Source organism: Rhinolophus sinicus, chromosome 10 (assembly GCF_057876585.1).
Source record: "Rhinolophus sinicus isolate RSI-liver-muscle chromosome 10, RSI-T2T, whole genome shotgun sequence".
Taxonomy (NCBI): Eukaryota; Metazoa; Chordata; class Mammalia; order Chiroptera; family Rhinolophidae; genus Rhinolophus; species Rhinolophus sinicus.
In genome coordinates, this window is record NC_142510.1 from 204,937 (window position 1) to 711,053 (window position 506,117).

The 506,117-nt window shown below is 51.1% G+C and overlaps 1 protein-coding gene, 1 long non-coding RNA gene and 1 other non-coding gene across 3 annotated transcripts; all 3 read right to left on the reverse strand.

Moving 5' to 3' along the window:
- Nucleotides 1-7,675: 7,675 nt before the first annotated feature.
- LOC148756822 (uncharacterized) lies at nucleotides 7,676-178,427 on the reverse strand. Its single transcript, XR_016022482.1, has 4 exons — nucleotides 177,374-178,427; nucleotides 176,292-176,450; nucleotides 36,699-36,786; nucleotides 7,676-7,689 (listed from the first exon to the last, which is right to left on the reverse strand). It is a non-coding gene; the product is annotated as an uncharacterized LOC148756822 (long non-coding RNA).
- Nucleotides 126,497-126,622, reverse strand: LOC148756823 (U6atac minor spliceosomal RNA). Its single transcript, XR_016022674.1, has one exon. It is a non-coding gene; the product is annotated as a U6atac minor spliceosomal RNA (small nuclear RNA).
- Nucleotides 178,428-182,276: 3,849 nt separating the features above from the next.
- Nucleotides 182,277-343,691, reverse strand: HS3ST4 (heparan sulfate-glucosamine 3-sulfotransferase 4). The gene is made up of 2 exons (XM_074322849.2): nucleotides 342,553-343,691; nucleotides 182,277-184,253 (listed from the first exon to the last, which is right to left on the reverse strand). Exons 1-2 carry the CDS (start codon nucleotides 343,095-343,097, stop codon nucleotides 183,617-183,619), a joined length of 1,182 nt encoding a protein of 393 aa, XP_074178950.2. The 5' UTR covers nucleotides 343,098-343,691; the 3' UTR covers nucleotides 182,277-183,616.
- Nucleotides 343,692-506,117: the final 162,426 nt, after the last annotated feature.

Here is a 506,117-nt window from a genome sequence, read left to right on the forward strand (position 1 = left end):
TCACGGCATCTATGGCGACTGGCCTCTCCCCCAGGGCCCATTTCTTTTCTCTCCTTCAGGACCCGGTGAGGGCCGTCTGCAGTTTCTCTCTTCCCACCAGGTGCCCACACACCACAAAACAGTCCCCCGACTCACTGGGAACCGCCATGCAAATGCCAAGGACCGAGTCCCCGTGTCCCGCTGTCTCAGCAGCGTCTCGCGGTTGTCCACACTGTTGTCTCCCGTCTTTCGGACAACACGCTGGCCTGGTTTTCTTCCTGCAATGGCAGACACTCCCTCCCACTCTAACTGCTCCCATTTCATCAGCCTGATTTAAATGTTGGGACTCTTTTTCTATCGTCACTCACTCCCCATGATAATTGCATCCAATCTCGGTGGCGTTCAATTATGTTAATGACTCAACTAAACCTCCAGCCCGGATGCTCCCCTAATCTCCAAACATAGGTATCCAACTGCCTGACTTGAAATCTACAGTGCAGACCCAAGAGGCATCTCAAAATAAACGTCCAGACCCGAGCTGGTGATACTCTGCCGAAACCTGCTCCCTGACAACTGGTTCCGAGCTCAAGAACTGGCACCTCCTTAGATCAGGCCAGAAATTTGGTGTCTTTCTTGCTTCCTCTAGTTGAAATCCTATGAGCTTTACCTCCAAAGGGTAACCAGGACGTAAGCGGCCCCCCGGCTGCCTCCCACGCCACACCACTGTCGCGTTCGCTATACAGTAGGACTGTCCCCTCACTGGCCTCGGCTTCTGCTCGTCTCGCTTCTGTTTCTTCTCAATGCAGCAGCTACAGTGCTCTTGTTAAGACAGAAGTCAGAGCCATCACTTCGCTGCACAAAACCCTCCAATAGTTTTCCTTCTCAGAGTGGAAACAGAGTCCTTTGACCGACCTCCGAGCCCAACCTGAGGCGGCTCCTGTGGTCTCTCTCTGCCTGGGCATCAGGATATGCCCACCTCAGGGCCTTTACACTTGCTACTGACCGTTGCAGGGGAGAAAGTTTTCCTCTACCTTCTAGGTTCTTCTGGCTAGCCTAAGAATTAAATGGACACGAAACAAAAATGACTGAAGCAAGCAGCTTTTATACATTAAGACGCAGAAATAGTAAATGCGTGAGGATTCGACAGGATAAAGAAACTCAGGTCCGGGTGCTTCAATAGTAAGGACTTAAGTAGAGTTTGGGCTTGAGTAGTAAATTGGTAACAGGTAACCAGGTTGTTAATCTGGCGTCTCGTCCTGAGTCCCCTCTGCCTGGCGATAATCCTCTCCTTCCTCCTGGTGTGGGAAGGGGCCCGTTCCTGCCTTCAGAGGCACGGGAGGGTCAGAGGGCCTTTTTGGCACTGGCTGCTTTTAAAGTAAATTATTAAAAGTAAGCAATGTGCCACGTGGGTTGGCCTGCCTGAAATGTCCTTCCTCGGAAACCTAAGTGGTTGTCTCCTTCGCTTTCTTCTTTCTTCACAAAATCGAGTCTCCGATTCAGTGAAGCCCTCACTGACCATCTCATCCAAGACGTCAAACGTAACGTACTTTCTCCGCATCACACTGTCTTCCTTGCTTTATTTCTCGTGAGGACAGGGGATTTTGTCTCTTTGTCTCCTAGAACAGTGTCTGGGACACAGTGGAAGCGCAACAGCTCCTTGTATTTGAATGAACAAATTAACGCATTTCTCTCTTCTCTTGCACTTAAAAAAGCTGGGGCTTCCAGCCCACATAGGAGCTGCCTGGGAGTATTTCCAGGGTTGTAAACTGCTCACGTCGTAATTACTTAAAAAAAAAAAAAAAAAAAGAAACTCTACTGTAGCTAAAGGACAAGCTTTCAGCATCAGTGCAAAAAATTGGAACTTCTTTAGGTTTAAAGGAGCAGAAAACTGAATTTCCGATCAGAAGTCATAAGGAACACACAGGCCTCCCCGCATGACAAATGGCGCAGCGAGCAGGGTCTCCCTCACGACACATGGCATAGTCGGCAGGGTATGGTGCCGGCCAAAGCTCTCCAAAGGACGGTGGAGCAGTTTGTGCGTGTGAACACTCAGTCTCTGGAAGACCAGGAGGAGCAGCTGCCGGAGAGCTGGACCCCCGTGGAGGGGTGGGAGGACGTGGACGGTTCTCCCACCAGCACAGGAAAAGCCATGCAGCTGCTGGAGAGATGGAGCCCCGTGGAGAGGTGGAAAGATGTGGACGGTTCCCCAACCAGCACAGGCCGGAGAAAGCAAAGGTCGTTGCGGCCCTGTGGGCTAGGAGGTGCTTGCTGAGGCTGCCCGGATGCAGGACTTGTCCCAGGAGGAAAGGCTTGCTGAGTCCTCCATGGGAGATGCGGGTGAGGTCAAGGTCGTCCCTCACCCCCAGGACAGCCCTGGTGAATGACCGTGGACTATGGGGAATTGCCTTCCATCCCTAATTTGATGGATCACTTGACTCTTTGCTTGGGAACGTACCAAGTGATCATTTCTCAGTGATCTTATTTTATCATTAGATTCATAACAGTAAAGGATATAAAGACAATAGAGGTCGCACATTTAACTATGCGCCCCATGTACTCATTTTCTACTTGTTCTTTCATGATAAAAGTTAAAAAAAAAAAGGGCCCAAGTATCCAGGCGGGCCTGTGGCTCAGTGGTTGGAGCTCTGGCTCCTAATGCCCAGGCCACCGGTTCGACTCCCGCACTGTTTGCACTAGCTTATTGTTGCTCTCAGTAAACATATTTCCACAATAATTTCCGTTTACAGAATGCTTTCACAATCACATCTCAGTGATCCTATTTTATCATTAGATTCATAACAGTAAAGGATATAAAGACAACAGAGGTCGCACATTTAAATATGAGCCCTATGTACTCATTTTCTGCTTGTTCTTTCATGATAAAAGTTAAAAAAAAAGGGCCCAAGTATCCGGGCGGGCCTGTGGCTCAGTGGTTGGAGCTCTGCCTCCTAATACTGAGGTTGCAGGTTCGATTCCAGCACCATTTGCAGTAGCTTATTGTTGCTCTCAGTAAACATATTTCCACAATAATTTCTGTTTACAGAATGCTTTCACAATCAGTTCTCAGTGACCCTATTTTATCATTAGAGTCATAACAGTAAAGGATATAAAGACAACAGAGGTCGCACACTTAAATAGGCACCCTCTGTACTCATTAGCTACTTGTTCTTTCATGATAAAAGTTAAAAAAAAAAGGGCCCAAGTATCCGGGCGGGCCTGTGGCTCAGTGGTCGGAGCTCCGGCTCCTGATGCCGAGGCTGCCGGTTCGATTCCCACAGAGCCAGTGAGCTGCGCGAGCTGCCGGGGAGCTGTGAGCTACCGTGTGCTGCCACGAGTGGCCCAGCAGCCAGTGTGTGTCGCTGCGTATGCAGCTGAGCGGCTGCTGAGTGCTACCGTGCGCCAGCCATGAGTGGCCGGCAACCCGTGCGGCCGCAGCCTTCATTGTGCTACTGTGTGTTTCCGGGGCTGCCGTGAGCTGCCCTGAGTGGCCGGCGGCCGGCCCGGCAGCCGTCTTGTGCGGTGCCGGCCACTGGGCGGCGGCAGCGTGGGCAGCTCTGTGAGAGCAAATGGCCGGCTGGGCCCATAATGGGTCAGGGAGCTTGTCTTACAACACAACTAGCCGAGGGATTTTGGGAGCAAGTTAGAAGTGGCGGAGGAAGAGGAACTTTTGGAATTACTTTCTCATTTTGGGAGCAAGTTCAAAATTGAGACTACCTTAGAAATTTTTCTGTTTTTGAGAACAATTACAAAAGTGGGTCAGCAGACCTGGATCTGCTAGACCGCATACATATAGTGGTTTAAATTTATAAAGAATGGTTCCTTTAAAAATGAAACAATACAAAGTATCTTGAGAGGGAATTTTAATACTTTTAAGTACATTTATTTATTTTTCAGAGGCTTTTTGCATAATGATGTATTTGATCATGTAGTCTTTTACATAAAGCCAACTGTTCTGGTCAAATGTTATGACGAAGCATTTGAAGTCAGTAAGAATTGTCATAAATGATTGAATTCAATCCCTTTCATACAAACAGATTGGTTTATAAGAGGATTTTTATTCAGATTGTTTAAAAACTATGTAAACAATGCATACAATACAAAAATTAGAAAATATAACCTGTTTAGATAATTAAAAAAATGATAAAAAAAAAAGTCAGGTCCACATTACAGCTACATCAGAAAACATTGATTAGGATGAAAAACCATTAACTTTTACTTTTATTTAAAACAAGAACATATGTGCCAGACATTCATCTTCCGAAACAAATGTTACTAAATGCAAAACTCCTTGCTCTTCCAGTTTTTAATGTATTGGGGAAAAAGTACTCGCTATAAAGAAATATAACATTGAATATAACATTGAAATGCTTAGAACTCAAACAAAAGTGAAAATAAGGAAAAAACATAGTAGGAGAAAATTTTAGACTTCTAAAAACACTTTGAAGTCAAGTTCAATTTATATTAAGAAAACTCAACATTTATTGAATGTTTCCTAAGGGCCAGAAAATGTGTACAGGACAAGAGAAAGGATGCATTTCTCATCATCAATATAATTCTGTCTTTCCAGGGAAAGAGGTTCAGTGAGAGTATACTAACAACAACAAAAATAGATTAGCGAATGAAGAGAGAAAATCCCAGAGGGTTTAAAGATCACACCTGGAAGGATCTGGAAACCATCCTGAAGGTAGGTATTAAGTAAAAAACTAAAGGGTCTGAGATTTTGGCTTACTTGCAAGTTAACATGTGAGCCTGTCTGAATGATATATATGTATACAATTGACTCTCGACCAATGTGGGGAGTGGGGGTGCCGATCCCCTGTGCAGCCAAAAATCCATGTATAACTGTTGACTCCCCTAGAAGTTTACCACTTATAGCCTCCTGTTAACTAGTAGCTTTACTGATAGCATAAACAGTCAATTAACACATATTTTATTTGTTACATGTATTATACACTGTATTACAATATAAAGTAAGCTGGAGAAAATAAAATGCTGGACGGCTGGTTTGCTCAGTGGTTAGAGTGCGGTGCTCCTAACACCAAGTTCTCCAGTTTGATTCCCACGTGGGCCAGTGAGCTGTGCCCTCCACAACTAGATTGAAAAAAAACCAAAAACACGAAACAATGATTTGACATCCTGGAAAAACACTCTGTTCCCCAATATGCCCCCTCCAAAAAAGAAAATGTTAAGAAAATCATAAGGAAGAGAAAATTCATTTATGTACAGTATATATTTATTGATACTACAGGTCTACATCACCTGTTTAGAGGAGGTGTTATAACTATTACAAACACTAGACATGAAAAATAAAAATAATTGTGAAAAACAAATTCATATTTATTTACAAGTATAGCAATTCATGAACCGATAACGAAAAAGCAGCAATATGATTGCTTAATGATTGCCTAGTGTAATTGATGCGATTGCTTCATGGTAGTAAGGAAATCTCTAAAAAAGTTTCCAACATATTTACTGAAAAATAAATCTGCATATAGGTGGACATCCACAGTTCAAACCTGTGTTGTTTAAGGGTCAATTGTACTGAAAAAATATGGGAACCCTGTGTCAGAGACAAAGACCAGTTATAACTCTGATAAAAGCAGTAGCCAGAGCAATATCTGACATTGTTTTTTAAAGCCTGGATCTCCACACAGAGACACGGTGAGAGACTGATGGTACCTGCACACGAAGTGGGGTGCATCACAGAAGAACTCAGGAATTAGGCAATGCTGGTCTTACCTAGACCTGCTGGTGACTTATCCGTTCTCCACGCAAATGAGAAAAGAGGCCTTATATTTATGCTGGAAGGAAAACAAATCTTCCTTAGGGAGGAGAAGGGGACATTACTTTCCTGGAATGGTTCCTGGAAAAAAATACATAAATAAAATAAACAAAGCTCTCTACTATTTAATATAGTGGTCAGTAAAAGAAATTTCCCCCCACTTTTCATAAAGGTTTGCCATGATGGGTGAGAACAGTATTTAAGAGGAAGTTAGAGAAGACAATCACACTCTCTGTGACAAATTTAGTCCATTGGGTGACGTTTATGGGTATGATGCTCAAAATGTGCCCGGTAAAATTTTATGATTTTTCCCGAGAGCCTCTGCCTCCACGTTACTACTATATTCTAAAGAGTTAGTTTGTTAGAGATATGGAGTCATAAAGCAGCACGAAATTGTCAGAAAACTGCATGGTGACCTCGAACAATTACGTTTAGTGGAAAAAATATTCAAGGTGAGAAGAGTAAGAACACAAAATCACGGTCTGGAGCCGGGTTCTGGGGTGTCCGTTATGGTGGGCAGCGGGGAGCCCTCCGGCAATCGGGACTGTGTTTCTGCTGCGCCCTACTGCTTTAGGTAACGCGAGTCCCAGCTCGGTGAACACAGCACCTCCTTGTTTGATGAGTCTGTTTCCCTGTATTTGGTTAAGCAGCCTCCCCATTCCTCAAAGATAAGTTTCCCAAGTTACTGTTGGGAATTCAAACACTTATTCTCTCTTTAGCTGGGAAGGATCCACAGAGAGACAGTTTTACATAACGTTGTCACTAAACCACTCAGTTACCTTAATTTTCTCACTTCCTCAACTGAATTTCAAAAGTGATGCGCTCCGAGGAGCTGAGCAGTGACAGGGAGGTGTATTCACCACGACGTCCAAACATGACATCCGTGTTCCGAGCGCTGTCCGTGTGTCGGCCGGGGCTCTGCCGGCTGCGTCCCCTTCGGTCTGCACAGTGACCCTGAGTGGGGGTGGTTTCCATTTCACACGGGAGGGAACCAGGCCCCCGCGCTGGGGCTCCTCAGCGAAGGTGACGGGTCGTAAGCGGTGAAGACGGGGGCTGGACGCCGCGCCGCCTGACTCCTGCTCTCGGGTGCGGGGAGGACGCGCGCCCCGCGGGCATTCGGGACACCTCAGTTCAGACTCCGCCTCTTGGCTTTGGACACACTGCTTCCTTTTTTTCACGTCTCCGTTTGAGTGCTCATCAGCCCCCCCCCCCCCCATCTTCCCTTCATCTGCCTCCTGGCTGAAACAGACGAGAGGAAAAAGTTCGACACCCTGCCCCCAATCCAGGGGTGGCAAATAGTTGTCACTCGACGGCCGGGTGGTGCCACCCCGGACCAGTAGACAAGCAGGCTGGGCGCTGGCAATGAGGGTGTCGCCTGCCGTGAGCACAGGAAGGGCTGTGATGACGAGGCCACTGCACATGTGACACCCCTGCTCCAGTCTGTTCACACAAACCCACATTTTCTTGAGAAGCACAAACAAACGACGTAAACGCATATGTGTGTGTACTGCGGACATATGGTACTTTTGCCTGCCTAGAACTTCTCCTCCTTCTCTGGCAAAACAACGCAACTGTAACCCCCACAACAAAACATGAGGTAGGACCATAAAAATGTAAAGCACACACATGTGAGTGCACACACACCCCCCTCTGGCTCTCCTTGGGGAACTGTCCCTTTCCCGCCATCAGGCCATAACCTCCCCCACTCCCCCGCCCCACGAACAGACCCAAGACCAGGTCTGACCAATCAGAGATCAAAGCATCCCGCCCTCGCCACCGTGATTGGTTCAGGGATGTGCACTTCACTCAAAGCAGGCCAATGAGACTCAAGCCTGACGGCTCCTGCCCCCTGGCAGGGCTCACCTGATAGGCTGCAAGACCGGAGGTGTTGGTGGCCCTCTTTGTCCTGGGTTGGGGAGCTCTTGGTGCTGAATAGAGCCAACAGGAGAAAAGCAGAGTTAGGATGGAGGGAACCGTGTCCCAAGGAGGTCGTTTCAGCCCCTGATCCTGGCTCAGCTCGTCCAGAGCGGATCTAGTCTGATCTAGTCCAGAGGTAGCTCTACCACGGGAAGTCCCGACCCACGAGCCCGTCTGTTTTGCTTAAGCCAGTTGGAGTCGTGTTTCTCACACAACAGTGCTGTGTTGGAACAGAAGCATAACGCATGAATGACTCTGCGATTTTCCTTGGAACGGGCCTAACGCCTGTGTCCCCTCAAAATGGGTGCGTTGAAACCTGTCCCCCAATGAGATGCATTAGGAGTTGGGGCCTTTGGGAGCTGAGGAGCACCCCTGTGATACAGGGGACCCTACGGAGGCCCCCTGTTCTCCTTCCTACATGTGCGCGCCCAGAGAGAAGCTGCAGCCTCCAACCAGAAGCTGGCCGTGCTGACACCTGATCTCGGACGCTCAGAAACACACAGGTCCCCGGGTCTGTGGCGCTTGTCACAGCAGCCTGCACGGGCTGAGACGTTCCGTCACGCACGTCCACATTCACCTGCCATCCTTCCCCACATTCCAGGCTCTTTGTAGCAAAGGACCCTCCATCCTCAGCCCACCGTGGCCTGCAGCAAGGCCCAGTGTACCTGTTGAGACCTTTCGCGTGTCCATCAGTCAGTGGACAATCCCACAGTTTTTAGCGTGGCGTACACAATGCGGCATTCTCTGGCCTCTGCGTGATGACAGCAGCTAGCACGCTCAGCCAGCCACCATCCTACGCAAGTCACCTGCATTAACTCATCTAACGGCGCGACCAGCCTCGGAGTGCTGGGCTCACCACTGTTTTACTGGTGGGGCCACAGAGGCACCGAATGGGTGAGCAGCTTCCTGGGTCAGATACTCCTGACCCAGCGCCAAGCTCTCAGCCTCAGGCCGCACCAGCCTCCTCACCTGCCACCAACACCAGGACGCGCTCCCGCACCTTTCTGCTTTTCACTCCTCCCCTCCGTGCTATAAAGGGTTAAGAGAATTTGTGGAGCAAATTCTAACTCTTTTGTGGAGCAGAAAAGGCCAAAGCGCAGACCATGATAATTGGGCTTGTTTTGTGGGGAGGAAATGCCTGTCTTGGTGTCAGGACACCATGTAGAAACGTGTTTTATGCCACATAAATTAGTCTGTGTGCTCACCCCATGCTGACGGCGGCCTGGGCACCAGCTTAGCCTGGGGGTGGTTCGTTTGCAGCCACCGGCTGCATCCGCCTTTGTGTCTCCCCAGAGCAGAGTGCACAGCAGTGGGTGAGCCTCGTCTACACTTGCAGAGGGGTGAGCCAGGGTGGGCCAGGCTACAGTGAAATTAGGAGGCAGAGGCTCAGACACGTGTGTTTCTGGGACCCTGTGAAACTCGATTCTGAGAATCTCAGTAACAGAGCTGAGTCATGGACGCTTAGAATCCCGGGGTCTCAGAATCGCCCTTCTTAGAATCCTGGAAATACAGATGCAGCCCACACAGTGCCGTGTCTCAGCGAGGTGGCAGCCCCCATGTCCACGGCTGGGCCTGTGCCCCTCCTTCCGCCAGCCCCCACCCCCTGTGTGTGTCTGGTTCATCCTTTGTGTCTCAGCTGTGTCACTGTCTCCATCTTTGCTGATGTGGGCCCCTTGGAGGTGAGAGCCGAGCCCCCAGCTTCTCTCATCGTCGTCCTCTCACTGACCCGCCTCCGTGCTCCCAACACCCCCCCCCTCAAGGTTTGCAAGGTGCATCCGTGCCCCAGTGGGGGCATCCATGCTATGGCGTGTGTCAATGCTGCATTTCCTTTTATTGCCAAATAACATTCCGTTGTATGACTGTACCTAATTTTATTTATCCTTCAGTTGGTTGATGGACGTTTTGGCTGTTTCTGTCTTTCGGCTGCTGCTGTGACCGTTCGTGCACAAGTGTCCGTGTGGACTCGTGTTTCCAGGTCTTTTGGGGCCTGTGCCGAGGAGTGGGGTTGCTGGGCGAATGGTAATTCTGTGTTTAACGTTTGGAGGGCCCTGCAGACTGTTTCCACAGCAGTTGCACCACTTTACAGCCCCACCAGCGACGTGTGTGGGTTCCACGCTCTCTGCATCCTTGCTAACGCTAGTTCTTGTCCATCTTTTCTGTTAGAGGCCCCTTCGTGTCTGAAGTGTCGTTTTTGAATAGCATTCCTGCAGTGACTAGTGACTTTCTGCATCTTTTCATCAGTTTGTTGGACATCTGTGTGTCTTCTTTGGGGAAGGAAAGAGTTATTCAACACTTTAGCCCATTTTTAATTGAATCACAGGTCTTTTTAGTGAGTTGTAAGAATACTTTACATTCTCTGGATGTAAGTTCCTTATCAGATTTATTATCTTCAACTACTTTCTCCCATTCTGTGATCTATCTTTTTACCTTTTTATTTTTCATTTAAGTTGACATACTATATCCTGTAAGTTTCAGGTGTGATTGGACACTTACGTACCTTACAGTGTGACACCCCCCCCCCCCACGTAACCACCTGTCACCACGCAGGTATCACAGTATTGACTGTAACCCCCCCTCACTTTCTTGATAGCACCCTTTGCAGCACAAAGCTTTTAAATGTAATGTCGGCCGATTTATCTTTTTTTTTTTTTTATCACTGATTATTGTCATAGCTAAGAAAACATTGTCTAAAAGGTCATAAAGCATGAAGATTTACTTCTGTGTTTTTTTTGAAGAGTTTTATAATTTTAGGTCTTTTTTATGTCATGTTACTTTTTTTTTGTCATGTTACTTCTTAAAGAATTAAAAAAATTTTCCCCAGCTTTATTAAGGAATAATAAACAAATAAAATTATATATATTTAAGTTGTATTATGTGCTGTTTTGATACATGTATATACTGTGGAATGATTACCACAATTAAGCTAATTAACGTCTGTCACCTCACAGAATTGTTTTGTGGTGAAAACACTTAAGATTTAACTCTCAGCAAATTTCAAATATACGATCCGCCTTATTAACTGTAGTCACCACGCCATACATTAGTTCTCTAGAACTGAATCATTTTGCGTAATTGAACCTTTGTAAACTCTGACCAACATCCCTGCCTTGTCCACCACCTCCCGGACCTGGCCACCACCAGGAGGCAGGTTGGGCAGATGCAATGCTTGGGACCAAGGCAGCACCGCAGGCTCTGCGGAAAGCCCTGCTTGGGAGGTCAGGCTGCGAAGTGGGTTTCGTGGCCTCTGGTGTGGCCCTCTGGCCAGGCTTCCCTTTACGTGAGATGAATGATGCGCCTTGATTGGATTTTGGGGTTCTCTGCAGCTGAAGTCATTCCCATAGATCCATCCACCTGTCAGCGTGGTTCCCAAGCAGACCAAAATCCACATTTTGTTTTGTTTCTGGAAATTGAGGTTTGGTTAGTGCCAGGGCTCTTTGTAGGTTTGAGTTCGTGAAGCCAGCTCTCCAGCTCCCAGTTGGTCACAGGTGTATGGCCTTGGTCACTTGCCCCAGGTGAGCAGAGTTTTCCAGACTCTGGGCATCTCCTGCAAATGGTGAGTCTTCCCCATGGAAGCCGAAAAAGCAGGGGTTAATTTTCTTTTCCAATTAGCTCTGCATTTTCTATAAAGATATAATCCTTTATTAAGTTAATGAGGCATAATCATTATTAATTGCTAATTATTCATAGTTGCTTGCTCTATTTAAAAGAAATGATGCCATTTAGAGCAAGATTTAAAGATATGCAAATATCAAACGCTTCCTTCAAATATTCAGCTATTTCAAACATTCCTTGAATATTCAGCTGGGGTACCAAGCAAGCACAGTGACTTTTTTGTCAGGAACATACTAATTTTGCTCCAAATTCCATGACATGGGAGGTCAAGGTGTCCTCCCCCCCATCCTTGGCCACCTTCCTTACCTTCTGAGTGGCGGTTCCCCCGTCTGTGCAATGGGGGCTGTTCGCACTGAGCGTGTTGAAAAAGCCAAGAAAAGTGCATCAGGAAAAGTTACCCTTGTTTCTCAGGCTCTGTGGGGGCACCGAACGCCGTAACAGAAACATCAGACACACGGCAGGGGCTCCCGCACTCCTGATCTCTGTGGGTCGTGACACTCGATACCAGTAACCCGTTCTGTTTTGGAGACCATCTTACATTTAACAATGCATTGTTTTCTGATTATGGAGCCATGTTTACTCGTAGAAAACCTAAGGGATTTTAGCAGCATATGAAAAAAAAAATCTTCCATAAAACTACCCACTAAAGATTTCAGCTGTACGTGTTGTGCTTCTCTCTTCCACTCTCTCTCTGTGTAAAAATAGTGGAGTCATCTTATATACATATTTTTCTACCTAACTTTTCCAATATGTTATAAAAATTCTTCTCCCTGCGGGTGTTTTACCTTCCATGTTTAACAACAGAAACATATCAGACTTTGGAGTAGGGTCACTTGGGGCCGAGAATTCACAGCTTTGTCGTGTCTTAGGTATTTGTCCCTGGGAAAGTCTCCGTCTTCTCTCATAGGGTGAGTGTGGGGTATAAATGAAATAAGGCCGTGGGCCGCTTGGCACAGTGCCTGAAATGTCGTGGTCGGTGCCTGTGAGTGGTGGTGGCTCTTAGGGACACGGATGGTCGACTCGGTGGTACTGCCGTGAGCGGCAGCCCTGGATGCACAGTGACGTGAGCGATGGGAGATGGACGCCCCTCTCCTGGGTAGTGGTCTTCACCTGCTGCTCCTCTCTGCTGCACACACCTTTCCCCGACTGCTAAGCCAGGGAAGCGAACTGGAAGATCTCACCCTTGCAGGTAAACGCTTTCATCCATCTGCTCACAGCCAATTGGCCAGAACTCACTGTGTGACCCCCAACTTCAGGCTCTGTCAGGTACCCGGAGAAGGATACCCCAGTGCAGCTCCACGGACTCGCCGTTACAGGCCTGTCTGCTGTCCTGAAGTCAGTGCACGTGTGTGATGCGTCCTCAGCCCTGACCTGATGTCCCATCAGCCTGAAGCCGGGCTCCCAGTGTCTCCACGCCAGCGCTCTATGCGTCTGAGTCACTGAACTGCAGCTGTGAGCAAATGGCCGGGCTGACCCCAATGCAGTATTCCATCAGTGCCCTGTCACCACCCTGATCTACAGCTCGTCCGAGGGCCATCGGTCCTGGAAGGGACAGTGTCAGGCCCCGCTGCGGCTTCTGGGGGGTCACTCAGTGGGCCAGCTGAGCTGAGGGGTCCCTGCAGAAAGGGGTGCTTTTTTGTTTCTGTTCCCTCTTCCTTCTTCCCAGTTAATCTCACCCTCTCCTCTTCCCAGACCCTGGCAGTGGGGTACGAGGGGAAAAGGTTTTAAGGGCCAGAAAAACATGGGCGTGCGTTGTGGCTTTGCTCTCTACTGGCTCTATGTCCTGGGGCAAGTTGCGTCCCACCTCTGGGCCCTCATCTTCTCCTCCATGGAATGGGAACAGGATGGGCTCTCTGACTGCTGTCATTCTGTGGTTCTGTGCCTCCATGTCCCAGCCGGGCCCAGAGCTGCACCCCAGCTGGACTCGGACGCTGGTGTCGGCGTGGGTGGCCAGGGGAGCAGGAGAGCCTCACAGAGCCAGGCAGAGGCTTTTTCATGGTGCATCACGTTTTCTGCTTTGAAACGGGAGCTGAGAAATAGTGGGGGGACAACGCGGGGTGAGCAGAGGCTGCGTTACAGGCTCCCAAGTCACTCAGTGAAACCCCATGACCCCTCGGGGGGGCATGACACCACACCACCCGCTCTCGGGCGCTGGCTGTTTCCACATCTCTAAGATCTGTCTGTGTTTGTAAAAGCACCTCCTCCTTGGATGTAAGAGGAAGCCGAGGCTCGTGGGAAGGGAGGCGACGCCCACGGTCCCCTCTCCGGGCAGGCAGTGGGCGAGCAGAGGCAGCTCAGGGTCTGAGATGAGCGGTGGCCACTGGTCCCTGTGCCGCCCTCTGTGGAGCAGAGCAAGTTTTGTTCACTGCCTCTGGGCCGCGCTGTGTCACTGGCCTCTGGGGGCTGACCCCTCCGTGTGACGGACTGCTCGTCATACCCACAGCCACACTCTGTAGAGTTTCATCTCATTAGTCAAATTAAATCTCACTTCTGAACCTGGACTATCTGTCTGATAGACTTCAAGTAAATTATCATTTTATTTATAGCTCCCCGTCTTCCAGAAACTTAAGTGGCAATATGTTATCTGGCTCATAAAAAAATAAAAATAAAATAAAATAAAATGACACCTCGAGCAGGGCTGTGACTAATTAGGGAGACTTCCACACGGCTGCTAATTTGAGACGCTGAAATAAAATGTGTGCCAGCCGCAGCCCGCAGCAGCCGCCCGAACTCCAGGGGACCAGGCTCGCGCAGCTGCAGGCTCAGGTGTCACATTAAGTCAGACAATTATCTGACGGGCTGAGCTCACTTGCAAAGTGCCATTATAATAAAATCCTTCAACTGCTTCGCGGGGGCCGAGACACCCACGGGGGAAGGTTGGGCGATGTCAGGGGTTCTGCCCGGGCACTAGGTATTATCTGCACGCAGCTGTGGCAGGTGTGTATTGCAGAGGCTGCAACGGAGGCCCCGAGTTTGGGGGCCGGGCTTAGCAGGAACACGCAGAACAGGTCTGCGTTTGTGGGAACCCACGCTGTTTACTTTTTGCCTGCCAGCATTAATTTTTATTTGAAATAATTTTAGATTTACAGGATACAACAGAGCGTTACAGTCCCCAGGTACCCGTCACCCAGCTGCCCGGAATGTGAGCCTCCCACGTAGCCGCGGTTTATTTTTGTGCCAGGCACTATTCAGGTGCCAAGGACATGGAGGCCGTCTGTGTCCTCAGGGAGCACAGCCTTGCGGTCGGTCGCACGAGTGGCCGTGATGCCCAGACGCTCTCAGACGCCGTGGAAGTCGGCATCCACGGCTGCTGCCCAGTGGCCACTGCAGCACACGCTTGCCATCGGCAGCATGCGTGGCCCTGCGTGAGACGCACCCCAACTCAGGGCCAGGAGAGAAAGGAAGGCGCTGCGGGCGAATGGGGTGTGTGTGTGTGAGGACACGGCACCTGGAATCCTCCCGTGTGTCACCTGGGACAAGCCACCCTACGTGACACTGCAGAATGGGGTGACACCATGCGGACAGTGGGTGGCGCAGGGAGTGAACGAACGATGGAGTGTGCATTTGTTCATCTGGACGCCGGCAGGCGGGTCCTGACAACTCTGTGCCCCCCCGCCCCCTCTCCCTGCAACCCGACCTGTCCCCCCGGGTGTCTTCTCCATCTGGCAGCCAGACGGGCCTGTTGACAGCGTCATTTGGGTCATGTCCCCTGTCTGTTCAGGACCCTCCACGGCCTCCGAAAAGAAATCAGAATTCTCAGCAAGGAACATAAGATCAAGAGGAGCCGCAGGGACGTGTCAGCAGTGAACACAATGCACAGGGTGGAATGAAGACCCAGTAGGTGTGGGGGGACCTTCAAGCAGGGCGCACGCAATCGGAGCCTCAGGGAGCGAGCGATAGGAGCGGGTGGGCAGACCCTCAGGAACGTGCCGACTAACAGAGGCTCTGACTGCCGGGTCACGGTCCTCTCAGAGGACAGCGAAAAGGGCGGGGGTGAAAAATACTTCACAAATGGCTGAAAATTCCGCAAATGGACAGAATCCATAAATCTAAAGGTTCATGAAGCTGAGTGAACAAGACACCACCACGTTGAAAGTGGCCAGAGTGAAATTCCACATTACCTGTCGGGAAAACGAGAACAGCAGCAGATTTAAAAAACTAGAACCCATGAGGGACAGAAGGAAGAGGTACAGTACTGTTGAAACATTGAAAGGTAAGAATTGGGAACCCATACGTTTGGTTACAATTGACATTCAATATTATTCTTGTCACGCAGTGCGGCCTGCGGGGAGTCATGCAGGGTCTCTGCTCCCGCTCCCCACATAAGAACGCAGGACACGGTGAGGCCAAAAAGGAACACCCACGGAGCCACTAGGTCGGGGAGTCGTACCACTATATTCTCGCTGGCGGCTGGGTTGGAGACACAGGAAGCAGGAGCCACACTGTTCGCAACCCTCACTGTGCCGCCACTTGCCAGCTCAGCCACCATCTCCTTGCTAGCCCCCATTTTCTACTAGCGTAGCCACGGCAGTTATATTAGTGGCCAATGGCTCACTGGTTACAGCTGACGGCCATCCAATGACAGTTGATGGCCGTTTACTACCTGAGCCAGCACCTTTCTACTTCAGCTTCAGGCGGACAGTGCAGTGGACACAGTCTGTGAGGTGATCTCCCTGATGTGTAAGAAAATTAAAAAAAAATACAAATTAGGAAACCAGAATTTTGCATCCCGAGAAAATCTCCATCAGGAATAAAGGACAATCAAGACACATTCAGATGAAGGGAAACTTAGGAGAATGAGGGATGGACTCACACTGAATGGCTGAGGGGAGTTCTCTGTGCAGAAAGGAAACGAGTCGCAAAGGAAACGGAGCCTGAGGAGGCTGAACCACGCAGGCTGTTCTGGGAACTCTGCTGCTCCCAGGCCTTCGCGTGCACTCGCTGGCTTCTCCTGGACCCTCAGACGTGACTCACATGGCCCTTCTCTGACCCCCCTCACCCCCCCACCAGCTGTTACAGCACCTGGTGTCCCCCCGCCTGCCTGGCCGCCCGCCTGCAGCACCTCTTCCCTGGAGGCAGAGTGTGAACCCATAGGAAGTGAGAGCTGGGGTGGACGAGACGTGTGGACGGAGGCAGGCAGGGCTCCACGCAATTGGCACAAAGGAGAACGCTGGCTTGTGTGTGCATCTCACACGGCCATCTGCTTTAAATGCATAAAATGTCTCTGGAAGACTTCCCAAGACTCTGATAACACTTGTTTAATTCCGGGAATGAGTTTAACTCTGAGAAAGGAGCCTGGGCTCTAAGCAAATAGTGAGGGAGGAAGCTGGCGTGGTGGCGGTTTGGTTTCTGTTCCTCCAACACGACTGAGACCAGGACGCAGACACAGGTGGTTTATTTGGAAGCACAGTGAGGGCGAGGAGGTGAGACCAGAGGGAGGAGGGCCGTCCGGGTGCGCTCCTGGGCAGGTCGCTGCGCGGGCACCTGGGCTGCGCCTGTGGGATCCCTCTGAGGAAGCAACGTAGGGTCATCCGTCGGGGCTTGAGGAGGTAGGGCCGCTGGTCACTGACCTCCAACCCCTCTTGCTGTTGACACCCCATGTTCGCACACGAGCGTGCATCCAGGTGGGCTGAAGGGACCAGGAAACACGCTGGTCACGATTTGGACTTGGTTAGTGTTCATTGGAAATACGTGACCATATTTCTCTTACGTGACCTCAGCCTTGCAGCTAGAGCCGCTCACAGCAGGTGGGCCAGGGGACCCAGTACAATGAATGTCCCTTTCTCCAGCGGGCGGATTTGTCTCTCGCCGCCAAGCTCAGAAATGCTGGGTCCCTGCCACCTCGGCGAGGGCCACCTCGTGCTCCCAGGGTCTCAGCATTAGTTCGTGAACCGCAGCGTCTCCCTGCTCACCAAGCACTGTTAGTCTTAATTAACCAGTTTGCAGGCAGCTTTTCAGCCTGTCAGGTAGTGAAATGAAATAATGAGCAGGGCCAGAAGGGCAGGGAGGCCACGGTCAGCGCTCTGCAGCACCGCGCCTCGCTGCCGCTTGCTCTCAGAGGGTTTTCAGTTTGTTTTTGGCCACTTTCCTTCCTCCTAATCGTACCTGCAAGCCAGGGGAGCCATGTCAGGGTGGGGCGCTGGCATCAGGTGGGGGTTCCGCCCCCCTGGTATGGCTCGGTTTTCCCAGGCGAAGTATCTTTATGTGACACTGCAGGGATGGGCTCTTAGCTTTTAAAATAATGACTCCATTTTTAAAACTATCCCTGTTCATTATAAGAAGTTCACACAGTGCCAAAGTAGGAAGGAGGAAGTGAAATAAATCACCGAATCCTTATACCTAAAAATAACCGTTGTCAACATGAACTGCGTGTCAGTCCCGACAGACAGACAGACAGAGATGCTGTACTAAGTAGAGGTACAATAGGTGCTATTTAATCAGAATATAATGTGCTATTTAAATAAGTTATTAAATTTTCTTGAGTTTAACAGAAGAAACAATTTAAATAAAACTGAAGGATTTGCTAAACTATAATCCTTCACCATAACTACTGTTCCTCGTAAGAACCCTCTAACGTCAAGGAAAAAAAAAATTGACAGAAGTAGGAACCAGTATTTTTTTTAACTTCATGTTTTAATTTTGGGCAGAATTGTGACTCCTGATGTGAAAGATGAAAACCGTTAGCACATGTACGTCCTACGCGATGTCCCAGCCCTGCTGGTCTGTGACTGCCTTTACTTTCACTTGGTCACCGTGGGTTAGTTCACGCCTTGCTCTGGACACCTCGAACCCAGACTACTGAGTCTGGAGACTGTAATTAAACGGACTCCGTGCTCACGCGGTCACTTATCGACGTCCCATATTCTTTGTTTTATTATTTTATATCATTCTTTCATTTCTGATTTGTTTCAGACCTAAAGCAGGTTTGCCTGTTGCCTACATATACATACTGAGTGGCATGAAGGCACGTTCTAGAATTATAGCTCCTCCTCCTCGGACCTCTGTGGACGTGGCTCCCCTTTCCTCCCGATGTTTACAGCTGTGGGGGGGACGTCTGAGCCCCCCTGACATTCCCTCTCGTGTGTGACCTGTGGGCTTCCGGCCGCCCCAGGCGCTTCAGCAAGGTGTGCGCTCCGTACCTCTTCCTGGAGGAGCACAGGCACCTTCATTCAGAAGGTTCGGTTTTGCCTTCTGATCTCAGGAGGTCTGTCCACTAATTCATTTGCATTTGTTCCTTTTGTATTTTGTGCGTTCTCTGCTGCAGGGTCATCAGTGATCTTAACGTGGGAGTCCTCTGCCCTCCCCAGCTGCCCACCACCTGTCCAAACACTTTTATCTCATGGCCTTGTTTCTGTGTTCCAGTAAGAATAGTGTCAAGCCTCCTTCTGTGTTAGGAAACTCTTTTCAGCTCCGTCTGCTTTATCCTCTGATGCTTGTACGTCACTCATTGCGCAGGATTATCACTGGGTCGGTTTCTCGCCCTCGCTCTGTAACCTCCCCCGATATCTTGTTTTTTGAGAAAACCCTTTTGTCTTTGAATATTCAAAGACAATTCTGTTCTCATGAGGTGCTTCCCCAGGAAGCGCTTGTGCAGTGTTTCTTCCTGCTCCTGGGGGCGTTTTCCTCCAGAAAGGGGTCCTCATCTTCAGCTGCTGCTTCCTGTGTCGTCCTTTCTCCCCATCCCCATAGTAGGTTTGCATTACGGCTGTTTTCTTTCTGTCTTGTTCTCGTTCCCAGACGACAGATGAATTTCCCCTCTTCTCTTCCCAGCCCCGTCTGGTTGCTTCGCAAGCCACAGCTGGAAAGCTGGAATCTGTGTCCTGGATACTTTTGTGTGGCATGGGCTAGGTGGGCGGAGCTCCGAGCCAGAACTGCAGACTGTTCCTGGGGACACCTTCTGCCTTCCAGTTGTTCCCCAGCTCCAGGTGGCCACAGGAGCCTCCGTCTTCACTGACGGTGTCAGCACCTACTGCTTGCTCTCCCTTCCCACCCGCTCCTCCCCCGCGAGGCTCACAAGCCCATAACCAGAGGAGGCAAGGAGCTGCCACCTCTGTCCACCCACCCGGCTGACCTGGGGATGTTTCGGGAACTGGGCCCGTCTGTCACTGCGCCAGGACCACCAGTGTGACATCATGGGCACCCTCGTGATCCTGGGCGCTCTCTCCAGGCCCCCGTCCCCTTGGGCTCCTGGCTCGGCCCCTCGGTCACAGAGCACCGTCTGTCCCTCCTCAGGTGGCCCTGCTGCTGGCTGCAGGGCTGAGATCTGTGATGCAGGCGGTCCCATCACTGCGGGGACACACCCTGTCCCACACAGTTGTCGGGAGGGTTTACGGGGCTGGAAGTGTCCTCGGAGACGCTGGCGTCTTCCCTTGGCACAGGCCCCGCCCCTGCCCGGCCCCACGCGTCACGAAGCGGCCCTGCGTGTGCGCCTATAACCTGCTGCTCGCAGGAGTGGGGGGCGGAGAAGCCGCACGGCCTGGTTTGCTTGGGTGGCGGAAATGTCCGAGCTGCCTTGGGAACGAGCCTTCTTCCCATTCACGGTTCTTCGCAGCTGACATATGGTGGCGGGAGCCGAGGAAATAGGCCCATCCTGTGTCCCCAAAGAATTGAGCCATCTTTTTGCTGGTTGCCGCCTGCCACCCCTGCTGAAAGGTTAATCTGGCTCCTCTCAACGAGCACATTTATCACCAGGAAGAGGCCAGTTGTGGGAAATATCGATCAGCGGCCGCCCGGCCTCTGCTCGGCGGGAACCAAGCGACGGTCAGTCCACGGCTTGGTGCTGGGTGGTGGGAGGAAGCCGTGGCCTCCGCAGCTGGAGGATGGGGGATGGACGCAGGACGTCTTCCTTCCAAGGGCCTGTCCTGCTGGCTCAAAGGGCAGGTGGGGTCAGTGTGGCTGGGCCAGGATTGGGACTCTCGGGGGTGTGACCCACAGGTGGGGGCTGGCTCATGAGAGAAAACGGTGTCCACAGCGCAGCTGGCCCGTCTGTTGGAGTAACTCCTTGATGTAGAACCGGCACTCAGAAGACGAAATTCAGCGGAGGCCCTGACGTGGGCTGGCCTCCCCTCCCCACAAGTCAGTTGCTTCCAGACCCTGCCAACCCCTTGCACACACTGTGCCGTAATTTAGCATTAAGTCTGGGTTCCGTCGCCTCCTTGAACCCTTCCCTCCCTCCCTCCCAACTGCCCGCCCGCCTGCCAGGCCCTGGGCTGAGCGTCAGGAAGGAGAGAGGGCCCAGTGCACCCCCGACTGGCCCCCAGTCTCTCGTAAGGAGAAAGACTCTTCAGCAGGAAACTGCTTCACGGTTCAGTAAACTCTCTGTCTGGAGGGCCAAGGTGACTCACTGTGAGCATAAGATGTGCTCTGATTAGGGGAAGAGCCAGAAGGGCTTCAAGGAGGAGGTGGCTGTGGAGCAGTGCCTTAGGAAGGGCTGGGATGTGTCGTGGAAGGTGCTGGCGTGGAGACAGGCGTGTGCGTATCGAAGGTCACCTGTGCACAGAGGACAAAGGTAACGAGTGTTGGCAGGTTTAAAAACCATTGGGCAGGAGACAGCTGCTTACGAGCATTTCCGGCCGGCACGGGAGGGACGATGAGCAGAGCACCCACTGCCCAGCGGGTGACGAGGAGAGAAGTCCTGGAGGAGGCCAACCCTCAGCGGAGCATTCAGAGCTTCCAGAAAGGAACGAGGCTGAGAGACGAGATGGGACTGCTCAAGGCAGTGCACGAGGGGGAGCGGTCCCAGGACCCACTCGGTAGCTCGTGCTTCATCCCCGTGTAGGGGGAGGAGGAGATGTTCTTGGGAAAAGGGGCGAGAGCAGATCCCGGGCAGGCCCGACGCTGAAGGAATCTGACAGTCAGAGGCGGGGGTAAGAAGGGGAAGGACGAGCCCTCGCCGCACCTGCAAAGTGCACCTGGTGTGACTGATGGATGCGGAGGGGACCTGAAGGTGGGGACACTGTCAGGGCCCCCCCGCAGACCTGCAGGGAGGGGGGATGAGGGCATGCGAGAGATGGGACGACAGGGTGAGACACTGAAGAGACGGTGCCCAGGACACACAGGGCGGAGGGGAAGGGACCGACAGGACTTTGAGGCGTGTACAGCTATTACAGCTACTCTAATAAATGTCACTGTACTACTTGTCTCACGAGGACCTTGTGAGATGCCAGCAAACTGAAGACGGACAAAAAAAGGAACAAAGCACATTTTTTTACAAACGATAGTCTGGGAAATTGATTTTGTTCAAAGGAAGTGAACGCTAGAAAGGAAAGCAGTGATCACCACGAGACATCATAGAAGACGCACCCTCCTCCTTTTAGGAGCGAGTGGGGAGGGACTGCGGTTTTGGAGGCAGACACTCAGGTCCGGAATCCCCACTCCCACACCTCCTGCTCTGTGACTCTAAACAAAGTCGCTCCCACTACCAAGCAGCCCAGAACCTCACCCCTGGGCCTCAGCGTCCCCCTCTATACAATGGGACAAGTCCACTTACTGTTTTTATCATGAAATTAAACAGGACAGGGGACGCAGAGCCCCAGCTCGCGCACTGACCGAGTTAGCTCCCAGCTGACGGGTGTAGTAACTCATTTATTTTCTCCCCAAAACAACGCTTTGCGATAGGAACTGTTGTGATCAGCACCCTGGTTTTACAGGGTAAGAAACGAAGCCCAGGGAAGTGACAACACTTGCCCGAGACCAGAGAGCCTGACCCGGCGAGGGTGCATTTAGCCACCTGCCCCACGGCCATCCTGGGGTTCCCGCCGCTCTGGTCACACGTGAGGGAGAGAAGCCAACGAAGGCCGCAGCAGGCCAGCGTCTGCGTCAGAATCAGCGCGGTAGGCATGCTCAACACCCCCCTCCTCCCCACGCCCCACTCACACCCCACACACAGCCTGGAGCCTTCGGCCTTTAACCAGTCAGCAGAGTGGGCTGGCATCACTCAGGGTTTAATGAACGATTGCGGGAGATGACACAGGAAGGGCCTGAAAGTTCCAGAAACTCGCCCTGGGTCAGAGGGGCTGGACCTGGGCTTTGACCCCAGGTCTGTGTGGTCAGCACCTCGACAGCTCACAACGTGGGAGTTTCTGGTGTTGCCGTGGTTTCGACACAATCTCCATGAGGATTTTACTGTGAATCACAGGGTATTACACCCTCGAGGAGAAAGAGCTTTGCAAATATGGGGCCTTGACAGAGTTTCCAGAACCTTTCAGACTTCTCTGCTCGTGTGTGTGGCAGAGACAGGCAGACAATTCCTTTGGATTCATACCTCTGACGGGACTTTCCCCTGGAATGTGAGGCTTTACGGCCTCCTTTTCTCTGAGGACACAGACCAATAGCCCGAGGACGAAAATCCCCTGGACTCGCTGGGGCAGTTCTATTTCCTGTGACAAAATGACACACTCGCTGTGGCATCATCTGGGTGATGATCTGCCCACCTCCTGGGAGGCCAGCGAACGTGTCCCGTGTGCTGCACAGGGCGGGGGTCGGCAGGGGCTGCTGCGCCCCATTTCCCTACCTCCCCTCAGGGAGCATGACCACAGCGCAGGCCACCAGCCAGAAATACCTGCGAGTGGTCTCGGTTCCTGGGCCCGGAGCCTGGAGGCCAGGCTGCAGCTGCTCGCGCACGTTTACCTATGACCCCGCCTGACGCGCCCCGGCTCACACTGCACGTGGCCTCGTCTGGTGAGGCCGTGACCTGCACCACGTCCAGCATTTCCCTGATTCTTGTTCGTTGACTTGGCAGTCCACTGTCCACTAGAATGTGAGGTCCGTGGTGCCTGAGGGCACGAGCCAGGCCGTTTCATCCTTGCTGCGTCCCCAGCATTAACACACAGGAGGTATGTGATCAATGCTTGTTGGATTAATACATTCTTATCGGGGTGAGGATGGGGGAACCATGGACATTCACGGTTCTATTCAGCTGTGGCTTTTCCAGAATCTTCTGCCCACTGAACTGAGTCCTACGCATGGATGGCTGCCTTGGTTTCTCTACTTAGACCCCGAGTCTGTGGCCAGGCCAGAACCTGCAGCTGGCTTGGCTGGGGCTCTGACACTCTGCCCAGGTCGCGCCACATTCTGTCCTCAGGGAGCTGCTTCCTAGCCCTGACCCCTGACCCCGCTGTCTGGGATCCTACAACAGGCGGGGTGACTGACTGGAACAGCCTGATGCCCTCGAGTGTTTACAGCCATGACTTGTCTGCATCTGTTCCCTGACAGACAGCAACTGTGGCCAGAAATCAAACTCAAGTTTGGACGCTGTGCATCACGTTTCCCAAGCACTTTGATAGGACCAGCATTAGGGGCGGGTTCGTGCCTGCTCTTTCCTCTTTTGTCTACACCATCATGGTCACCACCACCATCAGCAGCATCAAAACCACCATCTCCGTCACCACCACCACCACCACCATCTCCGTCACCACCACCACCACGTTTGTCACCAGCAGCAGCAGCAGCATGTGTACAGCACACAGGTGCAGAACCCAGGCTCTTCACATGGATGCGGATCTCGCGGCCCCACCAGCACTGAGCCCTCAGAGCCTCACGTTCTGATCTACAAAGGATGATGGTAACGACCGCAAGAGTCATGATGAAGACCCAGTAGAAAATGCAGGCCAGGCCACGAGCTGAGTGGGGACAGTGAACACCTACCAGTGTTGTCATTAATATTAGTATTGATGCTCCCTCCCTCCATTTATTACGTGGGAGCTTTTACTAGAAATCAGCTACTGAGCTCTGCTGAGCCGTTTGTTCGCTCATTCCCCTGCTCACACACAATGGCTGCTCCGTGTAGCTGTTGTTCTGGACCCCAGCAGGTTGGGGGTGAATGTGACAGACAAGGCCTCGGCTCTCATGCGTCTTACGCCGAGCGAGGAGGACAGACAAGGAACGACCCCACCACGGCACCTTTATCTAGAAAGATCATTCCCATGTCACAGACTAACAAGTAGCAGGAGCGGTGGGGGGTGTGGCCTCCAGGCCCCTCCCAGCCACTGCTGCATCTGCCCTCATCCTGCCAAGCCACGAGGCCACCGCCCAGCGTCCCCCCCTCCACTTTTTGAATGTGCCTAGAGACCCCTCCGCTCGGCCGCTTGGTCTCTCATGCACCCTCCTGGCCCCGAAGTCACTCCAGCTGTGTCTCGATGGCATCTTGCTTTCCTGGGAAACACACCAGGCTGGATTCCCTCACTCAGCGGGAACAGCGTGTCTCCTCGGTGAATTTCAGCTGAGTGCGTTTTATTTCCAAGGACGGCCGTTAAGTAACAGCAGGGGAGAAACGTCTGTGGAAACCGCCCATCGAAAGCCAGTGGCTCGACACACCGTGCTGGCGGTGCCGTCACCGCTGTGCCGTCACAGTGGCAGCCAGGCCGGGGCCAGAGGCTTCGGGGCTTCATTTGCTCCCATCGATTTCCTTCATAGATCAGGTTGATACTAGACGTTATAAGGTTAATTTTGGATGATTAACTTCTCCGTATCGGGATATCTGATTTACTTTTCCTCTCAGACACTTTCTCTCCATTGATTTTCAATATTGCACTTTCCAAGAGGGAGGTAAAAGGCTTCCAAAGGGTCTGTCAAGCACAGGCTCCCCACGGCGCCTCAGTCTCCCACACAAATACCTGCCCAGGGCGGGAGGAATCAGGTGCAGGCAGCTGGGGCCTTCCCTAGCCTATGCCCGTTGGGGAGGCTGGCAGGGCTCCTGACCCTGGGGACACCAGAGCAGGTCCAGGGGGCGGTGAACAAGAGTGTTACCTCTGGGTCTGATGTCCAGCCTGCCGTTTACTTGGGACCTGGCCCTGACAGCCGTGTAGCCTCTGCGCCTCAGTTTCCTCTCTGAGTACAGTGGGTGCTTGCTCTTGTGGAGCCAGCATCCAGCTCCTCCTGTTCTGGTCCCAGGAGCCTCACCTCCTCAGCTTGCTGCGCTTCCGCTCACCCCCGGCCCTTTGCACGTGCTGTTTCCCTTGTTCGTTTCATACTCTCCTCTGCAGGCCCCTCCCGCCTCCCACCCAGGCCTCCTCTCGCTGGCTTCTCCGCCGACTGCTCCTCCCGGTGCCAGCATCTGCGCCCTCTCACGCTGGACCACGAGTGCCATCAAGCAGGGACGGCCTGTCTTGGGCAACAGTATGGAGCAGGGGGCCTGACACGTTGAGACCACACTGGATGTTTCGGAAAGAATGACTCAGATCAGCAGACGGTTCTGGAACGTGATGGGGAGACATGTGGACTCTGCATGCCCTTCCCTGCGACTCGGGCACCATGGGGACTCCCTCCTGGCGGCATCCCCTCCCAATGCCTGCCATGCCTAACAGTGCATTCCAGGTACCCCCCACCTCCAGCCTGTTCCTGGCTCCCAGCTGTAGGGCCAGGGTGAGCACATGGAAACTTCTGGCATTCCCTTCAATCCTAAAAAGGCTGGAGCCGGAATCAATCTGGTGCCCACACTACTGACCCGGCTACGTGCCAGACACGTTTAAATACTTGTTCACTCCTTGAAACTTCACCCAACCCTGAGTGTCAGGCAGTGTCGCTCCATTCGTGCCCACAGGGGGTGATACCAACGCCCACGGAGGGTAAGTGTCTCGCCGAAGCTCACACAGTGCAGCTGGGACCCCGCCCCCAGGGGTCCTACTCAAAGAATCCACGTTCCTACACGACAGATGTGAATGAGAACGCCGACTCTCCCTCTGAACCTGTTTCCTCCTGTAAACGCCCGCGCACTGTCTCTGCCTCAGTGTGCCCCTGTGACGTTTCAAGGGTACGAATGCCACGCCCTTAGCCCACTGCCTCACGGCACAGGTCCAATTCGTGCCTCTCCCCGGCCTGTACCTGTAGTGGGATCCACTGGCAGAGATTTCCACAACTATTGTTCGGCGAAGCTTTAGCATGTTGGGGATAAGGTGAGAAATGGGAAGAACAATCTGTCTTTCAGTGAGGGATGGCTCTGCGATGGAAATCCTCGTCCTGCGGCTGCGATTTAATTAAACCTGTCAAGATGTCCCCAGCAAGGCCAGGTGGCGGGAGGAGGCAGCGGCGCTCTCGAGAGGAAACGGCCGCAAAGATAAAAACTGCAGAACCGTGGACCAGTCCAAGGGCCGTGGTGGGGGTCCTGGGTCCCCAAGGTGCCCGTCCCAGAAGTGTGTCTCAGCCTCGCCTCTAGTGCCGAATCGATGTCTGGGACGTGTCTTCAGGGCAGTTGAGCCGTGGAGCCGCTTAGCTGAGATTGGCACTAAGAGAGGGTTGTCCTGCTCGAAGCCTGAACCAGCGGGCCTGGGGCATCCACTCCGGACTCACGAGTGGCTGGAGTCTGGAGACGAGCCGCAGTTCTGTCTGCTGGGCGGCAGGGACGTCAGTCTGTGGTGATTCTAGGTCTCTGATTTTGTCGTCCGCAGTGGTGCGATGGCCGGTTCAGGCAGAACCGGGCTTTGAGAGTTGTCACGAAGACGTTCAGACTGGTCTGAAGGCACGTAAGTGTCACCTCCGGCCGCGAGACACCTAGCTGCAGTGAAGGTGGACGGCGTTTCAGGTTGGGTTGCCAGGTAAAGTACAGAATGCCCAGCAAAATTCCAAGTTCCGGGAAACAGCCATCTTTTTAGTAATTAGCCATTTTGTACTAAAAATATGTGTCGCTTATGTGAACTGCAAAGTGCACCGGGGGCTCTGAGTGTTTATTTGGTAAATCCAGCAATCCTTCTAGGGGGAGGCGGCTCCTAGGGGGAGGGAGGACTGGGCAGCTGGTCAGACACGGGGCTGGCGGGTGGGGCTTGAGGGGCATGGCAGGGCCACCCGGGTGGCCGAGGACAGTCAGGGAAGACTCTGGAGGGACGCCAGTTTTGGAGGGGCCCAAACGAGGCAGAAGTGCTCCAGGGAAAGGAGGGTGTGTGGGTCCCGTGCACGAGTGGCACACACAGTCAAGGAAATAAGAGCCAGCCTGACTTCTTCAAGACCTGGGGATCATTGTGATGTGGACGGATTGTGGGGTGCAGGAGGGGAGTGCTGGGAGGCAGAGGGTGGGCAGGGCCAGACCCAAGGGCATTCTTTGCCAAATTATGGCTTTTATGAGCACAGTCCAGTCTGCCCACAGGGGCTTGGTCCTCAGCACTACCTTGGAAATACGGTGTCCCGGCCAATGTCAGCCACTCATGGCCGAGTCCAGCGGCCTCTGAGGTGCCAATGTAGACTCAGCCCAGTGGTGACACTCCACAGCGAGGGCACCACTAATGCAATCACTTTCTCCCTCGTGAGGCGTGAGTGCAGGGAACGAGCAGGCTGTGCAAACTCCCTGGTTCACCATCCCCGGCAGCCACCCCACCCCGTGGGCTTCCTAGGGAGAAGCAGGGAGGCTGGGAACCGTGTGACTTCGGGGTTCCTCTTGCACGTTATGACCCCATAAGTCCTTCAAACCCACTGGCAACAAGCTGTGTGATCTCTGAGTGTCTCCTCTTTAAATCCTAGAAGACACACCTGCTGGATCGCTACGCCCCTGGGGTTTCCTGGCAGCTCAGCTCTCTGAAATACGGACGACCTTCTTACAGAACAACGTGGCCAACCAGTGCGCCCTTTACCTCGATGCAGCCGACGAATTACGCCCCACCTGAGGTGCTCATCAGCGTGTTTGCTTTTATCATCCTGCCCCCGAGTCCTCACAACAGTGTGAAGACCGGGTCTCCTGCCGTCCAGTGGTGGGAGCAGATTCTCTGGAATGAGGGTGCGTAAGCCAAACTCAGTTTCATTTCCCGACAGCTCGGAGGACGGGGGTAGTGGGTGGGGAGTGGGGGTGACAGGAACTCAAACACAGTGCCCCTACTTCCTAAGACAAGTAAATCTTTTGTCTGTGTTGGCCACCTGTAGACTGGCCATCCCGTATCTTCCCCAGTCAGGAGGTCTGCTGTGACTGATACATTCACGCAGGAGGGTTACCTGGCCAGGTGCTCTAAAGTACTTTGAACAAATACACAATCATGAATGACATGGGGACGTGGTCTGGGAGGGAACGAGAAAACGGGGAGGTAAATTTGGTCTGAGGTAGCTGACCTCTAATAAACTACTGTCCAATAGCTTTTGCTGAACTTGACCTTGATGCGAGGTAGGGTCAGATCAGTATGGGGGGGTGGGGTGTTTGACAGCACTGTGGTTGGGGCTCCAAAAGGAACAGATTTCTCATTTCTTAACCTGGGCCCCTGTAACCTTGAGAAAAGTAAGTCATTACATACACTGCCTGGCCTTCAGTTTCCATAAATAAAATGGGGATGATAATTCCACAAGCAGGTTCTCGGACTGACTTTGTTCAAAGTGCTCTGGGCAGTGAAGATGCAGCAAAGGGCAGACGGGGATGCCCTGCTTCCCCCCAGCTGCGGACTCCTCCTGTGGGAGACGGCGTGAGGCACTAAACATGGTCAGCTGGGCAGCGAGGTTGACGGCTGCACCACGGGAGGGGACAGGGCTGTGCCCACGAGGGCCGGCGCCACCAGGGAAGTCTTCTCTGAAGAGACGGGATTTAGCGAGAGGCTTGGACGGAGATATGAGGCTGCCGTTGCAAGAGCTGGGCACAGCACATTCCAGGGGGCTGGTGCCCACACCCTGACGATGGCAGAATTCGCGTGCTTCAGGGATAAATGAAAATACGCATGTGCAGAATTCAACACAGTGCTCAGGACGCGATAAATGTCGGAGGACTAGGTGTAACGACGGGGGGGGGGGGGGGGGGGGAGTCAGGAGGATGGGGGAGGGTTCACCAGGCATCACTGGGGTCACCGTGGTGACAGGCAGTCGCTCGCCCTGGAAAGAGACCAGAAGAACCAGGCTGGTGTGTGTTGTTTGGAGCAGACGCAAGTGCAGTTTGGCTGAGGTGGATGGGAGGCTTCCCTGGGCTCATTAGACTCTCAGCTCTGCACCACCAGGCACCCTTCCCATGATGCTCCGTGCTGCCTCTGGAGCCGGTGGGGCTGAAGCTGCAGATTGGAAGTGACGCTTCCTTCAGCCGAGCAGCGCTGGGACGGCAGGAGGGACCTGCCCTGCACTCGGCTGCCCAGGGCACCTTCATCCCATACCCATCAGGCTCCGGCGGCCCGGTGCCAGGCCACCAGCTCAGAGGGGTCGCCCCTGCACCCACAGAGAGGTTGGTGGGGACGCCCTCATCCTGGGTACCTGTGGGGAGCACCGCGGTGCCAGGCTCGCAAACAGTCTTTGCAAGGAAGGCTGCTCTACCAGCATCGCCCTGTCTGGGCCCCGCTCCACTTCCCCGACTCTGGGGCATTCATATTTGATGCTGTTGGGATGAATTATGTGCACACCCCACTGAACACAGATTTAATGAGGGGATTTCTTTTTCTGCTTCTTGCTTTGGCTTTTAATGGATTCTAGCCTTTGAATTAAGCATGGGCTCCACAGCCTGAAGTGCAGGGGTGCAGCCAGAGAAGCTGTCCTCCAACCAGGACTCGGGCAATCAGCTCCATCTGTAGGTTTCTGCCGTCCAGGTCCTGTGCCTGGGGCTCGGGGAGTCCAGTGACGAGGTCCCCCGCTAGGGTTAGAGGGCAAAGGCCACGCTGGGCCAGGGGAGAGGAAGCTGGAGCTCCAGGAAGATGGCCACCCAGAGGCCACAGGTGAGCCAGAGCTGAAGACATAACATGGGGCTGCAAACAGAAAAGGTGTCACGGGCTCAGGAACCACGGTGGTCACTCCAGCGCTGGTTCCCTTTTATTCCACTATTACTAGCTTGACTTTCTTATCGGGAAATAACTTCTCAGTTTTAAATTGATACAAGGAGGGGTGGACTAGCCAATCAGAGCCTCCCCTCCCTTTGGCTAAATAATTGGTTCAAGGGTGAGCATCTGACCCAAACTAGAATCAGTGCGGGATGTTTGCCAGGAAGGACGGAAATAGGACGGGTTTTCTGCTCTCTGCAGCTGCAAGATGGCAGGACAGATGGCGCCGGGGCTGCTGTGGGCCACCCCACTCAGGCCATGGAGTGACTGGTCAAGATGACGATCAACAGAGCCTGTCGCAGAGAAACAGGGCGATACTGACGGTGCAGAACACTGTGTCAGCGCCTGGATCCAGCCGCACCTGAAGCCATTTATAAACTAATGCACTGCAACTTTCAGGAAGCTATTTCGAGTTGGCTTTATTTCCTTTAAAACACAAAGACTCTTGACTTACGTGAAACCCAAGAAGAAACCAAACAGATCAGGAAAACAGCATAAAGAATTTCAAGGAGAAATGGGTCAGGGCATAGCAGGGAATGAAGAACGCTTTCTGTGGGTGCTGGGTTCTGCATGAAGATAAGTCCCCTGCTTGTGGATAAAGGACTGGCCTGGCCATGACTAAGTTCCTGTGTCATTCTTGTCCCCGAGTTTGGAACTATAATAAGAGCTAAATCTTTGCTGTGAAATTGATTCATACAAAAATAATTTCAGTAAAATAAAAATAGAAAAATACTGGAAGCAGTTTAACTATACTGTACAGAAAATTGATCCAAGAGTTAAACAGGTTTGAAAACACAGTTCCAGAAATAATTTCACCATGAAAACATAGCAGGTTTATTAGAATTTTGATTAAAATAGTTGTCACCCCCTTGTTGTAATAGTTATGATGGCTTCAGTCACGTTTAGAGAGTCCTGAGCTCTGTGCTAAATACTACACAATCTGACTATTTGGTTTACGTCTCCTTTCTGCCTGAAAACCTCCAGTCACGATGGCTTCTCTCTGTTCCTATCCTCTGCACATGCTGTTCCCTCTGGCGGGAATGCGGTTCCTCATCCCTTATTCTGCTCTCAGTGCAAACACCACCTCCTCAGGGAAGCCCTCCCTGCACACCCCAGCTGACATCACTCCCAGTCACTCCCTGTTCCACTGGGATAGCTGCGTAGTGATTTCCATTCCTGAAATCTCCTTTTTTATTTCTATACTTGCTTATTTCTTTCTCAAAAATTGGTGAGGCACCTTGTATCCTTCACGGCCGAGCCCAGCAGGTGTTCAGCAAATGAATTCCTGTCCCACACTGCACTCATTCACTAGTGTCCATTCTCGAGTTTGTTCCCAGGCAGTGGCCACGTGGGTGGACACTGAGATGGCTGCACGGACGCGTTCCAAGCAGGAGCTTGGTGCCCAGCTGCGGGAAGGGCGGTCGGCAGGCAGGTTTCATCTACCAGCTCTTTCCACATCTTGCTGACCTCACCTCAGGTGGTGCCCTTCCAGGGCAGGCAGGGACAGCTAGCGACTGAGGGAGGCGGGCAACAGGAGGTGTAGCCCTCTCAGCCCGGCGTGGGGCGACTCTGAGGGGCGCGTCCCAGGCCGAGTCCCAGGGCGGGTTCTACACGCAGCCATTCAGGAGGCAGCTCGGCCCCCGCACATGCTGTGTTCCCCCCCCCCCAGGCCAGTCCTGCTCCATCCCCACGGCCCAGGCGACCAGGAAGCACAGAGGGTGTGGAGGGAGGCCCTGTGTCGCCAACCTGACCAGTGGGGACATCACTGCCTCTCAGGCCACTGGTGTGGCCCCATCTGGATCCAGGGTGGGTGAGCAGTGCAGTCCCTGTGTCGGTGACACACCAGTCCCGTGGTCACCTCCGCTCACCACACCGCCCCACGCTCACACTGCCCTTTCACCTGGGTGTTCTTCAAATCCCGTCTGCCTGTAGCCTCCCCTGCACTGCCTTGCTGCCCAACCCCTGCCTGGACCCCCTCCGGGGAGGACATGTCATGGGACAGCGCCGGGCCAGCCACCACGGCCCACCAGAGTGCTTTCTCCCGCAGGGACCCCAAAACCAGAATAATTAGATCAGTGTTTCTGCGGAGACGGCGACTCGGTGATACTGGTCGGCTGAATGTGAAATGTTTCCTCTGAAACCGCCCCCTTCCAAGCTCTTTGATCATCACATTTGCTCTTCACCTCACACACACACACATTCCGATTTTTTTCCTTCTTGGCAGGTTAATTAAACCTGTCTTTAATTTTTTTCTTTTTCCAATTCTGTCTGAGTGCTGGGGGAAAGATCTGAGTCTCTAATCTCTAGTGGCATTTGTCATGGAATATTCCAGACATTCAGAGCCATAAAACATTCCCCGCATTGAACCTGAGCCCCCGGTGGCCAGAACCCACACCTCAGTGCTTCAGCAGCTCAGCCTGGGGGAACGAAGGACCACGCTGCAAGAAAATTGAACAATACAAATCTCAGGAAATTGGATATTTAAGCATTCCAAGTAATTGCTATTGAAGAAAAAGCACGAAAGACTGGAATCACAGCCACGCAAGCTGCTGCCCATTCGTCGGCGCCCACATGCCCTCGTCTAAAATCAGGGGGCTCCGCGGACGCAGCGGCCTTCTCTCCATACTGCAAGTCCATGTGCTCAGCCCCCCCTAGTCCTCGTGCCCCTATATTCCTGAAGCAGAAGGTTAAGATCTGATTTTTTTTCCATACTACACAATTTCTAGGGTATTGTGCCCTAGAAAGTCCACATGAAATACACAACTTAGAAAAATATAAAAAAGGTTGAAATACCATCTAGACAGCTGGAAGTAAAAATACGAACAGCGATGCCCCTAAAGGACGAAAAAGGAAAAAGAGGTTTCAGCAAAAAAGAAAGCCGCCTCCATACTTATGGCTGGTGGGAGCTGCTAGAAACTTCCCCCAGCTCAGACACACACCGTCACCGCTCACGACAGCCCTGGGAGGCGGTGGTTGCCTCTTCACAACAGGAACCTCAGGTAACACAGAGGAAACAAACCAAAACAACGGCAACACAGCCTCCGGGCCAGAGAAGCCTGGATTCATGCGCCGTCCAGCCCCAGGGGGCCCTCGTCACCCTGGACTCATCCTGCCTCTCCCACCCCTGCCTGCTCTCATCTGGTGGTCCCCGAGCCCCACGCAGGGGACCAGCCCTCTTTGAACTTTACACCCTTTTCTGGTGCCTCCTCAGCATGCTTTTCACAGGAGGACCTGTGGCTTTAATCTGCGCGCCCGTGGCTCCTGGCTGTTAGGGTCCCCACACCTCCCCCCACGCCCCCCGTGAGAGGTGGGCCTGGCACACATAATTACATGTAATCGCAGAGCACACGACATGACTGGACTGAATGAAAGCCACGCATTCACCGTGCGTTACTGAACAGAAACTTGTAAAGCGCTGCGTGTGGGCCCCTCTCCTCCACATCCAGTCCCTGATTTTCAACCTGTGCGTTGCAACCCAGTAGCAGGTGACGAAATCATTTCAGTAGGCTGCAAGTTGCAATAAGAAGAATAAAATGAGACAGGATAGGACGGGACAGACCAGGCTAGACTGGGCTAGGACACAACATGTCACAGAGCCATTCACAGCGTTAAACATTATGCCTGAGCAATACAGACGGTGTCTATCTGTGTGTATGTAACTGTAACCACGGACGCACACGCACACGGACCTCTGGGGTGGCATGGGGGCTGTTCCGGGTCACGGCTTGAGCATGTGAGCTCCCTGACTTAGGTGCTGGTCTGTGCTAAGGCCGGCCGGGTAGCAGACGTGGGACAATGACAGTCGGTTTTGTCACACTTCCAGGACCACCAGGAAGTTCAAACTTTCAGCAACAACAGGGCAAGTGAATTAGCCTCTTGGGCGGCTTACCTGTGCTCTTTTTAGCCGTGGATTTGACTTTTTATCTCAACTTGTATTTCCCATGGTTTAGACACACACTTCGGTGCGGAGCTGTTAAAACCCACTCTAACACAATCAGCTGTTTTCAACTGCGCAGCAGCCCATCTTCTAGGGTCAGCATGTTAATTCACGCAGGGGAACCGCTGGTCCCCCTTCTCAGCCCACACCTGCCCCCCAGGACCCAGGCGCCCCAGGTGCTGAGCACTACGAGTAGATGGGCCGAGGTGGCCACCGCCTGCTGCAGACAGGGGCGCCAAGGAGGTGTGTGAGGGGGCAGCTGACGGCCAGGGGCCGAGCGGCCGGCAGAGCAGAGTCAGTGCAGGAAGTGCTCGTGCTGACCAAGGCCGAGGCCCCTCTTCTCTGCGCACGCATGTGGCTGGACAGTGCCCGGTGGCTACGTCCCGGGCCAGTCGCACGGCTGGAAACGATGTCCACTCTCCCCGGGTCTGGCCCCTCCCTGAGTCACTTACCAGCGCAGCCCCTTGGAACCATGTGGTGACGATGCCTGAGCCTGGCAGCACCCAAAGCCCCGAAGGAGCCCCACCTCTACTGACCTGCACTGGACTGAGACGTGCGCGAGCTGGAAATGAACTCATGGGTCAGGCCATGGAGCTGTCGGGGGGTCTGTTACAGCAGCTGGGGGTCATTATCCTCTCCCACCAACCCTGGGGCAGGACAGAGCTTCCCGCGGCCTCTGAATAGAGAGAAAGCCCCTAGAAAGTCTGCCCTCCCCTCATGCTCGAGCAAGGACACGTCCTCGGTGCCTGCTTCCTCTACCTTCTCAGCCCCTTCACTGTGCAAACCGGCCACAGACGTCACTTGAGGCTGTGACACAAGTCAACAAACCCATGTGGGGTGAACAAATTGAGTACCAGAAACAAAATCTGGGTTTCCAGCTTCTCAAACTTGGAGACACTTGGCCACACACTCACACACACTGACACCCACACAGCTATTTCACAGGTGGTTAGAACAGGTGTCAGAAGTAAACTTTCCCAGGTCGGAAAGTGCGGGGCCAGCATTCCGACCCAGACAGCAGCTCTGGCACGCGGCCGGCCCTTCGTGAAAACAGAACCTGTGTCCACAGGAACCCTCCCCATCTCACCTCAATCCAGGCAACACCCAGCGGGGAGGGGATTGGCGCCCCTTGGTCTTCTCCTCAGCCCGCTGGCCGATCCACACTGAAAACCCCTCCGAGTGAGTTCTCAGCCTGCGCCCCACCTCAAAGGAGCGGCACTGGGCACCCAGTAAAGGTCTGGACGCCCTGCCAATGCCGCTCCATCCCCACAGCATGCCCTGGGATTGCGGGACAGAGCAGGCATTTTCTCCAAACCTCACTGGTTAGTCCCCTGGGGACGAGGACGGGAGCCAGAGGAAACCCTGCTTCCCAGCCTGACTGCGCCCTCTTGGGCACAAGCACCGACCCAGGCCCAGAGCCCCGACGCTGCCCCTTCACAAGTGCCCTAAGTGGTGGTGGGGGGTGGGGGGACTCGGGTCAACAGCCCCCCCCCCCGGATGTCTCACTCATTGTGCACTGCTGATGTGTGTTGCCATGGTGACCTGTGATTGTTTGGAACTAGGAGAATTAGTCCTATTGAAGTTGCTATTCCAGTAACTTAAGAAATAATTTTCCATATTATAAAATTTGAATGCACAGCCTCATGAACCAGCGTTTAGCAAGTTAAACTAACCCATCCACTTGCGTTCTGGGCTCTGAAGCACTGTTTTCCAGCTGGGAAAGGGCAGGACCTGGCAGCCAACTGATCGCTGACTCTTTACTCATGAAACGCTGAGGCTCTTGGACAATTGCTAGAATCTTCCAGAAAGCGGGAGGCGTGCTGTCCCGCCCGCACACACACCACACACGGACACCCTCTCGGCTGCAAAGGCCCCTTGCAGCAGGTTCGGGTACAAAAATCCAGGCTTCTCTTCCATAAACACAGTGCTTTGCAGCCCTCCGGGCGGCATTTGGAAATGGGGCCTGGGGCTGTTCTGAGTATCAAGTGAGCTGTGTGAGCTGCAACATTCAGTGTCTGTGCTCAAAGGACGTGACTGCTCACCGAGTACTTACAGCCTCAGCCCGAACGAGCCCGCCATCACCTACTGCAGTCCCATCCACAGAGACTGAAGAAAAGCACCGACCAGGCAGGCGCACTGCTAGAATCCCGTAACCACAGGACGGCTGTCCTCACGCCGTCACCTAAACGTACTGGACAGCCAGGACGCAATCACCACCACACAGGCACAGCCAGCTGAGAAAACTACAGGACAGACACGCAAACAATGAAGCCACACACGCGTGTGGTGACAAGTGCAAACTAAAGGGAATGTAACATATTGTTACAGACTAGACTAGAATCATATTTAAAAACAAACTACACGGCATGAAACGAAACCCTGCCCACACAGTCCCCACGGGCGGTCAAGTGGACAGTGGTGGGCTCACAGTGACGTGCCCGACACCGCTCGCGGCCTCTGTGCCGGCTGCTGCGGCCCAGCCCAGCCTCCTCAGCAGGCAGCTCTCCGGGCACTTCATGTGTGCCACGCGGTCCCACCCCCAGGGGTTTTGCACCGTGCTCTGGCCTCTGAACTGCCTGTCACCGTCCCTGCATGTGGGAAATCCCGCTCTCCAGTGTCACCTGCCCTGCCTCCATGACAGGTTTAACTGTGACTCCCTGGGAGCTGCCTCTGGTCCTTTGGCGAATCTGGTACAACCCACTGTCACCATGTCACATGTGCAGGGGCTCCCGTGCAGTCTGGAGCGCCCTGAGGGTGGAGACGACGCGTTACTCACAGGCTGCAGGGTGGCCTCAGGGACAGTCTGACGGGAGCAGGCTCCGATGTCGCCTCTGCTTCTGTGTGGCTTGGTTTCCTCCGTGACTCTGTGAAGGAGAACAGAGGCTAGTGAGGCCAGCGTGAAGCCCGCATGGGAACTGCTGTGGGTGCGTATCTGACAGAGTGGGCGGGCTGTCAGCACGTCACCTCTGCACCGTTAGACCTCAGCCTTGATGCTAGCCCCGACTCAAGGCCATTTCACGTGCCCGGCCTGGAGAATCAAAACTGGGAGGCACCGCATATTGGGGACTGCAGCAGCCACTGGGAAATGAAGGGAAAACTGTGACTAGTAACGGAAAGGTGTGGGCACCTGCAACCCAGCGACCTCACGTCCGGGAAGGTGGGCCGAGGAACGGCACCAGCGTCCAAGGCGGCGTGCGCAGACGCCCATGGCCAAGCCCCTTGTGTTAGCAAAAGGACACCCGGTAAGGCTTCCCGCTGGCCGAGCCCTGGGCCGGTCAAGTGCATGACGGACGGCACACCCCCAAGCCACAGTGGCCGGCTCCATACAGACGCAGCACACAAGATCTATAGACATGGAGGGAAAGGCTATGTCCCACCATTAAACTTAAAAGGACAAACACAAAATGATCCAGTGGGATGACCACTGATCTGAATCTCATCGGCAGGTGGAAAATACTTAAAGGGAGTGTGTGGAGAGGAAGTAAGTTGTGCTTATGTTTCATGGTTATGTATTTCTTGTTTTCGGCTCCGTGCTCTAAAAAGAACTTATTTTGAAGTCTTTTTTTGTAAAGCCGTGCTTCCCCTCCCTGGGCACACACGGTGCACTCTGGCCGTCTGTGCCAAGCGCTGACACGGGTAAGAACTGGGCGTATACTCAGGAGACCAGCCTCCATGAGCGGCTGTCTCATCTCGGGGGACACACACAGACACTTCCACTGACATGTGAGGAGGGAGAGGGAGGGAGCAGGACTGAACAAGGGAAAACGCAGAGGCTTCAGTGTGCACAGGCGCAAGTGCCGGGTACAAGGTAGGGGTCAGGTCACCCCGCTGCTCTGCCAAACCCAAGGCCTCCCTCTCGCTCCATAAAAGCCCAAACCTCACCATAGTCCCCAGAGCCCATGTGACTGGGCCATTGGTTCCCAACATCGTCACACAGAAGGCCTTGCTCACGCTCCAGCTGCTCTGGTCTCTGCTGTTCTTCCAGTTGCTCAGCATGCCGCTGGCCCCAGGGCCTTTGCAGATACGGTTTCCTCTGTCTAACAAGACCCCTTCCCCTCCCCAGATGTCAGCAGCTCTCCCTTCCCTCAAGTCTACACTCGAATGCTGTCACTTCCTTGACCATTCTCCATGAAACTACAGCCCAAGTCTCCCGATGTACTTTTCTGCTTTATTTTTTCCCCACAGCACTCAGAACTGTCAGATGTAACGTGTGGTTACCGTTTGAATTCTGCCTCACTCCACAAAAACGTATGCTCCTTCTGGGTCGGGGCTGCGTCTGTTTTGTTCATTGCTGCACTGCCAGAGCCCAGCATAATGGCCGGCGCATAGTAGGTCCTCCACAAATGCTCGCTGAGTCCAGGATGACAGAAGGAGCGAGCCTCGGTATCCTCAGCTACCACAGTGGGCACGGTGACATTTCTCCCTTCACTAGTCACTGTGTCCGAGCAGCGAGCCCCTGGCAGGCACTCAGACCTGAGCAGAGCGCGGCTGTGCAGTGGGCTCGGCCTTGGCGGGACCAGCAGAGCCCACCCACCGGACTCCCCCCCACTTGCCTCAGAGGCTCAGTGCTTTAAATAAGGAAACAGCCTTCATTTCTGTACTCAGCAGTACAGGCTGTCAACAGCTGTGGGAGAAAGGAAAACAAACAAACAAACAAAACACAAAAGAAAATGAAATGCGCCTCAGCTCTTTTTGCATCCAAGAAAAGTATACAGATTATTTTAAATAATAAAACCGGAAAAACAAAAGCAACCAGTTTAACAAATGAGATTTTGCTCTTGTCAAAGAAAGTGTTTTTTAAGCCAATTCTAAACAACCCTCCCAACCTGTAAAAGCCTCCCAACGTGAAACTCTTGGAGCTTGAAAAGGTCTCTCGCCGGCAAGAGTGCTTCCAACAGTACCTGGGAACGAGGTTCATTAAAAGCTATCTTTAGCATTATCAGCGGTTTTGTTATTATCCCAGTCCTTCAAGAAGTGTGTAGCACGTCTGCAAGCGGAATTACAAAAGGAAGAGCAGGGAGGGACGGAAGGAAAGCTGCCCTGGCCCTGGGGATCCCTCACTGTGCCCACAGCCTGAAAGAAAACAGGAGAAAAAGATCCAGGACTTGAAAAGATAAATCAAACTAGGACCCGCAGGGCCTTTAGAAAATACTAGTGACATGCCGCTGGGATACATTTCATGAGTGAAAGAGCTTCGTGTGTCTTCCAGATGTCGAGAAGTGACACTTAAAAAGTTTCAACACTATTTGAGAGGAGAGCTAAAAACAGAGGTCAAGGGGACCGCCGGGGATTGTGGGAAGGGTGGGGCGTCCCTCACACGGAGGCAGCACCCATTAGTATTTGCTGAACAAGTGGACGGAAAGTATAAAGATGAAGCAATGAGCTGCCAACACTCTCGCTGATACACAACGTCACTCTGCTATCTGCAATGACACGGGCTCCCCAAAAGTCCCCAAAGTCCCCTCCTCATATGGGGAAGAGAGTCCAGGCAGCTGAATCCATAGGGTGCAGTTAATGACCCAAAAGAAAGAGGGCTCAGCATCCTACCAGAGGGCAGAGCAGGTGCAGGGGGTCAAATCTCAGAGTGGGCGGCTCCATCAGCTGGACTCCCAACGAATAAAATCAGCAGGTAAAGCTGCTGAAAATCTCGCCTTGATGGCGGGGACTGCCCACCCCCCTTTCCGGGGTGTCAGCTAACTGTCAGCATCTACCGCGGGCAGGGCCAGCTCTGTACTGGGCCTTCCCCGGTGCGACCTGCAATTGTCCTCTCAGCCCAGGAGGGGAGTCGTGCCACGTGGTCAGGAGCCAGGGCTGTGCCCGGAGGTGGGGGAGGGGCGCCGGCCCCAACACCCTGAGGCTTCAATTCTCTCTGCAACCCGACTCCCTTACAGAATGACCACCAACACCCCAGAGCAGGCTGACCCAGTGGAATCGGAACCGCAGACCCAGCTCAACGCAGTCCTGTCCCGTGTGATGAGAGGCTGAGATGCTTTTCAGAGACAACTGCCCCAAACTGCAGGTCACCCAGCGGAAGCATGCACGCAGGAGAGACCTGTGACCTCCAGCTGCACCTGGAACCAAAGTGCCCCACTACACACACACACACACACACACACACACACACAAGGAACCAAAGGACCGGGTCACGACTGGAACTTACACGGCGGAACCTTTCAGGCCTGAGGCTCCACTGTCCTGAAAGTCCAGTGCTGAGCGCCTGCCTGCGCGGTCCAGACACTAGGGTGGGTCCTGCAGGTTCCCCTGCCAGCAAAACGACGACGGTGCAGAATGTTTCTGTCACCTCAGGTCGTTTGCTACAAGCCTTTGAGGTCTCCCGACCTCACATCCTGGGCCATCACTGGCCTGATTCCTGTCCGAAATCTTATTTCTGTGTGTCTGACATCTTTTTGGAGTTTCGTCTGTGTCATCGTGCAAATCCGTCCTTCACTCCTTTAGAAGCTGAAAAGCACCGTGTGCAACGCGTCCCATGTCTAATGCGTTCCCGCGACGGGCACTTGGTTGTTTCCAGGTTTTGGTTATTATGAGAAACACTGACGTACAAGGACTTTTGTGAACATATTTGTCTTGGGAATTGCTAGTTCACATAGAAGTGCGTATTTAACACGATAAAAAAAACCTCCAAACCTTTCTCCAAAGTGGCTGCAAAGTGTGACGGTTGTAACTGCACCATTGGGGAAATTCCAATTAAAACTCTTTTGTCTGGATTTTTCACTCACCATAATATTTTGAGAACCACCTATGTTTCCACACGCACTGATATTTTGTCATTTGTTTTTGCAGAATAGTACGCCATTGTGTGGATGAACCCCAATTTGTTTATGAATTGACTTGCACATTTATTTCCAGTCTTTGGCTATCGTAAACACACTGCTATAAACTTTCTTTTACAAGTACTTGTGTGGACATATGCTCCCATTTTTCTTGAGTAAACACCTAGGAGAGGAAGAGCTGGAACATATGGTAGGTGTGCGGTTAACTATTTAAGATTGTTTTCACATCTTAAATAGGTTTACGCAATTTTGCATTCCCACATACACCATATGAGACGTTTACATGTTTCCTAGCTTTCCTACTACTCGGCATGATTAGTCTTTTTAATTTTAGACATTCTAGTAGGCACACAATATTATCTTATTATGGTTTTAATTTGATTTTTCCCAATGGCTAATGATGTATATCTTTGTGTGTGTGAAATGTCTGCTTAAACCTGTTGCCCGCCCCCTGCTTAAACCTGCTTAAACTTTTTTTTAAAATGGGGTTTCTGTCTTCTTATTACTGAGTTTTCAGAATTCTTCATATTTTTCAGCTATGAGCCCTTTGATAGCTATATGGTTTATAAGTATTTTCTACCAGTCTGTGTATTGCCTTTTTACATTTGTGGTATGCAGAGGGACAAAAATTAAATTATGATTGAAGTCAAATTTATCATTTTTCTCTTATGAATTGAATTTTGGGTGTCATTTATAAGCAATATTTCAATAATACAAGAATGCAAAAATTTTCACCTGTGTCACCGTCTAAAAGTATTATAGTTTTAAAATTTATATTTAGGCGTATAGTCCATTGTGAGCTCGTTCTGATGTGGTGGGGACGGTTCAGCTTTTGGCATAAGGACATCCAATTGTTCCAGGACCATTTCTTGAAAAAACTATCATGTTTCCCTGCATTTCTTTTGAACCATTTCTGAAAATCGACTGAGCACACAGGCGTAGACCCACTGTGTCCCATCCCACTGAGGTTTTCGGGGCCAGTGGTTTCATGACTCCCACGTTGCCTGTATCACTGGGACATTATTTTTATTTATTTTTAAACTCAGGAAGTATAAGTTCTTCAACTTGCTCAATGTTCTTGAAAATACTTGGATTGTCTTTGCTTTTCCTCCCTCTACTGACATAAATTTTAGAATCAACTTGCTGATTTTCACGAAAAATACTGCTGGGGATTAGATGTGAATTGCATTGAATCTTCAGTTCGGGAAGACGTCATGTCTTCCAATCTATGAACAGAGAATTTCTCTCCATTTACTTAAGTCTCCTTGGATTCTTTCATTAATGTTTTGTACTTTTCAGGATACCGACATTGCACATACTTTGTTTAGGTTTCTACTTAGTTCATGTTTTTTCTTACTACTGTAAAGTGAACAATCTGTTAAATTTCACTTTCCAATTGTTCATTTCTAGTACAAATACAGTAGGTTTTTCTGTTGACCTGTTGTCCTGTAATCTTGCTATCTCACTTATGAGTTCTAGTAACTTTTATGTAGCTTCCTTAAGATTTTCTAAGTAGACAATCATGAAATTTTGGATAGAGAAAATTTTATCTTTTCATTTCCAATGTGTATGATTTTATTTATTTATTTGCCTTATTACACTGGCTAGGACTTCACTGTAATTGTGGATACGAAGGTGAGAGTAAAAATAATCTTGCTTTGCTCCTGATATTAAAAGAGAAAGCACCTGTTTATTCACCATTAACTACGATGCTATTTGTGGGGTTTTTTGGTTGTGTTGTGTCGTGTTCTGTTTTGTACATGCCCTTTGGAAGGCTGAGGAAGTTCCCTTCTATTTCTAATTTGCTGAGGGTTTTTATCATGTATGGTTGTCATATTTTGTCAAATACTTTCTGTTTTGCATCTATTGTGATAATCATAGGATTTTTTGTTCTTTGTTTTTTTAACCTGTTAATACACTGATTGGCTTCTGAATGTTGAACCAGCATTGCATTCTTTGGATAAACTGTACTTGGTACCCACTTGGCTGGGCTGAGGGACGCCCAGGTAGCTGGTAAGACACTGTGTCTGGGTGTGTCTGTGAAGGTATTTCTAGAAGAGATGAGCTTTGATCAGTAGACAGAGACCTGCCCCCACCCATGTGGGTGGGCATCCCCACTCCACGGAGGGTCCTGGCAGAATCGGGGGGAAGGGCAAGTTCTCTCACCTGAGCTGGTATCCTCTCCTGCCTACAGACATCAGTGCTCTGCTTGTCCAGCCTTTGGGCTTGAATTAGGACTTGATGCCTTTGACGCCCGCGGGCTCAGCCCTTCAATTTTGCTCTGGAATTAAAGTACCAGTTTCCTGGGGCCTCCAGCTGCCAACACCAGGTCCTGGGACCTCTCAGCCCACCCCTCATAATAAACTCCTTTCTACTGTATATATCTTATTGTTCTGTTTCTCTGGAGAACCCTGACCAATATGATCATTCTATATTTTTCTTATATTTTTTATATTTTCATGTATTTCTGATTCATCTTGCGAACCTTTAGTTAAAATTTTCATGGCTATGTTCACGAGGGATAATGAGGTGTGGTTTCCTTTGGAAGCCTGTTGAGGTCAATGCCTTTTTCTCCATAGACACGGGATTTCTGCTGTTTCTAAGAATCTCTGCCTCGTGCGAGGACTAGAAGATTTCCCCCCACTCTGTCTTCTGAAATGCTGTTTTAACTCTTACATCTGTGTGTGTGTGTGTGTGTGTGTGTGTGTGTGTATACACTTTTTTCTGGCTGCTTTCAAGATTGTTTTGTTATTTCTGGACTTCAGCAATTTGATATGATGTGCTTAGGTGTGCTTTTCTTTGCATTCATTCTGCTTAGTTTTGCTGGAATTCGTGGGTCTATTAGTCAATGTTTTTCTTAATAAGTTTCAGGAAATTTCTAACATTATTTCTTCATCTGTTTTTTGTATTGTTCTCACTCTCTTCCACTTCGGGGACTCCAATTATTCGTATGTTAAATATGTTGTTTCACAGCCCTTAGGGCTTTATCTTCTTCAATATTTTGTTCTCTTTTTCATTCTTTGTCTAGCAATTTTTGACTGAAAATTGTAAAGAACTTGCAGATTCTTGGGGTTCTATTTGCTTCCTCTAAAGACTGTTGCTTTGTTCTTGCTGGATAATTCAATCACGGCCCTACCGCCCTGACCCGTGAGGCTGCTTTCTTTTGTTCGAGCAGGTGGTGGGATGTTCAGGGGTCTCCAGGCCCCTCACTCGTAAGAGCAAAACCGCCCGCAACAGTCCTGTCAGTGCATCATTACAGGGCTTGTTAGGGCAGGTCCAGAGAAGAGCTCACTCTAGGTGGTGTCATTACCCTGAAACTGCGTCCTTCTGATGCCTCTTACTAAAAGGCGGGTGCAGGGGCGAGTAACCAGTTCTTAATGAACGGAGTCTTTCTCCTGACCAGGCTGGCATTCGAACCTCCCTCCACATCGTGACCTCTTCTTTCTGTTTCCCTGCATCCCTGCAGTAGCCACTTCCGTGTAAGGCTCGTGTTGTCTCACCCTTTGAATGTGCAGCCCAGCATTAGGCGAAGCATCCCTGGGGCCCCTTGCACAGACTTCTGGGCACTGCCCTGTTATTTACTTATGTTGTCACAGCTTCCAGCTCCCTGAGCTACCCCCAGAGGCCACTGTCTGCTTCTTGGTGCAGGTCACCATACGTGCTCTGCCTGGACCACGGCTTCTCCATTTAGTTGGGAAATTACCCCTGACAGAGAGCGAGGGCAAGTGTGGGGCTCACCCTGTGGATTTTCCTTTTTCAGGGATTGTAGCTGAAAACGGTGCCTCATTTATGTTGCTTAGTTTCACAGCTGGTTATATTGGTAGGTCTGCTACCACTCTGTCATAGCTGGAAGCAGAAATTTTCTCTCCCTCTTTTTTTTTTTTTTTTTTTATAAACAAGAACAGAGGGCAGATCAGTTGATCTGAGCTGACAACCCTAATTGGCTGGTCATGCTGGTGGCACTGAGAAGGATCTGGGGTCTGGGTCCTATGTTTTGGGAATGATTAGTAAGTTCTTCCGTAGGTGACATGGTTAAAGTGGAGAGTCGTGTCACTGACCTGCTAACAGCCCTTTGCTTGAATCTTAGCCTCAAAAGAAGCAAGGTCCTCAACGATCATCTTGTTTAAATTCCCTACAGGACACTTAGGACTTCCGGATAAGGGATGGTGCACTTTATTTTGGCCCGAACATTCCCGTGGTCTGAAAGTCACACTGAGACTTCAGTCCTTGGCTTTCTCTGCCCCAGGCTTTGTGCAGGTATAATGACTGCGCATGGTCTTGGAAACACTGAAAGACTGATTTCCAGCACACGGCCGGCCATCAGGCAGGACCACAGGACTAGAGCTGGGCAGGGACACCAGGCAGAAGAGGTAGGTGTCATTTACGAGCTGAAGCAATGAAGGGCCAACGTGCCACCCTGTGCTCCTTCTTTTCAGCCACGGCGATCTTGGAAGTCACTTGTCAAAGTGGTGGCAAGACACAGGGAAGAGGGCTGCGTCCCTGCACCACTGGATGAGGCAGGGCTCCACCAATCCAAACTGGCCCTTTGGAAAGTAAGACATAAACTTGCATTATGCTGAGCTACTGAGATTTGAGGGTTTGTCTGTCACAGGAGCTACTTAGTAGTTATTTAGCTTAAAGAGATATTCTCGTTCCTTCACAGATTCTGTCTTTGGTTTTGTTAAAGCATCAGCATTCATCCGTTCTTTCTCATCGTCCTTCAGTTAAAATTCTAAACCCTTAAGGTCACATTTGAAAAGGGCTCCACTTCTCTCACGATGAATGAACGTGTCTCGCTCTAACCTGCGAGACGTTAGGCTGTGCGGTCCTGTACAGGCACGATCCGCCCTGGGGCACAGGCAGCCCGTCCCTGTGCTTCCAGGGCCTTGTTTCTAAGCTGAGCTATTACTCAGGCCGGATGTCCAAAGAGAGAGACAGGGGCATTCTGAAGAAGGGAACGAATGCTTTGAACGCCAGAGGCAAATCCCGAGTGTTTTGGCCTGGCTTTCTTAAATTTGGAGCTTCTGTAGCTCATCAGATACATGTGAGTCAAATGCAGGCGAGGACAGGGTCCTAGCCCCAAGGCCAAGGGCTGACATGTTTGCCAGTAATCTTCACTAGGCCAAACCATCCCTGCCCGGTTTAGCTTTTCCCAAGAAAATGCATCTAAAAGTTTTGGCAAATGCATTCACCAGCAACACCTCTGCCACTCTCCTCAGCTGCACTGCTGTCACCACCAGCAACACGAACATGCCAACCACTGCAATTAACACCAGGGCCCCATCTTCGTAACTGCTGTAAATGCCTTCACGCATGTGACAGTCACTTCTGTAGCTGTACCCACCGCCACCACCGTTGCAATGATCACCTTTAAAATCAATCATCATGACATCCTTTGTACAAGGAATTACCACTGTTGCCTTTATCGGCTCATCCTTCGTTAAACAAGCAGTTACTGCCCATCTAACATGGCACCATACTAGATATTTAAGGGACAGAGGTGAACACGTCAGAAATTACCATTGTCGACGCATGAAGACAGATACTTTATACACATATTTACAGAAAGTACGGTTAATGTTGTTATATAGCAGGTTAGGTGCTATGACAGGCATAGGGACAATTTTTCCCAGTTGAGTCAGGGACGATCCCTGGGAAGAAATTACTCTAAATTGAGTTTTAAAGAGTATGTGAGACTTAGCCAGACAGAGATGGTATAGAGACAGGAAATTTCAGGCCTTCACAGGGGAAACCAAAGGCAAATGGCCAATAAATGAGGCTTTGGCCTCATTACTAATAAACATTTAATTAAAAGGAAGTATCATAGTCATCTATCAGGTGGGCAAAGATGATTTAAATACCAATGCCTATTTTTGTCAGAAATGCCACAGCCGTAGACTACAGGACATGCAGAACTGGCAGAACTTTCTGGAAGGCACTGTAGAAACATATCGAACAACTTCTTTTAAATGTTACAATTTTAAAAATTATCTTCTAAGAATTTATCCTAATGAAAAGATAAAAACCCACAGACAGGGAAACAGTAAAAAAAATCTGGGGCAGCCACACAATGAGTGAATAAATGAATAGTGTACAACCATTAAAATCAGTTTGACGGAGCATGTGTTGACAGGACATTGCATGTGACACAATGTGCCACATGTGGAAACAGACCATGACTCGGTGCACACAGCGCGTCTGTCAGGACCGGCTGAGGCTGGTGACCTTCCGTCTTCAGATCTCCGCTGCCCGCGGCAGCAGATTCGTCTCTTACTCTTGGCCCAGGCGGGCAGGCCACACCCCTCACCTGTAGGTCTCTTCTCTGAGTCCCAGGGACTCAAGGATGGTTCCTCCAGCACAAGGCAAAGGAGGCTGAGAGCGGGTGCTGACTGGCACAGGACTCCTGATGCCGGGAATGGAGATGGGCGTCAGCACCCACCCCATCCTTCTGACCAGACCCAGTTTCGTGGCCCAAATAACGGAAATGCAGGTGAGGAAATGTAGACGAATGTATGGAGATTTGTGAGAAGTAGGAAGCGCTGACAATGTTTGGAAAACCAATCTGCGTATCTATTCATGTATGTCTTTACCCCCCGTCCAGCCTTCCACCTGCTCACCAGCCACGCACGTCTCCACCCGCCCGTCTAGTTCTAGGCTGTACGTAGGAGGCGGTGGGAGGACACGCCGGGACGTGCTTACAGCGACTATACACAGATGGAATGGACGATTTTTTCCCCTTATCTTGTTCTGAAGCTTTAAAATTTATTGCATTGTAGGTGTGCTTGTATAATCAGAAAAAGAGACGTTCTATTTAATTTTAAAAAGAGCCAGCCAATACACTTAAGGAAGCTGCTTGACTGAGGGGGAGCACATTTGAATCAGTGGCACCCTGAGCTAGACTGTTTGCAAAGACAAGCAGCTTTACCGTGTTTCCCCAAAAATAAGACCTAGCTGGACCATCAGCTCTAATGTGTCCTTTGGAGCAAAAATTAATGTTAAGACCTGGTCTTTTTTTACTATAAGACCCGGTCGTACATAATATAAGACTGGGTCTTATATTAATTTTTGTTCCAAAAGGTGCATGAGAGCTGATTGTCCAGCTAGGTCTTCTTTTTGAGGAAATACGGTATTATTCTCAGTACCATCGTGGACCTGCTTTAATGAATAGGAGGGATGAGTTACAGTTGGCCTCATAATTGTGTGTATTGGGGAACCCTGTGGGACACATGACATTTGATTCGGTCCATCTGTGAACATGTGGAGATGAGCAGTGGCAGGCAGGCAAACACAGGGCACAGTACCGGCAAAAGCCTGGCAGCAGTCACGTGCAGGGCACCGGGAGCACGGTCAGGGGCACATAGTGAACCCAGAATGCAGAGAGCATCTCTTGATGGGTCATCCATGGAGCCAAAGAAAGAGAAGCACGTGATGGGACTTGGGCAGAGGGCAGGCAGGCCGGAGAAATGGGTGGAAGAGGTACATCTCCAAAGCTTACTCAGTGCCAGGGATGGAGACCAGGGACACTCAGGACGTGGGGACAGAGGATGAGCAGGGGGCAGGCAGGCAGATGGAAGTTATTTTTACAGGAGGCAGCGACACAGGCGTGGGAGGAGAATGCTATCAGCCTGGAGCTCTGGAGCTACAGGTGGGACAGTGCTGGCCGTGCTGTGGAGCAAAGCGCCAGTCTGCACTGCTGACCTGGACCCTGCCCTGGGAAGAAAGAGCTCCTCTGAGACCACAGGAACACTGATCCCAGGAGCCCCTCCCATTTCCTAGGCCCCAGGCCCAGGGATACAGCAGCATCACCACGTCAGGAAACAGTTTTCCAGGGACAGAAAACTACCCTTGAACTGGTTTAAACAGAGGGGAAGCTCAAGTGGTTCACAAAAGTGCGGAGTCCTAGACAGGGCGCAGCTTCACACAGCCTGCTTCTGAGCGCTGCGACAGTCTCACCGGCATTCCTGATTTCCCTACGTTTTGTTTCCTCACTGTTAGTTTCATTGTGAAGCAAGTCCCTCCTGGTGCCAGGTGGCAGCTACCACCTCTGGCTTGCATCCTATATTCCCATTGTTCTTACTGAAAGGTGGCACCTTTCTCCCGGTCACTCCAGCAAGAGTTCTGGGATTTTCTTGGCCTGGTATGCAAACACATTCCAGAATTGATCACTGTGGCAAGGCTCGCCAACAATTTTCTGATTGGCCAGGTTTGGGTCACGTGACTAACCCCAGCCCACAGATGGAATCATTTCCACTTGAACTACAAGAACTGAAGGGAAAAAAAAAAAGTAATTTTATGAGTAAAAATGATGGTGCTTAAGATGGAGGAAAACAGGGGCAGGCAAACAAGAAATGTCCACAATTTTCCGACACACTAGTGACACCGCCGTGTCCGCCAGCACCGCCTGCACCACCAGCTTGGTGCTGCCCCGCTGTCAGCAGGCTCATCTTCAGGCTGGGGGAGCTCCAAGACCCGTGCGGTCCGGAAGCCACGCCTCTCGGTCCTACCTACGAGCACTGGCTTCCCAGAGGAGCCCAAATCCTTCTTTGAATCCCAGGACAATGGCTAAGAGCTTGAAAGCACATTTATTTGTTCCTTGCTCCATAACCCCAAGATCCACACACCTTTTCCTAAGACACTGGCCTGAGTGTTGTTCTATGTTAGACAGACAACCCAGAATCAAGACACCAAACCAAAATGATGGAGTGGAACTTAAGAGGCAAAATGCAGTCTTATTTGGACACGAGACTTAGAAATGTCCCTCAGAGAATGGGGACTTTCCTCTCCTTGTTGAACCCAGTATGACACAAACGAAGTCGTGCAGAACCTGGCGTGAAATAGGCATCTCAGTTGGGGCCATCCCTGCTCTCCTGGCACACCTACACTAGTTTCAAACATGACGTGTTCTGAGCCCTCGCCAGCTCCCTTAGAAGCATTTCACCGGTTCCCTTCACCTCGCCCCCACAAAGCATGGATCACATCCGTGACAGCACTGGAGCTGAGGTCAATCTTTCTTATTCATTCTGGTATCATCAGTTCCCCGCTGGTAGGTAGGTACTTAATAAAAATATGATGGATGAATGAATGGATTATGCAGATTGAGTTGGAAGAAACATTAAGAATTTATAAAGTCCAAACCATTGATTAGATAGATGAAGAAACTGTCAGCAAGTGAGGGCAAACAGCTCACACAAAACACACGGAGAATTCAGAGCTACGTGAGAACTGAGATGCCCACTAATGCTCAACCCAGAGTGTCCTGCAGGGGGCACTCAATCAGCACTTTGCAGACATTATTTCATTCATGCTCACTCCCTAAGCCTTATTAGCCTTATTTTAACGATAAGGAAACTGAGGATCAGGACAAATGATGGCTAAAGTGTTCTCCCAACTCTGCGAATGCTTCTGGAGTTGACTGTCCAAACCTGTCCTGACCCTCCTGGCTGGGAGACCACCTGACGAGCACCGGGAACCCTACCCGCCTAGTAGCAAGCGCGTCCTTTTCTGTCTCACTCCTTCCCGTGGTGGCCGCCTCATCATCTGAAACAGAAACGCTTCAGTACGGACAATGCCCACAGCCCGCAAGCCTACTTCTGGACTGAGAGAGAGTGGGACGGCTTTGGAGGTGGACACAACTGCATCTGTCGTGCTGGCAGAACCAGACCCTGAATACACTTTCCTGTAGCTCCCCATCTAGGCCTATTAGAGAAGGGGAAGAAACAGAGGCTTAACTCTAAATAGATAGATAGGTTTATGCTGAAATTTTCCATGAAGTTCCTTTATTTTCTTCCCTGGAAACCCAGTAACTAAGACAGAATGTATCCATTCTCGATCACAAGAAGAACATCTTACGTGTTACCTGCCATATGTGCACCATACATAATCTCCCTTGATCCTCACAACAACCTTACAAGGAAAGCGCTATAATTATCCCCACTTTAGTGATGAGCAAGAAATAAGTCACACTATGTTAAGCAACTTGGCTAAAGTCACCCACGTAGGAACTGGCAGGGGACAGAGTGAGGCCCAGGCAGTGCCTCCAGAGCTCACAGACTCAGACACTGAACAAAAGTGTCTCGTGATAAAATTAGAATATTAGAATTCATACCCCGTTTTGAGATCTCTCTACCTGTACGACTCTGTGCAAGCCTTGGTTTTCTCACCTATGAAATGGAACTAAAAAATGCCTCTTTGATAAAGTATATGATTATCCAATAAAGTTATGTACCTGGGTATGTATTATGAAATACAATTTGTACAGAGATAACACAGAAAGCTTTGGAATGAGGACCGGGTTTCATATCAAATCACCCCAATGTACTAATTTTCTGCCCATAGACAAATTATTTAAGCTCTGTGAAGCTCGGCCTTGACACTGGATATGAAACACTTTTGTCTGTTAAACAGGGACAATAACTGTCACTTGTTAAGGATGGTGGTGAGCAATGAATGGGGAAACATCCAGCACAGTGACTTGTGTGCAGTCAGCTCTCAGGAAAGCTGGTTTTTGTTCTCATTTGCCAGCTGATGGCCTGTCACTTCTTTATTATTCAGTTGGCACCTCACTATGCGAAGGTCTTAATCCAAGCTCCAAGCTGTCAGATGCAGACTGGAAGCTTGAAACCCAAATGTGGATTTCAGATTTGGAAGGGCACAAATATGAACGGAATCCACCACATATTTCGTAAGTCAGAAGCTCCTAAGGCATGCAGAAGTTAAGTCAATGAGAGCTGGAGACAATTTATCTAACCTTTGCTGCTCTCAGCAGCTCAGGGACTGTCTGGAGGGCAGAAGTGGAGAATTCTGGCTGCAGTCATCACTTGCAATGGCTAACAGAGCTGAGCTGCAACTCCACTGCTGAACAGCAGGTGTCAGTGTTGGCTACAATGCACAACACCATGAAAATGCACTACGTGCCAACTTGTTGGTTCTGGACAATAAATTAACTGTAAGTTCACAGAAGTCAAAATAGCGGTTATTTGATCACGGACTTCCCCATGCTCTTTACCATGAGTGTCAGATGTGCTCATGGAGAAAGAGAGTCCCACTCTTCTCACAACTCCTCAAAAATGTCTATTCTGGTTGTGGACTGAAAAACCTAAATTCTTATACAGTCCACGGAAAGTAAGCCCACAAAAGCTGCACCAGAGACTGGGTGGAAAGGGACAGAAAAGGAAGTTGGGGGAAGGAGAGCACTAAAGAACTTCCAAGTGGGGGGGCAGCCAGATGGCGCAGTTGGTTAGAGCGCAAGCTTTGAACAACAGGGTTGCCTGTTTGATTCCCACGTGGGCCAGTGAGCTGCACCCTCCACAATTAGAGTGAAGACAATGAGCTGCCACTGAGCTACCAGAGAGGCGGCCGGATGGCTCAACTGATTAGAGCGCCAGCTCTCAACAACAAGGTTGCAGGTTCAATTCCCACATGGGATGGAGGGCTGTGCCCCCTGCAACTAAAGATTGAAAATGGCAACTGGACTCGGAACTGAGCTGCACCCTCCACAACTACATTGAAGGACAACGATTTGAAGCTGATGGGCCCTGGAGAAACACACTGTTCCCCAATATTCCCTAATAAAATTAAAAAAAAAAAAAGAACTTCCAAGTGGACAATTTTACTACTTATTAGAATCTTAAGCCTAGATTCATGGGGATAAAAGCGTGACTATCACCTGGGAAAACTACAGACGCACGTATGAAATATGGAAAGAATTATTTCATTTCTATAAAAATACGGGCAGGTGACAGGACATTCAGTGTGGTGGTTAAGAGTGACAGCTCTGGCTGAAATGTCTGGTATTGAATGTCAAGGCCATTGTGTGCCAGAGGAGAGAACGCACATATTTGTTAATCTCTGCACATCAGTTACCTCATCTGTAAAATGTGGTTCTAAAGCACCGGCAACACAAGCGTGGGAAGGTGAAATCGTCCGTATAAGTGCTAAACAAGCGGCCTGACATGTAGTGAGTGTGCAGGACGTCAGCTACTGTGTTTGCATGTAAACACGCATCTAGTTCTGCAGGGAGAGCCAGAACGCAACACACAAATGTGTCTACAACAGCCACCAGAATTTTCTATTTTGTTTCCCATTAGCTTGCGTGTTACCAAACAACCTCCAGCAAATACTTACTATTTTATCATATAATTATTTAAGGGGGAATAAATAACTGGTCAGAAGTTATTTTGTTGAAAAATGGTACCAACAATTTAAAGAGCTGACCTTCAAAATGTGTCCCTTATTTCCCTCTAGACCACGGTGATTTCTCCGAACCTGAGGCTTCTGATGCCAGACCCACCTCTGCAGCTTCCAGAACTGGTGAACAGGTTTACCAAGGTCACGGATGCAAGACCTATATACAAAAACCTACTGTAATTTCTCTATGTCTGCAAGAACAACCCTCCAAAAATGAAGAAAATAATTCCATTCACAACAGCATAAAAAAGAATAAAGTACTTATGAGTGAATTTAACAAAATAAATTGAAGTCTTATCCACTGAAAACTATAAAACATCGCTGAGAGACATTAAAATGACTTAAGTAAGTAGTAAGATATGCCATGTTTACGGATCAGAAGATTCAATATTGTTAAGATCTCAATTCTTCCCATATTGACCTATAGACTTTGGTCCAAATATCTAACTTCCCTGTGACTGTTTCCTACTTGGAAACATATGGATGATAGGACTTTATATGATGAGACCTGCAGAGTTAACTTAGTCCCAGAAGGTAACCGGCAGGAACACAGCCCAGAGCCCGACATACAACAGGCATTTCCATAAATAACCGTTAGAGGAAAGTGCAGGAGTTGTCAAAGGCATGATTTTCTCAATTTTACTCTAGAAGCGACAAGTCCCAGAGTTTCTAGCTCAGCAAGGAGGGCCCACGTGAGACGTGCAAGGCCTGGTGAAGGGGATGAGTGCGATGCAAGACTGAGCGAGTCACACACGCGTGTGTGTGCGCGCGCGTATTAGAGGTCTAGGTACACACAGTATGCGCTTACGTCTTCACAATACATATATTCTGATTGGCTGGGGAAGTCATAGTGAGACATGTTAGGGATTATTCTAGTGTCCTGCTGTGAATCCCGGTCAGTGGTAGAACCTTTACTGGGAAGACGGAGCCCAGGAGAACTAGCTTTGGATCCCTGTCAGCACATTTAACTGTGAAGAGCCGGGGACGAAGAAACGTGTGGAGGCTCAAGGAGGGCGAGCTGACACCATCTAATCTCAGTCTCCCCGTTTCCTGATGCCTCATCTGGCACGGGGCCACTTCAGTTGCCATTCCCTGCCCGCCAGTCCCCTGGCTGCTGAGCTTTCTCGGGTGGTCACCTGCCCAGGAGGACCATCTGTGCCTTCGCAGCCCCCGTCATCCGCTTGCTAAGCCCACCCCCACTGTCTTGGGGAATTCGACTGGGAAGAAAACACCAAATTAGGCAACTGATAGAAAAATGAACAACAGCTGCAGCTTCCCGATACTTAAAAAATCATCTTCCACTTTGAGTCTGGGTCCCTGGCGTGAAGCTGGGTGTCCTTGGTCCCACGTGTGTTCTTGTCCAATGCTACGATCTGTTAGGGAGCTTCTGTTTACCAAGAGGCCATGATGGCAGGTGGGGTCTACAGAAAATAGGGGCCAATTCTCAAACACAAAGGTGCTAAACGAACAGATTTTCCCTCAGATGCTGAGCAAACATCAGCCCAGCAAACCAATGTAAAGATATAATCGTGATTAATCTCTTGATTAAAATAATTAATCTCGGTTAATTCTGCATTTAATCATTTCTTTTTATCAATGTCTAGCACGCAGCTTTGTAGAAATATTCATTTAGACTAATGGATGTTTCATTCCTCCAATTAGCCTGTTTACTCGGAGCTTCCAAATGCCTCCGGTTCCAGCCGCAGCACTCACGTCAGCATGTTCTCGGAGCCCCGGGCAGAGAAGCCTTCTCACGCCCGCCAGGTCCCTGCCACGCTTGGTGGAGCCCAGAAAGGGGTACCTGGGAAGGTAGGAAAGAGGCCCGCGGGCTTTGGGGCCTGGAGAGGGTGTGGATGACCCCAGCAACACTTGCTCAGGGACCCAGAGTTGTACTTTATGGCCACGATTTGCCTGTGCCAGTAGTAAGATCCTGCCACGTGTGTCACAGGAATTTACGATTCATTCTTTCACGCCTGACGCCTGAGTTCACACCTGCCAAGCGAGGTTCGGCTCTCCCACTTTACTGACGAGAACACACAAGTCTAGAGTGCTGTGTGGCTCCCTCAGACTCTCACAGCTTACGACAAAGGTCCCAGTGGGTCCCGGCCTCTCCCCCAGTGTTAGTATGTCATGCAAACAACCAAACCAAGGGCTGTGCTGCTCACGCAGCCGCCCAGCAGATGCCATGGGAGCTGGACGAGCACTTTCCCATTGTGTGGAAGCGTGAGTCAGTCAGTATGAGGACGTGGGAAGCTATGAAGGAAAATGGCAAAATTCCTTGGATAGTCAACTTTACTGGAAATATGTGAAAAAAACTTTCTTTCCAAATTCATATCCACATTCTGAAATTTTTGCATCAGCCACACAGCAAACAGGCTCTGCCTGCACACCAGATCCAGGATGCGGAGTCACGGCTCTTCAGTGCAGTGGCATTTTAAAGAAAATGCGATAAAAATAAACAGGGAATTTCTCCCTGTGGTGGACAATTCAGGTCATGCTCTCTTACCGCTGGGAGACGGGCTCGGTCTCTAAGCGTTTACGAGAATCTTCATTGCGTGACACTCCAAGCAAGAAGGAAGTAATGCTGGCACTGCCACACTTTCTCTCCGTGTGAGTGTGTGTACGTGTGTGCACGCACGTGTGTGTTTGTGTTGAGGTCATGTTTTTATACAACAGTACATGTCACATAGCAAACATTAAAAAACAGCATCTCACTGGTCTACAGCACCCTGTACTATTACCACATCGTGCTTTCCTCCTATTTTAATGCGGCTGATGTTTTATTAACAATCAGGCTGTGGAAACTCCCTTACGCTGTGCTCATCTCTGCAGACAAAACTAGCCAATCGTCATTTATTGCCCCAACCTCCAAATACAGGACAAATGCACCAACCCGAGGTCCACGTGGGCCCACGGAGGCCAGTGGCTTTGCTCCGTACACTCTGAGATAAACCAACTGACGAATACCTCCGGCGGACACTCGGGCTTCCAGAAAGATAAACTAGAGGGAAAACAGAGTAACACCACCAACTATCACTTGTACAGCACAAAGCACATTCCAGGCTTTACCCTGAACACTCTGAACTGAGCGGTTCAGTCCCCACACACACTGACATCCGTCTTTGTCACCACACAACAGGCGACTTGCCCACAGCGGCACAGAAGTAACCGGGCAGCACTGGGGCTAGAACCCCGTGGTCTGGCCTCAGAGTCTGGACCTTGCAGCAGCATCAACCTCTGATGAGCTCGTGAGACGGAGGCAAATGGCTCAGGAGACAGACCAGGGGTGAGTCGAGGGGGGGGGGGGCTACAAAGACGCACGGCCACGTGTCTTATTTAAGCCTCTGAATGAAAGTGGCTGGTGGAGAAATGGAGCTGCTGGTTTCCTGCCTGGAGACACCGGGCTGGGCTCACCAGGGCCGCGCCTGCTTGCCGGAGCCAGTGCCCCAGCGGAGGCACAAAGGGAGCCTCTGGGGTTCAGGCGTGGCTGTTGCTTGGGTGCATCTCCAGGTCCCCGACAGAGCACCTCCCAGGCTTACACGGCAACGACACGTTTGTCATCAGAAATGGCTCTCCAGCCACCCAGCCTTTCTGCGGAGACCAAACGTGCTGAAGAATAGCTTACCACCTGGTTTTATTGACTGTAACCCCAAATCATCTCTCTTGAAACGGGTGTTTTCCAAGGCTGAGTGCGGAGAGAAATGACATTCCACTGCACAGCAGCCAAGACAAATCGTCAAAGGGGCTGGCAGCCGGGAAGAAAACCCTTCCCGCAGTTACAGATGCGGAATTAACCTTTCCATCTGCCCCACACAGTGGAAAGACACAGGCAAGCGAGCTGTGACTGCAGGAATGAGGAGAAGCTTCTTCCCTAGGCTCGGGCATAGCGCAGACCGTGCAGAGGAGTCCCCAGCGGTGCTGGGCGGGCGTGTCAGGACATCAGACTGGCCACAGGCCTGGCTTCCGCACACCTTCCATCTCCAAGCCCTTTACAAGCTCCCGTCACTTAGTGCTGCGGAGTTGCCACCAGCCGGAGACGACGTCAGGGCCACCAGTGCCACCCTCCAGCATCTAAAATCCCACGCCCTCTCAAAGCACGGTCCTTTCTACCGCGTCACTTGCTTGGTGTCCTCGCAGAACTTGCTGGCATGTACACCCCCTCCTGCTGTGTCTTCTTGTTGCCGCCTGAGACCCCATCAGACAGCAGCCCCGCAGAAGCCCTGACCCTCTTGTTCCCCCAACTCCTAACACCCAGCAGAGTAACACATGCATGTGGATGAATAACTCTGTGAACTCCTTAAAAATACTAAGTAGCTCTCCTTCCGCTGCTGCGGCCAAGGCCATATCTCTGGGTTAGTTCCCAGGAGAAGTGGGAACCATTTACGGAAAGAGCGTAGGGACGGAGAGCAATCACAAGAACTAGAATTAAAAGAACAGATTCCGAGTCGTATCTTTGCTCCCAAGTACTGAGTATTTTAGAGAAATGCCATCTCTCAGAACATGAGTTTCACGTTTTAAATAAGGAAATTAAAGGAGCTTCTGAGCAAAGTAGCTTGCTCAAGTAGGGGCACACATGTCCCTGCCCCCCCCATGAAATTAATAAAAGTAGCAAAAGCCACAAAGAATTGCTAGCCTACAATGAAAAGAGTGCAAGTTAGTGTTAAAACCTTAAAACAGGATGATGAAAAGAAACAGAGTATCTGTCAGAGGGCCAAGGAGCTTCTAAGGCAGCACAGCGGCCTCCCCAGGAGAGCTGGGCACCGGGCAGGGGCGTGAGGGAACCGCGCTCGTCAATACGCCTCGTTTAGGGGACGTGCCTGAGGAGCTGCCCATTAGGTAGAGAACAGCTTTCAATCTTGGCTACTCACCAGGAAACTCTTTTGCTGAGACAGGTGGAACCATTAAGCTCTGCCCTTTTTTTCAGCCCTCTAGACCTAATTAAGCATAATATCCAAAGTGTGAATTAATTTTCTCAAGTCATTGAAATACAGCTGCAACTAAGGGGAAAAGAACCTAGATCTCGGGCATTTAACAAGAAAGAGACCGGGAGGGGCTGGGGAGAGATAGAGATAGAGAGACAGAGAGAGAGAGAGAGAGAGAGAGAACGCCAGTCTTGGTGATCTAACAATGTCTACAGCTAAGCTTTCTCCCTGCCCCACCTCACACCCATATTCTTCATGTGTGTGAGTGTGACTGTGTGTGTGTGTGACTGTGCGTGTGTGACTGTGTGAGTGTGAGTGCGTGTGTGTGTGTGAGTGTGTGTGTGAGTGCGTGTGTGTGTGTGTGAGTGTGAGTGCGTACCCGTGCATGCAAGCAAGGTCCTGACTCCAGCTCTTGCTCCTCAGAAAGATAAGCCGTTTTCAGATAAGGATCAAAACAGGCAAAGCAAATTCACCCATGTTTTATATACTTCAAATAAAAGGTGTGGAAAGAGCAGCCATGGTTAGTATGAACAAGAGGTGTACAAAAGCACTGCAACACGGAAAACCTACTAATGCAATTAAAAGGCAAGAAATAGAGAAACATGCACTATAGCTCACAGAAGACAGGTGAAGAACCCTGTGGGAGAGAAAACAGCTCCCAGAATTGCATGAGAGGTACTTTAAGCAATAGAATAAACACTAATTAGAACAAGATTTCAATAATATGAAAGGTCAAAGTTGAGGTACTAAAACTACAAAATGGGACAAAGGAGGGCATTGCAGAGTTCAAGAAACAAACTGAGAACCCAAACATCATTATAAAATTAAAGAATTAAATAGAAACCACAAGAATAAAATACTCCGCTACAGGGAAAATAACTGTACAGAAAAACAGTTTTGGGCAACCTCATGAATGAAGAGGTAAATAGACCAGAGATTCACAACTTAAGAAGAAGGTCTCAGTATATTCCTATTTCTCCACCACGTGGAAAGAGCCTATTTCCGTGTAAGGCCCCCCGAGAACGCACGGGGCCAAGAGGACGAAGTCAGGGTCCAGGCAGCACCTCCTCATCAGCTGGTCCCACTGAGCCTGAAGCTAGAAATGCCCCCTTTGGAGTTTCTAGTTGCCTGAGGAATAAACCCTCCAGTTCTCTGCAACAAGCAGTTTTCCTTTTATTTTTCACTTGCACCTAAAGCCAGCGTTCTTAATAAAATGCGTCAAGCTGAATGATCTGAGGTATGCGGTGACTTTCCGGGTCCTGTTTCCTCACTTGCAAATGAAGACGAGCCCGTAGGGTTCCGTGGGGTTGCCGGTCCCGGGGGGGGGGGGGGGGGGGGGGCGCTGGTACGCGGGGCGCAGGGGTGACGCCCTCAGAAGCCACGGTGAACGAGCGCCGCGGGACTTCCTCCTCGCCACCCTCCCTACACTGGAGAATAGCCTGCTGAGTCGCACTGTTTATCGACTCTCTTACATGGCACTTGCTTGTGACGGGTTTTGCTAGGCATTTTTAATACATTAGTTCACCTCACCTTTACAACACCTACGCAGTACCTATGTTGTTACTCCCACGCATTCTCATTTTATAGGGGCACGAGGAGCTTAAGTCACCTGCCCAAAGTCACACAGCCAGTCAGTGACGGAGGGGGGATGGCTGCAGAAGCCACACTCTTTGACACATGCTGTCACAAAGACAGCTGGAAGAGCCTGTTGCAGTAGGAAAGATTTCTGAGCCAAGAAATAGGAATGAAGCACGGATTCCACGTAACATAATTCAGAAACTTCCAAGGGAGGTGCTACTGTCTGCAAAGCAGGTCTGTGACTGGGCATCTCCTCCACGCTCTCAGAGGGGATCGCGCGAAGACACCCTGTGGGGCCTGGTGTCAGCACCACGGACAGGGCTGCAGGTGCCACGGGGCTCGCCCCCATGGCTCCACGCCCCCCACACCTCCAGCATCAGAAGTGTCCTTTGACAAAGATCATTAAAACGCACATCGAACAAATATGCGTATTAAGAAAAATGTCTGAAGTTCAGGAAATGTGAGTCTTTTCTTTTGTGACATATAGTCAATCATCTGAACAATATAACAAGGTCCCATTGTGCATCTCAAATGAAGAAGGAACAGTGAAAAGCCAAGGAAGGGCTGTTAGTGGTTTGAATAAAGGCAGCTGTCGTACCGAGCTGCGGGGGTGTTGAAGGTGCTGATACAAACCTGACAGCAAAAAGAGGGGGGTGGATGGCAGAGGGCGGGCACCACCGAGCTACCTGAGCAGGGAAACAAGAGCGAGGGGGGGACGGGCTCCAAGGAACACGCAGAGGAAGAGGAACATCTGTTATTCATTAGCGCTGACTCTACCCGGGCAACGTCAGGGGTCTTAAACATGTTTTCCCAAACCTTAAAACAGTCATGATGACACATAATTTACCCTGACGTTACAGATGTGGGACTAGGAAGAAAGAAAGGGCCTCATGTGGACAGAAGGGATGTGGAAAGCAAGATGGCGGGAGAGAGAAGTGGGAGAGAAAAGAGAAGCACAGGAGCGACGTACATACCAGCCAGGAGGCTGAACACAGAGGAGGGAGCATTCTTACACAGGCACGAGCAAAACAGAGAAACAGAGACAAACGAACACAAATCTAAACCTCAGTGACCTGATGATAGGACAAGTTGAGCTTTTTCCAGAAAAGTTTCCATGGGAAGAGACTGTCCCAATTCTTGTTTGCAGAGAGGACACAGAAGGAAGAAGAGACGGCGTGCTAGTTAAGAAGGGGACAGAGGTTTGCAATGTTCCCAGGAAAAAGGTACCAGTGGATCTGCAGCTGGCTGCTGGGGGCCTGGGGGCCTGTCTTCTGCCCGCAGTGACCTGCTCACCTCCTGTCTCGACAGAGAAGACCAGGCAGTGCCGAGGACCAGCTCCCCCACCCACGCCTCACCACAAACAACCTCAGGAGGCAGACATTGCATCAACAGCAGCACGAAGCCAGTAAGCCGCTGAGAGGGATTCAGCTCTGTGTGCCTCACTAGAAACCGGAAGCTGTAAACTGCCTTATTTAGTGTTGGCAGAGCGGAAAGAAAAGTACCCTTGTTTACTCACCCTATGAGAACACTGGGGTAAAAGCGCTCAGCGGTCCTCTGCTTTGGTTCTGCTCGGCCAGTCTGGATGCCAGTTCACGGGCTGGTCAGAAGGCAGGCCTTGCTGAAACGTTTATGCCAGAGTTTACAAAGCTACCGCTCGCTGCTTACAACCACCCGGCAGATATGTTTTGTTTAGACCATAGAGTATTTACTTTAAAACTGAACTGTTTATAAACGTTAAAGTATTGGGAGGTTTCACATAAAAACCCAGAGAAGCCCCCCTTTATATGGTGGACCCTGGGGGCTACAGGAGACCGTGGTGGGCAGGACGTGTCTCGTTTATAATCGGACCAGCAAACATCCAGAGGCTGGTGTCTGCTGGCTCTCAGCCAAGCAGTGCTTTCTTGTGGATCAAATGCCCCCATTCACCTGTCATCCGTCCACCATCCCTGTCACTGGGGTTGTGGCCATTCCCATGAAAACCACAGGAGGTGAGTGCGGTAGAAGCGGATTCTCAAAATAAAATAGGACATTGTCACAAGAAGAGGAGGAAATGGATGTTGTAAAAACCACAGTTCTCCTACAATTCTTACTAAGCAAGCTCTGTGACTAAATTTTTTAAATCAATCAATAAAAAGAGAACACCAAGCAGGCCCATCACAGGTCCACTCGTGGAGATCTTGACAGGTGTCTGTTAACCTCTCACAGCAGACACGATGCAGGCAGCTCAGGCCCACCCGGCATCTTCAAGGGCCCAGCAAAAGGCGTCCGTGTGGCTGAGGGCGTGCGGCGCCCGTCAGGAGGCGTCTCTCGGTGAGGCCTGTTCGACAACAGAGGCTGCTCACTCTGAGGGTGAAGCCGCCCAAGGTCAGGTGGGAGCAGGTCTGCAAAATGCTCCCCCCACCCAGCCTGCCCAGCATAGAAGAAGCGGCTCAGGAAGAGAACGTCAAAGGTACCTGATTCTGGCAGGATCTTACTACGTATTTTCCAGGCACTGCGATACACCATTTATATTTACTATCTCATCCAACCCTTACAACCCTGTAAGCTAGACATGTTTACCACTGATCAAAGATGTGGAAACTGAGTCTAGAAGTTTCTATGTACTCTGGCCAAGGTCATATATCTGGGTAATTATTGGGTCTAAATATGAACACAGATACTGATCTCCCACTTCCAACACGGCGAACTTAACTCCCCCTCTTCTGAAACGTTCCCATTACGGCATTTATCACACGGCTGTGTTTGCTCATTTACGCACACCCAACAAACAACACGTCGGACTGCAAGCTGCCTGTGAAGTGCAAATCGTTTCCATCTAGATCACCACTTTATCACCTAGCAAGGTGTTTGGCTCAAAGATAACTTGAATGAATATATGGATGAATGATTTAACTCATGCTTATAAAATCCATGACATTTATTTTATTCTACAATCATTTTGTGCATTTGCTTAAAATGCCTCTTGGCTCCCTCAACCACTGGAACACACTGTTCATACCCCTTCCTCACATAATCATATGTGAACCTATACACAAAAGAATGCTTTATGGAAATTATTTTACAAAATTAGGCAATACTCCAATCCGTTATTACACCTTGTTTTCCCCACTTCACAATACATGGTAAAATACTTCTAGAATAACACGTATAAATCGAATTCAGTCTTTTTTTTTTTTCAACTGCATATTTCATGGAACAAATATCCTGAGATTTGTTCCACGCCTCCTTTATTGGTCAACACTCAGGATTTTTCCTGGCTTTTACTTCTTGTCATTTTAAACATACTTCAATAACATCTCCGTACACATTTTTATTTACTCATACATTTGTATTTATGGGATAGAATTCCTGAAGTGGGATTTCTGCACTGGAGACTACAGGGGATGCGCTTTTTCAGTGGTGATGTTGCCAGACAGCTCCCCAAAGAGGCTGCAGCATTTCTTATTTGTACTGGAAACAAATGAGGGCCTCCCGCCCCGTCCCATCTTTGCCACACTTGTGTGTTAATGCTTTCATTCCTTCTTCATCCACTGAAGGAAAGGTGATGTTTTAATTTGCTTTTCTCTAACAAGTCAAGGAGCTTGTCCAGTGTTTAATGGCCACTGATTTCTGCTCCTGTGAATTGCCAACTGGGGCAGAGTCTCCCACTGATCATCAAACCCCCTTTCCTCTTCTTGAGCATGTGACTAGACTACATTTCCCAGCCTCCTTTGCAGTTCGGCATGATCATGTGACTAAGTTCTGGCCAGCAGAATGTGAGCAGGAGTGATGTCTTTCTTCGCTCCCAGGTCTATCCCTCCAAATCCTCCCACGCGTGACCCTTCCTTTCTTCCCCCAGTATCACCCTAAGACAGAGGAGCTGAGGCCCTAGCAGAGGGCAGAGCTGCAAGATGGAAGGAGCCTGGGCCTGTAAACAACCACATGAGTGACCCCCACTGCACAGAAAGACCCTGCTGGCCTTCAGGCACTGCTGCAGACACCCCTGTCACGTTACACTATGGAGCTGGGGGGGTCACAGAGCTCCAGCCCTGTCTTGACTGTAGAGACGCTCCACTGGTGTCATTTGTCCACAGTGGTTGTTTTTGTTTTTATTTCTGAGATGCTTGATTCTCTTAACTTTTTTTTCCTGAATAACCAACATATAGGTGTTAACCTTTCATTTGCAATGTCCCAAATTTATATCCTCCCCCATCTATTCTTTGTCCTTTGATTTTATAATATCTTTTTCCTCTGCTTATTTTTTTCAGTAGTGGTTTCTGAATGTTCTGAAAATTTGAAGTTTTCCTTTAACCTGAGGTCTTGCAAATATTTTCCTTAAGTGTGTATTCATATTTTACTATGAATTGTTTTTATTTTACATTTGTTTGTCCAGCTGGAGATTATTTCTATATATTCTGTACAGTAGGGATTCAGCACTGAATCTTCCCAGACAGATAACGTGTTATACCAGAACCTCTTCTCAAATAAACCTGTTTCTTGTCACAATTAAAATACCATCTATACCAGATATTAAATTTATGTCTATACCAGGATCTATTCTGTATTTTCTATTGCATGCTACATAATACCTATTACTATGGCAATACTGTTTTGATTACAGCATCTTTAGTGTCTTACACAGGTGGTAGGAAATTCCTTCTTTTTCAATAAAATCCAAATTTGTTATTTAATGAACTTATTTTGTCCCATTCCTATTTAAAAAAGGCAAAAGAGAAAATAATTAAATAAAACATGGGAATTATGATGATAGAAATTTTGGTAAATAGTTTTATTAATTTGGAAAGGGTGGATATTTTGATACAATGTCTTCCATTCAGGAGCATGCTATGTCTCTCCATTAATTCAGATCATGTTTTATGCTCGTCAGTAAAATTTTATAGTTTGATTCCGAGAAGTACCATGCTTGCTAAATTTATTCATAGATATTTTATAGTTTTTATGACTATTGTGAATGGGCCGCCGCTCCTCCCACTTTCGTTTCTACCTGGATGCTTCTGTATCGAGTGGTCTTTGATCTGCTCTGGTTCCCCGCCCACTAGGGAGCCTGCCTCGCAATCACTGGCCCAGAGAATGTGAAGAACACACGCTTCCAATGGTTTTGGTTCTTTTCCTGACAAAGCGCAGAGCTTCACAATCTCTGCATTCTCACTGGGATGCTCTGGAAAGCAGATTTAAAAACTGCTGTCCTACAAATGCCCAGGGAATGGATGAATGACGAGGGTGTGGGCAGAGGCTGAGCTAAACCACGTTATGGGTGGCGGCTGAGCTGTGCCCCCAGAAAGGGCACGGTAGTTGTGTGGGGCAGGTTGCCCTGTGGGTAGGAGTCAACATCTCCACGTACGGAATCCTACACGACGAGCTCAGCGGGAGCTGAGCCTTCATGATGAAGACACGAAAACGGGGCCAAGAACGTCATGCGCGGGCCCGGAAGGGGCTGAGTCTACGCCAAGTAATAAGAACAACTCAAATGCTCGAAGGGTAATTAAGTGAGCAGAACAGGAACTGGAGACCGACAGGAGCGCAAAGAGGGTCAGAGCGCGGCTGCGAAGGGGCAGGTTCAACTGTACTTCTTTTATACTCATCATTAGCATTTGGAAAGTTCTTACAAAATGAAACACATAGGGAAAATTTTGCTAAAAGATACACAATATGTGAACAGTGAAAAAGATTTTTTAAATTGCCAAGATGAATTAAAGACCTAAAAAATGTAGATATATTGTGTTTGTGGATTAAGAAAACTCAGTATTTTTAAGATGTCTATGGTCCTCAAACTCCACTGAAAATCCCAGGAAGCTCTTCTTGTTGTAATTGATAAGCTGGATCTCAAATTTATTTGGAAATGCAAAGGATCTCGAATACTCAAAGCAACTTTGACGAACAGAGTAGAAGAGCTTTTACTCTCTGAAATCCAGGCTTAGTACGAAGCTGGAGGAGTGAAGACAGTAAAAATAGCATCACAGAATAACAAGTCCAGAAATAAGTCGACCCACACAGACATGGCCAACTGAGTTTCCACAAACGTGCTGCGCCAATTCACCTGGGGAAGGATTAATCCTTCCAAAAGTAATTGATTAGCCATATGCCAATACCAAAACAGAACCTCAACACTTACATACAAAATGTAACTCAAATGGATTAATGGAGCTAAACGTAAGAGCTAAAATATAAAACTTATAAGAGAGAATCTCAGAGACCGTAAGATTATCCAATATTTCTTAAAGCACACAAAAAAGGGGAGATTATGTGACAAAAAAACTTACATCTAGAATATACAAAGAACTCATAACTTGAAATTAAGAACACGGTCTGATTTGCAAGGGACATAAGGGAACTTTCCAGGTTGTGGGAATGTCTGTGTGTTCGAGTGGTGGTTACAGGAGTGACGTCATGCTGCACACGTGAGATCTGTGCACGGTACTGCATGTAAATCATATCAGATATCAATCAAAAAACAAGCAACAAGTGAATAGCAGTGAAGCGATTATTATCAGTAGAGAAGCTAACAGGTATGTAGTTCTCACCCGATTATCTCAATGAATCCTTAGCTGCAAAGTACGTATGCACCCCCTTTCCTAGTTGGGGAAACTGAGACTCCGAGGACATGGGACACGGCTAAGGTCACACACTAGTAAGTGGCAGAGCTGGAATCCAAAGCGTGAGCTTCATCACCCCGTGCCCCTGCCCACATCTGCCTTGGCGGACCTCTGCCTCAGGTTAGGCCGGGCACAGACCATCGCTCTCAGCACGGCAAGCCTCGCCGAAGGCATCTCTGAGACCCCCGCTGTCGCGCGGACTGGCAGCCTTTCTCCTGGAGGCGGAGGCAGTGGACCACGGCCCTTCCATCACGGGCCGGCTGGGACCGGACCCCAAGCTCTCGCCGTTTGGCCCTGCGCCTGCTCCTGGAGGCTCAGAGAGCCAGCATTTGACGGGATTAACGTCTGACTCGACACCCTCTTGGGGCACCGCTCAGAAACTCGACTGCGCCGAGCAGCAGAGGAGCTCATACGGGTTTGAGGGGATGGAAGCAACACAAGCAACCTCTGTTCTCTGCAGCCCAGACACACGGCAGCGCTCTGCGGCCTCTCACAGCTGCTGACCCCGGGCGGCGAGGCGGCGCTCCCTGGAACAACCCCACCCGTGTCCGTGTCCAGCACATCGAGGAGAAAGTGCGTGCACAGACCAGTCAAAACCCGTTCTGTGGACCATCCTTCTAACTCCTGTCTTTTCTCAGGGAAGGCCGGGGGAAGCTGGGAGACAGCAGTTGTCCAGCCTGGGGGCATAAAAGGCAGGGAGGACGGGGTGACTTTCTTCTCTGAGGACACAGCGCAAGCTGCAGGGCAAGTGAAAAGCCCTGGAGACCCAAAGGGAGCGAGAGGTAACTCAGAAATTTCAATTGAGACCAAGTGGGGGGTGGCCTTCTCTAGGCCGGAAGAGGCGCCTGTACAAATTTACTTTCCAGAGTCCGAGGGCATATGACAACAGAAAACACCACCGCCACCAACACACACAGTTCAGCGCAGGCAGAACGATACCCAGGCTGTGACAGCTCCTGCTACGAGGACCGCCCCAAACTCCCTGGTCTCCGCCCTTCTCAAACTTCTCCTCCTGTCTTCCCGTCGACTAAGTGCTCTCGAGAAATCTGGGGTGCGGGGGGGGGGGGGGGGGGGAGGGTAACAGGGTACCGGGGACAGGTGCTAGTTTACAGTGGTGACTAGGGCGCCCTCCAGAGCCCTGATGATGGATGCCTCGTGCAGCAGCAGCAGAGAAGGCCCAGGGTTGGAAGGAGTGCAGCAGGTGTGAGAGCAGCAGGAAGGTTAGTGAGGCTGGGACGAGAGGGGACGCCCGTGTCAGGGGACCTCGAATGGCGCTGGGGCAGCCGTGGGCGCGACCGTGGGCTCTGGAGTCAGCCTGCGCCTTTCACAGTCACTGCCTCCAGCTGTGTGCCGTGGGTCAAGCTACTTGATTTTTCTCTTCATCAGTGTCCCCATCTGTTAAATGGGGCTAATACCAGAACCTAGCCTGCAAGGTTGCTGTGACGTGTTAACACATGCCAAGCACTCAGAAAAGTGCCTGGTACTTAAGTGCTTGAAAAATGTGAGTTATTGTTGAAAATCATGATGATTTTTATTCTCCAGGAAATGGAAAGTCCTCGGAGGATGTTAAGCAAAGGTGGGACATGGGCTGATTCAAATGATTGCCCCGGGTACTGTATTGAGAAGAGACAGACGAGAATAAATTGGGCAAGTGGAGAAGCAGAGGTCCAGGCAAGTGACCGAGCTGGTCACTTGTCTGGTGACAGGGGTGGGTTGTTCCCACCCTGCTTCCGTTAGTCAGAGCCACTTCCTGCTGCTTCCAAACAGACCCTCACGGTGAGAGAACGAAGGGAAGCAGCGGTGTGGTCAGATCGCACAGGCCTCCACGTGGTGCCAAGAAGGCCGACCTCTGGGGGAAGGCAGTGCAGAGTCTTTGGAGGGAAGAAGGATAAAATCAGATTAGCTTTTTCCAAAGACCCCCTGGTGCAATGCAGGCGATCCACAGGAGGGGAGAGACACGGAGCTGGGCCCGGGGGCAGGAGGCTGAGGGAGGAGGTCCCGGTGCAGACACGGACGCCCTGGGAGTCACGACCGAGCCTATTCTTGCGCCTCTCAGGGCTGCACTGGGACCTCTAACAGGGGCTGCAGTCCCAGGGTTAGGTGGGCTGAGTCTGCTAGCACGTGGAGAAATACCATCACAGATTGATTGGCTTGAAGCCGCGCTGGGAGAAATCGATAAAGCAAAACCGGCAGGATTTAATCAAAGCTACTGGAAATAATCTCAGATTCCAGCCTCCAGGCCAGAGGTTATAACAAGGCAACACGAGAGCCAAAAACGACACAGACCTGCTCTGCTGACCCTGTCACTATTTAAAGATGTGAATTCGTTGCTATGGAGATTTCGTATTAAAATTTGAATTTTCTATACAAACAATCTGGCTGCCCAGGCAGGCCCGTCCATCCCCAGTGGCAGGAGGTGGGGAAGGTGGTGCCTGGTGCCCAGTGTGCCACAGCCCCCACCTGGCCCATCTACGAATTGACCCAACTGCCCACCCTGGGGAGGGTGTTGGGATTGGGACTGGGTTCTGTGCTCAGAGAACGACGGAACCTGCCGGCGCTCAGTGCCCCGTGAATAGAAGGGCCCAGGCTGAGTTACCTGTTCACCCATCAGACATGCTCAGCCCCTATCGACACCCAGCGGCGTCCTGGCAATTGTCCCCACACCTGCTTCGCTGGCAGCCCCGCCTTCTCCCTTACTCCACGCTCCGCTGTGCACGGCTCCAGGCTCTTGGAATAATTGGGTCTGAGCAAGCATTCCCTCCATAAATATTAATTCAGAGATGCCTGGAATACTCTGCTTCCTTCAGATGAATTGTTAAGTAGCTTTCTAATCTGGGTTTCTTGACGAGCAAAGCAACATCTCTCAGCGGGCTTCTTCCTCTGCTGGGGGTGGGGAAGGTGGCATCGTGGGAGCTGCAGAGGTTCACCTGGGAGAGGTGAGCTGTGTACGCTCAGCCTCATCCGAGCGACCTCGAGCGCACCAGCACGCCAGGAAAAGTGCTGGCATGGGCTTTAGAGTCCCCGCTCGGCCACCAAGCAAGTCGGCATTTGGGCCTCGATTTTCTCATCTGTCAAATGGGGTGATGGTGTGTGCCCACTATGACAGCGACGGAGACTCAGGTAGGTAGTGTGTCAGGTAGAGCACAGCTGGTTCTCAGAGAAAAAGGAGACGCTATTAATGAAGGGACGGCAGTTCCAGAGCTACCTCAGAAGTTCGTGCATTGAGACGCTTCCGGCCACCTGCACAGACGTCAGGGCCACACTTGAAGGGTTTTCCTGGACCCCAGAGTGCAGAAGTGGTCCCGCCACCCCACTGTCACATCTAAGTACGGTTGTGTTCGAGGTAGCAAAGCCACCCACCCACCTGCCCACTCATTCAGTGAACACTTGCTAAGCGCCCACTGTGTGCCTGGTAGGGTGAGAACCCTGAAGACGCAGCGGGAAATGGTGCAGAGAGCGGGCATCGGGAGGGTGCTCGCCGCTGGGAGCCGGGGGGGTGACGGCTGACGGCGCACTAGACACTGCTGGGGCCTCCCCTATGTCGCCGTGTGAGCTGGAGCTCACACGTACCCAGCGACCAAAGTGCACTTTCCTCACCTAGAGCATGGGGACGTTTCCACCAGGGCGGGGACAGTAGTGTCTGCATTTTCTGCCTGCCAGGACTTAATTACTTAGGGTCCAAATTAAATCAGCCAATGGCAGTGAACTTGCTTTGCAAAGTTAATGCTGCAAAACACCAACAAATGAGTGTTCCTTTTGTGAAAGGAAACTGGTCAGAGCCGGCTTTCTCGGGTTTACACCAGGTTCCCATGATGGTCATGGGCAGCCCTCTTGCACTGACCAGCTGGCCCAGCTGGCCTCCAGCTCCACTTCCGGGGGGCCCCAGCTCATGCTCCCCAGCAGCCCCGCCCTGCGGTCTGCGCAGCCAGAGGTCAGAGTGACTCACTCCGTTACTACAACCCCCTCCACCTCCCAGGTTTAGCACGACGGCGATTTCCCACTCATGTCAGTCCACCTAGTTCCCGAGCTAGGGGTCTCACGAGGCTCTGCCCTCCACAGATCTCTGCGGCCCTCAGTGGGATCCTTATGGGAATAAAGAGACTGACACACGATCTCCTGAGAGAGCCCGGGCCAGGCCTGGAAACACGGGCCATGTCACGCCCCCACGCTCTCTGGCCAGAAGCAGCACACGCCCCCAGCCAGCAGATGGGACCTGGGGAGTGTGGGCTCCTTCTGGTCTAGCACATGTGTATCTTCAGCCTCAGAAGATTCTGTCAGGCCATTTTAGAGCTGCTCGTGCCAGGTCTCCTCCCAGCAGCCGTGCGGAGTCCCAGCTGCTGCACGTGTGTGCCATCACTGGTCTTCATGCTAGCCATTCTGGTGGTGCAGTGGCCCCCCATCTCTCCATCTGCACTGCTAGCACCCTGCTCCAAGGAACCGCTGCCTTTTGCTGGGACAGCTGCTTTGGACTCCTGGCCATCCCCTTGCATTCTGCTCTTGCCAAATCCCTTCAATCCATTTCCACGCAGCATCCAGACACGTTCCCTTCCCTAAAACCCTTCACTGGCTCCTGGCTGCACTTAGAAAGAAATCTGTGCTCTTCCACTCAGTGACCTTCAAGCTTCCACATCTCCCTTCTCATCATGCAAACAATGCCCATCAAGGGGACCTTTCCTGATAAAGCAACGTGAATAATGGTCAGCTAAGCACCGTTCACCTCTGAACTCTTTCCCCACTCACGTGTGAAACCTTCCAGGAGTCTGTCAAGAGCACGTGGCTCCGTCTGGGGATGGGGTCATGTGAGGGCCTCTGCATGCTGCTGCTTTTCTCTGTTGTCCCAAAGCACTGTACTTCTCAGTGTGGTACGTGACACCGAGAAGCATAAGGGCTGGACACAATTTTCCAGCCAGGCTGCAAGAAGTGAGGCTGCAAGAAGATTCTGCCCAAGAACAGAGCCACCCCCCAGCTGGGCTGCCCAGCGGCCTCCCTCCTCACTCCAGGCTTCTCACCTGCACCTCCTTGAAGCACCACCACCTTCTCTGTCGAAATCTCCCCCTTCTAGAACATGCCCCTCCCCTGCTTCTATAAAATCTGCCTTCAGGGAACTGCTGGAGCGTAGAGATTTACTCTCCCTTCCAGAGTCACCCTTAAGGGCAAGGAAGCTCTTGTTGTTATTTCCTCCATTTTTCTCCTGGACAACCTGGGGCACGATCTAATGGGATCTCGTCGTCCTCCCAGGATAACCTGGGCCCTGCCACCTCCCCACAGAACAGAGACGGGCTGCAGGGCTCCATCTACCTCCTCCAGGTGCACCTGAGCGAAGGCAGAAACACCGGCGAGCTGCTTTTAGCGGTTTGTGAAATAATGAGGTCTTTTTGTGAGCAATTTCTAGTCGTGTGTTGGACTGACACACCATGAAGCAGGCAGGCTAATTGCAGCCTGTGGGATTAACTCACTGCGGGCAGCAGAGACCCTGGGGGCGGGCAGGGGAGCCTCTGGCAGCCTCTGTGCTGGGCGACGGCCAGTCTTTCCACCTCTCTGTCCTCTCTCTCTCTGATTCAGTTTCTCTTTCTCTGTCTCTCTCCCTTCTCCTGCTTCCCCCCAACCACAAACACACGTGGAACTAAACTCCAAAATGGCAGAAATGATGTCTCCTCCCTCCCGCCCTTAAGTGCAGCACAGGCAGCCCTGAAATGTGAGTCCTCAGAGATAGCTCTCAAAATGTTTCCCTCACAAACACAAACACACATACCCACTGGTGCATGCTCACACACGTGCACACGCACTCATACGCCCCCATGTCCACACGGGGCAGCTCGCGCTGTCACGCATTCAGTTCCCTTCTGTCCCTCTGCTTCTCTTCACTACTCGTGCACACTCAGGGCTGACACGGCCCCACTCCAAACCCTCCTTCTCAGGGCCTCACTTGGGGGGCCTCGCTTAGGGGGATCTCGTTTGGGGGGGGTCGTCGCTTGGGGTTAGTGTATTCACGTGTGCCCACCGGTCTTCTCCCACTCACAGACCCTTCTTTATGAACCTGCCACACGCAGCCCTGGCCTGATACTGCTGCCCACTTGGCTCCAGCAGGGCTGCCCCCTTGGGGGGCAAAGCACAGTGGTCTCCTAGCAGCCTCTGCACAGGGTCACCATGGCTGATGGCAGCAGCAAGTGGCCCTGGCTTCTCCTCTTAGTGGGGAAGGATGCACAAAGGCCACACGCAATGGGCAAGGACCCTACAACTGAGGTCGCCAAAGTCGCATTCTAGTTCCACTGCCAGCCTCGCCGGCGGGATAGCCACAGCCCTGCTGCTTCCTCAAGGACCTCAGGCTCTTCACCTGAAACAGGAGGGTGGCACAGGGTCTGTTCCTCAGGCAGACCCAGGGCACACTGCTGATCATTTCACTCACTCGACAGAGAAAACCTTCCACAGTCAATGAGCTTCTTACAGAAAGTCAATTTCTGTGTCTCTAGGTTCAAGCAGCAAGAAATCAAAGGCAAAGTTCATAAACTTGGTATGTTCTGCCATTGAGTCATCCATCCATCCACCTACCCGTCCATCCGTCCGTCCACCCAGCCATCCAACCGTGCATCCATCCACCCCTTTCTCCTCCATTCTCATCACCCGAGTCAGAAGCAACGTCAGCTCCACCCTGAAGTCCTGCAATGTCGTCCCAGCTGGTCCCCTGCTTTCATTCTTGCCTACCCTTCCTGCAAGCTAGTCTCCATCTCACATCCAACTGACCTTGTAAGAAATAAATGAATCCATGCGACTTCCTGTCTAATACCGTCTGCTGAGTTCCCCGTCCTTATCATCCAAACCCCTATTTAACTTGAGGTTCTGGGGAATTTGTCCCCCGCCCCTTGTCTTACTCTCCTGAGATCACAATCCCTCCATCCTACTGTGCTTTAGCGATTGGAGTATTTGTTTCCGTTCCTTTGGCACACCGGGACGATTTCTGCCGGAAGTGTTCCCGTTGCCATTTGCATGTCTGCTTCCCACAGCAACAGGTCTCGCTGCACATCTACAGATGCCAATGCCCGACTGAGCGAGAGGAGCCCCGTCCCTGGGTGCCCTCAGGGCCACGTCTGAGCCAGAGGAGCCCCCGTCCCTGGGTGCCCTCAGGGCCACGTCTGAGCCCCCGTCCCTGGGTGCCCTCAGGGCCACGTCTGAGCCAGAGGAGCCCCCCTCCCTGGGTGCCCTCAGGGCCACGTCTGAGCCAGAGGAGCCCCGTCCCTGGGTGCCCTCAGGGCCACGTCTGAGCCAGAGGAGCCCCGTCCCTGGGTGCCCTCAGGGCCACGTCTGAGCCAGAGGAGCCCCCATCCCTGGGTGCCCTCAGGGCCACGTCTGAGCTAGAGGAGCCCCCGTTCCTGGGTGCCCTCAGGGCCACGTCTGAGCGAGAGGAGCCCCTGTCCCTGGGTGCCCTCAGGGCCACGTCGCAGCAACACTCTTGATTGTGATCATACACAAACCCCACTGCTTCGTCCTCCCGTTGGCCCCAGTTAACAAACTTACATCTGACATCATTTAATCAGATTATGACACTTTGATTCAAATTCAAGCCGCACTAAATACTTCTGGGCTCAGAGCTCAACAGACCAGACCTGTCGATGAGAAGAACTTCTTTATATAGATAATAATGTGGTTCTGTAACTAGTGCCCAAAAGGTAGCGGGCTCATCTATATGGAGGGCAACTGGCTTTTCTCCTGAGGGAGCAGATGTGGCCTTGACCTGGCCAAAGCCAGGCCTGGACTCATCCTCCAAACACACCTCCCCCACTTGTTGCTTTCAGAATACCACTGCAAGTCCCAAGCCGCACGCTGAGCTTTCCGTGCCACTGCCTGGGCTGTCACAAGTGTTCTCGACTCCCACCTTATTCCACCGCTGTTCCTGCAAAGCAGCGGGTGAGTTCTAGTCCACACACGGTGGGGTTCAGCGCAGCACGCAAGCAGCCCCCAGGCGCCAGCCTCCCCGCCCCCCCCCGCCCCCCCGCCAAGGGTTTCCCTCATCCAGGGTGCACGGCTGACGTATCTGAGGGCTGAGGGACACTCTGCTCTCTGACTCTCAGAAAGAACTGAGCAGGAAGGTCAGAGACGGCTGAGGGAGACAGAGGGGACAATTCTCTTCTGGGTCTCCATCCCGAGGGTCCTGCCTGCAGCTTGGCCTCCCTCCTAGGTGACATCGGCCAAGTCACGTCCTGTCTCTGGGCCTCAGTTTGAGTCCCAGGGGCTCATTTGTGAAAAGAGAACGGGGGGTGATCGGAGTTGGTGGTCCTCCCATGGGGTCAGGTCCCTGGGCTCCGACCTGCCAACTGCCCCCCCCAGAGGCCATGACCCGCCCCACAGGCTGGCCAGGTGAGCCTTTTCTCTACAAATACACTGTTTTGTAATTCAAAGAGGGAGGGACAGAACTGGTCTCTGAAAATTTTTCTGCAGGATGTTAGATTCAAAAAAAATTTAAACTAGTTTATTTCCTCCCTCCCTCTTCCTCCTGCTTTCCTTCCTCCGTCCCTCGTTTTCCTTCTCTCTCCTCTCTTTCTCCCGCCATTCCTTCCTTTCTTCCTCGTTTTCTTCTTTTCTCTTCCAGTCATTTGATAACTATGAGCCCACCTCATTTTTCCCACGGGGGCCTCTCTACATGCCTGACACACTTCAGTGTTATGAGGGGGTTGGAGAGAACGCACTAGAGTTCTGGAGAGGGGGACGGAGGAAGGGGGGGGAAGGAGAGAAAAGGAGAGAGAGAGAGAGAGAGACAGAGAGAGAGAGAGAGAGAGAGTTTCATGCATCCATGGTAAGAACTGCTCACGTGCTGGGGGCTGGCACGTCTGACACCTGCAGGGCAGGCCGCCAGGCTAGAGCCTCAGGGGGAGGCAATGAAATGCGTGAAGCAGAGTTCCTTCTTCCCTGGGAAACCTCGAGTCTTCCTTCTACGGCCTTCCCCTCACTGAATGAAGCCCACCCATTATTACCGAGGTAACCCCTTTACTTAAAGCCCAGCGATCGCAGGTGCTACGCGCATCTGTACAAGAACTTCCCAGCGTTAGTGTGTGATTGGATAACGGGACACTACGCTGGCCACGCCCGCACAAAACCACCCATCGCAGCATCCAACGACGGGTGGCATTTCAGATCTTCAAGCCTTTAGATCAAAATTCTGTAGGCTCACCCGGAGGTGGCACGTCCGAGTCCCCCTTTCTGTCCAGTGCAGGGGTCTAGAGGGCAGTGGCTGAACATCCAGCTGAGGGCAACTCAGGGAATCTTTTGGGGGGCAGCACGTGGTTACTGCGTAAGGGCAGCGCTGGAGAGCATGGGGCTGAGGACACATGCACGTCGGGGCAGCAGACGGGGCTGCTGGGGAAATCTTTTCTTCTGAAACCAAACGCACGTTGGCACTCCATCTGGCCGGCGAAAGGCGGAGAAGAATGTCCGGAGCTCACAATTGGAGAGAAGGACACGAGAACAGTGATGGATGGGCTCCCCAAGGGGGCACTTGATCAGCACAGCTTCACACAGAGAGAGAACTTGCATGGCCGCAGGTTCAGCCCGAGGAGTCAGCAGGGAGAGTCAGGAGGATGGGCTGGCAGAGGGGGGGCCCAGGATGCAGCCCCGACCCCTCACAGGGCTGCGCTGAGGGCACGGAGCTAACAGTGTGGTGGTCGCTTGCCTCTGGGAGCCAGACCTGCTTTGAGTGCTTCCACATGTTCTGGTGGATCTGTGAGCAACACCCGGGGGCAGTGACTCCCCTCACCCACAGGGCACAGAGAGGCTAGGTGCGGGGAGACGCCCGCTGAGCTCTGCCTCGCTGCACCTGGCCCAGCCCAGGCTCCATCCAGGGCGGGAGGTGGGAGGCAGCCCTCGCCTGCCCAGAAGCCCATTCTGTCCCCTCCCGGTGGCCGGACTGGCCCACCCACCCAACGGGCACTTCGCAGGCGCCTTCCTCCACTGCGTGGCTGGCGTCCAGCGGTGCTGGCTGTCTTCTGCGGGCTGTGTTAAGTGCGGCCTCACCCTCGTCACGCAGACTGTCCCGTGTCCTCCACACACCAGAGAGGTGGCACGAGCAAGAACCACGCAGTTTTCTGCTACTAAGTATTTTCCTGGGTGCTACAAAGGGACCGTGCTTTGAGATTTGTGCGATGCTCTTAGTAAGGTCACGGGTAAGTAATATTCAGGTTAAACACAGAAGTTGGTCCACTCAAAGGGGAACTGCTGAGCAGCCCTATAACCCTGGAGGCACCGCGTGTGAGAGCGTCGGGCCCACTCTAATTCTCCAGCAGCCCTGCCTGGGAGGCAGGTGTGGAGGCCAGTGTGTGCCAAGCAGGGGGCTGGCCTAGGTCTCTGTGCCCTAAATCAGCAAAGTGGAGCTTCCAGCGCAAGTGCCCAGCGGTGGGGCTCTCCTATCAGCATCTCAATCTTCTGTTCCTCTGGCTACACTTGACCTTGAGCTGCAGAGCAGACTTCCATCCCTGACTTCCCTCTGCCAAGGAACTCCTTGAAATCTGGAGGGCTCACTGAAGCCGGTGGAAGTGTATTTATTTCAATTGTCGAGACAGATTAGCTTCCAGAGCCCACGGAAGGAGGCCTGCGGGCCTGGGCTGTGGGTTGGGAGCCGTGACTATGCAGGTGACGCGGCCATCGAATTAGGCGGCTGCAAACATGTTTGCAGGCAGCTGCTCTTTAATAACATGGACAAGCACGGAGGCAGACAGGCGGTCCTCTGGCCCAGTGGTGTGGGCGACGTGAGGACCCTGAAACACGACTGCAGCAGTGGATTCCCCAGACAAAGCCAGGGCAACACCATCTGGGAGCAATCTCGGAGCTGGCAGCTGAGCTGACCGCAGCCTCTTCCTGCTGCCAAGCCGCAGCCTCGGGTGGGTGGCTGGGGAGGGGAGGGGCTCGCGGGCCCAGCACTCAGGCGCGGGCTGAGCCTCGCCCTGCCCCTGTGCAGCTCTAGAAGCCCAGCCGATGATCCTTCATCTCTCTGGACTCAGTTCACCCGTCGCCGACGGGGGGCACTGTCAGCACCTTCCTGATCACGGACCTAAAACTTCTAGAACGCTGGCGAACATGCCGGTTCCTGAACTCCTCTGCACATCAGAGTCACTGAGCATCTTGTGAAACTCCCTGGACGCCACCTCTCAGACTAACTGGGGCAGGAGCACTGGAATAGTGCCCCCCCCCCCCCCAGGGGAATCTGGGGCACTGCCAAGGCTGAAAACCGCTGCCCAAGTACGGAAGAGATGCTCGGTAGACAGAGCTGGTGCTGCTTCCTCTGGCCCAGCACTCATGGGACGAGCAGGACGCTCCTTCCTCACTTGTAAGGGGCTTGAAATGCGATAGCAGCTCAGCCTGGCCCTCGCCCTGATCTGCCAGAGCCCCTCCTTCCTACAAGGGGTGGGACGTGCAATGTGGTCGGGAGGAACGTCCCGAGGAACCCCCACACGTTCTCTTGAACTGGAGCGTGCTGCGTGGTCACTGACGGCGATACAGGCAGTTGTCAGGACTACGGTGAGTGGACACTGGCGAGGGCAGCGCTCAAGCAGGACTGACACACATGGGTCAAGTGCCCACGCGTGTCCCGGGCCTCACCTCCGAAACCACACGCCAGCACGCTCACACAGACGGCCCAACCCAAACCACACAGAAGCCAGTCTGAGTGGCAGGAAGGACAGCCTGTCACCGCGCGCAGGGTCTCCCTTAGCGCACGGCACCGAACACAGTGCTGCCAACTCCCAGGTCTCCTGTGTTCAATGAAATGCCCATGTTTTCAAAGGAACAAAAGAGAGAGGAACCCCCTTATCATCAGTTGGCTGCTGCAGTCCATGTAGCCAAACACCGTATGATGCCAACTAACGCAGACAGCGAGGGCGTCGCCTGTCCTTTCAGATGGGCCCCAGGTCCATGCAGCCAGCCCAGCCCCCCTGCTGTGCTCCCACCAGATTTCCAGGCTCCCTGGAACACGCACTCCCCAGAAGAGGGCCCTGCCTGGCTGCCCGCCTGGCACACAGCCGGTGCTCACTGAGCTCCCTGAACGAGGGCTTCCGAGGCACCCGCCCACAGCTGTTCTGCGCTGGCACCAGTGACCTCTCTGCCCTCCCCTCAGGTGGGCTCCTGGGGGGAAGGTGGGGAGGCAGAGGCCGAGGGAAGGGAGGAGAAGGTACAGCATGTGGGAACTGTCAGCCTGGCCTTGGGACAGCAGCTCAGCTCTTCTGAGCCTCGCCTGCTAAATGACGACGGTGTAGCAGACATGTGACATGCCGCCCACATCCCCGCTCCAAGGCCACAACACAGCTGGCACGCAGGCGCTGGGCATGGGGGCCGTGCACGGCTCTGCCCTCTGTAGCAGGGGATCGCCGCCTCACCTAAGGTTATGTCTCTTCGAAAGGGGGGCGCAGCCAGGAGGGGCTGCGTGTGGGCACGGAGGCGCAGCCCGGGTCAGCTGCGATGACTCCGAAGGCCACCCACTCAGTTTCCAGGCCGAGTCTCGGGGCCCTCGGTTGTGGCCACGGGGCAGGCCAGCTCCGCTCTCTGCCCAGCCGTGCCTTCCTGAGATAGCAATGCCTTCTGCGTGCAGCTCTCCAGTTCAGAGTCCGTTTCCAGGAACGCTTACCTAAAACAAGGCCGATGGCGGTGGGGAGAGTAATGACAGCTTCGCAGGCAGGGCTGCGAGTCGGGGGTGAGACAGTGAGTGCACGTGCCCCGGCCGGCGTGCCCAGCGTGCAGCGGGCCCACCTGGGCCGGTCAGTCTGCACCTGAAGCCCTTCTTCAGCAGGAAGAAGGGACGGGCTGATCTATTCCTCCTTATGACGTCGGTTCTCTGTCCTGGGTCCCCTGGGGAGTCGACCCACAGGGTGGGGTTGTACCCTAAAATATGCGCCGAGTCCTTGGCATTCCGTATGCCGAAAACGTTTCACTCCCTCTGGGCTCGTCCATCAGACTCCATCCCCACCGGCTATAAACAGCCCTATCGCCTCCTTTCTTAGCTTCCACGACAGCCAATCCCCTGTCTGGTGCTTCATCATTCTATTGAGAAACGCAGACAAACCTGCCAATCTAAACAGGATGGAGTGTGGGAAATCATATTAGCCCTCCCTGTAACTCGCCAAACATCACAGGCAGTAAAATTCCAATACCCCACTGATTCCTTTATTGTAATGAGAATAGAAACAGACGCAACGTCAACCCAGCCTTATTGCGGCGTTAAGATTCTCCTAAAACACTGCACTGAACTGCCACTCTGGGGAAACCCACGCTGACCGACTTACAACGACCCTCCCGTCAGCCTTGGACTGGTCAGGACTTTAGTCTGCAGATACCGAGAGGACTGTGCCTCTTAGAAAATCATTCCCACTGGGATCGGGGAATAGAAGCTCTTAGAAAAGCCACTGACGGAAGAGGACCTGGTGGGACAGAAACGCACACTGACGACCTGAGATGGGCGCGTGGGAGTGAACCTTGGTCCCTATTTCTTATTCTCCCCACAGCATCTCCAGACCTGTCACAGACAAGCTGAGTCACGGCTGCAGAACAAAGTGCCCAATTAGAGGCAGAGCCCGCATACACTGAGAGGAAGAAAGCCGCGCTCGCAGGCACGGTGGCATTACGCGCAAAGGCCTCCCGGCGAGCGGCACTGATGTGACTCCAGACAAATTCGTATTTCACTGAGGCACCGGAGCTAACAGTCAGGGGGAGGTGGCAGCCGGCCAAGGAGCACCCGGCAGCGCTGGGCCCCCCAGCAGGCTCTGGCTTCCCCCTGGGCGCCCCTCCCACCCCGGCCCAGCCTGCCTGTTGGAGCTTCACTGCTGATTAGAAACCGACAAGGCTGGAACACTCCAGAAGGCAAAAAGGATTAGAGTCCCAGCCCGCCATGTGAAGAGTCAGTGGGAAAGCAGTGGACACAGGGGACAAGCACTGGCATGTACTGGGCACCTAGCTGTGCCAGACACTTGTCACACATGAGTTCACTTACTCGTGAAGTGGCCGTGTGAGGAGTGAGCAGGAAAGGGGGCTTCACTATTGACGTGCTGTTCTCACCGCCCAAATTCTGTTCCATGCATCACATACCACCACCTGTCACTGTGTCCTGCTCCCACCCTGGGACACGCTTCCATCGTGTCTGCAAAACTGCACTTACCCAGAGTCTCAGCGTCCCCTCCGAGCCCCTCCCATCCAGCACCCGCCCCCATCTCATCTCAGCCGCCGCCCCTCAGGGCCTGTGCCACCTCCCAGGCCTGCACTGTGCGTGCATGAGCGTGCGTCCCTCAGCTTTGCTCTTCCTCATGAGAACAAAGGCTCCCCCTGGGCCTGCCCGTCCCAGCCTGGAAAGGAGCACACTGCTCAGCACACAGTAGGTCCTCAGTTCACGTGGGACTGTGTGCAATGCACATCTTCACAAGACAGACAACTGGGCCTCAGACCCTCTCCGGCCTGAGACATGGCCTCGCTCAGCCTGCAGACAGGTCGGCCGAGGACAGGTCCTCTGGGAGAACGGGGAGCAGCTGCTGAGATCTCAGCTCCCGGGAAAGGAATGGGGTGCCGCGTCCACTCCATCACCAGCCACTTAAGAGGCCAAGCTCCTGAAGCCGCCCTCAGCTGTGGGGGCGAGACCGATGGCCACTGCAGACCCATCTCATTATCCCAAGGGCCACCCTGGGAGCCTGTGGCGGGAGGACTGCCCGTCAATAAGCCAGGACTCATCCTGCGGCTGCCCAGGGGCGCTGCCCAGGGGCCGCTGATGCTCGGCACCCTCCTATGGGGCCAGCGGTCGTCCTCAGGAGATAAGCACGGCGCTCCCAGGGCCCCAGAGCGGTTCACAGGAACGGTGGGCTGGCTGAAGCGAGCGCCGGGGAACTAGCGCACCGCCCGTCAGCGCAGCTCACTGCGCCTCTCCGCTCAGGGCGCGAGCTGGCGTGGCGGGGGCTGGGGACCGCGGCAGCAGGAGCCCACGGAGCAAGGCGCTGCACGAGCGTCTGAGCACAGGGACGCGTGTGGCACACGCATGCTTGTGAGCACTCGGGGCGAGTGGACGTGCTCACCTACAGGCCTGCTGTGTCGTCCAGTGTGTGCCCACGGCTGCAGGAGTGACTCACTAAATCCTTGTTCTAATGAATAATAGACGGCCGGCTACTACTACTGACCACAATTACAACACAGGGAACGAAGCACGTCTGCACCGCGGGGAAAGGAGAAGGCTCCCTGAGGCACCACCAGCTCAGAGAGGCTGGGGAGACCACGCTCCTTCTCTGACCCTCAGTTTCTCACCTGTCCGCACAGCAAGCAGGAAGCCGAGAGCGTTTACTCCAACGGGCCTCGCTTCTCTTGTGAGAGGCAAGGCTGTTCCTTGAGAAAGGGTTGGCTGGAGGACCCTGGAAGGGGATTTGAGGGCAGGTGGCTGAATCGTGAAGGATTTGCAAGATACACAGGGAGAGCTGGAGGCCCTGGGTGACATCTGACTCTACGACCTGGGCAGGGGCACCACCTGCCATCTCCAGTGTTTACAGGCCCCCGAAAGGGTGAGGAACCCAGGGAGATGAGACGCTGCTGGAGGGGGTATAACTGCACCGGAGCCCAGACTGAATACAGGACGAAGCCAGGAGAGGGGAAGAGCGTCTGGGGGGCGGGGCCTGGAAGCTGCCAAGCAGCTGACAGCAGAATTAGCAGAAGCTGTGAGAAGGCTGGATGGACCTAAGGCCATGTCGGGAGGGGGCTGAGGCCACGACTCAGGGCGGGGACAGTGATGAAGGGCAGGTGGAAGTGAACGTTCCTGGAGGAGGGGAGGGCGCAAGGGTGGAGGCCAAGGGCAGCAAGCGCTTCCTTCTTGGGGGGACTTGCAGTCCTTTGATGACCCATAAGTCACAGACCTCCCCCCCCCCCCCGCAGAAGGCCGCATTCACACTTCACACACGACGCCGGGGACGCTGAGCTGCTGGGCCCACTGGGTCCCAGACCCCAAAGACTGGGGGTGCAGGTGGGGCAGGAGTGGAGAGGGGACAGGATGCAGGACTGAAGTCCTCCCTGAAGGCCAGGCAGACGACCAGGTGAAGTGACAAGAACGCAGAGGACGCAGGGGGCGCGGGGCTGAGAGCCTGGCCAGTCAGCGGCCTCACGGCTCCGAGTGGGACCCTGGCACAAGTTTCCCCGCTGGGACTGAGCAGAGCCAGGCACTCTGGGGCCTGACTCATCACAGCTGCTGTCTCGAGGTCTGTGCGTCCCGGATGGAAAGATGGGAGTCACGAAGTTGGTCCTGAGTCTCTTTCCCACAGCTGCTGCCTCCTCACTTCTGAGGAGCAGGGCGTGTTTCCATTTCTCATTCCTGTTACTTCTATTCCAGGATCTGCCTCCAGCTGTCTGTCTGCCACCTCAGCGCGCTCTGGTGCCCTGACGCAGCTCCCCCCGCTGTGCTCCTGGCCTGCCCCTCACTGGGGTCTCAGCACCTGTCTCCAGGGGCCCCTTTCACTCATGTCCTTCCTGGGGGCCCCTGTCCCTTTGGCCCCCGTGCAAGCACTCACAGCTTCACCCCCCTGCCCTGCCTCCACTTGGGTTTTGTACACCGCCCCCCACCCTGAGCCTACCCAGAGGCCCCTCAGAATCTCCAGAAGCTGACAGTGGCGCGGCTCTTCTCTCACTGCCTCCAGCAGTGCCGAGCTGCTCTGTGGGACCCGGCCAGTGGCTCAGAAAGGCAAAACCACGGCCACTCACAGATGACCCCAGAACCAGAGCGAGGGCACTGCTCCACCCCCTACCTGGCTGCAGAAAGCAGGTACACAAGCCTTTGCTACTGCACGCGCGGCCTGTGTGTCCCTCAGCATCGGCCTGAACTCCCCAGCTGCACTGGAGGCCCTCGCTCCTCGCCCACCTGGCCTTGTTTAGTGCACATCTTATAATGTCACCGGAACTGGCAAGTCCTTGCAGAGCAGGAATCACGCCCGGTGCATCGGTCAGCTTGGCAGGGGGCCAAGGCCCACTGGCCATTCAGGCGTCTCTAATCAAGAGCCTTTCCTTCAGTTGGCTGACGGAATATTAATCCCCAGCTCTGATGTCTGATATTGTTTTCCTCCCAGTGACTCATTCTTTCGGTTGCCAAAAACAATGATGACAGAACCAAACGTTTTGTCTTTAAAGAAAAAGAGGGCCTGGATTTAACAGGAGCAGTGCAGCACGACAGGAAAAGCACCATGCTGGCCACGGCCACACGGGCGCTGCCCCATCTCAGCCACGTGCAAGCTCCCCACGCTGTTCCCTTTTCTCTCACTTCTGAGGAGCTGCCCTCAGCACCCGAACTAGACCCGGGAAAGGTCAGACCTCAGTTATGGACGTACAAAGCCGACACAGGTCCTATCTCTGGGTCTCTCTCAACCTTACAAGGTCCACGCAGTGTGGGTTGGAAGCTCATGGTTGGCTGGCATCCCAGCTGGTGAGCAAGTCCATAAATGGCCACAGGTGCAAACCTGGATGATGTCACAGCTTCACAGTGGAAACTAAAAGCTGCTAGAAGTCAGCCAGGAACAAGGTAATTCAGAACACTGTACAAGCCCCTTTTCCATGCTCTGAGCCATAACATTACTGGATAAAATAATTTCAAATAAATAACCCACGGTCTGATGTCAGAGCAAGGAAGGGTGGTCCCCAGGCCCCCAGAGACGGGGACCTTCCCGGCGCAGTGGGCAGCAGGGTCTGGGCCTGAGGCTGGGTGTTCCTCTCTCAGAAACGGGTCAGGGCTGCGGCCTCCATGAGCTACAAGGAGCGGGAACGGGGACTCCTGAATAAATGAGGGTGCAGGGAAGACATGCCAGGCCTGGCCCCAGGGAGGAGACAGTGCCTTCCAGCCCAGGATGGAGCCCAGAGGGAATGTCTGCTGGGTATGAGAGAAAGCAGTCACCCTGCAGTACCAGAAGCTGGTTGTGCGGGGCTGTGGATAAGCCTGAGTTCTGAGTCCAGACAGAGCAGAGACTCCAGCCCATGAGACTAATGGCAGAAGCGCCCAGAACGGGGCGTCTCCAGCAGAGGCAGCTGCAAAACCAGACTGTGACACCCATGCCAAACCCAGGCATGGGCACGCCTCCTGCTGACGGCAGGTCCCGCTGACAGGGAGCTCGCAGGCGCGTCTTACAAAACAACTAGATGAAAACTGTGCACGGACTAAGAGAATTCACTGCCAAAGGGCCCCACGCAGAAAGAACCCCTGAAGGTTATTACCTGAGCCCAGGTAAAAGGAGGATGCGAGGAAGAAATACAGAGTGAAGGAACAGAAGTACAGGGGAAGAAAAGAGAAGGCAAATATGGCTCCTTCTTGGCCAGCAGACAAGCTGGCGAGTGAACACAAGTCTGGGCTGCTCCTCAGACAGGCGAGCACACAGGAGGACCCACGGTTCCGGCGACAGTTCCTCTCTGCCCCTGGCCAGCCAGCTGCCCCATCTGTCCGGGGAGCAGGAGCAGCTCCTGGTCTCCCTGGCTACCAAGTCTATTTACTCAGAGCATCAATGGACGGGGCGTTTGCGCCAAAGGGAGTGGAAGCAGCAGAAGGCGGAAGGACGTGGCTCCCGGAACCCACGGCGCCTTCCACGTGCCGCCCCAGCGGGAAGTCTGAGGAGGTCACTGCGTTTGGAGCACTAGTGCAGGGAGGGCCAGAGCCTTTTTCTGTTGCTCTTGTTTTTCACTGCGGTAGCTGCTGACCTCAGCGTGGCCTCCTGGGTAGCACGTGTGACCGGGGATGGCAACGGCAGAGAAATCACACCATGTCAGCACGAACCTATGCGTTTGCATGTGAAGCTGCTGGCGAGTCCCAGCCTGTCACTCTCGAAGGAGTGAGCCGAGGTGGGGAGGCCAACTTGAGCAGGTGCCTCTGACCTCTCTGCACCCCAACTTAGGAAGGTGGGACACGTACCACAGAAGACATGCCTAACGTGCGACTTTCAAATCCCACAGCCGAAGAGGGGAGAGGTGGAAGAAGAAAGAGCATGACAAGGGTTTTCATGGTTTACTGAGCAGTAAATGTGGGCGCTGTGCGGATCGCCACCGGCTGGGACAGCTGCTCTCCTTCACTCAGGGAAGATGAAAAGCACCGAGGCTTCCTTTGAAAAGCGGCAGAGAAGCAAGGCCGGGTGAGAGGAGAGGTCTCAGCATCAGAAGCCCGTCTGCAGGAGGCTCGGCCCGAGTGACCAACGTCTCATGGCTGCTGACGACGCCCGGGGACCCTGCGAGCGGCAGCAAATCTCAAACACGAAGGGCAAGAGAGCGTTTGGCAGCACATCTGGAGGGGACCGTGCCGCTACGAGGGAAACGTCCTTTTGAGTCCTGTGATATTAAGACTCGAGGGAAAGCAATTTCTGGCTGGAAGCTCCCCAAAGCGAGGAGACCAGGCTTTCTTAACAACAGTCTCTGGCAAGCCAAGCGTAAGACAGCAATGCTGTTTATTTTCTGAAAGTGTTTTTTCTCCCGCCATGTTCCCGCAGGCCGGTGGAGCAAATGGAAAAACCAGAGAACAGTACAAGCAGTCTGTGTGGGGGTCCTGGACCCTTTGTGATTCTGGTTCGAGAGCTGGGGGCTCAGCGTGGGTGGCACTGGAAACCCCAGGCTTTGTCCCACCTCCTGCTTAGGACAGCACAAAGTTAGGGTCAAGTTCACAGGAGGGGGGTTATTGAAGGGCTCCAGGGTGAGCTATACTGGGCACCCAGATGACGGGCCGAGGGCAGCTCAGTGTTCTGCCTGGGCAGCGTCCTCCAGCTTCCGCGCATCCTGCCTTCGCTTCTCTTCACACACTCTGACAGCCCAGAAAGGATCTGACCTGCAATCTTTCATCTTTCTCTATCGACGTGAGTGCTGGGTAAGGCGTATATAAGTAGTAATAAAAATAACAGCTCACACGTATTGAACACCTACTAGGGACCAGGGATTAGCTTATTTAATCCTCACAACGATCCTTGAGGTAAATACTGACATTTCCCCACATCAGTTGTTAAAACGCAGACTCGTGCGCTTAGCAAGTGGCGGAGCCAAGTGTGAACCCAGGCCGACTGACTCCTGAAACGCAGGCTTGACCACAACTACAAAAACTGCCATCTGAACGGCACACTGACCGCCAGCTGATCAAATGACAGTCACATCTCTGTCACCAGGTGACAAAGCCATAAAAAGATGAACTTTTCAATCACCACATGAAAGCTGTGAGAAGAAATACTAACAAGTTTGCAGGAAGGCCGCATTTCCAAGGTAGCACTGCCCCTAGTCCCCATGGTATCTATCCTGTTAGGAATGACGTACGGATTACCCTCGCAGCCATGACAAACGATAAAAAAAATTGATTGCAGTTGTTAGTACAATTTTAGTTTCACAGAACATCTGAACGGACAGCACAGAAATCGCACGTCCACACCCGTCTCTGCGCACGGACGCCCCTACGAGGAGGAGCTGGTATTCGTGGGGCACGTTAGTTACGTCTGCTATACACGATCATTCATTACAGTCCTCGTTCACTCTAAGGTTCTTCTTTGGCGGTGGGCACTCTATGGTTTTGTCAGATGTGGAATGACATGTGCCATCAGGGTAGTTTCACTGCCCTGAAAAGCCTCTGTTCATCCCTCCCCATCTCCCAACCCCCGGCAACCACTGACTGTTTTACTGTAGTTGTGTCTCTTGCAGAATGTCACCGAGTTGCAATCCTACACTAGCGTAGGTTTTTCAGACTGGCCTCTTTCATTGAGCAAAATGCATTCCGGTTTCTCTCTGTCTTTTCCTGGTCAATAGCCAGTTCCTTTTCATTTGTTAATCCCTGAGGGCCTAGGACACTGAACACCTTTTCAAGTGCTTATGTGGCATCTGCACACCTTTGTGCAGAGATGCAGTCAGATCTTTTGCCCATTTTTCAATTGGGTTACTTGTCCTAATGTTGAGTTCCAAAAGCCTTTTGTGTATTTTGGTTAAAAATCGCGTATCAGATCTGTGTTCTGCAAATGTCTTCTTCCTGCCTGGGACTCGTCTTTCCATTCTCCAAAGAGTACCTTTCTCAGAGAGAAGTTTGTAATTTTAATAAAGTCCAATGTATCCATTGTTTTTCTTTTACAGAGTGTGCTTTTGGAGTTGTATCTAAATATTCATCAACAAACTCAAGGTCACCTACCTAGATTTTCCCCCTAGGTTATCTTCTTTTGTAGTTTTGCAATTTACATTTAAGACCTATTTCAAAGTAATTTTTGTGAAGATTTTTTTTTACATACAGGCATCCACACATTTAAGCATCATTTGTTGAAGAGACTGCCCTTTCTCCACTGAATTCTCTCTGCTCCTTTGTGTAAGACCAGTTGACAAATCTGTGTGGGTCTCTTTCTGGGTTCTGTTCTGTTCATTTGCCCGCGCTCCCACCAATGCCAAGCCCTCGTGATAACGCAGCTTTGCAGTAAGTCCGAGTCGGGGAGTGTCAGTTCTCTCTGTTCTGGGCTGTGCTGGCTAGTGTGTATTTTCTGCAGTTCTAGGTAGACCTTTAGAATCAGCTTGTCAATATCTACAAAATTAGCTGGCGAGATCTTGATTGTGATTATACTGAATCTATACATTAATTTGGGAAGAATTTGTATCTTAACAATATTGAGGCTTCTTATCTATGAATATGGAATTATCTCTATTTAGACCTTGATTTCCTTCATCAGACTTTTGTGCTTTTCCTCATATAGATGCTATCTATACATATTTGGCGAGAATTATGCCAAATATGGCATAATTTTTTTGGGGGTGCTGATGCAACATTGTAGTTTGTTTTTAATTCCAAATTCTAACTGTTCATTGTTGGCACACAGGGGAAATTAATTGATTTTTGTATATTAATGGTATATGCTATGACCTTGCTATTACCGCTTATTAGTTCCAGAAGTATTTTTGTTGATACTTTGATTTCCTACACAGTCAGTCAGGTCATCTGCAAGCAGATAGTTTTTCTTCCTTCCCACTCCCTGTGTATGTTATTTCCTTTGTTGTGTTACGGCATCAGCTGGAACTTCCAGTAGAATGTGAACAGGATGGTGAGGGGCCATCGCTGCCTGGTGCCCGATGACAGGACGCAGGCATCTCTCTTCTCACCATTAACTATGACGTTACCTGTAGGTGTTTATATATATACATGTATATATATATATTTTTAAATCAAGCTGAAGTTTTCTGAGAGTTTTCATTATGAGTGGGTGTTGGATTTTTATCAAATTCTTTTTCTCCACTTATTGATACGACCGTATGCTTCTTCTTCTTCTTTGCTGTTGAGGGCAGTGAATAAGTCGTCTTGGTCGTGGTCTGTAACTGGTTCCATACATCGTCTGGGCTGTGTCCTTGTGTGCTGTGGAGGACCTCTGCATCTGTGTTCGTGAGAGACACTGGCGTGTGGTTTCCCTTTCCTGTAACGTCTCTCCCTGGTTGGGATAAAGACAACGCGTTCGGAGGTGGTCCCTCTGCTTCTATCTCCAGAATACACTGCACAGAATCTGTGCCACTTCCTCCTTTAAATGCTTCGTACAATTCACCAGTGAAACCATCTGTGCCTGTTTTTTTTCTTTTTATGGAGATTATTAGCAATAAATTCAAATTATTTAATAGACATAGGCCTATTTAGCTAGTCTATTTCTCCTTGTGTGAGCTTTGATTAATTTATGTCTTTCTTCAAGGAATTAAACTTATTCAATTAAATCTGGAGGCATGGGGGTGTTCACAGAATTCCTTTACTAGTCTTTGAAGCCCATGGGATCAGTAGTGATGTCCCCTCTTTCACTACTGATGTTAACAATTTGTGTCTTCTCTACATTTTCTTGGATAACTAGAGGTTTATCAATTTCATGGACCTTTTCAAAACCCATCTTTTGGTCTTATTGCTTTTCTGTTGATTTCTTGTTGTCAACCTGCATTAATTTCAGCTCTAATTGTTATTATTTATTTATTTCTACTTGCTTTAGGTTTTTCTTGCTCTTTTTTATCTAGTTTTCCAAGATGGAAGCTCAGACTATTGACTTCTCACCTTTGTTCTTTCCTCAAGTCTGTATTACTCTCCACAGTAGCTGGGGGAGTTGGGGGGGGTTGGGGAAGGCCTGACCCGTCATTCTCAGCTGGATTCTGACACTGCCTGATGCTGCCTTCAGGTACTACTAACGTTACAGAAATTTCCAGAAACACAGAATTATTCAGCTACAGCCACACTGTCCTAAAATAATTGCTATTCAGGTTTCCGGTACATTCATTGTTCATCCTTCGACGTCTTTTTTAAATTGTGGCAAATCCACAAAACAGCCAATGTGCCGCTGTGACCATTTTCAGTGGCGTCACTACATTCCCGGAACACTGCATCACCACACAAGGAAACCCCACACCCACTGCAGTCACTCCCCACGCACCTACCCACAGCCCCACAGCCACTGTGTCTGTCTCTCTCTAGAAATTTGCATGTTCTGGCCTTTTCACGCTGAGTGGCACAGTTTCAAAGCTAAGTTTATTTACCGTGTGTGAATGTATATACTTTTATTTTTTAATGTACTATCATACTTTGAATGGGTATCACGTTAAGTGCTACATAAGATTCTATTGAGAAAGTGTCACAACTGTCTTATTTCTTATTTGGGGTTTTTTACAAAATTTCTTTGGGATTCTGTTTGGTTTGCTGCTACAGCTGATACCATAATGAACATCTCCTGCCTAGAGTCTTTCCAGGTTGTAGTTATTTCCCTGGACTTGGTTTCCATGTGTGGAATACGTGGATGGAAGCATGAAGCACTGTGGCAATCCTGAAGCTCTTTCACTATCTCCAAATTGTTTTTGCAGTAGGGCTGTATGAATTGTCAACGTTACTGGCCATCCATGAAGTACCTGTTTCACCATATCCTTGCCAACAGGGGCCTGTGTGTGTGTATATATACATATTTAGTCTCCTTGGTTTGTGACGTATGACTGAAAACAAAGATGGTTTTAGCTCCTCCATTCTCTCACCACTGGCAGGGTGATTTTCTCAGAAAACTGGCATATCAAGCCAGATAACATTTCCGATTTATTGCTCCCACTAAAGTGGCTACAGGATAAGAACAAATACAGTCTGTGTTCAATCTATTCAATTAGAACAGAACACGGAATTTATTTCAACACATACAAATCAGCAAATCCCATTCTGGTTGAATTCCATTCAGCATTTATGTCGGCTTAATTAAATCACCGATGGGCTTTCTTACAAAGGGAATGGCCTTCAGGAAATATGCTTGCTAAATACTCTTCAGCAATGGCTGGGGGCTTATGAATAAGTGATACGGGCCAGCTGTCAGCGTCCTCTGCATCTCCTCCGAGCTTCTGAGCTCTGCGGGAGCTCTGAGCTTGTGCACAGCGTGCTGGGGCCGGGTGGGGGCAGGGCACAGTGCACATGTGGACTCAGAAGGCTCAGGCTCTCTGCGCTGAGGGCCCGTCTCGGGCCCCCTTTCAGGAGCAGGCATGCCTTCTGACACAAGGCCAGGGTTTTTCTACACAAGCAGCCCAGCCCTCTTCAAAGTGGGGGGTCAGGCAGGAGGGATGGAGGGAGGAGGCCACCATCAACCATTCTTGTGAAAACACATGGCTGACTCAGAGCAAGCCAGTCTGGAGCAACTCAGAGCAACCCAACACACTTTCCAACAACTCCCCTGCCTGCCCCCCCCCCACCTGCAAAGTGTCCCATACGGGAAAGTCCCAGCCTGTTCAGGTTGGCAGAACAAGAGGAGTTTTAGGAAACTGTGCTTCCAAGAGTGAAGTCTTGTCTCCTTCATTTCTTTTCATTGAACTCCGAGTCTCCAAAAGTTCTGAAGTCTATTTGGGGGAACTACTGTAAGTTCCTCCCCCAGAAGGTCCAGAGAAGGGCCGTCGTCATGGTGCCAGCACCACACAGGGCCCGACCTGGCCGCTCAGTCATCGTATCTTTAGCCCCACACTCCCCCCAGGACAGCACTGTCATTTGTCCTCTTTGAAAGACGGGGCTGGCATTTCCCTGTGACTGATGAGCTCCGACGGAGGCGGGCCTTATTTATAGATGTGCTAACTCCATTTGCTCTGCTTTGCAGGCCCCAGCTGGCGGTGATGTGGTAGGTTAATAGCCTCTTTGAATATGAAGACAGGTGAAGTGGGAAGTAGCTGAGTGTGACGGGAAAATAAATCTGGGCGATGCAGACGGGAGCTGGGATTCTGGGTCCGCCGTCTGCTGCGTGTTTGGCCCCAGGAGCTACGGAACCCTCGACGCCTGCACTGCTCGCCACGGTACCCGGTGTCTATGGCAGAGCCTGACACGTCTCAGGCAACATCAACACGCATTCACACCTAACCTGTTCCTTTCAAAACAGGGACTGGATAATCATCATCATGGTCTCTGTTACCAGGCTGCCCGGCTGAATTGCTGTTCAACCTGTGACCCCAGGAAGTAATTTAATAATGCTAAGCCTCCGTTTTATTGTCTAGAAAATAAGAGTAATAACAGGACCTACTCCAAAAGGCTGTTAAGAAGACCAAATACAAGCACGGACAAGCGCAGCTCCTGGTATTCAGTCAACTTCTTCTGTTATTACCTTTCCCTCACACGTGGGAGAGGTGGCAGAAGACAGAGAACGCTCAGAAGGGACCAGCTTGGAAATGGCCTTCAATGTCACCCTGTGGAATTGAAAACTTATTCTCATGAACATCAAATTGCATGGAACTAATTCCAAACCGCGCCTGCCTTGGGAAGCCCGTTTCTCCCATGCTGGAAACACGTCCGAGACGGGCACATGTATCAGAAAGGCTGACAGGACTCACTCCCTCCCTCCCTCCCTCCCTCCCTCCCTCCCTCCCTCCCTCCCTCCCTCCCTCCCTCAGCCTGGACATCACATGCAGGGTTCACATGCAAACTCTTTCCTCGGGGCTGCCCATTCCCAGAAGTCATGTGCCAAACCCCGAGTGGGTGGTGAACACAGGGAGAAGTTTCAACCCATCCCACTTGGCGGAAAAACAACCCCCCAAATCCTATTATCGTCTCCTGTTCCTTCTCTTCTCTGTTCCTTGTCAACAAGGTAGTTGGAGCCTCTGCCTCCAGCCTCCTCCTCCTCTCATCCTGTCTGATTCATGTGTTGATGTCTCGATTCTGAGCCAGCTGCTGCAGAAAACTGTGATATCACAGGCAGGATTTATTAGCAGCAAAAGCATCTGTCGGGAGAGAGGAGAGGCTGGGGGCTGCTCCTTGGAACAGAGCTCAGGCTGGGACAACGAGCGAGGCCACGGCCACACTAGTGTTTAAAAGAAATAAAAAATAACTTACGTACTATGTGCTTTTAATCACATGAGCTTCCATTATTTTAAATAACCCTGTGAGACATGTATCACGATTCCTCCTTTATGGAGAGGAAACTGAGATTCAGGGGCCCCGGTGCCTGACCAGCTCCGCACATCTGGTCGTGCGAAAGCGAGCGTGCACTCGTGTCTGAGGTGCACGAAGTCCGCGCTTTCTACCGGGACTTCCTCCCATGCAACGGCCCAGACAGGAAGTGAGTTGAGGGTTGCCCTTCACACACACAGGGCTGACGAGAGGGATTCCACATCACGACAAAGGAGGAGGTGAGAGGCTGCACCCAGCTTGCGCGGGAGCAGGGAGAGGACGCACTGGCTGTCATCAGGCAGAAGACAGGGTGTCAGGTCAGAGCCGGCAGAGAAACTCCATGTGGCTGCAGATACTGCCCCAGAGGGCAGGCCGCCAACGAGGCGAGGTGTGACGGTGGGACACGGTGGCAGGTCCTGGCAACACAGACAGTAAGTGAGAGGGGCCTCCCCTGGGGCTAAGGCCAGCGGGCCAGCGGCGGGCGGGCGGGCAGGCGGCCAGCACCACGGACAGCGAAAGACGCCGCCCAAGTCTCTGCGCGACCCTGCAGAACCTGGACAGAACAGAGCCGGTGCCGGCCGGAGTCTGAGGGCTCTAAGCTGAGGGCCACGTCCACACCAGCACATACTCCGCGGTTTAGCAGCAGAAAGCATCTTTTTAAATGGACCCACCAATTCCGTCCACATTCAAACAGGGTTTCATAGGTGTTTGCTAAAAATTGCACCTGACAGCATTCTAACTAATACAAAAGTGTCTGCTTGCCCCCTTCTGTGCCCAAGTCAAACACGGCCATGGCCAGCGCACCTACATGACGGACGGTGACACATGGCCACAGCTGAGGTGCGAGTGAGGCACCATGGACTGGCTACGGCGCTGTTTCTGGCTGAGCTTTGGCAGAGTTCCCAAGGGGGCTCTCCGGAAAGTCAGAGTGGGCGGCCTGAGGGCTTCGTCGGAACCCAGGTGCACCTGTTCTCAGGGCGCTGGTGCTGCCCGCAGGCTCTGGGCTGGTGTCAGCACCGAGTGGGTACTGTGTGTGCCCGAACACACACACGCACTGTCATCAAAAAGGTTCTTCTCTGTGCACACGAGCTTCTGCCACTGATATTTATTCCTTCAGGCCTCTGCTCCTGAGATCGGAGCTGATTTAAGCTGTTCAATTGTGAAGCTGGCTTGCTCTCTGGCCCCCAGGGAACTCGGTGGAGAGACCGCTGGCAGCTGATTAGGTCAGAAATGCAGCCGCATCAAGCACGCCTACTGGCAATCCCGCTTGAAAGCCAGGCGCTCCCCGTGCCTATTAGGCTGGAGCTGGCCTGAGCGGCTGTGCATCTAATGAGGCAGCGCTCAGAGAGGGTTCACGGGAGGACAGCCCCCTCCCGCAGACCGGACGCCCAGGCTCACTGCTGCATGAAGTGCCATCTGATCCAGCTGTGGCAGGAGAAGCTGGTGCTGCTGCAGGCACAGGTCCAGGGGGGAGGCAGCCTCAGGGGCTCCCCTCAGGCCCGGGCTTATTAGACTGCGTGGCGAGCAGGCCCAGGCGGAGAGGACGAGCCTCTGTGCCAGTGTCCAATGAACACAAACTGACTGTCAGCTCCCACTTCCTGGGCTGCGTGGGGCCGCACGGGTTTTTTTCACTCCAACAACACAGCACAATCCTCTCCAGAAATTAAGGGACAAGGTAGGAAGCCCGTCAGGAGCTCCACTCACACCGTTTGCCTAGAAATAGTATTTCAGGTATGTGTCTGCTTTACAGGTTAGGAAGCTAAAGCAATGGCGTGAAATAACATCCAGAGTCACAGAGCTAAGAAACGCCATTGCTGAAATGTAAGCTGAGCGTCTGACTGCGAACCCTCTCCTATGACACTGCTCCTGTCCTTAAGTCCCTGAGGGGGAGACCTAGGCGAGGTCCCACCCAGCCCCGCAGGGAGCTCGGCACTGGGCTTGGATGTCAGCATGTCAGAGGCTCCCCGACGGGCTGAGGCGGTGCTGGGACAGGGGATAAGGGCTGCAGAGGGGTGCGGTAACCTCCCCATCACACACGTGCCGTGGGATCGCGTCAACATGCGGACCTGGTGAAGCAGGCATTTCTGACGAGCTCCCAGGTGACGCTGATGCTGCCGACTGGGGCCACAGGCTCAGAAGGGGGCTCCACGGTTGTTTGTCTAACGGGAAGGCACCAGGACCACCTGGGATTCGAGCACGGCGCACAGAAGTCGGGCTGCTGAGGCTGGAACAGGGCTGGGACCTGTGTGCGTCACTCACACACACACAGCTCGGAACAGGGAGACCAGGAAGGGCGTCCGCTTCCGGTGACGGGGGCCTTACCCCAGTTTTGAAAGATGTTTTCTTATCCTGGTTTAAACTGCAGACGAGTCACGTTCTTCCTAAGTAGGGAAGCAATGGGAGGGTGCGGAGACAGCTGAAGCTCTCTCCCTGCGTTTCCAGTTTCTGGAGCGAGGGGACTCAGCGCTGGCCGTTATTAGAACTGCCTGGGGACCTTCTGAAAACGTCACGTGAGGATGCACCGCAAGGCCCTGCAGTGAGTGGTCTGGACTGGTGTCCCAAAGGTTCCCCAGGAACTAGAAAAAGCAGCTGACCACAGGGACTGTGGGAAAGGGGAGTGTGACCGGAAACTCTAAGGCGGGAGACGAGAAGCACGTGACATGAACGCGGAACTCTGTGGATTTGTGCACTTGCTGCTCACAGGGAAGTGGGTCACTAACCCTCACAGCACTGCTTTGCACCCACACTGGGGGGACCAAAGAAGTAAGCGAATGGCAGATACGGTGCCAAGTAGCTCACGCTCAGTGGAGGAAGTTACAAACAGGCAAAGAAGGAAGGGACAACTGAGTCCCCGGGTACTGGAGTAGGTGGGCGACATGGGTATGAACTCACGTTTAATTAAGTTATGTGTAATAATTAGGTTATACATTGTATACCTATTAATACGATATATGCAGTATAGTCATTTATGATAACCATATTTAAGATCGAATATTAAGTAATAATTAAGTAACAAATGAATATTTAATATCACTCCTTTGCTACAGAAGAAAATGAAACTAACACAGACCAGGTTAAGGAGACGTGATGAGCAAACGCCTCAGGCGTCCTGAGCTGGGTCCTGGGACAGAAAACACGGGAAGCAGGAGACGAGGGTGCGGTCAGTGAACAGGGTGTACTCGGCTGCCTCCTGGGTTTTGACAGAAGTCCTGAGTTGCAGAAGGTGCCGACCACGGGAAAACTGACCGACAGACGGACAGTGTGCACTCTCTCTGCAGGAACCTCTCTGTAAAATCTAAAATTATCCCCAAAGAAACGCTTGTTTAACACACGGAATTTCCCAGTCTGGAACTTCACTCACGGTGGCCCTGGGGACACACCAGGGCTGAGACCCGCCTTCCCTACACGCCTGAGGTCACGTGCACATGGGTCACATGCGTCCCAACGCAAATGCATCCTGTTAAATCGCCGTGTCCACCTTAAACGGACCCACCAAACACACGCCTCACGACTTGTCCGCACCAGCTGCGTCAGCCCCGTAACAACGTGCACACACCACCATCCTGCCCACCGGGCTTTTCTGGACATTCATTCAGCCCGTCACACTGTGTCTTCAGTATGTCCCACTGTCTTCTTCCATCAAACGTGTCTGTGGTGTGGCTTTTAATGCTTGGCTGGTATTTTCATGGATGGCTTGGGATCCCTCCCTGACGAAAGGTGCATCTCCTCTTCTCAGCGGTTGTGGTCCCCACTGAACAACGGTGCATTCCGAATGGCTGCTCCCATGTCTGGGTTTTGAATCCACTTGCACCCTTTCTGAGCCCTCAGCTGGGACACCACTGTCCCCATGCACGGAGGCGGCAGGCGCTGTGGGTTGCTGGGCAACACGGGGCAGCATGAAGGAAGGACGGGAGAGGGAGCGAGGACCAGTGAGCAACCCGTCCCCGGGCAGGAGGGCAGGGGGTGGTCAGCCCCCACGTCCTGGGGTGAGCACTCCGGCCCCGTTCTCACCCGCCTGCCAGAGGGGTTGTTAGACGATGGAAATCAGATCCCGTCCCCTACCCCTGCTACTCCAACTCACCTATGATTCTCATTGTCACTCTGAATAAAATGCAACCTCCGTGCCATGTGTTCTGCTGTCCTGGCTACTTCTCTGGCTTCAGCTCATGGCACTCGGTCACCTGCCTTACTCCCGACGGCCACCTATCAGTTCATGGGCAGCACTGGGCCGTGTGCCCCCTCCGTGCCTTTGTACTTGGGTTTCCGTGACTATCTGAACCACGGGCACCATCTCAACTCTCGGTCTCACCCATGCGGTCACCTCTACATACACCTAGTCCACCTGGCAATGTCACCACTGCACCTTATGTGCCCCCTTCCTAGCGCATTCACGGGCTGTCACATGTTCTCTGCTATTGCTGTCTTTGCTAGATTGCAGGGCCATGAGCGCTGGCTCTCTGGTTCCTCTCTCCACCCTAGGGTCTGACACATAGTAGGTACTCAACAAGTATTTAGTGGAATGGATACATAACTGTACCAATAATTGAAATGTCGGGGGTACTTCCCCATGTGCGAGCTCAGTGAGTCTGCCTCTGTCTCACAGAAGCCGGCAGAAGAGACAACTCTCCCAGGCCAGAAGCACAGGGTGTGTCCTCCCAGGCACAGCCGACCCGAGCATCAGCGAGTGAAATGACTCTGAGCCCCACGTGTCACAGGACGATGTGGAGAGAGCAAGATGACGTCTGCACACCGGCAGGGTGACAGGAAAGGGAGCCTGACCTCAGGGAATCCGTCTTTTACAACACGCAGTAGCACGCCTGCTGATAGCGCACCTGCCCTCCACTGCACAGGGAGAGGCCAGCTCGCTCTTCCAAGAGCCCTGCCTACAGATGCTTGAGAAGAGGGACCAGGACAGCCAGCTGGCCCTGCTGCTCGCAGACCCGCAGATGCAGAGCCCCAGGCAGGCCTGTGTCCTTTGACCAAAAGCTCCCATGTCCCCTCCACCCAGCCGCTGGCACCCACCATCCTCCTTCCTGCTTCTACGACTTCAACTAGTTTAGGTTCCTCACATCCGCGTATCGTGCAGTATTTGTCCGGCTTATCTCACTGAGCACAACGCCCTCCAGGTCTGCCATGTGGTCCCAATGGCAGGGTTTCCTCAATAAAGTGGTTTTAAAAGAAGCCAAGAGGGCGGGTTCTGATCTTGTTTCTGAACGAGCACGTGGCTTGCCTCTTGGTGGGGTCCCCTGCCCTAGAAATCACCACGGCTACACTCTGTCTCCTGATTCCCAGGCCTCAAAATGGGGCCAAAAATAATAACATCCTACTTTTGCTAAATTTTCCTGAGGACCAAGGAAGGCCTGTTTTTTCATTTTTATTTTTCATGGACCCGAGTCTGCTAACAGACGCTCGCGGTGGCTGATGGCTGCAGCAGGGCAGACAGAAGCACGCACAGTCTCACCTGTGGGTTGGCAAGCACTTTTTAAACAGGTTTAATTATGAAAAGTGACAGAGAGGCTATGAAGAAACAGTGACTCTCAGGTAACGCACTGAAGAGTGTACGTTGTCAGTCTCTGTTCAAACCAAACATGAACTAAGTGGTTCTATCACTGCCGCCTGCCCTCGGGACACACCGCCATACACATGGCGGCATCGGTACTTGAATGAAAAACTAGAACAACGTAAAGAGCCGTCAAGAGGGGAACAGCTACATTAAATAGAATAGTATAGAGCGACGAAATGGAATGTGTTTGAATGAACACTCGTTTCAAGATGATATAGAACGATGACATTGATTTAAGACACATAGAGATTCCATCTATTTTCACACATGTGATGAGTCTTTCCCCAGCTGATGGGAACCGCTAAGTTTGGGGGGATGAGACAGGGACTGGGCTGGTGATCCAAGGACATGTGAGCTTTACATGAAAACACTTGAATTTTGTGGGAGACTGTATGATGTGCGAGGTGGTTAGGCAGGGGCCTAACCTTTAGTGTCAGACACCTGAGGCTGAATCCTGGCTTTGCCGGTTACCAGCTGTGTAACCTTGGGCATGTTGCTTAACCTCTCTGTGTCTCATTCTCCTCATCTGTAACATGGAATAATAACAATATCTGCCTCACAGGGCATTAAGGAGATTTAAGTGCCAATGCAAGTAAAATGCTTAGAACAGTGCCTAGCACACAGTAAGCCGTCCACTAATGTTAGCTGTTAATATTGTGTTACTCATATAATTAAAATTAACTTAAAATATTGTTCAGGAAATAAAAGAAGGGAAGACTTTATGTTCTCTTCCCAAAGTAAGGACAGGCTTTGATCGGGAAAAGAGTGTTTACAAAACAAAATGTCCTCTTGAATCATCTCAAATGTCACCGTCTCCCTCCCACAGCCGGGTGCTTACCACGGCTGGTAGCTTCTCCGTTACCGCAGACCAATCATGACGGCAGCGAGGGGTTCAGAGACAGGGGAATGTCTCTCTCTCGCTCGCTGTCTTTTTACCATAATCTAAATTTAACAAGCCCATTAAGGCAAATGTTTCAACAGGAGACACGGAGCTGATTACAATATTTAATAAATCCGAGTCCCAGATGAGGGCTTTCAGCGCCAGCGAGGAACGAAAGCTGTGCCAAGATCTCATGGGCATTATGACATGGGGACCCCCTTTGTGCACCATCCAAGAGGGAAATGATCACGGTCTCCTCTGAAAGTGCCGCTGAGAGCCCCCAGGTGAAGCTGGACCCGGCCTCTGCTTCCCACAGCCGAGTGGGACGCGTTTCCGCGGACAGGAGACCCCCTGGCCTGAGACCTGTCCAGACTCCTGGGCCTCCTCACTGGCCGTGTGATGACGGGCACGTCACTGGGGTGTTTGGACCTTCTCAGCCATAAAACAAGGGGTCTGACGACACAAGGATGTGCTGGGACTGTCGTCCCAGAGCCGCTTCCTTTGCTGAGCGACTGGCAGGACAACTTCCCACGGAAGCCGCTCCTGGGCACGTGCAGCCCGGGCCCTCTGTGCACACACCTCCCTTGTGCACAGTGGGGACCCTGCGTGACAGACAAACTGCTTTCTTGCAGGGCCTTCACTCACAGGGCATGTGGGCGTCCCCACGGGCAAAGGTCTTTCCCGGACGAGGAGGAGGGGAGTGTATAGACCGGACTCTGGAAGCCTGGGAGTGCACCCGTCTGTGACAAGCACGCATCTCTCAGCTGGTCTGCCTCCCAGACACCCGCCCGAGGACAGTGTCACCTCTGACTCTCGCCCACATCTTTTCCTGACACCGCCCAGTCCCCTCGGTGTTTCCATCTCGGGGCCACTCTTTTGCTGTTCCTGGGGGCACGTGTCTCTGGGGTGTCAGCATCCCCGGCTGTCTCTGAGCATTTCCTTCTCTGTCCCCTGCATTTTTCCTTTTTGGTCTGCAATTTACGGATCCCTGTGGCTTATGGCTTGTGTGGGTGTCTGAAAGAGTTGGGGCTTTTAAAGGTTCTAAATGTACCGCCAGAGGAAAGAAAGAGAAGCCTCTGAAAGCCCCAGTATGCGGCAGCAGCCACGGGTACCCGCCCTTGGCAGCCGGTGCTGGCAGCCCTGGGGGACCCTCTCTCCTCCACGGCCCTCGCCCACTGGGCCTGAGGCGGCACTGCCATGCGCCACAGGGAGGGAGAGGACGTGGGAGCAGGCTTCCGGGGGCCTCCCTGCCTCGGGACTGGGCTGCTCAGAGCACGGCCCGGGGGACCCCTCGCCCCTCTGCTCCCCAGGGACGGCAGGCTTCAGTGGGTCCCAGGCTCCTCCTGGAACTCTAGCCACGGCATAAATACACCGCAGAAAGGCGGGGGCCCCGGGCAAGCTGGTGACAGCAGCTGTTTCCCTCCCCAGCCCTCCTCCAGGCTGACACGCAGAGGCCCGGCTGCCCACTCAGCCGCGGCCCAGCTGCCCGCGCCCGCCTTCCCCAGGCCCGAGGCCACAGGGCACAGCCGGGTTTTACAGCAGCATCTAACCTGGTGGCTGACACACAGTCAGGAACAGTCGCTGTGGGATTTGTAAAAGGTTCAGACGCCCAACCTCTGGAGACGCGCAAGGAGGCAGAAGAGAAGCCTGCAGCGGCCCTGCCCCCCCCATTCCCACCCAGGGGGCGTCCTCCCCTCCCCCTTTCTTCTTCTTCCTCTTCAACAAAGAAAACCAGAAGGATAGGTAAGAAACGAGTAAAATGGATGCTTCTGAGGAGGAGACAGGTCACATCGGGCAAAGACAGGAGAGTTCACTTAACCTGTATAAAAATACCCTTGAGTTTTAAAAACTCATACATAGGAATTGTCCGATCACATACAAATCTGTTTAAACTTTGACTAGTTAGCACAGCACCACACATGGTCAATCATCTTAGAAACACAGCTACGCCCAGTGCCAAGCAGGTTTCCTATCCACCCTTGTGGTCCACACAGTCCTAAGATGTCCATGCCCTGCCCCCGTGACCTGTGACTGTGTCACCAATCTGGCTACAGGGCCTCTGCTGAGAGGCTGAAGCCCAGGATCTGGGATAGGAGGATTCTCCTGGATTATCCAGATGGACCCACTGGAATCACGGCGGCCTCTTAAGGGGGACGCAGGAGGTTGGCAGTCAGTCAGAGAAAGAGACGTGACGACGGAGACAGGTCCCATGATGCGGGGCCATGAGGCTCCAGGAGCTGGGACAGCAAGGAGACGGGACCTGCCCTGGAGCCACACGAGGGTCACCGTCCTGTCGACCCCCAGGAGGACTTCTGCCACCCAGCCCTCTAAGGGAACGTGTGCCGCTTTACAGCGCTCCGAGCGTGGTCACTCAGTAAAGCAGCCGTAGGAAACGATCAACCCCGACTTCTCATTCCCTTTTCCCAGAGCCAGTTAGTGCTCCCTGCTCCCTTGTCTCTTTCCAGAAACAGTCCAGACAGACAGGAAGGTAGGTAGGTAGGTAGGTAGGTAGATAGATGATAGACAGACAATAGATAAATAGTAGACATATGATAAATATGAATAGGTAGATTGACAGATATAGATAGCTAGGTAGACAAAACTATGCAGAAATAGAGATACAAAAGAATACGTATGTAATGGGTTCACTGGTACATAGATACATAGAGAGATGGACTTAGAGACACACAGGTACCGTTTCCCCGAAAATAAGACCTAGCAGGACAATCAGCTCTAATGCATTTCTTGGAGCAAAAGTTAATATAAGACCCGGTATTATATTATATTATTATATTATATGATATGACACCCAGTCTTACAGTAAAATAAGACCATGTCTTATCTTAATTTTTGCTCCAGAAGACGCATTCGAGCTGCTTGTCCGCTCAGCCATATTTTGGGGGACACGGCAGCAGACAGAGCCCACACGCATCTCACATACGCTATATATAAAGCACAGCAGGCTGAGCTCTGTGCAGACGTACGCTGTGTATTTGCTTGTTTTACACACGTAACAAGCGCTACACATCCTTCTTCACTGTGTTCTTCTAACAGCACATCTCGGAAACACTTAATGTGTAAAAACTCGGAAACTTAGTGCGAGTAGTGTCTGGACACAGGGCATGTGTCCCATACGTCCCCCGGTCCATCTGGAGGTCACTGGCCCAAGTAGCACTCATTTCTCTGAACCAGGCGGTCCTGGGTCCGACTCGGTGTGAGCCTGCCCTGCGGCTCCGTCTCGGAAGACAACCTCTGAGCCGACCGTCTCATCACGCGGTGTGTTGAAGGCCAAGTGAGAGGCGACACAGGAATAGAGCACCGAGCACAGGGCCTCGGTCAGAGGACCCCCAGACCAGCCTCAGGGTGCAGGGCTCTCAAGAACTCAGAAAAGCTGTTACGCTCACAGTTGTGGTTTATTACAGCGAACGGATACATGTTAAAATCAGCAAAAGAAACAGACACATAGGGCAGAGCCCCTCCAGCTGTGCTTTGTCAGTGGGGTCACATGGGGATGCTTAATTCTCCCAGCAGTGGCGTGTGACAACACGTGTGACAACCCGTGTGACGTCCCGCCAACCTGGGAGGCTCACCCACCCCACAGCGTCCAGGATTTGTGTCAGGGGTCGGTCACCAAGGTCTCCACCCACCCCAAGGTCAGGTCGATACAGCATGTCCAAAGACTCAGGCACACAAAACGGTCACTTGCCACAAACCACACTGTGAGCATAAATTAGCTGGCACGGCTCAAAAGCCGATGTACAGAGATGGTCTCGGCAGGCAGGGCATTCCAAGGACATTCACGGGCCGTCTCCCAGCAGCTGGTCCAGAGCCAGCCCCCAAGAAGGACCTTCGGGACATGCGGGGTTTGGGCAAAGCTGGCCTGCTGAGTTCACCCTCTGCGCACCCCGCCCAGCAGAGGGGTAAACAAAGCTTGTCTCTCTCCCCCCCCAACCCCCCCTCCTCTTTTTATAAATAGTTTATTTTCAATTACAGCTGACATACACTATTAGTGATATGAGTTTCCCCTTCTCTTGACTCAAACAAGATTCCTAATAACCTGACAAGAACCAACAGTGAGCTCTGCCTCGGTGCCAAGCATCCTGCTTGAGCGTCACAAACACTGTCAATGCTGTCACTTGCTTCCTGTGTCACAAGAGATGAGGCCAAGCCCAGGCGCTGAGTGACTGTTGAACGACAAACCACGGCTGTGGGCGGGCGAGGCCCCGGCGCGATCTGACCGCAGGGCCCCCAGAACCGTCAACTGCAGAGGCCCCACATTTACCAGCACAGGCACCGAACAGACACAACTCACGTGGCCCTCTCGCGGGGACGCCTAGCTAATTCACAAACTTTCTCATCTTTCTCTTAAACGTCACTTCCCCACGGGAGACTCCTGTGGGTCCTCAGACTTCACTCAATCTACCTGTCAGCACAGTCACACGCCATTCGTGCCCAGGACAGTGGGGGTGCAGGCCTGAGTCATGCCAAATGGGCGACACAGGCATCTCGTTGCTGCCACGAGCCAGTGGGCACCCAGGCCTCGGCCAAGAGGCTGGACAGCTACCCTGCCAGCTGTCAGGGAGCCTCCTGGACAAGCTCCTGGCTGGTCCTGCGTCTGGGGAAGGGACAGAGCTGGCTGTTTGTAAGGAAGGCATGTGCTGAGGGAAAAGGGCATGACATTTGTACGGTCTTTTAAATCATTATTTTAAATGCTAAATGTTTGAGTTTCCTGGACCATGGACCAAATCCCAAATCACTCTATTATTTAAAGCTCACATCGTAGCTCATTTCATTGCTTATTTGAACTACACGGAAAACTGTAAGAACAATTATTTAAAATTCATAAGAGCTATTTTCCTAATGGAAGTTGCTTGAAAGCAAGAATCATTGGACTTTTTCAGCGTTACATTACAATGACTAAGGCAGTGCCTGGCACTCAGCGGACGTCCACTAGATCCTTGATGACTGAGTAAATGAATCAATTAATACAGGAGAACAGGAGGGACGGTCTCCTGGCATCGTTTACACCCTCTGGGAGGGCTGGCCACTTACGGGCGAGAGGCTGTGCTCTGGGGACAGGAAGAAAAGCGAAGCGGACCAGCTGTGCGCCCCAGGACTCAATGCTGACGCTGACCCCCAAGGTGACTGTTGGGAGACAGCGCCTTTATGGAGGCAACGAATGTGAAGTGAGGCCACGCGGACGGAGCTCTGCTGCCGCAGGATCGGCGTCCTTCCAAGAGACGGCAGAGAGCTCACTCTCCACGCCCGGGGGACGGTGAGAAGGCAGCTGCCTGCCAGGCAGGAGAGGCCTCACCAGAAACCAAGTCGGCCAGCACCTTGATCTGGGACTTCCAGCCTCCAGAACTGTGGGAAAATCCACCTCTGTCCCTTCCGCCACCCTGTCTGCGTTACTTTGCCAAGGCAGCCCAAGACGACGAATATGAAGGCTCAGAGGTGAGCTGCAGGGGCTCAGAAACCAGACGCCGGGGCTCAAGCCCGACCTCTGCAACACACTGACTCTGAAAACCTCCTGCCGCCTTCGCTGTGCCTTCGTTTCCTCACCTGTGTGATGAAGACACCACATGACCCTACCTCCCAGGGTTTGGGAGGTGCCATTACCACACAGAGGGGGCTCAGAACACAGCCTGGGGCGTGGGAGTGCCGGCTGAAGGCCGCAGGCTGGTGTCACCCACGGGCCCTGTGCGAGGGGTCTCACCACTCCCCCATGAGGAGGCGGAGTCCACGCCCCTCCCCTTAAATCTGGTTTTCCCGTGACCTGCTCTGACCCAGACACAGCCCGTAGCTGCGAGCCCAGGCCTCACGGATCAGCTCCCACGGAGCACAGCGTTCCGGAGCCCTCACGCTGCGGAGAACCCAAAGCTGCCACAGGGAGGCCTGAAAGGAGGAGACCCAAGGCCCCGGCCCAGACGGCACCCAACCCCGACTGAGCCACGTGCGAGAGGGCGTTAGGGACCTTCCTGTTTCCCCCCCTCCGAACCTCAGCTGGCACCATGAGAGGTGGGAATGCCACCTCAATACCCACGGCACCGTGGAAATAATCAGGCAACTGCTGCTGGCAGGCATAAAAGTAGGGTGGATTTTACACAAGCAAGGAATCGGCACCAGAAGCAGTGTCCTGCGAAACAAAGGCCTCCGACATGTGGCACTAGCCTCGGGCTTGGGGACAGCACAGGCTGGAGGGAGCAAGAGAGCCGTTCACAGAGGCCGGAGAAGCAGCGAGAAAGCTGTTGCTGGGCTTTGAGGGAAGGAGACCCACAGCACATCGGCAGCACCCTAAAAACTTTTCCCAGTAGATTTATGGGTCTGATTAAGGAGGCTTCCACAGCAATGTGGAAAATACCAAATGGCTGCTTTCTTAGCTGCCTCTGATCAAGTATTGGGGAAAACAAGATAGCCTAAAGACGGAAACGCTCAAGTCAAGCAGAAGTTAGAGAAAATATTCTCAACTTGCAGGTTTAGAAAGTACAACAGTTTTCACTTTTTCAGCTTCTCTATGGCACACAAGAGTCTCCAAGTAAATACAAAACCTTGGGCAAAGATCAAATCTAGCGCATTGCCACTAAACCACAGTCTCAGGCCAAGCCCGAGTAAAGGGTTTAGCTGTAGCATCCTTCGCTGAGGCCTCTGAAAAGCAGACAGAGGCATCTCCGAGACATCATGGCTGGACAAACGGCTTCAAAGAAGGGAACGAGCGCTGGGCTGCAGGGTCTGGACCTCGCCCCGAAGCACAGACACCTTCCCCACAGACGTCTGTGCGTGCTTGTCTAACAGTGTGAACTGCACCAAAACTCATAAAAACCAACAAAGTGTTAAGGGAATTGTACTAATGGGAGTGACACCAGCTTGAACGGAAAGAAAAAGAGACATTTCAAAATAAAAAAATACCTTTGGGCCCTTACGTTTCTATGAATAGGGAGTGAGCATACAGAGCAACTCAGCTGTAAAATAGGCTGTTTCTAATAGAAAAGAAAAAAATGTACTCAGAAGGAAAATTCCAGAGGCCAGAGCTACTGAGAATAATTCCGAAGAGCAGACCTGGCTCCTGATCAATACACACTGTGCCTGCAGAGCAGGAGACCTGGCAGCTTGCGTGTGCACACACATGCGCGCGCGCACACACACACAGGATTTCAGAACTGTTCCAGGCCAGTGGCGGCTGTGAGCCTTCCAGTCACGCTGTTCTATGCTGAGTGGGGGCGGCAGGGGGTGCCTTGGGGCTCACGGCCTCTCCATCTGAGGAGCTGTACCCAGATCTGCATTTAGATCAAGATGACAAGGTCTTGAGCCTGAGGCTGAGGCTAGGACGTAGAGACACAGGGACGTGAGCAGCCTTGGCAGGAGAAGAACGGTCTGCAGGCCAGAGCACCGTGAGAGAGGCCACAGGGCTGACGGGGCTGGCTCCTGCGTCCAATGAGAGCCAGGGCCCTGCCTTCCACCCCACACGCCCTTCTGCAATGGGATCCTGAAGGGTATTTCTGACAGTGACAGATCAGAAACAACTTAAGTGCCCAGCATCAGGGTAAATTGTGGAGCATGACAAGGTTTTCAGATGAGGAGGAGCAGAGTATAAACAAGCTTGTTCTGAATCTATAGAAATATATGCACATGTGTGTAAAAGCGTAAGCACAGAAAAACCACGGGAGAGAGAAAACCTCCAATGTAAAGACCCTCGCAGTGGACCCTTGAACAACGCGGGGGTTAGAGGTGCCAGGCCCCTCGGCTGTTGAAAATCCGTGTGGAGCTTCCGACTTCCCAAACCTTAAGCTGTCCGTCAATCTTCACCAGCGATGGGATGCAGGAGCCCTGCGAATACTGAAATCCACGATGCTCGAGCCCCATATAAAACGCGCAGCTCGATGCACTCAGCCCCCCCCACCCCATGACTCCCAACGGCGGCACAGACCCAGCACAGTTGTTTCCAGAAAACCCGTCTGAGTGGACCTGGACACGCGCAGTTCACACGTGTGTTGTTCCAGAGCCGGCGACAGCACCAAAGTGGGTGATGGGTCATTTGTTTGCTCTTTACTTATCTGCATCGCCTAACAGCGAACACCTGTAATTTGGGTCTATTTTCATTACTTTGTGATGGTAATACACACACAGCAGTACTGTCATGCCTCCTGGATTCTCACGTCAGAGCCCGTCCCCTTTCTAACGCAAAGTCTGATGGGTCCGGGCTGCAGACTCCTTTCGCTGAGCCCCAGGTTCTCCATTTGCCACATCTGACCCCCATGACCTTTTACAACCAGTGAAGTGCGGTGGGCGAGCCGTGCAACTTCCACGCTGGACCTGAAGGTCTGCAGCTCCCACCCACACCACTTGGAACCCTGACCATGGCACCCCGGCTCCAGGCCGTGTGAGGATGCCAAGGGGCCATGTGGCGAGGGCTCCTTCCTCAGCTCTGCTGGCCTCCTGACAGCACCCAGCTCGCCGTCTGAGCAAGGCCATTCTGGACCGTCTAGCTTCCCTGTGGTTCCCCATCAACACACGAGGGACCATGTGGTCAGGTCGCAGAAGCGTGAGAAATCATCCCTTGCTTTATGCAGCTGTACTTTGGTGGGACTTACTGTACGTAAGCAGGTAACCAAAGCTAGGAATATTAACTTCTACTGTGAGTTTTACAAAATACGCCTCGTTGGTGCTTCTTTTTTCCTTGCCTCAGCTCAGACCCACTCACTCTGGCTTCAGCGGAGAAAGGGGACCTCAGTATGTTCAGCTGTCACTCAACTTCTGCTCACAGTGAAGCAAACCTACAAATCACGTCTTACGCAGTCTGGCAGAACCCAAATAAAGTCACAGATTGGGCGACGCGAAGATGACACGAAGACCTGTCAGGCGACATGATGAAGTTTAACAAGGAAGAATGCAAGGCCCTGAATTTGTATTACAAAGCGAGCGGCCCAAGGACAGGAAGCTGGGCAGAAACACATATTTAAAAACGCAGCTCTTTTCTCTTTTTTTGCATTAAGTCTGTAAGTATTGAGACAGTGCTGAGGGTGCCGAGTCTCCTCACAGAAGCACCGGAATAAGGAAGGCCAGCCGCTGACTACGCATGGTCTGACCACGCGGAGAAGACTCCGTTTTGTCCAAAGCACTTGAAAAGTGAAATGGACAAGCTGGACTAAATTCTGGGGAGAGTGTCAAGCCAGAATTCACGTTACTTTCAATTAAAAACTACTTTGAATTAACGAGTGTAGAGATGCACAGGTAAGGGACTAAGGAAACAAGTTCTGAAGATCTGAAAACAGCAAAATGCTGTCTTGATTTCACCTACGCACTGAACAAATACTCAGCAAACACATACTGGGTTCCCAGTAATCTAAGTGTCAGAGAGAGAACAATGAGTTCCCCGCCTTCTGGTAGCTTGTATGGTATTTTAGAGAAAACCAAGGAAACCAACAAGATAATTGGGGGAAGGTACAATTGAGGGGAGGTGAAAGCGTCTGTGGGACCGTGTCTTTACACTGGTCAAGAAGCTTCTCCAAGGAAACGACATTTGAAATATGTTCTTCTTCTTCTAAGAAGAGCGTTACGTGCTTGGGGAGTGTCTTCCTAGGCCACAGAAACAGAAGGTGGAAATAGCCCCCAGCTGGGACGCGTTGGCATGTTTTGAAAAACAGAGAAGAAGCCCGTGTAGCTGGAGCAGAGTGCGACGGGGAGAGTGGTGTGAGCTAGGATCCACCATGTGGGCACGTCTGTCCCGAATGAAATGCTGTCCCCCTGTCTTCAGTGCACCGCTGTCCCTGTCACATTTTGGGTCTGGAAGTCAGGTTTGGGGCTTGACGGATACCACTCTTGTACAGAGAAGACATAAGGAAACGGACTTGAGGAGTAGCCTCGGGAATGTTCCAGTTCCCCTAGGAGCCGTCTTCAGCTCTCGGGAAAGCTGGCATGTGGCATCTGGGCAGGGTTTGTCTGTCCGCAAGAGGTTGCACCATGACCTTGGTTAGTGGAAGCTGTAGGGGACTGTTCAGCTCAGCGAAAGGCAGAGTTTTCTGATTTATGTCCATGTCCAGTGATCCAATGAGAGAATCTGCCTTGGTAGGTAATGAGTTTCTCATTATAGGAAACGTCCAAGTACAGCTTGGATACCGCCTGAGGTTACAGCGGTTGGAAATCATGCAACGGACGTTGGTCCACAATCAGTGTTTCCTAAAGGGTGGGGTACGTGCCCCAGCTGGAAATGGTAGACGTGCCACTGAATAGCATCGCACCAAGCAGTGAAAAGGTTATTCCTTTTCAATTTCCTTTCAATTATCCCAATTTTGTCAAGGAGAACAGCTCATTTGTCTCTAATACCTAACACATGCTTCGTATCCCTTTTTAAAAAGGGGAATACATCCTCAGGTAAACACTCTGTAGCAGGTAAAAGTATCTTGCAAGACTTTAAAACTTTATTTTGCTCCCATTATATTTACATCTATATACATATATGCATTTCTCTATTGAAGGTGAGTGATGAGGAATTTATATTTATGGCAGTAGTATAAAGATACTTTTATAAGTAACAGCATGATTACAGACTGATTTTGATTGTAAGAAGAACACCGCGCACTCGGCATGGGTGCTGCGTGTCGCGGGCCGACCGTCACTGTGGGGAAGTCCCTGCAGTGCTAAACCCGTAACTGCCATTTGGGAAACTGCTTAGACCATAAGTCCCCGTCCTTTAGATTCCACAAAACAGAAACGGGTTTTACCCGCTTTGCTGATTTTCTTGAACAAAGTCAAGCCTTTGAAGAAAGCAGAACGTGAGGATTCAGTGACGTATGGCCAGCTGGTGGAAGGGTCACGTCTAGGGATTTTCAGCCCCACTCTCTACTGTCTCTCAGTTGCAAGGGTCAGAAAACCCAGCGGTGATGGTCAGTGTTATGTGTCCACTTGGCCGATGACCGTCAGCAGTTGTTTGGTCAAAGGCCCCGCTGGGTGTTGCTGGGAAGGTGTTTTTGGTGTGATTAATGCTCACAGGCAGTAGACCTGACGTAAAGCAGATTGGCTTCCACGTGCGTGGGCCTCATCCAATCAGCTGACGGCCTTATGAGAAAGACTGCGGTTTCCTGAAGAAGGAGGAATTCTGCCTCAAGAGGCAGCACAGAAGTTCTGCCTGAGTTTCCAACTTTCAGACTCAAGACTGAGACACCAAGACCCACCTGCACGTCCAGGCTGCCCGCCCGCCCTGCAGATTTCCAACTTCCCAGCCCCATGGTCACGCAAGCCAAGTCCTCAAACTAAACTTTTCTGTCTCAAGAGATGACAGAATATCTATCTATCTACCACCTAATTTTCTCTATGTATGTGTGTAACTATATATAAAACAGAAACCTCAGAGAAATGTACTGTTTTGTGCTGCTGGTAACATGGAGGTTGAGCTTCAGGCAATACCTGATCCAGAGCCTCAAACGATAGCATGAAAATGCATTTTTACTGACTTCTTGGCTCTGATTTCTGACTGCAGACCCATCAGCAGCCTGGACAAGGTGGCCCCTGGCAGCTGCAGGCCTGCACCCGTCCAACTCCACAAGTGAAGACAGCACGTCACCACCCCACAGGTCCGCCAGCTGCCTCCAGTGAACCCCTGCTCAGCCCTCAGCTGACCACTGAGGTCAGGGAACGGGCCACACAGATTCCCTAGCCTGAGGGTGGAGGGGCTGTCTCCCTAAAAGGAACTCAAGGCACCACTATCAAACCGCGGTAGGCGGACACGGGATGGGAGTAACAGAGACCCGTGTCACCAGTAATTCTCCGATCCAGATGTGCACGAGCATCATCTGCAGGTGGTTAAAATGAAGACCGACTCATTAGGGATGTGATGGGACTTGACATTCTGAGTCTTTGATGCTGCTGGCCCGTGGCCCACGCTGAGTACCAAGCCACCAGACGATACATGCTACAGGCTGGCTGGTGGCCGTTCCCAATTATGGGGAGAACAGGGCAAAGAGGGGCACTGCCTGCACATAGCATGTCACCAGCTACCTGTCACAGCAAGGCCTTCACTCCAGAGAAAGCCTGTCCCCTCCCTGTCCACGGGAGGCGGCACAGAAAGGCCGTCGGTCCATACATCATGGAGCCCGAGCCCGCCCTGGCCCAAGGTGAGGACAGATAAAGAGGTCCCTGGGACTTGCAGGTCTTTGAATGGAAGTCTGCATTTCTCAAGATTTACACAATTCACCGGCTGAATCAGAGAAACAGCTCAGGGCTGCTATTTGTATTCCATGAGTGAGATTCACCAGAAAAAACCAGAGGTCAAGGTTGAGTCATGTGATTTCATGGCTGAAGGCTTTAGCCATGCTGCACACTTCTCAGCTAAGGTGTTCGTTGCTGTGGGGAAATTTGAACTTTCTTGGACAAAGGAGACCAAAGTCTTTTACTTTTTAAATGCCACGTTCATCTTTCAGCCAAAGGCTTACAGTCAGTCTCCTGCGTCTGAATTTCAAAGAGTGCAGAGTTCAGGAAGGTACCTGACGCGAGGGCGTCCTTGAGCCTTATGGAAAATGTCTACAACTGGATCAGCTGTTCCAAGTTATATGCCAGACAACCAAAAGTGATTCAATCAGGGTTTTACTATAAGAAGCAATAGTTATATTTTTGTCATTGGGAATTCATCTTTTCATGGTTGACCCAATTCTCAGATATTGACCACAGTGATTGCCAAACAAACAAATCAATAAGTACAAACAATCTCAGTATTCTGACAGCAGCAGTGATTTATGTCACAGGACCTGGCATGACTTGTAATTTCCCACCACATTTCACAAAGGGACAGAGGGACGTTGAGTTCATGGTATGGGGTAGGGCTGAGGGTTCAAGCCACACATCCCAGCTACTTTGTATTGTCTGCCTGAGTCGGAAACCAATCTCCCCTGGAAAATTATTTTGAAATGATAACGGTTTATTCCTAAAACATCTTACTTGATTTCATTTAATCATTTGATTATTTTTTATGATTATAATTGATTTTTAAGTTCATCCACGTGTTCATGTATTGCTTTCTAAGATGAAACCAAATCTATCATGGAAAAAATAATCAGGACGATCAGAGAATTTTCCTTAACTGCGTATACCTTCTATAAGGGCAGGAAAGGTCGGTCCTGTCCAACACGGATCCCTACCAGCTAGAACAGAGCCTGGCCTGTAGGATGCATTCATCTGTGTTATTAAATGAGTGAAATAAAACTGTGGGTGCAGAGGAACAGAGGCATAAAATGCTTGGTGTGTTTCAAAAGGGGCAAAGATTTTGATACAAATAAAGTAATAAACTCCATGGTGGGGAAAGGTGAGAATAAGTATGGACAGGCTAGATTATAATGTGTATATGTCAGAGCCTTTCGGTTGCAAATGGCAAAATACAATTAAATTGGTTTAAGCATAACAGAAATTGAATTGGTACATGAAACTGAAAAATACAGGGTATATTGCAGCTTCAGGCATGGCTAGATCTAGGTGTTGTCCATATAGATCTTGGTTCAGTTTCTTCCAACGTGTTTTTCTTTCCACACAGACTCCCCCTAGAGGCAAAAGGGCTGCATTAGCAGCCCCAAGCTTACAGCCTCCTAGTTGAGGGGCCCCAACGGAAAGAGAAACCTCCTCACCCAAGGTTTGAACAAAACACCAGGGTCTGACGCTTGTCAGTGCTGGTTTGCAGGCCAGGCTAGGTCACATGACCATTCTTTAGCCAATCAGTGTAGCCCAGGGAACAAGGACTCTCATTGGCCATCCTGGATCACGTTCTTGTCTCAGCATCCTGGAAGTGGGATCTGTCTTACCCAAGTGTGGCAGGGACTGAGTTTGGGAGAAGCTGGGATTCTTGAAGGGATATTAGATTAAGTGGAAAAGCAACCACACTGAAAAACAAGCACAAAAACTATAGCATGCAGCATGCTCCCACTTAGACAAAATTCTACAAAATGCAAAACAATCCAGTGCTGGAGGATCAGCAGATGTCGCACGTATGGGAGAAGAAGTAGAGGAGGGACATTAGCAAGAGGCAGGAGAAAACACTTGAGGCGACAGACGTGCGTAATCCGCAGTGTTTCCTGGGTATATCCATATGTCCAAGTTTATCAAGTTACATACTTTAAACACGTGCCGTTTATTGTATGTCATGTATGCGTCAATAAAGCTAGTAAATATTGTAAAAAGAAGGGAAGGGAGACGGTCAGGCAAAACCGTTGCCTGCGTAGTATTCCGCAAAGCAACTGAGAATTGGCACAAGTTTGTAACTGGAAGAATAAAATGATTATGGGTTTTAAGATCATTATGGAAGCTGTAAGGAGAAAAGCAGTGGTGGGACAGTGCTCAGGCGAGAAACAGGAGACTCATTACGAGGCAGCAGATGTTTGCTGGCCCCACCTAGTCTCTCACCCACCTCGCACTTGAGGCTTTGTTGCGGCAGCCAGCTCTGTGCAGGTGTAATGTGACAGCACCTCACCTCAGCTCAACCCCAGCTCTCGCTTCCTGTGCCCCATCTTGAATGCGTACAGCCAAGGCTGGGAAGCCTGCAGTAGCCAGACTGGAGTTCAAGCATGCCCACGCTGGACGTGCATGGGAGCTGGCTCCCCACGGAAGAAGACTGAAGCCCAAGGAAGCTTCCTGTCCCAGCCCCTGGACGGGAATTCCTTGTCATGCTCCAAGGACCTCTGCAGAGGTGCCACCTGGATGTAGCCCCAGCTGCCCACAGCATGACCAGCCCCACTGTGCCCTCCTCCAGGGGCTCTCTCCTTGCCTCTTCCACCCTCCCTGAGTCACTTCCTGCAGGAAACTCCCAGCGTGAAGCTTTCGAGGGCCTGGGACCCTGGGCAGGGCAGCCTAAGTGTGCAGTGCTGAGGCCTGACCTACGGCAGTTATGCTTTGATCGCAGATGCAGAGCAACACTTCTCCCAGGGGACCAGACTGGAGAGTGGGGGAGACCGCACACATCAAATTCATCCGGGAAAGCGTAGAACCCAGAGGAAACCCAAAAACGGGATGATCACTTCACAAAGAGAAATGCAATATGAGAACGAGGGAGGACCCGCACCTCGGAGGAGCTAATATTTTGGTTTGCTGGACATGTGAATTGTGCACAACTTAACTGAGATTCGCTTCTCAGGGCCTGCGATCTTCTGTTGGCTCCTATTCTGACAAGTAGGTGGCTGGTACTCACCTTCGGGGGCCTCCTCACCCATGGCTGGGTCCCAGCGTTCGGGAACGGAGTGACAAGCTAGGCAGCGACATTCCAGTGATCGAGGCGGTCGTAGACGTCTACCTGCATTCAAGCGAAGGGACCACAGACCCGCTGTTTTCACAGAGGCTTGTCACTGTCACATTGTGAAAAGAGCATATGGGTTCACGTGCTCCTTTTCTGTTGCTGCCGTAACAGATGACCACATAAAGCAATCTGTCGCTACCCCTGCAGGTAGTGCTGTCCGGAAGGATAAAGCCAGCCCATCGTTACATTTCTCTAGTAGCCACTTTACGAAAGTAAACAGAAACAGGTGAAATGAATTTTAATAGTATATTGTGTTTAACCCAGCATACCCCAAATGTTACCATCTCAACATGGAATCAACATACTAACAATGACTGAGATCATTTACGTTTTTGTACTAAATCGTCACAAGTCGTTATGTGTTTTACCCAGACAGCACTCCTGCTTTGGACTGGTGGCTGATGATCAGACAGTGTCGCTATACGCAGTATGACGGTGGCCTCCGCAGATCTACACAAGCTGCCATCACACATACGCAAAGCGTCCCTGCAGGGGCTGCTCGATTGTGGCTCAGGGCCTCCAGCTTCGGTCTGGGGTTCACACTCCTGCTGAGTCCAGAGCAGGTGAAGGGTGCAGACAGCAAGTGACTCCAGGCTGACTCACGCACGACCAAGTGTCCTCGGCCACACACTTCACAGCGGGCCCTTCTTCCCCATGCTGCTCCCTTAGGTAGTGACTGTACGAGGACCCAGTAATGGAGCTAGAGGGTGATGGCTCAAGTCTGAAAATCAAATTCGCTCCCGCCTTCTCCCTCTGGTGCTGGCACGGAGTCAGCCCCTCCAGGCAGGCTTGGCTTCAGTGTCCCGTACCTCCCTGAACGTCGGTATAACCAATCCTATGCCGCAGAAAGGTAAGTGCTGGGTGGCACGTCCTTTCGTGCGCTTCCAGCACAGGCCACATTCCTGGGAAACCCGCACTCGTTCTTCTTGACCTGACCTGGAGAAAACTTCCAGCACCACGAGCAGTCCCTCCTTCCACTCCAAACACCTTCTATCAGACAGAGCCATGACCACTTTTCCCATGATGGTTTATTCATGTCTCTGCCACCCCCAGTATATGGCTGCATTTTCCAAGGGAAAGACCCTGCCGTTCACCCCACCGGACGGTCTCTGAGACTATCACAGGCTTTCCCCATAGAGATAGTCACGGGGGCTCCTTGGCTCGTTAAACAGAGGGAAGCTAATTGGCCCACGTGGGGGGATGAATGTGTGACCTTGGCTTTCTCCTCACGAGTGTCTGGTGTCCTGGGTCAAGGGGGCCATGTGCAGTTCAGAGTACCAGGGGCTAAATGCAGGGGCACCAGACAATGCACCCCTTTAGCTGGACAAACGAGACCTCGCCGCATTCTGCTGGAAGGAAATCAAGTGCAGTTCCCAGCCCACTGCTTCTGAAAATAGACTTTCTGAGAAGCAGAAAGAAGAGCCTCTAAGAAGGTGATTAATGTGAGGACTTCAAATGGATCTTGGCAAAGAAAATGTCATTTCTCTGCCTGTCCCTTTGTTTCAGAGAAAAAATATGGAAAGAAGCATTTCCAACAGACCAAAGAGGGTACACAAGGTACCTGCAAGGAAAACAGAAGATCCAGGGGGAACAGCCTGGGGTAAAACCAGCTGATTCACCAGCTCAGTGCAAAGGCCCATCTGCCTCACTCCAAGCTGCCTTGTCGTGTGTTCCCATCTCTCACCACGGCGCCCTGCTCCCCAGGTAACACCCCGGTTTCACAGGCACCGATCCCATGATGACACTGGCTTTTATTCATTGTTCATGTATTTACAGAGCACATGCTATTTGTCTGACAGTGTCCTCTGTTCTGAGGAAGTACAAATAAATCAGACAGGGTCCCAGCCCTGAAGACGCTCATATTCTAGAAGGGAAACAGATATAAAACCATGAAATTATAATCTACTGTCAGAAATACAGTGATAGAGATGGCAATGAGACCCACTGGTGACTCAGAAAGGAGTGGTATTCACTGTGTCACTTTGTCATTCATTGCACCAGACAATGCCAATGGCTGTGTGGTACACCAGGCTCTGGGGTCACAGCACTGAGCAGAGCTGCCCCGGTTGCTACTGTGAAAGGTCCCTGAACTGCTAAAAACCTGGACTGTTCTGAGCTCTGAAGAGACAACAGCGTGGCTAGGGCTTAGGGCACAGGGCACAGCGGCCTAACACGAGTTGGCAAGGCTGGGCACAGCAGGAAGGGCTGTGTAGGAAATGCCAAGCAGTTGGTTTTTCTTTTTTCTTTTTCCCTTGGATGCATGGTTTTAAGCCAGGGAGTAACAAAATATAGTTTATGCCTTTGCACTGGCTGCCAAGTAGAGAATGGATTTGGGTAAGGTGGTTGAGGGTAGAAGAAAAGTCGAGATTTGAAGCCCAGGGATCAACTGGGAGGTTGGCGTGGTCGTTTAGGTGAGAAATTTTGGCACGCTAGACGTGGAAACGACTGTGAGGGTGGAGAGAGGCAGAGGGGTGGAAAGGGGTTCTCCAGGCCTGCAACAGGCAGGACGAGCAAGAAGAATCGTAGAAGAGGGCAAATGTGTAGGAACCACGGAGGCAGGAATAGCTGCAGGGACGTCACCTCCCTGTCACCAAGAGCAGCAAATCGCACCGGAGCAGGACAGACACCCCCCCGCATCCCCCACCCCACCAAACCATCACCACCTGCATCATCTCACATTCATTTCACGTTTAGTCTCCCACAGCCTGTCCACCTCCTGTCACAGACCTGGCTCACAGTGACACCTTCACATACAGTAAAATCAGAGTAATGAACAGAAGCAAGCCCTTCCACACTGCACGATTCTAAGTGTCTCACATGTCAAGCAACTTAGTCCTCACGTCATGAAGGAGTGGTCACTATTGTGACCACATTTTGAGGTCCCAGGCTTAGGGAGGCTCAATCCCTTGCCCACAGTCTCGCTGCTCTGAGTGGCAGAGCTGGAACTGCCTCAGGAAGTTTGGGTCCAGAGCCCAAGTTCTTCCCCACTCTCCACATTCCATCCACAATCCTCTTGACATTAGGAAGGAATGAGTGAGTGAGTGAATGAATGAATCATTATCCCAGGGACGACTGGGCATCCTAGGACTCAGAGGTCTTTCCTGAGTTCCCAGCCACCGTTGCGTGGGCCACAAACATGCAGACCTGGTGTGGGAGGCTCGGGCCCTGGGAGGGTGACCTCCTTTTCCCTTTCAGGTCTTGGCAATTTTATTGCAATGGTGTCATCAATATTGACGCTGTGTGTACTCCATGCGTAACGGTAATACTAACAACCGACATCTGTACAGTCCATGTGAACCATCAAGTCTTCAAGGAAGCCGCAAGGTTACCGACTCCGCACGGCCAGCACCCACGACCCCAGCACGGACCTCACCTTCTTCAGTCCTTACAAGCATGCACTGCGGGCCCCTCCAAAGGCGGAGGGAGGCAGGTAGCAGGAATGACTTACCCAAGGTCGGCGAGAGTGAAAGACCGAGCTGGCACTCCAACCATCACCTTTACCAAGTGACACGGTGAGCCAGACACGACAACATGCTGCCTCTACCTGTTGGCCTCGCTTAGCCTGTGCTGTGTGACAAACCTTCTCAAATGCAGCGGCTTGAAGCAGCGGTCTTTCAGTTACCAGGGCACGTCAGGCTCTCTCAGTGCGGGGCTCTCTGGGCCTCACCTGGGCTCCCTTGGGCATCTGTGTCAGATGTTGGGTCACCTAAGTGCTGCTGGCCTAGGATGGGCTTGGCTAAGGTGGTGCATCTCTAATGTCTGTCACCTGCCTGTGAGCTATCCTAGGCTTTCCATGGTGACTGGCGGAGTCCAAGGTGGGAAGGGAGGGAAAGTCTCTTGTGGCCTCGGCTCAGCACTGGAGTGACAGTGCTTCTGCTACATTCTCTGGCCAGAGCAAATCACAAGACCAGCCCAGATTCAGAGCAAGGGATACAAGGTCCACCTGTGGGTGGAAGGAGCTGTGAAACCCTCCAGAGAAAGGCTGTGTAAACAGGGAAGGGACGCATTTATGGCCATTTGAAAAAAAACTACCAGGATGTCACAAAACATTTTTCTGTAATTTTTAAAGGGCATAATTCTTATACTCAGGACATTTATATTCCAAAGATTAGGTACTTCTTTATGTCCAAATATATGAAAATAAAACAAAGGTTGAATTTAATGTGTATAAATTATTCCTTCATAAAAAATGAAACAATAAGCCTTAGAGACTGTCGTCCTGCTCTATAAATATGTGAACATTTATGTTACTATTAATAGAAAACCACTGTTGATGTACCTACCAGCACATGCAATTACCCCACATATGACGAGGTTTATTTACGCTTTTCAAAGTCCTCACACATCTCTGTTCTCCTTCAATCAAGCAGGACTCCTGAACTGGGCAGTTATCGCCAAGTTCCGGAGCGTCCCACAGCAGAGACTCGGAGCCCACCTGAAGCCACGGGGGCTGCAGGTCTGGCGCTGGTCGTCACCGCCTGAGCCATCAAGCTTATGCCACACCCAACGCTGGGGCGCAGGGAGCTTCAGACGCCAGGGGAGGAGGAAAGTCACAAGTCCATTTACACCAACCAGCTTGGAAACTCCTAACAGCATCTTGATCTGCGCACAGCGCTGGTGGGAGTGGGGGCGGCTGAGGTGGGACGCCGAACCTCACCCGCCCAGTGACTTCAGCTAAGACACTTCTAGTCCCTGTCCCAAGTATTCCCAAGAGTGTTGTCCGTTATTTCCAACAGTTACCATTTGTCATGATTTGCAAAATGTTTTAGGCTTTGCAAATCAGTGTGCACAGATGTCATTCCATTTAACCTTCGCTGTTAGGGATTATCATCCACCCTTCACAGAGCTGTAAGTCAGGACGCGTGTGGTTGCAAGGGACAGAAATCTAATTCAAACTAGTTTAAGCAAAACAACAACAAAAGGATTAATTGGTCCTTGGAGCACATACAAGCCATCTGGCTTCAGCTGTGCCCTGGTGCTGTAAAAACGTCCCCACCGCGTCATTCCCAGGCTGCTTTCCTCGGCAGGCACTGATGTCATCCACAGGAGGCCCCTCCCTCACCAGGTAAAGGGAGCAGCCGCCGCCTCCTGGCTTAGAACCCAGACACTTCGGGAAATCCGCGTAACAAAGCCCCATTCCTGCCAGCACCCGTCACACTCCAGGAAGGATCCTCATTGGCCTGGCCTGAGTCACGTGTGCCTGCCTGGCCCAATCACTGTGGTGAGAGGGAGGCAGCGCCCTGAGGCCCAGGCTGTCACGTGACTGACACTAGCGCAGGGGCAGGACAGTCCCTCAGCAACACGCGAGAAGCGGTTGTTCAAAGGCAGGTGGCAGAGGAGGGGGCGGGTGCCGGGCAGACACACAACGACGCGGCGGCAGCCAGCAGGAGACGCGGTGCTGCCGGGCGGTTTCTCCACGACGGCCGCGGGCCGAGGGCGAGGCCCGCAGCGCCCCGAGGGCCGCACACGACCTCCGCCACGTTCTCCTTCACACGACACGCTGCTCTCCACACACGGGACAACTTGTCCCACGTCAAGCGCTTCTCCAGTTCTCGGGGACACTGAAAGGTGTCCTCCAGTTGAGCTCAATCCTGACGCCACCCACCTGGAGACGCCGTCGTGCCCCACAGGTCAGGGCCTCGGTGCCAGGACGGCCCCTCTCCGTCCGCCCGTCCCAAGCGCAGTCGTCACCGCCTCAGGGCCCCGCAACCCGCTCGCTGGCTTCGATGAGCGGGCTCACAGAACTCGAGGAAACAGCTTCCCTACTTACGCGGATACCGGACTATTATTTATTGTAAGTCGGGAGCAGCCAGGGGGGAGGAAAGGCTCGGGGCTCTCGGGGGGCGATGCGCTCCCCGAATCTCCCCGTGTTCACCGCGCTGGCAGCTTCCTGAACACCCCGCCCTGCCTTCTGGGGTTTTATGGAGGTTCCATCACACGGGCACGATGGATTAAACCACTGGCCATTGGCGACTGAACTGCACCCCCAGCCTGTCCCTCCCCGGTGGTTGGGAGTGAGGCTGAAACGTCTACCACTGATCACATGGTCGGTCTCCCTGGCAGCCAGATGCCCTCCTCACGTGCTTTCCCAGTTACCGCATTAACTCACACTCAGGTGTGCTTGTAAAAGGTTTGCTCTAAATATCAAGACACCTTAATAGCTCACATCACTTAGGGAATTCCAAGGGTATTAGGTGCTCTGTTGTCAGAAATGGTACAAAGACCAAATAAATATTTATCACAAATCACAGTATCACCCCGTTAGTGCCGTTTCCCACAGAACTTGATGGCGCCCTAATCATTTATTCAACACGCACAATAGTAGTAACAAAAATAATGGCAACCCTAATCACGCAGTAATGTCAGTATGACGGCTCTATGCCTGGCACTGCACTGAGCTCTTTACTTTGTTAATGAACAAAAAATTCAATGGAGAACCTCGGAAGACCTAACTGGCTTTACAGAACTATTCGTGAATCGGGCAGCATCCCATCTGGTAAAGAGAGGTGCTCCCCGGAGCTGGGCAGAATGGAAGGCTTTTGTAGGCAGAAATGAGGCAAACGTTCAGAGAGTGGGTTAGTTCAGGGAGGTCACAGTCCCTTAGGGGAGGCAGGGGGTCTCATCAGGCAGATGACCTCACGAGTGCTGACCAGGCCACTCCAGACCGAGTGCTTTAAAATTCCAACTGCAATTCGGTTAATTAGTAAGTCTTGGTGGGGCTCTCTGCCAGAGGGAAGAGGGAGTTTGTGTCCCAGCCCTGGAAGGCAGCTGCAATGCAGGGCACAGCCCGCTGCACTCAGATGCAAGAGTGGCAGACACCCGAGGAAACAGTTCCATTTCAAAGTCGCCCACGGTGCAGGGAGGGGCTGCTGGAGGAGGCAAGCGCCACAGGTTGGGGGTGGGGGGTGCACCAAGGTGCCGAGCCCCCAGGGCGAGGGGCTAGACGCACGTGGGTTCCGATCCTGACTGTGCCCCCCACTGGTTGTGTGAATGTGGTAACTCAGTAACGCGCAGACATACGGTCAATACAGTAAAATATGGTCCAAGTAAAACTGTACTTCCAGTAAGCGTTCTGGAAGGATTACTGACATAATGCTTGTAAATATTTAGCCCAGTGCCTGGCACATTTCACGCAGGACCCCACAGACACAGCTGAAAACCAACAGTGCAGACAAATGAGGCCTGTGTGACCGACTCAAGACCCCGAGTCTCTTAAACCAGTGCCTCCCTCTCTTGTTCTATGAGGGGCAGCCAGGACCAGAGCTTGGGGACGGACATTCAAGGAGGTAACTGTCCCCCCACTGCAGCCCCACTTCTGCTCATGCACAAGGAGTTTCTGAGGACGTATGGGACAGTTTCTGGCCTGTACCACAAGGCAAGCCTCCCCGCGTGGTCCTGAGGACACACAGCCTCTTTCAGCGCCCCATAAAACACCTGTCGTTCATAACCTGTGGTCTCAGAGACACTGAGTGCCATCACCTCCCACTCTCCACATCTGCACCTTGAGACATGCAGAACGCATTAGGGTGGCCAAGAGGTCTGATCACGCCCCTGCGTGACTGATGGCTTTGTCCGGAGCACCGCCCTATTGCTAATAGATACAATGGGGGTGGGAATTAACCCAAGGCAGCAGGGCTTGGAGAGAATGTGGTGGAACACGGAGACAGCAGACAGGAAGCCGACTGAGGGCCAGGGCCCATCCCAGCAGACCCCACGGCTGACAACCTCCACGGTCTCCACACGGAGCACATGAGCACACGAAGCCTGGACGGGAGAAGGAAGAGCTCTCGCAGGCCCTCGAGGCCGCCGCACATGGCAAAGAAACAGGGATTTGGAAACACGGGAAATGGACGCGCTGACTGGATCACTCCACGGGCTCACTCATGCGCAGTGCATTTTCAAGGAGAATGGATTTTATTGCTTAGTTCCCTGTAAGTGAAGGACTGGTGAATTGTAAAATCCTGTCGCTTAACATGTAACATTAAGTATTGAACCAGCGGAAAAAGAAATCGATTCCAGGTTTCATTGCTGATTAGCTTTTCTCAGGGAATTGAGAGTGAAGTGTCATTACTGCCCTTCCCTTCAATTCATAAAACACTGAGTGAGACCCCTCAGCCACCACGCTTGTTCCCACTCGGTGGCCGTCGTCTGCAGCCCCTTCCGGGCTCGCTCGGCACGCGGCCCCGGCAGCTGGTCTGGCGGGCTGCTCGGCTCCTCCTTCCCTTCCTTTCCCCACAAAATATTTAAGGGACAAGTGTGTCCCAGGCACCGAGTTTGAAACATGAGCCATGACACAAACTCTGATTCTGGGGGACTCAGAGACAAGGGCAGGAGACAGACCAGCTGCCAGCTTGAAAGGGGATACAGGACTGGACCCCAGAAATGAATGTTCATCTATACCCTTGGCTTCTCGGACGAGGTGCCCCCCCCCACCCTCCCCGGTGAGTCTTGACAGCTTAGAGGGAGGAGAAGAACAAGGCTGGGAAGGAGCCACTGGGAAGGTCCATGTGCCGAGGGACTGAGCAGCTCGTCACGTCTCGGGAGGTACGACCTGGAAGCCGACAAAGGAGCTGCGAGAAGCAGGGAGCGCGGGCGCAGGCAGGGCCTCGCTCTCCACCCCAGGCTGGTCTTGGTCCTGCCGCTACAGGGCCATCTGTGAGGTCCTGCTGGAAAGACAAGCGCTGGTTTGCTTTTAGGACCGTCCCTCTGGCAGCAACACGGAAAACGGACTGAAGGATGGGGAAGAACGCAGGCAGGCGACAGGTGAGAAGCAACAAGGGCAGGAGCAGTGGGACGGAGGGCAGGCGGGCACAGGTGTGGGACGGGTGGGGGCCAGGACTCTAGCGCGTCACCCTAATTCAGCCTTCTCCCTGCGGCCCCGATCACTGTGGCCGCCCCCTGAGTGGTCGCCCTGCCTCCAGTCTCTCCCTCCCCGTCTGTCTTCCACCAGAAAGGTCATTCTAAGAAGCAGCCCCGTTTACTCAACTGCTTAAGAAACTGTTTACTCCTCTCAGCTGCACACGGTTCTCAAGGGAGTGGAGGGGCACGTTTGTCCCCAAGGTGACATTTCACAATATCTGGACATATTTTTGTTTTCACAATTGGAGATGGGGAGCTGCTACTGCCATCTAATGAGTAGAGCCCCCGGGAGGCTGCTAAACACCGTACAGTGCACAGGTCGCCCCCACAGCACAGATTTTCCTGGCCCCCAAATGTCCATGGTGCTGAGCTGTCATCTAAAATCCCAAACTCCTACCATAGCATTTCTCCCCCCTTTTTCTTTAGCCTATTTTTTTAATTCTGTTTTTCAGATTGCAAAAATACTTTGATTAAAATAATACAAAATTGCATATATGCAAATCTATCATTTCCCCATGACCCCACTCCCTTGGTCCCCTCCCCCTCAATATGAACAAACTGGAGAGTGTGCCCCTTTTGTTCTCCACAGCAGCATACATATGTGCACACATATCCAGGGGGTTCTTGGCTGAGTTTTATACAGAACTACACAACCAGCCTTCAGGCTTGCCAATCTGTCATGGACATCTTTACAAGTCAACAGATATGTTCTTTTTTCTAATTTGTTTATGCAAATATATGCAGATTTCTGTAACAAACCCAAAGGGATCCTATCATAAATGGGGAATTCCATTTTTCTGTTACAATATTTTTCTCACCCCATGCTTAAACCCTGTAGTCACATAACTCCCAAACAGCTGTAAGCTCTTCTCTGCGTTTCTCATGTAACTGTTTGCAAATTTACACACACACATACACACACACACATACAGACATACACACGCACCTCTTTTGGTCATTGTTAGCTTAATGAAAATAGTATCAGACGAAACACATTTCCTTACCTTTATTTTCTTACTCAATAGTCCTCATAGAAAGCCATCTAACTGTTACAACAAGGTATAACTCATTTTTTTAAGTGGCTGCAAAATATTTTGTTATATAAACTTTTCTACCCTTTCTTGTTCATCAGCGTTCGTTTTGCTACCACAAGCAGGGCTGCTGTAAAATTCTGATATATGCGTCCTACTGTTCTGATGCTTCCACTACAATGGGTCGAGCCCCAGAAGTAGAAGTGCCGGGTTGAACCCAGCGTGTACTTTTAATTTTAAGAGATCCTGCCATTTCACTTTCTAAAAGGACTGTAAAAGTTTATACTTCCTCCAGTAACTCGGAAGACAACAAGTTTTCCCTCATGCCCACCAGGAATGTTCATGTTATGATTTTTAATTGTTTATATAAAGTGTTGATACAATATTAATTTTAATTTTCTGACTATGAACCCCTATCTCACATCATATAAAGCTAAATTCCATGTCCACACAGAGACTTGCACAGGAATATTCTTAGCAACATTATTCAAAACAGCCAAAAGTTCTCCATCATCTGGAGAATCGATAGGCTTAAATAAAACCTAAAATATTAGAAAACAAATGAAGATACTACACCCATAAAGTCTCAGGACAATAAAGCCTGATTAATTGGGAAGGATACCGAGACTACAGAAGGAGATACAGGCAATTTGACTAAGTATACTTTTATGATGTTTACATGTCCAAACATACTTGAAAGAAAACCAAGACAAGTGGTAGCTTTGGAGGCTACAGAACCGATGTGCGATGGCTAACAGTCTGTAATGGTCAATAGACAACAGGCAATGACGAGGCCAGAACCTCAGCAGAAAAGTGGGCAGTGGCCATCCAGGCCCAGACGGCAGCCCCAGGGGCCGGGGAGCGCCCTCAAGGACGCAAGCCAGGACACATAGAGCACACGATGGCTGTGAGAAGATGCATCGGAGGGAAAAGCTAATCACCCCTGTGGGCACACGGCCGGCAGGAAGCAGACGACCCCCTGAGGGATGCCGATAAAGAGCTAACGCAAGGTGCCCCGTGCAGAGCTGGGGGCACGGCGAGAGGACGAGGACGGCAGTAGGAAGCTCTTTCCACCCCAGGTTCAAGTGGCCCAGGGAAGAGTGGTTGTTTCTGGATGAACAGCTGGGCCTGTGGAAGCAGGACTACCTGAGAGCAGCTGTGACCACAGAGCTGGCGGGCTCTACCAGAGCACAGTGGGGAGAGGTCACAGCACCCCTCCCGCTCTCCTCCTGCCGGCTCATCTCCTGTCGCTGGTGCCCATTAGCCAAAACCAACGGGAAACTGAGGGCCTGGGAAGCCGTGCGTGGAGGGAGGCCAGCCTCCTGAGGTGCAGGGCAGGAGGGAGGGCCCACGGGCCAGGATGGCGTGGCAACCTGAGAACGACCAGCACGACCGCTCACACACACGGAGCCCCCAGAGGCAGAACAACGATTATTAGTGGTCTCAGGGCTATTCTACCACAGTGTTTTCTATGTGTGTTCGCTCTATCACTGCTTTTTCCCCAAAGCTAACATATTTCATATTTAAATAACTTTAGTGGATCAATGAAGAAAAAAGGGGGACTAGCCAATAGAAAAGAAGCAAGGGAAATAAATTGACAGTTCACAAATGCAGAAATACATATGGATAATATAGAGCTAAAATAATAAGCCTATTTTGTAATCAAATGCATGCAAATTAACACAACAACAAAATGCCATTATTCATCTATCAAATTGACAAAGAATAAAATTAAATATGGAATGCCTCCTGTTGTCAAGAGTGTGGTGAGATAATACACTCACTGATGGTAGGAGAGTAAATTGTTTTATCCTTTCTTGAAGGTAATTTGCCAAGACATATTAAAAGGCTTTAAAACGTGTTTATATCTTCTCCCCTAGTAATTCTGCTTTCACAAATTTCTCCAAAGGAAATGCTCAGAAATGCCCATATGATATTATCACATTATTTGTAACACTGACAAATTTAAAAAACCAAATATTCACAATAGGAGATTTGTGAAATGAATTACGGTATGGCCATACGATGACAAATGATGAAGCCATTAAAACCACGGTGCAGAGACACTCAGTGACAAGGGATCACGTGTATGGTATTCTACGAAGCAAAATGACTGAACGTAAGCCAGGACATACTGTACATTCTGCGATCTTAATTTTGTAAAAAAAACTAAAGTGTGTATATGTATTTATATGTCATTTAAATTTGAAAGTACTCAGGCTATCTATATCTTTATCTATCTCTGGAGATAGAAATGGAGGAGAGGGACATGGAGACGGAGACAGAGGGAGCGACACTTACATCTAGGTGTATCTGTGTACAGAGAGCAGAAGGCTACACACTAGAAGGAAATCATCCTAATGTTAACGAAGGCTCCATCTGTGGGTAAGAGTTTATGTAATTTTCAGATTCTGTATACTTTTCTTCATTTTCCACAACGAATGTATTTTATTATCTACTGTGTTTCTCCGAAAATAAGACCTAGCCGGACCATCAGCTCTAATGCATCTTTTGGAGCAAAAATTAATATAAGACCCGGTCTTATTTTACTATAATATAAGACTGGGTTTTTTTTTTTGTTTGTTTGTTTTGAAACAGTGGTTAGATGCCACGAAGTAGGTGGCAATGCCTTAACCATATGCGTGTTGTTAGGCCCGAGGGCCTCTTCCATCCTTGTCAAGGGGAGTGCTAACCTCCTCTCCTTTCATACAACACAAGACTGGGTTATTTTTTTTAAAGATTTTATTGGGGAAGGGGAACAGGACTTTATTGGGGAACAGTGTGTACTTCCAGGCCTTTTTTCCAAGTCAAGTTGTTGTCCTTTCTGTCTTAGTTGTGGAGGGCGCAGCTCACCTCTAGGTCCAGTTGCCGTTTCTAGTTGCAGGGCGCACAGCCCACCATCCCTTGCGGGAGTCGAACCGGCAACCTTGTGGTTGACAGCCCGTGCGCTCCAACCAACTGAGCCATCCAGGAGCTCAGCGGCAGCTCAGCTCAAGGTGCTGTGTTCAATCTTAGTTGCAGGGGGCACAGCCCACCATCCCTTGCGGGAGTCGAACCGTCAACCTTGTGGTTGAGAGGACGCGCTCCAACCCACTGAGCCATCCGGGAGGCAGCTCAGCTCAAGGTGCCATGTTCAATCTTAGTTGCAGGGGGCGCTGCCCATCATCCCTTGCGGGACTTGAGGACTTGAACTGGCAACCTTGTGGTTGAGAGCCCGCTGGCCCATGTGGGAATCGAACTGGCAGCCTTCGGAGTTAGGAGCACGGAGCTCCAACCGCCTGAGCCACCGGGCCGGCCCTAAGACCGGGTTTTTAACATAATATAATATAATATAATATAATATAATATAATATATAGTATAATACCGAGTCTTATATTAATTTTTGCTTCAGAAGATGCATTAGAACTGATGGTCCGGCTAGGTCTTATTTTTGGGGAACGGTACACATATTTTGTGGAGACAGGCATAGGAACCCCAGCAACCAATTCACTTCCTATCTGCCCATATGCAGGGTCCATTTCTCCCTTCAATGTTGACTGAATTGGTAGGCATGTTAAATTCCCAAATGAGGCGTAAAATTCCTAGGATTTAAAGAAGAAATGTCAGTACTCTACCAAATACATTGGCATGCCAAGCTCTATGACGTATCTCCTTGGGTCATTTCCCTATTGATGCAAAAAATAAATTGTGGGGCATTTGTACAGGGACTGCTCACAGCAATGAAGGACAGAGCAGCGTGTCATCCCAAGTGACAATGTTAACCACCAAAAGCAAGTCCCATAAAAATGCCTTCTATATGATTCTCTGTAGATTTTCTAAAACAGGCAAAATTAGTGTTTGGGAACGCAGACCTCTGTGGAAGTTCTATAAAGCAAGGAATAAATAACACAAAATATCTGAAGAGCTGTGACCTCTGAGGAGGAGGCAAAAAGAGGTGCTCAGAAAGGGACAAAGGCATGACTTTCAAAGTTCTGATACTGTTGAATGTTCTATTTCTCAAGCTTAGTCATAGATACATAAGCGTCTGTTTAAATGTTACTTGAAGGTACACTCTTTTTATGTCTGTTTCTAAAAAGATGTATCGGTAAGTTAAAAGATAATTTTAACATGAAGTCCAGTTTGAGGCGGTAAGGCTATTCCCAAACTGTCATCAGGATGACGGTTGTCCAGTCCCCGGCCAGAAATGTGGTGGCTTAAAATTCTCCCTCACATGTAAGTGAGACCTCACGGTATTTGTCTTTCTCTGTCTGACTTACCTCATGTAGTGTAACACCCTCTAGGTCCACCCATGTTGCCACAAATGGCAAGATTTCATTCTTTTTATGGCTGTGTGTATACGGACCACCTCTTCTTTAGCCTGTCATCTATCGATGGACACTTAGGTTGCTTCCATATCTTGGCTGTTGTGAAGAGTGCTGCAATGAACATGAGGGTGCATGTATCTTTTTGACCAACTATACTTAAATTAAAAAAAAAAATCCTGACCATCCAAAAAAACAGTGTCCTTCAGACTGTCACCCAGCAGAAGGTGTAACAGGTAAGATTGATCCCAGTGTTACATGGACATCAGCAATTCCTTCACAGTCGGAGTCCTTGGGGCACTTTTCCAAACCCAGTATCTGAGTGCTCGATTAGTTGAGCACTTACTATAACCCAGTACCTGAGAGCTACGATTAGTTGAGCACTTACCATAATCCAGCCACTCTCCTAGGTGTCTTAAAAAGTGTTTCATTTAATCCTCACAATAACCCAATAAGGTAGATACTAATATTAGACATAGTTTTCCAATGGGGAAACTGAAGCTCAGATGTTTGTTTAAAGGGAAGGAGCTAGAAAGTGGGAGAGCCTGAACTCAAACTAGATACACTTAACCCCAAAGCCTTTGTTCTAACCCATTATACTAACTTTCTCTCTGAGTTTTATGTCATTGTACTTAAACATAAGAATCTGAGTTCCAAGGTTCCATTTATTCTTCTCTTTTTTTTCTCTTGACAGTGAATAAAGGCATTCACCCTCTTCTCTTTGGAGCTCTCACTTAAACATTAGTTATATACTTCACAGAGCACAGAGTGATGAGTTTTGGCATAAAACTCAACCCTTGTTCCCTCTGTCTCTGGTGGGAATTCCAAAACGTAATATGAAAGGCAGACTGAGAAAAATCTCCTGGGACTCCTCATAACAACCTATTAATAACTCTATCATTATGAATAATAACTTACTCTTTATTAGCTTTCCAGCTGCCAAAATTCTTTTGCATTGTTTAGAAGATTTTAAAAATGATTTTATATCCTCCTAACTCCCTTTTATTTCTAGGAATTTAATCTAAGAAGTACCACACAAGCACATTATGGTGTCCTCTTCAGTTGTCCAGTGTCACCCATTCCCTGTTTTCTGACTGAAGCCCTTGGTTTTTCTCTGGGAAATGACTATTTCTTTGTAATTTGGGTAGTACCGTAAATAAAGGTGCCAACCAGCAGCCATGCACACAAGGCCGACCTCACGGACCTTCCTGCTTGGACTTTAGTGAAGGAGCTTCAAGGTCAGACGATGGTGGAAGTTGATTCACGTCCACGGTCTTAGCCTGTGGACTTTCAATTCCTTTCTGCTACTTGGATCCCGAGAGCTTCGCGGATCCACCTCCATTCTCACGTCGAGTTATTCAGTCTATGACTCAAATTGGTGAGTTACCTCAATCCTTCTAATAAATTCTTTCTCCCCTCAAGCTGGTCATAATTTACTTCTGCTTCCTGAAATTAAAGGACCCTGACTGAAAGATTATCCAAACATAAATAACTCACTCATCACTGTATTGCTCGTAACAGTGTAGAAGAAATGCCTTAAACTATAGGAACAGTTTAAATAAATAAGGACTTACTCAAACAGTGAAGCAGTCTACAACCACTGAAACTGTTATGCAGACTTGTAATCACTGACGTGCAAAGGTTTGCAACACGCTGCTGAAGACAAGCACGTTACGGGGGGGGGGGGGACGCGTGTCAGCTCTGACCCTCTGTGACCCCGTGACTCCCCAGCACAGTGACAGGCTCGGGCCTGCGCGCTGGGGTTAGGACAGGTTATGCTGCTTCACGGCAGCTGCATTTCTTAAGAGGAAAGCATATGATTTTAACTTGTGCTTCTGTGGACAAGTAATGAATCTTTCCACAAAGTCCGAAGCCACAGATCTAGGAAAGCAGAGTGAGAATCCCACTGTCCTGCCGGTGAGCGTTCCGATGAAGCCGCGCAGATTTTCTGGGACAAGATGCCTGTTCCATGTGTCTTCCAGCCTAAGTGATGAGCCAAATCAACAACAGCGAAGGAGTCGGAGTTGAAGAGTGGGAAAATCACTGACCTGGACCCAAGAGAAATGGGTTTTGCCCCTGGATCTGACACTCGCAGCTCTGGGTCACGGGGGAAGTCACTTAGCCTTTTAGTCCTGCTCGTGTATCAAAGGAGAGGCACAGATTGTCTGTGTGGTTTCTCAGGAGTCTAAGAGTCATCAGGTTATAAAGGGAAAAGGGCAGAGAAACGAATTTCTACATTCAGCCCGTTGCAGTGTCTGCCCCGCGCTGCTCCGGTCACAGCGCCTGGTGCTGAAGCGGGAAGCCGACCTCAGACCCCAGGGGGTGGTGAATCAGACACAGGCACTGAGCTGGTTCTACCCCATGGGGAGTCCGTGCTGGTTAGATATCCGTGTGTGCCCCACACAGAGCCAGGAGACTGACACTGAGGGCATTCCCAGGGTGGATTAGGAAAGAGCCACTTTGTTTCTACGAGAACTGACAAAATGGCAAGATGGTGCCCTTGGAGCCATCTTTGCCACCCGAAGAGGAGAAGCCAGATGAAAACTACACCAATAGAGAGGGGAGTGAATCAAAGATGAGAAGATAAAACCCTAATCACATCATTTGAACAAATGAATCCAGCCATTCCTGAAATCATTATGATAGCCAAGCAGTTAGCTTCCCTTCTAGAAAGCTGAGGGCTGTCTAAATTTAGGGCTGTTGCAATGGGTACTTTTACATGCCAACTTGACCGGGCTCAGGGAGGCCCAGGCACCTGGTAAAACATTACTTCTGGGTGTGTCCGTGAGGGCGTTTCTGGAAGCGATGAGCATTGAACTGGTGAGCTGAGATAGTACAGGGGCCTCCCCAGTGGCTGCGGGCAAACCCCACACTGAGGGCCCAAGTAGAATAAAAGGTGGAGGAAAGGTGCATTTCCTCTCTCTGCACCTGCTGAGACACCCATCTTCTCTTGTCCTGCCCTGGGACATCAGTGCTCCTGGTTCCCAAGTTTCAGACTCAGAAGGGGACTCACATCGTCAGTTCCCACCCCCACAGCACCAGCTTTCCTAGGTCGCCAGCCTGCAGATGGAGGACGTGGGACCATGACCACGTGGGCCGATTCCTATTACACATGTATCTCTCTCTCCTATGGGTTCTGTGTCTCTGGAGAACCTGGCTGATACAGTCGCCACTGCTATGGCAGAGACCAAAACTCCTAGCTTATACCATCTGTTTAAGGTTTATAAACTGACATGGGCCAAGCAGCGGCACAGACAGGCTGTGCCTGTTTTCAGAGGGAGGGTTACTGAAAACCTTTGTTTCCTTTCCTATAGTGATTTCAAGTTTTCTTTTCCTTAAGTTTCCTTTTCCCCAGTTTCTTAGCTTCTACCCCCACTGCTTCTTAATTATTTTATGAATTTTAATTATTTTATTAATCTTAGGCAACAGATTGTTTTTAGCCTGAATCATAAGAAGCGTTTTTACCCCCTGCTTTTTACCCTGAAACTTGTGATTTATACTTGTTGACTATAATCATTGAAGCCTAATGTTCTTTCCAACCCGTTGCGGACCCAGCTCCTGGACAATTAGCGCCACCTGTCTGAATGGCCGGCTGAATGGCCACAGGCTCAGAGGTGACGGACTTCCCATCATGTAGCCATCCCTCATCAATAGCTTTGAGCTCTGCCCTTTATGCCCACACTTTTAAATTTATTAATTAAAATCTATTTTTCCTCATTTGGGGGCTTTGGGGACACAGAGGATGCCCCAGCAAGATCACCAGTCCCGACCGAAGAAGCCAACACGGTCTTCCAGGCGGATCCCAAGACCCCTTCCTCTCATCGGAGGGCAGACTGGGCGAGAGTTCCGTGAATCCCCACTAGGTAGGGACAGCTCTATGCCGCTGCCCAGCAGGAAGCAGACACAGGAGAGACCTCCTGTCCCTCAACTTCCCATAGAGATTTTATGGGGATTACGTCTCTCAGGGGGAAAACAAAGCAGGCAGTTAGAGACAGGCATCGGGTCTCTGCATTCCTGCACGTCCAACACAACCCACAGAATCGACCATGCAGAAGACCTCTCCTCTCTGCCCAAACCTTTCCCTTACTCACGATAACCATCAACCACTGAGGAAGCTAAAGGACAAAGCACCCAACTAGATTAGACCGGCAGGAAAGGCCACAGCGCCTTGCGTTTCACCTGGGCCTCATTATACTGTCATTGCAATATGATACATATGCCCAGAAGTTCATTAATATCATTACAACAGACTGAATTCTGGGAAGGAACATGCGCAGTCTAAAAAGATGAGGTAATAGTCTCCTGTCAATCCAGGTGCAAATCAAATGGCTCCACACCCAGAGAGCAGCAGCCCATTCTAGAGAAAAGACAAACTCCAAGTCCTCGCCAGTCGGCGCCTTTTGAGTCACTCTGTTGCTCAAGCCCCTACTATCTCTTTGGAATGTTCTTTCGCTTCTAATAAACTGCTCTGTCACCACTATATATTTCTGTCTCTCGTTCAATTCTTTGCTCAAGATGCAAAGAACCTGGACAGCGCACGGAGAAAGAGCTGCTCTCTGGTAACAAAACCACTGTATATGTGTGGAATAAACGTGCATAACATTTATCCTAAAAACCAAATCTATAACAACAAATCTACCTGTGTAAGGAGTCACTCATTTCAGCCTCATTCTCACAAAACTCTTGGAAGGTAGGTATTTTCATCTTCATTTTAGGGATGAGGAATACGAGGTTTAATGAAATAGTTTGCCCAAGATTAACCAATCAATTTGTCTTACCTTCAAAAGAATATAGAATGGTCAGCGATTGGCAATTTTTACATTACTTGTTTCCCATGAGACTTGCTTACCAAACTAAGATTTAGTTTTCACATCTCACTTGGGTTATGACCTAACATTTATATAGCCTTCAGTTTTAGGCAAATAAGTCGGTTATTTTCAGTGATTTATTCTTTGCAAACAAGTGTGTGTGGTGAAAACCAACAGCTGTCCCCCCTCACCGGAAACGGGAACAAGACAGTGTAAGGGGAAGACAGCATTTCCCAGCTTCCCTTGCAGTTAGCTGTGGTCATGTGTCTGAGTTCTAACCAATGGAACGTGGACTGGAAGTGTCACATGGCAGCTTTCTTAGACAATTGTAATTTACGCTTTGCCTCTTCTATCATTGTTCATGTATCTAACGTTGCTTGGAATACAACTGTTTTGGGTGAAGATCTAGCCATCAGCTCAAATCATGATGGAGACACAGTTTTCTGGAAGGAGCTTGGGTCCTTTAAGATTTTTGTGGGACAGAACCACCATACCAGCCTTGGATGGCCTTCCTCTCAATATAACCAGAGAGAGATAAACTTCTATTTTTTTAACCTACTATTTTTTCAGTTTCTCTCACTTGCTGTCAAACCTAATCCTAAAAGCAATCCAGTGTGTTTGATGGCTCAATTGACATATAATAGAAATGTAAAATTTTAGGAGGAAGGAAGCTTTCAGGTCATTAAGTCCTATACCCACATTTTAGAAATGTGAATCTTGAGTCTTTAAAGAGAAGAGTGTTCTTTTAAAGATGAATCAATAATTATCTTTTCCCTCGATGTGTTAAATTCCCCAACAATTTAATCCAATGGCATAGATTTCATGATGCCCTAATTTCTCTGATTATTTAGACAGTTTGGTTTTGAACTTTACTACGGAATCAATAGGAATAATAAGAAAAATAAAGCATGAGCTTTGATTTCAGGTATCATGAATCTGGACCCCAATATTAGCTTCTTTTTGACGCTGGAACTTCCTGGTCCTTGCTCAGTTCAATTACTTACAAATTTGGGTTGCTAACACCTACATCACAGGATTTTAATGAATGTCTATGAAAACACAAGCACCTGACACACAGTCGGTGCTCAGTCAGTATTATTTTACTCTTTCGTATGGGAACCAGCTGCAGTCCACGGTTTGAACGGTGTGGTACGACGCAACAAATATTTGGAAGGCAGACGCAACGTGAGTTTAAATCTCAGTGACCTCATCTACTGTGTGCGTGATTTTAACCCTACTTAACTCCTTGGATCCTCCTAGCTTAAGATGCCAAGTAGGGTTAATTGTGTGTCACATGGGTTGTGACTATGATCAGCTGTACTGTGGCTAAAGAGTCTGGTATATCGGACACGTTAGCAACCAGAAGCTATTGCTAACACTGGGCCACTACTGCCCCCCTGTAATACTGTAATATCCGTATCTTAATATATGGAAGCTTGCTGGGTCCACTGGGGTAATGACAAGAACCCCCGTAGATCATGACTTGGGGGTTTTAAAAAATTTGTATTGCCCTTACTGAAAGACATGATGGGATAACTCGAGTCCTTTTGATGTACATTTGGAAGAAAAATTCAAATTAACTTTTTTTGTTTACAAATAAGGGAAACTCCAACAAACACTAACTTGAGCACACACGCCCCCCCCCCAAAAAAAAAATAACCTATTGGCTGCATACAGAAGTTCAAGGAAGCCTTAGGCTGAACCCACGTCTTGAATTAATCTGCACACATGACGCTACTTCTGGCGAGCTCACTCACACGTTCATTCTCTCTTTCTCTCTCTGTCATCATAGGCCTGCCCTCATGTGTTTTGACTTTTTTATTAAATGGTTCTCCCTAAGCTTACATCCTATCAGCTTAGCCAACTATCAACAGGAGAATGTTACTTTCCCAACAGTGTCTGGAAATTAAGTAGAGAGAAGCAGATTACGAAGGGCTCTGTGCCTACCAAGAAGTTTTCACTTCATCACGAAAACCACGGGGAACGACTGAAAGTCTCCAAGTTGGAAACACTGTTCTCTGTCTGGTCAAGAAAGTGTAAGAGGGTAGCAAGAGTAAAAGCATGGAGATGAGTTAGAAGGTAATTGCAGGAATATAGGTGAGACATTAGATTAGGTACTAACAGGATGGAAATGAAGACAGAGAAGACAATTCTGAATCAACACCTAATTCTGAGGTCAAATTCACAGGATTTGGACCTCTGTGGAAAGGGAGATGCAGAGAGAGGTTCCAAATATTTGTAAGTTGAGGAACTGAGTAGAACTTAGTGGAGGTACCTGAATCTGGTAATACAAGAAGAATGTCGGCAAGAGGAAATGCGGAGTTCAGTGGGCATTCTGAGTGTGACCTGTCTCCACAAGTGGAGATGTTCATAATTGGGACTGTGTCCAGAACTTTGTAGAGACACCGTGAGACAAAGTACTGAAGACAATTCTCAGTACTTCAAGTGGGTAACTGACAAATTCCGGGAAGAAACCATGGTGATGAGGTGCCCTAGAGTCATATCAGGTGGCAAAGCATTTTATCCATTTGCTTCTTGGTGTTATGGTGAAGAAAGTATTTCACTGTGTGCAGGACTTTCCTGGGATAAAGACTCAATGAAAGGAAATTATTACCAAGGATCATGGAAGGAAAGAGTTTGCTTGGCTCTAAAAATTAAACAGTGGCAGCTAATAAAAGATCCAGAGACAGACTATTGTATGTATATGTATATCAACTAATCATGTTATATACTTTAAATATATTATAATTTTGTCAATTATGCTTCAATAAGGCTGGAAAGATTATCTTAAAATCATTAATGATATTTTCAAGGGGCAGAAAAAGAAATTATCTGCCTACAGGAAAAGAGGGTCCTGCAAACACTCCCCCTGACTTAAGTAACCGTGCTGGTGCCCTTTGGGGCTCTGTAGAAATATATTTCCAAAAGTAAAAGAAAAGCAAAGTCTGACACTGTACATTAGACCCAGAGAAAATTGAAAAATATAATGTCAATTGTCTTCTATTTGCAATTGAATACCTCTGCTTATGCCTAGTGAGGCTTGTCAGGCTAATGAAATTTGGCAGTTGATAGCATTTCTATAGGAAATGAATCAGAGATTAGACTCGTGGAAATTTTAGTAGTAAGACGTGCCTTAGAGATATTCGGTACAACCCACTTACTTGATAAATGTGAAACTGAAGCCCGGAGAAGTCAAATGAGACCCTCAAACCCTTAAAGCTAGTTTAGTAGGCGAGTTAAATGCTGGAACCAGGTCGTCTTGAAAACGTCTTTCCTCTCTCACTCTGTAGAAAATGCACCACTGCAACTGGTGCCCGGCCACAGGGACGGTCAGACTTACACTGAGGGTCACACACACAACAGGAAATAATGATTTATTTGTAAAGGCATAGCTTTCCCTTTTTTGTTGTTAGCTTGAAGAGAAACATGAAGCATTCAACTTATCTACTCTAAAAATTCATAGTAAGGACACTCTTTCAATGAGCCATCATTTAAGAACTTGTTTGGGCCCCTGAGAGAGGCACAAAGACCAAAAGGAGAAGATGGAAGAAAATCAGAGAAAAAAATGATATATGTTAGGATATAATAAAGAATAAGAAGGCTAGACGATGAAGAGGGGGAAAATTAAGAAAAGAAGCAGAGAAGATAAGAGCAACAAGGGAAGAAGACAGGAAATAATAGAGATTTTTCTGAAAAGGAAAAACCAAAATGGAAACCATTCATCCAGATATAAGGAGAAAAAAAAACGTAACAAAAAAAAACTCTGAAACCAGAAAAAGAAAATCACAGGGTATGTGAAATGAACTTACTGGATTATACAATAATTGTATTAAGTACTATTACCTGGCAATTCACCTGGGAAATGACATCAGAGAAAATCATGCCAGTTAAACACGTCCTGTGGATAGTCTTTTCCATGTATGACTAAGAACAACAATAACTACTATTGTTCTAAGTCCCTACTGTGTATCAGATACTCTCAGAACAGAGTATGGGTGACTATTATCATGTTTCCTGACCAGAAAAGCAAGGGCTTGAGAGGTTAAGTAACTTCTCCAAGTTTACCAGAATATAACTTTCTTCCTTCATTCAAAAATCTTGTTATATGTGGAATAAGGTTAATTTCACCCCCAAATAAATCAAGAAGACTACAATTATGAGGGAAGAACTTTGTTTTTAGAAATTCTTTTGTTCTGTAATTCAGCACCAAAATGATACTCAGAACACATATGTTGAATAAATAAGTGGATGGGTGGGTGTGTGGGTGGGTGTGTGTGTGTGTGGGTGGGTGGGTGGGTGGATGGATGGGTGGATGGATAGATGGATGAGAGATGGATGGAGAGATAGATGGACGAATAGATGAATCTACGGATGGACAGATGGAGAGATGGATGGATAAATAGATGAGTGGACGAATAGATGATGGATATATGGATGGATGGATGGACAGACAGATGGATAAATAGATGGACAGATGGCTCCACCAGTACTTATTGAGCACTATGCATCCGACGCTGAATACCGGTGGTACAGAGCTGATTAGACATGTAAGCGATGAAAATTGAGGCTGTAATTAAAAAACAGGAGCAAACAAAACCAAGATCAGATTCTGGGGTTCAAGGCCCTGAATTTCAATTTCCTGGGATGGAGGGGTCATAAATCTGCAGTGTAAAAATGTCCCCAGGTGACTCTTACACACATTAAAGTTGAAAACCACCATTAGGTGCAGCATTTCCCAAAAGTGCCCAATCATAAGAATCATCCAAGAATAAATACACCTGGTCGAGGGTCCCAGGCCAAGAGAGTCAGAATATATAGGGGAAGGAGCAGCCGTGGGTTACTGTTTGTGTCTTTCTCTGCTGGTCAGCTGGGCCTTGCTGGATATTTGACCCATCTCCCCAACCTAAAGGGAAAGGGATAAGCAGAAATCCAACAAAATACTGTGGGGCGTATTTTCCAAATGTGCTGAGGACAGCCCTGGTTATGATTTTCTTCTTGGTGATGACCCCCGGACAAGAATTCCTAATATAATTAATTCGGAATTTCTCTCCTCTGGGAGCTGGGCGAAGATCACTCATCCAAACAGCATCGTTTTAAATGCTCTCAACACTAGGAAGTCCACACTACTAACACTCCCTGTTAGAAATGAGGAAATTGACGCCCAAGAGTTTACGTACTTGCCCAAGGTCACGTAGCTAGGACTGAGAGCTTAGAATTCCAGGTCTGAGGAGCCGGAACTCCCCATCAGTAATTACTAGGATTCTTTATCGACCACACGGCTGTCGATTCTGTGCTGGGCTTCCCCATTCTGGGCTTGCACTGTGTCTGCAAATCTCCCGCCAGGCCCTTTTCTTCCCCCAGGCTAACTGTTACTTTTGGCTCCACTAAGACCCGCTAGGGCAGCTGGGCTTTGGGACGGGGCTGGCCTAACGTGGATGCTGGGTAGTTAATTAGGAAGCTGTGGGCGCACAGCACCCGCAGACAAGCCCTGGGTTACTGACTCTGTAAAACAGTACACCTTGCCAGGCTGTTGTGAAAATGAAACAGCATAAATAAGGAGACGGGTCTGTGTCTGGAAGGACTGACAAGTAGGAACTCCCTCCCCTTCTCCAACTGCCAGAGCAGCACTCCTCACTGAATCCGAGTGGCAGAAGGTTCTGTTGTCACCAGGAAAAGAGGCTGGTGGGTGGAGACAATCAGCTCATACTCTTAGAATGCTTTCAGGTGTATTTTAAGTGCAGTAGAGACCATGACCTTCGTCACCCACCTACTTCCCTCCGCAGTGCCTCTAGCTGTGCCTGGCATATGGCAGGTATCAAATATTTTTTGAACGGAAGACTTCCCAGTGAAGGAGTGCCAAGCCTGGTCACATCCATGTCCCTTAATTGAGTCTCCTTACAAGTGTGGATTGTTTAGCCTAGAGGTTTAAAGAAACGGAGCGTACAGTCAGGGTTTGGGATGAAACCCTGCCTCCATCTGTGTGACCTGACCTGAAGCAAGTTACCTAATGTCTCTGTTTCCTCATCTGTAAAATGGGGATAACATACCAACATCATTGCATTGTCACGGGACTGTAATGAATTAACACACGTGAAGTAGTAAGCACAATGCCTGGCACATGTGATAAGGGTCAGTTAATGATCACTGATAGAATCTCCTCATCTTACAGGTGAGAAAGCTGAGGTTTAGAGTGTTTAAATGACCCATCTGCAGTCACACAGTGGGCCTGTGGCATGGCCACTGTCTCAGACATCTAGCCACGTCCCCTGGCCATTCCTCTGGGCTGCTCAAGTTTTCCTAGGGCTGGGAGAAGTGCTCTGGACGGTGGGAGGCAGGGAGGGAAGGCATTTTCCAGAAGGCGGCCCTCATCCCTGGTCCCATCCCTCTACCTCCTGCCCCCCACACACTTCAAGCAGCTCCGCTCACCGTCCGCTAGCCAATGCAGGGTGCCAAACACCCACTGAAAGAAATGACCTGCGCTAAGCATCCACCGTCTCAACACAGCTTATTAAAAATTAAGTTGCAAATTATAACACTCACTGGGGAAGACTTGCTTTCCTCCCAGTTACAGTTAATAGAAGAAAATTAATGTAGCAATTAATGTGGCTGCTCCTACAGCCGATGTGACATGTGTGGCCCACAGCTCTGTTCTCACCGCTGCCGACAGCAGAACCAGGGCCGGAGCTTAATAAAGTTTTGCTTTTCCTGTGTTTAAACTCTCGGGCCATAACTTACTTAAGAAACATACAAAAAGGGATTATTTAACATTTTAGAGGTTCCCAGGAGCCATAAATCATTTTCACACACGCCATATTTGTTGAAAAGGACAGAATACATTCAATTTTACAGTATATTAAACTTCATCTAATTTGAACGTAAGAACAGGCCAGCAAAATAAATGACCAATTTCTGAAGCAGAAATTACCATTTGGTTGGTGCCATTACAGAGCTGCCGGTGTTTTATCATGTTCTTAACATAATATTGCTTGTCTAGCGAGGCATACTTATAATGCTATCCCAAATTAGAAGGCGGTGGAAGAGACGTGCTCAGTTTTTTTTTAATAGGCGTCATTTGTCAGATGTTATTCTGAGGGCTTTGTGCTGATGATAATATGCAGATTAAAGGAGAAGTAAATAGGGGGAAAGGAGCCCCACCGGGAGGAGAGGTCCCCACTGCTGAGCTTCTAGCAGCCTCAGCTGTCAGGGGGAGAGGGGCGGCCAGGTGGCCACAGCCCGCGGCACAGATAACAGTCATTAATCTGCGCTGAAGACCTCCAGGGAAAGGGAGCTGCTGGGGTTCAACAAAAAGAAGAATGCCGCCTGGAATTCCAACGTGGGGTCTCAGCCTGGACAGTAACAACTGTCATAACCCCCAGCAGAGCACCGTGTCACTTACAAAACGCTTTCACATCCGTTATTGGCTGGACGTGCACAGAAGCCCTAAGAGGCAGTCGCCTCATTTCCTAATTAAACCTTTGTTAGAGGAGAGGACCCAGGCTTGGCAAGGTACCGGGACTGGCTGGAATGATCAACGTGGGAAACGGCAGGGCAGTGATGCAAGCCAGGCTGCCCAGGCCCCACTCACCAATTTATTCTTTCCACAAACAGGGAGGAAGACCCAGCCAGTGCCAGGCTCTGTGCCACGTGCTACAAGTGACAGGGCTTGGACCCCGACTCTCTGGAAAGCTCATGGGCTAAGGAGGCAGCTGAACACATGTGTTAAATGCCTGGACTTGGAATTAATCGGCCTGTGTTCGAGTCCCAGCTTTGTCGCTTACAAGCTGTGTGACCTTAAGCAAGGTACACACCTCTCTGTGCCTCATTTCTCTTATCCTTAAAAAGGGCATAACAACATAACCTACAGCAGAGCTATGAAAAGTAAATCAGCTAAGACGTACTTCTGACAGTGCCTGGCTCCCAGTTAGCTGTCACTATCTGCTTCCTGTCCCACCTGTAAGCCGTCAGTCACATCCTAACCCAGGTCACAATCATTGTTCACCTGGAGTTCTCCGACCCCTAGCTGTCATCCAGCCTCCCCTAGTAAACAGACCATCACGCTGCTCACACGGCCCCTCGGGTGAAGTCTGGACTCTTTATCCGGCTTCATCAACCCCCGCCCACCTCTCTAAACTAATTCTGCTCTCCAGCCATATGGAGGGCTACCCATTCCGGAATTTCTCTTGTCTCTCTTATTCCCTCTCATTACTTTGACTGCAAAAGCCATTCCCTCTTCTTAGATGTCTCCTTCCTGTCTCAGCTGAGAGGTCTCCTGCTCTGGAAAGCCAACGTCCGCGCTCAGGACGAGCTGAGCTGCCTCTGCCGCACGGTACTGTCTGCCTCGCTGCGACACTTCTCACACGGTAACACAACCACCGGCAGTCTTGTTGGCTGCTCCCAATACACTCTGAGCATCAACAGTAGCAAGGCTTTGTCTTTCAAGGTCTCCACTGACATCCCAAGTACCAAGCACAGAGCCTGGCACAGACACGGCGCCCAGCACCTACTGGTTAAATAAATGAGTGAACACACAAGACCCAGCAGCCTCGACGCCTGGCCCTGGCCTCACTCTTTGTAACATCAAGACCCACAGGAAGGTGAGAAGGGCTCGGGGCTGCTGCCACCGTGCCAAGGTGTGCCAGGCCGAATCGGGGCTCCTGGCAAGCCTCAGATTTATGTGCATGGCTGCAGGGCCAGCCTCCCCGCACGTAAATCCTCCTGCAGCAACCTGGCCCCTGAGCTGGGGCACCTCCTAAGCTCACAGCACTTTGTACAGGAGCCCTGGGAATTAGGCATAAATCCACTTCTTGATTGAATAAGCAAACAACCCACCGCTCGAAACGATTCACGAAATTACCATGCACAGTGGCAGACTCGGCAGCCCGGCATGCTTGGCAATGGGACCGCCTCTGACGGTGTGGCTTCCTCAATCTCTGCCCCTCCTGCAACTTCTCTCTACCCACTCACCCATCCATCAACACTCACTGAGCACCCACACCAGGCCAGGTAGGTAGGTGCTTACACATAAATTGTCTCATTTAAATGTAGTCTGTGCAGCAACCCCTGAAACTTGGAAATATTTTTTTCTCATATTTGTTCAGGTGAGGGAACTGAGGTTCAAAGAGGTTAAGAAACACTTAATATCACACAGCTAGTAAGTGGCAGAGAGTCAACCCCCAAAATACCCATCGACAAGCCCAAGGACGTGTCTACTACAGAAGAGATTCTCTGCTGTCATATTTCTTCTTCACCCATAAATAACCTCTTTCCACTCCTCTTTTTTGTGCTTTTTCTTTCCCTTTTCCCGTGAGCTTTTTTGAAATATAATAGGTATACCAAAAAACCCTGCACATAATGAATGTATACATTTTGATGAGTTTGGACATAGGTATACACTCACATTACCATTGCCACAAAGGAATAAACACATCCATCACTTTCAAAAGTTTCCGTGTCAGTGTGTGTGTGTGTATTTTGGGGGGTTGATTCGTTTTGTTTTGTTTTGGGGTATTTTTGGCTTCTGGTTCGTTTTTGTTTGTTTTCGTGGTCAGAACACCCAATATGAGATCCGCCCTGTTACCAAAGTTCCGGCACACAGTAGCTTACTGTTACCTAGAGGCACTACGTCGCCGGGCAGATCCCCGGAACTTACTCATCTGAGGTAACTGGACTCCACATCCTTTGACCAACAACTGCCCATATGCCCATCCCGTCCCCTGGTCACCACCGTTCCTCGGGCTGCTTCTGTACGTTAGGCTACTTTAAATGCCTTCTATAGAAGGAATTGCACAGTCTTTGTCGTCTGTAAACGACTTATGTCTCTGAGCAATGTCCTCTAGGTTGCTTTTTCTTTCTCTCCTACTTATATGTGTCAGGATACAGTAGGTCGTGCTGAAGTGACAGTAACCCCAAAATCTCAGTGGCTTAATGCAACAGGTTTTCCATTTTTTGCTCAACCTACATGTTTAACACAGTCAAGCTTGGAGTCTTAACCCAACACCGTCACTCAAGCACCTAGGCTGGCAGCCTCTGTCCTAGAGGGGGTGTATCATTTGGTCCCTGAAGCAGGGGACAAGAGAGTAGAAAGTTTAGCGCTGCAGTTAAGAGCCTTTCGGTGAAAGCTGCACCTGACCCTGCTGCTCACAAGCCCTGACCTAACTAGTCCTGAGGTCCCAACACCCACAGCAGGATTCAGAAACCCAGTCTCCCGTGTGCCCTAAAGGACAGCACAACTTTTTTTTTTCCAAATTTTTAAATTACAGTTGACATTCAATATTGTATTAGTTTCAGGTGTATAACACAGCGGTTAGACAGTCACATAACTTACAAAAGGATTCCCCCCGATAAGCCTGGTACCCAGTCCTTACCGTACTATTGACTACATGCCTTATCCTGTAGGTTTACACCCCATAACTACTGTGCAACTCCCAACGCGTACTTCTTAATCACCTTTTTCACCCTGTCCCTCAACCCCTTCCCCTCTGACAACCATCAGTTTGTTCTCTGTATCAATGAGTCTATTTCTGTTTTTTACAACAGCCAAGACACGGAAGCAACCTAAGTGTCTAGCAATAGACGACTGATAAAGAGGTGGTGCATACATACAATGGAATATTACTCGGCCACGAAAAGGAATGAATTCTTACCATTTGTGACAACATGGATGGACCTAGAGGTCCATCCTTTCTATTCTGAGCACAACACAACACCCTTCTTCCCCCTCGTTCCTATTCACTTATTCATCCATTCAACAGATAATTGCTGAATCTACGCGATAGGCGGGAACCGTCTGGACACTGGGAACACAGAGTGAAGTCCGCACACATGAGCCCTGCACTCAAGCAGCTTCCTGTACGATTATGGAGACACAGACACGCGAGCAGTAAGCACACGAGCAAACCAGAACGTGTCAAGTGCTAGGAAAGGGAAGCAAATGGCTACACGAGCATCTATTAACACAGGTGTGATCTAACCTGGGAATCAGGAAAAGCTTTTCAAGCAACATGCATTATCACAAGCAACGGAGCCCATCGCGGGCCAAAGTCAGACACGAAGGTAACCAGCGCGTACTGAGCGGTGCGACTCTACACCGGGCGCAATACACTCGCGACCTTGCGTCCCTGACTCTTGCCACTTAAAACCTGGGCAGGCACATTGGTTTGCTGGAGTGGCGTCTCCTTTGTAGGGGTAAGAAGTTCCGGGAACAAAGTGCCTGGCTTTTTCAGATGCCAAGAAAGAACGAGAAATGTCCCCTGCAGCTACTCTGAGGAAGCAACAGTGGCGCTGAAATGCAAAGGAACAGCAAGAACTACCGAAAGGAACAGGAGAAGGCGCAATCAGGCTGGTTGCCTATGTGCCCTACCCCACTTTCACCTGGGTATGAACACATGTAAATCACTGGCATTATCGTGGAAACCGTGTATTTACATATACATTCCTCAAAACCAAGAAGTTATCTGCAAAAACAACATAGCCCTGGTGTAGTAATTACCTCACGTACGAAAAACCAATTCGTTAGCGGCCCAAGATGGCGGCGGCGCAGGCCGACGCGCCCTCGCGCTCCCGGGGGCAAAGGCAAACTCCTGTGCACTGAGCAGCAGTGACTCCCAGGAGACCACCGAGCCTGAACCACCAGCTCCGACAGCAAACACAAGACAGAGACCCAACAGAGAGGCTGGGGCGCCGCCTGGACTGTCGGGCGGAGGGGCCGGTGGCACCACTGAGGGGCCGTCCTCGTCAACAGGGCGGCAGGGGCTCTACCGGGCTCTGGCCTACCTGCCGGACGACTGCAGCGCGGTCACAGCTCTGTCGCCTGGAGCCTTCAGCTTCCGAACAGAGGGAACAGGGACCACAGGGCGTCACCACACCCAACTGGCCTTCCTGTCAGGAGCTGCTCCGGCGGCCGACGCTGCGCCAGGAGGCGCCGGAAGTGCGTCACACCCAGGCACCGGAAGTGCATCAGCACCCAGGCACCGGAAGTACCCGCCCACCACCCAGGCACCGGAAGTGCCCGCCCACCAGCCAGGCGCCGGAAGTGCCCGCCCATCACCCAGGAGCCAGAAGTGCTTTCCTCACCCAGTGTCTCCCTGGCACGTGCTCAACGGTCACCCAGGCATCAGAATTTCCTGCTCATCACCCTGGAGAGAGCAGTGCCGGCCGTCACCCGGCCCCCAGAAGTGCACGATGGTCACCCAGACGCCAGAGGTTCCCGTCACCCGGCCACCGGAAATGCGCGATGATCACGCGGGCTCGGGGAGTGCCCTCTTGTCACCTTTACGGGCCAGAAGGAAGAGGCAGGCCATCTTTAAAGTGCCGAAAGGAAGGACCCTACAACCTGGAATGACTTACCCAGCAAGGTGGTCATTCAGAATTGAAGGAGAGAGAAAGAGTTTCCAGAAGAGCAAAAACTAAAGGACTTCTTCACGTTAAACCAGCTACAGGAAGGGCCAAAGGGCCTCCCTTAAGCGGAAAAATGAAGGCCATAACCAGAAAAAAGAAAATATGAGAAAGGGAAATCCTCACAGGTAAAGCCAAGTGTTCAATAGATGCAGGAAGTCAGAGGTTTAAAAACTACGAAGGTTAAAAGAAAACAGTATCAAACTAAACTCAAACTGCAATAAGTAGTTAGGAGACACAGAACACAAGATCTAAAATAAGATCAGTAACACAAAGCATGGGGGGGGGAGTAAAATGTAATCCTTGTAGAATATATTCCAACTTACACACCTATCAACGTAAAATAGACTGCTATACAGACCAATATACATAACCCTCAAGGTAATCACAAACCAAAAGCCTGCAGAAGTTATACAAAGAGCAAACAGAAAGGAACCCAAATAAAACACGAACAGGAAACCACAAAGGGAGAGACTGAGAGAAGAAGAAAGGACAGAGGACAACCATAAAAACAACCTAAAAACAACTAACAAAATGGCAATGAATGCATACTTATCAAGAAATGTTAAAATGTCCTTGCTACCTAAATTAATATACAGATGCAATTCAATCCCTATCAAAATACCAATGGCATTCTTCTCAGAACTAGAACAACTATTCCTAAAATTTATGTGGGACTGCAAAAGAGTAGCCTAAAAAATTTTGAGAAAGAACAAAGTAGGAGACATCACTCTACCCAATATCAAACTATACTTCAAAGTTACAATAATCAAAACAGCATGGTACTGGCATAAAAACAGACACATAGATCAATGAAACAGAATAGAGAGTCCAGAAATAAAATGAAGAAAGAAAATAACAAGATCAAACCTCTGGGGTAAGATTGTTTTGGATCTGTTTTTCGCATTTTATGTGTATATTAGCATCTATGTGGGGTCCTGTTAATCATACATACCTTACTAAAGTAATGTACCATATTTGGTATGCTTAGTTTTTCATTGTTTTTCTTCAAATCAAAGTTTTACTTTATCTTGTTTGGAAGACAAGTGAAGTAAAGAAAAATTAACGGAGAGGGTCTATATGCTACTTGGAAAGGAAGAGCTAAAAAGAGGTGATTTTTCACAATCAATAAATAACCCTTTTATTTCTGCCTGTAAATGATATGGATACTTGTTTAGGTCTGTTACTGACCGTTCAGTCTTATTCTATTCACCTAATAAATTATATTGAATTATAATTAATTATTCTGTAAGTTAGTAGTAAATTTAATTTGTAATTAATGGCAGTGATTTATAATTTGACAGTTTGGAGAATTCTGATCAGCTTAAAGTATGAGATGATTATTTGACAAAGAGTCCACCTCTATTCTTGATCTTTAAAAAAATTTAGAACAGCTATATATGATGTCACAGGGGTAGTAGATTGAGGGTAAGGGGGTTATTACTTTGTGAGGGGTGTCAATGTCTATTACATTGTTTTGTACACCTGAAACCAATAAAAAAATTCAGATTCTGTTTCAAAAAGGGGTCACCTAAATTTATAGTTAATTTTCCTCTTGTAAATAAAGAAAAATAATTATTTGCTATCAGCAAATAGCCAATTAGTATTTACATTTCCTTGATTGTCTTAAAAATTGTTGTACAGTGCAACTGATCTAGGTCCAAATGAAGTTCACAATTGTGATTGATTGACATGTCCCTTAACTCTTTTAATATATAGGCCCATCCTCCGTATGTTTTCCTAATAGATAGATAAAAGACACAGACACAAAATCAGACATAGGTATAAATGCAAAAATGACAGACATAAAACTAGTCGTAGACATAGTCAGAGCATAGACATAAATACAGACAGCTGGAAAAACGAACTGAGTCATTTGTTCCGAGGAGTTTCTCATAGGCTGAATTTTGCCAATTGCTCCTCTGTCCCTTCTATTTCCTATAAATTGGTGGCAGACCCAGAGGCTTGATGAGATTCAACTTCATTTTTTTATTGTCTCTATTTTTGTGATGCCTTTGATAATAACTAGATCCACTAGTGGAATATACAATTAATATAAGAAAGTTAGGATAAATGCTTAATTGTTCCCTTATTGGTTTTCAAAACAGAGATTTGGTTCTCCAGAATTTTCCAACAGTAAACAATGAATTGTTTATGTTTTTAAGAATCTTCATGATGTTTAGTATTTTTAGTGATATTCTAATTGTTCTACTTTTGGCCAGTGGGATCGTATCCATGTGGTTCCTGAGTCCTTGATTCTGACAGCCTTCTTGCTTTTTAGGATGAGAAAAAATCTCAGGCTCATCTTGCACGTTCTCTACCCTAATTAGGGATTCGGCCATTTTGCCAATTACCCTTGGATGCTTTCAGTATGAAATGGTATTTAGAGATCCTACTATGAGCACTAGGGATGTTCATTGTCAGTGAGTTGGTCATTGTTTCTGGGCTTTTTCAGTGGACTCCATACTTATTCATTGTTTCCTCCTCTTTAATCTGCACTTACCCTACTTCCCGGACCCCTTCTTGTTGAGAGAGAAAATGACTTGTTCTAAACCTGGTATGACTACCCAGTTCCCACTGCCTCCTGTGCCCTGGGGAAGACTATCATTATAGGGGAAAGAGGCACAGATTCAATGAAGGAATGTGGACTCAAGCTCCCTGTAATGTTAGAGCGAGCCTAGCGTTCAGATTAGAGCCTGGTAGTGACCCACTTACTTACACTGTTTCTATGAGAGAGAACTTGTAAACATCCTGTAACTTCCTTACTCGTATTATTCATCCAGCCCTAGCAAGTGGCCCAGTGGAGGGACTTGTATGGAGAATAAATCAGCATTGTTCATTACCCAAATCCTATAATAGAACTTTCTACAGGAACAGCATGTGGATTTAGCACAATGACGTGAAGGTCTGACTGGCTGAGACAGGAAGGAGGAAGCCGGGAATTCATGGGACAGCAGACATTTGTGCTACGCTTAAAGAAATCAGTGGAAGTTTATCAAGCACAGAATAACAGACCTTTAAGGGATAGGCATCGCCCATCAAAGGAATAAATCGGGTGCATGCACGTTGGTACTTGTGCGTGTGTTGAGCTGGAATGGAAGGAGCCAGATAATACAGACGCTACTGCAAAGGACCACGTGTGGAGTGCAGGGGGCTTGAACGAGGGCAAGGACTAGGAGAGAGCAAGAAACTCACAGTATTTGGTGTGTATCCTTCCAGGTAAGTTCTGGAAGCACTGAATGCATTTCATGAAGCAAGGAGGAAAATTCAAGCAAGACAAACAGCCAAGGAACTTAAGTCAGGGTAGGGATGGACCCAAAAGAAAAGTAAAGCTTCCACAGGGAAGGTTATCTTGCACAAAGGTCCGTCTCTACAAACCTCCTTTCTTTGTCATTGTAACGACCCTAATTAACATCATTAGAGGAAATGAAAATGTAGATTGATTGCTGCAGGGAGGAGGTGGTAGGAAACCTTTCTAGTTAACCCCTTGCTGCCTGACACTCGATCGATTTTGGCCTCATGGACAGCTCAGAAACCTGACAGGTTAACTTCTTAGCCCCCTTTGCTTTGTAATAATTGCCCTCAGGTAACTGACGTGGCACTCTTCGTGATGGAAGTGATAAGACCAGTTCTTTTCATATCTTTATTCTCCTACCAGAAGGTTGCCGGCACACAGTAACAGGCTGAAGAAAATGCTCCATAATAAATGCTTTTCTCGTTGGAAACTGGATTTCCATTTTTTTCTACGGCCTTCCATATCTTTTTAAAAGCTGGATAACCAGTCAAGTACCAGGCACATGTAGAAAAGCATGGTCCCAAGTAATTTATCGTAAATTCACTGTCTTCCCATCCTCCGTACGTCCCTTCTTAGCACGTGGGCCTGGAACACACAGTCCTGGGGCCTTTCCCACGAGTTCCTGTGGCACCCGCCAAAGCCAACGACAGAAGCAGCGTTTATTCCACTTTGTTACTTTATATAATTTTCCTTGTCCCCCCTCAACTGTCCCTGAGACATTCTGATCATACTGGCTCTGAGCAGAATAGCAGCTGGCTTTATGTTCTGTGTCCCTGGGGAAGAAGCCCTGGGGATGGGGCATGGTCCTCTCAGCCTGGAAAAGCTGCCAGCATATCTCAGCAGCATCCACAATCCGAGTGGCGTCCTTCAGTTAGCACAAACTCCCGCCATCACAGTCACGTTGAGGGGATAGAGAGACAAGGCAAAATGCTCACGGACAGGCCAGGAACAGGCCGGTATTGTGTGGAAGGAGGGGGAAGAAACCAATTTGGTTCTTGCAGGCACTTGACTGAACTATTTTTTTAGGTCCACAAACAAACCTGGGCTTTCAGCATTGTTACCCCCATTTTGCAGGCAGTAACTAGTAGACGCCATCCCAATCTTGACACTAAGGACTGTGAGCTTTCACTATGACACTTAACTGCTGTCCAAGCACAGGCAGCACCAAATCTAAAGGCCTGCAGGCAGGCCGACCATCCCTGGGACTCAGCCTGGGTCCTCCACCGGGCAGGGGGGTGGCCCAGGACAAGCCTTTAGTCCCGGGTTGGGAAGTAAGTCATCCACCTCTACTGCGAGCTTCTGACCCACCAGCCCTGGTGTCTCCTAAGATGTCACAGCTGCCTCCTAGCTGCTCTCCCTGAAGTCTAGACTCAACGGCCTATAGCAGTGGTTTCCTGTGAGCGAGTGAGTGAGGTCCTGCCTCTCCTTTACTCAAAACTTTCCAATGGGTCCTCCTTCCTCTGAGAATAAGAGCCAAAGTGCTCAGTGACGCACAGGGCTGCCCATTCTCAGCATCACTCCTCTGGGACTTGGTTCACTGCTGCAGCCCCAGTGTCTGCCACTAAGAAGTGACTGGGAAACATTTGTACAGTAAGGGGGGTGGGGCAGAAGCCCTCCCCCGGGAGCTTGCTGACGTCAGTGTAGGAGGGAGGGGCTCCCAGTGGTTCCTGCCTCTGGTCCTTAACCCCTCCCCTCCCCCGTGGAGTCTCTCCCCTGGGCGGTGGGTGGGACCTGGGACCTGCTTCCAAGCAGCAGAAGTGGCAAGGCTGTGTGACCTGTGATTATGTGCCCGTGACCAGGTCCTAAGACCAGTGTGCAGCTGGTTGGGATCTCTCTCCCCACCTGTTGGCTTTGAATAAGCACCTTCCCATGTCGGGGCTCCCTGTGTTGGGAGGACCACATTCCATTCCAGGAAGTGGAGGGGCCTCTAGGCGCCGAGAACGGCCTGCAGCCAAGGGCCAGCAATAAACTGACCGTCAGTCTCATGACCATAAGAAATTACAAGACTCCAACCAGGGCAGGTGCTTTGCTGTCTGCAGCCTTGTGAGACCCTGAGCAGGGAACCCAGCTAAGCCACGCCCGGCTCACAGGACTGTATGAGAATAAACGTGTCGCTTTCCGCCACTAGCATGTTGGTGAGTAGAAAACGAACACTGACAGGCCCGTCCTCATAGTCTGCTGTCCCCTCGTGGACGCTCCTGGGTCTAAGATGACGTGTCGCTTAGCTCTCGCTGTGTACCCAGCCACTGTCAGTGGCTTAAAACAACAGCCACACGTGCTTATGACTGTGTCATAAGCGAGTGTTTGTTGTGGCCTGGCCAACGGGACCCGTCTCTGCCAGATGCTCCCATGCTCTCTGAGGAGCTGGCAGGCCAGCTCGGCTGTCTGTGGTGGCCTCACTCACAGGTATGACGTTGACAGGCTGTTGGCTGGTGTGACGGGGAAACGGGACCGCACGGCTCATCACCCAGCTGGCTAGCTGGGCCTCTTCACTTGACGGTCTTGGGCGTTGAAGGGCAGCATGGAGAGCAGACCACAAAGTCACCGGTCTAGAGTGGGACCAGGCCTCTGGCCTGTTGTACAAGCTCCCCTGGGGACGCAAACGGGCAGCCATGGGCGAGAATCACTGGTCAGGGAAACCAAAGGACTTCAGCTACGGTCCCCATGGAACCTGACGTCTCGGCTCTCCTCCCTCACCCTTTCCTTCGTTGCCCAGTTGTTGACCTTCATTCCTGGCAGTTCTGTTCTCCCGCACTCCAGCAGTGCCACCCTCGCCTCCTGTCTCCCAGCAGGTGTCCCGGCTACAGCAGGCCCTGCTTCCCATGTTCCTGCCTGATGACATGCAGCGGCCACAGCACGAAGGACGGTGTCTGAGGAAGACCAACACAATGAAAAGCCAGCAGAGGACTTCAAAGGACTGGATGCTGTAGAGAAACTTGGTGCGGGGACAGCAACGCCACCCATTTCCGAGACCCTGATCTAGAGGAACAGCGTCTGGAGCTGTGGGTCTGCATCACCAGAGAACTTGCTGGAACGCAGAACCTTGTGCCTGCCCCTGACCTGCTGAATGAAATCCCCGGGTGGGGAGGGCAGGTGCAGGGCTCTGGGATTCAGCCACCTCCAGACTAACACACACTCAGGACAGAACCACAGTTCTGGTGGACGTTCGCCACGACAGCCATGTGAAAACTAAATGATGCTTTGGGAGCCTGCGCATGAGATGGGTTTTCAACAGGCTCCCACCTGTACCGCTGAAGGCCACCACCTGGGGCTACGGTGACGATCCTAGTACCTGTATTCAGGTCTCTGCCTGTCTGCTCAGTGAGACACTGCTGAGTTTTTTGTCCTGGCCACACAGTGCCTGCCCTCTCCTGGCCGGGGCGACATGCGAACAGGGAATTACAACGGGCAGTAGACCTGGCCCGTGCCTTTGAAGCCAGCAGAAGGAGGGGCTGACAAGTCTGCCTGGGGCTTCAGCAAGGTTCCCGAGGCAGACTGCTTGACCTGGGTCTGGCCAGGGGACAGTCATTTCTGAGACTCAGACAGGGACGGGGAGCCCGGGCAGCCCAGCTGGCCAGGCAAGGACACTGGCAGAAGAGAACACGGGATCCTCAAGGCCCAGCAGGCCCCTTGAACATCAAAGGTGGCAGCGTCGGAACTAGGCTGGAGAGGCGAGAACCCTGGGATACAGGACACACAAGAAAATGTCACCAAGAGTCTGCTGCAGTCAAATCTGGCACAGGGAAAGCATCAACCCTTCCTCAGGCTCACTCTTTCCGTCAGCAGGACCTGTCAGCTCCCGAGATCAATATTTCTGTTTCTTCTCCCAGCTTCTCTTATCACAACGCTTCAAACAGGGCCTGTGTCTGTGTCAGCTCGTACCTGTCAGTGCTTGCTGCAGAGATGAGAGCGTGTGCTGGAAAGTGGTGCATTTCATGGCGGTATCTGCTGGGAGTGTGAGTGTGTGTGTGTGTGTGTGTGTGTGTGTGTGTGTGTGCGAACGCGCCCACACAAATCTGTAGCAGGGAGACAGAGACCATGGCAATCTCAGGGACTGTCATCATGGAAAACTTTTGGGGCAGGAAGACCTCTAAAAATCATCTGGTCCTCCCTCTTTCTGTTGTAAGGTAAAAAAAAAAAAAAGAAAAAGTGACCCAGAGAGGTCAGCCATTTATGTCACACAGCAATAATCATATTGGTAGGCAGCACACATTAATTACTTGTTCCCAAATCTAACTGCCTGTTAGAAACTCCTGAGAAGGTATTACACAATAGATTGTTAGTCCCCCCTCACACTGGTGGAACTAAAATTTTTAAATGAATGTGTATAAAGCTCCCTATGTATTTTGCTGTGCAGCCAAGTCTGAGAGCCACGATGTGGGAGAGAAACAAGGGGCTCAGAATGTGATATAATTATTCTCATTCTATGTTCTTAATTCATACTAGCAAACGCCAAAACAGGAATCCACTGCTCAGGAAACCAATTCCAGGATTAACAACGTCAGGAGTGGCTGGATCCAGGGCTCGGAATGATTTCATTCTCAAACTTTCTTCCCCTCTCAGCTGTTTCATTCTCAAGTGGGTTCTCCCTGACGAGGGCAAAAATGGCACTAGCGACTCAGAGTTTGTGTGTTGTCTTCACAGAAACCCGGGCACAATGGGAGCATCTCTTCTATAAACCCACCAAAATTGTCTGGATTGGCTCTCATCGCCCAGCCCATCTCATACTGTGTGCCCATCCCTGAATCAACCCCTGGGATGGAGAAATGCTCCGCTTAACCAGGTTTAAGCCACACGCCCCACCCTGGATCCAAAGATTTGTGGAGTATGCCCTGAAAGTGAAACAAGACTACTTCCCAGAGGAAAAAGTAGGGGATAAGATTCAGGTCAACAAAATAACAATAACGAGATATTCACTACACCTGGGTCCAGATTTAAGGGCCATAAATGCGAGAACTGGGACCAGAAGTCAAGTGTCCTAAGTAGGGTCTTCTGTTAAAAATACCAGGAGGAGGCGAGATGCTTAACTATCATCTTCTGTCCTCATCAAGTAAGGTCCTGCATTGGCTCTAAGTGCTGCCTGAACACGCCCGGGCACTTCATACACACCCCGAACACACGCCTCATAAAATGCCAGCAGGAAGGATGCATTCCCAGCCTCCTTTGCAGCTACCTGCAGTCATGTGACTATAAGCTGGCTGACACTAAAGTGATGAGGTAGGGTCTCCCCTGATCTCTCATCTCCTCCTTGCCAGATGGGAGCAGTGGGGCAACTGACTGAACCACAAGAGGAGGCTGCAGGGGGAGGACGGCACCACCGCCACTCAGCCTGCCTGCCAGCTGTCTACCTGTGGACCGATCCAGGAGAGAGAAACAAAACCTCATTTCATTTTAGAGCCATTATCATAGCCGCTTCGCCCAGACCTAATAAGCCATCCTTGTAATTCTCCCAAAGCATCTCCCTCTAGTCCCTTTCAACCTACCGACAGCCATTCTGTCCTTCCCACATGTTCTAGTTCACTGCCAGGTCCATACCTTAGCTAGCAGCATGTGCCTCAGCAGCTTGGCTCTGAAGCTCATTTTCCAGATGGGAAAAATGAGGACCAAAGCCATGTGACCACGGAGTGCCGGAGCGAGGAACAGAGCACAGATTCATTCCGTCTGAACCGAGTCCTTGGAGTTCATTTGTAACGAACATCCGTCACCTCAGGGGACAGTCCTCCCAGGCACTGTGGTGACATTCTCACGGTGTGAGAATGTCAGAGCTTGCTAAAACACAGATACTATCTCTATTTAATACACAGGAAACTGAGACCCCCAGGAAAAATTAACTAATGTTCTCCTTTGAGGATTTTCCATACAGTGATTTAGAGCAAAGTTTCATCATAAGGGCCTAGTGGGGTCCACGGGAGAGGAGGGGAGGGGAGCGGAGAGGAGGGGAAGGGAGGGAAAAACCATTACAGATTATATTGTAGTGAAAATCTTTGTACATATAGATACTTTTCTTGAATTATACCTAGAAAAAAATTTAAGGATATATGTATATGTGTGTATACATAGGTTTTAACTTTGTAAAAGGGGAGTATTAATTACCATTGCTATTTATATATTTTATAAAATACATTTTAGTTTACATAAGCATGGTGTATATGTACGAATATCCAGGTCTGGTAGGAAAAGAACTTAAAACAAATAAAATAATTATTATATTTTGATAAACTTACATAAAAATGTGCTCTGCAACACAGAGTAGGGTCATCCAGCCAACTTTGGGCTCAGGGAAGGCTTCCGGGGAGGTGACATTTAAGCTGAAGGGTGGGGGTGTCATGCAGGGAGGGGGGGGCGGGTTACAGGAAACAGCAAGAGAAAGATCACAGAGGTGAGCGAGAGCCCAGTGGGGTGTTTGCCAGCTTCCCAGTCTGCACCCGGAGCCAGCTGGGAAGAGGAAGGCGCTGGGTATGCAGGCTCCCTGCGTGAACCGCCAGGAATCCAGCTTGGGCCTGACCGGTCTGTCTTGACATTTCCATCTCTCCAGAAGTGAATAATTTCCCACTCACTTCTCGGGTGGCATTTTTTCTCCAAAACCATGATCTGTAAAATTAGATGTCTCCAGCAGCAATTCTCTGAATGGAAGAAGGCAGGTTCTGAGCCCAGGCTGGAAGATGTGTGTGCGTTTCCGTCTTCTGCCAGGAGAGCTGGATGGAGCTCAGACACAGCAATTGCCAGAGACATTTGGGAGGAAACAGAGGGTGCGAAAGACACTGGATTTTCATATGCGCTAGGCTTACACTTCTGATGCCTTGGGTATAAAAACACTCAGAAGGCTACTGAGGACGGTTGGACTGACAATACATGCAGAGCTGTCTACTGCAGGGTTTTAAGATGGCACGGAAGCCCCGTGAGGACCCAACGCCTCTTTGCTCCTTCATCCTCATCTTCTGTGACTGTCACTGCCCCCAGCCACCCAGAAATCCTTTCACTCTTCAAGCCACCATATTGTCCCTTCATTCTAAGCCGTGCTGTGTCTGTGCACAGACTACTGGAACGTTCTTCCTCTGTGACTTTACCAAACCAACTGCACTCAGCTCACATGGCCTTTCCGGGCCCAGCCATCTCCCCAAGGAGACGCTTTCCATGCTCGTCCACCGGGCACCCACCCTCATGCAGGCTTCATCCCACGGCGTGACCGTTGCTTTCAAACGTGTCCATCTGCCCGCCAGACTGTACGTTCCCCAAACACAGGGTACGCAGCCCTGCTTACCACCACGTATCTGGCACATAATGAAGGGACTTGTACACATTGCAAAGAAATACTTGATGAAGAAATGAGTGATTACATGAAGACAAGGAAGAAAATTGAGGGCTAACATAAGCCACGTCCTCATGTTACATAGAGAAACTGACGTCACAGAGCTGGGAAGTGGAAGCCGAGACGCAGCGTCAGGCTTCCCGGTCTCAGGCTCTGCCAACGTCACCACAAAACTATGAATTGGGTACAAGGTGAGCACCCCCAGGGAATTACTGGGCTTTTTAAAAATCGGGGGCAGTGTCTAAGAATGGGATTTGAGGACCCATGAGGCTGTGACGTGAGGACCTGACTACATGACAGCAGCACACCTGCTCCTGCCTGCGGAGGGCCCTCCTTCCAGGACCCGGAGCCCAGCTCTCCACCCCATGGTTTTGGGCCCTCGTGACCTTACCACCCCCAGATGTAGGAGCCCCAGGGCCTCCGCCCACGAGACCCTCACGTCCTCCTCCTGAGGAAAACAAAACTCGGGCAGACTCAGCACCTGCATTTTCTGACGACAATGAAGTCACCTTCCCCGACCTCAGACACAAAGACATGTCCTCTTAGAATTGTCCAAACAATCACTCGACACTATCTTTTATGCGACAAAATCCAGGCAGGGTACAGTAGGGATGTCTGTGTAAAACCTCACTCCTGGAACAGAACTAAACAGAAATTACATTAGGATTTTCCACAGAAACAGAATCAGTGGAGTATGTATACATATGTACATAATATACATGTGTACATATATGTAAAATGTACAGATATTATATATATATATATACACGTATAGACACTACATACACAAACACAGAAGTAGGTATATACATACAAAGTAGAGAGATACAGGTAGATTTTATTCGTACTGATTTATTACAAAGAAGTGGCTTGTGGGGCTGAGGCCTGGGCAGAGCCCCCGGCCGAATCTGTGCCTGAGAAGCAGGAGAGTTTCTAGCGTAAGTTCCCATCTGAGTCAGGTCCTGGGGAGCCCAAGGCCGGGGCCCAGCGTACTGGAGGCTCCAGTACAGGCAGACAGAACATATTACAGATGTAACCAAGCTTAGCTGGTTATAAAGGAGCGTGGCCTAGTTGATACGAGGACGTGAGCTGGGCAGTAACACGGAGGCGACACAGACACAGGCCTGGGTCTCTCTGTGACCCGGTCCCGTCACAGGGCAGAGCCCTCGAGGCGAGTGCTTTCCGTCCACAGGCCAGCGAGGTGTGAGCAGAGGTGCGGGCGCCAGTTCTGGGCTAAGGCCGAACTTCATCCGCCCCCCTCTTCCGGGCTGTACTTGGGGGGTCTACGTTCCACACAGGGTGCAGCTACATGACAGCATCACATCTTCCCCAACCACTTATGAAATTTTCAGAATCACAGAAAGATGGAAGAATTGCACAGCGAACACCCATATACCCATCGCCTCATTTCCATAATTAATGTCTTGTTAGTCTTGCCTTATCACATGTCAATCAAGCCTCTATCCATTATTCATTTTTTTTTTTTGAAACAGCACCTGATTTAAAGAGAGCAAGTAGTAAGCCTTGGTTAGGCTGAAGCACTGACATTTCAAATTTTTCTTTGCGTCTGTCAGTATCATTCTGATTATGAAACGTGACTCATACCTAAAACCAACTTACTTAATTCTCAGAGTTTGGGTACACAAGGCCTGGCAGGTGCTCAGAGACTGCTTTCCCGCCCGACTGGGAGGAAAAGAACGAACCAAATTTTGCAGGTAGGAAAGAATCGAAGGCCTATATATCTCTGGTCCCTGCAGAAGAGGCCTAAATGCTCTGTAAGTGGTAAGCAAATTTTTCTGCATGAGGGGGGAATTAATAAAAAAAAGATAAATGAATTTATCAAAAGAAATTATTTCATCATATAAGAGAACGCAATGTGTGTAAATCTCCCTGATCATTTATTTAACCCTCCCTCATCTTTGAAAGGATTTTATTTTCCTTTTAACATGAACATTTTTATTGAGGTAAAATTCACACAACATACAATTACCTTCTTAAAGTGTAAGACTCCGTGGTACTTAGTGTGTCCACAGCTCTCTCTAGTCTCAGAATTTTTTCATGCTCCGTAGAAAGCCTCACACTCAGTAAGTAATCACTCCCCACTCTCCTCGCTCCTCTCTCCCTGGTAACTTCTAAGTTACTTTCCCTCCTTATGGATTTCCCTAAGGGTCCAGTACCCAGATTCTGTAAAGAACTCAGAAAGACAAACAACCCAGTTTTTACAATGGGCCGAGGCCCTGAACAGACATCTCCCCAAAGATACACAAACGGCCAAGAACGCACACGAGAAGATGCTCAATGTCATTGGTCATTAAGGAAACACAAATCAAAACCACAGTGAGATGCCATTTCACATCCACTGTAATAGCTTTAATATTTTTCCTGAAAAATAACAAGTGCCCATGACAATGTGGAGAAATAGGAACTTTGCACGTTACTGGTGGGAATATAAAACCGTGCGGCCACACTAGAAAACAGGTAGCAGTCCCTCAAAGCATTACACAAAGGTCACCACGTGACCAGTACTTCCACTGCCACGTACCCAAGAGAAATGCAAACATATCTCCACACGCTAACTTGCACATGAATTTTTATAGTAGCATTATTTATAATAGCCACAAAGTGGAAACAACCCACATGTCCATCAATGGATGGATAGCTAAACAAATTGTATACACACACAATGGGATATTTTCATTTTTAAAGATAAATCTCAGAAGCAATTTTTAAAAATTTATTTATCTTTCCTTGACTGACTCTGTGACTCACAGATACTTAACTGCAAAATAAGGTTGGTTCCACCACAACTTTCAATATCGCATTATTTTGAAATACGTGTTTCCAATTGCAATTGAAGCAAACGGCAGCGCTCTCCACATTCGAGAAGAGGTAACCACAATTGTTTTTCACTGAGACTTCCTTTCACTAGTTCCACTTCCATTGTTGACATTAAACACATCAACAATATATTTAGAAAACAACCCTCATCAGTTCCCTATCTCGGACCCAAATCCCTCGGTACTTTCCCCAGCAGACGTTCCTACAGGACACATGGACCATCGAGTGCTGTGGGGCTGAGCCGCACCTCCCGGTTCTGCATAACCTACTCCCTGACTAGATGACAAACTAGATCCCAGGTTCTCCTGCTCCGCTCTACTCCTCGCTCAATACACTCCAAGCACACTGTGCTCCTGGGTCCACACGAGCCCAGTTCAGTTTCATGGGTTTTGCCTCTGCAGCAACATTCCTCCTGCTATTCCCATGGCTTCCTCTGTTTATTCAGGTCTCAGCTGACTTACGAGCTCAGGAAATTCTTTGCTGACTGCCTTCTCTACTTGCAGGCCCAGGGCAGCTCCCCTCCAAATATCCCTCAATGCATGTTAGTTATTTCAAATTAAAGTTACTTAAAAAGCAGCCAGTCAAAGAAGGGCACGTTGACCCTCCATGTGTCCTCGAATGCAGGAAATAAATCTGTCCTGTGAAAGGTGCCATCCAGGAGGTCCTGAGAGAGACACGCTTATGGCCAGAGGTAAGGGATCCAGGGCCCAAAACCCCATATGAACAAACCTCATTACTGCTTTACTGATTTATTACTCCAAGCCCTCTTTCTGTTTAGATTCTTCATGAGTGAGCACCCAAACTTAAGTTTCTTTGTCCCGTCAATTCTTCACAAATTTATGCTTTCTTTGTCTACGAATAGAAAGCTGCCTATTCTGGTCATTTCTCTGAGCATCATTCGTGATTTCTCATGTGCGTGTATTAAATTGGTTTTCCTCCTGTTTTTCTGGTCTTGTGTCGATTTTATGATTAGTCCAGCCCTGAGAACTCAAGAGGGGCCGAGGAGGCAATGCCCTCCCCCCACGCCTGCAGCCTCCATTGCAGGCCACTCTTTCCCACCTCCTTGTTTAATCCCCTTGCCTACTCACTTGCTTATTTCCTTCCTGTTCTGCCTCTCCACACTGGGACGCATGGGACACACCAACTCCTTTCGCTGGTCTGTGTGCAGCGTCATCGCAGTGCCGGCACACACTGTGCTCTCAGTAAATATTTGTTGTACGAGTGCGGTAATTACCCCACTCTTCCTGTGTGGACATCTACCCAGAGCTGGGGAATTCTAGAAGGTTCTCCAAAGGAGGTGGCCCAGGATCTGAGTCTGTAAAGATGAGGAAGCTGTGGCAGGACAAAGGCGGAGACCAGAGGACGGACTGAGCGAGATGGTCGCGTGGAGAACACAAGAAGCCGCCGTCGCCGTGGGCACAGCACGTGCCGTGTGCCAGGCAGGGAGCTAAGTACCACCGTCACCGCCGTGGACCCTTCCAACCACCCCACAAACGCGCCAACGTCATCAGTACCGTTTTCTAAATGACACAACAGAACCTCAGAAGGAAAACCAAAACCTTGTGCAGAAAGGCACAGCGGTTACGGGTCGGGGACAGGCTCCAAGCCTGGGGCTCTCACACACTGTGTGTCACGGACGCGGTGAGTAGAAGAACAGGAGTTAACAGCGGGACGTTAGGGACACTTGTGGGATGCCGAGATCAGAAGTCTGGACCCAATTCTATCAAGAACCAGGGGTCCTTCGAAGGCAAGGCAAACGTCACCAGCCATGCGTTTTAGTCCTCTTGCCACCAGTGTAAGGATGGAAGTGAGTGGAGGAAGAAAGATATAAAGAAATTAGAAAGTCTGGCAGAGAGATGCTAGTTTTGACCAAAATCGTGGTACTGGAGACACAGAGGAGGGTGTAGATTTATGAGACTTGGGGAGGAGGTTTTGAATCATCAAAATGATTCAACAGCCAGGTGGGTAAGCAGGGAATGGGCTCCTCAGAGGGAAACACAGACACGCTCAGCCTCTAAGAATCAGACTTTGACCCACGACCTGGAGTGGTACATTCAGGCCCGGCTTGTCCCCCTGTGTAAGGCAGGGATGAGCTCTCACGGGGGCGTCTGCCAGGACTGTCATTTCCACCCAGGAAGAGGCACCGTCCACCCCCTTGCTTCAGCCTCTCTCCTTCTCTGTCCTCACCTCCCACACTCAATTAGTCATAACGGCCGCCTCTGCTACAGCCACTGCCTCTGACAGCTGCTGTCACCTCCTGCCCAGACGGACCGGTCCCACCTTCTCTCCTGATGCGCTCGAGATGAACGCCTTTCATGAGATTCCAAGCGTTCTTACCCCAAATGTATAAGGTGACGGACGAAGGCCCGCAGGACCTCGGTCTTCAAGTAGCTTTCCAGCCGATCTTGATTTTGTGTATTTTGGTGTAATTTCACATTTGTAAAAAGTTGTAGGAATAATACATGGGACTCCTCTACTCGCCTCACTCAGGAGGATGAGTTCCTTCCATTTTGCCCCATTTGATGTGTCAGTTTTCTCGAGATGATTAAAGGAGATAGAGAGATGTGGGGTTTTTTCTGTACATTTACCATGTACATTTCTAAGAATAAGAACTTTCTCTTACATAGCCAATTATCTAAATCAGAAATTTTAACACTGATTCAATACTATTACATAATCCACAGGCCATATTCACACTTTGTCAATTGTCCCAATCATATCCTTTTCAGTTATTTTTATTTTCCAGTCCAGGATCCAATCCAGAATCACGCCTGGAATTCAGCTGCCATGTCTCTCTAAGCTCCTTTAATCAGGAAAAGCTCCGTACCTCTCTTTTCTCCTCTGTCAAGACATTTTGAGGAATCCAGGCCACTCATTCTGTAGACTGTCCCTCCATTTGAGTTTGCCTGGTGTTTCCTTATCGACTTGATTTGGGAAGAATTCTGGCAGGAGCTCCAGAGAGATGCAGCTGTGTCTGTCATCAAGAGGCCTGAGATAACAGGGGGCCCAGTGTCTGCAGTGTGACTGTGGTCACCTGCTTCAAGTGGTGTCACAAGTTTCTCCACCCAAAAGTTTCCACTTCCCCTGTGTAATTAAGTATCTCGTGAGGAGATATCAGCTTGTTCCCTATAAAAGTGTTACTAACTTTACAGTCCACTGATCATTTTCTAATTCCATTTTTCATCTTATATTGATTGGTGGCATTCTTCTATAAGGAGCAGCTACCCCTCCCTCCAATATTTATTTTTGTAACTGTTCATCAATTTATTACAGAATCGACTCACTCATTTTTATTCCACTTGGTGGCTTAGTAGCCATTTCTAGCATCATTTACTTAGACGATCAAATGGCCCCTGATTTGATCAGAGGTTGGCCCTTCAAGCCTGTTCCTTGTCCTTTCAATATTTCCCTGTAATTCTAAGCAAGTAATTGCTATAAGACACAAATGTTCCAGCCTAGCCCATCTTGATCTTCTCTCTAGGACAATCTCTTATCCCGTCGTACCGGACTTTCCCTCTTCTCTTAGTTAAGTTCTTCCTTCCACATTGAGGCTTCAGGGTATGTGTGTCCACCTAGCTACACACATTTCCCTCTTATTACGTCTACCAGGTACACAGTAGGAACACAACAAATATGACTGATAAACGGATGAAAAGTGGGAACAAAGGAGGCAGCTTTCTACATGGGCTCCGAGGACAGAAACACGGACACGTGAGGAGCAGTTACAGGCAAGTGGTAAGATTCTGCTCCATGTGACAGGGAGGGGGGGTATTTCAGCAGGTGCTTTTGACCGTCTGCCAGCGATGTCACCGAGAGGGGCAGTGCTCAGTGGGAAAGGAAAGGAGGGACAGGATGACCTCCGAGGTATCTTCCGATTCCGAGAACCTGTCACTCTGGCAGTCTATAAAATATGCTTGGGCAGAGCCACGTCTAATATATCTTAGAAGCCAGCATGTGGGTGGATTTCTAACCTTCTTTTTCTCCTAGTGTTTTCACTAAGATTCTGGGGCCGTGTGATGATTTCAGATGCAGATATTCTCACCAACGTTGCCTCAGTTAGGCGTTAACAAGCATCCTCGAGCAGAATTCCGTTGTAGCAATTTGTTCTTCCAGCTGGAGGAGCCATAATTACATGGCTTTCCACACTGCAGAGGGGCCCCTGCACTAACAGTGCTTTGCCCCAGGAATGGTGGTATAGAGGAAGGGTAGCTGGACTCGTGACTAGCAGAGCTGGCTTGTCCTATAGGTCCCACACTGCCATTAACGTACAGGGTTGGGCTAAGCAGACACTCCTCGCTGAAGTATCCTGTAAGTGTGGGGAAACGGTAACACTGCAGCTCAGTGAACCTCCATTTCCCCATCTGCAAGATGGGGCCATAAAGCTCGCGGATCAGGGATGCGGCAAGAGTCGATGAGGCAATATTGGTAAAACAATTCACAAGGGCACAGCACAAAGTAAGTGTTAAGTACACAAATTGTTGCTGTTGTATAAACGGCACCGAGCAGGTCGCTGGAGCACTCTGAGCCTTACTCTCTCCATCTCTCGCACCGAGTTTTAATTACACTTATGGTTCAGGGTTTGCTTGAGTCATCACTGTGCTACCGCACACACACGTTCCTAGCAGACTGACACGCTCTAAGCAAATGCTCCGACAGGTTGTTTAAAATTAATCTGATATGTAGCAGCTTATACAAGAGGAAAGTGTAGGATTTAGGAATATGCTCCTTTAATTAAATTCTCAGACCAAAAATTGGCAAAACAAATTTTTTTCCATGCAGCCTTCCCATTTATAAATTTATACCAGACAGGACTTAATTGAAAAATACCTCTTTCTATTTGGTTTCCAAATTATGAAAGTAGCTAAAATGGCTGTGACATTTAAAAATATTTCACATCTGACTGGGAAGATATTTTCCAATGAAAAATGCTGGGCTTCTTGTTTCTACTAACGAGACCGTATGGGTGACAGGAATTGCTTTTGTGACAAGTCCAGGTTGACTTCCCTAACAAATTACCTTGTATTTCCTGGGCTTATGCTGTCCACACACAGTGCCCGGGCTAACCCACCAGACAACCTGTGGTTATATTTTGGGTACCATGCACTAAGGGTCTGGTGGGCTCCTCACCACATCATCCATTTTACATGACGTCATCCATTTTACATGACATCATCCACTTTGTATGACATCATCCATTTTACATGACGTCATCCGTTTTACATGACATCATCAATTTTACATGACATCACCCACTTTGTATGACATCATCTATTTTGTACGACATCATCCACCTGGCATGTCTGTCTTCACTGCCACTCTACTTACCCCTCTCCTCGAAAACCCCACCCCAGTTTTAAATCCAAGCTCAAAGAGCTGAAAAACTCTCCGTGGTTTTTCAAACCAGGAAAGGTATTTCAAGTATCCTATTTGAATGGGCAGGAGAGACGTGGTAATTCTGGTAGAACTATCAAGAATGGTGGTAGAAGTCTACTGGGAGAAGGGTAAGAGGAGGCAGTTTGTATCGAAGGTGACACATGAAAGGTAACTCACCATCAGTACAACAGGAAGTTAATAACAATGTGTGAAGGTGATAAATAAAAAAATAATAGAGGGAGAGTATTATTTTCAAATATGGAATTAACCACCAAGAGGGCTGAGAACGGTACTGGTTAAAAGTGGAGGCAAAATGGGGAAAAGATACAATTGTTGTTTTGTATTATGGGCTATCCTGTTATCTTGTAAGTTTTAAATCCATATTCGTGTATTGTTCTTATACAAATAAATTAAATCACATCACTTCTCTCCTGTCACTGGGTAATCATTCCTGGGTGTCTGTGGGATCCACAGGTACTAAAACACGTTGTTTATAATTATTTTCATATTTAACACTTTCATGAAACTGTGAGTGTCTCCGCGGGAGGTACTGCAGCTCAGTAATCTCGGTAGCCCTAAGATGTATGTCTACAGAACAAGGCTGCTTAATGATGCCCAGGGTCCTGAGGTTACAGAAAGGAAGTAACATTTAGAAATTAGTTAAATCATCAAGCCACTGAATCTGTAACAAGGACTGACATACGTGCTCTGAGGAATCGGTGTGTCGTTCTGGAAACGGCAGAAGAAAAGACCTGAGTTAGGCTAGTGGGGAAGGTGGGGACGGCCAGGAGGTCCTGGAGGCTTTTTCTGAACGAAACAGGCTGTGCCAAAGGCAGGTGCTTATGAGTCATAATGAACAGACGGCACTGCCTTTCAAGGAGGGAGCAACGGAATGGTCACCAGTCTAGGCTGAACTTCCGACTTTTATTGTAACTTAAGGTCGAGGGACAAAGCCAAGGAACCTTCTGCCAGATCTGAGTCTAAGCCAGAGAAAGATTCAGGGCCAACAATGTGGGAAGAGGACAGGGGCTGCCATAGGAAATGGTCTGAAGCACATCACAAGCGCCGTTCGGAGAGAGGGTAGTAAAATGCTCTAATCTCCTCTCCCTTGTTGCTCTTAAACTCGTTCCACGAAAACCACTCATTTTCAGCTCACCAGTGAGCTCCACGTTGCCAAAACCTGTGATAAACTGTTGGTCTCACTTCCTATCAGCTCGCGTCGTTGCTCACCCCCCCCCCCCATCCTTTCTTCACTTGACTTTCCTGGCGTTTCTCCGACCTCACTGGCTACTGCTTCTCAGGTTACACTGTAGAGCCTCATCTTGCCCTAACCTCTTGGCGTTGGAGCGCCAAGGACCCAGCCCCTGGACCTCTGCTCTTCTCGCTTACACGCTCCCGTTGTATGTCAGTCAAGCCCAGTGACTCCCAACTTTGTGTGTCCAACCCACAATTCCCCTCTCATCTGCAGACTCAAAATCAGCACTTCTGCCAGAATGTCTAAAACAGCTCTCAGACACGCCACGTCCAAAGCTGAACTCTCGACCTGCCCAAATCCTGCTTAATCCCCACCTCGTGTGACGGCAACGCCACCTCCCAGTTACAAAGGCCCAAACTCCTGAAGCTTTCCTTGTGATTTCCATCCCCGTAACATCTGCCAGGAAACCCCATCGGCTGCACCTGTTGCGTCATCCAGACTCTGACCACCGCCCTGGAATAAGCAGACGTCATCATCCCGTTGCTAGATCATTGCAGTAGCTTCCTAACAGTTCCCCCTGCTTGTATCGTTGACCTATGGAGACTCCGCTGATCACAGGGGGCCGGTTAAAAGAAGAAATAACACCCCTCTTCCACACGCGTTACATGAAGCCAGTCACTCCACTACCAGCATTTGACACAGACATTACAGTAAACACATCACAGACCTACATTCCTCACAAACACAGGTACAGACGACCATAAAGAGATATCAGCAAATTAAATCCAAAACGACATATTGAAAGGAGGATGCATTATAACGAAGCAGGGCTTGTCTCAGGAACACAAGGTTGGTTCAACATTCTAAAATCAACGACTAGAACTCATCATATTCACAGAATAGAGGAGGAAAAACATGCAGTATTTTCAATAGATGAAGAAAAACAGTTGGGTAAAATCTAACACTTATTTGGGATTTAGGGGAAAAAAACACTCAGCAAGCTATAAGTAGCTAGGAAATTCCTCGACCTAACATGGAATTTATGAAAAACCTACAGCCAACCTTATGTTTAATTTAGAAATACTGAGTGCTTCCCACCTAAGGAGCAAGGCAAGGACAAACCACTTCTATTCAACTGTCCTGGAGTCAGTGTAACAAGGCAGGAGACGCGCAGAAAGGGGTGTACAGGTGCCTTGGGAGCAGCAGGAAGAGGTCGGCGGGGTGGCCAGGGACGTCTCACGTCTCCAGAGCCCAGCAGGTGGGTGTCCGGGAGGCGGGGGCAGGATTGGCGGCCTGCACGGTGGTGGGGGCTGCAGAGGGAGGCCGGCAGGGGGACGGCTCCCCACACAGAGAACTCGGGGTCTGCACGTCGCTAAGCGGCTGTCAGATTCGGTCTGTCATCTCTGACAACTTGCAAGGCCTGTTCTGGTCAGCTCAGCTCCGCTGCACAGCGGCTGCTCCAGACTTTAGTCACGGAAACGAACGGGACAGTTGACCGTGCGCACGGCCTCCCCACTTGCTGTTTTGCTTTCACAAACACCATGGGAGGAACACAGGCTTCGTTATGCATCTGTCTGCGTGCTCAGACATGTCCCGAGGGCCACACTGTGCCAGGCGCGATCCCACACGCTCAGGGTGCAGCAGGGAGCCTCGGAGTCTGAGAAAGGGACCGTCACCCTGACAACTGAGGGTGAAGGGGAACTGGCTGGTGACAGGGGAGGTGAAGACGAGGATTCGGCCTCAGAGAGGACCTCACACCCAGGCAGCCGTACACGAGGGCCGTCAGTGGTGGAAACACAGGCGGTGTGGCAGGGGGACCCGGCAGCAGGACAGGCGGCTGAGGCAGAAGTCACATGATTACACAGGGCCCCAGCAGCCATGGGAAGGATTTGGGTCCTTATCCTGAGAATTAAGGATTCGAGGCAGGAGAGTAACACGATGAGATTTGCATTTTGAGAAGCTCTCTGCAGAAAAGGGGAAATCGGAGCCGGTCTGGAAGGAGAGTCTTGGGACGCAGGTGGCGAGAGGGAAGGTAAGGAGAGGATGAGTCCTGGGTTTTAGACGTGCCGCCTGCGGGGCGGGTGCTCTGCACTGAGGTTAAGAACCTGGGGGGCGATGAGCTTGAGGAAGGGAGGGTGGGGTCCTGGAGCCCCGTGCACTCTTGGCTGTCCTGGGGGCTAAGTGGCGACCTCAGCAGTCCTTCAGATGTGGGGGGAGGGGCCGCAGAAGAAAGGTCTGGGTGACAATGATAAACCTCAGAGTGACCGCCAATCGATGAGAATTAAAGCTGTGGTTGTGAATGCTACCCCTGGGGCCGGGGAGGCCAGGAGAAGACAAAGCACCGGGGACCCTGCCCTAAGTAATTACAGTTAAAGACCTGGAGAGGGGAGCAGGAGAAGTAAGAGAAATGGGGGGAGAGTGCGGGGAGAGATAGGCCAAAGAAGGAACGTTTTCCAGGAGGAGGAACTGGTCCGCATTCCAAGTCGGTTACACTGCGAGCAGTAAGTAAAGTCAGGAAGGGAAGGGGCTCCACGCACCGAGCCAAACGGGGCGCAGTACGCACCCACCCCCGCCAAGATTTCACTTTCTGCGGTTTTAGTGACCCAAGGTCCGCTGTGATCTGAAAATAGTAAACGGAAAATTTCAGATCTCTTGAGCGAGAATAAAGGAGCGAGAGAGCACAGTCACATAACTTTTATTACAGTATTTTGTTATAATTGTCCTATGTTATTACTAGTTGTTTTAAGCTCTTACTGTGCCTGACATAAACTAAGCTTTCTCACAGGGCTGTATGCACGGGAGAAACAGAGTATATACAGGGTTGGGTCCTAGCCACGGTTTCAGGCATCCACTAGGGGGCTTGGAATGTGTCCCCCGTGGATAAGGGGGGACCACTGTAGCCAGTGACCTCTCCAATGTGACCTCAAAAAGAACCTTCGGGGGATGGTCAGAGGCAGGAGCCAGATTGGACGTGGTGGGTGAGGAACGGAGGCGAAGGAATGGAAGTCAGTGAGTCACTAAGATTTTCCTCTGAGTTGTTTGCTGGGCAGAAGCAGCAGGAGACAGCCTGCGGCTAGAGACGGGTGGAGGGGACATGCTTTGTCGTCCTTTCCAGTTTGTGACAGTGAGGTTGCTTTTCTGCATCAACTGACAGTGGCAAACTGGTCATTCAGCCAAGCGATTTGTTTTTGTTTTGTTTTCCTTTTTATAGTTTGGTTTTAGGTGAATTGAGTTTAAGCAAACTGATTTTCAGTAAACTGACCTAGAGCCACATTCAGAAGTCTGTCAATAAAAACATGACCCCCCGAGCACTTTCTAGGCATTAGGGACCCTGTCGCTACCCTGTGCTATGTCTTCCCTTCTGGGTGTTTTGGGTCTCAGTTTTCGGGCCAGGAGGCTGAGGCTCAGGCAGCGGAGGTAACTCGCCCGAGGTGACACAGCTGGCAAGCCATGGCGCCTGGAGCCCACGTGATCTGCCTGCCACCAAGCCCAGGGAGCGTCAGTGCCCTGTCTCAGCTCGATGCCCATGCACAGGAGAGGTCCAGATGCCACCCGAAAAGTGCCAGCCTGAACTGTGAGCAGCAAGGAACTGCTTTAGATCCTGGCATGACCTTGGCCTTAGAAAAGCGACAATGTGAGGTGTCTGATGACGGGGAAGGGCGGGCTTCCCTGGGCGGCTCCTTCTTCATTTCATGTTTACTAAATGATACGATCCCACCTCTCAGATTTCGGTGTCACTGTCACTTTCTCAGGAGCGCCTGCCCTGCCTCACTACGGAGGGGTTTTCCTTTGTTAGTGTGGCGTCCCACGCTCTGCGTCTCACCCCTTTGCAGGTACCGTCTTTGTATTTAGGTCTGAGTAAGCCCCTCATCCCCTTAGAAAATTAGGTTCATGAAGTCAGGAACTGGGTCCCTGGCTCACGCTTGTATCCCCAGCACATAACAAGTCCTGGGAACCTGCCCGTGCTCAGTGAACACTCGCTGACTTGACAGATGGTCAGAGCATGTCACTGGGTCACAGGGGTGGGGCTGCCCCTCCATCACACCTCTCTCCTCATCCGGGCACCCTGAAATGCCGGGGTCTGCAGGGTGTGAGCTCCCTGGGAAGCAGTCGCGGGAATGGAAAGGGCGGGGGGCTCAGACACTTAGGTCTGGACAACCATCTTAATGAATCCAAGAGGCCAAGTGGCTGGGCTGCGCTTTAAACCCCTTGCTGTGGACTCCTGGCTGGTGGTGACACTTGGCTTCGGATCAAAAGGACATTGAACTGGAATAATCAAGAGGTTTCCGCTGTGCTTTTTAAATGGAAGGACCCGTGGTGTCTTTGGCAGGCTACGCACAGATGTCAAATCAGGCTTGCTTGTCTCTAGTTGGCTGGGGGGGTGGGGGGGCGACACCATTACAGCGTGTCCGGGAGAGCTCGTCGGCCCTCCTTCCCATCCCTCGTCCTATATGCACAAGCTCACGATTACGGACCCGTCTTCATAAACACCTTGCAAACGCGTCCTGTCTTCTCCAGTCCCACTGCCTTAGTTCAGGCCCCACTGCTGCTCACCTGGGCTTTTGCCTCAGCCTGCCATCAGCGTCATCTCTTGCCAGGTAGGAGCCGTCCATTCTCGCAGCAGGCGTGACCTTTCTGATATGCAGGACCCTCCACTGATAAAACACCTCAGCGGTTCTGCACGGCCCCGAGAACTGAGTGCAAAGGCTGGACAGGCAGGAAAGTACCCCCCCAATCCAGTCCCATCGCACCCTCCACAACATCTCCTGCCCTTTCGCTTCACCCACGAGGACCTGGCATCTCCTGATCGCATACCCTGTGACTGCTCGAGTCACCAAGATCCTGAAGAGGCCACTTCTTCCACCTAGAATGCCAGGCCCGTGTGGCCAAGTCCTGCTAATTCTTCGGGACTCAAATCAGATACGTATGCCCTTTGTCATGCCATCCCCCACCCTCCGATGATTCAGTTGCTCTTCAGACAATACTGATATTCAGACAACACTGCACTCTCTGGGATCCCACTGAACTTGACGCAATGATCTCAGAGTGGTTAACACAGTCTGTTGTATTTCTCCACCTGTCTGCCTCCCCTGCTGGCCTGTGGGAAACTCAGGGAGGACCCGGGCACTACAGCCCAGACGCTGAGAATTCAGGTGACGGCGCCATTGGTGTAAATCCGAGTTAAATCCCCACATGACCCTGGGGGACTTACCAACTCTCCGTGCCCGAGATATTTTTAATCCGTAAAATGGGCACATTTACACATTGCTCATGTGCTCCTCAGGGTTGAGTGCAGACTGCTTAGCAGTGCCCCTGCTTGGCTTAGCGCATGGCACGTAGTAAGTGTACAGAGATAATCAGCGACAGTGATAACCAAAGAGAGGTGTCACGTCCACTCCTCTCCTCATCGCTAAACAAGCGCTTGGAACAAAGGGGCATTAAATACGGCTGAATGAATGAAGTGAGCTTTCATGGGGGCTGTGGGGGCGCCAAGGTGTGTCACGTCTCCTGTGTCCTCGCCGCCGCCAGAGCGTCAGCGTCCAGCTTGAACTCCGAGTACGGAGGCTGGGAGGAGATCCGACATTTCCCAGCTGAGCAGTGTGCCAGCCCGTCTGTGCCCCGGGCCTGCGCTGTGCGCGCCCTGTGTGAGCTAGCTGCGAGCATCCCCATTTCCCCAAGAGATGCAGTGAAGGTAAGTCAGGACACAGCCCTAGAGGGCTCGAGCCAGCATCTGCCTGATTCCATGTCCCAGACGCCAAGTCCTGCCGCCAGCAACTGCGTCACTCTCCCCAGCTGTTACGCTCTCTCGGGTGCCCAGGCGGCCCTGGCATTCCTTTGCAGAAAAAGATTCAGAGGGTAGTCCATTATCCTGAGCTGCTGCCTTGGGACATAAATAGTCAGTCACTGCAGAACTGTTTGCGGTGAGAAATGTGCCGGCTGGAGAGAAGTGAGACGCAAAATCATTATTTCATGTGGGAAGACACTGCCAAAGGGACAGAATTACTTACTATATTAATTCTGTCCTTCAGCGCCCAGCTCGTCTCTCTGCATAATGACTTAGTCACAGAATGTATTGTTGGCGACATTTTGGGACATTTCCACTATGATTTTTGCAGAAATTGGATAATCTAGACCTCCTGTTCTATTCCCTTTCACTCTAACTACTGTCCTCTGATGGTCCTTCCAACTCTGCTTTCTCTGTCCCCACCCCTCAGGAAACCCTATTTCTTCCCACTCACTGCGTGTTGGCAAAACCGGACAGATACACGCAAAAAAAAAAAAAAAAAAGAAAGAAAAAGAAGAAACTAGACCACTGTCTTATGCCACATACAGGAATAAACTTAAAATGGATTAAAGGCTTAAATGTAAAACCCGAAACCATAAAACTCCTAGAAAACATTGGCAGAAAACTCTCTGATGTTGCTGTTAGTGGTATTTTTTCTGATCTATCTCCTCAGGCAAGGCAAACAAAAGAAAAAAATAAACAAACGGGACTACGTCCAACTAAAGTTTTTGCACAGCAAAGGAAACTAGCAACAAAATAAAAAGACGATCTACCAAATGGGAGAAGATATTGGCCAATGATACATCCGATAAGTGGTTAATATTTTTAAAATTCTGAGGAACTCATACAACTTACCACCACTACCAACAACAACAACAACAAAACCATCCAATTACAAATGGGCAGAGGACCTGATCAGACATTTCTTACAAGATGACATACAGATGCCAATAGACATATGAAAAGATGCTCAATGTCACTAATCATCAGGGAAATGCAAATAAAACCACAATGAGATACCACCTCACACCTGTCAGAATGGCTGTCATCAATAAATCAACAAACAACCAGTGCTGGCAAGGATGTGGAGAAAAGAGAACCCTGTGCATTGTTGGTGGGATTGCAGATTGGTGCAGCCACTGTGGAAAACAGTATGGAGGTTCCTTAAAATATTAAAAATAGAACTGTCTTACGACCCAGCAACCTCAGTTCTGGGTATTTATCTGAAGAAAATGAAAACACTAACTTGAAAAGATATATGCCCCTGTATTCATTGCAGCATTATTTACAATAGCCAAGATATGGAAACAGCTAAGTGCCCATCGACAGACAATTGGATAAAGAAGAGGTGGTCCATATGGACAATGGAATATTACTCAGCCATAAAAATAACTGAAATCTTGCCATTTGTGACAACGTGGATGGACCTAGAGAACATTATGCTAAGTGAAATAAGTCAGACAGAGAAAGACAAATACCATATGATCTCCCTTATATATGGAATCTAAAAAAACAAAACAAGTGAAGAAAGAAAAGAAAACAAAAACAGATCCATAGAAACAGAACAAATTGATGATTGCCAGAGGGGAGGGCAGGGGGGGCGGTGAGAAAAAGAATAAAATATGCGGAGCTCTTACACATTCATAAAAAATTATATATGCCCTGACAGGAAAATGAAAAAGGTTATGAATTAGCTGTTCACAGAATGAAAAACAAAAATCCAAACACTCAACACACACATGAAATGTGCTGGATCTCTAGCAATTAACAAAGTATTTAAACTATCGTGAAAGCCTTCACCCATTAAGCTGGAGTGAATAAAAGAACCATTGTTGACATGTGTGTGGGTGAAAGACACACACAGTGCTGAAAGGGGCAGAGATAAACTGCTATAGCTTTTTCTAATTGTCGAGGGTATTATAGCTTACGTATCAAGCCTGCATAACACTTGACCCAGCAATAAACGTGTGCATAAACCAACCCACTGATTCTCCTTCTAGGAAACATATTCCGAACCAGAGATGCACTCAAATCTGCGTGTGGGTGTGGGTGTCTGCAGCTGAAGATACGGACTTCCTATCAGCCTGTGGTGGCAGCTTCTGATACGACTGCCAATCACTCTGGCTCCTGGTGCTCCCAGCCTCGTTCCCCGACTGCGTGTGAGCCGCACTGAGGGATTTGCCTTATTACAAGGAGAATGTGGCAAAACGATGGATGCCTCTTCTGTGATTAGATTACAAGAGACCAGCTTCTGTCTCGCTGGCACTGTCTCTCCCTCTTACCCTCTGGCTTGCTCTGGCGAGGTCGGCTGCCAGGCTGTGAGCTGCCCTATGCAGAGGTCCCCGTACAAAGGGAACAAGGAGGCACTGAGAACCCACAGAAAGCAGTCCTGCCAGCACCCACGTGTGTGACCCGGGAAGTGGGCCCTTCCCAGTCGAGCCCTGAGGTGAGACCACAGCCCCAGCCCACACCCCGCGTGCAGTCTGGGGACGCCTCAGCCAGCCCACATTCCTGATCACAGAAACAGGGAGCTAACACCTGTCGTTTTAAGTCACGAAGTTTTGGGGTAAACAGTTACACCAAAACAGATAACTAATTAATACATAGCTTTATGTATAACGATGTGAAATTGGAAACAATAAGAAGGTTCATGAACGAACACTAAAAAGGTCGGGGTAAAGTATGAAGGACCCAGGCAACAGGACAGTATGATTATATTACGCATATTATTTCCTGCGACAGGAAAAGGCGTATAGCATGTGGGAAGGGAAAAAAGCAGGCTACCAAGTATTTGACGTAACATGACACTATTTTTATAAAATAAGCCCATTTATTAAATAAATAAACCCATATGATTGGAAACACACTGAAAGAATACAGAGAACTTTCTTCGCTACCCCTTTCGGGAAGACCGCTCATAAATCTGGGGGCGGCTGGAAGCGAGACTTGAACAGCAGAGCTGCCACTCAGTCATTCCTCTGCTTCCAGCCACTGGGGATAAGGTCCCCCCTCATGAACCTTAGGTTTTGGAGGGAGACATAACCAATCATCAATCAATCAATCAATGCATAACATAAAGCCACGCCGTCAGGAAGTGGAGTAAGGGACCGCGAAGGAAGGGGACGGTGCTGGTTCATTAGGGACTTGAGGTTCGAGTGCTAGCTTATCTGTTGAGATGCCATTTGTACAGAGACCTGAACGAAGTTGGACTGAGTCGCCCAAACATTGGGGAGAACAAACAGCACAGGCCGGGCAGCAGAACCCTGCCCCTAACAGCCAAGCTCATCTCGGCTGCCGTGGGGTGTGGGTCTCACCACCCCACAGCCACCAAGACAGGGCTCAGGGGCTGCACACTGCGTCCTCCGTGTAGGAAGGTGGGCAGACAGTTTCTGAGACCCAGATCTCTGAAGTCCCTTCCAGCTGAATCTAATCTCGTCCATCCTGTTATTATATCACTTTTACAATTGCTAACGGGAGAAAATGGTACAATAAAAAATCAATTTGTCTTCTAGGCCTCTCCTTTCTGAGCTGCTTGCCTTGGGCTACAGACCCGCTGGGGACAATGCACCACATATCCCACTGCTGGCCCCAAGCTGACCCCACGGAGCTCACAATGACAGCATTCACAATGATCTCACTGTGTTATTAAGCCCTGGTATCTTCTTTTCACTGAAGAGCCAGTCCAGCCCAGCCCAGACAATTCCCTGAGCCCAGACAAAATGTCTAGGCTCTTCCTGAAAAGGGTTATGTTTAAGAAGGGTGGGTTTTCTGCAGTATGAATAAACATGGGAAGGGGCAGGGTCTACGTGAAGGGACAAAAGAGGTCACACGATGGCCTCACAGATCACGGAGGGGGGTCCAACCACCACATAAGAGGAACCCGCCCCGTCCTCATTGCAGAGTGAGGTGGGAAGTCTAATTCAGCAGCCAGGGCAGAGCACCCTGGAAGCCACGGCATATCGAGCCCTGGGCCAGCCCCAAGCAAGCATCACCCACTTCTTCCTGAGTTGACCACTCCACGTACCCCATCCATCGGGAAAATGCTGCGAATGGCGCCACGCGGCGCAAACGCCCTGTGCGTGAGTCCATGTCGGCCTTGATGCAAGGACAGAGGACCTCCGCCCCAGGCAGGGGCTGCCCAGTCCTACCTGGGGGCACCTGTGCAGTATCCCCATCCGGTGGGTGGGGCCGAGTGAGAAGAGAGCGGAACCACCTTGTCGGGATGGATTCTGGTACTTCAGACCCACCTGACCCTGCTCAGGGCCTGACTGCAGAGAACAGAGCCGACAGCCAGCTGAGCCTCAGCTTTCTTACTGCTCAAGCCCCCAGAACCCTTCCTTCCTCAGAGGGAGGCCATCAGGTTTGGACCTGAGCCTGGAATGGAGGTTTCCAATTCTACTCCCCATGCTTTCGGGGTGACATTGCCCTGTACAGCAGGCCCAGAGTTCAGCCAGGACGGGATGGCAAGAAGCTGGGAGACAGAGCCCCCTCGCTGCCCCCCGCCCTTCCTCTAAACAGGCAGGTCCAAGAGAGCGACAGACGCCGGCCTTGGTGAGCATGGACCACACCACCCGCCAATGTGGCCCAACCGCCGGTTCTCATCACCTGTACTGGCTGCTCTTCTCTGGGACCCACAGGGAGCACAGCGGGCGCAGCCCTGGCACCCTCTCTGAGCTTACAAGTGTGGACGCAGTTCCCCTTTCTGTGCAAACACAAGACAATGAGCAGGAACTCATCCCGTGGACGGGCCCTTTCCCGAGCTCTATGCCTCGGCTCGTTCACTCACTGGTTCAACGCTCCCAGACGTCTACGAGGTGACTACAGGGGAAGAGACACAGTGAGGCCACGTGACCCGCCAGGAAGCAGGAGAGCAGCAAGCGGCCCGAAGGCATCACCAGCGCAGGTGCTGAGTCCCCACAGCCGACGCACAGCCCGGCACCAGTCCCGCGTCCCCATCTGCCAGCTGGCAGCGTGGGGTCTCCCCACAACTGCACAGAAAGTTGGGTCCAGAATACAGGCCGCCTGGGCCCACGGCACGGTCAACAACACCAACAAGCCATGAAGCTGGTGGGCGGCAGAGACTCACCCGAGGAGATCCTGGGATCCTGGAGCATCGCTCAGGGCTCTGCTTGCCGTTCCTGGGAACCTGCAGCCGGCCCGCGGCACGGGAGGCGGGAGGGAGGCAGAGGCTGGAGCCGCAGCGGGGGTGGCTGAGGCCGTCATCCTCGCTTGCATTTTAGAAGCACTGGGATAAATTAAAAAAACTTTAAGGTTCCAATGGGATTGGCCTGAAGTGGAGCCGAGGCGTGAAGGTGTTTTGTTTTTGTTGTTGTTTTGTTTTTTTCGTCTTTAAGGTCCCCAGGTGATTCTAATATATAGCAATGGTAGAGCAACACTGGACGGGAAAATGTACCCGAAACTGGTAATTAGAATTAAGATCTTCCCCTAAACTAACCTCCATTTAAGACACCTGGGACTTGACGGGGCAATGACACTGGAAATGGAGACAACCTGCCATTATTTATGGAGTTAATTTCAGCTCTCGACACCCCTGCCCTGTCTGAGGAGGGCTTGGGGGAGGCCGGGGGGTGGAGCCCGAAGGACTAGACCTTGGGGACAGGGCAGGAATCAGCTATGTCCTCCCTTGTTTGCTAAACACGCCCAGTGCCTAATGGTGCCTAATGATGCCTGTAATTGATGTCTAAAGTTATTTAAAAGTAAATTTACTAGAAAATAATTAGCAATTTTATAGTTCACTACTTCCTCAATCTGTGGATAAAATTTTTTCCAATGGTTTTACCAGGCACTACAATACAACGTGCTATGAAATCCCTTGCCCAAAATGAAGGTAAACACGGGGCCCCCAAGGAGATAAACACATTATAAAAAATTGCTTGATTAGCTATTTCCATCAATTAGAAGGCAGGGCTGTCTTTCCTTCCACCCCACCCCCTACCCTCCCACCCCCATTGGAATCTGCAATAAATTACCCTTAATCAACATCAAGGGAAAGCTGTAGGAAGGCAGCCTGGAGATGGCTTAGCTTTGACCTTGGGAGAGCTAAACCTTCGCAGTGGGAGTAGAGAAGGAAATTGTTTCCTCATTAGGCGAGAGACGTCCACAGCTTAATGAGCTTGTGGAAATATTCATTATAACCCATTAGCTCACCTCCCCCTCGCTGCATCCGGCTGGCCCAGAGCTACCAGGAGAAATGGCGTGGCAGGAACGCATTGACGGAGGCTTTCACTGAAGACTTGATTGGGCTGGAGCCCTCTGCTCGCGACCAATAGGGAACCGAGTTGCCGTTGTTTTCAGCACAGACGGAGGCTATGAGCGGCCCCCCACCAGCCTCCTGTAGATGGAAACCGGCTCCTGTTCGTGAGACAGGTGAGGTCACCGCCCCTGGCGGCTTCTAGAAGTGAGGCCCTGTCAGGCCCCGCGTCGTCGTGTGGGGGGTCTCAGCTCCCACTCCCCTGACGAGAACGCAGGACATGGGGAGGCCAAAAAGGAACAGCCACGGAGCCACAGGTAGGGGTGTCACACCACTACAGTCTCGCTGGTGGCGGGAGAGACACAGGAAGTAGGAGCCACAGGAGCCGCCGTCCGCCATTCACTTCCTCTGCCTGCCAACCAACCAACCAATCAACGCAGCCCTGCAGTTACGCCAGTAGCCAATTGGCGAACCGGTTACAGACCTCGGCCAACCAATCACAGTCGGTGATCACTCACCACCCCAGCCAGCACCTCCCACACGAGGCCCAGAGCCTGGAAACTGCTCTCTGGGCTCTGTCCCCGCAGGTCCAGGCCCGAGGCATCAGCCTCCTTGGGGGTGAGGGATGCAGCTTCAGGCTCCTCCTCAAAACCCCTGAGAGAGTCTAGGGGTGCGGCCCAGATACCTGTGTTTTCCTAAGTTTTCAGGTCCTTCGTGGGAGCGCCTGGGTTTGGGACTCAACGCCCACAGGGATTTTGTGCGCAAACGAGTGAGAATGTGCTCTGGGAAAAGTTGGAAGAAGCTGTGGGGAGTCTGGGTGTTAGCGTTTCCCTTCATATTGTTAAGTGTCACAAGAATATGAGGTCTCGGCCTGGAACACCCACCCGGAAGCTTCACGGCAGCGCCCCGCGTGTTAGGGCTCCATCCCCGGGGGCGGACGAGCGTCATGACGAGGCTGCTGCGCGGGGAGGGGCGGCCTTTGTTCCCGCCCCCACGCACACGCACACGGGCTGCCCCCACGCACACGGGCTGCCCCGCGCCCCACGCACACGGGCGGCCCCGCGCCCCACGCACACGGGCGGCCCCGCGCCCACGCACACGGGCGGCCCCGCGCCCCACGCACACGGGTGGCCCCGCGCCCCACGCACACAGGCTGCCCCGCGCCCCACGCACACGCACACGGGCTGCCCCGTGCCCCATGCACACGCACACGGGCTGCCCCCACGCACACGGGCTGCCCCCACGCACATGCACACGGCTGCCCCGCGCCCCACGCACACGGGCTGCCCCGCGCCCCACGCACACGCACACGGGCGGCCCCGCGCCCCATGCACACGGGCTGCTCTGCGGAGCGGTCGTGCGCCACGGCTCCTCCCTCGGTTCCTGTACTCAGCGTCGCAAGGTGGTCACTTCCCCTGGGTAGGAAGGCGCTGTCTGCGGCCTCGGGCCGCGCGGGCCGCTGCGAGACCCAGGACGACACGGCGGCCCGCTGGGTGCTGTCACCGCGCCTCTTCCCCAGGTCACCCTCAGCACTGGTGGCCGTGAGCGGACGCCGCTTGAAGGGAGTGTGATGATGCGTCGCCCGTTGAAATGGGAGAGGCCTCGCCTGCCACGCCGAGCACCTGCCAAGAAGGTCCCGTGAGCACCATTTTACAGGGAGCGGGACGGCGGGGGTAGCGCACGTGTCGCAGGGCAGCGTTCAAATCAGCCGTGTGGGTGTGATGAGAAATCGCAGTCTCACGTTTCCACAGCACCCGTGAGTCTCTCGTAACATGTGACCCTTTATGTATTTCTTTCATGTGCATCTTCCCCACTAGGCTGGGAGTCCTGTCAAATTGGCTTGGCTCTCTCCGATATGTGTCAGTTGTCATTTGGTCACTCTACACATATTTCTGGAATAAACACCCGATGAAATGCGTGTGATTTACCTGTATCCAAGGACACTGGAGATGCCTGCCCAGCGTCCTCCATCCATGGACACACACTCCGTACATTCTTGTGGCCTGTATTTCCTGCCTTGATGACAAACGGGCTATTATTACCCTGTTATATAAGATGTTACACAATTTAAAAACAGTGTCATCACGTATCTCTTTTATCTGGAAATCACACATCCTCCCTTGAGAAGCTAGAAATCATACGAACTCATTTCTGCACCCCAGTTTGTTACACAGACCCCCCCCACCCCCATGTAATTCCCTGGAACACGTGAGACCTGCTCCCGAGAACGGCCTGATTCTCTGCTTTCCATGTCGTCCATGTAAACTGTTGGGGTGAGAGCCCCAGGCACAGGATGTGTGGCCCAGAAGCGTGAAAACCTCACCCCATTTCTCTCAAGGGGTGTGTTTGGCCCTGTGTCAGTGAGCTTTGGTGCCTCTTGTGTCATAAAGAAGCTTGAATGTGGAGCCAGGCAAAAGCCAGAGTGAGGAGACGTGTGCATGCGTGTGTGCGCGTGTCTGGTGAGGGGCGGGGCCGACGGGTTCGACAAGTCTGTATTAGAATGCCTGAAATCCAGCCAGTCCTGTGTTATTTACAGAGGGTTTTCTTCTGACCTTAGCTTTGGGCAAAATCAGCGGTGGGGCCCTTTCTCTTAGCACTGTTCTCACTGTCCAGTCTGAGTAAAGATGTACCCTTGGCAGGGGCACGAGGAACCTTCCCCCTCCTCCTTCCTCTCCTCTTTGTCACCATCACCATCTGCATCACTGTCCCGTGTGTCAATGAAGCGCCAAATAGCTTCCCATCCATTAACTCATTTTGATCATCACAGAAATGCTAGGTGGTTGCCCAGTGTGGATTAAATACGCCCACTTTAGAGATATGGAAACTGAGGCTCAGATGGGTAATGCTGCTTGTCCAGGACACAGAGGAACGAGGGTAAACCCACCTACCTTTCTGCTGACCATCGTGAGGCAGACGTTTTCTTTGGGGAATAAGGAGGTTGAGGGGGGGCAGATGGGAGGGGCCAGGAAAGACAAGAACCTGGAAGCACCAAGGAGTTCAGGTTTTAAAACAGAGGCTCAGACCAGGTCTGCAAGTACCATGGGACGGAGCAGGCCACGTGCTCCCACACGTAATATTCTATCTGACTCTGAAGGGCGCAGGAGTCCCCGGGAGTGGCACGTCTCACTGCTCCCAACGTGTGGTTGTCACATGCAATCAAAAGGTAAGCAACAGGCTACGAATGTTTTTGCTCTTTCTGCTGCTGAGTCTGGGGCTGGTAGGTCTAAGTGGCGAGGTCAAGGCTTTCCTACCTTTCAGATACACAAGGATTCTGGCCCAAGGAGATGAACCTGGGGCGACGGCAGCGGCACTACTGGGGGGGGGTGGTGACTTCTCATCTCGTCTCTGACCCACACGCAGCAGCTTTTCCAGGGCGTGACTCCTCCGTTCCAGGGAGGGAGGGGATAGAAAATTAAATATAATTTATACCTTGCAAATGGAAATCCAACACAAAAGTCCATCTCCCATGAGTTGTAAGGCTTGAGTTCAGGGCGGTATTAACCTGACTCCATTTGGCAGGTGGACTTCGCTTTTGCGGGTAGGAAACAAGGCCCTTGTCGAGTTTCCTACTGAAGAAGGGTGCGTGGCTCAGTGGCTCACGGCCAGGGTCACGGGCATCAGGCTAGAGTAGACACTGATGGTAAGAGAACTTACACACGTCGAGTTTGCATTTCGTTTCAGAACTGTGAACTTCCAACCACATCACCAAACAGACCCTTAAAATAACCGTCCTTAAGGAGGGTTAGGCCTCTGCCCCATTGCTCCCAAGAATCTTAGCAAGAGTGTACAAATGCTCTAAGGGGGGTCCCCACTTTCATTTCCCAGTTGAGAATGGCTTTTAACCATCAGCGAACCATATTAACAGCAGATTCGCTCGTCATGTATGTGAGGACACATACGTAGTGGGTTTCTCTTTCAGCAGCACGTAAAGTCTTGATGTTCTGTGTTTATGGGGACAGGTAGGTAGCCACGGAGGTGGGCGATGGAGAGCAGGTGGGATGAAGGGGCTGAGTCAACATGTGTCCACTCCGGACAGAAGAGACAAGGGCAGGTTAGAGTAACGGTCATTCTTAGCTGGTAGGAAACCACCGTTAAAGCTTTCCCACAAACAGATGCTCCCTTCACCTCCTAAGTTATTAAATCACAACAGACCTAGTTCCCACTGAACTCCCCCCAAAAGGGTCCATGTTCCCCCAAGGAAGCCACAAAACCCCGGGCCCACTTCTCGTGGAAGTAACCCCCACAAGCATATAAGGAGGGTAGGGGTGGGGAGAGGGCAAAGAAAGGCACAGAAAAACTTTCCTCCCGTTGTGCTCAGTTCAGCTTCCACAAGAGTGTTTCCGAGAAGACACACGCCAGGGCCCCACCGAGAAATTCTGACACGGGGCTCGGCAAGCTGCAGCTTGCAGCACCCCACAGCTGACCGCGACGCGTAACGACCCGCGCCTGGCTCTGCGTAAAGCCAGGCCCCGCACCAGAAGCCCACACTACACACTGAACAAGCATCACTGACACATGTCCCTTCTGTCAGGGGTGCGCGTGCGTTCTTTTTATGTGTATCGACTTTCGCTTTGGAAGTGAAGGCGTATATGTTGCCTTCAGTTCAATAACCACTTTCTCATCTGGAAAAAGTTATTTGTGGGGTTGTTCCTGAACCTGGCATATCGGTCCCTTTCTCCAGGAACCGTCAGGGCAGGGAAGCCACTCCCTTTGTGCTACTTCCAGGACCATCCGGCCCTGCACACAGAACCCCTGGAACGTTCTCGAATCTGGCTATCCCAGAGAAGGGGTACTCCCAGGGTCCGAGCATCGGGGTGGGGTTGGAGGCGACCAACACAAACACGCGATCGAACCCATGAATCAGGTTGCATTAAGCTTTATAACAACACAGTTTTCATTTAGCGGGAGAAATGACAGGTTAACAGCTGGACTCTTAGCTGCCCCCACTCCTGTTCCCAGTGGAACTAGGTCACTTGGGTTTTGGAGCTCCGCTGAAGAAGTGCTTTATGTCAAATGCTGCATTTCAATCGAATCAAAGTAATGGGAAGGGACACTTCAGCCAGCAGCCCTTGATGGGGGTGTCCGCACACAGCCCTTGCCTCCCCCACCCCCATAAACTGGATCTGACAAGTGGCGTCAGCCCTCTTGTCAGTGCCCCAATATGTGCCATCTCTGAGCAGAGCAAACGAAGCGTGAGGTGACCACGAGGGGGAGACGGTGGAACAGACAGAAGAACGGTGACCGACCCCTCTCATTGTGTTGCGAAGGGTTATTCTTAACAAAAGACATGCCAACTTTCTGGTCCTTGCCCCTCTGGGGACCCTAAGGGACAGAACCCACCCCAAGAGCAAGTCTCAGAACCACGACGCTGGGGGAGAGGGTTTGCAGGTATGGAGGCCTCCCCCGCCCCCCAGGAGGATTGGCTTTCTTTTTTGGTGTCCAGAGCTGGCATTCCTCTTGACCAAGCTCAGGGCTTTGAACTCAGCTGCCAGCACAGTGCCCCATGGGCCTGACTCTGGCTCGAGGGCAGAAGCTCGCTTCTCCACCACCCAGGTCGCTCATGAAGAGAGAGGCCCAACCCTCCTTCAAAGGAAGGCTTCCAGGGGTGTCTGCTTTTTTTGGTGAGGAATGGGCATGCCCCGCCTTTAGTAAGATGAGGAGGGCGGGAGTCAGAGGTTGTGGGAGGAGACGTTCGAGGAAGGCTAGCGACACCTCAGCGAGGACCCTGCCCCCCACGAGTCCCAGGGCACGCGGCCACAATCAGTATTCTGGAGAGATGCGAAGGCAGAGGTTACACGGCAGGGCCTGGGCCAGATAGAGGGCTGGAAGGCAGGCTTCCCAAAGTGAAGGGAGCCCCCAAAAGCAGGCCTTACTTTCTTTGTTTTCACTTAAACGAACGTTCACGGCACAGCTTCTGACCTTGACAGCTGCTTAATCCTGTCTTCAGACTGTTAACTAGAAGACAGGCACGGGCCCTGGGTTCTCTGCTCATCTGCTCAGCCAGACGCTGCTGCCGCCGCCGGGTCCCTCCGGGAGGACCCGGGGACCCACCCCTTTGCCACAGCCCTGGGAGCAGCCCTGACTGGGCAGAGGCGGAGATGACCGGGCAGTCCCGCGAGGCCGAGGCTGCAGGCCCGGGGCCCGGGGCTCAGGTGGGGGTCCCCTGGGCTGCCCCCTGGCCTCCCCTCACACGGCTAGCCTCACTTGTCACCCTCGTCCTGCTCCCACTGGAAGTCCTGGCCAGTCATCTGGTAGAACATCATGTTGAAGGGCTTGTAGAACTTCCGCAGCCGGAGGATGACGTCCGGGTCGATGGGGGGGTGAGTCCGGCCCTTGCTCTTGCCCAGGCAGCGGGGGGCGCCGCTGTCCTCCGGCTTCTTGAGGCAGGGGAAGCCCTTGGTCTTGTTGAAGTAGAAATGCTTCTCCGTGACGACGCGCGTGAGGCCCAGGAAGTCCTGCACTTTGGCCATCTCGCCCGCGGGGTCCACGATGAGGCGCTCGCCGCTGACCAGGTGCATCTGCGCCAGGCGGAAGTAGCGCAGCCAGCTCTGCAGGTGCAGCGCGTAGATGCCGATGCGGATGGCGCTCCAGGACGCGTCGATCAGCCCCAGGGTCCGGTTTTTGAAGGCCAGCACCTCGAAGGTGGGGATGTCGGGCTTCTTGGACAGCGTCTGCGTGTAGTCGGAGATGGCGCGCGTCACCGGGTCGCGCACGACCACGATCAGCTTGGTGTCCTTGGCCATGGAGTGGATGCGCTGCGGGGCCTCGCTCGTCACGAAGTAGCTGGGCGTCTTCTCCATGGTGATCTGCCCGTCCACAGTCCTGGGCATCACATTTCTGGAATCGGGAGGAAAAGGAAAGACAGCGCTTATTCCCATCTGGAAATAGTTCATTTTTTTTTTTTTTTCTTTTCACAAAACGTGTGATACAAGTAGCCAGCAGGGTAGCTACCAAGTAAGATGTGTCGATAAACACTTAGATTTTTTTTTTTTTAATTTACGTCCTGCCGGAGTTCTGATTGTAGTATTTTCAGAAAAGCCTGCATACGGCGCAGGCATCCATGGCTGGGACCCCACAGGGCTGGGTTGAAGCTGCTTCTCTGTCTCTTACCAGCTATGTCTACGCTAGAGAGACTCTTAATTTCTCCATGTACTAGTTTTATAATCTCGGAAATGGAGATAACAATGACACCTACTTCACACTGTAGCGTAAGGATTACGGGAGATAATACTTGTAAGGCATTTAGCACAGAATCTGGCATGTGGAAGAGCTTAATCAATCAAAGATATTATTGTTGTTGCAGCGACTCTCAGAAAACGTTTGCGTTCAACGGAGCCTCAGAGAGCCCCTCATTCACAGGCTGGCAAACTATCGCCCGCCTTGAGGTCCCGTAATACCTGCAGCTAAGAGTGATTTTTAATCTTTAAATGGTTGGGGGAAAACCATAATACTACTAATAACAACACTTTGTGATGCATGAATATTACGTGGAAGGCAGATTTCAGTGCTCGTAAGTCAACCTTCCTTGGAACGGGGCCCCACGCGTTCCTGTATTGTCCATGCTTCCTCACATCACGACAGCAAGGGCTCAGTAGTCACAACAAGCCCGCGTGATGCACAAAGGCGAACACATTTGCTCTCTGGCCCTTTGAGAGAAAGTTTGCCGACCCCTGACCCAGTCCAAAGGCCTCCTTGTACAAATGACACTTTGTGACCTCAGCCGGCTGAATCCCACCTGCGAGTCCATCCTCATCTGTAAAATCCTAAAGCCTGCCTCGAGTTCAGCTGAGAATAGAATGACATAGCGTGAGAGCTCCTAGCACAGGTTTGCGTCTACAGGTGGGACGTCTCCTTTCCCGGCTCCCAAGGTTGCCCAGTGAGCCCGTGACAGACCCGATAGTAGGGCCCAACTCCCACTTTTCTTCCCAAGGTCGCTTCTCCTAACTCTGTCCTCCATCTGTTGGCCTTCAGAGTGGCCGTGTCGTGTGTGTGAGTATCAAGATATCAAGGACTTGGATGCCATTTGTCCCCCAACCCTGATGTGGCAGGTCACCAGTGATGACAAGGGGCTCCGGATCCTGTTAGGCAGTCAATTTGTCGCAGGCATCTGTAGACCAAAGTTACTTGACGCAACACCATGGGTATAGCAGGCCACCTGCCACCACCGGCTTCACTAAGTCTAAAGCCTCGCACTGAAGTGGCACATTTAGGATTGCACAGGACCTCTTTGTTTTGATGACATGCTCTTAAATGTCTCAGCTAATAAAACCTAATACAGGCGAAGATCCCTTGGCCTCCCCGACCATAATTACACTTATTTACTATCGAGTGCGTAGAGGGAAAGTGACTTCTTTTTTATCTCTAATTCACATGCTCTGTCAATAATTAATCGCTCCTGGGTTTCGAGCTTTCTCGGCAAGCACTGCGATTAGGTGAGGGGAGTTAGCCTGCTGGAGAGTCACAGTTAGGTGCTGTGACAGCGTGACGGTTGGGCAGCATGGAGCTTCCAGGTCAGTGTTGCCATGTTGGCTGGAATCGTGCTCATCTCAGACTAAAGTATTCTTCAGAGTATTCTGAGTGTCTTCGTGCTTATGTGCTTGTCTGATTCTCACCAGATTTAACTGTCTCACTTGGAGGGGCAGGGCTAAGGACCACAGCCTCTAGGAGTCAGATGTGCATGATTTAGAAGTTGTCACTACCCATGTCCCCTCAATGGAGGTATCCAACCCACTTTGAGCCTCAATTTTCTCATCTAAAAAACAGGTTTAATAAGAGCTTTCCCTTATGGGATTCTAATGAAGATTAAGGTGGTAATGCAGGCAAATCGCTTAGAACAGTGGCCAATTAACGCCAGAATTGTTTACACTTAAGCCAGGTACACAAGGTCACAGGCACAACAATTCGTAGAGAAGAGCTAGGAAACAACACTTACATTTGACAGATGGAATAGCTGAAGCACGTGGGAACTAGGAACTGATCTGCAAAGAAAGGATCCTCTGACTCAAGCCTGATCTGGAGGCTGGGGACCAACGAAGGAGCTACTGTTAGTTCTGCTGGAGTTTAAGGAACATGCTGACGTCCTACTCTGATTTCAATTGGACAAATAAGTCCTTGTGGAACTTACGCTGTCTTACAAAACTATTAAATAAATGTTGATGCAGAAACCACCTGAAGGTCGATATTTTTACAAGGCCCTTTCCAGAGTTTTGTCCATCAGACGTATTTATGTTTGTTGATTTTGTTGTATTTTTCTTTCGTGCAGGAGCAGCTGCTAGGTTTCTCTTTTTATCCAGTTCTCTGTCATTCACGGCTAGACCTGTGTTTGGCTTTCCATTAAGCCCCATTCAAATTCATCTCCTTCACTTTGGCTAATTGCTAGTCTGTCAGATCTTTGTGGCTTTGAGTCTTTTATCTGAAGCATCTGGGATGAGATGGTACCAGCCTGTAAGCCATTGCATAGGGGACACGACTGTGTGCCTAGCTCAGCGTTTGGTGCAAGGGGGACAGAGAGGACGGTGCCGGAGGAGGCAGCGGGGAAGGAGGGGAGCAGAGGCGCCTTTGACCATCATGTTACAGATGAGTTAAACCGTGTAACGCAGGAGAGTCCTGCACTTGGGGACACCGGCTAGACCGTCTCACTCAGCCAAGACACAAGTGCTGAGGCGTGGGTCACCCAGGTTTTCTGCCAGTGAGAAGATATCCAGGGGCTGCTCAAAATCCATGAAGTAGCGGTTGCCCCAAGTGCTTCTGACTCAGGTATAATCATGCATCCATTGGTTCCCTACATGGCAATACGACAGTGAGCAGAACAGACACGGTCCCTTCCTTCACAGAGCCCCAGCCTAACATCCACAGCTGATCGATGTGAGCTCTTTAGTGCGTCACATACAAAGCTGGGTTAATCCACAGAGCGGGGACCATTACGATCCAGGTCTGCAGGGGCCGAGGCAGCTTCTGTCTGAGGTCTCACGTGCGGAGAGAGCACGTCTGGTTTCTGAGCTCACTGACCAAGCAGAAGGCGCTCAGTACCAGGGCAGAGCAGACGCTGGCAGACAGCAGGTGCCCGTAGATGTCTGGGGAGTGAATCCCCACCGGGACCCATGACCCGGCAGCTATTTCTGTATCTCCCCCAGTCTCCATCTTCTCCTGCTACCTTTCCAGTCCCCCTTTTCCCTCCTCTCTCCTGGCTTTGGGCAAGTTCTCCACTGGCTGTGACATGACATCGTGCCCATGTTCTCACATCTCGCTGTGTTTGAGGAACAGAAAGGAGAGCAGCCACGTCGGAGGGGAGTGAGCCCAGGAAGGAACTTAGAAAGCAGGGCATGGCGTGAGCAAGAACACATCAGGACGCCCTTCCCCACCGTGGCAAAGACGTCGACTTCCCACTCTGTGGGATCAGAAACCGCTGAGGGATATGGAACCGGAGAACACGCTATGATTTACATTTTAAGAGGTTGTTTCCAGCTGCTTGGCTGAGAACAGACAACAGTGTGGCAAGAGTAGAGGGCAGGCCACACTCTGAGCAGCCATTTCAGGACAGAGGGTTGGGGACCGCGGTGGCACGGCCGCTGGTGCAGAGCCAATGTGGTGAGAAGCGTTCAGAATTGATGCGCTTTAAAAGTTGGGCCACAGTCCTTTCTGATGGGCGGGATGTAGGCGCACGAGGGGCGTCAGGGTGACTCCAAGATGGTCGTCCTGAGCCCACAGAGAGCAGCGCAGTTGATTGGTGGGAGAAGGTTGGGGAAGCGGGTTTTGGGGAAGGAGCCACGTCTGACTTTGGACTTGTCATCTCAGGTGTCTGCTATGTACCCAAGTGCAGCTGTTGAGTAACGAGCTTGATACAGGAGTGAAGTCCAAGGGAGTCCACGTTGGAGGTGGACACTCATGGTGCTGTCAGACCCCCTGCCGGGAGAAGACGGGACCTGCCCTTTGCCTGCCGTGGGACTTCCCTGAACATAGAGGCATTTAGGGGCCGGGGATGCAAACCAGAATTCTTTTTAGTTCCATGACAAAGGTTTTCACAAACTCCCTTTAATCCCCGAGTCCGGGATAACCCCCTGTATTAGAAAGCTTAGAATAACGTCACGACCTGATTTGTTCCCATGCCGTCCACGGCTGGTCTCAGTCCCGTGAGCCCCGGACAATGTGCATTTGCCTTTGTACCCCAAGTGCTGACACAGCAGTGGGTCCCGCACAGCTCTCCGCGGTGATGGATGCTTCCTGAATGACGCACACTTGCAAACACCTGGGACAGTCTGGAGGGCATGGCTCCTCTGAGGCTTTCCACACATGGCGGGCGCACGGCGTTTCCGAGTCCCACGCTTCCCCGTCTGAAAGACCATGTACTTCAGTGTGGACCATATGGTGAGAAAACGCTGCATCTGGGCTTGGAACAGCTCGTTCACAGTGTCTGCGTGCTCAGAGCCGCCAGGACACCAGCGTCAACAGTTCTGAGGCGAGAATCATTCGGCGACATCACACAGCTGCTCTCAAGGCCCCAAATGTTTACGAGGCACAGTCCAACTCGCTGTCTCCACCCTGCTGCCCTGGGGGTGGCGCTTTGCCGAGTCCCAGCCCCACGGGGGTCAGGTCCGCGTCCGCGGCCACGTGGGAGAGCAATAAGAACAGTTGATACAATAGTTATCAGACGATAGCAGTCACGCCGTAGTCCTAACAACAGTTGTCACACACCATTTACTGAGCGCTCACTCTACTCTATGGTCTGTGGCTGAGTTCAAATCCTGACACCAGACTAGCACCTCTAAGCACCCTCAGCCTCGCGGTCGAGTGCACAGCCTCCAGACGTGCTGAGCTTGGAGCCACACATTAGCTGGGAAAATTACTTAACGTCTTGTGCGTCTGTTTCATTCTCTGGAAAACCGGTGCTGTACACATAGGGATTCTACGAAGACTTAAATGGGTCGATATTGAAAATAGTGCCTCATGTATAGTAGGTGCTCGATACATTAGCTGTGCAGTTTTTAAACAACTCTCTTAAGAAGGCACAATGATGGTCCCCACGGTGGCGACCAGGAAGCTGAGGCCCTGGGAAACGGGTGGTTTGCCCAAGGTCACACTGGTGGGGCTGGAGCCAGCCCCAGGCTTGTCCTGCATCACAGCCCGAGCCCCTGGTTACTGTCTGACAACGCTCACCCAGCCTGTGGAGGCTCTGCAGGTTACACCACAGGCCCAAGGTCAGCCTGGGGGTTGCCGTGAAGCTACAGCTCAAAGTGAGGCTCAGTATGTGTGTTGCCAAGGGGGGCTGTCGCTGCCTAAGCCCAGGGAGGTACAGAAACCCAGGCCAGAACCATCAGCTACTCCTGCCAGAGAGAGACCAAGCTCATTGTTTCATGTGTGGTCTCTCTCTCCGGGGTCCCCTGAGTTGGAGCAGATGGGAACCATCGTGACTGCCAACGGAGAGAGCAATCGCCGTGTCACCTGGAAAGTGACCGCTCTCTGCAGAAGGGTCAGCGCACAGCTGCCTCCAGCCGCCTCGCCTAGAGGCTCGGGGTCAGCTCACGTTTCCCTAGTGCGTTATCCAGTAGAGCAAACGGTTCATAAATTAGCGATGCTTCCTGAGCCCTCCCGATGGACTGCGTCTGGAGGAAGGCTGAGCACCGCTGCCTCCGCGTGGGGGAAAGAAACTTGCTCAGACACTCGGCGGAGAGCCTGCTGCTGGCCACGCCCCGAGCACAGCAATTTCCCGCTCGTCCTGGCTCCACCAGTGCCACATGGCACACACAGCCCGACACAGAGACGTGCCAGTGAGCGCCAGAGAGACCGTGAGCCATCCAAGGACACGGCCCCACCCCGCCCCGCCCGGTCTGTTGGGAAACCCACTGAGCTTTCCGAACCACATTCCCCAATCCTGGGGTGCCTGGCAGTTTAAAGTCAGGCCACATAGAAACCACATTTCTTATATAAAGACCCAGGAAGAGCAGCGTGTCCCGGGGGCCACCGGAAGAAGAGAGAGATGGGCTCCTGAGTGGTTGCTCTGGCTTCACCACTAACTGGCTGAGTGCGTTTCGGACGGGTCACTGTTACGCTGACCTCCTGGGTCAGGTGCGGGCAGGTGGCCATGCCAGGAGGCAAGCCTCAGACTGCAGCTGCCTCCAGACAGACAAGCTGTGCCTGGGGCTCCCAGCCTCCTCTTCGTGCACCCCTGGACTTCCCAGCCCTACTCAGTGTTTGCTGTGGCTCGTGAAAGCGTGACGCCTACGGCACAAGGCCTGGGGCCGAGGCTCATGCAGGTGCAGGAAAGACTGTGCCTGGAAGATACAGACGCGCGGCCTGCAGGATTCAAACTGCATTCACTCCTACACACTGGCCTCCCTTGGCCACGGCTGCCTTGGAATGTAGGGGACCAGCTGTAAATACTCCACAGCTGGTAACTCGCAGGAGTAAGTCACGGTCCCTTGTGCCAGAGTGAACTGAACGAGACTGAGTTCCTTTGCTTCCAGGGGGTTCTTTGTGATGTCATCTTCCTGGTTTCATCGTGTATTTGATTTAGTCCTCACCACGTTTATGCCCGTGTAGTCTAAGCTCTGCTGTGTCTCCTGGCCGGGGGGGGGGGGGGGGGGGGCGGGATGAGAGGCGGAGTCTTCTCGGCTCCCAGACAGGCCGTTGGGCCCCAATACGCATCGCCCACACGTCCAGTCACTCACTCACTATGTGATCTCTGATTGATCACTGCACCAGCTACTGCTCTGCTCGTCCCAGAGGATGGAGGCCGGTATCACACGTCCCTGTCATCTGGGGGTTCGCGGCCTTTTGGGGCGTCCCTGATGCCACCCCAAACCTACTCATGCCCACAAATGTTCACACAGCTGCAGAACTCCAGCTGGCAGCTCTACTCAAGGCCACCTTTCGATATGCAAACAAGCAAAGGGACAGGGTCAGTTATGATCAAGCACCTGTCACACGCTTTGTGACCTATGACAAGAAACCCTTGCATTTCTAATTCTGGAAAATAAGCTCTATGATTTTACCCATTTTACCAAGAAAGAAAAACCAGGGTCAGAGAGTAACCCAGGTAGAAGCCACCAGGCCGAGGTTTGCGCGCAGGGTAAATGTCGTTACAGTGAATATACGAAACATAACCTAAGATGCCCTAAGAACGCTTAGCGTATGGTACACGGGAATTTGTACAAAAAGAAATGTCTGGGACATGCGCTAAGAGCTCTAAACAATCATTGTAAGAGTTATAGAAAAAAGAGCCCGTCTCTACTGCAGAAACGCAGGACCATAAAAATAAAGACGCTAACTCCCCACATGGAGCCTGCCGAGGTTTAAAAGGAACAGAACCTTCCTGAGCTGGGCAAAGCTGTGCATCTCACCATCAGTGTTGCTAGTGCCACACCCACGGGCTTCCGTTCCGCTCCTGTGGGACTAGAGTGCGGGCTTCCCCACTTTCCCGCCTGCGGCCTCAGAGGGCTGCCCATTGGCCAAGGATGCGTTTGGTAATCTGTGCATCCAAACGCGGCCCAAGCCCCCGCGGCTCCTGTAAGTCGGGCTGAGTCTGTTTACTTCTCGGTCACAGCTGTCATTTATCGTGCAGAGGCAGCTCGTTTATCACGTCTGGGCTTCCCAGGTGCCTCTGTAAACTGTGCCAGCCACCACCCCCAGTCACTACAGATGGTCACCCACAGGCTGGGTCACCCACCAAGGGGCCTGAGCAGGTCCCCAAGACCCTTTGTTTCCGTCCTGCCGGGCACCCCAGCAATACGACCCCCCCACCGCCGCTCCGTTTCACTGTCGCTTTTCTGAGTTGGCACCAACAGCTGCTTTCATCCATCTACAAGACAAACACGGCCGTTGCCCCATTTTATTAGAAACACATCTGCGTAATTGCTGAGTCCCTCAACTGTGACCCGCTCGACACTCACTCAGCCGGGGATTTTCAAGGGGATACAGCGTCAAGGCTGCAACACGCATTTCCTAATGAAATCTATTCGCCTGCAAGCCCCCAACTCAAACCTCTTGTTGAATTTGTTCAAACATAAATTAATCGTTGAATTTACATAGATTTAATGTCCTATAATCTTCCTGGCCTGGGACTCCACGTTCAAGTCTGGGTGTGACGGCGGCTCTGAGCGATCGCATGGAATGCTGAGAAGAACGCGAACCCCTCTGGAGCCCAATCCCTCCACACGTCACTAGACCAGAGTGGCTGGTCCCTTCTAACAAGACGCACAGAGCCTGCTGTCACCACCCAGCAAACACATGTTTGTGGGACTGAGCCACGTGCACGGTCTGTTTGAACAAGAATCAAAGCACAATCTTTGCAAGGGAAACGCGGTCCCTTGCTACCTGCCCCCCCCACGCCACCTGACTCTTCATCACTGAGGGTCACTGAAAGTGCTTGGGGGAGAACATTCCTTCGACCACATTCACACAACTGTCACTTGCATGGCCTCAGTTCATGCATGCCACCAATATTCACCGAACCCCCACATGTGCCAGGTGCCAGCCTGGGTGCTGGGCAAATGGCAGGGAACAAAACCCACCAAGCTCCTGCTCTCTGCAGCTGACACACCAGTGCAGCAGGGTGAGGAGTGAACATGCAGTGTGTCTGGTGGCGACAGTGCCCAGAGCGTGAGAACACAGAACACAGGGCTGCCATGCAGCTCCCCAGCAGCCGGCAGGACCAGGCAGAGCCATGGGGATGCCCGGATGCTCCAGCCAGCTGTCACCTCGGTCACTGCTGCTCTCCCACCTCCTGGAATCTGGCCTTGCCAAGTGGTCGAAGCAAGTCATATGTGAGCCCTGTCTTCTCTCGTCCTCTTGGAACCCTGAGACCCCATGATGCAGACACCCCTCTAAGCTCCTGGAGGCCCAGGTGACCAGTGAGCAGCCAGCACAGTGGCTGGACAAGCAGTGACATCTCCGTGGACCGTCAGAGAGCAGAAGAGCCCATCAGGCGCCACTCCACAGAGCCATGGGGGTTATAACCCAGTGTCCTTGTCAGGCATTTTGTTTCGGGGATGTTTGTTATGCAGCTGGAGCTAGCTGTAACACGGGGAGAGATCCCAGAATGGGCAAAGTGATGCAAAGGCTTAGTGCGGGGAGGGGGAGGAGCTTCAGAGAACCAGAGAGGCCAGTGCAGCTGGAATGAAATGCACAGGAATTCTCTACAGTTCTGAACCGTTTCTGAGGAATGCAGCTTCATTCCTGTTCTATGGGCCTTTGTGAGCGGTGAGCCACATAGGAGCAGGTGAGCTGCAGTCGCTCTTGCCACCCCAACACCTGCATAATGCGAGCACCTTCCGCCTACGCGGATGTGGTCTTGGGTGTAGCAAGCCCAACGCAGGCAGCGGGGTGTCCTGGGTGCCCTCAGAATATGGAGCTCCCTCCGAGTTCCTGGACTGCTCGGCTGCCCTACCCAGCACATGGCCACAAGCCCTGCCCTTGGCCTGTACCTGCGAATACCTCCCCTTGCTAGCAAAGCGTGTAGGCTCGGGCTACAGCCTCCAACATGGCAAGACGTCCAAGGCGGCACAGTAACGGGAAGTGGTCCTTCCCACCAGCCCGCCCAGGCCCGCCCAGCAGTGAAGAGCAGAGGGCGGATTTTTGTCACGGATGGAGAAATGGATTACAGTCAGAAGCAAGGGCTACAGACGAACTATTACATTTCTAGGAGACAACAGGTAAGCACCACAGACACCCGGGAGGAGTGCTGAGCATGCGGAAGATAATACCCTTGTTAGTAGTGAAAACCCGGGCTGCCGTGGGCGAATAATCGGTGGGAGACAGGATGGGACGCGCTTTGGGGGTGTATGGGGGGCAGACTGAGAAACACGCCCCAACCACACTGTGCCCCAACCAGCTGGAGTCTATGGCTCCCGCCCCCTCGCTTCCCGAGCACTTCGGTCCAGTCACTGCTGTGTCCCCAAAGGGCCACACGGTGCTGGTATAAGACTGCCTGAGACCACAGGCGGGTCCCCAGTTAGGGTCAGAGCGGTAAGGCCAAGTTCTAGCAGAAAAGATTCCATTCTTCATTCTCTCAGCAAACCTCTGCTGAGCACCTGCCATTGGTCAGGCAGCGTGCTGAGTGCTGGGGACACGGTGCTGTCCCTGTCCCCAGGAAGTTACTGTTTGTACAGCAGAGGCAGCGCACCGAGCGCTGAAACAGCAGCTACGCACCGGCCGGCAGCACCAGGAGCCGGGCCATCACCACAGGCCTGGGCTTGGACAGGTAGAAGAAGGATGGTTGGCAGGACTTTCCTGAGGCTCCTTTTGAGGCTCAACGTAAGAGTTAGCAGACAAAGAAAATAGGGACAAGCATTTCCCCCAAGGGGAACAGTGTGCTGGAAGCTCAGAGTCAGGAAGCACGTATTACACACGTGGGGACATGGCCGTTGCGGGACCGTGGGCAGGAGAGAACACTAGAAAGTAAGAAGGGCCAGATCACAGACTGTGTGGTGGGCCTGTCTGGGAACTAAAGCTTTTCTCTGATGTCAACATCCCAGAATTTGCATATTAAGAACGATAAAAGGATATTCAGCTGATAAACGATGCCTTTTAGGGCCCTTGCCTCTTTCTGTGTCCCCTCCTTCATCCTCAGCCTGCTGTCTTGGTCTCCGGGGCTGCCCCAGCTCCAGGCATCATGCCAACATCAGCAGCCCTAAGAAAGCAAAGGCATTCCCAACAGCCCCCCACAAATGTCCACTGACGTCTCATTGTCCAGAAAACGCTGTGGGGCCCCGACCTAGTTGCAAAGAAGGCTGGAAATACATGATGCTTTTCCAGACACAAAGGCAGAAGAAGAGTTGCTTGAGGATGTTCAAACAAGGGTGCCTGGTGTGAGATTTTAGGGCAGTTTCCCTTTGGGGGGAAAAGGCGCTGTAAGGTGTGGGGACACCCAAGCTTCCTGCCCGTTGAGGGTGCGGGTGGGTGCAGCAAGGAATTGCCACTTCCTACAGGCTTTCCGCCCGGGCACGGAAGGTGCAGAGGGCGTCACTGAGATGTGCAGTACATATAAGCACAGTGGGAAAAATGCTGTGAGTTACCCACGGTGCAAACGCGAGCTTGTCTACCAACTTATGTCGTCTTTCAAGGCTCCCCAGGCAGCGAGTCAGAGCTCACACCCACTTACGTGGTCGTGACACCCCGTGACACCCTGCAGATAAACTAAGGAGGAATTCAAGATGGAGGCAATGCAGTGTCCACCCAAGGGTGACACAGGTGACAAGTGGCAGACGTCTAATCCAAAGCCAGGACTTTTGGCTCCGCACCCCCAACGCCACGTCGTCTCTTCGAAAGAACAGCAAGGGAATGGAACGATGTTTATGACGCGTTAGGGAGTATTTCCATGTTAAGAGTACAGGTTCTGGAGTCAGAAAGCGCCGTAGGTCTCTGAGTTTGCAAAACCCTGAAGACTTGTCCAGAGTGGTTTTCACTGCACACATGCCCCACCCTGAGCCTTGCTGCTGAACCCCAGCTCCCTGTAAGATGGGGCTGCGTGAAGGTGACGGAGGACTGAACGCAAAGAGCTCAGCACACGGGCTGGTGCAGGGTGAGCGCTCAGTACACGTCTGCCGCACAGAGAAATGGACAAGACAGTGTGTGTGGGACACGGTCTCAGTCTTTGCCGGTACTGCTCACGTAAGCCTTCCAGATACAGGGGTGCTTTAGACCATTTCATAAACATGCTCATCACCAGGGGAGACGCCACCTCCCGTTGTCGACAGGGAGGGAAGTGAGCTCGGGTGCCGTCTTACATTTCTGAGACCGAGGCCGCCGTCAGATATTCTCCCCGACGATGCCAGGGGCTCTGAGACCCCTGGTGTGACGCCAGGTACCAATCGATGTCCCACATCCCAAACCAAAGGTATTAGGTTGGTGCAAAAGTAACTGGTTTAAAAGGTCAAAAATATTAATAATTGCAAAAGCTGCAGTTACTTTTGCACCAACCTAATACCACCAGCTCATGAGCCAGAGGACGGGATTCCAGACGGCAGAAGATGGAACATCCGTCTTTCTCTGCCTTTCTCTGGTAAGAACCCACAGCTCCTCGACCGGAACCCTGGGCCGTCTGAGTCAGAATGCCCCCCAGAGACGGCTTGTGCAAATACTTTCTGAGCTGAGAACACAGAGGCCCGGGAGGGAAACGCACTTGCTCAAGGTCACACAGTGAGTGGCCCATCTGGGTCCAGAAACCGAGGCTTCTGGTGCCGAGGCTCGTCCATTACTCAGTGCTGACTTTCTCAAACAATTTCCCTCCATGATGGATGGGCCTTTCTGCAGTTACATCAAAACCCAAGGAGAGCAAAGTCGGGCCATCGGAGGAGGAGGGGAGAGGCATTTGGCCCAAGTCACATATTTCCAAATGAGATTAGGATTCAGTAACAGTGACACGGTGACATGACCGCAGGAGGGAAAGGTCCTTCCAGGAGCAGAGGGACGGAGGGAGGTGCCCAAGGCCCAGCTGAAGGCGGGCTTGGCCGTGAGCGTCAGCGCCTCCCAAACGTGCAGCCCTGGGGCCTCCCTGGGATCCCAGCCTCATCCTAGCACCGGCCTTGGGTGCACGACTAATGAAGACACTTTTACAAATCCTCTAACTACCTTGTGAAGAGCACAACTATACCGCACGGTATATATTTTTAGCAAAAGCATTAAGTGTAAACATTTGACGTATGCCACCATCTTATAAACGTTGTAGCATTTCATGGTTTTTTAATACAGCAAAAGCTTCACAAAATGCAAGTGCCCTCAGCTCCCAGAAATGGAGGCGTCTCTGAGCATAGAAACACTTTCTTTCCCCTCTGGAGTCTGCCTTGGACTTAGAGTCCCCACCCCTTGCCCCCTGCCCTCCCTCTTCACTCCGAAAGCAGCACCTGGGCCCCCAGCCACCCTCAACTTCTCTCCCGCAGCCCCTGCCCCACGGCCCCCTGGCCTGGCCCCTCTGCCCCCCACACTCATGTGCTCCCACCGCCATCCCCTCATCCCCTCCTCTGCTTCCTGAACCTCCTCGGATCACAAAGGATTTCATCTCCAGGGCTGGTGGAGCGCTGCGGAGGGGAGGGGCGCTGAGGCTTCATGCATAATTAATGACAATTCTGCTACACACGTTTTCTAGTAGCAATTCGGGCGCTTTTAGGACTTTTTAAAACATACTTTTCAATTCACCCAAATTCTGAGAGGCATTTAGATAGGAAAAATCTATGAAAGCACAGACCGTCTGAGGTTTCTGGGAGGAGGCTGTAATGAAGAATTTCTCCCCAGAGACGCATTTCCTGAAACGCTGCTCACTCCGTATCACAAGTGCCTCCAGTACAAGACGGAACCGCGGGTCCCCTCAAAAACAATGTCAATGGAATACATTTAAAAAAAACAAAAAACGGTCCCAGGTTACCATAACAACCAAGGTTCCAACATCATGTTGACTAACTGCAACGATAGGATCAAGAAGACCAGAGAACAAAAGTAGCCGGTTGCTATGGCAACCGGCTGTACAGAAAATGGAGTTGTTTCAATAGGGAAGTTTCCAGTTGCCAGCATATGGGAGGGTGATGGTCACCCGGAGAACTTTTACATTAATCACGAGTTATCCCATTGTTTTCTTTGGTTGGCATAGCTCTGAGACAGAAGGTGTATGAGTTAGCTACCGCTGCGTAACAAACAATCTGAAAATGGAGTGACCTTAAACAATAACCATGGATTTTTCTTGTGAGTCTTTGGGCGGCTGGGAAGCGCTGCATGTCTGGGCTGGGCTCAGGTTATCTGTGCCAGGCTCATCTGATTTCAGGCTTGTTCAAGAGTCTGCAGGTGGCTAGCAGGTCGGCTGGGGGCTGGCGAGTCTGCAAGCATCAGCTGAGATGTCTTCGCTTTGTTTCATTCACTGTCTCAGTCTCTAGCAGGCTACCCTAGACGCACTATCATGGCAGAGCAGGGTTCCAGAAGAATGACCAATCACAGACCTTTGGAAGCCTGGAATCAGAACCAGCAGGCTGTGACTTCTACCTCATTCTACCAGCTACAGTGAGGCACGAGGTCAGCCCCGAGTCCAAGGGCATGGAAACAGATTCTATTCCCTGAGGCAGAGGCAGCCACGTCCCACTGCAAAGATGCACACAGAAGCAGGCGGGGGGGGGGGGGGATTGGAGTCATTTCTACAGACAATCAACTGAGAAGCCAACTTGTACACATAACACACCCTTGAAATCACACGCGAGTGTTGATGCAGAAGTCAAAAATCCACCTATGTGTTCAAAGGAGTCTGGCTTCCACAGAGCAAAAGAGTATCACAAAATGCTACATTAGAGCTCAGATGCTAGACAGTTTTTGATGACATTATTTCCAGGACTTATTACTGGTTCTTTAATTTCACACCTTCCCTCCAAAACCAATCAGAGTCCAGTTATCACTTGAGCCCCAGGGACGTGTGACTGAGGCTGGATGTGAGATCGTCTGTAATGTTCCTTTATCAGCAGATGGACACAGGCAGTCGGTGAAGTGATTAAAAGTGGGAGCTTTGAAGTTAGATTGTCGGGGTTCAAATTTTCTCTCCAACTCTGATTGGTTACATGAACGTGGGTCAGACACTTGACCTTGAGGATCCCCAGTACCCTCATCTGAAAAATGAGGGTAAATATTGAATGGATCTACTTTATTGACCCTAAGACACACTTTTCACTTTTCACCATCTCTGAAATTGGGGTGCACCACACAACTTGTGCCATTGTAGAGTCAGGCATAAAAGTGTCATGTGCCCAGTGGGTGGCACTTAGATTCCGAGGGCTGATCTACGCCACCTGCTTAGAACAGTGTCCAGCCCGCAGCTGCTCCAGGGGACTGTCATGCTAAGGTGGGGCTGCTCCAACTATGTCCCAGAGCCTGGGTGTCTTACAAAGAACAGACATTTATTTCTCTGGAGACTGAGAATCTGAGACCGGGTGCCAGCATAGCTGGGTTCTGGTGAGGACCCTCTTTCTGGGACAGAATGCTAACTTCCCATTGTATCTGCAGGACACTTGGGGACAACACGTGTCCTACAGGACATCTTTATGAGAGAGCGAGGACTTGCCATGGAGGAGATGCCAGTGAGGGAGGAGGAGGAGAATCCCTTGGGGCCCCCAGCCGCTCAGTAACCAATGACCCATCAGCTAACCACAGATTCGGGTTGGTCAAGTGCACGGTGGTGCTCAGAACTGCTGACCCTCAGGCATTTCTAGACCAAGGAGAACTGGACACGTGGTCCCACCCCATGACGTAGTGTCTGGCAGGATGTTAGCACACAGTAGGCGCTTCATCCATGTGGGTCAGTTGTTGCACCAGATTCCAGATGACGAGTATGCCGTTCCTCCTAGAAATGGGCTGCCTGGAGAATTCTCTGTCATGGCTAAGGTCAGGGTTACAACTGACTGGCAACTAAGCAGAGGGCAGAGCCAACAGGCTGTGTGTCTGCAGACTCAGAGCAAACTCTGAGCTGTGTGAGAGCAGGAAGCAAGGGGCTCATGAGGGCGTGCACGCCAGCAAATCAGCTCCCCCCGAAATCCTCAGCAGCTGCCACTGGGGTGGGACAGGTTCCAGCTAATGTGTCACTGGTCTTTATCCCAGGTGACTGGCCAGACATCCCTGAGATGTAGTGTCAGGAGAGCACAGGTCAAGTTCAAACTGGGACAGCCAGTCCCCAGGGCTTCTGGACCCCCGTACCTCTTAGGGAGCTTCAGGGGTCATCCAGCCGTCCTTTTGGGGGGCAGAGCTGGAGCCATAAGGAAAACCCCTAATGCACAGAGTTGGGGCCCTGTCACAGTCAACACAATCCCAAGTGAAATAATAATAATAAAAATAATAGAGTTCTGGGGATTTCATGCTGGATTCACCCCAGAGTAACTCATTTAATCCTATCAAGTCCCACTGTTATTTGGCTCTAGTGCATTTTCCCAGCTCAGGCTGCATATGCTGACGTGTCCTGCCTGCTTCACGTAGGGAGGGATGGAGCTGGAGACCTGGAAAGTACCAGGCGCGTGTACGAATGAGTGACTGAGTGAATGAACGACGGACTTGGTTAACCTGCCTGCTCCCTCACTGTTGGCACCCACAGGACGCTCAGCCCTGACTGGCGATTATGGCTGGGCATAAAAGGCAATGGTTTTGCGAACAGTTTGGCCTCTTCCGACCTGCTCGTTTTCTGTGAGAAATCCAGAGCCCACAGCGAATGGCCAGTATGAGAGAGACGGGGGCAGAGGGGCGTGAGGGGGGTGTCACCTCGTCGCTGGGGGTGTCCGGTGGGGTCTCCTCTGCTTGTCCAGCCTGAACCCTTGGGGTCACACTCCCTCCTCTCTCAGGAGGGTCTTCACAGCCGGCTCCCGCTTGCAGGGCCCCCCAGACAACAAGTGGCGCAAGTGGGGCTCCCCTGGGATTGTTCCCTGGGACTGTTTGTCAGGACATGGGGTCCAGCTTGACCTCACTCACCCCCTGCCTCTTTGGGCCTCTGTTCCCCCCTCTGTACAGACAGGGGCTGATGACGTGCTCCCTGAGGATGCCTCCAAAGCCACGTTCTGGAATTATCCACAGAGTCAAAGGATAAAAGAGACACGCTGTCCCGCGAGCGGGTGGACTCTGCCTGGGGAGTGAGGGCAGAGCAGAGCAAGGCAGTTCTGCAGCCCTCAGGCCGGGGTTCCAAGGGCGGGAAGACTCCACAGTCGGCAGAGAGGCCACAATCCATTACAACCTTTGAGCCGAAGCCACCCCGAGGGCCGGCCTCCTGCTGCAGCCTCAGCCCTGTCGCGTCCACGGCTCAGGCCCTGGAGCTGACTCGGGCACTACCATGCCCCCAAACCCACAGTTAAACCGACCAAAACACCTGCACACAGCAAGGCCGCCTAAAAATATTCCCCTCACTTGGGACCTGATTTCTTTTTCTTCTTCCACAAATGGAAGGTCCCCAGGGGATGCTCTGAGCTGATGCCCAGACAAGGGTCCAAAGTCAGGCGCTGGCACAGCCCCCAGGCCAGCCCCTCCACCACAGGCAGGAAATCGGGCTTCAGAGACATTTGGGAACTTGCTAAGAACCCCACAACCAGGGCGGCTCTGCTCAGAGAGCAAGTGGACCTGAAAGCTCTAAGGGTGTTTTCCTGCGAGGACCTGCGTGGCAGCCGCAGTTCACGGTTCAACTCCCCTCCGCCATCAGGCCCTGCTTTCTCAGGGGGGAGCCCCAGAGGCCACCCGACGACACTTCAGTGCGTGCTCATGCTTCCTGGCAGGTCGGCGCCCTTCTGTGTCGGACCCACAGGGCCATGTCCCCTCTAAGTCCTCTGGGTCACTCCACAAGGACACGGGGACCTCCCTTGGTCCCAGTTCTCTACCTCCTCTTCACACAGACCGTTCAGGTCACTGCCTGGGGGACACTGGACGTCATCTGATCTCCGTGAGCCTTGGTTTCCCCACCGAGCAAATGGTCGTTGTCAAACCCAAAGACAATACAACGTGAGCCAGTCAGTAAGTACAGCTGGTGCTGGTTATAAATACGAATCCACCCACAATCCTGACAAAGACGCACACGTTCAAGTGACCTTCAGAGCTATGTAAGGGGTTGAATGGCACATCTGGTGACCAGCTGGCCCGCTGATCAGGGGCCAGGGTGCAGAGAAGGGGAGGGGCAGCCTTGGAGAGTAGCGCCTGCGCTTTCTCCTGGGGTCGCTGAGCAGACGTGGGGGCTGTTAGCCGAGACAGGCCATTAAGAGACGTACTCTTTCCGAGTACAGGGACCATCACAGAGCAGGCATCTTGTGAAGATGACGTGGCACTGTCATCACCACCACGCTGGTGACAGTCCCCAGACTGTGTCTGCTGCTTGACCTCCGCCACCCCACTTAATCCTGTGACAGCCCCACGACATACATGCGCGACTACTTGTCTATTCTGTGACAAAGTTAGAGCTTCTGAGAGGTGAAGCGACTTAACCAAGACCACACGGCACCTGGGCTGGAACACACACCCGCAGAAGGGGTGGCTCGCGCTGCCCCCAAACCCTCTGCCAGAGCAGCTGGGCACACGGAGCCATGTGTGCAGGTGCCATGTGTGCAGGTGTCCTGCAAGGCAGTCAGATTCTGCTGCGTCACTTGTACTCGAAACCCTCCTTGTGCACTCGGGAGTTTGCCTGACTGCTGAGAGGTGTTTGCCACCTTGTGCATTCATCACAGCTGCTGCAGCGCATGTGTGTGTGGTCGGCACGTGTGGTTTCTGTGTGTAATGACAGTGCTAAAGGCCGTTCCTGCTCAGAGAGGTGCACACAGAGATGAGGGGCCCAGAACTGCCGTCTCCACGTAGAAGTGCACGTGCTACGGAATAATGGCTTGCTTTCCCTCTCGGGCACTATTTGCTTAGCTGATGGCTACGTGAAATTGGGGGGTGCTGGAAAGGTGTGAGTCATGTGCAATATTCATATCATAGGTTACCTGGGAAAAAGAGGTTTTATGGTATAAAATGATACTGCCCAAAGCAGCAAAACACTTAACAGTCCGAAGCTCTCTAAATATTGATTTGACTCAATTGTGCAATTTAGAACATTCCTATTTCCCCGAGAGGAGTGATTCCTGGGGAAAACTGTGAAAATGGAATGTAAAAAGGAGGGAGAAAAAAACGAAATGTCGCACATCAACGCGGAGCAGACCTCCCTTTTATCCTTCAGGTAATTTATTGCCACCACCCTAAACAGACAGCACAAATTATGGTTCTCCCAACAACAGTGTCCCAGCCGGGTTGTGCTGAGAGGCTTTTAGGAGGGACATGGTCAGTCCATGCCACGGCTCAGATGCACTGCGATGGAATCCTGAAGTGGCAGCCAGGTAACCACCACGCCAGCACCAGCTTGAGGGACGGAGACCACCGCCACGGGCAACCGAGAAGCACCAAGTGTTACGGAGGTCGGCAAACAGGGAGGCGTGCCCTCGCCCACCCCACAGCGTCAGAGCTGCTGACCTGAGGACGGAGGCTCCATTTGCTAGGAACTATAAACACGCACACACACCAGCGCACGCACACACACACACATGAACACACACACGAGTGCACACATGAGCACACACATGAGCGCACGCACACACACACCAGCGCACGCACACACACACACACACACGCACACACACAGTGCTTTGAAAGTGTCCAAGCCATCTGTTAGGGCGTTACCATAAAGGACGTACCATCCTCCTATCTCACAATGACCTGACAGCCAAGTTCAAACTGGGGATCCTCTGACTGCTGAGGTTTCCACGCCAAAATGCAGCCCACGGGAAGAGCTGGCTCCCGGCTCCCAGCTCCCTGCCCTCAGCCTGCCCCCACTTCCCTTCCCATGCCCAGCTCTGCCCATCACTGCAGGGGCTTTTTGCACACGAGTCCATCACAGTTGAACACAGGTGGACGGCGGCCTTTACACCCAACCTGGGTTTGGCACCGACACATCCAGGCAAAAGGCAACTGGGTTGGGAAGTGTGGGTTTCCGTCATCCAGAGAACGGTCCGGAAGGGAGAGAGCCCTTGGCCGTGACCTGCTCAGCCCAGGAGAAGGCATCCGTGGGGCAGGCGAGATGGACACCGGAGGGCGTACGCCCTGGGCACACATGCTTCCCGCACAGCCAAAGAACATGCTGTCGTCACGCGAGGTGGCCAAGCCCAGGCCAACGCTCGTCACGCAGCGGCCTGGAGTTTGCTGCCTGGTAGCCCCACAAGAAGCCACACAGGCTGGGGAGTTCCTAGGACCTTGACTCATGAGTGGGGGGGCTGAAGGAAACATGTGGGACTGGGTCTGCGCTGGCCACAGAGGAGACGGTGTCTTCACCTCTGCCCCGGGTTCCCCAAGGTCGTCTGGGTCCGGCCCTCTTGGGCCATGTTCAGCTGCAGTTTCCGTCCCCTGAGCTTTCCCTGGTCATTCTTTTTTAGGCTCCCACTGCCCAGGGACAGTTCCTGTGCTGTGACCGATGGGGCCGCATAACAGAGCATTTCCCGTGCACATTAGAGCAGTTGACCTTTACTCTGTGGGAAATTGGAGGCCCTTAAACAGAGGAGTGGATTTTTCTTTAACGTTTCTGGAGACGTGGAAGATGGAGTGCAGGGGAAGGAACAAGGTCTGGCTCCCTTTCCCTCCAGCACTTCAAACGGTGGCTTAAGCAGACACATCTGTTACGAACTTTAAGTTGAACTTCAAGAAAGAAGGAAGGAAAACTCGGGGTAGGCGGGTGGGAGCGAGAGCTGCAGACGAGAAGGACAAATATGCCCATTTCCGGGCCAGGGCGGAGGTTCAAGGCTGACTCCCAGGACGCACAGGCTGGGCAGTGTGCCATCAACCCTGGTCCCGTTCTAGAAGACGATGGAACAGGGAGAAGATGGGGAAGGGCTGCTCACCTGCTCCTCCTGTCAGCCCAACCTGTCCCATCCCGTTTCCTCAGGATGCTCCAGCTCTAGGACGCACAGCAGGGGCCTCAGACCCCCAGCTGGGGAGACCCAAATGGGGCGCCGATGACCCCACTGAGCCGCGGAAGCACCAACCTGCCCCGGTATCATCGCGCGAACAGCAAACTGGGCCTACTGTGTGCGCTGTGACCAGAGAGCTCTGCCATTTGTGGCTAGAATATGCGTCGCGAGGGGCCCCGGTCCATTGCCTCTGAGAGCGCAGACTGTCCTGGGTCTCAGCAGAAGGTGCTGCCTCTAAGCCCTCGGCTCCCTGGGAAACGGTGCCCGCTATCCCTGGTGATGCCAGCCCATGCCAACCAAGCCCGGCCTCTCATCTGGCCAAGTAGCTGCTTCACCCCCGCCTGTGCTAGCTCTCAACCGATGGCACATCACCAGCCCGTTGAAGACCCCCTTGAATTTGGGGGAGCCTCTGAACATCAGAGGTGGAACCCAGGGTGAGAATGAAACAGTAACAGATAGTGGGGTGCTCACAGCAAACCCACACTGAGGTCCATGCTAGTATCAGGTAATGTCACGGTACTTCCCTGCTGGAAACACCTGACCTTTTGGTTAAAAAGCCACTCGTTTCTTACAATACACACAGCCTGAGTGTGCAACTTATGTTTGTGCAAATCGCTAAGAGCAGCGTGTGCCCTGTGGTCTTGGGGACAGGAAGGAATGAAGCAAAATGGGGACCTTACACACTAGTGACTACTGCCAGCGGGATGGGGGGTCCATACAATAAAGACAAGCTACGTCCCACAAAGAAGCCCCTGGCTGGCCATGCAAGGCCACATTCCAGAAGCACAAAGCCTCCGTGTTGAGCTCCCACGGTCCGTCCATCCTTCCGTGCACCGTGTGGCTGCAGGAAGAGCCTGCGAGCCATCCCTCCATCTTGGCCTGGATTCCCATCAGGGTAGGAGACCCCCACAGAGGGTGCCAAGGCCCCGAGTCTGCCCTTGCTCCTGCCGTGCCACAGACAGCAGCCCTTTACACGGCCTCGCAGTGACCTTAGACGGCCTCTGAGAGCACATGGCCCTCCCCTCCGGCCAAGGTCAAGTGGAATGAAATTAGCCCGTTTGCCTCGAGTCACGTCTGTGAGTCTGTGACTCCACTGCCGTTGTCATGGCGACCGCCACTGAGAGCTCTGGGCTGGACCCCGTCCTAGGAGCTGCCAGGGCTTCAGGCCTCTGGAGGTGATGGGGGGCCACTGTGGGGGTGGGGGTTCTGGGGAGCAGGGCACTGGCAGCAGCTGCAGAGTGTTTGTCAGTCGTCAAGATGGACGTCACTGGTGAGAGAGAGAGTGAGGCGGCGTCAGCGGCGGGTGGGGCAGTGTTTCGAGCCGGCAGCCTTCACACCGACCACGATGGAGTCCCAACGGGAACCGTGCATCGTGGTTATTCCCCGTCTCAGCCGGTTGGAACCAAATGCCCTGAACAGGGACAGAGCTCACATCTCACTGAAAACGGCAAAAACCCTGATTAAATGTACAAACGGATACAGACAGCCCTGGGTCCATGTGACCCCTGAGGGACAGGTGACACTTTGTAGGCTGGGACCTGTCTGGAGCAGACGTGGCATCCTGGGTTCTGGTGTCCCCAGGACCCAGGACCCACCCCACCCCAGGCGCCCACTGTGGGCCCAGGAAATATCCTTCCATCACTTGTGGCCAGAATGCTCGCTGCTCCGACAAGGAATCTGAGTGCCCTCCGTTCAAGCCAGGCGCCCCACGGACAAGAGGAAATGCAGTTGTTACCACGAAACAATAGCAGAGTAAACCATTCAGTTATGGACGAAAGGCACTTGGCTTCCTCAGAACACCGTGTGCTCACCAGCACTGAAGTACCAGCACGTCACCATCTCCACATACGTGATGAGTGAACTCAGGACCAGACGACTAGGAAATAAAGGGCTACGTGATGGTGGCTTTTCTCACAAGCCAGCGCTGCGACTTGGGGTCCTGGGGGAGGGACGTGTGACCTCTGCTGGAGCCTGGACACGCTGGCCTGCACTTTTGGAATGAGGATGGAGGGGCGAGAGGGAGGGGACACTGATGAAAAGGGACGCTGAACAGCTGGCAGGTGCCACTGGCAGGATGTGGCTGAGGCCAGCCGCCCTTTGTTGCTGGAAGAATCCTTAGCGTGAAGACGAGGTAAGGGGTGTGGAGCGAGGCTAGCCAAGTCATAGCACCGCAGGAGCCGGAGGTGACACACAGGTGAGCTGGGCCAGGTGAAAGGTAAGGGAGGTGGGGTGACCGCACTGAAAGCGAGCGCCTGCCTGCTGCTCAGCCCAGCCAGTGTGGGAGGGAGACCATGTGTGAGGAAACTTGACCTGCGTTCCGCGAAGAGATGACTGGTGTCAGTTGCCCAGAATAGATGGTAAACACAGTACATCAGAAACACACTCAAGCTCTGGACAGATACTGCTTATAAGGTCCGCGTCTGAGACCCTCTGTCTTTATGAGACAGAGGGAGGTGAGCTAACACAGGCGCTGACGGTACGTGGGCGCCAGGCTGAGACGCTGCCCTGGTGCAATCAGACAAACGAGAAGTAAAACGGGAGCCGCTTCCCAGTACGTGACTCCAGGGGCTTTGATGCCCCGCCCCTGCCACTTTTAAATGACCTGTGGCCACCAGCGGCCTCACACCTGTCGATGCTGAGACCTGGACCAGGTCTGGACAGACAGAGACGGGTATTTGGGGCCAGACTGCTGGTCACGTGTGTGGGCAGGTTCCTACTTCCTTTCCGCATAACAATGGCCCCCTCAGGGTCCTTGTGTCTGTGGAGCAAGACGGGATGTGAGCAGGTAGAGCCGGTCGGCTCACATGCTGCCCTAAGTGACCCCTAAGCGACCCCGCGGCCCAAGCTCTTTTCCGGTCCCTTTGATCCAGGGTTTCTCTATCTCATCTCTGCTGAGTTGGGGCCAGAAAACTCTTTGCTGTGGACAGAGGGCTGGGCTGTGCACTGCAGGACATTTAGCAGTGACCCTGGCCTCACCCCCTGGATTCCAGCAGGACCACCACCAGTGGTGACAACCAAACACGTCTCTCTACCTGGTTAACTGTCTCCAGGAGGCGTCACAGTTTGCCATCGCGCAGTTTGCAATCGCTCCTCTGGGAAAGGGCTGTGCTCAGCAGCCTTAGTTCATTATGAGAGCCGGAGGAGTTACCAACACAGGAAGCCACAAAGGTGTGCTGGACACATTATAGCTCGGGCCTCCAAGTCACGAGTCTGTCCCTCTTGCTTGTATATGGCGGTCAAGTCACTTCACCTTCTTGAGACTTGTTGTCCTCCTGTGTGACATCCATCCTTCCATCACCCATCATCCATCATCCATCACCCGTCCATCCATCCAGTATCCACGCAGTGTCAATAATAACCTAGTCCTCAGGGTTACCTGTGAACAACATAAGGCACCGCCCCCCGCCCCCCGCCCACGGAGGTCCCATCCGGGAGAGACGGACAGCAAACAAGCACCTTCAGATGATGAGACGTGCCACAGGGAAAACGGAGCGGGGTGAGGAATGAGAGGGACAGCAGGCGTGGCCATGTGTTTTCGAGTCCTGAGAACAGCTCTCTGAGCAGACACCGCTGGTGCAAAGGCCCTGAGGCACGAGTATGCTGGCTTATTTGAGTGTAGAAAGGACGGCTGTCGAGGATAAGTAGCGTGGAACCTACCAAGTTAATGCACTGAGTACCTGGGATGCAGGCGTCGGCTGGGCCATCTGCACGAATGGGCGTCACCCAGGAGCCACGATGCTGAGTTCTCTTGTGCGCTGACCGATCTTTTGTATTAACTAACCGACCGATGCTCACAGCCCCCAGGTGGGTGATGCTGTCGTCCCTTAGGGACAGATGGGCACTTGAGGCAAGTGTCTTAAACACGTCACCCAGACTCAGCTGCTAAGTGGCAGAACCAGGCCGGGGGCGGCAGCTGCCCCCAAGCGCTCTGCACACGGTGTTAAACCGCAGCTCCCATCCAAGACTGAGCCTCCTCCTCTGACCTCTCAAAAGACACTTGGACTTGCACTGTGAATTTCTTATTTAACACATTTATTTATTCAGCGAGCATTTATCAAACACCTGCCGACTTCCCAGCCCGTGAACAGACGCTGAGAATACAGAGGCTGTGGGCCAGCCCTGCACACACGGGGTGCGGGGCAGGGGCAGCGCCAGACCCGGACGCACTGCTTCAAGCCCAGACACGGCACTTAATTGTCTCATGTGTCTTCAGCTTGTCTTCCCAACAGGGATGTGCCAGCAGAGCTGGTGATGTATAAAATTTATTGCTAGTGCATCTGGACATTTTCATAAGCAATGGAAAAAATATTAGTGGCTTCTGAGAGACACAGCATACAGCAGCAGAATTCCAAATTCCCAGAAATCTTCAGTTGCACTTAGAGGAGACGCCACTCACCAGGTCTCCCTGTGGCCTGAACCTTGATGTTCCCCTTTGATCTCCCCTCTTTCTCAGGAGTCCTGGCTCACGGACAAGGGCAGAGCTTCCCTCTCTCCTCGGCTGCGCATCATTTCTGCCCCCTGGTCCTCACACGCACGCCGAGTCCTTTCCCGAGGCTGGGAGAGGGGAGGTGAGCAGCCAGGTCTGGCTTCGTGGGGAGACGGGCTGCGAGCCACACGGCCGGCCTGCCCGCCAGCACGGCTCTGTGGCCGCGGTTGATTAATCCTCGGGATTGATTTGGAATTTGTACCTCTCTCCTCACAATCATTAAAGAGGCATTAATTGATTATTCAGGTGTGGAATCTATTCTGTTCTTCAACTTTACAGCCCTCTCAATCTCTCCCAGAAATGGCAGGGGCTGTTTGGCCCTGGCTTGGCTTTCATTAATCTTGGCTTAAAGAACAGGGTGGGGGTGGGGGCGGCCTGGGACCTGCAGACTTCACGTCCTCATTTCCATGACTCAGCCCTCAAGCTCCGCCATCCTCAGTGTTTTCAATAGATCAGGAAATGGACTCACTTCTCTTTCTGCTGCAGTCCCCACGTGGTCTGCATTCCAACCCCATTTGCTGGATGCACACGCGCGCGCACACACACACCACACATGCACATACATGCACGCCCTCATGCACATGCACACACGTACATGCAACCACATGTGCACACATACAAGTACACACGCCAGTGTGCATGCACACACACACACACTCACGATCACACATACACCTGTTGTCGGGTTGTAACTAACAGTCCACCAGCCAAACCAGCCTGGAGTCGTGCCTGCTGTACCTGCAGGTATGTTTGAAACAGTAAGTCTGATGCTTCTAAGTATTACACTGGCATCTCTGCCGCGTCCCCACCAATCTTCACTCTGGTTTCACTGACGTTCCTGACCCTGGAGGCGTCTGCACGGGCCACCTCCGTCTCAGGTCCCACAGGGGGTCCTCCCGGCCCCAGCCCTCGGTGCTGTGTCAGAGCCTCGTGCCACCCCGAGCTGCGGTCACGGGCGGTGCCAGCTGAGAACGTGCAGGCAGGGCCAGCGAGGGAGGCCGCTCACATCTCACAGGACAGGACAGTCGGGCTTACAGACACCGAGAGAATGGCTTAATGTCACATCACCAATGAGTGACAAGTGTCGGGACAGCGGCCGCGGCCAGTGGCTCCAGGGCACACACAACGTCTCAGTGAGTCTGCCTCACTCCTCCGCTCCGCGCGACGACCCCTGGGAAGGCTCTGTCCCCACAGCAGAGCCCCTGGGGTGCCCTGCGGCACGGCACACGCGTTTCTGTGAGGTTATCGCTCTGGGATGCACCGCCTGGACTCCGCGTGCTACCCCACCAGACAGCTCTTCTCAGACCTGACAGCAGCAGCCGTCCAAGAGCAGACACTGCCCCAGCTCCCCAGGTCTCCCTCATCCTCCATTAAAAGGCCTTTCCCTAACAAACAGCAGCTGTTTGAAAACGACACTTCTCACACTGTCGAGCCACTTCGACTGGAGAACAAATGAAAACGCTCGTCTGCAGGCCTCTCAAAGGCGGGGCCGCGTCTCACTCGTTTTAGGGTCCCCACCGCTCAGCTGGGCCTGGCCCAGAGCAGCTGCTGAGAGTGTTAGCTGAATGAATGAATGAATGAATGAATGAATGAATGAATGAATGAATGAATGAAGATGAGTGAATGAGGACGTGGGCTTCCTGAGGACCCTGGTAGCGCGGCCCATGCCGGGTGGTGAGTCAGCTGGACCGAAAGGCCGGCCTTGCCGCTGACCCCACAGCAGTGGCTGCGGCCGAGACCGTGGAGCTGGTTGTCAGCCATGTCTGAGCAGGAGGTAACACTCCCCGAGGAGACCCAGGGAGCCTGTGCCGTGCTCACCAGTGAAAACACTACACAGAAACCAATTAACACACTCAGGCTGCTCGTCTCCTGCCACGTCCTGTGGACACAAAGCCCAGCCTTAAACACACACATTGATTCCGTCATTAAATCCAGCATCACTCAAAACATAACTCATTATATTATTGAGTGAAAACAGTCACCTGAGTTTCCAGCACGGGCCGCACTCATAGGAAATCTCATGTTTCCACTGATGTCCCAAATCGGCCTGAACTCTTTCTCAGGACAGGCCGAGGAAGCCGTTTTGTATTTACCTGAACAAGACCTTTGCTTTCTGCCCTAAAACATGCATTCCTAAGGCATTCCTTTTTCTTTAAAATGTTATTTCAACACAGAGGAGGGAATTTGAAGCTTGAAAGAAAGCATATTAAGTAGGAAGATGAGCGGGGATTTTAAAAAAGAACAACAAACACAAAACCACGGGCACGGCAATAAAAACGGGGTGCACTGAACGATCACCGCCATCACTGCTCCGGGGCTGGCGGGCAACATCCCATTTCCGGTATCAACAACTGACGGACGGCTGACACGTCGCTCAGAAATCACTGGGTGGGCACGTCCTGCCGTGGGGCAGCCATCACACTGCACCAAGAGGATCAGTCTCCCAAGGGGACACCAGGCCAGCGAGTGCTTTGTCTCACTGACCTGCGTACCCCACCCGCCCGTTCAGGCTGCGAGCACGTGCAGGGCACCACTGCACATGCAGGTCCAGCGACAGTGGCCACGAGCCGTCTCCTGAGCTGCGTGCAGTTACGTCTGCTTCTTGCGTTGCGTTTCCCTCTACTTCATCTGGGCCCTTATCCGTACTGAAACCGCCTCGGCCTGTAAGCACCGATAGTGTGAACTGTTTTCAAGTCAGGAATTCTCAGGCTGCATCTCGGAAGCCAGGTCCTTCCTCTGGAAATGGAACAACTCAAAGCCTGTGCTTCTTCTAAAGTCCAAACGTTCAGCAGCTGTCACTTCCGGATTTCCCCAATGCTGAGGCTGCCTTTCCACCTGCCACTTGTTACCTCTCACTTGTCACCTGTCACTTGTCACCTGTCACTTGTCAGCTCCCAGCTCTGTGTCAGCAGGGACCTGCGCCCTAACCTGTTCCATGACGTCCGGTCTCCTTCCTCGCTAATGGACACACTAGAGTGCGGCCCCAGTTGGCCTCACAGCTATATTTCATGGTGGTGCACATTTATGGCCCTGGGCCTCTGGAATGATCCATAAAAGAGCTCCCATGGTCCTCAGTCAGTCCCCTCCTTTGTTTACTCTCCACTTTTCCCGAGTGACCCCGGCCATTCCCAAGGCTCTAGTGACAACCATTGCACCGATGGCCCCAGACGTCATAGGGAGTTCGGACTCTTCCTCTGAACAACAGATCTGTACTCCCAACTTCCTACTAAATACGTGAACTGGAAGTCCCGCAGAAGCACCGCCACCTGCCCAGCATCACTGTCTCCCGGCTGCCCCGGGCCCCCAGCCACCCTGCTTCCGTCCTGTTCACGGCGTTGCCATCGGCTCGGGGTGCTGCGACAGGCATCGCGGCTTTGTGCCATCCTCGCCGGCCCCACACTAAGCGAGTGACCAAGTGCTCACGCCACTCCATGAAAACACCTCCCCACGGTGTCCTTGCTTCTCCTCCCGCCTCGTGTCTTGGCTGAGCTACGGCCAACAGCCCCCGAAGTATCCTCCCTCCTCCGGTCACTTCCGTCCTAACCGACCCTTCCCAGCCCCATCCGTCTTCAAAGGCATTTCAGAGCCTTGGAGAAACCAGCACAGTCGGCTTAGCAGTGAGGAGGCCCTGCCTCGAATTCCCAGAAACAGCCAATAAGAGGCGGGCGTGAAATGCCCCTAACAGGATAAAATCAATCGCACTCGAGTCAGGGACGACTTTATATTAATTGCAGTCTCTCCACACAGATCTGAAAACATATCTTTTCGTATCGCAGGCTGGTTGAAAAACTGCAATTACTTTGCTATTGCCTAAAGAAAGATAAACCCTAATATTTTTTAAACTCTTCACATGGAAATAATTTTAAACTTACAGAAAAGTTGCAAGGATAAAAATAGAACAAGGAATACCGTACACGCTTTACCCAGGTTCAGACAGTGTTGACATTTTGTCCCTTCTGCTTTATCATTTGTTCCATATAAATATTCACGCAGACACACGCCCGATTAATTTTCAGAACCATTTCAGAGAACGTTGGATCTATGCTGGCAAAGCTTTCACCTTTAAATAGTTCAGTGTATATTTCTCAGAACGAGAGGAGTTTTTATATAACTGCAGTACAGTTATCCTCTTCACTAAATTTAACAGAGTCAATACTTTTATCTAATCTTCTGTCTGGATTCCAATGTTGCCAACTGACCCAGCAGAGTTCTTCATTCCTCGTTTCTCCCGCGAGGGCAGACCTCGTCGAGGACCACAAATTGCATTTTGTTGCGATGTCTCTTTAGTCGTCTTTAATCTGGAACATTTCCACAACCTGTATCTCTTATGACACTGATATTTTTCGAAGAATGCAGTCCCTTTTTTTAAAAAATAGAACTTTCCTCGTTTGGAGTTGCCTGTTGGTTTGCCATGATCAGGTTCAAATGAACCGTTCCCCGTCAAATACTACATCTTCCCTCCGTAGGTGACGCATCGAGGAAGCCCAGGTATTTCCAACGAGCCTTTGGGTCCTTAGCTTTGACCCTTCTTAGAGTCCACGCACCCCTCCTTCTGATGTTGCCAAATGAACCCCCTGTGTCTGACCCCCCGGGACCAGCTACTGCCGCCCCGCTTGCCTGCCCAAGACTAACTCCTCTGGGGGTGTGCTCCCCAGTTCCTAGCAACACCGCTCAGTCCTCGTGGTTTTCAGGGGGTGGCCCCCACTTCTCTGGTCCACAGACCATCAGGGACCAGGAACTGTCCACCAGCAGAGTTACCAACAACACGCACTCTGACCTTTTACCCGTGGTCGGCACCTAACTACCGACAATTACATCTTAAACAGAAAGTTCACACGAGTGTTTGAAAGCACATAGGATGTGTGTAAAGCAGCTCTTGGAGGAGAACTCCTGGGTCTAAATGTTAAGAATGTTAAATTCTACCAGTGAAAATAAATTACACTTAACGCAAGGATCCAGGAAAAAAATAACAAGATAAATGCAAAGAAAACAGATGGCAGCAATTTATATAGATAAAAACAAAAATTACTAGATTATGAAATGGGAAAAAATACGTAGTTGAAGGGATGAATACAATCCCACACGTGGGTTTCAAAAAAAAAAAAAATCACCCGCTCACCTAACCCAGAGAAGACGGGTGACATTCAGACTCACACCACTGAAGCCAGAATGCAGAAACCGGCTCGGGGCAGACGCCATCCCACGGGGCCAGAAAAAGACACCCGTCCGGAAAGCTTCAGAAGTGAATTCTAGCAAACCTTCGGGGAAAGGAAGTCTTCCATCATTTCACCTGTTACACAGCCTTCTTTGAAGCGTGGCTGGCGACTGCTTGTGGAGGACGCGGACGCACGCTCCAGGGCACGCTGGCAGCAGCAACTGCTGGTTCTCAGGTCTGACTCTGAATTCATCACGAGGGCAGGACAGGGACGTCACCCAGGCGACGGGAATTTGTGGGTGGGGGAGGCTTGGCCGTATAAACAGATGGAGGAAATACATATCCATCCAATGGCAGCAGCCTGGGAAGAGCGCAAGGAGGATGAGACGGGAACCACTCCTGGAATCTGGGGCGACGAGCTGGTTCTAAACACACCTGGACGCGGCACCAACCTGAGCCGACAAGGCAGAGGTCGTCACAGCTGTGCTATCGGTCGTCCAACACGGACTCTGAGACTAGAAATAGGATGAGCTCAGTGCATGTGGCCACGGAGCTGAGGTTTACAGGAAAGTCAATTGTTCACAACACGAGAGAACATGCCCACGGGGAGACAAGAGGGAGAGAAGCCCCGGCGGGCTCTGCTGCTTTGCCTGCTGCCGCTTTGGGAGCATGACTTCCTTCCTCCTCAGGGAGCCCCCTTGTTGGCCAGCGCCCTGGGCACACCACCCAGGCAGCCCCAGTCACAGCTTTATCCTCCTGGCACAAACTGGCTCTCGATTTTCGGCTCACGGTCACCAAATCAGGGCAGGACTTTGGCTGAAGTATTGGAACATGTCCGCTTTCTGCTGGGTTGGCCGAGTTGGGGGGGACATGAAATCTGGGGCGACTAGGGGGCCTGTGAGCACGAAGCCCGAGAAGAAAACATCAGAGAAGAGACAGAGGACAGGGTCCTGACGTCACAACGAGAACCTCATCCCCCCCCATGTTAGGGAGCACGTTTCGGTCACGTGACGCCACACATGTTCTTTAACTCGACTGAGCACCAATTCTGCCGTCGCCCCGGGAAGATTTCCAGCCAATTCAACCTCAGAAACATACCATGTGGGAAATGGCTGACGGAGCTGTGGATTTTGAAATTGAAATGGCACATGGAGGCCATCCCTGCTCTTTTCAAACTCTCAGAAACCGTGTCATGGAAATCAAGAACAAGGTAAGAGGGAACTACACCACTTTTCTGGAGGTTTTAATTGTTTTCTCACTGCTGATATAATTAATTGTAAATCCAGAAAGTCTAAGGGGCTACAGATAAAAACCATTTTAATTTGATAAAGTGGCTGGATGTAAGACAAATACAAAATTAATCAACAGATTTTCTAAATCAAGCAGTCGTTTGCTAGAAATGAAAATTGAAAAAAATTTATAAACACGGTAAAAAGAAATAGAAATGCATTACACTCAAAAGATATGGGACTCATATGAAGAAATCTATGAAACTATATTTAAGAATGTCAATCTAGATATCAGTAGGTGGGAAATATATTATGTCCAGGGATGGGACAACTTAATGCATTAAAATACCAATTATTTGAAAATTACCATATTAATTCAATGTAATTTCAATTCAAATGCCAATTTTTAGAATTTTATAAAATGATTTCAATTTTCACATGGAAGAATAAATTTCCTAGAATAACCAAAAATATGAGTCAAGAAGAATAGAAAGGAATGACTTGCCTTGCAAGGTATTAAAACATACTGTGAAATTACCATAATCAAAATCATGTGGAATTAGTACGAATAAATAAACAGATTGTGGGCAAGAAATGAATGTTGAGATAAACTGTATTATATATGACAATTGCATATAATTAAATGTCAGTAACTAAAGCATAGCTTTGTTTAATAAGTGGTGCTGGAACAACTGCCTATTATCTGGGGGAAAATGGAACCTATTACCTTATACTGTATTGTAAATTTTAGATGGATTAAAAATCTAAATGTAAAGAAAAAAGAACAGAGTTACAATCCGAGGTTATAATTTAAAATGGCACGCACGTCCCTAGATACTTAAACCACAGCAAATCCCCAGAAGCTGTAACAGTCTCAGCAACTCTGCTGTGTCCTTGGTCTTATCCCGGCCCTCGGGTGGGGGTGTGGGTGGGGGGGTGTGAAGCAATCACGTAACAAATGGAGGGTTCTCCCTAAATCCAGGGGGTGCAGGGAGTAGTGTTGTCACCAGCAGGGCCTGTGGTGACGCACTGTGACCCGCAGGAGAAGGTACTGGGTCCCCAAGCTCCTCTGGTCTCTGGTTGCATTTCTTTGCTTGCTCCCAGCCCAGAGAAGAATTTCCTGTATCATTATTTATACTGGTTATCTCCTGGGCCATCTCATCTACAAATATACCATTTTTCATAAGGAGGAAGAACAAATCAACTGAAATGAATATGCTTCTTAGCAAGATGACATTTGGTCACTGTCCCAATACATACATAGTCCTGGTAGAGTCTGGGGAAAACGGAAGTGAGTGGAAGCATCAGAAGAAGAAAACTCACATGTATTGTTCACCTATGACGTGTAACGTACTTTCAGTACCTCATCCAAACACCAGTGTCATTGTTCCTGCCGTAGAAATGAGGAGACTAAGGCTCAGCAAGGTGAAATCTCTCACTCAAGGTCACTGGGGGAGGTTTCCTGATGTATCTTCCTGCCTGCTTCCTCCTGCTAGCTCTCTGATTTCTCTGTGAGAAACCCTCCACTCCCAATCTCAGTCCTTATGCGTCCAGGGCTGGGCACGTGGCTGAGGCACAGGCGATTGACTTGTTTCGTCCCCTGGACGCCGAGATTGGTGGAGGGTTAGGCATGGAACTCTGCTCAGTCCTATTAGAGCCAATTAAAAGTTCACTGGAATTGCTGAAAAACCAAAGTTCTTTGCACTCAGGTGGCTGAGCTGGAAAACTGTAAACCTGGAGCTGCCAAAGCCAGCCAGGGGGCAGAGCCGACCTGAGGACAAGCGGACGGGATGGGAGCCAGAGCCGGGCCTGAGACAGTGTCTTGACTGGACAGTTCCAGGCGCTGGAGGCAGCCATACCCGAAGCAAATGCCGCCTCTGGACTTGGCAGACACACACACTCATAAATGCCTCTATTTACATACTTCCCTTTACAGTGGGCTCTGGCCCCTGTGCAGAAACTATCTTGATTGCGTCACCACAGAGCTAAGGAGTGACAGAGCCAAGATACAAATGTCTTTCTGACTCCAAAGGTCACGTTCTTACCACAGGGCATGCTTCCTGGAAAAGCACTATTTATTAGCTGGAGGAAAAGAGTACAATTCAGAAAGAATCTGCTGTGATACCTGACACTTAGTCTGCTGTGGACACTGCACCGTCTTTGATGAATGGGGCCAGGGCAGAGCATTCTGGGAAAGTTGATGGAAAGATTCAAATCGTACTGAGGAAAACAATGAAATTCAGTTCCCAGGAACTTGGCTGATTTCAATAGGTACGTGGTCGTCCGGCGAAAGAACAAACTGAAGCGGGACGAACACTGGGGTCTGATTCTGCTTCAGCCGTTCAGCTGTGTGACTTTCACGCAAGAGAGTGCACTTCTCTGAGCCTCCCTTCGTTCTCTGCTTCCAGGAGGGCTTTTGTGAGAGGAAAATAAGATCTTGTCTATTAAGGTACTTTTATTTATTTTTCTTAGTTGCCAAAGGGTGTAATGTAATATAGTGTTGCTGGGGAATTTAAGTACAGTTTAGATTTCTAATGCTATTATCACCACATAGAATAGCAAGTCTTTAGACTCAGCATTAAAAACAAATAACGCATTTAAAGAAATGAATGCTGCTTAAAAAATAAATAAGCAGGATCAAGTTAATTGCATTTACTAATAGAAGAAATTAGCTCAGAAGCAGTTTTGGAAAGATAAAAATGGTGACCTATAAATAAGCCCCGTACATTTTATGTTCTCCTTAAAATATTGTAAGAAATAGGAAGATAGGTAGATAATATAAATAAGATAAAATGGGCAATAAAGAGAATAAATAAGTTATAATAAGACTTAAAAAAATAAATCGGAAGGATTAAAAATACCAAACCAGACTACTTAGAATAAAAATGCAGCAGCGTAACAGCAGGGAGGATAGGAATGTATCATGAAGCTAAGAGAGGTAAATAAGACCACGCACTGGGATCTCGACAGAGCAGGCAGCTGGAGGCGCGTGACGCTGCCCACACGTGACGCTGCCCACTGTGGCCCTAACTGCAGGCTTCCTTTCAGGACTAGACATTTTGAGGATGTGCTACAGAAGATCGCCAGTTCCCCTTTGTATTGGGTTTTAACAGAAAGAGTCAGATAAGCCCGGATTCAAATATTAGCTTGGTCGCATAGAAACCCAATCCTTGGAAGTTACCTCTGTGCCTTGATGGACACTGTCCCCTCTACCTAGGTTATGCGTCCAGCCCTCCTCTAGCTCCCTGGTTGGCCTGGCTGAGCACTGGTCGTCAGCCAGACAGAGCTCAGCTTCAACATCACTTCCGCCAGGAAGCCCGCCTGGACTGCTCACCATGAGGTCTAAGCGAGGGTCACATTTTGCAGGTTCCCAAAGCACCTCCATCCTTTCCTTCTCTCACTATGATAATCACAGTCCTCACATTTAAAAGGAATCGTAACCATCTAGTTCCCTCACCAGAACAGAAGCCCCATGACGGCAGGGGTGCAGCCATATCCACTCTCAGATCCCGGCTGTGAACTGGCACAGGGCAGAGGGGTCAGCGAATGAGCCAACGTGGCGCCTTCCACTTCTCCGGCTGCCTGGAGATCTGACTCAGAAGGTCGGCAGCCCCACACCTGCCCGGCACACAGTGGGTGCTCAACAAATGTTAATTCCCCTCTCCATCACTGTACGCTTTCTAAGAGATTGTTTCCTATGGAGTCATTCTTTGCGATTCACTAATTTGATCTCCCTGATTGCCATTAATAAAGCTAAGGTACCCTCACTACATCCTCAGGGATCCGTGACAACTCAGGGGTTAATGACAACCTGCCTCAGCTCGACAGGAATTCCCGGGGCACGGTCACCACGGAAAGCTCTTTTTCTCTCAGTAGCTGTCAACACGGAAATAAAGTGATTAAAAGTGTTAAATGTCATATATAATAAATGACGCCAATATAAAACAGAATGCCCCTCATATTTCCTCGGAGTCGCTACCTTTTGCATTAATTGAAGCAAGAAATGTTCCCCTTCATTAGAGTGTCACTTCGTGTCCTGCTCACAGACACGTGTGCAGCCGGAGGCCACTGGCTCAGCGGCTTTACATCCCTCACTCTGGATGTGACTGGTGACGCGAAGGCCTAATGAGCAGGGCGAGGCCCCAGGTGTCCTGAGCCCGCAGGTCGTGCTGGGGGTGGGGTGGGGGGGGAGCACGGATGCAGAGTCACAGCAATGCTGCAGGGAGGACACAGAGGCCAGTTACGGAGCCCTGGCATCACAGAGCCGCACGGATGGAAAGTGGCCCTGCTGTGCGCGGAGCCCGTTAGAGCCGAGGAACACGGAGCACGGCAGCCAGGGCTCTGGGCCCGGGCGGCAGGTTTGGGTTTGAACCCAGCGCTGCTGCCACTGCCTGCACATCCTCGGGCCTCTGAGCCGCTGTTTCGTCATCTGCACCCAGAGATACTATAATAACGGCACCCGAGTCACTAGGTGACTGAGGACTCAAACCACCTGATTCTCTTGGCACGAAGCCAAATGTTAGATCCTGTCGTTATCATAACCTCGTGTGGTGTCATTTCATCTCATGCTGGTCCTGCTGGAGGCCTCACTGGATGTAGGGCCCTGACATCTGGGTTCAAAAGTCATTCAGAACGGCTGAAACCCAGACCCCGACAGCACCGAGTGCTGGCGAGGACGTGGAGCCACAGGAACGCTCTCCCTGCCGGGGGACGCAAACAGGGCGGCCGCTTCGGAAGACGGCCTGGCAATTTCTTACAAAACTAAACAGACGCTTGCCACACGATCTCGCAGCCCTGCTCCTTAGTATTTACCCAAAGGAACAGGAAACGTACGTCACATAAACACCTGCACACAGGTGTTTACTTGTAACTGCCCAAACATAGACGCGACCAAGACATCCTTTGGCAGGTGATGGATAAATAAACCGTGGTCCTTCCAGACAATGGGACATTACTCAGTGATAAAGAGAAACGAGCTATCGAGCCATGAAAGGACATGGAGGAACCTGAAATGCACGTCACTAAGTGAAAGGAAAGAGCCAACTGAAAAGGCTGCAGGTGCTATAGGACCCCAACTCTATGACATTCTGGAAAAGGCACAACGATGGAGACAGTAAAAGACGCGTGGCTGCCGGGGCTCGGGTGGGGGATGCTCCGGGTGACGACCCACAAGTAAGAACTGTCAGACCCGAGACGGAGAGCATCCACCTGCGGCCTCTGCCCGCGGAGGCACAGCCTGGCGAGGGGACCTGGCACAGCTGGCGGCGCCGAGGGAGGGCAGACCCGGCTTGTCTCCAATGCTAATTACAGGGAGCACAGCTTCAGTGCAGCCAGGTGTCACTCCAACAGGCAAGGCTAACGGGATGTGAAGGCCCACCTGCTCGCACGCTGCTCTCCGAGGACAGGCCTGCGGTGACGGCGGGTGACCTGGCCAGCAGCCGGCCGTGCTGGGCAAGCTCAGTGGTCTGGAGACACAGGTTACAGTTCAGTCTTGCTGCTCCTCAGGTGGCCGCAGGGCTGTTCCCCAGGCAGGTGCGGCAACAGCGGCTCCAACCACTGTCCCCAGTTCCCTCCAGTGGGAATTTCAGGAAGGAGGGGGCGGGTGAGCATGAGGGCAAAGCTTCAGAGTACATGGCGGTGGGACCCCGCTGTGCCGCTTTCCAGCTGTGAGGACCCAGGCGGGCCACTTCCAGTCCTCTTTGAGGCCTGAGGTGAGGACAGAGTACTTGCAGGCATGTGGGAAAGTGGCTCAATTAATGTTAGTGCAAATTATTAGCAGCGCTGCTTTAACAGGCTGCCTGGGCAAGCCCGAGCCCACGCGGCCGTCAGTCTGCAGCCCGCCCTGCCTGCCGGCAGGTGCTTGAACCAGACCGACTAACAACCTGTTTCTGGTCAGTGATTTATGGTTTGTGTTCCCTGTTGATGAAACATAATTGCCGAGCCTGAGCTTGGCACGGTGGCCAAACAAGCCGCCATCTGAACACCACGTCTGGGTCCACAGGGAAAGCTGTTGCCACCTGGCCGCAGGGGCTGGGGGTCCGAAGGCAGACGCCACCCCTTGCAGTGCCCTCATGTCCACAAAAATCAACTCCGTAACGGGACTCCGAAGAGCTTCCGCTAATGTGCCTCTGAATGAGGGCTACAGTTTATTCACGAGCATGTGTCAGGACTGAAATAACATTTCCATAGACAGTCTGAGCATAAACGAGACCTGACCCAGTCACGCTGCCACGGACTTGCCTGTCCCCTCCACGTCGCTGCTGGGACAGCAGGGGACTGGAAGCCGGAGAGCGTGGGCTGCGGGCGTGCCTCTGGCCTCTGCTGTTTCTTGACATTGGAGCACGAATTTAAAAAATGAGAACAAAACAGCCCCCCAACCTTCAGTCTCACCATGTGTACAGTGGGGATGACAATTAAACCAGCCTTAGGGACATCTTAGGGTCATTCACTCATTAATTCACCCGTGATGCCAGCTTCCATTCTTGGTTCTGGGGACACGGCACTAATCCGACAGAAACAACCATGGAATGGACTCTCGCAGGAGAAGACAGACGGTGGGAGCTGAGCCCACGCATTGGAGCTATGTCAGGGAGAGGTCATCGTTGCTGAGAAAAAATTAACCACAGAAAGCAGACCGGAGTTCCAATGAGGTGTGGGCAATTTTAAGTGTGTGGTCGAGAAGGCCCCACGGAGGCGAGCCTTAGGTCCCCGTGGAGGAGGAGGGTGTGCACAGACCAGGCCGGGAGCCGACAGCCAGGCTCACACAGGGAGCCTCTGATAAACGGCAGCCATTGCTGCTGTCCCTGGGGAACGGCATGGAGATAAATCCACGTGTGAGCGAGCTTCCCAAACTGCCAGGAGCCGGCGGCCCAATTCCATGGACACGTGTGCAAATGTCCAAGGGGGCTTTCACACCGTCCTGCACTTGACCCCAGGAAGGCGAGTGTCCTGACCTGTGTGTTCACCAGCGGGTACCCCCTACCTCCCAGTGTCCGTCCACTATGGGTGAACACGCAGATATTTCCCTAATGACTAACCCAGACCAAGGGGCCTCGGTGTCCAACGGCAACCCAAATTCCTGAGGGTCTGCCTTGTCAGTTTACTTCTTGAACTTCTAGAGATTCCTAAACACTTACAAATCCAAGATTTTGATTTCTTCTTTCTACAATCAGAAGACCAAAGTTCAAATCGGGCTCCCTCACACCTGACACTTCCTAACTAGCTGTGTGTGACATTGGAAAATGTCACTTACCCTAAAATGTGGATGGTGAGAGTAGCTTACGAGCCATAAATACCAGTAGGGGGTCGAAACAGGACATAAATGCAGGTCTTTCTGACTTAAAACCTCACCGACTCGGGCATCCAGCACACGTCACAACGCACAGCTGACTGTGGCTGGGAAACAGTGAAAGGCTGTCTGGGAGCTCACAAGAGGGCTTGGCTGCCTGCGGGGTGATAAGGGGCACGAAGGAGGCAGGGACAGGAGAGGGACCAGGCACAGGCAAGGAGGTGCACACAGCTCAACGCACGCCTCACCCAGGGGCCCCCCGCCCCATTCCGTGGGTCGTGCATGGAGGCTTAAGCCTGAGCTCATGCAAAGCAGGTAGGGACGGCCAACCTCGCTCTGATGCTGGCCACATGCAGGGAGGGAGAAGCTGCTGGTGAGATGGGGGCAGCGTGGGAGGGCAGTGCGGAGGTGGCCCGAGGACGGAAGCTGGGCCCCGATGGCGGGGGCGGCACACAGCGGCCTCACCGTCTCCCTCCCTCCGCCCACGGCTCTTCCAGCACTGAGCATCCACAACATGGACAATGTCTGCGCATTTCTTTAGTGTCACTGCCCCTGCACTGGAACGTAAGCCCCACAGTCACGGGGTTTTTACCCGCTTTCTTCACACCTGTATCCTGCTGTATCCATGGTGCCTGCCACCCAGCTGGTGCCCAATAAATAGCTGCCGACAAATAAGACTAAGGATTGGGCCTTTGGGCTGTGACACAGGTTTTAAATGGAGATTGAAGGTTTTAAGCTGAGAAGAGCTGGGGTCGGCTTTGTTTTAACGTGAGAGCTGTGGCCGGGGAGGCACTCGGCCCAGGAGGGACAGCAGGCACCTGTGTGTGACAAGGGAACACAGGCCGAGGCCACGGACAGTCCACTGACCCTGCACAGGCCGCCAGATGCCGCTCCTCCGAGCAAAGGTGGGCTGACTGCTCTCTGGGTCTCGCCAGGCACCCGGCTGGCACCTTGTCACAGGGCATCAAGGGATTCAGAGCAGCTGGGTGAGCGGAGCCGTCAGCGCCTGTCCCCGAGCACGTCTGCAGCCCCGGCTGTGTCCTGGGCCGTGCAGAATGTTCTCGTTCCTCTGGAGAATATTCCAGAATGGGGTGTGTGTGGGCGCAAACACGAGCCCCCAGGGACAGGAACAGAAGCCCCATGCGTGTGCGTGTATGTGCGAATGTGCTCACAGTCGTGCGCTGTCCACACACGAGTATCTGTGGGGAACGTCCCAAAACCCCAGTGGACGCCTGAAGCCACAGACAGAACCAAACCCTACGCACGCTGATATCTTATACATACATCCCATGATCAAGTTTGATTTATAAATTAGGCCCAGTAAGAGCTTAACACAAATAACCATGTTTCCCCGAAAATAAGGCCTAGCTGGACAATCAGCTCTAATGCGTCTTTGGGGGAAAAATTAATATAAGACCCAGTATTATATTATGTTATATTATGTAAGACCTGATATTATATTATATTGTATTATATTATACCAGGTCTTATATTATAGTAAAATAACACTAGGTTTTATACTAATTTTTGCTCCAAAAGACGCATTAGAGCTGACTGTCCGTCCGGCTAGGTCTCATTTTTGAGGAAACACGGTATGTAAGGCGAGAGAATTAGTTCTCATTTTAAAAACAACAACTCTGATAATGCATCACAGACCTGCACCATTAATAGTATAAGAATAATGAGGACCTAAGTGCTGGGTCTGTGCCAAGCACCGGGCCAGGCTTCTCTCCGATGTCTTGTCATCCCATCGGCCCCAGACGGCAGGAGAGGGGCGAGGCCCCGTCTGTGGGCAAGGATGGGTTTTACATTATCAAGCAGGTGGAAAACAGTTTTGAAAGGAGGAGATTTTGTGACATGTGAAACATATATGGACTCCCAATTTCAGTGCCAACAAATAGGACCATGGGAACACAGCAGCGCTCGTTCAGTGCGTGTTGTCTGTGGTGCCCTGGCACAGCGATGGCAGAGCCAGACTGCACGGCCCGCGGAGGGTGCAGCCCCTCGCCTGCACGCTGCCCACCAGCACGTCACCCGAGGACGGCCGGTCTCGGGCCCTGAGCCCCCGCTGACAGGCAGTCCTGCCATCATCACCTAACTGATTGCAAGTCCTCTTCCTGACCCCGAGTTCAGAGTTGCCCCAGATGGCAGCCCCCCCTCCCCCAGTTTCCTCTCCAAAGGGCCCCCACTTCTCCTGTAATCACTGAGAGATTAATCCCTCTTCCCTCTGACGGCTCCTTACATGTTTTGATCACTGGAATGACTTCTGAGCTGACATAAATCTGATCCCATCTAAAGGGACTGATAACAGGGTGCCGTATTCACAGGCAGATCAGGGAGGCTGAGGGACGCTTGCTTGGCAAGCCCCACCGGCCCCACCAGGCGCCAGGCCCCCCCAGCAGAGCACAGAGGCGGAGCCACAGACGAGCCCCACCCCTGCCCCGCCCAGCACTGAGTCAGCTGCCTCAGCCTGACCTTCCTGAGTCCAGGAGACAATCCTCAGACTAACTCGCGGAAATTAAAGCAAACTAGTGATAACCTGAGGGTTTGCACAGGAAACGGTCTGAAGACAAACACTCCAAAACCCTGAGAGTGGTTATTTCCTGCTGAGAGAGAGGATTTGTGGGCTATTTTCTAAACCTTTCTTTTCGCAATTCCTAACTTGTCTGAAGGAATACTGTATGGTTTCTATAATAAAAGTCAAATACTTCTAATTTCTGATTTTGAAACAAGGACTATAAAATACATTTGCTCTGGACCAGTGGTTCTCAGACTTGAACTGTCCCCAGAACCACCTGGTGGGTTTGTGGTGGCTCAGGTCTACGTGGCCCACCACAGAGTTCGGGGAGCTGTAGGGCTGGGAGGGGCCCGGAAGCTGTGTTTCTAGCACGTTCCCCAGCAATGCTGATGCTGTGGTTCCAGAAACCACATTTTGGGAACCACATTCTGGAGCATTCTGTGCAGACCATCATAGTCGGGGGGTATCAGCCCAGCCGCTTCGTCTCAGATCTGAAGCCCCCACTGAGCTTCGTGCTCTACAGGGCTGCGTGCAACACGTCCCCAGTCCCCCGTCCATGGCCCCCAGCACCAGCTCACCCCCAGCACAGCTGCCACCAGGCTCCCACGCCCAGGGCAGACACAACAACGTTCCTGCACAGAGAGAGGCAGGTATGGCTCGGCGGTTAGACACGTAGGCACGGACGTCCGAACAGCACAAGTTCAAACAGCTCATTTCTGTTTCAGTCGTGCGACCTTGAGCATGTCCCTTCGCTTTCCTGGGCCTCAGTTTCCTCCTCTGAAAAATGGGGCCTCACAGGGTTGCCACCAGCACTTTATAGGTTGAAACACGTGAAGCACTTTAAACAGTGTCTGTCACACGCCAAGCGCTCCGTGCTGCAGACATTTTTACGATGAGAAGATGTGGGACGTTTTTCCAACACGCTTTAGTTTTGTTACGTCGAATGGCCCATTTTCAAGGTCACTCGTGGAGTTCTGCCCCACCCACCACGGGGTAGCAGGTCCGTAGCACGCCTGCCCGACTCAGCCAAGAGACTTCGCGTCTGTGAAGGACGGGGGTGCAGAGCTGAAACGGGGTGGGGGGGCGGGGGGGCGTTTGTCTCCAGCACAACGGTGCCAAATTCTGATAGCTCTGAGAATAAAACGTTGATAAAATCCTAGGGGGAGGATGTGCTGTTGTGTCAGAACCCCGAGGGTACTGGCCTGTCTGCCTGTCTGGGCCGGAACTCGCAGGTGGGCAGAGGGAACAAAAGCAGCTGTGGGCGGAGGTCAGAGGTCCAGCTATACCCACAACTGGCCGAGGTTTCACTCTTCAGAATGTGCTGGGAAGTCCCAACATGCCTGGGCCACATGTCCCCAGGGGCAGTCAGTCTAGGACACTAAGTTGCCCCAACATGGACGCCCACAGGAGCGGCATGAAGACCTGGGCAGGAAGCAGCAGCAGATCGGCGTCATGTGGGGCAGGCTCCTGCTTCACGAACCGACCTTGAATTCAAGACTCAGGCCGCTGCCCCTCCCTGCTTGCCATCTGGGGTGCAGGGGTGATGCCAATGTGACAGCAAGTGAGTGACTGAATCTGTTCCGAAGTCCACCTTTGCTTTCCAGACTGGGCTTGAGTTTTCCTGCCATTGCTGCCCCTGGGTCTGTCCCTGGCATCACCTCTGCAGCGAGAGGCGGGAAGGGTGCCGCCTCCTAGCGCCCGCTGGTGTATGCGTATTTGCTCTGTAAACTGAAGAATAACTTGACGCCTTCCTCTGCATCTCAGGGGGGCGGGGGCGTGGGGGTTGGACAGAGGCAGTCGCGGCACTCGCCGAAGGCTTCTGTGCTGCACATGGTGCCCGTGATGGTCGTGTGGACCCTTCACCACGGAACATGTGACCCAGGGCGGAAGACGTTCTCAATGCTCAGGGCGCCCCCCCAGCTCCCGCCTGGGTTCGCTGGGTCGCATGTCCTATTCTCAACAGAGCACAACGATGTGTCACTCTGGGGGGGGTGCTAAGTGACCACTGCGGCTCCCCATGTGTTCAAGGCTAAGGATTCCAGAGTCGTGGAGCCAAACGATGGCGACGCCTGAGTTTCTGCCTGGAGGGGAACCGTCTTCAAAGTGCTGCACCCTCAACAGTTTGCATGAGCAAGAAACGCCGATGTGGTTGGACGCTGATACCTGGACTTGTCCTCCATGGGAGCCAGCGTGAATGAACCACTGAGGAAAACAGGCTGTCAGGCCCAGTTCACAGATGAGAACACTGAGGCAAAAAGGGTCGGCCACGCGGGCAAGGTCACCAGTGAGCGGCGGAGCTGAGACCGACCCCAGGCCTGTCGAGCTCTGGAATCTGTGTTCTTCCACTTTGTCTCTCACCTTGTTCATATTTCTGTGACATTTTCCAGGATGGTATCACCTTGTACCAGTTGCAGGTGTTAAGTGAGCCCCGGGGGACCCTCCTTTTTCCTGGATATACAGACAAGACCCAGCATGTACCTCGTGCCCTCCCTGGGTGTGTATTTGACTGGGGACGCCACTGAGAGTCCAACAGCCATGCCTGCAGTTCCCTCCTTTGTACAATCACTCTGCAGTCACACTAGGCGGAAGGGAGAATTTGTGACCTGCGACCCTGCAGATTGTCTCCAAGCTCAACCAGCTGTATTTTCTCAATGTCAACGTCGTGACCACACCTTGACCCCCGTTCTTCAGTTTACAGAGCAAATACGCATACACAAGCGGGCGCTAGGAGGCGGCACCCTTCCCGCCTCCCGACAATCGCATTTTGCCTGTAGGTGACACAGTCCCCACTCCCAGACCTGGAGGCTCTGTCGCGTCACACCCCCAGGCCAAGACCCCACGGCGAGTGTGCAACCACGGTGGGCACAGCTCCGAGTCCACAGCTGCTCACGGGAAACACCGAGCTTCTGGTCTCTCGTCCTGCGATTTAAAGTGCCTGTGGTGAGAGGGCCGTGGAAGGGTCGCTGGTTCTCCACAGGCGGCAGAGCCGCAGACAGAATTTAATTACACAGAGCCCTGCAGTGCTGAGCCCACGGCTCCGAGTCGAGTGCAATTATTTTCCTTCCTTGGCCTTTACAACAGAAGATGCTGGGGAGGGGACTTGAGCTGCTGACGGGCCGTGTGACAGACACAAGAGGGCTTCTCGCCAGCAGGCGTCGGGCGGCCTCTGGAAGGGCCAATGGTGGGAGCCCTGGCCAGCTCTGGCCAGAGCACTCGTTCCAGGGCCCCCATGTCCGGCCGCCTCTGTCCTCACCACTGCGACCCGCCTGGGCTCCGACCTCCTCTGCCCGAAGCCTCGCTGTGGCCTCCTTTCCCTCAGCTCCACCCAGAACCAACACCAAACCGGCGCTCAAGTCAGATTTCCCCGTTTTAATACACACACCCACTCACACCATCACCCCACTTCTGGACCCACAGGAAATCAAAGCACATCCTGTTCTGGCCTCACCATTTGCTGCTCACCTCACCTCCGCCCTCGCTAAGGGGTGGGGGGGCAGTGGGCCTGGTTTGGGCCGTGGGACTTCAGAGTTGGGCTCTAGAAAGGGTTTTACTCCATGAGAAACAAACAGTGGGGGCCTGTCTCTCATGCCACCAGCCGGTGTGTGAGGGAGTGACGCTCAGACGTGAGGTGGCAAGTCACCAATCCAGGGGGATGGGGGGGGGTGGAAACACACGTCATATGGTACTTGGTGACGCTTCTCAGCCACCGTCCCCATTCTGAAAAGACCTATGTCCAGACGTCACTTTGTGGAAGATAATTAAATGCCTTTGGTGCCCCAGCTCTGAGTGTGCTCTTGCAAACCTCCAGTGATACTATTACAGGCAGAACACTTACTAGTGAATCAGAGGATGGATTAGCCAAAGGCTGCTGGACCCCACGTGTGGCTCAAACAAGCTGCATGCCAGGGCCTGACCTCCCAGGAAGGCCGCCATTTCTCCTGAACGAGGTCCTGAATGGGGAGGAAAGGAGAGCGCCTTCTGGGCAGGTCACCCACAGAGTGTGTCGGCCTGGAAACACGGCCAGGGATTTCCCAAGAACAGTAAAGAGGAGAAGATGCCTGAGGGAGCAGCATGCACAGAGGTGATGTCTGCGGGAGGTGACAAGTTAGTGTCACGGAAGCCCGGCCGGTGCCTGTCCTCTAACTCCCGTGGGAGAACCCCTCGCTCCTTCCTCTGGGCCACCCCCTAAGAAAGGGCTCCTGCCATCGTCATGGGAGCCAGTCTGCTCTCCCCAGACCCCGCAGCTCGCGTCTGACACACGTCGCTGTCACCGTCCTCTGTGCCGAGCCTCCAGCACACCAGCCACCCCAGCAGACGCTTGTTGGATGAACACACGAGGGACCTTATCTCGTGAGGACAACCTGTGGTCGACTCCTCATGCACGGGGGCTGCAGTGGTGCCCACAGGGGATGTACCCACTGGCACAGCCATCTATCGACAGAGCTTGTAAACGCTAACAGCCCGGCCATCCCTTAAAACCCTAGACTTAGGTGGGTTTCCTGGAGACCAACGGTCCGTGCGTGGAAGCCAGCACTAAGGCAGGAGGCTCGCCGAAACCCAGCCGGCAGGCCCCAGGCGACAGGAGGCGGACTACCCCTTTGGGACACTGCAGATCCGTGCCCAGCGCCATAACCCTCTCCAGCCTCCCTGACCATTTGCCCACCGGCCCATCTGAACCATTCAGGGAAAATGCCACTATGTGAAGGGGACCTACGGGCCACATGGTCACAGGTCAGCAGATGGTGAGGGGGTATTGAGTGGCAAGGGGAGATGCAGTGGGCCCCTCGGCATGCCCGTCCGTCACGCTGCATGCACCACCCACGCACTACCACCCAGGGCGCAGCCTGGGCTCCGCAGTTTCCACGCTCCACACCCGATTCTGCACCTCGCGTGGACTCTCCATGAAAACGACCTATTTCACGAGCACGTTTGCACCCCATCCCTCCCAGGATTCCTTCTTTGCCAAGTCTCAGGTTCCCTGGCATGACATCAGGTCCCTTCAATCAGTCATAAGGTGACGGCTGGAGGTTGGCAGGGGCTGCATTTTACAGACTCTATTATTGGTGTTATGGTTACGGTTGTTACGGTCATTTCCTGTGAAGAAAGTGGACTCCTTAATGAATGACTTGGTTTTTTTACTTAATTTTTAAGATGAAGAAGGAAAACACTCTCTAGGTACCACAGAGTTTATTTTTAAAGTGGGACGGGGCAGAGAACACACCCACCAAGTGTCAACAGAAGACAAAGTCTCCACAGGAAGAAGTCTACGGAGAGACAGCTGCTTCAATGGACCGGGCAGCCTGGAGGCGTGAGAAGGGCTTTCCTACTTGCTGGGAAAGGACACGGGACACACAGCCTCCTTCTCCCTGAGGCTGTCACGAGCAGGCAAACAGCATCTGTGATTGTGGCCCTGTGACACCGATGACCCACAAACCCCCAGAATGCATTCACCTGTTGTTGACTCATGTCTCCCAAGAATTCTGCTACCGGCACATTGCCCAGGACCCAGTCCCCTGTTGCTGGTTTTTGTGGCAGGCGCTCGGCCAGCTCCTGTGTCCCTGTCCTGGCCCCCAGTCTGGGGCCCCAGGTCCTGGAGCAACATGGAGTTCCGGGTCCTGGCGGCCGGAGCAGCACCCACGGCCTCAGACTGGCAGCCAAATGGCTCTGGGACCAAGTGACAGAGGGGGAGTCTATCCATTCCCGAATTCTTTCCACCCCTATACTACGGGGCCGACTGTCCCACGCCACTGTTCCCCGTTTGCTGGATCAGTCGGTCGATACTGATTACCATGCACAGCTGAGCTTGGGGATAAATGAGAACTAACACAGCCCTGCCTCACAGAGCTCCACTCCAGGGCGGGGGACGGGTAACCAAGTGCTCAATAAACACACGGGTGTGGACACGCGGGCCTGGGGTGGGAGGCACTGGGGCTGGGGAAGGCGGCTCTGGCATGAGACCAACGTGAGCGAGAGCCAGCCTAGTGACAGCCTGAGGGAAGTGTGTCCCAGGCAGAAGGACAGTAAGAGCCAAGGCCCAGAGCAGAAACAGGCTCAATGAATTCCAAGAACAGAGAAAGCCACTGGCTGGCTTTTGTGGTCGGAGCTCAGAGGGCGGGGGGAAGGTGGGGGGAGACGAAGGTGCTAAGAGAGCCAGAGAGCAGATGCCGTGGGCAGTGCAGAACGGAAGGGAGCCAGGGCTCACGACGGTGGGAAGCTCCCGCGTCAATGAGCTCTCGTCCATCTGGTCAACCCACGGCAGGCCTCGCTCTCTCACCAGAACTGAAGACTTCTCCTGAACCACTTCCCACAATTTCTGTGCAGCTCTTGAAGATCTCTTCCGCAAGGGTTTGGCTCTGCTCTCCACGCCCCTGACCAAGACTTACAGACTTGCCCAACACAGAGCTGTGCCCAGCCCCTGGCACAGCCCAGGGCACGGCTGGACAGGACCCCCAGCCTCGGGGTCCTTCTGCTGTACCAGGCCTTCGGAACCCTGTCTCATTTTGTTTCACCTTCTGGACGTGGCACCCTAAGCCCATCTGCCATCCTTACCGAGTGGACTTCTTGGTGCCGTGTGCTCCCTCCTTCCCGTGCCTGACCCTAGCGTTGCTTATCCTGACTGTGCTCTTGTTGGGACGTAATTGCAACCACAGTGGCCCCAAAACAACTGCTAAGCTGAACCATCAGACGAATTCACCTGACTTGGCTCCAAATAACTCTTGGCTGTTTCAAAAAATCTAATCCAGAGATTTGTCACAATTGAGGACATTTAGAAATTAAGCTCAGGCTCTGCTGGCAATTCCCAAAGAGTGGGTCCCAGAATGGCTGGGCAATTGCCATGTTGCTGGAATAACGCCCTGACCTCTTCAGTGGTCTCCTGGGAAGGGTTGTGGCCACAGAGGCACCTAAGAGCCAACGGGTGTTTCGGGAATTGGTCTCCTCACCGCCTCCCTGCTGCTTGCCGTGACCTGTGGGGTCCAGGTTGGCCCCTGGTAACTCAGGCACCAGACTGGGAGCCAGGGCGGAAAAGCTGAAAGGTCCCCTTACATATTCATACTCTGGGCAGACCCTCCACGGCCTGGCTGCCTTGTTTCGCCTGCCGTTTTTGAGAAGCATTTTTCTCGGTGGCAGTGAGGAAGTAAGCGCTCCTGGTGCAGTGTGAGCCGCGCCCAGAGGCACACGCAGGGAGCTGCTCTCTGGAGAGGGCGGCCCACTGCCCACAGGCCAGCTCCAGCCCCACATGCAACTGCTTTCATCAACACAGGGTTTACTTTAAAAAATAGTGTGTCAACATGAAAACGTTGGCAGGAAACCCGTAACATCCAGGTTTCAAGACTTGCTGAACAAAACTACTAGACCTGCCCACATGGGGTCCATCGGCTTGTGAGGCAGCACAGAGCTGGTGCCCGGTGTGGTCGGGGGCGGGCCCCCACTCGCCACCGTCCCCACCTGGTCCGACGAGGTACCTGAGCTTCTGATCTCTGCAAGCGGGTCACAAGCCAAACACTTAGCGGCGGCACACACACATCTGATCTGCAGTCAGAAGGGCCAGCTGTATGTATCCGGCCAGGACACCATCACAGATCACGCCCAAGGTAAGAGATGTTACACTGGGCCCTGGGGACACTATCAAGAGCAGGAAGACACGGAAACTGCCGTGGCAACTTCTGGTTTAGCAGGCGAGACATGGTATGAACACCTGCCTTGCTAACTGCAAGGGTAAGAAGAATTTCCGAGGAAAAACCGAGAGGCCCATTGCAACAAATACAAGAAGAATCTGCCTCTCCAGGAGGTCAGAGACGCCCTCTCTGATGTGGTGACATTTAAGCTGAGACCACAAGGACAGGGGATGTGGACATGGAGGAACGGGAGCTCTAGGATGAGGCTGCCAGGTGCCTGAGGCAGGCGAGAGGTTGGCGCGTCTTGGGAATTGAAAGATGCTGTTTTTCTCGTTTTATCTTTAATCCTCTAGATAAACCTTGGCAGGAGTTTATTACTCTTTCGTTCTCAGAACAGGAAGCAGCCCCCTATCACCAGGGCGATCTTCCCAATACACCCGTATTGTTGAACGAGAGGCAGTTAGGTGTGCTGCTGTGTGTGCTTGCATGAGCCGCACGTGTCTTTTCTCCCCTAAAAAGACAATGAAGTATGTGTAGCTCCTAAGTCCCCAAGCTCATCAGCCCCTGACTACAAAATGAGGCTGTCCTCTTCTTCCGTACGCAGACTGTTATGGCCGGAGGCGGCCCAGCTGTCCCCCAGCTGTTCCTGAGTCCCGGGGCCTCCTGTGTGTCCGCAGTGATGGTCCTCAAGTGTCGGCTCTGACTTCTAGTCGTGCCGGGCCCAGCTGTCCTCATTGGGGACGACTGCTCGCGTGGCCCTGGCCGTGGGGAGAGGACCCTGCCCCCTAGGTTCACAGGGCCAGGCCTGGGGAGCACCGACACCTGCCAGTGCGACCTGAATGCACAAGCCCTGGGCTGGACCCTGAGCTGCCAGCTGGAGGCCACGCTAGCCAGGTCCCCTCCCTCCCAGCCTGGCCGCCCTGGGGCCAGAAGGTCTCTGGCTCCCCCCATGGACCTGGGGGTCCACAGAGCTGGAACGCTTCCCCAGATCAGTTCCTTGCTACATCTCGGTTATTTCTGTACTTGGGCACTGATACGCTCAGCAATGTCACTGTGCCTCTGTGTCCCTGGGAGGACAGAACAAGCAGACGAATGTAGAAGGTTCTGGTACACTTGGCCCAACGTCCACACGAGCCTCGTACAGCGGGTCGGAGCTCGGCCCCACACAAAGCCGCAATCAGTCCCTCAGTGCCGACCAGACGACAGGGGACAACACAGGCCAGGGGTCCTCAAGGCTCATCCCAGCCCAGGCTCTGCCCTCCCACCAGCACCCGCCTCACGCCTCCGAGTCACAAACGCTGCTCCCCTGCCTCCAACGTCCTCCTCTATGACCACGGCAGGTAAATAACATCCCACAGGACTCTTTATCTGAGACTGAGAGAGAATTCAACTCAGGGTCATAAAGGGGGGGGACGAGAAGAAAAGAGAGGGAAAGGAGGGGAAGGGAGGGGAAGGAAATGAAGGGAGGGGAGGAGGAAAGGGGAGGGGATAGGAGGGGAGGGGAGGGGAGGGGAGGGGAGGGGAGGGGAGGGGATAGGAGGGGAGGGCAGGGCAGGGGAAGAGGAAGGTGAGATGACCTGGTTCTAAGCTTCTGCCTCTGCTGGGCGTCCCCATCGCCGGCCTGCCTGGTGGACACCAGGGGCGCCCTCCGTCACGCCGCCTCCCAGGGACGGAGCCCTGAAGGCAGACAGAGAGCAGCCTCCACACGGCAGCACGTGGCTCGCTCCACGGTCCACGTAGGTCACCTTTGGGCACTGAGCCGAACAACGGAACTTAGTCTGCGTTTCAGCGACAGGCCTCTGACCAGCCGTCCCACCCCCGGCAGAACCCACGTGCACACCTGCACCTGATCCCTCCTGGGCAGCTGCCCTGTGATTTAAACCCAGCCATTTCTCGTCTCCATCCTCTGTAATGAAATCGGTCACATTTTATTGCCAAATGGCCCTGGTAATGCGTCCGTAACTGCCCATCGAAGGTTCTTTTGCTTTCGGGAATAAAGAAATTTGAATTTCAGCAAGACGAACTCGCGACTGGGTCAATACATCGAATGGTCCTCGCTTGTGCCCTGCACTTCATCTAGTTTAGGCTTTGTTCCTACAAGGAAATAAAATGCATTACGCCTGCGTCAGAGCCACAAGCCGGGGGACAGCAGGGACACCCGTGAGCTGCATTTAGGTGGGAGCAGAGGGACATGGCGCTCCTGCTACAAAAAAAGACACATAAGGGTCGGCGCCATGAAAAGAGGGAAGAGCCCCTGCCTGCTGCACCAAGCGCATTCACAAGGCCTTTCTTCCCCGGGTGACACGGACCCTCCAAGAGCTTCCAGAGATTAGTCTGATTTGACTCAAGGGAAAACTGAGGACCAGGCTTTTTCAAGGTGACGCGGGGACTCCAGATCTCGGACGGAAACCGTGTTTCTAGTTCTCTTTCTTAGCCACATGGGAAAGTCACACTACTGTCCTTCAGAAGTCAGGTGCAAGCTGTGACTCATGTGGGACGACAGAGTGTGAGCGAAAGGGGAGGCTGTCACCTCCAGTAGAAGCTTCCAGAGCCAGAGTACAATTCACGGCTTTTTGACGGTGACAAAACCAATATTCGAGATGGCGGTAGCGCCAGCAGCCAGGGTCCTGGAGGACATGGAAGTAGGGCTCCAGCGACCACAAGGGACAGGTTCCCAAAGTTGAGGGACACTCTGCACCTCATGCCACTGGACCGGGTGCTACTGCTATGTGACGTAGTGGCCCGGCCCGACCCCTGCTCCACGCTGGGCCTTCTGCTCCAGGGCAAAGCCGGAGCAGGCTCGCGCCCCCCACGTCCAAGGTCAGCGCGTCTCCTTCCTGCCTGAGGACGTCCTTGATCTCATCCCTTTCGTAGGCCGGGGCGTTGAGCTTCGGCCCCGTCACCTCTGAATGCCAGTCGCAGCCTCGTGCCGTCTGCGTGGGTGTCAGGGCTCCGTGGGGCTTCCTCCCTCACGTCCGGCTCCTGGCCGCCCAGGAAATCAGACTGTCTCGCATCCAGCAGCACAGGCTGTGCATCTGACCTGCCTGGATTCAAGCGTGACCTGGAGTAAGTGCGTCATCTTCCAGACCGTCGTATCATCACCTATGAAACGGGTGCAACAGTGCCAGCACGGACCCCACGGGCTCACTGTGACACGTGTGGAAGGGCTCAGCACTGCTCACATCACATGGGAGGCTCGTGAGATGTGCGCTCACCCTGGCTCTCCGACATCCAACACCACTCTGGTCCTCGAGGACGCCAGCTGTCCTCGGGCACGGCCACTGCTAGCTGAGCATTCCCACGCGTCACCAGGCTGGGCTGCTGACATGTGAGGGAGGAGCTGGCAGAGGCCTCGGCTCTCAAAAAGCGTCGAAGGATGAGAAAGCTGAGGGCCTGGGCAGCACCGTCAGGCTTCCCGGCTGGGCCAGCGTCCCTTCTCACTGCCCCGCCTTCCACCCCAGCACACAGGGCTGTGGCCCCACCCTCCTGACCCACGGTGGTTAGGGCCCTGGTCCCGGTGGGGACACTGACAGTCTTTCCAGAGTTCAGAACTGAGCTGAGCAGACCCCCGACTCTGGGCCGGCTGGGGGGCCTGTGCCCACGGAGAGCGGGGTGTGTCCTGCAGCCTGGACATCAGGCAGGGACCGTGACCGAGCTGACCTCCCTGCTCCCTGACCGCTGTCTGGTTTCTGGGTCTGGTCCTCTGGGAGGCTGGGTTCCCTTGATGAGGCCCTGGGATTGTCAGACGCGCTGTGCGCTCCCAGTAAATCCCTGTGTTACTTAAGCACGTTGGAAATGGAGTCCTTTACTTGTAATGACAGTGTCGTTGGTTGTGTTGTCGTGGCTGCCTTGATGTCCTGAATCATTTTGACTTTGGGAAAGAGCCAGAAGCCCCACGGTGCGAGATCCGGTGAATACGGTGGATGAGGACACACCATGATGTTGTTATTGGACAGGAATTGCCGTAGCAGCCTGCAGGCCTCTGGGCTCCTTGACGTGGCCCAGCCGCTGTGACAGCTGTCCCGGTTACGTCTCCTGTAGCCCCTGCAGAGGGGCAGTGGAGCGTGGGTGCCCCCGACCAGCCAGTGTCTGTGGCCACAGGAGGCGAAAACGCCACAAACCCGTCCGACATCTCGCTCTTTCTTGGCTTCCAGCATTTCCAAAATCTGGAACGTGAATCCTTCAAAATTCAAAAGAATCCAGTCCCGTGTTTCCAGCAAGCTCACCAACAGTGTTTTCTGCCTAAAATGCTTTAGAAATGCTAAGTTTGTTATTATTGCGTGTATTGCACTGGCCACTGCCTGCTCCAAATCAATGGGGAAGGAGAGCCAGTAGCTGTTAGCTGACGGGTTGGGGGATAGAATCAATGGCTTCGCACTGAATTAGGCAAACACCTTCTTACGCCCCAAATGCCCAGGTCCTTTCAGAGGGGCCCACTGACCACACCACACGTAAGGCCCCGAAAACCCTGCAGGCGTGGCCCTGTGGACGCCTGTCGGCAGCCGGAAGGCACAGTGCTTTGTGGTTCTGAGAATGGACTTCTCGGCTACACAACCAGCTTCGAGGTTTGGCTCCGTCTCTTACTACCTGGAAGTTCTCAGCCTCAGTCTCCATAGCTGCAATGCCAATAAGAAACAGTGCGCATTTCCACAATCGAAGTGAAGGAGAGAGAGGAGCTGTGAGGTGTCGCTATTAACCTGAACTGTAGTGTAGCGCCCAGCACCCAGCAGACACTCGTAAAGACACACGGCGCGAAAGCTTGTCCCCGATCGAGCGATACACTTAATTCATGCCTGTGCTCAGTCACACGTAATCTGATTTAGTCTCCCGGCCATAAGGAGGGTTCTGCCAAGGCCCCAGGGTCAGACAGTGGTCTAGGTGTTTAAACTCCAGTTGGAAAAACGTACAGCCGTCCCCCCCCCATCTGCGGGGATCCATTCCGAGCCCCCCAGTGGATGCCTGAAACTGCAGATAGTACCAAGCCCTACATATCCAATGGTTTTTCCTACACATACGTTCTTTATACAGTGATTTATAAATTAGGCCCATCAGAGATGAACAGTAACTACTGATAAAATAGAACAGTTATAACAATATATGTACTGTAGTAAGTTTTGTGAAAGCAGCATCAGTAAGTAAAATCAGGGTGACGTGAACACAAGCACGGTGACACTGTGACAGTCAGTCTGATAGCTGCAACGGCTACTGACAGGTGGGGACACGCTGGACAAAGGGGTGATTCGCGTCACGGGCAGGATGGGGCGGGGCTGCACGAGATCTCCTCACGCTGCTCAGGACAGCACGCAACTTAAAACTAGTGGGTTATTTCTAAACTTTCCATTTAATATTTTTGGACTGTGGGTGACCACGGGTAACAGCAACCGCAGAAGCAAAAGCCCAGGAGTGACAATGGCCAGATCACAGCAGGAGCACAGACAAGAAGGTGAGCAGCCTGCTGGGCGGGGCTGCAGGCCTCACAGCTGCTGGTCTGTGGGCGCAGACAGGTCAGAGGTCACCCGGTGGTGCCGGTGGGAAGGGGGGGGGTTACAAATGGCACAAGAGATCCGGGGGACAAGGAAATGCTCAAAACTGGGAGATGATGATGGCTGCACCACTCTGTGAGTTTGCTGAAAATCACTGCGTTATACACTTAAAATGGGTGAAATTTATAGTATGCAAATCTTATCTCAATAAAGTGTTTTTTAGAAAAGAGTTCACAGAGGAGGGGCCCGATAAGCCCCCCCCACAGGATGGCAGGGCTCACTGCATGCAGAGGAAGGAGTCGGTGTCCCCCAGACACAGGTCCTGCCCTGGAGCAGAGGCACAGCCCGGCCAGGGCCTGGCCTGGCCGCTGGAGACGTGGGCGAGGGGCTGGGTGAGCCATTCCGCCTGGGGTTAACCATGGGGTGGGCCCCTTGCACTGGGACCCGAGGCGTGGCCCCACCCTCAGCAGCACCCACACCGGCCTCTGCTGTGTCTCATGTCCAGTGCTGACCGCTGCCTCTGCTTTGCAAAAAGACACTCAGCTGACTACTGCAGCCAGAACTCCCTCCTAGGACAGGAGAGCAGACTGAACTGTTTGATTTCTCTGAGGTCCGCGTTGAAGCTTCCCCTTCACTGGCACTTAGGGGATTTGTTGCTTCTTTGCGGAGACGGCACAAGAGGCTTTCCTGCTTAATCCCCAGACCTTCAGAGTTCCGACGCATTGGTTTACGGATCAAGAGCAGGAGGTGTGGGCTGCGGCAGTGAGCTCCCAGCTCTGCAGGGAGGAGCTGGCAGAGGCCTCGGCTGTCAGAAAGCATTGAAGGATGAGAAAGCTGAGGGCCTGGCCAGCACCGTCAGGCTTCCCGGCTGGGCCAGCGTCCCTTCTCACTGCCCCGCCTTCCACCCCAGCACACAGGGCTGTGGCCCCACCCTCCTGACCCACGGTGGTTAGGGCCCTGGTCCCGGTGGGGACACTGACAGTCTTTCCAGAGTTCAGAACTGAGCTGAGCAGACCCCCGACTCTGGGCCGGCTGGGGGGCCTGTGCCCACGGAGAGCGGGGTGTGTCCTGCAGCCTGGACATCAGGCAGGGACCGTGACCGAGCTGACCTCCCTGCTCCCTGACCGCTGTCTGGTTTCTGGGTCTGGTCCTTGGGAGGCTGGGTTCCCTTGATGAGGCCCTGGGATTGTCAGACGCGCTGTGCGCTCCCAGTAAATCCCTGTGTTGCTTAAGCACGTTGGAAATGGAGTCCTTTACTTGTAATGACAGTGTCGTTGGTTGCACTGTCATGGCTGCCTCGATGTCCTGAATCATTTTCACTTTGGGGAAGAGCCAGAAGCCCCACGGTGCGAGATCCGGTGAATACGGTGGATGAGGACACACCGTGATATTGTTATTGGACAGAAACTGTCATGAACCAGAAGCGATGCGTGACACGGAGCATTGTCATGGTGGAGGATGATGTAAACACACTCACGAAAGAGGACGTCCAGAACTGCTTCAGAAAGTGGCAAGAACAATGGGATGAGTGTGTTCGAAGCGAGCGGGAGCATTTTGAGAGGGATTAAGGGCAAGGTGTCTTTCACTGTCATAATTTTTCAAATGGAAACATCCACCGTAGTTTTTGATCACACCTCGCATTGCCAAACCCAGGGGGCACATCTGAAGCCCCATCTCCTCACAGCTCCCACCAGCGTTCACACACGACTACCTGGGCCGCTATTCTGAACGCCGTCTTCAGGCTTTGGTGGCGCCAGCGTTCCTAATTTCCCCCAGACCCTGTGGTCACTGTCTCGGCCTGCTGGCCGGGGTCCCCCCGCTCCTCCTGCCACGTTAGCATTTGCCTAGGCTCAGGCCCTCTCCACACCTTCTCCCTAAGTGATGTCATAAGCCCCGCTTCTGGCAAAACCAACTACTGCCAGCGACTCCCCAAATGAAGTTACGCCCCGACGTCAGACGGTAGTGAACTGCTTCCTCAGCCAGGCAGACGTAACACATCCAAACAGAATTCCTGCTGTCTTCGTCCTCCACACAGGTCCCATCTTTCTAGTTAGTGCCTATTGGGATAACTTTTGAGGTGTAGAACCAAGCTTTAAAAATCACGAACATTCTTGCGGAGAAAAAGCACAGACCTGTTGACATGGGCACCTATTCCCACGGCAGGGCGGCCGGCTGAGGGCCAGTCCTCAGGTCCCTGGCTGGCTCAGGGCACACACACGTCCACGGCCTGGTAGGACTTTGGGGTGGCAGCCCCACCCCAGCCTCCTGGAGCACTTTGTGCCCACTGGACACCCTAGGGTCTCCCCATACTGGCTTTCTTCCCTCCCTTCAAAGATCCGGGTTCTTTCCTGCCTCAGCTACTTCCCCTGCAGGCAGAACAGCCTGCCTTCCTACCGCCCTGCAGAGTTCAGAGGCTACGTCACCAGCCACATCTCCGGTCATTGGCCCCTCACAGCACGGCCTGCAATTTAGAATTCCTCACGTGTGTGCGTACAGCGCCCTCTCCTCACACAGGAGGCCAGTCCTGGAGTTCACGGCAACGGTGCTCACCACCCGTGCCCGGCCGGCGTGCCATGAGCATCCGGGAAGTACCTACTGCACGTGAGGGAAGGAGCGAGCGTGCCGGCGTCAGTCTCCTCGCCTGGGACACGACCACAGCCCTGTGTGACCGTCCTCGTACACCTGTTATTCTATGGACCAAATAAAACTGCGAGATGATCCACCGTTTTATTCTATTTCTATTTCCTAGAAGATGAAAACTATTATCCCACTCGTATCTGTATCAGCGCTCGGTATGTTACTGCCGCACAAATGTGAGTGGAGCTGAATCGCGATCATTACTCGTCGGCAGGGGCAGCAGGAGGTGCCGGCTCGCGGGTCCACGTCCGCACGTCTGTCCATGTGTCTCAAACACATGCTCTGAGCTGGTCATGAGGTTTGGAGACCTTAAAGTAAGCGTGTTTGGGGCGAATCGATATGTTTACAGCCTGAGGCAGTTTTGTTTCTCTGAACAATTTCTGTTTCTTACCTATTTGGCTTATTTCTTAAGGCGTCTGAAGTTTGTCAGTTAAGGTGAGGCTCATTGCTTGAAGGTCAGACCAGCGAAAGAATTACAGAAAGTGTGTCCTCACCCACAGCAGTCAAACGCCCACCTCACAGGGGCAGCACAGCTGGACACTGAGTTGTACAAAGACGGGGAAGGGGCCCCACAGCTGGGCGAGGTCAGCGTAAGGAGACTCACGTTTGTCTCAGAGGCTCTGCACGTCGTCTCCATGGCTCCCAGCACCTGTGACAGTGACCCTCACGGACTCGGTCCACACAGCCTGTCTGTGGTCCCCTGTGCAATTCGTATCATGATGTGTTTGGGAAGAGTGACAACAGAACAAACGTTTGTTCAGCCAGAACGACGACACACAACCTCCGACGACTCATTTAGCTCCTCAGGAGGGACTGCCAGCCCTTCTTAGACGTGTGGAGACTGAGGCTCCAGTGGGCGAAACAACTTGCCTGAGGCCATGGAGGGCAGCGTCGCTCGCACTTGCGGCATCACGGCTGACCTGCTCCACCGGCGTGGCCATCGGTGCGCACTCTGGGCAGGGTGCTATCAAAGGAACGAGAGCCCTGGAGTTGCACAGAGCTGCACAGGGTGGGTGACGCTGGGGGCGCCGAGTGCTCTGCACGTGCGGTCAGGCAGCCAGGTGGCTGGGGGACCAGGCAGTCAGGGGACCAGTTGACCAGGTGGTCAGATGACCAGGTGACCAGACGGTGGGGCAGCCAGATGACCAGGTGGTCATGTTACTAGGTGACCAGACAGTGAAGTGGCCAGGTGGCCAGGTGACCAGATGGCTAGGCGGCCAGATGGTCAGGCAGCCAGGCAGTCAGGTGACCAGGCGCTCCGTGGAGCTCTGGCCTGTGACGCACACGTAACGGACACGCTTCGCTTTCCTCGTCCCTGTCTCCCCAGCACGTCCCTGCGATGTTGCTCCTAAAAGCGACACTCGTTGTTTTCCCTCTTCCTTATACGCCAGAAATTCCTTCTGTGTTCTCACTGAATCCTCCAACACTCTCCTTCCAGCTCGCGCAGCTTGCCCAGTCTCAGTAATGGGGCCAGGACGCCGACTCGAACCCGCGCCGGCCGCAGGCTGGAGCCCGAGCTGCCCCCCCCACGCACCACCTGCCTCGCTGCACCCAGGGGAGCCCTGAGCAAGCACGAGGCCTCCCGTCACTCGCATCCCTCACCTGCCACCGTGTTCACGCATAATCACAGGAAATTGGATGGTGGAAAGGCTGGGAGAGATCAGCATGGGTCGTGCAGAAAAAACCAGCCCGAGCGGATATTAGGAGGAACAGGAAGTTACCAGAAGGTCAGTGTCTGGGGAGCCCACTTGGGGTTCTCAGACTCCAAACACACCCGCGATGTGAAGGGCGAGGGCGTGTCACCCTGACCCAACTCCTCGGCAGCTCCTCGTGCATCGAGGAGAGGGAAGGGCGAGAAATGGGGACAGCACGAAACTGCCTGTTCCTGAAGCAGCAGTCACTTGTCATCGCCCCGGCCAACTCCTGGTGGCCCAGCCGGCTCCGTGCCTGACACGGGACTCTCGGCGGCTCCTGGCGAGCAGGGCAGCGCACCTCTGCCTGACCACAGGGTGAGACGCCTGCCCGTGCCCCCACAGCCCCAGCGTCCAGCACCGCGCCAGGCACTCACCCAGGGCTCGACCGGGGCTCGGTGACCGGCCAACTGACCTCCACCTCGTGACTCCCATGGCTGCACTTCCGACCTCAGGCATCCCTGTGACCTGTGTGTCTCCTCAGCATATAACACACACGGCAGTGGAGTCCGTTTGTGGCCTGAGCAATAGGACGGCAGCAGTCAGGTGACGCCAGGGACACATGACTGCCTGAGTGTGACCCTCCGTGACCTACCATTTGGCATCGTGGCTTCTTAGGGACCCAGCCGCGGGGGATGTCATTAGGTCCAAGCAGAGCCAGGCTGAACCCGGGAAGTCGGCAGATGCTCAGCGTCCCCTGAGTCCCCACACCCATGAGTCACTGTCCCCTCCTGTCGCCTGTCACAAACACACATCTGTTCCAACTGACGATAACTAAAGGAGAATTAAACGAATCTGTTTTGTGTGTCTCCAGGGCTATTTATAGGACTTTAATGCAGGCTGATATAAAATAAAGAAATAGAGAAATAAAAGTAAGTTATCTTCCCAGGAGGCTGAGCACAGTCCAAGCAAGAGGAGAGTAAGTCACGTCCGGGGCTGATGTGGCCGCGAGCGCCCATGGTTCATCGCGGCCTTTCTCCTTGCCCGTGAAAATCAATGTGGTGCGCGGGACTCAGCGGGATCAATACTGAAAATACACACTTGGCAGACGCGCGCTGAGCACCCCCGGGGCCGGTCTGAGCGGCCGCCCTCGCGGGCACTTGGTGCAGCGAGTACTGAGGGGACAGGCTACCGCCCCGCCTGCTCCTGCGCTCCGCGCTCCGCAGGTGGCCGCACTCTGGGTCACCCACGCACTGCCAACGTCCTAACACTTGGTGACACCTCTCAGACGCCAGCAGCCAGAGTGTCAGGATCCACATTACCTGCAACCTGAGACCCGGGACACCCGTGTCTCCGACACACCGTCCTCCGCCCCACGTGTAGTGTCCACCCCCTCACTGTGGGCGGGGCCTGTCCTCCACTGGGCCCACGCCTGCCATTCCCACGCAGCTGCCGCGTGACCCTCGTGGAGACTGCCACCTTACTGTGCTTCTAACGCCTGAAAGCGGCTTTCTGGCACTTCCCTGGGGAGCTGCCTGCTTTTACCTTCCCCAGGAGTGTCGCCCATCACACGTGCCAGAGCCAGTCCCTCGGGCACTTCACGCGTGTCATGCCTTCCCACCTCCACGCGTGTGCTTAGCAAACACTGGTTGTCACCACAGCCCTGATTCATGACAGGTACAAATGTTCCCGTTCTGTGAGCTCAGGGGAGCCCTGTAGCTCAGCACGCACCCCGTGGTGTTTTATATTTCCTACTCATCCTTACTCGCTCGACTGTGCCATTCCTCATTGGAACGTCAGCTCTTGAGGACAGGGACAGTGTCCTGTTCACTGCGCCACCCCAGCCCTTAGAACGATAAACTCTCGGGATGGACGTGTGGAATGAGCGACAGAGTGAGGGCTGGTTCCAGCCACACTGCGCGTCCGCTAGGGGCGGGATTCTGGGCTGTTCCATCCCCGCGAGCTCAGTGAGGGGCCTAGCGCAGAGCCGGAGCAGAGGTCCTGCTCAACTAACAGACCTGGGCACCTGGAGTGAGTGGACCGTTACCAAGGGCCTCAGAATCGCTTCCGCGTCTGCGTACAAAGCCGGACTAACTGCTCGAAGTGAGGCTGCTTCCCACAGAGGAGGACCAAGGACAAAAGAGCCCCCAGGTCTCAACCCCCAAACGGGCAATTACGCGGCTCGGGCTTCACCACTCTGCCTAGGAACGTAAATCCCCACCTTATCTCAGGGGAACACACTGCGGTGTCAGCTCGGTGTCAGGGCCCTTTCCAGTCGCCACAACTTTGATACGTACATTTGACGGAGGCCCCGTCTGTGCCGTGGAAGGTAAGGCTGAGTCAGCGCCTCCAGCAAGAATCCATGTCCTGTGGATTTATAACTCGGCCGTAAACACGCAGACTGGGCTTCGGTGATAAAGAAACCAAACCTGCCCCCGGGGGCGGGGACGTGGCAGTGAGCACTCTGGGCGCGAGCAGACGCACGCGCCCTCGGATTCAGTGCATTTCGGGGGACATGGCATCCGTGGGGAGCAGACCCGTCTCCCATTCCCGAAGAAGCCACTCCAGGATGTGTGCCTGATTTTAGGGTCTGTCCTCCCTGTCACCCACCTCCAGGCGGTCACCCCAACCTACTGCCCCTGCAGGGCTTCCCAACCCCAGTGGCAAAATTGAATAAGATCTCAATTTTATTAACACTCCAAAATTCTCTCCCTTAACTGTAAAGCTTTATTGAAAGACTGACTGAAGCGATGAACGAAGACAGGAATGAATGAATGAGTGAATGAATGAATGCGGTTCCCCTTCAGGGTCTGTAAAGCCAGACAACCTCTTCCCACAAGCTCATGAAAGCACCCTGTTCAGATGACCAGGTGCTAATCCACAAAAACAAAAGAGGGATTTATGCCTCTGGTTTGCTGCCCTGACCTCAAAATAAACTTTGATTTTAAAAAGCAAATGCCTCCTGTATTTTGGCTCCCTGGCACCAAGAGAAGGGCATGAAGACGCTCGCCTGGCACACTGGCCTCGGGGATGCAGGAGGGCGGTCTTCTCCCGAGCCTGCCCTGGGCATCGCCTGTCTGGGAGCCACTTGACAGGCTTGCCCTGACATCTCAGTGGGCAGAGCTGCGCCACGGCCCCCGCAGTCGCAGGGAGGCTGGTGACAGCCTGGCTTTCCAGCGCCCACCTGGGGACACGGGTGGGATGCTCACCGGGTGAGGCAGTGAACAGTCTCCCTCAGAAACTTCCAGCATGCAGTGACAACTGAGGGGAGGGGCAGGCGAGGGGCAGACTGTCCCTACTCTGGGGCCTGAGAGAGATGTATAGAGAAGGGACACTGGGAAGAATCTGAAAGACGTGTCACTGTGACGGCCGGAGGCAGTGGTGGGGCTGCTGTCACAGGAGCCGTGGTGCAAAGGCAGCCAGGACGGAAAGAGCTCATGAAGCCAGCCTGGTGACGCTGCAGGGGCAGACAGTGGACAGCAGTGGTGACAGCCACACAGCTCCTGGCCCTCCTGAACTTGAGCTTGTCAAATGGTACTTGTCAAAGCAAGGGACTGCTTGCAGGGACTGTGACAAAGGAACGCAACCTAGCGTCCCCTGAACACGGCCTCAGGTACACGTGGACCTGTTTCAATAAATAGCTGGTGTTCGGATCAGGTGCCCATTCTGTCCAAGGGACTCGGCATCCATGGACGTGAGCGTCCCTGGGGTCCTGGCCCTCCCCGTGGATACTGAGGAACAGCGACTTACGGTTTGGGGAGTTAAAAGTTATACGTGGCGCTTCCCTGCCTGGGGGGTCAGTGCCCTGATCCCCGTGGGGTTCAAGTGTAGATCTATTGAGGAGCATTGGGTTGTAGGAGAAAGATACCCTCTCATAAACTCTCGTTTACGTCTTGCTTTTGCACGGAGGAGAAAGCCTTAGTTTGACGTGGCTGCACCTTGAACCTGACTCTCCTGCCTGCCCTCTGGCACAGAGCCTGTCACCAGCCCCCAGTTAGGTTTCAGGAGCTGCTCTATTTATTTGCATTAAACGTACACTATGGTTGTCTTCCACCAACGACACTGCGCTGGAATGACAGAGAGCGTTTCTTTTAATCTATGTAAAAAATTTTCAAAGTTAACTTACAGAAAACCTTGAGCAAAGAACGGCGTAGGTGGCAGACAGCCTGACAGAATTCAAGCAGGTCCCCCACATGACGGCGGCTGTCGGTGGCCAGCGCAGTCTGTACAGGGCACGGGCAACCACATTCATTCACGGATTCATTCAGGAGGGACGGCCAGGTCTGTGAGCAAAGCCCAGCTGCGCGGAGAACAGGCCCTAACGCCCAATACTCAGAACCACGCCTGGCGCAGGACGGATTAACGGCTGCAGTGCCATTGGCTCCTAATGTCACCAGCAGCTGGAAACCGTGCGTTCCAGGTGGGGGGCCGGGCTCAGGAGACGAGGCAGGTGGCTACTGGTTTGCTGTCAGCTCAGGCAACTCTGGGGACAGTGGTGGTGGCAAGAGTGGGACACTCAAGAGGAAGAACTAGGGGTGGCGCTGTGACAGGGGCCTGGGGCTTGAGGCTGCCACGTCCGGGCTCAGTGGCCACGACACCCTGCCAGGGGCCCTGAAGACGTACTTGCATGAACACAGCACACAGATAAAAATCCCCGAGCACGTCCTGCCCCAAAAGCTGCCTTGTCACTTCCAGAATGTCAGCTGTCACACGTAGCGAGAGTTCTCATCTGCTAAAATGAGAACGGGAAAGAGCCCGAACATAAACTGGAAACAGCCTCAAAGCCTCGGCCCACATAACGTGCCCTCAGCCACGGAGCCTGTCACCAAGGCTGCGCCCAGGCCTGTCCTCCTGGACCTCACGGGCAAGACAGCGGGGGACTGGGGTCAGAGGGAAGACGCCCGACCAGGAAAAGCCACGAGTGTTAGGCTTGTTGTGTTTGGTCTGAAATGTGGCCGAGATATAAGCCAGGTGGGCTCTGCTCTTCCTAACCTTCCAGACAGCTGCTCTGCCACGCGTACTGACCCAGTGAGCGTGGCTGGCCAGGTGCTTTGCTACACCCAACGCCTCACCTCAAAGCCTACGCTGCAGAGTCCAGGAAGGGGGGCAGTGGCTAAGTATGGACGACATCAGTAAATCAAAGGGGAAATTCAGAGATGTGATGCTATTTCCAAAACAAAACAGGAGCCATCGAAACGCGCCTGAGGCTGTGTGTGCACGTGGCGGGCGGTGAGCCGCCAGGCAGCTCTTCCTGGTGAGGGGACATGCGTGCCCCACGGCCACGTGACAAGGCTGCTGTGATTCACTGCCCCTGACTCGCCCTCCTCAGGTAGTCGCACTTCTCTACCTGCCTCACTGCTTTGCTCAGCCCTGCGACGGGGCTGTGGCTGGGGTGGGTTCCCAGCTCCATCACCAGCTCAGCACCAAGTTAACGTCCGAGTCTCCGTTTTCTCATCTGCACAAGGGGAACAGGAATAGCGACAGCTACGACGGTGCTGCAATGCTTCCCTCCTGCGTACACACTCGACAATGGTCACTCGTCACCTGTGCCACTGCTTTTCCTGGACAAACCCAGGAGGCACGTTGGTTCATGTCAGCTAAGGGACCAGTCCCAGGAAAAAGCTGACCTGAACTTGAATTCTGAGTCCTGTCTCACTCGAATGATTCTGGGATCGACTACTATGAACCACAAGCTGACACTTTATTTTTTTGGATCCAGGTGTTTTCTGCTACCCCTTCAATAGCTGGAGCATTCCGTGCCCAATCCCCTCGGTGCAGGGGTTATTTTCCAGCAGGGACCCAAAAAGAGTCAGTGCCCAGCCTTTGAGGTTCAAAACAGGCCTTTGAAAACTCAAGGCAAGAACTACAGTCTTGAGTAAAAAGGCTTTTGAGTTTCAAGCGCCTGTATCCTTTGAGCTTCAAAAGACCAAAATCCCGGGCTAAACAAAAGGCACAGAACATGCTAACTGATCTCTGAGAGGGTTTTCCTCCGCCACAAAATCCCAGAGGCTGGAGCGAAGCAGCAGAGGAGAGCCACGAGGCTTAGAGCCTGGTCGAGCAGAACGTTAGGAATGAAACTGCAGATACGAGGGCAGAGGGGAACCTCCTCGCACCCCCCAGCTGGGGCCAGCGCTCTCCACACCCTCTGAGGCTCAGTGCAGTTGAGTGGGGACAGCCCGGAGGTGCTGATGGAACCAACCGGGTGGGGTTCCTGGACCTGGAGGCCCTGGCAGCACCTGCCACCACTCGGGTGAGCACCAGGCATCACCATACGGCTGCTCGTCCCCGGGCACCTGCTGAGGGCAGCGCCAGCATCCCCACCAAAGAGAAACCTGTGTGCCCCCAAGGCTCTGCGTGGCACCATCCAATTACCCATGTGGACAGTCCCCTTTACAAGGGCTGAGTCGTCATAAGCCCTGCAGACGGGACACTGGCTCTGAAACTAGAAGAACTGTCCTCAGCACTGATTCTTCAGGGGGAGAGAAAGGAGCCAGCGTGCGTTCTCCCTGGAGCTGGGGGCACCGCAACCTGCCTGCCTTCTCCACTCACAGTCTAGAGACTGGCCAGAAAGACCCGCCATCAATAAACAAACGGTCCCGAGAAAAGCAGCTGAAACCTGCCTCACAGGGAACTTGCCCGGCCTCTACTTCCCCTCTCCACGCACCTTCTCTCCTAGAACTGGAATGAAATTCAGGAACATAAACTGCAAAGTACTGCTCCCCAGTCTCCCAATGTCATTCCCTGCTTCCTGGACGCCACACTCCAGAAACTTCCGGCAGCTACGCTGACAAGGGAAGGCTGGAGGAAAGTCGTCAAAGCGTGTGCAGTTCGGGAGCTGTGCATGCGTGGGCTGCCCTCTGAGCTGCAGCAGGTGGGATCCGAGCCAGCCAGTGACTGCACTTAGTGCCTCTGTTTACGTTCAGACCCGATGGAGAGACCGGAGGTAACTGCCTCAGTTTCCGCAGAGCAAACCCATCTGAAGACACTGAAGCGAAACGCTAAGCAAGAGACTGACTGGCGATGGCCCCTAGAGACCGGGCGGATCCCGCCCTGCATCCGACGGCTTCTCTGCTTTCCGTCCAGGAAGATGCACAGCCAGGGCGACTCGTGCGTGAATGAACGTCCCCGGGGCCACTGGCTTTGCTCCGCTGAGTTCTCAGGAGCGTGTGCTGCTCCAGCCAGCACCTTGGTCCCCGCCTGCCAGGACAGCAGCAGCCTGTGTGACAGGGACAACGGCACGTCTAGGAATGCACCCTGAGGAAACCGTCAAGCACACATGTGGACGTTTAACCACAAGGAAGTTCACCCCGGAATTAAGTGTAATAATGAAAGTCGTCGATAACTTAAATACGCAACAACTGAGTAACGATTAAACTGCAAGATCCACAGGATATTACGCTGCCCTTCAATGTTGTCTTTTGAAGAATATTTAATAATGTGTGAAACTGTTTACAGTATAACATTTTAAAATTATGCTACACGTCGGTATATACAAGGTTTGCAAATATTCACATTGTAAACAGGTTCAACAAAACACACTGCGACTCTTGTGGCTTGAGGGTATGTGGGTGACGCTAAGTTTCCTACATGGGAGGGGTTGGGCCACGTGTGACATTAAAGGGCACAGTCCCCAAGACTGCCGTCACTTCTGACACCCACTGCAAGTTTGGGAGTTTCCCCAAACCACGCTTACGCTTCGTAACTCACTAGAAAAACTCCCAGAACTCACTGAGAGCTGTTACGCTCATGGTTACAGCTTTACGGGGAAGGGATCCAGACTAAGACCAGTCAAGGGGGGCTGTCCAGCCCAGAGGCCACCAAAGGGACCAAAAGGGGTCTTCTGGTGCCCCCCATGGGGTAAGGATGCTTTCCTGGATCAATGCACAACAGCAGACGTGCAGTCCGGCAAACCAAGGACGTCCCATCTGCAGGGTTTTTATTGGGCCTCCCCATGGAGGTATGAACGACTGCCCACACAGCTGACCGGTGTCGTCTCCGCCCCAAGTCACACTGTTGGTCTTCCTGGGGTGGCCACCCCCCACCCTGTCATACTGTCAGACCATCCAGTGGGACCCAAGGCCCCGAGCACACAAAGCATTCCTGTGGGGCATGAATGACATTCAATGACCTCCCAGTAGCCAAGGACGAAACCCAGACACGCCGGGCAACGCTGAACTCTTTACCACACATGATGATAAATGACAGAAGTTACCAGAAACAATGGCATTAGGAAGCTTTCCTGCATTAGGTAATGGGTGTGTTTGAAATCTGATCCCAGACGCCCAGGGAAGACCAGAGCGGCTCTGCCCCACCCTCACCACTGAGACTAGTTTGGCTCAGGAGAACTTCATCTTAATTTTACCATCTCCAGTACATTGTAGGAACGTTCTGGATGCTTAGGGACTTCTTTCCCTGTTTACTTTTTTGTTACTTTGAATCTCTAAAGAGCCCAGTTTCAGTAAAGTTCCTCACCTCAGAACGTAGTTTGTACCGACAGACAAGAGGACGTGCACAAGCTCACACGCTGGTTGTGATGGACGAGCTGGTCCCCACCCCGACCCCAGCCTCAAGAGTCGCCCGTTTACTTGTCTTTCCCACTAGACAGGCCCCTCTGTGGGTTTCCGGCTCGTTTCTAATCGTCCAAGTCACTCGTCCTCCCCGATGGCTGCGGGTGAGGACACAAACATTCCCCACCCCCCAGGACTCACGCACCACGACAGGAGACTCCCCCAAATATGCGACGTCCTCCCAGAGAAGCACAGAACGTCCCAGTCCATGAAACTCCACTCCCGCCACCCGATGGGAGTCACACACTCTACTTAAGAGACACACAGCGGGAGGCTCTGTGGGGCGTCTCCTGCCACCCCCACGCCCGCTCTCTGTGCTGCGACTTCCACTATTAAGCTGTCCACCGTGTGTTCCATGTGTTATCCCGCAATTACTGGGGGACAGGCAGCTCTAACACACGCAGGGCGGAGTGACAAATGCCCCTTAGCACCAGGCCCAGGCATGGCCCGGGAAGCCACCTGACACGAAGCCAGATGGAGGCGGCCGGACAGCACAGGGTGTCCCCAACCTTCAGTCATTCTCGATGCTCTGGGAGGGAAGTACGTGCTCCCGCCGGGGCCGCTGGGAACGGCTGCAAGTCCACGTAAACATACCCCCCGTCAGGTTCACGTCATACTCGAGGGAAGCGGCTCCAAGCACGTTTGCACCTGCAGCCGGCAGATCATTCTAAGGTGTTTGCCGAGTGTTGGCCTCGTGCCAGGCCCTGTGCTGGTCGGGGACGCACAGGAGGCTGGACACGTGGTCCCTGACCCACGACACTCGAGTCTCACAAGCGAAGCAGCCGTTAGGAAACACTCTTCACTGAGGGACGAATCACACGTCCCACTGAGTGACAGAGACGAGCTGCTTGGTGCTGAGATGCAGTCTCAGGGTTGAGTCCCTGTGTCACCACTGTCAGCGACCTGCCCCTGCCTCCTTTCACAGCCGTCCTCACACTCGGCCCCCCATATGCCTCCAGTCTGCCCCCAAACACGTCTCGAAAGGGTCACGTGAGTGCGGGCGCTGTGCCCGCCCCAAACCAGCACTTACACAGGTGATGGTGACCACTGCTCCCCAAAGAGAGCTCAGCCTGCCGGAAGCTCTGGAGCCCTCAGAACTAACTGGCCCCACAGGCCTGCTCGGGGCAGCTGTGTGTGGAGCTACCCCCAGGGGACTGACTGGCTGAGACACCCCACAAACTCCGCACCGGTCTGGGGTGTTCAGAGCACAGCTGGTGGAGCGGCTCTGGGAGTGCTTCCTCCTGACGCACACGGGACCTGGGCAGTCGCAGGCTCTGGCCCAGCAAGCGACATGTCTATTGAGGCCTTGAATAAAAGCTGATAAAATCTACGTGTGACACGAGGTAGGGATTTCATCTTGCAGGCATACGCTACCCGACGGAAGCCGGATCCCAGGAGACGCCCACCAGCTGGCGGGGACACTGAGTTCCACGATGTGCAATGGACCAGAGACAAACACGAGGTCCTGCCCTCCCGGCCCAATGACCATCTGGACAAGCCCTTCATGGGGACGCAGGTGTGAGTGCACCTGCCAGTTTGCACTGCCCGCAAGCTCGGCACCAGCCAGCAGTGCATGTGGCTCTGTGACAGTCAGACCACGATGGGTCACATCATGGAAGCAGAGCTTTGCAACATGGGAGGGGCCCTTCGGCCCTGCTGTGCCTTGATCAACACTGTAGCCCATTTGTGTAATGAAAACAGACCGGTACCACTACAACGGGACTGCAATATTCGAAGTGTGTGAGGGGTCGGGCCGAGTCCTGGAAACGCCACAAGGGCCCTCAAGGAGAAGCAAAAAGCCACCGCAAGGACACCACTGACACCTGTGGGCACTGAACCCAGGGCTTACCCTGAAACCAGCCTGCTCTCACTTAACTCATCCTTCCAGCCCTGAGCTAGGGGGGACAACCTAAGAGTGGGTGCCCGTGCCTGCTAACACCCCAAAAGGGTAGACGGTGCCCCAGGGGACAGGCCGTGTTGCAGCCCCCAAGACAGAATTGAGCTCTGGTTCTGGGCAGTCGTGGCCAAGTTACTGACCCTGTCTGAGCCTTACCTTCCTCAGGCCTAACACATACGCTGTGTTCATACGAAGACGACAACAGAAGTGTCCTAAGAATGAATAACATGCGTGAGGGCCCAGCTGAGTCTGCAGGTCAGTAAAAGCCAGTTACCCCCAGGGATGCCCTCCTCTGCCTCGGTTTCCCCACATGGAAGAAGGGGTCATGACCCCAACGACTGAGAGCGTTTCTGGGGGGCTCCGTGCGCTGACCCTGGGCACGACTCAGCGAGTGCTCGCAGTGGAGCTGCTTCTGCTGCGGGAGGTGGCATGTCTGCAGACAGTGGGTGGCCCGGCTGCCCACAGCTGCCTGCAGTCAGGACGGGACGCCTGAGCCCCCGTACCTGCCGTGAGATGTTTGTGTTCACCTACGCTGCTCTGAGAAAAAAGTCCGAAAGGCCCAATAACTTGCGCAAGCTTTAAAGGTGCCAGGTGGTAAGCAGGGCCTGAACCCGGGGGGTCTGCCATCCACACCCATCCCCTCCCTGAATCCTGAGGCCACTGTGACCAGCCCTCGTGGAGGCAGAAGTTGCCACAGCCGTCCTTCCCCACTTGTTAGGAGACCGGTGCTCTGTCACAGTCCAGACTGTGTCTTGCTCGAGGAGCCTCAGAACTCACACCATCACTGCTGTTTCTCCACAGAGAGCCAGTCGCCAGCCTGGTCCCTCGGGCTGCGACACAGATACCAGCCGTCCTGTTCCCCAGGAGCAGATGGCGGCCCTGAAGCCGTCTTCCATCGGGCCCCTTCCCAGCATCCCAGGAACCGTCAGTAATTACTGCTATTATTCTTACAGTCAATGAGATAATAACATCAGACGCCAAAGGTACAGCGGGAAAGGTAAACAGAGAGACACGCGTGCACACACATGCACACACACAGACGCACGCTGAGCTGGCACAGCGACTCGGGCTGTGACATGGACGCAGGCTCTGGGAGAATCACCAGGGCACCTGCCACACGAGACCTTCTGGCTGCTTTTCCCGACAGGTGGCTGCGCTGTTTATTAACTGCTTACGTAAGGGGCCGGCGGGTGGCGCCCAGCACGGCTGACAAGCGCCGTCTGCGAGTCCTAACCAGCTCCTCTAGCTGATAACCCGAAGGTCAACGTTGGCTCGTCCAGGAAACTGCCCACGAGGAGTTCAGCCTCCTGATGGAGGTAGGTTTTCTTCTATTTGTCCGAGTTCCGCCCCTTTTCAAAGTGAGGGCTCACCAAATGGCCTCTTTACAAAATGTTCTCTTCCCAAGCTAAACAGTGGTTGCGTCTCTTTCCATGACGAGGACCCTGCAATCGTTCAGGCTGTCGCGCTGTGTAAGGTGCTCCCGGGTGGCGTCTGCTGCAGGCTGGCAGGAGGGACGACCCCTGCGCAGGGAAGGGGCTGAGGGTAGAAGCAGGTTGTGAAGCCTGCTGTTCGATCCGGATTTAGTATCTTACAATGAATCTTCAATTAAAAAATCAGCTTTTTGGCACAGAAGTCATTGCCGCCGCCAGCTCTGAGACTGCTCCACTCCTTTCACAGGATTCCAAAGCGAGGGGCTGGGTCCTGCTTCTCTCATCTTGGTGGCACCAGTCCTCACTGGGGGGAGGGGGGAGCAGGCAGGGGGCGGAGCAGCAGGAAGTGATACAGACGTGGATTTGGCCGGAGTTTGTGGGTCTGACGAGACCTGTCCCAGGTCATCGCTTTCTCTCCCCATCTCTGAAGAAACTGAAGGAGACGCAGACATAAACCTGCCTGCCTTCCTGCCTCCCTGCCTCCCTGCCTCCCTATGTATTATCTATCTAGCTAGCCATCTGTGTGTTTTACAGTTGGGTAAACCAAGGCCCAACAAACACTTAATAGGCTCCCGGTACATGTCAGGTTCTGTGCGGTGTCATACCGTGTTTGTACGTGGGTGAGTGGAGAGTAACTCAGCTCTCCCAAGTTCACTGCCAATGTTCTCCGTCAGCCTCCCACTGACTTAGTGACTTAATGTTTACTGTAACCGATGCCAGACTCACAACCTACATTTCCTGAGCACCTACTATGTGCCAGGCCCCGACGCTAGTGAGAGAGATACAGGCGGAACCTCTGGGATTATAACTGCACCCCCAGAAAATGCCCTAGTATCCCCGTAGGCACTGAGCAATCGTGTGTGTGTGGTGTGTGGTGTGTGGTGTGTGTGTGTGTGTGTGTGTGTGGTGTGTGCGTGTGTGTTTATGAAGCTGAACACAGAGGACACGCAAACCTAAGGCAGAGGGACAAGTGGTGTGTGTCCCGCTAGATTAAAGGAAGTCAGTTCTACCCGGGCAGGACCCTCAGGCTAGATGGGGGACACTGGGGACAGCACACTCTCCTCTTAGGGATTCAAATCTAGGGGGTGACTCATCTGTCCCCTCCGGCCCTGCCAAACCCACAGCACAGGAGAAACAGCAGGCAGTACGTGCGGCTCCTGCCTCTGGGGTTTCTAACTTCCAGTGACCCTCCCCCACAACCATCCTCTGTGGACCCTCTGTCAGCCTTTGGGAAATGTCCTCAAGTGCCACCCTCTGTGAACGGGGCCCTAGGACGCAGGGTGGGCATGACATTTGGGGTGTGACAGGTCTTCTTCACTCTCAGTGCACAGTGGGATTTTAAGGATGGATTTTAAGGTCTGTTTTAATTCTATCAAAGGAAAGAGCGCCTGGCTGGATACGTTTTCCATGACTCTGTGGTCTGGTAAGATGGAGCCCTTGTCGTCCCACATGGGTGGATGGGTGAGGCTTCCAAGGGAGCAGAGCTCCCTCGATGCTCACACAGGGTGGATGTAAGACTCGGGGCCTGGCCACTAAATCCCTCTGCTAGACGCCAGCCCATGCAGGACGGCACCTCTGCCTCGTCAGAGCCAATGCTCTCTTCAGGAGAGAAGAATTAGCTTCTGAACACAAGACCAGTCTCTAGGCCTTCAGACAGATCCACGATTCCTCAGAAGCCCAGTGAGCTCTACCCACAGAGGACACACGGGCTGTCTGCCAAATCACGTTCCCCAGAGTCACAGGTTCAGGACACAGAATGTGGATGGATTTGGGGAGAGAGGCTTTAAAGAGGTGATGAAGTTGAAATGAGGCCATGGGGTGGCCCCACCCAGCCCGACGGACGTCCTTAGAGGAAGAGATTAGGACACTCAGGGAGACACCCAGGCGCCATGCACAGAGGGGAGGCCACGTGGGGACCAGTTGGGAGGGGGACACGTGCACACCAAGGAGAGTGGCCTCGGGATGAGACTAGCCCTGCCGACACCTTGACCTTGGACTTCTAGCCTCCAGGGTTGTGAGAAAATGAATTTCTGTTGTTCAAGCCGCCCGGTCCATGGCATTTTGCTATGACAGCCTGAGCTGACTGACACATGAGTCCAGACACTGGGCATCTCACGTAAAATGGGGCAGCATCAGAGGAAAGCTGTATGTGTGGTTTCTATGCCCAGGAGACTACAACGGAAAGAGGTTTGTAAACCTCTAACTATCCAGGTGAATTTTTTTTTAGAAAAATACACCACATAACATCTCTCTGTAAAATCAAAACTATGTTTCATTCCAAGGCTTGATCTTTTAAAGCAAGATGAAATACGGGGCAAAAAAAAAACACATGCAATTGGTCAAAACCAAAAGACTTTTAGAGGATGCTACAGGAGAATGCCCCCAAGCCATCAGAGTGGACAGAGAAATCCCTAGTAAGACCCAAGAAGCTCGGCTCCTACAGGTAAAGAAGAATAAATTTGATTCCATTAAAATTAACAAGTTTTATTTATCAGAAAACATCAAAAGAGATAAAAGTCAACCACATAGTGAAAAATATACTTCAACTCATAAAACTAACCACGGATTCATATCTAGCATATATAAGGCAATAAGAAAATGGGCTGCACAATAGAAAAATGAGTAAAATACTAAATCACACAACATAAAAGAAATCCAAATAACCAGAAAGAAAGAAATCCACGTAGACCAGGCTGAATTATAGGTGCCTTCTCTCTCCAAAATTCCAGGAAATGACAAAAAAACACATTTTTTAAAGAATAAGTTCACAGTTGCCAGGGTAGTGTGCCCGACCGATGGGGGCGCTGGAGTGACCCACATGGTGGCTAGAGAATGGCCTCTGTGGAGGAAAGAGTGGCCGACTGAGCCAGACCCAAAATAAACCAGTGCAAAGTCACAGGCAGGCCCCAGGCCATTCTCAGAAACGAGGCGTTAACTCCGAGCTCAGCCAGACCCAGAGGAGACAGAAGGTGCAAAGCCCTCCTGTAAGGGGAGCATTTTTAAAATTATATGAGCGCAGCATGTAAAATTTATACCGCCGATCCTGAAAACCCATGCAAAATGAATGGCTTCTTGGGAAAATATGATTTACTGAAATTGACTCAAGAAGAGGTAGAAAACTGGCGTAGACCAATAACCACTGACAAAATTGGAAATGCTGTCAAAAAATGACTCCCAACGACGTACCAGTGAAAGCAATTTGGAAATAGCTATTAAAATTAAGAACACACAGACCTTTCCACTCAGGAATCCCACGCCTGGGCGTCCATCAAATAGAAACAAAGCAGCGGTCCACAGGAGATGTGTGAGGCTTGTCACTGCAGAATTTTTTTGCAGAAGCCGAACAGCAGGAAACAAAGTGAATGTTCTACTATGGAAAATTCTGTAGTCATAAAAACAGGAGAGAGACTTTTATCAGGTGAATTGGCGCACTGTGGAGAATGTACTGATGGTGGAAAAGGCAGGATGCAGAGAAGCACATCGTGAGTTCTGAGTTTTGCAAAACCATAATCAAAATAATTCCCTCTGTGCGTGATTGTGTGTGCACGCATGTGAGCATGGAGAAGACTGTGGAAAGCTCCATACCAGCTCGTAAGCGCTGGTTACCGAGGGAGGGTTGGGGGGTAAGTTGGAAAAGAAAGCAGAGGAAAGGTGAAGGAAGACGTCTGGCAAAAAATGTGTTCATGCTATGACTCCTTTTATGTAGAGCTGGACATACGTATGTATGTTTGCTTATGTGTGTGTGTTTGTACACGTATGTGTGCATATTGATGAGTGCAAAAAATGAGAGTGAAAAAAGAGAAACGTATGAAAATGGAAGACACCAAACGAAGCTTTTCGCACAGAGCTCTGCCAAACCTTCAGATACAACAAAAGCCTCGACACCCAAAAGGCAGAAGGCTTTGCAGCTCGTTCTGAGTCCCAACGATAAAGGAGGACGACACACACCACATGGAAAACTGTAGCCTCGTCCCACTGACAGACGCAGAAGAACCAGGAGCCAGGCTGCCCCCGGGGGCGGGAAGGAAGCATCGGGCAAGCAGACCCCGGACGAGGCGAGGAGACTCCCGGCTCAGTTCCGGCGCGGAAGGAGCTGGCAGGCCGTCACTGACAGCCTTCCAGTAAGAAAGATGACTTTTCTTGGACCCATCGGAGAACTGAAGTCACTTCCCCTTGTAGCCAGAGGGACAGGTGAGTCCTCAGGTACGGCGGGGGCGGGGGGGCGGGGGGGGGGGGGCCTCTGCAACTGCGGGCGTAGGGACGCTTCAGTGGTCCATCTGACAAGTTCCCGGAAGCCACGTGGGGACTAGTGTGAGAGGGAGAAGGCAGCTCTGATTCTCCACCACCCACTGGGTGACAATGACTCAATCTCATTGTCACACTAACTGCCCAGTCAGCACAGACCACACAGGTTACAGGGCGCAAGCCAACAAAGCTGCCCCACTTCAGACCCCGTCACAAACAGGGTGCCTGCACCGCCCACACTTCTGCCACGTCAACTGCAAATCTGGGGTTCCCATGACCACCCTCTGAGATGCTATACTTTGCTGGAAAGACTCGAGAAAAGGCCTGACTTCCATTCACCAGTTTATTATCAAGGATGTAACTGAGGAACAACGGAGTGGAAGAGATGCACAGGGCGAGGTGTGGGGTGGGGTACAGTCTCCTCGCCTCACTGGGCACAGCACCCTCCCAGCACGTCAATGTCTCACTAGCCCCAAAGCCCCGTGAACCCCACTGTAGTTCAGGGGTGTTTGTGAGGGTTTCATTCTGTAGGTATAACTGGCCATTGGTGGTTGCACACAATCTCTAGCCCCACTTTCTCTTTCTAGAAGGTTGAGGGGGGTGAAAGTTCCAGTCCACGAATCATGATGAAATCTCATCTCCCTGGTGAGCAGCCCCCAGCAGGAGCCGTCGCGGGGCCCCTGGCCGCCAGTCGCGCATCAGCACCCTAAGATAGTGACTTGCAAGGATTGCAGGCGCTCATGTCAGGGGCTGGTCCCAAAGGAGCAAATGTTAGTTTTTCACTATACCACAGGGAGGGCCCCACTCTCATGTTACCTCCAGGATCCCACCAGCTTCTCACAGTGACGAGAATGATGTGCTGTGACCCTGGTGGGGCTGGGGGAGGAGACGAGTCACCACTGCAGGACGAGCCCAGGGCCTTGTCCAGGGGACGGCACCTGGCCTGAGCTCTGTCCCACCTGGGAGGGGCACCCCCCCCCCCCCGAATGCGGATCCTGACACGTACAGCTACTGCTACAGCCCAGCCCACAGCCGGGCGACCGGGAAGCGTTACACCAAAGGTCCTACTGACCTCACCTCTTATTACTGACTTCATCATGTCCAGCTTTCAACCCAAAATGACGAGGCACGCTACCAGGCACAGAATGGAAGGACGGACACACTTCAGGGTTTCCATTCATGTAACTCACTACATTATAGGTTAAGAACAAATGCATTTGACTATTCATGTAGACACTGGAAAAGCATTTCATAAATTTCAGCCATGACTGTTTTACGGAAATGTTTCTTACTTCCCAACATGGCCTGGGGGGGGGGGGGGAACATGAGGAGGTGCTGGTCAGTGGGCACAAAAGTCCAACCACAGGGGACAATAGTGAGTCCTGGAGACCTAATCACCGCAGTGCGACCAGTTATTGAAGCTGGTGGGGTCCTGGGGGCAACACTCACGAGAGTGTGGGGCCCTGCCTGTGGTATAACAATGCTGCACTGTCTGCTGAAAACTGCAAAGAGGGTAGATCACACTTGTTCTCACCATAGAAAGAAAACGGTAACATGTGAGGTTGTCAGGTGATGGATGTCATATCTGGCTCCATCGTGATAACAATGTCTGTGTACCTGACATCCAAGCATCACAGTGTGTGCCTTAAGTAGATACAATTTTTACTTGTCAGTGACACCTCAGGAAAGCTGGGGAAGAAACCTCCTCTAACTATAACCTGGACCCTTCATCATATGCGAAAAATAAACTTCTAACCTTTAAGAAAAACAATAACTGTGCATTTGTGGGGGGAGGGGAAAATGAAAAGTATTTTCCTATATTAGACCATAAGTAAAATTAAATTCCAGATTGATTTTTAAAATAAACATAAATATCAAAACTATGAACATATTAGAAAACAGAAAAATATTTTCATATTGGGAAGAATGAAAACTAAAACCATAAACAAATGTAATAAAAGAATTTACTACCTTCAAAAATGTAAGTTCCTGTGAGCTGAAAGACGCCTTAAACAAGATACTGATGACAAACGGGGAAATACAACCCAAGTGGCAGGTGACCCAAGTGGCCGGCGCTGATGGCTGGCTGACCCCAACTCCTAATCAACTTCTTTTGACTTTTCCTGTCTCCATTTCAGACATTATAAACTTCCTTGGAGATTCAGGGAAAGCTGTAGCTTTCTGATAGAAAGGACAGATGCCACTGGCATCACTATTTTGTGATCGAGCGAGAAAAGCCAAGAGACTTAGAGAGACCCCAGCGCTGACAGGACGGAGCAAATGCCAATCGCCTCGCGCCCCTTAGGCTTCTTGTTGCATCGGAAAAACACACCCTCATTTGTTCAAGTTGTTAACAGTTTCCCTGCTCCTTGCAGAGCAAATATTCTCGATGGTACACACGGAGCACGACAGAAATTACTGAGAGAAAGACTAGCCCCCCAACAGAAAACAGAAAAATGGGCGAAGGTCAGAGAGATGATTTAGAGGAAAGGAGAAGCAGATAAACAAATGTGCATTAAATTTATAAGAATAAACCTGCAAGAAGGGACACATCAAACAGTGAGATGGTATTTTCCAGCCTGGCAAACATTAAAGGCAGAGAAATACAATAGCCAATGTTGCCACAGTGTAAGGAACCACTGTCATTGTCACAAGCTACTCCTTGGCACAGCCGTTCTGAAAGCCAAGTTTTCAGCATCACTTAATTAAAATTTTAAATGGTCTTCCCTTTGACCCAGCATCGCCACTACATAGCTTCTATCTTACAGAAAGAAAAAAAAAACAACGTTCAAGGAGGTTCACTGTTGGATTGTGAGTAATGTCAAGAAATCAGGAACATTCCATGAGCACCGTTAAAGGAATGGCTAAGTAATCTCATGCAGCAAATTAAAAATTGAGGCAACTCTATGTACTCACACAGAAGAATGGCCAAGAAATGTTTTAAAATAAAATAAAATTTCAGACATACAGGCACTGAACTTCTGAATGAAGAAAGATGAATTTCTAGTTGATGTAATCAATGGTCCCAAATGTTTTAATAAGCCACAGAACTACCAGTACACCTTTGCAAAAGCAGAGAGAGCCGTCTTGGGGTGGAAAGGGACGTGTTCAGAGCAGACACGCCCAGCAACGTCCTGGTGGAGCAGGTGGGGACGGGCCTGTCACTCACTCTGCAGGCGAGCTAGGGAATGCCAGCAGGCAGCAGAAACTGCTGCAAGAACCCAGGGCCAATGTGAGCGGACAAGCCAGCCAAACCCCATTACAATGAAGTCCAAGCAGTGTCACAGCAGGTCACCTTAGGTCACGCAATCCTGATTCTTCAAATGGTGACGCGCTCTGGACGTGCATGGCAGCCGGGCTGCTGCCAGACATATAACAGCACTCAGGGCGCATCCGGCGCTGTCCCAGCAGCGCAGAGCCGGTGGTCAGCAGGCAGGCCCACGCCCCTGCTTTCTGGAGTGTGCGGGGACCTGAGTGAGCTGCCACTGTCTCTGAGACGGCCTGTGCCCCCGCCTCACGGAACCGGCCGCCCAGCACTGGCCCAGCACAGCTCCCTGCCCTCAGGTCTGGCCCCGGGGTTCAGCTTTCCCCAGCAGGATCCTCCGGAAGTGACGTGGCCCTTAGCTAAGGTCCCACAGGCCTCTCAGCTTCCTCTGGGGCTTTTGGGACCCTCCCTGTTGGAACTCGCCTGCCCTGTACAAGGGCAGCTTCCTTGAGACCGTGACAGTCCCAAGGCACACGGAGGCCAGGTGTGGGAGCCCGGCTCCCAGCAGAGTGACCGACCAGATGAGGCTTCAGAAGCCACTGTCCTCCTGGAACAGCTCTGGGGACCACAAATGAGAGCCCCCCAGCTGAGCCAAGTTACTCACAGGACTGAGAAATAATGACAATCACTGATCTGATCACTAAACTCTGGCCCCGGAGCTGTCACTGGCCAGGACCACAACCCCTTTTCCAAGGAGATCCTGGGGGAGGAACGTGTGCCGCTTACACCACGGACATGCCGGGGACGCTGCCTGAAGTCACTAGTCAGCCGCCTGCCACCCGTGCGCTCACCTGCGTGAAGTCAGCCGCCTCAGAGGCGGGCGCTGCCACCAGCTCCATTTTACAGAGGGAGACGCTAAGCTGTCAGTCAGAACAACAGGCCCAGGCCAGGCGGGCAGAGTGGCCAGCTGGTCACAGCCACCTCCTCTCCCAGGAGATGTGACAGAGTGCCGGCAGGAGCCCTGGGTTTCACGACAGCCCTCGGTCCCTGGGATGCTGGGGCAGAACCATATTTCAATGACTCCTTAATAACGGACTTAACAAAGCACAAGGACAGTTTTCAGGGCTAATTCAATGAATCTACCGGTGTCTCCAATGTGCCCATCTAGGTCCGACATTCTGGGAATGAAAAGATGAAGAAAACACAGTAACTGCCTTCCAAACATGCCAGCCATGGCGGGAGGCAGCAAAGAGAAGGCCCACAGTACAGGTGGCACCCCAGTAACCGAAGCCTGTCTGAGGTACTTTAAAGCAGGCAGGGAAGAGCCCACGTCGCTCCAGTGTATCAACTACCTACATTCATTTTACCACCAACTCAGATCTTTCAGCCTGCAGCTGGCAGACGTTTCCTCCAACACTGCAAATACTCCCTGCAACCTAAAAGGAGTTCACGGTGTCACAGCGACCCCCTAACCTACTTCATAGCTTCAAGACCCGTGAGATGACCCTTCCCACAAAAGGCGACCTTGTCTGAGCCCCTTCCCTGCAGCTGGACCTGCCATATGACGAAGAGGAGCCACTGGCTTCCAGTCTGTGCCAATGCACGGCAAACTCGGCTCCTTACAGGGGCAGGGCTGGGCTCGGCCCCAAAGTACCAGATGGCACTGAGTTCCGAAGCGTCACGCCATCTGTACAGCAGCCCCGCTGGCCATCACAGTTTGTACTAGAGATAAGCCTGTGTCAGAATGCGGGGCTCAGTGTCTGGGTAACCCTACCTTCCGCAGGGCTCTGGGTCTAGGATGACACCGGCAGCTGGAAGAACAGAGAGACACATTGAAAGGACACTGCATGCCACCCTGACGTGGGTCCTGATTTGCATTATGTCACCAGCACAGGACAACCGAGACCCAGCGTGAAGGCTAATCTAGTGACACAGAATGCTACATGGTGCTGATGCTGGTTTTGAATTAAATGTGAGGAACCAAGTGTCAGAAGAACTGAATGTTGGCTTTCGTTTGGCCACCTGGGAGCCACTCCTGCCTTGGGAAGCAGCCTGGCTCACCCCGCTGCAGTATTTACATGGTGCCGGCTGCCAAAACCAAACCCCCCTCTGCAATGTTTATTTGACCCAGGCTGTTGGCACGTGTAAGACCTTATAAGAGAACACTGTGTAGGTGAGGAAATCCCGTTCTGAATCAATTTTGGCCCCAGTAGGTTGATACATTATTTCCTCACAGAGCTCAAAGCATTAAGGTTCTCATAAAATGAGTTAATGACCCATTTACAAATGCCCTTTATGGAAAAAAATCACTTTTCTATTCCAGGAAGCGGACATTACATTATCTTTATCATTACAATGTGATAGCATCTAAGAGCTATTTACACGGAAGCACTGGCTAGGCTAGAAGTTACATGATGACCAACAATTTATCTGATATTGGAAGTAAAATAAAATACGAAAGGTATTTAATATAACCTATCAAAATGCTCCCTAGAGGGACAGCCCAGATACCAGGTCACTTCAGAGATCCGTACTATGAGGGGACACGGCTGGACTGCGGTCAGTTGCCTCTCGAAACGGCTCAGAGGAACCCTAAACCGGCCTCAGGTCTCCTACAGTAAATAACCAACGCTCTCTGTCCACTGCGCGTGACAAGGACTTCCCAGAAACACTCTGTAGGACGTTCATGTGACACGATGAGGCTCTCTGGACGGGAACCTCAGCTGGCTGTGCCCATCACACCCCGCTGGGCCCCCGTAAGCTGTCGGGACGACGGGCTGTGCCGTGACCAAGGCGCCACAGGCCACACACAAAGGAGCCTCTGGCTGCCGTCGGAAGCGCAGTGTGGCCACAGAGCTTGCCCACAGCGTCCAGGGCTCTGAGACAGACACTTCACAGTGGAACATTCCAGATCTGGCTTCTGCTCTAGCTCTGCTGGCCGCTCTTCTGTGTGACAGGCTAGGTCCTCACTCCGCCATCTTGTCACAGACAGAAGTGAGGAGTGACAGTTCCCTGAGCTCGGCAGTTGCTAAAGAGGCCCTTGCATTTTCATAAACACTAGAATACCACACAATGCCTTCTTGCCAGAAAATAAAAAAGCAAATATGTCAGAGGCCACGGATTCAATGACAATTCTGTGCATCTGTGTATGTGGGACTAGGTGGGTGGGAGATGTTTTTGTTTTGCTGACAACCCCTCCTACCTGCTGAGAAACCCCTGAACAGGTAGAAAATTCTGGAAAGATTCTTTTTAAATGGGGGAAGGGAGGATCAAGTGGGTAATGTCATGTTTTACCTCTGACCGTGAGTTTATAGTTCCCTTTGTCTCTCGGAGAGGGAGGTCCCTCGCAGCGGGCTGAGATTTCCTTTGTTTTCTATACAATGTCTCGATGTTTCTTCCCAAGCAGATACATAAACAATACATCCCATAAATACATTATCTTTGTTTTAAAAAGTTGATCTTTAAAGATCTGCCTTTAGAAGAATCAATACCAAAGAGGATATCCAGAGAGTATTGGATTTACACGTGTCGGACGCTAATCCACAGGCATCTTGTGTAGGGTTGGCTCCACACTGCAGGGGTCTTGGGTGGCAGTGAGGGTCACCTGACAAGTTCAAGGCCAGGAGGTGCCTAAACCTGCCAGACCCCCTCACAAAGGCCAAATTCCACACCCCCAAGGGCAAATGGTCCCATTTTATTTATGTAGGACAGTGACACCTAGTGGCAGGGACAGCAAATCACCAAGGAGAATCCTCTTCCGGGACCTCCCACCCCTCAGGCACCTTAAATTCCATTGGGATTAGTGAAGAGAGAGACCCTGGGGCTTAAATTCCCATTGGGCTGGTGAAGAGAGAGACCCTGGGGCTTAAATTCCCATTGGAATTGGTGAAGAGAGAGACCCTGGGGCTTAAATTCCCATTGGGTTGGTGAAGAGAGAGACCCTGGGGCTTAAATTCCCATTGGGTTGGTGAAGAGAGAGACCCTGGGGCTTAAATTCCCATTGGGTTGGTGAAGAGACAGACCCTGGGGCTTAAATTCCCATTGGAATTGGTGAAGAGAGAGACCCTGGGGCTTAAATTCCCATTGGGTTGGTGAAGAGACAGACCCTGGGGCTTAAATTCCCATTGGGCTGGTGAAGAGAGAGACCCTGGGGCTTAAATTCCCATTGGAATTGGTGAAGAGAGAGACCCTGGGGCTTAAATTCCCATTGGGTTGGTGAAGAGAGAGACCCTGGGGCTTAAATTCCCATTGGGTTGGTGAAGAGACAGACCCTGGGGCTTAAATTCCCATTGGGTTGGTGAAGAGACAGACCCTGGGGCTTAAATTCCCATTGGAATTGGTGAAGAGAGAGACCCTGGGGCTTAAATTCCCATTGGGTTGGTGAAGAGACAGACCCTGGGGCTTAAATTCCCATTGGGCTGGTGAAGAGAGAGACCCTGGGGCTTAAATTCCCATTGGGCTGGTGAAGAGAGAGACCCTGGGGCTTAAATTCCCATTGGGTTGGTGAAGAGAGAGACCCTGGGGCTTAAATTCCCATTGGGTTGGTGAAGAGAGAGACCCTGGGGCTTAAATTCCCATTGGGTTGGTGAAGAGACAGACCCTGGGGCTTAAATTCCCATTGGGCTGGTGAAGAGAGAGACCCTGGGGCTTAAATTCCCATTGGGTTGGTGAAGAGAGAGACCCTGGGGCTTAAATTCCCATTGGGTTGGTGAAGAGAGAGACCCTGGGGCTTAAATTCCCATTGGGTTGGTGAAAAGAGAGACCCCTGGGGCTTAACTGTTTTCTTAGCTGCATTTTGAAGAGACCAGTGATTTATCATCAAGGAGCATGTCAGTGGGCGGGGCCTTTTCCAGCTTCTCTGGAAAGATGCCCCCCCACCCCGCACCTCCCAGTAAAAGATCCGACAGGAAGAGTCCCTGGAGAGACAGGAGGCGCTGGGGTTCTGACGGACGCGGGGCGAAGGGGGCGCCACAGCCCGCCGAGGGCGCAGGACGACTGGGGAGCAGAGGGCGCGCCCAGGACGCTGCACCCGCGGGCGGACGGACCAGAGGCGGCAGCATGAACTGAAGGCGTGAGTCACAGTCACACGCTGGGGTTTGCAGCCACTGGACTGGGGGCTCCCTGGGGGCTGGACCATTATCTTTTCACTTTGCGGAAACTGGCTACATCGTCCGACAAATGGCAGGGATGCCGTCATGCGGAGTGAGGGGGAGGAAGAGTAACAGAGAGAACAGGTCAGGGCGACAGGCGGGCCCTCTGGGAATGCCGCCCCGGACGAGCCGCCCGCGCAGGTCCAGCCAGCGTGGACGCCTCACACCTACCCAACCGCAGTCCTCAGCTCCGGTTCCCACTCGTGTGCATCTGGGAACGAGGGCTCCCCTCCCCCGGGAGCCAGGGAGCCGCCAGGCTGACAGGGAGCCTGCTCCTGCCCCAGGTCCCGCTCCTGTCTCGGGGAGAAGGCGGCGCTTCGATTCCCAGAGAAGCGTTTCCTCCAGGGAGACGGAGGGCGGCACTGGGCCCTCCTCTACCCAGAGACGCTCCTTACTTTTGTTCAGCTTCTGCACATGTGACAAGGATACGCTCCCTCTCCCTCGGCTACCCCCCCCCCCCCATCACTTCAACAACAAGACTCTGTCATTTCTTAAGAGTTTGTGGAAAATGTCTGGAAAGCGGCCCTCATTTCCCCCCATATTTCTACTGAAACGCTGTTTCCTATTGAGGCCACACGGATCCTGGTCAGTCAGAAGGAAAGGAGAGCAGATATGGACACACGTTCCCAGTCGAGGGGCATCTGTGTCTCAGGGGGACACGTGTAACGGCGCTTTGACCCGACAATGCCTTAGCTGGCCCAGTCCCCACAGGTCAGCTCTTCTGCTCAAGAAGGAAACCTGGTGTCGCCTGAGGTCCGTCTGAAGTCACCCATGAACTACAGATTGGAAAATCAGTGGTGACCGATGTCAACCGATGCTGACCTGAGAAGTTGAGGAGTCCCCAAGAGGGGACATGAGCACATCACCAGGTAACGGCCGTGCAAATGCTTGCTCTCGTCCCTACATTCAGGGACACGATGAACGGAGCGGTCACACTCCTTGGGGAGCGGCTGGGAGCTCGAGACCAGAGCCGTAGTCGTGGGTCACCTGAACTGCAAACTGCACGTCTCCCTCCCTCGGAATTCCCGTTACCTTGGGCTTCCGATCCTCAGATCCTCTAGGAAAGAATTATGCAAGGTTATATTCTGGGTCCATTGTCACTTAGCAGTTATAGTCCACGGTGCCCCTGGGAGCAGATTAGCTCCCTGCATGATATTGTTTTCCATTTCTATGCTGACAAATGTACCATTTCAACTGTCGCTGAAGCAACCAGTTTAAGCTCTCCTGTAATTTTAGCTCTATATCGTCAAACAGGTGAATTTATAAATGTGTTACCTGAAGGAAACGTTCCCCCATATGGCAGAAGTGGGGACTTTATTTATTTATAATTATTTGTTAGATTTGTAAAAATGTTCCTGGTGCTGGAAAGCCTCTGGCTAAATACAAATTAAAACACTTCTGAACGTGGGAAAACAGCAGTGGCACTTATTCGAATGGCCCGTTTGGGTGCCAGGCAGCAGACACGTGTCCTCCTTGCCTGGCTTAACATGACCTGCCGAGGGCGCAAAGGTCCCGTGTGCCCCGACCGCACGCCCAGCCCCACTACCCGCTCTGATCACACACAGTGGGGGCGGCAGCCGCAGCCAGGCCTCTGTCCCGCTGCAGCCCCGGCAGGAACGCAGGCTGGCTGTCGCAGCACAGAAGGAGCAGCACGAGGTCGGCCCGCTCCCTGGTCTGGACGTGGCTCGGGTCCTGCTGCCCAGCCCCTGGGACGCCCTGCTGTCCCTCTCTGTTCCCTCCTTTCCTTTCCGTCGTCCCTAATACGCCCCCACCAAGTTCTCCTTGCTTCAATGAGCATCGGTTTCTGTCCCTTGTGGTCAGAAAGCCTGACGTACCTAGGGGTTAAAGCAAAAACAAGAGCCGTGGGCACCGCCCGCCCGTGGGCACCAGAGAGAATCCACAGAGGCGCTTCCGAGCGGTCAGCGGGGCAGCTGCGGGCCACACTTGTCTGCAGAGGGAGCAGCACCGTCCTTACAGCGAAGCCTCGGCCTCCATGCAGACCTGCTAACGACTTCCAACCACACGCTCACTGTCTGAGCGGGTCCCTGGCACCTCCACACTGTGTCCCCATCTGCCAAGCAGAGTCACCATGGCGACCCCACAAGAAAACATGTGGGAGGCACTTCCCGCTGACATGGGTCGGCTGCGGTGCTTGAGAAACAGCAGCGAGGTGGACGTTTTTCCTCATCTGCCGACTGGGGAACGACAAGGTCCTCATCACGTAGAATCACTCAGGATGAGACGTGTGGGACGGTAACCATAGAACAAGCCTACAAATGTGAAACCAGGGAAAAAGGGCACGCGGCCCTCTGCCCTGTGCCCGGAGCCGAGCAGCTCACGTGGCGAGGCCCTGGCTGCCCCGTGGTTCCTCCTAAGAGACAGTTGGCCAGAAGTCGGGAGTTTTCATGCTCAAGAGGAGGTGGGGGAGGGGAGCTGTCTTGGAGACCAGGCTGGCCAGGGCCACCTGTCCTCGAGCACTCAGGTTTCCTAAGCACCTGGGGGGACTGTCACTGGGGAGAGGTGAAACCGCCTGTCCTGAGTCTGCCCATGACCCCGTTTAGCTTTCCCAGATGTCTGTGTGGCGGGCACTGTCATCTCCAGGCCACACAGAAGTGACAGTAACCGTGAAAGCCAGCGGCTGAGTGCTCACTGTGCTTCACTGTGTCCCAAGCTCTTCGCAGGGCCCCTCGCCAGACCCCGTCTACCACCCATCGTGCAAGTTCTCCCACTGTCGCCATGTCATGGGCGACGTGGCGGGCAACAGTTAAATGACCCAATCCCAGGCACATCACCAATCAACAAAATCCACGTGCGGGTGGCCCAAGATCCACCTGCCGACCTGTTGTGTCCCCAATTGGTCATTATCCGTCACTTCACTTCACATACAAATGGAACGCAGCTTTGGGGGCGACACCACCTCAGGGCTGTTTCTATCAGCGGAAATGAGTCCCAGGGATCCCAAGCTATTAGGGGGACACATACAGAATTATTTGAACGACCTGTTTTTTTTCCCCAGAGGAAACTAGCTACGTTCAGTGGACCAAGACTCCAACTGCAAAGCTGTTAAGGAGGCTGAAAATAAACATGGAATTTAATTGGAAAATGAATTTACCGACATCCGTCTGTCAATCAGAGGTCCAGCTGGCGTGTGCCCAGGTCTAAGCCGTGAACTTCAGCTGAAGGCCTCCCGCTGCCAGCCGCCCTCACACTGCAGGCCATTCCCGTGCAGGAGCTGCTGCCTTCTCGTACCTCAGCTTTTTGTTTTGGGAAATAGTGAGCGTATTTGCTGCAGATCGTGCTACCAGATGAGATGAATGATCATCCAAACACAGTCAGCGAAATTTGAAAATATGGATAAAGACAAGGCATTAATATCCTTCCTAAGGTAATCAGTACTGTTTGTTTGACAAAGAAACTGCCCGCTGTTTACGGTTTACGCGGATAATATATGTTAACGTCAGGCTGTGGAGCATATAGCTTTCGTGTAAGTGTTTGTGGAAAATACATGCCGATACATTTTAAGCCTCTTCCTCACATAAACACAACGATTTCATAAATATACAGCACCTGTTCTTGAAAACATTTATTATAATTTTATGCAATGCAAATTACATTAGAATAAATTATTTTTTGCTAAAATGGCAAAGTCAGCAAAATTACAGGGAAATATAAAGTCCCTGTCATCATGTGCTGTCAAGTACGTGCCCGTGAGCAGACACGGTCCCTTGGACGCTCCCAGCCATGGGCCCAGCCTCTTGGTCACCCGGGGACTCTGCTCGCGGCACCGGACCTGCCTGTCGTGGCTGGTGCGTGTGTTTCCCCTGGGTTAACAATGAGCGCCGTCAGCCACGGTGACCGGGAGGCTGTGGGGATGAACACTGGTGACCCAGGAGCACGAGAGCTCGAAAGGACACACTTGCTGACGGACTGAAGGTGGAAGGCGCAGGGCAAGACCAGGTCATTGGTTTGTGACATCCGCCGCTCAGAGGATGGGGGCCCGTTCACTGAGACAGAAAGAAACAGGTCTGGGGGAAAGAAGACGTCCGTTTTGGGATGTCACGAGGTCCTCAACTGTAGGAGTCAAGTGAGTCGTTGGATCTTCAAGAATGAACTCAGGGAGGCGGCCAGATAATTTTTAAATGTTTAAAATTATCATATGTAGACCGTCCCCGAGTTAGATGAGTTGACTTAGGATTTTTCAATTTTATGATGGAGCAAAAGCGAGAGCCATTCAGTAGGAACCGCATTTTGCATAATGGGCTAGTGAAGCACAGTGACTCGCTCTTCCACTCTGTTTCTGTCTCCGTCTCCATCTCCATCTCTGTCTCATTCTTCCTCCATCTCCGTCTCCCTCCTTCTCTCTCCCTCCCTCTCTGTCTCTGTCTCCCTCTCTAGCTCCATCTCCACCTCTATCTCCGTCTCCGTCTCCCTGTCTCCATCTCCTCCATCTCTGTCTCCGTTTCCATCTCCTGTTGCTGGGCAGGGCAGTGGGCCACAGTTCCCAGTCAGCGACACAATCACGCAGGTCAACAACCGCTACTCCACGGTGTGCTGTGTTGCCAGCGTTTTCTGGATACTATGTTTTCTCTTTTGCATCCCATCATATCTACAAAATGCCCATCTGTGTCTCCTACAATTACTCTTTAGACGAACAAGAAAATCGCCCAACTGTAGGGTAACGTAAGTGTTCCGGTCACGTTGAAGGGTGGCAAGGCTGAGCTCTGATGATCAGTAGTTAAGCGTATTAAACGGTTTTCCACTTACGATGTTTCCAGTTTATAGGGGTTTATCGGGATGTAACCCCATCACCAGTCGAGGAGCACGTGTGTGGAAGAAATCAGAAGAGCGAGATGTAGCATCCTCAGCGATCTTACTCTAAAACCTTCCGGCACTTTACGTCCAACTGATTCCTTCAGTAAACACTTGAGTTTCACCAACATGAAAACCAAAAGCCTGCTTTGTGGTGCAGAAGCACATTTTTATGTTTTTGTTTACAGTGACAATTAGCAGTGAGTTTAAAAGACAGAAAATCTTCACAGGGATTTATTCTGACCTGGCAGCCCCTACACCACGTGCATCTGTGCTGGACGCCTGTGGCTGGAATCAGGGCACAGATGACAGCAAGTCTCTGCTTCGGGTGTGAACGCTGAGGCTGCAGTAGGGCCAGTCCTGCCCTTGCTGGACAGGGACAGAGCCCGTCTGCAGGACTCCGTGGCTTTCTGTGTGGCTGGCACACACGAAGACCCAGTGGCCCCAAGCAACAGGCAGAGAGAGTAGCTACCTTGGATCCCAGAGGCTTCGGATTCTTGGTTCTGGTCCCCGCTTCCTGCTGAGTTTCCAATTTCTGATTTGAGCCTTGTGGAGATCTGCCTCTGTTTCTTATTAAGTTCCATTTTGTATCTTTGAATCCTTACAATAAATCTCCCTTTCATTTTCCCTTAGGCTGGTTTCAATGATCTCTTACTTGCAAATACAGGCATCACAACCAGCGCCCTCTTCCTGCAGTTGGAGGGGGCCCCATGGACCATCACTGTCTTGAAGACTGTCCACTTGGGAAGGCTTGGAAAGGGCAAGCTCATCTTTTACAAAGGGATAAACGGCTCATGGAAATGACATACCACGGAAGGCATTAAAATCACCTCTGAAACCACCAACATAATCATGCCACTCTCCCACCACAGTCTCCAATCCCTCCAACTTGCCTGTTCAACCACTCTCTCCATGACCCTTTCTGACCTCTCCAAGACGTGTTGTCACAGCCCCCACATCCAATCCTTTCAAATCTGCAGAGGCCCCCCCAGTTTACTTCTCCCCCCACTCAATGACCTTATCCCCACCTCCCACTCCGAGGCAAGCCATCGGGAGCAAAGGCCCAGCTTCCTGCCTGCAGCGCGTCGGCCCTACACACGTTCCTCCCCAGCATTCAGCCTTCCCTGTTTCCCACGCGCTCTCTTTCCCGTCTCCCCACACCCTGCCTTCTTAGAAGCTGCCCTCCTCTGTTATCAATCACTCTACCTCAGCCAGCTTATTTCCATCAATATTTAAAAAGTGCTCAAGTCTCCCCAGGTTACGTCAGTCTCCCTTACTATAAAGTGGACATAATTGCAGCGACCTTCAGCAGCGATTACAAGTGCTTTTGGCAAATGTCTAACACGTGCCTGGAACACCATAGACATACGAGTACAGGATCCTTCTGAAATTTCAACCGGAATGTCTCTGTCTCTCTACGTAGATATATATGTGTATATATATATGTATATATATATATACACATATATATACACACATATATATACACACATATATATATATATACATATACATACATACATATATATATATATATATGAAAAGATTATATCAGATTTTGAAGATAAGGAGAAATCGTTTTTCCCCCAGTAGGTAAAGAAGTTTAGAAATAAGTATTTTCATCTCTAAACTCTGACACTCTGATGTAGACTGTGCTTGATGAGACCCCCAGAGAATTAAACACATTCAGAGGCCAGAACGAGCTGTTTAGCACAGAACTGGTGCGCTTGCTGGTATTGCTTCTTACACGCAGGAAGTGCTTCCTCCGTTAAAATAAAGGGCAGGTCCTTTTCCAGACAACATGGGGGGGGGGACACAAGGAGAAGGCCACGGGACGTGCTGCTCTGGGACAGTCACGCTGGTGACCCTGAGCGAGAACCCCACTTATAACCACTGCCTGGGGGGACCTCTCGGGTCCCCAGATAACATCCATGGAAATGAGCGTCAGGCCCTCAGCCATCGTCATGAGAAGCACGGGGACCGGCGTGCACATATGTCACGCAGATGCCCCCCCCTTCCAGCCGCTCGCCAGAGGACGAGGAAGGTGGCGTGCCCTCTGCTGTGCACCAGTGCTGCGCTGACATGGCAGCTCAGTCCACTCCCTTCACTTCGAGTCCAGTGCGCGCTGATGCCCGAGAAGGAGGCGGAGCCACTGGTACCAACAAGCAGCGGGCGGTGGAGCCGTGTGGCCCCGGATCTGGTGGCTCCTGCTGTCAGCACTGTCCTGTAGAAGATGTCCTCTGAAGTCAGAGACATGTCTCAGGACAGCCCCAGGCTGATGGCAGTGACGCAGGAGCCAAGCAAACGGAAGAGTGCTTCGTCGCCGGGGGGCATGTCTCCAGGCTGGGGACGCCCACCTATGTAAGCACCTTCCCTGGCAAGCCTGGTCCTGGAAGGACCACAGGAGCAGCTGTGGGCCAAGCTGGGTCCCGACAACGTCCACTGCCCACCTCTCCTTACGGCAGACGTCACAACCCACCTCCAGGTAAACAGGCCCATTGGGTGTCTGCTCTCCAAACACAGGTGCGAGGAGGTGAGAACGGCATCTGGGAGAGACCCACAGGCACACATGGAGACACACTGCTTTGAGGCCCTAACGGGTGCTTGGGGTCCCGAGGGACATTCTGTAGCAGAGATGGGTCATTTCCACCAGCTGCACATGTGCAAGCCCAGGGGAGCAGGGCCCCCTCCTGTGCTCCACACCGCAAGCTCGTGGGGAAGGAGCCACCTGGACACAACCTCCACCTCAAGTCCGTCATCTTGGACCAGATCCCAAATGAGCTCCACAGAGACCTCACGGAATCTGCCGGACATGTCCCAGCTGAAGACGAACTGCCCCGCATCCATGGGGCCGTCCGAGGATCCTAAGACCCTCAAAATATATCAAAATACCTCCTTACAGTGGTGCCATGGCGGTTACCTGCACAGCTACTCTGGGACCGCCCGCTCCTCGGGGGCTTCTCAGAGACCAAAGTGGGGGACTTGTTCCCCACCGCAGGCTCTGGCAGCATCTTGCGGGGGCTCTGATGGGGGGCAGACTCGAACAACTCTGCAGCCTCACCGTCAGCACAGAGGCCGCGGGAGGATGGCACAGACAACACCCACTTGGGGGCAGATGACACGCTATGTTTGCATGTGTGCCTCTCTGGCTGGCTCTGCCTAGCTGTGCAGGGTCACCGAGGGCCGCGCCAATGGTCAGCTCGAATCCTCTCTGACTTCCTCCCTTGTGCCTCAGTTTCCCTGCCTTTCATGCGGGCCCACAGAGGCTGGGGCCCCGTATGGAACCCAGTCTGAAAAGCTGGCAAGTTCCCACCCTGCATGGTCCCATGAAGTCAGCATTCACAGTGCGTTTGGACTCCGTTCACAGCCCCTCCCTCCAATCTACCCCGCTTAATACCCCAGGGGTCAGCAAAGGCCTGTCGTGGGGATCGCCACTCCTGAGGTCATCTCGGCTCGGGAACGACAAGCACAGGAAAAAACCAAGGTCCTGCTGAACAGTCAGACACGGTGCTGGGACTTCTCGTGTCACGTGGTGGCTGACGGCTGCGCCCAAGTGGTTCTTCTCCCTCTTGCTTTATTGTCTAACTTCCTCATGTCTTTAGATCTTTGGAGCAGCACCGTTTACTTGTGTCTCCTAACACAGACTGACATCTCTCAGAGGACATGGGCACATTCACTCCAGGGCAGATTGGAAAATAAATGGACTAGGAAGCCGAAAAAGCTGCTTGCCCCCTGGAGATACTTCAGGCTGGGAGAGCATTTGCTCTACAGTCTCCATGGTCCTCACAAATATTAGGTCACGTGTCCTCTGCCCCACTCTGTCTGGATCCACATTTTGCTGGTGAGGAAACTGGAGCTGGGAGAAGCCAACTGCCTGCCCGTGACAGAGGTGGGCATCATGGTGAGGGCTTTGGACGCCCGACTTCCAGGCACGATCTGAGTGGTACACAGCGGTTCCACCTTCATGCACCGTACAGTCAGATGGGGGGCGGGGGAGGGAATATTAAGTAACCAACGTCACCAATGTATAATTATAAACCACAATAAGCAAAACCGATCACGTCTCCAGCAACAGACGATCGGCCAAATAAATGATGGCTCATCCACGGACAACAAATGAGTAGTATAGGCAATAAAAATGTATAAATACATTCGCTTTCCTAAAATTCATCCTCTATATGTTGATAAATAAAGAGAAAACGGTACAGAACAGATTGTGAAATATGGTCTTATGTTGATTAAAAGAAAACTAGGAGGCACGTATACGTAGCCCAGGCTCCTAACTGCTGCGCGAGACCGCACCTCCTCTGCCTACAGACCATCCCGTTAGCCCAGCCGTTCGTACCAGGTGGCAAGCTGCAGCCCGTGGGCCAGTTTCTGTAAATCAAGTTTTATGGGGACACCGACGTGCCCATCACACACATACTGCCTTCGGCTCCTTCCCCGCTGCATCAGCGGAGGGAACAGCAGACAGTGCGTGGGAGCACAGCCTCCAATGTTGACTGCACGGCCGTTCACAGAAGGAGCACACCTGTCCCTTCCCCAGTCTGTCCAGGCAGCTGGGGGCCTGGAAGCTCCGGAAGCACACGCTCCTCAGCGAGCTCCTCCTGGGTGTCAGGCCCCATGGGAGCACTTTGCAAGTAAAGAGGGAGCTGAGATGCCAACTGAGCTTTCATGCACATCGCAGACCCCTCTGAAACCAATACAACGGCCTCGTCCTTCCCTTTGTGTTCTGGCCTCTGGCTTCATAAATGTCTCTGCCTGATGTCCTGCAATTCTGCCACTGTCACCAGCTCTGGACAGAAATGATAGATACTGTTGACCAGATCAGACATCAGCAGGGACGACGTGGCACAGCCAGGACTAACCACAGGTGTGGGCGGATCCACGTGGAGGCACCAATGGTAGCGGTTGGCTCGCTTCTGGAGCCGTCAGCTGTCATTGGGAAGGGGCGAGGTGAGGCCATGGTTCCAGCCGAACCGTGGTTCTGGAGGCTTCCAGACGCAGAAGAGTGGGGAAGGCTGTCCAGAGAGAAGGTGCAGGGCACGCTAAAACCAGACTGGAAATAGCCTTGGTTTTGTGCAACACTTCCCGACTGGAGGCACTGGCTGGGGGCGGGGAAGGATCAGGGTACATTCTAGCTTTTGGTGTCGTCATGACCAAGCTTTTATTAGGTTGGCGCAAAATCTAAACTGCAGTTTAAAAAGTTAAAAATAATTGCAAAAACCGCAATTACTTTTGCACAAGCGTAATACATATTGGTAAGTGTATTATTTTATAGCAATTCCTTTCATTTTCATTTCTCCTGCATATTATAGTTAGGTCTAGTGACTTACGTGTGCTAGCGGCTTGGTTATATTACCCATGGATTTCATTGCAGGAGGGCCTACCCAACATATTCTATGGAAAGGGAACACTGGGAAATGCATGTGGGAAACCAGTAGCCTAGTGGGAGGTCCCAGGAGGCTGGCGCGGGGTGGGGGGTGGGAGACACGAGCTGAGACGGGAAGGAAGCAGAGCGTGCGGAAACCGTGGGCGCAAAGGCGACTTTTCCAGGAAGCTGTAAGCTGAGGCTTCAGTCAGCCCCTCACTGGCTTGGGGCAAATAAAAATAAAAACGTATTTCGAATTCCAAAGCATGTGACCATAGGAACAAGCTGTAGGGCTCCTGGCGGGTCTTGGGTGGCCCCACGCACGTTAGGGGCTAATCCGAAGCCTCAGTTCATCAGCGTCAAAGACTGGAAGTTTCCAGGCAACAGTAAGACCTGGAAAGGAAGACGGCAGAGTAGGGAGGACACAGAAAAGCTTCAATGAGATGCAAAGACCTATGGCGTGTAGGTGACAGTGCAGTGTGGTGCAGGCTGGGACATGACCAGAGGGGCCGCGAAGGGCGGGGCCACTGGGTGGGCGGGGCCGCTGGGTGGGCGGGGCCGCTCGGTGGGAGGGGCCGCTCGGTGGGCGGGACCGCTGGGTGGGAGGGTCCACTGGGTGGGAGGGGCCGCTGGGTGGGCGGGGCCGCTGGGTGGGAGGGACCGCTGGGTGGGAGGGTCCGCTGGGTGGGAGGGTCCGCTGGGTGGGAGGGTCCACTGGGTGGGAGGGGCCGCTGGGTGGGAGGGACCGCTGGGTGGGAGGGACCGCTGGGTGGGAGGGTCCACTGGGTGGGAGGGGCCGCTGGGTGGGAGGGACCACTGGGTGGGAGGGACCGCTGGGTGGGAGGGACCGCTGGGTGGGAGGGTCCGCTGGGTGGGAGGGACCACTGGGTGGGAGGGACCACTGGGTGGGAGGGACCACTGGGTGGGAGGGACCACTGGGTGGGAGGGACCGCTGGGTGGGAGGGACCGCTGGGTGGGAGGGACCGCTGGGTGGGAGGGGCCGCTGGGTGGGAGGGACCGCTGGGTGGGAGGGACCACTGGGTGGGCGGGCCACCAGGCGAGTAGCCGCTCAGACCCCTGGGGGTCTCTGCCCCGCAGTGACAGTCCCTGGTCCTGGGGACCCCATTTCTCCCCTGACTTCCTCCTCGGAGCAGCACCATCAAAACCCACAAGACCAGGAGCTGTTAGAAACGACGTGAAAACCTGGATGTTCACAATTTCCTGCGATTCGCGAGCAGACAAAGCCGGAGAAGCAGCGCGGTCAAGTCCCGCTTTTGAGAAGGGGCGTCACAGGGGCGGAGGCCCACCCGGGGCGCAGCGTGGAGGACGGACGTGTCGGGGCGGCCAGACCCCAGACCCCCGGCCCCTTCCCGGCCCCGCGCTGAGCCGCCCTGGGCCTCCGCAGTTCCCGTCCTGTCCGTCTGATCACACACGCTGCCAGGACGCCCCTTCTCCTGCAGGCGCCCCCACAATCCTGTCCTTCTAAGAACTTTCTAAGGCCGTTCACTGATGCGACCGAACGCGGCAACCAACCACCATCGTAAGAGCGACCTGACATGCACTGAGCAAGCCGAGCGCCCCAACGCGGGCCCTGGACGTGTTTCTCATTCTCACCGCAACCTAGAAATACCGGCACCTACAGCAGACAGCGCCGTCTGCCTCCCCGCGTCCGCTCCCCACGCAGACCCACCAGGACCCCGGTTTTCAGCCAAGGGGTCTGACTGGGGCTGTACCTTGGTAACCATGGTGACGGGGCCAGGGTGCAGTGAACGCCAGTGGGAAGCAAGGAACCGCTCGGGGGCTTCTCGGGAAGGTGAGCGTCTGCAGGTCTGGCCACGCGGTCGGCTTGCTCCTGCGGGAGGCGCCGGACCCACCAGAAAACCCGCACTGAGCCAATCGCGAAGGAATACGGGCACAGGCCTCGTGACCACACGAAGCTCGCGCTGGGCCAAGCCTGGAATCTACTTCCGCGATTTTCCCCTCAAGAAGCCAATTTTCTGTTGTTATTAAACCAGAGGTTCTTTCACTTGTCGCCGACAGTTTCCTAATTGATAGACTGCCATCGCTTTCATTTTCCAACTAAGAAGCAGAAAATTAAAGAAGCTAAATTATCTGTTTGGTCACACAGTGGATATTTAAAATGAAATCTGTCTCACTCGAAAGTCTGCTTTTTCTGCTAAGTTTCACTCCTTCTCAAACTTAATAATTTTGAATCAACACTAAAAACATAAAACAGAAACTAATAAGATTTAATTGAAAACTATATGATGCATAATTTATACAACCGGGGGGAAAATCACAGCTTGAAAAAGTGAAATATTTCCTATCTTTCACTTTTGTACTTACTTAATTTTAACTTGCTAAGTCATTTAGGGACTGTTTACTGAGAGCCTGCATTATTTGCTGGGCACTGTATTAGAAATACGAAAATGAATAAGAGAATGATCCTAACTGTGTACTCACCAAACAACAGAGCCTGAAAAAAACATGAAGCAAAAACTGCCGGGGCTAAAAAGAGAAACAGACAAGCTCGCAGCTGGAGCTGGGAGCCCTGACACTCCAACCTCAGTAAGTGGGGAGACCGGACAGAAAACCAGCAAAGACGCAGCCGACCTGACCACGAGGGGCGCACGGGCCCAGCAGTGTACACGGAACACTCGCCCACAGCAGAACACACATTTCCCAGGCACACAAGACATGCCCAGGACGAACTACAAACCGTGGCCCCAAAGCCCCTTCGCATCCCAGGGAGGATGTGGTCTCCCTGACACTTGAGGCCGGCCTGGCTCGCCCTCCGCTCCGGCTTGAGAAAACACTGCAACAACAATAATAGCGACAAACAGTGACGAAGTGCGAACAGCAAGCGTGAGCCAAGGAGTGAAGCTCATTAAACACATCCTCTCACTTCATCAAACGACGACCTCACGAGATCAGAGCCAGGGTTCCCCGTGGCATGAGGCTGAACAGAACAAAACCTGAGAAAAATGCTGTGCGATTAGGGGGCAAATAACAAGCTGGGATACGGCTGTCCACATTCGAGGATAAATTTAAAAGCGGACAGTAAATCCCCCTCCCCTCCATCCTCCCCACCCCACACACACCACCTAAGAGGCCTGTGGAAAGAACTGGTGACTCTGAAGGAGGATTTAAACATAACACACAACCAGCAAGGAGGATGCCAATCTCAAAAAAAGAAAAAGAAAACTACCAAGAAATTTTCGATACCATCTGCTTTCCACTCTCAAGGAAGTCATGGAAAACAGACCCTGTAAAATGAGAGGAAATAATAAGGCGACTTACTGAGGGGAAATAAAAAGAAAGACAGCTGATAGAGTTAAGGAATTAATTCAAGGAAAGAAATAATGATTCACAGGATTAAAACAGTAAAGATCTGAGTCGACAATACAGGAAATTTCAACACCTTGTTGAGCAAAACAAATTGAAGAGCTCTTTCTGAATGCAAAAGCAAAAGGAAAAAAGATAAAACTCATTAGCAATCACCTTCACTGCGGTTTATGTCAACACATTGGTGGCGGAAGTGGAACATAAACAGATGACAATGGTCGAACTTGGCCTTGGCTTCCCGTGGTGGAGGCGGAAGTTTCACACAGGGATGGGGAAACCAGGAAACTTACTCGCTTAGTAACTTGCCAGACAAGTTAGGACTTGCCAGTCCAGCCTGCGAAGCAGAGCTGGAAGTCACACACAGACAGAGAAAGGGGCTAAAAAATACAAAACGGAAGGGTTCGTTTTATACCAAGGAGAAAGGGAAAACAGCAACATCTAGACACCTTGAAACTGTCAGGTCTACCTGAGGGGCAAGGATCCCAGTCAAATGCAAAGAAATAAATTTAAAGCGGTGGCGGCGATCTCCTCTGCCTCAGCATTGGACACCAGAAACACGGACATAAAATAAAGTATGCGGTTCTAATGAAAAACGCTTGCCACCAGGAACTGTACATGCTGAAACTCCTTTGCGAAAGAAAGCAAGCACAAAAGACCTGACAGAAACTGACCAAGGAGATGAAGTCCTCGTTTACCTTTCATGAAAAACAAGTCTGAAAGAGAACTCAGAAAACAAAGAATGGATTTAAAAAATCAAACATCAAAATCAACAACCTCAGTTCTGGGGAGGGCATGTCATACAAAAACCAAAGGATAGGAATTGAATTATGAAAATGATACACATAGAATTCTGACCTCTAGCCCAGCACAACACACCGCCTGGAAAGCAAAGTACTCAGAAATGTCTGTTCCATTACAGTCAACGATGACACGATGGAGAACGTCTCATTCAAGGCAAGAACAAGAAAAGGAAACTGTCTCAGAAATTGTCGGCAATAAGAAAATATATGAAGCAACATTGTATAAATATTGGAAAGGAAGAGGAAATTGTACCGCTGTGTGGGTCACACTCCACAGCCTAGAAACCCAAGGGACTGCACTGAAACTTGCTACAGTTGTTCAGTGGGCAGTCCAGACCACACTACATAATTCAATTATATATACATATATGTAATTTAAATTCCACTAGCTTCTCTATATGGCAATAATATCCAGTTAAAAAGCATAAATGTGATTATGACATTCCCAGTACCAAAAACACACAAAACAGTAAGATAACTACAGAAAAATGCACACGACCCGGATAGAAAATCTTTACCCTTTGACAGAGAATATAAAGATAACAGAATACGTTGCTATACAAGTTAAGTTCTTAGATGGGACAATACATTATTGATTTTAAAGCCTTAAACACTAATCTACAAATTTAATATTAACTAAAATCCCAGTGCGATTTTATTTGGAACTTAACAACATGACTGGAAAATTCATCAGCAAGTCAAGTAGATCAGAAGAGCCTGCAAGACATTGAAAAAGAACACGGAGGAAGAAGTTGCAGTGTTGGAGAGTAAGACGTAGCATAATGAAACAATACAAAATTGGTCCTGAAACCATAACTGAAGAAGGTCAACGGACAGAGTAAAAAGGGAAGAAAACAGACCCAAATATGTAAGTATTTAATGGACTCTAAAAGTTGATATTTCAGATATGTAGGAAAGGAACAATATATTCAATAAATACATTCAGAAAAAAGAAAGGTTCAAACCACATCGCAGGCCTCACACCAAGAAAATCTGTAAATGAATGGAAAGTTAAAAACTGAAAAATGAAATTATGAAAATAAACTGAAGAAAATCTGAGTAAATACTCATATTCACATCAGCACTTATCCGCTTCTGAGCTGTTACATCAAATTTTTAAATAATTTTGCTTACTGTCTGTCACCTCCTACTAAAACGCTGGCTCCATGAAGGCAGGATTTTTAACTGTTTCTCCTCAGTGCCTAGAAAAGCTCCTAGTACGCAACACCTAAGCACAAAATACGGGTTGAATAAATGAATAAACATATGATATCAGGTTGGAAAAAGCCTAAGCATCAAATCAAAGAGGAAAGTAACATTGGAGAAAAGTTATAAAATGTATCTTCTATAAATTATAAGTTGCCTTAATTTTTTTCTCTTCATTAAAAAGGAAATAGAAGTATATGATACATTTGAAAGATACCTGCAACCTGTATTATCAAGGCCATGACTAAATATAAAACAAGCCTTCCTGAAACAATGGGAAGGACAAATGGACAAAGACAGAAAGCACATTCGTGGTCACAGAGTTTAAATGTGTATCACAAATAACAAAAGAAGCGGGATTCAATGACAGTGAGATACAATGTGTCTCTCTCGTGACAAAGTCCGATCAGACTCTGGTCGGCCAGAGTGTGAGGAAATGGGGACGGTTACACCAGTACACACAAGTAAACTTTAGAACTATCTTTCTGGAGAGCAATGAAACGGGCCACCTTTTCCGTGTGCACACCCATCTCCCAGCAATTCTGCGTCTAGGAATTGTCCTGCAGGAAGGCTGGCCCCACACAGAACTCAGACAAGGAGAAAAGGGGACTCTTGATGTATTGCTAGCATAGTAATGATAAAAAACACAACAACAGCGAGCCTCTGGTAGCAAATAAATCAGGGCACATTGCCAAGCGGAGTAAGAGGCACGTGTCGCCCCAGGGGTCGTCGCTGCATGGACCACGCCCACTATAAATGCAGCAAAAGGCCGTGAGCTACTGAGCAGCGTGGGTGTCTCATCTGTGTGCACATACACAAGGGTGCTTCTCAAACTGGGGCCCCCAGAGCAGCAGCGTCAGCATTGCCTGGGAGCTCATCCAAAACGCAGATTCTCAGGACCCAGCCCAAACCTATGGAGTCACAAACCTGAGGTATGGGACCCAAAGGTCTGCTTTCACCAGCTCTCCAAGACATTCTCACGCACAGTCAAGTTTGAGAGCCACTGGCAAAGAAAAGATACACACTCAACTGTAAATAAAGGTTGTCTCAGGGTACAGTTTCATGGGAAATGTCATTTTCTCCTTTAAATACGTCTATATTCCAACGGACGTGTATTGCATTTTAAATCAGAAAAGGAAAGTTATTTCCAGAGAGAGAAAGGGGGAGGAGGAGGGAGGGAAGGAGCAGGAGAAAAGTGTGACCGACCAAAGAAAAATGGACAAGAACTTTAAGTGGGTCATGCCACTCCATAAAAAGACACCCCCCCAAATAATCCCAATAAAGGTATGTTTTAAACATTCAATTTGACTAGAATTAAAATAAATTTGTATTAAAATTTGACAAGTTTCTCCACATGAAACAGAGTTAATAATAATAGACACAAGTAGAGTCAAAAGTACAGTGGGCTCTCAGGGTGGGAGGCAAATATTAGAGAGAGGGCATCAGAAATTTATAGCTAAACCATGTAAAACTGGACATTTATATGACCCAGTGACTCCAATTGTAGGCATTTCTCCTAGATAAATATTTGAGGGCCTTGTTTTTTCAATGATAGTAATAAAAAATAAATTGAAATCATCCTAAATATTCTACAATATAAAATTGATTAAAAGAGTTGTTACACACTCTATTGTGGTATGATTATTTCATTAAAAAGGATGAAGCATGAAGGTAAATGTATTGATATAGGAATATTTTAATATATTATCAGGAAAAATATAGCTGTCTATATTAAGCACTTAATATGGAAAGTCTGAATAACTTGCCCAAGACCACCGAGTCGTGGGCTGTGGGCCAGGCTGTGACGGACCCCAACCGTCCCCAGCGTCCAGGGTGGAAATCACTGTGCACGAGACGTTATTTCACCGTAGGTGACGGTTCACAGAGAAAAGTCTGGAAGATCAAACGCTAAGACAGGAACAGTGGTTATCGCTGTCATGGAATTAACGGTGATTTAAATTCTGTTTTCTGACCGTTCACCTTTGTGCCTAAAGATTACGGGGGACTTGTGCGATGGAAGGATAAATACTTAATTAGGGACCTATTTTTTGTATATTAACAGAAAAGAATGCGTGAGCGAGACCATGTGGGGCAGCGCCACCAAATGCAAGCAGCAGACAGAGAACCTTTGAGAGGCGTGGGCCCTGGAGAGAAACGGTTCTTCCAGCTGACAGCGAGCGTGGGCGGCGAGGAAACCACTCAACGCCCGTCACGCACCTGAGACCCCGCGCGGAGACGCAGGTGAAGCCTGGGAAGCGAGATGCAGCCTGTCTGCCCCGAGAGGTGGCAGCGGCTGTCCCTCGCTGCAGAGGCCGGGTGGCGGGGCGTTGGCACCCACCAGCTTCCTGCTGCAGCCACTCCAGCTGGCGTGGGCGCGGGCGCAGGCGGGGTCTGCCTCCGCGTGCTCAGTGGAGGCCACGCGTGTGACTCACAGCGGCTGCGCCGTCCGCAGGCTCAAGTCAGTGCACAAGTGCTGGGGCTGTGGGGGGGGGGAGGGGGGGCAGGGGGGGGCAGGTGGGCCAGAGGGGCCAGGCCTCCAGGTGACATCCCGGGATGTGTGGCATCCGAGACAGGCCTGGCGCTGACCCCTGGAGGGGCAGCCTCTGAGGGCCTTAGAGGCCCAGCTCCTCCCCACGCCCGCCTTGGAACTTGGTTCCGAGTTCCCCAAGGACGCCATCCTGGGGCATCCAGTCCCTCTCTCTGTGGGTGAACTTGACCTTGGGGTCGCTCCTATTGTTCAAGACGTTCCCTCTCTCCCCCGGGGAGGACTGTTCTCCTCTGGCGCCCACACTGCATCTCTGGCCAGTGAAGGCGACTGACCCTCCTGCACACACTTCCCATCAGAAGCTGCAGAGCCCCGCGCTCAGCTGCTCTTTTCTCGCTGTCAGGAAACCACTGACGCACCAGCAGGGGCGGCTGTGCCAGCCTGGAACCCACACTGCGCCGGGTGCGGGCCTGACTACAGCCGACCCCAGTGCACGGGACACGTGAGACCGACATCTGTGCGTGGAAGCCAGAGACGCTGGGGTGCTGTTACAGCAGCATATCTCAGTGTGAACCGGCACACACGCCGCTCAGCATCCCCGTTTTCGTCCCTGGAGACCCCCTGAACACCAAGACCCCCCTCCCGTGAGCCTCTGCACTCAGGACACAGAGAAGCAGGCCTGGTGCGTCCTCCTTCCGGAAGCGAGGGAGGTTCTGTCTCCTTTGGATCAGAGGATTTCAATCACTGGCTCTCTGGAGTGGAGCAGCAGGCTGACTCTTTTGCCCCTTCTTCTCTTATACAAAAAACCAGCTTGTGACACGGCCACCAATGCCCATGATCACAGGACATGAGAAGCAACACGGAGCTTTGAGTGAAGGAGGCCCTCAGACCACAGCCACAGATGACAAACAGGAAATCCCTCATTTCAGCCAATATCCTGGAGGGCTCTTGGATTCTGGAATCTTGCATAACATAAAGTAACACCGTTTGAATAACACTGTTTCCCAAGAATCCAGAATTCCAGCCTCATTCACAGCTCCACGCACTGACCACAAAGCACGGTTGTCACGGCCAATAAACCACAAGCGTCTGCTTTCTGATGGCCTGTGGGCGGGGCTTGTGGACCTCTGCAAACATCACTTAAATATTACAGTGAAGCCTCAGAAGGAAATGAACACGCAGGGATTCTGGGAATGGTCAGGAGGCGTCAGAAAGAAAAGCAGCAAGGTGAGCGCCACCTTCGTCATCAAACAGAGAGCTAACAGGCCCTCGCTGGGGGGCACGGAGCGTGCTCAGCCCCGCAAGCGCGCGGCTTTCTGCCGTTCCTCACAGACCAAGCCACAGCTTACTAGTCACGCTTTGAGGATGAGAAAATAGAAGAACAGAAAGGTCCCTTGCAAAGGGTCACATCAGTGGAAGAAGGTGCATTTGAATGCAGGTCTCTTCACATCAGAGACCTGCAGTCATGTATCATATGACTTCAGATTAATGATACAAATAAATAAAAATACTTGGGAATTTTTCCAGGTCTAGAATCTTCTTTCAAGAAAAGTAACATGGAGGAAGTAAAACACAAAACAAAACCAAACCCTCACTGTCTAGATGGTTTTGTTTGAGTGCAGAGAATGGCGTTTTTTGACTGTGATGTTATATAACTAACCCACTTAATCACGACTGAAAGACGTTACGTCATTCAGAGAACGAGGACAGTGATTCCTGCTTTACGTGGCTGCAGTAAAGAGAGGAAGTGACAACAGGTGGGACTGACAACTGTAAACTCCAAAATGCTACATGGTACACAGGGCCACTTAAAATAATGCGTCTTTGTGACACTGTCATTGGTGACTCAGTGGCAGCAATGACCTCATACTAATAAGCTCTGTGAGACCACAGACAGGAAATCTAAGTATAACATCAAATTCTGAGCATCACTTTCCTCTAAAGTGGAGAAGCTGGCAGCAGACCCTCACTGCCACCAAGAGCAGTGACAAGGGGCAATACCATAGCGAACTCCATCTGTTTGAAAGCATCGGGTCTGTGTAAAAGTCAGAATTTTAAACCCAGAAGCCAGAGAGAGGGAAGCTCACTGAGGACAGCCCGGATTCTGCATGCTGGTCTTTTCCACAGGATTATTGTCAACTGTTGTCACTGGCTAAGAAGCAAAGCTGCAGGAGTAAGGCAGGGCAGTCGCCAAGGGCATGGGAGCCGGCAGTGAGCCTGGCACTCACATGGAGCCAGGTGAAAGTCAACTGGGGTCCAGGGCTGCCAAGTCAGCCAGAACCTGAGGAGCAGAAGTGAGGGCTGCAAAGAAGGAGCAGAGAAGGGAGGCCACGGTTCAGCTGAGCTTTCCTCTGGAGGCGTTTGTCTAAGCAGCGTCACAGTGCTGGAGAGACACAGGCTGGACGCGAAGACCTGCCGTGGGCACGGGCGCAAGCACATGCCACAGGCTCTAAGTGGGGACACCCAGAGAGTGAGACTCTGGCAATGAAAACGTGTGGAACAGGAGCACAAAAGCCCAGACGGGGGAGAAGTTAAAATGCTCCACGCTCATGCATCATCGGGGAATTTGTTAACATTAGGTATTATGGCATCACAATTCGAAGGTCAATGTTTTAAGTCCTACGGAACTCCTGAAAGAATACCTACAAACTAACAGGCTGGGGAAACGGAACAATTTGTTTAAATGTTGAATAATCAAAAAGAAAGCAGAGTTGCGGGGAGGAAAGGAACATAAAACAATGGGAAAACAAAAAATAAATTGCCATATAAATATCTCAACATGTCAGTATTAAATTAAATATAATAGTCTAAATGCACCAACCTAAAGTATCAGACTGAATTAAAATGAAAAAGTATATGCTGATTTTATAAGAGACACACCTCAAATATAAGAGCAAATAAAGTTTGGACGTAAGGGGCTAGAAAAAGTTATGGCTTGTGAACACAAAACAAGAAAGACGATGGAGCGATACTAACATAAACCAAGGAAGACTCCAAGGCAAGACACACAACTCAAGGTAAAGAAGAACATTTCATATTAATCAAATGGTCAGTCACCCTGGAGGACAGAAACACTCTAAATTTGTCTGCATCTAATAGCACACAGCAAATACATAAAGCAAAAAAATAATAAAACAAATAATAAAACTAAATAATAAAATAATAAAACTAAAATAATAAAATAATAAGCAAATGCATAAATTAGCAAAGGCTTCCAGTCGCTCCCAGTAACTAGAGAACAAGCTAAGCAAAGTCCAGAAATAATTTTTAAAAATCTTAACACGATTAACAGTATTTACCTAATTGAAATATAAGGAACACTACACTTGACACAATACATAACATTTTCAGGTGTATCTGGATGTTTATTAAAATGTACCATATTCTGAATCGTAAAATAAGTGCAAGCAAATATTTCAAAGTCTATTATTTGACTACATTGGAATTTAGCAACAAATCAATAATAAAAGAAAAACTAGGAAACCCTAACTGTTTGAAAACTAAGAAATATAGGTGCTAATAACCATAGGTGGAAGAACACATTACCATGGAAATTAGGAAATATTTTCCTCTGAATATAATGAAAATACAGTTGGTAGATAGGAGCTAACATTGTAATTTAGAGGGAAAGTTAATAGCCTTAAATACACCTATTAGAAATGAAAAGCGGAAAATAATTTCTACTAATCTAGCTCAAAAAATTAATAAAAGAGCCAAATAAACAAAAAAGAGAAGAAACAATAAATACAAGGACAGACTTAACATGAAAACAGAAAAAAATCAAAGAAGTAGAAGTTGGTTGTTTGAAAAGACATACAAAATTAATAAAACCCAGCAAGAGCGTCACGAAAAAGAGAAATAGCAAAAATTACAAAATCTTGAGTGAAAGGAACAGCATCATTATAAATCCTACAGATATTTAAGACACAACGTAAGAATATTAAGAACAGTTTTTTGCCAACGCCTTCGAAAATTCAGATTAATCGAAAAATTCCTCGAACAACACAATTTAGAGAACCAGTACAGGAAAAAATGGTAAACCTGGACAGTCCTCTATCCATCAGGGAAATTAAATATAAATCAAAACTTTCAAACAGAAATCTCCGGGCCCTGACAGATTCATCAGTGAATTCTTCCAAATACTTAAGACTTAGTTAACAGCAGCCTTACACAAAACCTTCCTGAAAAGGAAAAGAGAGCAGGACAATTCCCCAACTTCTTCTTCGAGGCCAGCACTGCCTGACGTTGGCACCAGAAGGAGAATTACGGAGCCGTCTGTCAAATAACACACGGGTGTGATAATGCTAAACAGACATTACCAAATGTGTCCATCAAATGGATAGAATAATACAACTCAATAATTTTTAAAACTCAGTCAATGTAACTCACTGAATTAACAGAACAAAAGGGGGAAATCATACCAAATACACAAATGAAAATCATTTGATAACGTAAAATACCCATTTGTAATAACTAATAAGCAGATTATTGACTAAATGAAATTTCCTTTATCTGATAAAGAGCAGCTTTATAAGCCCTACAGCAATGATAACAATTAAGCTGGAAACGTTGGAAGCTTCCCCTCTGAACTAAGGGACAAGACGAGGAGCCTGCCTTACGCACTGCTATCTGACAATACACTGGAGATAAAGTGCCACAAGGCAAGAAAATGAAACAAAGGGTTAGAAAGGAAGAAATACAACTGTCATTACTCACAGCTCATTGGCTTATCAATACAGAAAATCTAAAAGAATATACAGTCAAGTTACTAGAAATAAAAGTGGATTTGGACGATTTTCAAAAAGTCTGTTTATATAGACTGGCAACAAATGATTAGGAAATGAGAATTTTTTTAAACATACTATTTGCAATATCACCAACAACTTAGGACCAAATCTGACACAAGATGTGCAAGACTACACAAAAAACCTAGAAAGCATTATTGAGAGAAATTAAAAGTCACCTTAATAAATGAAAGGACATACCACATTCATGGGTTTAAAAAAAGATCAATTACATAAAGATGCCAACTGTCCCACAAATCAGGCTACAGATTTGATGTCATTCCAATCAAAATTCAGGAAGTTACTTTTGTGGAAATTGACAGGGTGATTCTAAAATATATGTGGAAACACAGGGGACCAAGAACAGACAAGACAATCACGAAGAAAAAAGAACAAGCCTAAAGGGCTCCGACTTTCAGATACCGAGTTATTATAAAGCCACAAGAACTAAAATGGTGTGAAATTGGCTCAGAGGTCGGCAAATCGTCCAGCAAAACAGAAATAGACCCACAAATATGCCATCACTTCGGCTGTGAGCAAAGTGACATTATTTTGCAGTGAGGGGAGGGGCTTTTCAGTAAACGGTGCTGTGTCATTTGGATACCCTTTCAGGAAAAAGAGAGAATACTGACCACTACTTCACTTCTCACCTCCAAATCACACATGGGAAGTAGATCTATGTTTGAAAAATATAACAACACACCTTTAAGAAGACGACATGGAATATCTTCACAAACTTGAGATAAAGTCTTAATTTTTAAGTGGGATGAAAAATGTACTCACTCTAAAGGAAGATGCTGATAAATGAGGCCACCTAAGGAGAAATCCCGCTCACAGGCAGCAAGGAGCGAGTGAGAAGCGTGTCACAGATGGATGTCTCTCCAACAACAAAGGGCTTCTATCCAGAATATGGAAAGGACGCCTGTAAATCAATGAGCGGGAAGCAAACCCCTGGAAACGCAGGCAAAGGACTGAGAGACCCACCTCACAAAGCAGGACAGCGCGTGTTCAGTGAGCTTATGGGAAAGTGCTCAGTCTCATAAGTCGTCAGAGAAATGCAAATTAAAACCACAGTAAGACACACTGCAGCCCCCCAGGAAAGCCAAACACTGAACTGACAGCTGCAAGTGCCGGACGACCAGCGGCGCCGGGAACCCTGAAGCCCGGCTGGGGCAGTGACACGTGGCAGCAAAACAGACCTGTGACAACCCACTCTGAGAACCTGAATCCAGTCACTCTCAACCTCAGACTGTTCAGGTTTGCAAGCCAATAATTTCCCTCTTTTGCTGGCGGCAGTAAGTTGGGTTTCTGTCACTTGCAGCGAGAGCCCTGACTGTTCCGAGTCCCATGGCCGCTTCCAGCTCAGGCCGTGACGGAGGCCACACTTTCCAAACTTCTCCAAGTGCACACGAGCGGCAAAGCAGGGCCCGCTATCCACTGGCAAGCTGGCTGTTTCTCTGAAGTCTCATATTATTTTAAAAAGAGAAAAAAGATAATCATGCAACCTTGGTAACCTATTTCATAATATTTTGTCTTAATGTGAAAGTAGCTCCTCCAATTGTCACGTGACACTGACACTCCACAAAGCCGCATGGTGTCACTGAAGGACCTGTGCCACCCGCCCACGACAGCGTCCTCCTGGGGACCACAGAGCCCTGCCTGAAGAGAACAGACTTGGGGACGGGTCACAGGCTCAGATCCCTGCAGGGTCAGGCGAGTAAGATGAAAAGCGTCCAGGAGGCCGTGCCCGGTGGGCAGCTGCCAGTCAGGCCACTCAATGTGGCTACCTGGGGACATCCTCGGTCCGCACGCAGCCAAACACATGTGCAGGGCACGGCCACCCCACTGACCCAACACACACTTCGGCTGTTCCATCGATGATGGGGCAAATCCTGCCGTTGACATCACTTTGCAAACACCGGTACTTTCCCTTCTTCCTCAAGGTATTCCTTTCAAACAGAGAGAAGGCACTGAGGCCCGGGCTTGCATGTGCTCAGTGAAACCATTTCTACTTTCGGAAAATCAGATGGCTCTGCCGAGCCGCCTCCCGAAGGAAAAGGGCCCTTTCCCGGAAGGTAACTCTCACTGTTTGTGACAGTTTTAACCAGCAATGCCTGAGTTGCTTTAACTTGGCCAGTGTGGACGAGGAGGTGAGCGGGCAGCTCGCTGATGTGATGTTGGTGGCAGGGCCCCCCCACGACACTCTGGTGTTCGTAAGAGGAACGTCGTCATGTTGCTGCTGGGAGTTTCCCTCACGGCACAGTCACATGGCTGTCACTCAACACAGACCCCGGCCTCTGAAATTACAGGGTGTTTCTTTTTTTTTTTTTTTTGATAATACAATCAAGAATTTGATCTGAACTCTTAAAGGGGAAAATTAATTTAAAAGCTTACACCGGTGACCTTTATAATTACATCTTGTGGATGTTGTACAACATGCGTTCGGAGGCAGCTGCTGGGCTGACATGCTTGTTACGAGACGTCCTTTATGGGGACAAGATCGCACTGTTTGGGGGCCCACTGTGAAATCAGAGGGACGTCCCCCTGGCGCCCGCTGGAAAGGGAAGCGTCCTCTCCCTGCATCCAGCGCTCGCCCCGCGTCTTCCTTACGAAGTGTCACTCATAGCACGTGTCACGCGGTAAGGATTCAACCTGCACTAGCTGGTCACGTACACAACAATATGGGTTGATTTCCAAGAAAGACCGTTGAGTACAAAAGCCTATTGCAGGTGGTCACAGGCCCAAACTTGCCGTTAAACACAAATCGGTAGTGGGGACGTGATGACAGCGTGGGGACGACAGCTCACAGTGCCACAGACACACGGGAAGTTGTTGAGAGTAAACCCTACGAGTCCTCATGACAAGGAAGAAAACACTTCGTTTCTGTTGCTCCGTTTTGTGTCTATGGGAGGTGACAGACACTAACTGAATTTCCCGTGGTCGTCATTTCTGTGTGTGGAAGCCAAGTCATCACGCCAGTACCTCAGACGTGCACATTTAAGTGCTGAATGTCCACTGTCCATTAAGAGCTGGAAACCAAGCCCATTGCTCAGCATTTCTGTAATGTCACGTCCACTCCAACACGTGCGAACCTGCCCGCAGAGCACATCTCTGCAGAGGGCGGGGCTGGGGGCTACGCCCCAAACGCAGTCGGGATGGGGCTGCGAGCAGGGCTGCAGCGCAGGCCCAAGGACGGGGCTGAAGAGGAAAACACGCACACGGGTGTGGTGGGAGCTAAGAGGATGCTTTGTAAAGCTCTCAGGCCGACTCACTAGCCCGAGCCCCGAGTCGCCAGCTGTCACTGGCCCTCTGTGCCTGGGACGATGCCTGGATTAGCAGGAACAAGACACACTAAGCCACCGAAAAGGCATTTCCTGAGGAACAAGTAAGACATAATGACATAAAAGTGCCTTAAAAATGTTTAACAAATCTGGTCACTCCAAGTGTTCACACATCTCTGGAATCTATATAAATTCGTGGAATGAATGGTGACGACGGCAGCTCAGTGTGGATGTATATCAGGCCCCGAAGTGGACTCCGAAAATGGTGAAAATGGTCATTTTTATGTCATGATCATTTTACCACAACAAAAGCATTAATAAATATCTTTCTTTGAAGCGTTAAAAATAAGGACCCTCAATGTATGAACTAGCACCAATTCTTCACTCATCAGATTTTTCACTGTCACGTTGTGCTATCCTTCGATGTAATGGGTCTTGTCCCCAGAGTAGCTGGAAAGCAGGCACTGTCATTACGCCCCAGGCAGGGAGACCCAGGACCGGCCTGATCACCGAGCCCTGGTGGAATGGAAAGCAGAGTGTGGCTTTCGGTGACAACTGCCATCAATGGAGCTGATGTTAAAACAGAGGGCAAGGTCCTAACGACAGAAACTGGAAACATGGGCGGTCTGCAGCAGCTTTAAAAACCAAACTATTCTGGAAAGTAATAGAAGCTTTGGAAGAGGTGTCACAAGCTATAAATAAAGCCGCGTTGAGTTAAAGAGATAATTAGATTGGTGAAAAGAAACACAGTGGAAAATTGAAAAGAACCCTTTCATTGACGGTGACATCTTCAAACATATTTGCAATCTACAAAATACGAAGGGAAGAAAACAACGGTATTCCTCTGATATGAGAAACTGGAACAAGGCAGATTGGCTAAATCACTCCCAAGCTTTTTCTTTTTTTTCCCCCAAGAAAGCAACAAAATGAGGGATGGATTCGGTTTTCTTCGTGTGAAGTGGGGAAAGAAACTGTTGATTACAATAGAAGCGGCTGACAAGAGGCCCAGTGCCACTGAAACAACAAGCTATGGCCACAGGGAACCAACATTTATGAAAAGTATTTTAAACTATTAAATAAGACTGGTAGCTTGATTTCATATGCTCATGTTGGTAAAAACGTGTGAATCAATTCTATTTTAACCTATCTGGATCTTCTAATTTAATACGAATCTCATCAACTTCATATGAGGTCACACCATTAACAAAACAAGCCGCTATCTGACTGCCGCACTGGGGTTCCCAGTACTTTCACGAAAGGACAACGGGCCATCCAGGTACCTGCACAGCCCATCCTCCTTGCACTAACCCGGCTCTGTCTTCACCAAGTTTGCTGTGGAATCACCGGGGGACACCCGAGATGCCAGCAAACACAGGCAAGTGTCCTATCTTTTCCTTATGAGTTGAATTCCACACGCCCCTGTCCAGGCCTGACGGCGGAGACCATGGAGCCTGCAGGGCAGGCAGCTCGCGGGGGTGCCATGTGCCGGGGGCTCGGCCACGCTCCAGCGGTGGAGCCAATGGATGCCTGTGAAAGCTGGTGTTTCTTTTTGGTGGCTGAGTTGGGTTTTTTTTTTTTCTGTCTGGCTAGATTTTTGGAAGGGAGAAGGCACAGGATGAAGATGACTGGACCTTTCTCAGCCCCCAAAACCCAAACACCCAAAAAGGAAGGAAAGAAAACCGTACATAACCTTCCAACGTCTTTTCTCAGTCACAAGGCTTATGCAGTCCACAGCAGTGGTCACGCCCGGGGGGTCGGGGGAGTTCGGGGGTGTCGGATGGCCTGGAGCAAGAGCCCGACCTCAGCACCGGCTCACAGCCCTCTCGGGGACGCAACGTGTGCAGTGCCTCCATCTGTGTGCGACAGTGCAGACGACGACAGCTCACGTCACTCAGGGGCCGGTAGGGACTGAACGAGCTCGTGGGGCACTCGTGACGCATATTCGAGAGAAGCCTGTGTCATTGCGGAAGGAGCACCAGACCCCGACACGAGGCCGGTTGCGCACGCCTGCTCTCCGCAGAGCTGAGTCTGGAGCCCTAAGTGACAATGGGGACACAGGTGCGGGTGCTGGCGTCAGGACCGCGGCCGGTACCAAGCCGGCAGTCGGGTGCACAGTGTCTGAGGGAACCCACAGCAGCCACGCGCGGTAGCCTATGGAAACGCCTGCCGGCTGCTGGGAGCCACCCGCTCGTGGAGACTCCAGTCAGGGAAGTGGCGTCAGGCCCCAGTCCTCCAACCCGGAGAGGCAGAAACTGAGGGAGGAAAGAGAAGCAGCTCATCACCTCTCAGACAGCAAGCTGGCCTGCACGTGCCGAGCCCCAGAAGCCAAGTGCAAGGTTCTGGCAACCGCACTGGACTGAATGTTTGATTTACTGACGTGCAACTGAGTTGTGTGACTCGCAGAGGCTGTGGGCCCTGCTCTTACTGAACAGGGACAAACAGGGACCAGAAAGCCAGCAGGGCCGACCCGAATGAATTCTCATCCAGAGGCAGCAGCAGGCCCCGCCCACTGGTAAAACAGAAGCCTGGAGAAACAAACAAAACGGGAAGCAGAGACAGGAAACATTAATGCCAAGGTCCTGTCGACTGCAACCTGAGTTCACGCGGCCACGTGCAGTGACCAATGTCATGTTTCAGGGGGCGTTGTGTCACCTAAGCCTCTACAGACAGGAAGCAGCTCAGGGAGGGGGTCTGGCGGGACTAGGTATAAAATGGGGAGACAGAGTCCGCAGCACGGGTGCCCCAGAGCTGGGGGTCTTAGCAAATCCGTCTCTGGCACATCAAACAGGCCATGTGGCCCAGGTCCTCGCCGAGTAACAGAATGAGACGTGCTTCCGCTCCTGGAACCCTTGACAGATCCATGTGCCAGGCCGCAAACTGCCCAGAACCTGTGTGTGCGACAGCAGCACGGTCCCCAAGGGCCCTGCATACGTGACAACCTGAGCAGTCGGCACTAAAGGAGGAACCGCTGGGTGCAGGGTCCTGCATGGGGAGAATATTAAAGTCACGAGCTCGACATGCAGCAAAGGGCTCTGTGTCCCTGGAAACCTAGTGCCACCCGAGAAAGGCACGTGGGTGACCAGTGCGCGGTGACATGCTAACAGGCTGCTGTCAGTCACTGGCCCATCGGGAGGTTAATGCAAATCTATGCAACAAACACACCAGCAGGTCCCATGGGGAGACCATCTTCCCAGACGGCCTCATGGACGGAGCTCTGCCCTGGCGTCAGCTGTCGATTGTGAGTTTGCGTTGAAGCTGTGTGATCCTGGGAAGTCCCCGAGTCTCTCTGGTCCTCGCTCTGTCACCTGCAGGGTTTTAGTGGGCTGAAAATATTTAGTGTGTTTCAGCCCATAATAGGAAATGAGCAAATACCAGCTACTCTGTCTTCTTGCAGGCTTTCCCCCAAATCTCCATTTTTCATCTGAAACGTGGAATTGTAACGTGCAAAAGCCAGTGAAACTCACAGAGGCCCTGCGTTTTCAGAATTCTAGAAAGAGACTTTGAGAAGCGAGAGACATTTAAGTCTGAGGGACTCGTCGTTTCTGTCTCTTTGAGAGACAGTGAGAAAAGTTCGACATTTCATTTTCACACCTGTAATGTCACAAGTCTGATGCAAGCCTGAGAAGCACAGGTGGCTGTGACAACAGGGGCCTGGGACAGGGTGGCGGCAGGGTGAGCGTTTGGCAGACCGGGCACAGAGCCGCCATGTGCAGCTCTGCAGGGACCCTTGGGAAGCTCTGGGGCCCGGAGGAGAAAGCACGAGACTGCCCATTAGAAAAGGAAGGCATTGGACCAGACCCTGCGTGTTGTCACAGGCGCCTCATACCCCACGTACACGCCCACAAGTACTCGCGGGTGGTGTAGGGCAGTTAAATGTCACCAAGCTGTGGGGTCCCACACTTCCCGGTTCTGTTCCCAGCAGGATCTCGTTCACAAATGTCTGTCTGGTCCAGGCTGACTGCTGTGTGCTCAGCTGCAGAGTTTTCATGCTTTTACCCCCCAGCTGAGTGTCGTCTGTCTTTTCCCCTGGGCGTGGGGCTCGCGTGGCCAGCCCCTCCCGAGGGAGGTCACACGTGCCTCCTGCCCAGCCCCACAGGACGCTTACAACACAGAGCTGGCCTCGGTTGTGAGGTTACCTCCCTCACAGACTGAAAGCTCCTGGGCCTCAGCTCCCACGGGCGTCAACTCCCACAGTGGGTCTCCCAGGCATGTCCTCCGATGTCCACGCGGGTCTGCTCGCTCTGCTTGCTGGAGACCCCAACTAATAAGGCGCCTGCTGCACGTGTGCAGTGTGACCGCCGCTGTCCTGCGGGCTGGGCACCAGCGAGAGGGAGACTCACTCACTCCAACGGAGCGCCTGAGCACCTACTGCGTGCCAGGCAGTGGAGGTCGTGCTGCCGCGAGTCGGTGAGACACACAGGCTGCATCGGCCAGTGACACACACGCCTCCTGATCTCTGCCCCCAAGAGCTGACAACTCCATGGACATCAAGGCTACGGCCACAGGGCACGAGGCTCCCGGGGAACGAGGGAGGAGGAAGCAGAGGCCTCCCCACAACAAGGAACGCTTCCTGGGCTGACACCTGAACGGTTCGTCCCCCCAGGGGACAAGAGGAAGAAAGATGTGCCAAGAAGGAAGAGGCCGTGCCAAGGCCCTGGGGTAGGCGCCACCGAGCGCGTTAAACCAATAGCAGGTGCTGTGGCTGGAGCAGAGCAGAGGGCACCAGACGGGGAGGAGGGGCAGCCTGGCAGGCTGGGTGGGGGCTCTGCACACAGGTCCACAGGCCGTCCTGGTTCAAATCCTGGCTGTAGGACCTCGGCCGGTGACCCACACCGAGTTCTCAGGGTCATCACGAGGCTCACGCAAAGTGACGCCCAGCGCCCGGCACGGCGCCCAGCACGGCGCCCAGCACGGCGCCCGGCACAACGCCAGATACGCCAAAAGCACTGAATATCCGCCTTTCGTGCCAGTGCTACTGGACAGGGACAATCACAAAGATCCTGCAGACTAACGGCTCTTCACATGTTACAATATTGCGCCTCTGCTGACACCTTAACTGCTGGAAACAGAAGTATTGGGAAACACGTGGCCGGTGAAATGTATCGACACCGGCTGTCATCAGAGCACGTTCCAGCCACGAGAGCAAGCCGAGCTCAAATGCAGGCACTAGCCATCCTCGCTGTGTGACCTGGGAGAGGTTGCCAAGCCTCTCTGTGCATCAGTGCCTCATCTATCAGCTGAGGCTGATACCGGCATCCGAGGCCCCCTGTGAGGATGGGTGAGACAATCATGAAAGTGCCAGCAGGACGCCTGGCCTGGGGGCGGTCAGTAAGTGCCGGCTATTAACTTATTTTCTTCAAAGCTGCCATGACTTGAGTGAAACAAGAATATGTTTTCTCTCTCACACTCTAGAATTCCCATTGGTGGGAAGGGCTTTTATTCGTCTCTTGGCAAAAGCACTTGAGATTCCTGAGAGTGTCTGGTAAAAGCAGAGAAACACACTCACAGGTGGGAGGGAGCGACAAACCCTGGGAGTTCTGGGCTCTGTTCCACTGCACACTGCCCGTCCGTTTCACTGGGAACCCCGCAAGGCTGGGCAGTGTCCCCCGGAGAGGAAGGGGCAGGGCAGTCCCACAGGTGTCTGCACTTGCATCTGGTCCCCACCCCTCTGCCAATGACACCCACGTGAACTGCAGGTGTGTCCCCAGGCGAGGGAGGCGTTACCTGGGGGTGGAACCAGTGGGAAGGCTGCTGGCCAGTTGCAGGACTGTGCTCCAGCCCACACGTCTGGTGCCAACAGCCTGATACGTGCCCATTTAAAAATCAATCTAAGGTCAAGGTTTCCTTTGGAATCCTTTCGACAGGAGAGCAGTGGTTGCAGATGGAGGGATAACGTGGGCGTGGTCCCGCTGCCGACGCAGATGGCTAGAGACTTCCGTGCGTGCTGTGGAGAGTGACCGCGGAGGCGAGCGACGAGTAGGATGCCGAGACCGCCAGCCACTGAGGCCCCCCACCCCCGAGTGTGGGAGGCCGGGTCCCGCCTGCGCCCCAAGCAAGGGGCTGGTGCCCAATCCTGGAGTGGCTGTCGCTCGCAGCAAGAAGGATGGGCCACTCCTCGTGACGCGCGTACACCCCTTACAGCGGCACAGGACAAAGGAAACGTGTCCTGGATGGGGCGGAAGCCGTCTGCTGCCAGGGGACAGCAGCACATGGTTCCCGTGGCACACGGTGCTGGCCCCAGTGAGCACGGACCACACGTCACGTCCTGTCCCACACAGACCTGGGCCTGAGGTCGCAGGCTGGTGCCCACGGGGGCCGGGCGATCGCATCAGCAAATGAGCCGGGCCAGGTGTCTACACGGGGAGGGTGGGGGCGGGACTACAGCCCCGTGTACAGGGACGGCCACCGCTCAGCGCCACCGGCTGTCACTGGGTAAGAATGTGCACTGTGTTTGTTCCATAGTTTGACTTTTTCAAAAGAAGCCAGAAACCCAGATTTTTATGTGAAATTGCCCAATTTAAAAATATTAGCTACTGATTCCAAACTGTCTTAAGCCCTCTGGGCCAATCAAATCTGCTCTCTGGTGTGACTGTCCCTGCTCTCTGCTGAGAGTGGCACGACCTGGGTGGCCCTTCCAGGTCACCTCTCAGCACCGGAAGCAGCCACCATGGAGGCCACACAGCTCTGGATCCAAAGTTGTCACCGAGCTCACGCACGGGACCGCAGGCCTGTTCCCCTCCACGTCTGGTCTGCAGAGCATCCAACACACCCCAAGCCCCACCCTGGCTTCCTGGGCTCCGCCTGCTCCCATCTGGTGGGAGCCCTGACCCAAATTCCCATCACTCAGGAGCTGGTCTTCCGATCAGCATGTTCGTCCAAGAAACGAGAAGCAGGCACAGGTAGCAGCTGCCCCAGGGCCTCTGGGCCAGTCGGACGGCCCCGGGATATGCCCTCCCCTCTCAAGCAAACACAGAGCTGTGACGATTTTAAAAGGAAAATCAGTGAGTGCGAGGGGATGCTCCATGAAGATAAATATATTGCGTGATTTCAGCACTGTCGACCGACATGCATGGGCAACGAAAGACCAGGCAGGCAAGGTTAGGGGTACGAGATGCACGGGCCTCAAAACCCCTGCTCCGCCTCCTGCCCCAGCCCGTATGTGATACGAGAGACCCGTCCCTTCACTTCCCAGGGCCTGTTTCCTCCCTATAAAATGGGAGTCAGGCCTCAAGCTTTAAATCTCTCGTCTCCACCACAAGGTCCACAACCACACAGATGGGACTCTCTGTCCCCGTGCCCACCACGCAGTGCCAGGGACCAGGCATCTGGTGAGGGAACCCGACTGCCAGGCCCCACAGGAAACCGAACGGCGCCACCACCAGCTGCGGACTCCTGGGGGTGTGACAAACTCTCTGAGCCCTATTTCCGCTGAGAGGGATCCATAGAGGCTTTGCAGGGTGCCAGGCATGGCTTGGCACTCGGCACACTTGAGCCCTCAGAGAACAGCGGCCACTGTTGTCCCGTGACCAGCATGGAGCCTGGGACCCCAACGGCCAGGCCTGCAGCGCGTCTGCTCTGGCCCACACTGAGTTGTTTCATTCTGCTGAAAATGAACATTTAAATTCAAGACGTCACACGTAAAATTTTGATTTGCTTCTTTTAAAACACGAGAAGCACTGACGGTACTGAGTACCCTTGAGCCACCATGGAGCTCGCATGGCCATAAGTCCCGGCCATTCCAGGTCCCATGTCCCCAGCTCCTTCTGACACCTGTGTGGCCCCACTGGGCATCTGCATTGCGGTCCCTGGGCTGATCTGAGAAGGAAGGAAGCGAATCTCCAAGAACAGAGCTTCAGAGGGAGGGGTCTGTGGGGTACGTATCTGCCCGGCAATGGAAGAAGCTGAGGGACCCGGAACCCCTCGGCGGACGCGTGCGGGGACTCAAGACCAGACATGAAAGGAAAAGTAACTGAGTGAGCTATTTCCTCCTTGCAATTCAGGGCACTCCTTACGGCTGATTTATAAACTCTTATCTTGGAAACCTTCCCTTTCCGCCTGTCAGTTGGCATTGCTTCCTCCCCGAGGGAATTACATGACGAGGACGCACCAGCCTGCGGCCCTGCCCAGAGGCCGTGTCACTCTGGGCCTGGCGGACGGGCGCCCCGTCTTCCTCTGAGGACCTTTGAGACGGGTGAGGAGACGCCCTCCCCGGGGACGGCAGGCGCGTGCAGAGGGTCCCTCTGTGCGCTGTCACCACCTGCGGCGGTTTTGCTTCCATGTTTCAGGTCACACACCTGCACCCGTTGCCATAAGCTCTGCTGAGGCCACGTCTTTATCACTGGGTCCCCTGGGGTCGGGCACAGGACAGACTTTCAATAATTCCTCTTGATTAAGAAAATGACGTGAGTACGTAGATGACTGAGAGCTGAGACCATGAACACACGACACAGACAGGCCGACAACTAAAGAAACCAGTGGCTGAGGGGTGGCAAGGAGCTGCCCCCGACTCAAGCCGTCTGCGTCTCCCTCTGGAGTCTCCCTGAGCGTCTGGCCACATCTGCCAAACTTCCGGGCAGACATGAAAGTCCTGCGACTCTCTCTGCCCTGACCCATCGCTGGTACTCACTGTCATCACGTGCCTCCCGGATGCTGGCAGCCGGCGGCTCACTGACACCGCATCCCCTCAACCCTGGGAGGTGGCCCCACACCAGAGCTCAGGTCCCCCGACCACACAGCCACTAAGTGCTAGTGCCTGTTTCTGAACCTTGCCCTTTGACCCAAGTCCAGAGAGGTCACTGCCGCACCTGATGGAACAGACCAGACGAGCCAGGGCCGGGGGCCCCTGTCATCATTCTGGGTCCTGACTCGCTCCTCAGCACCAGCACTCCCCCTGGTCCCACCTGCAGCCACAGTGGCCGCCTGACACGCCAGCCACTAACCAGTGTGGTGACTGTCATGAGCCGAGGTGCTGGCAGCCACAGTCCGGCCACTCCCAACGCCCTCCCAGCACCACTCACTTGCTCTGTGTGAGCTGATGGCTGACTGACCAGACGGGGTGTCCGACTCAAGAAGAGCCGTCCGCAGGCTGCCAGCAGCCACTACGAGGCCTGTGGGGATGACGGCACATGGTCGGCTGGCGGGGCCCCGCGGGGCCAGTGTCCGCACACTCGCTGTGATGGAGCAGCCGAGAGCCCACACAGGGCCTTGAGGGACAGGCGGAGTGTCACAGCCCTGGGCGGGGGACATGCCCCATCCTGAGTCCTGGGGGCTAACGGGGGGACAAACACCGTGGCAGCCCTCTGGTTACAGAGTCTGATTGAGACCCAGGTCCCTGGGCGGCAATCCCAGCTGAGTCAGGCCGTGCTGGGGGGGTGGGGGTGGGGGGACAGGGGAGGTGGAGGCTGGGAATCAGCTTTTATTTTCAGCCCTGACAGTGGAACTGGGTCCCTGTCATCGGGACTCAACAACTGATTCCTGCAGAGCTGGCTCCCCAGGGCGTCTGAGTGTTCACAACGCTTGGGCCACAGAAGGAGCCACTTCCAGAATAAGTTCTGGGTAACAGAACTGCACGGCTGGACTCCCTTCCTTCCCCACACAGAAGGTCTGTATCCAAGGACCAAAACGTGACTCCTGGCAAGGCCGCAGCCTGGGAAGCCCAGCGGCGAGGCCGTGCTCTCTGCTATTCCACAAGCATCTCACGCGGACTCCGCTCTCACGCTCCAACAGCCGCGGGGACGCAAGCTGTGGCTGTGCCACCCTCCAGTTAGGTACGTCCTCCCCTCTCTTCTATCTCGTCCCCGTGACGTAGCTCTCTTCTTTCCTGTTGAAGCTTTTTTCCAGGTAAGGAGATAGCTGACGGGGTCAGACGGTGACCTTTCGCAAGGTCACTGTCCCCTCAAATGACACCACGGCGTCAGGCACACGGTCCTGAGTGGGACTGTTTTCTGACCTCTTGTTCTGCCGTGGAAACGTCATTGCACCAAGGTCTACATTCTGGGCTCGGCAGCTGCCCATCTGGCAGGGAGCCTCCTACACCCCGGCCGTAGCCTGCTGCCCTCGTCCTGCCATCAGGCCAGCGCTGCTGGGAGCTGCCAGCGTCACTGTGTCACCCTGTGCGAGGGGCCGTCGACAGGGACACCCTGCAGAACGAAGCCCAGGCCCTGTGCCAAGTTGGCAGAGGCGACGATGATATTTTCAAACACTGGCTGGCACAGGGAAGAGTGACGACAGGACTCATATCATCACACGCGTGCACATGCGTGCACATGCACACATGGCTGCGGCTCGAAGCTCAGCATGCACACGGAGCCGTGGGAGCCGCAGCCTCTGGGCCTCGACTTCCTCACCTGCGAAGTGGGCTGGTGGGCTGTGCTATGAACACAAAAGGACAGGACGTGGTGACAGTCCCTTCACACCAGGAGAGCAGGGCCCTTCCCCGCCCTCCTCCGCTGCCCTGCCCACGGCCAGCGGCCGACGCCAAGCCCGACAGTCCACCCTCTCCTGCCATAGCCCTGCATCGTCTGCATTCCCGTCAGTGACTGGGGGCCTGGATGCCGCGCTCCCCCTCCCCCCTGGGTCCCCCCCTCGGGAGTCCTCCAGACCTGCTTACGGCTGCATCTGTGTCCTCCCCTTGCCTCTCTCTGCGCCCCCAGTTCCGGCCAGGCCAGAACTACGCTGCTTTTCTGACTGCCTTCCCCAATCCTCTCCCTGTCCGATGACATGGCTACAGCAATGTCCCCAAACGTTCAGACCTGAGGAAGGGGCTGGCGGCATGGGACTCTCCCCCAGCTGGCCAGGGCCATCGCGTGAAAGGCCGCCCGCCAGGCTCAGAGGGCCCTGGTGTCCGCGGCCCGACCCCTCTGGCCACGCCACTCAGGGAGGTTCTGGGTCCCACGCGGTGTCCCTCAGCAACGCCCCTCAGCCCCTCCCGCCTCTTTCAACCACCCTAAGCCCTTTCATTGGGAGGCTCACTTCTGTGGGCTGAATTCATGTGCTGAATTGTGCCCCAAAATTCATGTGCTAAAACCCCAGCCCCCAGTAATCAGAATGGGGGGGTGGGGGAGACATATGGCCTTTAAAGAACCAACTAAGTTAAATGGTTGAACCAGGCAGACCCGCCCATGACCTGCAGGGGTCTTGCCTCCAGCAGCCCCACCTGAACAGTCTCCACCAGCTCTGTCTGGGGAGGAAGGCTGAGGAGTCCGATTCCCTGAGAGGAGAGGAAGGGGAGGAGGCAGAAATGCCGCATCACGACCAGGATGGCCTGGGAAAACAGGAAAGAAAATTACGAAGGCTGCTCCACCTCGTATGTCCCCAGGGAAATGCCAATCAAACAACAGCAACATCCTGCTACACTGGCTGAAACCCAGACCCCGACAGCACCGAGTGCTGGCAGGACGTGGAGCCACAGGAACGCTCTCCCTGCCGGGGGACGCAAACGGTGCGGCCATTTCGGAAGACGGCCTGGTGGTGTTTTGCTGAACACACTCTCCCCGCATGACCCTGCAGTCCTGCCCCATGGTGTTTATTTGCCCCAAGGAGTTGAAAACTTCCATCCACACAGAAGCCAGCACACGGAGGTTTATACCAGCTGTTCTCGTAACTGCCCAAACCTGGAAGCAACCAAGACGTCCTTTGGCAGGTGATGGATAAATAAACCGTGGTCCTTCCGCACAATGGGACATTACTCAGTGATAAAGAGAAACGAGCTATCGAGCCATGAAAGGACATGGAGGAACCTGAAATGCACGTCACTAAGTGAAAGGAAAGAGCCAACTGAAAAGGCTGCAGGTGCTATAGGACCCCAACTCTATGACATTCTGGAAAAGGCACAACGATGGAGACAGAAGATCCGCGGCTGCCGGGGTGAGAAGGAGGGAGGGACGGAAGGAGGACACAGAGGGCGTTTCGGGCAGTGACACCAGTCTGTGTGAGCCTGGTGTCTGCTGTACTGTCGCAGGACATGTGTGCACATCTGTACAATGCACAACACGGAGCGTGAACGCTGATGCGAACTGTGGACCCTGGGTGATGGGACGTGTTGGTGTGGGCTCATCAACTGTCACAAATGTCCCCTCTGGTGGGGCTGTGTGTGTGTGTGGGGGGGGGTTGGGGGGAAATCTCTGTACCTTCTCAATTTTGCTGTGAATCTGAAATTGCTCTAAGAAACAGTCTATTTTTAAAAAATCACATAAAATGGCAGTAAATAAATCATAAAGTATAAAAAGGTAAATAAATAAAATTTGAAACAAAATTTTAAAGTATAAAAATAAATTTACTTTTAGACAAAGTAATTTATTTTTATACCAGTATTCTTCTAGCAACAAAAAACCTTACAATCTCCTACCGTTACTTCAGCTGGTATTCTCTCATTCTTGTCTTTTCAAAACCCAGTGGGCAATACTTATGTAGCAGAACAGTCATTCAGTAGCTGAACACCTACTGTGTGTCAGGCCCTGGGGCTCTTTCCAAGCCCTAAAAGCAGGGAGCGAGTTCTGGACATGGATTCTAAACCCACAAAACAAGCAACATTTTGCTCTCTGGGTCAAAACAGTGATCTTCACACAGTAAGAGCTGGCATAAATTGAACACCTACTATGTGCAGTGCCCGTTCTAAGCACTACCCACGCATTGACTCATTTAATCCTCATGACAATTTTCAGACAGTTTAAGTGAGTTTTCTCCAAGTTACTCAGCCAGGAGGTGGCAGGAGACAGGCTCAAGCCCAGGGGGTCCGGGGATGACAGGAGCTGTCATAGCCGAACCTACTTTAAAGACAAGGAGCATGAGGCCCAAGGCAGTTAAAGAGCTCGGTCCCGGTCACATGCCGGCAAGTGTTGGAGCTGAGATTTGGACCCAGGTTTTACGAGGCTATACCAGTCACTGCAGTCACCGTACAACATACCGACTGCAGAGCAAAGGAGAGTTGTACAGAGGTGGGGGGTGTACACATCCCTCTTTCAAACATACTGCGGAGCTACAGTGGTCAAAACAGAACTAATGTAATGCGAAGGGGCAGCCGTGTACAGCCATGCGGGCTGCATGGATGGATGGACGGATGGATGACGGATGGACGGATGGATGAACGGATGGATAGATTACGGATGGATGGATGGATGGATGATGGATGGATGGATGGATGGATGACGGATGGATGGATGACGGATGGATGGATGATGGATGGATGATGGATGGACGGACAGACGGGTGGATAGATGGATGGTCTCTGAGTGCATAAATGGACATGTGGATGGATGTGTGGCTACATGGACTGTGGGACTGCAGGCTCCTCACAGTGTCTTACGTACTCGTACAGCTGCCGCGGGTCGGTCCAGATGCCCCGGCTTTGTCTAAGTTCCTAGGACACCCCAGGCTCCTTCCTATACTGGAGACTGAACCTGTTCTTCCCCAGCTCTTCCCAAGGCTCGCTTCTTCCCACGATGCAGGCGTCACCTCAGAGGAGACCTCCTCAGAACAGCCTTTCTCAGCCCTCCCCATCAGAAGACCCACAGCCACGTCAGTAATTATTACATCATTGGCCTGTGAGTAACTCGCTGTCTGAAATTGCTTTGTCTGATTTTTGTCTTCCCAGTTTATGCGTCCCTTCCGTCCCCACCAGAGGACTTCACGAAAGCATTGCTGAGCTACGCCTCCCCCAGTGTGTGGCACACTGCACGTGCTGAATACATAGAGAAAACTGGAATAAACTGATCCCTGAAGGAGGAAATAATTACATAAATGAGTGGAACCCAGATCTTTGGTGCTTTAATTGGGCTTTGTGGTATAAAAACCAACCAACCAACCAACATGGGGAGAAGAGCTCTCCTGTCCTTATGAAGATTTCTGTAGGAAGGCGTGTGCTGGAGCTGCGAGGGGCCTGGGGCTTGGAGCCAGTAGACCTGGGTTTGACACTAGGATTTGTCACCTGTCATCACTAAGTGACCTTGGACAAACCACTTACCTTGCTAAGCCTCAGTTTCCTCATCTGTCAAACAGAAATAACAACAACACAACTCCCGAGTGTGCGTGGGGATTAAATAAGCCCGTCACGCATGGAAAGCGCTAACCCAAAGTCTGCCGCTAACATGACACCGTCCCTGGGAAGGTGTGAGGCCATTCTGCCCACTGCCCACCCGTGTAAGGGACCTGGCCTGTGAGATAGATGCCAGCAAAATGCTCCCCAGAGCACATTACCTGCGTGGGCGCTGTAGGCCACCCGCCTGTCACAGCCTTCGCTGGACAAATGTCATGAGGACTTTGATGGACAGAGTTCCAGCCCCGGGGGCAGGTGTCCACACCCAGTGCCACTCTGTCCAGCAGCGACCGTACCAGGTCAGCATTCGTCTGCAGGACGACAGCCTCCCTCATGGTGATGCCATCCTCCCAGGGGACTTGCCCTGCACAGTTTCCTGGGGGACAGGACCCCCTGTTTGGATTTCCTTTGTGGGCCCAGCATATGTCAACATGGTATTTTGCTAAGAAAACTCATAAAGGGGGTTGCCAGCTGCCAGACGACACTCACTCTGTAATACCATCAGTCTAATTGTTTCCAGAAGCGAACAATTAAACAGTTTACGAGAAAAATTCTCTCTGTAACTGTGGGCCCACAGCTGCCTCCTAAGTCAGGCAGTTGGAGACTGGCGGGTACAGACATCAAGGTGCAGTGTGGTTCTGGCAGCACAGCACCTACAGGCTCCATCGCCGGCCTGCGGGGGACACACACCACGAAGTGCTTTTGGGAAGGCGGACACTTGACTCTTCCTTTAACGTGTGGTTTGCAGTTGGTGGTTATCCCGAGACAATGCAGAGGGAGCGGGTGGCGGGGCCTGGGGGAAGCACAGACAGGGCGGTGAGAATGACTGAGGGTCTTCCAGGCGCCAACTCCCAAGCCTGCGACGCCCTTTGTTGCGTTTTTCCTCCTTGCAAAGTTGCCTGTAATCCATTCAGACAAATCCTTTCATCACCTTGATTTCTCTCCTCATCATGACCAATGTGATTCATTACTAAACTTTGCCTCATTCTCGCTCAAGCCCGAGACCTCATTTTTCATGTGTACAATGGCCTTTCTTGTCCGAGTACACACGTCTGCACCCCCAAGACATCTCCATTCCACAGCTCCAGGTTGTTAATAATGGTTTCAAGTGGCCCACTTGGCTGGCCATTTGCAAGCGTGACGGAGCTGAGACTGCTGAGAAGAGCCCCACGCCCTGCTTCGGTAATTAGGTGGCATAATTAGTGACTGCGGCCCTCAGAGTCCCTCAGGAAACTCCTCCTCTGGGGACAAATTGATTCATGGAGTAAATGGGGCGGGGGGGGGGGGGGCTGTCCTAATCCACCGCCACCTGCATTTCCGAAGCGGGTCTGAATTGCTCCCTGGCCTGGACGCTTTCCAACAGCACAGGCTTAATCTTAGGGTGAAGAAGAAAAGGGAATGGAAGCTCGAGATTGGATTTAAAACTCACTAGTCACCAACCACCATGGAAGGGGCCTTGCTAAACAGGCCAACGCATAAGGACGCGGCTGCCTCCATCCGCCTGAGGCGCGAGTCCCCTGCCCAAGGCAGCGCCAGCCGCTCTCACGCTGCCTCCCAGCACACGGCGTGATCCTCACGCCCCACAAACACTGCGCCGTGTGTATGCTGAACAGCAGGGGAAACTGGAAAGGCAATTAGAATTAAGCCTCATCCTGCAGACGTCCCCCCCGTCTTTCCCCGCCAGAGATGCTCTCCAGCCTCGTACAAACGTGATTCCTGTTCAGCACGGTGGGAAACGGGCAGGTGTGTTAGCACCATCAGCCACCTGATGACAGTTCAAACTCCGGAGAGGGGACTCCAAATGCAGGTCCCTAAGAGAGACCCCGAGTGCCTTGGAGTCACTGACATGCCGTCCCCAGCTCCCCGGTCACGGCAGCAGGCACAGAGCTTAGTTCCTCGCTTTGCGGGGCATGTGACATCTGTGAGTCAGACCGGAAGGATCCTTGGCTCAGTGTCACCACCTACTGCACCCCCAGGGGTGGCCACAATGGAAGGGCCTTTCCTTGAGTGGGGAGTACGGAGGCGACAGGCCACACGTGCTCCCACCCACACCGCACACTGTCACCGTCATGGGAGCTCCTTCTCTGACGTGGGCACAGGGGCCGTGCATCAGCCAGTTCACACCGGCTTTGCCTGGGCCCCACACGTGCCACCGCTGTGCAGTCCTGGTCCCGGCCTGAGCCGACAGGCGCCCCCCGGGCTCCCTCCCCTGCGGCTCCCGCCCAGCAGCACCCACCACACAACAGGGGCTCCTGCAGAGTTGCACTCCCTCCCTGCCCCCGACCGGCACTACCCTCCGGTTTTCAGCACAATAACCCCCTAAATGCAATACCGAGAGAGACTCGTTCTAATGCTGTGGACAGAACTGTTTTCCTGCTAAGGCAGCAAAGAGAACTGAACCCACTGGAGAGAAAGGGGGAGCCGGGAAAAGGAGAAAAGGAGGGTGAGGGAGCCTTGGGAGGACGCAGCCAGGAGAGGCGGTGCCGTGCGTGTACACACAGGGCAAGCGGGTGGAGCCGGAACAGGCAGGCACAGCACAGCCTGCGAGGTGTGAGGCATCGCGGCCGGGGGGCCCCAGGGCTGGGCTCAGGCACGAGAGGTCCACACTCGGAACCGTGTTGGACGCAGCTTGTAACGTCCAGAGAAGGACACACCGAGTCTCAGCAGTAGTGCGGTGACTAGGAAGCAGCTGCCACGTTTGTGACACATCTGCCATGAAAAAGGCACGTGTGGAAGTCTCAGCCCCCGTCCTTGAACTCAGGCGGGACCATCACCGTTGACCCAAGGACGAAGCGATGCCATGTGACCTCCAAGTCCAGCTCATTGCCACCAGACCACTGGCTCCTGGGGCCCTGAGCTGCAATGTGACAAGTCTGACTACTCTGAGGTCACCATGCTGTGAGGAAGCCCAAGCCACACGAGGCCACCGCAGCCAATCTGCTCAAGCACCCAGGGCCCAGCCTTTGTGTCACACCAGCCCGGGCCCGAGACCTAGGAACAAAGGGGCCACCAGCACTGCAGCAGCCGGCCGCCTGGGTCCCCGCGGCAGAGACAATGCGAGCAGGGTGCCCTGTTCTGCCCCCCGCCTGCCCGCCTGCAGGGTCCATGCGCCCGATGACAGGCTCGTGCTCTCGTGGCGCCAAATCCTGTGAGACTGTCACAGCACAAGAGCAAGCCAGACGGTAGGTGCTACTTTTCTCTGCTTCTTCCGGAAACAGTCCATGTCTACACTATTAACCTGAACTTCAGCACCTGGAAAACGGGACTATGACGAGCAATATCCACCTCACAGAGTGTTTTGAATTATTATTTTAAAGTAACAACAACCAACATTTATTTCGAGTTTCTTAGGTCTCAGGACCCACCTTATGTGCGTTACAAACTCAATTCTCTTAGCCACCCCCGAGGTTCAAAGCTGCAGTCTCTCTTTTCAGAAACAAGAAGTAGAGGCACAGAGAGAACTGCAGCTTGTGGGGCTCACACAGTAAGAGGTGGAATCGGAATCTGAAACGAAATCCGTCTTCTCCAGCCTCTTAACCACAGAGGAGACAGACAGGCGTAGACGACAGTGCCGGCTGCACTTAAGTGTAAACTTCAGAAACGTCTGTTTTTGTTACTGTCATTCGTGTGTAAGAATCTGATAATTAATAGACAAAGACTTGGGACATGCCAAAGTGGGCCTTTCCTGCTTCTCCGGTTTTATTAATAGCACCTACAGGTGAATGTCAGCGGTTTATCCACCATTCACAACCGCCCTGCCACCCACCCCGCTATCGGAAAATGGGTCGAATATTCATATTACACATTTCCTATGCCCAAAAGATTTCAATTTCATGCTGTACCGAACCTCAGAAGTGCCCCCCCATTCATGTTGTTATTCTAAACCAGCATAAAAAGTTTTATATTCCCTAATGGAGTGCACATTTATTCATTCCTACCAATCTAATGGCAATTTATGAGCAGTCAGGCCATAGCCAGTAAGATAAACCTGAAGCTTTCATTTCCAAAGTTCAATCAGTTAACCTAGGACAGCAATCACTTCTCCAGAATGAATAATGACACGGAATAACATTTGGATGGAGATAAAGCCTTTTTGCATAGAAAATTGCACTATCGTGTGCGGTATCTCAGCTGGGTGCGTAAGTTTACCAATAAGGATATTGCTTCGTGCATTCTGATCGTGTTTGTATAATGCATGGTGCTCTCTGAGCTGTAGCTGTGGGTGTGCAAAGGTGGGGGCTGGGTGCTGCAGCGTCTGAAAAGCTGCCACTACACTTTCCCAGGGGTTCTCCATTCCACTTAGCAAGGGAGCAAAGCTAGCGATGCACAGTGAGCCTGGGTTCTTTAAAGAAACGGCACTGAAAATAACCATCATGTCAATTCCAGCTAATGGAGCACAGTATGGGCTCGACTGAAAGTGAGGGGGAGTGGCACGCGGCCGTGAGGGAAGCAGCGCTGAAGCCATATGTCGGCATGCCCATCCAGGCACAGCCGGGGCTCTGGGGACAGCTCAGCGCACCCCTCCCTCCCACAGACGTGGAGACAGGCCCCCTGCTGACCAGATCCTAGGCAACCATGAACGAAGCACAATTGTAAATGAAATCAGTGAGAAAGCAGGCAAGGGAGTTTTCCACAGAGGCACCCCAGAATCCTGCTGGTGGGAGACAGAAACGTCATTCCTGAATTCCTGCATCTCCCTTTTCACAGGTGCAGTGCTGGCCTGTTTCAGAGGCGTACACCTGCCTGCCAGCTGACACGGTTATTCGAGAGCACCCTGTCCAGCTCAGGAGGGGCCAGGAGGGGAAGCCCTCCCTGCCCCCAGCACCCCCGAGACTGCTGGCTCCATGCTGGGGACACCCCGCTCCACAAGTGTGGGGGCCACGGGAAGGCCAGCACAGTGGCTAAGGGCACAGGTACTGGTGTCGGGAACACCGGGCTGCAGGCCTGGACCTGCCACTCGTCCCTTCTTCTGAGCCTCAGTTGCCCCCTCTGTGAAAGAAAAGCAGGAAGGACATCTGCCTGGGAAGCACGAGGATGGGCGAGGAAACGCAAGGTAGCATGTGCCCCTATGCCAGTGCCGGCGCCTGCTCCTTCTGGGGTCGGAGGTGTTGGTGCTCTGCCTCCGCTGGCGGGGTTCGCCAGGGGCCAGGTGTCCTGCAGGAGACAGACCCCGTGTGTTGGCCGGTAGGACGCACGCAGCACGAGCTCCGCGGGGCGGCGGCGCTGTCCACACCTGCGGTGCTGAAAACGAGCTGCACGCTGCCTCCCGAAACAGCCCTCGTGGCGTTTGACTGACCTGCCCAGAAGTCTATGGAAAGCGGAGTAATGCCAGTATCGAGCAGTGATGCAGAGGGTGTTTTTCCATGCAGGCCATCAAGTTTCTCTCACTCACTTCTGATGAACTGTGATGGTCAACATCAAGCTGTGCCTCCCAGTTGGGCCCTCCGTGCTCACTCCGCTCCGCATGCTCTGATCCCCTGCACGTCTTCCTTCCTCTCCAAACACCTCAGGCCCCCAGGCTTCTGCACACACTGACTGCTCGTCCCATTCTTTACCCAGCAAATTGCTTAAGGGGCTGATTACAGGCTCACAGTCTAATGCTGAGAGAGCTTAGCACCAACAGGTAACACAGTCCACGTGTGATGTTGCATGTGGAACACACACCTGACACATGATGAGAGGAAGCAAGAGGCTTTCCACTGCACGGGAACTCTATACACGGCCCTTGGAGGCCTGAGTCAGGGGAAAACGAAAGGCAGAGGCTGCATGCGGTGGACATTTGTGGTCAGCATTGGCCAACATAACTGACCACTGGCCCATGATACTACAGAGGCCAGATGAAGAAATTAAAGCCAATGAAACAATGGCTGCGACCAGTCAGAGCTTATTTTTATCAAAAACATGCAGATGAGTAAGCCTCAAGTTTTAATGGCAGACAAGAGGCTACATACTATATGACTCGTTTTATGTGAAATTCTATACAAGGCAAAAAAACTGACAAGCATATTTCTTGGGGCCACCATGGGGAGGGGCTGCAAAGCGGCAGAAGGGAACATTTTTCGGTGGTAAAAATATTCTGCACCTTGAAGGTGCACATGACTGCATACATGCCTCAAACCTCATCAATTTTATACTTAAATTTCGCAAATTTTTGTGAAATGTAAATTATTCTTCAATAAAATTGATTTTAAAGGGAGTAATAAAATATTTAACGTGTATAAAAATATAGGACTTGGCCCAGGATTCTGCATCTTTAATAGCCATCCAGCAAACCTGATGTGGGTGATCTGAGAACAAACCTTCTAGAAACACTGATGGATTGATCGTCTCAACGTCACACCTGGGAAAGTCTCTAGTTGTGTGACCCATGACCCAGCGATGGATCTTGTTCGAAATGTCATCACCAGCATATGTGTGCCCAAGGCTGCCAGCGGCCCAACTCACCATTACTTTCTCTCATCTTTCGCATCAGGACCCTTATAGTTATACGGATATGCAGTCCCCCAGTGAAAACCTGTGTTTCCCAGCCTCTCTTGCAACTAGATACGGCCATGTGACTAAGTCCTGGCCCATGGAAAGTGTTTTCCAAGATTTCCAGGAAAATACCTTTAAAGGGAGGATCGCCCTTCTTTGTCTCTATTCCTCCCACTCAGAATAGGAACGCAATGGCTGGAGTCTCAGCAGCCACTGTGAACCCTGAGGCAACATATGAAAGATGAAGAAACGCCTGTAAAAAGGTGCCTGAGGCCCTGACGGCCATGGAGAAATTATAGACTACGTTAGAGCAAGCCTAACTCTGGGCTTCTTTTATGTTAAAGATAAAAATAAACTTCTTTCTTTTTAAAGTCACTATTACTGGGGATGCTTCTGCCATAGGCAGCTGAACCTAATCCTACTCACACACGTGGCTTATTAATTGCACAATTCACATCCAGCTGGTTTCACTGTCCCATGTGCTGGGTGGCAGAATCAAATTTCTAGGCTCACTAAAAAATGTAATGATAAACGACATCTGGTCAACACTGGGACAAATGAAAAAGTCTTTCAGGAGTCTGAGTTGACCGCAGGACTCAATATTCATCAACCTTACGATGTACAAGATTTTTAAAAGCTAATTCGATGTCAGGTTACATTAACGGAGGGAGTGTATACAGAACGGAGAAGATGCGTCTTCTAATGGACTTTTTAGAAAACAGATGGAATATTGAATTCATTTCTGGACACTTCATTTGAAGAAGAATGCTGACAAAATTGAAGTGATTCAGAAAGCAATAGAGAAGAGAGAGGTGAAGGGCCTAGAAAATATCACCGGAAGAATTTAAAGTGCCTAAACCGGAGAAGGGGACGCTCGGGTGGGATGACACAGGTGACGGGAACTATTTGCAGAGCCATCACGTCCGTGAAGGGTCAGACTCGTTCCCACAGCCACGGGAGAGCAAGGGGATAGGATGCAAATCAGACGGGATCAGAATCAGGGGGCCCATCAGACCAGAAACAAGCTGCCTGACAAAACACTGATCTCTGATATGCTGATAGATTAATTGATTCACACCTCACCTTGTGCCCAAAATAAAGATCTGACATTTCCAAGGCGACCATGTGATCACATGTTCTGAGTGCTTTCTACGCACAACTCATTAGATTTGCATGACACTCTTAGGCAGCCACTCCTATTACCCCTATTTTTATGGACGAGCACACTGAGCAATGGTTCAGTAACTGCCCAAAGCCACACAGATAAGAGGATGGATGCAAAGCTAAGATTCAAAGGCAAGGTTCCTGGCCCTGAAGCCTGTGCGTCGTCACCAAAAGGCTGCACTGCCTCCCGGCTGACACAGGCAGGGCGGCCCACACCGACCTGTCGCCAGGCAGGTCTTCACAGCCGACGGTGTGGAGGCTGCAGGGGCAGCTGGCTGCTGTGGACCTACCTCTCTGATGCTTCCAAGACGCGGGGCTTTGGGGGAGCTCAGTGGGATTCCGGTTTGTGGAGCTGTGGATATGCTATGCTTGTGACAGGTAGAGTTTGATGTGATGTAACACAACCGGACGGCAGTTTGAGAGAAGCATTAGAAGTCAGAGGTCACAAAGGTCAAGGCAAGAGAGAAAGAATTTGAAGTCACCCCTTGGATACGCGACAACCGAGGCCATGAAGCGTCCCACTTAAGATACAGAGCAGAGGCCGAGGGCAGCAGCTGGGACGGCGCAGATCACGAAGCACAGACACTGGAGTGAGGCGGTGGCCGGGAGCACAGCTGACACCGGAGGACAGGACGTGAGCCTTTCGCAGGCTGGCGACTGACAAGTGCAAGAGGCCGGCCACTTCTGCTGGCTCACCATCCACCCCCTATTCTTTATATATACTGCAGCCTATGTCCTCTGGGAGCCATCCCTGCTATGTGCCCACTATGGCTGGCCCCTGAATCCACTGCTGCCTGTGTTCAGACCTGGCCAGGCACAGCCTGTCCCCTGACTGGCATGGCTGGTGTCGGGTGGACACGTGGCCTGTCCCCTGAGAATCAACCTTTAACTTTGGTTGTACCATCAAGGAAGATACTTCCTCTTTGTCCCCAAGGTGCCCAAGCCGGTCAGAGGAATGCATGGAGCCGCCACGGGGAGGCGTGTCTGTCCATGAACCACCATGACAGATGGTGCAGCTGATGGGTTGGGATGGGGAGTGGTATTTGCACACCCAGACCCCGCTGTGTGAATATTTACATACAGCCTCTGGGTTTTCAGTTATGTAAGCAAATCAATCCTCCTTCTCAGTTGGTTTCTGTTGCTTGCGGCTGAGAGTGGCGGTCAGTGCGTGAGCACTGGGCTTCAGAGAGACCTCCATCACAGCACGCGTGTCTGAGCGTGCACGCCTCTCCATGACGCCATGATTTCCTGGAGGGCGGGACATGGGTTCGTCTGCAGGGCAGCTCCCAGCACAGGGCCAGGCACATTCGCAGCAGAAACAAACGTCACTGAATTAATCAAAGTCATTAGATGAAACACTACAGAGGGTGCTACAAACTGCCCAGCACTTTCTACTATTATTTCAAACAGAGATGCCACAATCGCCTCTCTTCATTTTTAAAACTGACTGAATTTGAATGTCAGTCGAGCTCACTGAGAAGAGGCGCCCTTCGCTGCATAACGTCCACCAATCTGGGCCCTGTGCTCCTTTCCCCTCTTCTTTCTCAAACGCACCCTTAAGGGAATGCAGTCCTGGTGCTTAAAATCAAGTTTCGGCAAGGTAAATGCTTTCCTTTACACAAAAGCAAAACAAAACAGGAAGGACCGAGGAGGACATCGTTTAGAGTAACAAACAAACACTTCATGATCTATCTCTGATGTTCAAATGCAAAATGGGACAGAAAAGTGTCTGTGTAGAATGAATTTTGCAACATTTGCTAAACTCTTGCATGGGAAGGAAAGAAGACAAATGATTCAAAAATAGAAATCTCTTCAATTCAAACACTTTGTGCAAAAGTACACAGAGACACACAGACACACATACTCTAATATAATAAAAAATGTAATAGTGACAGATTCCAGACAGAAACTGAAAATCCAACATAGGCCTAGTAACGAGAAACTCTTAATTGTATCTTTTAACTATATTTACTCACATACTCTTTTTTTCCATGGTTCTTGGCAAACAGATTTAAAAGTAAGGAACAGGGAGAGGAGGAAATGCCATCCACTAAGCAATTAAGATCGTGGGTTTGGGAGGGCGGACAGGTGAGTCCCTGGCTCGGCCTCTGTGCGAGCTTGAGCAAGCCACTCTGCCTCTCTGAGCCTCAGTTTCCTCATCTATCGAAGGGGCAAGGTGGTGCCCTACTGGGAGCTGGGACTGAATGAGAAAGTGCCACGGGAAGTGCTGCCCACAAGGAGAGACCACTGTTGTGTCTGTCCCTTCCTCTGGCGGTTTCACGCAGCCGCCATGGGACAACAGGCCCATGTGAAGGCGGCTCCCCAGGGCATCCGGCCACTCGCCGAGGCTCTCCTGGGTGCTGTCTGGCCTTGGCCACGTCGGTGCCAGGAGTCCGTTGGGACCTCAGGGCTTAGAGGTTCATCCCACCCAGGAGACTGGACCTGCTCAGAACAGACAGTTTTGTGTCCAGGGAGCAGGCAGACACGTGTCAGCCTCTGAAGGAGCCGAGTGTGCTGGCTGGACAGGCTCCCCTGGGCCTCGTCTCCCTACTCCTGGAGGAAGCCTGGACGAGACCCTCACTTTAGTCACTTCAACCACAGGAAGTTGCCAACACCTAAAGGGCACCACTGCCCTGCGCGTCCCTAGACTCCACCCTCCCCCCGACACCTGTGGGGTCCCCTCTGCAGTCACGGGGGTAGCAGAAAATGCTCCCACTCACATCCCAGGACGGACTCCTGACGAAGCAGAGAACAAATGCAGAGGCCTGAGTCAGGAACAAGCTGGTCCCGGGAAAGAGGGAGGCCTGTCACATCGTCAGTGGCGCAGGAGGTAAGGCTGTGCTGCGGGGACACGGGGACTGCCTGCTGCCAGCTGGGAGATGGCATGCAGGAGGAGGACCAGGAGCAGAGCTCCCCGCATGCTCCCCACACGGCTTCAGGGAAGGGGGCGCGCTCCCCACACACCATCAGGGTCCACCCGCCGCCCTAAGCAGGAGAAGCAGGCACAGCGGGCAGGGCCACATTCCTGCAGCCTGAAGGTGACGCTCTCATTCACATTTCCACCAGCTGCCATCAGAAGTGTCTCACGATCGTCACAACACACTGCCACCGCTTGGGCCTGGAAGATAGGCCTGGGACAATGACGCAGCCACTGTGAGAAACGGGACCAGAGCAACGGCCTTGATAGAAGGGAGGCCAGCACGACGGAAAGGGCGGATAGAGGACACTGGAAGGGTCAGATTCTACACAGGACGTTTTAGGGACCCTCGGACCCATTTACTTCCTGTACTTCTCATGTACGAATGCGTGAGAGTGACAGGAGGTAAACGTCTAAGGTAAGAGCACTCTTTCAATGAACCCCAAATTCCAATGTTCTGGACGTGGAAGCACGTCTGTGGTTCCTCAGCTTCCCTCCTGCGATCAAGGGTCAGAGACCACCTTCCAGACTCGAGTCATTTCAGAGCCTCTCGCCACTTTGTGAAACGTGAGGCCAGGCGACAGGGCTGGACACTCAGGTCCCCGGGGAAAGGGACCCAGCTGCAGGGGAGGCCCAGGGGCAGCTCGTGCATAGCATGCAGTCCTGTCACTGGCAGCAAGATGCTGACACAGGACAACAGCCACCAGCCCAGTTATTGGGGCCCAGGCTCAGGACGGAGGGAAGGAGCCAGGCCCTCGGGGGAATAATAACCAAAGATAACGACGTGTAACTCCCATCACCAATTTATCGGCACTTCTAAAATAATAAAATACCCTGATCGCCATCAAAACACATCTTGCCCTGCCCCCCATCTCCCTATAACCTGGAGTAAGAGGGAGCCTAGGCAGAAGGTTCTGGAAATCCCCTCCCTGGAACGGATGTCGGACTGGACCATCCACATGGCAGGGAGATGGGGAGCTTGGCTGTCGCAGAACGTGGGGTTTTGTCATCACTATTGGCGGCAACAGCAGTGCCGTCACTTGTGCCAAGCACGGCGCCGACGGCCTGACATGCTCGTTCTCCTCGTCGGCAAAGCTGTGCCATGAAGCCGGTCCTATGTCACCGACATGAGCAAAGCCTGAAAGGCCAGGTGCCATGCGCGGGGGCCCGTCCTCCTGCCGGGCGAGGACGTGGCAGGAGCAAGAGTGAAAGCTGGAACCCAGGTTTCCGCAGCGGCTCCTTCTAGAAATCTCAGCGATTCCACCCGGTACTGGCTGCTTTGGGGCGGTTCCCACTACGAGTCAAGACCTCACAAGACTGTACCCAAAACCCACATCTGAGGCCTCTTCAGGTTGACGAGAGCTCCACAGTGTCACCCAGGCTCTGGCCATCCACGGTGACACCCAGAATGTGACACACGGCAGGTCAGTGGAAGGAAGCATCACCGTGCAGAGCTAGATAGGAAATGCTTGCTGCTCTCCAGTACTTGTTGGCACGACAACCGTCATGCACTTCCTGTTGTCTGGCGGCAGAGTTACAGGGTCGGCCCCAGAGATGGCAGACGATGTGGCTCACCCAGGAGTCAGGCAGGAGGCGCACAGCAACTTCTCTGGGCGGCAGGTCGAGGGAGCAGCGTGAATATTATAAGCTACCTCGTAAGGCGCCACCTACTTGGCAATCTTTCCCTGCTTGCTCACTCGTCTGGTGCCCGGGGCTTGGGGGCTGGGAAGGGAGAGGAGAAAAGAGTGGGGAGAGCTGCCAGGGGCAGTATCAACAGGAAGACAAATACCATGTATGCAGGAGCCTGGAAAGACGGAAAGCACATCAAAATCAGAGGCCGCTGGGCAGCACCCCGGGCAGAGGTAAGCAGGCGGCCAGGTCGCGAGGGGGCCCTGTCCCCTGCACAGCCACTGACGCCCGCCTTTCAGAGTCACTATTCCCTTGGGATGGAAACACTCCGTGAAATAAAACTTTCACGACTGGCCTGGAAGAGGCTTAAACAGATTACAGCAGTGCATGATGCCCTTTTTTTTTGTGCCCAAGCAAGAGAATAAAACGGGTTGTCGTCTACCTCTGGGGCCCCGCTGCCTGAGCACAGTGACATCTAGTGCCTGGCGGGGCTGAGGGTACACGCTCCAGCCTGGACCTGAGCTGGACACTCCGTCCTCCATTCACTCTTACTTCTCAATTCGCTGAAAAACATGGAGACGAAGTCCCCGAAAGGAAGTTAGCTCACCCTGTGCTTTACATCGTAAGCACTGAGCACGCCCACCTGCGGCTCCTGGTCCTGAAGCAGCAACATTTCTGCTGAAGCTCAAGATCCAATAACGTGGGGACAAGAGGCCGCGTGACAACAGGAAGGGAACGGTGAGCGTCTGAGGCCATGAGTCTCTCACAGTAGAGGGCGCACGAACTTGTACTTGGAGGTCGGCCTTTGGGACTGAAGTACCGGAAGCGACACCGGTCTATGGGTTCTGTGCCTGGTGACATTGTGGTGACATCGTGGGGACCCAGCTGCACTTCCTCAGAGGAGGGCTGGGAGTCAGCACGAGGCTGGGACAGGAATCGGGTCCATGCTTCCTGCGTCTGGAATCAGAATGGGCAGGTTGCCGGGGAGTCTGGAGCAAGAGTGGGATGTTGGGGGTACGACATGAGTCCGAGTTGTGGCCAGTGCGGGATTCTTCTAGAATGTCAGTTTGCACAGCCACAGCCCCACTGGTCTCTGATTCTCTATTCCCGAGGGGTTAGCACCCTCCTAGCCCAGCCCAGCCCCAAGCCCTTCACTTGTCACCGACACCCTCCTAAAAGAGGCCTCTCTCCTCAGCACGTCATCATAAGAAACAGCTATTAATTATTCAGTGCCTGCCAAGGGGCTGCCACCCGGCTGGGTCCGTTACATAATTTATCGTCTTTAACCCAATCAACAGTCCTGTGGCAAAGGTTTCCCCTGTGCAAGATCAGACACCAGAGTTCACAGAAGCCAAGCAATTAGCCCAAGGTCAGAGAGCTAGGACTAGGCAGACCTAACACTGGAGCCCGGGTCACAATGACTTCACCACTTGAATCGGAAGCTACTGAACATCCACTCAGAAGAGAAGAGGAGGCTGAACTCAGGTGATGGGCTGTGTGGAGTGAGCAGTGCCCGTTTCCAGGGTCTCTGCGCGGGGCCTGACCTCCTGTCTGTAAGGTCGCCCGGCGTTTCCACAAGGTCCGTGGGCTGAAGTCATAAGTACGGACGCTGTCATTTTAGAGTGTGTGTGCACACGCGCCTCCCCAGTGTGAGTTCCCAGAACACACGTGGATGGCTGGCAACCCTAATTCCAGTCTGGGGGTGCATGTGCCGACCAGCATAACTCAGCTTTGCAGAAACTCCCCGTAAATGGCTTAGCAGGATGGTGCAGGCGCATGGTGTCACTGGGGAGGGGCGCACCACGGGGCAGGCGGAGACCTCTCCTGTGTCTGTGTGTGTGCGTGTGTGTGTGCGTGTGTGTGTGTGACTCCTGGGACTTCCTGCCCCACACTCTCAGTCAGAGACAACTCCGTGTCAGTGTTAGACACAGAGCTGGCTTCCTGCAGGGCACTTTTCTAAACTGTCTCATAAACCTGCTCACCTTTTTACTTTTTCCACCATCTGCTTTTAATGGCGGTAACACACTCACATGGTTTCACAAAAGCGCAGTTCACCGTGCAAAGGAGCTTTCCAATACACACCACTCAGCCCTCGACAGCAGATCTGGGAGGTGGCCTCGGGCCCGACAGACAGACAGGCCTGCCGCGTTCTTCGCAATGCCACCTCGGGTCCCCTATGCGGACAGGCCACGAGTCACTTCAGCACAGTCCTGCTGGCGTGCCCTGGGGTGGGTTCCTGTCTTTGCCAGGAGTGTGCACGTGCCTTTCGCTCCACACTTGGGATTTCTACAGACCGGACAGAGCAGTGCCCTCAGTGTGGAACGGGCCGGACACCAAGACGGGGATGTAAGTGACCTATGGAGAGCGCGTGACCATCAGAAATGAAATGACATGTGACCTGGAAATTGTGCAGTGCATGGTCACTGCACCTACACTCCTCGTGAGGCCCCACGCTAAGGAGTGCCGGGTCCAAAGAGCACTGAGCAGTACTGGACACACGCCTTTCCCTTGGTGGCGTCCACAACACGGACATGCTAAGCCTCACAGCACAGCACGCTGCATGGGACACGTGACACAACCGGACCCACCACGGCCCTCACTCACTCACACGTCAGTCCATCCATCCGCCCCCTCACAGTCGAGAGAGGCATGAATTTCCTCTGTGACTGAGCCTCTGACGTAACTCGAAGAACATGGCTTTTCCGTGCGAGGGCAGGGAGAGCCGGGCATCCCCTGACACAGCTGGCGAGAGTGTAAACATTTACATAAGCTTCCGGAGGGAAATCGAGCAACGTGTACCAGAGCTTTCAAACCATGCTCACCGCTCACCCCTGACCCAGTAATCATATGCCCACGTACGACCAGGAACTTACCAGGTGTGTGTGTGTTCTGTGCCCATTTGTTCCCTGCAATCTGTTGGGACTAGGGGAATACTGAAAGCAAGGCAACGTAAGTGCCTCTGCATATGGCATCAGCCAGACACACGGTAACACACCCATCCATACAGTGAACACGACATAGCCAATAAATCCACGTGCTAAAGGAACAGCTTTCAAACTGTGGGTCACAAATCGCTGATGAGTCATGAATGCTGTTTCTGTGGGCCATGACCAGCTTTTTAAAAAGAAGAATAGAAAACACGAGTGCATCACACATAGTGTGAGTGCGGTTTCATGCAACTTTTTAGAATGTGTGTGTTTATGTTAGGTTGGTGCAAAAGTAATTGCGGTTTTTGCAACTATTTTTAACCTTTTAAACTGCAATTACTTTTGCATCAACCGAATACTAGGTCATTTTATAAAATGTGCTTCTTACTGCAGGACACAGTAAAAAATAAATATGCACTGTGGTAACAGCATCTTCAGTAGCATGTGATATGTACACATTCTATGATTAAGTGGGAGAAATAGGTGGAAAACCATATAGTACACTCTCATTTGAGATAACACTGGTAATCAAATAAATGTGCATAAATTGCACAGCCAGCAAATGCCTCTGGACGGAAACTTACGGGAGGGAGAATGCAGTGTTTCCCCACGTGCTTTTGGTATATTCTAAATTTCCTACGGTGAGCAATTATTACGGTAATCACCAGAAAAAAAAACAGTCTGTTTTCCAAGTGTGGTTGTGGTGAGTACATATGGCCTTAAGAGGGCTCGTAAGAGTGAGTCGATGGTGACAGAAGAAATGAATGAGGTGCCCAGGCAACCGTTCCACCCCCTGACACACGCCCATGAAAAATCCCCTTTCAGAAACGCTGCAGATCAATGCACGGGCAAGCAGCGCGTTCCTACAAAAAGGGGCACGTGAAAAATAACAGTGGCCATTCAGAGCTGAAAGGATTGTGTCGTGGAGTAACATACACAGGACTGTTGTTTCTGGGAGGGGGAGGCAGGGAAATGGAGGGGGGCAGTGAAAAGGAAAGAAAGTACCCAAAATATCTGCCATCCTAAAAATAAAAAGGAAAGCTTATCTTTAAAATACAGCGGCACAAAGTTTAACAGAGCCTTCATATGACTACAGGTCTCAGCCACCAAGCATCCTGCTGAGCTTATTAAATTTTAAAATACCCAAGAACTCAATAAACCGGTTATTTTCACGCATAATGAGTTAATGAAGTAGCCAGTGACCCCAGCTCTTCTCAAACTGGATGAGGAGTTTTATGAGCCAGTCCTACGTCAGGCCCTGGTGGTGACTTCGTGTTAGAAAAACACAGTGATATTAAGGGGGTAGAGGGGAGGCTTCAGTAGGAAGCGGAATCACTAGTGACTCGCCTTCATCTTGTGCGTTTCCTCAGGGGCACCCCACGTGGCATGGGGTGGGTAAAACGGGTCAACGTTACGCAAGAAAACGGCGCTTTTCTGCAGGAATCCCACCACCTCGTTTCCCAGATCTTTGTCCTGACAAAGTTTACATTCTGAGGTGGAGACACGGCAGCTCCAGGGCCTCTGTTTCGTGGGTGAATTCAGGGTTTAGTCAGATGGGAAGACAGTGCTTGCTGATGGAAATGACTGGCGGTGAAAGTTAAGATGGCAGCACGCAGAGCACAACGCGGGGGAGTGGCGCCTCCACGCACCTCTAAGCTGAAGAAGACGAGATCTGAACATCACTGGTTACTTTTTGGAAACAAGAGGCCCAAATTCTTAGGCAGTTGGACAAGCCCATCCTTTGGGATGTTACTGTGAATATTTGGGGCCAAAATAAGGTGGCTTCACTAATCACATACAAGTACTGCCAAATTTACACCACGTTTACAAGTCTCATGATTTCTTTATTCCCAAGCATCCTTGAGACAGCAGACAGTAATAAAATAACTGTCCAGTATCAGATAAATACAGTTGCTTGATTGTTTAGTGGAATCCGAGAAGGATTCCAGAGAAGAAATATACCTGGGTAAGAAGCATAACTGCTCATAAAAACCCAAAACTGCCAACGGCCGCTGTCCACACTCACAGACAACTGACTCCTCAGTTTAAGACCTTCCTCCTCGTTGAGTGCGTATCAGCCAGAGCTCTGCGTGTGTCTCACTCAATCCTCGTAACAGCCCGTGAGGTCTGCGCTAGTGACACTCATTGTACAGACGAGGGCACCGAGGCTCGGGCCACGCAGCCAGCCCGGCTACAGCCAGAGCTCTTGGAGAAGCACGTGGCCCCAGAGCCGGTGCCACGACTGCCCCTTACGAGCAGTCAAATGCCAGGCAGATGGCACCTCATTCGTTGTCCAGCAGCCACTGGAAATAGCTCATTCACATACTATGACTTTCCCCAGAGCCACGGCCCCCACGGGCCACCGCCTGAAAGACCAAGGTAATTTCCCGCAAGGCCAGCTTCGTTCCTCACCAGCTGGGAAGCAAATAAACCAAAGAGAAGGAGTGTGACGGGTGCTTTGGGCACACTGCGGATTGGCTGTAAAAAGGAATGGCACCGGAGAGCACACATCAGTTACCCGGGACACCAGATGACCCTTCTCGTGGCGTCTCTGAGACCCGAGTGAGACGCTTGGGTCTCACGCTCTCCGAGATCTGACAGGTGCACAGGTGTTAATGGAAAGATGTGCTCTGTAGGGTTCGCAGGCAGCAGGTTAATTTTAGGGCAGAGTTTCCTGACATGTTTTATTCTCCAAAAACGTCTGGTATGTCAACCCACTCCCAGCGGAATCCTCCAGGCAGTTATCTAATGAACTGGTTTCCTGAATGGGCCACACGCTGTCAAAACACAGTGCTGACAACCAAGGGTCAGAGTCTTCCTTTGGAATAAACAAAACAGCGCATTAAAGTAATCCGGTCCCGGAAGAAGGGGGCGTATGGGTTAGGCCTCCCTGCCTCCCATGCCTGGCATTTCTTGTCAAGAGAAGGATAACTTTTGGTATAAATTTGCATTTGAATCACAAAATCCACCCTGCACTTTTCCAGAAACAGAGAGAAAGACGCAGAGGTCCCAGGAGAAGTGTGCAGATAACACCTGCAAAGGGCCCTTACTGTCCCCTGGACGCCTGACGCCCTCCCTCTGCTCGTCCACTCTCCTCTTGCACTAAGTGGAGTCACACACACGCTGCACAGAGTGTCTGAAGGTAATTCCACAGACGTGAAAACGGAGGGGCGGTGGCCCGACGGCAGCCTCTCAGGGGCTGTCTGTACAAACTGCACGGACAGGCTGCGGCCTCAGAGCGGGCACACGTGGGCACAGGAATGTGTCTGTGCCATGTAAATCAGGGTGGGAATGTGGGGTCATTCGAAGAGCTGTGTGGAAGCGACTGCTCTGGGTGAAAGGCGGGTATCGTTGCTGGGCAGGCATGTGTCACCAGGAAGAAAGGCGGGGGAAAGCTGAAAACTAAGGCCAGCCCTGTCAGGCAGCTCTTCGAGGTAATCCTGACACCAGATGTGGGCGTGTCCCCAAGGTGGGACCGCAGTGACAGCTCCCCCATCAGTAACGACCCCCACTGATGACATGTGTACAGAGAGTTGTCACTCACCTGTCCCCTCCCCACAAGCCTTGGCCTACTCTCTTCCTTACACCTGACACTCTTCCCGCACCACTGGCTCTCAGCCTACATGACCCAGCCCGGCAGGTCCCTTACTTCTCAGCTTAAGTGCCACTTCCCACGGGACGGCCCTTGTTTTATTTACTCCACACCTATAGTGGCACATGGAACTCAGTCGTTACTCAGCAGATTTTGATAAATGGATAATGTAATAAAGGAGTAGGACCCATCTGTGGCCAGTGGGTGTCGAGGAATCACATGAGGGTCTCCTGGAAGGGACTTGTCCCCTAATTTAGGCCTTTCTGTCACCTTTCTCCCTTCCTTGTGCCCTCGTGCGAGGACATGGGGCCATGAGCCCCAGCCGCCATCTTCAAGTCACGTCAACAAGCCACTGCCCCAAACCCAAGAGGCGACCATGGGCTTGTGGAGGGGTAACAGCCGGACTCTTCACACGTGGCCACTGGCCACACCCTTCCCGGGACCACCCACCCAGACGCCTCACTCAGTGAGATCTAAACACCCTACGTCATGGTCCCTTGGGCTGCCGTGCTTACGGCCAAAGCATCCACACTGACACAGCACGCGGCTGGCACTGGCTGGTGTGTCTTCCCGCCGAGACTGGGTCCCACAGGACAAAAGCGCCTTGTCACTTGCCATCTCCCTGGCCTCTGTTCCCTACGTCCCCCCACCCCTCAAGAACTAAAACTCAATGTGACCCATTTCTCTCTGTGTCTGCACCGGCAGAAGTGTCTTTGGGGCTGGCTCCCAGCTCTCAGGTGTCAGAACACATCGTAAAGTCAGCTCTATCGATATCAACGGACGTTTTTCAGACCTCAACTTAGAAGATCCTTCAATGTCACTCAACATGGCTGATCACGCCTTCTTTTAAAACCCTCAGGGCCGTACACCACGTTCTGTTTTCTTATTGTCCTCCCACACCTGGTTTCTCTCATTTGATGTGTTCTCCACCCGATGCCAGGCCTCCGTCTAACCGTCCTTTCCTCCCACCATGGACTTACTCCCTGTGCAAAGTCACCTGACCAAGCCTTCGCTTATCACCGGGACGCTGGTAACTCCCAGCCCGTCCTCTCCTGGGCTCAGACACAGGCCTCCAAGCACCTATGTGACATCTGTGTAGATGTCTCAAAACCAAAGGAAATTCAACGTTTTGGAAATGGAGCTCACTGTCTCCACTGACCAATCGGTTCCAAATGACGGGACCAGAAACTACCTCAGGCATAACACGGGAAAGGACATGTAGTGACTCTCTTCACGAGGAGCTCTGGGACAGAGCCGGCCTCGGGCACTTAAACAGTAGAGGAAGGGCTGTCTGTCCATCCGCATCTGTCCGTCTCCCTCTGAGACGTCTCTCTCCCGCTGCAACCAGCTTTCTGCGTGGGAAGGAGCACGAGCTCATTCCTGCTGAGTCCCTTCACGCTCACCTCCAGCGCCCACGAGAAGGAAGGTCCTCGTGTCACCACACTGAGGCAGAGCGCACTCCCAGGGCACTGGGGTTTCTGACGAGAAACCTACCCGAGAGCTGTACGGCCGCATTAGCAGCGCCTCTAAGGCGTGGGGGTGCTGGGCGGGTGAGCTGGACAGAGGTCCTCTGCGCACCCCAAGCCTGCTCGTGTCTTGGGCGTCACGGTGCCCCCCATCCTACACGAGGCAGACACCTAGGAGCGCCTGCTGACCCCTCTCTCATTCCCAAGGCACCGCGGCCTCTCAGTGCTGCCTCCCAAACATCATCCAAATCGTCCGCTGCTTCCCACCCTCCCACCCTCACTGCCGTCTTCCGGGTCTCGGCCACCAGAAACTTCTCTCCTGGATCTCCTGCCTCCTACACGCACCCACCCCAGTCCCCCAGCCCATTCCCTGCACAGCAACCACGCTGATTGCTTCAAAGGACGCACCTGACCATGTCACCTGTCTGCTCAAACCACGGAACAGCTGCCGTGTCTCTGAGGATAAAGCCCCCACGCGCCTCCAGTCCCTGCACAGCTGTCCTGTCTGCGTCCTGCCCACCGTGCCTCCCTCTGAGCGAGTGCCAGGCCTCTGGGCGTCTTCCAACACGCATCTGCCCTCCTGCCATGATGTCACTGCAGGTGCTGTGCCCTCTGCTTGGACTGCTCCCCAGCACACACATGCACATGCACGCATGTACACACACACGTAAACATACATGCACGCACATGCGCACACACACACTTTCCCCTCCTGCTCTTCCCTCAGCTCTCAAGTGCCACCGATTAAGGGGCTGCTGCTGCACGACCAGAGCCCACCTCTGTCACGTCCTCTTACATGGGCCTCGTCAGGCTCAGAATTTGAACTGTTTCCTTCTGTGCTCAGAGACAGTGTCACAAGGGCTCACACCGGCTGCGTTTGTTCCTGTGTCCCCAGCACCAAGCACACTGCCTGACGCTGGAAGCCATATGGGTGGAAAATAAAGGTCTGAATGATTTTGGGAAGATGTAGAGACTAAAAAGCACAGGCTCTGGAGTCAAACGGGTTAAAATCTTGGGCCAGTGGAAACACAAGGTGTGTCCCCTTGGACAAGTCACTTGTCACGTCCCTTCTTTAAGTCTCACTTTCCTCCCTGTAACACGTGGGCAGCAGGAAGACTTCCTGAGACCAGCTACAGCCCTGGCAGCAGAGAGCAACTGAAATCCAGAGTAACGTGGCTGACGCACCAGAAATTCATCTCTTTTCCAGAGGGTCCCGTGAGCTCACTCCACGCTGTTCTCCATCATTCTCAACATGGGCTTTCTCACCACGGAGCCAAATTACTGTGCAATCTCCTACTCCATTCGCTTTCTCATCAACAGCAGAGAGAGTCCTCGGAAGGACGTTCCTCAGAAGTGACCCCAGCACCTCCGGTCACATCCCACCGGGCCCAGCCTTCACCTTGCCGCCACCTCAAGCAGAAGGAAGGCCAGGAAACACTCTTTATTCCAGGCTGCCATGTGCCTGACGAGAATCGAGAGACAAACGGCCGCCCCTTTCACAGCCGGACAGTGACAGGAAGCTAGGCACAGAAGCTGCACGTTTCGTGTCAGGAGCACCTCCGCCCAGACCACTGGGCAACGGGCCTGCAGAGCACCGCCCGGCACGTCACTTTGGCTCAGTCACAGACACACAGATGGCATCTTGGATTTAAGGAAAACCCACCACATCAACCTACAGGGCCTTGGCCCCAGAGAAACCTCAGCTCTGGCTGCGCCCAGCTCCCCGACCTCATCCTCGTCCTCGTCCTCGTCCTCACGGTGGGAGAGGGTCCTTCACAAGGTCACTCACGCACACCTGCTGGGGGTTTGCTCCTGAAGGACTTGAGATGCCAGCAGGCACCATGCTGGGCGTCTGGGGGGTGGCAGCCTCCCGCCCGCAGAGTCCCCACAGGGCGGGTCACAGAGAGCAGAGTCTGGCTTTGCTGAAGCACTCAGGGCTCCCCACCCATCATGAATCACCACCGTGGAAACCTGATCTGGCTTCAGAGCTAAAGCAATCTTGTCACTCCACTGAAATTCGCTTGGGAAAGTAAAAAAGGAAACTCCGGCCTCCCTGTGAATTTCGAGTCTTCCAGCAAAACGCTTCCGCAGCAGTTCAAAGAGAGAAAGGGAGTACTTACTTTGTTCCCCCTTTCACGCAGAAGAGAAAGGAGCAGGAGTGGTTTTCTGAAATAAAGTCACCTCTAAAGAAGCACCAAGAGCGACAAGCACACTCAGGCCGCCTGTTTCTTTCATCTCCCAGGAATCGTAAGGGGACCCCACCCTCATTATTGACAGCTTTTATCAAGAGCCAGCAGGGGCCTGGGCACAGAGGGGCCCAAGTTTCACGAAATCTATGCCATTACTTGAGGCCCTGTGGAGGGCTTCCCCGCAAACTTCAGACGGAGACTGCCTTCGGACAACGCATCAAAATACATCAAAGTGTCTCAAACTTTAAAAAGTGTGAGCTCCTTCCGTGTTCTCTACACATGTGTATCCCAGAGCCTGGGGTGGGAACCACAGCACTGCTCCTCGAGGGGGGTGTCACATCTGTCACGATGACCCCGACAGGGAAATGTGATGTGCGATCTCAAGGAAGGAACTTGACGTCCACGCAGTGACATGGAGAAGCGTCCGCTGGCGAGTGATGACCAGACAGGTGAGCACAGGCGCCGGAGTCAGCGGCCGTGACTGTGACCCAGTTACTGGGCGTCTCAGGGAGCACAGACCTGTCACCACGTCCCGCCGCTTCAGAGAGAGGAGGACTGCAGAGGTGGCAGGGGCACGCGAGCAGCTGGAGGGGGAGGGCGTGTGTGCTCCGGGCTCCTCACTTGTTTTCTGCTGTGTGACAGGCTGACTGTGTCCCCAAAACTCATGTTTGAAGTCCTAACCCTGGGACCTCAGAACGTGACGGATTTGGAGACAGCGTCTTCCAAGGGTAATTAAGGTAAAATGAGGTCACTGTGCGACACCTTGACCTTGGACTTCCGGCCTCCAGACCGTGAGGAAGTCCACATGTGCTGCTGCAGCCCCAGCTGTGGTCCTTTGCTGCGGCCGCCCGAGTGGGCTGCACACTCTGGTGACGGTCCCTCAGCCACACGCGAGTTCTGCGTTTTCTGTGTGTGAGCCCATCCGTCTCCCGTGTGGACTCTGGTTGTCATCTGAAAGGACGCTGCCGTCCCAACATGATGAAGACATGTCCACGGGCCTTCTGTCATTTTTCTTCCTGTTGGTGCTGTTACTGTGCGTGGTTGGTGTCTCTTTCGTTTTCCTCTTTATCTGTGACTTGTTTCCGGCCATGAGCTAACTTTTGGGGGTAGCCCATCATCTGTATGACTTTTATACTCATAAAAATGTTATAATTACATTAGAGAAGCATATTTTAGACACAGGAAGGTATCCATGATACACTTTTAGGTGGAAAAAAGGCAAATTATGTTTTAAATACACATTTTTGTAAGAAAATGATTTAAAACTATTTTGTGAGCATTAAAAAATTATGAAAGAACAGACACTAAATTATTAGTAATATGAGGTCTGACAATTAAGTTCACAAACTTGTGGCAACGATGCTGCTAACCTTTTTTGATATCAGAGGGATTATTCATTATGAATTTGTACCACCTGGACAAACCGTTAACCAAGTTTACTATTTGGAAGTGCTGAAAAGGCTGCGTGAAAAAGTTGGACGACCTGAACTTTTCTCCAACAATTCACGGCTCTTGCATCACGACAATGCACCAGCTCACAAGGCATTGTCTGTGTGGGAGTTTTTAGCCAGGAAACAAATAACTGTATTGGAACACCCTCCCTGCTCACCTGATCTGGCCCCCAGTGACTTCTTTCTTTACCCAAAGATAAAGGAAATATTGAAAGGAAGACATTTTGATGACATTCAGGACATCAAGGTAATACGACGACAGTTCTGATGGCCATTCCAGAAAAAGAGTTCCAAAATGGCTTTGAGGGGTGGACTAGGTGGTGGCATCGGTGCACAGCTTCCCAAGGGGAGTACTTTGAAGGTGACCATAGTGATATTCAGCAGTGAGGTATGTAGCACTTTGTCTAGGATGAGTTCGCGACCTTAATTGTCCGACCTCGTATGCTGGGTCTCTGGCTGGCCGCAGCGTGGTTTTCACCCTCAGTAGCAGGTGGCCATCTGCAAACAGGGACCGTCACATCCAACTGCTGTTTGGCGAGAAACCTGAAAAGTCCCGCAGGTGATTTTTTCCAGAAAGGGAGAGACAGGTAAGGGAGGAAAAGAAACAAGAGGGTGAGTGCTGGAGACCCCTGCAGACGATGCCTTGCTGGGGTGACAAATGACCACCGACCGGAGGGCTCAACAGATCAAGAGGCCAGACATCTGGAAGGGGCTCCATGGGCTAAAACCAGAGTCGGCAGCACAGGCTGAGCCCCTATCATGCTGCCATCCCTCCGGTCCTCCGTCTCCCACTTACAAGGACCCTTGTGAGGACACTGGGCCACCCAGATGCAGGATCATCTCGCATCTCCAGGCCATCTGTCCTCGGTCCTAATTTCATCTCCAACCTTAGTCCCCCTGCCACGGAGTCGAGAACGTCCACAGGTTCTGGGGATTCGGGCACGGACACCTTGGGGGGCCCAATCCTGCCTTCCGCAGCCACAGTTGGGGCATTAAAATGCCAGCCTGGGACACACAAAGTGCATGAGAGGAGGACACGAGGGTCAGCTGAGAGCAGAGTGAGCGTCTTCCCCTCACTCCCAAAGCCTCCCAACTGCAGGCCAAGTCCTGAAGGGCAAGTGTGCCCACAGCTCCCCGTTCTGCAGCGTAAAAGCATGCGATCAGCGCCATGACAGCCGGAGCCGAGCGAAGTCGGATGAAGCAGAGGTGGCCGGGGGTCCGGGGTCTCCGTGCAGTCTGCCCTGGCGAGACCTGACACCCACGTCCACAGTCGCTTCTGTAAATTAAATTTCTTAATCTGATTGATGAAAACAGCGCTTGTCCTGTATTTCAGGTACTCCCTGGAGGGCAACCCAGTTACCGAGGGATTCGGGGAAACGTGCGTGGGTAACACCAGCACTGCAGGCAACACAGATCCCGCACACGACCACCATGCCATCCTTGCAAAGCACCGTGGAGCTAACAGAGGCCGTTTTCCCATTTTACAGATGGGAAAACAAAGTCTCAGAGGCTAAATCCTCATCTCTGCACACAAAGCAGGCAGATCCAGAACTCAGACTCAAATCTTTCACTTCTGACTCCAGCTGCAGCTTTCTTTTCCAAAATACCACAGCGCTGCCCATACTCAAGCCACCCTGTGAGTGGGGCCCCCCCAGCTCTGAGTCCCGCACAGGCTGCGCCTGGAGGCCCAGGGTGCACGGACTACGCCCACAGTGAGGCACGGGCCCAGGACAGGACCTCCCCGCAACGCCTGTTATAAGGGGGCTCCGCGGCTTGGAATCCCCAGTTAGAGAAACAGTCCAGCCACCCCCGGAGTTCTGTCGTCTGTCGGGAACGATCCAGACTCTTCTGAACTCTGGCAGCAGCAAAAACCAAAAGCCCCGCTTCACAATGGAAGGACACCTGTCTGTGACTGCCTGCGGTCACTTGGGACTGTCACTGCCCTTCGGAGGTCTCTTCTGTGTATTTGTTAAGCGGGATAAGACAGTATGTGCTCTGTGAGGCTGCTGTGAGGAGTTCACGAGACGCCGCGGGCCGTGGGGACCTCTGGGAGGCTGTCACCCCACACAGCCAGTGTGAGGGGGTTCTCTTTCTTGTACCCAAAATAATCTTGTCAAAATGGTGTGTGAGAGACCTTAGAACAATTCTCAGCCAGACTTCCACAGAAACAGGAGTGGTATTTTTTTCCCAGAAGTGTCTGGGCGCCAGCTGAGCACACAGAAGGCATGGATTCCTCATTAGTGACTAATACGCCTCCAGCACTGAGTGCCTGCTTGTGCCAAGGCCTGTCCTGGGCGCTGGCGACACACAGGAGGGGCCAGGCCCCGGTCCCTCACGGGCCACCTTGCAGGGTGGCAGGGAGGAGTGAGCAGGAGCTGGACAGCAGTATGTGCTGTGCACAGGCAGGGGATGAGCTCGGAAGTGCAGTCCGTCTAAGTGGACAAGCTGGGAAAGGTCTCTGGGGAGCTGGAATGTGAGCCGGCAAGCGTGCCCTGAGGGGTTGGGCCCGAGGGTCCCAGGAGTGGGGAGCAGAGGAGGAAAAGGCCCCCATGTGGCAGTGAGCGTGGGCCCAGGGCAGAAGGAAGCAGCAGCAGTGTGTGGCTGTGAGAAGACCCCAAGCACGGTGAGCCCGTCCCGCAGGCCGGCCAGGCCACACGCACACAGGCTGCCAGTCTCTCTGCTCAGTCTCCAGATGCCAGAGGACCGCACTGCCCATGGGGAACAGGTCGGGGACAAATGGAAAACCATGCTGTGTGTTTGGGGCCAAACACCTGTGCTGGCATCCCAACCCCACCCATCTGTGCCACATGGGCAAAGCGATGCCTGTGTCACCAGGTCTCTGTGAGACTGGGTGAAGCCACGGCTTGGAGCAGGGCCTGGCGCACGTGAGCACAGCACGCGGCCATCGCCTTCTGTCACCGCCCTACTGCCGTCATTTCAGATCCAAATCTTCATCTCACTGGTCCATTAAAAATAACCATCACTGTCCCTGATCTGGCTTTTGCTTTGTGACAACATGAGTGCATCTCGGTTTACTAATTTACACCACGTCACTGTTTATCCACACCTGGCACTGTCCAAGCACCCCTAAATGTGGGATACAGAGCAGCCAGCGCCCCCCGCCCGCGCCCCAGGATTTATAACCCTGTTCCTGAATCTGTGCAGCAACAGCTGTGTCACCATCCTTTCCTCAAACAAAACGTGGAAGGTAATAAACCCTGTAGATGACGTGAGACACTGGCCACACTCACGTAAACAGTGTCTGAAGGCCACTCTCAAACACACTGGATCTCGATTCAGCAGCAAGGAGTCCGACAGGAAGGGTGGGGGAGCGGGAGGGTGAGAAGCAAGGAATAAATACCACCTTAGCGAGTGAGGTCTCTTTCTATTTACTCCTATTTTTTAACGTATTAAAAAAGTATTAAAGTATTAAATTTTTAAAGTATCAAAATCTAATACTCAGTAAAGTATTAAAATTTTGTTCTCATAAGTCCCTTGCAATTTTTGCTACGTTTATTCCATTATTTTGTCTCTTTGGTTGGTTCTATAAATATTTTCTAAATCGCTAGCGTAGGCATATAGGAAAGCTAGACTCGGCACAGCAATTTCCTTACACTCACCTTAATGAATCCTATTGTTTCTAATCGGCATTGGTTACTTCGGTTTTCCAAGAAGAGATGAAATTACTGGCCAGTGGTGATGATTCCACCTCCCCTTACTCTTTTTCACATCTAATCGCATTACTTGTTATTTCCTGAGCAACGGTAAGTAACAGTAACGATCATGAGCTTTCTGGCCTTGCTCCAGATCCAGTGGGGACGTCTGTCGTGTTACCACCACTGACAGTGACGCTGGCGTTGGGTGTGAGCCCATGTGATTAGCAAGCTGCCACAGAAATCAGGAACACGCGTGTAATTTAATCAGATGTCTTTTCAGCATCCATACAACAAATCACAGGATTTTCCTCATTTACCCACGTTAAGAATAAATCGAATTATTAGACTTTCTAAGATTGAACCATCCTTCCATTCTGGGAGTAAACGCCACTGTGCCAGGACTCCTCCCACCTTGTGATGCAATCAGCTACTTGTCCATTTCGCTTCTCGACAAGCTTTGCGGACCAGTGGCTGTGACTGATTCACGCCTAATCCCGGCACACAGCTGACAATCAGCACAGGTTCAGTGAACAAATGAATGAATGAACAACTAAAACAGCAAGGGCACTGGACCTCCCCAGCTCAGCCTTTGCTCCCCTTCCCCTGTGCCTGTCTGAGAGCGTCTGTGCCTGTCCATGAACGTGGGTTTTAACTGGCCCCACATCCAGCAACAAGACGCTGACCACCCCATTCTCCACAGGGAAACCATTCTCTGTGGTTTCCATGGGACAATCCCTGCTCCCCTTCCCCCATCTCCCCGACCCAAAGCGGGGCTGCATCTCTGGCCTGGCTGCATGTGCGTGACGATCGCTTTGCAAACGGGCACGTGACCCAACCAGGACAAGGCCTGTCCGGGAATGTCTTACAGAAGCTCTTAGGAAAAGTCTTCCAAACACTGAACATAAGCCCTGTTTGCCTAGGGTACGACTCACAATTGTGTCTAAAACACGATGAGATGATCTGAGAAGGAAGCAAGGCAGAGACAAACATGGCAAAGAAAGGGGGAGAGACCTGTGACATCATTTGGACTCAGCTGGACTCAGCTTTTCCTGAAGCCAATTACCCCCAGGTTTACTGATTACATAAGCCAATAAATTACCATTTTTTTTCCATTTATAATAGTTTAAGGTCAATTTCTATCATTTACAATGAAAAAAAATTGCCCAATTCATGTGTTGCTTTGTTTTCCTGTTAATACGCTTTTACATTCCTAAATAAAGGTTGAAAAAAAAATTTTTTTTAAGGACGGCAACAGTAACAAGTGAATGTTAAAAAAAAAAAATCAACTGCCTCTTTTTAATTAATGGCAAGACGGGCTGAAAGGCTCCCTCAGTGAATTATAATTTCAGATTGAAATTCCCAGGACAGTTATAGAGGCGCTTGTTCAACCGCAGAAACCAGTGGGATAGAGACATGTCTGTAACAGGGAAGCATCCGAGAGCCCCCGAGACGCCGTCCATCGTGCAAAACCAGAATCTCCAGAACTTCCTGATGTACAAACAACCCTGGCACATTCACCGACGGTCTCGAGGCCTCTCTCCTGACTCGATTCAAAGTAAAAGCACCTGGTGTGAGCTACAAACATAAAACCCATCAGTCGTGGAACGACAGCAGGAGAACACCCGTGCACGCAGCCCAATCTCAGACAGGTTTCGCGGGTCCTCTAGCACCGCCCGATTCTCAGAAGCACAGCCCTGAAGGCGCACGCCGGCCCACTGGTGGGGTCCCGGCTGCACCCACCTCCCAGGAGCAGACGCTGCTCCTCCTCCAGCTCAAGTTACAAGAGACCAAATCCTGGGATCCGGTGGTGATTATTCCCTGGAGAGCTACTGAAGAGCTGCTTCAGGGTTTGAAATCCCTCATTCAGACATAATCTTGAAATAAAAGACCACATTCAGATGAGAAATGCATTACAGCTTCCTCTCTGGGGTCTTCAGGACTGATGGGATAAGAAGGCGTTGCAGGAAAATGAAGAGGGGCACAGGAGAAAGGAAAAATGAGAGCGAAAGAGAGAGGAAGGGGAGAGAAATCTGCTGGTCACCACTCAGTGTGTGGCCCTTTAAATGCCATTTCCTCTCATCCTCACATAATCCCCTGGGAGGAAGTAACATGTGGCCCATTCTGCAGGTGAGGAAACTGAGGCTGGTGACACTAAGTAACCTGTCCAAGGTCACACAGTGAGGGTGCAGTAGGTTCTGACTCAGATACGAAAATGTGTTACAAACTACGTTGTTTCTACTCTGCTCCTTCCTCTGAGAAGACGGACCTTTGTTCTAGAACCAAAGTAGATGAATGGGTGAATAGACCCCATGGAGACAATATAGCCTCAGCATCTAAGAAACAGAGATGGAGGAGGAGAGGGACAGAGGAAGGAAGAGGGTGGGACTGGTTTAAGCCCCAGTCCTGTCTTGCAGAACCACATGTGGTGAGCGAAGCCCTTCCCGCCTTCCCAAGCACGTGACCAGGACACATTTCACAAGAGGTCCCTGTGCCTGGATCAGGTACAGACTCTCCTGCTGGTGAGCGAACAACTGAGGGTCTCCCACCTTCCCGAGGGTGTTTACTGGGGACAAACGGGAAACTGAGTCGTGATTGTCTTTTCTGCCTCCACGTTGCTGTTTATATCCAGCTCCTTTTGTTGCTGCTGTGACATATCTGGGGGCACTGACCCCTTGCAGCTGCGAAGTCTGCAAAGGGGGATCGAAAGGGAGGGCTCGTCAGGCACAGTCCCTGTGAGTGCGCAGGCTACAAGCAAGCCAGTTACTTTCTGAAAGAAGCTTCCCCCAGAGGCCGTGGCGTCCAGCCCACGGGTGGCGTCCAGCCCACGGGTAGCTCTGTGTGGCGCAGTGTTGGCCCACTCGGTGCTTTTAAGAAATTTCATTCTGTGGCCAACATGAAAAACCAGGAGATTTCACATTCAAACCTGATTTCCAGTTCTCAGCGAGTGGAAGCCCGGTGGCTGTGGCGCCTGCTGGCCCCGAGGTGGCTGCCCCTTTGGACGGACGCTGCGCCCCAGCTCCTCCCACCTGGTCCATGTCCATTTGTCTCCGTCACGTGATCCCCATGGGCCCTCAATGACCCTTGGCTTCAGCGCTTAGATGGACGCAGGTTGCAAAGCCAGTCATTGTTGGACTTGTCCCCAAAACGTCCCCAATAGGGAAACATTTCAGCCAATGCCATGACAGCTGTCACAGAAAGCAGAGCATGAGACCAACACGATGGGAGAGAGGGAAAACCCAGTAGTTGGGTCCACTTCAATGTCTGCTCTAGGATGCCCACTTTTTGTTTGGAAAATACGCTGACTTTTGTCATTCGCTTATTCCTCCCCACAATCCTACAAGGAAGGACTCATCTCAGATAACAAACTGCAGCTGAGAGATGTTAAATCAGTTATGCAGCCATCATGCCACTGCTAAGTGACAAGCCCAGGTTTGGAGCCCAGTCCTGTCCAGCTGCAAACGCTGAGCTTTTGGAATAATGAAAGAAAACTCTGGAAATCCAAGAGGCGTGTTTCTGCCTCAGGGCCTTTGCACTTACTGTTCCCTCTGCTTGCAAACTCTGCAGTCAGTTCTTCACACAGGGGCCTCACTGCCTCCGTCATTCACACCCCTGCACAGACGTCCCTGAAAGCCTGAGTTAGAGTGACGCAGCCATGTGCGTGCGTCCCCGTGACTCTAAGTCCCTGCTACTCAAAGTGAGGTCTGGGGACCACAGAGTCATGCCACGTGCGAAGCCAGAAAGGCCTGCTCCTGGGTCCCTCCCTGACTCTGGATTCAGTCTGCACAGTCACAACCCCTGCTTTACAAGCACTGCTTCGCAGGGGTCCTGTCCAGTGGGAGGAAAACGGGAGGTGCACGTATACTTCACACTTTTCTAGCAGCCACATTAAAAGGGTGAAAAGAAGGGTGGCTGGATGGCCCAGCTGGTTAGAGAGCGAGCTCTGAACAACAGGGTTGCCGGCTCGAGTTCCACATGGGCCAGCGAGCTGCGCCCTCCACAACTAGATCGAAGGGCAACGACTTGGAGCTGATGGGCCCTGGAGAAACACACTGTTCCCCAATACTCCCCAATAAAATAAAATAAAAAATATGTATGTGTGTGTATATATATATATATATATATATATTTATATGTATATTTATATGTGTGTGTGTATATATATGCACGCACATATATATACAAATATATATACATATATATATATATATTTAAGTGAAAAGAAGATTGTTGGTTCGCTGTCACCCCCCCCCCCATTAAGCCATCAGGTCCAGAGCAGGTGTCACCGGGCTCACTCAGCACTTCACCCCAGTACCTGGAACAGTACTGGACACTGGTAAATATTAGCGAATGTCTGTTGACTGCAAGTATGAAGGAAGGAAGAGGCCTTTCTAGAACTTTCCGTGTGGCAGTGTGGGATGGGGGGAACCAGCACCCTGCCGGGGGAGGGGGGCAGGAGTGCCCAGCTCGACCCGCCCTGCCCAGCTGAGCTACTGGAGCGAGCTGGGTGTCACATACGGCCCGCGGTGACACTCAGTGATCACACACCTGTACTGCACCCCCCACAGTAACAGGCGTGCAGACGACAGCGCTGCCGCCTCCCGCTGTCTCTGGACACCCAGGTGCAAACAGGCTGTTGACCACTTCCCTTAGGCTGACACCCTCTCCTGACTTGTCTTCCCCACGATGTGATGTGTGTTACAGTGGGCGGTGAAGACAACTCAGGCCGTGGAGGGTCCTTTCCCACTGCCCTGGGGCTGAGTGGCCTCCAAAAAGCCAGGTAATCCCTGTACAGTCTCTGTCACTCTGATGGGTTCTGCCAGGCCGGCCTGTCCCAGGGCCCCTGCCTTAGAGGAGCTGAAGGCCTGTGCCCAGGCGGCTGGTACCGCTCATGCTGGACGGTGCGCTGTGGCTCTGTCCTATTTTGGGGGTGGGGGGAGGAGTGGACGGGCTCATCTGTCCCATTAACCACTGGCCTGCGTCAATCACGGACTGAGTGGTTTCTCTGGACCCCTAAGTAACACGTAACACATGCGGCCTAATCCATGAGCCTCTCTTGCCCCGAAAATCTGATGCACGTGTTCTAATCGCAAATACGTTTTAAATCGCATGAGAAAGCAAAACCCGGATTCAGCCGTAACTGGAGTGACAGGGGATAAAGCTGCTGGCCGGCTAGGAGGGGAACCCCGGCCAGGACCAGGCCCACGAGCCAGAGCCGCCTCTCCTGCTGAAAACGCCCACACCGGACACATGCGCGGAATTAGTGGGCAACGGGGCAGCACACTGACAAGAAAAAGGAAACAACTAAGTGGGGCATCAGAACCTTCAGCTCATGGCCTCCAGATCAGGCAAACAAACAGCAGAGCAGGGTTCCTGAGAGCGCAGGCGGGCACGAGAGCCAGTGTGAGCCGCCAAGGACAGCGCACACCAGGGACCAAGGGGGATGGCTTCTGTTCCTGGTCGGAATTGGTGTCACGCCCTTTGCAGAGCCATGGGGATGGGGTGCCCTGTTCCTTCCCGGGACAGAGAGAGGAGCTAATGAAAATGCCCCACTGTCCTCAAAGCCTCTCCCTGGGAGGCTGGAGAGGGTGATGAGTTTCTGGGCGCCCTCTCAGCAGCCAGGTGTGGGTGGCTGGGGACCCCCTACTTCGCTAGATTCTTCCCCAGCACTTCCAATCTCACCCCAGGCACCACAGGGACCCACCCTGGGCAAGAGGACAGGCCAGGGGCGAGGGCACAGCCATGTCACCTGGGCCTCTCAGTGAGGGCCTGGGATCCAGTCCCACCCACACCGCCTCTGTGTGCCAGCTCAGTGGGACACCACGCCCCCGATTCCGTGAGTCATGGCTGGGGTGCCATAGCGCTGGACCAGCTCCCACAGACAAGTCCGACGGCGAGTCCGTTTCCGTGGCTTCTTCTCCTGCCTCCATGGATGAGATAAGGAGACGCAGGCAACTCCCACCCCTCCAGTGGGAAGATGACTGGACCTGCGCTGGGCTTGCTAACACACATGCCATCCAGGACGCTTCATTAACTTCAAGTCACCTGGGTCACACCCCTGTCTGTTTCCAGCTGCCACAAAGCTACCCCAGCACAGGTTGGAAAGATCTGATCTTTACGCCTCGCTCTCCCCAAAGGGCACTCGGCATTTCTCACAGACACTGCTTTACAACTAGAATTGGGGGAAAAGCCACAGTTACCCCACAGGGCCAAAGCCGCCCCACAGAAGAAGCCAGAACATTCCTACGTCCAACAATTAACTGAGCCCTCTCCACACATCATACCCCTCTCTCTTCTGCTGTTGTTGCATTAATCATCCTAACACCTTTTTAATTATAATTGCAGACTGGAAGCCATGGCTTGTGATGTTATAAATACTGATTTTCCAGTTAAATTAGGCATAGGCTGTTTTATGTTTTGATAAGAAGGGGCTGTTTGAAGCCTCCTAAAATATTGCAATTAGTTGTCTCCGCTGAAACCGACATGACACGAACACACACGGCTGATTCCGGTTAGTGTTCTGGAATACTTGTGTCTAAGTGCACTTCCCTCAAGCTCCCAAAGCATAATGCATATTTTTTAAAGTGGGGGAAACATCAATCACAACACACATTTATTCTACATTTCTGAAGTTATTTCTAAAACTTTCCCAGGCTGTGATTTAAACTTAGAAAGCCCATCTCTTCAACAGGGAAGCAGCTTGTCAGGCAATGATCCTTATTTCACCTATTGGCTCTCATAGGATAACATGACTTTCACTGACAACGCCTGTGTTTCTGCCTGACAAATGCAATTAATTACTGAGAGAGGCAGAGATGGGGCCAGCCGCCCAGATCTGTTTTCCAGAGAGAAAGAAACCAAGAGGAAAGAGGGAAAGAAAAGAGAAAAGCAACGGAGGTTTGCATCTGGGCGTCTGCACCGGTGTGTTTTAAACGTGGTGGCTGGTGAGAGCCCTGGCTGCGCGCTATGCCCCTGCTCAACCTTCCAGCCCTCTCTCCCTCTTTCCGGCAGGCTGAGGTGGGGGCTGGGGGGAGGCAGTTCACACCACATCAGCGCCAATCTGTTGCAAAGGGCACTCACAGGTGCAGGGCACCGACCCTGTCAGGGTGCCAACTGTCACGACGACACTGAAGCTGCAAAGGCAGACAACCCAGCGTTCATTAGCCAAAGGGGGACGGAAAGTTCTGGAGATGGGGCCACCCTCGGTCTTCCCAGAAAGCCCAGCTCGCCAGCACCCTCTCCTTAACTGTCATTCCCTGTTCATTCTGCTCTAACCTGAAAACACTTAAGGCTGGACTCCAGCCACGCAAATGCGTTCAGGGCGATTTCGGGAGATTCCCGGGGATCTCAAAGCCCGGTATCAGCCCCGCCGCCCTGCTTCCTTCCTCGGCGTCCCCAGCGCCGGGGCGCAGAGCTCCGCGGGAGCCGGCTTGGGGAGCAGCCGCGGGCAGGAGGGCCGGGGACTCCCAGCTCGGAGCTGCGCGCACTCGGAGAGCAGCTCCGTGGACCCGGCGCCCGCGCCGGCCCAGCGCGCTGCCAGCCCCTTGCTGCCCTCACCCCAAAATGCAGTGACCCCGGGCTGGCCTGCAGCCCCGCGCCGTGCCGGGCTCCTACCTGTACCAGTCCAGCCCCTTGTCGTAGTTCCTGTCGAAGAAGTGCGGCTCCACGCCCACCGCCCGCACGTCCGGGTGCACGCGGATGGCCTCCAGCAGCGCGCGGGTCCCCCCTTTCTTGACCCCGATGATGAGAGCCTGTGGCAGCCTCTTCTCCCCGTAGTCGGGGGTGCTGGCGGCGCCGCCCCTGTCGCCGCTCGCGTTGGCCGCCCTCGGGCCCGCGAGCTCGTCGTCGGGGGCGCTGGGTTCCCGCGCCGTGACCGTCCCGCGGGGGGCCAGCGGGGTCCGGAGCCAGGCGTCGGCCCCGGGGCTGGCGTCGCCAGGCGGCTGGGAGGGCGGCGGGCTCGGCGGCTCCTGCAGCGCCAGCGGGAACTGCAGGGCGCCCGCGCCGCCCAGGAGGCTGTAGCACAGGTAGGTGACCGACAGGGACAGGGTGCACACGAACAGCAGCTTGCGCGCCGGCGGCCCCTTAGCCGAGGCGCCGGGCGGCGGCGGCGCGGCGGGAGGCGGAGGCGGCGGCGCGGGGGGTGCGGGCCTCGGGGCCATCGCGGCTCCCGGCTCCCCCCCGGCGCGGCGCGGACATGGCTTCAGCTGCCCCCGCCCGGCCCCGGCCGCTGTCCCGCCGCGCCGGGGGGGAGCCGGGCCGCATGGCCCCCTCCCCACTCTGCCCGCGGGGTCCGGGGGGCCGCCCAGCACCGCCTCAGCCTCTGGCACGGGGACCGAGGGGCGCGGACCCGCCGGCCGCACCCGCTCCGCCTGCAGCGCCCCCGCTTCCCGGCTCCGCCGCGGCTCCTGCTCCAGCCTCCGCGCGCGCCGGCGGCCCGACTTCCTTCCCCGCCGCTAACTTTCTGCCGGGCGCGCGCCCCGCGCCGCCGAGGGGGGGAGTGCGCCTCGCGCGCGCCTGCGGAGCCGAGCGCGGGGCCGGGCGCCGGGGAAGCGGGGATCGCGCCCCCGCCCAGCCCCGCGGCTCCCCCGCCGCCGAGCCTGCGATGCCGCGTCGCCCATCCCTCGCCAGTCCTTTCAGGGGCGTAGAGCCCGGTGCCAGCCGCCGGCGCCGCGCACCAGGGAGCGGGGCCCGGGCTGCCGAGCGCCTGCCGCCCCTTCCCCTGGGACATCCGGCAAACTCGGCAGGTCCCGGAGCCGCCCTTCCTCGCCCCGGGCGCCCTCCTGCCTTGGCCCAGGGGTGACTGCTTCTCCACAGCAGCTTCCCCGCCCCAACTCCCATCTTTCCAGCCCCCCCTTCTCTTGGAGCCCCTGATGGGTGGAGCTTTGACACAAACCCCCGTTCCCTTGCCCCCAGCTTTGCCCCTGTCCCGCCCGCGGGCCACTGCTGTCTGCTCCAGAAGGCGAGGCTGTCCCCTCCTAGACACCCCTGAGCACAGGTACACCTGCGTCCCTTGGGGACACTACCACTAAAGGAATTCAGATTTCCCTTGACTGAAATAGACTGAGACCGTCATCGCACTAGACACTTAATAAGCAGAGACAGGCTGGGTTTCAGGGTGTCTGTACATCGCTTCACTGAATTTGTTTTAAGTGTATTTTCTTTATTTTCTTTGCAGAGAGATTTCCATCCCTCGCCTCCCTCTCCTGGGGAATGGTAACATCAGAAGGCTTTGGCAGATTCAAACTAGACTCTGCTTCCCGTTGCCTTTAGCTGGGGGCGGGGGGAATGGGAGGCTTGGGTGAGGGGGAGACGCACACTGATCAACTGTGGTGCCCCAGCGCACTCTGCTTCTGGGGCGCTGGCCCTGCGCCAGCACGCACCCCTCGGCTGTGTCCCCAGGGGCGGCCAGGCTCCGGCCAGTCCCACTTACCTGGGTGTCGGGCGGGCTGCTGTGCTTGGCACCTCCCGTTTTGTTGCTCACATAAGAGAAACAACAGTTGAAAGAAAATGTATATAATGTCTAAATATTAACTAGATACCTAGAGCCAAAGAGGAAAAAATGTTAATCAAATAAGATAAGGAACAGGGACTTCTCCCTGACTGAACAAAAGCTCACTGCTGCTCTCAGCTGGACACGCGTTTCCTTCACTGCAGCTGTAGTTCGGATAAAGATTATTCCTTTATAATATATTTTTACGGCACACTGGAGACCTCTGAAACGCAGAGGCTGGTGTCCTGTAAATCATCCTGTGTAACTAGGGGTGCTTTTTCAAACACCACACGACTGCATTACCGTAATGTTAACGGGAAGGGACCAACCGGGCTGAGAGGAACGTGAGTCTGCCCAGCCCAGCTCAGGGTGGGCAGCCAGGAGCCCAGGCTGCCACACACACTGCCACTGCCAGGCCCCCAGCCGCCCAGCGTGTGGCCCAGCACCTCCAAAATTCCATCGTAGAGCCCACACCTCTCCACCCACCCTCTCAGCCACCCAAACAACCAGCTCTCTATGTAGTTTTGCTAAAGCTGTGCTTCGAATCTGGAAAGGTTCTGATAAAATGGTGTTAAGATCTAACCTGGCGATGGTGAACCGACAGCTGAGTGGCCAGCACAGCGACATGAAGACATTTAAAGTGGGCGCCACATTTTAAAATTGAGGACTTCCACCCCAAAAGTCTGGATAGGAGCTTTCTACTGCAACAGCAGCCCCGGCACCCGGGGCCCCGCAGCCCGAGCTGAGAAGCCTCCTTTAGGTGGGGCACGTGTGCCCGACACTTCACGCCTTCTTGCCCCCGTGCGTTTATGCCGCTTGCCTGGAAGCTGCTCAAGAGGAAACTGCCAGCATCCCTTTTCCCTCGTCCCCAAATAGTCACACTTGAATGAGAAACTCTCCAAGGAATGGAGCCCGTTGGTGACATGTCAGCCCCACGCGATGGGGACGAGGTGATTGTGTGGGATAGGAGCTTTGCAGCCTTGGCACTGAGACTGGTGCCTATTTGTTTTTCTCCTCTTGATCCAGGCTTTTCCTGGGAGCAAGTCCTTGAGACTCCTGTGACGAGACGCAGGGAGAATCCACTTCAGCAACCCCAGTGGTCTGGGGACCGCACACAATATTTTTTCTGTTTCTACAGCCCACACCCAGGCCCCGTCAGGCCTCCCCAAATTGTCACAGTTTCTTCCGACTGGTGACCAGGCCACCCAAGAGACTCAGCAGCACCGGTCCCAGGCAGCGGGAGCCGGCTGGGGTTTCTGAGGCATGGCTGTCCCATGCCCTCGCTGACCCAGAAGCCCTCCTGTCACCGCCAAACTCATAACCCAGCCGCTCCCCCTGCCCGCGAGGTCCCCTCCCTTCCGGTGGCCCTGCCAGCCCAGTCCACGCTGCCCAAACACTCCCTGCTTTCCTGTTCGCCCCTTGGGTGATTAATGGGCGAGTTAGAACAAAGCTGTCATCTGCTCGCTAAGTGGCTGTTACACAAGTCATCTCACCTCCCTGCTCCTCATTCTCTGCACATGTAAATTATGGATAAGACTCACCTCAAACTGTTCTGTACAGGATGGAACTGACCCGGACGGCGTGCAGAAGTGCCTGCCTGACACGTGGGCTCCCACCATCGGCCGTCTCCGCTGAGCACGGGCTCAGGCCACGCCTGCCGCTGGGAAAGCCTCATCCCTGACCCCTCTTTTTCACACCAGCCCAGTGTGAGCTGAAGTTCCCTTTCCTAAGCTCTTCGGTAGCATTTATCCCGACAAGGTTAACGCCTTCTATCGTGCTTTTGAGTGACAGAAACTAACTCTGGCTAACTTCAGTTTTGTTCGGTGTTTTAGTGAAGAAATTTACTGGAAGGATATATAACTCACGTAACTGAAGGGAATTTTTAAAAAGTTAACAAACAAAACGGTGAGATCGGCTTTGCGAAGCACAGAGAGCACCCTGTGCGGCTGTCATTCCTGCCGTTCCCAGACTCGGCTCTCCTGCGAATGGCCCCTTAAAGTTCCGCGTGACCGTGACACTGGCCAGTGAGCCTCAGGCAGACAGCAGGTGCTCTCATCCAGGCACTGGCAGATTCACCAGGGACAGTGTGTTCTTCCCTCCTGGCAACTGTGCAAGAAGCTGGACTGGGCCTCTGGGCCGCCATCTACTCACTGAGCAGGAAAAGACAGACCCAGCCCCCGATGACATGTATCCTGATGGAAAAATGCACCTGGTTGTTCTCAGCTCCTGAGACGTGCAGCTTGGTTGTGAATGCGACACAACCCTGACTATCTGACTGATGAAAACACACCGATTATCAATTTCCTCTGCTTTGACCCAATAGAATCCCCCTTCACAAAGGTGGATGAACAGCTGAAGTCTACACTGTCCTAGCCGTGCAGACAGAACGCTCGTCTCGTCTGTATTTCCCCAAGTATGCCCCCATTTTGTCTGTCACCTGTCACTAACACAGTGTATCTATAGAAATTTGTAGTAAAGCTCCAGATGAGACCACCATGGTGACAAAGTTGTAAAAGGAGAAAAGATTAAAGACCAACAATTGTGACCGTGAGCATGGAGGACCTCGCACTGCCCTTCACGTGGAAATCCGGAAATCCTTAGAGCTGAAAGCACTCCATGACAAAACCTGGCGGACGGAATTAAGCAATATTACTTCAATATACTTATCCAAAAGGAAGACAAACTAAAGACAAATGAGTTGCACGTTCAACTGAAGAAACTAGAAAAAGAGCAAGAAAGTCAAGTCAGGAAGAAAGGAGATGATAAACGCCAAGCCTCTGTTTCTATTTATTTGCTATTTATTTAGTTATCGACTGAACTGTGTCTCCCCAAAATTCATATGTTGAACCCCAACCCCAAGATGACCATGTCCAGAGATGGGGTATTTAGGAAGGAACTAAGGGTAAATGGGGTCATAATGGTGGAACCCCAATCAGATAGGATGGTGGCCTCATAAGAAGTTGAAGAGAGAGATCTCTTCCTGTTTCTTCACACAGCTACACACTCCCCTGCCGTCTGAGGACACAGTGAGAAGGGGACCTTCTGAAAGCCACCGACAGCTGTCACCATAACACGACCATGCTGACACCCTGGTCTCAGATTTCCAGCCCCCAGAACCATGAGAGATTTATTGCTGTGCCGCTCTAATTGTGATTCTCTATTTCTCTTATTTTTTTACATTTATTAATTGGGATTTTCAGGTAAGGAAGATTTATCCCTTTCCCTCCATTTGTTTGTTTATTCAGTTGCTTATTTATATCAGTATGGACTCATGGATATTTACTTATTCTTTGAAGCATGGAAGCAGCATAATCCTATACTAGTATAATTATTTGGTTGCTGAAAAGGTTCCAAATTGGTCATTGGGAGTCCTTTCCTACTGATGCTGTATCCTTTTGACTTGCTCCCATCTTTTAATTGGTTGATTTTTGTCCGTCCTCACTCCTTTCTGGACACTTGGAGATGCTCCAGGCCCGTTCTATCCATTCCCTGTCCTAGATCTAGAACCCGTCATTTCTCCAGGAGTCCCGGTTCCTTTCCACAGAGAAAGACATTTAGAAACCAAGCAGGGGGTGCCGAGTGTTCCCTGGTACTGGGCACGCCTGCTTTGGGCTCTCAATGGACAGACCTAGGAAGCCATATATGTTTTTTTCCAGCATATATCCAGGTTAGTATTAACCTGTGTATTAACAGGAATCTATAAGTGAATGTGAGTCCATGCTGAGGTCTCCAGCTCTAATTCAGCACCAGAGGGTTCATTCCCGCCCCCACCCTGGCTTATCTACAACTTGTCTCCCTGACAGTGAACAGCCTGGCCCCCAATGTGCACAATATATTGATTTACTTGTTCAACCTGAGGAAACATAGAAAGTGGTGTCAGAACTGCCGGCCCATGTCCCTGTAACTCACTGCTTCTTTCCTCCCTTAAACCGAATTACTGGGTCCACATATATGACAGAGACCTCAGCGTTGTTTTAGGTGTTTAAATAGCAGCTTAGTCTGTTGTCTCCCCCCTGTAAAAATTAATATTAAAATTCCTCTGACAGCCCTTCAATGTAAAACACAGCAGAGAACTGTGTTATTCTTCTCCACAATGGAAGAGGGCCAAGAATACCCAACATAATTCTGAAAAACCCAAATAAAAGTAAGTGTTCACACTGTCAGATAGCATACGTGTGTGTGGTTGTGTGTGTGTGTGTGTGTCTAGTTATAGTAATGAGAGCAATGGCCCAGGGGGTGGTAAACAAATCAAAGGAAGAGAACAGAAAACCCACAAACAGAAAACTGACTTTTAACAAAGAAGCATTACAAGTCAGTGGAAGAAGGAGCAGGCTGTTTAATAAATCATTGGCTGTCCACAGGCAAGAGAAAAAAACCAGATTCCTCTCACCACCACACACAAAACAAAGTACAGGCAGATTAAAGACCCAAGTATGAAAAGAAGAACTGTTTAAATTTTATAAGAAAACACGGGCGATTATCTCTATGGCATTTCGGTAGGAAAGAATGTCATAAACAAAATGCAAAAGCACACATCATAAAGGAAAAGATTCATAAATTTGCCTATATTTTAAATTTCTTTGAATCAAAGATGCCATAAAGAGAAGGGAAAAACAAAGTAGCCTGGGAAAATGAGTTAAAATTCAGAATATATATAAGAAATTCCTACAAACAATGTGGAAACTCACTAGTAAAAATGAAAAGGCTGTAAAGAGGCAATTCACCAGGGAGAACATCTGAATGGCACATACTCATAATATTATATTCAACCTCACTATCCATCAGAATAGTGAAACTTAAATAGTTAAAATTGCATGTCATCCCCATGAGATTGGCAAAAATTAATGCCTTATTGCTCCAAATTTTAGCAAGAACGTGTGGAGGGAGAGGGTCACATGTCACCACCAGGAGTGGGAATCGGGCCAGCTACACTGGGGCGACGATGGCACCAGGTGCAAGGAAAGGTGTCATCACGTCACCAAACCCCACGGCTGGTGTGTACACGAGAAGGGCCACTTACACACAGGGGTGAGCGGTGCGCTCTGACTCAGCACTGAGGGGGCAACTGCCTCGCCACGAGGGAGGGCGTGGGTTGCTGTGGTTATTCACGCACTGGAATATCACACGCAGTGAAACAGGACCCACTTGTTGTGCACAAAAAACGACGACAGAAAGTCAATCAAAGTGCATCTCTGACCACCTGACAGGTGACTGGGCAGGTGTGTGTCCTGCACACAGGACAGGACCTCCCATCACTGGCAACCCCGAGGGCCTGAAACCGACCAGGGCAGACACCCCTGATGCTCCTGTTTCAGCCAGAAATGGGGCACAGCACGTCCTCCCGGTGCCACCAGCTGGACCAGGAGCTCTGCGCCTCCCTGCAAGGTTCTGGAACCTGCCTCGCTGTGCACCCGGGACAAGGAGCAAACCACGGCTGAGGGCAGACGACGCGTTGTTCCACCCACACCGTCACAACGGAGAATTTCAAATTCTTACATTTAGCTGCCATTGACAAAAGAATAGCAACGCCTCCATGTTACTCCGGTTTCTCCAGGAACCAGCAAGAGACAGATAGATGCCAGACGATGGACAGAGTAAGGCGCGGGCTCACTCGGTGAGGGAGACTGAAACCCCCAACAGCAGTGTGAGCTGAGGCCTGCGCACCCAGGGCACTGTCTAGGGCATCGCTCCAGTGGGTCCAAGGCCTGAGACCCTGGAGAGCCCAGGGTTCAGTTCAAGTCCAAAGGCAGGAAAACGCCCCCTACCAGAGGGCGGCAGCCTTTGTGCTCAGGCCGTCAAGTGACTGGACGAGGCCCAGTGAGGGAGGCCGTCTGCCTCACTCAGGCTGTAAAGTCAGGTGCTCGTCTCAGCCAGAGACACCGAAGACACACCCAGAACCATGCGTGACCAGCTGTCCGGGCAGCTCGTGACCCAGTCAAGTTGACACACAGAATGAACCGTCACACCTCCCATGGAAAACAAAGCATCCGGCAGTCACACTAAGCCCCTCTCAGCCTTTCCCTCACCTCGTATCAACTCTTGAGCTGAACCCTTGTTTTACTTACACGTCTCCTTTTGGTTTTGCATGTTTCCAGCCTGAATGTACAGAGTCGCTGGTCCACAGGGCGTGCTGTGGTTCATTCCAGCCCTTTCACACGCCCAAAACTGGATGATTTGACTGGTTTTCTGGAATACGTCTTGCCACAGGGTTTGAGCTTCTAACTGGGGCCAGAACTTGGCCAGGCCGCCAATTAAGCAGCGTGTTTTCACATAAAAGACAAGAGTCGGTGGTTTTTCTGGACACTAAGGACTCTCAAACCGTGATTAGATCAAAACAAGCAAACAAGCAAAGAACATTTTTCACGAGAGGATAAAAATATACAGAAGTACAATTCTGCCTGCGAGTAGATAACACGATTCTAAGGTATATTCCTGTTCTATTACTTTGTTTACAAAATAGGAATGTATAGTAGTAAACTTAGCAAAAAACAAACCCAAGAGGACCGCTGCAATTGGGAGCTCTTCTGTTAACCAACAGTGAACTCACAAATCTCAGAGCTATACTGAAAGCTGCTTCTCAAAGTCTCAGGGCGCGACTGCCCTGAGGTAACAGTAACGAGCTCACGGCCACCCCGGCCCTCAGGCGGCTGCCCAGGCTGCACCGTATCCGCCAGGCTTACGCTTTCATGCTCAGATATTTTACAAATATTCTTAGCACTGTCATATCTGGTAAGTGGAAAAGCAGCAAGGATATTGAAAAAGTTACTGAGAAAGGGCACATGATTAAAAAGGAAAAAAAAAGAGATTCCTGGAAGTAAGAGGCCAGGAACGTGGGAGGGACACGCGGGCGCTGCATGGTTGTCAGAGAGCGGGAGTGAGTCTGCAGAAAGGAGAAGTGGTGCAAGGTGAGAAGAGAGTCGTGCCTACGAAGTCAAGCGTACTCATCAGAGGTGAGAAAAACGATTGCCGGAGCGAGGCAGGGAAGGAGGTCGGCAGCCATCCTCCTGGTGTTACCGCGAGGGACGCTGGGTGTGGGCAGTCTGAGGGGGCTGCTGGGGACCCCGGTTTTCAGATTGCTCCCACCAGCGCTGAGGCGTATCAGAGTCAACACAGCACCAAGGTCACTAGCAGAACAGCACACAGACCTCAAACTGCGGGAGAACAAAGGACGACATGGGTCGGCAAAGGTCAGGCTGGGAGAGCCCAACACCCGCCTGCGTAGGTTTCCAGGGGAGACGAAATTTATATATTTGGGGAAGATAAATCTGCTAGAAAAAACATATATGTAAGAGGGACAGGATACACCTGCTTTTCAAGCTTCAAAGAAATGGATTCACGCTCCTGTTGGGCAGAAGTGCAAGTTTAAATGTGTCTGTTATTTGGACTTGAAAAACGTGTGGATTTGCAAATATCCTTCAGAACCTAATCTACCCCAAAGCACAGACTTGCCCTGAGTAACAACTGGCAACGGTCTGATAGGCACTGGTCTTCCTTTTACTGTTATAAATAAAACTGGATTAGACTATAAATAGTATTATTTACCAAATTCATTTTGTCATAAAGATTTAGGAGACTCTCTGATCGGTACGAATAGATCTAGCCATTCCTTTTTAATAAGCGTGGAGTATTACATAGAAATTCATCTACCAGAAGATATTAGACACTTCCACTGATGGACATTCGGGTTCTTTTCCATTTGGGAGCATATATATATATATATATATATATATATATATATATATATATATATATATATACTCGTGTGTGTGCATCCAGTTACCTTTGATTTTTTACTTAGAAAAAATATTAAATTAACGTAACGTTTACAAGATTAATTCCTCGAACTCCCAAACACCTTCCACAGGAGTCACGAGCTGTTAACACTCTGCCACGTTTATCATTCTCTCCTCTCTTTTCTCATCCTCCCCGATTTCAGTCACTTGCATATATGATACTAATTTATCCTCTCATATTTTGTTGTATATTTTCTGAAACCAGGGATAGGCCCTCATGTCACCAACCAACACTCATCAAGTTCAGGAATTTTCCCACGGATGTAACACTTTTCCCTACTTCACAGTTTACTTCCAATGCTGTCATTTCTCCCAATACTGTCTTTTCCAGCACTTTCCACACCAGGGTCCAGAATCACGCTCTGCATTGAACTGTTATGGCTCTTTAGCCTCTGTTAACCTGGACACAGTCCTGAGTGTCGCGTTGCTTTTCATGATTAGACATTTTTGTAAAACAGGGCAGGTTGTTTCATAGAATGTCCCTCAGTCGGGGGTGGTCTGATGTTTCCTCAGGATTAAAATCCCGTTTTACACTCCGGGCCAGAATCCTGTCTCGTGACGCGGTGGCCTCGCAAACTCACATGGCGGCACATGGAGCCACTGGCTCACTCCCTGGCAACTTTCACTTTTCTCACCCGATAGAAGTGCTGTCTGGCTTACATTCTCTACATGACTCTATTATCCGTGTGTACGTAATAAATTCTCCGAAGGGAGACCCTCCCAGGTCAAGCATGTGTCCCGGCCTCATCAGACGTCCACGTCCTGGATACACGACGCACTGACAGCCACTGTCTGAACAAGGCTTCACTGTACTGATTTCAAAATGGCACCTGCTGACCACCACTCCTGCCTCACGTGTCGGCTGGCATCTGACTGAAGTGACAGCATTTTCTCCCCACCCGTCTGTCTGTCTGTCTGCCCATCCATGCATCTGTCCAGCACTTGTCTACTTGCTGTGGGTACAGATGAATGGATTACTGTTCTACTCGGTGGGTTATTACACAAGCTCTCCTTCCTCTGATGGTCGCTTTTCCCCACCTGGCCAGCGGGACGCTCCTGTGCCCTTTGAGCACCTGCCCACCTGCTGGCACAGCAGTGTGTTCCCTTCCCTGGCGCCACCCTGAATGAGCACTTTCTGCAGGATTCCCGGGGCTCCTTAGTGGGGACTGGAGCTAAGGTCTAGACCCTGGCTTTGTCCAGTGTCACTGAGATGCCACTGCCTTTACCCTCGGAGTGGACAGAGCTGTGACATGTCTGTATTTGTACACGGAACTCGTACATTCTTTCCGATTCCCCCTCACACTCCAGTCTAACCCTGAACGGCTCTTCCTGCTCTTCCCCCTGCCCCGCGAGAGCCCCACTCCCAATATCAACACACTCACTCGCACAGTCCTGCCCCCCACAGAAAACCACCCAGGACTGCTGCACCATCTACTGTGAAAGCCACGAGCGGAAAGGCAGCTCAGGGCTAGTTGGCGACGCCTTGCCCCTGCTGGTGGGCTACAGCAAACGTGCTGTGTTCAGAGCTCACCCGCTTTGCTGGTGTTCCCTGCAGCTGAATGTCTTAAATGTGCAAAACGAAGGGGCTCACTGGTCTCCACTGGCACTCAGTGTAGGCTTTGTCTGTCCCGTTGTAACGACATTTCTTTGAATAGGCAGAACATCACGTTCCTGGTGGCCTTTTCCTCCCCTATCAGGACATATGACACAGACACACTCTTCTTTCACACATGCCTCTCCTCCCCCACCCCCATCGGTCTTACTCTACAATTAAACAGGTGAAATGCTCACGACAAGCCTTCCGGCCCATGTTTTCCCACTCATCTCCTGGTTGTCCGAAGTTCATCCACAGAAGATTCTTCAGGGTGGGCACGAGTGCACAGGACTCCCCGAATCCTTCTGTGCTCAAACCTCCTCTTCTCAGCCCAGTTTCTCAACCTCCGCCCCCTTTTCATTTGGGGCTGAAGACTCCTGTCACGTGGGGCTGTTCTGTGCATCCCGGGTCTTAGCAGCTGCTGCCCACTGCCCACCGGTGCCAGCAGCTCTCCAGCCCCCAGGCACGACAACGGAAAATGTCCTATGTGAGGAGGGCGGGGATGGCATCCCTGTGCCACAGCCTGAGGACCTGAGGGACAGCTGCTGGCACGTTCTTTCCCTGAGCTCCTTTGTTTCCTTGAATTGTTCGTTGCTTTTAAAAAGTCTGACGCGAGTCCTAGTTCTTATTCTTATAAATAATTTTGATTTTATTTTCTGGCCTGGAAGCCTAGAAGATTTTTTATGTGTCTTTGAATTTTAATCATTTTACTAGGATGTGGCTTAGAATTGATCGTTAAAGGTCAGTTTTCCCAGGAAAATTGCGGCCCTTTCAAAATGCAGATTTAAGTTTTCTTTTATTCCCAGAAAATTTTCTTGGATTACACTTTTAAACACAGCTCAATTCCACCGGTTTTCCTCCTTTGCCCTGTGAATCTCCAGTTGTATGTATGTTGGACCTCCTTTGCCTCTCTTCTTCCATTATGCCTACTTGGTGGTTTAATGCCTTATTCAACGTTTTTATTACATTTTCACATTTGAATGCATTCTTCTGAGATCCCTTCTATTTTAGTCTACATTTCTGAGATGGTTTTGCTTTTTTTCTTCTATTTTTTTCCTGAAATGTAATCAAATCTCACAGCATTGCTTTCTGTGCTCTGTCCATTTCTGTTCTCAGTATTTGGATTTGTAAGTCTAGGTGTTTTAACATCTTCAAATGCTTGAGATAATTAAACGTGGGGTGTTGTGCTTCATGTTACTGAAGGAGCGAAGGCAAAGCATTTTTATTAGCTGAAACGTTATGATTCACTTTTTCTGTTTTTTTCACATAGTAACCTGGTGTGGAATTTGCTAGCTTGTTTGTTTTCATTGTTCTTAGATATTCTGTGGACAGGGTCCCCGGTTTGAGAGAGTCCACTTCCGTCAGAACAGTGAAAGGGACTTTCTTTAGTGGATAGTGTTATTGGGAAGTGAGAGATATTTTGCTTCTCTTTCATTTAAGCAAAATCCTTAATAGTCCTTTATTTCCTTTTCTCTTCACAGCCACGTCTCAAAGGAACCACGTCATTTCCAGATTTCTGACTCTCCCACAGAAGCAAAGCTTCTCCAAGGCTTTCGCCTGTAAGCAGCTTGCTTCCGGCTGGTGCTGACAACCACCCACTCCTGGACCCGTGTTCAACAGGTCAGCAGTGAGGGGGGCACTTCCTCGTTGGGGGATGTTTGATCTGTTTCATTGGACTCCTGCGTGAGCCTCTCCTCCTTTCCATGGAGTCTCTGGAACCTCCGACACCTCCACTCTCCCAAGTGGTGGTCGGAGCCAGGTTGGGATTGGGTGTTTATTTATGAACCTGCAGATAGTTGGAAGGTGATGGCATTCTTTGTCTTCCTGTAAGCTGAAGGCTTGGTGACGTGTAGCGTTGTTTGTTCTCCCTGTTGACTGAGTGGTTTGGAGGAGGTGACCGTGTCTGTGGAGAGATCTGGACTCAGGGAGCTGCCGTGAGCTTCCAGACCCAACAGCTCTCCCAGTTTTCATAAACACCTACATTCACAAGCCTTTCCAACACGTCACATTACCAGCATCACTCGTTATCTCACCATGATGACTGAAGATGGTACTCCGTTGACAGTATCATTTTTAATTAATCAATTCTAGCATCTTTGCATATCGGTCATCTGTATTTTTTCTCAGTCAACGTTTATTCGTGTCCGTTGCCCATTTACTAATTGGGTTTCAGAGCTCTCTCCTCAGTACTGTTATTAACCGTTTGCCTATTTTATATGTTGCTAATACTTTGTCTGAGTCTGAGTCATCTTTTAACTGTGTTTATAGTGTTGTCGCTAAATGGAATGGTGTATTTTCTGAGTCCTTGCACATTAGTGCAAACCTTCTTTTTCTTTTTGTCTTCACTCATGAATGAGAGATTGTCTGGCTATCGAATGCTTATCTCACAAAATGTTGCCCCTCGTCTGTGTCCACACACATTGTTCCATCGCTAGAATTGTAGAAGTCTAATGCCAATATGACCTTTTCTTTTCTCTTTCTTCCTAGAAAATTTTATGTCCTCTTTAAATTCACAAACTATCTCAACATGAGTTATGGTAATACTTTCTTGTCATTAATTTTGTCTAGTATATGATGTGCCCTGCTGATGATTGGGGCCTTCCTTCCGTGAGTTCTGGAAAGCTTTTCTGACATGTCTTTAAACAGTATTTCTCCCATTTGCTGTGTCCTCTCTGCCAGACATGCCAACATTCTCACAGTGAAAATCTCTTCCATCTCTGGAATCTTCTCACCCATTATTTTGATCTCTTTTCCTTTATCCCCTTCTTTCTGAGAGAGTGTCACAAGAATGGCTCAGCATTATTGAATTAATTCCCAGTCATGTAAATTCTGACCTTTATTATTTCTAAGCTACATTTAATCTCAAGGAAAATTTTATTCTTTTCAACACATTTCCTCTTTTATCTTTATCTATTTCTACCTACCATGCTACCCTCTCCCATTACATCTCAATCTCTCAAGTTATATAATTTTTCATTTCTTGTTTCACAGAGCAAACAATTTTCTGGATTTTACTGAGAAAACAAATGCAACAGATGCTTTCTAAAGTACGCTTCTGTTTCCTCTGACAGTACTCAGTCAATGACTCTTCTTTGACTCTTAAGCTTAACATTTGTTTTCACGCTATATGATTTTGAAAACATGAGACTAAGACCACAGCTGAGATACACGTTGTTCTTATTTGCACTTCTGCTTATTGATCAAAGAACAAGAAACTTATAGCTCGTTCCTGTTTGTTATGTACATAATTTCTCTTCATCCCCCTGACTGCCCCACGGGTTGCCATGTCATCCACTCTTTCTTCCTGCTCTGAAGTGGGTGAGCTATTTGATGTGCACAGCCTTTAGCCAAATTTCTACTTTAAAACAGCTTATTATTATTATACTTTCTAGTTCAAAACGCCACTGATACTTAAAATAATAACCTGATGTTCTAAGGAGGTAGCGTGATCACTGCCTCACTGTCTTTGTACAATATTGGTTATTCATTCCTGGATAGGCTATTTCTACCTTCACGACCACAGTCTGGAATCTTCAGCGTGGCCAGTGCACAGCTCATGTCCTTTGAAACGCACATCCCAGATCCCACGAGTGTGGGGTGAGGTGTCAGAGGACTGACTACTCAGAGCCTTCGTTGCTGGCTCTGAGTAGTCAGCTGCCTTGGATGCAGCTGCCTTGCCTCGGCCATTACTCTGGCCAAAGGGGACGGACGGTCAGTGGCCAGTGGCTGACTGGGGTACAAGGGCCTCCTGGCAGACCAGGACTTCCCGGGTCTCCAGCAGAGACGACACCTCTGCTGGGTTTTCTTCTCCCACCTTCTGCTTCCCTCACACCCTCTCCAGACAGCACTTCTCCAACAAGTCATTTCACCGTCTCAGGCCCCACTTGTAGGAACCTGACCAGCTAACACCCTAAGAAAGCTGATGGAAGAGGCTTATCTACCGATCAGCTTCCCTGGGAACGACTTTTCTCTCTGACGCCTGCTCCTCCATCTGGGATGGGCTCACATGGTCAGATCCACTGTGAATAGTGACCCCAGAACTGGCCACCCTTGAGCCCTGTGTGAGGCCCTGAAGAGCGTGTCCTGTAGGAAGTGAAGGTGGAAGAAGAAAATGAGACACGAGCCACTCACCCTGGAGGCTGTGCTGGCATTTCTGAGGAAAAGCTGTTTGTCTGACCTGACCAAAAAGGCTATTTTTTTAGAGGCTTTACTAACATCATTAAGTCTAAAATTCAATAGAAATGCTACTCTGTGTTAATCCCTAAGAGCCAACAAGCCAATCCCAGACCTGCTCTCTCCCTGAAGTAAAACTCATTTCATTAAGCACAGAGGTTTGGGGGTTTATTTACCAAAAAGTTCAAAGTTCAAAGCCATGATTAAGTACCTTCTCCCAAATGCAGCCCCTTGGGAAACACAGCACTAGCACACTAATAAAGCCCGATGCAGTCACGTTCGAAGATCCTATAGAGACAGAGACTAACGGGACGAGACCCACAGGATAGTGGAGAAATTAGTCCACATGCAAACATTTTAACACAAGTTCCTGTCACATGCACATCAGCTGTCACAATGCTGACTCTGGAAGTGATACTGAGATGCAGCAATTGCGACATTTTGTTGGGGCATAAACCTGGCTCACGTGGAGTCGGGAACCCGAGATGGCAGGTGGGGGGTGAGGGCAGTGGCCCCTGCACGTCCTTGGCCGGGCAGAGCAACTCGCGGCGAAAGGAGTTAGAACCTCTCTGTCCCTGTTACTACGGGGAGTGCAGAGGCGCAGGAAGGAAACGGCAAGTGAGGATTTGGGGGTGCCGAGACCGAAGGGCTCGCAGCAGCCGAGCGAGCATCCGGCCATCAGCCTCCATAACGGCAGCCCAGAACTGACTATGCAGAGGCACAACTAGGGAAACGGAGGCACGAGCATGCTTCACAAGAGGAGGATGAAGAGCTCAGCCGTCTGGTAAGCTGGAATTCGAAGGAGGGCAGAGTGGGCACCCCGATTTCCCCAGCTCCTCCCACCTACAGTCCAAGATACCTTCTCCTTAGAGACTCAGGCGGCTCGCCCCCTGACCCCCATTCCCTCTTCATGTTCCCCGCCTAATAAGGGGGTGTGACTCCACGTAATGAGAACAGAAAGCGGAGGCTGTGCTACAGACAACATCCGTTCTGCACTCAGAAGGCACGTCAAGCAGTGAATTTCTCTCGCTCCCCCCACTCTCAGACTCCAGTATTTAACCCAGAGGAAACTGGAACTGAATTATGAAGTCCTTTCAGACTCGACATTTGACACATCTGTCAGAGAAGCCTTATAAAAGCACACTGAGTGCCTGTAAATTCTATACTTATGTTAATTCAAACTCAAAGACACTCCCACGAATTTTTTAGAAACATCCCCAACTCAAACCACAGACTTGGTCTGCTTGCCATCGAGAGGTGGGGAAGTGGTGCTGGATGCACTAGATTCTGTTCTTTAACTGCCCGTGTCAGGAGAACACAGGGCTGGAACGAAGCTGAGTGCAGCAGCGCAAACATGAGAGTCCAGCGAACACGCAGGCTTCATCCAGGCTCCAAAGCACAGGCCCAGGGAGCCTAAATCAGGTACCTGGACAGGTGAGGACCTGTTTTCCAACACCCCTGAAAACCAGAGGGGACACAGGAGCAGCACGCCAGGGCGGGTGGGCCACCAAATCATCAGCCCAATGTCACCTCTACAGTTGTCTTTCAAGCATTCGTTCACTCACTCATTCATTAAGCAAACATCTATTCAGCACCTACCGCATGTGAGGCGCTCTTCTAGGAACTCGGGATGCGTCAGTGAGGAAAACAGACACCGGTCCCCCTCTCGCGGGTTTGCTGTTCTACAGAGTGTTCGGGAAAGAATGAGAATGAGCCATAAACAAGACGGACCAGGAAGTTACACTGCACGTTCTGCTGGGAGGTGGCAACATTCCATAACAGAGAACAAGGGGACAGGGTACAAGAGACCGAGGACGGCCAGAGGGGGAGGTGGCGATTTAAATAAGATGGTTGGGTGGCTCTCGTTGTGAAGGTGACGTCTGAAAAGGACTTGAGTGCGGTGAGGGAGCAGCCTTGGGGGTCTCTACGAGGAAAGCCATTCTTATTTTCTTTTCCCTCTAAACTAGTCCAGACTGATCTACAAAGGGGTTTTCAGCAAAGTGCTCCACTGGCTTTGCTGGGTCCCCCCATAAGTCACGTGTCCCAGGGATATGCTCAGTCAGACTCTATGATTAGCACCCCCAACGTCCACGTTCCCAGAGCCCCACGCCAGCCCCACCACGGGGTAGCGGATGGCATATCGGGGGATGGTCTGCTCGTCTGGCTGTTCACCCTCCGCCTGAGGCCGTATGGAGGCTCAGAGACGAGGGCCAACAGGGTGAAAGCCTGACCTTGTCATTTCCTACTGGCTGCCTCACGCAGCTGCCTGGACTCTAGGGGTCTCGGTTTCCTTATCCGTGAAGATAAGACAGTATCTGGTAAGTGGCTTCGTCGTCAGTATTACAGAGTAACTGAGTGCCGGGCACACAGCGGCACCCAATTCAGGCTGCCACTGTTTGCTGGTGCCCACACCCGTGCCATCTCCTTGGGGACAAGGCCCCTCCTGCCTTCCATATTCGATTGCCACCAGCACATGTAAGTACGGTTAGGAGTAATGGAACACAGCGGGTCCAACAGTACCCAGAAACACACACCCAAAGCCCCGGGAGGACGCGCCCTCCGTGTCTGGCAGGTAAACAGGAACAAGGACGAGAAGTTAAACGCACATGGGCCAGAAATGGACGTCGGCCCTTCCCCTGAATTTACCATCTTGGGAAGGCAGGGAAGGGGAGAGGGGTGGCCACGTCTCCTCTCCTTCCACACTATTACAGGAGACGGCTTCTCACCCTAATTATAGTATTTCCCAGCTCTTCTTTCTTTCGAAATGTATTCTTTGTCTAAAATTAAAACACAAAAATAATAAAATTAACTCTCTGGTGTGTCAGGCTGCAAGGGAAAGGCAGGATACGATTCTATACATAGAAGGGCTTCCTAAAGAGAATCGAAATTCTGGTCCCAGATGTCTTGTGGAGTGGATAAAAAATTAGGTCCCAAATTAAAAAGCCCTTTCCAAATCTCCATTCTTGCCACAGCTCAGTGTCAGACCTCTGCCCTCCTGGTGCTCAGACATGGCCAGGTTACGGCAGTCCCTAGGCCCTCTGTACAGCCCAGAAGGCCCACGGCTGCCGGCATCCCTGGGCCTGGTAAGGTAGGTTAAGGGCGACGGGTAGAAACCACGGGCCAGGACGCAGGCAGGGGCAGCGTGACCACTCCTGCTACGAGCTGGTCTGGGTGCAGATGTCACATAAGAACCGAACCGTTACCTGATGCTATGCTAGATCCAGGGTCTGCAGACTAAGGGTCACAGACCAAATCCTCTGCTGCCTGTTTCTGTGAACACATTTCACGGTTGTTTGTAGGAGTGATCCGTCCTCACTCCACAGGTCTCCTGGCCTGTCAGCTGTGCATCCACAGCACAACAGAAACCCCCCACAAGTCTCCACTGTCCTGGCTGGGGTCCACGATCGCAGCAAGGCCGGCCAACTGGAGCCCGCAGCCCTGTTCTGGCCTGCTGCTGGTTTTACCAATAAAGTTTTATTGGAACAGACGCTTGCCCATTCATTCACGTACGGTCTGTGAGTGCTTTCATACAATAATGGCAGAGTTCAGTAGGTACAACAGGGGCTTGCAAAGCATCAAATGCTTATTATTAGACCCTGTACAGAAAGCTCTGCCACCCCCACTCCACACGAGTGCAGTTTTCTGAAGTACTGGCGCCCAGAGAAGGTCGTGTGAGGAGGAAGTCACGACCTGCTACTCGCACTCAGATGGACGCACTCAGACGCACGTGGGGATCAGCCCCAGGCCTCGAAGCAGCAGGCCTGTGGCAGCAGAAAAATGTCACGTCTCACATGAAATTAAGGATGTTAATGTGAAATTGACTAGTCTTAGTGTTGTTTGTATTTCATTTTTAATTTTGCTTGGGTTTTGGAGTTGTGTAAGAGCTAGAAGAACAAGGAATTTTTTCCAAGATGTCTGTTTTTAAATATTTACTTTACATTTGAATAAAAATAATTTGAGCAGCGTGAGAAGGGGAGAAGCTCTGTGTGGGGGGCCTGTGCACTACTCAGGTTTGAGCCACACGGCGGAGCGTCTTCCCTCCGACCTTCACCCCGTTTCCTCTGCTCTAGTCTGCAAAGGGCAGATAGAAGCACTTCCGATGACCTCCTTCTTTACCACCAGGCATGAGGAAATGGTGCAGCCGTGTTCCACTCAAACCTTTCTGGTCACTAAAATGTACATTTCATATGATTTTCACGTGCCATCAAATAGTCTTCTTCTGACTGACTTTCAACCACGTAAAAATGCAAAAGACACCCTCAGCTCACAAGCCATACAATAAAAAGACTGGGGGCTGGATCTGGCCCCCAACATCAGTGAGGGCACCTTTCTAAGCAGCGGATTTCAAGGTGCTCAGCTGGGAGAGCCACACTGGGCCTGGTGCTTCCTACAGGAGGAAGTCCATCCACCTCGTACAGCGTTCCACCCTTCAGGGCAGTTTTCCAATTCCATTTTCTTCCGCACTCTCCACAGAACTACATTCTGAGCACAGTGAATTCTTTTCAGCCTGTTATTGTGTGGTTTTCTTGTTTATTACGTCACCTTGCCTTTTCCACACGGTCTCATCCCCCTCATTCTTCACCAGGCACAGCTCTAGATGTCCTTTCTGTATAGCATCCATCTGCACAAACACAGCAGGGTGATGCCTCCCGCGCCTTCAGAGTACTCAGTCCTCCTAGTACTCAGTACCCATAGCACTCAGTACCCCAGTACTCAGTACCCCTATGACAGAGCACTTCTGATGCTGAATTCTGATTGTCCAGCTAAGTGTTCCACTGGCCGGATCTCATGAGCCTTTCAATGGCAGGGTCTATGGCATTTCATCCCTGTACGCCTCACACCTAGCACAGTATCCTAACCCCTAGCAGATGGTCAGAACTATCTGCCTAGTGATGCTCCAGCAATTATCAGCAACAGACACACAGCTACTATTTACTGAGTCCTTTCTGTGCTCCAGACACAGTGCTTAATACTTCGCATGATCTGAGTTCGTGTGTCAGGTTCAGGGCGTTTTTCCCTCCTACTCAGTTTTTTTTTTTTTAATTAGGTCATGACTCCTCTGTTTCATGAGGTACTTGCTGTACACTCAGCAGTGGAACTTCAGGCATCAGAGACAGGCTGATGGGGCAGGCATGGGCCCTCGAATCCCCCGGGCTCTGTGTCATGACTGAGCCAGGTTGTATCTTTGTCCTACAGCAGCCCCGCCCTGACAGGACACAGAAGCCTATCAGGGTCTTTCTCAGGAAGAGGTAACAATAAACAGTGGGCATTTCAGCAGAATTCCGCTTCATCTTTGTCACCAGCAGCACGAGGGGTGCGCCCTGCTGTAGCGCAGTTGCTAGAACATAAATGAAGGCCGAGCTGAGTCATCGAGGGCCCTGGGGGCCTGACTGTGTGTCCTCCTCTGGTCTCAGGACTCACCCTGCATTGGCCCTGGACGCTTCCCAGGTTGACAGAGTCCTCGCCGACTCTCCCGCTGCCACGCTCCATCCTGAGCATAACTAGCAGGGGGTGTATGCAGTAAGTGGTCCCTCCTGAACCCAATCCCATCAGGGGGTGGAAGGTTTGTCCTTCAAGGCACAAGACAAGTGCAGGCCGTGGGAAAGGGCACTCAGAGGGCGAAGCGTGAAGACAGAGAGCACCTGGTGAGTTTCCTTTCTGTCTTGTTCTTCAGTAGAAGGGCCAATGGTAGAAAGATCTAGTGGGGAAACGCTATCAAGTGCAAAGCACATGAGATCCTGACTTCTCCTGGAAACGTGAGGTGGCACCCCTTTTTCCAGCCACCGGTCCCAAAGCCACTTTCCAGAAATGCTCGCTGGGTCTTCTCTGACCTGCGTCATAGGCTGTGTCAGGTGCCGAGGACAAGGCAGGCTGGGGCACAGCCCCTGCCTCTGCACCGCACAGACGTGAATGTACCTCCGCAAACTAAACAAAGCAGGGTCCCCCTCTTCGGGTGCTGCACAGAGAAATGCCCAGTGCATCCGGCTGCATGAAGCTAATGGGGTTGGTGAGGAGCAGCTGGAAAGAGAGGAGGGGAGAAATAGGCGCAGACAATTGCTTTGGTAAATGTCCTGGGAACATCACAGTAATACTGGCCATAGTGTGTGGGAGCTGAGAGCCAACGGAGCCTGTTGCCAGATGGGTTTGGTTTAATGCCAGAGGCTTGTCTATTTCAGTTTCACAGGGATGCTTGGTGGCACTCACTGATCTGTTTTCTCCCCTGGTAATTTCACCTTTTCCAGTGTCATCTGAATGAATCACACAGTGTGTCCCTTTCGGGCCTGTCTCCATGCATTTCCAAGCCACACATGTTGTCGTGTGGGGATCAGTCGCCCGCTCGTCTCCAGTGTGAACTCTGCTGCACTCTCTGGAGGCACCTATACCTTCATCCATTCTCCACATCCTGACAGTCAAGAAGAGCGTGGCCATGAGTCATGTTCACACACAGGTTTTGTGGGAACACAGCTTCTGCTTCGTCCGGGGGGAGTTCCCAGGAGTGGGACTGCCAGGTCATATTGCAATTGTATGCGCCATTTTATAATATGTTGCCAAAGTGTTTTTCTAAAGTGGCTGCACCATTTTGCTGAATGTAATTGGTTTTCAAAAATTAGTGATAAAATTAAAATTTGGGAAAATCCAAAGGCAAGAAATGAGTCCACAGAGAGAGCACAGAGCTACAGAGTGGAGCGGGGGTGGGGACCTAAAGCTTCCAGAAGAAAGGGAGTGGGGACCCGAAGGCTGGCGTGGGATCATACAGAAGGACACCACCTGCACCACCGCAGGTCAGTGCAGATGTCGGCTGATCCTCAGAGACCTCACAGGCAGGTTCTACCTTTGATGCAGAAACCAGCCAAGGAGACCAGGAGGCGGAAGCCTGAGGAGTGTGGAGGAGATGAGAAGCAGCCCTTGGGGACCGTGGGCGTACGAGCTGTCAGGGGAAGGCCGTGAGATGTCGGGAGCACTGGGCTGTTCACCAGTGGCACCAACCACAATTTCGAGAAAATGACTTTATGATGAGCCAGAGAGTAACTGCAGCACCGGGAGGTAATGCCCAGGGGGACAGGGAAGTGGAGACGGCTAGGGTGATGGACGCAAGGAAAGTCAAGAGTCGCTTCTGGTATTAAGCTCTTGTCTGGACTTCAGACTCACCAGGAGCGGGACTGGTACTCTGCAAATGACAAATGGCATCTCTGTAGGCCAGCGGCTTCCTGCTAGGCTTTGCCAATGGAGGGAGAGGGTACTAGAGGGTTTGCAAGGCTGGCGGCGGGAAAGGGGACGTTCTCGTTCCGACCTGCCTGCTGTCCCTGCGACCACCACCCAGCAAAGCTTCTTCAGCTGGCGGTGACCATCCATCCTGACGCAGCAGGAGCTTTCCCAGCGCCCCCAGAACAAGCTTTATGGTGCCCTCGGGGCCAGAAGCACCCACCAAGCAGTGCCCTTCCACAGAGACATGGGACTTGCTGGGGCCTCCCAGCTCCACGTATCCCCTGGTTCCTTCCCTTCCCTCTCCAGTGGCACCTCAAAGTTCCCGAAGTTTGCTTTCATTCCTCCAATGGCAGTTAACACTTTTTAATATTAAATTCTCTCTGTTCAAATAACGTGTGTGATTTCTTTCTTCTGAATGGGCCCCGCGGGATCCAAGAAACACTGAACCAGAGGAACCTAAGCAGTGAAAGAGCCGTCATGAAAGACTTAACATTGATAGTAATAAAATAGCTAAGCAAGTAAGTTGTAAGGACGAGAGCTTCGATGCTGAAATTAGCCAAGTGAAGTGCAAGAGTGTGGGAGTGACGACAAGCTGGGGGAGGGTTGGAGGGGACACTGAGGAGGCCTGGAGGCCCTGGTCCTTAGAGCTGAGGGACTGGGGCCCTGGCGTGCCTTCCATAGCCACTGAAACCAGCCAGTGACAGAAAGGGCTAGGATGGAAAGGGGACATGTGAGCCAAGAAGTAAACAGAAGGTGGTGATGGCACCAACGTCCAGTTATGAGATAAGTACTAAGGACGGAATACACACCGTGATGACCAGCGCTAACGCTGAACGTTGTTCAGAGCAAATCCTGCGAGTTCTCATCACAAGGAAAAACCAGTTTTTCGTTTTTTTATATCTGTAAGAGACGACGGACGTGAACTAGACCTACTGCACTCCTCTCACAATATGTGTACGTCAAGTCACTCAGCTACACACCCTTAGCACATACAGCGCATACATCTATTGTGCAGCAATGAAACTGAAAACAGAGAAATAAATCAGGAAGCAAGGCCAGAGCATCATTAAATGAAAGTCATGGGGGGATAGGTGTCCGAGTTGAGTGGCCTGAGCTTCATTCAGAATTGTTTTTTTAATGAGATGAAGTTATAAAATTTACTGAGAGACATGCAAAGACTTGAATAATTTAAAAATATACACCAAAATCCTGAATGCAAAGACTCAGCATCTCCAATTATCTCTAGTCGTAATCCCAATGGGACTCTTTTAGACCTGATCTTAACTTTCTAATTCTCATCTGTAAGACCAGAAACGGAGAATAGAATTTCAAGGGGGGAAAGAAGGGTAATGAGCATTCAATAGCTATTAACACGTATTATAAAGCTAAACTATAAAACAGTCAGTTGATGACATAGGAATACACAGATCAATGAAACAGACTCGGAAGGGTCGAAGTAGATCAAAGAAAATCACATGAAAGAATATGATAAGGGTGGCATTTCACATTTGTGGGGATAATAATTTGGAAATGATTGTTTAATCATTTGGGAAAAATACTGGACGTACACAGCTGAATACACAAAGGAAAAAGAAAACCTTCCTTACTATGTTACAAAAAAGTAAGGTCAATAATGAGCGGAAATGGACTCCATCTTTCCAGCTGAAGCCTGATACTCTGCGGCCCCCGTGTGGGGCCCTGGCTGCTGCTGCAGCTCCCAACGCCCGCCCCCTGGTCAGGACTCCGAGTTGCACGTGACACACAACGGAACCCACACTGGCTGAAGATCGGAAGGGAATTTGACATAGTCATCTGACAAGCCCAGAGCCACCCTGGTATATTGGGAAGTGGCCTCAGCAGCAGCCTGCAATTGTGTCTCCAGGCTCGGAGCAGCCCGACGCTCGGCGGCGACGGGGGCCAGCGCCTGGGACACCCGCTCCCCCGGGCAAGAGCCGAGGCGAGGACACGCATTCTCATTGGCTCTGACAGGGTCACATGCCGTTCCAGAACCAATCAATAGCCGTTTCCGGAGAACACAGAGTTTCTATTGGCCAGGACGGGGCACACAGCCTCCCTGGATGCCCCACGGAGAGTTAACTCCATTCCAGTCCCGTGGCCCGTGGCCCAGGGCTCAGCAAGAGGGTGGCGGGCGGTGGCCCTGGGCAGGGCCTCTGGAAGGAGCCGCCAGCCGGCAGCTCCAATGGCGACGGGCGGAGGCCCCGGAGGCTCGAGTCCTCCTCTCCCCGGCCCGGCCCCCCAGTGCTGGGCGCCCCCGCCTCCCGCTCGGGCCCGGAGCTGCCCGGGCTGAGCCCGCCTTGTGCTCTGGTGACCCGAGCCCTTGATCCATCAACGTCCTCCCACGTGAGCCCCACTCCTTATCTGTAGGAAGGCGACGGAACGCGGGTGGCGTGAGTGGTCGGTACTGTCCACATCGGCGTTCAATTCAGCAAACAGGCATCAAACGCAGTCTGCGCGCCAGGCGGCAAAGAGGAATTCGTGACATGTCCCCGAAGCTCCAGTCTGTGCAGACCAGCATCCCCTGGAGGCCAGCCTCCCTTTCCCCCAAGAACGTCCCTACCCCTGGCTGGCTGCTGGGTCCCCACGGGCCCCCATGAAGGTTCCCGCGTGCCTCGTCCGAGCCCACAGACAGGTGCGAGCCGTGTCACACCGCTGTGCTGAGCGTGGCCAGCGCACCTACTGGGACCTGCCCAGGACAGGTCATTCAGCTCCAGCCAAACACACGCAAACAGCACATTGGCTGGAATGGAGTAGAGGGCCATCCATCAGCCACGTGCTTCCAGGGGGGCAGCATTCACTCCCGTTTCACCAGGCTCCTGCAGTGACCAAAGGACCGTGGACAAGACGGAAGGTGAAGAGCAGGGGAGCTCGGCCTCCCAGGAGCTCGCCGTCCAGTTGGGAAGAGGCACGTCCGCCAGGGGCGGCACACCCAGGACGAGTGTGATGGAAGCTCACAGCACGGACAGGCGCGAAGGCAAAGGAAGCGCTTTCTGCCGCGTGCGGGGCCGGGCGACGACCAGTAAGGAGGCCTGGGGCGTGGGGCGCGCAGCACGGCGGCGGTGGTGTCTGCCGTTTACCCCTCCCTGCTAGTTCCCTGCAGCCTGAGCCTCGGCCCCAGGACTGACGGCTGTGTACCCTGAAGACAAGAAACTTCTGGCGCAGGTTTTGGTAACCAGTTAGTCCCACTCAGCGTGTCTACTCACGGTATCTGCGCTCAGCGGTCGGGAGCAGCTCTGCCGAGTGGCTTCGAGGCGTCCTCAGTGTTGCCGGCAGGATGTCAGCTACCGCCGTGGTCTCGAGGGTCTGGCGGCCTGGACAGTCCGCCTCCACATCACCCACGGCGGCCAGCCACAGGCCTTGAGCCTGACACGTGGACGTCTCACAGGGCTTCTTGAGTGTCCTTACAACACGTCAGCTGGCTGTCCCCAGAGCGAGTGACCTGAGAAAGACATGAAGCCAAGTGCTTTTGATAACCTGGCCTTCAAAGACACACCTGTCACTTCCACTTCACTGTGCTCCTTGGAGCAAGTCACTAGAGCAGCCCCCACTCAGAGGACGTCAGACTCCACCGCTGACAGGAAGGAACAGCCAGGACTTGGGACATTTCTAAACCACCTGATGCCCACATGCCTTTGGTGGCATCCAGCCTGTGGTTTTCCAGTGGGTGGCAGAGCTGAGGACACAGGCTCTACTGTCAGGTCTGCCACATACTCTTAGTGTGACCCAGACTTAATCCCTTGGCCTCAGCCGCCCCGTCCGCAAAACGGGGATGATATCAGCGCCCACTTTGTGTGCCTGCCGAGGACAGAATGTGCTAACACGCGTGAGTGTGATAGAGCAAAGCACGGAATGCACACGGACACATGCCGGGCACACAGTGTGAGCTGGTCGGTTAGCGCTCGTTACCCACCCTCGTCTCCACCTGGCTGCTTTCCTTCAGGACGGAATCTGAACACTTCCTCTCGCTCAGTTTTCTAGGTCTCCTGGGAAAAATTTCTTCCACCCACCTCTAAGGTTCTTTAGCATTTTGATTATTCTTTAATCACCACTTTTTAAACTGTGTCATCATGGCTTAATTACACCTCTGTGTCCCCCACGAAATGGTGTGGCCATGACGATGGCTCCGGATCCCGAGAGACAGGCCACCCAGCAGGGGCGGGAGGGAGGGAAGCAGGCTGAGCGGCGGTGCTCACTGGTCGGTCGTGAGGAAAGAGAGCCGACTCTTCATGGAGGCTGCTTTACCGGCCACAGCAGTCTGCAGTTAACGGCAACTGCTCCCCAGGGCCGGTGGAGCACGCTTTGGGAGGGAACACTGCCTGGGGGGGCCACGGTCCTCTCCACCAGGCTGACACCAGGAGCCTGTGCACTCGGCACATAGTCAGATGCTTCTCGGGGGACTGTTCGCAGGTTTTCCGGACAAAGAAGTGCCTTGTCAGGAGCACATGATGTTCTGGGAATTCCTTCCTTCTCCTGCAGGAGGAGAGCTAGTCAGGAGCTGGGATGCCTGAGCTTCTGGGGACACTTGTCTTTGCTTAGGGTGATGTTAGAAGGACCCTAATTAAATAAAAACTGGTGCCCTTTCCTCCAGGATGCCACCAGGAGGGCTGGGAGAGGTGCCCCGGGCTGTGCTCAACAGAAAGCTCGTGGATGCCACACCACAGAGGGCATGTGTCAACCTTCACATCCCTGAAAGTGACCGGCTGCTATGCTGTCATTTAAAATGATGCCCCAGGGAGTTTGCACACACTGTTCCTGTGCTGCCCCAGGCTATACATCGTGGACTCCACGCCTGGAACATAGAAGCAGGTTCACCGCCTCTCTCCTCCCCAGCCCAGGACACTGACGCTGCACTACAGCTTGGATTCCAGAGGACAGATGAAATGGAATAACCGATCGGAATGCCCAGACCATGGTGAACACTTTCAAACGCAGCTTCTACCAAGCGGAAGGGTGTCCTACAGACCCAGGCCCACAGATGGGCCTGTGGGCATCTGCTTTGACTGCCTACTCTACCTCCACTTACAAACTGTAACTCTCCCACATGGTGTAGCTCGGAGTGGGGGAGGTCAGTCAGAAACTCCCCCCACATCCATCCCCAAGAGTGGGCACGCTACCTAGTGCAGGCCTGGCCGACCAGAGCCAAGCAGATGGGAAAGAGTGGGCATTTATCAGGATGTATAATGTCCAGCTCCTGGATCCAGCCACACCTGAAGTCCACCACACTGCTTCCCAGAGTCCCAAGTGACAAGTCCTGGTAAATTATTTTACTGAATTAAGCCAAGTTCAATTACTTTTGCTGTCTTATCAGCAGTGACATCAGCCACCTCCTGGTCTGGGCCTGCCTTCTTTCTGTGCATCTTTTAGCCTGTGCCCTACCACCTACTGCTGGCTCTCTCAGGCTAACTGGCAATGGTTCCTGCTGACCCAGGGCTGCTGAGAGACACACGCTCCCACTGAAGCATGGCATCTGCTGACCTGTGGCCTCTGCCGACACATGGTTTCAACAGATCCACAGCTCCTCCTGACACACGGCTCCACAGATCGTGACCCATAGATCCTGTGACCCACAGATCCTGTGACCCATGCCTCTGGGTGACCTGCTGACCATGCCTCTGACCCATGCCCCATGGCTTCTAGGGGGAAGAAGAAAAGGGTCCAGCTATTCAGAAGGTTCAGGGTTCCAGAAAACTAGTTCTCAGTTCAGGATAGGCCTGGAATCTCAACAGAGATCCATTGCACTAATTATGGAAACTGCCTAGGAGTCAGTACACACACACACACACACACACACACACACACACAAAACACATGCACACACATGCACAGATACACACACACACACACACACACACAAAACACATGCACACACATGCAGATACACACACACGCACACACACACACACACACACAGGTGCCTTCCCCACCAATGATTAGACTCCACTGCCCATTTTCAACCATATGGACTGAGAGACTGCTTGGATTCTAGAAGAATGCTTAAGGGAGTTTCCACGTGCTGCTCCTGTGGTCTGAGAGAGACCATGAAAAATCTTCCAGCTCTAGGCTAGTAAAAATAGTTGTTTTCACAGAAAATTTCTAACTTCTTTAAAGCATGCTTTCTCTGTGGAGCTCCCAAGAAGCCAGTTTTTTTCAGCATGTGTGATGATTTTTGAGCACTCTAGGAAAGCTTAGCTTCTGTTTTAAAAGAACTAAGTTCCTCAAGAGGCAATACAACCCAAATATGAAATATTTAAAAAGGAAGACAGTAAGAAACAGGTTTACAGAACTTCCTGGGTAGAAGGTGCCCTTACATTCTGACTCCCTCACCCCTTCCTGCCACGCACAGCACCCTAAGAACCGACCCCGTCTCCCTCGACGCCCATGAACACACACTCACTTCTCCTGGAGCGAGACTGTCCCACTTCTGCAGTTTTCATCATGAACAGGGTTTCTTACACTCACCCCAAGGTCCTCTCCCCGTGATTAATTCAGTGCCATGGTCCAAGGGGGTGGGGGAGAATTTATACCACAATTCTTCCAATATTTCAATGCAAACTATTGGATCAGTCAGTCAGTCATTCTTTAGGCCCCGGCAACAAATAATCATTTGTTCTGAAAATGAAACCCTCCCGAGAGAACGATTCTGGTCCATCCCAACACAGAGAGAAATGCCGTGTCCGAAGGAGGGACTCGCCTGACAGGAGGGATCCTTTCTCCTTGAAATGAAATGCGCGTGAGTATTGAGGGGAGAGAACGTGTCCTCTGAGCACTGTCACAGTCTCTGCATTTGCCAAAAAAGTGCAGACATGAAGCTCTTCCCAGCCTCCGCCTTCCTGGTCTCCAAACACAGCTTTTCATCGCATGCTGTTTGGCCTCCTCGTCCCTACTAGAGAGAACGCCGAGGCGGCACCTCCCCTCTGCCTGGAGCGCTCATCGGCCTCCAGAGCGCCCAGCCGCCTCCCGTCTGCGCTGAATCTGCCGGGAGTCCCACGTGTGGAGGCCTGGCCGGCAAGTCTGCAACTGGCAGAGACCGGGAGCCTCCACTCAGCCCTGTGTTGTGGTTTCCAGGCACCTGGTGGGCTCTCCTCGGAGGGGAAGCATTTGGTTGTCATTGCCACTCTTGCTGCTGAATTGTGCTGGACGCTAGGGATCTGAGATCCCTTGCTTTGAAGAAGACAAGTAGAGATGCATTTACCTTCCCTTTAAAGGCGAACAAAAACCTGGGCATAATATTTGCCAGAAAAATGACTATTAATGTCCTTAATATAAAAACAACTCTGGAGAATCAATAAGAAAATCCCAAAGCCTCACTACTTAATAAACATCAAAGTAAAACGATGGCATTTTAATCCACAAAATGATCAAATTAAAACTAATTCATTGCTGATTCGGGCTTAGGTAAATCTCACCTACTGAGGGGAATGAAAATTACCACAGATTTCTAAAAAATCCAATCTGAAATTACATATGAAGAACTTTAAAAATAACTAACACCCTTCGGAGCAATAATTCTCCTTCTAGGAATTTATCCTGGAGGAATAACAGGAGATTCAGACTTATGTACAAGAATGTAATCAAAACATTTATGATAGAGAAAAATAGTATCGAAATCATTAGAAATCGTTTGTGGAAATGATGGGAAAGTATGGAACCATTAAAATGGTGCTTTTATTAAAATTTTATAACTTAAGAAAATGCTCACAATGTTACGTGACAAGTAACAAATATGGGAAAACGTCTCATTTAGGATGTAATTGTGTGCGGAAAGTGTGTAAGGGTCAAGGTGGGAAGAAAGCCATCAGATTGGGGCAGAGGTTGTTTGGGTCATGAGTGACACTCTGTCCTTGTCGTATCTTTATGGTTGTTGAAATTCCTGTACAATAGACACGTGCCACTTTGACAGTCCAAAACCTGACAGATTTTTAACATCTGGAGGCAACGGGTCTGGCGGAAAGATCGCTGAACTCAGACTGTGAGCGACCCGAGTCTGACTCTAGGCTCCGCTTGTCACTAGGATGGACCTCGAGAATCCTGCCTCAGGCTCTCAATCAGGAGGAAAGCGGCATGTCAGACAGCTGTCCTGACAGTTAAATGAGACGTGGCACCATGACGGATAAGGTGAGGCTGCCCCACAATTGTTACAGAACTGAAGAGCTGGCTCTGGGACAAGGGGAGCCAGGATGACGAAACTCTTCTGGGAATGCGAGCATTTGCCGTGACGGTGTAGGAATCCTGAATCCACCCTTAGCAATCCGGGGTCACACAAGTCGCTTTCTCTCTCCAACATTCAGTTTCGTTATCTGTAAAACGGGGGCTAGTAAAAGTGACCACTTCGCAGCATCAGAGGGTCACGGAGATGATGCAGGACTTAGTGAACAATAGTTTGTGTGCCACATCCGGCCCACCACTTGTTTTTCTCAATAAAGTTTTATTGGAACACAGGCAGCCCGTTTGTTTACTTGTTGTCTATGGCCACTTCTGTGCTGGAAAGGCAGACTTGAGGTGTTGCGACAGAGACCATAAGGCCTTCAAACCTAAAATGAGTACTTTGTGGTCCTTTGCAGTGGAAGCTTGCTGACCTGAGTTCATGTGTAGAAATGACCTGGAATCGTGTCTGTCGCTCACCAGATGACACTGCTCTTATTGCTGTCAGTATCATTACTGTCACTATTGACTCCCTCCTCTGCTTTGAAGTAACTGGAAGATCAACTCGACCAACCGTTTTCATCAGGACTGAACCTATTTAACCCCTGGAGACTGACTCACGCTTTAGAAACTGCCAGAACAAGAGTTCCTGAGGACCCTGTGTGGCCATCCCCACACATACACGTCATCACCTTCAGGAAAGCACTGTCTTCCTGCCGTCCCTCTCCTGCTGTTTCAGCACAGGCCCCTGCCCAGTGCAGAGAAAGGAGTGCTTGGTGAACGGCCACTTCTCGTGCCTTCAGAGTCGTGTGTGGTGACTTCACACTGTCCTGCCCAGAGGTCACATGACCCCAGTTGTCATCTGCTGTCACTCAGGCAGGCCATGGTCAGAGGCATCCCAGGACTCTGGGAACAGGGACAAGTCGAGGGTAGAACAGAGGCAGAGGGTTTAAAGCACGATCCCCATCTCCGCGTAACCTTTAGCAGACCCAGAATAACTGACAGACACCCATTTTGCAGGTGGATAGAGTGAGGTATCAGGACAAAATGGGCAGGCTCAAGAAGCGATGTGGGGAGCAGTAATCTCACCCTGTCCATGTCGGAGCCCGTACTCTTGTCTCTAGTCGTCCTTGTGTGCAAATAGAGGCCTGATGTCACTCCATCTTCCAGTTTTCCAAGAGAAGTCAAAAATCCCAATTTTCAAGAGTTGTCAATGAATTCTAAATTCCCCAAAACTCTGTGCATGGCAGGTAACACACCTCTGCCGGCTAAATGTGGCCCAGGCACAGCATCTGCCCCTGCACGTATCGCATTATTAGTGGTGCCTGGCGGCCCTTGGTGTGCACACAAATTACCCAGAGCCCCTTTCCCAACGTGGACCCTGAGGATGGGTCTGGGTGGGCTCGACTCTGCAGTGCTGACGTGCTCCCGGAAGCCGCCGGGGGCTGCTCGGTGGGCAAGCGCAGTGGGGGCCTGTGGGTATGCAGTGACAGCAGCCCCGGGAGCCTGTCAAACGCGCTTCCTGGCACAGCCCATTCCCAGCGCATGCAGTTCCAGGGCCAGGCCTTCGGTGGTTCTTGGCACAGTCGCGTTTGAGGGGCACTGCCCACACCACAGCTCCCGGCCTCGGGAGTACTTGAGAGACTGTAAAAACACTGAAGGCTGGAGACTTTCAATTGGCCTAGAGTGTGAGCTGGGTACCAGGATTTTAAAAACTCCCCAGCTGGTTCTACCACACAGCCAAGGTGGGAGGCCATTGCCCGGGAGCTCATGGCAGATTCTTCCGTGTATTTTTTCCACATTGGAGAAGTGGAAGTCTGCTTTTTTGCAAAGGAGAGGTGATTTCAGCTACAGCTTGGGGTGGACGTGTGTCCACCTAAGTCCACTCTGCCTGCCCTGCAGCCATGTGCCTGGGCGGGAATGCCAGGGGGCTCGATGGGGGGAGCCCTGACTCTGCCCCACATGCCAGAAAGCCAACCCTGCTACTTTCACGATTCTCCCAGAGCCGAGACACCGCGAGGAAATGAAGCCACCGCCACGCTTGGCCACTTGGAGGATGACAATCAGCCAGCGCCCGGAGCAGCCAGTGGCCACAGTAAGTGACCCACAAATGGCCATCTGGTCATGCACACAGGCCTGGCTTGGGTGCTCTGCCATTCACGCAGTTCAAGTGCAGGCCCCTCTGCTCTCCGCTTTTTTGAGTTAGTTTACAGCCAGTTAAATGTCCGCAATAGAAATGCTAACGTCCACAGATAAAGACCACCCTTCCTGAGTGAGGGTCACACGCTCTGTCTGGGCTCGGTGGCGTCTGAAACCAGCTGAGCAAGAAAATGTGACAGGCCTAGGGCTTCAGGACAGAAAAGCAGCAGCAGCATCGCATCCCAGGAGACACCAGGCCCATCTCCAGTGGCAGAGTGTGGGGCGAAGAAACAGAGCCAAGCGGTTGTCAGGACTTCCCAGCACACACAGCAGACGGCCGGCAACAGAGGACACGAAACAGCCAACAGTTCTGGAGCAGAATTTGGAAGGCGTCCCGAGGACACAGGACACAGGCCCGTGTGACACCGACAGGCTAGAAAGGAGGGGCTGAGGGCAGGAGCCTCTCACTGCCTCCTTCCGAGTCATCAGCTGGCCCACAAATCTTTACTGAGCCCCTGCTGTGGGCCAGGCAACGGCTGGAATTGGACTGAGCTTCCCTCATTTCACTGATGAGCAGTTTTAACTTGAACAAGCTTGTTCTAAAGGTGCGTTCACACATTTTGTGAACTTGCCTTGAATACCGCGTGTGTTTAAATACCGGGCTGTGTTTAACACTCGCATACGGCAGCAGAGAAAACATCCGGCAGCCACTTCCCTCGTGGAGTTCCAGGCCAGTGGTGGGCAGGTCGTAAGGAACAAAAGAACAATACAAACAAATACACGTAAATGCTGTGAAGAGAAACTACAGGGCGCTAACAAAACTTATAGAAACGTTTCTGTCAGAGGTTTGGGAAAGGTTCCCAGAGGAAGCGACACGTGAGTCGATTCTGAAGGGAGAACAGGCGTTAGTGAAGCCAGCCTCTGAGGAGACCCTGCCGAGGGAACAGCGTGCAAAGGCAGGAGGCGGGAGGGAGCAGGATGCTTGCAGGAAAGGGAAGGAAGGCGCGAACACAGCAAGCAGGAGGAGCCAGCCCCTGCCAGGCAGGTCTGCAGGGCTGCAGTTGCACCCGAGAGGAACGGCTGCCACTGAACCAAGCAGGACTGCCTGGCGAGCGGGGCTGGGCAGCTTCTTCAGGTTGTCAGAAACGGCGATGCCCCAGCCAGCACTGGAAAAGGCGCTTTGCCTGACTCAGAAATCCCACACAAAGCTCAATCTGCTGCAGGCGTTGGACTTGCCCATTGACACCCGAGTCTCCTTCCTGTTGGCCGCTGCACCTCCGTCCATCTACCTGGCACTCCCTGTGGACCTGTGTGACCTTAAGTCGCAGCAGAATTAACCGGAAAGCAGTGTGCAGGCCTCACCCAGATCAGGGAAGGCCATGTGCTCTCAGCCCAGGGGTCCGCAGGGGGCACAGAGGACAAAGCCCCTGCTCTCGGTGCTGAGCCTCTGCTGAGAGGGACAGTGAGACCCGTGACGGCTGCGCAGAGTGGGACAGGGACCAGAGCACCACGTTCCGCACCTTCTTCACTTCACCGCCCGCTCTGTTTCTCTGTCTCAACGCGGCCGTGTTTTGTGACCTGCCATCTGACATGCATGGTCTCCCCAAGTGGCCGAGCCATCTGAGAGTGGGCGAGAGAGTAACACTTAGAAGATCTACTCCACGGAGCAGATGGCTTTGTTATTTCATGCCAGTTAAACGAGCCGCTCAGCCGTCTGATCCAATGCTCACGGATCGAGCTGCCAAGAGCCTCTGCGTGGGCACAGCCATCTGATGTCACGTTCATGATGCTGATGGGTACAGGTGTGAGGGCCACACAGACACTGAGGGACATGGCAGCGCAGGAGTCACACACGGGCACCGGGAGGCTGAGGGCAAGTGTGGACAGAGATGAGTGACGGGTGAGACAAGCCTCCCGTGACTAGGGCCATGCGGGACGCACGGCGGTGCCATCACCAACCCCTTTAGACGGATGTTTTGTTAATGCACATGTCGTGTGCCAGGCTCTGTGCTGAGCCCTGGAAAGTAGGATGGGGGATGTAAAGGCACCTAAGACCCGGCTGCCTTCTAGGAGTGCTCAGTCTGGGCCTGGAGCAGCCGCAGCAGCAAAAAGCTGCCACATCAAGTCCAGTGATATGGGGCAGCAGTTGGTCCTGGGTGATACTGGACTCTTCCAGCTCTCGATAAGAAACTGATGAGTATGAGACTGGTGAGGCTCTTTCTCCTGCTAACTGGGTTGTGACATCACACATGATGTAATTTAATGCCAGGCGTCCAGACTCTCTGAAGTAACTGAGAATGGGCCACTGTGTGGTCCTGTAGGACCATCCAGAAAGCCACCTGCTCATACATGTAAGGTGGGGTCAGCCCAGAAGGGAACCTTCCTCCCGTCATCAACCGTCCTGGGAAAAGCTGAATCCTAGGACATGAGGCTTCAAGGGGCGAAGACTGGATGACAGGGGCCTTTGCTCTCCTCTCTCTGTGATTATTAGTCAAGTTCAGCCAAATGATGAGGCTTACAGATGCCGGAAGACCCTCCAGTGCTGAACAAGCCCCCCCCCCCCCGGTCCCAGAAGCAGGGAAGGGGCAGAACCGAGTATCCAAGGAGAGATCTGCGCATGGGTGAGAGACCGAAGTCATTCCCTCAGTAACATGTGTAGTCATTCCTTTCCATGACCCCAGGGGCTCTGGGCAAACCTCCGTAAAAGACACATCCTGTCACCTGTGTGGTTCTGGGATGGGAACAGCCAACAAGATCAGGAGAAGACCAGTGAGCCCAGAAAAGGCTCTTGTGGGGTGGGTGTTTGGCATATTCTAGAAGCAGCATTTCAACATGGTGGAAAAGGAACAGGCTATTCAACAAATAGTATTTAGTCCTTTGGAAAGAAAAAAAAATAAGATAGACATCTACCTTTCACCATACTCAAAGGTAAATTCCATATGAATTAAAAAGCTAAATGTACCTGGCCAAGCTACCCGCCAGAAATGCAGGCGATCCCAGGCCTTTTCCAGGCAAACAAAAGCTGGGGAAGTTCATTGCCTCTAGTTCACCAGCCCTATAAGAAATGCTAAAGGGAGTTCTTCACGCAGAAATGAAAGGACTCTGACTAGTAACATTGGAATACGGGTGGAGGTGTGAGCTAACTCGGGGTGGTGATCATTCTGATATACGTAAGTGTATCCAGCCATGTACACCTTAAACGTACACAACTTGATATGGCAATGGTATCTCAATAAAGCTGGAAAGAAATAACCAACAGACTGATATTCAAATATATCAAGATTTCTCAAAAATCAATAAGACGTAAACACTAAAACTTAATAGAAAACTGGGCAGACAATATAAACAGGCAACGCACAAAAAGAAGAAATGCAAATGAAAAATGTTTACTATTACTAGTAACCAAGAAAACGTACAGTAAAACAGAGTGCTGTGCCACGGGTTTTCCCAGCAGGACAGTAAAGGTTAGAGGCTATTCCGTGCGTGCTGATGGGCCTTTTCACACACTGTTGGGGGAAGATCAATCCAGTACAAGCTTTTCCAGAAAGCAATTCAGCAGTGTCTTAATTTTGTTTTTTTAAGAATTGCATCTGACTCTCTACCAAGAAGTCTGGTAGCTATCCTAGAGAAATACACGGGCACAAAGTGGTACATATAACTGCAGACAAACAAAATATATAGCTGTAGCTGAACAGTTAAGTAAATGATGGCATCTCCATGCAAAGAACGTATACAGCTGTTAAACAAATGAAGTCGATTTTTATGTGTTTATCTGGGAGTATCTTCCTCACATATTGTTATGTGAAAAAGTAAGTGGCACTACATATATAGTGCAATGCTGTTTCTGTTAAAATTAAAAAAACGTCTCACAAATGCAAAAGTAAACTATTAAAAAAAAGAATGCATAAAAACTCTTTATATAATTTAGCTGTAGATGTATGTAGACCCAAAGGTAAGTATAGCTCAGACAGATTAGATGATAGATGATGGATGGATGGATGGATGGATGGATGGATGGATGGATGGATGGATGGATGGATAGATAGATAGATAGATAGATAGATAGATAGATAGATAGATAGATGATAGGTAGGTAGATATAGACAGACAGACAATCTATGGGGAATAGCTGGAAGAAGGCACAGAAAGCCAATACTGAGAGCCAGCTCCAGGCTGGGACTGTCAGAGTGGGCTGGGGGGATGAGGAGGGGAATTTTCACTTCATATTTTGTATATATTTGCATTAAATATACACATATGCATACGGGTCATTATGAAAAGGACGCATTTCGATATTCTGCAACTATAAAAAAAGAGTGGAAGAGAGGAATAAAGCAGGAAGAGGGGAGGGCAAGAACGAGAGGAAGGAAAAAGAGAAAAGAAGCTGTAAGAGCCAGATTTGAAGGGACTTGTATGAAAGTGACAGTGTTAATTTTACCCTTGAGATGGGAAGAAATCACTGGCTTATAAACAAGTAGGGGATATTCTGAGACCTAGAAGTCATACATGAGATCAAATGATTATCAGAGTACCTAGAGATAAAAAGATCACTTTTCATCTTTTTGTTGGAACCATCCAAATAAAACATGACAAAGGCCTGGACAGGGCAGAGACCAGGGAGCTTCTGGGGCGGTGAGCCAACAGCGCTCCCAGCTCCCCTGGCCTCCGGACTGGGTGCCGGAACCTCATTCCAGGTCTCATTCTGTATCTGTCTGTACTTCCTAGGGGCTCTTTCTCTGCAGAAGGGGAGACTGATTCGGACCCCAGGGCGCGTTCACACAGGCGGGGGGACCAGGGGCAGCCTCACTCCAGGCAGGAAAACAACCAGCCCCGCGGGAGACACGACAGACATTGCAGCAATGCTGCCAGAAAACGAGGGCCGGAAGGGAGTCCGTCCCACTGACGCCTCGTGTAGCACAACATCGAAACCACACGGGACACGGTGCACGGCAGGACCGGAAATGCTCGCCACTTACGCTTTCTCACATCACTGGGGGGGCTGGGCACTTGGGGAGAGACGTCAGTTGTTTTAGAAAGCAAAGATATTTCTTCATTTTCAAGGTTTTAGGATAAGATCTGCGCCCACTGTACTTCAAGTAACTGTTCCCTTTACCAAAGGTGGCTCAGGTGGGTCTCTGTCCCTGACAAGCTATCTTTGGCCAAGGTGCCCAGATGGAAAGTCAATCAGCCACATCAGTCTTCTCCTGTCTCTCTGGCTGGTTCATTCAGGGCTTATGGCAAAGTCCTAAACATGCAGGCTCCTTGCAATACAGCTGAGTCGACCGTGTTTACGTCACCAAACCGAGTGTAACCCTCGCCACCGTGCTCCCATGGCCATATCGTTAAGTGCAGACCGGGCAGCCTCCCCGGTTAGTCTCCGCTGCCCGACTGTTCAAGGCCAGGCCTGCACCCCCGGTGAGGGCCGATGGGCACTCTGACTTGGCCTGCCCAGCAGGCGACACGGGCTGTCACTTAACGCCCTGGTTATAGGAGTAAACAAATCGGTGACCCAACTGTCCTGCCCACCTTACTGGGAGCTCTGTGGGCTACCTGCAGAGGTCCTTTCGCTGCTCAGCCCTCTCATCTTCCGTGGAACCAGCCGTTTTCTCACGGCCACGAAGTGTTCACAGCCCAGGTTACCCTGCTACCCACAGAGACTCAGCCACGTGGCCAGGGCACTTCTGCGCCCTGTGATGAGGTCCTGGGATGTCCTGCCCCTCAGCCTGGCCCGTCCTCGTGTCCACCTGCTTGGGAAGCAGCTTTGAACACAGATCCAGAGGACGCCTGATGGTTTGACAGCTCCGCCTTCACCTCTTTCTGACTGGTCTTGGTTCAATGTGAATTTTGAAAAAAATACATAGCCTGGATTGAAAAAGAAGAAAACATCTCCATTCTGTGTTCAATTTCATTTGTCTCAAGCCATGATGGAGGTGCGCTGAGGGGGTGGGTCCCCTTGCAGTTGGCTCCTGGAAAGAAGGTGCTAAAGTGTCCTCTAGGCCCAGTGGTGGGGCTCGGAGCCCTGGACCGACAGCCTGGGGACTCTCGGACTTGGTTTGCAGAGATCCAGCTCGGAGGCCCCCTCCAAGCACCATTCTCTCTTGGCAGGTGAGGCCACACGTATTCAGCAGCGGCTGAGAGAATATTCTGGCCTGAATTCCTGTGAACCGATGACCCGAGGCTGCCACACACTCCATTATCTATCCTCCATCCTCGGAACTCGATTTCATGTCTGGGAGACGGGAGGGCGTGACTCTGCACAGCGCAGGCCGAGCGGAGCGCATGCTGCGTCTCAGCCCCGACGCCGGAGAATCATTCATTAGCCGGGCCGGCAGCGAGACACTGAGAAGCTGCAGGCCTGCGTGGGAGGAGGATTGGTCAGCCTGCCTGGCAGAGGACCCAGCACAGAGGAGCTGCCCATCACAGTGGCTCTGGCACCACCTTGGCAGCCGACACCTGCTCCAGCGGCTGAGCGTTCACAGCAGAAGAGCAAGCAGCTGGCTTCTAGAATACTCTGTGTCGTGCTGGGTCTGAGGTCAGAAGGCAACTTCACAAAGGGCCTGGGGGTGTCTAGGGCCCTGTAGGTTCCCGAGCAACAAGGTAGGGTTGGGAGTGTACAGCTGTCCCTGCTCATCCACAGGGGAGCCGCTCCAAGACCCGCAGCGGGTGCCTGACACCGCGGGCAGTACCAAGTCCCACACGCACTGTGCTCTTTCCCGTACGTACACACCTATGATCAAGTTGCATTTAGACATTAGGCCCAGGAAGATGAACAATGACTAATAATCAAATAGAACAATTATAACAATAAAGTAAAACAAAAGTTCTGTGAATGTGGTTTCTCTCTCAAAATATCTGACAGCCGAAATGGCTATTGACGGTGGGTAGCATGTATAGCGCAACTGAGTTGTTTTAAACAGTTGTAAAAGTTTCAAAAATGCATTGTAAACATAAATCCCACTGGAAAACATCATCAAGGAGCTAGACGCTTTAGATTGGCAACACCATTTTGTGTCCTGCAGGGATTTAAAGAATAATGCTTTGAGGGTGTTTTTGTTATTATAAGCTAAAAATGCCAAATCAAAATTGACAACAACAGACTTAAATATTTCCTTATTCATTTTTCATTCTACACACCCAGCTATTTCTCAGCTCTTAGGTTTTGTTACAACTCTAGGGGCCACATGGTATAGACCGTGTCCCCTGACTCGTAAGTCACGTCCACCCAGCTCCTGCTCTGAAGACTCCGCCTGTCGTGGGAAGGCCCGGCTAGAGGTGACCGCTGCCAGCCTCGTGTCCGCCAGCTCGGGGCCAGCCTCTGCTCCGTCCTTTGTACCGTCAAGCACAATCTCGGTTGTAACATGGTGAACGGCTAACAGCGTCAGCTATAAGGCTCTCATTCATTCTCTCTAAAAACTTCAGACACTGAGGGTGGACATACAGCAAAAAAATAAAACCGACAAAATGTGTAATGCCTAATCTGGGGAAAATTTCATTCAACTCTAGGGTGAATGGGTCTGGATTAATGAGAAAAGAAGAAGGCCTGTGTGGGTTTCTGTCTCAGTAGATTCATGAAAGCAAGAACAGCAGAAAAGGGTCAGGCCACTTATCATCAGGCCACTATCCCCTTGGCTCAGAGACGACGTGGCTGGAACGACCGGACAGCTGGTCAAGCACCCTCCAAGACCTGCCCAACACGTTTCCACATTCAGGGAAATCTGAGAGGAGAACTGAAATGCATCCAGCTGTGGAGGTGCTGTCTCCACGAGAAAAGCACCAGGTGAGGGAGGAAGAGTGTGGGAGCAGCACCCATCAGCGACCGCTGCTTTATATGCTGAGCGCCAGGTCAGAGATGTGTGGACCCAGCAGTCGGGACAGGAGGAGGTGGCACCTCAGAGGACAGGGCCTCATGAGGAAAGCACTGAACAGAACTGAAGTGCTGACTGCTGTGCGCCCTGCCACGAGTGGGAGGTAGGGACGGTGCCACCAGCTCCGGCCCACGTTGTCTCCCGCCTGGGCCTTTGCAATGCTTCCCTAATGGTCTTGCTTCTCCCCTTGCCTGCCTCCCATCATCAATCTTTCATGCAGCAGCCTCAGAGACTCCCTTAAATTGTAAGTCACGTCATGTCAGTCCTCTGCTCAAAGGCCACGTCGGTTCCCATGTCATTCCGAGCCCCAGAGGGCCGGCCCCTCCCGGCTACGTGTCGAGCTCCTCAGCCCCCCCCCCCCCCGACTCTTGCTTCAGCCCAGCGGCCTCCTGCTCTTCCTCAGACGCTCCCCACATACATTTCCAGCTCAGGTCATCTACACAGTCCCTCCCCAGCCAGGATATCTGCCCGGTGTCTCAGTTCACCTGGGTTTCCGTGCAAACACTGACTCAGCAGACACGCGCTCTGCCCCTCCTACGCCCCCTCCTTCAGTCTGCTCTTTCCTCCCACGGTCCTCACGGCACCGAACACGCTGCGTGTCCTGACTCTGTTCCTCCCTGAGGACGTAAGTGTCACATGGGTGGGAACTTGGTCTCATTTGCTGACACATGTGCTGTGTCTACACCATCCTCGGCACCAAGTACTGCTCAGTAAGTACCTGCTGGATGGGGGGTGGATTTGGGTACCGTAAGAATGAGCAGAAGAAAGTTGTTATGTGGCCTTTTTACGACCCTGAGCGTGCACACCTTTCTCCTTTCTCAAGAATGAGGAAAGGGAACATGAGGGGCGCACAGAAAACCGCCAAGCGAATGGTCCCTCTGTAGGTGACCGTTTTCATACAAACTCTATGCTCACAGAATTCTTCCTTTACGCTTAAATGTAAACATGTGTAAATATATAAAACATAAAAATGCATGAGAGACAGCCGAGCTTGCTTCTTTCTGTTCACCGCCCCCCGCTCGCGGCGCCCTGCACAGAGCACTCGGGCGCCGTCCGCAGGAGTGCTGTTTCCGTGCGTCTCTGAGGCTCATGCAACCTTTATTCCTCTCTCGGTCTCGCCACCACCGAGTCTTCATGCCACGGGCCTCCACTGTCTGCCTCTAGACAGCAGTTCTCACACTGTCTTGTGGCTTTCAGTGCCTTTTGCTGTATTGAGTTCGAGAGCTTCGCAAGTTCATGAACCAGGTACCACTGATTCCATTTTCTAGTGTAATTTGAAATCCTGCACGGCCATTATTGGTTTCCTCATACTTTCCCTTTACCTCAGGCTACAGCGTTTCATCACAGACTGCAGTGATATCATCCTATCTTTGTACTTGCACTTCATAGAGAGTGGAAAATACACGTTATCTGAAATGTACTTCTGTTTTTTCTAAGATATCTTCTTTTGAATCCTGTATTTTCTTTCCTCTTTTGTGTTGAAATATCTTTACATAGGACACAAGTTTGTCTCTTTTTCTCATTCGTTAGTCCCGATTGAAGACATTTCTATCCTTGCCTAATATTTGTGAAAGACCATGTGAGGGGTGGCCTTCAGTTTCCACCTGTCCGCCTGGAGCTTCTGTCTTCGTGGTTTTTCCACTATCAGTGACAGGAACTCACAGACCATCTGGATTGGCTCGGACAGGAGTCCACGCGCCCTCAGCCCAGCCACGTTGCCTCTCAGACTCCTGAATCCTGCAGCGCACACATGCGTGCCATCTCCCCTCCTCTCCCTCGCACATCTCTTTATTTACTCCTCGGGTGGTTTTAGGCAAGACCTTGAACACTGAGAGAAGAGGAGGCGAAGAGCTGGACCATTGCTTCTGGAGCAACACGATGCCACGCCTGTGACTGGGTAGAAATGTGAGAAGCTCCCGCTGGCTGCACAGACAGGTGCAAACAGGAGACCCCAGGCCTGGGTGAGCCTCCAAGTCCTCACAGGTCACACAGGATCTGGGACTGTGAGCCCCTTCATCAGGTTCTTGTTCAGATTCTACTCACGTTTCAAAGCCTGGATTAAATACTTCTTCTTCCTGCAAAGCTTTTTCTGCTCCCCTAAGTCTAAAGTAATTTTTCCCACACTGAGCTCCCAGAGTACTTTTCTCTGTTATCTCTCTTATGACTTTGATCTTTGTATTATAGTTATTTATGGACCTATCTTATTTCACCTATACCTTCAACAAGATAAAAATACCTCCTCAATAGAAGGAGCAGACTTTGATACCCTCTAGCGTTTTTATAGGGCTTAAGATTGAAAAAGGAGAGGCAAGCTTGAATTAAGTTGGCCCATAACATTCCTTCCACCATTCCTAGGCATCGCCTGGAAATCCCCGCCACCCGAGCAGGAGGGCGCATCTGAGCTGCTGCCCTTCTAGACCAAGGGTTGGCAGCAGCTCCATAAAAGGTCAGAGAGTCAGTACTTCAGACATTGCAGGCCTTGGAGTCTCTGCCACAATTGCACAGCTCTGCTGCTGCAGCATGAAAGCCGCTGCAGACAGTATGTAAATGAAAGCGTGGGGCCGTGTGCCAATAAAACTGTATTTACAACAACAGGCAGTGGCCCTCAGGCTGGAGTTTTCCAACCCCTGTTTTGGATCATGGGTTTCTCCACCAGGAAAATGGAAAATAGGCAGGATTTTCTGTTGTGCTGTGGAGACGCACTGACCAGGCCAGCTGCCACCACCACGTCCGTATTTGTGCTGACGGCACAGGCGGGTTTATGGAAAGTCTAGTGCTAACAGAGAAGAAAGTTTGCACATGCAATCAGATGTTATCAAATTTTGTGGGGGAACTGACCTATTTCTCAACAAGTCAGTATGGAAACATCTTGTAAAATAATCTTCAAAAACGTCAATAGCAAGCTCCACTCTATGGACTATTTTAAAGCGGTCCCATCTGTGGCTTTTCCCTTGCAAACACCGGTTCCAGCTAAGGCAGCTCTCTGCAGAACCTCACGGCAGCTAACTCTGCAAACTGACCTACTTCTTCCGAACTCCTCTGCAAACTGCGTGGTTTGAACAAGCCCTGGATGCAACAGGGTTCTTTTTCAGACCCTGCAGGCTGGCTGCTGTTTCATTATTGCCAACTTTGAAATTCTCCGTGATGATTTCCTATGTGTCACAAGAACTCTTAAGGAAGAAATGGGCAGCCAATATAAAACGGCCACCTGCCGAACACAGGGAGGTTTTTCTGGGTCCCCCCCATACCCGGCCGGGCTATGTCCTCTTCCTGGGCCACATTCGCGTCCTGTCCATTCACCCGATGTCACCCACCAACCCTGGTGCAGTGCCCTCCGTGGAGCAGCTGCGCACTGGCCAACATGCCTGTGTGAGGGGGCAGACGGGGAGCGCTGGGCAGACAGAAGAGGGCCACCTGGGCTTGCGCTCGGGCAGCCGGCTCCGCGCATTCGTCCCTCACTCGCTCATTCCCGGGCTGGGCTTGCGCTCGGGCAGCCGGCTCCGCACATTCGTCCCTCACTCGCGCATTCATCCCTCACTCGCTCACTCCCGGGCAGCCTCTCATACAGCTGCTGCGTGTATTGAGGATGGACTCATACACCTTGATGTTTTGCAAACACACACGTGCTGTGAACAATCACTCCAATCAGACTAACTGACACAGCCTTCACGAGAGAGTCACCGTTTTCTTCTTTGTGGTGAGAACACGTACAATCTGCTCTCGGTACATTTCTATACAGTGCAGCCCTGTTAACTATAGTCACCTTGCTCTACAAAATGCTGGTCCCACAGGTACAGTTTCAGTTATGCAAGTTGAATGGCTTCTGGAGAGCTGTCCTGTCCGTTCTGAGTGTCTCCTGAGCTCTGAGTCCTGGACAGTGAGCCCTCGGAAGTGGGATGGACAGACTGACAGCTCGCAGTGTCCTAGGCCCCCGCGGCCAGCTCTGCCCTCCACTGAAGATGCACAGTTTTCTGACACAACCCTGGACAGGCTGGCAGAGCTTCACCAGCTTCTTCCCAAAACAGCCAACAGTTACTAAATATACTCTGATCCAGTAAGATGTAAGCACCTTGTATAATTAATTCACTTAATCTCCCTGAAAGAATACAAGATGTCATCGGTACCCCCACTTTAGAGACGAGGAAACTGAGGCAGAGGCTCACAGTTGGGGTCCCAGGGAGGCGGCTCCAGGGCCCTGCTCTTACTCTCCCTGTGATGCTGCTATGCGTGGGTCGGCTCAGAATCCCAGCCCCTGGCTTGGTGCCGGAGCAGGCTCCCTCCTCACCTCCGCACGTCCTATAGGAAGCTGTACTCCTGTCCCCTCCCGGGCATGTGGCATGGCCTCCTCTGAACCCCGTGGGCTTTCCCTGCGCTTTTGGTCCATGGAAGTATTTTGGAGGGGAGTTAGGCAGGGAGGGAGGGATTCTGTTGTTTATTTTTGCTTATTTGTGGTACATCTATATGCTTTTATATTTTGAAAGCATTTTACTGACTATTTCCATGTGTTTGCACTGGAAGGTGGGGTCTCCGATGTACTCACCGTACCGTCTTGCTTAGACGTGTTCAATCCATTTGACTGTTGCCAGAAAGCTGTCTCTAAGAAATGCATCTCATGGCTCCTGGATTCCTGCAAAATGAAGTACAAACTCTTTACCATGGCAAACAAACGAGGCCTCATCCAACCTTTCTCTTGTGATGGCCGACTGTTCCCTTCACAAACCCCAGGTTTCAATCAGATGAGAGTATTTGCTCTCTTCTCATAAATTCTGAGGAGTTAATACCGTAAGTTAATGCTCAAGACCCAGTGAGGCAGCGTCTCTCTGTAGCTTCCCGTGACGCAGACTAATTAGCCTTCGCCGGTGTTTCCAACCTCTTTAGGCCGTGGTCCATTACAGCATTTCATCTACACTCTAGGTGAAGTGTTTTCTTCTCTACCTGACCTTGGGCCTAAAACATGATGGTCTATTCTTCATCGTTGGAGCCCCAGGGGCGGCACACAGTTTGACTGTGACATGTGTTAATCTCTCCCTCCCTCTCTCTGAAGCACGTGTGTGTGTATGTGAGAGTGTATGTGTGTGTGTGGTGTATGTGTGTGTGGTGTGTGTATATGTATGTGTGTGTGTGTGGTGTGTGTGTATGTGTGTGAATGTGTGTGAATGTGTGTATGTGTGTGAATGTGTGTGTATGTGTGTGAATGTGTGTGTGTGGTGTATGTGTGTGTGTGTAGTGTGTGTGTATGTATGTATGTGTGTGTGTATGTGTGAATGTGTGTGTGTGTGGTGAGGGCCGTACACGTGCATATGGCCTGCTCTCCTCTTGGCGCTTCTGTGAGGCCAAAGCAGTACCTTCCTTTGGGCGTCTCTGACCTTCTCCAGCTCTCTCTCTCTCGCTCTCTCGCTCTCTCGCTGTCTTCTCCTCACCTGAGCATGTTTGGGCATTTTCATCTCATTGACCAGAAAATAACCTTCATAATATGAGTTTGGGGCTTTATATGCAAGAGAGAGAGAGAGAGAGAGAGAGAGAGACCGCAGAGGCACAGCACTGGCCGCGTGCTATAACCCAACTTGGTTGAAGACGTGTGCCAGTGTAGAGCGTGTGTCCTGATGACAGTCTGAAATGGCATTTCATCCTCATTGGCCACTGTCCCGTACAGACACAGCTTCGTCCAGAACACCCCACCACACAGCTTGTTCTGCCCTTATCAGACCAGGGCAGATACCGCAGCTCTGAAAGGACGTTTCCACTGTGGACAGACTCGGGAAGATGGGGCTTCAGTGCCCATGGCCCTCTGGACTCCCATGGATGGAGAGGCCAAGGAGGGAAATTGTCAAGGCTTTCAGGAAAGCAGAGGTGGGGACAAGCTTTGGGGGGACAGGCCCTTGTGGCAGGACTTCACATGCACAGAATAACGTTTATCCTTCTTAGAAAGGGAAATGGTGTTTGCTCAAAATCATTCTCTCCAACATGTCTGCTCTGGAAACCACGAGAAGTGAGGGTACGATGCCCAGCACAAAAGCAGACATGTGCCACTCACAGTCACACACCATCAATCCAGCCAAATAACCTCATTCTCCAAACGCATAACCCCTCTTTCGTTTGGACAGCTGTCAGCAAACAGCCATGGACTCAGAGACCTTCCCAGACAAGTCCTTCAGCAGAGCCGGGGGAGGGGAACATGGGCCTGCCTGGGAAACTGGTGCTCAGATAGGGGCCGTTCTCAGAATCTTCCAGAAGCACTGACTGCAGTGGCTACGCTATGTCTCCATGTTTATGTAGCTCCCGGGCATAAAGGGGACAGGTTGGAATCGTGCTGGAAAGGAGGCAGCTGTGATAGTGTAGAAAATGAGTGAGGTGCCAGAGACAAAGTGGGGAGCGTAAACAGACCTGAAATTGCCAGCTGAGTGTAAGCCTCTCCTCGGATAGTCCCACGGACATTAAAACGCAATCTCCAAAATGAAACGGGCGCACACATTTGGTTCTCCTCTTCAAAGCTCCCACACGGAAAAGCCCCGAGGCAAATGCTCTGAGAACACAGCACACTAAGTCCCTCATCTGGACAGAAGCTGAGAAATGACGGGTAAAAGGCAGAGACCAAGTCTGCGACCGTGATGTCCATGCCCCAAACGTCACCCTTCTCCACGGACCTCACGCTGCCGCAAACCAGCTCTGCACCATGGAGCTGGGGCTGGGGGCGGGCCCAGCCTCCCGGACTCAGTCCCCTTCTGTGTTAAATGGGGACAAAACCTATGTGATCACCCTGAGACGAACCGGCATCTCCAGTAAGTCCCAAGGATTATAACAGAGTTCTGTCTATGCAAGCTGATCCCAAGAGGGACTGAGGGTTACAAATGCGACTTTTTATGGCTTGTTCCATCGCAAGAACCTAGCAGCGTGTGTGAGGATTCTCCCTTCCCTGGGGCAGGACAAGGATGAGAAAATTAAAATAAAAATGAAGCATCAAGTAATAACAAGCCACTTCCCCAGAAACTGTGGTGCAGTCTCGTCAGCTGCCTAATCATTCGCCGAAGCCCGAGGCCACTGCAGGGAGAGGTGGTGGCATGCGGCAGCCAGGAGGACGGAGCACAGCGCTTGTCGTGTGGGGACCGGCCTCCATCTGAAAAGGACACAGTGTCACCGGGAAACACAGAGACATGTCTGGTCTCCTCTGTGCCTCTGACTTGTTTCCTCTCACATACGGAGCCCACTGTTCACAATTCTGCTCCTTACACCTATTTCCTGCCATTCGCGAAAGACAAAGTGAGCCAAGTGAAGGCCAGCTTTCTCACCGAATTCTCTCCGTTTGGGGATGGGGAACTATTCCACCCAATGTGCAGATGAAGAAACTGAGACGCACAGGGGGGATTACTGAGCAGTGCCACCTAGTTAATACACGGAGGAGCCGAGTGTCTTCAGGGCAGCTTCATACAGGTTCTGGGGTTCCACGGGCCCTTCTCTCACCCCCATAAATAGTAACTGCTCCTGGCCATCGCATCTGCTCTCAAGCCGAGCCTGCCACTCTTCAAGAACTTCTTCAAGCCCCTTTCTCCTAATGAAAAGTAGCAGCAGGGATTCAGAACCACCACTACGAACCCCCATTTACAGACGGAAACCAATGAAGCTTAGATACTCAGGGTCATCCAGGGTCATTCAAAATTCAAGAGAGGACAGGAATGAAAATACCTTAGCCAAAACTCCAAAATGAAACTCACTCTGTGTGATACAGCTCCAATTACTAGCTATACGATGCTGGGTAAGTCACTTAGCTTCTCTGAGCCCTCACCTTAATAGTAACACTGACAGGAGTGACAATGACAGAAGTGACAATGACAGGAGTACCAGTGCTTGCCTCACGCAGGGATAGGATAAGGAAAACCAACAGTGATTGCTCCTGAGGGTACAGTACGTTGGGCAAGACTCCCTAAGTGCTTCTTACACTTTCCACCTAAATGCAAGAGTCTCCTTCCGCAGGAAGGGTAAGCTTCAACGGACTAACACTCCTGCAGTCAGCAGCTATACACTCTGGGCAAATGCCCTACCACAACCACCTGAGTGGTCTGTAGTGAGAAGCGAGAGATTTCGGAGGGGACTCAGAACTCGGAAGAAGCAATCATAATGAGACATTCCCGTTTGAGGTGCTTTGCCCTGATGGCAGACTCCACTCAGGATTTAGAGACTCTGAAAACCATTTTTAAAAAACTACTAATTTTCTGGCCTAAGGAACAAAGGGATGGAACCTGGAGCAACTATGGCCGCTGAGGACTGAGGCGGGGATTTCAAAAACAGGGAGAGACTCCGGGAAGGAGACCATAACTCTGGGGAGAGAGTCCAGCCGGCGTCTGGCTGATGCCGGGACATACGTGCACGGCTGCAAGCAGCCCTAGCCACGTGTAAAACACTGACCCCGAGACCTGAGTTAACATCTGCCCACTCAGGCTCACACAGCTTATAAGCACCAACAGTCTTCGGAGGACTACAGCAGAACTCACCACTAACCGGACACGACCCAGAACTACCCAGCTTATGAAGAACAAAGAAAACGTGACCCTTCTCCAGAACGAGGACAATCAGCAGGGCCACCCTGAGATGTCTTCATGTTAAAATGATCAGACAAAGACTTTTAAACCGCGTAACGACGCTCTACAAGGTCAAGGACAATATGCCCATGATGAATGAAAATATGGGATATCTCAGCAGAGAAGTGGAAAATGTGGAAAAGGACCAACTGGAAAGTTTAGAACTAAAAAATATACTGTCCAAAACTTAAAATTTATTGGATGGTGTTAACAGAATGGGGATAACATAGGAATGAGTCAGTAAAAGTAAACTTGAGGGGAGATCAACAGAGATTATCCAAAATGAAGACGAGAAAGACAAACAGTGGGGAAGTGTCCGGGGGTCTGTGGGGGATATCGAAAGGTCTAATATATGGATAATCAGAGTCGCTGAAGCAAAGGGAGGAAGAATAGGACAGAAAAAAGCATCTGAATAAATAGTGGCTGAAAACTTCCTGCCTTTGGTGAGAGACATAAACTACAGTCAAGGCCCAGCAAATGAAACAAAGGGAAGAGCATGTGTGAGCTGCTGCACGACCCCTCGGCTCCCCTTTCCGGGCAGGGGCAGCCCTTGGAGACCCCACTATCTGTCACGTCTCGCACTCATCACAGCCACCTCAGGGGCAGTGAGTTCCCATTTTACAGACGGAGGAGCTAGACGCACGCAGGTCACACCGACTGCCTGGCACCATGTGAGTGGGGCACGGGAGCAGGATGGAACCAGCTGTGGCTTCCGAGTCCTTGCGATTGGCCAGGCTGATGGGCTCCGTTGGCAGGAGTTCACAGTAGGCAGTGCTCTGTGTGCAGCGGGCGTTCAAAACTCACTAATTCCAGTCCTCCTTCCTTCCTTCCGTTTCCTGTGGCCTTTGTGGTGACCAGCCTTGATTAATCCATACTCATTTATACATAATCTATGAAGTACTACATTCGTTTCCTGGGGTGGGTAACAAATCCTCCCAGACCAGGTGGCTTAAAACAGCAGAAGTGGATTCTCCCCCAGTCTGGGGGCCAGAGTCTGCAATCAAGGTGTCGGCCGGGCCTGCCGGCCTTCTGGTGTCCCCAGGGATCCCCTGGCTTGTGAATGCGTCACTCCGACCTCTGCTCTTGTCCCATGCGGCCTCTCCCTGTGCCTGTGTCGTCTCCACGTCTGTGCTTTATAGACGCTCGTCCTCAGCTCAGGTGCCGCATGCGGAACGCAGAATGATTCCATCTCACGATCTCACCTCGTTACACTGGAAAGACCCTTTCCCCAAACAAAGTAACATTCAGGAGACCTGGATGTTAGGTCTAGAACGTATATTTTGGGGCCATGATTCCACACGCCACGCACACCAAACCCAGTGTAGCACAAGATCACCATGAAAAAGGCACGTAAATCAATGCCACTTAATGAAAACAGGCCCACAATCTAACGTGGGAATAAGACATTCATAAGAAATAATCATATAAACGTTTTTCAAGTATGAAAACTTTTCAAAGCGTCTACAGTAATTCTGGGCTCCGTGTCAGGCACACACGGGTGCTCAAGCTACAGAACCACCACGTGGAAACATGGTCTCCATTTCATGGACGAGACACATGAGCACCAACGGGGGGAGCTGTACCCCAGGCCGCGCCCTCAGTGCAGTGTGGGGTCCCCGCAGCCCTGAGAGGCGTCTACTGGAAGGAAGTGACATCAATGCCTGTGACGCTATGAGCACGACATCTAGTCCACAGCATGTTCTCGCACAAGGAAGCTCGTCGTGGCACGTGGCACGTAGTGGGGACAGTGTGCAAACGCTGACGTGCCCAGTCCCAGCCCCAGGTTCTTTGTGTCACACCACGAAACACTGAACAAAGACCCAGGGCACTTACACGTGTGTGCTCTCTGCACAGACACTCCCCCGAATCCTGACCCTGCCAGGCTGGTGACACACGCTCCTGCCTTGCCTCCCTCCTCCTCCTCCTCCTAATAAAGTGTCTACTGAGCACAATTCACCTATTTAACGTGTACGATTCACTGGTTTTGAGGACATTCGCAGAGTTGTGCCATCCTCACCACCGTGGGTTTTAGAACATGTTTATCACCCTGAAACTGCACCCATTCCCAGCACCGCCCGCCCCCCGCCCCCGCCACCCCCAGGCACCGCCTCCCACTCTGGTGTCAGTCAGTTTGCCTCTTCTGAACTTGGCACGTCAATGGAATCCCCCGACGTGTGTCCTTTGCATCTGGCTTCTCTCACGCAGCGTGACATTGTCGACGGCCATCCACGCTGGGGCCATTCCCTTTACGGCCGAACGAGTCCAGTGTGTACACAGACCATGTTTGTTTATCCAGTCACCAGCGGATGACCATCTGGGCTCTGTCCACTTTTCAGCTGCTGTGAATACTGTGCTCTGAACTCTCACATACAAGTGCCTGTGTGGACACGTGTCTTCACGTCCCTCGAGGCTCTACGTAGGAGTGGATCGGCTGGGTCACGTGGTCACGTGGTCACGTGCTTCCCTTTGGGAACCCGCCAGACTGTCTCCAAAGCACGATGTCTCCAAATGACCGTGATGGACTTGAAATGTCTCACAGTTTTGTGTCAGCTCCTCCTAAATAGAGCTGAAAGGTAAACCATTAGAAGGAGCGAGTCAATGTGGGAGGACAGGAGGCGTCCCGGCAGCGACATTCCTGCGTCTTCAGGGTGACCTCCCTGTCACCACTGCTTGTCTCTGATCCGCCTTCCTACTGTGAGGCCGGAGCAAAGCTTCAGGGTCCTGCATTGCTGCTGTCTCTCCTGAAATTTGAAGCATGTCTCTCCTTAAAGTTAACCATGACAGACAGCCCAGCCGACGCTCCATTACATGTGAACAGCGACACAGGATACAGGAGGAAGAAATGAGACGATGGAACACATTTTCCAGGGGTAAATTGTTAGCCATGTGAAAAGTCTCTTCAGTGTTATGTGCTGACACAAATTCCAGTTAGATTAAACAGTTATTTTTTCATCAAAGCGTAAACAAACTATAAGAAAATAGAAATGAATATTTGGAAAGCTTCTGGAGAGAGAAAGTAGAAAAGATCAAACATTCACAAAGGAAAACATGGGTAGACGTGATCACAAAAACTTTAAGTCTTCTATACAGAAAACAAAGTGCAATCAAATGTAAAAGGCAAACAACAAACAAGGAAACGCATTTGAAGCAAATATAACCGACAGGAACCACGTGTTTATCTATGTGAATTCATACAAACCTTTAAGAAAAACAAGACACCAGTAGATGAAGAAAAGACATAAACAGACATTTCCCCAAAGAGGAAATGCTACTGTTTAACAAACATGGAAAAATTCTCAATATCACTACTAATCAGAGCCATGCAAATAAAACCAACAACATTCATGCCTTTCAAATTATGGTCCTTTAAAATGACAACAGGCATATTAACACGAGTGTAGCTAAGTGGGTATTTTCTTACATCGCAGATACGAGCGTAAATTGGCACGGAATTTTTAAGAGAGTAATTTCTAAATGTGCATCCAGTAGTTACACACTGGAGGGTGTCGCTTAATGAGGTAATGGAGACACTGGGGGGTGAAGGGGCTGGGCTGTGGAAGGGGTACGTTTATGCAGCCAGAGCATCATCACAGCCGGGTGAGAAATAGTGAGATGGAATTTGTGAATGTAAATGTTTGGTTAAATAACCCATGCTGTAATCCTCACATGGCACATTACAGGGGTCGTAAAACGCACTGCTCACAGACACTGGATAACGGGGGAATGCTGACGATAGAATCGTCACTAAAAAAACAGATAAAAATTGCACATAGAGAGTGGATATAGTTATGTAAAAAAACAACAGCAACAAAAACAAACTACGTATGAAAAGCCCTGAAGAAAACATAGAAAAACGTAAATAGTGGCTATGCATGGATGGTAAACGATTTTTAAATTTTCTTTTCTGCTTTTCAGGAATTTTCTAGTTTCTCCACTAATCTGAGAAACAATGATTCTATTCCCTTTGACATCTCTTTGGGTCGTTAGGAATGTCAAGCATTTGCTTCTGACAAAAGGCACCTTGGGGGGCTTTGGGAGGCTGCTTGACCAAGGCGGTACCCAGCAGGACATCCAGGTGACTGCACGCCTGTTCTAGCTCAGGCAGCTCTAACCACCTCCCGTAACTGCGGGGCTCAGACACAAAAGGAACTTATTTCCTCACATTCCGGAGGCTGTAAGTCTTAGGTCAGGGCACCAGCTTATTGGGTCCTACTGACAACGCCTCCCGGAGGCAGCTTCTCACTGCGTCCTCAGATGGTGAAGAGGGAGAGGGGCAGGGAAGGCGTTTAGGCCGCACGGGGCAGTCCGGAACTTTCCAGGACCAACAGTTTACACGATGGCTTTCCCGAAACCAGACACGACCGCATGTGTTCGTTTACCTGCCCAGTACCTGCCCGCCCACTCCGAGACTGAGCTCCTGTCTCGCTGTCGCTGAAGCCCGTTGCTAGCACATCATGGAAACCTGGATGAACAATGACACGGGGCCCTTCTAGTGTCTCCCACCACGTGCAAGGGAGCGCAGAATGAAACGTGCTGGGTGACAGGCTGACTCGGGCCGGGCCTCTCAGAGGGGGTGCCATTCGGGTGGAGTTCTGTACAGTGAGGAGGCAGCCAGGAGGTGACGCGGGGACAGAGCTCTAAGCAGAGGGGACAGCAAACACAAATGCTCCCTGAGAGAGAGACGCCAGCTCAGGGTTTTGAGGAAACAAGAGGAAGCCGTGGGACCGAGCAGAGAGAAGGAGCAGCTCTGTCACGTGGGTGGGGCAGGCTGTGTGACACGGGCATCGGCGATGAGACGTCGCTGTGTGTGCCGCGGGTGCTGCAGGGCTCTGAGCGGGGAGCAGGCCAGCACAGGCCTTCTTTTTGCTGCAGAAAGATTAGAATGAGCTAATTTGAACTTCTTATCAAAATGCTACCAGGCACCAGTTTGGTGCTGACATATGTCCCCTATTAGAGATCAGTGTGTGCGCGTAAATGCCACCACAGGGAAATGACAGACGCACGATGTGTGGAAAGAACTTTCTGTCAAGGGCTGAACCGTGTCCCCAGACCCATCTGGTGCAGCCCTAACCCCACGTGACTGCGCATGGAGACGGGACCTTAAGTTGCACTTAGGGTGGAATGAGGCCAGCAGGGTGGGGCCCTGACACGCCCGGAGACCCTGGGCGGGCGCTGAGCGGCCTGCGCAGGAGAGGGCACGGCGGGAAGCCACCTGCCAGCCTACGTGTAGCACGCATTGTTGAAACGTAGTTTCCTGGCGCTCAGCATCCCACAGGGACTGTGAGCACCGGCCCAGGTGAGGCCACAGGGGCTGGTCCCGGGCCCTTTCCTTCTCGCCTTCTGACGGCAACCCAGTGACCTTCAAATGCACAGGGAACCCCCTCACGTCCTTTGCTCATGAACTCTACCTTGAACCACAGAAAAGGCACTTCCTGCCTCCCTCCCTCCCTCCCTCCCCTCCCCTCCCCTCCCCCAGGCCTGTGAGGACAATGAATCCTTTCATTACACCTGCCTCTCCAGCACAGTCTCCAAGGTCTTGTTGGGATGATGCTTAAAGACCCCACAAGGTCTTACTCCTCCATTTACATCACACAAGGAGAGCGGCCTCAGGAGAAACCAACCCCATGGGCACCTTGACCTTGGACTTCCAGCCTCCAGGGCTGTGAGAAAGCAATTTCTGCTACTTCCACCCCCAGCCTGTGGGACCTTCCACGGCCGCCCTCGCACACTTGGCCTCCGGTCACACACCGACCCTCCCGAAGCCCACGGTTTGTCTGAGACTGAGGGCCTTCCTGGGACAGGGAGCTCGCAGAGGTGACACCTGGAACACGGGGACGAGTGGGTTGTCCTGCCACGTCCAGGCCTCGAGCAGGACAGGGAAGACGAGAAAAGACGGCTTCGGAGCCCATGTTCTACTGCGCGTCACCCAGGGCAGGCCAGGGAGCGGCCTGTGGGGACGTGCAGAGTCATGTGCTGACAAGGGAGCCATTTGTAAAGGTTTTGCTTAAGGAATGAACCGCGTGCCAGGCGCTGTTGGGCCTTCACAGCGACTCCTGCGACCCTCACGCACCCCGAGGGGTGGCCTCCATTACTGTCGCCTTGTACAGAAGAGAAGACCCGGCTCAGAGAGGTTAAAGGCCCAGCTGGGTCACAGCGAGCGAGTGGCCAGGCCAGCACTAAACCATGTGCAGGCTCATAACCGCTGCACTGACAGGACACTGCGTCTCAGGCACCTGTCACTGCCACCTTGGTCACGAATGGGCCACGGCAGCACCTCAGCGCATCTGAGCACCTGCTGCGACCTGCGAGGCGTCCCCGGGCTCCTCTCCACGGACACATGGCAAGGGCTTCGGTGCTGCCAGAAGCTGCAGAGCTGCCGGCCCCCAGGGGTCCCACAGCTTTAATGCAGGTGCAACACACAAAGCTGAGACAGCAGCCTTCCACTGGCGTCCGCAGTGACGACACGAGAGCCACCCCCACACTGCTCCATCCCTTCCACTGTCCGTGTCTGCGCTTTCTTTACGACTTCCCAGCTTTAAAGCAGAGACTCAAGAGGTGAGGAATCTGCCCACTCAACATCCTGGACAAACTTGGACTGAAAAGACCCAGCAGAAAGGTCAGAGCCCTCGCGACCTCGCGACCACACGCCCACGACCAGCACTGGGAACAGAAGGGTCTGCTGAGTCCCTGGTCCTCGAGATGGCACGGCTGTGACACACCCGCCCAGCCCGCGGGGCAGCGCGATGCCCCACCTCCCGCTGCAGAGACAGCAGCTGAGGCGGCACCGGTTTATTCTCAGCTGCTGGTCCTCTTCAGTGTAAGTGAATCTCAAAGCACTTTAAATTCAGGAGAAAGCAGTGAAATGGGAAAATCTTCACACTCCAATAAGACATGATTACTGGCAAGCATGCGGCATTCTCAGTATCAGACGGAAACCCACCAGGGCGTGAAAGGCAGCGAGGGCACCTGCGTGGGCATCAGCCAGCCCGACAGGCAGGCCCGCCGGTGGGGGAGCGTGGGGGCTCCTGGACCATTAGTGGCTCCAAAGATGGCAGGGTTCGAGCCCACGTCCCGGACGAGAGGTGGGCTGGGATAGCAGCTCCTGCGTCATCGGCTGTGCCGGGTTTGCTCAGTGTATAGGTGGAGGGGACGGTGGAGGGGACAGTGGAGGGGACAGTGGAGGGGACGAGGGGCAGGTCAGGCGGAGATCATTAGCATTTAGATTGCACGCCTAAGAAAGCGACGGCTGCTGTGACACATGAGAGGGGAGAACCAGAGCAGACACCAGACGGCCCTGAAATTGATCAGCTGCTCTTAAATGGAGATCTCAGTTTGGGCAAGAAAGGAGGGAAGGAGCGGGGAGAGAAGAGCAGGATGAGGGAGGAAGGAGGGAGGGAAAAGTCAGGAAAGGAGGACGTGAGTGACGAGGGCGGCACCACGGAGGGTGCCAAGGAGCAGGCAGGCTTCCTGCCTCCCTCTGGGCGGGACACCCCATCACCTTCACTCTGACAGTGGCACTCAGGGAAGCTCAGGTCCTGCTGGCCACATGCCTGGCTCAGGGCCCAGAGCTCCTGTCACCCCAGGATGCCACTGGCTCTTCCCGAGTTTCCCGAGACAGAAGTTCAAGGCTGTCGCCAATGACAGACTTGCCCAGCATCACCAATTCTCTGCTCCGTGTCACACGCCGAGCTACAAACTTTCACACAGGGTCTCCTGTCATCCTTGTCACACTGTCCCCATTCTCCAGGGAAAACGCAGAGGTCGGAGAAGCCTGGATTCTGACCCTCTGTGGTCACTCCTGACCATGAGCCTCGGTGCTTGGGGCAGCTCACCCGTTACCCTGAGGCGCGGCCAACGGGCTCCCACCTCAGGACGCTTGTGGGGGGCTCAGCCAGGGCCCTGCTGCCTGCGGCTGCGCCTCCTGCCGAGGCCAACGCGACTTTGCAGACAGGATGAAGTTTAGGACCTTAAGGTAGGAGATTTCCTGGGTTACCTGTGGGTCCGATGTCATCACAGGGTCCTCGTGAAGGAAAGAAAGAAGCGGCAGGGCCGGCAGCACAGAGACGGGAAGATGCTGTGCTGTTGGCTCTGCTGACAGAGGGGCCACGAGCGGGACACGTGGCCTCTGCAGGCGGAGACAGCAGGGACACAGACTGTCCCCAAGAGAAGGGATGCAGCCTGTCGACGCGGGTTTTACCTCAGTAAGATGCATGTGGGACATCTGACCTCTAAAACTGCAAGGTGATAAAGTCCCTGGTTTTAAGCCACCGCGTTTATGGTCATTTGCTCCAGCAGCAACAGGAAACCAATACAGAGCCTCAGTTTCCTTATCCGTCAGATGGAAATTATGCTCTGGGAGCTGCCCGACTGTGTCGCTCTGATGAGCATGCAATGTCTCGTTCTCATGCTGGCTCTGAATGCCACCCCTCCTGGAACAACCCCGTGGATATGGTGCCCAAACCCGGTGTGACCTGCCCCAGGAGGCTCTCATGCAGACGCCTGCATCTCAGAGCTCCGTTTCCTCCAAGAAATAGGCAGCTCGTCTGCCAGGCTCAGTAAAGAATGAAGTCAAACACAGGAGGGCACAAATATGGGAAGGCACTGAATTCTGCGGACTCTGAGCGCCTGGACCTGGCTATGCCTGAAGCCAACCGAGTTTGGAACTTTCCCTTTAGACAAGTCGGGAAATTCTCACGTGTGTTCAGTTTGAGTTGTGCTCCTGTCACACATGACCTGACACAGGAGGGCACCTCACTATAGACCAGGCCCTGCCCCATAAACCTTGGCTGCCACAATGCCACTCAGTCGACACACCTCCTGTAACAGACGCGAAACCTGCGGCGCAGACCAGTGACACGACAGGCCGCACTGCAGCAGCTCACGGGTGACAAACAGCAGGATTCACACCAAAGTTGGAGCCAAAGTCTCTGCTCGTCCCCAGCACCAGCTTCTCACTTTCATTTAACTTGAACACAACTTGGGGGGGGGCCATAAAGTCAGATCGAAAATGCACTAAAAATAATAGATCACACTCGTTGCTAAGTCCTGTGATGGGTCCTCTTAAAATGTCTGCTGAAAATCTCATTAGGTTTTCTGCTCAGAACGTAATGCCTGGTAGTAAAAGATACAAGCTCCCTGTAAACAGTTTGCATCAGGAAACACAGTCAAAGCTGTTGGCTGCCAGTTGGTTGCCGAAGGAGGCATCGTGCTGAACTCAAATAGCACCTGGAACACACGACAGGCAATCTCTGTGAGGAAGGGCGGCTCGCTTGTCACTGCACCGCCGGGGACACTGAAAGCTGCGCCTGCAATGGTGGAAACAGCGGCGCGGAGCCACAGCCGACTTCCTCTCACCTTCCTTCCCACTCGTGGAGGTCGTCTCTGTGCCTGTCTGACCACAGGGGCTCTCTGTCCATCTGGGCGTGGGCGGGTGGGCGGGGCTTTGGGTTCTGCTCACCTGACGCCTGACATAGAAACCACAGGCTCAGGTGCCAACAGGAATGTGAAAATGAGCAGGCAGCCAGGATGCAGTCCTGCTTCAAAGACCTTCGGGCTTTTCCAAACATGGAGGATTACAGTTTGCGCCCAGAGCAAACGTGGGGACTGGAGAATGCAGTGGCTTCTGCCTACTTTCCCCTCCCACCTTTGAGGAGCCCTGGAACCCAGCATGAATGGTATGAGCCTCGGGTGAGTGGGGGAGACGAGGCAGGCGGAGGGTGCGTGTGACCCGGTGGCTGGTGGCCCAGGCCTCCTGGGAATGGGCAGAGGCAATTCAGGAATTTGGAAGTCGGTGTGAAAGCCACCAATTCTTCAGTGTTGCCTACAATTGTTTTAAAAACATGTGTTGGCCGAACAAGGACACACGTGGTGGCTGAATACAGCCTGTGGCCACTGGTTGGGTGTAGAGGGACCTGGATGAAGCAAAGAAAGGCCTGAGGGGTTTTCATTAGAAAAGGCACAGAGCTACTCCCAGGAGGAAAGAGAGAGACGAGGGAGGAGAGGGCAGCCATGGGGGAGCCTGGGGAGAAATCCGGGGAGAAAGGGAGAGGGAGGGAGTGGTTCCCAGGGGCTTTCCTTTGTATCCAGCAGTGGAATTCCCTCTGCAGCTCCTGTGGAAAGAAGACCAGTATCTATGGACATGCGTTAAAAGTCTGTTGGGGCCCCACGGGGACTGGGGGGCCTTGAGCCCAGTGTGTCAGTCACATTGTGTGCCTGCCTCAGTTTCTTCACCTGTAAAACGGGAATCCCGAGAGCCCCGACCTCACAGAGATAATGCTGGAGAAGGCCGGGCCGGGCCTGACCCACATAAACGCTCCGTAGAGGTCAGCGCTTGTATTTATTATTTCATTCACCTCGGATACGTTGTCTAAACACTCAGAATTTCAGTCTCCTAGTTTCATGGGAGCTTAGAACATCTGTGCCCCTGGGGGAGGATGTTCAAACGCTGACGGAAGGGCTTCAGCGCAGAGCCCAGCCCTGCAGATGCCCCGGACCCTGCTCCCCGGCCCTGAGCCTCCCGCCTCCATCCCCTCCTCCTCCTCCTTCTGGGGGGCCTGTGGGGGCTGCCCGCACACACGCATGATCAGGAAGGCAGGCCAGGAGCAGAGCACGCAGCTGAGAGACCACGACATGGGGTCATCCCAAGCCAGGGAGGCCGCGGGAGGTGACAGTCACAGAAAGCATCACAAGGGTGCAATGACTCCGAGTGGAGGGAGAAACGCCAGAAGCTACGCAAACAGTGAAGACGCTGGACCGGGGTGGGTGGTGAGAGCTGAAAGGAGGCAGTGGAGCTGGGAGAGGACGGGAGATCGGACTAGGGAAGCTGGGGGGCAGGGTCAACATGAGGCTGAGAGAGGGAGCAGCCAAGAATGGGGACAAGGTTCACCCCTGAGGACTGAGACGTGGGCGCCCACGTCCAGCCTGCGGCAGCAGGACGGCCGAGATGAGCCACCCAGGCTGGGGCAGGCACGAGGCACACGCCGGCCTGGACGCCTAACAGACAGTCGGAATTGCGAGGACGCGGCAGGGGTCCCGGGGGCCACCGTGTCTCGTTACAGGTCCAGCGCCCGGGGCGGGGCCTGGTACAGCACAGACGGTCAGCAAATGTGTTCTGAACGAAAAAATGCTGGACCAGAATTCAGGCAAGAAGTTGATCCTGGAAATGAATGTTTGGGAGTCTTTTGATACAGATCCATTACCTGAAAACACGCAGTTTACTGAGGCAGCCCCAGCAGAGAGCGAACAGGCAGAGATCAGAGGACGACTATGGACAGACCCTCATGGGGAAACCCTGAAAGGTGCCGGTGGGTCTTCAGAAAGGCTGGCGAGAGAGGAGAGAGGAGCCGAGAGGGGAACACGCAGCAGAGAGACCCTCTCCAAGGCGGGCCCTCTGTTCTGAGGCCCAGAGCACTGCGTCAGGCTTCAGAGAAGCCACAGCTTGGAGTCCCAGAAGGACGAGGCCCGCTGGCGCCGGGACAAGAGAGCTGCAGGAAAAGCAGCTCCGTGAAACCTCCCCAGCGTGTTAAATCCTCGAGCAGCCTCCAAGCCAGCAGATTCCTGGAAGCTGTCACCGAGACAGCGCCACCGCCACCGCAGCCCGGCAGGGCCAGGTGAGGCGTCTCCAGGGCTCGCGCTGCAGAGACGGGGCTGAGGTGCAGCCGGCAGCAGCGACGAGACCTGAGAGGCCTGCACAGGCTCTGACGACGGCTTTCGCCCTTCACCTCGTCGCCATGCTGCTGGGCAGCCCCACGTCATTGCCAGCGCGGCACAGGGGACACCGTCCAGTCCTCAAGGAGCAGGGCTTGGAACTGACCTTCAGGGGACAACCATGCTAGTTCTTGTCAATCGCTCCAGCACAGAGGGTGTCGTGGCGGGCTCTGCCACACGGCAGGGAGACGGTCTAACGTGTCCAGTCCAGAGACTTCCCGACCTTCACGCTTCCCTCACTCGAGTTCTTGTCCCAGGTCCCCGCGTGGGCACTTAATAAAGGTTTGGTCAAGTCAAGTCATGCAACCAGGGGACATTCGCTCCCAAACAATTCTTATTGTGGGTGGAGTACACGGATTTCAACTCCAAGGTCAGAAAGCACCCCCGCTTGTGCTATCCCCTGGGTCTCGGTCACCATTCACTCCACGCCGAACACACAGGCACTGCTGACACTCCTACTTCATTTGGTCCCTCACGGAGCAGTTTGATTTCACTTCACAAACCCCTTTCAGAGCTGCCCTCACCCCTGAATCTCTATGGTCCCCGCCTGCTTTCAGGGTTTATCATCTTGAGCTAGCCAGCTAATGACAATGACTGTCTCTCTCTCCCGGCCCTAGCCAAGAGGGATTTGCTCTCGCAACTATATCCTTCACCTCTGGCCGTTATCTTTGTCAAATAAAATTAGATCATTATTCGCTGATTTTAGAAACCTCCTAGGAACCAGTGTTTGTCAGAATGAAGACCGAATGCCTTACAGAATTTCCCAGCCACATGCGCCCCCGCCGCTCCTCCCGGCGGGACCCGAGTGGCTCTGGGTGAGCGTGGGCCTGCACGTCCTGGCCCCAGGGCCCCCTCCCCTTTGTTTGTGGGACACTTTATGTGGGCCTCACACCTCGTCCCACTCACCTTACCCCACTCTGCCTGTGTCACCCTGCCCCTTGGGAGCTGCAGGGGACAACACAGCTTTATCCCCACTATTTATTTCTGGAATATTCCCAGAGTGGAGAGGACAAACGCACCCTGCCCACTGCATGTGCGGGGAAGAGGCGAGGGCCGTCAGGTGGAAGGTGCCACAGCACCGTGGACAAGGAGAGCAGCCCACTCAGGCTTTGTGCCTCTGCCAACCCACTAAGCGCTCCATGAGGCCCCGCGGAGGAGCCCCCGCTCTCAGCAGGAGCCCAGGACGCCTGCTCTGCTCAGCAGGCCGGGTAGGACTGGTGAGTCCTTCGAGAAAACCGGACTGTGGGGCATTTTTTTAAGCAATGAAGCAGCCCCTGGAGAGCTGAAGGTCAAAACTCGAGTTTCATCATTGAAGCAAATACACATACGTCTACACAGCAAAAGCAGCAACAGGGACACAGGACTCACGATGGACAGCCAGCGCCCCGCCATCGCCCAGGCTCCTCCCGCTATCATTTGCCTCCTCAGACACCCCACTGCTGTCTGTGCCAGACGGGGACCCAGCAGGAACCCCGGTCAACACCTCAGAGGAGGCGGAGGGAGCCGCAGGCCTGGGGCTCTGTCTGCAGCTCAGTCAGCTCAGCTTCCCGGCTGACAGGCCTGGACACTGTCTCCAGCCTCCAGCCATGAAAAGTGCTGCCACACACAGGCCACACGCAGGCCACACGTAGGCCACACACAGGCCACACGCAGGCCACACGCAGGCCACACACAGGCCACACGCAGGCCACACGCTCTCACACTGACAACCGGGACACAAACTCACTAAGGAGAAGGCCAGGGGTCAGAAGGACTGAAGGACACACGTTGTTAAAACAGGAAGGTCCTCCGGTGGGTGGCTGGTCCCTGAAGTTGGGGACACTCCACACGGACGCAGGCTCCTGTGGGGAGCCGTCGGCATCAGTGGTTGCCCTGCGCACCAGGGGCAGCTGGGGCCGCAGACCAAAGCGGTGGCTTGGCGTTTCCAAACCCACTGTCCACACACAAACGCTCGGCACGGCACTCAAGGCCTCCACCCTCTGAGACGTCACAGCACGAGGAGGCGCCACGTTCCTGCTCAAACACTCGCGAGCAGGATACAGGAGGAGCCAAGATGAACTCAGAGTGCGGCCCACTGTCCCCACAGGGCATCTCCCGAGTCTGTTGCCAGGTTATTCACCAGCCCACATGCACCCGTCACAGCCATCAGCCACACCCAGAGGACGGAAAAGGCTTCCCAGTGTAAGACCTGGGCACACCCGAGTAGGACACAACCGTAGGTCTGGCAGTGCACACGCATGTAGCATCACAGCCCCCCATGCGCACACACACCTGCACACAAACATACATGTGCACTCACAGGGACATACATGCGTGTACACACATGTGCAAAACATGCGTGCATGCACACAGGTGCAAGTACACAATGTGCGCATACAGACTTGCACACGTGTGCACATGCGCAGACGTGCACGCAAACATACACTCACACACACTCACACCATGTTAAGACCACAGCTCGTGTACAGGTCAGATCCCATCCAAAGGGGCCACCGCTGCTCAGCTCAGCTCCACGCCCACTTCCTGTGGGAAAGCAGGGCTCAGATCACAAGACCTCACGTGGCCTCAAGACAAATCAGAAATCCAGATCTGCATGGAAAGCCTCCCAATTTTATAGAATTTGAAAATAATATGTTAAAAAGTTAATCCTATGCAGACTGGAAAAGTGTGTACAGTCAGGTTGGGCCCACGGCCTCAGCGCTCTGCTCTAGGGGAGAGCGACCAGGCTGCTGGCTCACAGTTCCCCCTTCGTCTCCAAACAAGGTCGCCCCAGTATGCAGTATCCGTGCTTCCACGCCCAGTAACAGAAGTCCTCCACAGACAGGTCTCCAGCTGATGGCTGGCACCGAGGCTGGACAAGCCCACCTCTGCGGAGAGGAACCTTTGACGGCCTCTCCGAGCCTGCACCCCACTCGCCAGGATGAGGCTCATGCATTTAGCCCCCTAAGGACCTCCAAGGAGAACTGAAGGAAGCGTGGAGGTGTGTGTGGCCAGCTGGCAAAGTCAGTAGGCGGCCCTAACAGCACGGATCAGTGCTCAGCACCGAGCGAGCAAGCGAAGAGGCTCCCTTCTCAGCACCTCCCACCCCCCACCCCCCACCCCCCGGTCCTTACACTGAGCCCAGGCTCCGTCCTCAGGCAGCTCAGAAGAGGAGGAGACAATCAGGGCCCCTCACAGCCATCCTGGCCATCCCCCCTTGGAGTGGGATGTGAAGTTGGCTTCTCCTTGTACAGCCTCTTGCGCATATGGCGTGTTCTCGCAGGAGATGTGCCTGCGTCTCAGGGAACTCGCTCGGGCAGGGCTGGCACCAGCATATGGCCTCCCCCCCACCCCCAGAACCAGAGCAGGGAAACATGGGACTTCAGGTCACCAGTCAGCACACCCAGATCTGCTCCCACCGTGTGTGCAAGAAAACAAGGTGGGTGCACACATGTCTGGACCCTAGCTCCTGTTACTGTGTTTAAATGGGAAAGACGGACGGATCTGATGTTAATAAACCAGCTGGGGGAGAGAAGCATCTCTGTGCCCTACTCTGCCGGCTGCCCAGCAGGCATTTGGCTCTCTCTCGATACTGCTACCCTGATTTCCTCCTGGAAAATCATCTCTTCCCCCCTGCCTTGGGGGGGGGGGGCCTCTTTTTCTGGATGCTCTAGCTTCCCCTTGTGAGAGAGTAAAAACACTGTTTTTCCTGCATTGTTTCACAAATATTCACTGAGCATGTGCTTTGTCTCAAACTCTGTCCTTGGTGCTGAAAACACGGGTTGATAATAAACAGTCGGCACTGGTTTTGTGGAGCTTACCCGCTGTGTGCCGTCCAGCTCCCTCCACCTAAGCTCGGGTCACGGGTGCACTCCCTGTGGAATTAGGATCTTACACAGAAGGACACAACAGCTAAATGACTGGACTCATCTCTTCCGGCTCAGCGTCCTCATGAGACGTAGGGAAGTCTCTGATTCTTGGAGCTCGGAATTGCTCGCATCTCTACCACAGGGACTCCTGGGTGCTCACTATCTGTACCCCATTTTCTAGCCTCCCCATCGATGCCACGAGTACCCAATATACTTCCAACAAAACCCTTTTTTGTTTTTGTTTTCTGGTGGCAGCGTTTACTGCTTATAAGCAAAGAATCTCCATTGATGTTGGAGGTGCTTCTCGGCCTGCCTCTCTGGGCACTAAGTTACCTTGGGTACCTCATCTTACAAAACCTACAGCATTTAACAGAGTTTAAAACAACAACAAAACAACTAGTTGAAAATAACTGCAGCCATGCCGTAGAAAACATTTCATGCAACCCCCCACCACTCCACATTTTCTTTCTCTCTCTCTCTCTCTCTCTCTCTCTCTCTCTCTCTCTCTCTCTCTCTCTCTCTCTGTCTCTCTCTCCCTCTCCCCTGCTCTCACCCCCATTCTCTCTCTCTCTCTTGCTCTATCTCTCTCTCCCCCACCCCCACCCCAGCCACACAAGGAGGAACATCTAACGTACCACCATAATGGTAACTATCAAAATCTCGTCGCTAGGATATGACAGTTCTCGGGCAGCAGCAGCTAGGGGAACGGGTGCCTAGTTCTTGCCTATCTTGGTTTGGTCCATGTTTTAACACACGCCCTTCTCCACCTCAGTGACTGGCACGGTTCACTGCTTGGAACATGCCTGGACATGCTACTTGGTAGCTGTTTTGTACTAGTGCAAATATCTAATGGCTTGTCTTCCAGACTCTCTCTGTATATTGTACCTTCAAGTCTGAAGGGAATGTGAGCCTGTGAGACGTGCCACAGAGCAGCCTGTCCTTCTAAGCTCGACTCCTGCATGGCGGCAGAAAACATATTGTTTGGGCTACTTTCAGAGTCCAGGCAGGTAACGCAAACAAGTAAATGTAGAAGACACAGGCCATATGAGGGCTGGGAGCCTCCAAATCCGAGATTACATGTCCTGCCTGTGGAACCAGTGGCCACTCAGCGGCTGCCGTGCAGACATGTGGGCTCCGTGCTGCATGGTCTTCCCATTTTTCACGAGAAAACTTGAAGTCTGGGTTTGTGGTTGAAATCTACCAATTTTTAGGTTGGCAATGAACTGTAGTTAATTTAGTTGGCAAGTACTACAAAGAAATTAATGCTTAAAGTCCAGACAAAAGGTGTATGGCCAGGTGTTCACCACTGGGTGTCAGCCTCCAGCCCTGGACCTTCCGTCGCCTGCCCTGCAGGGCCTCTCACAGCACACCCACTGTGCACCTCTGCACACCCACTGCGCGCCTCTGCACACCCACTGCGTGCTTCTGCACACCCACTGTGCGCCTCTCACAGCACACCCACTGTGCACCTCTGCACACCCACTGCACGCCTCTGCACATCCACTGCATGCCTCTGCACACCCACTGCGTGCCTCTGCACACCCACTGCGTGCCTCTGAGTACCTTCAGCTTCACACTGGGGTTCTCCTTTCTTCTCCTGCCTTGTTTGGAATTGACAACCTCCTTCTAGACCACCTGCTTTCTGATGTCGTTCTAGAAATTACTCCAGGCTCCAATCCTCAGGGGCCCTCGACTTCATTCTGAGGCTGGGGATGGCTGGCCAGCTCTCCAGCCTTTCCCTCCGCTTGAATGCTCCACAGCAGAGAATTTACTGCCACCCATCAGTTGATTCCATCGGATGAAGCTATATAACGAAGTGGGAAGGGTGTGGATTCTGGACTAACACAAATAGAGTTCAGATCCCAGCTGCTTACTTGGGCTGTATAGGCCAGTTTCATTGTGAAGCCAGATACTTGTCTGGGGAATTAGATGTGATAACAGCGGACAGCATATTGTAGCTTTCACAGGGGAAGTAAGAGGGTCGTTTCCACTTTGTTCTGTTACTTCCCGTCCATTTGTGCTGGAAATGCCCTCTTGAGCATATGTCAAATCTCACTTTCACATCACAGTCTTTCAAAAGTAAGAGATGATGTTCCCGTCGCCCCATGTCTTCTCTTTTCCAGACTCAGCGGAACCCGTCATTTCGAGTGTAAAGGACCCTAAGGGTCAGTGGCCACTGGCCCATCACTGCTGGGATTCAGGCCACACAAGGTGGTAGGTCTGCAGTCATGACAGAAAGCACCTTATGGAAGCCTGTCTGAGGGACTGAGGGGTCACCTTAGCATGACGGTCTCAGGGGACAGGCTTTCGGTCAGTCACAATACTTCAATGTGGGGGTGGGTAGGAGGGAGGGAAAGGCCTCCTGTGCCACAGCAGGTGAGTGGGTGCTACAGCACAGCTATGAACACAAGGCCACTTCTTGAAGGAGAAGGCAGGACTCCAAGGAGTGAGGGAAAGGGAAGAACTGTTAGGGCTCGTAATACACTGGGGCACGGGGGGCGGGGGGGCTTGAGTTCATAAGATGAGCTGGACTGGGCTGTAAGGGTGAGAGACAGTCGTCCCCCCACCACAGGCGAGGCAGCCCTGGTCCCCAGCAGACAGGGCCTCTCTCGGGATCACGGGGCTCTGGAATCCTTTACACAGCAGACCTGCCATAACTGCTATTATCCAGTGTGATGGTGTGTGGCTTATAGCGTCTGTAACTTGACAATCAAGTAATGAGCTACTGATGAGGGAAATGAACCTGACGACAGCCGAGGCTGGAGACCATTAACGTGGAAGCCTTTGCCTGCTGGCTGTTATCGCCGGGACTCCGATCTAGTTAATACTTATACCCCGTTAATTGAGATGCTACTCTGTGCTGAGCGCTTCCTATGGGTTAGCACACGTACGCCTCACACCAGCTCTCAGAGCCCAGGATTATCACCACCCCGAGGTACAGATGAGGAATCCGGGCGCATGGAAACAACACACACCCACCACATGTTGGGCAATGGGAGCTCGCCCGCCACAGGAGAGTCTGTTAGGGACACAAGTGGACAAGTGTGAGGGCACACGGGCCCGGGGCTCGGGCTGTGAGCAGATGAGGGGTGCTCAGGCTGGCAGAGCTGGGCTGGAGGCAGCATGGGTCCAGTACCTCAGGGACTGCCACGGCCGCTGTGCTTGTCCATGGTTCTCAGCAAAGGCAGGGTCAGCGCACCCTAGACATCAGTGTGCATGGAAACCGCATGAGGTCTTGCTAAAGATGTGGGTTCTGACTCAGTAGGCCTGGGGTACAGCCCAAGACTCTGCATGCCTTATCGTCAGTCCCCCAGGGAATGGCAGCGCCTCCAGTCCTCCGGCCCGTGACACAGGGCCAGGACCCAGGCAGCTGTGGGGCAGTGGTGCTTCTGGAGGGAGGAATGATGTGCCGGGAAGAGGCTCAGCTCTGGCCTCAGCCTGTCCGCCACCCAGCGAACTCGAACCTGCTCAGCCAACCAGCCGCTATCCCAGCAAAGGGGACGAGAGCCAGGAACTGAGGCCTGGTGCCATCCACATGTCTCTCCTCAGTTCTCCAAATGAAGCGAAAGTGCTTTTACAGCACAGCTGATAACACAAGTTTTTTAAATGCACATTAAATAAGCAAGCCCACAAAACTAATAAAATTAAAGTCTTAGCATTAATGTAACATGCTGGTAATATGGTGACTACTACATAAATCAGCACCCATTAGGTGAACGGGACGTAAGTGACTGTAGCTAAGTTCCTTTTCATTTCAGCAGTGCCAATTTTGAGCGTGAACTAACTGCCAAATGTCTGTTTGTACAGCTCCTATGACGCTCTTGCCCGTTGCTTCACTCAGTAGCTTCCTTTATCTGTTATGCTCACCTCTCTTATTTTGGTATTAGCCCATGACACCTGATGACAATGAAGTCATATGTTGTTGCTTTCATGATGACAAATCAAAATCTTGATTAATAATAACATCAGAAGCTAAAGTCTCCTTTTATGAGAATATTTTTCGGATGCAAAAGGACTCTTCGCTTTTATTCCTGCCAAACTATTTCTAAATGGATACAAGAACCAGAAGATGTGAAGTTGTGTCATTTTGTTGTTTGTAAATTAAAAAAAAAACCTTATTTTTTTCTTCCATCACAACAGTGTATTTTTACTTCCTACTTTCTAACGTGAGAATATAGGAGCTGATTTCAGTTCTGCTCCCATGTCTACCTCCCAGTTTTTTGAGTTGTTACTTTTATAGTATCAAATTCACAACACTTACATTTTGTTCTACAATGGTAATTAGTCCTCTGACCTTTATCAGTAGGTTGATTCTGAAAATTGAAAATCAATAGTGATTTCATTATTCTGACTGTTTAAATGTGGTTCACTACACAGCCATTGCTCTCTCTGATTAAATGTCCTTCCTCGTATGACTTTTTGCCTGGAGTTCAATTTTTGGGGAACTAATTACCTTAGACATACTTTTAATTTTGCTCACCCTGTGTAACAAATTTATCTACTATTCTATGAAGTCCTGCTGTTTCCCTGCAGAATCCCTTCCGGACCTCACGTGTCTGATAATGCCTTCATTCTACCATCCTATTTATGGATACTTCAGCTATGTATTGAATCCTCGATCGATATGATTTTCTCTCAAAAGGCCAAAGGCTCCTAATTTCTAGGGTTGCTGATGGGTGCAGTCTGAAGCTGACTTACTGATTTCATTTTAGATTTCTTTCTCTTTTTGCTTTGAGGATTTTCCTTTCATCCTTGATGTTCTGACATTTTGTGGTAATGTTCATTGTTCTGGGCACTAGGTGTACATTTTCAATCAGAACATTAAGTCCTTCAGTTCTGGAAAATTTTCATGACTTGTGATACTTTCCCCTGTCATTTGTCTTTTGGTCAGATGTTGAGTGCTCCTGCATTGAGCCTCTGGGTTTCTTTCTCATATTTTCCACCTCTTTGTTTTCCTGTTCTACTCTGAAAAATTTCCCAGGTCTAATTTCCAAACTTTTCTATTGAATTATTTTCTGTCCTGACAAATATATCTTCACTATCTAAGAGCTATTTCTAGGTCTGTATTTATTCCATGTTCACTGTGTCTGAAATCTGAGAACACACATGAGAGTGAGTCCCTCCTGGTCAGTGTGATGTCTCTCTCCCCTGCTGGAGGGTCTCCCCCTTGAAGACCGTTGACTGTTCACGCTCAAGAACAAGTCGGTAAGACCTGACGAAGGTGTGCAGCATGGACAGGCCTTGCTGATTTTGCTAATTTACTCTCAGTGAGATCAGTTTGGGGAAACAAGTGAACCATTATCCAGAGATCCCCTAAATAATATCAAAGACATTCTTCTGGAGCCTTCTAGCTTCTCTGGAAGAGAATACTCCTTTTGCTTTTAAATTTAAGGCTCGGCATAGAAGACCTCTAAGAATTATGTCCTCCAGGGTGAAGTGGGTTTGACTGTTTCATATATAGACTTTTGATTAATTACCTTGTTTTCTGCCCCAAACTGTCCCCAGTATTTCACAATGCTGAGGCCCTTAAATGCATGGAGGGCATATTAGCTCATCTTCATTTGAATCTCCTCTGCACATGCTCTGGGCTGTGGCTTCCTTGATTCTGCTTCACCAGTTTTCGATCCTGCATATCATATTCCCTCTTCCAGAAATTTCATGAAATCTTTCTTCTGATGGCCGCTTCATTACCTTCTTATCATTGAGTATTTAGATATTATTTTCATTCCTATACTATCATTTTACTGAGATATTGGCAGAGAGAGGGAATAAATGTATGTGGCCAAACAGTCAAGTTCAACCAGAAGTCACCTACTGTTTTGGCACCGCAAATACCAATCTACTGACACCCAGTCTGCTCACCTCGGTTGTAAAGGTAACTGCGGCCATTAACTGGCACCAATGATTCCTGGTGCTACTGAAATTATAAACCACATGTAAAGACAGTACCTGATCATGAGGCTAGGTGTCAAATAAGATATTTCTTCCTGCAACTACAGCAGACCTTGTGTCATTGTGCTCTGCTCCACTGTGCTTCGCAGATACTGCATTTTCATCGACACTGAGGCAAGACCCTCCACTAGCAAAAAGGTTACGACTCGCTGTAAGGCTCAGATGGCGGTTGGCATTTTTTAGCAATAAAGTATTTTAAATTAAGGTATGTACATTGTGTAACACACTTCTTACATTATGTAGACGTAATGCCATTGCGCACTTAATAGACGGCAACATAACAAACACAAATTTTATATGCACTGGGAATCCAAAAAATTCATGTGACTTTCTTTGTTACAATATTCACTTTTCTAAGGTAGTCTGGACCAAACCTGCAATATCTCTGAAGTATGCCTCTGACAGGAAACCTCAGGTCGATCTGTTTAAACAATAAGGAAATTTACTATCTCATACATCATTAAGTCAGGAGCAGGCAGGACCCACAGGAAATAAAATCAGGAGATTTCGATTGCTCTCCTTGGATGTAGCCTCACATTAGCTTCCACTGTGGGACAAAGTGGCTACCTGCAAGTACACAACGTACCTTCCTGCAGGTACACGACGTACCTTCCTGCAGGTACACGACGTACCTTCCTGCAGGTACACGACGTACCTTCCTGCAGGTACACGATGTACCTTCCTGCACGCACACAAGGTAACTTCCTCCACGTACACAAGACTGCTTGCTGCACATACACAAGTTGGTTTCCTGCATGGGCCCTAGAGGCAACTTGGGAAACAGGTTTCCTATTTTATACCCGTGAATGGGGTAGAGGGGGGAACCTTTTCCCCAACCAGGCAAGCCTGTGCTTACATACCATTCAGTCACCAGGGAATGCTAGTTTACTTGAATCTGGCCTTCCAAAACAAATACTTGCAAAGGAAATAGGATTGCCATGATTTGCATAAAGAAACCAGAATCTATCTTTAGAACATGAGCTGAGTGGGGGATAGGAACACCTGAGAACAAGATGAATGGGAAATAAAACGCAGGCTAGAAAAACAATAGGCTCCACCATTGGTGGGCGTCTCCGTGGTCCAGGACATGCCTATGTTTTCATTACTATTCATGCCAGTATGGCACTGTGCCATCTACATGCCCACATAGAGAACGCTCAAGCACCTGAGGGCACATTTATGAAATGCCGCACCCACTTCACTACTTCGCCAGGTGTGGGCCTCCCCAGCAGTCACCCTCCCCACGCTGCCTACAGAGAGCCAGCTCACTTTTACCTGCCCTCCGAGATGCAAGTCGCCTGGAGAATCGTAATTGCCAATCCTGAGAAAGAGTGTCCAGCAAAGGTTTCCAGTCGGCTCTAGGGGAGGAGCGCGGCCGTGCTGCCCCCACCCAGGGACGTTTGAAAAGGAACTACTGCTATTACGTCCTCCAACACCACCATTCCTCCCTCCTGCCACACTCCAATTTACAGCCCACGCTCAGCTCTCCATCGTGCTGCTATCTGCCCCCACCGCCCGCATTAACACTGCGTGTGGAGGTCATCCATCTTCAGATGTATCACACAAGTGTCAAACGAGCGAGGTCCATCCAGGCAACACTCAAGTCCAACTGAAATAGACACCGGCAAAGCAAGTGAAGGTTATCTTAACCTAGGCCCAAGATTAATTTCTCAGACTTTGGAGGCCCAAGTTTTCCTAGTAAAATCTGGACAATTATGTAGCTTGTGGAAACTGAGCAGGTCCAGTCCAGGCAGTTTTGTTTTTACTCATGGATTCGTGCACATACATTTCTGAGTGTCTGCTATGAGGAGGCAGCTGGACAAGGCCCCTGGCAGATGCAGAGTGGTGTCTGAAGTGACGGTCCCCAGGACACAGGCTGCTGAGGTACAAGTTCTGAGCGGAAGGTCCACTAGAGGTGCTCTTGGGAATAATGCCTGTAAGGCAGTGAGGGAAGCAAGACTGACAAAAGAAAGACGTGGAACTGCTATGCATTTGTAGCAAAGCCTGGGCTCGTTCCACAGGGAGGCCTGGATGAGGGACCGCCTTCAGTCCTTGCTCCGAACTGAAGCAAGGAGGGCAGGCCTGTGTGTGTCCACTTGACCAGTCGATGGAAGTGAGCTGCTCCCACGGAAAGACCAGGACCTGGGGCAGAGCAGCTCCCTTCAGCGGAAGCCAAAGCTGCAGAGAGACTGGGAGCAGTCAGCAGCCCACACTCCCCGGAGTGGGGGAGTGGGTGCTTTGGTCCTGTGGGTACCTGGGCAGCTCGCCACTGCATCCGCTACCGGTACAGGGATGACAAATGTACAGCTCGGGCAGCCAGTTGGCTCAGTGGTTAGAGCGCAGTGCTCATAACCCCAAGGTCGCCGGTTCGATTCCCACATGAGGAGAGCTGTGCCCTCCACAACTAGATTGAAAACAACAACTTGACTTGGAGCTGATGGGTCCTGGAAAAACACACTGTTCGCCAATATTCCCCAATTTAAAAAAATGTACAGCTTGGCTTCTGGTCAAGGGAGAATTATAAGGTACATGTCTGGAAGCCCTACTGCTATGCCAGGCACATGGCAACAAAAGGTAAAATATAAAAAATAATTAAGTTAAAATGCACATTAATATAAGATATAAAAAACAAAAATTAGGAAGATGTATACCTATTCTTTGCCCTAATATTAACCTTCCCCATGGTCTTAAGATGGTTCCTTACAGCGATAAGATGACTTCCTGTAACTGTTAGGGCAACAGCCTTTCTCATTTCTATCCTGCGAGAGAGGGACAATTAACCTTTCCTTTAACCACAAAATAAAACTCCTTCCTGCCTGTCTTGTCACACCAAGCTAAACGCAGACGGGGATAACACAGCTGCAGACAGAAACCCAAGATGGCAAAGGGGCAGTTGAAGCCATCAAAAGGCAGCCAGGAGTCTGGCTCCCAGACAAAAATGGAGTCTAAACACTCCCCACGATGGGAAGGGGACAGAGCCAAGATCACTTTTTGAGCCCTGGAGCTAAATTGCCTTTTCCCACCTCTGAAAGAGCCAAGTCTGAGGACAGCGGGACAGTGGGGCAGGCAGCAGTGAGCAGACACAGCGCCTGTCGCCTGGCTCCATCGCCCCGTGGCTCAGGGGCCGCAGGTGAGTTAGTGCCTCCCCACCTGTGGTGACTGACGAGAACTCATAATGTCAAGGAATAATCAACAACGAACTATCAACATTGGGGACCATTAATGACAATAACAATATTGAAAGAATAATCTGAAGTTCACACTAAAATAATTATGTTCTGGAGGGTGACATCAGCCTCATGGTGACATAAGACATCCTCATTTCCCCAACCCCCACCCCCCAACAAAACTTCAGCGCCCATCCTGAGACAAAAGTGCCTTCAGGGAGCTGTGGGATCCAGCATCCTAGGCCAAGGGCCCTGGCAGGAGTCTCCCCCACCCGTGCGTGCGTCAGGTAAGAGGCAGAGCACCTGGGTCCTGGCTGGGGACCCACAGTGACCGTGGAGCTGCTCCAACCCTTGTTGGCCAGCCCGGGAGAGCCTGGAGGACACTGACTCAGTCACCCTCGGAGGAGGGAGCTTTGTGGAAGCCTAGGTTTCAAGAGCAGACAGTCCAGCACATCTGGAGGGAAAACACGAGGCTGGCTGCATCAGAGCGTGTACACGGAGCACTTTCACTGAACGGACCAAGGTGTGGTGAGTACACACACCGGGGTATTATTCAGCCACGAGAAGGAGGGACTGGTCCTGGCACAGCGACAACCTAGATGGACCCTGAGGACATGATGCCAAGTGAAATAAGTCAGACACAGACACAGACGATATGACCTCACTTATGTGTGGAATCTAAAACAAAAGCCAGAATCACAGAAACAGAGCAGAACTGTGATTACCAGGCGCTGGGGGAGACGGGGAGATGCTGATTACAGGGCACAGATGCCAGTTACAAGATGAGTCAGTTCTGGATCTAATGTACAGCACACTTATAGTTAACAAGGTTGCATCAGATACTGGGAAGGTGCTAAGGACCAAATCCTAAATGTTGTCACCATGAAAAGAAATGGCAATTATGTGAAGTGATGGAGGTGTCAGCTGGCGCTATGGTGGCAATCATTTTGCAACACATCAGTGTATCAGATTAGCCTGTTGCACACCTTCACCTTCACTCTGTTATATGTCACTTATACCTCAATAAAGCTGGAAAAAAGTGAAAATCTAATTAAAAATAAGTTAAATATCATTTCATATCCTTTAAAGAAATAAAGGAAAAGCATTACTTTTAAAATGTCAAGAAGTTATGAGGGGACATGAATGGTTATAAAATGTATATTAAAAAACTGTCTTCTACAAGTGTTAGAAATGAAAATTATGGTCATTAAAATTTTTAAATCAGCACATGAAATAAACTCCAAACTGGATATAATTAGCAAGAATTAGTGAACTGGAAGACACTACTGAGCATTCAACAAGAACGCAGCATAGAGAGAAAAAAAGTTCTTTTAGTGAACAATAGTTAAGAAACATGGAGAATATGCCGATAGGCTCCAAAATATATCTAATAGGAATGTTAAAGGTTTTCAATAAAGCAAGTCACAGAGTAAAAATATTTAAAACGATAATGGCTGAGAATTTTCCAGACTTGCTGAAAGACGCACCAAATCCAGGTCATATAAATGAAAATGAATTCACATCTGGACATACCCTAGTAAAATTCCAGGACATCAAGAAAAACAAATCTTTAAGATACCAGAGAGAAAATGCAGAAGACCCACAAGAAAATGGCGGTTACAGTTTCAGCAGACGTCTCCTGGCGACAGCTGACAACAGAACACAACGGAGCAGTGCACTTACAGCACTGAGGAGTCATTACCATGATCTGTAATTCCACATCTGCTAAACGCAAAGGAAAATAAAGGCATTTTTCTAATACACAAACATGAAAAGAACACACTACTTACAGACCCCTCTGAACAGACATAACTCAGGACAAGAGAGAAAATTCCGGAGCCAGGGCAGGCAGTCAGTGCAGCCATGTCCATTGAGTGGCTACTACATGAGACACGGCTGGACACTCTGGACACGACCCTGCCCTCACAGCATGTATGGCCAAGCTTGAAGGACCACGCTGAAGACTTCCTGGGGCAGAGGCTCTGCGGTACAAGGCATGTGGGCAGGGGGCACCAGAACAAGGCAGCAGGAGGAATGAGGCCACGTGGCCGGAAGAGTTGAAACCACGAAAGCCGCTGAGTCCAGCACGTGCTCACAGGCAATGGGGTCCATTCAGTGCTTCCAAGGGTGATGAAGCGGAATTGCCTCCTGGCCATTTCAGTTTGGTACCAACACGATGGCATGAGTTGCTAAAACGGGAATGTGCAGTGTGTGAGTCCCCAAACCCTCCTTCTGGGGAGAACAAAGTGAAACCTCTCTATGGAGACATTTAAAAGACATCAGCCCTTTCCTGCACACCATTTAATGCACCTGAATTTTTCCAGTCTTAGCTACTGGCCATCTTTCGATTTTGATGCTGTGGGTCAGAGAGGGAGCAAGTGAAAACAGCACAAATCCCTCACGAAACAGCAACGAACTAAAATAGAAAGGTAAACTGCTGAACTTTTGTCAGTTTGGCTTTCTGGAAAAGATTTGCACATGAATTTGTTTCCCTCGCTGCGTGCAGAAAAACCGTGCAGCGCTATTTGGTGGCTCTGTGGCTTTTAGAATGATAAAATGTCATGGACAGTTATTGCATTTTGAGGCAGCACTCTTCTTCAGCACGGACCCTGGAGAGCGGGAAAAGACGGGGCGACGTCACCACACACAGCCACCGTTCACATGCTCATGGGTCCCCTTCGTCAGTTGTGTGTCACAGCAGCAAGATGCCAGTCCTGGGGGCTGAGCGGTACTGCGCTCTCAGGGACCAGCCCCCAGGGCGGCCCCTCGGGAGGTACACACAGTGTAATGAACCTGACACCGGAGTGTCTTCATCCGAAAGCGCACAGAATGATTTGGCCATTTGACTTCCTGTGGCAGGAAAAACAGCCACACACACAGTGTAGTAGCAAACACAGCAGTGCCCCAGGAAGGCACTTTTCAGGAATACTCAGGGGCTCGCAACAGAGGACGTGAGCGGCAGGGGCGTCGAGGGTACTGGAAATGACTGGGGAATTGCCGTGCTCTGCTTTTGTCTAGGGAAACCGGCGGCTTCTACACCCTGAGCACTACAAATCAGTCAATGAAGTCCAATGGGAAGAAACGTGAGGGACGTATATTTCTTACGAAGCCAAGTGTTGTCTCAAGAACCTGACGGGGAATCCAATTCAACCCTTGGAATCCAAGTACATCCATATTACATCCACAGCAAGGGGGACAGATCTGCCCACCACGCTCCTGGCTTTCTCCAGGATACGCCCTGGTCCGTGGCCATAGACAATCTTCCCTGGCATCCCCAAGGGACTTGAGGTTACCCTCCCCCCACCTACCCTTAGACAGTGATGCCACAGGGAGACTTCAGCAGACGAAAGCCTGTCACTTCCAAAACCATCAGCCACGCCTACTCTGTGCAATCTATCTCAACGCTGGGAACGTCTTCCTAACATTTCGGCACGTTGACACCATGCCCTGGTTCCCATGCTCTGATGGCCCCATTGCCTTGGGATTCAAACAAACCCCTAGAATAACCAGTCCTCCCAACCCCACATTGCTATGCCTAATGTAGTGACACTTCCTTACTTTTCATCTGTTTTCTTCTATGCCACTTACACGTAAGTTATCAAACTTTGTCCTGTGTGGAGGATAAGCGAGCCCATGTTTTATCATAAGCTGTTTCACATCTTTCCCATCCCCCAGCTCCCCCTGCAATGCTCAGCAGGGTGTCCGAAGCAAAACAAAGACCATCAGTTCACACTGGTGTAGTTATTAAGTCATGAGTAGAATACAAGTTAGAAAGCTGACACCCCGAGAGGTCACATAATTTACCCAAAGTCACGGAGTTATCAATAGAAATTCACGACGTCCTGATTTCAGTCAGGCCACTAATCGTGCAAACCGCCCATTCGTTCCACAAAACTCAAGTAAGGGCAGACTGACCATGTGTTTCGCTTCAGCGATGACTTGTCACTTCAGAGCATGTGAGGCCAAGAGGGCGTCCTTTCCTCCAGATAAGTGTGAAATATCAAAACGCTGGGGAAGGTTTCTAGCCCTGATTATGTTTTGCGTGTGCTAGGCCTTTTCATCTTTTGAGGAAGAATGTAAGAAAGAAAAGCATTTCCTGGCTTTTTCAGCCTAATTGAAATATTCTCTACATCAAATATGTTCAATGTAGTAGAAACTACAGATGTTACTGCTTTAATTTTATAACCCAATTATTCTTTTATTTCTAGTTGTCTTCAGGATAAATTAACTCTTATCAGCTATTCAAATAGGTAATTATCATAAAGCTAAACACCACATAACCTCATCATCCATGTCGATTTATAGGCTCCACTGGAGTAAAATCATGCTCTGGGGTTACAGGAAAGGAACTCCAGATTTTTATTATTTCGCAACATTTTCCCCCGAATGCCCAAATGAAACTTAACAAGGAGATGATTTCTTTTTGTGAAGAAAGGATCTAGAATTGGCTTTTCTATTGTAGCAGAATGAGTGCCCAACTTGAGGCAGAAGATAATGAGTTTGGATACAAGACCTGTGATTTATTACCTTGTGATGGCGGCCAAATCACTGTATCCCTTTGAGTTGCAGTGTTTGTCGCTAACATAAAGCTGTGGGATTTCATCTCTAAGAGCCTGTCTGTCTACGACCCAGGACCTTGTGCTCCTGCTCCTGCCGTCACACTCCACCCTGGCCGCCCTGGGAGTCAATGCCTGTGGTTATAACAGGTAACAGGGACGCGCTGTGGGGCCTCCAAGAGCGGTCGTGTCCATCTGCGTCACCTTAGCATAGGACCAGGATGAGGCAGACCTCGTGAGGCACCACATCAGCGCCCCCGAAACTCAGTCACTGAGATAAATGGTGTTCAATGCACTATTTTTAAAAAACAAAATTAATTCAAAAATCCACTATGAACAAATGTGAAAGTTTTACATAAAGATGGGCTCAATGCTCAGGGAGAAGACGTGCGTTTCGGAATCAGCTTATTTATGCTGTGTTCTTTTTATTAATAAAAAGCATAATTCCCGTATATTGGAGGCTTACCTGAGAAGATGTTGACTTATTGTCCTGTTACAAAGCTGGTGAGGGTCGACATGAGCTCTTCTCCTGAAGTCACACAGAGACTCAGAGCAAGCAGGCGGCCTCCAGATGGCTGTGTCAGAGAGAGAACTAGAGTCAGTGGCTGAGTCAGTTCAGGTGAAGTCATGCTACAGGGACACGTGACCCTGAAATCCCAATGCTTTATAGCAACAAGGGTTGATTTGGGGCTCAGATCACATGTCCATTACGGATCGGCTCCTGGACGTATTTTTCACGGCATGTTCTAGGCAGAATCAGCCTAGGACATGCTGCTCTCACGGCAGAGGGAAAAGATAAAGGGGAAGAATCTTATGGTGACCATAAAACTCCTGCTCAAAATGGCACACCACTTCTACTCATATTTCATTGGCTGAGGAGAGTCACGTGGTCCATCAGGTATCAACGGATGGAGAACTATAACCTTCCCCCAGAGAAGAGCAACAAATATCGTGAACAGTGAGCTACGTTCCACAGCCCTCCCTCTTTCACACACACAACACACTCCTCCTCCCCCAAGAGCATCAGTCTCAAAGTCCCATTCAATCAAGGCATGAGATGCAAAGCCCAAGATTCCTGTACCAGGGCCAGACACAGCAGCTCTTGACCAAGAGACCTATGAATGAACAAGTGTCCTGCCACACACATATCCAACATATTATCATGAGAAAAGGGTGAAATGACGTTATCTATTATCAACGGCTAGAGAACACACTGCTCCAAGTTTCAGAGGCTGAAACAGCAAACATTCCCATGAGTCAGGAATCCAGGACGGCTGAGTGGCCATCACTCAGTACCCCTTTGTGAGGCTGCAATCAAGACGTGAGCCAGGGCTGTGGTCACGTAAGGACTCGACGGAGGGAGAATTTACTTCCGAACTCCCCGGGAGGTGTGTGCAGACCTCCAAAGAACCACGACCAAGATCACTCATGTGGCTTTCGGAGGGAAAAAGGTCACCTTTTCCATGCTTCTCCCTAACCTCCCCACATCTAGTACAAGTAGTCCTTTTCTCTAATCTTCACATTATGTTTATAATACAGTAAAGAACCCATTCCCTGACATTCGGCAAGGCGTATTTGATCTTAATGTGCTTCAAAGGGCTGGCTGCAAACAGAAAGCATTTCCCTAGAAGGTATTCACCTCTGGGCCAACTAACTAAGCACATGCTGAGGACTTCAAACCGAACACAAAATGACAGCTTCCCTGGTAACCATGGTCTGTAGAGTTGCCCCCAAAATTGAAAACAACCCCCCAAAGTCAAGGGAAAGAATTGTTCAGACAATTGGAATCCACTTCAGAAAGAAAGAGACTAAGAGAAGGAAGGATGGACATGCAAACGTTAACCTTCGTTATCAGTAGCTGACGCATCTTGGGGTAATTTTAATCAGTCAACTTTGTACTACTTTGCAGTGCTTTAATTTTTCAATAATTGAGTGTCAATTTTAAAATCAGAAAAATAATTTCACTAGTACAAAAATAATAAAAAGAAATTTCCAGAGGATAAGAATTGGGCTAAGAGAACTAAACTGAAATAGCCAGAGTTAGACGGAAAAAAATAAAATAAAATAAAAACACGGAACAGAAAAGAGTCCATGAAGAAAGCTAATAAAAGATTTTCAATAAGGGAAGGACGCCGTCAGTTTCACATGCTGCAGAGAGGTCAACGAAAAAGGATCGGTAATATCCCATTACAGTAAGCAATTAGGAGCTCTCTGGTGACCTTGGAAAGTTCCAGCTCAGTGACTGGGGAAGAGGTTACCATCCCGCAGCTGAGGGGTTGCTGGGAAGAAGAGAGAGAAGCAGCCTGGGGTGGATGGCTGCTGAGTGACACACACAGTTGGGCACCGGCTATTGGTGGAGCCCATGAAAAAGATCACAGACCCGAGATTGCAGTTGACTAAGCAAAGCGATGAGCTCTTAGACTTCGGGCCTGGCAGTCAGATCTGACTTTCTAGAAAAGATATGAACTGTGGGAATTAAGATGACATTCATGAGGGAGAGTAAATTCAGTTGACCGGCAGCTGCAGAGTCCGGGAGTAATTTCTCCTTCATGAAGTGACACACTTGGGACAGGCAGAGCCCGTGGAAGCCCACGTCTGCTCCGCACTGAGTTCCAGCCTCACTTGGGACAAATCCGTCTGGATACCCACAGGCACCTCAACACTAATACAGCAAATGAAACCGCTGCCTTCGTCACTTACTCACCCCTGGTGTCCTGATCTGGGACCAGCACTATCACCACCAACCTAATTTCCCAATTAGAGACTTCGGGCTCATCCTCGCTTCCCCCCACATTTAAATGGCCACCAAACCGACTTGAGTTTAACTCCTGAGTTGCTCTCCAATCTGTTTTTTTTGCTGCCCCCTGACATTTCTGGGTGTGAGCGCTGGGTCCCCCCTTTCCTAAGTGGACAGTAAAAGGGTTCCACAGTGGGTCTTCCTGCCTCCAGACCGTACCCAGAGTCATTCTTACAAAAACCTGAGACCACTTAAGATCCGGTAGCTATATTTACCACCCACGGCATGTTGTAGTAATACTGAAAAAGGAAGGATAAGGTCCTTTTGCTAATTGGTCCAATTCTAGCTACTTTACAAACATTACTCACTGCCTTTTTTCACCTTATCCTCTAATTACAGTTGACCCTTGAACAATTGGGTTTGAACTGCGTGCACCACTTATATGCAGATTTTGTTCAATAATTACTGTAAATGTATTTTCTCTTCATCATTATCTTAAGAACAGTGTCTTTTCCGTAGCTGACTTTATTATAAGAATAGAATATACACTACATATAACCTACAAAGTCTGTGTTCATCGACTGCCAGGTGATCATTAAGGCTGTTGGGAGTTACAGTTTCAGGGAATCATGAGTCACACGCAGGTTTCTAACTGCACAGGGGTGGGCGCCCCTAACCCCCACTCTGCTCAGGGCCAGCTGTACATACAACTGGCTGCCTTGGTCAAGTCACAGCTGGGTCCCAGCGTTTCAGATTCCATCTTCTTGGAATACTTCTCTTCACCTAGAAAACTCCTAGTCATCGTTAAACGGGGAGTCAGAATGTCGCTTATTCTGTGAATCTTTGAACTTCTCGGGGGAAAACACGTCTTTTTTATTTCTGCATCACTCATGCCTTGCATGGTACCTGGAAACCAGTGGGAGATAAAAAATTGAAAGCTTGTGCTCCACTCAGTACAGTGAGTACATGCGGGGATAAGTCCAGCCAGCTCATCATCACGTCAAGAACGGGACAGCCTGTTTCTCTAAACTCCTCGCCCCTCCCCTTTCACACTACCCCGTCATTAAGTTACTTCCCACACAAATAAGCAGGTGTTCCTATAACCTGCTTCTATGATGCACGTCCGTGTGGCCGCTGAGCTCCCTGCTGACTGTCACAGCCACACTGTGGACACGGGCGCCACTGGATGGCTTCTGGCCGCTCCACCTCCTCTGGCTTTGGGGTCCCTCTCATCTGCAGGGGCTCTGGGACTCTGCAAGGACACAAAGGCTGCTCTGACCCTCGACTCGGGTAGAGGCGGAAAACATCATGTCCTCCCCCATCTTAGGTTCTGCAGCTGGAGCCCAGCAGTCAGACCAGCAGAGACACATGGACAAGGCCAAACAAACGGAAGTTACTTACACGCACACTGTGCATACACATGGGAGCCCCGGGGGTGAATGACCCAAGGGGTGGTTAGAATCTCGGGCGCAACAAAGGAAGAGGGGGTGGGGGCTTCTCCGAGGACGAGGCGAGTTACAGGAAGGTGATCGGGGCAGGTGGTAACGAGGGTTGTAGAGTAAGGTGTGTAATGCAGATTTTAGTCTGTGCTCGTTCCACTAACGAGTCTTCCTCGTCCTGGTATGAGACACAGACGCTCTAGAAATGGAAAGTTTCTTTATAAATGTAATTTTGTAACAGCAAGAGAAAAACCTGTGCCCCATTTTTCGAGCTTTTCCTGCAGCTGCCCGTTCTCAGTGGCCTAGGGCAAAGAGGCATATTTTCAGGTGGCATCTCTGGTGGCCTTCAGCGCATCCCAATTCTACCAGACCCGACCCTTCTGAACAGCCTGTGGGACTCAAGGTTTTTCAGTCCTTCCCTCCCGCTGATTTTATCACTCGTGACCACAGGAGTGTTTGTACAGTTTTCTCCACTTGTGTTGGGGACCACGAGAATGCAGCTGAGGGTCTTGGGTCAGATAATAAATTGTCAAGCTGTCCTTCTCAGCTTTGCAAGTGGAAGAGAGAAAGGAGACCGAAGGAGAGAGATAAGCAGCCAGATGAGCTGTCACCTGCAAGAAGGTCACTGAGTTGCTGAGGCTGCCAAGTCCTGGGCTTTTGCTCCCAGCATCCCACAGGCCTCTTCCCTCCGGCTCCAGACTCCAGCCACAGGCTATGGAGTCGAGCGATGTGCTCTCAAGTTTCAAACGCTCCATGGGGGTCAACCTGGCACCTCAAGAAGCCACATGCTTGCTTTCAGCTTCCTCATTCATATTTTCCAGTGACAACTAAAAGCCAGAAGTAGTATGTTATGCTTTGAGTATACGGTGGGTCCACCGGATGTATCTGTGAAATCCCTACCACGGCCAGACTGGCGGGACCACCCTGCACACCCCCAGTGCAGTCCCCCCTGTATCTAGTGCCCTCTAGAAGCATGACCACAATTAACAGCAACAAAAATAAGAATGTCACCACAGGGACGCCATGCCTGGAGTCATGGAAGTTCCCTATGTATTTCGCACAGAAAAGTACTGAATAGTCTTAATAAGCATACTTATCGTGGAACAATAGTAAATATGCATTGAGCACTTATTATGTGCCATTTACTGTAAGAATTTTCTCTGTGTGAACTCATTTAACTCTCCAAACTATTACGTTTCCCATGTTATCGTAGGAAACGGAGGCATGAAAAGTCATATAAATATGAAGCTTCTCAAGTATCTCCTCCCCTGAATCATATAACTGTGGCCACACCCAAGATTCCGTGTCCCTTAAAGCTTCCAAGTGTCCTTTCTATGACATATCGTGGGATTTCACCACAGAGAGGCCACACCTGGTCTTTTCCTAGTCATCGTCCTCAGTAACCAGAGGGTCTTTCAATCCGAAGAGGACATTCGTGTTCAGCTCTGGGAAGTTTTCTTACGCGATCCGCTGATTTCCAAGTCTCCAGTCTACCTGTTGTCCTTCTGAAACACGTGTGAAATCCATCTTGGTTCAGATCAACTCACCCCAAGTCTAAACGGGGGTCTGGAGAAAAGGCCCTCTGACAGCAGGCCTGGGCCCGTGCACGAGGATCTCCGTTAGGAATTCCGGGACATGAACGTGCGTGGAATCTCAAAGATCTGATTTGAGAGGCTGTGAGTGGAACACAGGCATCTGTGGATATATTTTTAATTTCTGTAGGTGTTTCCATAGCTTAGAAAGTAAAAGCTCATCTTTACAGTAATAAAGAATATGAAATTTCCTATCTCACTTGCGCGCTTCCACCTGTGACAGACGTAGACGACTGGGTCCTCATCAAATATCACCAATATCACGCACAGAAGCGCTGAAGCTAGCTCAGCGTTCCCCGATTTGGGCACCAGGAGCGGGCTCCGTGCATCAGCTCGTCCGCAGTCCAAGCACCGTGTGTGTCGTGAGCTGTTCCCTCCAGCTGTGCTCCTCCCTGGAGCTGATCACATCTGCGTCACACATATGAGGAGCGCCTCAACCTGCCGTCTGCACTGGCATCTTTCTCCTTTCCGTGCCGTGTGGGGTTGCTCTTTTGCACAGCTCCTCTCTTACTCTGGGCAGCTCTGAAGGAGGGGTGTGTAGATCCGCCTGCTGTGCCCACCTCCAGGGGCAATTCTTCCCTCCAGTCTCTGTATCTGCCTTTGTGAGGCACTGTTTTACCTGCTGTGGGAAGGGGCTTACTGATCCGGCTCGAGGATGAGAAGCCACCTCGTTCCTCCCTGCAACGAGGCTGGAGGCCGGGAGAAATAACCCACTTCTGCAATCAGATCCACCAGCCCAGCCTGGAAAGCGCTTTCCCCCAGAAAGTCCTTCTCACATCTCAGCTTCCATCCCCCACAGCCACACAACCGCCCTCACCCCTAGCACATGGCACAGAGCTTGTCCTCTAGGAAGGCTCCCGCTGGATCTGGCGGGAAAGACCCCTGGTTCACGCTGCTCATGTTCTAGCAGAGAGCCAGTTTCCAGGTTCACCCCGGCTGACAAGCTGGACACTAAAACTCTCTTAGCATGACATTCTGATGCTGAGGGAAAGATGCCTATTTTCAATGGAACAAGGCAAATGTCGACAGAAAAACCGGAAAGGACAGTAAGAGCCATGGCTTCCCAGGTCCCAGAACCAAAATATGTGAGAGATAGGAAAAAACTAGAGTCTGAAGAGATGCCGAAATTCTTGCAGGGGTCAAGTTTATTTTATAAATCCAGAAAAATAACATGGATAGCAAAAGGATCGTGACGAGCCCATATCAGAGTTTTAGTTTTCACTCCCATATACGATTCCCTTGGCACCTGGGGAAGCTGGTGAGTACTGAGCTGACCAGCCTGGAACCTACTCTTGCCCACAGCTTCATTACAAGGAACAGGATTTACCAGCTCAAGACCTAGAACAGGTCTCAACCTTGGCTGCCTGTGAGCCTCTCATCAATGGCCCAGGCTCCCCCGAGACTGAGATGAAATGCGGTTCCATCAGAGCAGCTGTGGATGAAACCCAGTCATCCGTATTTTGGAAGCTCCCCAGGTGATCCAACGTACAGCCGCAGCTGAGCGGCAACCCTAAGGTGAGTCTGCGCCGGGACGCACAGCTTAAGAGACTTAAAGATCTAGGAAATGGGAGCACAACGGAGGGTTAGATGTACAGCTGGGAGTGGGCTGGACTGTTCAGAGGGACGGGATGAAATAAACATTAGTGCTTGCTGAGGGGACACAGAGACGTCTGTTTGGAATTTGCTCATTCCTTCTCTAAGCAACCATTTACTGACACCTACAATGTGCCAAGCACTGTGACAGATGGTGGAAGTACAATGATTAATGACACGCAATCTTGTCTTCCAGAGTCAATAATAAGGCAGGGAAACATATATAAATACAATAATGCCCATCAGAGTAAGTCTTCTAACAGATAAAATTAGGAAGAGCTATTGGATCAAGCAAATGGCATCCAGAGAAAAGTGGGTATAACCATGCTAACATCTGATGAAACAGACTTCAGAATAAAGGAGGTAACAAGAGACAAAGATGGACATTTCATAACGATAAAGGGGCCGATACAACAAGAAGATATAATACTTATCAATATATATGCTCCCAAACAGGGAGCACCAAAACATATAAAGCAACTACTAACAGAACTAAAGGGGGAAACTGACAAAAGCACAATTACAGTAGGGAACCTAAATACATCATTGACAGCTATGGATAGATCATCCAAACAGAAAATCAATAAAGAAATAGCAGCCCTAAATGACACATTAGATGAAATGGGCATAATTGACATTTATAGAGCACTTCATGCTAAAACACCAGACTATACATTTTTTTCTAGTGCACATGGAACATTCTCAAGGATAGACCATATGCTGGGACATAAAACTAGCCTCAGCAAATTTAAGAAGATTGAAATAATAACAAGCATATTATCCGACCACAATGGTTTGAAATTGGAGATCAACTGCAAAAAGAAAGTGGGAATAAACACAAATACATGGAGATTGAACAACATGCTAGGAAAGAACGACTGGGTCAAAGAAGAAATTAGAGGAGAGATCAAAAGATACATAGAAACAAATGAGAATGAAAATACATCATATCAAAATTATTGGGATGTTGTGAAAGTAGTTTTAAGAGGGAAGTTTATATCATTGCCGGCCTATCTCAAGAAACAAACAACAACAGAAAAAAACCCAAATAAACAATCTAATATTATATCTTAAAGAACTGGAGGAAAAAAAAGAACAAATGAAACCCAAAGTCAGCAGAAGAAAGGAAATAATAAAAATTAGACCAGAATTAAATGAAATTAAGGGGGGAAAAGGCAATAGAAAAAATTAATGCAACAAAGAGCTGGTTCTTTGAGAAGATTAATAAAAGTGACAACTCCTGGCTAGGAAAGACACAAATAAACAAAATCAGCAATGAAAGAGCAGAAATTAAGATGGATACCACAGAAATACAAAGGATCATACAAGAATACCATGAAGTACTATATGCCATCAAATTCAATAACCTAGAAAAAATGGATAAATCCTTATAATATATAACCTTCCTATACTGACAAAGAACTGGAAAATCTAAATAGACTGATCAACAGTAAGGAAATTGAAACAATCATCCAAAACCTTCCCAAAAGCAAAAGTCCAGGATCAGATGGGTTCACTAGTGAATTCTACCAAACATTCAGAGGATTTAATATCTGTCCTCCTCAAACTCTTCCAAAAAATTGAAAAGGCAATACTTCCTAACTCATTTTATGAGGCTAACATTACCTTGATATAGATACACAAGAAAACTACAGAGCAATATCTCTGATGAATACAGACGCAAAAATACTAAACAAAATTCTAGCAAATCAAACACAACAATACATTAAAAAGATCACACGTCACAAGAAAGCTATTGGAGCAGTGAGGACGAAGTGATACAATTAAATCTGACTAATGCTTGAGGAGAACTAGAAAACACTTCAAAGAAAAGGTGATTTTTGAGTAAAAGGTTTCTGGACAGCCATGGGAGGTGGAACATTCTAGGCAAGGAGACCAGAAAAAGAAACCCGAGTCATACACGTGAACGTTTATTTTGACAACCGCGTCAGAGTGGCTAAGGCACAGGGCATATGGCAAAGGGAAGCAAGAGACAAGACTGAAGAAGGAAAACGGGGCTCAATTTTAAAGACCCTTGAATTGAGGAGTTTGTGTTTTTTGGGCAATGGCTAATCAACTATCGAAAAGTTTTTAAAGGGAGGTTGACATGAATAGATTGATGCCTGTTTAGAAATCTCCTCCTGGTTATAGAGTGGAGTTTTCACAGGGAGAGGGAGGCATACAATCGTAACAGTGCAGATGTAAATCTGTGCTAACGCAGTGGCCGTGAGAACAAAATAAAGGACTGACACAAAGGAGCTTTCAGAGAAGCTGCTAAGTTGACGTGCACTTGGCCCTAGTGAGGAAAGAAAGATCAGGTGATCTTCAGGCCTCTCGGCTGAGTGAGTGGTGGTACCATTAACACAGACTAAAGGAGGAGCAGGTTAGCAAATGCAAGAGAGGACGCGTTCAATTTTCCAACCACTGAAAGAAGACCCTCGTCTGACCTGGTCTCTATAAGGTGCAAAGAAAAATGGCTCTCTGAGCTGCCCCAGGAGAGAGACACGCAGAGCTTCTTGGGAAAGGATCTTGGCTTTCACGACCACAACCTAAAACTACTAATGATTTTCACACACACAAGACACTGGGGAGTGTCAGAACCCAGGACTGTAACCTCAGAGGGCTTTGGGGCAGGGCAGGCGATCCGGTCAGACGAGGGCTGGAGTGAGTCGGACGGTGTAAGTCCTACCAAGAGGAGAAAGTGCTCGTTCACCTGCAAATGGTTGTTCTTGTGCCTTAACAGAGACTCTGTGTTGCCAGATCTTCAAACGTTTGAAAAAAAATTGTATTTTTATGTAAATGGATTGTTACATAAACTCTCCCATATTTACATGTTGACAAGTCATTTGATTTTTAAAAACACTGTGCTAGTCAATGAAATGTATCCATGACTCCTGGACTTCAAGCCTTCCTGAAGCGTCCACCTGTCTGTGGCATCTGGGCTGCTTCCGTCTCTCACATACTGTGAGCAAAGCTGCGATGCACATGTGTCTCCTGAAGACCCTGCTTCGAATCCTTGGGACATAGTCTCAGAGGAAAATTGCCCGATAATTTGGTTCCTCACATTTTAATTTTTTGAGGAAACTTGCGCATAGTGGCTGCACCTTTTCACGCTCCCACCTGCATGCAGACCGTTCCATTTCTCCACATACTTCTCAGCACTTGTGGTTTCCCATGTTGTGACAGTGTCCATCCCAATGGTGTCAGGTGATGTCTCACGGTGGGTTTGACTGTGTTTCTCTCATGAGTAGGGATGCTGAGTATCTTTTCATGTGCTTACTGGCCATTCATGTGTCTTCTTGGGGGAATTATCTATTCAAATCCTTTGCCCAGTTTTAATTGGGTTTTGCTTTGCTGTCACTGAGTTGGGGAAGTTCACTATATATTTCACATGGCTGGTTGAGGACTCCAGGGTAATTTTTTATACAGCAATTCCCCCAGAACACAGATTTTGTACCTGGAAATGGGGTATTTCCATTATAAAAAATGGCATAGGCTTAAGGATAATGAAAAGTGGAAGCTTGAAAATCCTTGAGGAGACTTAGTAAAAACTCAAAGGGCTTCAAGCAGAGTGTTAATGAAAATTTAAAGGGCCTCATAGGCCAGTGAGGAAAACGTCACAGAAAGACAGGAGAAAGGAGACCACTGTTTATAAGGCACGCGGGTAGCAAAACTGTCACCTCAGGAATGTGGATAATGAAGAGTGTCCCAAAGAACTCAGTGGCTGGGCTGCAGAGCTTCCTTCCCACACTGCTGACAGTGCATCTGGCCTCACCCAAAACCTCTAGAAAAATCCAAGACGAAGAAGGAAATGAACTAGTGAGTAAACTATTCAGCTTTCAAGGAGAATTTAGAGGAACTGTAAAGGAGACATTTGGGGTTCAAAAATAAAACTATTTCTTATCTCCAATCTCTCCCAGTGAAAGATTCTCCATGTAAGAAAGGGCCTCAGGGCAAGAATGAAATCCAGGGTGGGACTGTAAGACCCTTTATGAAGACAGCAGCAATGGAGGGAAAACTGCTAGTCTGCCAGGGCCACCCCGAGCTGGATTCCATCTTAAAAGACTTGTTGGTGCGGCTGGATGGCTCAGTGGTTAGAGTGCAGTGCTCATAACAACACCAAGGTCGCCGGTTCGATTCCCACGTGGGCCAGTGAGCTGCGCCCTCCACAACTGGATTGAAGACAATGACTTGACTTGCAGCTGATGGGTCCTGGAAAAGCACACTGCTCCCCAGTAAAAAATAATTAAAAAAGAAGAAAACAAAACGCCTTATAAATGCTCCTTGTATTAGAAGAATCCCCTTAATCCAAGGTAGTGTCTCCTGACCTTCACGGGCCAAGCAGGAAGGCAAAGTTGTTATAAACCCACAAGAGACAAACCAGGGCCCTGTGACAGGAAGTGAAGGAAAAGGGCAGAAACTAAGGTCTGGACCTAACATGCAACCTGGTCTCAAAGAGAGCTGGTTGCTGTTGTTGTGTTTGATCCTGTCCACTCAGTGGCCATTTCAGGACTGGAGGTGCTTCAGTGCTAGGAACTGAAGTCACCTTCACCTCCGAGTCTGTTGGGTTCCATTTTGCCAGCGTCCTCTCACTACCTTATGGAACAACGTGGGCAGATCTGAACGGGCATGAGAGGACAGCCAGAGGAAGGAGGGTGGAGAGGGCCACGTGAGCCCACCGTGGGTGACAGCACTGGAGGTGGAGCCTGCGGTGGAAGCCATTAGTCCCTGCAGAATCCCGCCGTCCCGCTGCCTGCGACAAGCCTGCTTCCCCAGGAGGGCCACGTGGTGAGCCACTGGCCGGCTGCTGTGAGCACAGGCTGAGCCCTGAATGCCCAGGGGGCTTGGGGCTGGCCAAGCCACTCGGGAATGCTGACCACCATGGCCTGTGTATGTGAGCTAAGGAGGGAATGTTCTCTGACACCTGGACAGCCGGTCATTTGCGCAGCTGAGGCGCAGGGCACTGAACAAGCAATGCTTCTGACTATCAGAGTCCACATTTCAGGACCGGGCGTCTCAGGGGAGCCCAGCCGGCACACAGAGCACCAGTGCAGACACGCGCACAGCTTGAGTCCACAGGCACCGCAGAGGTGAGAAACGGGAACAGAGGCAGGGCACAGGGGAACGCTTAGCCAAGATGCTAAATGGCCCAGGGAGCGAATGGGGGAAAGGCACACGGAGATGAGGGAAGAAGCAGCACAGAAGGAAGAAAACAGTGGCGGTTTATAATGGAGAAATGATGGAAATAGGAAACCTTTTATTTTCCAAAACCATAGTCCTTCCCGTGTGTTATAGTACGGGAATTATTTGTTTGCATCTCGGATCCTGCATTAAATTCAAGACAGGAAACTCACTCTTGCTCTCGCTCTCTCACTCCCCCACCCCAGGTGAAAAGCCTGACTCTTGCCCCAAGTCTCCATCACCGTCCTGCTGACTTGGCCTCCAGGTGTCTTTGCAGCCCCTCCTTCCGTCTCATCTGCGGCACCCTTTGCCTAAATCATTGGCAACAACTTTTTTCCTCTTTTGCTGCCAGTGTGATCATAGCCAAAACAAAAACTAAATTCTACCACGTCCTCTACTGAAGTTCTATGGTGGCTTCCAGGCACCTATAAGGCACAGTGGTGAGAAGGCCAGAGAGACCATCTGGGGAGGTAAAGTGAACAGCCAGCTCGGAAGCCAGCCCCTCCTGCCGGGATCCCAGACGTCACATGTCACAGAGGGACAGGAGAGGGTGATGGGCAGGGTGTGACGTAGCACTGATCAGGGTGAATACACGTCCACTTGACTAAAATAGGAAATCTGCCTTTCAGGAACCGGTGGTTGGGTGAATACGTAGCTTTGCTTCCGTAAAAGAGAAAAGCCAAACAATGTACAGAGAAGAAAGAAGTGAACCAAATGCTGTGATTAGGAGGCACAGTGTAACCATCAACAGTCATGCATTTAACATCTGGAAATTCAAGTACGTTGCAGGGCGGCCAAAGGGGAAAGGGAATGTGTTTACATGATGGGAAATCCCACCCTCCACGCCCTGTAATCTTATGTATGAAAGTAAGCACGAGGGGGGGACATTAGTCCACTGATCCCCCACCAATCTCGGGTCCCTGGAGCCTGTCACAGTGCAAGCACTTGCCACTGATATGTGTACACGCAGTCACTTACACGCCTTCCTGACAGAGTCCGATCCCTGCACATGCTAATATTTGTGCACATGTGCAGGTTGGTACACAGAAAACCACGTGTACTGTTCTTTAAAAACAATTTAAGAACTTGTCAAGGGATTTAATGCTTCAGAGTTGTAACCAACACTTTTTAAAATCATAAAACCTCATGAAAAATATTTCTAAGAACGAACTGCCTCTTTTTATGCATTGTTTTCTGTTCACTGACTTTGGAATCTCACTCCTGCATAAGCTCTGTCTCTACAGTAACACTTCACCAGCAGACAGGAACTAGTGCAGGTGCCTAGGAGCGCCCACTGTGGAAACGGGTACAGAGGGAAAGGAGATTTCTTAGCAGAATAATGAGTTAAAGTCCTCAGAAAAATCTGGTAACTTACTAGCTTTTCTTTCTTTATATAAAAAAAATTTTAATGCTTAATAGTTCCCTTAGAAAGTCATAAATCAGTAGCACTTACAAGGAAGTAAAAATCTATGTAATTATTTGCCATGCACTCATAAGGACCAAGGATAGGACTTTACTATTGGATGGGTTTGAGACCATCTAGAACATTCTTGGGGTTTGCTGCTGAACTGGTCTCAAAGTCAGCGTAATTAGATTGTGCTACAGTAACAATATGGGCTTATTTCTTTTTTTCTCCAGCTTTACTGAGGTATAATTGACAAAAATTGTGTGTGTATATATCTATATACATATCTATATATATATGTATATATGTGGATTTATAGATATGTATATATCTATATGTACACACACACACAGAGACATACATACATACACACACACTAAATGCATTAACTTGTCCCCCACCTCACGTTACTTTTCTTACGAGAACACTTAAGATCTACTCTCTCAGAAAATGTCAAGCACAGTCATGCATTGCTTAACGATGGGGATACATTTTGAGACATGTGCTGTCAGACAATTTCATTGTTGTGCGAACGTCCCCGAGACCCTCACACACCGGGATGGTCCAGCCTCCCACACACCTGGGTGGGGGGTAGAGCCTGCTGGTCCTGGGCTACAAGCCTGCACAGCACGTACAAATCCACACGAGGTCAAACCAAACACAAGAGAAAATGATGTGAGCAAGAGACAGGGCACACACGAGGGGACGCGGCTGCGGCCGGCGAAACGGCTCCCTGCCTGACAGCGAACTGTGTAGGTGTGAGGGAAAGAGGCCACTCTGAAGCCATGATAAAAGGTACAGTAACTATGTAAATCAATAACATAGTTGTCTATTACCATTGCCAAGCATTACATCCTGTACACAATCGCATGTGTGTACTTCTAGACGACTGGCAGCGCAGTAGGTGTGTTTAACTCATTGAGAACCATGATGGCGGAGTAAACACTGTGCCTGCTTCCTTCCATAAACACATTAAAATTACAACTAAATTATAGAACAATCAACCTGGAGACCCATCCGACATCTGGCTGAACAGAAGTTTTATAACGAAGGATATGAAGAAGCCACGACGGACGCCGAGTCTGGTAGGAGGGGCGGACGCGGAACGGGCCCACACCTGGTGTGGCAGCTGAAAACCAGGAGGAATATCCCGGCTGCGGAGGTTCCCGCCACAGGAGTGAGGGGCCCCAGACCAGGCTCCCAGCCCAGAGTACTGGTGCCGAGAAGAGGAGCCCCCACAACGTCTGCCTGTGAAAAACAGAGGGGATTCCGACCACCTGGGCAGGATGAAAGGCTGCAGGAAACCCAGACGACCTCTTACACGGCCGGCGCACAGACGCTCTTGCAGGCACTCACCTTGGGCTCCAGCGAAGGGATGGGACTCGGGGCCTCTGAGACACACGGGGGGCAGGCTGAGGTGTGTGACCTCAGGGGCAGACTGGAGGACAGTCAGCACGTTCTCTGTGAGAGGTCCTTCCCCTGTGCTGCTGACGAGCAGCCGCCATCTTATGTGTGTTGAGCCCGCCCCCTACGCTTACGGCCAAATCTGAATCCGATTGGTCAGGGGAGCTCTGCAGCTCCGCCCTGCTGACTCACTGGGACCACGGCCCTCCCAACACCAGAATCACTTCCTCCTCAAGCAGCCAGTCTGACCTTTGCCCTCTTTCTTGGAAAACCATCGGAGTCAGCTGGGCCCCAGGTGGGCAATGACTGGCCTCGGTGTGGCCTGAGACTTTTGCTGAATAGCTCCAGGCTCAGCACTGGCACCAAACCAGTGTCTGCATTAACCTGATGACCACAACTCTTCTCATTCCAGTGACTCCCTGAGTCCCTGCCTTACCCAACTCACATTGCACAACCTTAAGGGAGCCAGCAGGTGGCAGCAGGCTTTGAAGTGTGGCTTCTCCCACGTGCCTCCAGGTTTAGCGCAGTTAGTGACCAACGGCATCTAGCTTTGTAGCTCCTACCAGGTAGTCCCCAGCCAGTCACAAGCAGTGGTGACCTGGGCCTGCACTGGAGCCCCTCCCAAGAGGCCCCAGAACCAACATATGTGGAGGTCAAAATAGGGTGGCTGAGTAGGTAAGAAAAAAGACCCTTACATATGCTGCCTATAAGAGACTCACTTCAGATTGAAAGGCACACACAGACTGACAGTAAAGGGATGGAAAAGATATTTCAGGAAAAAAAAACAACCCTGGGGTAGCAATACTTGTACCAGACAAAACGGACTTTAAAACAAAGGCTATCACAAGAGACAAAGTAGGACGCAGTAATCCCACTTCTGGGTAATTACCTGAAGAAAGCCCGAAACACTACTTTGGGGGACGTGTGCCTCCATGTGTTCACTGAAGCCTTGTTTACAATGGCCAAGACATGGAGGCAGCCTGGGTGTCTGTTGCTAGAAGAAGGATAAAGAGGAGGTGGTGCTACATACAACGGCATCTTGCTCAGTCAGGGAAGGGAATGGGTCCTCGCCACCTGCAGTGGCCTGGATGGGCCTGGAGGGTGTTGTGCTGAGTGGAGTGTGTCAAACAGAGAAAGGCAAATACCATATGATCTCACTTATATGTGGAATCTAAAGAACAAAATTCACAAACAAAACAGAAACAAACTCATAGGTACAGAGAACATTTTGATGGTTGCCAGATGGGAGGGGGGTTCAGGGAGTGGGCGAAAAGGGGAAGGGATTAAGAAGTACAAATGGGTTGTTACACAGCAGTCATGGGGATGTAGGGTACAGCATAAGGCCTATAGTCAATAATATTGTAATAACTATGTGTGGTGTCAGACGTGTACTAGATTTATTGGGGTGATAGATGGGAGGGGGAGGGGTTGAAAAGGTGAAGGAATAAAGTACAAACTGATAGTTACAAAATAGTCATGGGGATTGTCATGCGGGAGACCCTGCTCGCTGCGCCATTTGTGCAGGGAGGCCTGCGGGGTCTCTGCTCCCGCTCCCCACACAAGAACGCAGGATATGGTGAGGCCAAAAAGGAACACCCACGGAGCCATAGATGGGGGAGTCATACCACTATATTCTCTCTGGCGGCACTATACTCTCACTGGAGGCTGGGTCCACACTGTCCGCAAACCGCCATCCACGCTTGCCAGCCCAGCCACCATCTCCTTGCTAGCCCCCATTCTCTCTCTCTCTAGCGTAGCCACAGCAGTTATATTAGTGGCCAATGGCTCACTGGTTACAGCTGACGGCCAACTAGCCACAGCTGATGGCCATCCCATCACAGTTGATGGCCATTTACTACCTGAGCCAGCACCTGTCTATGTGAGGCCGAGAGCCTGGAAACTACTTTCTGGGGCTCTGCCCCCACAGGGATGTAAAGCACAGGGAATATAGTCAATAATATGGTAATAACTATGTATAGTGCCAGGTGGGTACTAGACTTAACAGGGGGATCACTTCTTAAATTACACAAATGTCTAACCACTATGCTGTGTACCTGAAATTAATATAAAATACTATTGAATGTCAACGATAGTTTTGTTTTTAAATTAAAAATTAAAATTAAAAAAAATAAATTATAATGGACAAACTGCTTTATAACCTCCTTTTCCCATAGCACACATTGTGAAAATATACTGCATATTATTCTAACTCATTTTTGTAACTTTTATCATTTTCCTTATTTCAGCAGTAACATATGTTCATTGTGAAATCTTATTAAATGTGTATAAGCAAAGAGAAAAAATAAAAATTACTCATTTTCCACTACCCAGACATAACCACTTTTAATACTTGGCTGTTCATGTTTTTTGCCCAGTTTCTTATCAGTGCATTCGTAGTCTTCCATTAATGGGATTGTGTTCTACACACTCTTCTGTCACCCGGTTCATCGTTTTATATGTATTGTGTACACCTTTCCATGTAATGAAATACTCTCTACAATACACCTTAAATGACTCTACACGGCAATGTTTCCAAATTTGATGTTCTGAGCATTATTCTAAAAGACTAACAGGTACACTGAGGAAAAATAAGTTCCATGGTAAAACCAGTTGGGAGAATACAGCCTATTTGAACCGTTGTAACGCACATTGGCTATAAAGTCTCTGAAAATCCTACAACTAAAGAAAATCATTTGACTGTCTGACATGGCGTTTGTCAGAGGTCCTGGGCACGGCTCCCCTTCTGCGGCCCTTCGGACACTTTCCTTCCGAGCAGGACTGATGACCAGACACGCTGGTACTGTCGCCTTCAACATCCAAGCTGTCATGGTTTTTAACTAACATATCTGCACTGTAATGAATATTCTTGTTCCTACAGCCTATGTCCTTCATGTACTTTCAGGTCAGTTGAATAAAGCAGAATTGTCAGCCTGAGGAGTATGCAGACTTTGATGGTTTCTCTCCTGACAAGTCACTTGTCAGAAATGTTGAACTCATTACACTCGCACTGTGAGAACATGAGAACACCCATTCCCCCTGAGCCACGTCAGCACGGGGAGCTCCGCTCAAAAGGGAGTCAATACACAAAAAACGGGCAGGTCCTCTTGTTTCTAAAGCAATTAATGTTTCCTGCAGAAAATGTAAAAGTTAGTATAAGAAAAAGAGAGAAATCACCCATAATCCCCCAACCTAGAGGTAACTACTATCAACATGGGGGGGGCAAAGTACATTAGTCCCCCCTCCTCCCATCCGTGGACTCATATACCCGCAGCCAACCACAGTCCTAAAATATTAAATGGAAAATTCCAGGAATAAACAATTCCTAAGTTTTAAATTGTGCGCCATCCTGAGTGGCATGAAACCTTGTGCCGTCCCCCGCTTCCCACCTGGGACGTGAATCGTCCCTTTGTGCCTTGTATCCAGGCTACGCACACTCCCCACCTGTCAGCCACTTAGCAGCCGACTCGGGTGTCAGATCCACGGTCACGCTATCACCGTGCCTGTGTTCACGTCACCCTGATTCTACCTACTAATGGCCCCAAAGCCATTCACACAACTTTTATTACAGTCTGTGATGGTAACTGTTCAATTTCATCATTAAGTTATTATTGTTAGTCCCTTCTGTGCCTAATTTATCAAGTAAACTTTATCACAGGTATGTATGTAGAGGAAAAACTGTAGTATATATAGGGTTCGGTACTGTCTGTGGTTCAGGCATCCGCTTGTAAAAAAAAAATACAATTAAAATAAATATTTAACATCACTAATAAGCAGAGAATTTTGCACTAAAATAATAATGAGAAATATTTTCCACCTGTAAAATTGGTAAAGATTAAAGAATGCTAACATCCAGCATTTGCAAGGATGTGATCAAATGCGTGTCGCCACATTCCTGGAGCCCGTTACTCATTAAGAACTTTAAAGATCACTGCACTCAGTACTTCTACTTCTAGGAAACTAACCTGAAGAAATAATCAGAAGTATGCAGGGAGATTTTTACACAAGAACGTTCTTTGATAAATCATTTCTATCAAGGGGTAAAAATAGGCACAACTTGAATGTACAATTTGGAATTGGTTAAATACATTTGATGCACCCGTACTCTGGAATACGATGTAGCTATTAAAAATCATGTTGCAAAAGAAAAATTAATGACATGGAAAAACGCTTGCAATATAGTGCTGGTGTGACAGCAGTGAGCGTGAGGAATTGATCCCAGGAAACACGCAAAGTGGTAGACGCCTTAAATGAGCTCACCGGAGCCACTTCAGCGGTCAGGCGGGTGGGCACAGTGTGACAGAAGGACCTGGCTGGGATTCTGGAGTCTTCAGAGTGAGCTGGCGGGGGCCCATGTGCACACGGAGGGCGGGACAAGGGCAGCACGGGAAACTGCCGGCTCATCCTTGAGCTCTCCATCGCCTTCGGAAATCCTTCCCACGCTCAGGGAATTTTCCGTATTGTAAGTGTCTCCTCCCCACGCTAAACGCCTGGAGAACGACTTTCCCAGCGACCCTCGCAACTGTGGCACCGTCATGTGACCTGGGCTCTGCCAGTCACAGCAGTGCTCCTGGGACTCAGCGTGGACGAGAGAACCCGAGGCGCGGGCGCTGCTCACGCCCTCCGCTACTTCCAGGCGCGCCCTTTTCTGACGCGGGTGCCGGCTGCACCCAAAGGCCGGAGGCGGTCGCGCACTCCACGTGCCGAGCTCTGCTCCGGGCTGTGCGGTCCCGGGTGCGACCGACCCCTGTGCACGACACGCAGGAGCCTCTCCTCACCAGCTGGAGCCTCTCGGCGCAGCCGCCCGCCGCCCGTCCTCCGTGCCCGCCGGGCTCGGCCTCTGAGCACAGCTCCCTCCCAGGGAGGCCAGAGCCCAGACGGACCCCAGAGCTGCGAGAGCCCCAGAGCCGTGCCTGCTCCTCTGGCCCCTCTATTCCCTGTCTGTGCCGCGGGCACCTCAGGCTAGCAAGGGCTCCAGTGCCATTTCAGCCAGGAGGGGGTCCCGTGTCCCGGAGGATTTTGCCCCGGGGCTTCTGGGTTCAGCCAATCCCGGACCTGCCGGCCATCTCTCCACCATCCTAGGAAGCGGGTGGGACGAGGTGGGGCTCAGGGTGACCCGGGGCTTTGACCACAAGGACCATACAGCCTCTGGACTCACTCTGGACAGCCCTAGACACACATTCCCAGGCGAGGTCATTTCACACCCCGGCCACCCTCAGGCCACCAGCAGCGATGACGTCACAAGCTTTTTGGCACGTGGGCTTCCAAGGGCTGTAGAGAGACACTGAGGCACTGGGTTCCAGCCAGCGGCCAGAGCAGGGCGGCCCCGGGACACTGGCTGCTCTCCCAGCCCTGCTACTGACTGGATGGCCCTGGGCAAGCCCAGGACTGGTCCGACCCTCCGGCCCCGCCCCTGGAAAACCAGGAGTGTGCCGCTAATGCCATGGAAATGCCTGGAAAACATGAGGGGCTGTTGTTAATTCAGAGAGGAATCGAAGGATCTAAAACTGTCCTCATTTGAACAGTGCTTCTTATTCTGTAACATGTTTTTCTCGTTTTGTCTTCACACCACGGTGTGCGAAAGTAGGGCAGTTATTATTATCTGTGTTTTACAGATGAGGAAACAGAAGGAAAAGGGGCGCTGCCAGCCCTGGATCCATCCTTATTTCCAACCCCAGATTCATCGTGTGTATTTGTGGGCAATTTGCCCCTTGCGTCTGTTCAGGTGACAAGCACTAAGCCGTACAGCACACCTGCCCTACAGCACACCTGCCTATAGCACACCTGTCAGTCATGCATTGTCTGCAGCTTCGGAGCCAACGGGAGGTTGTTTGGTCTGTGACACTCGTTTTGAACTACCAAATGGGCTTTCTAGGAGAAAATATAAAGTTCCAGGGCTTCTCCACGGCAACAGAGGGCAGGTTAAAAACCAGAATTAGACAAGTACTAAATGCTGGAAGTGATCCCGTTCTTAGAGCGTGAGCGTGCACACCTCCCCGCCATCTTCCTGCTGCCACCCCTGAATTTCCAAGTCTGTACCAATGGTGTCAGAAAATCCCTGTCCTAGTAGGAAGCTTGGGTGGAGGATGCAGTTAATTTTATCAATTATGACGAGTAAATGGCTGGTACTTTGGCTTCTCAGAGCCGTTCTGCACCCACTGGAGTTTCAGAAGAAGCCTGTATGGCACGTTGGTACCAAAGACCAAGCAGCCGAGAAGCTTCCATCACTGGAACTGTGAGCAAAGCCAGTGGTCCCGTCCCGGGGCCGTGAGCTGACGGCCATGAGCAGAAGGCCCTGAGGCCTGCCCGCTGGCTGGTTTCCTCACAAAGCGCGTGTGCCAGTTCCAAGCCAAGGCCTGAGGGGGCACCGAGCAGTCCCCCTCCTTCACCCCGTGACCCACCACCAGACGGGCTTGCCCTGGGACGTGGCTGGGCCGGAGGAAGGAGGACACGTGGGGAGGCCCTGAGCCAGCCTGCGTCCCAGAGCTCAGAGCCTGAGTGTAGGCTGGCATGGCCACAGCCGCGGAAGTCAACGCTGCGTGTCCCCAGCTCCCGCATCATGGGACAGTTCTTTGTGCCCAATATCGCTGCAAATACTCGGCTGACCCAGTTGCCTTATATAATTTGTGCAGTGATTTCCCCCCATAAGTCTAGTCCCCGCCTGGCACCGTACATGGTTCTTACAACATTACTGACTATTCCCTGTGCTGTACTTTACTCCCCATGACTATTTTGTAACTACCAATGTGTCCTTCTTAATCCCTTCCCCTTTTCTCACCTATCTCCCAACCCCCTTCCTATCTGGCAACCATCAGTTCTCTGTATCTGTGAGTCTGTTTCTGTTTTGTTTGTTCATTTATTTTGTTCTTTAGATTCCACATATAAGTGAAATTATGTGGTGTCTTTCTCTGTCTCACTCGGCAAAGTACCCTCTAGGTCCATCCATGTTGTCGTAAATGGCAAGATTTCATTTTTTTTTATGGCTGAGTAATATTCTAGTGTATGTGTGTAAATCGACCACAATGTCTTTATCTAGTTGTCTATTATTGGGCACTTAGGTTGCCTTCACTAAGCAGTGACTATAAATTATGGAGCCCATTTGGATGAAAAAAAGGATCCGTGATTCTTTGTAGGTGGCAGATAAGAACTCTCTACAAACATGAAGCAAGAAATGTTCCTCTTCTCTGTCTTTCTTACAGCAGCTTAACTATACCTCCAAGTGTCTAAGTGCGACAGTGACGCCAGGACCGCGACCACTCCCTCCCCTGTACACCAGCTCCTCCAAACTCCTGAGCAGGTGCATTGCCAGACAAATGGGGGAAGGGCCAGGAGGCCCCCGTTCCCGCCCTCGCTCCTTCAGCAGCCTGGCCCCCACCCTCAGTGGCTTCTGTGCGCAAGCTCAGACATCACAGTGTGAAATGGACGCTGTGACCTTTGACTGACCGACGTCACCCAGGACTGGGCTGGCTTAGGCCCCATGCAAAGCCCTTCGATGAGTCTGAGTGTGACAGTAAGAGGAGTTGGATGACCACACAGTTCAGAGTTTGCACTGAGTCTGTGACGTCGGGAACACAGACAGCGGTTTCTCCACTCACTCAAGGCTCCTTCCCTGCCTCTCAGGAAAGTGTCGCATGTGCTGTGCTTGCTTAGGGTTTGCACGTTTCCTGCTGAGCGTATTACTAAAGAACCCACAGAGCTTCCCACTGCCAAGGGTTCTTCAATACACTAGACCAGATGGATTTAATTGATATTTTTAGAGCACTTATCCAAAGCAGCAGAATATACATTCTTTTCAAGAGCACAGAGAACACTTTCCAAGATAGACTACATGTTAGGGCACAAACAAGTCTCAATAAATTTAAGAAGACTGAAATCATATCAAGCACCTTCTCTGACCACAATAGTTTGAAACTAGAAATCAGTAACAAAAACCCCCCAAAAAACTGAAAAACACACAAGCACATGGAGCCTAAATAACAAGCTACTAAACAATGAGTGGGTTAGTGAGGAGGCCAAGAAATAAATCAAAAGATGCCTTGAGGCAAATGACAATGAAAACGTAATGATCCCAAATCTACGAGACACAGTGAAAGCAGTCCTCTGAGGGAAATTCATAGCAGTGCAGGCCTACCTCAAGAAACAGAAAGAAATCTCAAATAAACAATCTAACTTTACACCTAACGAAACTAGAAAAAGAACAGCAAACAAAGCCCAGAGTAAGTAGAAAAAAAGGAAATAATAAAGATCAGAGTGGAAATAAACAAAATAGAGTCTAAAAAAATTCAAAATATTAAAGAAACAAAGAGCTGGTTTTTTGAAAAGATGAACAAAATTGATAAACCTTTAACTAGACTCATCAAGAAAAAAGAAAAAAAGAGAGGACCTGAATAAATAAAATCAGAAATGAAAGAAAAGTGACATCTGACACCACAGAAATACAAAGAATTATGAGAAAATATTACAAACAATTATATGCCAACAAATTAGACAATCTGGAAGAAATGGAAAAATTCCTAGAAGTATACAATCTTCCAAGGCTGAATCAAGAAGAAACAGAAAATCTGAACAGATCAATTACTACCAATGAAATTGAATCAGTAATCAACAAGCTCCCAACAAACAAAAGTCCTGGACCAGATGGCTTCACAGGTGAATTTTACCAAACATTCAAAAAAGAATTAACACTATTCGCCTCAAAGTATTCCAAAAACATCCAGGAGGAGGAAGTCTCCCCAGCTCATTTTACAAGGCCACCGTTACCCTGATCCCAAAATCAGACAAAGACATTACCAAAAAAAGACAACTATTGGCTGAAATCCCTAATGAACACAAATGCAAAAGTCCTCAACAAAATCTTAGCAACCGAATTCAACAATACATTAAAAAGATCATACACCATGATCAAGTGGAGTTCATTCTTAATATGCAAGGCTGGTACAATATCTGCAAACCAATTAAAATGATACACCACATTAACAAAATGAAGATAAAAATCACGATTGTATCAATAGATGCAGAAAAAGCATTTGACAAAATCAACATCCATTAATGATAAAAACTCTCAGCAAATTGGGAAGAGAGGGAACATATCTCAACATAATAAAGGCCATACATGACAAACCCACAGCTATTAATAACATCATACTCAATGGGGAAAAGCTAACAGCATTCCCCTTAAGATCAGCAACAAGACAAGGTTGCCCACTTTCCCCATTTTTATTTCAGTACCAACACAGCACTGTAAGTCCTAGCCAGAGCAATCAGACAAGAAAAAGAAATACAAGCATCCAAATTGGAGAGGAGGAAGTAACACTGTCATTATTTGCAGACGACAGGATACTATATTGAGAGACCCCTAAAGATTCCACCAAAAAGCTATCAGAACTGATAAATGAATTCAGTCAAGTAGAAGGAAACAAAATTGATATTCAGAAGTTGGTTACATTTTTATCCACCAACAATAAACTGTCAGAAAGAGAAAGTAAGAAAACAATCCCATTTACAATTGCATCAAAAATATACCCAGACTTTAACCAAGGAAGTAAAAGACCTGTACTTGGAAAACTGTAAGACATTGAAGAAGATACAAATAAATGAAAGGCTATACTGTGCTCATGGGTAGGAAGAATTCGCATAATTACAATGTCCGTACTACCCAAAGCAATCTACAGATTCAATGCAATCCCTATAAAAATACTAATGGCATTTTTCACAGAACTAGAGCAAGTAATCCTGAAATTTATATGGAACCACAAAAGGCCCCAAATAGCCACAGCAATCTTGAGAAAGAAGAACAAAGCTGGAGATATCACACTCCCTGATATCAAACTATACTACAAGGCTATAGTAATCAAAACAGCATGGTACTGGCATAAAAACAGACACATAGCTCAATGGAACACAATAGAGAGTCCAGAAATTAACACACACCTATATGGTCATTTAGTCTATGACCAAGGAGGCAAGGATATTCACTGGGGTAAAGACAGTCTATCCAATAAATGGTGCTGGGAAAACTGGGCAGATATGTGCAAAAAAATGAAACTAGACCACCTTCTTACACCATATACAAGAATGAACTCAAAGTGAATTAAAGACTTAAACGTAAGACCCAAAACCATAAAGCTCCTAGAAGAAAACTAGGCAGTAAGCTCTCTGCCATTGCTCTTAGTGATGTTTTTTCTGATCTATCTCCAAGACAAGGGAAAGAAAAGAAAAAAAAAGACAAGAAAAAAAAAAGGGACTACATCAAACTAAAAAGGGTTTGCACTGCAAAAGAAACCATCAACAAAATTAAAAGACAGCCTACTATATGGGAGAAGATATTCGCCAATGATACATCAAATAAGGGGTTAATATCCAAAACATATAAAGAACTCATACAACTCAACACCAAAAAAACCTAACAATCCAATTACAAATGGGCAGAGGACCTGATCAGACATTTCTTACAAGATGACATACAAATGGCTAACAGACATATGAAAAGATGCTCAATGTCACTAATCATCAGAGAAATGCAAATAAAACCACAATGAGATACCACCTCACACCTGTCAGAATGGCCATCATCAATAAATCAACAAACGACAAGTGTTGGCAAGGATGTGGAGAAAAGGGAACCCTCGTGCACTGTTGGTGGTATTGCAGATTGGTGCAGCCACTGTGGAAAACAGTATGGAGGTTCCTCAAAAAATTAAAAACAGAACTGTCTTATGACCCAGCAACATCACTTCTGGGTATTTATCTGAAAAACTCCAAAACACTAATTTGATAAGTGTTCACTACAGAACTATTTACAATAGCCAAGATATGGAAGCAACCTAAGTGCCCAATAATAGACAACTAGATAAAGACATTGTGGTCGATTTACACACATACACTAGAATATTACTCAGCCATAAAAAAAAATGAAATCTTGCCATTTACGACAACATGGATGGACCTAGAGGGTACTTTGCCGAGTGAGACAGAGAAAGACACCACATAATTTCACTTATATGTGGAATCTAAAGAACAAAATAAATGAACAAACAAAACAGAAACAGACTCACAGATACAGAGAACTGATGGTTGCCAGATAGGAAGGGGGTTGGGAGATAGGTGAGAAAAGGGGAAGGGATTAAGAAGGACACATTGGTAGTTACAAAATAGTCATGGGGAGTAAAGTACAGCACAGGGAATAGTCAGTAATGTTGTAAGAACCATGTACGGTGCCAGGCGGGGGACTAGACTTATGGGGGGGAAATCACTGCATAAATTATATAAATGTCTGACCACTATGCTGCACACCTGAGACTAATACAAAATAATATGGACTGTCAACTGTAAGTGAAAAAAATAAGTAAATAACCTTAAAAACTAAAATACCCACATGCAGCAGCAACCCCTACTCACTCCCAGCTGGCGGCTGCAGGCAGGAATGGGCCCAACACTGCAGACTTTCTGAATATTCAAGAGAAACCAGAAGCCTGGATTTTATTCATCCCTGAAAGTCTTAATGTTGATAAGTAATTCAAACTTAAAATGCTGTGCGTTTCACACGTGCACCCAAGCATCAGAAAACAGAGAAAACAAAACCAGAGAAAATGGAATAGCCAGACACAGTAGCTGCAGAATGTAACGTACGGTCTTTCATCCTTATCCTCCGGAATTGTCCAGACTAGAGTAAACACAGTTTTAGATGTGACCAGTAATCTCTGTGATCGTTACAAAAGGAAACATTTTTCAAACAGGTTTTCAAGTCTAACCTGACTCCCAGTAAGAAACACATTTTACATCACAACATCCACGCATTCACATCTACCTACCTGAGATACCAATGTTACCCTCACTACATGGAATTCACACTCATTTTCTACTCTCATTTTGTTACGATGCTGGTCGGTACACACTATATCGATTGTACAATGTGTTAGCAGATCTCAAACCACAGCTTGAAAATAAACCCACTAATTTAGAGAGACTGGTGGTACCAATTCATCATAATACAGACGAGGAAACTGGGATTCACAGAGTAATGAGGTTTATCCAGTATTACACGGGGGATGGCAGAGCCCGGCCTGGAATTAATGATCAAGTCAAGACCATTTCCCCAACGTATTTATATCCTTGAATGATGTAGTGTGTACATGTACTCGTGTTATCAGTCCGGGTTCCAAGAAGCAGACCCACTCACACACACATTCGTACACCACAGAGCAGTCCCCAGAAGTATTCCCGCCACGTCGGATGCTGGAGCATGAAGCCCACACAGAACGCTGCGCTGCTCCCCTGGGGACGACGGCGGCCACGGTCTGGCCTGTGCTGACCTCAGCGGTGTGAACAGAGGAAGCCCGCGGCGCTGGCGCTCGGGCGGTTACTACCACGTGTCGCCCAGCAGCGCGATGCTGAAGGCAGAGCAGGAGGCCCTGCTGCTTTGAGCGGAAGGTGTGTGTCCACCCATGGATGCCCTGGGAGCTGCACAACAGCCTTGCTTCACCTGCGCACCCCAAATCTCCCCCAAGCATCTCCCATAGCACCTCCCCTTCCTTTAGTCACTTAGAAGGCATGCTTATGGTTCCGTTTGGAAAATTGAGTACCTATTTCTTCAGTTATTAAAATCGAGAATACGCAGCATTCAGAGATGAGAGAGACGGCATACTTTATTTTTATTACTCTCCCTTCTTTCTCCCACGTAGTTATTATCTGAAATTTTAAACTCAAGTTCTCATTTTCAAAATATTACTGTTTTATCATGGGATCCTTTCAAGGTTTATTCACACTTGCACACTGTCAGTTGATAACAATTATGTCTCAGCTCTGTGTTCAATTGATCTCGTCACTTTCTGCCAGGGCTTCAGGCCGCAAATCCCTTTCCTAAGATTTACCTATTTTAATTCATCCAGACATTAGATGGATGAATTCTCTGTGGGGTTTGCTTACGGGTTGCTTTCAGTAAAATCCTTCCATGGCCTTGCATAGCTGGAAATTGTCTTTCTATTGTTTTCAAATTGGAACAAGAATTATACTTTTCAGTTTAAATATTTTCTCCTCAAAATTCTGTATGTGGAGTGATCTCCAGGACATATTGTTAAGTGAAAAAGCAAGTTGGAGAAATGTGTATCCCATGCTACTATTTAGCTAAGAAAAAAGGGAGATACGAAAAAACACACATATTCTGTTTAATTAATATATAGCCTATCCAACTAATACACGTGTTGGATACATGTATGTCATAATATGTCAAATTGTGCTAATCGACATGTGGTAATATGTATATTATTATATGTTGTGTGTTGTGTTCAAATGCATAATATATTAATGCTATCATTAATAATGTTATATAACATTTTTGCTATTATATATTATTATAACGTATGCCATTACACGATAAAAATATTAAATTAACATTTTTACATTAAAAATAGAATAAACCTTAACACTTAAAATGGTTAAATTAGGAAATGGAGGAAATATGGTGGCAGAATCAGCAAGTGAAGACAGGCTGCTTTGAATAGACCGTCTGTGTGTGACAGGCCTGCCTCTGAAGCCATACTAGCATTTCACATGATTATGAAAACAAGTTAAATAAATAAAAACGCAATTCTCAAACTCCCAACGTAAATTTAAGTCATTGTGTACTAACTTGCAGACCTAATCTCACCCAAACAAGTGTCTCAAGTGACTCTAAAACCCAGCGGTGTGACTCCACATGCCTAATGGAATAGACCCAAAGGACAAAACGATTGCCCCCTCAATGAAAACCCCACACCACAAGCTCTGGATCACATCAGCCTCCTTGGAGGGAGCCGATTGGAGCCAACGTGACACCTGAGCCCACCCCCCCCACCCCCCATGCACACTGTTCCACTGAATTCCGTACTTGTATTTCCAAGGGAACAAAACTGCAGCATCCAACTGGCCTCCTATGAACTTTTCCAGAACATTCTATCTGCCCAGGTATGTCTATGCAAGGCTGATACTAGTTAATTACCTGAATTAAGGATTTCATAGCCTAGAAGGGTGTTCTGTACTACACGGTTTATAAATATTCATTCTGCAGAAGGGAGGATGCAGAGAAAGCTGGTTTCCAGCGGCTGCCTTCGCGGAAAACTACTCAGCAGTAACCGCGTGGCCGGCTGAGCGCCTGGCAGAAATGCTCCCTTCCACAAAGCTCTTTCTCCAAATCCACGAAAGTGTCTGCTGCACCACTGGCTGCCTTCTGCCTGTCGTGTCAGGGGCAGCCGGAAGGTGACAGGACACATGCCAAGCAGATAATCAGTCAATACACTGGTTAGGTCCCGTCGATCAGCTGGCATTGTGGGGACTAATTAGACGATAAAATGTGATGAATGTGTATTAAAGCCAGCGCCCCGGAAGCTCCCACGGGTCCTTTCCCATTTCCTCGCTGACCTTTTAGAGCTCAGCTTTATTGTATGTGAGTGCAATTAAATCAATTTGTCAGATATTTGCATTAGTCTGGCTTGTTCAGAATTCAATTATTCAGTGTCACTTTACTGCCCTTTGGAGGCTGTGCACTGGCTCATTTTCAAGTGGTGGGTCCAGGCAGGACTCCAGCCTTGAACAGCTTCCCTCAGAGGCATTTCCGAGGTCCCGAGGGCCCAGGTCTCAGGAGACAGAATGGGGTGGCTCTGCACATCCTGAGTCCAGTTCTGACTCTGCCGTTGACGGCTACCCAGGAGACCTAAACAGGCTGTTTAACCTGGGAGCCCGTTTCCTCATCTGCCAGACGGTGTCGCCTCACTTGGGTTCCCTCAGAAGCAGACCCTGAGGTCGGTGAGACTTGGAAAGTGGCAGCAGCTCACACTGGGGAGGCCATCAGGCAGATCCCTTAGAGAGCAGGTCACCACGAGGGGACACCCTGAGCTCAGTCCCTCTGGGGGCCCCTGGGAGAAGGAGCAGAATATTCGCCAGGATCATCCCACAGGAGCTGGGCAGCCGCTGTTCATTACTCACCAAGAGCCACTTACTGGCTCACCAGGTGGGGCCTGAGCAGCGCTGGCTGAGTGAGTCCTGAGGTCAGAGAGCATCTTCAGGCCAAGTCCCAGATGCTTTCAGTGAGAAGCCTGCGGATACAGGGACACGGCGGGGCACCAGTGACACCCACGACAGGGACCCACCTCACTGCCACATCACAAAGTGGTGATATGCGTCAAGTCTGAAATCCTGTGAGAGGCACAGAGGAAAGAACTCAGGAGTCACAGCTGGTTCCATTATTGGTGGAAGTATGTAAACGTACGAAAATAGCTTTTCCTCCACACAGAATCTGAGTGTGATCCTAAGTGTGTGGCAAAGGGAAAGCGGCCGCACTATATGCCTTCCTGGGAGGAGGAGGGGGGAAATCATGGAAGGCTTTGTGGAGGAGGTGATATCTGAACTGGGCTTTTAAGGATGAGTAGGCGTTCACCAGGGGACTACAGACATGCTGAGCAGAAGGAATGGCATGTGCTGTGACACAGACAGGACACGGTTACTGTTCAGTGACCTGCTATCGTTGAGAATGGCTAAAGTGTGGGAGGAGAGGGACCTTTACATCATGATATAGAACTCAAGTCATGAGAGAAGTTCTGCATCATTCCAGGGCATTACAGAATTCTCCTATAAGCAACAAGGGGTCACTGGATCTGTCAACGTAAAAGTTTTCACAGGCTCTGGAGTGACACACAAAGGAAGCCATTTTTACAGCACTAACTGGTCCCAAAGAGCCCTGCAGAGTGACGAGCGCCGGGAGGGCGTCTCACGTGGGAAGCTGCTCAGGTTCCCGGGAGCCACGCGCTGCCCGACTTCATGGGGAGCTGGTCAGACCTGGCGCGTCTGCAGACACAGCACAGCACCACACGCAGGGCGGCAGCCACACGTGGTCTGCACTGTGCCGCCGCCCAGGAAGTCACCGCTGCACCTTAAAGAGCACAGCTGTCACAGGAGACATGGCAACACCACGCAGGCCCAGCTGCCATGCTCTGGGCGGCTGACCAGGGCACTGGGTCACTTCGGCTCTGCTCTGCCCATTGGGCTGAACTTCCGGACTGACCAGCCCACCTCACAAAACACATGGAGCTAGTGCCAGCCGCCCTCCTCTCCCACTGGGCCACCTACCTGAAATCCCAGTGAACCCACGGATGCCACACCTTTCTGTTGAGGACAGGAAACTTCCCGACGTGTTCTGTTTACGACCTGCCTCTGCATCCCCGGCCCGGACTCCCGCAGCTCCGGTCAGCCCCGCGCATGGCCACCACACCCCCGGACGGGACAAAGGCAGCAACGGGCACATGGGCCTGTGTTCTCGCACCCCAAACGGGGACGGAAGCCATCCAGGGCCTGGCTCAGGCACGAGGACCAGTGCACCGCCACACCCCCACCAGGGCTGGAAGCAGGCGCTGGGGAGTCGTCAGAGCCTCTCTCTCCATCCTCCCCTCACCCTCCTCGCTCCCTCCTTTCCTGCGGCCAGGTGGCCTTTCGTGTCTGCTTCCACGCGTCTACTTTGTCCCTCTCCCAGGTTAGCTTTGGCCGTCCATAGCTGCCAAAATTGCAAATTCACGTTTCAAAATAACCAGCAGAAAATAAATCACATTTCTAATCCAATTCCAAGTTCCTGGGAGGGAGAACGTCACCGGTCCGTTTAGGGTCAAGTGTGGCCAGGGGCAGGAGTGCATGGTTCCAAAACGGCCCCCAGAACCCACCCCGTGTGTGGGGGCCACAGTTCTCCCGGAGGAGGGCCTGGGGTGGGACAGGTCTTAACCCTCGGACTCTGCGTCTCAGTCACAGGCAGTCCTGGAAAACGCCTTTCCACTCGGAGAGCTCTTTAATTTATTGGCAAACTTTATTGTAACCTCTCACACCAGGCATTTCTCTGACTCACAGAGGAAAGCAGGAAAATGGAGTTCCTGTGTCTGTACTTCCCTGACAGATTTCTGCACTAGGACGATGAGTGGAAGGGGAGGCGGGGCAGGCGAGCTCAGGAAGTGCATTACTGCAGTCTGACAGATCAGCTTGGCTCGCTAATTTAACTAAAGATTATGGACTCTTGTAAATTAATTTCCGTGAAGAAAGTGAGTGAGTCAAAGGCTCAGAGACATGTACGAGTCTTAGGGAGGCAGGGTAGAAAAAAGATACTTTTCAATGAGACACTAAATTTAATTTCTCGATGCTACAGTCTTCGGAAATACTGGATGAGCCTGACATAAAAACTTTAAGTACACATCTTCCTTCAGGCAGGTGAACTTTGAATTTATTCTCAAAGTAATTTTTTACGGGGACAGAGGGTGAACTCTGTGTTGTGTACATTTGGGAAACGCCCAGGTGTAAGGCTGCTTGCTAATCAAGATATGAGGTGGCGACGGGATCAAGGACAGAATCAGCAGATCCAGGCTCCAATCCCACAGTTTGCTGGTACTAACTTCTTTGAACCTCAATTTGCATCATCTGTGAAATGGGGGTAGTAATAGAACTATCACCTCCGAAGTATTGCTATAGAGCAGGGGTGTCCAAACTGCGGCCCGCGGGCCAACTGCGGCCCACAATCCATTTTTAATTGGCCCGCAGCAAATTCCAAAAATATATTTAGTTTACTTAAATAAACCAAGTGAGGCAATACGTACTTCACCTCGAGTGAGTGGCCCGGCTGTTTGTGTATTTACCACATATGGCCCTTGGTAAAAAACGTTGAAAAAAGTTTGGACACCCCTGCTCTAGAGATTCAGTGAGACAGTGAGTGTAAAGTAACTGATGGCACCAATCCGGTGCAGCCAGCGGTCAATGACTGGCCCTGTTACTCTATTGTTACAACTCGGAAGAAACCGCTGTGCTGCACGGGATGACAGAACGCAGCTGGGAGTGGTTCTCACTTTCACCTGACTTCTCCAGGCTCCCAATTCCTTTTCTCCCCCTCGGATTTCAATCTCAAGATCTAGGACCTGAAGCCGAACTCTTGTTGCCCTAGTATTTGTCCACAAGACAAGCTAACCACACTGGCTCCCAGACCCAGCCTCTGTGACTCTCCAAATGCCTCAGACGGGCCCCACTCAACTTCACACCTGCCTGCTTCTCTGGTCTCACTCCCTCGGCTTATTCTCTGGCGGTGACACAACACCCAGTGGCGCCTGCACCATATTATGTTCTTTCTCGCTTCTATGCCTTCACGCATGCCTTCATTCTACTTGACCATGAGTGACCACTGACATGGGACTGACCTACCAAATGTCACAATGTGCCACCCATCTGATACTTAAAACAGCTCAATAGTGGTGAAAAGATCAGTAAAGTCCAATACTGTCTCCTAACAGATCAGTGTGTACATAGGAATTCAGTTTGGCTTAAAGGGGATACTTGGTCTCCGTGATTAAACGATGAGACACCCAGTTCATGGCACTGGGACAACTGCACGTCCTCTTGAGAAAAAAAGGAATTAGATTCTTATCACCTCGCGCACACACACACACACACTCGCACACAAACTACATGTAAACATACACCCAGATACATGAAAGTACAGTAGGAAAAATAAAGCTATTAAGATACCAAATGAAAACACAGGAGACGATGTTTATAATCTTGGAATCAGAAAGACTACCTAAGCAGAACATAAAGCCCAAAGCCCTTAAAAAACAGGTAGTGTTTTAACTACATAGAAATTTAAAACTTCTGAAAGACAAACGAGACCACAAACAAGGTAAAAAGAGCCTCAGAAACTAAATGCAGTAGAAAAGGCAGAGGAAAGAACTAAAATAAGAAGAGTTCCAATAAATTACTAAGACAAATGATCCGTGTGAAAAATGGGCAAAGGATTCAAACAGGAATTTAAGAGAAGAAAAAAATACAACCTGGACAAGACAGAGAACATATTATCAGTGAAATGCAAATGAAAATGTCTAAGTAACAGTTTTTGCCCATCAGATTGAAAATTTAAAAGATTAATAATAACCAGTGCTGGTAAAGATTAGAGAAACAGAAATCCTCACACACTGTTATCTGGAGTGTAAAGTGGCATAATATAATTATAAGGCAATTTGGCAGTACCTGTCAAAATGGTAATTGTGCACACCATTTGACCCAGAAATCCCATTTCTAGGAACTATCTTACGGCTATCTTACCACATGTGCACAGAGATGTACATATGAACATGTCAACTCTAGGTTGGTTCACAACAGCAAAACACTGAGAATAACGTAAGTGTCCACCGAGAGGGGAATGCCTAACAGTCATGGGGCAGCCGTACGTGAGCCGGCGTCGTCCTGGCTGTCAGCCTCCTGATACGCCTGTTACCGAGCATTCCCTGCCATCCCCACACAGCCGGCTGCTACAACACCACATCCAAGCTGGATTCTTACCCAGCCTACAAATGGTTGCCGTACGCAAGGTGCTCTAAGCAGTGTCTGGCACGCAGTTGGAACACAAGCAGTAAGAGCAAGGCTCTGTTGGTGTTGGCGTACTGGGCAGCCAGGGATGCAGAAAGAACTACATCTATGAGCACTGAAATGAAGAGGTCTTTTCAGATATAATTTTTAAAAATCAAAATACAAAAAAATACATCAACCTCTACTTCTGACCAAATGGAATACCAAGGGTCAGATTTACCCTCCCACCTGAAACAACCAAAAAATGGACAAAATACATGAAAAAATGGTTTGTAAGACACTGGACACAGGCAGCAAAGAACACTGAACCGGAGAGACAGGAATCAAAGAGTAAGGATTTGTGGGCCATCACTAAGGCAGAACTTTGGGGGAAAAACTAGAAAAGAAGGAAAGTCTCAGTCAAGAGCCTCAGCTTCCATCTTAAAAACTAGAATAAGAAGAGCAAACGAAATCCAAAGTAAGCAGCATAAGAAAGGCACCAATAAAAATCAAAGTAAAAATGAAATAGAAAAAAAAAATCAATGGAACCAAAACCTTGTTCTTTGAAAAGACAGATAAAATTGATAACCACCCAGCCAGAGAAATCAGGGGGGGAAAAGACAGAAAACAGAAATTAACATCAGGAATGAGAAACGTTAAATTACAATGGAGTCTAAACATATTAAAAAATAATTATGAAAATACTATAAACAACTTCATGCTGAAATATTTGACAACTTAGGTAAAACAGACAAATGCCTTGAAAAACACCAACGACCGAAGTTTACTCAAAAAGGAATAGGTAACTTGAATACCCCTAAACCTAGGAAAGAAAGTGTGATTGTACTAGAAATCTTTCCACAAAGAAAATGCCAGGTCCAAATGTCTTCAGTGGTGAATTCTATCAAAATGTAAGCAAAAAATAACAGCAAGTTTTTGTACAGACTATTCCAGAAAAGGGAAGAAGAGGGAAAACTTCACAGCTGATTCTATGAGACGAACATCATCCTGAAAGCAAAACCAGGTAAAGACATTATAAGAAAACCTAAGACTGATGATATCACATAAACGTAGCATGTGCAAACATTCTTTACAAAGTTTTAGTCACCTGAATTCAATAATATGTAAATAAAATATATATACATCATGTCCAAACGGAGTTTTCCCAAAAATGCAAGGTTGGTTGAACATTCAAAAACCAATCCATGTTTAAATATAAATATCTGTAAGTCACAATACTAACAAACTGAAAAGAAAAAAATATATTATCATCTCAATAGACATAGACAAGGCATTTGACAAAACCCAGTACCTATTCCTGATTTTAAAAAAAAAAAGAAAAAAACATCCAACAAACCAAGAACAGAATAGGGTGGAGCTTCCTTACCCTGATTAAGGGCAGATGCAAAAACCTGCAGCTCACATCATGTATAACAGTTAAAGATGAGATGCTTCCGTTCCAGGATCAGGAGCAAAACAAAAACATCCACTCTCACTACTTCTCTTCAACACTGAACTGGGAATTCTAGCCAGGACAATAAGCCAAAGCAAAGCAATAAAGGGCGTTCAGGTCGGAAAAGAAAAATAAAACTGCCTTTCTTCACAAACGACATGATTGTCTATGTAGGAAATCTGACATCACCTACAGAAAAGCTACTAGAATAAGTGTGTTAAGCCAGGTTGCAGGATACAAGGTCAATAACAAAAATCACATGTATTTTGATAAACAAGCAATGAACAACTGGAAATGGATAGTATTTTAATACCATCAAGAAATATGAAGCACTTAATAAATCTTTTTAAAAATGTGAAATACCTGTACACTGAAAACTACAAAACATTGTTAAGAGAAATGAAAGAAAACGGAAATAAATGGAGAGACGTATAGTGTTTGTAGGTGAGGACATTCAAAGTATTTAAGATGCCAATTCTTCCCAAATTGATCCACAGATTCAATACAATCTCATTCCAAAATCCCAGCAGGATCTTTATGGAAGAATTGACAAACGGATTCTCTGATTCATATGGAAATTAAAAGACCTTAGAATAGCCAGAACAACACTGAAAAGGATCACTAAAGTTGGAAGAGAACTAACACTACCTAAATTCAACACTTATTATAAAGCCTCAATAATTAGGATAGTGTGATATTGGCATAAACAAAGAAAAATAAATCAATGGAACAGAACGGAGACTCCAGAAATATATCCACACACATTTCAGTAACTGATTTTTCAACCGAGTTACAGGAGCAATTCAGTGGAGAAAGGCTCTCTGTTCAACAAATGGTGTTGGAATCACTGGAAGAACATGACAGAACATGGAAGAATTGACATGTGAAAGAACTAACATTAATAAAATAAAATAAAGTTTGCCCCACACTTTGCACCATACACAAAAATTAACTCAAAATTATTATAGATCTAAATATAAAATATAAAACTATAAAATTCCCAGGAAAAAAATCATAGGTGAAAACTTTTGTGACCCTGATTTAAGCAAAGATTTCTTAGATACTAGCAAAAGCATGATCAATATAAGAATAAATTAATGATTAGACTTCATGAAAATTAAAAACTTCTGTTCTTCAAAAGAAACAGTTAAGAGAAAGAAAAGACAAGCCACAGAGTGGGAGAATATTTGCAAATCAGGTATCCGATAAAGGACTGTGTCCAGAATACATCAAGAATTATCAAAAGTCAACTAAAGAGAAGAACACACCCGAATTTTTTAAACTGGGCAGAAGATTTCGGCTGACACTTCCCCACAGAAGGTATATATTGGAAAATGAGTCCATGTCAATATGCTCCACGTCATTCGCCTTTAAGGATACGTGACCTACCACCACAGTGAGATGCCACTGGCTACCTAGGAAACAGTTAAACTTAAAGAGTCTGGGATACAAGTGATGGTGAGAACGTGGGGGAACTGGACCTCTCACACCCCACCAGTGCAAATGGAAACGGTGCAACCACCACGGGAAACAGCTTCTTACAAAGGTACACATATGCCTGCTGTGAGTTCCAGCCTTTCCACTCGCAGTGATTTAGAAGAAGAGTGAAAGCGTGTACTCTACAAGGATGTGTACACCCGCCATCACAGCAGCTTTGTTTGTGACAGGCCCAAACTGGAACGCACCCGAAAGCCCATCAGCAGGTGAGCGGATAAAGAAACACTGGCATGTCCAGTGCATGGAATATGCTTCCGCAGTGGATGCAGTGAATTATTGATGAAGGAGTCTCAAAATAATTACGCTGAGTGAGAGAAGCCAGACAAAAACGAATACACCTTGTGTGGTGCCATTTAAATAAATCCTAGGAAATGCAATTCACATTTAGGAGTTACCTAGGGGGAGGTGGGGGGGCAGGAGGGCGGGGTTACAAAGGCACAGGAACCTGCCGGACTGTGGGTGTGTGAGGACGCCCAGGTGTATGCAAATGTCAAAATGATGGGACCACATTTTAGTATGTGCAGTTTATTAATCACAGGTCAGTTAATCCTCAATAAAGTTGCCAAAACACCATATGTAGGTGACTGAAGTGTGTATGTGTGTGTGTGTGTGTGTGTGTGTGTGTGTGTGTGTTCTGAACAGAGGCTGGAAGATTTCACGCCTGCCAACAATGGTTGGTGACCTCTGGGCACAGAGCACTCAAAGGGGGAGGTCCCTGAAAGAAGACTCGCTGCGTGCACATCACGGCCACGCAATCCCTTACACGAAGGTGTTCAGGGATAATTTGTGCAGTTTTCATCATAAACCATTAAAGACACAGCCAAAGGGGGCCGCTAGTCGCACCTACTGCTACTGAGAAACAGCCTCCTGGCTTCAGGTGAAAACGTAAGTGACAGCATAGAGGCTCGGCCTCCACCTCGGTGAGAGCAGGTGTTTGGGAGCGCCGTGCAAACGTTTCCCTTTAGTGACGAGTGATTTCGTAAAGTGTCTTAGATCCGGGTTCCATGAAGACACCATGCCGTTTATGAAGTGTTCGTAAGTATGCACCTCACTTCTAATACTGGGGGTGCAGTGGGGGGAGCATCAGGGAGAACAGTGGACCACGAGAAGGAGGAAAAGCGAAGGAGGAGGAGGAGGAGGCTCTGGCAACGATGGTCACAGTGATGAAGGAGGAGCAGCAGGAGGAAGAGAAGCAGAGGGTGCTGATGGGTAACAATGCTGGGCTTGTGGCGCTAATGTCACCTTTGTGTGTCTTTGATGGTCGGCGGGGGCTGCTCCCTAACATGACGGAGCCCAGCTGCCACGGACACGGGGCGAGAGGCAGTCACGAGTTTTGGACGGAGGCTAAAAGCCGGACACTTGGACTCAGCTAAAGAGAAATTAAAACTCCATCCCAATGTAGGTCTGACTTCTCAGGAATTCCCCTGGGGTCTGCAGATGAAGCCCATTACAGCCAGATTGCTGTGACCCCCCAAAAGTGCAAGTCACCCTATTTGCAACAATGCGGTGCTCCCCAGATGTGTCATGTATTACTTAACTGTTTCTTCAGTCGTAGTTACTAGTATGTTGGTGTTTTAACCAGTCTTCTTGGGTCATGAACAGCAATGATTACAGCTAACACGTTTGATCCATGTAATTAACCCCAGTGCGCATAACTGAAACCAGAAGTCATATTCTGACTATCACAGTGAAGACCGATGGGCTTATCTCGCTCGATCCACATACGCCTGCGGTAGGTACCGCAGGGCCCTCATTCTGTGATTGGCAATTAGCCCGAGGCTGCCCACTGGGAAGTAGGCACCACCAACAGGTCTGAGCCCACGCACGACCCAGCACTTCTGGGGGCCACGTGTGACACTCTGTTGGCCTCCCCAAGTTCTCCCTGACGACTTATCCATCACGGGCCCTTTCTCGCCCCTTCCCCCAAGATGACTTTACAGAATTTACAGTAATTATCGAATGTCAAATGCATTATTTGGACAGAAAATAACAAAGATACACTGTTTTCCCACAAGAATCCATCTCCTTGGGTGGACAAAGAAAGGTTGGGTCTCCCTGCCTCCCCTTCGTTCATCCATTTGTTGCCACAAACACGTATGAGGAGGCTGCACAGTGACCGACTCTGTGCCGGGGACACAGGGTACCAAGAGCACGTCCACCCTAGATTAGCGCAATCTGCCAGGTCAGATTTCCCACGGATGGGCTGCAGGCATGCTGGAAGCTCACTCCCTTGGCCACCAGGCCACCAGGGGCCTTCAGGTGGGATAAGCCCTCAGCGTGGTCCTCTCACACGAGCAGCCTCACGCACGCGTTCCAATGGGCCATGCACATGACATCCCACTTCTCACGTGACACAAGTGGGAAGCACTAGAGGACTCTGACAGTCAGACAAGTGATGACAGTTTTCATGAGTGCTTACTGTAAGTTCGTTTCTGTTCTAAGTACTTTACACATATTGCCTCATCTTCTCCTTGTAACAACACTTCCCCACTACGTATACAGCTGGGTATCACCTGTCACCCATTCAAATATCATACAGAGCTCTAAATAAAATTATTCCATGATCCCCTTCACGCAAAGTCTTGACTAAGTTGCTATTAGATTTTCTCTATGCTTCCTTACACAGTGACTCTATCTACATGTCTGTATCTGTACATCTACATTTATATCTGTATGTCTATCTTTCTAGACTGACAATAAATAGATAGATAGGTAGACACATAGATACATAAACAGACACACAGACAAATACGTAGGCAGACAGACAGGTGGCCGCTAGGACGTCGTCGCCGCACGGTTCCGAGCGCTTCCTGGAAAAAGCCTCCCAGATGCTCACCGTCCCTCAGCACAGAGGTTGATATAAAGAAAGCATCAATCAATGTTTGTTGACATTTCCAAGAAAGTGTAAACACAGCAGGAGAAAAAGAAAATATTACTCTCCAATAAAAAAGGGGCCTCAGACCTGAGCAGTGGGGGGGAGGGAACATAAACACATAAACTGCGACTGAAGAATTTCCTAAAAGCAGAGAGAGCTGCCCAATCGAAGGAGGCTGTGCACGGCAGAGAAGGGAGCCTTACTCCACTTATCTTAATGCCAGCCTTGGGCAGAATGCAGAAAACTGCTGACTGCTGGGGAGATGGTGTAATCTAGCAACCAAGTGAAAGAAATCTGGCTTTGAAACAAGGGACCCCGAGTGGAAGAAGAGTTAAAATATTTATAAGCATAAAAGCATGTGTTACGTTGCTCAATAACCCACGGGCCCTGCAGCCGCTGAACAGCCCCTGCAGGGAGGCCTGTGACGTCCTCCCAGGAGACAGGGGGTGAGCATGTGCGGGGACACCCACTCTCTCCCCAGCGAAACTCTCCTCTGTCACGGTACATGTTTGTCCTTGCTATCACCAGCAAAGCCTTTTTCTGCTGAGCTTTAAAAAAAAGAACGAAGAGAAAGAAAAAAGCAACAGGAGAGAGAAATCCTATTTAACCAACTGCGGAGGGTATCTCCTGATAATTGAGCTTGGAACGCGGCGAGCTGCCTCTGCTCTGCCAAGGTCATGGCTGACTCTCGGCTGGATATCAGGCAAGGGGGCAGGAGTGCAGAGCAGGGAAAGTGGCTTTCCTGCATCATGGCTGCTTCAGAACCATTTCACAGAGAATGCGTTCCTTGTGGAATGCTTAATAATCTTCGGAGCCAAGGGGATGACAGCTAAGATTACAAACTCAGAAAAGACTCCAAGAAGAAGCAGTGAGCCCCAGCCCTGCTGATTCTGTGGTCATCAATCCCACAGACACTACCTGGGGCAGGCGGCGGCTGCTCATCTGACTGTGCGAGCAAAGCAGGCCCTGGAGTCTGCACTGGAGGGCGGGCAGCATGGAAATGAGGCAGCTCTGGGGACAAGCAGAGCAGAGCCGGCCCAGTGACCCGCTGCTCCATGCGACAACCCTCACCCCCCAGTCACAGCCGGTTAACACGGGAAGAAGGGAAGCAGTGCTTACAAAAGTCCCGGGGACTTGATGGTCCTGACTTCATTTCAGTCTCACAAGAACCCACCAGAGAGGCGTGATTATCCTCATCTTCTCGTTGAGAAAATTAAGTCAGAAAAGGTTACCTTCTCAGTGCCATGCAGCAGAAAGCAGAGGGCCCGATGTGAACAGACTTGTCTACTGATGTTATGCGGTCTAGGTCCTGCGTTAGATAATGGGACACAAAAACAAAAAGATGCCATTTGAAAGCCTCGGGAACCTGGTGGTCTGGAACAGAAACAGGCACACCAGGAATTACCTGTAATGTGGCCGACTGGGTGACACTCAAGGTCAGTGTAAGTGCAGAGAATGAGCCCACCTTCGGGGCGCGGGGCACCCTGACAATGCAGAAATGGCGTGCCTCCGAAGATGCCTCCACCTCTGCGTTCAGTTCTGGCCTAGATCTGAGCTCTGTCAGTCAAGTACATACAGATACAGAGGAACGGAATGAACCCCACCCTTACTGCGCACTGACTATGAAGGCCCAGACGCAGGCCGCGTACGGAGGGAGAGCGAAGAATGGCCGCTACCACCACACGAGTGAGGGCCCGAGGAGAGCCCACGCCCCTTGTACTGGCCACCTGATCGAGCGTCTACAGACGATGACTGTGGCCACTCTGCGGTGAAGGCGGAGGGCACAGGGGCCATACAGGGCTGGGGGTAGATTTCCCACCTCCTAAAGTAGCCTGAAACGAAGTCAGAGAGGTTGTGTTGTTCGGGGGTGAGACATGGGGAGAGCTAACACGATGGGAACCCTGAGAGCTGAGGACCAGGGGCCAGGACAACCTGCCAGCAGCAAAGGGCTCCCAGGGAGTCCCTGGGCGGCAGAGTCCTGGGCGGCTCCTCGCGTCCCGCTGGGGCCCTGAGCCTTCCTTCTTCCCATCACAGACCTACCAACTCATGTTCCTGAGGAATCGTGACCTGAGAAGACACCCCACAAGCCTGTCTCATGCAAAGGGCCTCCCAGCCATAAAGGGGAAGGCTGGAAAACAGACGGCCGGAACTGGGTGCCCCGTCCGCAGGGCTCCCCTCCACTCCACTGAGCCTCGTCCTTCCCCCACCAAACACTGTGCATCTGTCCACTACTCTCACTCACTGGCTGTGTGGTCACAGACACACATGCCACCTCTCTGCAGCCACGTGGCCTCATTTGTGAAGGGGAACTAGTTCAGTGTTTTCTGTATCCTCAGTGAAATAACCCAAAACACATGGCTCGAAGAAACCACCGTTGACTAATTCACGGTGACAGGCTGACAACAGGGGCTAAGCTCATCCGGGCGATGCCGGTCTGAGAGGAGCTCACGCCTGCGTCTGGGGCTGCGGCCAGCTGTGGGGGTGGGCGGGGGTCGAGGAGGTCAGCCTGGGGAAACGGGCGGGGAACCGGGATGTCTCCGCACCCAGCAGGCAGCCTGGGCCTGCCCCCGAGCCCGGATGCTCAGGCACGTTTCCAGTCTCTGCTTGCGGCTGGTCTGTCGGTGTCCCGCTGGCGGGAGCAGTCACATGACCGTACCGGGCGTCAGTGGGACAGAGCCCTCCCGTGGGGCATGAATGCAGGGCAAGTACACACGGGCCACGAGCCGTAACTCACGGGGGCGTCCCTGAGCCCAGTCCAGCGCCAGGACAGGTACAGGGTGTGGGTAAGGGACAGACAGCACTGCGCGTGGGAAACACCAAACCGAGCTTCTGGTAGCGGCAAGGGTTCCGTCACCGTGACGGGTCACTGCTGTTGCCGCTGGGCTGGGGGAGAAACCCTGCGCACACTTCCACAAATGGGAGCCGACTTCCAGTCCACTCTACAGAAGGCAACACTTTTAGAGAAACACTTCCCTCCCCTCTCAGCGCGTCCTCCTCCTTCCCGAGTGTTTGCCGGGGGCTGAGCCCCATTTCTCAGGGTCCTGGTCTGAGAGGCGATCCTGCTTGTCCCGCAGGTTTATCGAAATAGCGAAGGTAAGCACAACGTGCAAAGTATCGCTCAATCATGATACACAGCGAGGTGCTAACACGTGGAAGGAGCATGAGGAAGGGATGACACTCCAGGTACCCGCTGTGCGATGATGTGTTCAGGAACTTGACACACATCATTTCAGCTTATCTTCCTGCTCATCGTGGCTAAAATATGTCTTCCTTTTAAATATGGGGTAATCAAGCCTCAGAGAGGTTAAGTAACTTGTCCAAGGTCACACAGCTGGCAAATGGCCAAGCCAAACTTCAGATTAATTTTGCCGCCTTCCCCTATAGCGCCTGGGAGAATATCTTGTAACGTCTGGAGACATTTTTGGTCACAACGGGCAGGAGGGGGCTGCTGCTGCCACCTAGTGGGTGGAGGCCAGAGAGGCTGCAAACACCCTACAGTGTGCCGGGCACCCCCCAACAAAGACTTTTCTGGCCCAAGACGTCAGCAGTGCTGAGGCTGAGAAACTGCTCTAGTCATAGCAGGGAAGCAGCGTCGTCTGGCGGCCAAGGCAGCAGACTCCCAACCTACGACCTACGCTGCTCGGCTGCCCTCCTGGGTGACCAGGGGCAGGTCAGCATGCCCACGCCACAGTCTCCTCGCCTCTCAAACAGGGAGCCCCCCTCACAGGACTGTCAGGAAGGCGAGGTCAGACAGTGCACGTGAGCACCTGGGGCAGCCTGGGTATTCGGCAAAGGAACAGCCAATGCTCGCCGCTGACCTACTCAGAAGCCACGTGCACTGCGACCTGTCTCCAGCCCAGCCCTGGGGATATCCTCCCAGCCCAAGAGGACGGCGGCTCGGACACCAGGCTGCCTGGCTTCCCGGTCTAGTCCTGACTGCCAACCTGATGGCTGAGCTACTGGGATGCTAAGTGATCGAGTTGAGATGAGCCGCGTTTTCTCAGCTAACACTTAAAATAACCCTGTGAACTGGCCCTACTACCTCCTGGATGAATCTTGGGAGGGTCAGTTCACCTGCCCAAAGTCACAGCCAACAAGGAGAGTCAGGATCCGAACTGGACTCCGAAGCCAGGGCCTGCGCCCTCCTGAGAAGCTGCCACCGCTCAGTGCCATCGGGAACCCACGGCTGTAGAGAGCCACGCCTGCCATCCACTCCTCTGCAGCCGCAAGTTAAATCCTGCCACTCAGTGGTGTGAAAAGTAACCAGTTCTCTGAGCTGTCACATGTAAAAAGGCCCCGAGTGTGTTGATTGCTGGTGCCAAACAACAGACCCATCACGTGCAGAGACCCAGGGCCTCTCTCGGGCGTGCAGATCTCCTCAGGATGCCTCGGAAAAGCCATCTGTGAAGTGAACTCAGTGGCTCTGACTGAGGAACGAGTGGTCACTCAGAAATGCTTACAACTCCTCCATTCCTAGTCTGACCTTGCCCGCTTCGGGGGGGTGGAGCAGGGCTGACGGCCAGGGGTGTATCTGCAAGAGGCCAAAGGGGCGCCGCAGACCATTCGATGTGTGTGGGTCAGAGCACACGAGCGTGAGGGGCGAGAAAAGGTCATTTCATAGGGCTCCCGGACGCTCAGCTTCAGTCCGACAGCTCTCAGCATTCTCAGGACACGAGCAGCCCCCGCTTGCTGAGTGCACGGCACGTGCTCGGGAGCGCTGACCTCGTCACTGCTTCCTGCCGGCTGCAGGTGACCCTCACTCACCCCCGCCACCTTCCCGGGAGCCCCTGCTTTCTCCTTGGCTCTACAACTGCTGCTGGGCCTGAGCCCTGCTCTCTGAGTAAGAATTCCTCGGTGACTGGGAAATGACTCAACTTCTCTGAGCAAAGGTTTCCTCATTCGTAAGACGGAAAACTGGTAACACCAATGGAAGAGCTAACCTGAGAACAAAATAGGTTTGGCTCATATTCAAGTGCTTTTTAGTGTCTGTAAGGTATGACGCTAGTTCTCACCTAGGTATGGCTTTCGGTGCCATGTGTTAAGCCTCTCTGATGTGCCACAAGCCCATGAAGAGTGTGCGTGCGTTGTCGCATCCAGTCCTCACAAGCAACCCGAGGACACAACCCATTGCTAGCCTCATGTCAGGGCTAAAGAAACCGGGACTTAAGGAGGCTGAGTGATTGGCAGGACCTGCACTTGGGCCCGGATGTATCGTCGTCCAAGCTCATGCTCTTACACACAACACGGAGCCTCTGGTTCCATCCAACATGGAAAAGGGTGAAAACAAGGAGGGAAGCAAAGTACTGACATGGCTGGTCTTTCCACTGGGCTCTAGAAAGTGACGTAGAGGGAGGTGGACAGCTAGTACGCACGGCCCATTCAGCTGCAAAGCTGTTCATAACCCTCACAACAAGTCTATGAGATAAACGTTTTATCCCCTTTTGGCAGCTGGGAAATCGTGCGTCCCAATCACAGAACGAGTGACTAAAGAAACCAAAACCTGGACCCAAGTCCTTTGGGACCGTTTCCTGCCATCTTCCACATCCCAGTACGAATGTGGAGCTGGGCTCAGGCATTTGCCTGCTGTGTGACCTTGGACAAGTTACTTAACCTCTCTCAGGCGTGATTACCTCATATTTAAAGGAAGACATTCTCACCAGGATGACCAGGAAGAAAAAATAAAATGATGCACGTAAAATTCCCAAACACAGCAAGCACTCAAAAATTGAGCTGGAATTATTATACCATGTCACCTCAACGTATTAATACCTCATCTTTGCAGCATTCATCTTTTATACATTAATTTTTTTCAAATTCTAATTCATTTTATTTTTGATAGTTACTACATTCTTATAGCTCAAATTTGAAATGGATAAAATGTTCTTTTTCTAATTTTATTGAGAAGCAACTGACATATAACGGTGTAAGCTTAAGGTGTGTAACATAATGATGTCACGTACGTATACACTGTGAAATGACCACCACAGAAGGTTAGTTAACACAGCTGCCACCTAATCACGTGACAATTCTTCGTGGGGAAAGCTTTTACGATCTCCTCTCAGCTACTTTCAAATATACGCTACAGAAATGGGGAGTGGAGTCAGCCTCTGTACATCACGTCCCCAGGACTCATTCATCTTGTGTCTGGAAGGCTGTACCCCTTGACCACCTTCCTCTATGTCCCCCAACCCCCAGCCCCTAGCAATCACCAACCTGAGCTTGGTGTTCAGACCGCACACACGAGTGAGGTCATGCACTTGTCTCTCCCTGTCTGACTTGTGTCACGCAGCCTCACGCCCTCGAGTCCATCCATGTTGTCATAAACGACAGCATTTCCTTCCTTTTTATGGCTGAGTAGCATTCCACTGGGCATCTATGCCACATCTTCTTTATCCGTTCACCCGCTCATGGACACTTAGCTCGTTCCCGTGCCTTGGCCGCTGGGACTAACGCCGCAGTGAACACGGGGGTGCAGGGAGCTCTGAGATCGTGGTTTCTCCGTCAGATAGATGCCCAGCAGTGGGACTGGTGAATAACGTGGGAGTTCTATTTTTACTGTTTTGAGGAAGCTCCATACTGTTCTCCATAGTGGCTGCACCAATTTACATTCCCTCCAACAGAGCACAAGAGTTCCCTTTTCTCCACATCCTCTCAGCACCTGTCATCTCTTGTCTTTCTGTTAACAGCCCTTCCACCAGGTGGGAGGTTGTACTCATTGTGGGTTTGGTTGGCGTTTCCCAGATAATTATTGGTGTTGAGCCATTTGAATATCTATTCAGGTCCTTTGCCCAGTTTTAACTGTGTTTGTTGTTATTGTTTTTGTTTGTTTGTTTCTTTTGTTTTTTTGTGGGTTTTTTTGCTATTGAGTGATACGAGTTCCTTATATATTTTGGATATTAACCCCTTATCGGATAGAGGGTTTGCAAATATTTCCTCCCATTCCTTAGGCTGTCTTGTCACTTTATAGGTGGTTTCTTTTGCTGCTCAGAAGCTTTTTAGTTTGATGTCGTCCCCTTGCTTATTTTTGCCCTTGTTGCTTATGCTTTTGGTGTCATAGCCATAAAATTACTGCCAAGACCAATATCAAAGATGTTTTTCCCTCTGTTTTCGTCTAGGAGTTTTATGGTTTCAAACTGTACATTTAAGTCTTTAATGCATCTTAAGTTTATTTTTGTGAGTGCTGTAAGGTAGGGGTCCAGTTTCATTCTTTCGCATGTGAATATCCAGTTTTCCCAACACTGTTTAGAGAAGGGACTACTTCTTCTCTGTTGAGGGTTCTTGGCTCCCTTGTCAAACGTTAGTCGGCCGCACGTGCAGGGGTTCCTTTCTGAGCTCTCAAAGTGTGGGGGGAACGGCAGATGTGGCCCTTGTCCCGTCGACCTTTGAGGTATCTATGGCTTCACCCCCATGCAGTGCTGCAGTAGTCACACCATGACACAGGTGCCGGGAGGGAAGAAAGAAGTCACCAGGCTCACGGGGGGGGGGGGGGGGGGGGGTCATGGAAACGACGTCTGACATCACCTGGTGTCTGTCTTTCTTTCTCAGTCAATTATGTTGCTACAACCATGTACGGTGCCAGGTGGGGACTGGACTAATCGGGGGGATCACTGCATAGATTATATAAATGTCTGACCACTACACTGTACACCTGACACTAATATAAAACAATACTGAGTGTCAACAATAACTGAAAAAAGTAAACAAACAAACACCAAACCAGTGGGGGAAAAAAGACAATGATGTCTAGTTGGGACGCGAATGGTAAGTGGATATGAACCAGGTAGCAGGTTTCAGGCAAGGGAGAAGTGGGGTGCACAGAAGCGGAACGAACCCCTGGAAAGCCTGGGGTGCAGAAAGTCAGGCTGGAGAGAAAGTGGGGGGGCAGTGCCTACCGGCCAGAGAAGCTGTGCCACGTCCTAACTTTACCTGAAATCCCTTGCGGATCATCTAGAGATTTTAAGAAAGAGGTAATGAAATCAGGTGACTGACTGACTGACTGATATTTCAGAAATCTGGGTGGACCGGAGTAGGGCACAGGCTAGAAACGTAAGACGATTCGGGTTAGTCACACAATGCGGTGACAGCCGATCTGGGCCTGCAAGGGGCAGTGAGGAAGGGGAAAACCAGATGGAATCCTGGGAAGTTTAGGAAAGACCATTCACCATGCATAGCACATGCATGAGGGACACCGCTCACATGCTCAGCTGTGCTACTGTCCCGCCATCTGCACTGGGCGATCGTGCGAGCTCAGCCCTCAGAGCTGACCTGGATTGGGAGCCATAGGGAGGGTGGTGTCGGGTCGGCTCTGAGATCCTTCAGAAAGGTGTGTGTGGACCGCTGAGCGTCTTCCCACAAACATGCTGCCAAGGCCCCTGGCAAAGAGGCAGCACACACGGGGCCTCAGCATAGGGCTGACAGGTGACGCCGCAGCAACAGGGCCAGGAACAGCCCACAGCAAATTCCTCGAGCCTGGAATTGGCTAAATTGGACTCCTGACAGCTTCAAACTCAGAGGCAGAGCCTGCATCTCAAACAGAAGAGGGAGAATTGTCTAAATGCTTCAATTCTTGTAATTGAAGCAATTGCACATCATTTTACATGCCAGCTTCCTGACAAGATAACCAGTTTGAGCTGAGTGTGGGAATTCAATTATGTATCTTCTGTCTGCATCTCTGAAAGAAAACCACCCCACTGGCCTGTCAAATATCCAGCATGTTTGCCTGTTGGAAATTGCTATCTCCTTCTGACACAGGAAATGTCTCTGCAGAAGAGAAACCTATTATATTTTACAAAACTAGCATAACCCTATCATAAAACTTGACAAAGAAAGCACAGAAAAAGAAAACTACAGACCAATTTTATCTATGAATATAAATGCAAAATTTCTAAATAAAATATAAGCATATGAAATATGGCAATGTACACTAGAGGCTTTTGCACTAAAAAAATGAAACAAAACAATATGCCATTTATGATCCTAATTATTTAACAGTACTCTAAATGTCTGGCCAATGCAATATGACAAGAAACACAAATAAATAAAGGATATAATTATTGAAAAGGAAGTGGTAACATTTTTCATTATTTGCATATATCTACCTAGAAATCCAAGCAAGTAGACTGAAAAAAAGATCTTAGTACCCATAAGTATTCATTAATTCCTCTTCTAGGAATTTAATCTAAAGAAATATTCAGAGTCAAAGATTTATGATAGAAAGTCTCATCGCAGCATTATTTTTATTAGTGAAAAAAAAAACTGAAAATAACTTAAATATCTAATAATAAAAGCCTGATCAAATATATTACTTTTATCCAGAGGATGAAAAATAAAACTGCTAAAACTTGTATTTAAAAAAATTTTTAATAACATGGGGAAATGCTCACACATCATGAGAATAAGAAGAAAATACAAACCTAAATACAGCATGATTTACCTTTTGTAAAACAAACAAATAAATATGTATATACATGTATTTGCATAGAAAACATACTGGAAGGAAGGGATATAAAAATATTACAGTTATCACTGGGTAGGGCTTTTTCAATTTTTATAGAATTTACACAAATCAGTCCTACAAATTAGACTATAAAAATACTATAAAATACACTGTAAAAATTTAGAGGATTAGACACATGAAGTCAAAGATTCCCTGCCAACCTGTTTCTGGCATAAATACGACAAATTTCTATGAAGCTCTGACACTTTAAAACAGAAGCACGCTGTGATGTCATTGCCCCGCCACCCCGCCGGCAGCCACGTGACGGCAGACAGCTGCGCTCAGGGTCCTGGACACAGACCCTGACCCTCTCCCTCGTCATCTAACAAAGCCTTTCCTCTCCTGGTCCCAGATGGAGCCCAGCTGGTCACCCAACTCCTGTTGGCCACACTTCCTGTCTCCCTGGGGCCCTCGGGCCGCCCCTCAGCAACACCACCCGGCATGAACCACCTGAGATGAGCTCTCCAGGGGGGCACAGCCTCTGGCATCACAAGAGCAAAACAACTTAGATTCCTGGCTCAGGGCCCTCCTGGGCCACCCACCACTGCAGGGTCCTGGATTTATTAGGCATGGGGCCTCCCTCAGTAGATTCCTTGTCTGTTTTTCCTGGTGGGGCCACAACACACCCAACCTGGACGCCCACTTAGCAGACTAGTACCAGGGGTTAAGTCCCCAGGAGCTAAATTCATGCATAATATTTTACCTACTGAAGGGGGCCTGCATTGGGAAGACCCTGAGGATTTAGAGCCCAGTGACTTGAGAGAAAGCTGAGAGGCAGAGCCAGAGACAGCAGCTGTGAATGTCCCATTTGCAGACTGAGGGCAAAGCCGCAAACCAGACATGAAACAAAAGACATGGACGGGCCAGGAATTATGCAGAAAAGCCTGGATACAGCTGCAAAATCTTAGAGAAAGCAGGGCTCACCCTCAGGGACTAGATGTGGACGTGCTGTGATGGATTAAAGCAGGGGACACGGGACATGAGCTCAGAGGCCAGGCACCAACCTAAGGGAGAAGCCGGCCAGCTGGACAGTGCACACCGCAGGCGGAAAGGGGAGCTGCCGCTCGGGAGGGCTGGCTTCCTGCACCAGAGCGGCTCATTTTTAAAAAAGAAAAGCCAGGAATACAAATTTTTGGTTGAAATCCCCCAATTCTAAAACGTTGCCAATGAATGTTTTGAATGTTATACAGGCCAAACAAAACACATCTGCCGCCTTGATTTGGTCAAGGGACAACCATTCGTGACTTCCAGACTAAACGTTACCAAGTTGGGAGGGGTTGAGGAATTGATTTTTGTAAGACTGCCCTCCCGCCGAGCTCAGCTTTCCCCAATTAAAAGGCTTTCTTTTATAGGAGTGCAGAAAGAGGGAATTATGTTTTTACTTGATCCAAAGAATGCTACATCCTGCCCCAGCATGAGGGTGAGGTGGACACTGTCACCCTGTCACCTGAGTCCCACTGTTTGCCCTGCACCGAGAAGTCTGGTCAGTCCCCAGGGTCTGGCTGACAGCCCTCAGGAAAGCACCTGTGAGACACTCGGCACAGTAGCGATTTCTGCAGAAATCTGAATGCCGTCAGCACTTCTAACAGGGTCCCACCCCTCGATCGCTCCTACGAGCTGTTTCTACTGCAGGACACTGCTGACCCCACATGTGTGGCTTCCCCACCTCCCCAGACACCAGCTGGGTGTCCTACGATGTAATTCAACTCGACACCAACTACCTGCAGCCAGCATCAGTCAAGAGCGCACAGCTAAGGGCTCAGCCCCACAGATGCCCCTCTGCCAGGTGCTAGCTGCACAGGACTCCCAACAAACAGCTATAAACTTATAGAGTTCCCACAACCCCCTCTTCAGGCTCAATCGTTTTCGAGAACTCAGGGAAGCAATTCACTTACATTTACTAGTTTCCTATAAAGGACGCCGATGGACAGCCGATAAAGAGGCACATAAGGCAGGGCCCAGAAGGGTCCCAAGCACAGGACCTTCTGTCCCCTGGAGGTGGGGTATGCCAGCCTCCCAGCATGTGGGTGCATTCACTAACACTGAAGCTCTCTGAGCCCCACATTTAGGAGTTTACTGGAGGCTTCATTACTCAGGCACAATGGACTAACTCATTGGTCATTGGGGACTGACTCAGTCCCCACCCAGCCCCGGTCCCCTCCCCAGAGGTCAGGGAGTGGGGCTGAAAGTCCCAACCCTCTAAACCTGCCTTGGCCTTTCCGGCCACCAGATCCCACCCTGAAGCCCTCTAGGAACCAGCCACCAACCATCTCATTAGCATACAGAAGGACACTTACCACTTCACAGGCTCCAAGGGTCTTAGAAGCTTTGTGTCAGGAAGACCAAATATGTAACAAAAGATGCCCCTATCACTTGGGAAATTACAAGAGTTTTAGGAGCTCTGTGCCAGGAATGGGAGAGGAAGACCAAGCATACGTTTCTCATTATTTCACAGTGTCACAACGGCTAACCTGCGAGACCAGCTCTAACCGACCTGTCTATTAATATGGACCTCCAGGGGGTCTAAACAGGCCCAAGTCACAGGGACAGATGGTTGGATGTCCTCACTGAGAACCATGGGTTTGTCAGCTTTTCAAATCCCCTGCCTATATGTAGGGTGTCAGATGGGTACTGGACTGATCGGGGGATCACGTCATAGATTATATAAGTGGCTAGCCACTGCGCTATACACCCGAGACAGATATAAAATAACATTGATATAAAATTATATATATATATATATATATATATACACATATATATATATATATATGTATTCACAGGTGTAAAGTACAGCGCAGGGAATACAGTCAGTGGGATTGTAACAGCTCTGTACAATGTCAGAGGACTAGGAGACTTGTTGGGGTTACCCCTTTGTGAGGGGTGTAAATGTCTAATCATGTTGTTTTGTACCCCTGAAACTAATAAAAAAAAGTCCCCCGCCTGACCCAATGTCCCAAGTGCACGCCACCCGCTGCAGAGTCCGCATGTGTCCTGGAGGCATCTGACCCTTTCCTGGGGTCGTAACAAGTACAAAGCATGTGTCTGTATGTTGTTATAATTGGTGTCTATCAACCTAGAAAAATGCATATTTCACCTGACAACATTTCCAAAAAAGGGAAACAGAAGACAGGATATATCAAAAAAATAATACATTTCCCCAAAACTAAAGGACTTGCATTTTCAGATTAAAAGTACTTTCTGATGCCCAGCACAAAGAATGAAGACCCACATCAAAGCACATTTTGATGGCATTTCAGAACGATGGATAAAGACAAGATCTATCCAGGGAGAAAAAATAGGTGCTATACAAATGTATGGGAATTACAATGGAATCTGGAAGCCAGAACACCCTAGAGAAATACCTTAAAAGTCTGAGGAGACATAATTAATTTCCAACCTCGAATTTCCAGCCAAACCAAAAATTTATTTGTAAAGGTAAATAAAAGTCAGTTTTAGGTATTCAGAATCTCAAAAAAGTTACCTTCCTTTCACATTTTCTCAGAAGCTACTAAAGAGAATTTACCAGGGAAAAGGAAGACATAAAACCCAGGAAACAGGTGATTCAACCAAAGAGGTCAAGAAATTTTCCAGGATGACAGGGAAGTTTCCAGAAAAACATCTGTACAAAGAGTGACAGTGAAAACTGGAGCAGATGGAGTGTTCCAGAGCTAGGGGTCTCTCTCTCTCTCTCTCTCTCTCTCTCTCTCTCACACACACACACACACACATATACACACACACACGCACATCTGGAAACTGATGTAACATAGTTGATGACACTAACTGAGTTTTGAGAGTTTGCTGAATAATCTGGAAAGCAATAAACATGTAGAAAACTAAGCAAATAAACAATAAACAGGCAACTATTAACTCCTGGAAACATGGAAAGGAAGACCTATAATCACAGGACACGTATGGTTCATCTGAGAACAGGGTTTTCATAATCATAATCATGGAAAAGCTCCTTAACAGAAACTTCCGACGTGACCAACTGAGAAACTGAGGGAAGGGGCCGAGGAGGACAGAGGGTGGGTAAGAAAGCTAAATTCTCATGTCCCATAGAAAAAGTCAAAGATTTTTTTTTTATTGAAATTCTGAAAAATCAAGAAATGGCAGTGTCAGGGTATAATTTACAAGTAGGACGGCAACTGTTAGGAGAGCTGCGAGCGTAGGCTGATCGCCTCCTGGGAACCAGAATCCAAGGTGAGGTCAAGGCGGACAGTGATTGCTGTTTTTGTTAAAGTGCCCGTGGTATTACACGACTTCTTAAATGGTTCATGTGTATTGCACTGATGACAACTTTTAAATTAAGTTTAAAAAGATACTGGAAAAGGAAATACAGTCTTTCTTACTTTGTGATTCTCAGTGATTACGTAGAACCACCTCCACTGGTGGCTCATACCCCACAATCCATTCTAACACTTGTTGAGACCCCCAAATCCCTCCGTTGATGACTGGCCTTCCTGCCTTTCTGCGATATAAATTAGCCTATCAGCGACACGCTCGAAATAACCGGCTTCCTTCCACACCAGGCTGCATGCAGGTGGCTGCTGCACTGATGTAGGTGAGCTGTGGAAAGCCAGGTTCGGGCAGTGGAGGGAGGAACGGAGGGGCAGAGATAACGAAGGTTCGGCGGGCGACCGACGTGATTTGGCTTGGGAAACGGGGAGGGGTGGTGAACGAAGCAGCGAGGTCTCAATCTTAGGTGACATTAAGAAAGAAACCAAAGGAGAAGCCCATCTGGCTAGAAGAAATGATTTTGTTTTGAAATGTTCAATTTTTTATCTCAGTGGACAACCAATTCAGAGACTTTCTACTGCCATACTCACACTCTGTCCACAATCACCAGAATCCCAGAAACACATACATTAAAACCGACGACTAATGTCCTAAGATTCTGGTACCCACCTGGTGGCCACCGTGACACAGCAGACAGGTAAATCCTGGAGCACACCTGTGTCAGAGGAAGGCTCTCACAAACACTGTGTAACTGCCCAAGTCATAACTTCTCAAGCTCCCTACCCAGGCCACCTCTTCCCCAAACAGCAATGACCAGTCAGTGACAGAAGACTGGATATGGCTGGGGGACAACATGCAAACTTTAACCTTTGTTATTTTTAAAAATCTCATCTATAGCATTTCAAAAGGTCATTAACCAGATTCCATATCACCCTATGGCAAACCTCAATTCAAAGACCCTAAATTCTTGATTTTATATATTAATACTAAATCAGGGAAAGCTGATATTTTCAAACAGTGGTGCTCTGTTCTCCTTTCTCCTTGGGGAATGTTATCTATTCCATGTCTCTGTGTCAGGTACGCAGAGGTCGGGTGCTTGGACCAGCCCCCGGTCCAGCGTGTGCGGGCAGGAGGACCTCTCAGGCCGGCAGCCAGTGTGACGTACGACGAGCTGCTCACTGCAAACGCGACCTGCACACCGACCAATCCATCACCAGCCCTCCTTCCTCTGGGAGGGAGTTAAGGGAGAGACATTGGGAGAGAAATGCGAGAGGACCAGAATGTGGATTGAACTTACAGCCACGTGGGGGACATGACAGAAAGCTGGGGAGACTGCCGGGTGCCCCAAGTAGCCATTCTCCCTTCCTTCATGAGCCCCAGGCCTGATTTTATTTGATGCAGCAATGCATTCATAAAAGACTCCAGTGCCCGCCTCCCTCGAGGCCGGGGGTGACCACAGGATTGGGTCCCAGTCAATGACATGTAACTGGCATTGCTGGGGTGGCCTTCCCGAAAGGCTGCTTAAAGGAAACTAGCTCAGCTGAGACACCCCCTCCACGTGCTCTGTCTCTTCCTCTTACTGCCTGCACGACATCAGCAGGCATCTCTGACCATGGGGTGGCCTTGAGGATAAACCCACTCACTGGAAGAGCTTCCATTTACCCAAAAGATAGAAGGAGCAAGGTCGGCCCTGCAGCTACCTTTTCAGACTCTAATGCTGGCCTCCTACCTTCTTTACACGGGAGAGAGATGAACTTCTCTTTTCAAATCAGTTTAACTTCAGTTTCCAATGCATGCAGCCGAACCTCATCCTAACTGATACAGAGATTTTATGAATGTCTCATAGTCCTTTAAGAAATGCATTTCTAACTCACTCTTACTGGGAGATTCCTCATACAAGAACTGGAGTGTGCTGCTCCAGAGAAAAACTATCAGAGAAACATACGATGTATAAACGACCTCTCCTAAGACTACTGAGCTCATGGGAAAGGTGATTAGAATAAGAGACGAGAATGAGGCAAGTGGAGCAAGGGGGAAATTCTCTCCAGATGCACAAAATAAAGAAGTGAGGCATCGGGGAGGAAATGCCTGCACAAGCAGCAGCTCTTGTATTTTCCTTTGCCCTGGAAGCTTTGATCTGGGAGCTCTGACAAGAGATTAGAGGAGGAAAGACATGCAAGGGAAGTGTCATGAGCCTGCTGACGGAGCAGACGGCATGGCAGTGAGGGGGGACTGTCACTGCTGGGAACGGTCAGGGCAGAACCCTGGGCAGGGGGCTGATGGAGGCCACTGGGAGGCTGCAGGGACACTTGCCTGTTTGATGGAGAGGTGAGTGAATGCTGGGAAGGCCGGATACCAAGTCAGGACTCGGTGAACTGTAAAGTGAGTTTCTCTGTCAGGATTGCCCTACTGCGCAGATCAAATGAGCACAGCCCACTATCACCCCCTGGTGGGAACACACCTAAATTACAGGAGCAGAACTGGGAAAGGCTTAACTTACAGAATACACTTCTTTTACATTTTCTTAGCGTGCTGTCAATTAGCGTGTTCAGTTCACAATGGCAACCAACCAAGTTCTGCTTTGGCCTCCCCAGACGGCAGCAGTCTAATGTCATGGTTGTTGCTGTTACATTTACGACACGATTACAGTTTACAAAGAGCTTGATGTACATGATCTTATCCAATTAGCACAACAGACTGTGAAGTTATCAGGGAAGGGCAGAAAGCCAAGGCTGGAGAAGTTAAGTGAGGAGTTAGAACCCTATTGAAAGGGATGCCCCTTAGGTTTTGAAGTTTGGGACGTACAATGTAGTGCTCATTCCCACTGACTCATGCTGAGTTAGGACTAAAGATAGAGGATTTGGGTTTTATGTTACTTTGATCAGACACTCATTTTCTTCCAAACCAGAAGAGACAGTAAAGCCATTCAAAGGTGACTCTCTTGGGACATTAGTAATTAGATATAAGCTTCATCAGTGACCGGCTGGTGTTGTCTGAGACAAGTGAGGGTGATGTCTCTGCCCGCTGTCACTGACCGCGTGTCCCCCGCTGGACTCGGTCCACAACACTGGTTCAATCCTCCGACTACCTGCTCTTTTGTTAGCCACTTAGTTTAAGATTATTGTTTTTGTAAAAATGAGAGATGTCTTTTCCATCACTGTTCAGAGAAACTACTGAAATTTCTACTCATTTCGAAACAATCTTTTTTTTAACATCTTTAACCCTCATCCAAGTCGCGTGTGTCATAATCCTGGCAGCTGGAAGCTAAGCTCAGAAGGAACGGCCGTCAGAATTAGACCTGGAGCAAGCTGCCCTGTCAGCATCACAGCTCACGAGGCCTCGCCATATGCTCTGGGGGTCGATCCTCATAGCGATCCAGCATCTCAGCCATTACCGTTATCCTCCATTTGCAGCAAGGAACCAAAGTCAAATGTCTTCCTCAAAATGGAGAGTGATGGAGCTAGAAATCAAACCCAGGCTGTGTTTACCCCAAACTGCAAGCTTGTCCTACAACACCCACCAAATGAAAATTTCTAACTACTCTTTGTGTAAAGTCAGAGTTAGAGCAGACTGATTCACCACCAGGAAGATAGGAACACTTTGTACTTTTGAGTTTCCAATGTTATATAAACAATTTCAGACTTAAAGGCTAGACTGACCATGAAATACACCGGATTACTATTCTTACTATATAAACAGCTTTTTAAAATGATTAAGAAACTATCCTACTTCTATAATAAAAAAAAAAAAGCGAAGACCACGAATAGGCAATTTATATGAGAAGAAATGTAATATGAATATTCAGTGACACTAATAATCAAAGGTATTTTAGGGACATACTTTCAAAACCCCCCAGAGCACATGGAGAGGAATAGAAGTGGTCAGTGGGGGGGTCTGCCTGGGTTCCTGGCTGGTTGATTTCTGAGACCGCCACAGCCATGGCCTTGGGTTTCATAAAACACCACTGTCATTAAAAACACATCTTCCTGAAACTGTCTTGAGCTGGCTTAACTGCTGTCCAGCTGACAGAACCTTCATGACTAAGTGGGTTCCCCCGTTGAACACTGGGGCCCGTCCACAACAAGTCCCGTCTCCGACGGCCCCACCACTAGTGTCCAGTGTTTTCCCAAAGAAAAAGCAGGGGGTGGTCACCAAGACTGCCAGCTCACCAGGCAGGTCGCAGCGTTCTCCAACACACATCCCTCTTAGAATCAGCATTCAAAGCTTCGTCTTCCCAACAAAGTCAATGTGAATCAACCCCTCTTAGACACCAGTGATTACGGCACAGGGAGACACGGCTATGCAGTGGGCACCTATTGAGTTACAGTATGCTCCACTTCAATGTACTTCTCACTCACATATCCATGGGTCAGCTGGCTTCTGACTGATCTAGGCTAGCTTGGATTCACGTGTGCTGGACTTGGCTCTCCTTTTTCTAGGACGAGCTAGGCTCCTGGGGCACATTCTCCTGCAGTAATGACAGGGATGCAAGAGGCCAGCCAGCCACACTAGCACCTTCCAAGTCTCGGTCTGCATCACGTCACTAATGTCCCAGGTGCTAGGGGCACGAGGTCAAGAGGCAGAAGTGCAAGCACCCCCCACGAGGCTGTGACACATGGATGAACAGCACTTACAAGGAATACGAGAAGCAGGGCCCGCAATTCAATCTGTCACAGTCTGAATAGAAATGGGCAGCCTTATGAAGATGAAGGGAAAGGGCTGCATATGGGCTCATACACAGGAACGAAAGAGCAACCAGCTGCGACGGGCTCAAGAAACACGGAGGGCTGGGCACCCAGCAGCCTGCAGGGGTGGAAGAGACTCTGACACCTCGTGGCTTCTCTCCCACCCCTGCCCTGAGAAAGACCTGCTCCCAGCGTGAGGCCGAGCGACAGCTGTCGGCTGCTGGACAAAGGGACCGAAGGGCAAACAGTCTCTCTGTCTCTCTTTAGTCTCAGATCACTGCCACCCAGGATGACACTGGTGTCACCCAAGAGGACAGTTTCCAGCAAGGAGTGGGAGCAGAAACCAGGTCACAGGGAATTAAGATTGTGAGGACATGGTCCCCACAGAATGAATGTGCAGATGTTTATTCTGGAATTTACGAGAGACGAGAATAAAAGGAGAGGAGGCAGGAGAATGTGTCACTCCACCCTCGGGGCATTTGCACGGCTTTTCCTCCGACCCAGAATGTTCTTCCAGCAGGTCCCAGAGCTGAGGCCTCCTTATCATTCAGATTGCAAGTCAAGTGACACCTCCTCAGACTTACGTGCCACTCCATCCCATCTACAGCCTCCCTGCCCCCCCCACATGCCAGTGTCCCCACTGTGTGATCAGCACCCCGATGTGTGTTCTGTTGTTCTGTGACTTGCTTACTACCTGTCCTCCTCTCTGGAGTGGGCTCAGCTCCCCTTTCTGTCTCATTTGCTGTGTCTCCAGCACCCTCACTGGTGCCTGGGACATGTAGCTGCTCAGAAGCATTGTTGAATGGAAGAATGGACGGACGGATCAATGAGTAACTTTGCAAACAGCGAAGGAGAAGGGAAAGTGGCAAAATGAAAGAGAAGAGTACAGAAAGAAGAAAATAGGGATAGAAAAATAATGTGGCAAAACCCAAAGAGCGAAGAAAGCAGAGAGGAAGGAGGGAAAGACCTGAGAAGGAAGGTGTTCAGCGAACCAAAGTTTCTGCAGCTGCTGCCCAGACGCGTGCGGTTTGAACAGAGTGAGCAGAGGACAGCGCTTGACAAGGGCCTTGCGTCTCATTTACATCCCTTTATCCATCAAACTCTGACCAGGACGCATCGAACGGGGAATTGCTACACACCATGCGTTCCTCCTCTGTGCTGAAAACGATTGCAGCGCGAGTCCGAACTCGCCCTGCAGGAATAGAAAGGTCAAACGACAATCTGTTTCTTGTAAATAAATAATAATAAATTACCATGTTTGAATATGCTCAGGAACCCCATGGGCCACTCTGAATTAGCATCTCTTGGTGACAGCCCAGGAACCTGGGCCCGGAAGATCTGTCCTGTTTGCCCAACCGACTCCTGCTTTAATTCTGGCAAATTATGGCCTGCTCTCCACGTATTCTCTTTCTCCCTCGGAGACTCCTCCCGGCATTCTAATTCTTAACTCCTCTTCTCTTTCCTTCCAGACGGTTATCCCTCCCAGTGCTTTCTGGGAGAGTCCACTGACTGCCGCATTCAGTTCACTAATTTGTTCTTTAGCTGCGTTCATTCTGCTACTCAGTTTATCCACTGACAACACAGTTTTCATTTCTTACAATATATTTTTCACGCCTCAAATCTCCAAATGGCTCTTCAGAACTTCTTATTCCTACTTTATGTTCCTAACATCTTGGCTTCTCTCTCTCAGGGTATTTGTTTTCCTTATTTTAATTTTTTTAAATTCCGGGAAAAAAAATTCTGTCTAACGCATTATTTCTGCTTATTGTGGCCCATAATTTAACCTGGTGTCCTGCTGCATTTCCTTATGCCCTCACACTCCTGTGGAACTGTCACATCCCGAGGCTGCACGAGTTGGGGAACGGGGGGCGGGGGAGGGCTGGTGGCCACACCCTCCGTCCCAGCTGGGACTTCTCCTGGGAAGTGGTTGAGGCGAGGGTCTTCATTCAGGTCACTTGCTTGGGCCCTGTCCCGTCCTCTCCTGGGAATGGGCCGGATTCTGGGTTGTACACAACACCCTGTCAGTGGGCCCCACCCTCTGTTGGGGGTGTCCAGGCCCAGCCAGCCAACCTGCAGGCCTTGCCCTGGGCTCCCGCCCTGTCTGCGATTCTCCCGACGGCGGAGACGAGCGCTGCTACGAGCGGCCCCTCTGTGGTCCTCACGCTGCCGTTGGCCATCCGTGGCCCGGCACCTTATTGCAGCCTCTCACGCCGGCACACAACCACTGTCTGCCTCCCCATGATCTGAGCCAGGCCCTAGGTCCGTGACTCTCTCTCCCTCCTTCAGCATCCCCAGGGCTAGATTCGGGAAGGGGCCAGAAGTCCTATCAGCTCAGCTCTCACTCTTGGCTCGTCTGCTCTGCTGCATACAGAGCCTAGTGTACACACGCAGGCTCAATAAAGCGTAACATCTGGGCCTCGTGTGAGCAGAGCTACAGGACAACGTTCTTGAAACGCTGCAACAATAACAGGACCATCTTACATCTCGATAAAAACTGTTCAAGTGCCCTTCAAAACAGTGTAGCAATTTGCGCTGTTAATCTCAGTGCCAAATTCCCTGCAAACACTGGATCCACAGGTATTAACAAACCTTTCAGTGTTTACAACAAAAATGTCTAGAAAAAAACGGCATTGTTCTTTCAATTTGCTGTACTTTAGCTATGAGGACGATGGAGTCTTTTTTCATGTGCATACTGTAGCATTTCTTAAATAATTAAAAAGAGGTTTTGACCTAAATACCTATCATCAAAGTGAGTTGCTAAATAACTTACAGAATATCCAGCTCGCGTGAAAAATGACGATTAGTAAATACGAGGGAAAAGGCACTTCTCTGATATAATTAAAGAAATATGAATTCAAACAGTGAATGCGATGCCTGTATGCTCATCCTCACATGACGGGCCAAGGTCTAAGCATGCAGTCATCCTGGGGCTGGCAGAGCTCCCGTCCTGCAAACCCCCGCCCAGAAGTCAAACAGAAGGGATGCCCTTTGTGGATGCATTCCCCCCCAGTGCCTTTCCTGCTGTTTAAGCCCTCAAGCTGCTCTAACGCAGCCTTCCTACCACCGTTCCTTACTGTCTCAGAACTAAGGCTCATAGTCCGTAACTCTGGGTGCGACACCAGCTCGGGCACAGAGAAACCAGCTCGAGCCCCACGTCCCCGTGCTCAGCACTCGGCACACGCGCGTCCACCCCGTGTGCTAAGGCGGGTCCCCCAGGCGCAGCAGCAGGGACCTGGGTGCAGGGAGCGCATGGGACGTGACCCTGGCAGAGCAGTGAGGAGCCAGCGACAGTGAGGCAGGGCAGGGGTGACCGTCACTAACGAGCAGCTCCGTGTCGGCAGTGCTGTGGCTGCCGGCTCAGCCACACTGCGCCTCAGATGTCCCTGACGGCAGGCCACTGGGTCCGTGTCGGCCGCCTCCCGACCCCACCCACTGGGGGCTGCCTGGGGGTTGTGAACCGCCCAGCTCTCAGGCTGTCGTGACTTCAGAACGGCACAGAGGTGTGACCGTGCCGGCGTACAGCAGGCTGGAGCGCTGCCGGTGTCCGTGGGAGCTGTGAGGTGACAGGTGGGCCAGGGGCAGGACGGGAGCAGAGCACACCCGCTCCGTGCTCCCACTGGCCCCTCATCTCAGGGCTGTGGGGGGAGGCCCTGGCTCTGCAAAGGCCTTGCCTTTTCCAGTGAAGCTTCCCAAGGTCGCCGGGAAACCCTTGGCTGAGCCCATGGAAACAGAAACACCTCCAACCAGGACAGACTCTCTGCTCGCTGTCATTCCTAGGGAGTCTCCCTGACCCCGCAGCAGGAACCTGCTCTCCCTGACTGACCGCAGGCCTGGGCCTCGGGGCCCAGGAGAAGTGCTGCCGAGGCCACAGATGGAGGACGTGACGAAAAGCGCTGGACTCAGCTGAAAGAACCTGGCGTCCACCACACAAGTCTCCCAAGCGCTCAAACGTTCGCCTCCCATTGCCGACTTGGCCTCAGGGGCCGTCAGAACATGTTTTCCCGCGTGGCTCTTTTCTTTGAGAGCTGGTCCGTTTGTGGAGTTTTTAAGGCTTCGCAGCCAACCATCCACGTGTGGAAACTCAGGGACGTCAGTCACGCCCAGATGGACTCTGACCAATTTGAGGCAAAGAGGCAAAGACCCAAAATAGGGTCAAGAGCACAAGTCGTCTCACTCATGACGCAGGTCAGAAAACAGCCCTGGGTGCCTGACAAAGCTGCACGCTGAGGCACGAGGTGCCAACTTACCGCCCCCCCCCACCCTCCCGCAGACACAAACCAGCAAGTGGAAACGGACACAGAAGAGGCTGCCTGGTCCCTACCAGGAGAAAGATGCCCACTCTGTGCCTGGGAGCACATCGGTCCACGAGAGGAAGGGAGAGTTAGAGAGAAGCCAGCAAGAGAGGGAACGGCGTGAGCATGCCCACTGCGTGTCCCCCCCACCCACCCACCCCGCGAGGAGGGAGCCAAGCCAAGCCCCCTCCCCCCACACCGCTTTGCCAGCAGAATTGTTAACACAAGTGCCTGGCTCCATGGGCCAGCAGAGTGGGCAGGAAATGGGAACTGCACCCACTTACAACCTGTTCGACCTTGAACCTACACTAGTTGGGACGCCTCCTCCAGATGCTGAAGGGTGTTACCAACACTATTTGACGGCTTCATCTGCAGAGAACAAATCTGTGGGCTCTGCACCGCGGACGAGCCCAGCTGTGAGGGCCTCAGGAGCCTCTCTCCACGCTCCCCTGCACCCGTGGGAAATCATGCTCGCTCCCCTCTTGGAAAAACCCATTCCACCTGGACATCTTCAGGCATCCACACCCACCGGCCCGACTCTGAGCCCAAAGGTGCCGCTGAGAAGTCACTTCCTGGGTGCCGTTGGTGGGGAAACCGGTCACGGCTGCCTAGACCCTGCGTTCTCAGCACTCCCTCACACCTGCGGGAAGCCTGGCCACTAAACAAGTTGTTTCCACTGTGCTTTGCAGGCCACGCACCTATTTTTAGCAATTATCTTTGGAGTCACTGAAATAAAAGCTTCTGGAAATTAATGATTCTCACCAAGGTGTTGGCACTTTATATGCAGAGCGACGTACAAGAGATTGAAGAAAAGCCAGGCAGACGGTATTAAGGGAAGAGTGGTTTTCCAAGAGGAGAATACAGAGAGGAGATGCTGCAGGATGAGGAAAGAGCGATGGACACAGGCTTGGGAAATCAGAGTCCGATCCTGGGTGGCCGTGGGCAAGTCCCTCTTCCTCTCTGACTCTCACTGTCATTTTTTAAGTGGAGAAATTATATGTCAAGAAAAAAAATGAGTTTCCTTAAAAGCTGATCTCAGAATTGCTCTCAAGAAGATAACTGACTTATCTTTTCATAAGAACATACTTTAACAGGTATTTTGGCTTGTGGGATGAGACATTCTAAATAAAGCCAGGTTAGTCGGGGTAAGAAAAGAAGAATGAGAATAAGAAACAAACAGGACTTTAGTGTTAAGTCGGCTAATGGGAAGAGAGGAGAAATTCCAGAGGGCGGGGATGGGATTCCAGCAGAAAAGGGTACTGCCATTGGGAGTAAGAGTCGACCAGCGACGGAGGAGCAGATGACGCCTGTCACTCCCGAAGGAAGCTGTGAAGCGTGCAGACATGAGTCTCCCAGCCTCAGCGCTGACAAGGCTTCATGTTCCCTTCAGAAGCTTCCAGAAGGCCGAGCACTGTTAGCTTGGGCCCCTGAGTGACCGCATGGAGGGGAGCCCTTGCCTGCATGCCTGGCAGCAGTAAATGATTGCTAGGCTATGCCCCTGTAAGATGTGGGGGTTGTGTGTCCTGGCAGTACAACCTCGTTTCTTCTGGGTCTCCTTCCTGCTTCGAGCACAAACCCCCAAGGACGTCTAAACAAACGGGGGCCCATCTGCCATAGTCTGAGAACCTCGGATTAATAGTCAGGCACTGTGTAACGGCGGGGTTACACATGAGAACAGTTGTTAGCAGTTTCGTCATTATGCGAACGTCCCCGAGACCCTCACACACCTGGATGGTCCAGCCTCCTGCACACCTGGGCGGGGGGTGGAGCCTGCTGGTCCTGGGCTACAAGCCTGCACAGCACGTGACTGTACAAAACCGCACGAGGTCAAATCAAACACAAGAGAAAATGATGTCAGTAAGAGACAGGGTATACACGAGGGGACGCGGCTGCGACCGGCGAAACGGCTCCCTGCCCGACAGCGAACTGTGTAGGTGTGACGGAAAGAGGCCACTCTGAAGCCATAATAAAAACTACAGCACGGTAAACACCTACACCAGTAACGTGGTTGCTTATCATCACTACCAGGTATGACGCACTGTACATAACAGTATGTGCTGTACTTTCAGACGGCTGGCAGCGCAGAAGGTGTGTTTACACCGGTGTCACCACAGACGCATGGCGTTACCAGACCAGTCACTAGGCGGTAGGCATCGCTCAGCTCCGTTATGACCCTATGGGACCGCCGAGGACCACTGTCAGACGGCACATGACTGCTCAGTACCTCACACACCTTCCTCGCCAGAGCAGTGCCACTCAGAGTTGTCCCGTGAACTGCAGCCGTTCCACAACCCACGGCAAAATGTACAATGGACAGCGAGCACGCAGACACCTTTGTCTGTGGAGCCCACACAAAAAACCAGAAATGTCGTGTATGTTTTTGCTTTTATTTCATTTTCTAAACATTTCCTTTTATTGTGTTTTATAAAATACTCATCTATGACTAATTAGAATTTTTTCAGGTCCTAATGTCCCAATTAGAAAATTTTTTTTAAGTTCCTTTCGTAACTCAAGCAACACCATTCAGGCGTCATCTCTGTGGCTCTGTAACAGGTCTTCAGGTCAGACAGAGTAATTCCTCCCACTTTATTCTTCTTCACAGTTGTTTCAGTTATTCTAACTGCTTTATGTCTCTATACATTTTAGAATAATCTCATCGAATAGCTACAAAATACCTTGCTGGGATTGTGACAGAAATTGTGATAAACCTGTCAATTTGTGGAGAACTGGCATCTTACCTACATATGTTGTAAATCTTTACTACATTTAGGCTTTCAATCAATGAATATGGTATGTCTCTACATTTTATTTAAATCTTCTTTGACTTCTTTCATCAACATTGTGTAGTTTTTAGCATACAAACCCTGTGCGTGATTTTTTAGGTTTACCCCTAAGTATGTTATTTTGTGTGAGGTTATAAATGGTACTGGAGTTTTCATTTCAGTTCCCACGTATTCACTGCTGGTACACAGAATCAATGTATTTTTCTTAATGTTCCTTTTGTATCTTGCAACTTTGCAGATTCACTTATTAGTTCTAGCAGTTTTTGTTTTGTCATTTGTTTTTGGTTTTTTTGTAGACTCCTTGGAAATTTCTATGGAGACCATCATTGTCATCTTCAAATAAGGACCATTTCATTTCTTCCTTTCCAACTTCTATGCCTTTTATTTCCTTTTATTGTCATTGCACGAGCTAGAACTTTCAGGATCATGTTGCTTTCTCGTCTGATTCCGCGGTGACTGGAGGACAAGCTATTTGAGACGGCTTATTGTACAGTTTTATCTGTCATCTGCATGGCAAATGTGTTTTCTCTAACTCCTCCCTGTGGCAGAGCACTGTGTGGACAGTCTCCTTATCATGCTCACCGTGTTGCATGGTCCTCCAGTGACAGCTACTGTCTCTGCAAAGGCTGTGTGCCCCTGAGCTAAGGATCGCTCACTCAACTCTGCAGCCCCAGGTCTCAGCAGTAATCTATGCTTAGTAGGTGATCAGAGGACGCTTAAATTGATTGATGAGCTTACATCTCAATAAAAGGGTCCCTCCATGTTCCCTTTCCCTTGTGCCACCTGAGTGACACATTAATTATAGAGGTTCCATCAAGTGTCAAACTAACCTCAACAATTACGACTTACAGCTAAGAGCCCCGAAAGGTGCCAGCACCCTCACCCCAGAGCTGAGCTGTACACATGGGGAAGGACAAGAAAGCTGCACCGTCTACTTGACTGTACATGGAGGCTCAGCTCACAGAGAACCCTGTGTGGGTGCAGGGAGGGGGCTTATCTGTTATTCCAGGACACAAGGCCCAGCTTCGTGTTATGTGTCACGTAGGGAACAATCTGACATCGCAGAGGCTCAGAGCTTTCATGCTAGTGATCTGCTGCAAGAAGGGGGTGAGATAAAGGCGGCAGAGATCATTTCCCCTCAGTCTTATGGACTGCCCCCACTCCAAGAAAGTGGGGAGCTCATGGTCAGCCCAAGTCCCCAGAGGAAAAGGTGGCAGAGAGTGGAGGGTGGAACGAGGACGACAGGAGAAGGCAGAGGTGAGTGGGGAAATAGAGGGAAGTGTGCTGAGGGACCGAATGGGCAGCGGTGTCTGAGAAGCACCAGAGACAGATGGAAGGAAGAGCCCCAACTCTGAAGTCAGACAGATGTCAGTTCTAATCCTGCCTGTTACTCACGTACCCTGTGTTGTCCAACTGGCTGGTAACGGCACCTGAACACCCAGCTGCAGACACCTCCCCCACCCCACCTCTCTGCGGTGTTGCCATGGAAAACCTCTGTTCCGGTTCACACACACCCTGCTTTTGTGTGCTTGACTGCTGTTGCTGAGCTGTTTTCTGCTAGTCTGGCCCCTCAGATGCAGTAAGAGTCACCCCTTACTTCTGGAGGTCACCCTAATTGACCCAGGTAAGACTAGCGTTTCCCTGATGCCATCCATAGCTGATCCTTGCTTCTGAGACCCCATGTCAGAAGAGTCCAGACGTCTGCATGACACTGCGAGTCCCAGAAGTGCCACGCCTGCCACACAAGGACATTTACACAGGCCCAGTGAAGTACTTCTGGGGACCACGTGCTCCCCTCATGGCACCTCCCGCACTGGCCGTGTGACCTGAGTGTGGAGGCTGACGGGGGAAATGGTGCTGGGAAGAGGCACTGACCACTGCAGATGTGATCAGTATCTCAAGGGAAAGCAAAATGAAGAAGCTACTACTCACAATATGTGCTACTCAGGAAAACTTTTCATCAAAAATGCGAAAGAAGGGGCCGGCCCAGTGGTTCAGGCGGTTAGAGCTCCATGCTCTTAACTCCGAAGGCTGCCGGTTCGATTCCCACATGGGCCAGTGGGCTCTCAACCACAAGGTTGCTGGTTCAATTCCTCGAGTTCCGCAAGGGATGGTGGGCAGCGCCCCCTGCAACTAAGATTGAACACAGCACCTTGAGCTGAGCTGCCTCCCAGATGGCTCAGTTGGTTGGAGCTCATCCTCTCAACCACAAGGTTGCTGGTTTGACTCTCGCAAGGGATGGTGGGCTCCGCCCCTGCAACTAGCAATGGCAACTGGACCTGGAGCTGAGCCACAACTGAGATTGAAAGGACAACAACTTGACTTGGAAAAAAGGCCTGGAAGTACACACTGTTCCCCAATAAAGTCCTGTTCCCCTTCCTCAATAAAATAAAATAAAGTAAAATAAAATAAAATAGAATAAAATAGAATAAAGTAAAGTAAAGTAAAATAAAATAAAAATCTTAAAAAAAAAAAAAAAGAACTTGCATCTGGGGGTGGAAATGGGCCTAGGAACAGCCAAGAAAACCTTGAACTAGAAGAATAATGATAAGGGACCACATCTCATGCCGGTTGTGAAGCTACAATGATAAAACAGTACGACACTCACCCAGCAATAAGCCAATGGATTAACAGAACACAATTTGAGTGTCCAGAAGTAGACAGATCAAAAGTTAGTGCATGATAAGATGGAATTTCTCACTGGTGAAGGCAAGAGGGGGTTATTCAATAAATGGTGTTGTGGTACAATTGTCTATTCATTCAGGAAAAAAAACAGGTTAAATTCCAACTTTACACCAGACCCAAAAATCAATTGAAACGGAATTAAAATCGAAATGGAAAAAATAAACACTGAAGGTACCATAACACATTTACTTATTACAACAGCCTCCAAGATAGCTATTTATCCACAGTGTAAAGATGTGGAAATAGGCTCCGAGATCAAGCAGCTTACCTGAAGTCACACAAGGTCACACACCAGCAAGATCTGACACTTTGTCCTCCAAATGTCCCCATCACGTGACTTCACCTTACCTTTCTCTTCTAACCTAGCTCGTAACTCTTAACCCAGGACAGAGCCCAGGCACGGAACCCGACGAGACCTGAGTTTAAAGAAGGTCCAAGTAAACACACAACCCAGGTCCTCTGCAGTAAGGGTCACACAGTACCTTTACTGCAATGGCTTCGTGACACGGCAGAGACCATCCTGAGGAAACACGAGGAGACCTCCTATGGGAACAGGAGGAGCTCTGCCCACCAGCTCACTTCTTACCAGTTTCTCCTAAGGGGACGGGGCTGTCACTACACTCCTTCCATCCCCCTCCAGGTCGGGGAGGGGTTCACAGGCTATGGGGCTGGTGGGCAAACGACACCACAGTCAGCACCCAATGTGTCCGGTGCTGTGTCAGGGTCTCCCTGGGTGCTGAGAAAACAGGGGCACACACGCTGACCTCAACTGCTTTCCCATCACCACTAGTCCTGGATTACCCCACACACAAACACACACACACACACACACACACACACACACAGCTCATCCTCGTCCCTGCCCTGGGCTTTGCACCTGAGACAGTCCCCATGTCTCTCCTGTCCCCCTACCTAGCTCAGAAGAGAGAACCCTTTGGGAAGGGCTTAGAAGGCTGTGTATGAGTTTCCCGGCAGAAAAGCAGGCCATGGAATTGCAGGCAAAACTGGCCCAGGGAGAGCAGGAAGACATCAGAGTGCTGTGTGAACAGTGAGCCTCCAGGGGCCTGAGAGAGGGTACACTGTGTGCAGGGACAGGAGCACAGGCGTGACACGTGGGACCAGCCAAACTGTGACGGACCCAGGAAGCATTCTGTGCTGAAAGGAGCTGCACGGAACCCAACAGGAAGTGAACATCCAATGAAAAGGCGCTTCTGTACGGCACGAGCCTGAGCTTCTACTGGGTTTATAAGACGCGATGGAAATCCGTACCCATGGCTTCTTGTCTGGAAAAGCCTGAAAATGTCCGGCTCCAGGACACCTCCGCTGCAGGCTCCTTCACGTGAGAGGGACTCGGGAACAGCAATGCGGAAGGTGGGTCCTGCCCAGCCATCTGTCTGTGCAGTAAATGTGGAGAGCCATAACTGTCAGGCACAGCCGCACGTGCTGCTTTCTGCACTCTCTTGCTGACCTAGACCCTTCCTCCAGCTCCCGGCTCAGACTAATGGGGACCTCAGCTCTGCTTCTGCTCAGGACAACCGCCTCCCAAAGACGGATCAATGACAACACTGCTCACATCCTGACACTCTGACCTCGCGGACACGGAAACTCTGACATTCCTCCGAGAGCTGGGCAAACAATGTTCCTCTCTCTCAATCAATCTCTCAGTCAATCTCAAAATCAATCTCTCTCTCTCTCTCTCTCTCTCTCTCTCCATCTCCTTTCCATCTGCCTTTCTCCATATCTCTGTTTCTATCTCTTTGTCTCTTTTCTCCTCCTTCCACTCCACTCCTCTCCCTCCCCCCTCCCTTTTTTTCTCTGTCTTTCTCTTTTACACATACACATACACACACACACACACACACACACACACACAATTTTTTCACAATTTTCCATGAATGAGAAAGAAAGAGAAATCATCATTATTTTGGTTCTATTCGGGATGGGTGGATTTTTTAAATTACTGGTATAAATAACCAACGCTAAATAAAACGAACAACAGCTAAGACTGCACACAACAAACCTTGTTACTGGCCACAAACTGACATAAGAATCACACTTTAGTTTTTTAAAAAATTTAGATGTGCACATTTTGACCCGGGGGGAAAATGGACTTGAGAGAAGTAATGACTAGTACTCAAAGCAGAAGCCAGGATCAATAAAATTTGATACGGACAATACTTAATCAATACATCAAATTTTGTTTCAAATTTTAAATGGAAAAGAATTGATCCAAATGAAAATACTTTCAGTAGAGTTAACATGTTTGGAACTGGTTTAACTGCGCTATGGCACAAATTGATCAAGGGATTCTATTGGCTTTAATGGAATTCACTCCGGAAAACACTCTCAGGATGGCAAGCCCGTCCCAGCTGATATAATTTTCATTGCAAGTCTTGGATTCAAAATGCTCTCGGGGTCAAACGAGCAGGAGCAAGTGTCCTTCAAATCAAGACGGAGGGGTGAGAACAGTGGGGTCACTCGCCCAGTGGCAGAACCACAGGCTGAAGAGGCCCCCACGCCGAGCTGGCCTCGAAGCAGAGCTTTTGCTTTTTAAAAGACCTTTTTTATAACTGTGACTCTGCAGGAATAAGCCAGTCACACAGAAACATGTGCATCTCTTAGGTACCTGGCGTACTAGCAAGAACACAGAGTAACATGTGAAGACACGGTGAACAAATTTGTGAAACGAGGATGATGGGAGAACCTACTCAGAGAGGAAGAAGTGAGACGAACCCAATGTACGTTCAACTCCCGCCCTAGTAAGAGTGCCCCCAGCGCCAGCGCTCTGTAGTAGCAGCAGCAGCAGTAGTAATGACAATTGCAGTAATAACGATGGTAATAGTACTAGTAATAATACTGGTAGTAATAGCAGTAAGAGTGGTAAGAACAGTAGTAATAGTATTTGAGAAGCTGTGCCAAAGATTTGCATGTTGGGCACAAAACCAGGTTAAATGTAGAGAAACTTCTTACACGCCCCGCTCTCCTCAAAAGCAACTCGGGCCAGCTCCTACTTCCCGTTCCCCGCTGCAGGCAATGGTCTGCACAAACGCATGCGCCCCCGCCACGTGGAAGTGTGCAAAGCTCCACCCTGTCCCTTTGCTCTGGCTGCTCCTCTTCCTGGCAGGTCCTCTCTCGTTCCCACCAGGCATCCTTCACGCCACAGACCAATGTCGGAACTTGCATGAGTTTTCAGTTGGCTGCTCCTCGCTGCTCCCAGAGCTTTCATCCATATTGTATCACAAATGTACCAACTATTGGGAGGAGGACAGAGGGACCACGTTTGTGTACACAAACCAAATCCTCATCTTTCATAGAAAAGAACAAGTAAAAATTGTCTGTGGTAGATAAATAAAAAAAATAGATGTAAGTACATTAGTTAGAGTGTTGGTGGCAAGAAGCAGAAATCGTTAAAAGAAGTTGCCTCTGGAGGGAAGACTGCAGGTGGGGAGGAAGGCTGCTGCTGCGCGTCCATAAGTGCTTCTGTGCTATAGCTTGTTACCATGCACATCTATTCCTTTGATAAAAAAATTTAATTTTAATAGATAAAATTCTGGAAACGGGTTCTCTGAATCAATGACAACGTTATGACAATATCGTTTGATGGTGTTAAAAAATAACAGACCTGATTTAACAGTGCCCTAGGGAGCAACGGCACCCCCCACAATTCAATTCTGCAAACATTTATTGAGTAAATAGATTCTCTGTGACAGGACCTCTGCTAAGCCACGGGGAGGATAAAAAGATAAATCAGACATGGTTCCTGCCTCCAGGAGCTTATAGGAAAGTTAGAGAAAAACATGGGCACACAGATAAGGTAGAATATACTAAAGGCATGTAGCTCCATCAAAATGCAGTGGGGAGGGCTGGCTATGGGATTTAATACGAGACGGCGAGGTCTGGGCCCCACCCCCATCCCTCAGTTTTTAAATAAAGTACCTCCTGAGTTGAGGCCTTGAAAAATGAGTAAAATTTGGGCAAACAATGATCAAAGAGAAGGACTGCAGATGGAAAGGGCTGAAAGAGCAGGCAAGAAAGGTGATTCGTTTTGTTTCTCTACGGAATCTCCACGGCCTCTGAATTTCTTTTCAAGAATTCATGTGTCACTTTATAATTATTTGGTTCGTGTCTGTCCTCCCCACTTGGGGGAGCTCACGAAGCTAAGAAGTAACTTATTAGCTGCATCCCAATAATACCCAACATCTAGCAGACGTTCAACAAGTTGGCGCGGCCTTGCACCCTGGTCTGTCCAATGGCCATCGTGACAGACCACTGCTGGCTCCTCTGGGAAAAATATTGTTTATTTAAAGAAAAAAGGAGAGCTCAACTGACATCCTCAGTTCTCCTCGTCCCAGCCCAGACATCAGACCTGATGCTTGAAGAACGGTGAGCATCACAGCAGCTACACACCGAGTATGGTGAATCGGGTAGCTAGAAAGAGCTGGAATTCTTCACATCACCGTCCGCAGCCCTACGTCCCTCAGCTGCCCACCTGCAGACTCGCAGACGAGATGCACACGACCCCTGGTACATGGAGCCCCTACACCTGGCAACTCTACCTAATCAACTGTCTTCGTGACCTTGAGGACGTCCGTTCCTTGTGACCGGCACGGCCACAACTGGAAACGTCAGGCGCATGTCCTCAGCCTCTCCACCGGCCCCCCTACTAAACACATGCGTTTCTTCGGCACTTCCTTTCTGGAGGAGCCGGTCCTGCTTCCTAGCAGTTCCTCACCCAGTCCAGACCCTGTGTCTCCTCAGGAACCCTGTCTGTCACTCAGCCTCCTCCCCTCCCCTTCGCTCCCTCTCTGCTCTGTCACAGAAGGGGCCACGCTGTCTCGCCTTCAGGCCCGGGCAGCTGGGGGACTCGGCCCTCTGCCCACCCCCACCCTGCACTCACCGGGCTCTCTCTCTCAGACAGCTCCTTTCCTAGCAGTTCCCCCTAAAATACCTCTCCCCCTCCCCCAGCGACGCTGCCTGTGCCCTGGTTGCCTCACTGTACACAGACTGGCGATGCTAACAGCACTTACACCAGCGACCACGGGGCCTTGTCCCTGCCACCACTCGCCCTCCGCACCCTCAACGGACAAAAATAACAAGGAACTGCGTTCTCAGATTCCCTCTTTTCCTCTCGCACCGTCTCATTTTCTCAAAAACTGTTCCAGCCCTTTTTCAGCCTGTGGATAGATACCAAGGAAACAGCTGTGAATTTCAAACAAAGCACTGTCTGCTTCAGGTCTCTGCAAACCTGTCAGCAACGTACGGCCACAGTGAGCTTGGGAGGAGAGGAGAGCAGAGCATCTGCGCCCCTGGGAAAGAAACCGAGATCCATGGCTCCAGCCTCCAGAGGTCCGTGCCTTCCTGGAGGGTCAAACGGCCCTGTGACCACACGGGGTGACTGTGCTTCTATTAACCCCCGCCTGCCTCTCCCGGCTGCAGGGGAGCCCGGACCTCGTCCTCGGACGCTCCCAGGCGAGCACTAGAAAACGATCCACTCCGATGCCTCAGGAATGTCAGTTCCTATGCAGCATCATTTGGTTTCTGCAAAACAGACCCCTGTCCTCATCTCTTGTCTGTTTTCACAGCACTGCTCGGAGGAGAAATCCAGGGCCATGCAGAACTGGTGACACTGCCACAGCCCATCACATGCCATCCGTCCTGTCCAGGCTCTACTGCTCCGGACCACAGACTCTCAGTGTCACTGCTCCTGAGGGAGGAAACTCGGGCCCAGCGAGGGGAAGTCGCTCCTGTGCCTGCGTTTCCAGCGGCCTATGCGACAGCTCCCCTTGGGTCCAGCGTCCACCTGCCCAGGGGGCTCAGGCCATGGCCTGAGGGCCGGGATGCCTCTCTTCATCCAGGCCCCACATCCAGTCCATCGGGGACCCTGACCCCTCCGCCCCCCAAATGCTCCCATTTGTCTCCATCTCCACCGCTGCCCCCTAAAGCAAACCACCACCTCCAACCCCCAGGGACACGTGTGCTGCCGCGACAGAAATCTAAGAAAACAACTCCCTGTTCTCTCTGCTTCTACTCGGGACCCCCACACGCGTTTCCCGCTCAGCGGTCCTGCTTGTCTTCTGAAATTTAAATCCCATCAAACACTCCACTGCCTCCGGCCGCCTGACGGGCCCTCTTTTCCTCAGAGTGAACCCAGTCTGCTCTCCTACAAGGTCTCGTGTGTAGCAATTGCGGTTTCTCATCCCGGACGCTGTGGACGTCGGGGCTGGATGTTCTGCTGCTGGTCTGGGTGTGCAGCAGCCCGGCCTGCGACCACGAGCTGCCGGTGGCACCCTCACCCCAGGGGGCAGCCGCCTCTCCATGCAAACTCTCCAGATGCACCTGGAGCCACCCACCTGCCAGCCCGCCCTGGTCGCTATGTTCCAAGCCCACGGGCCACCTTCACAGCTGTGCCCAAGGTCACACCTGCTGCTCCTCTGCCTGGCAGACTCTCCCACAGGTGCACACGGCCAGGTCCCCACTGAAATCATCACCTCCTGAGGAAGGTCCGCCAGCCGTCCTGCCCTCCACCCCTCGCTCCCCATTCCACTGCCCAGTCTCTATCCCCGAACGCTCTCCTCGCCTTTAGGCCTGACGCCGCCACCCTCGTCTGCGTGGTCACGCCTGTGGGCTCCTCCAGGCGATAAGCTCCGCGAGCCCTCGTCCACCCTGCTTCCGGCTGTTTCCGCAGTGCCATCTGCAGTGGGCACTCAGTGCCCAGTTGTGAAGAACGACCCACAGATGGAAACACGAGGTCGGGGCGCATACGCACAGGGCTTGTGACAGGACCCCTCCCGAGGCCCCAGCACAACCCGAGCCATTTCAAGTCAGTGATTAGCTACACGAGAAGCTGTCGCTGGTTAAGAATCAGGCTCTCTGGGGTCACATGCCAGCTCTGCCATTCATCGGCTGTGACTGCGGGCACGCTGCCCAATGCTCCAACCCTGTTTTCTTCTCTGTAAAACGAGAACAGTTCACGTGTCTTCCTTGAGGATTGCTGCAAAGATGAAACACGATAATAAAGGTGAAACGCTCAGAATGCTACCTTATGTTTAAGTAGAAAACACTTAGACAAAGTGCCGTCGTCCACGCTGCTGGTGGGACGCTGTGTCCGACAACCACTGCGGGACACACCAGCCCAGGACCCCATCAATCCACGCGAGAGGGGACAGGAGTCCCACGGAGCTTCCTGCCAGACCCTCTCTCCCTAAAGACGTCTCCCTCCAGTTAGAATAATCGGATTTATCTTGGGCAGAGGACTACTTATGTAGCAGTAACCTTTAATAGCCCAGAACAATGTAATTGCCACCTCTTAGCATTCTGTTCTCCAGGGTAAATAATTCTAACGCCTTGAATACCAACTTGCTTTTCCCATTTTCCGATCTTTTACATTCATTGTTCTCAGTTTGGAAATAGATCCAAATGAAGAAGGAGGAGAGCTGCTGTTGCCATAGCAACTGCAAAGGGACAGACAACCCAGTTTGGATGAAATAAGAAAAGTTGAGTTGTTTCGGGTTTTTTTTTCATTTTTCTTTCTGACTGAAAACATTCCACTGCTTTGAAAAGGAGGCACGTGGCTGACACTGCCACTCTCACCCACTGCCTTCTGAGTCTCCCCCCGCCACCCCCACCCCCGACGGAGAGCAGGAATTGTCAAAGGAAGATGAGAGAAGGTACTTGGTGATGCCTCTACTGAAAAGCATCCCCATTTGATCAGCGCTTTCAAAGCTTGCTTTTGTATCCATCCAACACAGGCTCTCCCCCTAGTTCCCTTCTTGGATGGCACTGTGGGCAGTGGGGCACCTGCCTGCTCCCCAGCGAATCAGATAAACCGCTGAAGATCAGAGATGCTGTTTACTCCTTATATACTTTTTTAAAACAACCTTTTTTAGTTACACAAATCAAACAGCATTATACGACAACTCAATCTACATACATACCCCTTCGTGTCACCACGAGTTCCGTGCGCACACAACACACAGACTTATATTACACATGCTGTTCTCCAAGCTGCCTTACTCACATCACATGACACTGATACTGATATTACAGCCCCTGTCCCTTTTCACGTCACCATCATTCGCCTAGTATATCTTTCCAACCTTTTATTTTCAGGTTTTATATATATGTTTGCATTGGTTTATCTCTTACAACTAAATGTAAATAACAGTTTTTTAAGCCAGCTGTGTGGAAGTTTAATAAAATGGCTAAGAGCACAGCCTTAGACAGCAAAGAGCCTGGGTTTGAACCTGGTGTCTACACTGCAAGCAAATGGCTAAACTCTCCTTAGGCCTCAGACTTCTCATCTTTGACAGGAAAGTAAAAGTAGAACCCACTCTGCAGAGTTTATTGTCGGTTTCGGTTTTTAATAAAAGGACCTGTGTCTAGTGCTCAGCACAAAGCCTAAAAACACAGTTAGCATGCACTGAATGGAGGCTAGTGCATTCCTACAGAGAAATGTCAATCAGTCATGCCACCGGATCCTAATACTTGAGTCCATTTGTGCCGCCACATTTCATGTTTTCCATTGTGATTCTTTCTTGATTTTTCTCCTTTTCTTTGTCTGACTTTCTGAGATTGATCAAGTTTTCTTTGTTCAGTTTTTTCCCGTTGTTTTGGACAGAGATAGAGATAGAGACAGAGAGACACAGATGTGTAGACATAGATACAGGAATTTAAATTCTGTTTCTCTCCACAGTGGTTATCAATCTCTGTACCCTCCGTCTGAACTCTAATAAGACCCTTGGCACGCTCTCACTTTTCTCCCAGCTCCCCACATCCACGCCCTATGTTAGACGCAGCTGGGGTTTTTAGTCCAAATGGTTCCCCTTTTTGAATTATGCATTAAAATCCCTTAACCTTAACTATGGGTTTGGTGTCACCACAGTGTTTTATCCAAGTCCCAGATCTTCCTTTTTCTTTGATTTCCCATTTCCGTTTTGTTGAAATATATTCTTCAATAATCCTTTCAGAAAAGGGCTTGACTGGTGATTTAACTGAATAGGGAGATTCAGGGGCAACGTAATTTGCCCTCAGAATTCTGAACTCTATTTTCTCTGAGGACCCAGTGTAGCTAATGACACCCATCTGATGTTCTCTGCCTTCTTGCAGCCCTGTTTCTTCCCTCTGGAGGTTTCGAGAGTTTTCTCTTTGCCCTCGGGGTTCCTGAGCTTACCTAGGGGTCACCGTGGGACTTCTTAAAGTACTATTGCTCAGCTCTCTGGCGTCTGCCCTCAGCTCTAAGAAATGTCATTTGATTGTTTCTGCTATTGTCCTCTCCATTCTCTATCCTCTCCCCTTGGAACAGCTGTTAGGTTAACTGTGCAGCCGAAAGGCTACCCTCCCTGTTTACGGTCTGTCTCATGCTTCACAGCGCTTTGGCCTTTCATCCTGCATTCTGGAAGGGCCCCTGACTCCCAGCTTTCTAATGCAGCCCACTTATTGAATGGGTTTGTCCTACAAGCGCCCTTTACACTTCCGGTCCTCTGCTCCGCCCCCCCCTCCCGTTTTTCTTCCCGGCATTCCATGTTGCTCACACACCCCTGCACCTCTCTGAGGAGCTGGTACTGACGCCGGCACCTCCTCCCCTTTCACTTCCCTTTTGCAGGATTTGGTTTTCTGTTTGGAGACTGTTGGACCTCACGATGGTGCTTTTTCTAAAACGGTTGCTGATTGTTTGTCTTGTGTTTTGTAGATGAGGGTTTAGATGGAAAATATTTGGCAGGTGGACTCGATTTCTCTACTCAAATAATACCTCTATTTACCTGGAAGCCAATTCAGGTTTAGATCCTGGGAGCTCTTCCTTCCATGGTCGTGCGGGTTAGAGGTGGGACGTGCAGTCACACACGGTGGCTCCCGTGACCTGCCTGGCTCCTCCTGGTGCTCAGCCCTTCTGTGAACCCCTGCCACCGACTGTGGGCAGGGCCTGTGCCTGCCTTCTACCCAACAGAGTACGACAAGGTGGCGGATGTCACTCCCACGAGGACGTTACATTGTACAAGGCTCTTTCATGCCAGCAGACTCTCATCTCTCTCTCTCTCTCTCTGTCTCTCCATTGCTGATTTTGACGAATCAAGCTGTCATAAATCCTACAGCCACAAGGAAATGAATTCTGGCAACAAACTCAGGGAATTTGGAAGCAGATCCTCCCAGGCGAGCTCCGTAAGAGCCAAGCCCTGGCCGACATGTCGACTGCAGCCATGTGACACCCTAAGCAGACCAGCTGAGGTGGGTCAGGTGGGAGGGGGCAGTGAGGTTCTGCAACAGCAACAGGAATGACCCTCGTGACGGAACTGTTCACTGTCCTGGCTGTGGTGGGTACATAACCCCAACGTGATAAAATCGTATAGAGCTGACTACACACAGACACACACAAAGGAGCCCGAGGACAATGGGAAACCTGAGAGACAGGGATGGATGGCGGCAGTGTCGATACGCTGGTGGCGACACTGGGCTACGTCCATCTCACACTTCATCACACCGCATTGGGGCTGTAATTCTCAGCTGCTAGAGCAGATGCCCACCTGTTGCTTCTTACTTTTATAACAACGATTCTAAAGAGTCACCGTTACGTAGACTATTTGCTGTTATATGTTTACGGTAGATGCCCTTTGCATCTACTTCTAGGGCATTTTAGCAAATTTCTTCCTAGTAGCCACTGAATCATTTTCCGCCTTTAATCTGTAAATACAGTAAGTTACATTGATTCCCAAACCTGAATTTCTCAGATAAATCCTACCTGATCAAGATGTATTATTCTTTTAATACACAACTGTGTTCAAGTATTTAGTACACTGTAGAGTTTTTGCCTCTATAGTCGTAAGTGAGATTAGCCTATAATTGTATTCTCCTAATATAAGGAATAAACTAGCCTTATAAAATAAGGTTGGTGGGTCTCCATATTTTTCTGTGCTCTGACACAGAAGACGGGACTGAGCGCTTTCTCCCTGGGATTCGGCAGAACCTGCCTGGGTAACTACAAAGGGCTGTGTCCTGGGGGCAGGGAGGGAGAGGCAGAGTGTAGGTGGGTCTTTAACTGCTGTTTCTATTTCTTCTGAGTATTTTCTATTGGTTTGCGCTGACCGATTTTGGTAATTTATATTTTCCTTAATAATTTTGTCCATTTTGGCCTAGGTTTTCTAGCGGATTTACATAAAGTGATGTAGTTGGATCCCATCACCCCTACATTTATTACATGTGAATGCAACTATACATGCTCCATTAAATTATTTTAACTTTTTAAAGAAAAGAGAAAAGAAAAGAAGGAGCCTAACAATTTAAACCATGGGGGTAATTTGTCCCACATTCCATTTCAAGAGGATATGCCCCCCGTGGGCAAGACGCAGTCTGTTTCTCACCACTCCCTCCAAGGACGATTCAACAGCTTCAAGGTATTGTTCATGTCAGTTGGCCACTAAATAAAGAAATAGTAATGGGGTCCTAGGCTGAAGAAAACACATTAAAATTCTGCACGATCGTCTCTGCCTCTCACATGAACCCAACACATAAAGGAATGGCAGTTTTCCTCACCTGCTGTTTGCCCTGCCCTCTGGCTTAGCTGAGTCTCCCGGTTCTAAAACGCCCTCTGCCTCCATGCACGGCCCCTTCGTCCCTCCCTACGCCACCTGTGTGCGCTCTCTGCTTTGATCATAACTGTAGGCAGTTCGTGTGTTTCTGTCGGTCATTCAAAAACTCCAGCTTCGGGTCTGACTGATCATCTCAACCATTGTTTTTGTGTCATTGGCTTCTGCTTTTATTTTCATTAACTTGACCCATCTATTTTATTTGGGTTTATTTTGTTTTTGTTTTCTTGCCCACTGCTGCGGTCGTGTAGTCTGGGATTTCAAAGTGAAATTCAGCAGCACTTAAAAAAATAATACCTACTTTCTGACCCAGCAATTTCACATCTCAGAATCTACCCCAGATAAGGATTCACTGTTTGCCAAAAAGGCTATGTAAAATTTTTCTTTTCACACTTTTGTTACTTACAACAACAAAAATTAAAAACCTAAAAGTATCAATGTGACCACATCTTACTAAACTGCATGCTGAAACTCTAGAGAAGTACAGAGCAGGTAAAGAGAGACGCAGAGGATTGCAAACACCACTCTCCTCTTTCCCCAACTAGCTGTCCAGCTGTCTTGAAGGCACTTGCTGGACACCCCCTCTTTTCTCCCGCACTTGGCGGTGCCGTCCTTGTAACACACCCAATCCTCACCGGCTCTAGAACTGTGTTCTACGCTCCATTCCACACCACTGTGCCACCCGTCTACTCCTCCGTCTGGATTCTGCGGCTAGACATTTTGGTGTTTCATCACGTATTTAACACATGATGGAGCAGGTTACTTCTCATTACTCTTCTGTCAGAGAATGTGCTCAGTAGTAGCTTCAGGTTCCAAGAAAAAATACTAATGACATGTTGATTGAAATCACATTGAATTTATGCATCTATAGAGTGAAAATTGACAGCTTTACAATTCTGAGTCTTATCCGTGTGTGCCGTCTGACACTCCACTGATTCAAATCTCTTTTTTGGCACTCACAAGCGGTTTCGTTTTATTCATATAGATCCTTCACACTGCTTGTTAACTTTATCCTGAGATACTTTCTGAGTACTGTTTCACAGGTGTTGGAATTCAGAATACCCAAAACAAACTTTTAATCTCCGTCCTCAGAGCTGTCCCTTCGCCAGGCGCTCCCACTACTGTCAGGGCAAAGTTGTCACCTGGTGGAACAGTCTTGCGTCCGTCAGCCCTGAGTCCTCCCTCAACCTCACGCCCAGCTCGTGACCACGTCTAACCACTGTCTCCAAAACACCCCCCAAACGCGCCGACCTCTCTCCATCTACACTGTCGCTCTCCTTGCCCAAGCCAAGCCATGGTCTTAACTCAAGGCAATAGCCTCATAACCACTCTCTCCAGGGCCTCTCTTTTCTGCTTCCAATCCATTCTTCCGATCACCCCAACAAAAGGAGTGATCACAACCGTCTGCATAAGCTTGGGTCCTGTTCCATCACTAAACCAACAGTACAGCCAGAGGGACTTGAAGGAACCCTAGTAGCCACCCCTGGGTCACCTGCTACCTACGACGCACTCAGGCTTAGAGCAGGAGAAAGCAGTGACGCCCCAAGGAAAACACGGATTCTGGTACCAGAATCTGATGTAAGTCTATCGCTGATATCGAGCAATCATATGTTCCAGAAAGCTTCCTAAGTCCAACCCTCCGTGACCATCTTTATAACCTGCTGTTGAAACAGTGTTTTCAACAAATTCTTTATTAAACTTGTTTCTTAACTTATTCCCTGTCAACAAAGTGGGTTGCTGTCTCCCAAAACACAGACCCAGGTTTCCAAGTCCCCCCCACACACACACACTGGCTGGGCACTGCTTTAGGAAAGAGTTCCCTTTTGGTAGATTTTTTCTGCTGAAACAGGCCATGAGTTCTTTCGGTCGCATTCTGGTGCAGAAGCCTCTGGGCCTCCTCTCACTGTAATCTGCTGCCCTGAGCTTGCTGCTCCCTGCGCCGGTCTCGCCTCAATCACACATGCGCTACAACAACTGCCCTTTCAGCTGTACCTCAGGCATCTCTGGGGTGCCCTATGTAAATGAGAACACTCTCATATGCTAATTTATAATGAGCCAAAAGCTGACTGATAGCTAATCACTTCACTACTGTGAGTGGACTGTTGAGAAGGCTAAATGGACGGACCGAGAAAGAACACGCTGGGGAAAGAAGTGAGCTGACCAAAGCACGGATGGAAGAGAAGAGGGAGAAACACAGGCAAGCCGTCCCGGCCAACGGGGCGGGAGGGAATGTTAGGCTGGAAACAAAAGGGAAAGGACTAAGGTTTGTTACCGTCTTAACAGCGGTGTAACAGAGAACAGCATGACTTGGAAGTCGCCAGAAAAACAAAACGTGACTCTGACAGAGTAACCGACAGGATAAAGTACTTGAAAAAACTGTGTATTTGAGAAACGCAAGTAGTACACATAAAAAGGGGAAAAAGGACGGGCAACATGGGAATTTTTCAATAAGAGAAACATAACCACGGTATCCCGTTGGCTCTTCGGTGGACACTATTTGCTAGCGACGGAATTACAACAGTGCTTCCCTCACACTGGAAAAGCGAGAGCTGGGGGCGTGCGCAACACGTCCTCACACTCACTTCCGGGTGGAAGCACGAACTGTCTAAAGCTGATACGCCAAGAGGCAGGTAACGGAGCTTAGCATTTAGAAAACAGCTCAGAGTTTCAAGTGGTCGCCTCCAGAGAGCAGGAAAGGCGGGTGGGGCAGGAGTCCACTGCTTCTCACGACAAGCTCGTCAGTGTGCTTTAATCATTCTTAATTAGCACGGGACGTAGCGTCAGGGAACGTTTCCTGGGCATCTGCCCGGTGCCAGGCATTTTATACACGTTATTTCATTTGAACGTCACAGCAACAACACACTTTCCTAGGCTCATGTGCCAGGTGTGAAGCGCCTTACACCTACCCACTCACTCCATCTCTGCACCCACTTTAGGAAGTGATAGAGCTCATGTTGCCGATTTAACAGAAGGACACGGAGGCACAGAGGATGAGAAACTGGCCTACGGGCAGTGGGCAGCGGTGAGGCTGGGGAGCGAGCCAGGCGAGCCAGCGCCTCACCTCTGCACTCTGCCCGCTCACTGACAAAGCCCAGGCGAGATATCACCCCTCAGCTGGGGAGAAAGGACGCACGGGGAGGGACAAGGCCGCCAGTGTGAAATCTCACAGCCGTCCGTCGTGGGGTCTGGTCTGACGTGGGGTAGACTGACTCTAACGCCCACGTGCATAGACTCTGTCCATCCGCCCAGGCCTCCTGTCCATCTGTCCGTCTGTCCAGCTCTGGGCAGCAGCAACCGGCAGCCTTCCTGCCCTTTGTGACCCTGTCCACCAAACGGCCAGCACAGGTTTTTCTGACCCACACAGTCACGCTCTGCAGCAGTGCAGCTCCCCAGAGCTGTGGGAACAGAGACCGGGTGGCAAGGCCAGGGCTGCGGAGGGGGCTGCACAGGGCCCACTCCCACGGGTCCAGGCACAGCCATAGGCCTCCCCACGGCCTGGAGACCAGGGGGCTAAGTGGGCTCCTCCGTCACTTAGGGCTCTGGGGCCCACAGTTCTCTGCTCTAAACTCACAGGTCCTGTGGGGAGACCAGTGAGATGGGGACAATCAATACACACCCTGGGGTCAGCTGAGGGTCAGCGGTGGCCACGCTGACCTTGGCCGGGCTGGCCGTCAGCGAAGCTGGAATGGCCTCAGCAGGTGACGGGCTGACCATGCTCCCATGGCGACGAGAGGGGACCAGGAGACAACACGCGCAGACTCCCGAAGCCTCTGCCTGCACCACCTCCGCTCACACCATTGGCCAAAGCAAGTCACAGGGCCACACCCAGAGCCACGGACAGGACCGTCACCTGCCCACGGTGAGCCAGGGCATAGCCTGCATTCTCAGGTCTGGCTCGGCCCCACCAGGGGTGTCTTTTAAATTCTCTGAGTAGGTAAGACACTGCTTTGCATCTATCTGATCAGCAAAGTTTGTTTTTTTTAACATGGTAAAACACAGCCCATAATGGGGTGGAGAAACTGGCACCAAAAGTGCTACTGGTGGGATTTTATCTTTAAAGGGCGACTGATCATATCTGTCGTGGCAGATTACAAAAATGGCCCGACAGTCTCCTCTCCCTGTGTGCACACCCCACCCAATGTCACTTTGCAGGTCCTCCCGCGTGAATATGGGCTAGTCACGTGACTAGCCGAGGCCAAAGGGATGAGAGCAGACGACACACACAGATGTTTAATAACTAACACTCGTGCATTGCTCTGCTGGGAGCCTGAGACCACCACGTGGGTGAGCCCACGCCAACCCGCTGCAAGATGACGGGCCCCAGGGAGGAAATCCAAGGTGCTCGGGGGACCTGAGTGACAGAGTGGACAGACTCGTGCATGAGCCAGGCCAGATCAGTCACACCTGGCCGAGGCCAGAAAAGCCAGCCCGCAGAGCCCTGCAGGGTCCCAGAACCCCAGAGGGGCCAATAAAAGATGCCGACTCCTCTATCCTATTCGCATACGGCCAGGCTCCCAGCAGTAGAGCTCCAACGTAGCTGCACTGAGCAAACATCTACTGGCCCTCCTGTCACAGGACAGGGCTGCTCAGGCACCGATGACAGCGACAGAGAAAGAGAAAGACGAAAAACGCCCCTGCCCGCATGAAGCTTGCAGTCTAGGGGTAAGAGACAAACATTTTAAAAATTACT

Excerpts from the sequence above, each read along its gene's own strand:
- HS3ST4 (XM_074322849.2), bottom strand. The coding sequence starts at position 343,097 with ATGGCCCCGAGGCCCGCACCCCCCGCGCCGCCGCCTCCGCCTCCCGCC. Across the intron at positions 184,254-342,552 it reads AAGGGGCTGGACTGGTACAG|AAATGTGATGCCCAGGACTG; the intron begins GTAGGAGCCCGG and ends TCCCGATTCCAG.